The sequence below is a fragment of the Ranitomeya variabilis genome, chromosome 3 (assembly GCF_051348905.1).
Source record: "Ranitomeya variabilis isolate aRanVar5 chromosome 3, aRanVar5.hap1, whole genome shotgun sequence".
NCBI classification, from domain to species: Eukaryota; Metazoa; Chordata; class Amphibia; order Anura; family Dendrobatidae; genus Ranitomeya; species Ranitomeya variabilis.
Window position 1 is genome coordinate 517,434,734 of NC_135234.1, and position 534,731 is coordinate 517,969,464.

The window sequence follows — 534,731 nt, forward strand, 5'->3', positions numbered from 1 at the left end:
TAGTACAGTGTTTTTGGTTAAAGTAGTTGTCAAGTTTGAAGTTAAAGTCTGCAGTGACTCAACATGACTGCAGACTTCTGAATCCTTGCAGAGGTTGCACACTGAGGATTCTCCGGTGCTGGCACTGGGAGTTGGTGATCATGTGCAATGGCGTAACTTGAACAGCATGGGCCCCAAAGCAAAAGATCTAATGGGGCCCCCAATTATTGCAAGTCTTTAATAGTACTGGTCTTTTTATATAGGCTAAAGGGACTTTTGGGGTCCCCTAGGCTCCAGGGCCCAGGTACGATTGCAACCCTCACATCTACTGTAGTTACGCCCCTGATCATGTTACCGCAAGTATGAGATTTGCATAAATGTGGTCACGTGCTAAACAGTGATGTGCGAGTATGCTCGTTACTCGAGATTTCTGAGCATGCTTGGGTGTTCTCCAAGTATTTGGGGCGTGCTCGGAGATTTACTTTGTGTCACCGCAGCTGCATGATTTGCGGCTGCTAGACAGCCTCAATACATGTGGGGATTCCCTAACAAACAGGCAATCCCCTCATGTATTCAGGCTGACTAGCAGCCGCAAATCATGCAGCTGCAGCGACACAAAATAAATCTCCGAGCATGCCCAAAATACTCGGAGAACACCCAAACATACTCAGAAGTCTCTCTCTCCCTCCGTGTCTCCAGCATTCTTACTCATACCCCCGTGTCTCCAGCATTCTTCCTCTCCCTCTCCCCCGCATCTCCAGCATTCTTCCTCATACCCCCCGTGTCTCCAGCATTCTTCCTCTCCCTCCCCCATGTCTCCAGCATTCTTTCTCCCCTCCATCTCCAGCATTCTTCCTCCCCCTCCGTGTCTCCAGCACTCTTCCTCCCCCTCCATGTCTCCAGCGTTCTTCCTCTCCCTCCCCGTGTCTCCAGCATTCTTCCTCCCCCTCCGTATCTCCAGCATTCTTCCTCCCCCTCCGTGTCTCCAGCATTCTTCCTCTCCCTCCCCCTCTCGAGTAACAAGCATACTCGCTCATCACTAGTGCTAACTAGACATGCACAGCCAGGGCTGCCACTAGAAATTTCGGGGCCCCATACTGGCAAATTTTTCGGGGCCCCCTTGAGACTCTGCCCAGGCTCCACCCCTCGAACTGTCCACAGTCCCACCGCTCTCTTGGAAAAACTCCACTTCTCATCTATCGCACATTAATAGTTCCCATCACCAGATCACACATATAGCCGGCAGCTTTTGGTTTGGCCCAAAGATTTTTTTAAACCGCCACCATAACACTGTAGACACTTTCGGCCGGGCCCTACTCTGCTGTAACCTATTTGTTAAAATATGCAATACAATTTAGGTATATTTTTATTTTTCAATTTTTAAAATGACCAATAATCTCACATACAAGGAACAAATACCGCTACACCATGTCCAGACCACATATTACAACCAAATAATATCACATACAAAGAACAAATACCACCGCACCATGACCAGACCACATATTACCACCACAGTGATTGAATAATAACACATACAAGGAACAAATACCGCTACACCATGACCAGACCACATATTACCACCACAAAGTGACCAAATAGCACATACAAGGGACAAATACCACTACACCATGACCAGACCACATATTACCACCACAAAGTGACCAAATAGCACATACAAAGAACAAATACTGCAACACCAGGTCCAGACCACATATTACCACCACATTGTGACTGAATACTATAATACTGATCAGTAATAAAAACAAAAAAAACTTGGTGATAGTAATAAGTGCCATTATACACAGGAGATCTGTACGTAGTATGCAGTGTCTGTGTACAGGTAATAGTGATCACTGGTTGTATTATACACAGGAGCTCTGCATATAATGTATAGGTAATACAGTGATCACTGGTGACATTATACACAGGACCTCTGTATATAGTATACAGTGTATAGTGTCAGTGTATAGGTAACACACTGACTCACCAGTGACGTCTCTAGGTGAAGTCCATCTTTCAACTTTCATCCAGCACAGACCGCCGTCACTTCTTCCAGCCAGGGCTAGTCTCTGCAGGAAATAACAGTTATCTCGAGCTCCGCTTGCAGAACACATTGCTTAATTTTTCCCAACTTCTACATTACACCACATGAAGAAAAAAAGGCGACATAGTATCACTCTACACAGTAACAGGTCCGCCCCCCCCCCCATTTAAAACAGTATCCTCAAAAAATAAAATAAATACGTCCCTGCAGTAATAATATCCCTTTAATTAGCTCCTATGGTAACAATATTCCCCATCCTGGCCCCCGTGTGTCTCATTTCTGGCTCCAGCCATGTGTTCTCACATCCTGCCCTCATGAGTATCCATTCTGCCCCATATGATCTCCCAATCCTGCCCCATGATCCTGCATGATCTGTCTCCAATCCTACCCCCAGTGTCTCCAATCATGCCCCCATGTCTTTCATCCTGCCCCGTATCTCCATTCTGCCCCCAGTGTCTCCAGCATTCTGCCCCCAGTGTCTCCAGCATTCTGCCCCCAGTGTCTCCAGCATTCTGCCCCCAGTGTCTCCAGCATTCTGCCCCCAGTGTCTCCAGCATTCTGCCCCCAGCGTCTCCAGCATTCTGGCCCCAGCGTCTCCAGCATTCTGGCCCCAGCGTCTCCAGCATTCTGGCCCCAGCGTCTCCAGCATTCTGGCCCCAGCGTCTCCAGCATTCTGGCCCCAGCGTCTCCAGCATTCTGGCCCCAGCGTCTCCAGCATTCTGCCCCCAGCGTCTCCAGCATTCTGCCCCCAGCGTCTCCAGGATTCTGCCCCCAGCGTCTCCAGCATTCTGCCCCCAGCGTCTCCAGCATTCTGCCCCCAGCGTCTCCAGCATTCTGCCCCCAGCGTCTCCAGCATTCTGCCCCCAGCGTCTCCAGCATTCTGCCCCCAGCGTCTCCAGCTGTCACGGGGAGACTAGGTAAGCTAAGGCTGGTTACCCGGGCCTCTGCGATATCCCTCAGACTAGGGAAAACCCTGTCTGTCCCTCTCCCAGAATTTACACTAATGGTGTGCTTGTCTGGGCCACCAGGCCTGGCCCTGACTCCTGTTTCAGCCCTATGCTGAAACAACCACCCGCCACCCAGTGAATAGACCACACACCAACCCCCACAGAAAGCACAGACAGGGAAAACTAAAAAACGCACCACGCCGCAGACACACAGGAAAACACAATAATGTGCCCAGGGCAAAACAAATACAAATATAGGAAGGAGAAATATAACAAAGGATAATACACCACCAGATACGATATTTCTACTCCAAGACCACCACTCCAGACCGGAATCACTAGGCACAAGCTATAATCGGCAACGCCCAAAGTCCAGCAATACTATTTAAAGGCCGTGGGCGTGACCCAGCCTCCAACCCGAGTACCAGCTAGATTAACCCTGGGCAACCTGGATAAAAATCTAGCCGGTGCCACTGAGCGTATAGTGGATGAATGTGGAATTACCACTGTCTGTTGGACGCCCTAGTGTGAATAGCGTCCAACATGACAGTACCCCGCCTTCTACGAGGGACCCCAGGGCCCTCACGACTTATAGGACCCGGCTTGTCCGGATGGCGGCGGTGAAACATACTGACCAGCCGGTCCGCATGTATGTCCGAGGCTGGTACCCAAGACCTCTCCTCCGGCCCATAACCCCGCCAGTGTACCAGGTACTGTAAAGTGTGGCGCACTACTCGAGAGTCAACCACCTTGGAGACTTCAAATTCCAAATTGCCGTCCACCAAGACTGGAGGTGGCATCGGCGCCGCATCCACGGAACCCACCACCTTTTTTAATAAAGATCTGTGGAACACGTTGTGTATCTTATATACCGTAGGGAGCTCCAATCAGTAGGCTACCGGGTTAATGATGGCGGCGACCCTAAATGGACCAATAAACCTTGGACCTAATTTCAGGGATGGTATTTTGAGTTTTATGTTTTTTGTGGACAACCACACCCAGTCACCCACACTCAGGTCCGGACCTGGCACACGTCTACTGTCAGCCACACATTTATACCTAGCACCCACGCTCAGCAAGCGCTGTTTCACTCTCCTCCAGACAGATGACAGTTGTGCTCCTAGCTGGTCCTCCTCCGGGACGCCAGCAGAGCCCCCCTGACGCAGAGTACAAAATTGAGGATGGTGCCCGTAAACACAAAAGAATGGGGACTCCCCAGACGATTCCTGACGGTGATTATTTATGGCAAACTCCGCCAAAGGAAGGAACGTCGACCACTCCTCCTGATTGTCAGAAACAAAGCAGCGTAAATACTGCTCCAAATTCTGGTTCATACGCTCGGTCTGACCATTTGACTGAGGATGAAACGCCGAAGAATGCGACAACTTGATCCCCAGCCGTGAGCAAAATGCTTTCCAAAACTTTGCCACAAACTGAGTACCCCTATCAGACACGATGTCAGATGGGACCCCGTGAAGTCTGACCACCTCCTGAAAAATACCTGAGCCAGTCTTCTCGTTAGGCAATGAAGGCAAGGACACAAAGTGCGACATCTTTGAGAACCGATCAACAACCACCAGGATGACCGTGTTCCCAGCTGAGGAGGGCAAGTCTGTAATAAAATCCATGGAGATCTCCATCCATGGCCTACTGGGTACCCCGAGAGGATGTAGTGTGCCAGCAGGAAGGGAGCTGGGCGTCTTAGCATTAGCGCACGTGGTGCATGCTGACACGTACGAGACCACGTCCTGTCGGATTTTGGGCCACCAAAACCGACGCGACACCAACTCCAAGGTACCCCTAACCGCTGGGTGGCCAGCCAGGACAGCATCATGATGCTCACCCAACACCTTTAGGCGAAGATGGAGCAGTACAAACGATTTGTTAATGGGAAGCTCTGGTGGTACCTCCTCCTGAGCCTCGGCAATCTCAGCCTCAACCTCGGTCGTGAGAGCCGAGACCACTACACCCTTTTGGAGGATGGGTACCGGATCTTCCCGAGGTTATCCCCCCAGAAAACACCTGGACAAAGCATCAGCCTTAGTGTTCTTAGACCCCGGTCGGTAAGTAACAAAAAAGTTGAATCGCGTGAAAAACAATGCCCAGCGAGCCTGCCTGGGGGACAGATGCTTGGCTGACTCTAAATAAAGCAGATTTTTATGATCAGTGATAACTGTAACCTGGTGGACCGACCCCTCCAAGAAGTGTCGCCATTCCTCAAAAGCCAACAACTCCCTGTTGCCGATATCGTAGTTACGTTCGGCGGGCGACAGCTTCTTGGAAAAGTAGGTGCATGGACGCAACTCGCCCAAGGATGAGCCTTGTGACAGCACCGCCCCCACTACAACCTCAGATGCATCGACTTCTACGGTAAATGGTTTCGATACATCCGGTTGCAGCAGAATGGGGGCCGAAGCAAAACTGTTCTTCAGGAATTCGAATGCGCGCCAGCAGCCTCAGACCAGGCGGAGAAATTGTTACCATTTTTCGTCATGTCAGTGAGCGGTTTATCAATGATAGAAAAATTTTTGATAAACTTTCTATAATAGTTAGAAAACCCAAGGAACCGCTGGAGCGCTTTTAGGTTATCAGGCCGTTCTCAACGCAGCACCGCTTGCACCTTAGCGGCGTCCATTTTAAACCCTGAAGCAGACACAATATAACCCAAGAAAGGCAACTCCTGAACCGGAAATACACATTTCTCAAGATTTGCATAGAGCTTATTCTCTCTGAGTAGCTGTAACACCTGCCTAACATGCTCTAAATGAGTATCACGGTCGCATGAATAAACGAGAATGTCATCTAGGTACACAATAACGAATTTCCCCAGGACGTGCGAGAACATATCATTTATGAAATGTTGAAATACAGCAGGCGCGTTTGTCAACCCAAATGGCATCACCAAATTTTCAAAATGACCCTCAGGAGTATTAAAAGCCGTCTCCCACTCATCCCCTTGACGGACTCTTATGAGGTTGTACGCCCCCCTGAGGTCAAGCTTGGAGTACCACTTAGCACCAGCCACCTGGTTGAACAAATCAGGTATCAGCGGCATAGGGTATGGATCACGAACTGTAATCTGGTTTAACTCCATGAAATCCAGACACGGGCGTAACCCGCCATCTTTCTTCTTAAAGAAAAAGAACCCCACTGCCACAGGCGAGGAGGAAGGCCTGATGTGACCTTTGCTCATACTCTCAGCAATGTAGTCTTTTAAAGCTTGCCTCTCAGGACCAGAAATGTTAAACATCCTTGCTTTCGGCAATTTGGCCCCTGGTTTTAACCTAATAGTACAGTCATAGGGTCGATGTGGTGGCAATTCTGAGCAACCCTTCTCAGAGAACACATCCTTGAAATCCAGCAGTGACTCAGGAATGCTAGGAGTCACAGCGGACACACGTGGCCAGGCAATTCTCCTGGCTGAATCCGCTCCACTGGATTATGTCCTGGGTTTTCCAGTCAATCACCGGGTTGTGCATAGATAACCATGGAAAACCCAGAACCATTTGTGCAGGAAGATTACTGAGCACCCTACATGTAACCTGCTCAAAATGTAGGACACCAATGTGGAGATTCCCCTCAGCCACAAACTCAGTAATCTCCCCCTGTGGGAGAGGAGCGGCATTGATGGTGACCACCCAGTAGGATGAGGCAGCTTTTCGATCCTGAACCCGGCTGTGCACGCAAACTCCTCATCAATTAGATTAGTGGCAGAACCACTATCCACCAAAACAGTGATTGGCAGCTCTCTGCCAGCGACCATAACTCTGGCAGGGAGCATACATTGAGAGACCACCATGGAAGATATGCATAAGCTCAGATTGGCCTCTTCCACACCCTCTGAGCTTAGTAGTTTTCTGCCGTTGCACTTTTCTTAGATAACAGAAGACAAGCATTTACATAATGCCCATTTTTACCACAGCAAAAACAGACTCCCTGCTTCCTGAGCGAGGGGGCTCGATGATGTGACACCCCTACGATTTGCATAGGCTCCGTGGGCTCACCTGCAGCAACCTCACGTGCACCTACGCCCTCCCCCATAGGCGGAGTCTCTTGCGCCCCCTGACGCAAACGGCGATCAATGCGGATAACAAGACTCATAGCAGACTCTAGAGAAGCAGGAGTCTCATACATCAGGAGGGCTTGTTTAACCCTTCTCGAAACCCCATGAACAAACTGACTCCGCAGTGAAGGGTCATTCCATTGTGTGTCCACCACCCAGCGGCGAAATTCAGAACAGTAATCATCCGCCATTCACTCCCCCTGGTGGAGAGCGCATATTTTAGATTCTGCTGGAGCCATTCTGTCAGGATCATCATAAATGAGCCCAAGAGCAGAAAAAAAACTCTCCACTGAGTTAAATGCAGCTGAATCAGATGGTAAAGAAAATGCCCATGCTTGAGGGTCCCCGTTCAGTAATGACAACACCAGGCCCACACGCTGAGCCTCATTACCTGAGGAGATCGGGCACATACGAAAATATAATTTGCAAGCTTCACGAAAAATAACAAATTTACTGCGTTCCCCAGCAAACCTCTCAGGTAAAGGGATCTTTGGCTCTGCAACTCTACCTGCAGTTTCAGCTTGCACATTAGATACTACTAGACCCTGTTGCTGAACCGCCCCCTTCAACTCAGTGACCTGTAAGGACAACGCCTCCAACTGGCGGGTTATGGAAGTCATGGGATCCATGGAATACAAAATTTTGGGGCCGATTATAATGTCACGGGGAGACTAGGTAAGCTAAGGCTGGTTACCCGGGCCCCTGCGATATCCCTCAGACTAGGGAAAACTCTGTCTGTCCCTCTCCCAGAATTTCCACTAATTGTGTGCTTGTCTGGGCCACCAGGCCTGGCCCTGACTCCTGTTTCAGCCCTATGCTGAAACAACCACCCGCCACCCAGTGAATAGACCACACACCAACCCCCACAGAAAGCACACACAGACAGGGAAAACTAAAAAACGCACCACGCCGCAGACACACAGGAAAACACAATAATGTGCCCAGGGCAAAACAAATACAAATATTGGAAGGAGAAATATAACAAAGGATAATACTCCACCAGATACGATATTTCTACTCCAAGACCACCACTCCAGACCGGAATCACTAGGCACAAGGCACAAGCTATAATTGGCGACGCCCAAAGTCCAGCAATACTATTTAAAGGCCGTGGGAGTGACCCAGCATCCAACCCGAGTACCAGCTAGATTAACCCTGGGCAACCTGGATAAAAATCTAGCGGCCGCCACTGAGCGTATAGTGGACGAATGTGGAATTACCGCTGTCTGTCGGACGCCCTAGTGTGAATAGCGTCCGACATGACACCAGCATTCTGCCCCCAGTGTCTCCAGCATTCTGCCCCCAGTGTCTCCATTCTTCCTCCCCCTCCGCGTCTCCAGCATTCTTCCTCCCCCCATGTCTCCAGCATTCTTCCTCATACCTTCTCGTGTCTCCAGCATTCTTCCTCTCCCCCCATGTCTCCAGCATTCTTCCTCCCCCGTGTATCCAGCATTCTTCCTCTCCCTCCGTGTCTCCAGCATTCTTCCTCATACCCCCTGTGTCTCCAGCATTCTTCCTCTCCCCCTCCTCCACGTCTCCAGCATTCTTCCTCATACCCCCCGTGTCTCCAGCATTCTTCCTCCCCCTCCGTGTCTTTAGCATTCTTCCTCCCCCTCCGTGTCTCCAGCATTCTTTCTCTCCCTCATGTCTTTCAGCATTCTTCCTCTCCCTCCCCGTGTCTCCAGCATTCTTCCTCCCCCCGTGTCTCCAGCATTCTTCCTCATACCCCCCCGTGTCTCCAGCATTCTTCCTTTCCCCCTCCCCCGTGTCTCCAGCATTCTTCCTCATATCCCCGTGTCTCCAGCATTCTTCCTCTCCCTCCCCCGTGTCTCCAGCATTCTTCCTCCCCCCGTGTCTCCAGCATTCCTCCTCCCCCTCCGTGTCTCCAGCATTCTTCCTCTCCCTCCCCCTCCGTGTCTCCAGCATTCTTACTCTCCCTCCCCCTCCCATGTCTCCAGCATTCTTCCTCCCCCTCCGTGTCTCCAGCATTCTTCCTCATACCCCGTGTCTCCAGCATTCTTCCTCTCCCCCGTGTCTCCAGCATTCTTCCTCTCCCCCGTGTCTCCAGCATTCTTCCTCTCCCCCGTGTCTCCAGCATTCTTCCTCTCCCCCGTGTCTCCAGCATTCTTCCTCCCCCTCCGTGTCTTTAGCATTCTTCCTCCCCCTCCGTGTCTCCAGCATTCTTCCTCTCCCTCTGTGTCTCCAGCATTCTTCCTCATACCCCCGTGTCTCCAGCATTCTTCCTCTCCCCCTCCCCCGCGTCTCCAGCATTCTTCCTCATACCCCCCGTGTCTCCAGCATTCTTCCTTTCCCTCCGTGTCTTTAGCATTCTTCCTCCCCCTCCGTGTCTCCAGCATTCTTCCTCTCCCTCCGTGTCTCCAGCATTCTTCCTCATACCCCCCGTGTCTCCAGCATTCTTCCTCTCCCTCCCCGTGTCTCCAGCATTCTTCCTCTCCCTCCCTGTGTCTCCAGAATTCTTCCTCCCCCGTGTCTCCAGCATTCTTCCTCATACCCCACCCCCCGTGTCTCCAGCATTCTTCCTTTCCCCCTCCCCCGTGTCTCCAGCATTCTTCCTCATATCCCCGTGTCTCCAGCATTCCTCCTCCCCCTCCGTGTCTCCAGCATTCTTCCTCTCCCTCCCCCTCCGTGTCTCCAGCATTCTTACTCTCCCTCCCCCTCCCATGTCTCCAGCATTCTTCCTCCCCCTGTGTCTCCAGCATTCTTCCTCATACCCCTGTGTCTCCAGCATTCTTCCTCATACTCCGTGTCTCCAGCATTCTTCCTCTCCCCCGTGTCTCCAGCATTCTTCCTCTCCCCCATGTCTCCAGCATTCTTCATCTCCCCCGTGTCTCCAGCATTCTTCCTCTCCCCCCGTGTCTCCAGCATTCTTCCTCTCCCCCCTCCGTGTCTCCAGCATTCTTCCTCTCCCTCTCCCCCGTGTCTCCAGCATTCTTCCTCTCCCCCCATGTCTCCAGCATTCTTCCTCATACCCCCCGTGTCTCCAGCATTCTTCCTCCCCCTCCGTGTCTCCAGCATTCTTCCTCTCCCTCCGTGTCTCCAGCATTCTTCCTCATACCCCCCGTGTCTCCAGCATTCTTCCTCTCCCCCTCCCCCATGTCTCCAGCATTCTTCCTCATACCCCCGTTTCTCCAGCATTCTTCCTCTCCCTCCCCCGTGTCTCCAGCATTCTTCCTCCCCCCGTGTCTCCAGCATTCTTCCTCCCCCCGTGTCTCCAGCATTCTTCCTTATACCCCCGGTGTCTCCAGCATTCTTCCTTTCCCCCTCCCCCGTGTCTCCAGCATTCTTCCTCATATCCCCGTGTCTCCAGCATTCTTCCTCTCCCCCGTGTCTCCAGCATTCTTCCTCTCCCTCCGTGTCTCCAGCATTCTTCCTCATACCCCCCGTGTCTCCAGCATTCTTCCTCTCCCTCCCCGTGTCTCCAGCATTCTTCCTCTCCCTCCCTGTGTCTCCAGAATTCTTCCTCCCCCGTGTCTCCAGCATTCTTCCTCATACCCCCCGTGTCTCCAGCATTCTTCCTCTCCCTCCCCGTGTCTCCAGCATTCTTCCTCTCCCTCCCTGTGTCTCCAGAATTCTCCCTCCCCCGTGTCTCCAGCATTCTTCCTCCCCCCGTGTCTCCAGCATTCCTCCTCCCCCTCCGTGTCTCCAGCATTCTTCCTCTCCCTCCCCCTCCATGTCTCCAGCATTCTTACTCTCCCTCCCCCTCCCATGTCTCCAGCATTCTTCCTCCCCCTCCGTGTCTCCAGCATTCTTCCTCATACCCCCGTGTCTCCAGCATTCTTCCTCATACCCCGTGTCTCCAGCATTCTTCCTCTCCCCCGTGTCTCCAGCATTCTTCCTCTCCCCCGTGTCTCCAGCATTCTTCCTCTCCCCCGTGTCTCCAGCATTCTTCCTCTCCCCCGTGTCTCCAGCATTCTTCCTCCCCCTCCGTGTCTTTAGCATTCTTCCTCCCCCTCCGTGTCTCCAGCATTCTTCCTCTCCCTCTGTGTCTCCAGCATTCTTCCTCATACCCCCGTGTCTCCAGCATTCTTCCTCTCCCCCTCCCCCGCGTCTCCAGCATTCTTCCTCATACCCCCCGTGTCTCCAGCATTCTTCCTTTCCCTCCGTGTCTTTAGCATTCTTCCTCCCCCTCCGTGTCTCCAGCATTCTTCCTCTCCCTCCGTGTCTCCAGCATTCTTCCTCATACCCCCCGTGTCTCCAGCATTCTTCCTCTCCCTCCCCGTGTCTCCAGCATTCTTCCTCTCCCTCCCTGTGTCTCCAGAATTCTTCCTCCCCCGTGTCTCCAGCATTCTTCCTCATACCCCCCCCCCCGTGTCTCCAGCATTCTTCCTTTCCCCCTCCCCCGTGTCTCCAGCATTCTTCCTCATATCCCCGTGTCTCCAGCATTCCTCCTCCCCCTCCGTGTCTCCAGCATTCTTCCTCTCCCTCCCCCTCTGTGTCTCCAGCATTCTTACTCTCCCTCCCCCTCCCATGTCTCCAGCATTCTTCCTCCCCCTGTGTCTCCAGCATTCTTCCTCATACCCCTGTGTCTCCAGCATTCTTCCTCATACTCCGTGTCTCCAGCATTCTTCCTCTCCCCCGTGTCTCCAGCATTCTTCCTCTCCCCCATGTCTCCAGCATTCTTCATCTCCCCCGTGTCTCCAGCATTCTTCCTCTCCCCCCGTGTCTCCAGCATTCTTCCTCTCCCCCCTCCGTGTCTCCAGCATTCTTCCTCTCCCTCTCCCCCGTGTCTCCAGCATTCTTCCTCTCCCCCCATGTCTCCAGCATTCTTCCTCATACCCCCCGTGTCTCCAGCATTCTTCCTCCCCCTCCGTGTCTCCAGCATTCTTCCTCTCCCTCCGTGTCTCCAGCATTCTTCCTCATACCCCCCGTGTCTCCAGCATTCTTCCTTTCCCCCTCCCCCATGTCTCCAGCATTCTTCCTCATACCTCCGTTTCTCCAGCATTCTTCCTCTCCCTCCCCCGTGTCTCCAGCATTCTTCCTCCCCCCGTGTCTCCAGCATTCTTCCTCCCCCCGTGTCTCCAGCATTCTTCCTTATACCCCCGGTGTCTCCAGCATTCTTCCTTTCCCCGTGTCTCCAGCATTCTTCCTCTCCCTCCGTGTCTCCAGCATTCTTCCTCATACCCCCCGTGTCTCCAGCATTCTTCCTTTCCCCCTCCCCCATGTCTCCAGCATTCTTCCTCATACCCCCGTTTCTCCAGCATTCTTCCTCTCCCTCCCCCGTGTCTCCAGCATTCTTCCTCCCCCCGTGTCTCCAGCATTCTTCCTCCCCCCGTGTCTCCAGCATTCTTCCTTATACCCCCGGTGTCTCCAGCATTCTTCCTTTCCCCCTCCCCCGTGTCTCCAGCATTCTTCCTCATATCCCCGTGTCTCCAGCATTCTTCCTCTCCCTCCCCATGTCTCCAGCATTCTTCCTCCCCCCGTGTCTCCAGCATTCTTCCTCATACCCCCCCCGTGTCTCCAGCATTCTTCCTTTCCCCCTCCCCCGTGTCTCCAGCATTCTTCCTCATATACCCGTGTCTCCAGCATTCTTCCTCTCCCTCCCCCGTGTCTCCAGCATTCTTCCTCCCCCCCGTGTCTCCAGCATTCTTCCTCCCCCCGTGTCTCCAGCATTCTTCCTCTTACCCCCCGTGTCTCCAGCATTCTTCCTTTCCCCCTCCCCCGTGTCTCCAGCATTCTTCCTCATATCCCCGTGTCTCCAGCATTCTTCCTCTCCCTCCCCCGTGTCTCCAGCATTCTTCCTCTCCCCCGTGTCTCCAGCATTCTTCCTCTCCCCCGTGTCTCCAGCATTCTTCCTCTCCCCCGTGTCTCCAGCATTCTTCCTCCCCCTCCGTGTCTTTAGCATTCTTCCTCCCCCTCCGTGTCTCCAGCATTCTTCCTCTCCCTCTGTGTCTCCAGCATTCTTCCTCATACCCCCGTGTCTCCAGCATTCTTCCTCTCCCCCTCCCCCGCGTCTCCAGCATTCTTCCTCATACCCCCCGTGTCTCCAGCATTCTTCCTTTCCCTCCGTGTCTTTAGCATTCTTCCTCCCCCTCCGTGTCTCCAGCATTCTTCCTCTCCCTCCGTGTCTCCAGCATTCTTCCTCATACCCCCCGTGTCTCCAGCATTCTTCCTCTCCCTCCCCGTGTCTCCAGCATTCTTCCTCTCCCTCCCTGTGTCTCCAGAATTCTTCCTCCCCCGTGTCTCCAGCATTCTTCCTCATACCCCCCCCCGTGTCTCCAGCATTCTTCCTCATATCCCCGTGTCTCCAGCATTCTTCCTCTCCCGCCGTGTCTCCAGCATTCTTCCTCATACCCCCCGTGTCTCCAGCATTCTTCCTCTCCCTCCCCGTGTCTCCAGCATTCTTCCTCTCCCTCCCTGTGTCTCCAGAATTCTTCCTCCCCGTGTCTCCAGCATTCTTCCTCATACCCCCCCGTGTCTCCAGCATTCTTCCTTTCCCCCTCCCCCGTGTCTCCAGCATTCTTCCTCATATCCCCGTGTCTCCAGCATTCCTCCTCCCCCTCCGTGTCTCCAGCATTCATCCTCTCCCTCCCCCTCCGTGTCTCCAGCATTCTTACTCTCCCTCCCCCTCCCATGTCTCCAGCATTCTTCCTCCCCCTGTGTCTCCAGCATTCTTCCTCATACCCCCGTGTCTCCAGCATTCTTCCTCATACTCCGTGTCTCCAGCATTCTTCCTCTCCCCCGTGTCTCCAGCATTCTTCCTCTCCCCCATGTCTCCAGCATTCTTCATCTCCCCCGTGTCTCCAGCATTCTTCCTCTCCCCCCGTGTCTCCAGCATTCTTCCTCTTCCCCCTCCGTGTCTCCAGCATTCTTCCTCTCCCTCTCCCCCGTGTCTCCAGCATTCTTCCTCTCCCCCCATGTCTCCAGCATTCTTCCTCATACCCCCCATGTCTCCAGCATTCTTCCTCCCCCTCCGTGTCTCCAGCATTCTTCCTCTCCCTCCGTGTCTCCAGCATTCTTCCTCATACCCCCCGTGTCTCCAGCATTCTTCCTTTCCCCCTCCCCCATGTCTCCAGCATTCTTCCTCATACCCCCGTTTCTCCAGCATTCTTCCTCTCCCTCCCCCGTGTCTCCAGCATTCTTCCTCCCCCCGTGTCTCCAGCATTCTTCCTCCCCCCGTGTCTCCAGCATTCTTCCTTATACCCCCGGTGTCTCCAGCATTCTTCCTTTCCCCCTCCCCCGTGTCTCCAGCATTCTTCCTCATATCCCCGTGTCTCCAGCATTCTTCCTCTCCCTCCCCATGTCTCCAGCATTCTTCCTCCCCCCGTGTCTCCAGCATTCTTCCTCATACCCCCCCCCCGTGTCTCCAGCATTCTTCCTTTCCCCCACCCCCGTGTCTCCAGCATTCTTCCTCATATCCCCGTGTCTCCAGCATTCTTCCTCTCCCTCCCCCGTGTCTCCAGCATTCTTCCTCCCCCCCGTGTCTCCAGCATTCTTCCTCCCCCCGTGTCTCCAGCATTCTTCCTCTTACCCCCCGTGTCTCCAGCATTCTTCCTTTCCCCCTCCCCCGTGTCTCCAGCATTCTTCCTCATATCCCCGTGTCTCCAGCATTCTTCCTCTCCCTCCCCCGTGTCTCCAGCATTCTTCCTCTCCCCCGTGTCTCCAGCATTCTTCCTCTCCCCCGTGTCTCCAGCATTCTTCCTCTCCCCCGTGTCTCCAGCATTCTTCCTCCCCCTCCGTGTCTTTAGCATTCTTCCTCCCCCTCCGTGTCTCCAGCATTCTTCCTCTCCCTCTGTGTCTCCAGCATTCTTCCTCATACCCCCGTGTCTCCAGCATTCTTCCTCTCCCCCTCCCCCGCGTCTCCAGCATTCTTCCTCATACCCCCCGTGTCTCCAGCATTCTTCCTTTCCCTCCGTGTCTTTAGCATTCTTCCTCCCCCTCCGTGTCTCCAGCATTCTTCCTCTCCCTCCGTGTCTCCAGCATTCTTCCTCATACCCCCCGTGTCTCCAGCATTCTTCCTCTCCCTCCCCGTGTCTCCAGCATTCTTCCTTTCCCTCCCTGTGTCTCCAGAATTCTTCCTCCCCCGTGTCTCCAGCATTCTTCCTCATACCCCCCCGTGTCTCCAGCATTCTTCCTTTCCCCCTCCCCCGTGTCTCCAGCATTCTTCCTCATATCCCCATGTCTCCAGCATTCCTCCTCCCCCTCCGTGTCTCCAGCATTCTTCCTCTCCCTCCCCCTCCGTGTCTCCAGCATTCTTACTCTCCCTCCCCCTCCCATGTCTCCAGCATTCTTCCTCCCCCTGTGTCTCCAGCATTCTTCCTCATACCCCCGTGTCTCCAGCATTCTTCCTCATACTCCATGTCTCCAGCATTCTTCCTCTCCCCCGTGTCTCCAGCATTCTTCCTCTCCCCCGTGTCTCCAGCATTCTTCATCTCCCCCGTGTCTCCAGCATTCTTCCTCTCCCCCCGTGTCTCCAGCATTCTTCCTCTCCCCCCTCCGTGTCTCCAGCATTCTTCCTCTCCCTCTCCCCCGTGTCTCCAGCATTCTTCCTCTCCCCCCATGTCTCCAGCATTCTTCCTCATACCCCCCGTGTCTCCAGCATTCTTCCTCCCCCTCCGTGTCTCCAGCATTCTTCCTCTCCCTCCGTGTCTCCAGCATTCTTCCTCATACCCCCCGTGTCTCCAGCATTCTTCCTTTCCCCCTCCCCCATGTCTCCAGCATTCTTCCTCATACCCCCGTTTCTCCAGCATTCTTCCTCATACCCCCCCCCGTGTCTCCAGCATTCTTCCTCCCCCCGTGTCTCCAGCATTCTTCCTCCCCCCGTGTCTCCAGCATTCTTCCTTATACCCCCGGTGTCTCCAGCATTCTTCCTTTCCCCCTCCCCCGTGTCTCCAGCATTCTTCCTCATATCCCCGTGTCTCCAGCATTCTTCCTCTCCCTCCCCATGTCTCCAGCATTCTTCCTCCCCCCGTGTCCCCAGCATTCTTCCTCATACCCCCCCGTGTCTCCAGCATTCTTCCTTTCCCCCTCCCCCGTGTCTCCAGCATTCTTCTTCATATCCCCGTGTCTCCAGCATTCTTCCTCTCCCTCCCCCGTGTCCCCAGCATTCTTCCTCCCCCCCGTGTCTCCAGCATTCTTCCTCCCCCCGTGTCTCCAGCATTCTTCCTCTTACCCCCATGTCTCCAGCATTCTTCCTCATACCCCCGTGTCTCCAGCAATCTTCCTCATACCCCGTGTCTCCAGCATTCTTCCTCTCCCCCGTGTCTCCAGCATTCTTCCTCTCCCCCGTGTCTCCAGCATTCTTCCTCCCCCCGTGTCTCCAGCATTCTTCCTCTTACCCCCCGTGTCTCCAGCATTCTTCCTTTCCCCCTCCCCCGTGTCTCCAACATTCTTCCTCATATCCCCGTGTCTCCAGCATTCTTCCTCTCCCTCCCCCGTGTCTCCAGCATTCTTCCTCTCCCCCGTGTCTCCAGCATTCTTCCTCTCCCCCGTGTCTCCAGCATTCTTCCTCTCCCCCGTGTCTCCAGCATTCTTCCTCCCCCTCCGTGTCTTTAGCATTCTTCCTCCCCCTCCGTGTCTCCAGCATTCTTCCTCTCCCTCTGTGTCTCCAGCATTCTTCCTCATACCCCCGTGTCTCCAGCATTCTTCCTCTCCCCCTCCCCCGCGTCTCCAGCATTCTTCCTCATACCCCCCGTGTCTCCAGCATTCTTCCTTTCCCTCCGTGTCTTTAGCATTCTTCCTCCCCCTCCGTGTCTCCAGCATTCTTCCTCTCCCTCCGTGTCTCCAGCATTCTTCCTCATACCCCCCGTGTCTCCAGCATTCTTCCTCTCCCTCCCCGTGTCTCCAGCATTCTTCCTCTCCCTCCCTGTGTCTCCAGAATTCTTCCTCCCCCGTGTCTCCAGCATTCTTCCTCATACCCCCCCGTGTCTCCAGCATTCTTCCTTTCCCCCTCCCCCGTGTCTCCAGCATTCTTCCTCATATCCCCGTGTCTCCAGCATTCCTCCTCCCCCTCCGTGTCTCCAGCATTCTTCCTCTCCCTCCCCCTCCCCCTCCGTGTCTCCAGCATTCTTACTCTCCCTCCCCCTCCCATGTCTCCAGCATTCTTCCTCTCCCTGTGTCTCCAGCATTCTTCCTCATACCCCCGTGTCTCCAGCATTCTTCCTCATACTCCGTGTCTCCAGCATTCTTCCTCTCCCCCGTGTCTCCAGCATTCTTCCTCTCCCCCATGTCTCCAGCATTCTTCATCTCCCCATGTCTCCAGCATTCTTCCTCTCCCCCCGTGTCTCCAGCATTCTTCCTCTCCCCCCTCCGTGTCTCCAGCATTCTTCCTCTCCCTCTCCCCCGTGTCTCCAGCATTCTTCCTCTCCCCCCATGTCTCCAGCATTCTTCCTCATACCCCCCGTGTCTCCAGCATTCTTCCTCCCCCTCCGTGTCTCCAGCATTCTTCCTCTCCCTCCGTGTCTCCAGCATTCTTCCTCATACCCCCCGTGTCTCCAGCATTCTTCCTTTCCCCCTCCCCCATGTCTCCAGCATTCTTCCTCATACCCTTGTTTCTCCAGCATTCTTCCTCATACCCCCCCCGTGTCTCCAGCATTCTTCCTCATATCCCCGTGTCTCCAGCATTCTTCCTCTCCCTTCCCATGTCTCCAGCATTCTTCCTCCCCCCGTGTCTCCAGCATTCTTCCTCATACCCCCCCGTGTCTCCAGCATTCTTCCTTTCCCCCTCCCCCGTGTCTCCAGCATTCTTCCTCATATCCCCGTGTCTCCAGCATTCTTCCTCTCCCTCCCCCGTGTCTCCAGCATTCTTCCTCCCCCCGTGTCTCCAGCATTCTTCCTCCCCCCGTGTCTCCAGCATTCTTCCTCTTACCCCCATGTCTCCAGCATTCTTCCTCATACCCCCGTGTCTCCAGCATTCTTCCTCATACCCCGTGTCTCCAGCATTCTTCCTCTCCCCCGTGTCTCCAGCATTCTTCCTCTCCCCCGTGTCTCCAGCATTCTTCCTCTCCCCCCATGTCTCCAGCATTCTTCCTCTCCCCTCTCTGTGTCTCCAGCATTCTTCCTCTCCCTCTCCCCCATGTTTCCAGCATTCTTCCTCTCCCCCCGTGTCTCCAGCATTCTTCCTCATACCCCCGTGTCTCCAGCATTCTTCCTCCGCCTCCGTGTCTTTAGCATTCTTCCTCCCCCTCCGTGTCTCCAGCATTCTTCCTCTCCCTCCGTGTCTCCAGCATTCTTCCTCATACCCCCGTGTCTCCAGCATTCTTCCTCTCCCCCTCCCCCGTGTCTCCATCATTCTTCCTCATACCCCCCATGTCTCCAGCATTCTTCCTCCCCCTCCGTGTCTTTAGCATTCTTCCTCCCCCTCCGTGTCTCCAGCATTCTTCCTCTCCCTCCGTGTCTCCAGCATTCTTCCTCATACCCCCCATGTTTCCAGCATTCTTCCTTTCCCCCTCCCCCGTGTCTCCAGCATTCTTCCTCTCCCTCCCCGTGTCTCCAGCATTCTTCCTCTCCCTCCCCGTGTCTCCAGCATTCTTCCTCTCCCTCCCCGTGTCTCCAGCATTCTTCCTCTCCCTCCCCGTGTCTCCAGCATTCTTCCTCCCCCCGTGTCTCCAGCATTCTTCCTCATACCCCCCATGTCTCCAGCATTCTTCCTTTCCCCCTCCCCCGTGTCTCCAGCATTCTTCCTCATATCCCCGTGTCTCCAGCATTCTTCCTCTCCCTCCCCCGTGTCTCCAGCATTCCTCCTCCCCCTCCATGTCTCCAGCATTCTTCTTCTCCCTCCCCCTCCGTGTCTCCAGCATTCTTACTCTCCCTCCCCCTCCCATGTCTCCAGCATTCTTCCTCTCCCCCGTGTCTCCAGCATTCTTCCTCTCCCCCCGTGTTTCCAGCATTCTTCCTCTCCCCCCTCCGTGTCTCCAGCATTCTTCCTCTCCCTTTCCCCCGTGTCTCCAGCATTCTTCCTCTCACCCCATGTCTCCAGCATTCTTCCTCATACCCCCGTGTCTCCAGCATTCTTCCTCCCCCTTCGTGTCTTTAGCATTCTTCCTCTCCCTCCGTGTCTCCAGCATTCTTCCTCATACCCCCCGTGTCTCCAGCATTCTTCCTTTCCCCCTCCCCCATGTCTCCAGCATTCTTCCTCATACCCCCGTGTCTCCAGCATTCTTCCTCTCCCTCCCCCGTGTCTCCAGCATTCTTCCTCCCCCCGTGTCTCCAGCATTCTTCCTCCCCCCGTGTCTCCAGCATTCTTCCTTATACCCCCCGTGTCTCCAGCATTCTTCCTTTCCCCCTCTCCCGTGTCTCCAGCATTCTTCCTCATACCCCCGTGTCTCCAGCATTCTTCCTCTCCCTCCCCCGTGTCTCCAGCATTCTTCCTTTTCCCCCGTGTCTCCAGCATTCTTCCTCTCCCTCCCCCATGTCTCCAGCATTCTTCCACCCCCCCGTGTCTCCAGCATTCTTCCTCTCCCCCCATGTCTCCAGCATTCTTCCTTTTCCGCCCGTGTCTCCAGCATTCTTCCTCTCCCCCCGTGTCTCCAGCATTCTTCCTCTCCCCCCGTGTCTCCAGCATTCTTCCTCTCCCCCGTGTCTCGAGCATTCTTCTTCTCCCCCGTGTCTCCAGCATTCTTCCTCATGCCCCCCGTGTCTCCAGCATTCTTCCTCATTCCCCCGTGTCTCCAGCATTCTTCCTCATACCCCCCCGTGTCTCCAGCATTCTTCCTCTCCCCCGTGTCTCCAGCATTCTTCCTCTCCCCCGTGTCTCCAGCATTCTTCCTCTCCCCCCGTGTCTCCAGCATTCTTCCTCATACCCCCTTGTCGCCAGCATTCTTCCTCTCCCCCCGTGTCTTCAACATTCTTCCTCTCCCCCCGTGTCTCCAGCATTCTTCCTCTCCCCCCCCCCCCCTCCATGTCTCCAGCTGTCCCGGGGCCCCCTGGATCGCCGCGTTCAAAAAAAAAAAACACGAGGTGTTTTTACCTGGCCGGGCTCCTGTGGCAGGCAAAGCTCCCGAGTCCAAGCAGATGAAGCGTGCACTAGCCGGCAGCTGACAATGACGTCAGATGCCAGCGAAGGGCGCGCTGCGGCTGAAGTCAGCTGCCAGCCTCAAATTGGCTGGCGGCTGTTAACTATTGACGCGCGGGCCCACACCCGCACGTCAATAACGTTAAACTGCTGCAGCGCCTGTAGGGGGGCCCGGTGAGCAGATGAGACCGGGCCCGATGCAGGACCCCTTTGCCCACCGGGCCCCATACGCCAGACAGGGCAGTAATGCCCTGATGGCGGCCCTGTGCACGGCCATACTCCATACAAATAAAATTAGCAAAGCCGAGTACAATTACTCAGAATGTGACCAGAGGTGTGGAAATCGCTTAATTGCTGTCACATAATGGCCGCTCCCAATGCCAACACTAGAGAATCCTCACAGTGTGCGCTATGAGGATTCAGAAGTCTGAAGTTACATAGACTTTACCCTCAACCCTTTTAATGATCAGTATGGTGGTATTATGAATATTATATGCTTTTAATTTTGGTTATGGTTTGTTAGTAATTGTAATATTGCAATATTATTTTGATATTATAATTATTTAATCTTTTATATAGCAATATTATTGGTATTATTAGAAATATTGGTCTTGTAGTAAATCTGAATTTCCTCCAGGCAGGGTAATATTATCCCCATCTGGTGCTCGAGGGTGAGGACACCATGGGCCTGTGTGATATCAAATGCCAGCACTGAATTTCAGTCCCAGTTTGTCCCTCGCTATGGGAGATTGATGCACTGCCTGTAGATCGGAACAGCTCATTTACATATTAAGAAAAACCTAGATTTATCTGCAATAACTCATCGTATTACAGATATAAAGGTATTAATGTATTAATGTTTCCATAACCTTCATTACTATATAGATGATTAAGGAGAGTTGAACCTGCTAACAAATTCCTTTTTAAAGAAGACTTTTCACTAAATTTTTAATGTTGAACTAGACACATGATATAAATAGTGGCTGCAGAAGAGAATAAAATGTTTTTATTTTGCCTCTGCATTGTAGAGATCTTATCAAAGTATTTAATAGCTAAAGAGTTCATTTTACTTAAGTCCAAGTATGTGTTAGCAGATGGCCTTCACTGGCATCCTGTACTTCTTCCCTTTTGAGTTTTGCTACCTGGTTATGATTGGTTAGGAGTAGGGTTGAGCGAAACGGATCGGACAAATTCAAAAATCGCCAACTTTCGGCAAAGTCGGGTTTCATGAAACCCGACCCGATCCCAGTATGGGATCGGCCATGCGGTCGTCGATCTTCGCGCCAAAGTCGTGTTTCGTATGACGCGTTCAGCGCCATTTCTCAGCCAATGAAGGAGGACGCAGAGTGTGGGCAGCGTGATGACATACAGTTAGGTCCATATATATTTGGACAGAGACAACATTTTTCTAATTTTGGTTATAGACTTTACCACAATGAATTTTAAACAAAACAATTCAGATGTAGTTGAAGTTCAGACTTTCAGCTTTCATTTGAGGGTATCCACATTAAAATTGGATGAAGGGTTTAGGAGTTTCAGATCCTTAACACGTACTACCCTGTTTTTAAAGGGACCAAAAGTAATTGGACAGAATCAATAATTTTAAATAAAATGTTCATTTCTAGTACTTGGTTGAAAACCCTTTGTTGGAAATGACTGCCTGAAGTCTTGAACTCATGGGCATCACCAGACGCTGTGTTTCCTCCTTTTTGATGCTCTGCCAGGCCTTCACTGCGGTGGTCTTCAGTTGTTGTTTGTTTGTGGGCCTTTCTGTCTGAAGTTTAGTCTTAACAAGTGAAATGCATGCTCAATTGGGTTGAGATCAGGTGACTGACTTGGCCATTCAAGAATATTCCACTTCTTTGCTTTAAAAAACTCCTGGGTTGCTTTGGCTTTATGTTTTGGGTCATTGTCCATCTGTAGTATGAAACGACGACCAATCAGTTTGGCTGCATTTGGCTGGATCTGAGCACACAGTATGTCTCTGAATACCTTAGAATTAATTTGGCTGCTTCTGTCCTGTGTCACATCATCAATAAACACTAGTGACCCAGTGTCTCTGGCAGCCATGCATGCCCAAGCCATCACACTGCCTCCGCCGTGTTTTACAGATGATGTGGTATGCTTTGGATCATGAGCTGTACCACACCTTCACCATACTTTTCTCTTTCCATCATTCTGGTAGAGGTTGATCTTGGTTTAATCTGTCCAAAGAATGTTCTTCCAGAACTGTGTTGGCTTTTTTAGATGTTTTTTAGCAAAGTCCAGTCTAGCCTTTATATTCTTGATGCTTTTGAGTGGCTTGCACCGTGCAGTGAACCCTCTGTATTTACTTTCATGCAGTCTTGTCTTTATGGTAGATTTGGTTATTGATACGCCGACCTCCTGGAGAGTGTTGGTCACTTGGTTGGCTGTTGTGAAGGGGTTTCTCTTCACCATGGAGATTATTCTGCGATCATCCACCACTGTTGTCTTCCGTGGGCACCCAGGTCTTTTTGCATTGATGAGTTCACCAGTGCTTTCTTTCTTTCTCAGGATGTACCAAACTGTAGATTTTGCCACTCCTAATATTGTAGCAATTCCTCAGATGGGATTTTTCTGTTTTCGCAGCTTAAGTATGGCTTGTTTCACCTGCATGGAGAGCTCCTTTGACCGCATGTTTACTTCACAGCAAAACCTTCCAAATGCAAGTACCACACCTCAAATCAACTCCAGGCCTTTTATCTGCTTAATTGAGAATGACATAACGAAGGGATTGCCCACACCTGTCCATGAAATAGCCTTGGAGTCAATTGTCCAATTACTTTTGGTCCCTTTAAAAACAGGGTGGCCCATGTTAAGGAACTGAAACTCCTAAACCCTTCATTCAATTTTAATGTGGATACCCTCAAATGAAAGGTGAAAGTCTGAACTTCAACTGCATCTGAATTGTTTTGTTTAAAATTCATTGTGGTAATGTCTATAACCAAAATGAGAAAAATGTTGTCTCTGTCCAAATATATATGGACCTAACTGTAGGTCTCGGTCCCCACCATCTTAGAGAAGGGCATGACAGTGATTGGCTTGCTTTCTGCGGCGTCACAGGGGGTATAAAGGGGCGTGCACGCCGACCGCCATCTTACTTCTGCCGATCTTAGCATAGGGAGAGGTTGCTGCAGCTTCGTCAGAAGAAAGGCTATAGTTAGGGAGGGAAGATTAACCCCCAAACCGCTTGTGCTGTAGCGATTTCCACTGTCCAACACCACCTTTTTTTTGCAGGGACAGTGGAAGCTATATCTTTGTGCATCAGCTCTGTAGCTTATTAGGCTGCCTTATAAGGCTCCCTGATAGCTGCATTGCTGTTTGCATGCTGCTGTGCAAACCAACTGCTTTTTTAAAAGCAAAAATCCTGTTGCTCCTTTCTGCAGTTATCTTGTTTATTTGTCCACACTTTTGTGTGCAGCAGTCCTTTTTGTTGCTGCCATACTTGTCCTGAGAACATTGTAGGGAGATTGAAATTATACTACAGTCCTTGGATTTTTTTCAGATATCTTCCAGCCACTTTCTGCCTCTTACATTGTGTTGTGTTACACACTGTGCCTGAGTTGTGGTGCTGTCTCCCCCCCAAAAAAGGGAGATTCAAAGTGTCACAAAGTGGATAAACCTCAGTCCTCTTAGTTTGTGGTGTATCAGCCAGCCACTTGCTGCCACTCACATTGCGTTGTAAAATACACAGGGCCTGAGTTTGGGTTCAGTCTCCCCCCCAAAAAAAAGTGAGATTGAAATTCTCACAAAGTGGATATACCTCAGTCCTCTTAGTTTGTGGTGTATCAGCCAGCCACTTGCTGCCACTCACATTGCGTTGTAAAATACACGGGGCCTGAGTTAGGGTTTAGTCTCCCCCCAAAAAAAGTGAGATTGAAATTCTCACAAAGTGGATATACCTCAATCCTCTTAGTTTGTGGTGTATCAGCCAGCCACTTGCTGCCACTCACATTGCATTGTAAAATACACTGGGCCTGAGTTTGGGTTCTGTGTCCAAAAAAAAAAAAGTGAGATTGAAATTCTCACAAAGTGGATATAACTCAGTCCTCTTAGTTTGTGGTGTATCAGCCAGCCACTTGCTGCCACTTACATTGCGTTGTACACTGGGCCTGAGTTGTGGTGCAGTCTCCCCCCCAAAAAAGGGAGAATTAAATTCTCAACAAGTTTATATACACCTTCTACCTTGTTTTACAGTACCATATAACGGTTGTTATTTTGGTTACGTTTTCCCAAAAATGAGGAAGTCTAGTGGAAGAGACCGTGGGCGGTCGTTGCCAGCTGGTACTGATAGTGGTGGTGGTGGTGGTGGTGGAGCATCTGGTGGTAGTGGGAAAAGCAAAATAGCAGCTAAGGCTGGAAGAGTTGAGCCAGCATCATCGTCTGCCTACACAAGGCCTCGAAGGCTCCCTTATCTGGGAGTAGGAACACAAGTTTTAAAGCCGGAGCAGCAGGAAAAAGTTTTGCCTCCTCTTCAGAAAGTTCCAAATTTAAAAGCAGCGAGTCGTCAGTGGATGCTCCCAGTCAGGAACAAGTTGCTTCCTTGTGTCCTTCACCCAAACCAAAAGTGAAGGATGCGTCAGGCGACACAACAGGTTACTCCATGGAGCTCTTTACACATACTGTGCCTGGGTTAGAAAGGGAAATTGTTAACAGCCCATTACAAGATGAATCGGACATGGAGTGCACAGATACATAGCCACAGCTAGATTATCATGCTGTTCCATTGACTCAGATCACTACATTGCCCTCGCAGTGTACTGAGCCAGAATCTGACCCTGATGAGACTATGGTGCCCCGTCCCGAACGCTATAGCACCTTACACGGTGACACAGAGAAAGGTGCACATGATATTGAAGAGGAGGTGATAGATGACCCAGTTGTTGACACGGATTGGCAGCCATTTGGGGAAAAGGGTGCAGCTGACAGTAGCTCAGAAGCGGAGGAGGATGATCCGCAGCAGCCATCAACATCACAACAGCTTTCATCTGGCAGGCCCATCTCAAGCCAAAAAAGTTTGTCAACCAAAAAAACAGTTTTAGGACAGCGTGGCCATCCGGTGAAAGTAGCACAGCGTGCAATGCCTGAAAAGGTATTACATAGTAGGAAGAGTGGAGTGTGGCAATTTTTTAACCAAGATCCGAATGATCAGTGCAAAGTTATCTGTAAGAAATGCTCAAAGACCTTTAGCAGAGGGAAGAATCCCCTAAATTTAAATACAACGTTCATACGTAGACATTTAACCAGCATGCACTTGCAAGCCTGGACTAACTACCAAACGTCCTGTACCGTTGGTGCACCTGCTCAGAATGAAGGTAGTCAGCAACGCTACATTGCTTCCCTCACTGTAAGCCCACCAGTTAGGACACCACCAGCAGCAAATGTGAAGGTATCGTCGTAAGGCCAAAGCAGTCAGGGAATCACAAGGTTTTTGGTAGGAAACACTGTATGTAAGTCAACATCAAGAATACCATCACCAACCCTCTCTCAATCGGCCATGTCCACCACCACTGCTAGTTCCACCATATGCCCCTCTCCAGTCCAGCTCACCCTACAAGAGACTCTCGTTAGGAAAAGAAACTACTCATCCTCTCATCCGCGTACACAGGGTTTGAACGCCCATATTGCTAGACTAATCTCGTTAGAGATGATGCCCTACCGGTTGGTTGAAAGCAAAGCTTTCAAAGCCCTGATGGCCTACGCAGTACCACGCTATGACCTACCCAGTCGATACTTCTTTGCGAGAAAAGCCATCCCAGCCCTCCACCAGCATGTCAAAGACCGCATTGTCCATGCACTGAGGCAATCAGTCAGTAGAAAGGTGCACCTCACAACAGATGCATGGACCAGTAGGCATGGCCAGGGACGTTACGTGTCCATCACGGCACACAAGGTTAATGTGGTGGATGCAGGGTACACAGGGGACAGCCATAGTCGGACAGTTCTGCCTAGCCCACGGTCTAGGAAACAGTTGGCTGTAGGCGTTCGCCCCTACTCCTACTCCTCCTCCTCCTCCAGAAGCGAGAGCTCGTCCACAGAGCGCAGTCGCACGACCACTCCATCCGCAGCTGCCAGTGTTGCACACGAGGTGTCCCATTATGGGACAGCTAGTGGTAAGCGTCAGCAGGCTGTGTTGGAAATGAAGTGTTTGGGCGACAACAGACTCACCGCGGAAGTTCTGGCCGAGTACTTGCAGCAAAAAACTCAGTCATGGCTGGGCAGTGTACATCTTGAGGCTGGCAAGGTAGTCAGTGATAACTGAAGGAATTTTATGGCTGCCATAGCCCTTTCAGAACTGAAACACATACCTTGCCTGGCTCACACCTTGAACCTGGTGGTGCAGTGCTTCCTGAAAAATTATCCGGGGTTACCAGCCCTGCTCCTGAAGGTGCGAAGACTTAGCTCGCACATCCGCCGGTCACCCGTACACTCCAGCCGTATGCTGAACCATCAGCGATCGCTGAGGCTTCCCCAGCACTGCCTAATAATCGACGTTGCAACAAGGTGGAACTCCACACTGCACATGCTTGAGAGGCTGTGCGAACAGAGGCGTGCTGTAATGTATTTGTGGGAGGATACACATACACGTGCCGGCAGTTGGATGGCAGACATGGAGTTGTCAGGTGTGCAGTGGTCGAAGCTACAAGACCTCTGTCAAGTCCTTCAGTTTTTTGAGGAATGCACACAGCTGGTAAGTGCAGACGACGCAATCATAAGCATGAGCATCCCACTAATGCGTCTGCTGATGCAAAGTTTGACGCACATTAAGGAGCAGGCATCTGCAGCCGAGGAGGAGGGAAGCCTTGATGACAGTCAGCCATTGCCTGCTCAGGGAACTCTCCTGGACGAGGTGGTGGATGAAGAGTAGGAGGAGGAGGATGATGGGGATGAATATTTATGGGAGGAGGATGCTTCTCAGGGGGCAATAGAAACAGGTGGCGTTGCAAGATCAGGTACAGGGTTTTTGCGGGACACAAGTGATGTTGATTTGCAAGAAAGTGCTCCTCAACCCAGCACAAGCAGTGAATTGACACCTGGAACATTGGCCCACATGCCTGAGTATGCCTTACGTTTCCTAAAAAGGGACCCCCACATTATCAAAATGATGACGATTACTGGTTGGCCTGCCTCCTGGATCGATTATATAAAGGAAAATTACAAAATATCATGCCACATGAGAACCTTGAGCAAATATTGGCTACCAAACAAGCAACTCTTGTAGACCGTTTGGTTCAGGCATTCCCAGCACACAGCGACGGTGATGGTTCTCACACGAAATGTAGGGGGCAACATGGCAAAGGTGTTAAAGGTGCACAAATCAGAAGTGGCGTTGGACAGAGGGGTTTTATGACTAGGTGGTGGAGTGATTTCGCAATGACCGCAGACACGACAGGTACTGCTGCATCGATTCAAAGTGACAGGAGACTGCATTTGTCCAGTATGGTTACGAACTATTTTTCCTCCCTTATCGATGTTCTCCCTCACAGGTCATTCCCCTTTGATTACTGGGCACCTAAAATAGACACCTGGCCTGAATTGGCAGAATATGCATTACAGGAGCTCGCTTGCCCTGCTGCTAGTGTGCTATCAGAAAGAGTCTTCAGTGCTGCTGGTTCAATACTGACCGAAAAAAGGACTCGTCTGGCTACCCAAAATGTTGATGATCTAACCTTCATTAAAATGAACCAATCATGGATTTCAAATTATTTTGCCCCACCTTCCCCTGCTGACACGTAGCATGCCTCGAAAATGTCTTTCTTTTGGCCTCCTCCGACTGACTGACCCAATTCCTCCATTTGCAGCTGCTGAATGTCCACCATAGGCCATTTTTTTACCTCCCTAAATGGGCTGACTCCCCCCACAGGGCCGTGGTCACCACCTAGCGCAAGCACCCGTGTGAGTGCCGTTTGCCTGGACAGGTGGGTGTGCCCACTCTTGGGCGACGGCACTGGCACAGGGTCCCTCATAGTACAATGAAGTGTCTCTGACGGTGGTGGTGCACAACCAACGTCAGACACACCGTCGTAATATGAGGGGCCCTGTGCCAGTACCGCCACCCACGAGAGAGTGTTCCCCCCCAGGTCGAACAGGGCTCTACCACTTGCCAAACTTACCTCTTCCTGCTCCACCACTGTGTAGTCTGTGCTGTTAAATCCTTCAATGGCACTGCCAATACAATTTTTTTGAAATGATAGATGATAGCAAAAATATACAGAGGCCCTGGCCTCCATTTAGACCAGTTAATACTTTGCGCCAACTACCACTGTCTGCTACTCAGCAGAGGAGCCCACCCCTGTAGCTAGCTATGCCACCTGTTTATTTATGAACATTTTTTGGGCAGACATTTACCTCACTTTATTATTTTGGCCTACTAACTGTGTCAGCCATTCCTTACAGTTGTCCTCCACTGAACAAAGCTATGCCGCCTGTGTACTCCTGTAACCAATTTTGAACTGCATGTAGCCTACTTTTTTATTTTAGGCCTACGAAGTCTGTCTGCGCCACTCCTTACAGTTGTCCTCCACTGAACAAAGCTATGCCGCCTGTGTACTCCTGTAACCAATTGTGAACTGCATGTAGCCTACTTTTTTATTTTAGGCCTACCAAGTCTGTCTGCGCCACTCCTTACAGTTGTCCTCCACTGAACAAAGCTATGCCGCCTGTGTACTCCTCTAGCCAATTTTGAACTGCATGTAGCCTACTTTTTTATTTTAGGCCTACTAAGTCTGTCTGCGCCACTCCTTACAGTTGTCCTCCACTGAACAAAGCTGAGCCGTCAGTTTACTCCTGTTTCGAATACTAAACTGCACTTGGCCAACTTGTTTGGTTGGGCCTACTAACGGTGTCTGCCGCTGCTTGTTGTTCTCCTCCACTGAACAAAGCTGAGCCAACACTTTACTCCTGTTTCGAATATTAAACTGCATTTGGCCTACTTGTTTGGTTGGGCCTACTAACTGTGTCTGCCGCTCCTTGCTTTTCTCCTCCACTGAAAAAAGCTGAGCTGCCACTTTACTCCTGTTTCGAATATTAAACTGCATTTGGCCTACTTGTTTGTTTGGGCCTACTAACGGTGTCTGCCGATGCTTGTTGTTCTCCACTGAACAAAGCTCTGCCGCCACGTTACTCCTGTTTCAAATATTAAACTGCATTTAGCCTATTTGTTTGGTTGGGCCTACTAACGGTGTCTGCCGCTGCTTGTTGTTCTCCTCCACTGAACAAAGCTGAGCCGCCACTTTTTACTCCTGTTTCGAATATTAAACTGCATTTGGCCTACTTGTTTGGTTGGGCCTACTAACTGTGTCTGCCGCCCCTTGCTATTCTCCTCCACTGAACAAAGCTGAGCTGCCAGTTTACTCCTGTTTCGAATATTAAACTGCATTTGCCCAACTTGTTTGGTTGGGCCTACTAACGGTGTCTGCCGCTCCTTGCTTTTCTCCTCCACTGAACAAAGCTGAGCCACCAGTTTACTCCCGTTTCAAATATTAAACTGCATTTGGCCTACTTGTTTGGTTGGGTCTACTAACTGTGTCTGCCCCTCATTACAGCTGTCCTCCACTGCACAAAGCTATGCTGCCTGTGTACTCCAGTTACCAATTTTGAACTGCATTTAGCCAACTTTATTATTTTAGGCCTACTAATTCTGTCTGCGCCACTCATTACAGCTGTCCTGTTGTGAATTTGGTTTTTGGGCTCCCCCGGTGGTCACTGGTGGTACTGGACTTGTGTGCTTCACTTTCTCTGTTCACCTGTTTCCATCAGGATATGGGAGTATCCTATTTAGCCTTGCTGCTCAGTTATTCTAGTGCCGGCCATCAATGTAACCAGAGCCTTTCTGTTGCATGTTCCTGCTTCTAGACTACTATCAGCTAAGTTGGACTCTTAGTCCTAAGTTTGTTTTGCATTTTTGTTCCAGTTCACAGTTATGTTATTTTTCTGTAGCTGGAAGCTCTTGTGGGCCGAAATTGCCACTCCGGTGTCATGAGTTGACACATGAGTCTTAAAGTAATTTCGGGATGGTATTTTAATAGGGTTTTCAGCTGACCGTGAAGTTCCCTATTGTATCTTCTTGCTATCTAGTAAGCGGACCTCGCTTTGCTGAACCTACCTTCATACTACGTATGTCTTTTCCTCTGAACTCACCGTCAATATATGTGGGGGGTTTCTGTCTCCTTTTTGGGGGAATTTCCCTAGAGGTAAGCCAGGTCTGTCTTTTCCTCTATTAGGGTTAGTTAGTCCTCCGGCTGGCGCTGGGCGTCTAGGGATAAAACGTAGGTACGTCACCCGGCCACTGTTAGTTGTGTGATAGGTTTAGCTCATGGTCAGCTCGAGATTCCATCACCCAAGAGCTGTTCTGTTATTTATGTTCTCTGACTTTCCCTTGCCATTGGGAACCATGACAGTATGGCCGGCCAAGGGTTAAAACCGTTGGCAGAAGAAAGGAGAGAAAAAGAAGTCTGCAGATTTTTTTTTTTTTTTTTTCTTCTGAGCTTGCTTTTTAGTTGACTCAGTTGCATTTCTGCTCTAATTGCAGCCTTTGTCTCTCTCTCTCCTTCTAATCCTTGAATGGCTCTGATCTCACCTGATTAAAATGGATCCTCAGAGTGTGGCTACAGGTTTGAATAATCTTGCTATGAAGGTTCAAAATTTACAGGATTTTGTTATTCATGCTCCTATATCTGAACCTAGAATTCCTATACCAGAATTTTTCTCCGGGGATAGATCTCGTTTCCTGAATTTCAAAAATAATTGTAAATTATTTCTTTCCCTGAGATCTCGCTCCGCTGGAGATCCCGCACAGCAGGTTAAGATAGTAATTTCCTTGCTGCGGGGTGACCCTCAAAACTGGGCATTTGCATTGGCACCCGGGGATCCTGCGTTGCTCAATGTGGATGCGTTTTTTCTAGCTTTGGGGTTGCTTTATGAGGAACCTAACTTAGAGATTCAGGCTGAAAAAGCCTTGATGGCCCTATCTCAAGGGCAAGATGAAGCTGAAATATACTGCCAAAAATTTCGTAAATGGTCTGTGCTTACTCAGTGGAATGAGTGCGCCCTGGCGGCGAATTTCAGAGAGGGTCTCTCTGATGCCATTAAAGATGTTATGGTGGGGTTCCCTGCACCTACAGGTCTGAATGAGTCCATGACCATGGCTATTCAGATTGATCGGCGTTTGCGGGAGCGCAAACCTGTGCACCATTTGGCGGTGTCTTCTGAGAAGGCTCCAGAAAATATGCAATGTGATAGAATTCTGTCCAGAAGCGAACGGCAGAATTTTAGGCGAAAAAATGGGTTGTGCTTCTATTGTGGTGATTCAACTCATGTTATATCAGCATGCTCTAAACGTACAAAAAAGGTTGATAAGTCTATTTCAATTTGCACTTTACAGTCTAAGTTTATTCTGTCTGTGACCTTGATTTGTTCATTATCGTCAATTACCGCGGATGCCTATGTCGACTCTGGCGCCGCTTTGAGTCTAATGGATTGGTCCTTTGCCAGGCGCTGTGGGTTTGATCTAGAGCCTCTGGAAGTTCCTATACCTCTGAAGGGTATTGACTCTACACCATTGGCTAGTAATAAACCACAATACTGGACACAAGTGACTATGCGTATGAATCCAGACCATCAGGAGATGATTCGCTTCCTTGTGTTGTACAATCTACATGACGTTTTGGTGCTCGGATTACCATGGTTACAATCTCATAACCCAGTCCTTGACTGGAAAGCAATGTCTGTGTTAAGCTGGGGATGTCAGGGGGCTCATGGGGACGTACCTTTGGTTTCCATTTCGTCATCTATTCCCTCTGAGATTCCGGAATTTTTATCTGATTATCGTGATGTTTTTGAGGAGCCTAAGTTTGGTTCACTACCTCCTCACAGAAATTGCGATTGTGCCATAGATCTGATTCCGGGCAGTAAATTTCCAAAGGGTCGTTTATTTAATCTATCTGTGCCTGAACATGCTGCTATGCGAGAATATATTAAGGAGTCCCTGGAAAAGGGACATATTCGTCCTTCTTCATCTCCCTTAGGAGCCGGTTTTTTCTTTGTATCTAAAAAAGATGGCTCTTTGAGGCCGTGTATTGATTATCGACTCTTGAATAAAATTACAGTCAAATATCAGTATCCTCTGCCACTGCTTACTGATTTGTTTGCTCGAATAAAAGGGGCTAAGTGGTTCTCTAAGATTGATCTCCGTGGGGCGTATAATTTGGTGCGAATTAAGCAGGGGGATGAGTGGAAAACCGCATTTAATACGCCCGAGGGCCATTTTGAGTATTTAGTAATGCCTTTTGGTCTTTCAAATGCCCCTTCAGTCTTTCAGTCCTTTATGCATGACATTTTCCGTGAATATTTGGATAAATTTATGATCGTGTATCTGGATGATATTTTGATTTTTTCGGATGACTGGGATTCTCATGTCCAACAGGTCAGGAGGGTTTTTCAGGTTTTGCGGGCTAATTCCTTGTGTGTGAAGGGTTCTAAGTGTATTTTTGGGGTTCAAAAGATTTCTTTTTTGGGGTACATTTTTTCCCCCTCTTCCATTGAGATGGATCCTGTCAAGGTTCGGGCTATTTGTGATTGGACGCAACCTTCTTCTCTTAAGAGCCTTCAGAAATTTTTGAGCTTTGCTAATTTTTATCGTCGATTTATAACTGGTTTTTCTGATGTTGCTAAACCTTTGACTGATTTGACCAAAAAGGGTGCTGATGTTGCTGATTGGTCCCCTGCTGCTGTGGAGGCCTTTCGGGAGCTTAAGCGCCGCTTTTCTTCCGCCCCTGTGTTGCGTCAGCCTGATGTTACTCTTCCTTTTCAGGTTGAGGTCGATGCTTCCGAGATCGGAGCTGGGGCGGTCTTGTCGCAGAAAAGTTCCGACTGCTCCGTGATGAGACCTTGTGCGTTCTTTTCTCGAAAATTTTCGCCCGCCGAGCGAAATTATGATATTGGTAATCGGGAGCTTTTGGCTATGAAGTGGGCTTTTGAGGAGTGGCGTCATTGGCTTGAGGGGGCCAGACATCAGGTGGTGGTATTGACCGATCACAAGAATTTGATTTATCTTGAGTCTGCCAGGCGCTTGAATCCTAGACAGGCGCGCTGGTCGTTGTTTTTCTCTCGGTTTAATTTTGTGGTCTCATACTTACCGGGTTCTAAAAATGTGAAGGCGGATGCCCTTTCTAGGAGTTTTGAGCCTGATTCCCCTGGTGATTCTGAACCTACAGGTATCCTTAAGGATGGGGTGATATTATCTGCTGTTTCCCCAGACCTGCGACGGGCTTTGCAGGAGTTTCAGGCGGATAGACCTGATCGTTGCCCGCCTGGTAGACTGTTTGTTCCTGATGATTGGACCAGTAGAGTCATCTCGGAGGTTCATTCTTCTGTGTTGGCAGGTCATCCCGGGATCTTTGGTACCAGGGATTTGGTGGCTAGGTCCTTCTGGTGGCCTTCCCTGTCTCGAGATGTACGAGTTTTTGTGCAGTCTTGTGATGTTTGTGCTCGGGCCAAACCTTGTTGTTCTCGGGCTAGCGGATTGTTGTTATCTTTGCCTATTACGAAGAGGCCTTGGACTCACATCTCTATGGATTTTATTTCTGATCTCCCTGTTTCTCAGAAAATGTCTGTCATCTGGGTGGTGTGTGACCGTTTTTCAAAGATGGTTCATTTGGTGCCCTTGCCTAAGTTGCCTTCCTCATCCGAGTTGGTTCCTCTGTTTTTTCAAAATGTGGTTCGCTTGCATGGTATTCCGGAGAATATCGTTTCTGACAGGGGGACCCAGTTCGTGTCTAGATTTTGGCGGGCGTTCTGTGCTAGGATGGGCATTGATTTGTCTTTTTCGTCTGCGTTCCATCCTCAGACTAATGGCCAGACTGAGCGAACTAATCAGACCTTGGAGACTTATTTGAGGTGTTTTGTGTCTGCAGATCAGGATGACTGGGTTGCCTTTTTGCCGTTGGCGGAGTTTGCCCTCAATAATCGGGCTAGTTCTGCCACTTTGGTTTCTCCTTTTTTTTGCAATTCGGGGTTTCATCCTCGTTTTTCTTCCGGTCAGGTGGAGTCTTCGGATTGTCCTGGAGTGGATACTGTGGTGGATAGGTTGCATCGGATTTGGGGACAGGTGGTGGACAATTTGGAGTTGTCCCAGGAAAAGACTCGGCATTTTGCTAACCGCCGTCGTCGTGTTGGTCCTCGTCTTCGTGTTGGGGACTTGGTGTGGTTGTCTTCTCGTTTTGTCCCTATGAGGGTTTCTTCTCCTAAGTTTAAGCCTCGGTTCATCGGCCCGTATAAGATTTTGGAGATTCTTAACCCCGTGTCCTTTCGATTGGACCTCCCAGCATCTTTTTCTATCCATAATGTCTTCCATCGGTCATTATTGCGCAGGTATGAGGTACCGGTTGTGCCTTCCGTTGAGCCTCCCGCTCCGGTGTTGGTTGAGAGGGAATTGGAGTACGTTGTGGAGAAGATCTTGGACTCCCGTGTTTCCAGACGGAAACTTCAGTATCTGGTCAAGTGGAAGGGCTACGGTCAGGAGGATAATTCTTGGGTGACAGCCTCTGATGTTCATGCCTCTGATTTGGTCCGTGCCTTTCATAGGGCTCATCCGGATCGCCCTGGTGGTTCTTGTGAGGGTTCGGTGCCCCCTCTTTGAGGGGGGGTACTGTTGTGAATTTGGTTTTTGGGCTCCCCCGGTGGTCACTGGTGGTACTGGACTTGTGTGCTTCACTTTCTCTGTTCACCTGTTTCCATCAGGATATGGGAGTATCCTATTTAGCCTTGCTGCTCAGTTATTCTAGTGCCGGCCATCAATGTAACCAGAGCCTTTCTGTTGCATGTTCCTGCTTCTAGACTACTATCAGCTAAGTTGGACTCTTAGTCCTAAGTTTGTTTTGCATTTTTGTTCCAGTTCACAGTTATGTTATTTTTCTGTAGCTGGAAGCTCTTGTGGGCCGAAATTGCCACTCCGGTGTCATGAGTTGACACATGAGTCTTAAAGTAATTTCGGGATGGTATTTTAATAGGGTTTTCAGCTGACCGTGAAGTTCCCTATTGTATCTTCTTGCTATCTACTAAGCGGACCTCGCTTTGCTGAACCTACCTTCATACTACGTATGTCTTTTCCTCTGAACTCACCGTCAATATATGTGGGGGGCTTCTGTCTCCTTTTTGGGGGAATTTCCCTAGAGGTAAGCCAGGTCTGTCTTTTCCTCTATTAGGGTTAGTTAGTCCTCCGGCTGGCGCTGGGCGTCTAGGGATAAAACGTAGGTACGTCACCCGGCCACTGTTAGTTGTGTGATAGGTTTAGCTCATGGTCAGCTCGAGATTCCATCACCCAAGAGCTGTTCTGTTATTTATGTTCTCTGACTTTCCCTTGCCATTGGAAACCATGACACTGTCCTCCATTTAACAAAGCTATGCCGCCTGTTTACTCCTGTCACCAGTTTTGAACTGCATTTAGCCTACTTTTTTATTTTAGGCCTACTACCTGTGTCTGTCTGCGCCACTCAATACAGCTGTCCTCCACTGAACAAAGCTATGTCGCCTGTGTACTCCAGTTACCAATTTTGAACTGCATTTAGCCTACTTTTTTATTTTAGGCCTACTAAGTCTGTCTGCGCCACTCCTTACAATTGTCCTCCACTGAACAAAGCTATGCCGCCAGTTCACTCCTATTACCAGTTTTGAACTGCATTTAGCATACTTACTTTTTTGGGCCTACTAATTGTCAGCCTCTCATTACAGTTGTCCTCCGCTGAACAAAGCTATGCCGCCTGTGTACTCCTGTTACCGATTTTGAACTGCATGTAGCCTACTTTTTTATTTTAGGCCTACTAAGTCTGTCTGCCCCACTCCTTACAATTGTCCTCCGCTGAACAAAGCTATGCCACCAGTTCACTCCTGTTACCAGTTTTGAACTGCATTTAGCCTACTTACTTTTTTGGGCCTACTAATTGTCAGCCTCTCACCACAGTTATCCTCCGCTGAACAAAGCTATGCCGCCTGTGTACTCCTGTTACCGATTTTGAACTGCATTTAGCCTACTTTTTTATTTTAGGCCTACTAAGTCTGTCTGCGCCACTCCTTACAGTTGTCCTCCGCTGAACAAAGCTATGCCGCCAGTTTACTCCTGTTACCTATTTTGAACTGCATTTAGCCTACTTACTTTATTGGGCCTACTTACTGCCAGCCTCTCATTACAGTTGTCCTCCGCTGAACAAAGCTATGCCGCCAGTTTTGTCCTGTTACCGATTTTGAACTGCATTTAGCCTACTTTTTTATTTTAGGCCTACTAAGTCTGTCTGCGCCACTCCTTACAGTTGTCCTCCGCTGAACAAAGCTATGCCGCCAGTTTAGTCCAGTTACCGATTTTGAACTGCATTTAGCCTACTTTTTTATTTTAGGCCTACTAAGTCTGTCTACGCCACTCCTTACAGTTGTCCTCCGCTGAACAAAGCTATGCCGCCAGTTTACTCCTGTTACCTATTTTGAACTGCATTTAGCCTACTTACTTTATTGGGCCTACTAACTGCCAGCCTCTCATTACAGTTGTCCTCTGCTGAACAAAGCTATGCCGCCTGTTTAGTCCTGTTACCAGTTTTGAACTGCATTTAGCCTACTTTATTATTTGGGCATATATCTGTGTTTCTTCGTCATCCTGCCCATTGCCCAGCCACTGCTAGATGACTCTGCTGGTGAATTGACCCAGACCACTACATTCCCCTTGCACTACACAGCCAGAATCTGACCCTGCTGAAAGTCAGGTTCCCTTTCCCACATACTATACCACCTTACACGGGGACAAAGAGGAAGGTGCAGATGAAAGTGCAGGTTCCTTCATCAGGTGGGGGGGCATACTCGTTGGCAACGTCACTGGCACAGGGCCCCTCATAGTACGCAAAAGTGTCTCTGCCGGTGGGAGGTGCCCCCGCCGTCATACACACCGCCGTACTTTGAGGGGCCCTGTGCCAGTGCCAATGCGAACGAGTGGGCCCCCCCTTCTTGCTCAGGATCACAGCACTTGCAAAGTTTAAATGCTTACCTCTCCCTGCTCCACCGCCGTGAAGAATTCCGCGTTTCCTGGGCCAACAAAAAACTTGAGCCAGCCCTACCCCCCCACAACTTTAGCCAAATGACCCCCAGTTTTCAATGCCTAACTATTATTATAAAGTAAATTAAAATTGACAAGCTTCAGTAATAAGAATTGATGTTTTTGGCATTAACATGGGCACTGTAGGTGTTTTCCTGTCCTCCACTCTGCCGACTTTGATTCCCCATTGACTTGCATTGGGTTTCGTGTTTCAGTCGGCCCCCGACTTTTCGCAATAATCGGCCGATTTCACCCGACCCGACTTTTGAGAAAGTCGGGTTTCGCGAAACCCGACTCGATCCTAAAAAAGTAAAAGTCGCTCTACTCTAGTTAGGAGTATGACCAATCAAATGAAGGCAGCAACATTCGAGGGAAACATGACCCCCCCACCATAGCTTAGGATAGGTTACGCCTGTGTGAGGCATATAATGACAGGCAACCTGATACCACTGGAGAGCAATTACAAGTTTCTGTGAGCACATCAGACACCTTTTGAAGGTGTCATCTCCTGGCAAAAATCAATATGGGAGAAGGGGAAAAAGGATTTTCACAGTGTTCACCAGAGTATCACAGGACCACGGGTGCCAGGTTCAATGTGGCTGGAGTCCACTTGTAAATGCAGGCAATAAAGGAAAAACCAGCACCAGGTGATTTCCATAAAAATTAAAGTTTTGTCTTCTATTTAATCCATTGTTTGTAAAAAGTTAAAAACATACATGTCATAGAATGTCACGGGGCAAACATCTTCCGCATGCCTGACTCGTTTCGGCCTTTGTCCTTACTCATAGACCTCTATGCCTATGAGTAAGGACATAAAGTCCGAAACTGGTCAGGCATGCTGGAGATGTTCGCCCCGTGACATTTTATGACACGTACAGTACAGACCAAAAGTTTGGACACACCTTCTCATTTAATGATTTTTCTTTATTTTCATAACTATGAAAATTGTAAATTCACACTGAAGGCATCAAAACTATGAAATAACACATGTGGAATTATATACTTAACAAAAAAGTGTGAAACAACTGAAAATATGTCTTATATTCTAGGTTCTTCAAAGTAGCTACCTTTTGCTTTGATGACTGCTTTGCACACTCTTTGCCTTCAATTTTGAATAAATCCCCAACAGTGTCACAAGAAAAGCACCCCCACACCATCACACCTCCTCCTCCATGCTGCACGGTGGGAACCAGGCATGTAGAGTCCATCCGTTCACCTTTTCTGCATCACACAAAGACACGGTGGTTGGAACCAAAGATCTCAAATTTGGACTCATCAGACGAAAGCACAGATTTCCACTGGTCTAATGTCTATTCCTTGTGTTCTTTAGCCCAAACAAGTCTCTTCTGCTTGTTGCCTGTCCTTAGCAATGGTTTCCTACAAGCTATTTTACCATGAAGGCCTGCTGCACAAAGTCTCCTCTTAACAGTTGTTGTAGAGATGTGTCTGCTGCTAGAACTCTGTGTGGAATTGACCTGGTCTCTAATCTGAACTGCTGTTAACCTGCGATTTCTGAGGCTGGTGACTCGGAAAAACTTATCCTCAGAAGCAGAGGTGACTCTTGGTCTTCCTTTCCTGGGTGGTTCTCATGTGAGCCATTTTCTTTTTTGTTGCGCTTCATGGTTTTTGCCACTGCACTTGGGGAGACTTTCAAAGTTTTCCCAATTTTTCAGACTTACTGACCTTCATTTCTTAAAGTAATGATGGCCACTCGTTTTTCTTTACTTAGCTGCTTTTTTCTTGCCATAATACAAATTCTAACAGTCTATTCAGTAGGGCTATCTGCTGTGTATCCACCAGACTTCTGCACAACACAACTGATGGTCCCAACCCCATTTATAAGGCAAGAAATCCCACTTATTAAACCTGACAGGGCACACCTGTGAAGTGAAAACCATTTCCGGTGACTACCTCTTGAAGCTCATCAAGAGAATGCCAAGAGTGTGCAAAGCAGTCATCAAAGCAAAAGGTGGCTACTTTGAAGAACCTAGAATATAAGACATAATTTCAGTTGTTTCACATTTTTTTGTTAAGTATATAATTCCACATGTGTAAATTCACAGTTTTGATGCCTTCAGTGTGAATTAACAATTTTCATAGTCATGAAAATACAGAAAAATCTTTAAATGAGAAGGTGTGTCCAAACTTTTGGTCTGTACTGTATGTTTTTAACTTTTTACAAACAATGGATTAAATAAAAGACAAAAACTTTAATTTTTATGGAAATCACCTGGTGCTTTCATCTCATGGCAGTCTGTGTGGGGGAGAGGCAGCACACCTGAGTTTAGCTGTGTCACATTTTGAACTCTTCTATGGGCTCTTCATTCTTAGTGCTGTCACCTCTGCTATACTGCCCCTCCTCCGACCCCATATGTAAAGGCATGAGAGCTGAAGGGTGGCAGTAATCACACTTATGTTGGTATGCATATTTTGAGTTCTTTAGTGAGATCAGACAATTTTAGCACAACAGACATAAGAGTGATTACTGACCTCTTTGAGCTCTCATATACCAGCAGGAGTGGGGGAAAGAGCATAGTGCATCACATGTGACCCTGCTAATAGAGGAGAGCTGATGGAAGGGTTCGTAATGTGACACAACAAAATGAAGCTGTACTGCCTCTCCTCAACATGGTTAGCCAGGAGATGACCACTCAAATGTGTCATTAATCACTTTTGCTCACAGCAACTTGTAATGGCTCTGCAGTGATATTGAGACCGTCTCATTACAGCTTCCAAAGGAGTAACCTGTTCTAAGCTATGTTGGGGGTGTCCTGTTCTTTTTCTTGCTTGTTGTTGCCTACTTATGATTGGTCAATGTCATACAGTGAGAAAAAGTACATGCCTCCAGTGAAAACTGATGCTGACTTGGACTTAACGAAAATAACTCATTAGCTACCAAATAATTTGATTGCTAATATCTCGGCAAGAGAGAGGCGAAGTTAAAATAAACACAAAATAAAAAAATGTTATTCCACTCTGCAGCCAAAATTACAACGTGTCCAATATTTAAAGATGAAAAATTTAATAAAAGATCCCTTTAATAGCAAGTCCAAGGTAATAAAAACTAATGTGACTGGTTATTATGGACAGTTGTGACACTTTGTTACAATAGTTATGACAAATATTTTGGTGAAAAAATAAAAATGAATATTCGTTCATTCGACATTTCATGACAGTGTGGTCTAGAAACCAAAGATGGGAGTGGTACTTACAAGGTGAATTTGTGACAGTTTTACTATTTTTCAGAATATAAAAAGGGAAACCACACAAAAAGATGTAAAAAAGAGGACTTTAGTGCCCTGTGGCGTGGCAACGTTTCGGATAAAACGAATCCTTTCTCCTTGGCTTGAGAATGGATTTGTTTTATCTGAAACGTTGCCACGCCACAGGGCATTAAAGTCCTCTTTTTTACATCTTTTTGTGCTGTTTTCCTTTTTGTTTACTGTCTGAAAGGCCATAGGAATGCTGGTCAGGCAAGAGTGCACGCTTTAATGTATTTTTTTCTGGTGCTGTCTCTCTTTTTCTACCTATTTTTCAGTATAGAATACTAGCTATTGAACCCGTTCTATGCTCCATAGCATAATATGCCCCGCATGCTGCTTCATAAAAGTTGATGGCCCCATAAGATGCTCCATAGCATAATATGCCCTGTATGCTGCTCCATAAAGGTTGATGGCTAGTGTTGAGCATTCCGATACCGCAAGTATCGGGTATCGGCCGATATTTGCTGTATCGGAATTCCGATACCGAGTTCCGATATTTTTGTGATATCGGAAATCGGAATCGGAAGTTCCCAGTGTATGGTTCCCAGGGTCTGGAGGAGAGGAGACTCTCCTTCAGGCCCTGGGATCCATATTCATGTAAAAAATAAAGAATACAAATAAAAAATATGGATATACTCACCCCTCCGGCGGACCCTGGACCTTAGCGATGTAACCGGCAGCCTCCGTTCCTAAGAATGCAGTGAGTGTAGGACCTGCGATGATGTCGCGGCTTGTGATTGGTCGCGTGAGCGGTCACGCGACCAATCGCAAGCCGCGACGTCATCAAAGGTCCTTCACTCTAGATTCTTTGGAACGGAGGCAGACGCTTGGACCGGTGAGAGCCAGGGGCCGTCCGAGGGGTGAGTATATCAATATTTTTTATTTTTATTCTTTATTTTATACATGAATATGGATCCCAGGGCCTGAAGGAGTTTCCTCTCCTTCAGACCCTGGGAACCATTCCGATATTTTGTGTCCCATTGATATGCATTGGTATCGGGTATCGGTATCGGCGATATCCGATATTTTTTGGGTATCGGCCGATCCATTCCGATACCGATACCTTTGCATATCGGAAGGTATCGCTCAACACTATTGATGGCCCCATAAGACTACTTTCACACTAGCCTCGGGCACTGCACGTCGCAATGCGTCGTGGAGAAAAAAACGCATCCTGCAAATTTGCCCGCAGGATGTGGTTTTTCTCCATAGACTTTTATTAGCGACACATTGCGACGCAGTGCCACACGTCGCAACCGTCGTGCGACGGTTGCGTTGTTTTTTGGCGGACCGCCGCCACAAAAAGTTACATGTAACTTTTTTTGTGCGTCGAGTCAGCCATTTTCGACCGCGCATGCGCGGCCGAAACTCCACCCCCTCCTCCCCGGACCTTGCAATGGGGCAGCGGAAGCATCCTAAGACTGCTTCCGCTGCCCACGTCTGGCATTTTTTTCACAGTATGCGTCTGTACGTCGGGCCGACGCAGCGCGACGGCCCCGTACTGACGCTAGTGTGAAAGCAGCCTAAGATGCTCCATAGAATAATATGCCCCGTATGCTGCTCCATAAAGGTTGATGGCCCCATAAGATGCTCCATAGCATACTATGCCCCGTATGCTGCTGCTGCGATTAAAAAAAAATGACATACTCACCTCTCATCGCTGGGCGCCAAGTGATGGGGGCCTGAGCAGGAGGGGACACTGGCATGCTATGGGGGTCAGGTGCCGATGTCACCGCTGGCTCAGGCCCCCGACACTTGCGATATTCACCTGTCCCTGTTCCACCGCCATGCTGTGTCTTCCGGGTCTCTGGCTGTGACTGTTCAGGCAGAGGGCACGCACTAATCACGTCATCACGCCCTCTGACCTGAACATCACAGCCAGAGGACGCAGAAGACACAGCATGGCGGTGGAACGGGGACAGGTGAATATAGCATGGCTCACCCTCCCCCATTATACTCGCCCTCCTGGCATGTCCCTGCTTCTCTGTCCTCCCGGGCCACCAGCTCCTTCCAGTGCTGAGTGGTCACAAGGTACCACTCATTAAAGTAATGAATATGTGAGCCACGCCTATGGGCGTGGTGTCGCGTCCATATTCATTACTTTAATGACTGGTGCTACTTGACCGCTCAGCACAGGAGAGAAGAGCTGCCAGCGCCAGGATGACGGAGATGCAGCGACGGAGGGTGAGTATGATGACAGGAAGATCTGTGGGCGCCGGAGAGATCGCGGTATGCGTTCAGTGCTTACGCATACCATGATCTCCTGGGCTGCGTCACTCTGTGGGGTCCAGACTGCGCTTGCGCAATCTAGAAAGGCTTCGGACAGAGTGACACTCCCAGCATTATATTATAGATTGCCAGCACTACCAGCAACACTTGGCCCTGTGAGATCCCATAAGGGTGTTAAGGAAGACAATAATGGTTACACTTCTCACTTCATCAACGTAATCGCGTTGTTGCTTCCAATGGAGCCTTCTTTAAGCCTGTGAAAATGGTGAAGGATAAACTCCTACACTTAGGCTATGTGCACATGTTGCGGAATCGCTTGTGGAAATTTCTGCGCTGATTCTACCTCTCTTGGCAGAAAATGAAGTTGAAATTCTGGCGGTTTTGATGTTGATTTTCATGCTTTTTTTATGCAGATTTGTATGCGTTTTTGTAAGCTAAAGAAAGAAATATTATTTAAAAAAAAAAATTGTGATGTCATTTCCTTGTTCAACCTCTTCTTTTTCATTCTCCATTGAAGACCATAATATCATTACATACCATGTTCAAATATGTTTACACACAAAACAAATATAAGTGAATATATATATATATATATATATACACTGTATGTATATATATATATATATATATATATATACACACACAAACACTGTGTGCAGAATTATTAGGCAAGTTGTATTTTAGATTATTATTTTTACTATTGATCAACAACTATGCTCTCAATCAACCCAAAAGACTCATAAATATCAAAGCTTAATATTTTTGGAAGTTGGAGTGTTTTTTTTTTAGATTTGTGTATCTTAGGAGGATATCTGTTTGTGCAGGTAACTATTACTGTGCAGAATTATTAGGCAACTTAATAAAAACCAAATATATTCCCATCTCACTTGTTTATTTTCACAAGGTAAACCAATATCACTGCACAAAATTTAGAAATAAACATTTCTGACATGCAAAAACAAAATCCAAAAAAATTATTGACCAATATAGCCACCTTTTTTTTATGATGACACTCAACAGCCGTCCATCCATAGATTCTGTCAGTTGCTTGATCTGTTTACGGTCAACATTGCGTGCAGCAGCCACCACAGCCTCCCAGACACTGTTCCGAGAGGTGTACTGTTTTCCCTCCCTGTAGATCTCACATTTTATGAGGGACCACAGGTTCTCTATGGGGTTCAGATCAGGTGAACAAGGGGGCCATGTCATTATTTTTTCTTCTTTGAGACCTTTACTGGTCAGCCACGCAGTGGAGTAGTTGGAGGCATGTGATGGAGCATTGTCCTGCATGAAAATCATGTTTTTCTTGAACGATACCGACTTCTTCCTGTACCACTGTTTGAAGAAGTTGTCTTCCATAAACTGGCAGTAGGTCTGGGAGTTGAGCTTCAGTCCATCCTCAACCCGAAAAGGTCCCACAAGTTCATATTTGATGATACCAGCCTATACCAGTACCCCACCTCCACCTTGCTGGCGTCTGAGTCTGAGTGGAGCTCTCTGCCCTTTACTGATCCAGCCTCTGGCCCATCAAGGTTCACTCTCATTTCATCAGTCCATAAAACCTTTGAAAAGTCAGTTTAAAGATAAAACGTCAAGACTTGGCCAAAAAATATCTTATGTTTCTTGTTCAAAGGTGGTCATTTTTTCAGCCTTCCTTACCTTGGCCATGTCCCTTTGTGCTTTTTGTTACTCCAGTAACGTTGCAGCTCTGAAATATGGCAAAACTGGTGGCAAATGGCATCTTGGCAGCTTCACGCTTGATTTTCCTTAATTCATGGGCAGTTATTTTGTGCCTTTTTTACACAAACACGCTTCTTGCGACCCTGTTGGCCATTTGCCATGAAACGCTTGATTGTTCGGTGATCACGCTTCAAAAGTTTAGCAATTTCAAGACTGCTGCATCCCTCTGTAAGGCATCTCACAATTTTGGACTATTCAGAGCCTGTCAAATCTCTCTTCTGACCCATTTTGCCAAAGGAAAAGAAGTTGCCTAATAATTAAGCACACCTTATATAGGGTTTTGATGTCATTAGACAACACCTCTCCTCATTACAGAGATGCACATCACCTGATTTACTTAATTGGTAGTTGGCTCTCAAGCCTGAACAGCTTGGAGTAGGACAACATGTATAAAAAGTATCATGGGATCAAAATACAACTTGCCTAATAATTCTGCACACAGTGTATAATTAACGTGTGTGTGTGATACCAAGCCCAATGTTTAGTAATGAACAGGTGTCAGCCAGATACCCTCATTAATAAAATGGTACATAAAGAGTTAAATAAAAGACACACACACACACACACACACACACACACACAAAAAAAATCTATGTGAAACGCAATATCTTTATTTAAAAAAAAATTAAAAAAAATTGCGATGCTGGATTGCCGTTACAGACAGATGGAAGTTACAGACAAACAGACGGAAGTGGACCTTAGACAATTATTTTTATATATATATATATATATATATATATATATATATATATATATATATATATATATATTTGCAATGTATTTGCTTTTTCTATCTGCTGTCATTCTCCTGCTGTGAGAGCTTTTATCTTTTAGGGTATGTGCACACGTTGCGGATTTGGCTGCGGATCTGCAGTTTTCCATGCGGTGTACAGTACCATGTTAACCTATGGAAAACCAAATTTGCAGTGCACATGCTGCGGAAAATTCCCCGCAGAAACGCAGAGGTTTATTTTCCGCAGCATGACAATTCTTTGTGCGGAATCCACAGCATTTTACACCTATTCCATTATAGGAATCCGCAGGTGTAAAAACGCAGGAGAAATCTGCACAAAATCTGAACAAAGTCCGCAGGGAATCCGCAGGAAAAATGCAGGTCATTTTACCTGCGGATTCTGCAGAATCCGTGCAGAAAAATCCGCAATGGAATCTGCAACGTGTGCACATACCCTTATAGTGTAGAGCTGGTTTCCATGCGCCAGACCCTGACTGAGTGAGCAGTGGTTACATTCCTGGAGAGATGTTAACTCCTAACATCACAGCCACCTCACTCCAGTTTATTCATTTCTATACAGGAGTTAGCTGCTTACCTGGGGGGGGGATGCAAAGGGTGTGGTTTCCCCAGGCCCCGTGCTCTGAGGGGTCCACCTGGAGCTACATTACTTTTAACTGTATCGGTGAGTAGCTTTCAGAGCTGGTGTCCTACTCTTGTCTCTCTGCTCTTGCTGTAGAAGGAAGAGCCAGCCCTGCTACAAGCCAGGAGATGACAGAACCAATAAAGCTCCTCACAAAAATAGATGATCCCTACATGAACAGATACTAATTCACCAATAGAGAAAATTAAGGCGTAGAATCACAAATATTAAAATAAAAAATATATTTTATTACAATCATTAAAACAACTCTTAACAAAAATGATACTCAATGGGATTCAGTATATTGGGGTACAATAACAACAAAGCTGGAAACAGGTATCACCCTCTGACAAAGAAATACCCAGGCATGGAAACAGTTAGGTCAACAATAGTATCTATAATAGATGTTGAACCACCCATCTATCAGGCTAAATACCTAATAACTGTGCTAATGCAGAAAGAGGTTTAGATAGAAAAATCCACAAGAAATGAGCAAATAACCGCTATGCTAAGCCTCCTATCTAAATTTATAGTGAGATTGTCACAAAATGTAATAAGTTCCTTATGCCCAAATGTACAACATGCTCATAATAGTAGTGCAGTGCTCAGTTCTAACAATCCTTAATCATAGCAGTCAACAGGACCGCAATTATTGACCCATTAGTTACCTGCAGTCATGTTGAATCAGGAAAGGATAACCTGTTTGAACACACCTCGACGCGCGTTTCACTGCCTCTGCAGTTTCGTTAGGAGGTAGAGTAATGTTGCCGTCAGTATCTTTAAATAGTGGTGTACTAATTATTCATTAGCCAGGCATGTGTGGTGGCGCACGATGTGACCTTCTAGCTCGTCTACCCAGGGACTCATGGATCTTGCTACTGAGGTGGCCCCTATATTTGTCTTCATAATGGCTGCTGATGACTCCCAGGCTTTCTAAAGGAGGTCTTCCGATCTTTTGTCCATCGGATCTTTTAGACCAGATGAGTCCTCGAAAGGAATGGCTGTTTTCCTTGAGACTTTAGCCACTGGAATGTCGATCTTCGTTTCGGACTCCATACTTTAGTTTCTTTCGGATCGAAGGGAAGACGGTACTTGAAATCTCTCAGGACTACTTACTTTTTTCCACGTCTTCCCATTCTTCCAGTATCATTGCCGTTATATGGTTGTTAACTGGAAACACCCTGTTCCTGCGAGTTCTCAGACCACTGAACATCTCGTCTTGAACTGACAGTGGTTCCGTGGAATCCTCTACCTTCATGGTACTCCTAACCGCTTTTAGAAGTACTTCAGTGTTTTCAGACGAGAATAGGTATCTTTTCCGTTCCTCCGGAAACAATACTGAAGAATTTTCGACTTCACCAGACTCCGGGTCAGAATACCCTGATACTTTTCCTTCCTCCGAACTCAGGTCCACATTCCATCTGGGCCTTTTTTGATAAGGGTATTGGGGTGGCACTAACGCTGAGACAGCCTGAGCTTCATCCCTAATCATGGTCTTTATATTAGTTACTAATGAAGTCTGTTCGTCTTTAAGCAGTTTAGCAATACATGTTTCACATAGCTTCTTGTTATGACCCTCTGGGAGTCTGGCGGTATATAACGGACATTTGCTAGCCTTCTTTTTAGTGGTTGTAGCAGACTGTTTAGGGATGTCCTTGTCCTAAAATATAATGTAGAAAGAAGGCCCTATAGCTATTGGATCTAAAGTCCTGCTAAATAACCCCCCACCACGTTTACTCACATGGTCCGTGGGCAGCTCTAAGGACTGGATGTCAGGACGGCTAGCACCTTCCATCTTACTAAGTCAGGTGTGCTGTCAGTTGTCCGTCATTAAGTAGTCAGTCTTACCCAACTTCAAGACATCTGATTCGTCCTCCTTCCTTCGGTGTTGCAGGTCCTCTGCCGAACTGCGCATGCGCTGTCTGGAACGCACGCTGACGAGCATGGGAACGTCTGCGTTCAGCGCCATGATGTCCTTTGGAGCCCCAGACACTCCCCCAGGCTCTGCTGACGCGCCCCGGCCATCCGGAGCACCGGAAACTGTCCTCGTCTGCAAAACCCGGGAACCTGGCCACAACCACGGAAGTAGTCACCGGCTCGCCATTCCCCGATGACGCGGCGCGCTGGAAGTTCAGGAGACACTGCCGGTAACCCTCCGGGATGTCACGTGAGGCCACTCCCCCAGATCCGTTGCCGGCGATTTCCAGCTGGGCATTCGACCTGAGGAGTCGGCAGCCGGAACACCGCCGCAGCAGCCGCTGCCCAGAGCCCTTTGTGAAAGGATGAGGCAGCTAACGGAAGCCCACAGCTCAACCTAAATCGCCTGAGGGACCTCCATCGGTTTCAGCAATATTATGGAGTCCCCGTCCACCAGGACTCCTTCAGCCCAGAGCCCCCTAAGGCCGCTCTCGGGCACGTACTGCTCGACTGGACCCTGATACCTTCCAGCATTGGGTAACTTCTGATCTTCTACAGAACTCCTCTCCTGCGTCTGTCCCTGATAGGGGCAGGAAAACCACTGAAGGGTGGTGGTGGGGAGGGGCTATTTAATCTCTTCTGTGTTCCTGTCCCTATCAAGGATAAGGACAACCTCCTGGTGGTGCTGTCAGGAGGGAAGTCCTGGAAAAACCGGATTACTTACCGGTAAGTCTACTTTCACACTAGCGTCGTTACGGGGCCGTCGCAAACAATTGGCACGACGGACGTTGTGCTAAATTTAGCACAATGTGGGCAGCGGATGCAGTCTTATGACGCATCCGCTGCCTAGTGTGATGAGCAGGGAGGAGGGGGCAGAGTTCCGGTTGCGCATGTGCGGTCGGTAAAAGCAGAACCGACGGACAAAAAAAAGTTACATTGAACTTTTTTTGTGCATCGCAGCCGCCAAAACACAACGATGTGTCTCCATACGTCGCAATGCATCGCTAATGCAAGTCTATGGAGAAAAAACGCATCCTGCGGGCAACTTTGCAGGATGCGTTTTTTCTCCAAAACAATGCATTGCGACGTACCTCACACGACGCTAGTGTGAAAGTAGCCTAATGCTCTTTTATAGAGCCCATGACAGCACCCACTTAGAGAGCGGATCCGCCCCTAGGAACAGGAAACCTACAGAGAGATAAAAGGGGCGGTCCCCCCTCGCTCCTCAGTTGTATTACAGAGAATGGGAGGAACCGCCACCAGATTTTAGTCAATAAGCTCAAGTTATATACACATATTTACAATGTTATTATATACAGTCTACCATTAACTCCTCACCACCAAAGAACCACGTGTTACTATAAAAAAAGGAGGGATGTGAGTGGGTGCTGTCGTGGGCTCTATAAAAGAGCATTACCGGTAAGTAATCCATTTTTTTCTATTCGCCACGACAGCACCCACTGAAAGATTTACAGAGACAATCACTTGGGTGGGACCACCGTGTCAAGAGCTGATACTCCAAAGATTAAATCAGATGAAGATGACAGGTCCAGCCTATGGTGCCTATAAAAGGTAGAAGGCGAAGACCAAGTTGTAGCCTTACATATAAGATCTATTGGCACGTCCGCGTTTTCCATCCAGGAAGCCGACATAGCCCTTGTAGAGTGTGCTCCCACATTTTCTGGTGGATCTCTTCCTTTAGCCTTGTATGCCAATAATATGGCATCTCTAATCCAGCGGGATAACGTATTCTTCGTGACCCTAGAACCCTACTTATTTCCCTGGAATGACACAAAGAGAGCCCTGCTCTGCCTCCAGGCCTTAGTCCTATCTAAGTAGACCAAAAACAGTCCTCTTTACATCCAGGGTATGAAGTTTTTCATCCTCTGGTGTCGAGTGGTTTTCATGAAAGGTAGGAAAAAAGATTTATTGAGATCCATGAAATTTAGTAGCGACTGGGAAGATGGAATAGTCTTAAAGACGGACCCGTCCTATCAGGCCTTATTGATCTATCGACAAAGCTTGGAGGTCACTCACTCTCCTAGCAGTTACCAAATCTATTAATACCGTTTTTAACAAGATATATTTTATTGAGGCAATTTGGAGAGGCTCGAACGGGCTTTCTGTTAACGCATCCAGTACTAAATTTAAATCCCATGGTGGGAATTGTGGTATATGGACAGGGTTTGAACGTTGACACGCTGATACAAAACGAGATACCCATCTATTACCTGCAATGTCATGATTATAAAGAGCTCCTAGAGCTGAAATTTGAACTTTAAGCGTATTTACTGAAAGGCCTAATTCACATCCCTTTTGTAGGAACTCTAATATGGGAAATATAGGTATATCTGTAGCCATATCTGCTGTAAGAAACTTTAGAATTTTTTCCAGACTTTAGTGTATATTTTCGTAGTGGATGGTTTTCTACTTTTTAAGAGGGCATTTACTAAACCCTCTGAGAATCCTCTGAGTTTTAATAATTGCCTCTCAAATTCTAAGCCGTCAAGTTCATGCCTGTGACTTAAGGGTGGAAGAAGGGGCCCAGTGAAAGTAGTTCTCTGATCTCCGGAAGAATCTATGGATCGGAAATTGACATTGCTTTTAGTCATGAGAACCATGGTCTTTTGGGCCAAAATGGAGCTATTAACAGTACTCTTGCCCCTTCCTCTCATCTTCCTGATGACTATAGGAAGATTCCATGGGCGAAAGGCATAAGCCAGGTTGAATGTCCTTGGAATCTGCAGGGCGTCGAATACATCCGGATTGTCCTGCTTGCACAACGAGGCGAATCTTTTGACCTGTCTGTTGTGTCTTGTTTCGAACAAGTCTATCTGAGGTACTCCCCATTGGGTAGTTATCATCCTGAAGACCTGCCTGCTGAGTATCCATTCTCCTTGATGAAGGGTGTGCCGACTGAGAAAATCCGCTCAAAAATTGTCTATACCTCGGATATGTACAGCTGACAGAGATAAAAGATGTTCCTCGGCTAGATTCATGATGCTTGTTGTAATGGTCATGAGGGCGTTTGACCGCGTACCTCCTTGATGGTTTAGGTAAGCCACCGAGGTAGTGTTGTCGGAATGAATCCTTGTATGAGAGCCTTGTAGCTGCAGAAGAAAGTTAAGTATGGCATAATATATTGCCCTTAATTCCTTTACATTAGAAGAGTCAGTAGCCTCCGCTCTAGACCATCGACCTTGAACTACTTCATCTCTAAAGTGTGCACCCCAGCCCCAAGGACTAGCATCCGTGGTAACTATGTTTGAAGGTACTACCACTCAAGGAACTCCGCCCGAGAGATTAACCGGGTTTATCCACCATCTAAGTGAGTGAACTTCATCTGATGGGAGGAATAGTGTGTGTTCTAAATTCCCTGCAGTCTGCTATCTTCCTGTAGTACAAAGTTTTGTAATGTCCTAGTATGTAGTTGTGCCCACCGTACCGTAGGAATACATGAGGTTAATGAACCCAACAAGGACATGGTATTTCTTAAGGACATACTATGCCTGTTAACTGCTAGATTTACTTTATTAATTATGGATGATTTTTTTGCATCAGGAAGCAGACATCTCTGGCTTACTGAATCTAGAAGAAGTCCAAGGAACATTTGGCAGGTCACAGGCCGAAGTCTGGATTTTTCCCAGTTGATAATCCAGCCAAGGGATTGCAAAGAAGAAACTATATCCCCTATTCTCTGTTCACATTAAAGGGGGAAATTCCCTACTACCAGGAGGTCATCTAAGTATGGAATAATTAGGGTGTCTTTAACCCGTAAATATGACATTGCCTCTAATAATAGTTTGGTAAAGATTCGGGGGGCCATAGACAACCTGAAGGGCATTGCTCTAAATTGTAGATGACAAACCTGACCTCCCATTGTAACCGCCACTCGAAGGAACTGTTGATGTGAATTGTGTATAGGAAGATGGTAATACGCATCCTTAAGAGCCAAAATCGCCATATAACAGCCGTAAAACAAATTTTTAATGACTGAACGTATAGACTCCATCTTAAAGGTTTTAGATCTTAGAAAGGTATTTAACTTCCTTAGATTAATTATGGTTCTAAATGAACTATCAGGCTTAGGAATTAGAAATAAAGGAGAGTAAAACCCTTTTTCTATTTGCGATGCGGGGACCTCTACGAAAACCTGTTTAGACAAAAGACTCCTAATCTCTACCTCTAACGCTTCCTGTTGTTCCCGAGATTTTAAGGAAGTCAATAGGAAGGATTCTGGAGGTCTCCGGATAAAGTCCAGAGTTAGGCAGGATGTTACGATGTCAATGGCCCAAGAATTAGTAGTTATCTTTCTCCATTGGTGAATGTAGCAATCTACCTCCTACTGGCAAGGAAGAACTATCAGCTGGTTTGAAGGGCCGTCTGTTAAACAGGTTGCCCTTCGGCCTGAAATCCTTATTGTTCAAGCGGTCTTTGTAGTCTTTTCTCCTGCCAAGTACCAGCTTCCTGAAAGCTCTTCTGTAGGAGGGAATAAATGGATTAGGAAACCCTTTTTTCCCCCTCTCACCCGCTTTAGTCAGGATATTGTCTAGAACTGTCCCAAAGAGGTACTCACCCTGACAGGGTATCGCACAAAGCTTAGATCTGGATTGGGCATCACCCTTCCAATTTTTTAACCATAACGCTCTATGAGCTGTATTGGTTAAATTTGCTGTTCTGGCTGCTAAACGGAGTCTATGGAGGAGTCTGACAAAAAAGCCGCAGCACCTTTAATCAAGGGAATAGTTGAATGTAAATTGTCTCTAGACATACCACCCTTTATATTCTTGTCCAGCTGATCAAGCCAAACAAGCATGTTTCTTCCTGTGCACGTGGCCGAGATTGTGGGCTTGAATGCAGCTATGCAAACCTCCCAGGACCTTTTTAAAAGTGCAACTGATTTTTGCTCCATTGGATCAGGATAGGGTACCAGCATCCTCCACCGGTAAGGAGGAGCGACGAAAAGTAGAAGCCACAGCGGCGTCCACTTTAGCCGAAGAGGCTAGATCCTCATCATCAAATGGTAGCGCCTTTTGGAAGCTACGGGCACGAACCCCTTCTGCCCGTTTGTTCCACTCTTTTTTAGGCCGGTTTCACACGTCAGTGGCTCCGGTACGTGAGGTGACAGTTTCCTCACTTACCGGAGACACGGAGACACTGACACACGTAGACCCATTAAAATCAATGCATCTGTGCAGATGTCATTGATTTTTTGCGGACCGTGTCTCCGTGTGCCAAACACGGAGACATGTCAGTGTTCGTGGGAGCGCACGTATTACACGGACCCATTAAAGTCAATGGGTCCGTGTAAAACACAGACCGCATACGGACGTTCTCCGTGTGCAGTCCCTGTGCCGTGCAGGAGACAGCGCTACAGTAAGCGCTGTCCCCCCCACATGGTGCTGAAGCCGCGATTCATATCTTCTGTGCAGCAGCGTTTGCGGCATAGTTTGCGGGGGGGGCGCACAGGGGGTGGGAGGGCGGCGGACAGATAGATCTTTCTTTTAAACACTATTATTCACATCTTCTATGCAGCAAACGCTGCTGCAGAGAAGATATGAATCGCGGATTCAGCACCAGATGCTGGTACGTGTGGTACCCAGCACGGTGCGTGTGGTACCCAGTGGGCACACGGGTGCCGCAAGTGTGCCACACTGATGTACACCAGAAACGTAGGGGCACACGGACACAGATGTTTCCGGTACCGGAATTATCTGGACGTGTGGGACAGTGTTATGATGACCTGGTGGTTAGGAGCACTAGGAATGACCTGATGAGCAAACTAGTAATACAGGACAAGCTCTGGGAAGTGGGAGCTCTGCTGACCGCAACCCCTAATCCTATCACAACAACTAGAAATAGCCGTGGAGCGTACCTGACTCTGCCTAGACGCCTCTTCACAGCCTAAGAGCTAACTACCCCTAAAGAAAGAAAATAAGGCCTAACTTGCCTCAGAGAAATTCCCCAAAGAAATAGGCAGCCCCCCACACGTATTGACTGTGAGTTAAGATGGAAGTCACAAACACAGGAATGAAATAAGTCTGGCCTCCTTTGCTGAAACCTAACTAAACAGACTTGAGGATAGAAAAGGTATCTTTGTGGTCAGCATAAAAAAACTACCAAAAACCACGCAGAGTGTGCAAAAGAGACCCCACACCGACTCACGGCGTGGAGGTGCCACTCTGCATCCCAGAGCTTCCAGCTAGCAAGGCAGAATCATGATAGCAAGCTGGACAAGAAAACAGTGGTAAACAAATAAGCTAGCAGGGACTTAGCTTTTGCTGGAGTAGACAGGTCATCTGAAAGATCCAAGAGCAAACTGAACCAGTACTAGGACATTGACAGCTGGCATCAAGTAACGATCTAAGTGGAGTTAAATAGAGCAGCCAGCCTAGGACTAAACGAGGTCAGCTGAGGACAGAACCTCAGAACCAGCAGCTCCACTCACAGCCACCAGAGGGAGTCCATGGACAGAACTCACCGAAGTACCATTCATAACCACCGGAGGGAGTTCGAGAACAGAATTCACAACAGGACAGCCCTTAACAAGATCTTTTATCGTTTGAGAAAAGGTAGTGTTTTTCCAGTAATCCAGAGAGACCCGCGAATATAACCTCCTGCGGGGTCTGGGGATCCTTGGATTCTGATAGACCCATTGTGTCGCTCAGATTTGATTAGGTTATTGATGCCTTCCGTTGGAAAGTAAACATACTCCTCTTCCTCTGAAGATACGGATGCCTGTGAAACCTCTGAATTTATCTCCCCACTCTCAGAAGATGTATCTGCTCTGGGTGAGGGTAATTTTTTGCTGGACCTTCTCTCCAATTTAGTAGTTGGTGTATTAAAGGACTGTAGCTCCTCCCGGATAATTAAGCCAATGTCCTCCATTCTAACTGACCCCTCTTCCTGTAAAGTACTACTTATTCCAAAAGGCCAGTTTTGTATAAGTATCTGGCAGGGGTTCAGAACATAACGCACATTGCTTATGACATACAAAACAAAAAACAAAAAAAAATAGGCGACCATCAGCTCAACGAATTTTTAGCAAACTCACTCTTATGAATAACCTTGAAAGAAGAACCGGCTGTAGGGATGTTTGTTTAGACTGGGGTGTGGACAGAGTTGATCTGTCCTTTTTCATTTTGTCAGTGGAATCACTCATTTTAGAGTGTCCACTACCTTTCTTGCTATTGTCGCACACTGGTAACATTAGCTCCTCCAGTGGGCGCGCGGTATTGTCACTAGGGGATGACATATTGGCGCACATATAACCTCCTTCCTTAGGCCATCTGCCAACCATACACACCCCTTTTTCTTTTTACTGGTGATCTGAGAGGTCCATGCCATCACCGCCGCTCTGCACCCTGTAGAATAGCGGTCGTCAGCTACATCACCGCATTCCCCATGGCGGTCCTGGAAGTATACCTATCCACTTCTGGGGGCGCTCGGAACACTGTGCATGCGCGTGAACCAGCGCCAACTCTCCGTGCCGCATGGCAGCGGTTCTTACCAGACTCCTCCAGGAAGGAGACTACAGGCAGCGCAGTAACGGCAAGGTATGTCCCAGAAACAGTGTCCCAGCAGGGAGACTGTTCGGAAATATGGATCTCGGCTGACATGTAACAGAGGAGGGGGAAGCCAGCGGGAACATTCTCCCGACCCTGTCACCTGCACTGGAGCCCCTGCCGCTCCACCAGAAACCACACAGGCGGCAATCCAGGCAGGTATTCCTCTTCACAAAATCTTCAGAGAATCGTCTCTGTAGGTTCTAGGAAAAACTAGTTTTTGCATCACTATATTTTGAGCTATAATTTTTTCATATTTTGGCCCACAGTCATGTTATGGCTTGTTTTATGACTTTTATAGGTACCATTTTTGGGCACATGACTATCGCTTTCTATTGATTGTTTGGAGACAGAATGAACAAAATCCAGCAATTCAGGTTTTTTTTTTTTATACCGTTCCACATATGGTAAAATTGGTAAGACCACTTAATTCTTTGGCTCCGTACGATTACAGCGATACCTCATTTATATATCTTTTATGTTTCGCCGCTTTTACACAATCTTTTATAGAAAAAAAAAAAAAGTTTGCATCGCTTTCTGAGGGCTATAACTTTTCTGCTGATGGAGCTGTATATGGCATGCCAGCTCACAAGCCACCTTCCTTGCAGGAAATGGAAGAACCGCGAGGGGGGGGGATTTGGGAGACCATCAGGACAAAGCGATCGCATTGTGTTGTCCTGATGGAAGAGGGCAGGAAGCCCCTCCCTGCGCGATGCTCCTATGTCGCAGACACTGACAGCAGCATCAGAGAGGTTTAACGCCTTCGATCGGTGCTGGCACCAATTGTGGGGTGTCAGTTGTCACAGAGCCGACACCCGCACATGATCTTCGCGGCGCGCCGTACTACTGTTTGCGGGAACACATCTCCCGCAGAGCAGTACAGCACGTCAGGAAAGGGTTAGTGGGGTTTTCACTTCTATCCTGGGACAAAGAATGAAGAATTAAAAAAAGTCAGCTAGTAGAGAATCCACAGGCCTTCCAGGATTTTAATTTTGCTTTTTGAGGAGGGAAAAAGAAAACTGGAAATAAAGTTTAATTATTTACACCAACACCCCCAATCCTGAGGTATTCCAGTAGGTCAATGGAGAGAAGCCAAAATATCATACAACTCATGGACAAGTGTGGCAAAAAAAACAAAAAAAAACAAAAAAACAAGGGTATGTCGTTGCAAGGTAAGGCATCACTAAGTACCACCATCGATAATCCACCTTAAAAAGTGTAGTACAACTTTCTCAAGTAGTTGCTTTGGTACAGCATCCATTTGGAAGTGCAGCAAGAAGTCCCATATAAAAAAATAAAAGGAAACATGTAAAGAAAAAAAAAAATCTTTATTAGCATTGTTAAGGCAATGCAAACATTTCTTAAGTGTACAACCCCAACCAGGCATTAAGTTGTTGTGCATTTACATATCTATACTGTACACATGTGCAGAAAAATATCATCCAATCTCATTTCAAACCAAGACAAAACATCACATCCATTTTCCATTCTTTGATTTTTTTTTTATTTTTTTAGAAAATTAATTGCTCTGAAAAAGCAGAGCCTCCTGAACAGCAAACCAGATTTAAAAGAATTGAAATAGTGCATTGTTAATGCCTTGCATGGCCCTTACTGTGGTCTCTAGCAGGCAGAGAAAATTATGATTACTGAAACAAACAAACAAAAAAAAAAATAATACACACTACAAATGTTACCTTTAGATAGATGCAAGTCATTCAGCTTTAATCACAACTGCAGGATGATCTGCAATACTTAGTAAAAGTAGTAATTAAGTTTCCCTTTGTGTATAAAGAAGTACTAGTTGCAGAAGTAGTGCAGTCACTTATTTTTGTTTGCGCTGTTTAAAAAAACCTTTTGCTTCTCCTATTCTGATAATGAATAATTTCCCATGGAAAAACAAAATTGAGACTCAATTTCTGGAAATGATACTCAGTGCATAGTCAGTATATGCTTTTTAAATGGTAGTTCACATTAAAACAGCAAAATATCTTATGAAGCAATTTGCATGAAATCTGTCCCACACAATGGAATCTCCCCAATCAGAACAGTTGGCTCACTGCAATTCTGTACTGAGCTAGTGGTAAATTTACAGAAGACACTTCAATTATATCGTTTGATATCCAGCATGGCTTCTCTTTCTGCCGATGAGATAGGCAATCAGCACAATTAGAACAAGTCCAGCCAGCGCGGCTCCAACGATAATGGGCACCAACATGCCATTCTGATCCTCTGCACACTCCACCGCTGCAATACCAAACAGAAAGGTCATTAGTCAAGTACTGCTGCAATTAATCATGGTTAAGTAATCGTCCATAGTAGTTACTGAGGACATGTTTATACCACATCAGGCCGTGACAAGTCGTCTACAAGCTAGTTATCTGCAACTGTTTAACCACATCTTAGGAGGAAAGCTGGATGGGTCATTAAAATGGCAACATTGAGCCAATTCTGGAACAGGGATGGCAATATTTGGAGTATAGTTTAGGAATAAAAGGATAGAAGGTGGCCTCATATGTACGGTACACTCTGGTTCCACTGCCCCACATCAAACACCTGCTTCATCCTGGCTCACTGTGGGCCACAGCCATCATGACGCATGACACCTGAGGTACTGTGACATATTGCAATGAAATAAGGTCTTCTGAAAAAAATTGTTGCAAGTGAAAACATGCCGAAGGTAAGATGTGGAGATCGGGTCAATGCATCCCATGAATAAGTGTTGAAACGCGTCAGAGTTCTAAGGTTTCAGTTTTATGTGTATATGTTCTTTTAACTAAAACATTTTGTTTTCTCACACGGCTGTAATGCAGCACCCACCAGATCTGTGGATGTTCCATCTACAACATGGTGAGCTCCCAAACCTCGCTCCCTCTTATTACTCACCAGATTGACCGCTATTTTTAAGCAAGACAAAATATTTGTGTGCACAGAGATCACAAGGGGAGCTCAAAAACATATAGGGACAATTTCCCACTCAATATAACCAAGAAGAAAACAGCTTCATACCAATTGCATTACATACGCATCCTTTGGGGAACTTCAAAAATCAAGAAGGGATATACAATACATAATGGTTTCTTACCAGGTCCAAATTTGTCCCCCTCTACATCAAATGGCTGAACTTGAAGGTTGTAGGTGTAAATGGACAAATTGGATGTGATCTGCAGAGTCTGCTTCTCGTTACATTTGTAGGATTTGTGAGTTGTAGTCTTCAGGAAGGAGACGTTGCCGCTATCTATACTGAAGTTGGACTCTACAGAAACAGATACACATTATACAAACACCAAGAACCTGGACAATTTCCTAAAACAGACCAACTATTGCCAGAAAAATCACCTCTCGCATCCGCAACCGTTGTGTTCACATGGACATGGCCAAGGTAAAATTTGCCTTCTGTGGTGTTCTGAAACAAAAAAAATAAAATAAAAAAAAAATAAAATCAAAGCCGACAAACAGGACAAGATTTACAATTATGAACGGTCACTATGTGCTAATAGCTCTGGAGCGTTTCAATGGATCCTATGGAGATTGTGTTTCTCCTGACATTGTACTGCATTTTATATTTACATAAAATATGACTTAGTTTGAAAATTGCAATATTTTCCATGATTTTCACTAATGAATTTTTATGCCCTTAAATCAGATGTCACAAAATAAACATTTCCCACATGTCTACTTTACATCAGCACAATTTTTTTAAAACTATTTTTTGTTAGGAAGTTAAGGGTTAAAAGTCTACCAGCAATTTCTCATTTTTCCAACAAAATTACTTAATTTTTTGGGGGACATCACATCACATTTGAAGTGACTTTGAGGGGCCTATATGACAGAAAATAAAGAAGTGACACCATTCTAAAAGCTGCACCGCTCAAAAGCACATTAAAGAAGTTTATTAACCCTTCAGGTCTATCACATGAGCCAATGGAATGTGGAAAATTTTTTTTGTCATTTTAAACTTTTACTCACTAAAATTTTACTTTATCGACCCAAATTGTCTTCAGAGAGGAGGAGGAGAAGGACTAGAACTCTAGTGCCACCTATTGGACTTTTAGGATTGCTACTTCCAATAGGTGGCACTAGAGTTCTAGTCCTTTTCCCTCTCTGGGAAATATGCAAATTGTTTCTTCAGAGGAGCATATCGGCTTTAAGTCTGCTCATCACGGCATGCTTAACATGTCACTCTACAAGGATAAACAATACTTCACTTTATAGACCTCAATTTTTTTTATTCATTTTGCAATGGTACAAGGGGAAAAAAAAATAAAAATTGTTGTGCAATTTCTTTTCAGTACATAGATACCCCATATATGGGGGGGGAAACTTCTGTTTGGGCGCACAAAGGATGGAATGATTTTTTGGAATGCAGATTTTGATGGAATGTTTTGGTGTCAGGTTACATTTGGACAGCCCCCGATGTGCCTAAACAGAACAGTGGATCGCCCCCCCCCCCCTCCCCCCCAAGATACCCCATTTTGGAAGCTAGACTCCCATCCCCCTCTCAGAACTTTTAGATGTGTGGTGAGCACCTTGAACCAAGGTGATTCACAGAAGTTAATAACGTTGAGCCATGAAGGGGAGGAAAAAAGCAATAAAAAAAAAAAATTCCACAAGTTTAGCCTCCTTTTTTTTTTTTTTAAATTTTCACAAGGTTAATGGGGTAAAATGGACCCCAAAATTTGTTGTACAATTTCTTTTGAGTACAACTATACTCCATATGCGGCCAAAAACTACTTTTGAGACACAGTGCAAAGCTCAGAAGGTAAGAAAGCCCCATGTTGGAGCTCTGATTTTGGTGGACTGGTTTGAGTGTGCCATGTCACGTTGGCAGAAACCCCCCATAAGTGACCCCATTTTACAAACTACACATCTCAAATGAATTCACCTAGGGGTGCAGTGATTATATTGACACCATGGCTGTGTCACAGAATTTTATACCATTGGGCAGTGAAGAAAAGTAATTTACATTTTTACCATTCAAATTGTTTTAGCAACGGATTTTACATTTTCAGACTGGGAAATTGGTAAAAGGCACAAAAATGTGTCCCACAATTTCTGCTAAATGTGGAAATACCCAGTGTGTGTACAGTACTGCTTAGCCATATGGAGACACTCGAGAGGGACAGAACGCCATTTGCCTCCTGGAACGCAGATTTTGCTAGAATAGTTTGCGGTCTCCATATACAGAGTGCCTAAGTGCTAGAAGAGAAGACCCTGCCCCCTCAAGTGACCTCATTTTGGAAATTATACACATTTTGGAACTTGCCTACATGTGTAGTGACGATTTTGACTCCATGGGTGTTCTCCCAAAAACAAGCAGCAGGGGATGTTGCCAAGTGAAAATTGAAAACTGCCATTGTGGTTCCCGTATGTTGTCCTCAACTCATGCTTCTGGAGACACTCACCTGTACATCAGGCGGGCTCTCATCGCTACAGAAATGCCAAACATGTGGATGCCAAATGTGGTTTAGGCACAGTGGGGCTCAGAAGGGAGGGGGCATTTGGAAAAGCAGAATTTCTTTTGTGGACGTGGAGCCATTTGGCTTTTCCAAAGCCTTTGTACTACCAGTAACATGGAAGCCCCCTATATTTTCGTTTGCAGACGAAGCTGAGGGAGGGCTTGCTTTTTTTGTGAATAGATTTGAATCTTTTGTAGGGAACATTTTGGACCACATTTATCCAGGGTTCTACGCTGAGCACTTCCTCTGGGGTTTACATCTAACTTGCCTAGTGACGCGAATCAGATGAAACCCCCGAAGGATCTATTCACTATTGGGGAAACAGAGTTACTCCGGACTCCGCGTGGCCTCTGTTCAGCAATGTCCTTTTCAGAGGTGAACAAAAATAAGTTTATCACAGACAAGCTCCTTTATTAAAATGCCCATCTACAACCAAAGCAGCAAATTTGCCCTGTTGCACGTGTCACATGTGGACTTTGCCCTCAGCATAGTGACCTCTGCAGAAAATCTACAGCAAACTGTCAGCGAGCCTTCCAATCTACAGACTTTCCCAGCTGCATGTGAATGGGGCGGCTTTGTGCGACTTTTGTTGCATGGGGTTTACCAGAATGTGCAATAGGTATGAATACAGCCTTATACTTACCAGTACAAAGTTGAACGAGATGTTGGCTTGAACAGAGGAAAGAATCAGGGTTGCAGAATTATTAGAGCAGTTTCCACTAGGAATGACTTTCTGTGGATCAATATTGAACTCATAAAAAGTAGTCTAGAGGAGAAGAAAAGAAAAAAAAAAAATAGTAAATACTAAAAAGGCGAGTCACTTACAGATAGTGAATGAAGTAGTGAGCCACTGTAGAAAAGAATCAGGCTATGTGCACACGTCCAGAATTGCCGTGGAAATTTCCGCGACAATTCCACAACTGTGCCGCGGGTAAAATGCATGCGGTTTCCCGCTAAACACTAGCGTTTTACAAGCGATCTGTAGCATCGCTTGGAAAACTGATTGACAGGTCGGTCACACTTGTCAAGCATAGTGTTTGACAAGTGTGACCAACTTTTTACAATTGATGCTGCCTATGTAGCATCAATAGTAAATAGATATGTTGTTAATAAAAAAATAAAAAAATTGTGATATTCTCACCTTCCAGCGGCCCAGTCAGCCTTGCTGACCCTCGTGATACTCCCGTTCCCAGTAATGCCTCACAGCGATGACCCCAGATGACGTAGCGGTCTCGTGTGATGCTACGTCATCTGGGGTCATTGCCACGAGGCATTACTGGGAACGGGAGCATCTCGAGGAGCAGGAAGGCTGCCGGAAGGTGAAAATATCACTTTTTTTTTTTTTTTACTGGTATATGGTTCCCAAGGCCTGGAGAAGAGTCTCTCCTCCTCCACCCTGGGTACCAACTGCACATGATCCGCATACTTCCCGCATGGTGGGCATAGCCACATGCGGAAAGTAAGCTGATCAATTAATTCTTATGTGTGCGGAATCCCCGCGATTCACATCGCGAAGCACATGAGCCTAGGAGAAGGGCTGTGATATGAGAAATCAATCCTCTGCAGACTATGCATGCATGCAATGGCAGAATGAGGGTAGAGAAAAACACCAAGGTTACTTACGGGTAGCCGGTTTTTCCGGAGCCCATGACGGCACACCTGAGAGAGGGGATCCGCCCAGTCAGGACAGGAACCCTACTGAAAATAAAAGGGCGGTACCTCTCCCTCGCTTCAGTTGGTTTTCAGAGCATGAGAGGCCCCCCTGGTTAGTATACATGGCAATCCAACACCACATTATATTAACTAAACACACCCAAAACAATAGTGCACACCGAAAGGGTGAAAAAAAAGGGGGGGAATATACGGGTGCCGTCATGGGCTCCGGAAAAACCGGCTACCCGTAAGTAACCTTGGTGTTTTCCCTTCCCCCATGACGGCACACCTGAGAGAATTTTGTAGAATGAAACCTTAGGGAGGGACCACCGCTTGGAGCACCCTTCTACCAAAGGTTAGGTCAGCAGAGGAGGAAAGGTCTAGCCGGTAGTGTTTGAAAAAAGTTGAGGGTGAGGACCAGGTAGCGGCCTTGCAAATTTGGTCAATTGATACCTCAGCTTTCTCTGCCCAGGAGGTAGCCACGGCTCTGGTGGAGTGAGCCTTGATGCCGTCAGGAACCGGAGTGCCACTTGCAGAATAGGATAAACTAATGGCCTCCCTGATCCATCTAGCAATGGTACTTTTAGCTACCCCGCACCCTCTTTTGCTACCCTGAAAGGCTACGAATAGGGTTTGGTCTTTCCTCCACTGATTAGTCACAGACATGTATTGTAACATAGATCTTCTCACATCTAACATGTGGAACCTTTGTTCCCCTGGATTTTTAGGATTACTACAGAAAGATGGTAAAGTAATCTCCTGACTCCTATGGAACTTTTGAACCACCTTGGGGAGATAAGCCGGGTCTGGTCTTAGAACAATCCTGTCATCAAAAACCTGAGTATAAGGAGGGCATATTGACAGGGCCTGTAAATCACTTACCCTACGTGCCGATGTTAAGGCTACTAGTAAAACTGTTTTAAGGGTAAGTAACTTAGGTGATAACTCCTGCAAAGGCTCAAAGGGCTGTTTAGTCAGGGCTTCTAAGACCAAATTTAGATCCCAAGGAGGGATTTTTGGGATAATAACTGGCCGAGATCTACTACAAGATTTTATGAATCGTGAGACCCATTTATTTGAGGCAAGATTACAATTATATAGGGCCCCCAAGGCAGAAACCTGAACTTTAAGGGTGCTGGTTGCTAACCCAAGATGTAATCCTGCTTGCAGAAACTCTAGGATAGGACCTATTGGAGCCACCTCCCCCAATGGTTCCCCCAGGAAGTCGAGAAATTTTTTCCATGTCCTACCATAGATTCTAGAGGTTATGGGTTTTCTGCTTTTCAACAGGGTGGAGACTAACCCTGGAGAGAATCCTTTGCGACTTAGTAACGCCCTCTCAAATTCCAGGCTGCGAGATGGAAGCCCTTCACCTGAGAGTGGGTCACTGGGCCCTGGGTTAGCAGGTCCGGAACCTCTGGCAGGATCCATGGGTCTGTTACCGACATCTGCCTTAGAAGGGAGAACCAAGGTCTCCTTGGCCAAAAAGGAGCTATGAAGATGATATTCGCCTGATCCTCTCTGATCTTCCGGATCACAGCTGGAATCATCACTATCGGGGGGAATGCGTAGGCCAGAGAAAACTTCCAAGGTATCAGTAGGGCATCTACTGCGAAGGGATGTTCTCTCGGATTCAAGGAGCAGAACCTCCTGACTTTTCTGTTGTGGGAGTTGGCGAACAAGTCTATCTCTGGTGTGCCCCAGGCTTGGACTATTTGTTGAAATATCTGGGGGTTTAATGACCATTCCCCCTGCCTTAAGCCTCTGCGACTCAGGAAGTCCGCTTGAGTGTTTTCTGTGCCTTTGATGTGCAATGCCGACAGAGATGACAGGTGTTGTTCTGCTAGTTGAAAGAGTATGTTTGATGCCTGCATGAGGCCTTTGGACCTCGTTCCCCCCTGATGATTGACATACGCCACCACTGCTCGATTGTCCGTCAGGATTCGAGTATGGCGACCCCGGAGTAAAGGAAGAAAATGTCTTAGGGATTTCTCCACTGCCCACAGCTCTTTTTCGTTTGATCCATAGTTCTTTTCTCGTATGGACCAGGTCCCTTGTACAGAGTGAGACCTCAGGTGAGCCCCCCAACCTGTACCGCTTGCGTCGGTCGTGATAATGTCTATGACCGGATTTTGCCACCGGACCCCCATTGTCAGGTGGTTTCTCACAGTCCACCAAACTAGGGAATCCCTTACGCCCAGGGAGAGACATAGATTTCCATCTAAATGCCCTTTTAGCAGTCTTTGGGCTGAGAGAACTTCCCACTGTAGTTGTCTTAGGTGGAATTGTGCCCATTCTACTGCCGGAATACACGATGTTAACGAGCCTAGAAGGGACATTGCCTTTCTCAGAGTCATTGTCGGCTGGCGTATTGCTGTACCGGTCAGATTTATTATTTTGTCTACCTTGTTTTCTGGAAGAAGGCAGAGCTGACGTTCGGAGTCCAGTATTAACCCCAGGAAGGACTGTAATTTTACTGGCAGCAGTCTGGACTTGGGGATATTTATTATCCAACCCAGCTCCCTTAGAGTTGATGTTACCACTGATACTTGATGAGTGCAGTGGGACTCTGATCTTCCTATTACCAGGAAATCGTCCAGATATGGGACAATGACTACATCCCGGGACCGGAGGTATGACATTACTTCCACCATCACCTTGGTGAACACCCTGGGAGCTGTAGACAGACCGAACGGAAGGGCTGTGTATTGATAATGTTTCATCTGGTTCTGGACATAGAGAGCTACTCTCAAGTATTTCTGATATTCCGGATGCATTGGTATATGATAATACGCATCTTTCAAGTCTATTACTGCCATGAAGCAGTGTTGGAAAAGGAGTTTTATGGTTGTATTTATAGACTCCATCTTGAAAGAGTAGTTCTCTATGGATTGGTTGAGTTTTTTTAAGTTTATAATAGTTCTCCAAGAACCATCCGGTTTTTGGATTAAGAAGAGGGGGGAGTAAAACCCGTCTCCCTCCTCCTGAACCGGAACCTCCAGAAGAACCTTTTTGTGGATAAGTCCCAGGACTTCGGCTTCTAGGGCAGATTGTTCCTGCTGGGACTTTCTTCGGGGAGTTATAATAAAGTTTCGTCTGGGTGGACAGGTGAATTTTATTTTGAGGCCGTCTCTGATTATATTTATGACCCAGGTACTGGGGGAGATGTTTACCCAGGCCGGAAAGAAGAGGGAGAGTCTTCCTCCCACTTCTGGCGTAACGTCATTGGGGGGATTTCTTTGCCGATGTAGAGGGCCCTTTGAACATGTAGCCTGAGCCTCTCTTATCCCTAAAGTCCCAGTTTTTTTCTTTCTCCTGGGGGGCGACCTCTATTAAATCTTCTCCTCCGAAAAAAGGGTTTTTTGGACTCTTTAGGGATATTGGGAAAGCCTTTCTTTTTATCTCCTGCATGTTCCAGGATTTCTTCAAGTTTTTTCCCAAAGAGGAGTTGGCCATCACATGGGATGGAGCACAGCTTGTGTTTAGATGGTAAATCCCCCGGACAACCTTTGAGCCAGAGGGCTCTTCTTGCCGCATTAGACAAGCTCGCTGCTCTGGCCGTTAGTCTTGCGGAATCCGCAGAAGAGTCTGCTAAAAAGGCTGCTGCCCCTTGCACCAAGGATATATTGGCAAGGATGTCGGATCTGGGTACCTTGTCCCTTAGCTGATCCTCTATCTGCTGTAGCCAGACCATCAGAGCGCGGGCCGTACAAGTTCCAGCGATTGCTGGCTTCAGGCCCCCCGCTGAGGCTTCCCAGATATGTCTGAGAAAACCATCTGCTTTTTTGTCAAGCGGGTCTTTAAGAACACCCGAGTCTTCTAATGGAAGGGATGATTTTTTTAAGCATTTGGCTACCGCTCCGTCAATTTTGGGGATCTTTTCCCAAGGTTCAGAGTCTTTATTTTCAAAGGGATATCTCCTTTTGGATGAAGAGGGCAAAGAACCCATTTTTTCAGGTCTTTTCCACTCTTTCTCAATTAATGCTTTTATTTTTGCATTAACTGGAAACGTGCGTTTCCTCCTCTCTTCTAAGCCACCAAACATGACATCCTCTAGTGACCTAGGTGTCTTCTCCTCTTTAAGGCCCATTGCAGACCTAACTGCTTTGACTAATTTGTCCACGTCCTCCGTGGGAAGGCACGGACGACCTCCTGAATCACTGTCCGAGGAGGAATCTGAAGAGTGGACCGAGGCTGGGGAAGTAGAGGGAGATCGGGATGTTTTATGACTCCCTTGTCTCTGAGAGGTATCCGACTCTGTAGACGCCCTACGGCTTCCCCCTCTTGGTTCGCTAAGGGCCAATTTTAAGGAGTCTTTTATTTCAGCCTGTATTATGGCTTTAAGGCTAGTGGTGAAATTAGGGGTTTCTTCTTGAATAGTCTTATTTATGCAGTCAGCACAGAGATCCTTCCGATACTGCACTGCGAGCGGGTTTTTACAAAGGGCACACTCTCGGTTCTTTGTTTTACCGGTAGCTTTCCTGGACCCCTAGTGATCAAAACAGAAAAATGGACCCTGTTACCATAAGGGATACATTCACGTAGATCACTCACCACCGCCGACAATCAAGGGTACCGATTTTTGAGGCTGGACAGATGCACGTGAAGCGTCCCTCCTGGACGTTGACGAATCTTGCCGGACGGAACGACCACTGTTTTTACCACTTGAGCGGCTGCTCCTGGTATGTTGGTGGCTCGGCAAGGCATCTGGTGAGAGCTCCGGCTGCTGCTGCTGTGAAGAAGACTGCTGCAGCTGCTCTTGTTGTCCTACCTCCATGGCGAAGTTTTTGGACATGAGCGCGTCTTCTGTGGTCCAGCACCCTTTTATGGGGCGACCACTGCACTCCCCGCCTCTCCGGTGCCCAATAGTGATCCCTCCCCCTCTCTGCCATGCCGCCGGAGTCTTCATTCACCGGCCGGCGTTTTCTTCATGGGCGCCGCCATCTTGGATCCGGCGCCTGCCTCCGACGTCACACGGGCACGCCCATTCACAGCGGGCCTGACGTGCGACGTCAGAAGAGCGACCCGGAAGCGGCCGCCGCGCCGGCAGAGAGGGGTGGGCGGCGTGGCAGCCATGGAAGGAACCCGGTCCTCCAACCATGCTGCACAACGCCCGCACGGACGCAGTGACCCGGGGGGACCTGCGGACGGCGCCTCCAGGACCCGAACCTCCGACGCACAGGCGCTGCCTGTTCTTCCACGCCGGGACGGGACCTGGGTAAGTCGAACCGCCGTGTTCAGCACAAGGGTCCCTGTCAGGACAGGAAACCCAACTGAAGCGAGGGAGAGGTACCGCCCTTTTATTTTCAGTAGGGTTCCTGTCCTGACTGGGCGGATCCCCTCTCTCAGGTGTGCCGTCATGGGGGAAGGGAAAACAATTCTTTGTGCTCAGTGAGCCAATATAAAGATTGACATGAGAAGAAATCATTCCTTCTCACAAGGTATGCATGCTTATCATACAGCTGAGCTTCTGTCAGTTGAGACACAGGGCTGCGTAGCAGTGTTTCATCTGACTGCAACACACCCCGACACGACTTGGAAGGGCTGCAATTTGAATTGTGTGATCACATTCTTGGTGAATGCCTTTAACCCCTTTCTGACCTCGGACGGGATAGTACGTCCGAGGTCAAATACCCCGCTTTGATGCAGGGCTCCGGCAGTGAGCCCGCATCAAAGCCGGGACATGTCAGCTGTTTTGAACCGCTGACATGTGCCCGCAATAGCAGCAGGTGAAATAGTGATTCACCTGCCGCTATTAACTAGTTAAATGCAGCTGTCAACGGCATTTATCTACCGCTTCCGGCCGGAAATGAGCACATCGCCGACCCCCGTCACATGATCGGGGGTCAGCGATGCTTCTGCATAACCATAGAGGTCCTTGAGACCTCTATGGTTACTGATCCCGGCTAGCTGTGAGCGCCACCCTGTGGTCAGCGCTCATAGCACACCTGCAATTCAGCTACATAGCAGCGATCTGATGATTGCAGCTATGTAGCAGAGGCGATCGAGTTGTGCCAGCTTTTAGCCTCCTATGGAGGCTATTGAAGCATGTCAAAAGTTAAAAAAGTTTAAAAAAATAAAAAATCAAACCTACACATATTTGGTGCCGCCGCGTTCAGAATCGCCCGATCAAAAAAAGGATTAACCTGATCGCTAAACGGCGTAGAGAGAAAAAAAATTAGAAACGCCAGAATTATGTTTTTTTGTTGCCGCGACATTGCATTAAAATACAGTAACGGGAGATCAAAAGAACGTATCTGCACCAAAATGGTGTCATTAAAAACGCCAGCTCGGTACGCAAAAAAATAAGCCCTGACCCGACCCCAGATCATGAAAAATGGAGACGCTACGGGTATCGGAAAATGGCGCAATTTTTTTTTTTTTTTTTTTTAGCAAAGTTTGGAAATTTTTTTCACCACTTAGATAAAACGTAACCTAGACATGTTTGGTGTCTCTGAACTCATAATGACCTGGAGAATCATAATGGCAGGTCAGTGTTAGCATTTGGTGAACTAGTAAAAAAGCCAATCAAAAAACAAGTGTGGGATTGCACTTTTTTTGCAATTTCACCGCACTTGGGATTGACGGGGGGGAGGGAAGTTTATGGCTCTGGGAAGGAGGGGAGCGAAAAATGAACATGGAAAAATGAAAATTCCCAAGGTCATGAAGGGGTTAAGAACCAACTCCAGTGGCTATCTATTCTTGAGCTGGACCTCACTATGATGTCTACATGCTTTAATAGTAATATGGACAAGGCTTGTTTTTCTAAGACAATCCATTTAAAGTATTTATGCCTAGAGAATCTGTCAAGGGCACTTGAGTAATATAGGTTTCATAACTCCCACAGAAATTAATGCGAGTTATAACCAGGGCTGTGGAGTAGGATGGGAGGGAAATTGAGGAGTCGGTGGGGTGGCTTACCAACTCCACAGCCCTGCGTATTACAGTGAAGCTCAGCAGGGTGGAAAACTGGAAAGTTTCCTTAACAGTGTTTTATGGTAACCTGTGTCAGGGGGCCGACAAAGGAACAGTTCTGAGTTATCCCATTAAGTCATTAGCAGGGGTCCCTCATCTAGACTCCACAGACATCCATGGCAAAGATGCATTCAGTAGAGGGGGTTGGCCTTATATGCTCAAGCACAGCTTTAAATTTAAGAATTTGACACTTCATCAAGCAAAGTACTTTATAGAAGGGAGGCAAACAAATGTAAGCCCTTATAGCTGGGCTTCAGGAGACATTTTTCCTATATGCAGCAATACTGTGGTTTTAAAAAAAAAAAAAAAAAGTCAAAAGCACAAACCTTGGTATCCTTTTTCACGTAGGTGATATTTAGGCGCAACCCCATCTTCGCCATCAAACAATACCCAGCCTTTCCAGTAATATTAATATTATAATGCCCAATCTCTGGTTTTGTGTTGTTCGGCGGTGCACTAGTGGGTGCAGTAGTGGGGGCAGACGTAGGAGTAACATCTTCTTTGCAAATAGTAGCTTGGGGGAAAAATAAATAAATAAATATATATTCATGAAGCCACTAAAGTTTAAGAGACAAGATTCGGAATTATCACTACAAGTCAAAGTTCTGGAACCAATTGCCAAAAGTAAGAGTTACATCCTGGGTGCCCTTCATTTCATGGATCTGGACCACCAAGCAGAGCACAGGACAGCTCCCATTATTATGTGCCAATGTTAGTACTCACTTTCTGTGACTGAAGAACGAGCTTCTGTACAGGATGCAAGGGATGGACAGGTATTTTACAAATCATAGCCAATTATAAGGTTGTTTGCCAATTATGAGTTTTTGAACCTGCATATTTTTGCAGTGTCAGAAATGAGGCGCCTTACAGTCCCAAAGTTTTGGAAACTAGAACCATCAAAAGGAATTCATCTAGGGCCATGTGGAGCCTTAGGTTTTACAGAGCTTTTTAAAACATGGATGTGAAAATGAAAATTTACAAAAAAAAATTCCACACTAAAATGTTGGTTTTAGCCCCAAAGTTGTAATTTTCATAATGGATGAACAGGAGATAACAGACCCCATAAATTGTTACGCCATTTCTCCTGAAAAGCAACTATACCCGCATATGTGGTGAAACTCCTTTGTGGGCACATGGCAGGGCCTGGAAAGGGAAGCGCACTATTTGATTTTTGGAGAATAAATTTGTCTGGAATAGATTGTGCATGCCATGTCACATTTGCAGAGCACCTGAGGTGCCTGAACAGCAGTATTTGGCTTTTAGAGAACAGATTTTGCTAGAATAGTTTGTGGGCGACATTTGCGGAGCCCCAAAAGGTGCCAGAACTGCAGAAACACCCCCCATTATAGAAACTGCACATCTATTAATCTATGGCTGCAGTCACTATCGTTACATTCTGGAGAATTGGAAATATGCCAGTTTAGTGTCCATACAGTGTGCTCAGCTTCTGCTTCCGGAGACATTGCTTTGATGTGGATCACGCCTCATGCGATTCAAATGGAGCCATCCACCATAGGGAGGCAGATGGAGAACTTGGGTCAGTTTGGCATCTGATCCGGTTGTTTCCATCTCTGTGCTAATAGATGCCTAAAATGATGGGACACCGCCGTAAACCAGACAGTCCAAAGTGACGCCATCTGCCTTGTAAATGAGTGGTTCCATCAGGGGTTGTGTCTAAATTGCATTTTTGGGGGGCGACTTACAAGGAAACCCTGATGTTAGCGCTCAGCAGAGAGAGCAGGATAATTGTGACCTGAGCCTTATTCCAATTATTGAGAGGCAGAATGAACAATAGACAGGAGCACAAGACTTATTTTTGCACGGTTCACCAAGTGGTAAAAGTAAAGACTTTATTACTCAGGTTGGTGCGATTACAGCGATACCAGATTTATAACTTTTTATGTTTTGCGGTCAAAGAAAAAAAAAAAAAAAAAGTTTATCGCCATATTCTGGGAGCTGGAACTTTTTTTTTGCGCGATGAATTGCAGATTTTTGGGGTACCATTTTCAGGCACATGACATTTTTTATTGCCTTTTAAAATCAGATTGTTGATTGTTCAGATGCAGAATGAAGAAGAAACAGTAATTCAGTTATTGTTTTCCTATGGATAGTGGGGCTATATAAGTGTCTGTATGTGCATAAAAAAAAAAACAAACAAACAAACAAAAAACCACACCCCCTCTAAGTACACAATTGTAAGGTCAGAACCATTTGTTCATGTCTCCCATACCATTGGTGCTGTAATTGTTGCCAGTTAGGTACGCTTGCAGCTTCACATGATGAAATGATGCATTGACATTGTCCATTACGACAAGGTGCGGATTGGAGCACTGGTAGAAATTGTTGGTTTTTGCAGATATTTCCGCTTTGTTTGAGGACACTTTCTTGGTACCTGGAATGTACAGAACACACAAGTGTTAATTATTAATACATTTCTAGATTCTTATCTGCTGGTGACCAATCAATCCTCACTCACCATTTTCAGATGATTCTGGAAATAAAACTGGATCGGAAAGATTGTAACTAAATGTAAGGTTATCAACTTGGTATCCTGCGTCAGACTTATTAAACTGTATGCTGAGAGAGTGGCCGAGACCAAAAGCAACGACCAATAGAGGTAGCGTGCCATTCTTGCCACATGAACTTGCCTGGTCAGTCAGTGCATTGTCGGGTAATGGAAACTCCGCTTTACCCTAAAGAAGGAAAAAAAAAAAAAAAAAAAAAAAAAAAAAAAAAAAAAGGTTAAAAATGAAAGGCATAAGTATTAACCAATATCAACTTCATTCCTTTGTTTCTAAATTGAATCTGCAGTCCATTCTTTCTGCTCAATCAGTAACACGCTTCATTACTTGTAGGCTCCTCCATCCCATCAGAATGAGCTCATGAAAAATAAAAAATCAGGGGCGAGTTTCACTTTGCCAACATTTTTTTGCTACTCTTGGTATGTGCACACACTGCGGATTTTGCTGCGGATCCGCAGCGGTTTTGGCGCTGCGGATTCGCAGCTGTTTTACATGCATTGTACAGTACCATGTAAACCTATGGAAAACAATCTGCAGTGCACATGCTGCGGAAAAAAACGTGCGGAAACATAGAGTTGTTTATTCCGCAGCATGTTCATTCTTTGTGTGGATTCCGCAGCGGTTTACACCTGCTCCTCAATAGGAATCCTCAGGTGTAAATCTGCATGCGAAAACCGCACAAAAAACACGGTAAATCCGCAGTGCAGTTTACCTGCGGATTTACCAAAATCTGTCTGGAAAAATCTGCAGTACGTTCCGCAACGTGTGCACGTAGCCTCATTGTGCCACCAACTATGTCATTAACAGCGCAGTGACAAATTTAGAATGAACCTGTTTCATTAACACTGCCAATTACTGTGGGTGCAAAAGGGGGAAAAAAAAAACAAAAAAAAAAAACTTACTGGTGTGAAAAGGCAATGGCTGACCTGATTCAAAAGGAAAGATTTGATAATTAGCATTTATGAGTGCAGCCAGTGCTGGTTATACGCCCAGTCTGATATTAGGCAGGGAAACCTTCAGGTCTTAGACCCATTTAACAATGTATACAATTTGTGCTGTTTGGGGACAGATCTGATTTAACCAGTTCATAGCTGGGTCAATGCCCCCGCCCCCTTCCCTTCCTGACAAGGAACATTTTTTTGTTTAATCATACATACGCTTTTAAAGGGAACCTGTCACCCCCAAAAATCGATGGTGAGGTAAGTATAAAGTATGCCTGCGCCGGAGCATGAAGACCAGAAGAGGACGTCATCTGATGAAGATAGGAGGCGCTGAGACACCCATCCGACCGGACCGCAGCGGGACCCCCCTGGGTGAGTATAATCTAACCTCTTTTTCTCTTTTTTCAGGATACATCGGGGCTTATCTACAGCATTACAGAATGCTGTAGATAAGCCCCTGATGCTGGTGGGCTTAGCTCACCATCGATTTTGGGGGTGACAGGTTCCCTTTAATGGCTTATTGAATAATTGAACGGGGGGAGGGGGGGTTGCCTCTTGCGACAGATCTTAATTTGCAGGTCAATTTTATTTTATTTGCTGAAGCTGTAGAGACGTACAGATTTTTATTCTTGTATTTATCACCCTTTTACAGTTCACAGTGACTGCAGCTGATGTCTTCATGTAGGATTTATGGTCTGTAGACATCACTTATAACGTTAATGATTATCCAACGTGTCAGATTTAAAAATAATAATTGTCAGGTTAAAAAAAAATGCTGTGCTAATGGTGCGGAAAAATTCAGCATGGAAAACGCAGCAGATTAAAAGGAGCATGTCACTTCTTTGTGTGAACCTGCAGCGTTTCTGCACCCATTCCATCATAGAAATCCGCAACAAAAACGCACAATTTTGACCTGCGTTTTCTGCCAAGAGATGCAGAATCCACACCGAAAATTCCACAGACAAATCCGCAGTGTGTGCACATACCCTTAGCATCACATATGGAAGACATGAAGCGCAGATCTAAAGGAGCGAGATCTGTGGACTTTACCTGTTTTTCTCCACGCTTAAAATCAACAGCAAAGTTAACGGACAGGTCAGCCAATATACAGCTGGTTTTAGTGCTGTCATCCTTCACATCAAAGTGTACACAGCTGCCAAACTGGAAAATGCCTAAGAAAGAAAAAACAAGAATCACATGAAATAGTAAATGGAAATCCTACATGTCACAAGTACTTGGTGATGAAACCGCTCCTATATAACGCAGCACGAGTCTGTTATATGGTAGGAAAACATGTATGAAGAGGCGGCAGCACGGCACACCACATGCCAAGGCTCGTGCCACATAGCATAACACTAAAAATAATACAATCCAGGAAAGACTGGGCGCAATTTAGCCTTCATCTCACTGTACAGGCACTAATCATTAATTTGAAGGGTCTTCAATGGAATGAGACCAGAAAAAAAAATAAAATTTAAAAAGTGCACTTATCCTTTTAGACAACGTTCACACACAAACCCAGAAGTGGTGACATGTTTCTATTACGCTTTTCCGCTCACTGGTTTTGTAACCACAAATATTAATCATGTGATCGTGGCCTACAGCGAATTCGTTGGCAGATTTTTGCTATGAAATCTAAGAGCACCATAGTTTGGAGGCAGAGCACCCGATGGCAGCAATGTGTCACTTGAAGCACCCCTCCAGCTGTTTTTTTTTTTTTTTAAACCACCACCACTGGAGTGGAGCTTTATTTAAATATAAGTCCCTTTTCTGATACTCACCTGCTGGTCTATGGTGAAAAGTGACCTGTCTGCTGCCCCAGTGTGCCATAGCGCTGCGCAGGTCACTTTTCAATACAAGTCCACTCAGAAGCTGTCCTCAAAAGATGGCGTCAAAAAAACAGTGATGACACTGGAGGCCAAGTATATGACGGGAGAGCAGGGCTTACATTTAGAGCACCAGTACTAGCAAAAAAAAAAAATACTGGAGTGGTGCTTTAAATAGGTGTTACCCAGGACAATTTTAAATTACAGGCCGAAGAAAAAAAAATAAAATCATCAGGTAGTTATTAAGTTCTGTCTGTTCTTAGCACAGAGCTGTCGCACCCCGCTCCTGCCAGCAATTCAGCTGTTTCTGCCAACATCACATCAACAAAGCAGCGGCTTCTCATTTGCTGTGCTCTGACAGCAGGACTGCCAACATCATGCCGATGATCAGTGAGCCGGCTGCCAACCAGCACGAAGTTGGCTGTGACGGCTGGCAATAGGGCAGTCCGGAATAAGAGCTGCTCCATTGACATGGAACAGTTGAATCACCGGCAGGAGCAGTCAGTGATCAATCAGACAGCACCAGATAGGACAGGTAGTTGCCTCTGTTAGCATCTACCCGCAAAACAAATATATGTATATATTTTTTTTTACTATGGGCCTAACTGATAGTCCTGGACAAGCCCTTTAATAGGATGTCTTTTGCAATTTCAGTACAATCAGCGATTTATCACTACAGACAAGCTAATATGTGTCTCCTAGTCCAATCACACCCCCACCACCGGTTGGCAGCTTTACGTACATTGTATAGTGACAGAGCTGATAATCAGGAGTTTGGGTGAGGTTATATAGCTCAGCAGCAAAGAAAACTGATGTAGTCATAACTGCTGGACCTATCAATACATTGCCAGAATCAGGACCTTGCTCCCTGCATCATGCTGCTGTCAGATTACATAGGGAAAATCCGTTGACATTCCTCCCTTAAAAGTGATCAACGGCTCATATTTAGGCTTGGCCAACAATATACGATTAGTGGGCTTCCGGGACTCGAACCCCCACCAATCAGCTGACTGAAGGGGCCACAGTGTACAGTACTATACATTTTGTAGTGCCTGTGGCCAGTACTGCAGCTCCATCCTTTGCCAAGACAAGCCACTACAAGACGTAACGGGCCCACCAGTGGCTAGCGGGACATTGGGGGAGGCAGGACTAAAGGGCATCTCAAGAAGGATAAGATTATCTTTAGTGTTTCCATGTACCGATGTCATCACTGAAGATTCCCAGCCAGGTCCTGACAACCCATCTCACAACATAACACCAATAGATCAGAGGGGCATACCTGGATTCCCCACACCTCACAAGAGGCATTACACGAAGAAAAGCAGCTACAGTTCTGCGGTATCCTTCATTACATGGACAATAATGGGATCCATGTTATCCAAGTGTTACTACAGGCACCACAATGACCCACTGGCCACTTCCCCAGCACAGGTGCCCATTGGGTCAGGGAGTTGTCCTGTCCCTTCCAGTGTAGGGCTCAGCACTGCCTTGTGTTAGTGAAGAGTTGCTATGGAGATGATGGATGCCATGTAGTGCCCGGCTGAGGGAAGGATTACTTGCCAGGGCGCGTCTGTTCTCTCTCACCACATAATGAGAAGCCTCCAGGTAAACCGGTTTTAGGAAACGAGGAAGAGAAGTTCTGAACATTATACAATGGGTCATGTCTGCCGCAGCGAGGAGGGGGATGCCACAGGGCAAGGAGGACAAGCCCGGTACCAGATGGCCACACATCTACCTGCACAGACTGGGACCAGGGGCCATAGACACTTCTACTTATGACAGCAGTGGATAAACCCCACAGTACCAGCGCTTACTCCAGATCTTGGCTGCTTTTATACCATATAGAGCAAAAGATTATCCAGCAGATTCTTGATTAAAATATTTAATAAGAGTTTTATCCCATGTTGTAAAAAATGGCACTCACTATAAATAAGAAGATGATGTAGAAAACCAAGAGTTTCAGATTTAATATAAAAAACTGCAGCCTGAAATCACATCCTAATTGGATTTTCACGTCCCAGTTTCTACGATACGGAATTAGAGTTTTTGAAGTTTTTAATCAAAAGTCAGCAGGAAAATCTTTCTTATGCAGTCTTTGGCCACAAGGGGCAGGAGTGGCATTTCCATGCAGAGAATCATTGAAAGGCGAGTCTTCAGCATCTGCTTTTTGTATCATGCGCAGTATGGACCCAGGGAAGTATCTGATCCCTGCGGTAATCTGCTTTATGGCACATCTGACCTAAACAGTGAATTGTTGCCTAAAATGCCACAATGATAAAAAGGAGTTCACATTTAAAGGGAACCTGTCAGCAGGATTGTGCACAGTAACCTACAGACAGCATCAGGTTGGTGCCGTTATACTGATTACAATGATACCTGGGTGATGAAATCCATCTTGTGGTTGTTGTATAATCTTTATTTTCAGTTTTGTGTTAATGAGATTCTCGTGCCCTAAGGTGGGGCTGGAGAGGTTGGGGGATGTGGTGCTCTGATTATAGATTCATAATACAGACTGCTGACAGGTTACTGATCCCTCACTGACCTGGCCCCAGTATATATAATGAATATCTGCACATAGTGAAGAAAAAAAAAAAAAAACCTTCTGCGGGCAGCTGTCAGCAATCTCCTAGAGCTGCGATTGCGCATGCGTGGGCGGCACCATCTTGGTTGAGGACTTTTTCTTCTTCTCCAGCAAGATGGTGCCATCGGCACAACAGCAGCTATCAGATCTTTATACTAACCGGCAGCTGCTACTGCAGAGGCGTGGCGGGCACCATTTTCAAAATGACTTTTACCTCGCTCAAGTAATCTGCAAAAAGGAATAAGTGCAAAGTACACATGTGATTATGCAGCAGCGCAGGAGCCACAGCCGGCACCTGCCTGCTGAAGGGTTTTTTTAATTCAGTATGTGTTTGTATTCATTATGCATACTAGGGGGCGAGTCAGTGAGGGATCAGTGACGTGTCAGCAGTCTGCATTATGAATATCTAATCAGAGCACCACATACCCCAACCTCTCCAATCCCACCTTAGGGTGCGAGAATCTCATTAACACAAAACGGAAAATAAAGATTAACCCTTTTCTGCCATTGGGCGGAATAGTACGTCCGATGGCAGATCCCCGGCTTTGATGCGGGCTCCAGCGGTGAGCCTGCATCAAAGCCGGGACATGTCAGCTGTTTTGTACAGCGATCCCCCGTCACGTGATTGGGGGTCATCTGTGCATTGGCATAACAGCCAGTGGTCTCCTGAAGACCTCTATGGTTGTTGATGCCAGATTGCTGTGAGCGCCACCCTGTGGTTAGCGCACATAGCAATGCAATAATTCTGCTATATAGGAGCGATCTGAGCATCGCCTCTATGTAGCAGAGCCGATCAGGCTATGCCAGCTTCTAGCCTCCCTTGGAGGATATTGAAGCATGGCAAAAGTAAAAAAAAATAAAAATAAATATATAAAAGTTTAAAGCACCCCCCTTTCGCCCCATTCAACATTTAAATAAATAAAAAAAAAAATCAAAGATACACATACACTGTTCCAAGTTATTATGCAAATTGGATTCAAGTGTCAAAACAATTTAATTGTTTTGTTTTTTAAATAAACTCATGGATGGCATTGTCTCAGGGATCAATGGATCACTGAAATCAATCTTAAACACGTGAGTTTTCCAGGTGATTCTAATTAAAGGAAAACTACTTAAAAATGAGTCTTGTTTACTGATGAGTGTCGAGCAACCCTGGATGGTCCAGATGGATGGAGTAGTGGATGGTTGGTGGATGGCCACCATGTCCCAACAAGGCTGCAACGTCAGCAAGGAGGTGGAGGAGTCATGTTTTGGGCCAGAATCATAGGGAAACAGCTGGCAGGGCCCTTTAAGGTGTGAAAATGACCTCTGCAAAGTATATAGAGTTTCTGACTGACAACTTTCTTCTATGGTCTAAAAAGCAGAAACGTGCCTTCAGGAGCAAAATCATCTTCATGCATGACAATGCCCCATCTCATGCTGCAAAGAAAACCTCTGAGTCATTGGCTGCTATGGGCATGAAAGGAGATAAACTCATGGTGTGGTCACCATCTTCACCTGACCTCAACCCTATAGAGAACCTTTGGAGTATCATCAAGCAAAAGATCTATGAGGGTGGGAGGCAGTTCACATCAAAACAGCAGCTCGGGGAGGCTGTTCTGACTTCATGCAAAGAAATACAAGCAGAAACTCTCCAAAAACTCACAAGTTCAATGGATGCAAGAATTGTGAAGGTGATAAAAAAGGAGTCCTATGTTAACAAGTAACTTGGCCTGTTAGGATGTTTTGGAGATAAATAGCTTTTTTGTTCAGTGAATGTGACCTCCTAATGCTGCAAATTCCACAAATGAGCATTTTCAGTTCTTTAAAACATATCAAATGTCTTGAAATTCTACTGTGCCTAATTTGGAACAGAGCATTTTGAGGTTTTATTCATTTTGGAGATTATACTGTTATCATTGGGAGGTTTCTTCAATAAAATTCCATGTATAATCTAACGGGTGATGACTTTTATTAGACTGACTGTCATTTGGACCGACCATTTAGGAAAATCCGAGAAAAATACCATTTGCATAATAATTTGGAACATAGTGTATTTGGTATCGCCGCATTCAGAATCGAATCACCTGACAAGCCTACAACCTGCAGTAACCACCGATCGACCAAACCGCTGCATGACCAGCTCTACCCTCACCTACTGTATTCTCACCCATCCCTTGTAGATTGTGAGCCTTCGCGGGCAGGGTCCTCTCTCCTTCTGTACCAGTTATGACTTGTATTGTTCAAGATTATTGTACTTGTTTTTATTATGTATACCCCTCCTCACTTGTAAAGCGCCATGGAATAAATGGCGCTATAACAATAAATAAATAATAATAATAATAATCAATAAAAAAAAACAAAAAACCTGATCGCTAAATGGTTTAGCTAGAAAAAAAAATCCAAATGCCAGAATTACGATTTTTTTGGTCGCTGCGACATTGTATTAAAATGCAATAACGGGCGATCAAAAGAACGTATCTGCACCGAAATGGTGTCATTAAAAACGCCAGCTCGGCACGGAAAAAAAATAAGCCATCACCCAACCCCGATCTTGAAAAATGGAGACGCTACGGGTATCAGAAAATGGCGCAATTTTTTTTTTTTTTTTTTAGCAAAGTTTGGAATTTTTTTTTCAGCACTTACATAAAAAAGAACCAAGAAATGTTTGGTGTCTATGTACTCGTAATGACCTGGATAATCATAATGGCAGGTCAGTTTTAGCATACCTAGCAAATAAGCCAAACAAAACGAGTGTGGGATTGCACTTTTTTTGCAATTTCACCGCACTTGGAATTATTTTCCCGCTTTCTAGTACACGTCATGGTAAAACCAATGATGACATTCAAAAGTACAACACATCCCACAAAAAATAAGCCCTCACATGGCCATATTGACTGAAAAATAAATAAAGTTGTGGCTCTGGAAAGGGGAGCGAAAAACAAAAACGCAAAACCGAAAAAAGCTTGGGGTTTAAAGGGGTCAAACAACGACCACAAGACGGATTTCATCAACCAAGGTATCATTTTAATCAGTATAATAGCACCGACCTGACACTGCAGGTTACTGTGCGCAATCCTGCTGACAGGTCCCCCCCCCAAAAAAAAGGACTGTCAAACCAAGTACAGGAACTCAGTGCACCCTTGGTGTAGCCAAACATTCAACTACACCTTCCCACCTACCTATTCCCCTCCACCATCCCCACCCTTCTCTGGCCCTATAAAGCCAGAGTGTCAATCAAAATAGAGGGGGGGTGGAGATAGGGGGAAAACAAGTAGGTGGGAAGATGTAGTCAATTGACTGAGCACTGGATGAGTGCACTGAACGCCTTCACTTGATTTGAACACTCATTCTGTGCCAACCGAGCGCCATTGAACTCCCAAGGACCACCTATGGGGGGGGGGGGGTCTGCAGTAAAACTGGTCATCAGTCATGCTCTACCCCTGTTCCTCCTGATATGGCCCTCCCCAGACTACACTACACCCACCCCCTCAGCACTGCTGCACGAGCCGCGGATTTAGGGGCTGGTGCACAACATTTTTGGCAGTTTTCTGGAGTAAAACAGATTGAAAGGTTAATTTTTTGTGCAGTTCAAAGCTGCACAAAAACGTTGTGACTTGTTTATTTCAGGCCACTACTGGGCAGCTTAGCCAGATTGGGCATGGCAGCACTCACCGACTTTATAAGTTACGCACTGCTAGGCCAGATATGTCACTAGTGTCTGACGGCAGTAGCATGTCAGGCGAGAAGCACGCCACTCAGAAGATCCGCAGACTTCATTCAGTGGCGTGCACCCGTCAGTGCATCTAGTGATGGGTGTATGGAGTGGGCTCAGGATCAGAGCTCGTGTTATCAGCAGGTACCAGCTGTGTTATACAGCCAGCAGTAATCTGTGCTAACTCCAGTATTTCCTTGCCTTGTAACCACTTAAGGGAAACACCAGGTTTTCGCAACCTAATCTGTTGTACATTGCGAGTTGCCATCAGTACAAGCAAAGAGGCAGCAGGTTTAATTCATCTAAAGTGGAATGCAAATAAGAAAAAATGGAAAAACTATTCTTGAGAAAAAAAAAAAAAAAAAAAATTATATATACAGGTAGTCCTCGACTTACGACGTTGATCCGTTCTTACATGGCGTCGTAAACCGAATTTCGATGTAAGTCGGACCATACATTCATACAGTACTGTACCATAATAACAGTACAGTACTGCAAACACTTAGCCTATCCAAACACCTATCCTAACACAGTACCCTACATAATTAGGGTGTTATGGCGTGCAGGAGACTCGTTTTCCTCTGTAACCGGGTACAGTACTGGACTCTATTCTTCTGCCACTGCACGTAGTTGCATGTAGTTCGACTTACGATGCAAAACCGTGTAAGTCGGAACGAGGCCTCGTATAAAGCGTTGTAACCACGAAACGATGTAACTCGAGACCGTTGTAACCCGAGGACTAACTGTATATATATTTTAATGTTTTCCCCACAGTATAATACAATTAATGGAGTGATTCAAAACCACAAGCCTTTGTAAGGTTCCAAGCAATTTTCTCATTCCTAATTCTATTTTCAGTGTACCATGCGGTGGAGTAACCAGTGGCAGCGTTCACACCAGGACGGTCGGGCTAGGCATCTGTGATGAGCTCTTGGTGACTGATGCTGCAGAATTTCAGCGTCCATTGAGTGAAATGGGTTACTTGCATTGCCTCAAATACACACAGAATAAACAATAATCATCATTGTGGGGAAGTGGGCCTGTAGTCTTCCATGTGCTCCACATCGTCAGTGCCTGCAGTTCCCACTAGAGGGAGCTGGCTGCATACAGACACTGCACGGAGCCCATCAGCAGCCTCCACCGTACAGCCGTGCTAGCTCTGCACCCTCACACAAGCGCCAGGGCGGCTGTCTGCGCGGCCCTCAGGGGGCGCTATACGGGGCAGCTGCAGGGGTATTACTGCAGTCAGTGCGGGGAGCAGAGCTGGCCCAGGATTACCGCCCTATAAACAACCAGGGACACTTTCTACATAGGTGCAAGGCCCGGCCACTAGGGGCAGTAATGGCAGACTGTGTGGGGTGGTTGATGGGGGGGTGGTCTGTGGGGCAGGGTCCCATTGCCACAGTCCGTAAACCCTGCGTCACCATGGAGACTCGCTGACCGGGGGGCTGATAGACGGAGGTGTCCGGAGACCCCCGAGCGGCCGCTTCGTGCAGCACAATACAGATTACTATTATGGCCATCACAGTGAGGAAGAGACCCAGAGCTGCACCGAAGCTAGTGTTCCCTGGTATCAGCCATTGCGTGCTGGCTATACAGATGCCTGGAGGGAGAGGCCAATGGCGGCCATACCGAGACGTACCGCCCTGCCTCCCCGGACACCGAGCACTTACCGACCATGAGCGCGACCCCCAGCGCGGCCTCCCCGAGCCTCCTCATCCCGCTGCTTGTCATGGCGTCTCCACACAGCTCCTCGTGGATTCGGGTGCGCTCCGGGCCTCACGGGATCAGCGAGCGCCGCACAGTCCGGTACGAGGAAGCGCTCACACTGTGCTCGGAGGCCGTGACGTCATCGCATCACAAGACTAGGGCTGGTCTGTTTATAAGACAGAGGGCGTCAGCTCGGGATGTCCGGAAGACTGCCGCCGCCATTTTCCCGGAGTCCCATGTGTGCAGCGCTACACAGCTTTGGAGCAGCCAAAATGGCCGGTGTGTGAAGACACCAAATAATAACCGGTTAGAACTCGCCCCACCTCCTTCATGATGCAGGGGACGCTCTCCAGAGAAGTGTCCGATTACACGCACTGTAATTACTAGTGCAGTGTTTGTGACCCTTGTAGATGGAAGAAATACAGATTCAGAGTCTCATACACACATATCAGTAGCGAAGCTACCAGGGAGCAGAGGGTGCGGTGCCCCGGAGCTCAGAGGGGCCACCTGGAGCTACGCTGCCCTGAACTATTAGCCTGCCGTGCGGTAGAGCAGGGACAGAACCTCCCTGCAGTCACTGCCGCGGTCTGCTCTGCAGAGGAGCATATGCCCGGGGCCGCTGGCTGCCGGCACTGTGCCTCCAGCAGAGCACACTGCCGGCTGGGTGGTGTCTGCTGACGAGACTTCAGGCCAGGCGCTGCTTCTTCCCTCCCTGAGCCCTGCAGCCAGGAGCAGGACAGGACGGAGCAGGAGCTCAGGCTGCAGGGGGCTGCACTGTGCAGTACGGAGGAGGCAGGACACTTCCCCTCCTGACAAGTCCCTGAGGTTTCTTGCATCCGTTTTGCTCTGTCTCTGTCAGTCTCTCTCTCTCTGAGTCTCTGTCTCTCTCAGGGTCAGTCTGTCTTTGTCTCGCTCTCTGTCTGTCTCTCTTGTCAGTCTCTCTCTGGCTCAGTCTTTGTCTCGTTCTCAGTTTGTCTCTGTCAGTCTCTTCAGTCTCTGTCTCTTTGTCTCTCTCAGTCAAGGTCTCACTCTCTGTCTCGCTCGCTGTGTCTTTCTCTCTGTCTCAGTCTCTGTCACTCTGGCAGTCTCTCTGTCTGTCTCTGTCAGTCTCTTTGTCTCTCGGTCTCGCTCTCTCTGTCTCAGTCTCTCTGTCTCTCAGTCTCTTTGTTTGTCTCTCTGTCTCGCTCTCTCTGTCTCTCTCAGTCTCTCTGTCTGTCTCTGTCAGTCTCTCTGTCTGTCTGTCTCTGTCAGTCTCTTTGTCTCTCGGTCTCGCTCTCTCTGTCTTTCTCTCTGTCTCAGTCTCTCTGTCAGTCTCTCAGTCTCTTTGTTTGTCTCTCTGTCTCGCTCTCTCTGTCTTTCTCTCTCAGTCTCTCTCTGTCTCTCTCTCAGCATCTCTCTCTATCTCTTGTAATGTGGTCCTGTAGCTGGGGTCAGGGTCCTATCAGTCCAGTGTGTCTCATCTCATATCAGTAAATACAAGGTAACAAACATGAAAATGCCATTTATATAAACAATAAAAGTCCCCATAACGTTGAGGATAACTATATGATGAAGAGCCAAAGAGAATAAAAATGGGAACAGCCAGTAGGTGAGTATAGATAATCACAATCACATATAGATGCATATGTATACTCAGTCTGAATAACATGGCCCGCAAATGGGGAGAAGGGAAAAAAGAAGAGATGACATACAGGGGGGCGCACTTTCTTCTTTCATTGTGTGATATTTTACCTCCCCCCATTTCTTCTGCTTCCCTCTTTCTTTCCATTCACCTCTTTAGGGTCTTGTCCAGAAAAGAGTATTCCTTTTAGGGTTACCTGGATTGATTCAGGGACCTATTCCCATATGGTGGATTCTATACGCATTTACTGGTTGTTTTTATTTTCTGCAATTTGCAGCCCACAGAAAGGGACAGAGACCAGAATCCAAGGGAGATACAACGTGGGGGCTAATGCGGGGGCCATTATACATTTTCAATTACAGCAGGATCATCTGCTGAGGTTTCCCCTATACCCATGATTAAAGTGTGCCACAATAGTTGTAATCAAGGTTTAGGGGCCCACTCAGATGGTTCACAATGAAACTTTACTGCCCTGACTGGTGTATGGCCCAGTGGGCAGAGGGGCCCGCATCGGGCCCCGTCTCATCTGCTCAACGGGCCCCTACCGGCAGGCTAAACCGGGCCAGCGCCCGCACGTCAATAGTTAACAGCCGCCAGCCAATCGGAGGCTGGCAGATGACGTCAGCAGCAGCGCGCACGTTGCCGGCGTCTGACGTCAGTGTCAGTTGCCGGCAAGTGTGCGCTTCAGCTGAGTGGAGGGAGGGAGCTTCGCCTTCACCACAGGAGCACGGCCAGGTAAGAAGAACTTTTCTTTATTATTATTATTGAGAGTGGCGATCCGGGGGGGCCCAGGTCAGAATGCTGGACACACTGGGGGCAGAATGCTGGACACACTGGGGGCAGAATGCTGGACACACTGGGAGCAGAATGCTGGAGCACTGGCGGCAGAATGCTGGACACACTGGGGGCAGAATGCTGGACACACTGGGGGCAGAATGCTGGACACACTGGGGGCAGAATGCTGGACACAATGGGGGCAGGACTGGAGACAGGTAGGGCAAGAATGGAGATACGGGGCATGATTGGAGACACGGGGCAGAATGAAAGACATGGGGGCAGGATTGGATCATGGGGCAGGATGGAGACAGATGGGGCAGGATGGGGAGATCATATGGGGCAAAATGGATACTCATGAGGGCAGGATGGGAGAACATATGGCTGATGCCAGGAATGAGACTCACGGGGGCCAGGATGGGGAATATTATTACAATAGGGGCTAATTAAGGGATATTACTGCAGTCATGTATTTTATTTTTTGAGGATACTGTTTTAAATGGGGGGGCGGTCCTGTTACTGTGTAGAGTGATACTATGTCGCCTTTTTTTCTTCATGTGGTGTAATGTAGAAGTTGGGAAAAATTAAGTAATGTGTTCTGAAAGCGGAGCTCGAGATAACTGTGTTACTTCCTGCAGAGACAAGTCCTGGCTGGAAGAAGTGATGGCGGTCTGTGCTGGATGAAAGATGAAGGACTTCACTTAGAGACGTCACTGGTGAGTCAGTGTTACCTATACACTGACACTATACACTGTATACTATATACAGAGCTCCTGTGTATAATGTCACCAGTGATCACTGTATTACCTATACATTATATACAGAGCTCCTGTGTATAATACCACCGGTGATCACTGTATTACCTGTACACAGACACTGCATACTAAGTACAGATCTCCTGTGTATAATGGCACTTATGGTGATAGTATTGTATTTTTTTTTTTATTACTGATCAGTAATGTAGTATTCAGTCACTATGTGGTGGTAATATGTGGTCTAGACATGGTGTTACGGTATTTGTCCCTTGTATGTGCTATTTGGTCACTATGTGGTGGTAATGTGTGGTCTGGTCATGGTGCGGTGGTATTTGTTCCTTGTATGTGATATTATTCAATCACTGTGGCGGTAATATGTGGTCTAGTCATGGTGCCGTGGTATTTGTTCCTTGTATGTGCTGTTTGGTCACTATGTGGTGGTAATATGGTGTCTGGTCATGGTGTAGCGGTATTTGTTCCTTGTATATGATATTATTTGGTCATTGGTGGTATTATGTGGTCTGGTTATGGTGTTGTGGTATTTGTTCCCTGTATTTGATATTATTCGATCACTGTGGTGGTAATATGTGGTCTGGACATGGTGTAGCGGTATTTGTTCGTTGTATGTGATATTATTGGTCATTTTAAAAATTTAAAAATAAATAAAAATATACCTAAATTGTATTGCATATTTTAACAAATATTTAGTAGGTTACAGTAGAGTAAGGCCCGGCCAAAAGTGTCTACCGTGTTATGGTGGCAGCTTAAAAAATCTTTTGGCCAAATCAAAAGCTGCCGGTTATATGTGTGATCTGGTGATGGGAACTGTTAATGTGTGATAGGTGAGAAGTGGAGTTTTTCCAAGAGAGAGCAGTGGGGCTGTGGACAGTTCGAGGGGTGGAGCCTGGGCAGAGTCTCAAAGGGGCCCCGAAAATTTTGCCAGTATGGGGCCCCGAAATTTCTAGTGGCAGCCCTGTATACATACACACACATGCATGCACAGACAGACACACAGGGCCGGCTCCAGGTTGTCGTGGGCCCCTTTACCACAATTCATGATGCACAGATAAGAAATATAGAAATAGTACAATGCCAAAGATTTCACTTCTTGCATTACATGAGTGATATCTATTGTAAATTCTACAAAAGCTCAGAAACCGGTGCGTGCCCTGGGGGGATTCAGAAGTTTTCACTTTAGACCGGACAGTATAGTCCTCCATACAGTAGTATGAGAACCACATAGTCCTTCATACAGTATAATGGGCCCCATATAATGCTCCATACACAAAAATGGGCCCCGTATAATGCCCTATGCAGAATAATCGTCCCATATAATGCTCATACAGAATAAAGGGCACCATATATTGCTCCATGCAGAATAATGGGCCCCATATATTACTCCCTAGACTAGAGAATGGGCCCCATATAATGCTCCATACAGTATTAAGGGCCCCATATAATACTCCATACAGAATAATGGACCCCATATAATGCTCCACACAGAATAATGAGCTCCATATAATACTTCGTACAGAATAATGAACCCCATATAAAGGTCCATACAAAATAATGAGCACCATATAATGCTCCATACAGAATAATGGGCCCCATATAAGGCTTAGAGAATAATGGCCCCATATAATGCTCTATACAGATTAATGACCCCATATAATGCTCTATACAGATTAATGGCCCCATATAATGTTCCATACAGAATAATGGGCCCCAGATAATGCTTCGTACAGAATAATGAACCCCATATAATGCTCCATGCAAAATAATGGACCCCATATAATGCTCTACACAGAATAATGGGCCCCATATAATGCTCCATACAGAATAATGGCCCTATTCAATGGTCCATACAGAATAATGGGCGCCATATATTGATCCATACAGAATGGACCTCATATAATGCTCCATACAGTATAATGTGCCCCATATAATGCTCCATACAGAATAATGGGCCCCGTATAATGCCCTATACAGAATAATGATCCCATATAATGCTCAGACAGAATAAAGAGCACCATATATTGCTCCATGCAGAATAATGGTCCCCATATATTACTCCCTAGGGAGAATGGGCCCCATATAATGCTCCATACAGTATTAAAGGCCCCATATAATGCTTCATACAGAATAATGGGCCTCATGTAATGCTCCATACAGAATGGGTACCATATAATGCTCTATTCAGAATAATGGGCGCCAGATAATGCTCCGTACAGAATAATGAACCCCATATAATGCTCCATACAAAATAATGGTCCCCATATAATGCTTATACAGAATAATGGCCCCATATATTGCTCCATACAGAATAATGGGCCCCATATAATGCTCCATACAGAATAATGGGCCCCATATAATGCTCCATACAGACTAATGGGCCCCATATAATGCTCCATACAGAATAATGGGCCCCATATAATGCTCCATACAGAATAATGGGCCGCATATATTGATCCATAAAGAATGGGCCTCATATAATGCTCCATACAGTATAATGTGCCCCATGTAACACTCCACACAAAATAATGGGCTCCATCTAATGCTCCATACAGAACAGAATAATGGCCTCATATAATGCTCCATACAGAATAATTGGCCCCATGTAATGCTCCATTCAGAATGGGCACCATATAATGCTCCATAAGAAACTACCCGATTGGCAACCAAGAGTTTCTGGCAATCAAGATGGCTTTGGAGGAATGGTGTTATTTACTTGAAGAAGCAGTTCATCCGATTTTCATATACACCGACCATGAGATCCTAGCCTACCTACAGTCTGCACAAAGGCTGAATCCACGCCAAGCTAGGTGGTCGCTGTTCTTTGCTCTCTTTGACTTTGTTTTACATTTTCGCCCAGCTGACAAGAATGTCAAGGTAGACGCACTCTGTAGGTCCTTTCTACCCCTTGATCAAGAGGATGAACCCCAGCATATTATTGAACCTTCCAGAATGGTAACTGTGGTTCTTGTGAACTTGTCTCTGATACCTCCTGGGAAGACATTAGTGACAGAATTAGAAAGGAAGGGAATTCTGCAGTGGTGACACTCCTTTAAGTTGGTCGGCCATGTTAGACAGAAGAAGACTACACAACTCATTTCTCATCATTATTGGTGGCCTACCATGAAAAAAGAAATTCTGGAATATGTTTCTGCCTGTTCTTCCTGTGCTCGAAACAAAACCCCTAAGCATCTTCCATCTGGGCGTCTTCTACTGCTTCCTGTTCCTTCTGATCCCTGGCAGTACATCACTATGGACTTTATTACGGACCTCCTTGTGTCCTGTGGCTGCTCTGTCATCTGGATTGTGGTGGACTGTTTCTCGAAGATGGCTTACTTTTAGTGATGAGCAATCGTGCTTGGATAACATCTTATCCGAGCATGCTCGGGTGTTATCCGAGTATTTTGGGCATGCTCGTATAATGTGTTCGAGTCCCTGTGGCTGCTTGATTTGTGGCTGTTAGACAGCTCAACACGTGGGGATTCCCTAACAATCAAGTAATCCCTGAATGTGTTGAGGGTGTCTTAACAACTGCAAATAGTGCATAATATAATATACCAGCATTCCCAAGATACTTGGATGACACCCGCGCAAACTCGATATGACATTATCCGAGCAGGTTCGCTCACTTTCTCTCCATGACCAGGCCTCCTATCTGCTGCCAAACCTGCTGAGAAGTTCATTCAGCACATTGTGGCGGCACAATATTTTATTGTAATTAATCAGATGTCTCTATTTTCAGCAAGACAGGAGTAATAGACTGTTATCTATATGTTGACTTTTGAATGTATTTGTTTCTTTCTGTTTGGTCAAGAAAACAGACTTTTGTTCGTATAAGACTGTAACATTGACTTGTAAGTTGACAATTTGCTGTAACATATTGTGCTGTTTTCCTGGATGACTATTGATACAGGGTCATTGAACAATGATGTTTGCTGATATGCTGATTAGAGATGGGCGAACCCGAACAGTAAAGTTCGGCATCCGTACCGAACACCAGGAAGTCCATGTTACTGTTCGGGTTCGGCTGCCTGAACACCGGGTGTTTATTGTGCTGTCATGTGCATGACAGCACGGCAAACACTGCTTCTGATCGGAGGGAAAATCATCCCCACCGGTCAGAGAGCCGCAGTTCCCACGCAGTCATAAGAGCGCTCAGCTGTAATCGGAAGTATAAAGTTTCTCGGTCACTGGTGTCTGCGGATGGGACTACAGCTCCCATCAGCTGACACTTGCTGCCGCTAATATCAGCGAGCGCAGGAGCGGCATATGGGAGTATTCATTAGCCACTCCTTCGCTGTAAATAAATAATAAAAAAAAATGGCGTGGGTTCCCCTGTATTTTTGCTAACCAGCCAGACAAAACTCACAGCTGGTTGCTGCAACCCTCAGCTGTCAGCTTCAGCAAGGCTAGTTATCAAGAATAGAGGGGTCCCCATGCTGTTTTTTTAATTATTTAAATAAATAATTTATAAAAACGGTGTGGGGTCCCAACATTTTTGACAACCAACCTTGCTAAAACTGATAGCTGGGAGCTGGTATTCTCAGGCTTGTAAGGGGCCATGGATATTGGTCCCCCCAGCCTAAAAATAGCAGTCCGCAGCTGCCCAGAAAACGATAACGCTTCGGTGGGGAGTTGCTTTCTTCTTCCCAGGTCTCCTTTGCATTGTCCAGAAGTCCCCGAGGGTGCCATCCGTATAACAGCTCGATTGGCGAGAACCCTATAGAGGCCTGTGCGGCTTCTCTAATGCAGAACAGTAGGTGTGGTAACAGACAAGCCCAGTCCCAGCCATCCTTCTCCACGACCTTCTTCATTATAGACTTTGAGGTGTTGTTGAAACCTTGCACGATGCCGTCCGTCTGCGGATAGTATACAGATGTCCTTAGTTGGGTAATCTAGAGGGCTTTACATAACTCTTTCATTACCTTGGACATGAATGGTGTTCCTCCTTGGTCCGTCAGAGTCTCCTTGGGCAGGCCCATCCAGGAGAAAATATGGACTAGCTCTCGGTCTATACTCCCAGCTGAGGAGTTCCTCAGTGGTACCACCTCTGGGTACCGTGTTGCATAGTCCATGATCACCAAGATGTATTGGTGGCGTCGGGCAGACTTATCTAGGGGTCCTACCAGGTCCATGGCAATCCAGTCAAAGGGAACCTCTATAATGGGTAACGGAACTAGGGGACTACAGAAGTGGGATATGGGATCCACATGTTTTCCTGGGATCAACTGGCCCTTATCAAGGTCACCAAGCTGCCTGACACCAGCACCCCATTTATTGTCACAGGACATGCCTGCGGCCCCTTACTGGTCTGATAGTCCACACTGCAGGCTGGATAGGCATAGTATGAGCAGTGCCTTCCAAGGCTGCAGTCCATCTCCTCGGAGGACAAAGAGCAGCTATATGACACAGACCGTGACATGTCCAGCAGAGCAAGTCTTTACCAACGGCCCTTGACAACCCCTCAGTGGCCAATTGGGATCTAGGACTCCCCCCACAGTGGTGGCTTTACTACCCATCTTTTGGGACTCAGGCATCACCCACTGGCTTTCTTATGGACCTCTTGACTACATGGTACCATTCCACTAGACCCACCAGTTCATCTGCATTGCGGGGATCTCCTTGGGCAACCCAGGTCTGCAGCGGCCTAGGAAGGGAGTGAACGAATCTGTCCATGACAACCCGCTCGACTATCTGGGCTGGAGTGGAGGATTCAAGTTGCAACTATTTTTGCACAAGATGCAGTAGAGCAAACATTTGGGATTAATGCAGTTTGAACCCTTTGTGCTCTGACTGACGTAGTCACTCCCACGCTTGCCAGTTTTTAATTTGGCATTCTCCTGCACATCCTGTAATGCCAAATCATAATAAGCCTTTTGGGGCTCACCAGTTAGATAAGTGGCCAGCACCTCTGCCTCCTGCTCTGGCGGTAGATTCTCAAGCTCTGCTACATGCTGAAACAGTCAAAAATGCTTCCACATCATAACTTGGGGTCATTTTTTTCATCACTTGTCTTACTGCCTTCCGGACGTAGGTTTCGTCACCTGGACTTGAGGGAGGGGCTGCCAGCCTTCCACAAACTGCTTCTGCGAGCAAGACAATCTGCTGCTGTTGCATCTGTTTTATAGGCAGCTTACTTGTCTCCTGTTGCAACATCTGTTGCTGCTGTAATTGCTGGTGATGCTGTTGGCATTGTGCTTGTACCAGATGTTTAAGCAGGTCCTCCATTTTTGCCTGACATTGTATGCTGGCTTGTGGCCTTCTTCACCCAGGACTTGCAATATCTTTTGTAGCCGTAACACGTCTTCACTGGGATAACTCCCCGCACTTCTAACGCCACCTGTGGTAGACTGACTCACTTGGTTGTACACAGAGGTAGACACTGGAACACTGTCGCTTTAAGAATGTCCTTGGTTTATTAGATGCAGTATAAACCAAGGTGAAGTACAAAGTAAACACAGCCCTCTGGGCAAAACATCAAAATAAAACAAAACGGTAGCATTAAGCACAGTCTTTGTCCTAGCAGGGATCAACCCGCTAAGGGTTAGCAAGACCCACAGTTTAGGTATTAGCAAGCTACAAACACTTCTGAAGTGTTCCTCTCCAGACAACAGAGCAACTACTGTCTCTGGAGGCCAGCTACTTAAGCCCCAGACTACACCCTGGGGCAGAGATAAGGTGGACAACCTCCCACCCGCTCTATGGTTGTCCACATAAAACCCAGACGCCCGTGCACCGACGGAGAAGAGCCGCATGGAGTGCTTGTCACTGCCCCGGAAAGCACTCCGTTATATTGACTTATCTGCTGCCGCAAGCCACTTTCTTGAACAGTGAGGACATCCACCGAAGGTTCTCCACTTCCTGCCTATATAGGATCAAACTGCAACCTCACCATACAGGGGAAAGGTAATAACCTTACAATACTATCTGTCTACTGAATAATCTTTTGTTTATTGATGATTTATACTTACACTATGTCTAATAGACATTAATACCTTGAATTTACGTTTATGAACTGAGCAAGAATTTCAGTAGAATTCAGTGAGATCATATATTATGATATACTCTTAATCATTGGTTGGCCTAAACTGTATTAATATCCTTGATTCTTATAGAAATCTTTTGGTGACATATTCACAACACTTAGAATCTGCAAAAACCCTAGTCCATGCCCTCATCATCTTCCGCCTTGACTACTGCAACCTCTTGCTCTGTGGCCTTCCCTCTAACACTCTGGCACCCCTCCAATCTATTCTAAACTCTGCTGCCCGACTAAGTCTACGTTCACATTTGCGGTCTGCGCCGCAGCGTCGCCGCATGCGTCATGCGCCCCTATATTTAACATGGGGGCGCATGGACATGCGTCCCTGCGGCGCCCGCGTCCGGGCGCAGAGGACGCAGCAAGTTGCATTTTTGCTGCGTCCAAAATCCATCAAAAAAAGGACGCATGCGGCGCAAAACGCAGCGTTGTGCATGCGTTTTGCTGCGTTTTTGTTTGCGTTGTGCGTTGCGGCGCCGAAGCTGCGGCGCACAACGCAAATGTGAACGTAGCCTAATCCAACTGTCCCCCCGCTATTCCCCAGCCTCTCCCATCTGTCAATGCCTGCACTGGCTCCCCATTACACAAAGACTCCAGTTCAAAACCCTAACCATGGCACACAAAGCCCTCTTATCTCCTCTTCCCACAATCGCATACAAGATTTCTCTCGCGCATCCCCATACTATGGAACTCTCTACCCCAACATATCAGACTCTCGCCTACCGTGGAAACCTTCAAAAAGTACCTGAAGACCCCTCTTCCGACAAGCCTACAACCTGCAGTAACCACTGATAGACTAAACCGCTGTACAAACAGCTCTACTCTCACCTACTGTATCCTCACCCATCCCTTGTAGATTGTAAGCCCTCACGGGCAGGGTCCTCTCTCCTCATATACCAGTCGTGACTTGTATTGATTAAGATTATTGTACTTGTTTTTATTATGTATACCCCTTCTCACATGTAAAGCGCTATGGAATAAATGGCGCTATAATCTACTATATAATTGCCTAAGGGTACTCCCGTCTGTCCTTCTGTAACGGTTATTCGTTCGCTGATTGGTCTCGGCAGCTGCCTGTCATGGCTGCCGCGACCAATCAGCGACGCGCACAGTCCAGAAAAAATGGCCGCTTACTCCCCGCACTCACTGCCGGCGCGCCCGCATACACCGCTCACACAGGGTTAATGCCGGCGGTAACGGACCGCGTTATGCCGCGGGTAACGCACTCCGTTACCACTGCTATTAACCCTGTGTGTCCCCAACTTTGTACTATTTACGCTGCCTATGCGGCATCAATAGTACAAAATGTAATGTTAAAAATAATAAATTAAAAAAAAAACCTGCTATACTCACCCTCCGCCGTCTTTCTCGCTCCTCGCCACGCTCCCCGGACCGCTCCATTACAACCGTCAGCTTGCGGTTCGGTCCCGTCCCAGGGCTGGTGTGCGGGAAGGACCTGCCGTGACGTCACGGTCATGTGACCACGACGTCTTCATAGGTCCTGCTCCCACCAGCCCTGGCACTTTCAATGGAACTCGGTTTCAGGAAAATGGCCGCCGCGATCTCGATCTGCGCATGCGCGGCATCCCGCGGCCATTTTCCTGAAGCCGAGCACTACCATCTGCACAGGATCCCAGGAAGAGGAGACACGGGACGCCGAGGAGCAGCGACAAGAATGGTGAGTATGATACACTACAAGGGGCCCTCGGATCGTTAGGTGAGTATGTTTATTTTTTGGCCCTGTGACATACGTGCCTCGGTAATATACTACGTCACTGGGCAATATCCTACGTGGCTCTGCTGTATACTACAAGGCTGGGCAATATACTACATGGCTGGACAATATACTATGTGGCTCTGTGCAATATACAACGTAGCTGCGCAATATCCTACGTCGCTGTGCTGTATACTATGTAGCTGGGCAATACACTACGTGGCAGGGCAATATACTACGTGGACATGCATATTCTAGAATACCCGATGCGTTAGAATCGGGCCACCATCTAGTAATAAATAATATAATAATGATAACACTTGACCAATACATCTTACAATATACAACCAGTTGATTGTCCCACTCCTCTCTTAGGAAGATATTCATAGCGCAAATCGCTGATACCTTTTAACTGGAACTTTTTCTGACATCCCTGTGTTGTTGTCTTATTTGCAGCTGATACCTTCCCTGTTACACTTGCGCCTCTAACTATTGTACCTATTAAATTTAATTAATGCCTATATATTTCTCACTTCACCAACTTAGACAATTTAGTGCTGCTACATCACACTCAATTCGGATTACAAAATTATTTTAAGTTGAACCTGTCAGGTCTCCCATTAACTCCAACCCAGCAGCATTCTCTTATTTATGAATAAATTCCCTGCAGTCCTGTATTATGTTTTTCTGTACAACTGTAGTTTTAAAAAAGTATTTATATTTTCCCCATTTGTTATGGCAATAAGGGTTTTGAGTAGTCGATGGGGCATTAGTTGCCACAGACTAGTTAGCCCTCTTTCCATGTTACCAAGCTCCAGTGAGCGTAATAGCAAAATTTGCGTGAGCTGCGTCATCGCCACTCATGTAAATCTGGCGCATGTGCGCTGCTCAATCCAGCAAAATCTCTGCATCTCTGAAGCCGAATGTATGCTTCCCAGCTTCAGAGGCGCGCTCTGTGCACGGCCGGAAGCCTTCTTCTGAACTTTCGGACATGCACAGTGCGCCTCTGAAGCCGAGAAGCGTACACCTGGCTTTAGAGATGCAGTGACGCTGCCAAAATGAGCGGCACGCGTAGGCAGATTTGCATGAGTGGGGATGACGCGGATTGTGCAAATTATGTTATCACGCCTGTCTATCATTAGTACTGACAAACTTATCGAATGGCCTCATCTAGCCTCACGTTTTTTAATAGTCGAAAGAAGGTCTCCTCTCCAACTTGATTGCTTTATCAGCTCAAAGACCTGGTATTTCAATTGTGCCACAGTGTGGACTGCATTATGAAAATGCTGTGGTACTGGCAACATCAAGTTCTTGCACCAAACTGTGGACTTGTGTTTCGAAATGAAGTCTCTAAGGCTACTTTCACACTAGCGTCGTGCACTGCACGTCGCTATGCGTCGTTTTGCAGAAAAAACGCATCCTGCAAAAGTGCTTGCAGGATGCGTTTTTTCTCCATAGACTTTTATTAGCAACGCAGTGCGACGCATTGCCACACGTCGCAACCGTCGTGCGACGGTTGCGTCGGACCGTCGCCACCAAAAAACGTTGCTTGTAACGTTTTTTGGTGCATCGTGTGCAGCATTTCCGACCGCGCATGCGTGGCCGGAACTCTGCCCCTGCCTCCCCGCACCTCACAATGGGGCAGCGGATGCGTTGGAAAACTGCATCCGCTGCCCCCGTTGTGCGGCGCTTTCACAGCTAGCGTGCAGTGCACGACGCTAGTGTGAAAGTAGCCTTATATGCTGGGTGATTTCCCTGACGTATATACTGCACAGGCACTTAATAAGGTAAATAACGTTAGTGGAGTTAGTCGCAGGTGAAAAAGCCCTTGATAGGATAACGTTTGCCCGAGTATGGATGATGAATGACGTTTCGCCTTAATATGTTGTTGCACTGGAAACAGTGAAGACGGGAAAATACCGCATTTGGGTGTGGCAAGAAATTTGTTTATATGTTTTTCTTTGAGACTTACGTAACACTTTCTTCCAGATGAGACAATAACTCACCTGCCCACGCTCCTAGACTCCATGGCGCTGTGCCCACCACAGTATAGTCAGACCAATTTAACTCTACCAGTAGTTGACACCATTACTGTTCTATCAATTCAACAACTCCCACAAAATTGTGTCCCTTATTTATTTTCAGGCATAACTGACCTTTGTCAAATTTCAGATGCAGATTGCAGCCCCAGAATATACACAATATCAACAGCAGATTTTCCTAGGGTGAACCCATACTTGGTGAATTTATCCTGGGGCTTTCATAGATATTATATGACATGATATCATCAAAACAGAAAACATGTTAAAGATCAAGAATATATCATAAGGACCTTACATGGTATCACAAGGACACTCCCACACTAGGATGAAAACAACATGGAGTATAGAGGCCATAGTATAATTCAAAAGAATATATTAAACATACAAAGGCATATATAAAGATAAAAGGACATGTATCAATGCAAAGTCATTATTGGAGCAAAGGTTGTGTAGAAAAGCGTGAATATCACATGTAGTAAAGGGGCGGGAAGAGCAGCAGCAGATAGTATATATCAATAGAACGTGCTAGTGCTTCAATGCCTTACATATAAGAATGTATGAGGATGCAAAAGGCTTAATAGCATATCTACAGTATTCTTATAATAGATCCATTATAGCGGTAAATCTAAAGGATATATCCTAATAATCATAACAATTGCGGCCCTGAATATAGTTATGAAAGGCTATTACCCATTGGTCCCCAAATGTGACAACATGTCAATAGCCCCAACACTCGTTTCGCATTGGCTTCCTTAGGGGACCATAGATGGAAGTGTGTCCCAGCTATCCTTCATAATCCCCATCTCAGGTGTGCAATATATTGATCTTACATGCGGCATATGGGTCATATTGTTCGTGCCGGAAGTTGCATCACATCTGGCTTTCCATGATGATGCGGGTAACAGGGAACTCCCCAATGATGTCATTGACCCATGCGCGTCATTATCAGGCGTCGCCAGCGATGTTCTGGTGTGCAGGACATCGGAGACATGTGCACAGATTATTTCCTGTCCAGAGATACAGGAAGCATCTATCCGATAACATAGGTACCATATTAGATATGGGCGCAAGAAAGGGCAAGTATTTAACATTGAGCACATAGTCCACAAAAGGATGACATTTATAAAGATTTGATATGATCTAGAATCATGACTAATCGCTATAGCAGTGTGCACAATGCAAAGTAAGTAAAGTGACAAAAATAGGAAAGGAGACAACAAATCCCACAAATCCGCCCTTTTCTCACCATGGAAACAACAAAAACCCTGACTGTCACCCTGATCCACTCCCGCCTTGGCTACTGTAACGCTCTATTAATTGGCCTCCCCGTTACTCGACTTTCCCCTCTCCAGTCTATCCTCAATGCAGCAGCCAGGGTCATCTGCCTGGCTAATCGGTATTCAGATGCAGCCGCTCTTTGCCACTGGCTTTCCATTCATTATAGGATCCAATTCAAAGTACTTGTTCTCACCCACAAAGCTCTCCACAGTGCGGCACCCCCTTACATCTCCTCCCTTATTTCTGTCTATGGGCCTAACCGACTGCTGTGCTCTGCAAATGACTTTCGACTAACCTCTGCACTAATCTGTACCTCACACTCCCGTCTCCAAGGCCTCTCTTGTGCTGCGCCAATCCTCTGGAATGCTGTACCCCAAGAAATTAGGACCATTCACAATTTGCATAGTTTTAGGTGCTCCCTCAAAACATATTTGTTCAGAGCGGCCTATCGCGTTCCCTGATCAGTCATTTTATGTTTGTGTGTGTGTGTAGCCCATTCACTATCTCCATCTACCCCCCACCCCCTGAAGATGGCTGGACCATCATTGTAAATACATCATTGTAAATACACACCTGTACTTTGCATCTCCCTCACCTCATTGTAGATTGTAAGCTCTCACGAGCAGGGTCGTCTTATTTTGCTGTAATTATTGTATTGTTAACATTGTTACTGGTGACTGTTGCCTTTGAAACTGTTAAACTGTAAAGCGCTGCGGAATATGTTGGCGCTATATAAATAAAGATTATTATTATTATCCCACAGTGTTATTTAAACTGACAGTGCATAAAATAAGGAAAATAAATAAAACAGAAACACAAAAATCCTACATTTCATAGATTATATAGTCCCCATATAAGAATAATGAAGTTAATATATATATAAAGGAATCAAGAAATGTGCAACTAAAGAAAAACAACTGTATATACAGTGAAGGAAATAATTTTGTGATCTCTTGCTGATTTTGTAAGTTTGCCCACTGACAAAGACATGAACAGTCTATAATTTTAAGGATAGGTTAATTTTAACATTGAGAGACAGAATATCAAAAATAAAATCCAGAAAATCACATTGTATAAATTTATTTGCATTTTGCAGTGAGGAATAAGTATTTGATCGCCTACCAACCATTAACCTCTTCCCGACATCGGACGTACTATACCGTCCGATGTCGGGTCCCCTGCTTTGATGTGCGCTCCGGCGGTGAGCGCACATCAAAGTCGCGACATGTCAGCTGTTTTTTACAGCTGACATGTGCGCGCAATAGCGGCGGGTGAAATCGCGATCACCCGCCGCTATTAACTAGTTAAATGCCGCTGTCAAACGCAGACAGCGGCATTTAACTACCGCATCCGGCCGGGCGGCCGGAAATGAGCGCATCGCCGACCCCCGTCACATGATCGGGGGTCGGCGATGAGTCAGGAAGGTAACCATAGAGGTCCTTGAGACCTCTATGGTTACTGATCGCCGGTGGTTGTGAGCGCCCCCCTGTGGTCGGCGCTCACAGCACACCTGCATTTTAGCTACATAACAGCGATCTGATGATCGCTGTTATGTAGCAGAGGCGATCGTGCTGTGCCTGCTTCTAGCCTCCCATGGAGGCTATTGAAGCATGGCAAAAGTTAAAAAAAAAAGTTAAAAAAAATGTGAAAAAAATAAAAAAAATATAAAAGTTTAAATCACCCCCCTTTCGCCCCAATCAAAATAAATCAATAAAAAAATCAAATCTACACATATTTGGTATCGCCGCGTTCAGAATCGCCCGATCTATCAATAAAAAAAGCATTAACCTGATCGCTAAACGGCGTAACGAGAAAAAAAATCGAAATGCCAGAATTACGTTTTTTTTGTCGCCGCGACATTGCATTAAAATGCAATAACGGACAATCAAAAGAACGTATCTGCACCGAAATGCTATTATTAAAAACGCCAGCTCGGCACGCAAAAAATAAGCCCTCACCCGACCCCAGATCACGAAAAATGGAGACACTACGGGTATCGGAAAATGGCGCAATTTTATTTATTTATTTTTTTTGCAAAGTTTGGAATTTTTTTTCACCACTTAGGTAAAACATAACCTAGACATGTGAGGTGTCTATGAACTCGCACTGACCTGGAGAATCATAATGGCAGGTAAGTTTTATCATTTAGTGAACCTAGCAAAAAAAACAAACAAAAAACAAGTGTGGGATTGCACTTTTTTTGCAATTTCACCGCACTTGGAATTTTTTTCCCGTTTTTTAGTACACGCCATGGTAAAACCAATGGCGTCATTCAAAAGTACAACTCGTCCCGCAAAAAATAAGCCCTCACATGGCCAAATTGACGGAAAAATAAAAAAGTTATGGCTCTGGGAAGGAGGGGAGTGAAAAACGAAAATGGAAAAACGAAAAATCCCACGGTCATGAAGGGGTTAAGATTTCCCCTACAGACAGGGCCGGCTCCAGGTCTTTGAGGGCCCCGGGCGAAAGAGTCTCAGTGGGCCCCCCTCTTTAACACATACCACGATTCATGATGCACAGATACAGCAGAGAAATATAGCACAGCCCATGTAGCGTATAGCGCAGCCCACGTAGTATATAACAGCCACGTAGTATATAGCACAGCCCACGTAGTACTGTGTATAGCACAGTCATGTAGTATATTGCCCAGCCACGTAGTATATTGCCCAGTGACGTAGTATATTGCCCAGCCGCGTAGTATATAGCACAGCCACGTAGTATATAGCACAGCCACGTAGTATATAGCACAGACGCGTAGTATATAGCACAGACGCGTAGTATATAGCACAGACGCGTAGTATATAGCACAGACGCGTAGTATATAGCACAGACGCGTAGTATATAGCACAGACGTGTAGTATATAGCACAGACGCGTAGTATATAGCACAGACGCGTAGTATATAGCACAGACGCATAATATATAGCAGATGCATAGTATATTGCCGAGCCATGTAATATATTGCACAGCCACGTAGTATATTGCACAGCCACATAATATATTGCACAGCCACGTAATATATTGCCCAGCCACGTAGTATATAGCACAGCCACGCAGAATATAACACACAGCCCACACAGACGCAGTATATAGCACAGCCCACGCAGTATGTAGCACAGACTGCCAGATCCATCATTACAAACAGGCAGGTCAAGCCGCACAGATGAGGCATCTAGTCATGGCCGCCCACCTCTTTGCAGTTGCATGGCCAGTGCTATGATAATAGCGCCCCCTCTGACATCAGGGTCACAGCAATGCTGGAACTTGGATCTCCCCTGGAGATGATTCAGCTCCTGCAAACCCCCTGGGAGGAGAGATTTAGGGATAGGTGCACACGTCCGGATTTCTTGCAGAAATTTCCTGAAGAAAACCGGAAATTTTCTGCAAGAAATCAGCATTTTTTTTTTTGCGGTTTTTTTCCGGTTTTTTCGCGTTTTTTTAGCATTCTGCAAGCGTAATTAGCTTGCAGAATGCTAAAGTTTTCCAAGCGATCTGTAGCATCGCTTGGAAAACTGACTGACAGGTTGGTCACACTTGTCAAACATAGCGTTTGACAAGTGTGACCATCTTTTTACTATAGATGCAGTCTATGCAGCATCTATAGTAAAAGATAGAATATTTAAAAAAAATAAAAAAAATGGTTATACTCACCTGCAGGCGTCCGTTCCTATAGATGCCGGTGTGGTTCAGGACCTTCCATGACGTCGCGGTCACGTGAGCGGTCACATGACCGGTCTCGACCAATCACAAGACCGTGACGTCATCGCAGGTCCTTCTCCGCACACCAGCTATAGAAACCGAAGCGGCAGCATGCAGCTGAGAGGCGGGAAGACACCGAAGGTGAGTATATCACTATTTTTTATTTTAATTCTTTTTTTTTGACCAATTATATGGTGCCCAGTCCGTGGAGGAGAGTCTCCTCTCCTCCACCCTGGGTACCAACCGCACATAATCTGCTTACTTCCCGCATGGTGTGCACAGCCCCGTGCGGGAAGTAAGCAGATCAATGCACTCCTAGGTGTGCGGAATCCCCGCAATTCCGCATTTTTAATGAACATGTTGCTTTTTTTTCCGCGATGCGATTTTTTTCGCGGAAAAAAAGGCTACATTTGCACAAAAAATGCGGAATACACTGAAAATAATGGGAGGCATATGTTAGCGTTTTTTTCGCGTTTTTATCACATTTTTATAGCGAAAAAACGCGAAAAATACTGAACGTGTGCACATGGCCTTAAAGTGAAGGCAAACAATAGTGATTGTTCCAGTGGCCATGCATGGAAGGTGATAGTACCCATCCAAACAGGGGGGACTGCATGCAGCACATTGCACCTCTGCCCAATGCAATCTGCCTCCAGCTGTGCAATAGTTAATAAGGCAAGGAAAAGGGATTACCATAGAGGTCTGTGCAAACAGCCTGCAACCTCTGCAGGACACAGGTGCTGGGGCCAGGGCTGCTATTTACGATTCACAGCTCAGATCTATGTTTGTGTAAGTGGCCTGTAAACAGGTCAGAGGTCACGGGAAAGCCATTATACTGTGAGATGCAGAGGGCAGAAAAGGAATTTTTATGGCACCCCATTCCTCCTATTAACTTATGGCACCTGACTGCTGCTCCTGCCTCCTGCTCCGCTCGTCTTTCTGCTTGCCGCTGTCCCTGTGTCTGCGCTGCTGCTGGACGCCTGGACCTGTCCTGGACGCGTGGATGACAGCAGCTGGATCTCTTCTCTGAGCTCTTAGGAATCTGACGAGCTCTCACATCCGGAAGTGACAGGACAGAGCGACCGCCAGCCCGGAAGTGACTCGCATTCATGGTGATGGCGGCGCCGGCGGTGACTGGTGAGTATTGCAGACGCAGCTGTGTGAAACTCAGTCCCAGCAGCAGGCCCGGCCCGGAAGTGACTCTTGCTGCGTCGTATCCATGGTGACGGACGGCCCGACTCCCGGAGGTGAGTATTCCGGTTGCAGCTGCGCACCGTAAATGGGCCCCCCCGTCTCGCCAGGGCCCCGGCACTTGCCCGGGTACGCCGGGTGCTGACACCAGCCCTGCCTACAGACCAGTTAGATGCTCCTAATCAACTTGTTACCTACATTAAAGACAGCTGTCTTACATAATCACCTTTATAAAAAAGACTCCTGTCCACAGATTCAATTGATCAGTCACACTCTAACCTCTACAACATGGGCAAGACCAAAGAGCTTTATAAGGATGTCAGGGACAAGATCATAGACCTGCACAAAGCTGGAATGGGCTACAAAACCATACGTAAGACGCTGGGTGAGAAAGAGACAACTGTTGGTGCAATAGTAAGAAAATCATGCCAAAATCTCACTTCTTGGGGTATCCTTCATCATGAGGAAGGCGAGAAATCAGCCTAAAACTACACATGGGGATCTTGTTAATGATCTCAAGGCAGCTGGGACCACAGGCACCTAGAAAACCATCAGTAACATATTACGCCATAAAGGTTTAAAATCCTTCAGTGCCTGCAAGGTCTCCCTGCTCAAGAAGGCACATGTGCAGGCCCATCTGAAGTTTGCCAATGAACATCTGGATGATTCTGTGAGTGATTGGGAGAAGGTGTTGTGGTCAGATTAGACAAAAATTGATGTCTTGGCATTGTAATGTATAAGAATTAGATCTGTCTCTTTAAGAAAGGAGGGCGGGAGTTGAGTTTAGTTTCAGTTTCAGTTCTAGCCTGAGGAGGAAATCTTATGCTGCTAGTATGCTGTGTGCTGGAGGAAAAGAGAAGAATAAAATACAGTTAAAGCTTACTCTCTCTTAAATTCCTTACACCATGTGGACATTACAACTGGCGACGAGGATGGGATGAATCACCTGCTACTGTGAGTACTGACCCCTGCTTTACCGCTTCACACGCCAGCGCCACTGAGAGACTCCATCATGGCTGAATACTTGCACACGTTCCCATAGTTTGATATGACTGATGTCACTAATCTCTCTCATAACTGGAGAAAATGGTTAAATCGATTTGAGAATTTCCTGGAAGCAATAGATATAAAAGAGGAGAACAGAAAGCGAGCCGTGTTCCTGCATTGTGCGGGCACAGGAGTCTATGACATATACAGCACATTACCGGCAGCGGAGACAGACACGTACAGCAAATGCTCCAAAGCTCTCACTGACTACTTCAACCCTAAACAAAACATCAGATATGAAAGATACAAGTTCAGGATAGCTAAGCAGCTTCCAGAAGAATCCATAGACACCTATGTCACTCGGCTAAAAGAACTTGCACATGGGTGTGCATTTACTGACGTACAGGTCCTTCTCAAAAAATTAGCATATAGTGTTAAATTTCATTATTTACCATAATGTAATGATTACAATTAAACTTTCATATATTATAGATTCATTATCCACCAACTGAAATTTGTCAGGTCTTTTATTGTTTTAATACTGATGATTTTGGCCTACAACTCCTGATAACCCAAAAAACCTGTCTCAATAAATTAGCATATCAAGAAAAGGTTCTCTAAACGACCTATTACCCTAATCTTCTGAATCAACTAATTAACTCTAAACACATGCAAAAGATACCTGAGGCTTTTAAAAACTCCCTGCCTGGTTCATTACTCAAAACCCCCATCATGGGTAAGACTAGCGACCTGACAGATGTCAAGAAGGCCATCATTGACACCCTCAAGCAAGAGGGTAAGACCCAGAAAGAAATTTCTCAACAAATAGGCTGTTCCCAGAGTGCTGTATCAAGGCACCTCAATGGTAAGTCTGTTGGAAGGAAACAATGTGGCAGAAAATGCTGTACAACGAGAAGAGGTGACCGGACCCTGAGGAAGATTGTGGAGAAGGACCGATTCCAGACCTTGGGGAACCTGAGGAAGCAGTGGACTGAGTCTGGTGTGGAAACATCCAGAGCCACCGTGCACAGGCGTGTGCAGGAAATGGGCTACAGGTGCCGCATTCCCCAGGTAAAGCCACTTTTGAACCATAAACAGCGGCAGAAGCGCTTGACCTGGGCTACAGAGAAGCAGCACTGGACTGTTGCTAAGTGGTCCCAAGTACTTTTTTCTGATGAAAGCAAATTTTGCATGTCATTCGGAAATCAAGGTGCCAGAGTCTGGAGGAAGACTGGGGAGAAGGAAATGCCAAAATGCCTGAAGTCCAGTGTCAAGTACCCACAGTCAGTGGTGTGGGGTGCCATGTCAGCTGCTGGTGTTGGTCCACTGTGTTTCATCAAGGGCAGGGTCAATGCAGCTAGCTATCAGGAGATTTTGGAGCACTTCATGCTTCCTGGCACCTGCTCACAGTGCCAAAACCACTGGTAAATGGTTTACTGACCATGGTATTACTGTGCTCAATTGGCCTACTAACTCTCCTGACCTGAACCCCATAGAGAATCTGTGGGATATTGTGAAGAGAAAGTTGAGAGACGCAAGACCCAACACTCTGGATGAGCTTAAGGCCGCTATTGAAGCATCCTGGGCCTCCATAACATCTCAGCAGTGTCACAGGCTGATTGCGTCCATGCCACGCCGCATTGAAGCAGTCATTTCTGCCAAAGGATTCCCGACCAAGTATTGAGTGCATAACTGAACATTATTATTTGATGTTTTTTTTGTTTGTTATTAAAAAACACTTTTATTTGATTGGACGGGTGAAATATGCTAATTTATTGAGACAGGTTTTTTGGGTTATCAGGAGTTGTATGCCAAAATCATCAGTATTAAAACAATAAAAGACCTGACAAATTTCAGTTGGTGGATAATGAATCTATAATATATGAAAGTTTAATTGTAATCATTACATTATGGTAAATAATGAAATTTAACACTATATGCTAATTTTTTGAGAAGGACCTGTATATGATGAAATCCTAACTCAAGTAATTGTCACCTGCTCGTCTAATAACATAAGGCGTAAAGCTCTGCAGCAGGATCTCTCTCTGCATGATTTACTGAAGATGGCCCGTGCTATTGAAATAGCAGATCATCAGGCAACTGCAATGGAGAATGGGGATAATTTACATGTGCATAATCTCAAACATAACAGTGCACAAGGCAAGCAAGCCCCGCAACAGAAGAAATGTTATAGATGTGGACAAGATTTCCCTCACCACATGAACAAATGTCCAGCTATAGGACGAACTTGCAGCAAGTGTGGAAAAGGGAACCATTTTGCAGTTGTCTGCAAATCAGCACCCAAAAAGTCTCCTCTGCCAATGACAAAGCCTGCAAATATAAAAATGGTAAATCAGGATATAGAAGAAATGTCTGTGGCTGAGAACTATGTGTTCACAACTTCTGTCACTGGCTCAGTGCAGTCTCCATGTATTACACTCACCATCTGCAACACGGATGTCACCTTTACAATAGATACAGGAGCTTTGGTGGATATCATAGACAGCAATACTTATGAACAGTTGAAAACAAAGCCAGTCTTACAGCAAGTGCATACTAAAATATTTCCATATGGATCTAAAACACCTCTAGTTACAATGGGACAATTTGATGCTGAACTTAGCTATAAAGAAAATAGGCAGAAAACCACTTTTCACACATTACAAGGATCAGGAGGCTGTCTTCTCAGCTATCACACTGCCTTGAAGCTAGGACTCATCCAGATTGTTCATACCATAACCGACCCTGCGGACCTGGATGTACAAGCCATGGTGAACAGTTTTCCCTCCCTATTTAGTGGATTGGGGAAATTAAAGGACTCTCAAGTGCATCTTCATGTGGATGACACTGTTCGTCCAGTAGCCCAGGCTCACAAGCGTATTCCATTTCACCTGAGAAAGAAGGTAGAAAAGGAACTCCAATTACTCATGGATGATGATGTCATTGAAACTGTTTCTGGTCCCACTCCGTGGGTCTCTCCACTTGTGGTAGTTCCAAAACCAAAGACTCCAGAGCAGGTAAGACTGTGTGTTGACATGCGCCTGCCCAACACTGCTATTCAAAGGGAAAGACACATCTAACCCACAATTGATGACATTATTCATTTATTAAATGGAGCAACCGTTTTTTCAAAGCTCGACCTCAATAAGGGCTATCATCAATTAGAATTGAGTCCAGAATCCAGATCCTTAACAACATTTTCCACCCATGTGGGTCTCAGAAGATACAAAAGATTGACGTTTGGGGTCTGCTCAGCAGCGGAAATTTTTCAAGATACGATAAGGAGCGTCATTCAACATATTCCAAATGCCTTTAATTACAGTGATGACATACTGGTTTTTGGGAAAACTCAAGCTGAACATAATCGTGCTCTATATGCTATCTTTGAATGTCTGCTCTCTGCTGGACTCACTTTAAACAAAGAAAAATGCGAATTTGATAAAAATTCATTGGAGTTCTATAGTCACATTTTCTCGGCGGAAGGAGTACGACCTGATCCCAAGAAGGTGGAATCCATCAGAGCAGCTTCAATTCCACAGGATGCCAGTGAAGTGCGCTCTTTTCTTGGAATGGCAAGTTACTGTGCTAGATATATCCCAAATTTTTCGACAATCAGCACTTCATTAAGGGAACTTACGAAACAAAATTGCGTTTTTCAATGGTCCCAAGATTGTCAGGTCTCTTTTGAAACAATCAAAAACGAACTCTGCTCAACAACCACTATGGCCTATTTTGATCCAGCTCTTTGAACCGAACTGATTGTGGACGCCAGTCCCGTGGGACTGGGTGCAATTTTAGCACAATACAAGGATGACAATCAAAGTCCCCACATCATTTCTTATGCAAGTAAAAGCTTAACAAGCACTGAAAGAAAGTATTCACAACCTGAAAAAGAAAGCTTGGCAGTCGTCTGGGGATGTGAACACTTTCACTTATTTCTCTATGGCGCTCCCTTCACTATTGTCACAGATCATCAAGCTCTCCTTACAATTTTTGGAAATCCCCGAGCTAAAATGCCGGCACGGATTGAACGATGGGGTCTACGTCTACAGGACTATAATTACAAACTTGTTCACAAACCTGGAAAATACAGCAATCCGGCTGATTATCTCTCAAGACATCCTACGAATGATGATTTACCTGTGCATTCCTCCATTGAAGAATACATCCACTTTGTTGCAGCTCACGCCGTGCCAAAAGCACTTTCTGTTAATCAGTTTGTGAATACAACAACAAGTGACAAGACACTCTGTGCCTTAATACAAATTATCCAAAATAGAAGGTGGCATGAAATTCAAAAGAAAAATTTTCCTGAAGATGGGATTGATCTGAAAGAGTTAAAACTATTTTCAAATGTACGTGAGGAATTATCAGTCACTGAAGATCAACTCATCCTTTGTGGTACCAAACTGGTTGTACCTAAGGCCTTGCGCAACCTAGTCATACAGATAGCACACGTAGGTCATCTAGGAATTGTTGGCACAAAAAAGTTACTCAGAGAAAAAGTGTGGTTCCCAAATATGGATAAATTGGTGGAAGAGAAGATTAGACATTGCTCCACTTGTCAATTAATTACTCCATCATTAACTCTAGAGCCATTACAAATGTCTCCGTTACCCACTGCTGTATGGGAGGAAGTGGCAGTCGACATATATGGACCATTACCAAATGGCCAATACATTCTAGTAACAATTGATGAATATTCTAGATACCCTGTCATTTCATTCATCTCTTCAACGTCTGCTAATAGTGTCATACCAGAACTGGACGACATATTCTCTGCATATGGCATTCCGAGAGTGGTCAAAACAGATAATGGACCTCCATTCAATGGACATGTGTTTGCACAGTTTTCTGAATACTTGGGGTTCAGCCACAGAAAAATCACACCTTGCTGGCCGCAAGCTAATGGAATCGTAGAACGTTTCATGCGCACCATGGGGAAACGAATCAAGGCAGCTAGCCTGGAGCACACCCCACTGAAACAGTCACTATACAAATTCCTGCGCAATTACCGCAACACGCCACATTCCACCACTATTGCTGCTCCATCTCATCTCATGTTCAGCAGAACTCTTCGTACACGGATCCCTGATGTGACCAGCCATCCCTTACCAAATGACTCTTCAGTGCGATCAATGGATTTCTTTAACAAGCAAGCCATGAAACATTATGCAGACAGAAGGCGACGGGCACAGCCATGTGCCATCAAAAGAGGTGATATGGTTGTTGTGCGTCAAAAATCAACCAACAAAACCTCAGCTGTATATAGTCCTGCAAAATATAATGTTACTGAGAGAAAAGACAGTATGGTCACGGCTGAGCGAGACGGACACTCCATCACTCGAAATTCCTCACATTTTAAAATCATACCGCAGAACAATGGTAATGAACTCCCACCAGTGGAAGATTTAATACCTGACGGTGGAGAGGACCAACAAGAGGTGGCTGATCCGTCAGCACTGGACACCCCCAATGAACCCAGACATTACCCTACACGGGAAAGAAGGGCTCCATCGAGACTTATTGAAGAGATATAGTTAAAAAAAAAAGGGGGAATAATACAATACAGACATATGGTTTTTCTTGGTCATTTTCGTGTTGTTACATTGTAAATATTTGTTTTATGTTGTATATATACATATATATATATATATATATATATATATATATATATATATATATAAAAAAAAAGGGGGATGATGTAATGTATAAGAATTAGATCTGTCTCCTTAAGAAAGGAGGGCGGGAGTTGAGTTTAGTTCCAGTTTCAGTTCTAGCCTAAGGAGGAAATCTTATGCTGCTAGTATGCTGTGTGCTGGAGGAAAAGAGAAGAATAAAATACAGTTAAAGCTTACTCTCTCTTAAATTCCTTACACCGTGTGGACATTACAGGCATTAACTCAACTCGCTGTGTTTGGAGGAAGAGAAATGCTGAGTATGATGTTTCTCTGCTAGGGGCACAGGACTACTTCACCGCATCAATGGGACAATGGATGGAGCTATGTACCATAAAATCCTGAGTGACAACCTCCTTCCCTCTCCCAGGACATTAACCCCTTTGAGACGAAGCCTGTTTTCACCTTAATGACCAGGTCAATTTTTACAATTCTGACCACTGTCACTTTGGAATGCTTAAAATGGATCCCGGTGATTCTGAGACTGTTTTCTTGTGACATATTGTACTTTATGATAGCAGTAAAATTTCTTCGATATTACTTGCGTTTATTTGGGAAAAAAATAGAAATTTGGCAAAAATGTTGAAAATTTAGCAATTTTCAAGCTTTTAATTTTAATGCCCTTAAATCAGAGAGTCATATCGCATAAAATAGTTAATAAATAACATTTCCCACATGTCTACATCAGCACAATTTTTGAAACATAATTTTTTTTTTGTTAGGAAGTTATAAGGGTTAAAAGTTGACCAGCAATTTCTCATTTTTACAACAAAATTTGCAAAACCATTTTTTTAGGGACCACCTCACACTTGAAGTGACTTTGAGGGGCCTATATGACAGTTAATATCCAAAAATGACACCGTTCTAAAAACTGCACCCCTCAAGGTACTCAAAACCACATTGAAGAAGTTTATTAACCCTTCAGGTGCTTCACAGAAATTTTTGGAATGTGGAAGGAAAAAATAAACATTTACTGTTCTTTCACAAAAATTTTCCTTTAGACCTATTTATTTTTAAACTTTCGCAAGGGTAACAGGAGAAAATGGACCATACATTTTGTTGTGCAACTTCTCATGAGCATGCCGATACCCCATATGTGGGGGAAATCTACTGTTTGGGCGCATGGCAGTGCTCAGAAGGGAAGGAGCGCCATTTGACTTTTTGAATGTAAAATATGCTGGAATAATTAACAGTTGCTATGTCGCATCTGGAGAGCCCCGATGTGCCTAAACAGTGGAAACCCCCAACAAGTGACACCATTTTGGAAACTAGACCCCTTATGGAACTTATCTAGATGTGTATTGAGCACCTTGAACCCACAGGTGCTTCACAGAAGTTTATAGCATAGAGCCATGGAAATAAAAAAAAATCACAATTTTCGAAATAAATCTTTTTTAGCTACATATTTTGCATTTTCATACGGGTAACAGGAGAAATTGCTCCATATAATTTGTTGTGCAATTTTTCCTGAGTACACCATATGTGGAGGAATACTACTGTTTGGGCGCATAGCAGGGCTTGGAAGGGAAGGAGCGCTATTAGACTTTTTCAGCGCAAAATTTGATGGAATAATTAGCGGACACCATGTCATATTTGAAGAGCCCCTGATGTGCCTAAACAGTGGAAACCCCCCACAAGTGACACCATTTTGGATACAAGACCCCTTTGGGACCTTATCTAGAAGTGTATTGAGCACCTTGAACTCCCAGGTGCTTCACAGAAGTATTTATCGTAGAGCCGTGGAAATAAAAAAAATAACATTTTTCAAAAATAAATCTTTTTAGCTCCATATTTTGCATTTATTTTAATAAAGGAAACAGGAGAAATTGCACCATACAGTTTGTTATGCAATTTCTCCTGAGCACGCCGATACCCCATATGTGGGGGAATACTACTGTTTGGGCGCATGGCAGTGCTCGGAAGGGAGGAGCGCCATTTGACTTTTTGAATGTTAAATATGCTGGAATAATTAGCAGCCTACATGTCTCGTTTGGAGAGCCCCTGATGTGCCTAAACAGTGGAAACCCCCAACAAGTGACATCATTTTGGAAACTAGACCCTTTAGGGAACTTATCTAGATGTGTATTGAGCACCTTGAATCCACAGGTGCTTCACAGAAGTTTATAACGTAGAGCCGTGGAAATATAAAAAAATAACATTTTTCCAAAATAAATCTTTTTAGCTCAATATTTTGCATTTTCAGGTAACAGGAGAAATTGCACAATACAGTTTGTTATGCAATTTCTCCTGAGCACGCTGATACCCCATATGTGGGGGAACACTACTGTTTGGGCACACGGCAAGGCTCAGAAGGGAAGGAGCGCCATTTGACTTTTGGAATGCAAAATTGGCTGGAATCGATAGCGGACGCCATGTTGCGTTTGGAGAGCCCCTGATGTGCCTAAACAGTATTGCATTCCAAGATATCTGTTACTGTTACACTGTGAAATCGCTTGTTAGGCTATGTGTACACGTTGCGGATTTGGCTGCGGATGCGCAGCGGATTTGGCGATGCGGATCTGCAGCAGTTTTCCATGCGTTGTACAGTACCATGTAAACCTAAGGAAAACCAAATCTGCAGTACACATGCTGCAGAAAATTCTGCGCAGAAACGCAGCGGTTTATTATCCACAGCATGTCAATTCTTTGTGCGGATTCCGCATCATTTTACACCTATTCCTTTATAGGAATCCGCAGGTGTAAAAACGCAGACGAAATCTGCATAATATCTGCACAAAATCCGCAGTGAATTCTGCAGAATCCCTATGGAAAAATCCGCAATGGAATCTGCAACTTGTGCACATACCATTAGATTCAGTTGCAGGCTGAAACCTAACAAGCCACCGTAGCTGGAAGTCATCAGGTGACCTCCAGCTGCCATGGCAATGCGGGATCCCCCGTGATGTGATTAGATCTCATCACGGGGGCATCGGAGAGGTGAGTATAGTAGAGGTCTCCCTCTGCTGTCTTCTAGATGCCGCGATCGCAACATCTAGAAGATAGCAAAGGGTTAACATCATTGGAACCTGATCTAATCAGGTCCCGATGATGTCACTTGGCAGAGCAACGGATCTGCACAGGAATCGCAGCACTTGCAGGACCCTGGGGGTCCTGAGCGCTGCGAGACCACCAACCGCAGAGAAACATTGGCGCTGTACAAAGCCCTACTAGCGCTGACGTTTACCATTGGCGGTCATGAAGCGGTTAAAATTATAGACTGTACATGTCTTTGTCAGTGGGCAAACTTACAAAATCAGCAAAGGATCAAATACTTACTTCCCTGTATTTAGGGCCATACAGAATTCATGATTATAGGGCCATCATCTTTAAGTCATTCCAATACATCCCTTGCTTGGTGAGGATGAACCTGGTATATGGTACATGCTTTTATAGGAAAGAAATCAATGATAAACCTGGTCACACGATTAAAACCTGGAAACAAAAGACACACTAATCCATCGGCACTCCCTTTGTGCAAGAATACGTTTGGCATCCCAAAACGTATCCTGTCAATTCCCCAGAATTTAAGTTCATTGGGGTTACAATTATGGCATGACTTAAAGGGAATCTGTCACCCCAAAATTGGCCTATAAGCTAGGACCACCGGCATCAGGAGCTTATCTACAGCATTCTGTAATGCTGTAGATAAGCCCCCAATGTCACGTGAAAGATAAGAAAAACAGGTTACATTATACCCACCCGAGGCGGTCCCGGTGCGGTCCGGTCCAATGGGCGTCGTGGTCCTGGTCCAGCGACTCCCATCTTCATACGATTACATCCTCTTCTTTTCTTCCTGCCACGGCTCCTGCACAGCCATACTTTGCCCTGCTGAGGGCAGAGCAAAGTACTGCAGTGTGCAGGTGCCGGGCTTCTCTGACCTTTCCCGGCGCCTGCGCACTGCAGTACTTTGCCCTCAACAGGGCAGACAAAGTACGCCTACACAGGAGCCGAGGCAGGAAGAAAAGAAAAGGACGACATCATATGAAGATGGGAGGTGCTGGACCCGGACTGCGACGCCCATCGGACCGGGACCGCCCCGAGTGAGCATAATGTAACCTGTTTTTCATATCTTTCAGGATACATCGGGGGCTTATCTACAGCATTACAGAATGCTGTAGATAAGCCCCAGATGCTGGTTGCCTTATCTTATAGGCCAATTTTGGGGTGACGGATTCCCTTTAAAATGTAGAGGGATTATTTATAAAGTACTAGGGTCATCCACATCGCCGGCAGCCACGATATCTCTTCTGTGTTTGCGTTTTCTCGCTTTGTGAAAAGAAATAATCCTTGAATGTAAAAAAAAAAGCCTCTATGTGACTAAACCTCAAAACATCTTCCATGCAGGGAAACAGAAAACAGCTTTCTTTCCCTGTGGTGACTGTCTGGCATGTAAGAACTTGGTCCGGGCTGTATCATTCACATCATCGGACGGCCTCAGAGAATTTAAATTTAAGGACTATATCACCTGTAGTTCGACACACGTGATATATTACGCCTGAAGTATGTGCAATATGATCTACATTGGATTAACGTCTTGGGAGTTACGAGTGAGAACACGTGAACACGTAAAAGATATCGTGGCCACCCATGATGTGGATGACCCTGGTACTTTAAAATCGATCCCGCAATATTTTAAGTCATGCCACAATAGTAATCCCAATGAACTTAAATTCTGGGGAATTGACAGGTTACATATTGGAATCGGGTGCGGATGCTAAACGTATTCTTGCATAAAGGGAGTGCCCATGTATTTCAGTTTGGTGCCGGTGGGCCTTAATAAACAATTGAGCTTCATTTCCTTCTTATAAGAATATGTGCTCTCTGGATTGATTTTAATTTGTGTGTCTTTTGTTCCCAGTTTTTAATAGTGTGACAAGGTGTATCATTGATTTTGTTCCTATAAAAGCATCTACCATATGCCAGGTTCATCCTCACCAAGCAAGGGATGTATTGGAATGACCTAAAGGTGATGTCTCTAAATCATGAATTCTGTATGGCCCTAAATATATTCAGTTGTTTAGTTGCACATTTGTTGATTCCTTTATATATGTATTAACTTCATTGTTCTTATATGGGGATTATATACAGTACAGACCAAAAGTCTGGACACACCTTCTCATTTAAAGATTTGTCTGTATTTTCATGACTATGAAAATTGTACATTCACACTGAAGGCATCAAAACTATGAATTAACATGTGGAATTATATACTTAACAAAAAAGTGTGAAGCAACTGAAATTATGTCTTATATTTAGTGTTGAGCGATACCGTCCGATACTTGAAAGTATCGGTATCGGAAAGTATCGGCCGATACCGGCAAAGTATCGGATCCAATCCGATACCGATACCCGATACCAATACAAGTCAATGGGACTCATGTATCGGACGGTATTCCTGATGGTTCCCAGGGTCTGAAGGAGAGGAAACTCTCCTTCAGGCCCTGGGAACCATATTAATGTGTAAAAGAAAGAATTAAAATAAAAAATATTGCTATACTCACCTCTCCGACGCAGCCTGAACCTCAGCGAGGGAACCGGCAGCGTTGTTTGCTTAAAATTCGCGCTTTTCTTTCCTTACGTGAAGTCCCGGCTTTGTGATTGGTTGCGTCGCAGTCACATGGGCGACGCAACCAATCACAGCAAGCCGTGACGTAATTTCAGGTCCTTAAGGATTTTAAAATTACGTCCCGGCTTTGTGATTGGTTGCGTCGCAGTCACATGGGCGACGCAACCAATCACAAGCCGTGACGTCACGGGAGGCTGGACACGCGCGCATTTTAAAATGCGCGCGTGTCCAGCCTCCCGGCTTGTGATTGGTTGACCGCGACGCAACCAATCACAAGCCGGGACGTCACGGGAGGCTGGACAAGCGCGCATTTTAAAATGCGCGCGTGTCCAGCCTCCCGGCTTGTGATTGGTTGACCGCGACGCAACCAATCACAAGCCGGGACGTCACAGGAGGCTGGACAAGCGCGCATTTTAAAATGCGCGCGTGTCCAGCCTCCCGTGACGTCACGGCTTGTGATTGGTTGCGTCGCCCATGTGACTGCGACGCAACCAATCACAAAGCCGGGACGTAATTTTAAAATCCTGAAGGACCTGAAATTACGTCACGGCTTGCTGTGATTGGTTGCGTCGCCCATGTGACTGCGACGCAACCAATCACAACGCCGGAACGTAATTTTAAAATCCTGAAGGACCTGAAATTATGTCACGGCTTGCTGTGATTGGTTGCGTCCCGGCCACATGGGCGGCACGCGACCAATCACAAGCCGGGACTTCACGTAAAGGAAAGAAAAGCGCGAATTTTAAACAAAGAACGCTGCCGCTTCCCTCGGTAAGGTGCAGGCTGCGTCGGAGAGGTGAGTATAGCAATATTTTTTATCTTAATTCTCTCTTTTACACATTTTTACATTAATGTTGTTTCGATACCGATACCCGATACCACAAAAGTATCGGATCTCGGTATCGGAATTCCGATACCCGCAAGTATCGGCCGATACCCGATACTTGCGGTATCGGAATGCTCAACACTACTTATATTCTAGGTTCTTCAAAGTAGCCACCTTTTGCTTTGATGACTGCTTTGCACACTCTTGGCATTCTCTTGATGAGCTTCAATAGGTAGTCACCGGGAGTGGTTTTCACTTCACAGGTGTGCCCTGTCAGGTTTAATAAGTGGGATTTCTTGCCTTATAAATGGGGTTGGTACCATCAGTTGTGTTGTGCAGAAGTCTGGTGGATACACAGCTGATAGTCCTACTGAATAGACTGTTAGAATTTGTATTATGGCAAGAAAAAAGCAGCTAAGTAGAGAAAAACGAGTGGCCATCATTACTTTAACCCCTTCACCCCCAAGGGTGGTTTGCATGTTAATGACCAGGCCAATTTTTACAATTCTGACCACTGTCCCTTTATGAGGTTATAACTCTGGAACACTTCAACGGATCCTGGTAATTCTGACATTGTTTTCTCGTGACATATTGTACTTCATGATAGTGGTAAAATTTCTTAGATATTACCTGCGTTTATTTGTGAAAAAAATGGAAATTTGGCGAAAATTTTGAAAATTTCGCAATTTTCCAACTTTGAATTTTTATGCCCTTAAATCACAGAGATGTGTCACACAAAATACTTAATAAGTAACATTTCCCACATGTCTACTTTACATCAGCACAATTTTGGAACCCAAATTTTTTTTTGTTAGGGAGTTATAAGGGTTAAAAGTTGACCAGCAATTTCTCATTTTTACAACACCATTTTTTTTAGGGACCACATCTCATTTGAAGTCATTTTGAGGGGTCTATATGATAGAAAATACCCAAGTGTAACACCATTCTAAAAACCGCACCCCTCAAGGTGCTCAAAACCACGTTCAAGAAGTTTATTAACCCTTCAGGTGTTTCACAGGAATTTTTGGAATGTTTAGATAAAAATGAACATTTAACTTTTTTTCACAAAAAATTTACTTCAGCTCCAATTTGTTTTATTTTACCAAGGGTAACAGGAGAAAATGGACCCCAAAAGATGTTGTACAATTTGTCCTGAGTACGCCGATACCCCATATGTGGGGTAAACCACTGTTTGGGCGCATGACAGAGCTCGGAAGCGAAGGAGCGCCATTTGACTTTTCAATGCAAAATTGACTGGAATTGAGATGGGACGCCATGTTGCGTTTGGAGAGCCCCTGATGTGCCTAAACATTGAAACCCCCCACAAGTGACACCATTTTGGAAAGTAGACCTCCTAAGGAACTTATCTAGAGGTGTGGTGAGCACTTTGACCCACCAAGTGCTTCACCTAAGTTTATAATGCAGAACCGTAAAAATAAAAAATCATATTTTTTCACAAAAATTATCTTTTCGCCCCCAATTTTTTATTTTCCCAAGGGTAAGAGAAGAAATTGGACCCCAAAAGTTGTTGTACAATTTGTCCTGAGTACGCTGATACCCCATATGTGGGGGTAAATAATTGTTTGCGCGCATGGGAGAGCTCGGAAGGGAAGGAGCGCGGTTTGACTTTTCAATGCAAAATTGACAGGAATTGAGATGGGACGCCATGTTCCGTTTGGAGAGCCACTGATGTGCCTAAACATTGAAACCCCCCACAAGTGACACCATTTTGGAAAGTAGACCCCCTAAGGAACTTATCTAGAGGTGTGGTGAGCACTTTGACCCACCAAGTGCTTCACAGAAGTTTATAATGCAGAGCCGTAAAAATAAAACAAAAATTTTTTCCCACAAAAATTATTTTTTAGCCCCCAGTTTTGTATTTTCCCGAGCGTAACAGGAGAAATTGGACCCTAAATATTGTTGTCCAATTTGTCCTGAGTACGATGATACCCGATATGTGGGGGGGAACCACCGTTTGAGCGCATGGCATTGCTCGGAAGGGAAGGAGCATCATTTGGAATGCAGACTTAGATGGATTGGTCTGCAGGCGTCACATTGCGTTTGCAGAGCCCCTAATGTACCTAAACAGTAGAAACCCCCACAAGTGACCCAATATTGGAAACTAGACCCCCCAAGGAACTTATCTAGTTGTGTTGTGAGAACTTTCAACCCCCAAGTGTTTCACTACAGTTTATAACGCAGAGCCGTGAAAATAAAAATAAAAAATTTCCCCAAAAAATTATTTTTTAGCCCACAGTTTTGTATTTTCCCAAGGGTAACAGGAGAGATTGGACCCCAAAAGTTGTTGTCCAATTTGTCTTGAGTATGCTGATACCCCATATGTGGGGGGGAACCACCGTTTGGGCGCATGGGAGGGCTCGGAAGGGAAGGAGCACCATTTGGAATGCAGACTTAGATGGAATGGTCTGCAGGCGTCACATTGCGTTTGCAGAGCCCCTAATGTACCTACACAGTAGAAACCCCCCACAAGTGACACCATTTTGGAAAGTAGACCCCCTAAGGAACTCATGTAGATGTGTTCTGAGAGCTTTGAACCCCCAAGTGTTTCACTACAGTTTATAACGCAGAGCCGTGCAAATAAAAAATATTTTTTTTCCACAAAAATTATTTTTAACCCCCAGTTTTGTATTTTCCCAAGGGTAACAGGAGAAATTGGACCTCAAAAGTTGTTCTCCAATGTGTCCTGAGTACGCTGATACCCCATATGTTGGGGTAAACCCCTGTTTGGGCGCACGGGAGAGCTCGGAAAGGAAGGAGCACTGTTTTACTTTTTCAACGCAGAATTGGCTGGAAATGAGATCGGACGCTGTTATGATCTGGTGGCCTAGGAGCAGCATGAGACGTACTCAGGAGAAGGTGGTACCTGTACTGACCGCAGACCCTGAACCTAACACCGCAACTAGAAGTAGCCGTGGAATGTACTTAGCGCTCCCTAGACATTTCGACACAGCCGGAGGACTAATTACCCCTAGAGATAGAAAAGGGAAAACTATCTTGCCTCAGAGAAAATCCCCAAAGGATAGGCAGCCCCCCACAAATATTGACTGTGAGAGGAGAGGGAAAAAACATACACAGACTGAAATCAGAATTTAGCAAAGGAGGCCACTTCTAGCTAAATAGAAAGGATAGGACAGAGTACTATGCGGTCAGTATTAAAACACTAGAAAATATCCACCACAGAAAATACAAAATCTCCACAGCTAACTAAAGATATGGAGGGTATATCTGCATCTCCAGAGATACCAGCTTGGCTAAACAAATCCTTATACAGACCAAGCTGGACAAGACAAAAACATGGAAAAGAACTGAACAATAAGGCCACAGCATGTGGACAGCAAAAAATCAAGGCCAGAACTTATCTTTGTTGAAAAGAACTGCAAAGCAGGAGAGACCAGGCAGAGATGTGAATCCTCCAGGAACAATGGACAACAGGCACTGACTAAAGGGTGAAGCAAGACTAAATAGCCCAGTCAAAATTGCACAAAGTGAACACACCTGATAAATGCTGCGATTCAGAGACAGCAGCGCTACCACTTACAACCACCGGAGGGAGCCCAAGAGCAGAATTCACAACAGTACCCCCCCTTGAGGAGGGGTCACTGAACCCTCACCAGAGCCCCCAGGCCGATCCGGACGAGCCAAGTGAAAGGCACAAACCAAATCATCAGCATGAACATCGGAGGCAACAACCCAAGAATTATCCTCCTGGCCATAACCCTTCCATTTGACAAGCTACTGAAGCCTCCGCCTCGAAAAATGAGAATCCAAAATCTTCTCAACCACATACTCCAACTCCCCATCAATCAACACCGGGGCAGGAGAATCAACAGAGGGAACAACGGGCACCACATATTTCCGCAACAAAGATCTATGAAAAACATGGATGGAAAAAGAGGCTGGAAGGGGCAAACGAAAAGACACTGGATTGATAATCTCAGAAATCCTATAAGGGCCAATAAACCGAGGCTTAAACTTAGGGGAAGAAACCTTCATAGGGACATGACGGGAAGACAACCAGACCAAATCCCCAACCCGAAGCCGGGAACCAACACACCGACGACGGTTAGCAAAACGCTGAGCCCCCTCCTGAGACAACACCAAATTGTCAACAACCTGAGCCCAAATTTGCTGCAACCTGTCAACCACAGAGTCCACCCCAGGACAATCAGAAGGCTCAACCTGCCCTGAAGAAAAACGAGGATGAAAACCAGAGTTACAAAAGAAGGGTGAGACCAAGGTAGCAGAACTAGCCCGATTATTAAGGGCAAACTCGGCCAATGGCAAGAAAGCCACCCAATCATCCTGATCAGCAGACACAAAGCATCTCAAATAAGTTTCTAAAGTCTGATTAGTTCGCTCGGTTTGGCCATTTGTCTGAGGATGAAATGCGGAAGAAAAAGACAAATCAATGCCCAGCCTAGCACAAAAGGCCCGCCAAAACCTAGAAACAAACTGGGAACCTCTATCGGACACAATGTTCTCCGGAATGCCATGCAAACGAACCACATGCTGAAAAAACAACGGAACCAAATCAGAAGAGGAAGGCAACTTAGGCAAAGGTACCAAATGAACCATCTTAGAAAACCGGTCACAAACCACCCAGATAACTGACATCCTCTGGGAAACCGGAAGATCCGAAATAAAATCCATAGAAATATGCGTCCAAGGCCTCTCAGGGACCGGCAAAGGCAAAAGCAACCCACTAGCGCGGGAACAGCAAGGCTTGGCCCGCGCACAAGTCCCACAGGACTGCACAAAAGAACGCACATCCCATGACAAAGAAGGCCACCAAAAGGACCTACCAACCAAATCTCTGGTACCAAAAACCCCAGGATGACCGGCTAACACAGAACAATGAACCTCCGAAATCACTTTACTAGTCCATCTGTCAGGAACAAACAATTTCCCCACTGGACAGCGGTCAGGTTTATCAGCCTGAAATTTCAGCAAAAAAAATCAAGGCCAGAACTTATCTTTGTTGAAAAGAACTGCAAAGCAGGAGAGACCAGGCAGAGATGTGAATCCTACAGGAACAATGGACAACTGGCACTGACTAAAGGGTGAAGCAAGACTAAATAGCCCAGTCAAAATTGCACAAAGTTAACACACCTGATAAATGCTGCGATTCAGAGACAGCAGCGCTACCACTTACAACCACCGGAGGGGAGCCCAAGAGCAGAATTCACAACAGGACGCCATGTCGCGTTTAGAGAGCCCCTGATGTGTCTAAACAGTGGAAACCCCCCAATTATGACTGAAACCCTAATCCAAACACACCCCTAACCCTAATCCAAACAGTAACCCTAACCACACCCCTAACCCTGACACACCCCTAACCCTAATCCCAACCGTATTCCCAACCGTAAATGTAATCCAAACCCTAACCCTAACTTTAGCCCCAAACCTAACCCTAACTTTAGCCCCAACCCTAACTGTAGCCTTAACCCTAGCCCCAACCCTAACCCTAACCCTAACCCTAGCCCTAACCCTAGCTCTAACCCTAGCTCTAACCCTAGCCCTAACCCTAGCCCTAACCCTAGCTCTAACCCTAGCCCTAACCCTAGCCCTAACCCTAATGGGAAAATGGAAATAAATACATTTTTTAAATTTTTAATTTTTTCCCTAACTAAGGGGGTGATGAAGGGGGGTTTCATTTACTTTTATAGCGGTTTTTTTAGCGGATTTTTGCGTTACCACATTTTGAGAGCTATAATTTTTCCATATTTGAGTCCACAGAGTCATGTGAGGTCTTGTTTTTTGTGGGACGAGTTGACGTTTTTATTGGTAATATGCTCGGGCACGGGAGATTTTTTGATCGCTTTTTATTCCGATTTTTGTGAGGGAGAATGACCAAAAACCAGCTATTCATGAATTTCTTTTGGGGGAGGCGTTTATACCGTTCCGCATTTGGTAAAATTTCTAAAGCAGTTTTATTCTTCGGGTCAGTACGATTACAGCGATACCTCATTTATATCATTTTTTTATGTTTTGGCGCTTTTATACGATAAAAACTATTTTATAGAAAAAATAATTATTTTTGCATCGCTTTATTCTGAGGACTATAACTTTTTTATTTTTTTGCTGATGATGCTGTGTTGCGGCTCGTTTTTTGCGGGACAAGATGACGTTTTCAGCGGTACCATGGTTATTTTTATCCGTCTTTTTGATCGCGTGTTATTCCACTTTTTGTTTGGCGGTATGAGAATAAAGCGTTTTTTGCCTCGTTTTATTTATTTATTTTTTTTACGGTGTTCACTGAAGGGGTTAACTAGTGATATAGCTTTATAGGTGGGGTCGTTACGGACGTGGCGATACTAAATATGTGTACTTTTATTGTTTGATTTTTTTATTTAGATAAAGAAATGTATTTATGGGAATAATATTTTTTTTTCTTTATTTAGGAATTTTTTTTATTTATTTTTTATTTTTTTTACACATGTGGATTTTTTTTTTTAACTTTTTTACTTTGTCCCGGGGGGGGGGGGGGGGGACATCATAGATCGCTGATCTGACAGTTTGCACAGCACTCTGTCAGATCACCGATCTGACTTACAGCACTGCAGGCTTACCAAGCGCCTGCTCTGAGCAGGCACTTGGTAAGCCACCTCCCTCCCTGCAGGACCCAGATGCCGCGGCCTTCTTGGATCCGGGCACCTGCAGCAAGGAGGAGGTAAGAGACCCTCGCAGCAACGCGATCACATCGCGTTGCTCTGGGGTTCTCAGGGAAGCCCGCAGGGAGCCCCCTCCCTGTGCGATGCTTCCCTGTACCGCCGGCACACCGCGATCATGTTTGATCGCGGTGTGCCGGGGGTTAATGTGCCGGGGGCGGTCCGTGACCACTCCTGGCACATAGTGCCGGATGTCAGCTGCGATAGGCAGCTGACACTCGGCCGCGCTCCCCCCGTGAGCGCGGCCAATCGCGCTGGACGTACTATTCCGTCCTTGGGAATTAGGGCCCACCCCACATGGACGGAATAGTACGTTCACTGGCAGAAAGGGGTTAAGAAATGAAGGTCAGTCAGTCCGAAAAATTGGGCAATCTTTGAAAGTGTCCCCAAGTGCAATGGCAAAAACCATGAAGCGCTACAAAGAAACTGACTCACATGAGGACCGCCCCAAGAAAGGAAGTCCAAGAGTCACCTCTGCTTCTGAGGATAAATTTATCTGAGTCACCAGCCTCAGAAATCGCAGGTTAACGGCAGCTCAGATTAGAGACCAGGTCAATTCCACACAGAGTTCTAGTAGCAGACACATCTCTACAACAACTGTTAAGAGGAGACTTTGTGCAGCCGGCCTTCATGGTAAAATAGCTGCTAGGAAACCACTGCTAAGGACAGGCAACAAGCAGAAGAGACTTGTTTGGGCTAAAGAACCCAAGGAATGGATATTAGACCAGTGGAAATCTGTGCTTTGGTCTGATGAGTCCAAATTTGAGATCTTTAGTTCCAACCACCGTGTCTTTGTGCGACGCAGAAAAGGTGAACGGATGGACTCTACATGCCTGGTTCCCACCATGAAGCATGGAGGAGGTGTGATGGTGTGGGGGTGCTTTGCTGGTGACACTGTTGGGGATTTATTCAAAATTAAAGGCATACTGAGCCAGCATGGCTACCACAGCATCTTGCAGCGGCATGCTATTCCATCCGGTTTGTGTTTAGTTGGACCATCATTTATTTTTCAACAGGACAATGACCCCAAACACACCTCCAGGCTGTGTAAGGGCTATTTGACCAAGAAGGAGAGTGATGGGGTGCTACGCCAGATGACCTGGCCTCCACAGTCACCAGACCTGAACCCAATGGAGATGGTTTGGAGTGAGCTGGACCGCAGAGTGAAGGCAAAAGGACCAACAAGTGCTAAGCATCTCTGGGAACTCCTTCAAGATTGTTGGAAGACCATTCCCGGTGACTACCTCTTGAAGCTCATCAAGAGAATGCCAAGAGTGTGCAATGCTGTCATCAAAGCAAAAGGTGGCTACTTTGAAGAACCTAGAATATAAGACATAATTTCAGTTGTTTCACACTTTTTTGCTAAGTATATAATTTCACATGCGTTAATTCATAGTTTTGATGCCTTCAGTGTGAATGTACAATTTTCATAGTCATGAAAATACAGAAAAATCTTTAAATGAGAAGGTGTGTCCAAACTTTTGGTCTGTACTGTATATTCTATGAAATGTGGGATGTTTGTGTTTTTGTTTTAGTTATTTTTCTTATTATATGCACTGTCACTTTAAATAACACTGTGAGATTTGTAGTCCCCTTTCCTATTTTTGTCACTTTACTTACTTTGTAAACATATAACCCAAACCCATTACCTCACACTCAGGATGGGTAACACTCTACTCAATCTATAACCATACTGATCAACTAAGCAATCATTAAACTGCGCGTTGAATCAAAAAGTGTTGTTTCTTTTTTTGTAAAAAGTTATAACTTTATTAATACAGACAATACACACATTTAAATAAAATAATGCCTCTAAACCGTAGAACAAAAAATATATAATGGCAGGTAAGCGTAAGAAAGATTATAATAATAGCAGGTAAGTACTGAATAGTATTTACAGAACAGTTTGGTTTATTAGTGTTGATGATAGAGCTTGCTAAAAAGAATAGCTAATCCAATTAAAGCATGCTGAGAAAATATCTCAATTGAATAAAAAGCATGCTGAGAAAATATCTCAATTGGAATTCCCTATCTAGAAATATTACAACACTTTTATGATCAAATACCAAACTAACTGGTATCACCTGGATACTACATAATAACACGTGCAGACTACTGCATAATTAAGCCAAAACCTATTAATGTACTAATGTGAACAATATGATGTATCTTGGTCTGAAGGAATAATGTGTTCTCTTTGATGATCAAATACTGTGCATAAGTGACATATAGCAGCTTAAAGGGACTAGTGTACTCCAAGATAACAAAAGTCTGCCCAGACATTTTTAAAGGCAGTCATAATTTGGTGTTAATAACAAATAAAGCATGCTGAGAAAATACCTCAATTATATTACATTTGACTACCTTATACTATTTACATATATAACATCAGTACCAATTTATTGATGCCACAAACACAATTTATAAAGAGTGCAAAATAGACTACGTCTCCAGATGCCAGTGCAAGCGGAGTTAATTGCTCGATCCTCAAGACCAATACGTCCACTTCATGATATGCGCTATATAAATCTTATTGCACAAATCAAACATAAATGAAACTAATATGCTGGCTCAACTTCCTTGTCAGAGAAAACAATACAACCTCAATTAAATTTGATGAAGCTAAAAGCCGTACAAAAGAATTATGCCGACTTAATTGCTCAGACAGAGTAAACAATAAGACCGCAATTTGATTAAGTGCCGCTGCACGGCCATGCAAAAATTATACCAATTCCATTGCTCAGTAGAAGAAAATTCTAAAACTGCAACTTACGTATGATGCGGCTACATACCATATAGACATTCATTGATATCATGAGCCAGATATACCAACTTAGCAAGATCATATGATATGCTCAAGGAGCTACTAATCACATAGATCTGCCCTTACAAAATAATTTGGCTAAAAGAACTAAATATATACGTGTTACCTAAATCCGTTGTGCTCCCTGCTTACAGCCACACATGGCACGCTGATCCTTGCCAACCCTAATTATTTTGTAAGGGCAGATCTATGTGATTAGTAGCTCCTTGAGCATATCATATGATCTTGCTAAGTTGGTATATCTGGCTCATGATATCAATGAATGTCTATATGGTATGTAGCCGCATCATACGTAAGTTGCAGTTTTAGAATTTTCTTCTACTGAGCAATGGAATTGGTATAATTTTTGCATGGCCGTGCAGCGGCACTTAATCAAATTGCGGTCTTATTGTTTACTCTGTCTGAGCAATTAAGTCGGCATAATTCTTTTGTACGGCTTTTAGCTTCATCAAATTTAATTGAGGTTGTATTGTTTTCTCTGACAAGGAAGTTGAGCCAGCATATTAGTTTCATTTATGTTTGATTTGTGCAATAAGATTTATATAGCGCATATCATGAAGTGGACGTATTGGTCTTGAGGATCCAGCAATTAACTCCGCTTGCACTGGCATCTGGAGACGTAGTCTATTTTGCACTCTATAAATTGTGTTTGTGGCATCAATAAATTGGTACTGATGTTATATATGTAAATAGTATAAGGTAGTCAAATGTAATATAATTGAGGTATTTTCTCAGCATGCTTTATTTGTTATTAACACCAAATTATGACTGCCTTTAAAAATGTCTGGGCAGACTTTTGTTATCTTGGAGTACACTAGTCCCTTTAAGCTGCTATATGTCACTTATGCACAGTATTTGATCATCAAAAAGAACACATTATTCCTTCAGACCAAGATACATCATATTGTTCACATTAGTACATTAATAGGTTTTGGCTTAATTATGCAGTAGTCTGCACATGTTATGTAGTATCCAGGTGATACCAGTTAGTTTGGTATTTGATCATAAAAGTGTAATATTTCTAGATAGGGAATTCCAATTGAGATATTTTCTCAGCATGCTTTTTATTCAATTGAGATATTTTCTCAGCATGCTTTAATTGGATTAGCTATTCTTTTTAGCAAGCTCTATCATCAACACTAATAAACCAAACTGTTCTGTAAATACTATTCATACTTACCTCCTATTATTATAATCTTTCTTATGCTTACCTGCCATTATATATTTTTTGTTCTACGGTTTAGAGGCATTATTTTATTTAAATGTGTGTATTGTCTGTATTAATAAAGTTATAACTTTTTACAAAAAAAGAAACAACACTTTTTGATTCAACGCGCAGTTTAATGATTGCTTAGTTGATCAGTATGGCTATACTTTACTTACTTTGCATTGTGCACACTGCTATAGTGATTATTCATGATTGATTCTAGATTGTGTCAAATTGTCATAAATGCCATCCTTTTGTTTGTGGACTATGTGCGCAATGTTAAACACCTGCCCTTCCATGAAATCATACCTAATATAGTACCCATGTTATCGGATAGACGCTTCCTGTATCTCTGGACAGGAAATAATCTGTGCACATGTCTCCAATGTGCTGCACATTGGAACATCGCTGGCGGTGCCTGGTTATGATGTGCGTGGGTCAATGATGTCAGTGAGGAGTTCCTCGTTATCGGCATCGTCATGGGCGGCCAGATGTAATGCAACTTCCGGTAAAGATAATGTGACACATGCGCTGCATGTAAGATCAATATTTTGCACACCTCTGATGGGGATTATATAAATGATAGCTGGGACACATCTATGGCCCCCTGAAGAAGCCAATGCAAAACACTCGTTGGAGCTATTGGCTTGGGGACACATTTTGGGAACAATGGGTAAGAGGCTTTGATAAATATATTCAGGGCCACAATTGTTAGGATTATTAGGATATATCCTTTAGATTTACAGCTATAATGTCTCAAACTCAAAAATATTTCCCGGATCTGTGCATTCCTTGACCATGACACCACAAAAACACTAGCGCATGCCCTTATCTCCTGCCTTGACTACTGCAACCTCCTACTCTCTGGCCTCCCCTCTAGCACTCTCCAATCCATCCTACACTCTGCTGCCCGACTAATCTACCTGTCTCCCCACTATTCCCCAGCCTCTCCCCTATGCCAAACCCTTCACTGGCTTCCTATTGCCCAGAGACTCCAGTTCCAAACCCTTAAAATGACATACAAAGCCATCCACAACCTGTCTCCTCCATACATCTGTGACATGGCCTCCCAGTACTTATCTACACGCAACCCCTATCTTCTCAAGATCTCCTTCTCTACTCCCCTCTCATCTCTTCTTCCCACACCCGCATCCAAGACTTCTCCCATGCTTCCCCTATACTCCGGAGCTCTCTACCCCAACCCATCAGACTCTCGCCTACCATAGAAACCTTCAAAATGAACCTGAAGACTCACCTCTTCTGACAAGCCTACAGCCTGCAGTGATCCTCAACCTAATGAACCGCCACACAACCAGCTCTACCCTCTCCTAGTGTAAACTCACCCATCCCCTGCAGACTGTGAGCCCTCGCGGGCAGCGTCCTCCCTCCTTATGTACCTTGTTTTTTGCTCATGTTTAATGTATTTGTCTATATTTGCCCCCTTTTTCACATGTAAAGCATCATGGAATAAATGGCGCTATAAAAATTTATAATAATAATAATAATAATGAATCTTTTATAAGAGTAGATGTAATGCCATTAACCCTTTTGCATCCTCATACATTCTTATACAGTTAGGTCCATATATATTTGGACAGAGGCAACATTTTTCTAATTTTGCTTATAGACATTACCACAATTAATTTTAAACAAAACAATTCAAATGAAGTTGAAGTTCAGACTTTCAGCTTTCATTTGAGGGTATCCACAATAAAATTGGATGAAGGGTTTAGGAGTTTCAGCTCCTTAACATGTGCCACCCTGTTTTTAAAGGGACCAAAAGTAATTGGACAATTGACTCCAAGGCTATTTCATGGACAGGTGTGGGCAATCCCTTCGTTATGTCATTCTCAATTAAGCAGATAAAAGGCCTGGAGTTGATTTGAGGTGTGGTGCTTGCATTTGTAAGGTTTTGCTGTGAAGTAAACATGCGGTCAAAGGAGCTCTCCATGACGGTGAAACAAGCCATCCTTAAGCTGCGAAAACAGAAAAAACCCATCTGATAAATTGCTACAATATTAGGAGTGGCAAAATCTACAATTTGGTACATCCTGAGAAAGAAAGAAAGCACTGGTGAACTCATCAATGCAAAAAGATCTGGGCGCCCACGGAACAGTGGTGGAGGATAGAAGAATAATCTCCATGGTGAAGAGAAACCCCTACACAACAGCCAACCAAGTGAACAATACTCTCCAGAAGGTCGGCGTATCAATATCCAAATCTACCATAAAGAGAAGACTGCATGAAAGTAAATACAGAGGGTTCACTGCACGGTGCAAGCCACTCATAAGCATCAAGAATAAAAAGGCTAGACTGGACTGTGCTAAAAAACATCTAAAAAAGCCAGCACAGTTCTGGAAGAACATTCTTTGGACAGATGAATCCAAGATCAACCTCTACCAGAATGATGGAAAGAGAAAAGTATGGCGAAGGCGTGGTACAGCTCATAATCCAAAGCATACCACATCATCTGTAAAACACGGCGGAGGCAGTGTGATGGCTTGGGCATGCATGGCTGCCAGTGGCACTGGGTCACTAGTGTTTATTGATGATGTGACACAGGACAGAAGCAGCCGAATGAATTCTGAGGTATTCAGAGCCATACTGTGTGCTCAGATCCAGCCAAATGCAGCCAAACTGATTGGTCGTCGTTTCATACTACAGATGGACAATGACCCAAAACATAAAGCCAAAGCAACTCAGGAGTTTATTAAAGCAAAGAAGTGGAATATTCTTGAATGGCCAAGTCAGTCACCTGATCTCAACCCAATTGAGCATGCATTTCACTTGTTAAAGACTAAACTTCAGACAGAAAGGCCCACAAACAAACAGCAACTGAAAACCACCGCAGTGAAGGCCTGGCAGAGCATCAAAAAGGAGGAAACTCAGCGTCTGGTGATGTCCATGAGTTCAAGACTTTAGGCAGTCATTGGCAACAAAGGGTTTTCAACCAAGTACTAAAAATTAACATTTTATTTAAAATTATTGAATCTGTCCAATTACTTTTGGTCCCTTTAAAAACAGTGTGGCACATGTTAAGGATCTGAAACTCCTAAACCCTTCATCCAATTTTAATGTGGATACCCTCAAATGAAAGCTGAAAGTCTGAACTTCAACTGCATCTGAATTGTTTTGTTTAAAATTCATTGAGGTAATGGCTATAACCAAAATTAGAAAAATGTTGTCTCTGTCCAAATATATATGGACCTAACTGTATGTAAGGCATTGAAGCACTAGCACGTTCTATTGATATATACTATCTGCTGCTGCTGCTCTTCCCACCCCTTTACTACATGTGACATTCACGCTTTTCTACACGACCTTTGCTCCAATAATGACTTTGCATTGATACATGTCCATCTTTCTTTATGCAGTGGTGTGCAAATTAATTGGGACAAAGCATTTTTTAAGTAAAATCGTAAGTTGGTTACCAGTCAGTGATTCAAACCAGTTTTAATATCTAATAAAAAAAAAATGTTGGGCAGCTAGCCAGTGGAAAAAGGTAATTTTCAGAATTAGTATGTAACAGTGCATTATAACATTTTATTTTTTTGCTTTGTCATCAGCTGCTCAGCCATGTTTCAGGAGAACACACCAGCTTACAGAATGAGACAGCGATAAATTGTATCAGAAAGCACATTCAATTAATCAGTTTTTACTTTTTACTTTTTTGCTACAAGCTGTCTCCAGAAGCAATGTCGGCGCAAGAAATGTTACACAAAACTGTCATGCATGGGGTTTCCATGGCTGAAATATGTCACACTAGTCTGAGATCTCAAAGCACAGTGCCTGGATTTTCGTACCATATATCTGGCTGGGCTGCTTGACTGATGTACTGTATCTATTGGAAGAGAGTGTGTCTGAATACAGTTCCTAATAAATGTGGCTGAGAGAATAACTGTTTAGTGATGTTTTTAATGGTTTGGGATAGAGATTATTTCTTGTGAAGAAATTAAAGGGAATCTGTCAGCAAGTTGTTGCTATGTAATCTGAAGACAGCATGAGGTCAGGGTTAAAACACAGATTTCAGCGACGCCTCTCTTAATCAAGTTTTGTTTGATACAATGATTGTTTTAGCACCAGGAGCTTATCATTGCTGTTACTAGCCAATCTCTTGATCCCTGGTCCCACATGTCCCCATCTATGATAGGCACATTTCTGTCTGTGGACTTTGTACATGGAGAGCCTGGTGTGGGCGGGGCTCGCTTCCTCAGCTCTGCTCCATGTTAAATCTAAAATCTCTGTGTCAGAACGGCTGCACCCAGTAATCTATGTGATACACTGTTGGATTCAGCTTCGCTTTGCCTACATCAGGCTGCTCTCAGATAAGGTAGCAAAAAGCTGCTGACAAATTCCCTTATCTCACCATCCACTACTGCTTTGATCGTGAGTCTACCATCATTTTATAGACAATAATCTTGGCTATCTCATACATAAATTTGACTTGCAACTATTTAGCATATGATTAGTTATGCAGATTCATGTTATGTCACTGCATTGTTATTGTTTTTTCCTAGTGGTTGAAAAATATTTTTCTTCCTGAATACTACAAAATAGAACCTGTTCTCACATTCCCTAATAGCTTAGTGTGTTATTAGATTGATTCCCAAGTGAAAGGTCATTGGTTCGAATTGAGGAGCAGCCATGAAGATGATTTCCCAAGAAAAGAGAAACAGCATCATCCAGCTCATCGATAGCAGTCTCCTGGCCAAGAAAACTGCCAAACTGCATCATGTGAGTGCCAGGACAGCTGGTAGGATACGAAAAGAAGGCTGTACATCCATTCAGAAGCCAAAAGGCGAACATCCAGGCAAAATATCGGAGTCAACAAATCGTCTCATCCCAAGGTCTGTCAGTTCTGGCGCGACAAACCCTGCAGTGGAGGTGGCTCGTATGCTTTGCAATAGTGATGCAAGCAACGAAAAGTGCATACATGTGGACTACAAGGTAGGAACCAAATGAGTAAGGTGTGGAGGGAGGATCTGCCTTATAGAGGACCTGCTCACATGAGATAGGCCAAGGAACCTAATCTCTGCTGGACACAGGTGGGTTAAAATCCTGCAGAGACCGGCCATGCCCTCCTAAGGCCAAATGGAAACTACAGGGTGTTTGATGAAATCTAAGATTCTAGGATAATAACCCCTTTAATAGGAGAATGTTAAGGATTGCACTGAGCACATGTGGCTAGGCTGGTACTATGTGCAGAGCCAATGCACAATAACTGGCTCTGAGCACTTTCTTTCTTACTAGATTTAGTGCTTGAATATTATTGGTCTCCCCTAATAACAAATTCCACTTAAAACATCACGTTGCATAAATTGAATGGTACACAAATACGTAATGAACAGGCACCACGGTCAGTGGGATACACACCGAGACCTATGTACAGACCAATGTAAAGAAAAAAAGACTAGGTCTGAAAACGGGGATCACCACACAACAGGAAATGGCACTAATTCAAACACAGCTTTATTTATAAATACATATAAGTAACACAACATTAACATTTAAAAACATTTAGGGTATGTTCACACGTTCCTGATTTCCCTCCTTTTTTTCAGGACTAAAAACCGCAGCTCTTGGCAGAAAACGCAGGTGCGGTTTTTGGTGCGTTTTGGTGCATTTTTGGTGCGGTTTTTGGTGCGTTTTTTGATGCGGTTTTTAGTGCGTTTTTTTATGCAGTTTTCTCTGCAGATTGTCTGTGTTTGACACAAATAAAGCTTTAACTGCAGTGGGGGGAAAAAAAAAAAGAAATTATGTCATTTCCTTGTCCAACCCTTTTCTTCTTCCATCCTCCATTTTGGGACTAAACACCAAAATGAGTGGACGTGTTTTGAATGACAGCGCTCCGCAGAGTGCTGAGCGTAGGCCAGATCACAGCCCGCGGATCCAGCTCTATCCAGCTATTTAAGTCTACGTTCACATTTGCGGTCTGCGCCGCGTCGGGCGCCGCAGCGTCGCCGCATGCGTCATGCGCCCCTATATTTAACATGGGGGCGCATGGACTTGCGTTTTGCGCCGCATGCGTCACTGCAGCGCACGCATCCGGGCGCAGAGGACGCAGCAAGTTGCATTTTTGCTGCGTCCAAAATCAATCAAAAAAAGGACGCATGCGGCGCAAAACGCAGCGTTGTGCATGCGTTTTGCTGCGTTTTTGTTTGCATTGTGTGTTGCGGTGCCGACGCTGCGGCGCACAACGCAAATGTGAACATAGCCTAAGTGCCACATATTTCAGTGCCACGTATTTCAGTGCCACGTATTTAAGTGCCACGTATTTAAGTGCCACGTATTTAAGTGCCATGTATTTAAGTGCCACGTATCATGTATTTAAGTGCCACGTATGTAACTGCCACGTATTTAAGTGCCACGTATCACGTATTTAAGTGCCACGTATTTAAGTGCCACGTATCACGTATTTAAGTGCCACGTATTTAAGTGCCACGTATTTAAGTGCCACGTATCACGTATTTAAGTGCCACGTATCACGTATTTCAGTGCCACGTATCACGTATTTAAGTGCCACGTATTTAAGTGCCACGTATCACGTATTTAAGTGCCACGTATTTAAGTGCCACGTATTTAAGTGCCACGTATCACGTATTTAAGTGCCACGTATCACGTATTTAAGTGCCACGTATCTTGTATTTAAGTGCCACATATTTAAGTGCCACGTATCACGTATTTAAGTGCCACGTATCATGTATTTCAGTGCCACGTATCACACATATATATAACGTATAACGTATAACACACTGACAGGAGCCATAGTTCCTGTCGGTGTGTCACTGCGCATGCGCAAGCGAGTTTACCGGCGGTCATTGACCCCGGCACTCTCGCTTAACGGCAGTGCTGCGTGGGAAAGTTCAACGCAGCTGTACTGCCGTTAACCGAGACGCCGGAGCCATTGAACTCCGGAACAGTACGCGATACACTGCTAGGAGCTTCGCTCCTGGCAGTGTATCGCCGGAGAGCAGCCGATCGGCGTGGGACACTCGTTTTATGGATTCTGCGGACAGAGAGTATGAATTTGATTTTTTATTTTGGGATTTTTTTCTAGGGGATCGAGGGCTTCGCCTACCAGTGTGCTGTTGGTGAGTATATACTCTGTGTTATATGTTGTATGTACTGTGTGTCATGTATGTGTATTGTGTGTGTTTTGTGTAACTTTACAACTGTGCTAAGTCGCCGGACACAGGGACAACTCTCCCATCCTAATACCGGATGGGAGTAGTAGTCCCATACGGCGACTTAGCACAATGGTGGCACTAGCGTTGCATGGGGACACACACACACACACACACACACACATACCAAATCAATCAAACGGCCGACACGATCCCCATGCGACGGTATGCCTCCATGTCTCTCCGCCCAAGCACTTCCGCCCACGCACTTCCGGCCGCTTCCCCGCACTTCCTGCTGCAGCGGTTCTGCACCACAAACCGCAATAAAACCCGCAGATATATTTTTGATCTGCGGGTTTTACTGCGGGTTTGACCTCACAATGGAGGTCTATGGGTGCAGAACCGCTGCTGTTTCGGACAAAGAAGTGACATGCTCCTTCTTTTTTCCCGCAGCTATTCAGCGCGGCTTTTTTTTTTAAATTCAGGATCATGTGCACAGTGGTTCCTTTTTTCCATAGGGTACATTGTACTGTACCCTGCATGGAAAAAAGCTGCGGAACCGCAGCGGCAAAACCGCTGCGGTTCCGCGGTAAAAAACGCACTGTGTGAACATGGCCTTAAAAAGCATTCTAATGCCTGATTCAAAAGCCCATAATAAGACTGTCACCCGCACAGGACTCATGGACACAATAGACAATGTGAGTAGTACCACTATACCTATATAGACAGCTATACCATGGTGTAATTCATTGTACTTTAGTAACTTGGCACTCCCCTAGATAGTCTGTAGAACACATGGGGTTTCAGGGCTCATAATATTACAATAATCCCTGCAAGCCTGTCCATATTGATAGGCAACACACCCTATCCCTCTGACCATACAGGGAATAAGTATAGATGCAGCCAAAGAATAATAAGTGATACAAGAAACAGTTGGTAGATCATTTAGCCACCTGCAATGTGTGACCCACAGTTTCCTAACAGAGTCCAAACTCTGAAAATAAGGTATCCAGGCTGCAAAGGGACCTTACACAATGAGTCCTGCCAAATAAGCAGGGGACGAAGCCACCAGCAGGTGGCGATACGCGTTGGTTATCTGCGTTGCCCGCATTAGGACTCTGGCTGGGGTTATAGCAGGTCGTGACACTATTTGGTATGGCTTATTTGGCAGGACTCATTGTGTAAGGTTCCAAAAAAGGACCTGAGGTACTGAGTCCCATAAGGTCAGCGTGGTCCAGGATTTTAAGCACCAATTATCATAGATCTAGACTTTGTGTTGTTTTGGGACTTGTGACGAAGGGGCGGGACCTCGATTGCTCAGGTAAGAGATGAGTCAGCCCTAAGAAGTTTCATATCCCAGAGTCTGATGGGTTTCCATTCTGTGAAATGATGGGAGATGAGGAGGTAGTATTCCCTGAGGCTGAGATACATGATATAGGGGTGACCAGAGAAAATGTTGGGTTCGACCAACATAGGGACCTAACTCTAAAAGAAGCGTTCAATAATGTAACTAATAAATAATAATGTAATGTAATGGCATAGCACAGGATTCGGGTGCTGACACCAGATTTCCTCATTTTATGATGAGTGGAGACTTATTGTATTACTAAGGTCAGAGAGGAAATAGTGGAGCAGTTGTTGGAACCATGACACTATAGACGGTGGGTGTTGGACATGGCCCATTCACATGTATTGGCTGGCCATCTGGTTGTCGACAAAACTCAAGAATGGGTTAGGTGGAATTTCTATTGGCCCAGATGTCACCGGGAAATCCTAAGATATTGCAAGTTCTGTCCCACCTGCCAGTTAACCACTCCCACCTGTCACTTTCAAAATCCCATTGTGCTGCTACCCATCAAGGCATGGCAAGAAAGGGATCCCTTTGAAACTCCATGTTTGCTGGTTAAGACATAAGGGAACATTGAAGACGTCACAAAAGCCAAGATGCTGTTGAAGGCCCAAAAACAGCAGTGTCAACAAAATCGGGACCTGCTCTCCGATTTGCCGGCGTGCACAGATGTTATAGAACACGAGTTTCTGACAGAACCCCATGGGGGGGTGAATTTGAAGCTCTACCTAATTCCAGAGGCCCCCCTAGGACTGATTTCCAAGGAAGTAATGTTTATACTCAATCTCAGTGTCATTGAGGAGTCTAAGTGCGGGTGGTATAACACGACTGACTTTGTTTCAAAACCCGATGGAGAATGGACATTCTGTAGCGATTATCGGAAAATGAACAAAGTCTTCAAGTTCAACATATGCCCCATGTCGATAAGCTGATCGAGAGGCTTAGGCTGGCAAGGCACATAGCCACCTTGGATCTAACAAAGGGATATTGACAAATCCTCATGTCACAAGAAGCCAATGAGAAGACAGCTTCCTATATGTCTGGATGCAGATCGGACTACAGGGAGCTCCAGTCATCTTCCAGTGGGCTATGGACCGGATCCTCCCAACCAATAAGAATTACGCTACAGCATACCTGAACAATATCATAATTTTCATCCCAGATTGGGGAAGTCATCTGAGAGAGGTCTAGATGGTGTTCAATGCTCTGAGGCAGGGTTCTCTATAAATAAAAAAAAGTGCCATGGGAAAGAGGCGGCCAAATACCTTGGATATGTAGTAGGTAGAGACTAAATCAAACCCCAGATCAATAAAGTGGACGCAATCCAGAACTGGCCAAAACCACTCTCAAAAAAGCAAGTTAGGGCCTTTCTGGGAATTGTGAGGTAATACAGGAGGCTCATTTCAAACTTTGCCATGGTGGCTGCATCCCTGTCAGAACTCCTTAAGGCGACAAAATCAGTCATGGACAAATGGATGTTGGAGGCAGAGACGGCATTTCAAGAACTGAAAGTAGCTCTGTGTACTCAGCCAGTCCTGATTGCCCCTAACTTTAAGAAGGAATTTGTACTCCAAACGGACACCTCCAAAGTTGGATTAGGTGTTGTCCTCTCTCAGGAGATACATGGAAAGTATCATCCTGTTCTCTACATGAGTACGAAACTCTCGGCATGTGAGAAAAATTATTCGATTGTAGAAATGGAAAGCCTGGAAATAAACTGGGCAGTGCATACATTGCAATACTATCTCTTAGGGCGAGAATTTACATTAGTGTCAGACCATGGCCCACTCAGGTGGATAAGCAAAGAAAAAGAGGCAAAATGTTCATGTTACCCGCTGGTTTCTAGCCCTGCAGGATTTTTGTTTCCATGTAGAATTCAGTATAGAACCAGGAGTTACATGGTAATGCCGATGCCCTCTGGAGAATCTTATGTCTAGTGGTAGAAGGTGCCAAGCCCACTGCTTTAGGTAGAGGGGGGAGGAATGTAAGCTGGCTGTTAGACACATAGTGCATGGGAGATAAATCTGGTGTAATGCTTTAGTATATAGGATTAAAAGGGGTTAATCAGCCATGACAGGCTTATTATGAGCAGCTGAAAAGTTGGGAGAAATGGCTGCTCATCATACTGTATTTCCACCCCTGGGTGTAGTTTGCTTTTGTAAATTGAGACCTGTTTGTATCACAGATGGCTGTGTGTATGGAGGTGTGCAGATCTCCTGGATTGAGTTCCTTTGCTAAAGGACTAAAAAGTTGGATTCTAAGCTAGGTGGGCGAACCAGCACTATTATATGGACATGTTGCTTTATGTTTAACTTTGTGCAGGTCAAAGGCTGTATTTAAGTTTCTTGTGAAGTTTTAAATTTTATGAGGACTGCAAATAAACCAGATGGAGTTTAAATAGAAACGGTGCCTGTGATACCTCAGATCGCTCCCAAGTGAGTAGCGTTGTTACAGTGCTTATGAGGCTATTGCGTTTGGGTCAGAAGATCCAAGGCCTGTCCTAGAAATCATGGTCTGTATAATCAGACAATGGGACTCAAAAGCTTGAATTTAGCCTTTGGCTATACACTGTGTGCAGAATTATTAGGCAAGTTGTATTTTGATCACATGATACTTTTTATACATGTTGTCCTACTCCAAGCTGTTCAGGCTTGAGAGCCAACTACCAATTAAGTAAATCAGGTGATGTGCATATCTGTAATGAGAAGGGGTGTTGTCTAATGACATCAAAACCCTATATAAGGTGTGCTTAATTATTAGGCAACTTCCTTTCCTTTGGCAAAATGGGTCAGAAGAGAGATTTGACGGGCTCTGAAAAGTCCAAAATTGTGAGATGTCTTGCAGAGGGATGCTATATCCAGAGAAGTATGATGTGCACTCTGTCAAAATCAGGAAGGTGCTGGCTGGACAACCAAAGTCAATTGTACAAGAAAACAGCCGCACTCAAGTGTTTATGTTTATGTAGAAAAATGTTTTTGTTGCTTTTATTCACGTGTACAGACACCACCAAATAATTTCAAAGAAAAAAGAAGGGTGATTGCGGACAACAGGGTTAACGTTTCGACCAGGCACGGTCTTTCTCAAAACCTCACTGCAAAACAAACAAACTGTACAAGTGTGCTGTACAAATATACACGTGTTGAAATACAGGTGAACAAGTGCCATATATTTACATATATACATAAAAGGAAGAAAATCCATAACTTCCAGGCAAAGGTAGACAGAAAATATATACAGCTTACCACACATTAGATAAGAACTAATCTAAGTCCAAAAGAAATTCTTTTAACAGTATGTCACGGATCAAAATGAGGTCCTATGGGACCAGGCTAGAGGAAGGACCATGGTAAAGCACGCACTTATACTGGAGCAAATTTTAGGGCTAAGTACAAATAGATACAGATAAAACAGATCAAACCGCCATAATGATATACTGACATTGTGCAGGAGTGAATAGGGAAAAGAGAAGTATAGAGGGAGAGTCCAAAAGGCTAGAGGGAAGAGAGCAGAGATAATAGATAAGTATGCAGTAAACCTACAATAACCCGTAAAGGCAAGGACCATGAGATGTATTGAACAAATGTCATTACCAGCTCCAGGTAGAATTCAAAGGAAAGATGTCCTACGCTGTTTTCAGATAGACCTGATTACTGTGAAAGATATAAACAAATTCTGAACAAATGCTCACTTGATCTAATTCTCCTTACCATAGAAACCCTTCAGACGGCCATACTCGAGACTGAGGCCAAGGTCAAATCTATAGAAGAACAACTCTGTTCAACCATCTCCAGCGTGGATTGGCAGAACTTGAAAACAAAGACAGACAAGATTATAGAAGACAATCGTAGAGCACTCCAAGAGAAGAAAAGAAACAAGTTCCATAGAGACTCTGAGGACTATAGGTTGGAACGTGTCTACAGATGGAACGAATCCACAAACCTTGGGCAGGGTCGGGGATATCACTTTTCAAGGCACCCTAGCTCCTTCAGTTCCGACAGCAGTGGGTCCTCATACCAAGGACGTTTTTTAGGGAACAGACCACTCGGGAGAGGCAATTCGAGACAACGAGGTGCAGACCAACAAGGAGATCCAAGCGTAAATCTAACCGAACGCATGGTGACGAGATCACAGGTAGGAATACGAAATCTGTGGTAAACATCTCCTCCTACACTCTGAACCCCACTGAACTCTCAGTCCTACAGAGAGGTCTCTCCTTTTGCCCTACCCCCCCATGGGATAGCTTTAAGCTTGAACAGGATTTACAATACTTTTACCGCAGCATCAGGCTTAAAACCCACTTCGGTCTGCAAAGTAATCCTGGCAGCAATGGATCTCCCCCAGTTGGGGGTAGCTCTATTTCTGATTTATCTATCTCCTCCCTAGGTCTATGTAATAAGAGCTCTTTCCGCCCACCACGCACATACCATGCAGAAGAGGCGTGCATTGACCTAATTCAGAGGGACATTCAGGATTTACTCTTGAAACAACAGAAAGGTGACTTCCCTGTGAGTGCTTTACCATGGTCCTTCCTCTAGCCTGGTCCCATAGGACCTCATTTTGATCCGTGACATACTGTTAAAAGAATTTCTTTTGGACTTAGATTAGTCCTTATCTAATGTGTGGTAAGCTGTGTATATTTTCTGTCTACCTTTGACTGGAAGTTATGGATTTTCTTCCTTTTATGTATATATGTAAGTATATGGCACTTGTTCACCTGTATTTCAACACGTGTATATTTGTACAGCACACTTATATAGTTTGTTTGTTTTGCAGTGAGGTTTTGAGAAAGACCGTGCCTGGTCGAAACGTTAACCCTGTTGTCCGCAATCACCCTTCTTTTTTCTTTGAAATTATTTGGTGGTGTCTGTACACGTGAATAAAAGCAACAAAAAATTTTTTCTACATAAACATAAAGACTTGAGTGCGGCTGTTTTCTTGTACAATTGCAGAGGGATGCAGCAGTCTTGAAATTGCCAAACTTTTGAAGCGTGATCACCGAACAATCAAGCGTTTCATGGCAAATAGCCAATAGGGTCGCAAGAAGCATGTTGGGCAAAAAAGGCGCAAAATAACTGCACATGAATTGAGGAAAATCAAGCGTGAAGCTGCCAAGATGCCTTTTGCCACCAGTTTTGCCATATTTCAGAGCTGCAATGTTACTGGAGTAACAAAAAGCACAAGGTGTGCGATACTCAGGGACATGGCCAAGGTAAGGAAGGCTGAAAAACGACCACCTTTGAACAAGAAACATAAGATGAAACGTCAAGACTGGGCCAAGAAATATCTTAAGACTGACTTTTCAGAGGTTTTATAGACTGATGAAATGAGTGTGACTCTTGATAGGCCAGATGGATGGGCCAGAGTAAAGGGCAGAGAGCTCCACTCCGACTCAGATGCCAGCAAGGTGGAGGTGGGGTACTGGTATGAGCTGGTATCATCAAAGATGAACTTGTGGGACCTTTTCAGGTTGAGGATGGAGTGAAGCTCAACTCCCAGACCTACTGCCAGTTTCTGGAAGACAACTTCTTCAAGTAGTGGTACAGGAAGAAGTCGGTGTCGTTCAAGAAAAACATGATTTTCATGCAGGACAATGCTCCCATCACATCCCTCCAACTACTCCACAGCGTGGCTGGCCACTAAAGGTCTCAAAGAAGAAAAAATAATGACATGGCCCCCTTGTTCACCTGATCTGAACCCCATAGAGAACCTGTGGTCCCTCATAAAATGTGAGATCTACAGGGAGGGAAAACAGTACACCTCTCGGAACAGTGGGAGGCTGTGGTGGCTGCTGCACGCAATGTTGATTGTAAACAGATCAAGCAAAGGCAGAATCTATGGATGGAAGGCTGTTGAGTGTCATCATAAAGAAAGGTGGCTATATCGGTCACTAATTTTTTGGGGTTTTGTTTTTGCATGTCAGAACTGTTTATTTCTAAATTTTGTTCAGTTATATTGGTTTACTTGGTGAAAATAAACAAGCGAGATGGGGTTATATTTGGTTTTTATTAAGTTGCCTAATAATTCTGCACAGTAATAGTTACCTGCACAAACAGATATCCTCCTAAAATAGCCAAATCTAAAAAAAAACCACTTCAACTTGCAAAAATATTAAGCTTTTGATATTTATGAGTCTTTTGGGTTGATTGAGATCATAGTTGTTGATCAATAATAGAAATAATCCTCTAAAATACAACTTGCCTAATAATTCTGCACACAGTGTATTCACATCACACTTTTGACACATCAGTGACTACGTTGGGGCTTCAGACAGAAGTTCTGAAAACTGGGAATCAGATGGGTATGCTGACAGGCTTTGACTTTAATTAAATAGATGGAGTCACTTTGTGCTCTCTCTGACCCAGTGGCGTAGGAAGGGGGGGCGGGGGGGCAAAGAGGCTAAAGTCAATGGTCCAAGCCACCTGAATCCCTTTTTTCAAAGTTTCAGACAGAAGCCTCCACAGAGCCACTATAAGTGCCAAATAAGTGATGTGAATCCGGCCTTAGAAAGAAAATGTATAAAACCCCACAATATAATTACATGTTTAGTATGGCATGGTTGGAGGGCAGCCGGATTATCAGAGCTACACTTAGTAAACATTTAGTGGAATGCAACATGTTTTAGATATTTAGCTATAAGACACTTAAGCTATGTAAATATTTGTCTATAAGAGTTGAATGCTAATTGATTTCATTAACCCTTGGTAGAACTAAAGTACATTTAACCCCTTAGTATCACACTAGTTCAGGGCTTTTATACATTATTCTTTTTCCATTTTTTGGCATTTACACCAAAAAAAGGACAGTTTTTGAGCCAAGTTTTCAATCTTCAATCTCTTTATTTGAGCCAGAAGTTGATATAAAAGTTAAATTAAAACTGAATGAAAAACTGTCATAAAAATATCAATGTGAAACCAAGTAATTTTTTTTTTTTTACAAATAAGTCTTTATTTTTTGCACATATAGTATTTCGACTATTTTTGTAGTCACATATAAGACCCCCTGAAGACACAAAAGAGCATAGTAGAACCAAAAACACTCAGTTTAAAAAAATCACAGTAATCCGCAAGTGCTAGTAAAAAGATGTAAAAAACAGGGTATTTGGTTGATACGTTTTTGCAAAAAATGTATACTAAGCTGCTCCACTAAACGTCAAGGTATACCCATATCAGAGCAGTCCTAACTGATGTATGCAATCCCTATCTGATGTATTTAAAAACCTGATCATCTGTATATTACCTGTGTGAACAGGGTTCAGAGAGGAAAAGTCCATTTGGACATGCTGAGTAGAACAGCTTTTGTGCAGATAGCCCAAGAGGAGTGGTGGGTAACTCCCTAGTCTTGTAGACACAAGAGAACAATTATGGAAACAGGAACACATGGGCTACTTGCACAGTGAACAAGTCTGTAGGAACATGTTCACACACCACCAAGAAACTTGAAGACACAAAAGAGCATAGTAGAACCAAAAACACTCAGTTTCAAAAAATCACAGTAATCCGCAAGTGCTAGTAAAAAGATGTAAAAAACAGGGTATTTGGTTGATACGTTTTTTGCAAAAAATGTATACTGAGCAAAAAATACCCTGTTTTTTACATCTTTTTACTAGTACTTGCGGATTACTGTGATTTTTTGAAACTGAGTCTTTTTGGTTCTACTATGCTCTTTTGTGTCTTCAAGTTCCTGGGTGGTGTGTGAACATGTTCCTACAGACTTGTTCACTGTGCAAGTAGCCCATGTGTTCCTGTTTCCATAATTGTTCTCTTGTGTCTACAAGACTAGGGAGTTACCCACCACTCCTCTTGGGCTATCTGCACAAAAGCTGTTCCACTCAGCATGTCCGCATGGACTTTTCCTCTCTGAACCCTGTTCACACAGGTAATATAAAGATGATCAGGTTTTGAAATACATCAGATAGGGATTTCATACATCAGTTAGGACTGCTCTGATATGGGTATACCTTGACGTTTGGTGGAGCAGCTTAGTATACATTTTTTGCAAAAACGTATCAACCAAATACCCTGTTTTTTACATCTTTTTACTAGCACTTGCGGATTACTGTGATTTTTTGAAACTGAGTGTTTTTGGTTCTACTATGCTCTTTTGTGTCTTCAAGTTTCTTGGTGGTGTGTGAACATGTTCCTACAGACTTGTTCACTGTGCAAGTAGCCCATGTGTTCCTGTTTACATATAAGACCCTCTATATGTAATATACTAGATGGAGGCCGGATGCTATCGCATCGGGAGGGCGGTAATGTCACGATGGGGGCAGGCTTTGCAGCGTTGAGAATCTCCCCCTCCATGTGCTCACCCACCTATCCCCTCTCTTTCCCCATGTGCTAACTTCTCCCATCTGTGCTTTCTTTTACCTGTCTACCCCATGTGCTATCCCCCTTTCTGCTTTCTCCTTCCTGTGCTGTGTTCTCCTCTCATGTGCTGTCTCATTTGATCTGTCTCCCCCTGTGCTCTGTCTCTCTCACCCCTGTGCTCTTTCTCTCTCCCCCATCTGCTATCTTCTCCTCTCATGTCATCTTTTCTTTGACCTGTGTACCCTTAGGCCATGTTCACACTTTGCGGGTTTTACTGCGGATTCGCAGCGTTTCTGCAGCTGCGGGTCCGCAGCAGTTTCCATTGCGTTTACATTTACATGTAAACCCTATGGAAACCGCAATCCGCTGTGCATATGCTGTGGGAAAAAACGCGCAGAAACGCAGCGGTTTACATTCCGCAGCATGTCACTTTGTGCAGAATCGCTGCGATTCTGCACACATAGGAATGCATTGATCCGCTAACTTCCCGCATGGGGCTGTGCCCACGATGCGGGAAGTAAGCGGATCATGTGCAGATGGTACCCGGGGTGGAGGAGAGGAGACTCTCCTCCAGGCCCTGGGAACCATATTTGTCTAAAAAAAAAAAGAAATAAAATAAAAAAATAATGATATACTCACCTCTCAGCGCTGCACGCGGCCGTCCGGTCTCAGGGTTGCTGTGCGAGCAGGACCTGCGGTGACGTCGCGGTCACATGACCGTGACGTCGCGGTCACATGACCGTGACGTCACGACGGTCCTTCTTGCACAGCATCTTTGGAACCAGACCGCCGCGTGCAGCGCCGAGGAGATCGGGACGTCAGAGGGTGAGTATAAACCATTTTTTTATTATTTTTAACATTACTATTGATGCTGCATATTGCTGCATATGCAGCATCAATAGTATAGGAGTAAACCCGCAGCGGAAACCGCAAAACAAACCGCGATAAATCTGCAGGGATAACCGCAGCGGTTTTGCCCTGCAGATTTATCAAATCCGCTGCGGGAGAACCCGCAGAGGACTCGACCTACGTGTGCACATAGCCTAAATGCTCTCCCCCTTGTCTTCTCTCTCTCTCTCTCTCCACCACTGTGCTGTACCACAGCTCCTGGACAGGGGAGGAAGCAAAAGACAATACTGACATTACAGCAGGAGATCGCAAAGGATACATTTTGTGAGGTAAAATATTGTTTAAAAACAGGCAGTGAAATATTTTACAAGAAATCCTCTGTGATCCCGTGCTGTAATGTCAGTATTGTATTGCATGGTCAGACACAGACAATTTTTAAAATGAACTTTTGTTCGTGGGAAAACCCCGTTAATGTGACCGCTTCCTCTGCCTGTAGACATGTCGTGCATCTGCCGCCGGGATCAGCCGAATGATTCAATGCGCCTGCGCAGAATTCGCGCAGGTGCAGTAAATTAGACCGCTGCCATCTTTGTGCAGACAGATAGTGGCGGTCACATTAAAACTGCGCATGCGCTCCTCCTGTACAAACATGGCGGCGGTCAGTGAATCATTCAGCTGATCCCGGTGGCGTGTTCGCGACTGTGTTCCGCTGGTGGTACCGCACTGCGTACGGCGTATACAGTGTGTGTGTGGTGCATACGGCATATACAGTGTGTGTGTGTGTGTGTGTGTGTGGTGCATACGGCGTATACAGTGTGTGTGTTGTGCGATGGTGTTCTGCTGGTGGTACCGTGCAAGAGGCTGGTACCACCAGCAGTTTCCATATTGAGGCACCCATCACTTGGGTGTCCCAATATGGAGGTCGGTGAACTTACGCCGCTTGGAATTCTGGGATCTGGACCCATCTGGATGGAACAGGATGTGAAGACATTACAAGGTAAGTATATATTAAGATGCTGGTGTCTGTTAGCATCTAAAGTATATTTTGGCATACATGTCCTAGTTAGCGGAATTACACTGGGACTAGGGCCTCGGACAATTAGTATTTCAGCAATACACCATTTCCACAATAATGTTTGCAATGGTAATGCCCAGGTAGAACATACCACTAAAGGTACCGTCACACTCAGCAACTTTGCAAAGAGAATGACAACAATCCGTGACGTAGCAGCGTCCTGGACAGCGATCTCGTTGTGTTTGACACGCAGCAGCGATCTGGATCCCGCTGTGCCATCGCTGGTCGGAGCTAGAAGTCCAGAACTTTATTTAGTCGCCAGGTCGGCGTATATCGTCATGTTTGACATCAAAAGCAACGACGCCAGCAACGAGCATAGGGGGCGTCGCAGCGTCTCTTTCTAGCCAGGTAGGCGTGTTACATTACAAAAGGAGACGCCCTCAGCCGCGACGACCTGAGAGGGAACTTGCAGCAGGAACAATGGTTGTTAGCTGGGCGGAAATGAGTGGCTGTGACGCCGTCTCCCTGTGAACGCTGATAGGCCACAGCGGGATCATCTGTAGCTGCGTTCCAGAATATAAACCGCGACTCTACTCAGTCTCAGTCTTTCCTTTGCGATCACTTGTGCGTCCTGTCCGGAACGCCCTCCGCCACCTACGAGCCTCACGGGAGCGTCCTGTCCGGAACTCTGCATCGTCCTCTATCTCTTTCAGCTTATCAACGGTTAGTAATATCTTTGTGCTGTTTGTTTCATCTGCCATGCAGCAATGCTAATTAATGTGTATTGTAGAGTGATGTATACTACATCTCTGCAGAGATCTGTTTGAGCTTGCAAGTTTGTAAACATTTGTAAACAAATTACGTTTTTGCGCTGGCTGGCAGCCATTTTGAGCTTTCGCTTTATGGAAAGGTAAACAAATACGCTTTTGCGCTGGCTGGCTGGCAGCCATTTTGAGCTTTCGCTTTATGGAAAGGTAAACAAATACGCTTTTGCGGTGGCTGGCTGGCAGCCATTTTGAGTGTTCGCTTTATGGAAAGGTAAACAAATACGCTTTTGCGCTGGCTGGCAGCCATTTTGAGCTTTCGCTTCATGGAAAGGTAAACAAATACGCTTTTGCGGTGGCTGACTGGCAGCCATTTTGAGTGTTCGCTTTATGGAAAGGTAAACAAATACGCTTTTGCGCTGGCTGGCTGGCAGCCATTTTGAGTGTTCGCTTTATGGAAAGGTAAACAAATACGCTTTTGCGCTGGCTAGCTGGCAGCCATTTTGAGCTTTCGTTTTATGGAAAGGTAAACAAATACGCTTTTGCGCTGGCTGGCAGCCATTTTGAGCTTTCGCTTTATGGAAAGGTAAACAAATACGCTTTTGCGGTGGCTGGCTGGCAGCCATTTTGAGTGTTCGCTTTATGGAAAGGTAAACAAATACGCTTTTGCGGTGGCTGGCTGGCAGCCATTTTGAGTGTTCGCTTTATGGAAAGGTAAACAAATACGCTTTTGCTCTGGCTGGCTGGCAGCCATTTGAGCTTTCGCTTTATGGAAAGGTAAACAAATACGCTTTTGCGCTGGCTGGCTGGCAGCCATTTTGAGCTTTCGCTTTATGGAAAGGTAAACAAATACGCTTTTGCGGTGGCTGGCTGGCAGCCATTTTGAGTGTTCGCTTTATGGAAAGGTAAACAAATACGCTTTTGCGCTGGCTGGCTGGCAGCCATTTTGAGCTTTCGCTTTATGGAAAGGTAAACAAATACGCTTTTGCGGTGGCTGGCTGGCAGCCATTTTGAGTGTTCGCTTTATGGAAAGGTAAACAAATACGCTTTTGCGCTGGCTGGCAGCCATTTTGAGTGTTCGCTTTATGGAAAGGTAAACAAATACGCTTTTGCGCTGGCTGGCTGGCAGCCATTTTGAGCTTTCGCTTCATGGAAAGGTAAACAAATACACTTTTGCGGTGGCTGGCTGGCAGCCATTTTGAGCGTTCATTTTATGGAAAGGTAAACAGATACGCTTTTGCGGTGGGTGGCTGGCTGGCAGCCATTTTGAGCGTTCGCTTTATGGAAAGGTAAACAAATACGCTTTTGCGGTGGCTGGCTGGCAGCCATTTTGAGTGTTCGCTTTATGGAAAGGTAAACAAATACGCTTTTGCGCTGGCTGGCTGGCAGCCATTTTGAGTGTTCGCTTTATGGAAAGGTAAACAAATAAGCTTTTGCGGTGGCTGGCTGGCAGCCATTTTGAGCTTTCGCTTTATGGAAAGGTAAACAAATACGCTTTTGTGGTGGCTGGCAGCCATTTTGAGTGTTCGCTTTATGGAAAGGTAAACAAATACGCTTTTGCGCTGGCTGGCTGGCAGCCATTTTGAGTGTTCGCTTTATGGAAAGGTAAACAAATACGCTTTTGCGCTGGCTAGCTGGCAGCCATTTTGAGCTTTCGTTTTATGGAAAGGTAAACAAATACGCTTTTGCGCTGGCTGGCAGCCATTTTGAGCTTTCGCTTTATGGAAAGGTAAACAAATACGCTTTTGCGGTGGCTGGCTGGCAGCCATTTTGAGTGTTCGCTTTATGGAAAGGTAAACAAATACGCTTTTGCGGTGGCTGGCTGGCAGCCATTTTGAGTGTTCGCTTTATGGAAAGGTAAACAAATACGCTTTTGCTCTGGCTGGCTGGCAGCCATTTGAGCTTTCGCTTTATGGAAAGGTAAACAAATACGCTTTTGCGCTGGCTGGCTGGCAGCCATTTTGAGCTTTCGCTTTATGGAAAGGTAAACAAATACGCTTTTGCGGTGGCTGGCTGGCAGCCATTTTGAGTGTTCGCTTTATGGAAAGGTAAACAAATACGCTTTTGCGCTGGCTGGCAGCCATTTTGAGTGTTCGCTTTATGGAAAGGTAAACAAATACGCTTTTGCGCTGGCTGGCTGGCAGCCATTTTGAGCTTTCGCTTCATGGAAAGGTAAACAAATACACTTTTGCGGTGGCTGGCTGGCAGCCATTTTGAGCGTTCATTTTATGGAAAGGTAAACAGATACGCTTTTGCGGTGGGTGGCTGGCAGCCATTTTGAGCGTTCATTTTATGGAAAGGTAAACAGATACGCTTTTGCGGTGGCTGGCTGGCAGCCATTTTGAGCGTTCGCTTTATGGAAAGGTAAACAAATACGCTTTTGCGGTGGCTGGCTGGCAGCCGTTTTGAGTGTTCGCTTTATGGAAAGGTAAACAAATACGCTTTTGCGCTGGCTGGCTGGCAGCCATTTTGAGTGTTCGCTTTATGGAAAGGTAAACAAATAAGCTTTTGCGGTGGCTGGCTGGCAGCCATTTTGAGCTTTCGCTTTATGGAAAGGTAAACAAATACGCTTTTGTGGTGGCTGGCAGCCATTTTGAGTGTTCGCTTTATGGAAAGGTAAACAAATACGCTTTTGCGCTGGCTGGCTGGCAGCCATTTTGAGCGTTCGCTTTCTTGCTTGCTGCAACTTTACTATTTCTTTCTTTCAGATGTCTGCCAATGACCAGGAGTTTGTTCGGGAGCTCATCGACATGTACCGCTCCCTGCCCTGCTTGTGGAAGATCAAGTCTGCGGATTAGAGCAACCGCTACAAGAAGAAAGCTGCGTACGAGAAACTGGTGGCCCTCTACAAGCAGCATCATCCTACTGAGATGGTGGATGAAAACATTGTGTGGAAGAAGATCCAGGCTCTCCGCACAGTCTACAAAAAAGAACTCAACAAGGTGGAAAAGTCCGTGAAGCCTGGGGCCGGAACCGACGACGTATATGTGCCCAAGTTGTGGTACTATGACCTGCTGGCGTTCACTCGGGACCAGGAAATCCCTCGCCCGACCAAGACCGTGACAAGCCTTTGTGCGCCATCTGCTGAAGAGATCCTGCCCGAGTCTCCTGACGAGCATGTAAGTACCCCCTAGCTTCCTTGCTTGTAGCATGCCCTGTGTCTTGTATGTTTATGATACAGCACGGTTTCCAATAATAATAATTCCCGTTTTTCATGTTTAATCCACCAGATAATAACAGTTGCCACTTCCTGTTCAGATAAGTATAGTCCAAACAGTCCTTCCCTACCTTTAAATGCTGTCTTATTTCAAAAGTAGAAAATAAAATTAAATTTTGTGTCTTCCGCAGATTCGTACAGTATAGCCGGCAAAAGTAGTTCAGCTCTGTAACCCCTGTGGTTTGCTACCTAGATGACTGTGTAGCGCCCCCACTGCCGCAGGGCCGAGGGGTACCCGGTACCGGGCCTCTAAGTCTCTGCTCTGGGGTTGTCACGGTGGCTAGACCCGGTCCGTGACCCTGCTGAGGGGCGTACAGTAATAGATGTGGATGGTGGTGATGTTGCGGTGCAGTGTGGGTCGTAGTAAATAACGAGGACACCAGGTTGCAGTCTCTTTACCTCTTTACTGAAGGTTTTAGAGTCCTCAGTCCAGAGCGCTGTCAACAGGGCTGTCAAAGACCGGCCGGTCCAAAGGCACATCAGGAGTTCCCTTTACAGGTGGGAATCAGTGTCTACCTTCTAGCGCTGGGTGTTGTAGTTCTTCCCTGCTGAGCTCCCGGGATAGTCCTCACAACTGTTGTGTCTGTTTCTCGTGTTCGTTCTCTCCGTCCCCCAGGTGATATGGTAGGACGCACCCGTATGACGGGGTAGGCCTGGAGTTCTTCCGGGACCCTAGAGTCGCCCCTCTCCCACAGCTGCCTCCGTTGTCTGCTTAGGTGATTTGTGTGAGACAGCCAACCTATAATTGGCTGTCCGGCTGTGGTTTGCAGTAGTACTTAGAGTCTCTTACTTGCTCGGCGTTCCGGTCACCGACTGTTTGCGCCTCAGAAGGATGTTGCCTCGGTCTAACAGCACGACTCCTTCTGGTCCTAATTCCTCTTTACTGTATTCCCGTTGTTCACTGGTTAGTTCTGCTCTTAGGAGTCTGCCAGGATCCCATCCCTGACAGGTCCTCTCACTAGCTCTTCCCAGTTACTTCTCACTTGTCTTCCTGTCCAACCCCCAGTTTTACCAGAGTGTGAGGAGTGGCCTACTAGATAGAACCACCCCCCCCTGGTGGCCGGAGTGTGAAGTGTAGTGTGAGTGTTACCTGGTCAGAGAAACTCCTTTAGTGCAATCAGACGTAACATCACTCCCCTTAGTGGCAGAGCGACATTACTGCAACGACCAGGACTCTGGGGCGCTGCACTCCCCCCCGGTTAAATCCAGTACTCCCGGACTGGGAAAACAAGAACAACATTACATGTTAACAGAAAACACACAAAATTTTGAAATATCATAAACAATTAAACATAGCAGTGCTTCCCTATATGGGAGGTGAGAACTCTTGAACGTTGCGAAAGTTAGGTCATGCACAGTTTATGACTCTCAGTTCAGTGGTTGAAACAGCGGGGACCCCGGGTAAACAAAGGGGTCCCCTTTTAGAAGTTTTTGGAGCAATTCACCGTCCATTACTCTATTGTCCATTTTAAAACCTGTAACAAAAGATATATACACAAACATTTTCAACTAAATAACAGCCCTTATTAGTATCTCTAAGTTTTGTAGCGGAGGGGAATTTGATTCTGAGTGCTGCGTGTGGACCTTCGCAGCACAGGGGTTGCTACTGGCCTAACAGGGCCCACTATACTAGCTACCCCTGGTGTAGTGTATTGCCTTCTAGCTACACTTTCAGTGAGTCTGGGTAGTACTGGCAGGCTGAAGCTCTCAGGGCTGCTGCTGCTGGAAACAGTAGGCACGGCAGGCTCACCGGTAGCAGAGGGAGGATTTGCCGGTTCAACGGTTGGCATGGCATCTTCAGGTAGGGCTTGTTGAGGTTGCGGGGCCGGATGATCTGGTACCACCATTGTTTCTGGTGGGTCCGGCTGTTGAAACGTTAGAACAGGTACCACGATGGCCTGATTTATCTGAGTCCAGGACTGGGGAAAGTCACCTAAGACGGTATGGATCATCTTCTCCTTTTCCACCGGCGGGGAGATTCCTGGGGCCGTGTCCCTCTCTCTCAACTTATCGGGGCAGACCTTAAGGTGATCCCTGGATACCGCTGTCGAGGTCTCCCCTCTGTCCTTGCTGATAAGACAGACCTTCGTGTTGTCGAAATCGGATGGCAGGATGGTATACGGTTCTGCTTCCCATTGGTCATCGAGCTTGTGTAGCCTCCTCTTTCGTTTAAGTACTTGCTCACCAGGTGACAGGGCAATCGCAGGAGCGTGCTGGTTGTAGTCCCTTTCTTGTTTTTGCCTAGCCTGGACGAGACTTCTTTCCACGCACTCCTGTACTTTGCGGTACCTTCGCTGCCTTTCTGCATCCCAATCCGCATCCGGCGAGGTATCTTCGGGGACTAGGACCCCCATGTCCAGATCAACGGGTAACTGGCTAGGCCTTCCCCTCATTAGGTACGCTGGAGTACAGTTGGTGGAATTTACTGGGATGTGATTGTAGATATCCACCAGGTCAGGCAACTCTGTCGGCCACAGGTTCCGTTCCTCTACGGGCAAGGTCTTCAATAAGTCGATCACCACCTGGTTCATCTTTTCGCACATCCCATTGGTTTGAGGATGGTACGGCGTGGTTCGGATCTTCTTACACCCGTACAGTTGGCAGAACTCTTGGAACACTTCTGCTTCGAATGCTGGTCCCTGATCAGTCAGTACCTTCTCCGGGTAGCCATGGGGCCTACAAAAGTACTGCTGGAAGGCCTTGGCGGCAGTCTTGGCCGTTAGATCCTTGACAGGTACAACCACCAGAAATCTGGAGTAGTGATCTACGATGGTAAGAGCGTAGATATAGCCGGACCGGCTAGGTGTCAACTTCACATGATCCAGCGCGACCAGTTCAAGCGGCCGTTTGGTGATGATAGGCTGCAGGGGAGCCCGTTGGCTGCCACGGTCCTTCCTGCGCAGGCTACATGGACCGCACTCCCGACACCACTTCTCAATGGCTCTCTTCATGCCAATCCAATAGAACCTCCCTCGGAGTAGAGTCTCTAGCTTCCTCCACCCGAAGTGTCCGGCTCCATCGTGGTAGGCTCCCAGAACCATGGGCGCATCTCGCCTTGGCACCACTATCTGCCACACCAATTCATGAGTACGTGGGTCGATGCTCCTCCTGCACAGCTTGCCATCATGGATAAACAGTTTGCTTCTCCCCTTCCACAGTTGTTGGGTTTCCTGTGGATCATCTGGGCCGGGATGCAACCCTGCCTGCGTCAAGAGCTCTTTCACCCGACGGACCGCGGGGTCATCATCCTGAGTTTCCGCCCATCCGTGATGAGGCAGGGGATTCAGCGTGGCATCCGGTTGGTTCCTGTGCCTGTTCTTCACATGATGAAAGTTCTGAGTGGCTTTGGGGCGATGGAATGCAGGCAGCTCCACCTCTTCAAGTGCCTCCAGGTCTTCTCCCGTTTCTGGCAAGTTGGGCATTCGGGACAAGGCATCGGCATTGGCATTCTTGTGTCCTGCCCGGTACTTGATGGTGAAATCATAGTTGGACAGCCGGGCCATCCACCGCTGTTCCAAGGCCCTGAGTTTGGCAGTATCCAGATGCGTTAGCGGATTGTTATCCGTGAAGACGGTGAATTTCGCGGAGGCCAGGTAGTGTTTGAACCTCTCTGTCACTGCCCAGACGATGGCAAGGAATTCCAGCTTAAAGGAACTGTAGTTATCAGGGTTTCTTTCCGTGGGACGGAGTTTCCTGCTGGCGTAACCGATCACCCTTTCCTTGCCTTTCTGGACCTGGGACAGCACGGCTCCTAATCCCACATTGCTGGCATCTGTGTACAGCACAAACGGTTGGTCGTATTCGGGGTAAGCCAGTACCTCTTCTCCCGTCAGTGCCGACTTCAAACAAGTGAAGGATCCCTCCAGCTCCTCATTCCAATCAAAGGGGGTGCTCCTCCCCTTGGTCCTCTTTGGTTGGCCCACCAACAGGTTTTGCAAGGGTGCGGCCTTCTTGGTAAAGTCCTTTCAGATTGGCCTACCGCCTCAACGCATTAACCTAATTATCCCTGTGTGGCCTATTAATAAAAAAACAACAACATAATCACGTTCCTCCATCATGTTCTCATACACTTTATGCAGTTAATAGCCTCTGTGTCTGTACTGTTACATACTTAGGCAGTTAACTGGTTCATGCAGCTTTACATGAACACCCGAGCCTTACACTATGGCTGGTCCAAATAACTAAAGCAATTGTTACCATCCACCTCTCGTGTCTCCCCTTTTCCTCATAGATTGTAAGCTTGCGAGCAGGGCCCTCATTCCTACTGGTATCTGTTTTGAACTGTGATTTCTGTTATGCTGTAATGTCTATTGTCTGTATAAGTCCCCTCTATAAGTTGTAAAGCGCTGCGGAATATGTTGGCGCTATATAAATAAAATTATTATTATTATTATTATTATTATTAATGAACCTCCGGTAATAGCCTACCAGCCCGAGGAACTGCCGGACTTCGTGAAGGTCACTGGGCTTTGGCCAGTCCTTGATCACCGTGACCTTGTCGGGGTCTGGGGCTACTCCTTCAGCGCTCACCACATGGCCCAGGTACTGCACTTTAGGTTTCAGCAGATGACACTTGGACGGTTTCACCTTTAAGCCAAAGTTGGACAGGGCTTCAAACACCTCGGCCAGGTGCTTCAGATGGTCTTCGTAGGTCTTAGAGAAGACAATGACATCATCCAAATACAGCAGCACGGTTTCGAAGTTCATGTGTCCCAGGCAGCACTCCATCATCCTCTGGAACGTCCCGGGAGCATTGCACAATCCGAAGGGCATGTAATTGAATTCGCAGAGACCCATTGGTGTCATGAAGGCCGTCTTCTCTTTGTCCGCCTCCGCTACAGGAACCTGCCAGTACCCACTGGTGAGATCTAAGGTAGAGAAATAGTTAGCAGATTTTAAGGCAGCCAGAGACTCCTCTATCCTGGGCAGTGGGTATGCGTCCTTATGTGTAATGCGATTCAACTGCCTGTAATCAGCACACATTCTCATTGTACCATCTTTCTTTTTAACAAGGACTAACGGAGCTGCCCAGGGGCTACAGCTGTCTCTCACCACCCCAGCCTCCTTCATTTCCCGCAACATGTCCTTGGCACACTGGTAATGAGCTGGGGGTACAGGGCGATATCTCTCTTTTATGGGTCGGTGATCTCCCGTGGGCATATGGTGTTGGATCCCTTTCACCTGCCCAAAATTTAAGGGGTGTTTGCTGAATACCTGCTCGTACTCGTGTACCACCCTGTAGGCCCCCTGCTTTTGATGGGATGGGGTAGAGTCAGTGCCCACATGCAATTCCCGACACCAGTCTTTCGAGTGCTCTGCAGAACCGTTGTCCTCCGCCACGTTTGACGGGACCAAGGGTTCAGGTGTCTGTATCACACTATTATTAACAGTGAACAATTTGGCAAGCGTGGCATACTTGGTGAGGTGAACCTCTTCCTCCCCACAATTGAGGACACGTACGGGCACTCTCCCCTGGCGAAAGTCAACCACCCCCCGGGCTGTCAGAATAGTAGGCCTATTGTCTGAATATACGGGTTCTACCAAGGCCTGGTAGTCCTTTCCCCTGAGGCCTATGGCTGCCCGACACCATATTAACATTTCACTCCTGGGGGGTATCGCGATGGGGTTTGAATCACTCACAGTGACACGACCAATCTCACCACCAGTCAGCTCTACCTGCTGTCTCTGCATCAGAGCTCTGATTTCCTTCTGCAGGGCACGTTGCTCACTGTGGCCAGCGGTTTCTGCCACCTGTTGCAATAAAACAATAACTTCTGCAAGACAATTTTCTATAACACTAGTACCAAGAGTCATCATGGGATTACATTCTCGACGGTCAATATCAACAATCACAATCCCTTGGGCTTTCAATTCCACCCGCCCCACCTTGATGGTGACCTCCTTATACCCCACTTGTGGCAACGGCTGACCATTACTGGCTATTATGGTGAAATCATCGTCAGGGCCACGAGTAATATCGGTGTCCTCCCAATACCGTCTATAAAGCACGTAAGGTATAGTCGTCACCTGAGAACCGGTGTCCAGCAAAGCGTTCAAGGGGATTCCATCAACCACTACAGGGAGAACTGGTCGTCCTCCAATGTACTTGGTTCTCCAATGCTGCGGGCCTGACCGTCCTACTCCTGGGGGTTGGCCCTTTGCCCCAGGGGTTGCTCGTTTAAAGGACAGTACCTTGCAAGGTGGCCCACCTGGTGACAGCGGCGGCAGATGGGTCGTCCGTCCTGGTGGAAGCGATCATCGTTCCGGCCTCTGGTCGGCGGAGTCCTCCTCTGTCGCATCCAAGGGACATCCTCTGGTCTGGAGGCCAACCGGATCTTCTCCTTGGGGGGCCTCCTGTAGGGACTGCACCGTCCGGGCCAGGGCAGCAACGCTCTTGGTTAGCTCCTGCATCTGGAGGCGAAGTCCTGCAGGGGAGTCGTCCTGTAGGCTCTGGGCATCGGTCTCGGCGGCGACTGGGGCATCCGAAGCCACCTCCTGGTGGTATGTGAGAGCGGGGCGCCGGGGAGGTACTGCACGGCTGGGTTGTCGCTCCTGCAATGCCTGGATAGCTTTATCTTTGAATTGCGCAAAAGTCAAGTCTGGATTTTGCATGGCCAGGAAGTGCAATTGGCCCCGCTGGTGACTGCACAGGAGCCCCTCAATGAACCGCTCCTTCAGGAGTTTATCCTCATCCTGCATGCTGCCGGGGTCACTCTGCTTAATGGCCCGCATCGCCTCCTGGAGATTAAAGGCATAGTCCCGTAAGCTATCCTGCAGTCTTTGTTTGCATCCATAGAAAGTCAGTTTAATTTCTGTAGCAGTGCGAGTATCGAAGGTGGCTTTAAGCTTTGCAAAAATCTGCTGTGCAGTTCCCTTATCCTCGGCGGGCCAGGACTTCAATTCTCTCAGAGCCGCCCCAAAGAGTTGGCCGGTTATCATATGAACCTTCTGAGGCTCTGTCAGGGGATAGAACTCGAGCAGGCTGCAGAGCCCTTCCTTAAAGTCAGTGAATGTATGCGACTCCCCAGAGTATCGCAGGAGCCAGGTCGCTCCGGGCAGGTACGGCATAGAGAAGGGCATTATGGCTTTTGTGGTAGCGGCAGTGTCCGACTGACTGCTGGGGGCAGCGGGTTCTGCGGCAACCGGTGGTGGTATTAGGGCCGCGGCTTCGCCCACTGCGGGGCCCGGAGGTGCCCCTGCGTCCCCGGTTGCGGCCTCCTCCTCCGCTCCTCCCGACTCGGACATGGCTGGCCCTTCCTCCACTAACCTGCTGGAGATCGGGGTTCCTCTTCCGGGATCAGCACGTTACCGCGCTTTCTCATTCCACGCTTCTTTTGGCCGGTTCCGCCCACGAAGCTGTGGCTCCTCCCTCCGCACACTGCGATGGCGAATCGTGGCGGGAACTCTTGGCGGCAATTGTCGACGCACAGTCTTTGCAATAAGTTACAGTCCAAGCACAATAAATCACAGTTCCAAGGCACACATGACCCGATTCCTCAGGCTTAAGTAGATCCTGTTCGTGACGCCAAGTTGTAGCGCCCCCACTGCCGCAGGGCCGAGGGGTACCCGGTACCGGGCCTCTAAGTCTCTGCTCTGGGGTTGTCACGGTGGCTAGACCCGGTCCGTGACCCTGCTGAGGGGCGTACAGTAATAGATGTGGATGGTGGTGATGTTGCGGTGCAGTGTGGGTCGTAGTAAATAACGAGGACACCAGGTTGCAGTCTCTTTACCTCTTTACTGAAGGTTTTAGAGTCCTCAGTCCAGAGCGCTGTCAACAGGGCTGTCAAAGACCGGCCGGTCCAAAGGCACATCAGGAGTTCTCTTTACAGGTGGGAATCAGTGTCTACCTTCTAGCGCTGGGTGTTGTAGTTCTTCCCTGCTGAGCTCCCGGGATAGTCCTCACAACTGTTGTCTGTTTCTCGTGTTCCTCACAACTCGATTAGATGATGTTCTGCTAATCCGTCCCTCCCTGATGTTACGGTTGGGACGCACCCGTATGACGGGTAGGCTCGGAGCTCTTCCGGGACCCTAGAGTCGCCCCTCTCCACAGGTTGCCCCCTATGTCTTCTTAGGTGATTTAGGTGAGACAGCCCGCCTATGACTGACTGTCCTGCCGTTGGTTTGAAGTATTGCCTGAAGCTATATATATAGAAATACTTCCTCGGCGTTCCGGCCGCCGGCTGTGCACCTCAGTAGGATGTTGCCTCGGTCTTACAGCACGACTCCTACTGGTATTCTCCTTGTTGCCTTGATCTCGTTTCTCACTCAGCACAATATATCTCGCTTCTGATCCTTTCTTAGGGCACCGCCGCTATGCTGAGCAGGCACGGTCCCGTGACGTTCTCTCTCGTTGCCAGGCCTCTGTCAGGGTCTCAAACCTGACAGGGACCCTACCGAATCTTCCCCCACAACACCCTCTGCCACAAGGTGTTGCCTGGTTCCAACCCAGTCAGCTTTCTCTCTAACTTCCTGCCTGACCCCAGTTTTACCAGTATGTGATGAGTGGGCTAATGAATAGAACCCTTAGCTCCCCCTGGAGGCCCGACTGTGAAATGTATTGGTGTATGTGATACCTGGTCAGATGAACTCCTTCAGTGCCATCGGACGTACCATAGCCCCCCTTAGCGGCGGAGCCACAGTACTGCAACGACCAGGACTCTGGGGCGCTGCAACTGTTCCTCATAGCTTCCCACGGACGGGCATAGAAGTGTTGGGGAGGTGGGCGCTCTCTAGGGCTGATGTGTTTGTACATTATTGACTGTTTTTTTTTTTTTTGGTTCCTGTACTCGCAGGTGCCTCATGGACATCTCCAAACACCGGAAGGCAACGATGACGAGACCCCTCAGTCCTCCATAAGCCCGTGTGTCGAGGAGCAGACATGTCCACAGCGCCCATCTCGCAAAAGAAAGGCGACTGCGGGCACACCTGTGGATCTCCTAGCACTGGCTAGCAACATAATGAGCCAGCATGCCACAACCCAGCTCACCGGATTCCCATCCTTCGTTGCGGAACGCTTAAATAGATTGGACATTACCCAGCAAATGCACGCGGAGAGAGTGATGTTCGAGGTCTTGAACACGGCAGCCGCAGGCAAACTGACTGAGACAACAACGTTGACCAGCAGCGACCGTCAGCCCAGTGGCCAGTTTTCTTGGGGACACCAGCAAGAGCCCATGCACAGCACTCCTGTCCGCAGACCGGCCCCACATCATTTCCAGTTCCAGCCAACACCTACACCCCCTTCTTTTGGTGACTTTTCGCAAGGACCTTCTACGCCCACACACCAGTACAGCGAGATGGACACCTACTATCAACATCTGTAGTGTTATTGGACTGAAAACGATAGAGACTTCTTTTTCCTAAGCAGTTCATGCTTAACACTGCATTTTTTTTTTGGGCTTTCATTTACCGGTAGTTTTGTGGGCCACAATTTTCTATGAATTTTGGTCCCTATACACACGACCGGCAACTCGCTGTGGTTAACCACGGCCGTACATACGGGAGGAGCTGACATCGGCAGAAGGAACGAATATGCGTCCCTTCTTCTGCCGATGTCAGCTCCTCCCGTATGTACGGCCGTGGTTAACCACAGCGAGTTGCCGGCTGTGTGTATACGGACCAAAATTCATAGAAGATCTGTATATAAACGATTTGTTGCATGTATCGTTACTGTTTGTGTTGAGCGACCAGTTAACTGCTCTATCTTAACATTTGGTTCGCATGGCCTTGAATATCTCTTTACTGTCACTTGTTACTGGTTTAATAAGGCTGGAGTCACACTAGCGAGTTTTACGGACGTATGAGCGCAGAAAATACGTCCGTAAAACTCGCCAAACAAACGGCACAATTATTCTCAATGGGTCTGGTCCTATCAGCCGTATATTACGGCGACGTATTATACGGCTTTCTACGGCCGTAGTAAATCGCAGCATGCTGCGTTTGTCAGCGTATTGCGCAAATAATACGCCAATGAAAGTCTATGGGGGCAAGAAAAATACGGATTCCACACGGACCAGCAGTGTGACTTGCGAGAAATACGCAGCGGTGTTAGTGAAAAGCCAGTAATTCAATTGTTGGCTTTTCATTTCTCCTTCCCCAACCCGACAGGACATGAGACATGGTTTACATACAGTAAACCATCTCATATCCCCCTTTTTTTTGCATATTCCACACTACTGTTAGTAGTGTATATATGCAAAATTTGGGCGCTGTAGCTGCTAAAATAAAGGGTTAAATGGCGGAAAAAATTGGCGTGGGCTCCCGCGCAATTTTCTCCGCCAAAGTGGTAAAGCCAGTGACTGAGGGCAGATATTAATAGCCAGGAGAGGGTCCATGGTTATTGGCCCCCCCGGCTACAAACATCTGCCCCCAGCCACCCCAGAAAAGGCACATCTGGAAGATGCGCCTATTCTGGCACTTGGCCACTCTCTTCCCACTCCCGTGTAGCGGTGGGATATGGGGTAATGAAGGGTTAATGCCACCTTGCTATTGTAAGGTGACATTAAGCCAGATTAATATTGGAGAGGCGTCAATTATGACACCTATCCATTATTAATCCAATTGTTTGAAAGGGTTAAAAAACACACACACACATGATTAAAAAGTATTTTAATGAAAAAAACACACCGGTTGTTTTAATATTTTATTGCTCTCTCAATCCATTTGAAGACCCTCGCTTGGCAAAATAATAAACCCACAATATACATACCCTCTGATGAACTGTCAGGTCCCACGAGGTAATCCATCTGAAGGGGTTAAAATATTTTACAGGCAGGAGCCCTGCTAATGCAGCTGTGCTCATGCCTGTAAGCCCCGGCGAATAAAAGAAATGTAGGTCAATGACCTCTAGTTACCTTCAGTCGCGGTGATGCGCCCTCTGCTGGATGTCCTCATATGACCTGGAGCGTGGGAAAAAGTTCCCAGGCTGCAGTTCATGAGGACATCCACCAGGGGGCGCATCACCGCGACTGAAGGTAACTAGAGGTCATTGACCTACATTTCCTTCATTCGCCGGGGCTTACAGGCACGAGCACAGCTGCATTAGCAGGGCTTCTGCCTGTAAAATATTTTAACCCCTTCAGATGGATTACCTCGTGGGACCTGACAGTTCATCAGAGGGTATGTATATTGTGGGTTTATTATTTTGCCAAGCGAGGGTCTTCAAATGGATTGAGAGAGCAATAAAATATTAAAACAACCGGTGTGTTTATTTCATTAAAATACTTTTTAATCGTGTGTGTGTGTGTTTTTGAACCCTTTCAAACAATTGGATTAATAATGGATAGGTGTCATAATTGACGCCTCTCCAATATTAATCTGGCTTAATGTCACCCTACAATAGCAAGGTGGCATTAACCCTTCATTACCCCATATCCCACCGCTACACGGGAGTGGGTAGAGAGTGGCCAAGTGCCAGAATAGGCGCATCTTGCAGATGTGCCTTTTCTGGGGTGGCTGGTGGCAGATGTTTGTAGCCAGGGGGGCAATAACCATGGACCCTCTCCTGGCTATTAATATCTGCCCTCAGTCACTGGCTTTACCACTCTGGCAGAGAAAATTGTGCGGGAGCCCACGCCAATTTTTTCCGCCATTTAACCCTTTATTTTAGCAGCTACAGCGCCCAAATTTTGCACATACACACTACTAACATTAGTAGTGTGGAATATGCAAAAAAAAAGGGGATATGAGATGGTTTACTGTATGTAAACCATGTCTCATATCCTGTCGGGTTTTTGTGAAGGAGAAATGAAAAGCCGGCAATTGAATTACCGGCTTTTCACAGATATCGCGCTGAATTAAATATAAATACAGAATATATATATATGTGTCTCAATGACATATATATATATATATATATATATATATATATATATATATACTGTATATATGTTTTACCGAACATTTGAGCACATAAATCCATTAGATGTCGGTTTTGCAAGCCTGCGAGAAAATATCGCAGTACGGATGCCATACGGATTACATACGGAGGATGCCATGCGCAAAATACGCTGACACACCCTGCCTACGGAGGACATACGGATCACTATTTTGGGAACATTTCTCCGTATTACGGCCGTAAAAAACGGACCGTATTGTCTTACGCTGAGTGTGACTCCAGCCTATGTCAATAAACTTTGTTAGCTTCACATGGTCTCTTTTCTTTAGATTTATTGTTTACATATTCACATAATGTAGAAGTGAATATATTTATATATAAATCAGGAAAGCGCTAGGGCAGAGGATGCTGCGGACTCCCAGGATTCGTATGTTTGCTACAGAACTAGAGTATGTGCATAGATAGATATATTTATGTAGACATTGAGACAGAAAAAGGAATTGCATGGGTGATCAACAAAATGCAACACGAGAGCACATCAACCAAAAAAAATGTATTCTATAATACATGGAACAAGGAAATGGCAACAGTTGCGCTACTGCTGGAGATGCTGCCATGGGACAGCCCCTGGCCCATTGAAAAAGTCACAGTACTTCTCCCTGCAAATCGTCGCATCATCAGAGTTCCTTCCGGATCCAAGACTTTCCAAGCCTGAAACCCTGTGCTCGTCGAGACGCCATTCGCCCTGGGTTACATCTCCGTTTGCAGGGTCAACAGAGTCTACATATTGTGGAGGGCTATATGCAGTGGCATCACGGCGGCGTAGAAAGTTGTGCAGGACGCAACAGGCAAGCACCACAGAGTCAATAGACGAGATTTCATGTTGAGTGGAGTGTGGAAAACCCGAAATCGGTTTGCCATAATACCAAAAGCATTCTCCACAACGCGTCGAGCTCTGGAAAGTCTGTAATTAAAAATGCGTCGCTCCGGTGTCAGAGTTTTCTGGGAGAAGGGCTTCAGAAGGTTGGGATGCAGTGGGAACGCCACATCTCCGACAAACACAAAGTTCATGTTTTCAGTAGTGTCGCTGTTGGGCGGCAAGGCCAGTTTGTGTTCTTTCAAGCGGTCCCCAAAATCGGTGTGCTCAAAATCTCCGCCATCAGATACTCTCCCATTGATCCCTACATCCACACTTATAAATTAATAGTTTGCATTAACGAGGGCCATCAGAATAACGCTGAAATAACCTTGTAATTGTAGAAAAATGAGCCGGAGTGTGGTGGCTGGGTGATGCGGACATGTTTCCCATCCAAGGCCCCACTGCAATTAGGGAACTGCCATTGCTGCTGAAATCCATGGGAAATCTGTTTCCAATCATCCTGGGTCTCCGGGAAAGGCATGTAAGTGCGGTGTAAAGCTGAGACGATTGCATTACATGTCTCTGGGATGATGACGCTGAGCAGGGATCGGGAAATAGCTGCGCAGTAATGCAAGTCTTGCATAGACCTGCCAGTCGCCAGGAACCGCAGCGTGACAGCCAGTCTCTCATCCACAGGGACAGCAGCTCGCATCCTGGTATTTTGCCGCCTGATAAAAGGTTCCACAGCAGCAAGTAGCACATTAAAGGAATCCTCCGACATTCGCAGGTAGTTCCTGAAATCATGCGGGTTGTTCTCCTGCAGTTCCCTTATTAGGCCCATATGGGACAATTGATTCCTCTTCTGCAGCCACTGTCTGGTCCACATGCGGCGCTGTTGCTTAGTACGAGTGTTCCGCGCATGAGACTCCTGCTGGCGGTGAGCTTCAACCAACAACGCAGCCGCTACAATCACAGGTACATCTGTAGTAGACATGGCAACCTGAAAAAGCAAAAAAAAAAAAATAGTACTTATGATTTGCTAAACTGACACAAGACATCCAATACTGTAAGGTAGCGTTCACACATCGCGTATTTGCCGCATATTTTCCATCCGTTAAATACGCAGGGCTAATACGCAGCGTTGACGCAACTGCCGTTCCCCATAGACACCCTTTGTTTGCTAATAACAGTAGTTCACACACTGCATACGAAAATACGCTGCGTATTTGTACGCAGGTGCGTATTTTTCATACGCAGCATGTCAATTTGTGCAGCATATACGCAACGTACTTCCCATGCTGCCAATGTATGGGGGGAAAATACGCACGAAAAGACGCACAAAATACGCTGCTAACTTCTGAGCTGCGTATTCTTGTGCATCTTTTTGTGGATATTTTAAAGACGTACAGTATGCAGCTGAGTTGCAATGTGTGAACGTACCCTAAAATCACTGTACAAGCTGCTGCAAAGCTGAAACCAGGACGGTGAGCGCTGCGGCTTGAAACCGGGAACGCCAAAGAGTGATTTCTGGAGCTGGCGCCACAACCGCGACGCTGTGTATACCGGCGCCACAACCGCGACGCTGTGCATAAACGGAGACGCTATAGCGATGTGCAGCGCCCCAGAGTCCTGGTCGTTGCAGTACTGTGGCTCCGCCACTATGGGGAGCCATGGTGCGTCCGATGGCACTGAAGGAGTTCCCCTGATCAGGTATCACAGACACCAATACATTTCACAGCTGGGCCTCCGGGGGGAGCTAAGGGTTCTATTCATTAGGCCACTCCCCACCATAGTGGGTAAACTGGGGGTCAGGCAGGAAGTTAGATCAGAAAGCTGACTGGGTTGGAACCAGGCAACACCTTGTGGCAGAGGGTGTTGTGGGGGAAGATACAGTAGGGTCTCTGTCAGGGGTGGGATCCTGACAGAGGCTTGGCATTTGAAAGAACGTAAAGGGACCGTGCCTGCTCCGGGAAGCGGCGGTGCCCGAGAAAGGACTAGAAGCGAGATAGATTGTGCTGAGTGAGAAACGAGATCAAGCAAAAGGAGAATACCAGTAGGGGTCGTGCTGTAAGACCGGAGCAACACCCTACTGAGGCGCACTACCGGTGGCCGGAACGCCGAGGGAGTATTATAACATTCAGCTTCAAGCAATACTCTAAACAGCGGCAGGACAGTCAGTCTAAGGCGGGCTGTCTAACTAAAATCACCTATGCAGTCTTGGGGGGCAACTTGTGGAGAGGGGCGACTCTAGGGTCCCGGAAGAGCTCCGAGCCTACCCGTCAAACGGGTGCCGTCCCAACCAGAACAACAGGGAGGGACGGAGGATTAGAAGAACATCATTTAATCGAGTTGTGAGGGAACTTAAGAAACAGACACAACGGTTGTGGGGACTTTCCGTAAGCACAGCAGGGAAGGACCGCAACACATAGCGCTAGAAGGAAGGCACCGATTTCCACCTGTGAAGAGAACTCTGGAGGTGCCATTGGACCGGCCGGACTTGCGCAGCCTGGTGAACCGTATTCCGGACTGAGGACTCAGAGATCTTCAGTAAAGAGGTAAAGAGACTGCAACCTGGTGTCCTCGTTATTTACTGCACCGCACCACTACAGCCTCACCCCCCCATCTACATCATCCATACCTGTTATTCACCGTGCGCCCCACGGCAGGGTCACGGACCGGGGCCTAGCCGCCGTGACAACCCCAGAGCAGAGACTCACACAGGCCCGGTACCGGGTACCCCTCGGCCCTGCGGCGGTGGGGGCGCTACAGATGCGGATCGCGCGGCATCACGCCTGAGTCAAGGACCTCCTCTGGGCGTAATTGGGCCGTGCCGTTCAGCGTCTTTCCAGCAAAAATGGCAGCGAGACAGCGTTCTGCTCCTCTGGGCCACACAGAGCTGAAATTTTTCATGAAAAAAATGTATGCCTGGGATTACGAGGGCCTGGAGACTGCACCAGCCCACAGGAATCTCCACAAGCAGGAGGTGCTGCGCCGCATTGGGCGCATCATGGAGAGGCGCTTTGGCATCTGCCGCAGTGCGCTGCAGCTGCGCAAGAAGTGGGCTGACTTGCGGTACAAGACCCCACAGCATCTGGCAGAGTTGCGGGCGGAGATAAGGCGTTTCAAGTACCAGTATGGGGGAATCGGGAGACACACGCTGCCGCGAAGGGGGAATCGGGAGACTCGCGCTCATGGTTGGCAACTTGTCCTGGAATTCCTGGACATCCCGTAAAAACATGCCACTTTTTCCTCATGTCCGTATTGTCAGAGAGGAAAATGCGGTGTCCGTGATAAATGGTCAGGTCAGGGGTTCCAGAATCTCCACTAACATTTAAAATTTTGGGATGTCCGCAATTTTTAGGTAGATTGTCCAGAAATCATTTAGGAGGAGGTTGGCAACCCTGCGCGCGCTGCCGGGAGGGGGGAATCAGGATTCGCGCGCTGCCGGGAGGCGCTTCCTAGTGATGCAATACTACGAGTCCCAGGCCACGCATAGCATTAAACACCAGAGCCCCCAGACAATGCAGAGTATAGCATCACTGGGAAGAGTGATCTCTATTTGCAATATATGTACGTACATTTGGCGACTAAAAATTTCATTTGGCTCCTAACTTTTGCCGCCAATGGCGCCTAGGTATTTTTTTTTTAGTCTGGAGCCCTGTACTTTTGGTGTCTAAACATTGCGGTTCTTTAATTTTTGTGTAGAGAGACGGTGCCGGGAACAGGGGTCGTCATCTGCCAGCACTGGCACAGAGGGCCCATCATCCGCCACCAGCAGCAGCCCACAGCCCGGGCCGTCACCTATGTTAACCATCATTCATTGCGATTTTATTACTGCATACGGGATATTAGAGGGGAGCTGAAATATTGTATACATTACAGATGCAGTTAGGACCAGGCGCGATAGCACCCCTCCACCATCCTCAACACCTCCCTTCCGCCACTTGCCTTCTTCCCCCAGGTCAGAGGTGTTCTCCCCAGAGGCGAGCAGTGGATCAGTTGGTAAGTGACCAAAACTGCGAGCAGTTCCCCACAGCGTGTTCAATTGTTAACCAGATATGTATTTGCTTCCTTAGTCGGTGCAGCACAAGCAAGGGGTTGGGAGGTCAGCAGCTCTTCCGGGGATGAGCAACCGGCGTCCCTTCTCCGTAAATAGACAGACAGTGGGAGGGGTTATCGGTGGGATGTCACATTTTACAGCGAGAAAAAAAAGGGTGGCTTCACACACAGCGAGATCGCAGCCAATCTCGCTGCTTGTGATTATCTCGCTCTGTGTGTGACAGCGAGCAGCGACGGCGCCCCCAAAAGGTTGTACCGTACATAGCCTATAGCCCCCGTCACAGTCAGCGATGCGGGGAAGACGCCGACAGCAAGCGCATCGCTGCCGGCGTCTTCCCTGCATCCCAGGAGCGGCGCTGCGGCGCGGCCATACAAGCCGATCGCGCGGCAGTGACATCACTGGGTCACGACGTCACACTTTGCAGCGAGATCTGCAGCGATCTCGCTGTGTGTGACGGGACCCCAACGTTCTCGCCCTCTGTGACAGGACCAAGTTGAGTGTGTAGTAAATCTCAGGGTATGTTCACACATGCCGTATTTGCAGCGTAATCTCCGTCCGTTCTGTACGCAGGACAAAAATATAGTTCACACACTGCGTATGAAAATACGCTGCGTATTTGAACGCAAGTGCGTATTTTGCATACGCAGCATGTCAATTTTAGCACCGTATACGCAACTGATTTTATAACATGGAGTCCTATGGCCCGGCCAAAACCACATAGAAATGAGGTACAGCAGTTGCGGATGCTACACGAAGCGTAGAAAACGCTGCAAATACGCCATGTGTCTACATACCCTTACTGCTACCTCTTCTATCCACAGAAACGCCCACCGCGAAAGAGCTGCTGTCCAGGCAGTAGCGCCTGGAGAACACGTCAGCGCGCCTGCTGGAGGCCGCGACAGAGCTTGCACAGCAGGTCAAGCTGCAGGGACGCACGCTGCGCCATCTGTTGGCCCACCGCCGTGGGAGGTTTTGATTTTTTTTTCATTTTATTTTATACTTTTTAGATTTTTTATTTTATTGGTTATTTCAGGGACGTTTTGTTTATTTTTTTCTCCTTTTTTGTAATAAATGTGTCATTTTATTACCGTTATGTTGTGTGCTGATATAATTAACTAGCGGAGCAGGCCAGGGCCAGCCAAGCCAAGGCAGACACAAAAGAGTTGGTTTACCTTTCCATATAGTCTGCGCACAAAATGGCTGTCAGCGCAAAAGAGTTCGTTTACCTTTCCGTATATTTTACGCAGAAATGGCTGCCAGCGCAAAAGTGTTTGCTAACCGCCTCCTAAAGTGCCTCCATCTTGTGCGTCCGCTTGCCAGATGCACAAGATGGCTGCCAGAGATGTTTTATACATCATTTTACCAAGTACATAGATAAGCATTGCTGCATAGCCATAACTATACACAGAAGAAACAAACAACAACTCAAAGATATTTCATACCGTTGATGAGCAAGAAAAGAACCGATGAAGATGCCTGCAGTATACTGAGTATGGCGTTTCCAGACAGGACGCTCCCGGGAGAAGAGGATCGTAGCTGGCGGAGGGTCGTTCCGGACAGGACGCTGGAAAGGCAGAACGTGAAGACGCAGCTCGCAAAAATATGGAAAGACTGAATCGCTATAGAGTCGCGGTTTATATTCCGGGACGTCACATCCTGGGTGTCTCCCTGTGGAGAAAAACGCCTATCTGGCTACGCTGCAACGCCCCTAGATGTGTGTCGGGTCGGTATACTCCAGCTGTTTGACATGGAGCTATCAACCAGCGAGAACGAGAAGTGAGTCGCCGTTACGTCATTGGATCGATCCTGCATTGTTCTGAAGTTGCTGTGTTTGACGTCTCTACAGCGACCTAAACAGCGACGCTCCAGCGATCTAGTTTAGGTCGGCTCGTTGTCTAAATCGCCGCAGCGTCGCTGAGTGTGACGGTACCTTAAGTGCAAGATATTGATACGCGATCCAGTCCAACAATACACTTACGTCAGACACTACATCAATACCTGGTTAGCACTAAAAAGAATGCTTATGCTCAGAGTTTACTGAAATTGCAACTTACTGAAACTATTGTGATTTGTAAATGAAGCGCAAATTGCAACAGTGACATGCAATGTGTACTGATTGGAATCATCTTGATCATTATCATTTATATCTACTGTCTTCAGGTGACATCCATCACCATAACAGAGCCCTGTCTGCCTTGGCTCACACTGTGAAGCTTATAATTCACTTTGTTCATTGTTACCATGGTATAACCTAGAGCAAAGTCCGAGCTCTGTCACCAGAAGTAAACGTCAATGATTTACCAATCTGTCATATAAAGTGCACTTCTCATACATAGAGAGGATCTCTTGCAAACAGGATATCAGCTCATTCTGCTTGTTAAAGCAGATATCAGATCTTCCAGGTCAGCAACACCAGAGATGGTTGTTTTATTTTTTACAGGAAGCCTGTTTTAGTCGCTAGAAGTAGATTGCATCATGTTATGAAATGTTTATGATACTAAAGTCAGCAGAATCACTGGGATCAAATATATTCAAAGGCAGGACTGAGCCAAGTGGTTTAGGAATGAAGCCTTGAGACTACAGAAACACTTTACTACAAGACCATCTTGTATTAAATGATTATAAGCTGTGATGCAGTGATTGGTGTTATATGTGAGGGTCGCTATGAGTCCCCCAGGATGCCCACAGAAGTGTATTAAGGCAGCGGGAGTGCATTGCAGTCACAGGCATAGCTGTGATTGCAATGCAAAATAAAATAAGTGTTGGTCTTGGGCAAGCTACTTGCCCAAGGCAGATTTAAGAAAACCTATCATGGTTTTTTTTTTTTGGAGCAGACTACAGGATGGTAGTGGAGAGGTACGCTTCCTCCCGGGCAGGTCTACCAAGTGACCTATGGCTACAGGTTCCTTGTAAAAACCCTGCAGCTAAGGGTTGGGTGGGTCAGTCTTGGTTTGCAAACTTGTAGAGCAGGAGGCTCTGCAAAGCTTCAGCCTGTTTGAAGCAACAATGAGCCAAGCAGAGCCAAAAGGCCTGGCACCACTCAGCATACACTGAGGTGCAGTCGCCCACAGCAACCAGTCTCGGTTATGGATTGTGTTGTTTCTCGGCTGTGATCCGGAGGCTACCTTTTGAGTTCCAGGTGTAAGTTTACTTTGGACATTAAAAGACATTTGTTTTGAACTTTCCTGTGGTCACTGCCTGTCTGTCACCCTGCACCAACTCCGCTGCACTATATATGGTGGTAGAATGCGGGCAGTGTGAACTGAGGCATACCCCAAAGCATGCTGCATGTCAGTAATTAAGCCTGCAACGCTACAGCTCATGTCTGCTGAAAAAAATGAAGGAGCTTTTGAAGCAGTTGTTCCTCTCTCAGCAACAGCAGCAGGAGCAGCAGCAAGAGCAGCAGCAATGGCAGCAGCAATGGCAGCAAGAGCAGCAGCTGCAGTTTCAGTGGCAGCAGCAGGAGCAACTGCAGTTACAGTGGCAGCAGTTGGAGCAGCAGCAATGGCAGCAAGAGCAGCAAAATCATCATCATCAGCTGTTGTATCAGCAGCAGCAAAAGACTAATGAGATGATTTTGCAGCAGGTTGCGGCTATGCGAGAGGCACCCACCCAGCGACCACGCTCCGTTCGGAGGCTCGGTACAAAGTCCAGTCAGCGCTGAGGTAGATGAGTCCTGAGGATGATTTGGAGGCTTTCCTCACTGTGTTTGAATGCACAGCAGAGCGGGACAGCCTGCTTATGACCCAGTGGGCTGAAGTGGTGGCCCCCTTACTGACAGGAGATGCCCAGAAGGCCTACCTGCACCTCAGTCAGGATGATGCACTGGACTCTGAGAAGTTGAGAGGTGAGATCCTTGCCCAACTGGGGGTTAATACATATGTGCGGGCTCAGCGGATGTACTAGTGGTCCTTCGCGGAGTCATCCTGCCAGGTTTCAGGCATATTGCTTGCTGCAGCTGGTAAAAATGGCTCCAATTTGAGACCTTAGCCCCTCTCCAGATGGAAGAGAGGGTGGTGGTCGACTGGCTGGTAAGGGCTCTGCCAGTGGCCATACAGCGTTGGGTTGGGCAAGGAAACCTGGGCACTCTGGACCAGGTGGTTGGACTGGATGAGCAGTATACGGCCACTCAGGACTTTATACGGGACCCTGCTCTTCCTCAGCTGTCACATCGGGCACAGCCAGCCCAGGAGCCTGAGAAAGGTCCCTGACCCTCTGCTGGGGCCAACCAGGACCGAGCCTGTAATGAGGGGGTAACCCGAAGTGAGAGTGACAAGAGACCCACTTCGCCTAAAATGGACACAAGGTCTAGTCGTGCGGCAGCGACTAAGTGTTGGCGGTGCCAGGGGCCAGGACATGTGGCTGCCAACTGCCCCCTGACCCCATGGACTGCGGGTATACTCACCGTATGTCTATGTATGCCAGCCAGTCTGCACCGCAACTACAGGCACTGCCAGCAGCGAACCCCACCTGTGCCAGGTACTCGTCAATGGGTACCAAATGGAGGCTATCTTGGACTCGGGGAGCTTAGTGACTCTGGTCCATGGGTCCCTTGTTGCTGGGATAACTCCAATGGATGGAAAGTAGGGGTGGTGTATATACATGGGGAACTCCGAGAGTACCCGACCACGGAGGTTACTTTCTCCACACCATGTGGGGAAATAAAACATGTTGTGGGAGTGGTGATGACCCTGCCATATGGGACTGTGTTGGGAAGAGACTTGCCCCTATTCTGGTCCCTGTGGATGACCAGGGTTAACCCTCCAAAGGTAAATCTTATTCCTTGAATTGAACCCGAAGATCCCAAGTCAGGGATATTTGCCATAGGGGCCGCCAACCTAGGGACAGAGTGAAACCCAGATAGGTTTCCTCTAGAGGTATTGGCAGGAGAGGTCAAGGAGACCCCACCGTTCCCCGAGCTGGAAATGTCCCCTGGTAAGTTCATGACAGCTCAGCTCCAGGATCCCACTTTGGCCCGGGCATGAGAAAGGATGATAGAAATTAATGGAGTGGCTCAGCAACCGGGGGCCGAGGCAGTTTTCCCCGCATGGCTATCCACTAGGATTTGTTGTACAGAATGGATAAAATCTGGGATGATATGGTGGAACAGCTGGTGGTGCCCCAATCCTACTGTCGGGCTGTACTCGACATGGCTCACACCCACATGCTGGAAGGATACTTGAGGGCCAAAGAGACGCAGGAGGGCATACTGCAGTGTTCTTTTTGGCCCAGGACTTACGCAGAGGTCCAAAGGTACTGTGACACGTGTCCAAAGTGCCAACTAACCTCACCCACCGCAAACTACGGGAGTCCATTGGTACCTCTGCCTATCATAGAGGTACCATTTCAGCGGATGGCAATGGATCTGGTGGGGCCTATAGTGAAGTCCCCCTAGGCCATCAACATATTTTGGTCATAGTGGACTACGCCACGCGGTACCCTGAGGCGATACCCATCCGCCACACCTCGGCGAAACTAATAGCCCATGAGCTGTTTGCCATGTTTTGTCGCCTTGGGCTACCAAAGGAGACCCTGACCGATCAGGGGACTCCTTTTATGTCCAAGGTGACCAGGGAGCTATGTAAGCTGCTCCAGATTAAACAGCTTTGCACGTTAGTGTACCACCCACAAACTGACGGGTTGGTGGAGAGGTTTAACAAGACCCTCAAAGCCATGCTCAAGGTGGTCTTCCAAGGATCGGAGGGATTGGGACTGTTCGCTATCCGCGAGGTACCACAGGCGTCCACAGGTTTCTCACCAGTTGAGCTACTGTATGGCAAGCATTCGAGAGGACTGCTCGACGTGGGAACAGGAGCCAACTCCACAACGGAGTGTGATCGAGCACGTGGCAAGCATGCAAGATGAATTACGGCAGTCCAGCCCATAGTAAAAGAGCATCTGATGGATGCTCAGGCCGCGCAGAGCCGCACATATAATAAAAGAGCCACGGTCAGGTCCTTTAAAGAAGGGGACGAAGTGTTGGTACTAGTGCCAATCGGAGAGTAAACTCATGGCCGGGTGGCAAGGGCCATATGAGATACGGGGAAAGATGGGAGAAGTAAATTATAGAGGGTACCAGCCTGGAAAGAGGAAACCTGAAAAACTTTACCATGTAAACCTGCTAAAAGCCTGGAAGGACCAGCAATGTTTGGTCATGGAGGCGACTCCGGTCGTACCATCGGGAAACCCTCTGGCACCTTCGGTTAGGTTCAAATAAATGATGCTCTCATTTATAACAGCAGTCATGGGAGGCTCAAGTTCTGGTGCAACGGAATACGGATTTATTCTCAGAGCTGCCGGGGTGGACCTTGGCGATCCAGCATGACATTGTCACCGATCCCCGAGTAAGGGTACAGATGAAACCGTACTGGGTGCCAGAGGCCCGGAGGCAAGCCATCATGGCCGAAGTGAAGTAAATGCTTCAGTTGGGAGTCATCGAGGAGTCCCGGAGTGGGTGGGCTAGCCCCATTGTGCTAATACCAAAGCCAGATGGGTCATTACGATTCTGTGGGAGTGATCCTTGACAGCACCTATTCCTGTCACCTGTCAGCGAAGGTAGGTGCCTCCAGCGCTGGGGTGCGGGAGATACAGCGGTGAGCCTGCCACACAATCGCCACAACGAGCCCCCTCCCTGAGAGATACTGCATTACCAGTACTGGTGACTGCCCGATATGCCTGACAGTGACAGGGTTCCACTGGTGAGTGAGGGCTGGCGATCAGAGTGAAGTCAGCTCTGCCTGTGACGTTGCAATCTGGGGGACCAGGTAACAGAGAGCGTGAGGACAGAGAGCTACACACAGCAAGGGGAAACCCCTTCACTCACGGAGAGGAGAGTACAGGGAGCAAGTGTGTACCCATTGGTCATTCCACACATTGGAAGCCTCAAAGAGGTGACTACTATAGGGGGCCTACCTTGTCCCTCCCCCCACAACTGTGAGAGTCTTTCAGAGTCACTAGACCTTTTCAGCTAATAAAGACCTTCACAACCCTCTGCTTTAAAAGAACAATGTGACATACGTAGGGGAATGTGATATGTGTCTCATTAGATTATTTTAAATGCTAAACTGAGCACTTCACTATGGTCAAAATCGGCAACAAGGCTACAGGAGCAACCTCTAGGTCATCTATAACCATCACTCAAGCAGATGTGGACAAATTTCTCAAAAAACAGCACACCAAACCTTCCAGGTCAAAATCCCCTCTTGGAAATGCCCTCAACACTTGACTCAGACTCTGAGGGGGAAAGTGATATAGAATAGAGCGGACTGGCTAAGAGACAACCTGTCTCCAGATTTTTTATGAAGTGGTTTCTAGCCAAAGCAATGAAACCCATTGTAAAGAATTTATCTGACATGAAACAGGATCTTGCTCAGATAGGTCATCTCTGGGCAGGGCATGGGACTGACTGCAACATGGAGCTTTCTGTACTCGCCCTTGAGAAGTCGGGGGATGATAAAATCTACTGTCTTGGAATTCCTTAGGGTACTGTCACACAGTGGCACTTTTGTTGCTACGACGGTACGATCCGTGACGTTCCAGCGATATCCATACGATATCGCTGTGTCTGACACGCAGCAGCGATCAGGGACCCTGCTGAGAATCGTACGTCGTAGCAGATCGTTTGGAACTTTCTTTCGTCGCTGGATCTCCCGCTGTCATCGTTGGATCGGTGTGTGTGACACCGATCCAACGATGCGTTCGCTTGTAACCAGGGTAAACATTGGGTTACTAAGCGCAGGGCCGCGCTTAGTAACCCGATGTTTACCCTGGTTACCATCGTAAAAGTAAGAAAAAACAAACCGTACATACTCACATTCCGGTGTCCGTCAGGTCCCTTGCAGTCTGCTTCCCGCTCTGACTGACTGCCGGCCGGAATGTAAGAGCAGAGCACAGCGGTGACATCACCGCTGTGATCTGCTTTCACTTTACGGCGGCACTCAGTCAGAGCGGGAAGCAGACTGCAAGGGACCTGACGGACACCGGAATGTGAGTATGTACTGTTTGTTTTTTTTTACTTTTACGATGGTAACCAGGGTAAACATCGGGTTACTAAGCACGGCCCTGCGCTTAGTAACCCGATGTTTACCCTGGTTACCCGGGGCCTTCGGCATCATTGGTCGCTGGAGAGCGGTCTGTGTGACAGCTCCCCAGCGACCACACAACGACTTTCCAACGATCACGGCCAGGTCGTATCGCTGGTCGTGATCGTTGGAAAGTTGCAGAGTGTGACAGTACCCTTAGGAAGTATTACAACCATATAATAGCGGCAGTGGAACTCGTATGTCAGCTACTCCCGCTGGCTGAATGGCCACATATTGAATTGGGACATATCGACATCATTCTTTAGAGTACTTTATGATCGGCTCTATTGCGGTCGGGGGCCTTGCGTGGTGCGCTGTAACCATATGTAACCAAATACAGCTTGCTTTACTGACAATGGCTGGGGCCAATCTTATAATAATCAATCCCCATGCAAGTAATTTACTTACATCCTAGTTATTAGAGGTCATTATACTAGGTCACCTGTAATGGTTGTAATTCTCAATCACCAGTCTCTACTGTGGATCCCCTATTTTATACAGTATCTAATACATCATTAGGGTGTCCCTTATATACTTTAACCACACAGTGGGATAATTTGAATTCTAATGCACCAATAGGGTGTCTACAATTTGATGAACCTCACAGTGAGGAACACTGACTTCTAATATTCTAATTACATTTGGAATAAACACAGATTGCAGCTCAACTCACATACCCTCTCACTTTCCAAAGAAAAGGGGGAATTGGAGCCCCCAATATACCCACATATTATCAAGCCGTGCTACTTACTAGAACTCTGGACTGGGTTAGAGGGCCAGAAGGGAAGTCCTGGCTCTCCCTAGAAGAACATATGTCCCCCATTCCACTCCTTCCAATACTACTTTCTTTCCCCACCTCACTTTCCAAAAGAATATTCCGTAACCTACTGACCCGCGCCACTATCAAATGCTGTAAGTCGACACTTTCCCCTACCCTTTTTCCCCTAACTCAAGTGTTGAATCTGATGGAACCAAATTTGGAAGCATCTTAAAAATACAATATTAGTGGTGGGCCCCTCTAATCATCCCCTCTAGTAGATAATTAATTTCAAGATGGCGCTTTTATAATCTACCAGTAGATGAAAGCACTGCCTACACTGTCCAACCTCACCTTTCTCCACTCCGAATGTCTAAAAAAGACGATGCTCCAAGCCTTGATGCATGGCGACCCATTCAGGACACTCACTACATACGAATCTCTCTGTTCAAAAACACGGCCCCCTCAAAAAATCCTCTAATTTCTTTATAACCTACTGCTCACATGGTACACACCTCTGAAAAGAGCTTCTATTTCAAAATGGAGGAAAGACTTCATTCACCGAAACTCAGACCAAACACATATACAACTTTTCTCATGGACCTTCGCACTGTGTTAGAGTTCAAGACAGTTCATATAAAATAGTCACAAAATGGAACACAACTCCTCTCCAAACTCACAAGTGGTTTCCAACCACCTTTGACCAATGTTGGAGATGCAGTAAGGACAAAGGATCCTATATACACATATGGTGGTCCTGACCAAATATTCGGGACTTCTGGAGAGATGTCACACAAATCCTAACAGAACTACTTCATTCTCATGTAATTCTGTCCCCAAAGCAAGTATTCCTAAACTTTCCAGTCAGGCCTTACAATAGATTCCTATCTAAGTTATCCTCATTTATACTAGCGGCCAGCAAACTTCTAATACCCCATTGTGTTGCACAACCAATATTCCTTTCAAGAAACAATTGCTCCTTAAAATAGACCACCTCTACCAAACTGAAGTTAGCTGCCCTCACCCACCATAATTTAACCCCTTTCCACAGAACTTGGTCACCAACCATGGCAGAAATACAGAATTTCCCCCAGTTCGTCTCCTTAACCACTACACTCACATTGTGTGTAGTGACTGAAGTATACCACATTAACTAGCAGACTCCATTGTAGTCTTCGCACCTTCTCATTATGGAGTGGATTAGGATTGACACCTCTGTCAAAACACAAGATAGTATGAAAACTTTTGAAGGAAAGAGCGCAAATAGTGTCTTATCTGAGAAGGTTAAAAGGTTAATCCATAGGATTGCACTCACCAGATGTAGCTGAGTTGAAGCATTGAAAGAATTCGCTGCAGATTGGGATGACTGTGGTAAATTTCTGCGCTGCTGAATCACTAGAATTCCAGACTTATTAGTACATGTGGCTTTATTATTCTACGCGTTTCAGAGTTCAAGACTCCTTCATCAGGAACACCACAGGAACATCTGATGTTCTCAGGTGGTCTCATCAGGATCTTGGAGTAGGTATGTATATGATGTTTTTTATTTTAATTAAAATGTGTGGTGTGACTGTGACGGTATCATAAAGTATGGGGGGCCCCTCATACATTGTAGCCCCTCTGTGGGTACCTTCACAGAGGGTGCAGGCTACTGTGAGGGACTCCTCATACACTGTAGGGACTACTGTGGGGGGTCCTCATACAGTGTGGGAGCCATTAAATAGCATGGGAGATATAAACTTTGGGGCCTACCATGGAGGTCATAATGCGGTGTGGGGGTTGGTGTGGGAACCATTATACAGTTTTGGCACTTTTGTGGAGTTCATTATCTATATATATAATTGTCTAAGGGTCACTTCCGTCTGTCCTTCTGTCTGTAACGGTTATTCGTTCGCTGATTGGTCTCTCCAGCTGCTGTCATGGCTGCCGCGACCAATCAGGGACGTGCACAGTCCGGAAGAAAATGGCCGCTCCTTACTCCCCGCACTCACTGCCCGGCGCCCGCATACTCCCCTCCGCTCACCGCTCACACAGGGTTAATGCCGGCGGTAACGGACCGCGTTATGGCCCGGGTAGCACACTCCGTTACCGCTGCTATTAACCCTGTGTGACCAAGTTTTTTACTATTGACGCAGCCAATGCAGCGCCAATAGTAAAAGCATCTAATGTTAAAAATAATTTAAAAAAACAAAAAAACGATTATATACTCACCTACGCCGCCTTTCCCGCTCCTCGCGATGCAACCTGCACGTTCCGGTGGCACAGATGGCTTGGCAGAAGGACCTGCCATGACGTCACGGTCATGTGACCGCGACGTCATGACAGGTCCTGCACGACAAGGACCTGCCGTGACTTCACGGTCATGTGACCGATTCACGGTCACGTGACCATGACGTCATCACACCCTGGGACCGGAAGATGCCGCCTGCACCCCACACAGGCGACAGAGCTACAACGCGCCTGCGGAAGGTGAGTATATGTTTTATTTTTAATTTTTTTAACCTGTGTCATACGTGGGTGGGCAATATACTACATAGCTGGGCAATATACTACATGGGCTGTGCAATATACTACGTGGCTCTGTGCTGTATACTACGTCACTGGGCAATATACTACGTCACTTGGCAATATACTATGTGGCTCTGCTGTATACTATGTCACTGGGCAATATACAATGTAACTGGGCAATATACTACGTCACTGGGCAATATACAATGTAACTAGGCAATATACTACGTGGCTGGGCAATATACTACGTGGCTGAGCAATATACTACGTCGCTGGGCAATATACTATGTGGCTGGGCAATATACTACGTGGCTGGGCAATATACTATGTCACTGGGCAATATACTACATCACTGGGCAATATACTACGTCACTGGGCAATATACTACGTGGCTGGGCAATATACTCAGTGGCTGGGCAATATACTACGTGGACATACATATTCTAGAATACCCGATGCGTTAGAATCGGGCAACCATCTAGTACTGTATATAGGGGAGCTTATGGCCCATAATACTGTGAATAGTGGAGCTGTGAGCCCTTCATATTGTGTATAGGGGAGCTGTTGACCGATCGTGCTGTGTATAGGGGAACTGTGGGGCATTATATTGTGTATAAGGGCTGGTGTGGGGGCAATTATAGAGTTTGAGTACTACTGTGTGGGCCATTAGACAGTGTCAGAGAAATTATACAGCTTGGGGACTTTTATGGGATTCATTATACTGTGTTTAAGGGAGCTGTGGAGAAATTGTACTGTGTATAGGGGTGCTGTTGGCCCATCATACTGTGCATAAGGGAAGTGTGAGCCCATCATACTGTGTATAGCGGTGCTGAGGGCTCACCATATTGTATATAGGGGAGCTTTGGGCCAATCATACTTTGTATAGGGGAGCTGTGGGTCCATCATGCTGTGTATATGGAACCTGTGGGCCTACCATACTGTGTGTAGGGGTGCTGTGGGGGCATTATACTGTGTATAGGGGAGCTGTGGGCTCACCATACTGTGTATAGGGGAGCTGTGGGCTCACCATACTGTATATAGGGGAGCTGTGGGCCAATCATACTGTGTATAGGGGAGCTATGGGTCCATCATACTGTGTATATGGAAGCTGCGGGCCCACCATACTGTGTGTAGGGGAGCTGTGGGGGCATAATACTGTGTATATGGGAGCTGTGGGCTCACCATACTGTGTATAGGGGAGCTGTGGGCTCACCATACTGTGTATAGGGGAGCTGTGCATCCCTCATACTGTGTATAGGGGAGCTGTGGGCCCACCATACTATGTATAGGGGAGCTGTACATCCATCATACTGTGTATATGGGAGCTGTGGGCCCACCATACTGTGTATAGGGGAGCTGTGGGGGCATTATGCTGTGTATAGGGGAGCTGTGTGCCCATTGTAATGTGTATAGGGATGCTTTGGTCCCATCATACTGTGTATAAGCAAGCTGACCATGGGGTGGCTCAGGGGACATTATCAAATTTTAAATAAGCACTTACAAAGCATTATTGGGACACTTAGAGTATTGTAACGTTCAAAGGTGAGACATTATCACTTCCAAGGGGCAAAATGGAGGCACTCTTTTCTAGGTCACTTGCACAGGGTATTAATATATTCTAGGGAGAAATGTTACCATCTAGAGAGCACAAAGAAGGCATTTTACTTTGTAAGGGGCACAGTGGTGGGCATTACTTTGTGGGGCAGTAAGAGGAGGTCTGGTTTTGTGTCATACAGCAAGTGCAGTAGTAGGGATATATACAGCAGCAGCACTCGGTATTGGGGTATTAGCAGGATGAGGCGTTTATTCAGGTTGAGAAAAGATGGGGACGGTGCTGGAAATGTGAGAAGTGAAGTGTCTTTGTTGTAATCTCGGCACACGAGTCCTGGCTAGAAGATGTCATGGCGTTCTGGGTAAGAAGGAAAAGACAGCTGTAAGTCACTATCTGTAACTGTACTATAATCTCTTACATGTTCTGCAGCACTAGTATCTTTCACTATGTGGTCATCATGTGGCGGTAATATCAGTGTTGGTCTTTGTATAGAGATTTGTTTTCAGTTACAGCATGGTCATTTGCTGAAGTTCCCCTATACCCACAATTAGAGTGTGTCACCATAGATGTAATCAGGGCTACCTGGTTAGGGGCCCACAGAAATGTTTTATTTCCCCCAAGCACCTGAGCTGAACCTCTAGCTACACCTCTGAGCGTTATACTTAAATTTAATGTGAATGGGGGTCTTAAAAGTTTTGTCCACCACTGGACAACACCTTATTAATGGCCCCTATGTGTTCAATGAAAATTAAAAAAATGTATACTTACCTCCCGATGTGCATGTGTCATAACATAAAGAATGTCAAGGGACCTCTGCAATCAAAGACCGCTGATTGGTGTCAGTAGGGTTGAGCGAAACGGGTCGATCATTTTCAAAAGTCGCCGACTTTTGGCTAAGTCGGCGTCTCATGAAACCCGATCCGACCCCTGTGCTTGTCGGCCATGCGGTACGCGACTTTCGCGCCAAAGTCGCGTTTCAATGACGCGAAAAGCGCCATTTCTCAGCCAATGAAGGTGAACGCAGAGTGTGGGCAGCGTGATGACATAGATCCTGGTCCCCACCATCTTAGAGAAGGGCATTGCAGTGATTGGCTTGCTGTCTGCGGCGTCACAGGGGCTATAAAGGGGCGTTCCCGCCGACCGCCATCTTACTGCTGCTGATCTGAGCTTAGGGACAGGTTGCTGCCGCTTCGTCAGAAGCAGGGAGAGCGTTAGGCAGGGTCCACTAACCACCAAACCGCTTGTGCTGCAGCGATTTCCACTGTCCAACACCACCTTCGGTGTGCAGGGACTGTGGAAGCTATTTTTTTTTTTTTTTCCCCTCAGCGCTGTAGCTCATTGGGCTGCCCTAGAAGGCTCCGTGACCGTGATAGCTGTATTGCTGTGTGTACGCCACTGTGGAAACCAACTGCTTTTTTCAAAGCACATATCCTCTTGTTCCTTCCTTTCTGCACAGCTATCTTTTTTGTTTGTCCACACTTTTTATTTAATTTGTGCATCAGTCCACTCCTATTGCTGCCTGCCATACCTGGCTTACATTACTGCAGGGAGATAGTAATTGTAGGACAGTCCCTGTTTTTTTTTTTTTTTTTGTGGGAGATTAAGATTGGCATTTCTGCTACAGTGCCATCCCTGTGTGTGCCATCTCTCACTGAGTGGGCCATAGAAAGCCTATTTATTTTTTCCGTGATTTGTGTTCTAAATTCTACCTCAACACAAAAACACTACATCAATCAGTGGGAGAAAAATATTGGCCTCAGTCAGGGCTTGTGTGCCACTGCTGTGTGTGCTATCTCTCATTCAGTGGGCTATAGCAAGTCTATTTTTTTTTTTTTTCTTTTAAATATTATTTGGTTTCTAAAGTCTGCCTGAAAAAAAAAAAATACCTAAAAAAACAGTGGGAGAGTAATATTGCCCTTTCAGCTTGTGTGCCAGTCTTGACTCCTGGGTGTGCCACCTCTCTCCCTCTCATTCAGTGGGACATAGAAAGCCTATTTATTTATTTTTTAAATATTATTGGGTTTCTAAAGTCTCCCTTAAAAAACAAAAAATACATAAAAAAACAGTGGGAGAGTAATATTGCCCTTTCAGCTTGTGTGCCAGGCTTGACTCCTGGGTGTGCCACCTCTCTCCCTCTCATTCAGTGGGCCATAGAAAGCCTATTTATTTTTTTTTTTAAATATTATTGGGTTTCTAAAGTCTCCCTTAAAAAACAAAAAATACATAAAAAAACAGTGGGAGAGTAATATTGCCCTTTCAGCTTGTGTGCCAGTCTTGACTCCTGGGTGTGCCACCTCTCTCCCTCTCATTCAGTGGGCCATAGAAAGCCTATTTATTTTTTTAAAAAATATTATTGGGTTTCTAAAGTCTCCCTTAAAAAACAAAAAATACATAAAAAAACAGTGGGAGAGTAATATTGCCCTTTCAGCTTGTGTGCCAGGCTTGACTCCTGGGTGTGCCACCTCTCTCCCTCTCATTCAGTGGGCCATAGAAAGCCTATTTATTTTTTTTTTAAAATATTATTGGGTTTCTAAAGTCTCCCTTAAAAAAAAAAAAAAACATAAAAAAACAGTGGGAGAGTAATATTGCCCTTTCAGCTTGTGTGCCAGTCTTGACTCCTGGGTGTGCCACCTCTCTCTCATTCAGTGGGCCATAGAAAGCATTTTTTTTTTTTCCTTGATTTGTGTTCTAAAATCTACCTCAACACAAAAACACTACATCAATCAGTGGGAGAAAAATATTGGCCTCAGTCAGGGCTTGTGTGCCACTGCTGTGTGTGCTATCTCTCATTCAGTGGGCTATAGAAAGCCTATTTATTTATTTATTTTTTTTCTTATTATTTGGTTTCTAAAGTCTCCCTGAAAAAAAAAAAAAAAAACATAAAAAAACAGTGGGAGAGTAATATTGCCCTTTCAGCTTGTGTGCCAGTCTTGACTCCTGGGTGTGCCACCTCTCTCCCTCTCATTCAGTGGGCCATAGAAAGCCTATTTATTTTTTTTTTTAAATATTATTGGGTTTCTAAAGTCTCCCTTAAAAAACAAAAAATACATAAAAAAACAGTGGGAGAGTAATATTGCCCTTTCAGCTTGTGTGCCAGTCTTGACTCCTGGGTGTGCCACCTCTCTCTCTCATTCAGTGGGCCATAGAAAGGCTATTTTTTTTTTGGTTTTTTTAATATTATTTGGTTTCTAAAGTCTCCCTGAAAAAAAAAAAAAAAAACATAAAAAAACAGTGGGAGAGTAATATTGCCCTTTCAGCTTGTGTGCCAGTCTTGACTCCTGGGTGTGCCACCTCTCTCCCTTTCATTCAGTGGGCCATAAAAAGCCTATTTATTTTTTTTTAAAAATATTATTGGGTTTCTATAGTCTCCCTTAAAAAACAAAAAATACATAAAAAAACAGTGGGAGAGTAATATTGCCCTTTCAGCTTGTGTGCCAGTCTTGACTCCTGGGTGTGCCACCTCTCTCCCTCTCATTCAGTGGGCCATAGAAAGCCTATTTATTTATTTTTTTAAATATTATTGGGTTTCTAAAGTCTCCCTTAAAAAACAAAAAATACATAAAAAAACAGTGGGAGAGTAATATTGCCCTTTCAGCTTGTGTGCCAGTCTTGACTCCTGGGTGTGCCACCTCTCTCCCTCTCATTCAGTGGGCCATAGAAAGCCTATTTATTTTTTTTAAAAAATATTATTGGGTTTCTAAAGTCTCCCTTAAAAAACAAAAAATACATAAAAAAACAGTGGGAGAGTAATATTGCCCTTTCAGCTTGTGTGCCAGGCTTGACTCCTGGGTGTGCCACCTCTCTCCCTCTCATTCAGTGGGCCATAGAAAGCCTATTTATTTTTTTTTTTTAAATATTATTGGGTTTCTAAAGTCTCCCTTAAAAAACAAAAAATACATAAAAAAACAGTGGGAGAGTAATATTGCCCTTTCAGCTTGTGTGCCAGTCTTGACTCCTGGGTGTGCCACCTCTCTCTCTCATTCAGTGGGCCATAGAAAGGCTATTTTTTTTTTTGGTTTTTTTAATATTATTTGGTTTCTAAAGTCTCCCTGAAATAAAAAAAAAACTTAAAAAAACAGTGGGAGAGTAATATTGCCCTTTCAGCTTGTGCGCCAGTCTTGACTCCTGGGTGTGCCACCTCTCTCTCTCTAATTGTGGGCCATAGAAAGCCTTTTTTTTTTTTTTTTTTTAATATTATTTGGTTTCTAAAGTCTCCCTGAGAAAAAAAAAAATAAATTAGGTGGGAGATTAATATTGACATTAGTGCTTGAGTGACAGTCCTGCGTGTGTGTCATCTCTGTGATTTTGTGCCACAGAAAACAGAGTGTGTAACATTGTGCCTGATTTTCCTTGTGGTCTCACCAACCTGTTAAGGGATATTGAAATCATACTGAAGTTATAGCTCACCGTGTAAGTTGTTTGACAGCAACAAATAAAGTTACTTTGGTTAAGATTTTAAAACAATGAGGAAGTCTGGTGCAAGAGGTCGTCGTGGGCGTTCATTGTCAGCTGGTAATGATGGTAGTGGTAGTGGAGCATCAGGTGGTCGTGGGGATAAAAATATTCCACCTAAGTCTGGAGCTGTGGAGCCAGTTTCGTCGTCAGGCTACACAAGGCCTCGAACGCTCTCTTTTCTGGGAGTAGGAAAACCGCTTTTAAAGGCGGAGCAGCAACAGCAAGTTTTGGCTTACATTGCAGACTCAGCCTCTAGCTCTTTTGCCTCCTCTTCCGAAACTGGTAAATGTAAAAGCAGCGCGTCGCTTGTGGATGTTCACGGTCAGGGACAAGTCGCTTCCTTGTCCTCCTCAGCAAAAACTACAACAAGAGAGAAGGATGCAGCAGGCGGCACAACGGGTCACTCCATGGAGCTCTTTACACATACCGTCCCTGGCTTAGAAAGTGAAACATTTAACAGGCCATGCCCATTACAAGTATATTCTGACATGGAGTGCACTGATGCACAGCCACAGCCAGAGTACTATGCTGCTCCTTTGACTCAGACCACCACATTGCCCTCTCAGGGTACAGATCCACAATCAGACCCTGATGAGACTATGTTGCCCCGCCACGAACGCTATACCACCGACCGACACAGTGACACAGACGAAGTTGCACACGAGCTCGAAGAGGAGGTAATAGATGACCCAGTTATTGACCCCGATTGGCAGCCATTGGGGGAACAGGGTGCAGGCGGCAGTAGTTCAGAAGCGGAGGTGGAGGAGGGGCCGCAGCAGGCATCAACATCGCAACAGGTTCCATCTGCCGGGCCCGTATCTGGCCCAAAACGCGTGTCAAAGCCAAAACCTGTTGGAGCACAGCGTTGCCATCCGGTTAAAGCTCAGTCTGCAATCCCTGAAAAGGGATCCGAGTCTAGGAAGAGTGCAGTCTGGCATTTTTTTAAACAACATCCAACTGATCAGCGCAAAGTCATCTGTCAAAAATGTTCAACTAGCTTAAGCAGAGGTCAGAATCTGAAAAGTCTAAATACTAGTTGCATGCATAGACACTTAACCACCATGCATTTTCAAGCCTGGACTAACTACCAAACGTCCCTCAAGGTTGTAGCACCCTCGGCCAATGAAGCTAGTCAGCAACGCAACATCCCTTCCGTCACTGTAAGGCCACCATTTTCCGCACCACCGGCAGTATCTGTGCAGGTTTCTTTGCCAGCCAAAAGCAGTCAGGGTCAGGGAATCACCAGTTTTGTAGGAGGAAATATTGCATCTAGGGCACCGGCGGAAACAATACCGTCTCCAACCGTCTCTCAGTCTGCCATGTACACCGGCACACCCGAAAGTTCCACGATCTCCAGCTCTCCAGTCCAGCTCACCCTACATGAGACTCTGGTTAGAAAAAGGAAGTACTTATCCTCGCATCCGCGTACACAGTGTTTTAACGCCCACATAGCTAGACTAATCTCGTTAGAGATGATGCCCTACCGGTTAGTTGAAAGCGAAGCTTTCAAAGCCCTGATGGAGTACGCTGAACCACGATACGAGCTACCCAGTCGACACTTTTTTTCCAGAAAAGCCATCCCAGCCCTGCACCAGCATGTTAAACAGCGCATCGTCCATGCACTCAGGCAATCTGTGAGTACAAAGGTGCACCTGACTACAGATGCATGGACCAGTAGGCATGGCCAGGGACGTTATGTGTCCATCACGGCACACTGGGTGAATAAGGTGGATGCAGGGTCCACAGGCGACATCAATTTAGGGACAGTTGTGCCTAGCCCACGGTCTAGGAAACAGTTGGCTGTAGGCGTTCGCACCCCCTCCTCCTCCTCCTCCTCGTCCTCCTGCAGAAGCTACAGCTCTTCCACAGAACGCAGTCTGCCAACCACTCCATCGGCAGATGACACTGTTGCACACCAGTTGTCCCATTATGGGCCAGCTACTGCCAAGCGTCAGCAGGCTGTATTGGCTATGAAGTGCTTGGGCGACAACAGACACACCGCGGAAGTTCTGTCCGAGTTCTTGCAACAAGAAACGCAGTCGTGGCTGGGCACAGTAGATCTTGAGGCAGGCAAGGTAGTGAGTGATAACGGAAGGAATTTCATGGCTGCCATCTCCCTTTCCCAACTGAAACACATTCCTTGCCTGGCTCACACCTTAAACCTGGTGGTGCAGTGCTTATTGAAAACTTATCCTGGGTTCTCCGACCTGCTCCTCAAAGTGCGTGCACTTTGCTCACATATCCGACGTTCGCCTGTACACGCCAGCCGTATGCAGACCTATCAGCGGTCTTTGAACCTTCCCCAGCATCGCCTAATCATAGACGTTGCAACAAGGTGGAACTCAACACTGCACATGCTTCAGAGACTGTGCGAACAGAGGCGTGCTGTTATTTATTTGTGGGAGGATACACGGGCAGGCAGTAGGATGGCAGACATGGAGTTGTCAGGTGTGCAGTGGTCTAAGATACAAGACATGTGTCAAGTCCTTCAGTGTTTTGAGGAATGCACACGGCTGGTTAGTGCAGACAACGCCGTAATAAGCATGAGCATCCCCCTAATGCGTCTGCTGATGCAAAGTTTGACGCACATAAAGGAGCAGGCGTCTGCACCAGAGGAAGAGGAAAGCCTTGATGACAGTCAGCCATTGTCTGGTCAGGGCAGTGTACAGGACGAGGTAGCGGGCGAAGAGGAGGTGGAGGACGAGGAGGATGATGGGGATGAGTATATTTTTAATGCCGAACCTTTCCCGGGGGCACAGGAAATTGGTTGCGTGTCACGGCCGGGTTCTGGTTTTTTGAGGGACACAAGTGACGTAGATTTGCCTGCAACTGCCCCTCAACCAATCACAACCGGAGATTTGACAACTGGAACTTTGGCCCACATGGCGGATTATGCCTTACGTATCCTAAAAAGGGACACACGCATTACGAAAATGATGAACGATGACGATTACTGGTTGGCCTGCCTCCTTGATCCACGCTATAAAGGCAAATTGCAAAATATTATGCCACATGAGAACTTGGAACTAATATTAGCAACCAAACAGTCAACTCTTGTTGACCGTTTGCTTCAGGCATTCCCAGCACACAGCGCACGTGATCGTTCTCACACGAGCTCCAGGAGGCAGCAGACTAGGAGTGTTAGGGGTGCACACATCAGAAGTGGCGTTGGACAGAGGGGTTTTCTGACCAGGTTGTGGAGTGATTTTGCTATGACCGCAGACAGGACAGGTACTGCTGCATCAATTGAAAGTGACAGGAGACAACATTTGTCCAGTATGGTTACTAACTATTTTTCATCCCTTATCGATGTTCTCCCTCAACCGTCATTCCCATTTGATTACTGGGCCTCCAAATTAGACACCTGGCCAGAATTGGCAGAATATGCATTGCAGGAGCTTGCTTGCCCGGCAGCAAGTGTCCTATCAGAAAGAGTATTCAGTGCTGCAGGTTCAATATTAACCGAAAAAAGGACTCGTCTGGCTACCCAAAATGTTGACGATCTAACATTCATTAAAATGAACCACAACTGGATTTCGAAATCTTTTGCCCCACCTTGCCCGGCCGACACCTAGCTTTCCTATGAAAGGCTCTTGCCTGTGAATTACTTTTCTAATGTCTAATTTGCTGCAGCTGATTGTACAGCATACGACATGTTTACACCTCCCTAAATGGCCAAACTCCCCACACGGGGCCGTGGTATCGCGACTTGGCGCAAGCACCCGTGTGACTGCTGTTTGTCTGAAGAGGTGGGTGTGCTCGCTTTTGGTTGACGGCATTGCTACTGGGTCCCTCATAGTACAATGTAGTGTCTCTGGCGGTGGTGGTGCGCACCCAACGTCAGACACACCGTTGTAACATGAGGGGCCCTGGGGCGGTCCCGCCGGCCTCTAGAGAGTTCCCCCCTACGCCAGCTCAAAATGTGCTCTACCACATGCAAAATTATGTCGCACAGCTCCACCAATCTTTAGTCTATTCGCTGACATCATTCAATGTCTGGCACTGACAATACAAATTTGTAGACATCTACGATGCAACTTAAAGTAGTCTGTGTCTGTGTCCTATATTGGCACCATTAAATAGTTACTGCCAAATTACTATGTCAGAAACTCAGCAGATGAGCCCACCCCTGTACCTAAGTATGCCACCTTTTTTTTTGTTTTGGTTGTTTTGCGAGACATTAACATCTATTTATATTTTGGGAGTACTGGGACAGACACTCCTTGCACTACTCCTCCACTCACCACCAAGCTGCCCGTGTATCCATGTAACCGCTGTAAAACTGCCATGAGCCTATTGTTTGTTATTTTAGGCCTTTGAAGCCTGTCTGCGGTCCCTCCTTCCACTAGTCCTCCACTGACCAGACCACTGCTGCCCGTGTACCCCTGGAACCAATTATAAAGTGCCTACAGCCAGCCCATTTTTTTTATGTTAGGCCTTTGAAGCCTGTCTGCGGTCCCTCCTTCCACTAGTCCTCCACTGGCCAGACCACTGCTGCCCGTGTACCCCTGGAACCAATTATAAAGTGCCTACAGCCAGCCCATTTTCTTATGTTAGGCCTTTGAAGCCTGTCTGCGGTCCCTACTTTAAATACTCCTCCACTGACCACCAAGCTGCCTGCCCGTGTATCCATGTAACCGCTGTAAAACTGCCATGAGCCTATTGTTTGTTATTTTAGGCCTTTGAAGCCTGTCTGCGGTCCCTCCTTCCACTAGTCCTCCACTGACCAGACCACTGCTGCCCGTGTACCCCTGGAACCAATTATGAAGTGCCTACAGCCAGCCCATTTTTTTTATGTTAGGCCTTTGAAGCCTGTCTGCGGTCCCTCCTTCCACTAGTCCTCCACTGGCCAGACCACTGCTGCCCGTGTACCCCTGGAACCAATTATAAAGTGCCTACAGCCAGCCCATTTTCTTATGTTAGGCCTTTGAAGCCTGTCTGCGGTCCCTACTTTAAATACTCCTCCACTGACCACCAAGCTGCCTGCCCGTGTATCCATATAACCGCTGTAAAACTGCCATGAGCCTATTGTTTGTTATTTTAGGCCTTTGAAGCCTGTCTGCGGTCCCTCCTTCCACTAGTCCTCCACTGACCAGACCACTGCTGCCCGTGTACCCCTGGAACCAATTATAAAGTGCCTACAGCCAGCCCATTTTTTTTATGTTAGGCCTTTGAAGCCTGTCTGCGGTCCCTCCTTCCACTAGTCCTCCACTGGCCAGACCACTGCTGCCCGTGTACCCCTGGAACCAATTATAAAGTGCCTACAGCCAGCCCATTTTCTTATGTTAGGCCTTTGAAGCCTGTCTGCGGTCCCTACTTTAAATACTCCTCCACTGACCACCAAGCTGCCTGCCCGTGTATCCATGTAACCGCTGTAAAACTGCCATGAGCCTATTGTTTGTTATTTTAGGCCTTTGAAGCCTGTCTGCGGTCCCTCCTTCCACTAGTCCTCCACTGACCAGACCACTGCTGCCCGTGTACCCCTGGAACCAATTATAAAGTGCCTACAGCCAGCCCATTTTTTTATGTTAGGCCTTTGAAGCCTGTCTGCGGTCCCTCCTTCCACTAGTCCTCCACTGGCCAGACCACTGCTGCCCGTGTACCCCTGGAACCAATTATAAAGTGCCTACAGCCAGCCCATTTTCTTATGTTAGGCCTTTGAAGCCTGTCTGCGGTCCCTACTTTAAATACTCCTCCACTGACCACCAAGCTGCCTGCCCGTGTATCCATGTAACCGCTGTAAAACTGCCATGAGCCTATTGTTTGTTATTTTAGGCCTTTGAAGCCTGTCTGCGGTCCCTCCTTCCACTAGTCCTCCACTGACCAGACCACTGCTGCCCGTGTACCCCTGGAACCAATTATAAAGTGCCTACAGCCAGCCCATTTTTTTATGTTAGGCCTTTGAAGCCTGTCTGCGGTCCCTCCTTCCACTAGTCCTCCACTGGCCAGACCACTGCTGCCCGTGTACCCCTGGAACCAATTATAAAGTGCCTACAGCCAGCCCATTTTCTTATGTTAGGCCTTTGAAGCCTGTCTGCGGTCCCTACTTTAAATACTCCTCCACTGACCACCAAGCTGCCTGCCCGTGTATCCATGTAACCGCTGTAAAACTGCCATGAGCCTATTGTTTGTTATTTTAGGCCTTTGAAGCCTGTCTGCGGTCCCTCCTTCCACTAGTCCTCCACTGACCAGACCACTGCTGCCCGTGTACCCCTGGAACCAATTATAAAGTGCCTACAGCCAGCCCATTTTTTTTATGTTAGGCCTTTGAAGCCTGTCTGCGGTCCCTCCTTCCACTAGTCCTCCACTGGCCAGACCACTGCTGCCCGTGTACCCCTGGAACCAATTATAAAGTGCCTACAGCCAGCCCATTTTCTTATGTTAGGCCTTTGAAGCCTGTCTGCGGTCCCTACTTTAAATACTCCTCCACTGACCACCAAGCTGCCTGCCCGTGTATCCATGTAACCGCTGTAAAACTGCCATGAGCCTATTGTTTGTTATGTTAGGCCTTTGATAGCCTGTCTGCGGTCCCTACTTTAAATACTCCTCCACTCACCACCAAGCTGCCTGCCCGTCTATCCATGTAACCGCTGTAAAACTGCAATGAGCCTATTGTTTGTTATTTTAGGCCTTTGATAGCCTGTCTGCGGCCCCTACTTGCAATACTCCTCCACTGACCACAATGCTGCCTGGAGTGCCTGCCTGTGTATCCATGTAACCGATGTAAAACTGCCATGACTGCCTACTGTTTGTTATTTTAGGCCTTTGATAGCCTGTCTGCAGCCCCTACTTGCAATACTCCTCCACTGACCACACCAATGCTGCCCGTGTACCCCTGGAACCTATTTAAAAGTTCATAGAGCCTAGTTATATATTTTATTTACTATTAATAAGGCCATGATGGACTACGCTGTACCACGCTACAAGCTAACCAGTCGACACTTCTTTTGCGAGAAAAGCCATCCCAACCCTCCACCAGCATGTAGAAGACCGCATTGTCCATGCACTCTGGCAATCTGTGAGTACAAAGGTGCACCTGACAACAGACGCATGGACCTGTAGGCATGGCCACGGAAGATTACGTGTCCATTACGGCGCAATGGGTTAATGTGGTGGATGCATGGTCCACAGGGGACAGCCTACTAAGTCTGTCTGCAGTCCCTAATTCAAATTGTCCTCCACTGTCTAAATCGGAGCTTCCACCTTCTGGCTTTCGGCCTATAGTATCAGAAATTAAACTGCATTTGGCCTTCAACTTTGGTTAGGGCCTACTAACGGCTTCTGCCCCTCCCTGGTGTTGCCCTCAACTAAATAAAGCTGAGCTTCAACCTTCTGCTCCAAATTACCATTTTAAAAAATGCAATAGGCTTTTCCGGCCTACTAAAGGTGTCTGTCTGTGTGCCCCTGCCTGGTGTTGTCCTCAACTAAATAAAGCTGAGCTTCAACCTTCCGGCTCTCATTAAGTGGTTTTAAAAAAAAAAAATGGTGGTTAGGGCCTACTAACGGCTTCTGCCCCTCCCTGGTGTTGCCCTCAACTAAATAAAGCTGAGCTTCAACCTTCTGCTCCAAATTACCATTTTAAAAAATGCAATAGGCTTTTCCGGCCTACTAAAGGTGTCTGTCTGTGTGCCCCTGCCTGGTGTTGTCCTCAACTAAATAAAGCTGAGCTTCAACCTTCCGGCTCTCATTAAGTGGTTTTAAAAAAAAAAAATGGTGGTTAGGGCCTACTAACGGCTTCTGCCCCTCCCTGGTGTTGCCCTCAACTAAATAAAGCTGAGCTTCAACCTTCTGCTCCAAATTACCATTTTAAAAAATGCAATAGGCTTTTCCGGCCTACTAAAGGTGTCTGTCTGTGTGCCCCTGCCTGGTGTTGTCCTCAACTAAATAAAGCTGAGCTTCAACCTTCTGCTCCAAATTACCATTTTAAAAAATGCAATAGGCTTTTCCGGCCTACTAAAGGTGTCTGTCTGTGTGCCCCTGCCTGGTGTTGTCCTCAACTAAATAAAGCTGAGCTTCAACCTTCTGCTCCAAATTACCATTTTAAAAAATGCAATAGGCTTTTCCGGCCTACTAAAGGTGTCTGTCTGTGTGCCCCTGCCTGGTGTTGTCCTCAACTAAATAAAGCTGAGCTTCAACCTTCCAGCTCTCATTAAGTGGTTTAAAAAAAAAAAAATGGTGGTTAGGGCCTACTAACGGCTTCTGCCCCTCCCTGGTGTTGCCCTCAACTAAATAAAGCTGAGCTTCAACCTTCTGCTCCAAATTACCATTTTAAAAAATGCAATAGGCTTTTCCGGCCTACTAAAGGTGTCTGTCTGTGTGCCCCTGCCTGGTGTTGTCCTCAACTAAATAAAGCTGAGCTTCAACCTTCCGGCTCTCATTAAGTGGTTTTAAAAAAAAAAAATGGTGGTTAGGGCCTACTAACAGCTTCTGCCCCTCCCTGGTGTTGCCCTCAACTAAATAAAGCTGAGCTTCAACCTTCTGCTCCAAATTACCATTTTAAAAAATGCAATAGGCTTTTCCGGCCTACTAAAGGTGTCTGTCTGTGTGCCCCTGCCTGGTGTTGTCCTCAACTAAATAAAGCTGAGCTTCAACCTTCTGCTCCAAATTACCATTTTAAAAAATGCAATAGGCTTTTCCGGCCTACTAAAGGTGTCTGTCTGTGTGCCCCTGCCTGGTGTTGTCCTCAACTAAATAAAGCTGAGCTTCAACCTTCCGGCTCTCATTAAGTGGTTTTAAAAAAAAAAAATGGTGGTTAGGGCCTACTAACGGCTTCTGCCCCTCCCTGGTGTTGCCCTCAACTAAATAAAGCTGAGCTTCAACCTTCTGCTCCAAATTACCATTTTAAAAAATGCAATAGGCTTTTCCGGCCTACTAAAGGTGTCTGTCTGTGTGCCCCTGCCTGGTGTTGTCCTCAACTAAATAAAGCTGAGCTTCAACCTTCCGGCTCTCATTAAGTGGTTTAAAAAAAAAAAAATGGTGGTTAGGGCCTACTAACGGCTTCTGCCCCTCCCTGGTGTTGCCCTCAACTAAATAAAGCTGAGCTTCAACCTTCTGCTCCAAATTACCATTTTAAAAAATGCAATAGGCTTTTCCGGCCTACTAAAGGTGTCTGTCTGTGTGCCCCTGCCTGGTGTTGTCCTCAACTAAATAAAGCTGAGCTTCAACCTTCTGCTCCAAATTACCATTTTAAAAAATGCAATAGGCTTTTCCGGCCTACTAAAGGTGTCTGTCTGTGTGCCCCTGCCTGGTGTTGTCCTCAACTAAATAAAGCTGAGCTTCAACCTTCTGCTCCAAATTACCATTTTAAAAAATGCAATAGGCTTTTCCGGCCTACTAAAGGTGTCTGTCTGTGTGCCCCTGCCTGGTGTTGTCCTCAACTAAATAAAGCTGAGCTTCAACCTTCCGGCTCTCATTAAGTGGTTTTAAAAAAAAAAAATGGTGGTTAGGGCCTACTAACGGCTTCTGCCCCTCCCTGGTGTTGCCCTCAACTAAATAAAGCTGAGCTTCAACCTTCTGCTCCAAATTACCATTTAAAAAAATGCAATAGGCTTTTCCGGCCTACTAAAGGTGTCTGTCTGTGTGCCCCTGCCTGGTGTTGTCCTCAACTAAATAAAGCTGAGCTTCAACCTTCCGGCTCTCATTAAGTGGTTTTAAAAAAAAAAAATGGTGGTTAGGGCCTACTAACGGCTTCTGCCCCTCCCTGGTGTTGCCCTCAACTAAATAAAGCTGAGCTTCAACCTTCTGCTCCAAATTACCATTTTAAAAAATGCAATAGGCTTTTCCGGCCTACTAAAGGTGTCTGTCTGTGTGCCCCTGCCTGGTGTTGTCCTCAACTAAATAAAGCTGAGCTTCAACCTTCTGCTCCAAATTACCATTTTAAAAAATGCAATAGGCTTTTCCGGCCTACTAAAGGTGTCTGTCTGTGTGCCCCTGCCTGGTGTTGTCCTCAACTAAATAAAGCTGAGCTTCAACCTTCTGCTCCAAATTACCATTTTAAAAAATGCAATAGGCTTTTCCGGCCTACTAAAGGTGTCTGTCTGTGTGCCCCTGCCTGGTGTTGTCCTCAACTAAATAAAGCTGAGCTTCAACCTTCCGGCTCTCATTAAGTGGTTTTAAAAAAAAAAAATGGTGGTTAGGGCCTACTAACGGCTTCTGCCCCTCCCTGGTGTTGCCCTCAACTAAATAAAGCTGAGCTTCAACCTTCTGCTCCAAATTACCATTTTAAAAAATGCAATAGGCTTTTCCGGCCTACTAAAGGTGTCTGTCTGTGTGCCCCTGCCTGGTGTTGTCCTCAACTAAATAAAGCTGAGCTTCAACCTTCCGGCTCTCATTAAGTGGTTTAAAAAAAAAAAAATGGTGGTTAGGACCTACTAACGGCTTCTGCCCCTCCCTGGTGTTGCCCTCAACTAAATAAAGCTGAGCTTCAACCTTCTGCTCCAAATTACCATTTTAAAAAATGCAATAGGCTTTTCCGGCCTACTAAAGGTGTCTGTCTGTGTGCCCCTGCCTGGTGTTGTCCTCAACTAAATAAAGCTGAGCTTCAACCTTCTGCTCCAAATTACCATTTTAAAAAATGCAATAGGCTTTTCCGGCCTACTAAAGGTGTCTGTCTGTGTGCCCCTGCCTGGTGTTGTCCTCAACTAAATAAAGCTGAGCTTCAACCTTCTGCTCCAAATTACCATTTTAAAAAATGCAATAGGCTTTTCCGGCCTACTAAAGGTGTCTGTCTGTGTGCCCCTGCCTGGTGTTGTCCTCAACTAAATAAAGCTGAGCTTCAACCTTCCGGCTCTCATTAAGTGGTTTTAAAAAAAAAAAATGGTGGTTAGGGCCTACTAACGGCTTCTGCCCCTCCCTGGTGTTGCCCTCAACTAAATAAAGCTGAGCTTCAACCTTCTGCTCCAAATTACCATTTTAAAAAATGCAATAGGCTTTTCCGGCCTACTAAAGGTGTCTGTCTGTGTGCCCCTGCCTGGTGTTGCCCTCAACTAAATAAAGCTGAGCTTCAACCTTCTGCTCCAAATTACCATTTTAAAAAATGCAATAGGCTTTTCCGGCCTACTAAAGGTGTCTGCCCCTCCCTGGTGTTGTCCTCAACTGAACAAAGCTGAGCTTCCACATTCTGGCTTTCGCCCTATACTATCAGATATTAAACTGCATTTGGCCTACTAGTGTGGTTAGGCCCATGAAACAGTGTCTGCTGCTCTTGGGTTTGCTACTCCACTGAACAAAGCAATGCCGCCTGTTTAGTCCTGTTACCAATTTTGAACTGCATGTAGCCTACTTTATTCTTTGGCCCTATATCTGTTTCCTCCTCATCCTGCCCATTGCCCAGCCACTGCTAAATGAGTCTGCTGGTACATTGACCTAGACCACTACATTCCCCTTGTACTCTACACAGCCAGAATCTGACCCTGCTGAAAGTAAGGTTCCCCTTCCCGCATGTTATACCACCTTACACAGGGACAAAGAGGAAGGTGCAGATGAAAGTGCAGGTTCCTTCATCAGGTGGGGGGGCATACTCGTTGGCGACGTCACTGGCACAGGGCCCCTCAGAGTACGCAAAAGTGTCGCTGCTGGTGGGAGGCGCCCCCGCCATGCAAACACACCGCCGTACTTTGAGGGGCCCTGTGCCAGTGGCAATGCGAACGAGTGGGCCCCCCCCTGCTTGCTCAGGATCACAGCACTTGCAACGTTTAAATACTTACCTTTCCCTGCAACACCGCCGTGACGTAGTCCGCATTTCCTGGGCCCACGAAAAACTTGAGCCAGCCCTACTCCCCCCACAACTTTCCCCCAATTCCCTATGCCCAACTATTATTATACAGTTAATTAAGATTGGCAAGCTTCAGAAACAAGAATGGATGTTTTTGGCATTAAAATGGGCACTGTAGGTGTTTTCCTGGACTCCACTCACTGCCGACTATGCTTCCCCATTGACTTGCATTGGGTTTCGTGTTTCGGTCGATCCCCGACTTTTAGCGATAATCGGCCGACTGCACTCGACTCGACTCTGGACAAAATCGGGTTTCCCAAAACCCTACTCGATCTTAAAAAAATGAAAGTCGCTCAACCCTAGGTGTCAGCCTTCTCAATATCATCAATCAAAAAAATCATTTTCTTCAGCTCTTATAGAATTGTCAAGTCTGAATACACATATATACAAAAATAGTAAGTATATGGCATGCATTTAAGAAATCAACCAAACCTACAACATAATGCACAACTCAAAAATTATATTTAACAAAGTACCTTTATTACCAATCATAAAAATATCATATAACATGTATAAAAGGGAAAACAAGAAACAGGTGGAAAGAAATTGCGGGACCGCACAGAGACCAGTGATGGTATGTCTTGTAACTCATAAAAATCAACTATTGGATGTAAATATAACCTACATAGGTATTAAGTTATGAGTATACAGAATTTCTCATATTTTCATCCACAAAATAAAGAAAAAAGAAAAGATATATATAATTCAGTCCGTAAATGGATGCCTATGTGCTAAGTTTACATGTCAATTTCCTAATTTATGTGACACATATTATATCTATCGCTACAGCAGTAAATTATAGTTCATTCATATGACAATATAATGTAGACAATATATACTGGATTTTAATCACATCATAAAGGAACTATCTGTGCACCCGCACAGTAAGAGATAGTGCACAGCATAACCTAGCACAATAATTATACATATAGCAATGCACTGCAGTGATTAAAAAGTCAGAGGGTCCAAAGAACCGGACTGAAAAAAGGAAGAAAACTAAGTAGAAGAGTGGAATACTTAACCATATGAGTGGTCCTGTGACAGCCCGCAACTGCCCGACGCGCGTTTCGCCTGAGCTTTGACGAGGGAATGAGCTGAAGACTGGTGGAGTAGTATTTAACCGGTAAGGAACCAATCAGTGATTACGTGCATAATAAATGAGAGGTGAACAGCTGATGGGGGCTGCGTGAATTCAACCATGCATGGTAACGCCGGAGCTTAGCTCCACCCACCCGACGCGTCTCCTAGGAGCGCATCACGTGGGGGAAAGGAGCAACGGCGTGCGCTCCAAGCTGGAGCGCAAACAAGTAATCCGCATAGATACGGCAATTGAAAGTGACGTAGTAAAGGAATGGTCTATAACCAACAAGAACCAATCGGTTAGGAAAAAGGAAACCACGTGTACTCCAAATTGGAGCGCAAACCAGTAATCCACATGAATACGACAATAAAATGTGACGTAGTGAAGGTAAGGTGTGCATTCAACACGATCCATATGTAATGTATGTGAGAAAATGAAGTGAAGAGGATAAGTTAAAAGATTCAAGAATATATATATTAAAAATAACAATAAAATGCGTAAGTGCAAGGTAAAGTGCATCATTTTAGTGCTAAAACAATTATTGACACCACCAGTCAATACAGCTAATAAAATACAATAATAGTCACATTATATAATTTATTATAAATATGGCGAAAGATCTGAAAGAAATATAAAAAGAAAAGAGGAGAAAAGCAGAAGAAAACAATAATTAGTACAGAACAAACCAACAAAATAAAATAAAAATACTAAGCACATGCACACACACATGCATGCACATATATACATACATGCATGCGTAAGTAACATACAAATAGGTACGATGGAACATAAAAACCGAAGGACAACATTTTTCTACAAAGAGATACCAATGAGTGCAATTATATATGTATATATCACTATTGTGTATCCACATAATTCACATAATTCAAAGTAGTATAACACATGTAGGTATCTAAACCATGCATACATCGATCCATACATAAATAATAAAGATATGTATACATGAATCATTATCCAATTATGTACCCATGAACATGAGATAAAAGACCAATACACATAAAAGTAGCTATATAATCATAAATAATAACTATCAAAGGTTCATGGGTACAGAATGAAATACTACCAATAATTAATAGATAAAAACATGCACATAGAAATAAAAAAGGACCAAATCCCAGAGGAACTATTATGTAAATGTGGGGAACAAAAGGGGAGAAAAACAAAACAAAAACAGTTAAAAACAACATCAAATTGATGATAAGAGAGGGGAGAGGCAATGCACCAAAATTACATAAATAAAAAGAACATTATCAGAGAAATGGAACAAAGCTCATGGTCTCATTAAGACCATTTGGTGCCATGGTGTCTAAAGTAATGATCCACCTCAGTTCTTTTTGAGCTAGAATTTTTTTCCAATCTCCTCCACGATTATCAATAATTACTCTGTCTATACCACTCACCTTGAAACTGGAGGGGTCAGAGTTGTGATACAGTTTATAATGCCTAGGAATAGTTTTCAATTCATCAATATTGGTAGATTCTGCTGCTGCTTGAATGTCCAGGACATGTTCACGGACCCTTCTGCGTAATTCACGTGATGTCAGTCCCACATAGAATTTATTGCAAGGACATCTGGCACTATATATGACACCAAGGGTTTTACACGATATACTGTGAGTAATTATATAGTTTTTGGAGTTGGAAGAATTAGAAAAGGTTTTTGTGGTTTCAATATTTTGGCATGCAACGCATGAACCACACGGCTTACATCCCCATGGGGGGCCTTTAGAACCAAAAATATTTTTAGACCTTGGTTCAAAGTTACTCCTAACAAGAGTATCTTTAATATTCTGGGATCTACGATATGTGATAGCAGGATGTGGCGTAATATATCCAGAAAGAGATGGATCTAATTTCAGTAGATTCCAATATTTGTTCATTGCTGCCCACATTTCGCCACTCCTGGCATTAAATGTGGAGATGAATCTCACATTGTCGCTTTCCTTGGGTATTTTATGCTGGTATAACAAATCAGATCTTCTAGTAAATTTTGCTCTTCTGTAGCCTCTTTGTATCACCTTATCTGTATATCCTCTATTTAAAAACCGTTTCCTAAGATCACTGGCCTGTATTTCAAATTTAGTGTCATCAGAGCAGATCCTCCGCATTCTAAGGAATTGTCCAATCGGAATACTATCAATCAGGTTCTTAGGATGTGATGATTCCGCATGGAGTAGTGTATTCACAGAGGTTGGTTTTCGATGCACATCGGTTAAAATCCAACCCTGATCATCAACATTAAACAAAACATCCAAAAATTCCATATTTTGTTTTCCAGCTTTATAAGTTAGTCTGATGTTTAATCCATTGTTGTTCAGTGATCCAATGAAGGTCTGAAGATCTCTTTCAGTACCCTGCCACAGAAAAAATACGTCGTCTATGAATCTACTCCAAGACAATACCTTATCAACAAAAGGTGTTAAATCAGATGAAAATAGGTCCCTCTCCCACAGCCCCAGGAACAGATTGGCATACGAGGGCGCACAAGACGCCCCCATAGCCGTTCCTTGGAGCTGCAGGAAGAAGGACCCCTTAAATAAAAAGAAATTATGGGTAAGTACAAATTGGAGTAGTTCAAGGACAAATGTGACCAACTCCGTGTCCATATTAGATGTTTCTAAGAAAAATTTTACTGCTCTACTGCCATCCTCATGCCTAATGGAGGTGTACAGTGATTCAACATCACACACTACAAGGAGTGTGTCCGATTGAATTTGTACACCATCCATTCTGCGGAGGATGTCAGAGGTGTCCTTCAAATAAGATGGCAGTTCTTCTACGAATGGTCTCAAAATGTGGTCAAGGAATCTGCACATTGGCTCACACATGCTGTTGATACCTGAGATGATCGGTCTTCCAGGCGGACACTCCAGGTTTTTGTGAACTTTAGGTAAGAAGTATAGGGACGCAATCCTTGGATTTTTCTTAAAAAGACATTCCATTTCATTCTTGGTGATTATTCCTGACATTTCTGCAGATGATAGTATAGAAAATAATTGGTCTTGATATTTAGATAATGGATTAAATGTTAGTTTTTTGTATGTCATCACATCAGACAAGTTTCATCTACCTCATATGATAGACACTACAATAAGACGGGGTTTAGAAAATACAATTTCAGGAAGAACACGAATAGAGATAGAAATCCGGAGGAAAAAAAGAGTGGGAGGAGGCATGCAACCAATGCTCTAATCAATTTTTGCAACTGATTATTCAGAAGAATGGATCCACATTGAAGGAGATAGATGTGGATATTGACAAACTTCAAGAATCATTGAAATCTACTACTACCCAGGTTGAAATAGATAGATTCAATGAAGAAATGGAGGAGTGTTTTCTCACCTGGGAAAAACAGATCAAAAATACAAAAATTAATAAGTATCAACGGGATTTACATGATTATTTGAACAATCGGATTTACAAATGGAAGTACACCACATCTAAGGTGGTGCGGAAATCATCTATGTCGTCAGCTATCTCAACGGAGAATGAATCGAATGATTCATCTACCTCATATGATAGACACTACAATAAGACGGGGTTTAGAAAATACAATTTCAGGAAGAACACGAATAGAGATAGAAATCCGGAGGAAAGTAATAGTGTGGCATCAACGTCAAAGGTAATTAACCTCTCTGATAAAGTTCTTACTAATGCACAAATTAATGTATTGGAGAGAGGGATGACTTTTTCGCCCACCAATAAATTTGACTACTTTACCGCACTGAAGGATCTACATCTCTTTGCGCGTAAATTGTTTTTTAAAATTTTTTTTAATAAAAATCTTGATTGTGATATGTCTTTAACTACAGAAGAACGGGAGATGCTGAACATATTACAAAGTCTCTTGGATGAACAAATACCACCTAAATCTGGTAAGTTACCTAAATCAATCATTCCAACTTCTAAAAAATTTCCACCTCTATCGATGTATTCGAACATCGAATTGTTTGTTAAAATGGTGAGTGAGGAATTTAAACAAATTTCATCTACACTACCATATGATAACTTAACACGCAATGAACGGGTGGCTTTGAAACAACTTAAAAAGATGGAGGATGTCATCATTAAGCCATCAGATAAAGGTGGTAACACTGTAGTGTGGCCAACTGTACAATATGAGAGAGAAGCTAGACGACACTTGTCTGATGTGATGACATACAAAAAACTAACATTTAATCCATTATCTAAATATCAAGACCAATTATTTTCTATACTATCATCTGCAGAAATGTCAGGAATAATCACCAAGAATGAAATGGAATGTCTTTTTAAGAAAAATCCAAGGATTGCGTCCCTATACTTCTTACCTAAAGTTCACAAAAACCTGGAGTGTCCGCCTGGAAGACCGATCATCTCAGGTATCAACAGCATGTGTGAGCCAATGTGCAGATTCCTTGACCACATTTTGAGACCATTCGTAGAAGAACTGCCATCTTATTTGAAGGACACCTCTGACATCCTCCGCAGAATGGATGGTGTACAAATTCAATCGGACACACTCCTTGTAGTGTGTGACGTTGAATCACTGTACACCTCAATTAGGCATGAGGATGGCAGTAGAGCAGTAAAATTTTTCTTAGAAACATCTAATATGGACACGGAGTTGGTCACATTTGTCCTTGAACTACTCCAATTTGTACTTACCCATAATTTCTTTTTATTTAAGGGGTCCTTCTTCCTGCAGCTCCAAGGAACGGCTATGGGGGCGTCTTGTGCGCCCTCGTATGCCAATCTGTTCCTGGGGCTGTGGGAGAGGGACCTATTTTCATCTGATTTAACACCTTTTGTTGATAAGGTATTGTCTTGGAGTAGATTCATAGACGACGTATTTTTTCTGTGGCAGGGTACTGAAAGAGATCTTCAGACCTTCATTGGATCACTGAACAACAATGGATTAAACATCAGACTAACTTATAAAGCTGGAAGACAAAATATGGAATTTTTGGATGTTTTGTTTAATGTTGATGATCAGGGTTGGATTTTAACCGATGTGCATCGAAAACCAACCTCTGTGAATACACTACTCCATGCGGAATCATCACATCCTAAGAACCTGATTGATAGTATTCCGATTGGACAATTCCTTAGAATGTGGAGGATCTGCTCTGATGACACTAAATTTGAAATACAGGCCAGTGATCTTAGGAAACGGTTTTTAAATAGAGGATATACAGATAAGGTGATACAAAGAGGCTACAGAAGAGCAAAATTTACTAGAAGATCTGATTTGTTATACCAGCATAAAATACCCAAGGAAAGCGACAATGTGAGATTCATCTCCACATTTAATGCCAGGAGTGGCGAAATGTGGGCAGCAATGAACAAATATTGGAATCTACTGAAATTAGATCCATCTCTTTCTGGATATATTACGCCACATCCTGCTATCACATATCGTAGATCCCAGAATATTAAAGATACTCTTGTTAGGAGTAACTTTGAACCAAGGTCTAAAAATATTTTTGGTTCTAAAGGCCCCCCATGGGGATGTAAGCCGTGTGGTTCATGCGTTGCATGCCAAAATATTGAAACCACAAAAACCTTTTCTAATTCTTCCAACTCCAAAAACTATATAATTACTCACAGTATATCGTGTAAAACCCTTGGTGTCATATATAGTGCCAGATGTCCTTGCAATAAATTCTATGTGGGACTGACATCACGTGAATTACGCAGAAGGGTCCGTGAACATGTCCTGGACATTCAAGCAGCAGCAGAATCTACCAATATTGATGAATTGAAAACTATTCCTAGGCATTATAAACTGTATCACAACTCTGACCCCTCCAGTTTCAAGGTGAGTGGTATAGACAGAGTAATTATTGATAATCGTGGAGGAGATTGAAAAAAAATTCTAGCTCAAAAAGAACTGAGGTGGATCATTACTTTAGACACCATGGCACCAAATGGTCTTAATGAGACCATGAGCTTTGTTCCATTTCTCTGATAATGTTCTTTTTATTTATGTAATTTTGGTGCATTGCCTCTCCCCTCTCTTATCATCAATTTGATGTTGTTTTTAACTGTTTTTGTTTTGTTTTTCTCCCCTTTTGTTCCCCACATTTACATAATAGTTCCTCTGGGATTTGGTCCTTTTTTATTTCTATGTGCATGTTTTTATCTATTAATTATTGGTAGTATTTCATTCTGTACCCATGAACCTTTGATAGTTATTATTTATGATTATATAGCTACTTTTATGTGTATTGGTCTTTTATCTCATGTTCATGGGTACATAATTGGATAATGATTCATGTATACATATCTTTATTATTTATGTATGGATCGATGTATGCATGGTTTAGATACCTACATGTGTTATACTACTTTGAATTATGTGAATTATGTGGATACACAATAGTGATATATACATATATAATTGCACTCATTGGTATCTCTTTGTAGAAAAATGTTGTCCTTCGGTTTTTATGTTCCATCGTACCTATTTGTATGTTACTTACGCATGCATGTATGTATATATGTGCATGCATGTGTGTGTGCATGTGCTTAGTATTTTTATTTTATTTTGTTGGTTTGTTCTGTACTAATTATTGTTTTCTTCTGCTTTTCTCCTCTTTTCTTTTTATATTTCTTTCAGATCTTTCGCCATATTTATAATAAATTATATAATGTGACTATTATTGTATTTTATTAGCTGTATTGATTGGTGGTGTCAATAATTGTTTTAGCACTAAAATGATGCACTTTACCTTGCACTTACGCATTTTATTGTTATTTTTAATATATATATTCTTGAATCTTTTAACTTATCCTCTTCACTTCATTTTCTCACATACATTACATATGGATCGTGTTGAATGCACACCTTACCTTCACTACGTCACATTTTATTGTCGTATTCATGTGGATTACTGGTTTGCGCTCCAATTTGGAGTACACGTGGTTTCCTTTTTCCTAACCGATTGGTTCTTGTTGGTTATAGACCATTCCTTTACTACGTCACTTTCAATTGCCGTATCTATGCGGATTACTTGTTTGCGCTCCAGCTTGGAGCGCACGCCGTTGCTCCTTTCCCCCACGTGATGCGCTCCTAGGAGACGCGTCGGGTGGGTGGAGCTAAGCTCCGGCGTTACCATGCATGGTTGAATTCACGCAGCCCCCATCAGCTGTTCACCTCTCATTTATTATGCACGTAATCACTGATTGGTTCCTTACCGGTTAAATACTACTCCACCAGTCTTCAGCTCATTCCCTCGTCAAAGCTCAGGCGAAACGCGCGTCGGGCAGTTGCGGGCTGTCACAGGACCACTCATATGGTTAAGTATTCCACTCTTCTACTTAGTTTTCTTCCTTTTTTCAGTCCGGTTCTTTGGACCCTCTGACTTTTTAATCACTGCAGTGCATTGCTATATGTATAATTATTGTGCTAGGTTATGCTGTGCACTATCTCTTACTGTGCGGGTGCACAGATAGTTCCTTTATGATGTGATTAAAATCCAGTATATATTGTCTACATTATATTGTCATATGAATGAACTATAATTTACTGCTGTAGCGATAGATATAATATGTGTCACATAAATTAGGAAATTGACATGTAAACTTAGCACATAGGCATCCATTTACGGACTGAATTATATATATCTTTTCTTTTTTCTTTATTTTGTGGATGAAAATATGAGAAATTCTGTATACTCATAACTTAATACCTATGTAGGTTATATTTACATCCAATAGTTGATTTTTATGAGTTACAAGACATACCATCACTGGTCTCTGTGCGGTCCCGCAATTTCTTTCCACCTGTTTCTTGTTTTCCCTTTTATACATGTTATATGATATTTTTATGATTGGTAATAAAGGTACTTTGTTAAATATAATTTTTGAGTTGTGCATTATGTTGTAGGTTTGGAGAATTGTCAAGTCTGTAGACAATCAGCGTCCTCTGATGCAACGGTAATTCAGCATTGTTTATGTCACAAGACCAACAGGGGAAACAGGGCTTAGAGAGGAGCAGCAGCGCCAGTCCAAGAGGGAAATATAAATTTCTTTTAATTGTATCCAGTACCTTGGGGCAATTAATGCAGTGAACAATAATAAAAAATTATGTGGGGTCACCTCTATTTTTAATAACAATAAAAGGCTAAAATAACAGCTGTGGGCTGATATTAATAGGCTGGAATGGAGCCATGGATAATGGCGCATCCATTAGATTGCCCAATTCTGGCTTTAGCCTCGGCTCTTCCCAATTGCACTGGTGTGTTGGCAATCAAGATAATGGTTTTGGGGTTGATGTCAGCTGTGTAATGTCCGCTGACATCAAGTCCAGGGGTTAGTATATGGAAAGGAGTCTATAAGACACCCCCATTACTAACCCCATAGTCAAAAGAAATAAACACACACAGAAAAAAGTCCTTTAATTGTAAAAAGCACTCCCCGACCCTCTTTTACTCATTTAATTAAAATTTCAAATAATCCAAAGGGGTCCGCCGTAAATCCATAACACGGAGGTGCCATGATGATCCCCGACTCTGCTATATCTGGGGGCAGTGCTGAGCGGTGAGATCAGTAATGCGGCATGGCCACTGGAACACACTGAAAGTAGTGTGTGAATCTGGCTGACATGACGAGTACTGACATCTGTAAGGTTACTGCAGTTCACAGACGATGAACTGCGGTAACCTTACTGAAGTCACCACTAGCAGTGTGTGAACTTACTGCCGGTTTTTGCCATTGAAGGACTTTCCTCTGTGGGTGTGTGTTTATCTCTTTTATCTATGGAATAAGGCTAAAAACCCATTAGTGCCACATGAAAGGCACTAAAGGGTGCATGTTTATTATGTGTAGGGAGCTTGTGACATTAAATATTTACAGGACATCTATCCTATTTATTCTATCTTTATCTGTATATAACATTGCTGTAAACTAGCGTTACTCTATGTAACAGATTATGTTAGGCTACGTTCACATTTGCGCCTTTGGGCGCAGCGTCGTCGACGCATATCGACGCATGCGTCATGCGCCCCTATCTTTAACATTGGGGGCGCATGGATATGCGTTGTTATGCGTTTTCATGCGGTTACCGACGCATGCGTCATTTGGGCGCACATGGCAGGGCGCGGCTGACGCTACATGTTGCAGTTTTGGAGCATCTAAATTATTTTAAAAAATGCATGCGTCGCCCTTGCGTCGTCAATGCGTCAAAAAACCCATTGAAGTCAATTGAGAACGCAGAGGGCGCAAGTTCGTGCGTCGCAGCGCGTTGTGCGACGCATGCGTCACTTAATAAAATAACAAGATTAGTGTCTAGACGGTGTCTAGACAGTGACAAAACAACCCATATATATAAAAAAGTTTTTTGCATTGTTTGTCAATTGCCTGCAGCATAGGACACACCCAAGACAGCTCTCTCTCAGATTTGCTGTCAAGAGATGTAAGTATAGAATGTATCTGCGCATTTTTCTTTTTTATGTGTGTTTTATTTTTGTATTTTTTTATTGCAATTTGTGGATGTTTAATTTAATGTTTGTTCTGTACTTTAATCCGGCTATACTGTGGTTGTTTAATGGAAATTGTTGTTTTTTTATTATCTGGTTGTGATGTATTTCTGGCGTTATATGATGGCGTTTCATTGTCTCCGACCTTGTTGGTTTTATTGTAAAGTATGGTGGTTTATCCAGGATTGAATTTTCTTTTCCCTTGTTTTTTTTTTTGGGGGGGGTTCGTTTTTTGTTTTTTTTCTAAGAATTTATGGTGGTTTACTTAATTTATTTTGGGTTGTTCTGTAATTGCATGCGGTTGTTCCACTGTGGTTTTTTTAATAGAAATTTTTTTTTTTTTATCTGGTTCTGATGTATTTCTGGGGTTATATGTAACCGTATGGCGTTTTCTTGGCTTTGTTTTTTTTTTTTTTTTTAAATTGTAAAGTATGGCGGTTTATAATGGATTGCCTTTTCTTGCCCATTTCTGAAAAAAAATTATTTATTTTTAAAAAAAAGGTATATGGTTTTTTTTTTTATTTGTACATAGGGGGCTGTTGTTTATTATTTGTTTTGTTATCTTTTCTGGGACTGTTCTATTCTGCTTTTGCTATACTCTGGCATTGTGTCGTCTCTGCCATTGATTTTTATTTCAATGTATGGCGGTGTGGTTTGATCAGCGCTTGTTCAGTTGGCATTGTCCTATGGGTGCACTGTTCGTTGTGGTCGTAATGTTATGTATGGTATTTTTGATATTTTCTTGTATGTGGCTGTGAAATGTGCATTAATGTAATAATTTTTTCAATTGTTCCTTGCAGAATTATCTTGGTAAACCATGGCCACAGACTCAAGCCACACAACGCCGCAGGGGAGTTCGGTGAGTACATGATCTACTGTTGCTTACTACTCGGTGTAGGACATCAACGTATAAGTACTTCTACAGTTCCTGAGACCGATCCTTGGCCGCCGAGAGTAAGTATTTAGTACCTATTCCAACACATCGGGTATTGTACAACATGCACGTCCACGTAATATATTGGCCAGCCACGGAGTATATTGCCCAGCCACGAAATATATTGCCAAGCCATTTAGTATATTGCCCAGTGACGTAGTATACAGCACAGAGCCACATAGTATATTGCCCAGCCACGTACAATATTTCATAGTGACGTAGTATATTGCCCATCCAGGTTTGTCACAGTTTTTTTAAACAAAAAAAAAAAATTTCCACCGGAGACCTTCTAGTCCATGGCAGGTTCCGTTCCCAGGGTTGGTCTGATCGCAGGACCTGTGATGACGTCTCGGTCACGTGACCGTGACGTCATGGCAGGTCCGGTGATCAGCGTAAACGATGGCGGCCGTCGCAAACGGCTACGGAGGGTGAGTATAGCAGGGTATTTTTTAAAATCAAATTTGTTACATTACATTTTTTAATATTGATTCGGCATAGGCAGCGTCAATAGTAAAAAGTTGGTGACACCAAGGTTTAGCGGCGGCAAATGATTGCTTTACCCGCGGCATAACGCGGTGCTTTACCGCCGGCCTACTGTGTTTAGCGATGACAGAGGGGAGTATGAGGGCGACAGGCATTGACTGCGGGGAGTAAGGAGCGGCCATTTTATTCAGAACTGTGCCCGTCGCTGATTGGTCGCGTCAGCCATGACAGGCAGCTGGCGAGAACAATCAGCGAATGAATAACCGTGAGTGAAGAACAGACTGACAGACGGAAGTGACCCTTACAATTATGTTAAATTATTTTATAGTGTTGTGTGATGTAATGTTAACTTTATATTACACAGGAGGTGGCAAATGTGATTTTATTTTTTTGATACTAATGTTTTCATTATCTTTTCACAGAACACACAGCAGCACCCTCGAACCTGTTCGGCCATCTGGAGCGGTCGTTCATGAATCGCCATCGGACCCGTCACAGCCATCCCACAGCGAGAGCAGGCATGCACCACATTCTGGAGAACCGGCAGCCGGTCCATCTGGTGTTCCCCTGGCCGAGGCCTCAGGCGCTCCTTCTTTCGGGTATTCCCGCCAGCGTCAGCGGGCTTCAGACAGGCTGCTAATGCCCGAATATTTTCATTTGGGCACGGTTTTCCAAAATTGTTTCAAGGTGCTGGGAGATAGGATGGACACGCCTCTGTCCAATATCGACCGGCGCCTTGAATCAATGGAATCCGAGCTCATGAGGCAGGCAAAACATTTTTTTAGTGCCATTGCTAAGGGCATGGTGGAACACCTTACACCGGAACTCCAGATTTCGGTGATGCAGGCCTGCAACGACGCCTATGTGAGTGCTCTGCAGCAGGCTAGGATCATGCAGTCAGCGACTACAATGGCAGTAGTACCAACGCTGGCAAGCATGACTCCTACTCCTGCTGCACAGCAACTCTACATTGGTCCGGGTGCTGAGGGACGTCGCCACCAACACCATCGTACGCAGCCGCTGAGTCCTGCTCCTGCCAGGCCCTCAAGTTCCAGAAGACGGCATGCAGAGGAACACCCAGAGGGAGAGAGGAAAAAACGAAAAACCCGGACAGCTACGGCGTCTCTGGCTGCTCCAATACCCACACCGAGGTCTCGGCCGGAGTCAAGCCGGAGCAGGAGTAGCCAGAGCCAGTCAACAATCACTCGTAGACTGGTCGTGCCTCCTCCCTCCCCTCCTGCGTTGTTTTCCAGCATCCTGAGTTCAATAGTGTTAACTCACTAGAGTTGAGCGAACATGATCGGCTCCCTCCTTGGCAAGCTATAACACTTGCTGACTACTTGCATATGGAACCCGGCTTCCTGGAGTGTGGATTATGATCTGCATTTTTCCACCACCACAGCCGCATGTTCCGAGGCTGTGTGACAGGCAGAACACATGCACAACCCAGGCCTATTTGTTGGCCTCGCCATGCATGTGTAGTGCCTGTCACAAAGCCGCGGCACATGCAGCTGCGGCGGCTGAAAACTGCTTTTATCAGCCAGCGTGCTACATGAAGCCGGGTTCCATATGCAACTAGTTTGCAAGCTTTATAGCTTGACAAGGAGGGAGCCGATCATGTTCGCTCAACTATGGAACACACGGCCATGTGAACATAAGTGTGGTGGTTTGGCAGAGTCTATTTGGGAACTGGTGATCACCTGAGTACATTTTTTGTGGTACACACTTAGACCAGTTGGTAGTAAAATGGACATTGGAATAGTTTAAACATTTTTTTATTGACAACATTTGAAAAAAAAGGGGAGCAGGTTTTAAAAAGGAAAGGCACAATAAAGTAAGTTTATTCAAAACACAAAACAGTAGAAAATCTAGGTACATTACAAAATTGAAAGAACATTACATTAGACACCTTAACTGGTTACATTTAATGGACACAATAGTGTTAAAATCTTTAAATGTCAGTATTTTCTTTAATTTTAAGCACAATAAATTTATTGTAAGTTAAAAGCAGGATAAAGTATAACTGTAAAACATAAACACTACACCATTTCATCTTGCCATGACACACGGCCAACACCAGAAACAAAATAGGAAGCAAATTGATCCCTCATCTGCCCAATTTCAACAGTTGTCCTCAGAGGATGATGTTGGTAATCGGGCAATGGGTTTGATATGGGTTCATCTAGTTCCAAGTTCAGTCTCTCTTTGGCAATAATATAATTGTGGAGAACCACACAAGCCTTCACCACCTTATCCACTGTCTCAATTTTCAGATTAATGGCGGATCCTAAAATACGCCATTTGGAGACCAGGATCCCAAAGGCGCACTCCACATTTCTTCTGGCCCTGGACAGTCTATAATTAAAAATACTTTTGGTGTGGTCCAAGCCCCGCCTGGAGTAGGGTTTCAGTAGGTTGGCACACATTTGAAATGCCTCATCCCCAACCACAACAAATGGCATTGCAGGGCCTTCGGTGTTGGGAAGAGGTCGTGGCTGGGGGAAATTAAAATTGTTCCCATCCCTTAGGCCCATATCAGACCCTTTAAATGTCCGCGAGTCATTTGTCCGGCCAAACGCTCCAATGTCCACGGCGAGAAACCTGCAGTCCGCACCTGCAATTGCCATGAGCACGGTGAAAAAGTATTTTTTATAATTAAAGAACTGAGATCCAGTTCTTGCAGGCTTTGTAATCCTAATGTGCTTCCCATCCACAGCTCCAATGCAGTTCGGGAAAGAACAAACTTGTTCAAATTTTTTGGCGTTGGCCTCCCATAATTCAGTAGTAGGGAGGGGTAAAAATTAATCACGGAGATTGTCCCACAAAGCACGGCATCTGTCGGCAACAATTCCGGAAAGTGTGGAGACTCCAATCCTAAATTGAAAATGCAGGGATCTTAAGGTCTCTCCGGTAGCCAGGAAACTGCCAAGAAGATATATTAAAATTTTTTATTAACATTGAAAAAAAACAAAAAAAAACCCTGAACATATGACAGGCGTTCACATTGCAAGATAACGTACCGTAGAGTCACCAGCAGCCGTTCCTCTGCAGAAATTGATCTCCGCAGCAGATACCGGAAGCTGTCTTGAGACAGATTTATCAGTTGTGTCAGTACGGTTTCTATGCCTGAGCCAGGCGCAATCAATGCAATGTTGTTCACTGGTCCAGCTACGGTCCTGCATCCATAGTCGGATCCGAAAACAAAACAAGTAGCCATTTCTGATCCAGATCTAAAACCAATTAATAGAAAACTATGGGACTCCCTCCCACATCAGTTTCCCTCCTGTGGTTTTTACAACTCTAGAGGAAAACAATCTGAAAAGTTGGATAAAGTTATCCTGATTCTATCAGGCCAGTCATGGCCGACCCTTGGATACTTTGTCATCTAGTCCTCGCTATGCTTCACTGTTTTCTGCAGCTTCTTCCAAGTGCTTGATGTTCATGTTTGCGTCATTCTTGAGGGTTTCCAGCCAAAATGTCTTTGATTTCCTGTTTCCTTTTACCACTGACCATACTTATATCATTGAGTGAGTATTGTTTTGTCCCTCGGATTAAGCGCATAAGGCATAAGGCATATCAGCCTTTTTCAGATTAAAGATGCAGCTTTTTGCACTTTCTATGGATTACTTTTGTGGCACCAGTAAGTTTTTTTGATAAACAAGTGTATAGACTAACAATTAAAAATTAAAAATCGTGCAAATATTTTTAGATAGCCAATTTGATATAATAATTGAGATATCTTCTCAGCATGCTCTATTAGTAAATACCAATAACTAAAATGTTTTGTAATTTTTCTACCTGGAGTGTTAGTTATTGCTTGCCTGCTATTATTGTGATTTCTTGCGCTTACCTGCCATTATTGTGATTTTTCTGCGGTTCAGAGGCATTATTTTAAAGTATATGTGTAATGTTTGTATTAATAAAGTCAGGGGTGGATTATCAGAGGGTCAATATGGGCAGTAGCCCAGGGCCCAGTGGTGTGGGGGGGCCCTGGGCTACCGCACAGATTGACCCTCTGATAATCCGCCCGAGTGTGACTGAATGCCCGCTGGCATTTATGTGCCCCCGGGCCCGGTGGGCAGAGATAGGGGGCCCGCATCGGGCCCCTTCTCATCTGCTCACCGGGCCCCTTCCGGCACTGCGGTGGTTTCCTATTGACGTCAATAGTTAACAACAGCCGCCAGCCAATTGGAGGCTGGCAGCTGAAGTCGGCCGCAGCACACACGTCACCGGCGTCTGACGTCATTGTCAGTCACCGGCGAGTGTGCGCTGCTGGAGGGAGCTGGTCAGGTGAGGAGAACTCTTTTTTTTTTTGTTTGTTTTTTGCGATCAGCAATCCGGGGGGCCCTGGGCAATATGCTGGACACACTGAGGCAATGCTGGAGACACTGGGGCAGATTGCTGGACACTGGGGGCAATGCTGGAGACACTGGGGCAGATTGCTGGACACACTGGGGGCAATGCTGGAGACACTGGGGCAATGCTGGAGACACTGGGGCAGATTGCTGGAAACTGGGGGCAATGCTGGAGACACTGGGCGCAATGCTGGAGACACTGGGGCAGATTGCTGGACACACTGGGGGCAATGCTGGAGACACTGGGGCAATGCTGGAGACACTGGGGCAGATTGCTGGACACTGGGGGCAATGCTGGAGACACTGGGGCAGATTGCTGGACACACTGGGGGCAATGCTGGAGACACTGGGGAAGATCGCTGGAGACACTGGGGCAGATTGCTGGAGACACTGGGGCAGATTGCTGGACACACTGGGGCAATGCTGGAGGACACACTGGGGCAGATTGCTGGAGTCACACGGGGCAATGCTGGAGACACTGGGGCAGATTGCTGGACACACTGGGGGCAATGCTGGAGACACTGGGGCAGATTGCTGGAGACACTGGGGCAATGCTGGAGACACTGGGGCAATGCTGGAGACACTGGGGCAGATTGCTGGAGACACTGGGGCAGATTGCTGGAGACACTGGGGCAATGCTGGAGACACTGGGGCAGATTGCTGGACACACTGGGGCAGATTGCTGGACACACTGGGGCAATGCTGGAGGACACACTGGGCAGATTGATGGAGACACTGGGGCAATGCTGGAAACACTGGGGTAGATTGCTGGAGACACTGGGGCAATCCTGGAGGACACACTGGGGCAATGCTGGAGACACTGGGGCAGATTGCTGGACACACTGGGGCAGTGCTGGAGGACACACTGGGGCAGATTGCTGGAGACACTGGGGCAATGCTGGAGACACTGGGGCAATGCTGGAGGACACACTGGGGTAATGCTGGAGGACACACTGGGGCAGATTGCTGGAGGACACACTGGGGCAGATTGCTGGAGACACTGGGGCAATGCTGGAGACACTGGGGCAGACTGCTGGACACACTGGGGCAATGCTGGAGGACACACTGGGGCAGACTGCTGGACACACTGGGGCAGATGATTGCTGGAGACACTGGGGCAATGCTGGAGACACTGGAGCAATGCTGGAGACACTGGGGAAGATTGCTGGACACACTAGGGGCAATGCTGGATACTCTGGGGCAATATGCTGGACATACTGGGGCATATTGTTGAACACACTGTCTGGGGGCAATGCTGGAGACACTGGGGCAATGCTGGAGACACTGGGGCAAAGCTGGACACACTGTGGGCAATGCTGGACAATTGGACATACTGGGGCAGATTGCTGGACACACTGGTGGTAATATGCTGGACACACTGGGGCAATGCTGGACACACTGGTGGTAATATGCTGGACACACTGGGGCAGATTGCTGGACACACTGTCTGGGGGCAATGCTGGACACACTGGGGCAGATTGCTGGACACTGGGGCAATATGCTGGACATACTGGGGCAGATTGCTGACACACTGGGGGTAATATGCTGGACACACTGGGGGTAATATGCTGGACACACTGGGGCAGATTGCTGGACACACTGGGGGCAGGACTGGAGGCATGGGCAGAATGTAGACACGGGGCATGATTGGAGACACAGGGCAGAATGAAAGACATGGGGCAGGATTGGATCATGGGGCAGGATGGATACGATGGAGACAGATGGGGCAGGATGGGGAGATCATATGGTGTAGAATGGATACTCATGAGTGCAGGATGGGAGAACATATGGCTGGAGTCAGGAATGAGACACACGGGGCCAGGGTGGGGAATATTATTACCATAGGGGCTAATTAAGGGATATTATTACTGCAGTGATGTATTTATTTTATTTTTTGAGTATACTGTTTTAAATGGGGAGGGTCCTGTTACTGTGCAGAGTGACACTATATCGCCTTTTTTTCTCCATGTGGTGTAATGTAGAAGTTGTGAAAAATTAAGTAATGTGTTCTGCAAGCAGAGCTCGAGATAACTGTGTTATTTCCTGCAGAAACGAGTCCTGGCTGGAAGAAATGATGGCGGTCTGTGCTGGATGAAAGATGGAGGACTTCACCTAGAGACGTCACTGGTGAGTCAGTGTTACCTATACACTGACACTATACACTGTATACTATATACAGAGGTCCTGTGTACAATGTCACCAGTGATCACTGTATTACCTATACATTATATACAGAGCTCCTGTGTATAATGTCAGCAGTGATCTCTGTATTACCTCTACACAGACACTGCATACTAAGTACAGATCTCCTGTGAATACTGGCACTTATGTTGATAGTATTGTTGTTTTTTTTTTTTTTTATTACTGATCAGTATTGTAGTATTCAGTCACTATGTGGTGGTAATATGTGGTCTGGGAATGGTGTTGTGGTATTTGTCCCTTGAATGTGCTATTTGGTCACCAAGTGGTGGTAATATGTGGTCTTGACGTGGTATTTGTTCATTGTATGTGATATTATTCAATCACTGTGGTTGTAATTTGTGGTCTGGTCATGGCGCGGTGGTATTTGTTCCTTGTATGTGATATTATTGGTCAAAATATACCTAAATTGTATTGCAGATTTTAACAAATATTTAATAGGTTACAGTAGAGTAGGGCCCGGCCATTTTTCTGGAATAATCTGGTTCGGGTATCACATGACCCCCGTCACATGACCCCCGTCACATGACCGGGGGGGGGCACAGTGTCTGAACAGCCTGGGGCCCTGGCTACCCTTAATCCACCCCTGAATAAAGTTATAACTTTTTAAACAAAAAAAGAAAGAACACTTTTTTGATTCAGCACGCAGTTTAATAATTGCATAGTTGGTCAGTATGTTTATAGATTTAGTAGAGTGTTACCCATCCTAAGTGTGAGGCAATGGGTCTGGGTTATATGTTTACATATTGCGTTTCTGACCATACTTAGTAGCATTTCCTTGCCTAATGAATTTGGAAACAAGGCTATAACCAATGTATACGTTCATCATCTTATTGAAGCTGAAGCAGCTTGTGCAGATTGTTATATTACAGATCACAGTAAACACTGCTGTATCTTGTCCATGATTGAGGCAGCATATAAAAAAGCTTTAAAAAAAACAGCTCTTAATATCAATAACTAGCGCCTGATGCTTCATCATCTCTGATGCGGACAGAGAGGAAATGAAGCAATAGGTACACTGACACTGGACAACGTGTGAAGACAAGTCTCTGTGGCTTACGCTGGGTTTACACACATTGATTACAGATCTAAAGGTACCTTCACATTAAGCGACGCTGCAGCGATAGCGACAACGATGCCGATCGCTGCAGCGTCGCTGTTTGATCGCTGGAGAGCTGTCACACAGACCGCTCTCCAGCGACCAACGATGCCGAGGTCCCTGGGTAACCAGGGTAAACATCGGGTTACTAAGCGCAGGGCTGCGCTTAGTAACCCGATGTTTACCCTGGTTACCAGCGTAAAATGTAAAAAAAACAAACAGCACATACTTACATTCGCGTCCCCCGGCGTCCGCTTCCGGCACTGACTGAGCTCCGGCCCTAACAGCAGAGCGGTGACGTCACCGCTGTGCTGTACTTTCACTTTACGGCGCTCAGTCAGTGTGGGAAGCGGACGCCGGGGGACGCGAAGGTGAGTATGTACTGTTTGTTTTTTTTACATTTTAAACTGGTAACCAGGGTAAACATTGGGTTACTAAGCGCGGCCCTGCGCTTAGTAACCCGATGTTTACCCTGGTTACCAGTGTAAAACATCGCTGGTATCGTTGCTTTTGGTGTCAAACACGACGATAAACGCCGGTCTGACGACCAAATAAAGTTCTGAACTTTAATCAACGACCAGCGATATCACAGCAGGATCCTGATCGCTGCTGCGTGTCAAACTAAACGATATCGCTAGCCAGGACGCTGCAACGTCACAGATCGCTAGCGATATCGTTTAGTGTGAAGGTACCTTTACAGTACAGATTGGGCTGATTCTCAACATTTTGATGATCTTTTAGACACTGTAAATTTACATGGCAAAATCATAGTGAATTATTAATATTTAGTCATCAGATCTAGAGTAGAGCAAATCGCAGGACCCTTGGTTCAACAGCCACATTGCGCTGCAACCGTCCTACTATATGCATATCCTCGGTGCCTATACGGATTAGTAGACATCTACAACATCACAGGGACTACTAATCAGAAGAAGCACTGGGGTTTCAGCAGGTAGCAGCAGGCTCACAGCCCACTGGTCTGGCCAATCTTTCTGCTCAACTAACATTAGTTTTTTAGCAGATGCAATGGATTTCAGTCAGACCAATTGGTTATTTAAAGGGTTTGTCCCATCTTCTCTGTTCAGAAGCTCCTAACATCCTGATTTCTGATGTAAATTTGAAAATAGCTCACCTTTATTTCCAAATCATGCAGGCTAGGCACGTCCCATGCAAGGAATACTTGGAAAATGAATCTTTATGGGGGGTTTTCTGCTGTTTTGACACCTCAGGGGCTCTGCCAATGTGACTTGGCACCCTCAAACCATTGCAGCAAAATTTAAACTTTAATAGGGCGCTTCTTCCCTTCTGAGCTTTGCACTGTGCCTCATAAGTAGTTTTCAACAACATATGTTGATGAAAATTTTGCTCCCGTTACCCTTGTTAAAATGAAAAATTTTGGGGAAAACCCAACATTTTTGCGGGAAATTTTTTTCAGTTTCAAAGTTCAACGCGATAAACTTCTGTGAAGCACATGGGGGTTCAAAGGGCTCACCCCATGCCTAGATAAATTCCTTCACAGGTTTAGGCTCCAAAATAGAGTCACTTGTGGGGGGTTACCACTTTTTAGGCACATTAGAGGTTCTCCAAGCCAGACATGGTGTCCGCTAACGATTCCAGCTAATTTTGCGTTCAAAAAGTCAAATGGCGTAGTCAGAAGAAATTGCACAACCTGTTCCTGCAGCCTTAGTCTCTCACTCATTCATTTGGGGAAATGTCATCATTTGTTTCTTTAATTTTATATTGTGTGTTAATCTTATGAAGCTTTAGGTCACATTTATGCATAACTATGGAATATTCTAAAAGATCCATAAACTATCAAACGCCAATGTAGCTAGGGTCATATTTATGTCCATCTGCTACGCTGGTGCATCTACTTTGTGTCAGTGATTGCACAGGATGCCCATCCACTAAATTCTCAGAAGACTCTCCACACTTCTGTACCACCATACAGCTTCTCTCTCATCGCTATCACCCTACCTATGCTCACCATTCTACTACTGATCTAAGACTGTCTATAATCCATACCTCACACTCTCGTTTCTAAGACTTCTCTCTTGAAATACACTAACCCTGACAATCTGGTTTTAATTTCCAATATCTACAGTTTTAGGGTAAGTTCACACTAGGCATTTTTGCGGTGTTTTTTTCTGCTAATTTTCAGCTGCTTTTAACAGCAAAGTCCATAAAATTTCAGAAATCTCATGCACACATTTTTTTTGTCATCAGGATTTTGTGTTTTGCAGTGTTTTTTTTTTTTTTTAATATAGGGCATGTCACTTCTTTCAACCTTTATGCAGCGTTTTTCACCCATTGACGTAAATGGATGGTGAAAAGTCACTGCAAATACGCAGGTTGATTTTTCTTGCAGTGTATTTGCTGCAGAAAAGTCAAGGACAGCTGGATGTGACCTCACAGTCAGCTCTGCTACCTCTAGATGGCAGGCTGCATGATGCATCTATACAGCCTGTCATCCAGGAGAGCTGACCTGAACCCCATTCACTTGAATGGGGGCCCAAAAATACAGTGTTTGACACGCTGTTATATGCATGACAGCGTGGCAAATGCCACTTCTGATTGGTGGTGAAACTATCCCTGCCGGTCAGAGAGCCGCAGTTCCCATGTACAGCGTGAGCGCTCAGCTGTCATCAAAGGTATAAAGTTTACTTCCGGTCACTGGTGTCAGCTGATGAGACTACTGCTCCCATCATCGAACACCTGCTGAAGTTAATAACAGTGAGAGCAAGAGCGGATGATGGGAGTACTCATCAGCCGCTCCTGTGCTTTAATAAATAATTAAAAAAAAAAAAAACTGCATGGGTTCCCCCCTATTTTTGATAACCAGCCAGGCAAAACTCACAGCTGGGGGCTGCAACCCTCAGCAGGCAGCTTCAGTAAGGCTAGTTATCAAGAATAGAGGGGTCCCCACGCTGTTTTTTAAAATTATTTAAATAAATAATTAAATAAAATGGCATGGGGTCCCCCCCATTTTTGACAACCAGCCTTGCTAAAGCAGACAGCTGGGGGTGGGTATTCTAAGGCTTGTAAGGGGCCATGGCTATTGCCCCCCAGCCTAAAAATAGCAGCCCGCAGCTGTCCAGAAAAAGCACATCTATTAGATGCGCCAATTCTGACGCTTTGCCCGTCTCTTCCCACTTGCCCTGTAGCAGTGACAAGTGGGGTTCATATTTGTGGGGTTGATGTCACCTTTGCATTGTCAGGTGACACCAAGCCCACGGCTTAGTAATGGAGAGGCGTCTATAAGACACCTATCCATTACTAATCCTATAGTTGTATGGTAAATAAAGACACAGCAAGAATAAAGGATTTTATTAGAAAAAAAACTAAATACACTTTTCCATTATTTATTTAAAAATAACAAACACAGTTATACTCACCAAACGCTTAATTCCACCGTAGCCTTTGTTCTCCTGTATTAAACTAAAAATAAAAAAATATCTATATAAAAGCCAGTAGCGCTCGCACACTCTGAAAGACTGCAGCAAATAGTGTTACGTAACACCCGTCCGTAACTCAATAAATGTAATAAAAGAAACAAAAAAGAGCTATCTGCGCTGTGTTCAGAGTTTTACGGGTTTTTATGTGAAAAACCTAGATAAATGCCTATTAGAAATCAATCACTTTATAGGGGGAATCAATATTTAAATGAATGTCCACATTGAAATAGACACTAAACAAAGTGTTGGCAATATCCAATGTAAAAAGGGAAGGAGGGAAGAAAGGGTTAAAAAGTGGTTAAAAAATATATGAAAATAGATAAATACTGCTTCCACTGTAAAGTTCAATAGTGGTGCACTTACATGGCCCAGACGAGGATGGCGATATCAAAAAAGTGCCGTGTGCTGCCTTCAACTATGTCAGGTGAAGCTGTAGTGGTCGTGCACGATCCTCCACAGACCTGGATCAGCTGTCTGCAGATGATCTGACCCAGAAGAGGGTGACGGAACCAAAAGGGGGCCGTGTGCTGCCTTCAGCTGTATCAGGAAAAGCTGTCGTTGTTGCGCACTAACCTGCGCAGTCACCGTGCACTTCCGTTGTTAGAAGAGGGTAATATCCGATAGATACCGTGTTTTGCCTTTCAGATAGCGGGCTGCAGGCACTGCTCCGGCCGGTGGCAGAAGATCCTGCGCTCGCATGCAGTGTAGAAAAGGTTAGTATTGCTGGGCTAAGCCGCTAGGTGCTCTGCTGCTGCAGGACCTTACGTGACGTCACGGTCACGTGATTATTCACGTGACAGGCTAAGGAAAGCGTGTGGGACCAATTCCTACGCGTTTCGGAGACAACCGTGCTCCTTCATCAGGGATCCCTGATGAAGGAGCACGGTTGTCTCCGAAACGCGTAGGAATTGGTCCCACACGCTTTCCTTAGCCTGTCACGTGAATAATCACGTGACCGTGACGTCACGTAAGGTCCTGCAGCAGCAGAGCACCTAGCGGCTTAGCCCAGCATTTATCTAGGTTTTTCACATAAAAACCCGTAAAACTCTGAACACAGCGCAGATAGCTCTTTTTTGTTTCTTTTATTAAAAATAAAAAAAACAATATCCCTTTCCTGTCAGTCGTTCTGTCCCACGCTGTAATTCATGTCTGGGGGATAAATTGTTTTGAACCTGGATGGTGATTTCACTGCAGTGAACTAGCCTCTGCACCATGCGACTTTCTCACGGTGCTAGCGGGGATCTCACCCGAGTTCACTACATTTCAGCCCAGCTGGGAACGGAGCCTCAGTGACCGGAGGTAACCTCGATAACGTCACCACCGGTCACTGACGCTGAGCTCCCAGCAGCTCATTGACCAGTGGTTCTCAGCCTGGATGGTCGCATCTTGGCACCATCAAGGTTGAAAACTATTTATCCCCCAGACATGGATTACGTCATGGGACAGAACGACTGAGAGGTGAGGGATATTGTTGTTTTTTACTTTTGTTTTATTACAGGACAACGAGGGATTCGGTGGAATTAGGCAAGGTCGTAAGTATGATTTATGTAAGAATATTAAAGTAGGCTGTGTCATTATTTCATTTAAAGGACTTTTTTCTGGGTGTCTCTGTTTTTCTACAAATGTGACTATGGGGTTAGTAATGGGGGCGTCTTATTGACGCCTCTCCATTACTAACCTCGGGGCTTGTTGGTTATTAATTATAGGGGGACCCTACATCATTTTTTTGGGGGGTCGCCCATTTTAATAGCCAGTAAAAGTCAAGTAAACAGCTGTGAGCTGATTAATAGCCTGGGAAGCCATGGGTATTAACCCCTTCCAAGGCTATAAACATCTGCCCCCAGCTTTCCCTCTGCTGGTTAAGCAAATTGGGTGGGAGCCCACAGCATTTTTTTCAGAAAAATAATCTTTTAATAAATACATGTTCAGTAAGCTGCACATACACTGTACTAATTGTATTTGTCATTGACATCTATATACCTATCTATTCTATGTGTATTTACTGTATGTAATCCATCTCTTCTATCCTGTCGGCTCAAGCAGTAATTTTACACCACACGGCTGCTGAATTGCAGGCTTTTCTTCTATCTGTAATATAAATACATATAGATATGTGTGTGTCACTAACATCTATATATTTGTGTATTCTATATGTTTATATCTATTCTACTCTAACCTGTCACACCGTGATTTTACTGTATGTGGCACATGAATTGCAGGCTTTTCTTCTATCTGCAGTTGTGCTGAAAAGTTTACATACCCCATCAGAATTTTTGCTTTCTTGGCCTTTTTTCAGAGAATATGAATGATAACACCAAAACTTTTTCGCCACTCATGTTTAGTGGTCAGTGTGATTTTACTGTAGGGGCACATGAATTGCCAGCTTTTCAAAGGATCTAGAGCAGTGTTCCCCAACTCCGGTCCTCAAGAGCCACCAACAGGTCATGTTTTCAGTATTTCCTTAGTGTTGCACAGGTGATAATTGCATCACCTGCACAGGCAATACTTCCATCACCTGTGCAATACTAAGGAAATCCTGAAAACATGACCTGTTGGTGGCTCTTGAGGACCGGAGTTGGGGACCACTGATCGGTATGGTTCTACAGGAAGTAGTTTTTTTTCCCTCTGTTGGAACTCAACTTTATTAGCATGCACAAAGAGACATAAGATAGCCACGAAAACGCATGAAAAAAACCACACCAAAACGTGTGTTTTTGCCGCAACTTCTTTCCTGCCAAGAAATCAGGCTTTGCTGCAGAAAAAAACGCAGCAAAAACGCCCCGTGTGAACTTACCCTTAAACTTGCTCTAAAAACACATTTCTTTCAACTCACCTCATTAATCTAGCTATTCCTTGTTCTCACTTCCTAACTTTTCCTGAGACTACGGTCACTACTTATCTTCTGTTCCCACACACTCCATGTACCTTGTATCTGTTCTTATACAGTTACTGGATGGTGACCGTTCATTTAGGTTTATTTGAATACCCTTTTTATTATATTGATGGCTGGAGCATACACTACAAGCACTTTTTTTTTGCCTCCTCCCATTTTCTCATGCATTGTAAATAAGGCCCGCACTCCGCTTGTTTGAATTGTTGAGTATTATTATTGACTTATTATACTTTGCTTATCTAGAGCTATCTTATTTATTTAAATAGCACCATTAATTCCATGTTGCTGTACGTACATTAGACGGGGTTACATCAAAAATACAAATATCACTTACAGTACACAACACTAACAATGACAGACTGATACAGAGGGAAGAGGACCCTGTCATTGCGGGCTTTCATTCTACAGGATTATGGGGAAGGAGACAGTAAGTCGGGGGTTGCAGTAGCTCCGATGGCGTTGAGGTGGCCGTGTGGTCATTACAGGTTGTAAGCTTTTTTGAAGAGATGGGTTTTCAGGTTCCGGTTGAATGATCCAAATGTGGTGGATAACTGGATGTGTTGGGGCACAGAATTCCAAATGAAGGGGGATATTCGGGAGAAGTCTTGAAGGCAATTGGGTGAGGAACGAATAAGCATGGAGGAAAGAAGGTGGTCTTGGGAGGACCGGAAATTACGTGAAAGAAGATATTGAGAGATGTATGGAGGAGAAAGGTTATAGATGGCTTTGTAGGTCAGTGTTCGTAGTTTATACTGGATACGCTGGGAAATTGGGAGCAAGTGAAGGGATTTGCAAAGAAGGGAAGCAGGAGTGTAGTGAGGAGAGAGATTAGTTAGTTGGGCAGCAGAGTTAAGGACGGACTGGAGAGGTGCGAGAGTTTTAGAAGGTAGGCCACAGAGGAGGATGTTGCAATAGTTGAGGCGGGAGATGATTAGGGCATGCACAAGCATTTTGGTAGAGTGAGGGTTGAGGAAAGGATGGATTCTGGAAATATTTTAGAGCTGGAGGCGACAGGAAGTGGCGAGAGCTTGGATGTGCGGTTTGAAGGACAGGGCAGACTCAAGGGTTACTCCGATGCAGCGGATTACCGGGACAGAGTGAATTCATTTATTGTGATAGATAGATGAAGCGAGAGGAGAAGAAGGAGGATATGGCTGATAGACACTTTGGGATTCTGCATAACAGAGAAGTGACATCTGAGCCAGAGAGGTAGATCTGAATGTCATCAGCATATAGATGGTACTGGAAGCCATAGGATTTTACCCAAGAGTATAAATTGAGAAGAGAAGGGGGTCATAGGACAGAGCCTTGAGGGACACCAACAGAGAGGGGGCGAGATGAAGAGGTAGTATGGGAGTAGGAAATGCTAATTGTGTGGTTGGTAAGGTATGAGGAGATCCAGGATAGGGCAAGGTCTTTGAACCAAAGGAAGAGAGGATCTGTAGTAGGAGGCAGTGGACAGTTGAAGGCAGAAGACAGGTCTAGAAGGAGGAGTATAGAAATAGGGATTTTTGTGTGCTCACCGTAAAATCCTTTTCTCTGAGCCATTCATTGGGGGACACAGACCGTGGGTGTATGCTGCTGCCACTAGGAGGCTGACACTAAGTGATACAAAGAAAGTTAGCTCCTCCTCTGCAGTATACACCCTCCTGCTGGCTCTCAGCTAACCAGTTCGGTGCAAAAGCAGTAGGAGATCAATAACTATATATGAGCGTACAGCATGTCACATTATATATGAGAGTATAGCATGTCAAATTATAAAACAAGCACAAGCTAATAACAGGGTGGGAGCTGTGTCCCCCAATGAATGGCTCGGAGAAAAGGATTTTACAGTGAGTACACAAAAATCCCTATTTCTCCTTCACCTCATTGGGAACACAGACCGTGGGATGTCCCAAAGCAGTCCCTAGGTGGGGACAACATCAGATCAGGCCCTATAAAACCGCTACTTACAAGTGCGCCACCGCAAAAAAAAAAAGAGGGCTAAGGTGTGGTGGAATAAGGCAGCACTTGAAAACTACTGGCAAAAGGACATTATACCTAGAGGTCTTAGAATTCAGTTATTCCCCACCCTCAATTTAGAGGATCATGCCTTTACCCTCTCCAGGTGCTCCCATACTCTATTAGAACTCTTGATAGGTTTCGATAAAAAAAACTATAGATAACCTTGAAAAAGAGATTGAACTAATACGGGAGAAACTACAGAATAAATTAAGTACAGATTATCTAAAAACTTTTGACACGACATTAGAACAAGTTCTCAACAAGTGGGAAATAGAAATTCAACAAAATAAAATGAAAAAATTTCAAAGAGACCTTGGAGATTATCAGGCAAATAAAGTCTATAATTGGAAATCCAGAACACTTAAAAAAAGAAATCGTTCAGTATCAATATCAATCGTTTCGACTATCTCAGAAGGAGAATGTGGAGAGGGTTTTTTAGGCAAACACTCGAGACCAGGAGAGGAGGATATTCAAGAAGACTCTACTCCAGGCCTACATTCAGTGACCCCAATGGTCAAAAGATCAAATCGTCCCTACAATTTCAGGGACAAGAAACAACCACAGAAAAAGAAACGCTAAAGGTTATTACCTTTCCAATCATGTTTTAACCAAGGCACAGTATGATGTTTTATCAAAGGGACTTTCATTTGCCCCCACAAATAAATGTGGCTTTTTAACGGCGGTTAAAGACCTAGAGCTTTTCGCACAGAAATTTATTTTTAAAAAACATTTTAGCTTAGATACATCCGCTATGACTACCGATACGGAAGTGCAAGCATTGTATGATCTAGAGTCTTTAGCCAGAGAACATATTGCGGAGGAAAATTCAGATAAACTTCCAATACGCACGCATCGCACCTATTTCAGACCTCTCGTACTTTTCCACCATTATCTGCCTGTCCACAGGTGGAAATATTTGTTAAGATTGTGAAAAAGGAATTTGAATGTCTTGATGATAAAATCAAACAAGACAATCTCACAAGTATTCAAAGAAAGGCTATTAAAGAACTTTCCTCTCTTACAGACATAGTGATTAAGAGGGCAGATAAGGGTGGAAACATAGTTCTGTGGCCGGCTACTGCCTATGAAAAAGAAGTATTCAAACAGCTTAATTCCCCGACCTGCTATAGCCGTCTTAGTCAGAATCCTGTACACCATTTCAAAAGTGAATTGGTTGATATTCTGGAAAATGGAGTCAAAAGAGGTGTAATAACAAATAAATTAAAAGATTCTCTAATACAAGACTGTCCAGTCACACCAACCTTTTACCTCCTCCCCAAAATTCACAAAGACCCCCTAAATCCACCCGGGAGACATATAGTCTCAGGGTCTTTGTGAACCACTCTGTAGATATATTGACTATTACCTGCAAGGATGTGTGGAAACTCTACCTTCCTATTCTGAGAAAACTGGAGGGGGCACAGTTAGAGGAGGATATGTTGTTAGTAACCTGCGATGTGGAGTCCCTGTATTCTTCGATAGGACATGACCACAGGATGAGTGCAACAAAAAATTTTCTGACCATGACCAATTTAGACTCTGATTTGATTGATTTTATTTTAATTTTGCTACATTTTGTTTTGACACATCATTTTTTTGTGTTCAAGGACCGCTCCTTCCTACAGCTCCAGGGCACTGCAATGCGGGCCACTTGTGCGCCGTCATATGCAAATTTATTCCTGGTGCTTGTTGAAAGGGTAGCGGTCCTTTACACACCTGGTCATGATCACCTCATTTCGTGGTAACGTTATATAGATGATATATTTTTCATCTGGCAGGGCTCCACATCGCAGCTTGAAAGCTTCCTACAACTACTAAATTGTAACGATCTAAATATTAAATTGACATGAAGCTTTTTGAACGCAGAGTACGCTTCCATTCTCTGAGCTATAAAGTCCTTCTGAGTGTAATGGCATTTGCTGTTGACAGCGCTGCGCAAATAGCCGCATCCGAGAGGCGTAAAGCAGCTAGTCTCCCACTCAAGAAATTTGATTGACCAGCTGTACTGTCTTCGGGAGAAGGTTATTGTTGTGAATCAAGGAAGTTAAGGTCTCAGACCAGGAGACCATTGCTGTAGTAACCAATGCGGCGGCTAAGGAAGGGTAGAGCGCTGAACCCGAGGCCGCAAGATGGAACTAACCAGAATTGCTATCTGACAGTCCGTTGTATTTTTAATTGATGACCCATCGGGCAGGGATACTGGAAGGTATACCACAGGAGATTCTACCCGGTTAATCTGCCAAGTGGCAGAATGCGCGGCTGCATCCGGAGGTCAGGAATAACTGTCTCTTGCAATCGCCGCTCTCTTTTGACGGTGCGGAGTTAAAATGATGAACCCTCAATCCACCATCCTCTTAACAGGGAAGTGGAGAGGGATCGAGAGGATACATGGAGGCGACACTCCGTGTGCTCATCTATTGATGGTGTGGGGAGATCGGTGCCCTTTTAAAGGACCTGTCACCCCTAAGAATTAGACCAGGCATGGCATCTCACGTCCTGGGGGGTATACGTGGAGGGGACACCCCACGTGTTCGCATATTGGCTGAAAAAGGATACCGCGCTTGCAGAGGCTTCTGTCCAATGAATCGCTTATCCGGATGCTCCCTGTCCAGGTGAATGGCAAATGCTCTGCTGGGAGTTTAGTCTCCTTATGAGGGACACTGCGTGATCTAGAGTAGAACCGAAGTCCTTGTCAATCTACAGAGATTGGTTGATGATATAAATAGGCGAATCCATCCTTTTCTGAAGTTCTGGTGAGTCCAGAACCAAGGCAATATCCAATCCATATTCAGAGTCTTGTTCTCAGCAAATCATTGGTGAGGGATCAGGAAATGAAACTTCCGTTTTCTAGAAGCCTGTACGTTTCTAGAATACTTGCGGCCCCTGCTAGCCGACGGCTCGCATGAAGGAGAGGGACCATCTATATCGTTCCTGCGAGCACTCCGAGCCACAGAGGGTTCATGGAGAGATTCAATCTCTTGGTTAGAGAAGCCATGGGTTGCGGCAGTGACGAAGCCCACTCAGGGAACTAGGTACTCTGGGATAAGCTGGGGTCGGCGGCAGAGGGCTCCTGAGCTCATTTAGGGTGACCGGTTTTGGACTGGTCATGTGCCTTTAAGACAGGGAATATTGGTTCTGTGCCTTTAAGACATGTAATACTGGTCATGTGCCTTTAAGGCCAGGGAATGCAGGTCATGTGCCTTTAAGTCCAGGGAGTACTGGTCATGCACCTTTAAGACCAGGGAAGACTGGTCATGTGCCTTTAAGACCAGGGAATACTGGTCATGTGCCTTTAAGACCAGGGAATACTGTTCATGTGCCTTTAAGACCAGGGAGTACTGTTCATGTGCCTTTAAGATCAGGAAATACTGGACATGTGCCTTTAAGACCAGGGAATACTGGTCATGCACCTTTAAGACCAGGGAATTCTGGTCATGTTCCTTTAAGACCAGAAATACCTGTCATGTGTCTTTAAGATTAGGGAATACTGGTCATGTGCCTTTAAGATTAGGGAATACTGGCCATGTTCCTTTAAGACCAGGAAATACTGGTCATGTGCCTTCAAGCACAGGGGGAGATGCAGGGGGGAGATCAGTACGTTCTTACCCGATGCATGTGCCCCTTCAATGCAAAACCATCGCCCCTGTGACTTCCATGAATAGGCCCAAGCCGGGGCCTAAATTTCTGCAGCCGGCGGGAGCAATACCAGGGGTACAATAGAGGGATGTTGCAGAGAGAAGCGAGCGTTCCCGTGCTTGGTGAGCAGCGCTAGAAAAGGTGGGCGGAGCCACCTTAGCGCTCCATAGTGCGTGCGCGGCTTCAGGGATGCGACCTACACATCGGCCAAAGCCAGGGGCTAAATTTTTGTAGCCGGCCGGAGCATTACCTCAGGGAGGTGGGCCACAGGGAAGCCATGGCTGAGGCTGCCTGTCAGAATGTGAATATCCCACTGCAGAGGCCCACCGCTGACTGGATACACTCACCATTGGTGTGCGTCCCAGCATGGAGCCGCCGTGGATGAGTGGGTTTCAGCGCCGAGGAAAGCACTTTACTGTTCTGCTGCAGGTCAGGTATTGCAGCGTGGATGGTGCAGGGATAAAGATGTAAACCTCAATCCCAGGGCTGTGGAGTCGGAGTTAGTTTTGGTTGGAGTCGGAGTCGGTAGAAATGTACGGACTCCGACTCCAGCTTTAAAAAAAATGTATTAATATTTCATAATTGAACTTTCATATGAATTTTATAAATGTTACTCAAATATATGTTCTATCAAACTATGAACAACAGTGATAAGCAGTTCTGCTGGAGATAGAGACATTTCTTACTTCTTGTGTGTCACTCTTCTCCACTGCCCTTATCTAATCTTATACTTGGTTAACCTCATGGTGCCCCAACCCTCCTACTTACAATGTATGAAACTGAAAGTGAAAATGTGTTGCAAATTCTTAGTAGTAAAGCTCCTCCTCTAGACTAGATGTTTACTAGGCGTGCGTCTTCCAAGCATCTCACAGCTGCTACTCAGAAGAGGAAGACTGTAAGAAGTATTATCCTCTCAACAAACTTTGTATCAGTTAACTGTGACTACATGAGGAATAACAGTATTACTGACCACTATATCAGTTGTACAACCTGGCAATAATTTTGTACAATTGTTTTTAGGAAAAACAATTGTCATTTGGATTGTGAATGCAGAATTAAAAACCTGAGAATGTCAAAGAAGTGTCACATTAAATCAGCTGTATTTGAACATTTCACCATCACTCAAGATAGAAAACATTATGTCTGTCAGTGTATGACAAATGATCCAGACGAAAACAAATGCACAAATGCTGTGAAGCCAAGATCAGTGCATATTCAGGCAAAGATAAAAATGCTCCTACCAGAGCTTCTAATCTAAAGAGACATTTACAGCGCTTTCATCCAGAAGTACTGAAAGCAGTGGATGAGAAAGACTGCATCCAAACCAATGAACCAGTGCCCAGCTCTTCCAGCCAAACAAAGGAGCAGAGAACTTTGCAGCCATCAGTTGCAAGATATTTTGTCAGTGACAAAGTTACTGTGACAATGACACTAGATAGATTTAAAAAACAGATCATAGAGCTTGTTGTAAAGGATAGTGTGCCTATTTCATTATTTTCACGACCAGCTTTTATGTGTCTGAATGGGGAAATGGCCCGCAAGCTTGGTGTTTCTCTGGAGAGAGTATTAGAAAATTAGTAATCGAAGAAGCTTTTAAACTAAAGGAAGAACTTAAAAAAAACTCTCAAGGGACGCTTTCTGTTTCTTAAAATGGATGCCTGCACACGTCACAGAGTGAACTATTTTGCCATCAATGTCCGATTTGTTTGTGACAAAAATGAAATAGTTACCAAGATATTGGCAGTAAAAGACACCAAAGCTCATCACACCAGTGAGTTTCTCCAGGTCTTGGTGGAAAAGGTTCTGCAAGACTATGAACTTAAAAAAGAGCAAGTTCTTTCGGTCATAACTGACAATGCTTCAAATATGATAAGTACTATTAAGCTAATGAATGAGAGTAATGATGGTGACCAGCAGCTAGAAGAACATTCTGGGTCCACAGACACAGAAATGTTTGAAATAGAGGAACACAGTATTGTAACGGAGGAGTAAACTGAAGTAGCTTCAGATGAACAGCAACATGATAGTTTAGATGATCTTGTTGAAACTGTGTCAATACGTTCTTTTATCACATGCGCTGTGTTGTGCATACGCTACAGCTGGCTATAAGAGACAGTCTGCAAGAAGGATATGCTGCTGCACTGATTGGCAAGGTGAGAAAATTGGCTACTGTTGCCAGAACCCCTAAAGTTGACTCAATTTTGAAGAGACGTGCTGGAAAAGGGGCAATTATTGATCAAGCCACACGATGGGGCAGTACTTACTTAATGATTCAGCGCTTGGTTGAGCTGAAAACCTTTCTTGTAGACATGGCTAACCCTCAACTGACGCTAAATGAAAGTCCGTGAAATCAGGTGACTGAGCTGGAAAAATTGCTAGAGCACCCATTTACAGTGACTAAAAAATTACAAGCAGAGGACTTAACTCCAGGTATTTTCTTAAAGGAGTGGAAGAACCTGATGTTTCGCCTGTCCCAAAGAGGAGGGTTAATTGCAAGTGGCATTGCTACATCAATGAAACGGAGAGAGGAGCTACTATTACAAAATAACATTCTTTTGGCAGCTGTTTATGTAGACCCAATGCATTGGATTCTTCTAGATGATCAACAGCTAACTAAAGGAAAAGAAGCTCTGTTTGAAATAGCAGTAAGGATGAAAGGGTTGCAGAACAGTCAGGAGGAACAAGAAGAATTTGGTCGTCCTGCCACATCTTCACCCTCATCAACTGATGAAGAATTTAATTTAGAAAAATATTTGGATCACAAGGACCGTGCAAAGCGTTCCCGCATAGAAGAGTCATCCCCATCAAAGAACACAGCCAGTACATTTCAGCAGAATTTTTCATGTGCACTAAAAGAAATTGAGAAATTTGACCGTTCATCAAAAATAACAGTGCAACAAGCGATTCCTCTGTATCCTGACATTGTCAGAGATGTTGCCCGAGTGGTTACTGCTTTGCCCCCAACCCAAGTTAGTGTAGAGAGGTTGTTCTCTGCTCTCAAAATAATTAGATCAGATTTGAGGGCATCCATGAAGGAGGATCTGACAGAGGCAATACTTTTTCTGAGGACAAATTTATAGATTTCTTCTTATTAACTGCATAACAGTGTTTATTGCATATTTACTTACAAGAGTTTAGAAAAGTTTTTATTATCATACCATCAAACAAAAAGTGGAATAACACGCGATCAAAAAGACGAATATAAATAACCATGGTACCGCTGAAAACGTCATCTTCTCCCACAAAAAATGAGCCACCATACAGCATCATCAGCGAAAAAATAAAAAAGTTATAGTCCTCAGAATGAAGCGATGCAAAAATAATTATTTTTTCTATAAAATAGTGTTTATCGTATAAAAGCGCCAAAAAGTAAAAAAATGATATAAATGAGGTATCGCTGTAATCAAAAAATGTCACGTGCCCGAAAATGTTACCAATATAAACGTCAACTCGTCCCGCAAAAAACAAGACCTCACATGACTCTGTGGACCAAAATATGGAAAAATTATAGCTCTCAAAATGTTGTAGCGCAAAAAAGCGTATTGTAGTGTGTGACGGCTGCCAATCATAAAAATCCGCTAAAAAATAGCTATAAAAGTAAATCAAACCCTCCTTCATCACCCCCTTAGTTAGGGAAAAATTAAAAATTTTAAAAAATGTATTTATTTCTTTTCCCATTAGGGTTAGGGCTAGGGTTAGAGTTAGGGTTAGGATTTGGGTTAGGGCTAGGGTTAAGGCTACAGTTAGGGTTAGGATTACATTTACGGTTGGGAATAGGGTTGTGATTAGGGTTAGGGGTGTGTCAGTGTTAGGGGTGTGGTTAGGGTTACCGTTGAGATTAGGGGTGTGTTTGGATTAGGGTTTCAGTTATAATTGGGGGTTTCCACTGTTTAGGCATATCAGGGGCTCTCCAAACGCGACATGGCGTCCGATCTCAATTCCAGTGAATTCTGCATTGAAAAAGTAAAACAGTGCTCCTTCCCTTCCGAGCTCTTCTGTGCGCCCAAACAGGGGTTTACCCCAACATATGGGGTATCAGTGTACTCAGAACACATTGGACAACTTTTGGGGTCCAATTTCTCCTGTTACCCTTGGGAAAATACAAAACTGGGGGCTAAAAAATAATTTTTGTGGAAAAAAAAGATTTTTTCTTTTCATGGCTCTGCGTTATAAACTGTAGTGAAACATTTGGGGGTTCAAAGTTCTCACAACACATCTATATAAGTTCCTTGGGGGTCTAGTTTCCAATATGGGGTCACTTGTGGGGGGGTTTCTACTGTTTAGGTACATTAGGGGCTCTGCAAACGAAATGTGACGCCTGCAGACCAATCCATCCAAGTCTGCGTTCCAAATGACGCTCCTTCCCTTCCGAGCTCTGCCATGCGCTCAAACGGTGGTTCCCCCCCCACATATGGGGTATCAGCGTACTCAGGACAAATTGGACAACAACTTTTGGGGTCCAATTTCAACTGTTACCCTTGGGAAAATACAAAACTGGGGGCTAAAAAATAATTTTTGTGGAAAAAAAAGGATTTTTTATTTTCACGGCTGTGTGTTATAAACTGTAGTGAAACACTTGGGGGTTCAAAGCTCTCACAACACATCTAGATGAGTTCCTTAGGGGGTCTACTTTCCAAAATGGTGTCACTTGTGGGGGGTTTCACTGTTTAGGCACATCAGTGGCTCTCCAAATGCAACATGGCCTCCCGTCTCAATTCCTGTCAATTTTGCATTGAAAAGTCAAACGGCGCTCCTTCCCTTCTGAACTCTGCCATGCGCCCAAACAGTGGTTTACCCCCACACATGGTGTATCATCGTACTCAGGACAAATGTAACAACTTTTGGGGTCCAATTTCTTCTCTTACCCTTGCGAAAACTTCTGTGAATCACTTAATGGGTCAAAGTGCTCACCACACATCTAGATAAGTTCCTTAGGGGTTCTACTTTCCAAAATGGTGTCACTTGTGAGGGGTTTCAATGTTTAGGCACATCAGAGGCTCTCCAAACGCAACATGGCGTCCCATCTCAATTCCAGTCAATTTTGCATTGAAGAGTCAAATGGCGCTCCTTCGCTTTCGAGCTCTGCCATGCGCCCAAACAGTGGTTTACCCCCACATATGGGGTATAGGGGTACTCAGGACAAATTGTACAACAACTTTTGGGGTCCATTTTATCCTGTTACCCTTGGTAAAATAAAACAAATTGGAGCGGAATTAAATTTTGTGTGAAAAAAAGTTAAATGTTCATTTTTATTTAGAAAAATATTTAGAATTGAGAGTCCTCAGTGGTTGATACCTTTTAATGGCTAACTGAAAAGATGATAACAAATTGCAAGCTTTCGAGACTACGCAGGTCTCTTCATCAGGCAAAGACTAAAAGAAATTCTGAAGAATCACATTTATGCACAACATAGCACAGAAAAAAAAAAAGAAAAAACTATGGATAAGACAGGTGACATGAAGCAGTATTACCATGAGTGATAAACAGTTATTTCCATAAATATTGGGCCAGTTCTTAGATAAGGAATGTTTTATTGTCCTCTGATTGGGGTTGGTTCTGTTGTGATCTACTGGCTAACACGGTACCAAGATATACATTTTTATTTAAACATTCCAAAAATTCCTGTGAAACATCTGAAGGGTTAATAAACTTCTTGAATGTGGTTTTGAGCACCTTGAGGGGTGCAGTTTTTAGAATGGTGTCACACTTGGTTATTTTCTATCATAGACTCCTCAAAATGACTTCAAATGAGATGTGGTCCCTAAAAAAAAATGGTGTTGTAAAAATGAGAAATTGCTGGTCAACTTTTAACCCTTTTAACTCCATAACAAAAAAAAATTTTGGTTCCAAAATTGTGCTGATGTAAAGTAGACATGTGGGAAATGTTACTTATTAAGTATTTTGTGTGACATATCTCTGTGATTTAATTGCATAAAAATGCAAAGTTGGAAAATTGTGAAATTTTCAAAATTTTCCCCAAATTTCCATCTTTTTCACAAATAAACGCAGGTAATATGAAAGAAATTTTACCACTATCATGAAGTACAATATGTCACAAGAAAACAATGTCAGAATCACCACGATCCGTTGAAGCATTCCAGAGTTATAACCACATAAAGGGACAGTGGTCAGAATTGTAAAAATTGGCCTGGTCATTAACGTGCAAACCACCCTTGGGGGTAAAGGGGTTAACAGTGGTGGGACAGTGGGGGCTGCTCAGATGCCAATGAGAGGGGCCTCTGTACATCCACGGAGTTCAGCCCTCGGGTGGACAGGGCCAGTTGTCCGGCATTAGGTCTGGCTGGGGAAGAGGGTACATGGAGGCGACACTCCATGTGCTCATCCGTTCAGGATGCGGGGAGATCGGTGCCCTTGAAGGGACCCGTCTCCCCTAAGAATCAGCTCAGGCATGGCATCCCACGTCGCAGGAGAGGATACGGAGAGGCAACACTTGCCGTGCTCGCCTGTTGATGGTTCGGGGAGATCGGATACTTGAAAGGATCCGTCGCCCCTTCGTTGTAAAAAGTAAAATCAAAAATGTAAAAGGTAAAAATAAAATAAAGAGTTTTGGGTCTGAATAGCAGACCCGTCCATGTGTCTCCTATGGACACTAAGCAAGAACTGGTTAGCTGAGAGCCAGCAGGAGGGTGTATACTGCAGGGGAGGAGCTGACTTTCTTTGTATCACTTAAGTGTCAGCCTCCTAGTGGCAGCAGCATACACCCACGGGCTGTGTCCCCCAATGAGGCGAAGGAGAAAATTATCTGTTAGCTTTGGCTGTAAGTCGTTCGTAACTTTGGTCAGGGCAGTCTCAGTGGAATGGTGGGGACGGAAGCCATATTGTAGGTTGTCGAAGAGAGAATTAGATGCAAGGTGAGAGGAAAGTTCAGCGTGGACGTGCTGCTCAAGGAGTTTGGAAGCAAATGGGAGCAAAGATATGGGGCGATAGCTGGACATAGCGCTCGGGTCAAGGGATGGCTTTTTGAGGATAGGTGTGATTGTGGCACGCTTGAAAGCAGAGGGGAACGTACCAGAAATTAGTGATAGATTGAAGAGATGGGTTAGGGATGGGATTAGTGTAGTGGTGAGGTTGGGGAGAAGGTGGGATGGGGTCAAGTCAACAAGTGTTGAGGTGTGATTTGAACAACAGATGGGCAAGCTGTCCTTCAGTGATTCTGGAGAGGGAAGTTATGGGGTTAGGGCATTGGTCTGGCATACAAAGGGGTTGTGGTGCTCGGACAACAAAGACTTGCCTTGTTTGATCGATCTTATTTTTGAAGTGCATGCAAAGTCTTCAGAAGATGAGGGAGTTTGGAGGGGGCAGTGGTAGGCGGAGGAGGGAGTAACTTATTACGCAGATATTATCATCGCTGTCCCCAATGGTGCTCACAATTTAAATACCTTATCAGTATGTATTTGGAGTGTGGAAGGAAACCCATGCAAACACAGAGAGAACATATAAACTTCCTTGCAGATGTTATCTGTGGTGGGATTTGAACCCAGGACCCCAGGGCTGCAAGGTTGCAGTGTTAACCACTTAGCCACCGTTCTGCCCTAATGTAAATTTCCCCTCTGATTTGTAAAGTGCTGAGCATTACGTTGGTGCTATAGAAATAAAATTATTCCACCGGTGTTCATCTTACTTTAAAACAATTTTATTCTAAAAAATGTTTGCTATTAGCTCCACAAAATATCTTCGTGTCCATCAGCCTAGGTATCATATGTAGGGGGCACAAGTTCTGGAAAACGCTCCAACTCCAATATGATAGAAATGAAAATCCTATTGTATCTTTTCACCCATGAAATAATGACTTCATTTACATTCAACACAGACAGACATTTGTGCCTTAAATAATTTTATTAGCAAATGCAAATACCCATATCTTTTTACATTGTTTACAGTGTACAAATGTCCTCATTCAAATGTCATTTACGCTTTGAAATTGCATATTGAAAGCTTGGATAATGGCAGCAATGACTTATTTGTGGTGAGGCTTCCTTTCTTTCAAAAACTCTACTAAGTGCTCCAAGAGGAATGATTAATTAAGGTCAATTACATCTCAAGGCAGCAATGACGTTTACTACATTTTATGTGCAACGGTAAGAGACCTGTAAGACGAGCACCCAAAATGCGCTAGTGCAGTAATATGAGTGACCTTGATTAATCACCCAGGTAAAGTAGACTTAACTGAACTCTAGCAATCTTTTCCAATGGCTATTTGCAGTGTTATGACCACAGAATGAGACAAGGGCAAATCCGTGTACTGTCCCAGGTATGGCTGTTCCAATTCCGCCAGAGTCGTTACATTTTACATTACAAGTGAAAATTGGGTAGAATCACTGATTTTTTTCATTAATGAGCAGACACTGAAAAGCTGTAATGTCATATGTCACAGACTGTCCGAAAACAAAGTAAATGACATTGAAAACAGAAATGGTTCACCTTACAATAGACATGGAATATACCAGTGTCACTGCGCCATGATACAGCTTCACCGATGCTGACCGTCTCCCGATGGTTTATATACTTTGAAGTTTAGACTGTATTATAGTTAGTGATGAGTGAATGTGCTTTACCCGACCATGCTCGTGTGCTAACCAAGTGTCTTCCACGTGCTTGAAGAATATGTTCAAGCGGCTGCATGTCTCGCGGCTGTTCGACTATTAGGTCATCCCTGCATACGTTGCGACTGTCGAACAGCCATGAGACATGCAGGCGTGGGAATTCACATATATTATTCAAGCACGCAGAAGACACTCGGTTAGCACCCGAGCATGATCGGATAACACCGTATCTGAGCACGTTCGCTCTTCACTAATTACAGTCTCTTAGCTGTAGGATATACAGTTCATGGTTTAATTGTAGGTCTATTGTTATAAGAACAGTATATAGTAGCTGTAATTCTTCTCTCAGCCAATAATGATTGCAGCATTAAGGGCCTATTTGTTGTAGCAGTAGTGATGTACGTGACAAGCCAAAACAATATGGAAGAATATAAGGAAAAACTTAAAGTATATGTCACTGCAGACTGGGGAAACAGAAGTCTATACGTTGTTATGGATTTATGCAAAAAAAAAAAAAAAAACCTAGTAAAACATTCTTTAAACAGTCACACGAAAAGAATTACCTAAAATGCTAATTGAATAATTCTAAGGTTTATTGATGCTGGGAAATCAAACAATTGCTGCGTTACTTTGGCCAATAAACCTTAGTTGAGCACTTGATGTTTATCTGCTTCTTCAGCACATAGCAGCAGCGCGTTCCTCATGCCAAGTAATGGTACTGCTTTGAGTTTTCTTTGTCCCTTTCCATGTAGTCTCTATCAATTAATGATTCAATCCTTTTCTTCAGGTCTCCAGGCTGAAAAAAAATATAATTACTGAGCAATGTAAAAAAGTATATTTACAGTACATGTGATATAGGTATATATGTGTGTGTTGTGTGTATCTATATATACACACACACACACACATACACACACACAAACTTGACACGGACAAAAAGTTATTCTCAGTGTAAACTTACTGAATATTAACTAATGAAAATCAGACATGGCTTTTGAATTGTGGATCAACAGAAAAGTAAAAAAAAAACAAACAAACTAAAGAAAATAGCCTAAACAACAATGAAGGTACTCTTAACCACATGTATTTTGGCCCACTTCTTGTGACCAGTTGTCTCAGGTGTGAAGGGCGTCTTCTCCAGACTGCATGTTTCAGCTGCTTCCACAGATGTTCAATAGGATTTAGATCAGTGCTCATAGAAGGCCGCTTCAGAATAGTCCAATGCTGTATTCTGAGACATTCTTGGATTTTTTTTTTAACAGGACTGTGGAGTCGGAGTCGTGGAGTCTGTGTCCATTTTGGTGGAGTCGGAGTCTGAGCTGGAGTAGGTATAAAATGGATCAACTCAGACTCCTAAAATATTTAATAAATTGGATTCAGTAGGTCAATGCAGGATGTGCTGTAAATGTTTTCATAAGAATTTCGGAAAGTTATAAAATGTCTTATAAATGTATGCCAGATGCAGCCAAACTGCCCCAAAACATTCTTTTTTTTCTTTGTATTTTTCATTTCTGCACCTGTGAAAATACAGCTGATGTGACTTGCCAAAAAGCTCCAATTTTTTCTAATCTGTCCAAAGGACAGTCTCCCAGAAGATTAGTGGTGTCTCGATATTCATTTTGGCAAATTCCAGTCTCGCATTTTTATGATTTGCTTTTAACAATGGTTTCCTCCTTGATAGTCTTCCATTAAGTCTACTTTTTCCAAGAAAGTGACGGATGGTTGGATGGTGTGATCTGACACCGAGGTACCTTGACCTTGGAGTTCACCTCTAATCTCTTTGAAAGTTGTTCTAGGCTCATTAGTTACCATTCGCATTCTCCGTCTGTTCAATGTGCGACCACATCCATTTAGAATGGCTACAGACCCATAGACATTAAACTTAAGAATAACATGTGCAACTGTAGTAACAGGAACATCAAGTTATTTGTAGATGGTTTATAGCCTGTAACTTAACATGTTTGTCTATAATTTTATTCTTATCTCCTGAGAGAACTCCTTCCTTAGCTTTCTTTGGTCCATGTAGTACACGTGTAGTACACAACATGATAGCACAATGAATACTTTTCAACTTTCAAATAGGTAGACTGACTGATTACAGGTTTGTAGACACCTGTGGTGCTATTTTTTTTTTTTTTTTAGGTACACATTTTTCAATGCGTTCTTCAGCGGCTCCCGTGACAAGGTGCTAGTCTCAGATTTTCCATAACAGGAGAAACGTGTACACTCGGATGGCTTGCTGAAGAGAAAATGTGTTGTATTCATAATTCACTGTTTGTAGAACCACACCCTTAAACTGCAGTGTATTTTACTACTCATCATCTTCCATCTATCAGGACTTTATAAAAGCAGGACCAGCATTTTCCCAACATGAGCCATATTATTATTAAAGGGGTTTTCCACAACTGGACAAAGTGTCTGCCGAAAGGCTGCAGTAGTCATCTGACATCAATATCACATCACCCGCAGCGAACAGCAACGCTTACACCGATGCAACGGCGCCACAGTGGGAGGTGAATATACATTTTTCTTTTTCTGTAGGGTACTGAATTGAGTAGGGTTTTTCAAATACTGGTCAACCCCTTTAATATTTTAAATCTGAGATCAAATGTATATAATTGTATAACCACAGACCATGTCAGGGGAGCGAAGAATTGGGCAGGGTAAAATTGAAATGGCCAACCTTTTTGATCTCAAACAAGTAAAGCCATTTTAGTATTGCAGTACGTAGCATGATGAACAATCTCTAAAGGAGCTATATACTACCAAAATGGAGGTGACCCATCAGCACCCCACAATAGCATCACCAGGGTAAGAAACGGGTGGCTCAACAATCCTCTCCGCTAGTTAAAATAACTTAAATATTGATGTCAGAGTGTATCACACGGCCAAAGCTCGCCCTGTATGCAGCAACTTCAGCTCCTGAGCCTGCCCTATGCACCAGATGTGTGTACATGTTATATTAAAAAAAAATGGGTTTAATATTTAATGACGACTGTATTTTGCCAGATGTTTTAATTTAATTAACATAAAAAGCACACACAAAGCTCTATCTACCTTCACAGGGAATTTCAGCTGATTATATAGTTCTAAGACCAGGAGGTTGTGTGCGAGGGTTTTTCTCATTTTCATAATGCGTACAATTGCTGCATCAATCTGATATTGTCTGTCTTGGAAAACTCTTTCTGTTGTGGTAACTTGTTCTTCTACCTGCAAAGATGAGATAGACATATATAATACAGCAGATTATTAGTGTTAAGCTGAATTAACACGTCAGGTTTTTTTTCTCACAAATAAGACCTTTTTTTTTTTTTTTTATTTGCTGGATCCATAATTACCACCAGCAAGTCATCTATTTTTCACATATACAAAGTGAGTTAAAAAAAAGAATAGCAATAGAATGCGGACGGCACAGGGACATGAGAAAGTGACATGTAAATCAGCCCTTATAGAATAGAGGGAAAAAAACAAACAAGTAAAGCATCTCACCGTTTCCTTCATCTGAATTTGGTTGATCTTAATTCGATATAATTTGTGCTTAAAGTCCGCATTAAAGTTAAACTTGTCTCCATCTTCAATGTCCTTACTCTTTGGCATTTTGTTTAGCACCCTTGCTTTTCCACAAGCAAGCGACTGCAGAGTCCGTCTCAGCTCACTATCCTCTAGGAAATAAAATCACAACAGAATAAATACTAGCAACTTTGTGAGCTTTTAGAACTGCAGAATTAATAATTACAATACTGATTATATCACGGACATGTCTGCATTATATCAAAAGAATACAACCCCTATTGATATAATGCAGACATGTTCATGATATAATGCAGACAACTGTAATAATAATAACCAAATCATAAATATATTTCTCTTTAAAGCAATAGCTTTTCTAATATACCTTAGTCCCTGCTGTTCCTTCACTGTTTTATTTATTTATTTAACCTGATTTGATGACATTTTGTTTGAGAATTCCCAGAGCATCCTGGGATACTTATGCAAGACATTATCAGGGGACAGAGGCTGTGGTCCCTGCTGCAGCCTTTGTCCCCACCCTGAAATAAAAGATCTGTGACGACTGTTTCAGAAGCTTAGCTAGTCCCAGCTGTCCTGAGAATGAGTTGGTTGTGAATCCCAACATATGTCCAGTGCGATATCCTTTTTCAATGCACAGTGACAGTGCGCTTCCTTGCATCTGTGATGAGATGTGATGAGCCGGCAAGAGAATGCACAGTCACTGCGCATTGTAAGGAGAGAACCCAGCACAGGGACAGCAAAGACCAGCCCTGCCCCCAAAAGTGATGTCTGTTTCGGGGGCAGGAGCGGTGTCCACTATTCCTGCTTGCTGGGTTCTCTCTTTACAATGCCCACAGACAATATTGCCTTCTTGCAGGCTCGTCACTTCTCATCAGAGCTGGCGAGGGAGCGCACTGTCACTGTTCATTGAAAAGGATATTGCACAGTAACAAGGGAGCTCATACAGTTAGTATTGACAACCAACGCATGCCCAGGAGAGCTGGTACTAACTCAGCCCCTGAAACGGACATCACTGACGATGCTTCATCTCAGTGGAGACAAAGGACAAAATCTGTGGCAGTGATCTCAGCCGCTGTCCACTAATGATGTCTTGTTTTGAGTGTGCTAGCATGCACTGCAGATTCTCAAACAAAATGTCATCAATCTGGATGTAAAATAAATAAATAAAACAGGTAGAGAGAAAAAAAAGGGAACAGTAGGGACTTTTTAATTATAGTGTAGTAGAAAAGTGATTAGATTATTATATTAAACAGATAGATATGTAGGATCCATGTCCAGGACACAAATCTCATATCTGCTAAGTGAGAGGAGCTAAAATGCAAAAAATAGTTTACGTTTATTAACAATTGCATATTCTGCTCCAAATGAATTGGGAAAGAGTACTTACTGAAAATTGTACCCAATCTCGGAAAAAAAAGACACTGAGAATTTTGTTTTACCCTTTTTACGAGCTGCCATAGACTTAAGGCACTCGGCAAATGTCTGTTTGATAAATGAGTCCAAGGGTGAGTTCACACTAGATGTTTTTTTCAGCAGCAAAACCTGATCCCTTGGCAGGAAAGAAGCTGCAGAAAAATAGGATACTTGCCATGGTTTGTCATCTGTGTTTTTTGTGGCGGTTTTGGCATGCTAGATTTGCCTTTTGTGCATGCTGATAAAGTTTAGGGTTGAAAATAAAGTCCTATTCTACAGAATGAGGTTTTGGCACAAAAAAAAACACAGTAAAACTGGATACCTGCATTTTTGGTGCATTTTTTCACCACCCATTCATTTCAATGGGTGAAAAACGCTGAAAAAACACTGAAAGAAGTGACATGCTCTATTGTGCCAAAAAACATGCAAAGCACAAAGCATCTGTGTGCATGAGATTTCTGAAGTCTCATAGACTTTGCTGGTACTGTGAAACGCAGCTGAAAATTTGCATTAAAAAATATGCTGCAAAAACGCCTTGTGTGAACTTGGGCTAAAAGTACGTTTTGTTCCTGACCATGCTCACTTTTCACAACTGCTTCCATTTGTGGCACAATAAGATAAAAATTGCCATTTTTGTGGGCAAAGACACAGTCTTAAGCTGGCAATATGCAGATATATATTAGGCCAAATATGTTTTTTACGTTATATTTATATATATATATTTACATTTCTATCACTGTCTATATGAAAATAAAAAGAAAAAAAATACAATCAACCAATTTTACATCAGCTATTATGCCCAATACAAGACTCAGACTGGCCGTTATCACAGAAGCCTTTTCAGAACTCATTATCATCACAGAAGGGTGTACAGTGACAGCTGCCGCCTCCATGCACACTGAACACAGATTCCCCCATTCACATTAGGTGATGCTTCCTCCTGCTCCCCTTCTTTGCCTAGAAGAGCACTTCTGTATAACTCAGCACTAAGAGGCCGACTATTTGGCCGCTGTCCGTGTGGCTTCCTGAACAGAATAGGAAGTGTGAGTCTAATATTAATCTTCTGCTGACGCATTCCCTTTACAATAGACATTAATGATTCTCTCACCGATTCCTGTAGCTAGTTTAATTTCTTCAAAGCTGAATTCACCTCCCTCATTGAACATGAGCAGCACCAGCGTTTGAAACAAAGACACCTGAAGTTCTTTCTTCTCCTAAAGACCCCCAAAGGAAGAAAAGAACAAAGTGTCTAGTAACAGGGAAAAAGGAACAGATAACACAGGAGTTTTTAGTAGATAACGGAATGAAATACTCTTGTGATGTTAGCACATTGTATGTATACTTATTAGTGATGAGCGAGCATGCTCGGGTCCGCATGGAGTATCGCTGGTGCTCGGGTACGCATGGAGTATCGCTGGTGCTCGGGTACGCATGGAGTATCGCTGGTGCTCGGGTACGCATGGAGTATCGCTGGTGCTCGGGTACTAAGGAGTATCGCTGGTGCTCGGGTACGCATGGAGTATCGCTGGTGCTCGGGTATGCATGGAGTATCGATGGTGCTCGGATACTAAGGAGTATCGCTGGTGCTCGGGTACGCATGGAGTATCGCTGGTGCTCGGGTACGCATGGAGTATCGCTGGTGCTCGGGTACGCATGGAGTATCGCTGGTGCTCGGGTACTAAGGAGTATCGCTGGTGCTCGGGTACGCATGGAGTATCGCTGGTGCTCGGGTATGCATGGAGTATCGATGGTGCTCGGATACTAAGGAGTATCGCTGGTGCTCGGGTATGCATGGAGTATCGATGGTGCTCGGATACTAAGGAGTATCGCTGATGCTCGGGTACGCATGCATTATCGCTAGTGCTCGGGTACGCATGGAGTATCGCTGGTGCTCGGGTACGCACGGAGTATCGCTGGTGCTCGGGTATGCATGGAGTATCGATGGTGCTCGGATACTAAGGAGTATCGCTGGTGCTCGGGTACGCATGGAGTATCGCTGGTGCTCGGGTACGCATGGAGTATCGCTGGTGCTCGGGTACGCATGGAGCATCGCTGGTGCTCGGGTACGCATGGAGTATCGCTGGTGCTCGGGTACGCATGGAGTATCGCTGGTGCTCGGGTACACATGGAGTATCGCTGGTGCTCGGGTACGCATGGAGTATCGCTGGTGCTCGGGTACGCACGGAGTATCGCTGGTGCTCGGGTACGCATGGAGTATCGCTGGTGCTCGGGTACTAAGGAGTATCGCTGGTGCTCGGGTACGCATGGAGTATCGCTGGTGCTCGGGTATGCATGGAGTATCGATGGTGCTCGGATACTAAGGAGTATCGCTGGTGCTCGGGTACGCATGGAGTATCGCTGGTGCTCGGGTACGCATGGAGTATCGCTGGTGCTCGGGTACGCATGGAGTATCGCTGGTGCTCGGGTACTAAGGAGTATCGCTGGTGCTCGGGTACGCATGGAGTATCGCTGGTGCTCGGGTATGCATGGAGTATCGATGGTGCTCGGATACTAAGGAGTATCGCTGGTGCTCGGGTATGCATGGAGTATCGATGGTGCTCGGATACTAAGGAGTATCGCTGGTGCTCGGGTACGCATGCATTATCGCTAGTGCTCGGGTACGCATGGAGTATCGCTGGTGCTCGGGTACGCACGGAGTATCGCTGGTGCTCGGGTATGCATGGAGTATCGATGGTGCTCGGATACTAAGGAGTATCGCTGGTGCTCGGGTACGCATGGAGTATCGCTGGTGCTCGGGTACGCATGGAGTATCGCTGGTGCTCGGGTACGCATGGAGCATCGCTGGTGCTCGGGTACGCATGGAGTATCGCTGGTGCTCGGGTACGCATGGAGTATCGCTGGTGCTCGGGTACACATGGAGTATCGCTGGTGCTCGGGTACGCATGGAGTATCGCTGGTGCTCGGGTACGCACGGAGTATCGCTGGTGCTCGGGTACGCATGGAGTATCGCTGGTGCTCCGGTACGCATGGAGTATCGCTGGTGCTCGGGTACGCATGGAGTATCGCTGGTGCTCGGGTACTAAGGAGTATCGCTGGTGCTCGGGTACGCATGGAGTATTGCTGGTGCTCGGGTACTAAGGAGTATCGCTGGTGCTCGGGTACGCATGGAGTATCGCTGGTGCTCGGGTACTAAGGAGTATCGCTGGTGCTCGGGTACGCATGGAGTATCGCTGGTGCTCGGGTACGCATGGAGTATAGCTGGTGCTCGGGTATGCATGGAGTATTGCTGGTGCTCGGGTACTAAGGAGTATCGCTGGTGCTCGGGTACGCATGGAGCATCGCTGGTGCTCGGGTACGCATGGAGCATCGCTGGTGCTCGGGTACGCATGGAGTATCGCTGGTGCTCGGGTACGCATGGAGTATCGCTGGTGCTCGGGTACGCATGGAGTATCGCTGGTGCTCGGGTACGCACGGAGTATCGCTGGTGCTCGGGTACGCATGGAGTATCGCTGGTGCTCCGGTACGCATGGAGTATCGCTGGTGCTCGGGTACGCATGGAGTATCGCTGGTGCTCGGGTACTAAGGAGTATCGCTGGTGCTCGGGTACGCATGGAGTATTGCTGGTGCTCGGGTACTAAGGAGTATCGCTGGTGCTCGGGTACGCATGGAGTATCGCTGGTGCTCGGGTACTAAGGAGTATCGCTGGTGCTCGGGTACGCATGGAGTATCGCTGGTGCTCGGGTACGCATGGAGTATAGCTGGTGCTCGGGTATGCATGGAGTATTGCTGGTGCTCGGGTACTAAGGAGTATCGCTGGTGCTCGGGTACGCATGGAGCATCGCTGGTGCTCGGGTACGCATGGAGCATCGCTGGTGCTCGGGTACGCATGGAGTATCGCTGGTGCTCGGGTACGCATGGAGTATCGCTGGTGCTCGGGTACGCATGGAGTATCGCTGGTGCTCGGGTATGCATGGAGTATCGATGGTGCTCGGGTACTAAGGAGTATCGCTGGTGCTCGGGTACGCATGGAGCATCGCTGGTGCTCGGGTACTAAGGAGTATCGCTGGTGCTCGGGTATGCATGGAGTATCGCTGGTGCTCGGGTACGCATGGAGTATCGCTGGTGCTCGGGTACGCATGGAGTATCGCTGGTGCTCGGGTATGCATGGAGTATTGCTGGTGCTCGGGTACTAAGGAGTATCGCTGGTGCTCGGGTACGCATGGAGTATCGCTGGTGCTCGGGTACGCATGGAGTATCGCTGGTGCTCGGGTACGCATGGAGTATCGCTGGTGCTCGGGTACGCATGGAGTATCGCTGGTGCTCGGGTACGCATGGAGTATCGCTGGTGCTCGGGTACGCATGGAGTATCGATGGTGCTCGGGTACTAAGGAGTATCGCTGGTGCTCGGGTACGCATGGAGCATCGCTGGTGCTCGGGTACTAAGGAGTATCGCTGGTGCTCGGGTATGCATGGAGTATCGATGGTGCTCGGGTACACATGGAGTATCGCTGGTGCTCGGGTACACATGGAGTATCGCTGGTGCTCGAGTTCCCGCCCAGCATGGTGTGGCTCCATGTAACAAATGATGACAAGTGAAAGGGATAGAAGTATACAATTCATACAGTAAAATACAATTTTTGTTTATTCTACAGGTTTGGCCAGTCGTGCTTTGCCAACAGTTATCTCACCCTTATGGCTTGAATATGTTATCAGGTTTTTGCTACCCCCATCTGAGAGCAGCATGATGTAGAGGCAAAGACCCTAATTCCAGCGATGTGTCCCTTACTGGGTTGTATGCCGTCATTTTGCTAAAATCACTGTTTTGCCTGCTGCAGATCTAGCATGCTGAGCTCTGTATAACCCAACCCACTCCACTGTGTGTACAATGCGCATAGGCAGAAAGTTGCCAATCAGTGGTGTGGGCGGGGTTATACAGAGCTCATGAATATGGAGGGCTACATGGCAGCAGGTTTACTAGTCCTCTAGTGATAACCTGCTGATAAAACTTTGCTTATCTGATAGTTGCACCAGCCCTTCTACCACAAATGTAATTTTAGACAACTAAGGCTACTTTCACACTAGCGTTGTGCACTGCACATCGCAATGCGTCGTTGTGGAGAAAAAACGCATCCTGCAAAGTTGTCTGCAGGATGCGTTTTTTCTCCATAGACTTATCACGATACAGTGCCACAAGTCGCAACCGTCGTGTTTTGGCGCACCGCCGCCACAAAAAAAGTTACATGTAACATTTTTTTGTGCGTCGGGACCGCCCCCCTCGTCCCCGGACCTTACAATGAAGCAGCAGAAGCGTCTTAAGACTGCTTCCGCTGCCAATGTCAGGCATTTCCTTCACAGTATGCGTCTGTACGTCGGGCCGACGCTAGTGTGAAAGTAGCCTAAGGCTTCTTTCACACTAGCGTCGGCATGGGGGCCGTTGCTATGCGTCGGCCCGACGTGCCGACGCGCGTTGTGAAAGTAATGCCCGACGTGGGCAGTGGAAGTCTTACGACGCTTCCACTGCCCCATTGTAATGTTCGGGGACGAGGGGGCGGAGTTTCGGCCTAAGCCTGAGAAACTTGTTTGACCAACCCGGTGTCTAAGCAGTTGTTGGAGGAAGATCAGTATCGTATTACATGGCTTCTGCTGTGAACGCAGACCTTACTGTAAACTGGAACTAAGCATCTCTATTTATTAAAAACAAAAATAAAACTTCCCCCAACAAAAAAACAAACAGGGCAGCAAAAAATGCCAGGAATACAGTAAATGTCGAGCACGCTATGAGCAAGCACGGAAACATTTCTTATCAGCGTTTAGATAGGCAAGAGGGAATAATGGAAGACTTTGGCCTCCTAGAAGGCGGCTGTAGATACTAGCACAAATGGGCAGCAATCAGGACACTTTATTATACCTAAATTCAAATGTTTTGGGCTGTACCTTTTGTGCCGCCCTATAGACTAATCTCCTGAGCAGAGCTGCGCCTCCTCTTAGTTGAATGTGTTACTCTAATGTCTGATATTATCTGTACTCGTTCCTCTGAATTGTAGCATGCTGCGGAATATGTTGGCGCTATACAAAGAAATGATTACTGTTGTAATAGGGTTTGTTGCTAGCAGTCTCTCTCCATCTATTATAGCACCTGCAGAATGGCATGGTCCAGTAACATCATTTGTCAGTGAGCTTGCCTGACGGCTCGGGAATGTAGTCTTTTAAATTAAGGACAAAATCAAAGATGAACTTTGACTTGTTCATGAATCAGATTAGAAGATTTTTCAGAAAAAGAGAGATGAGAGTTACAGACCTGTCAGTCAGAAGGATCACTGACGGATTTCATTGTTGACTCATTCTGCAGCCAGCTATGTACTATGGTACATAAAGGCTGCAGAAGCCAATTGGTCCAATATTTTTTAATGACACCCCATTTCCAAAATATTTTATGGATAAAAATAGGTGACCACTGCAGATTTGTATCAACACTATAAGCATCTTTGTCATAGGAATATAGGGACAAGAGAGTCTCTGCAACTATTCCTTATGACTGCTCAGCCTCTAGTTCTTGTTCTCCCATGTGCCCTCCCTGATCTCCTGTGGTTGGCCATTTTGTAGATGCCCCAACAAAACAGATAGACTGATAGGAACAGAATCCTTTTTAGTTTCATTTCCTTTTGAATCAATGGATATCATTCTGAATATTGCCCATTACATGTAAAAAGGCGTGACCAAATATTACAGTGCAGTCTACATGATCAGATAATAAAGCAGCCAGACAAGTAGCGGGCAGATCTCTATGCCAGGAGCCTGATAAAGCACATCACATGGAGCAGTGAGCGATAGATAAGCAGACACCAGCACTTACTTGTTTAAACTCAGCTTTTAAAACTGCATGCCCCAGTGTGGACTGCCACTGGAGTCTTCTGCCACTGTGCTTACCAAGGTAAAAGGTCTTAAAAATTTCCTGAAGTTTTACCATCTCAAAGGAAAAAAAGAAACATAAGAATTAGGAATTGGAATGGTAATGCTTACAGCAACAATAAGATATATGTATAGGACTTAACCCAAAGCAACCAGGGCTATGGCTACAAAAGACAAAGGCTGTGTGGGTAGCAATCACATCTGGAATGTCAAGGTTTTATAAATACTCCATTAAATTGTAAGAGTATGTTCCCACAGTCAGTAAACGCTGTGGGATGGACGCTGTGTACATCCGCAGCGGCCAGATGTTACAGCATAGTGGATGGGATTTCAAGACATGCCATGCCCACTGTGCATGCAGGGACGCCTGCGGATCACCTGTGGAGACGGACATGCGGGGGCGTCTTTCCAGACCGCAGCATGTCTATTAATCTTGCAGAGATGCGAGCCTCCTCAAGATAAACGTCAGCCGTCCAATGTATTGGGACATGGTGATTTCGCACGGTTCAATGAACACATGTGGAATCACCTGCGTTCAAAAGCCGGCAGTGCTACTTCCAAAGAGCTGCCGATTACTGACCGTGGAGACGTATCCTAAGAAGGGGATAAATTCTGCAGACTTTGTCTGGATTATAGTGCAGATTCCTCAACTTAAAGTGAACCTGACAGCTGATATATGCTGCCCGGTCAGTGGGCAGCATGTATCTGTTAGAAAGTCCACTATAGCTGCCCAAGATAGCCTCAGGCACAACACGACTGTCCAGCACATTATGGCTGACCATTGTCTTAGGCTATGTTCACACGCTACATTTTTGATGCATTTTTTTCTCTTGGCAGTAAAGAACAGCTTCAGTGTTTTAGAGAAAAACATACTTTAAAAGCTGCCGAGGACCGAGCTGCACTGTAGGTTAGTTAGACAAGCGGGTCCCTGGTGGCTTCTCCGCCCACTGCCCTGGAGTGATAGGCCTACAAGCCCCTATAGAAAGGTCCCTTCCAATTCAGGGCAGTGAGCAAAGAGAAGTTGCTTTTAAAGTACATTTTTCTCTGAAAAGCCGCAGCATTTCAGAGTTGAACATACCTGGCTGAGATAATTCAGCCAGTGCTTTATGTAAATTACACTTAGGACATCTTTTAAGAAAGTGAGTTGTAGCGTTGCGATATGATAAATTAAATGCATATACTTCACTATGTATCAGTTTATTCTGCATTTCCCTCCATTACTTTCCTTACCTTTCCCAGCCTGTTAATATTTAATAGTATAATGCATCCTCAATAGCTTTACCCCAAGTAGTGAATACATTTGTTTTCTGCGTGATCTGCGTTTGACTATGTTAGCGGCCAGATATCATAGATGCCGATACAGTTGAAAGCAATAATGGAGGTCAGGTTCAGGGTCACACTCCCATCAGTCCCCTCTGCGTGTGCACGATGACATCACTTAATTGCATACCCGCTGTGTGCAGCTGCTGAGCGAGGAGGAGAGGGGAATGTATATATATATATATATATATATATATATATATATATATATATATATATATATATATATATATATACACCCACCACCGAGTCCTGGTCGCATTATATTCTGGGGGCGCTGCATTATATTCTGTGTGGGTGGGAGGCTGCATTATACCCTGAGGGGAGCTGCATTATATTCTGGGGGGGCTGCATTATACCCTATGAGGGGAGGTTGCATTATATTCTGTGGGGGGGGAGGCTGAATTATGTTTTGTGGGGGGGGGGAGGCTAAATTATATTCTGTGGAGGGGAGGCTGCATTATACTCTATGACTATGAGGGGAGGCTGCATTATATTCTGTGGGGGGGGGGGGGCTGCATTATACCCTAAGAGGGGAGGCTGCATTATATTCTGTGTGTGTGGGGGGGCTGCATTATATTCTGTGGGGGTGAGGCTGCATTGTATTCTGGGGGGGGGAGGTTGCATTATACCCTATGAGAGGGGTTAAGAGGGTTATTCTATGGGGCTGCATTATACCTTATGAGGGAGCTGCATTATATTCTGTGGGGGGCTGCATTATACTATATGAGGGGGTTACAATATACCCTATCAGGGGGCAACATTATATTGTATGGGGGCTGCATTATATTCTATGAGGGGGCAACATTATATTGTATGGGGGGCTGCATTATATTCTACGAGGGGGGCTACATTATACTATATTTGAGGCTACATTATATTCTATGAGGGGGCTACATTATGTTCCATGAGGGGGCTACATTATATAGTATCGGGGGCTAAATTATATTCTATTAGGGGGCTACATTATATTCTATGAGGGGGCTGCATTATACTATATGAGAGGCTACATTATAATCTATGGGGGGCTGCATTATATTCTATGAGGGGGCTACATTATATTCTCTGATGGGGCTACATTATATTCTATAAGGGGGCTGCCTTATACTATATGAGGGGGCTACTTTATATTGTATGAGGGGGATACATTATACTATAAGGGTGCTACATTATATTCTATGAGGGGCCTTCTTTATATTCTATGAGGGAGGCTACTCCAACCCCTGCTACATAATTAAGACTTGTATTACCTTATATTATACCCTGATATTAGCGCGTTTTACCGCACAATTGATGGTCTTATATTTATTTCTATGTAGCTACATAGTGGGCCCCAAGAATGGTTTTCTCTGGTGGGCCCAAGGTGCTCCAGTCTGATGCTGGATATAGGTCTACAAGAACCTGGACATGTATCTTTTCCTTGTTTATGCATAACCTTGATAAACGCCATATTTCCTGAATTTAGAAGTCTTATTTTGCAATGTGTTATTAAATACTTTTCGCAAGGTTTGTGCAATATCCTCAGTTGATAGTTTAGAAAATTCTTCCGTGAGTCCCTCGGACATGGGGCTTTATTGTTTTTTTAGTATATTTATTGTCCTAACCAGTTCTTCTTTTATCAATGCATTAAGGCCGGTTTCACAATAGCGTTTCTGTGCACCGCGTAGGCCTGCGTACAGATCCACATGCGTCTTGCGTACCTATATTTAACATTGTGTACGCTGGGACATGCGTTGTATGTGGATGCGTCCCTGTACGTCGTTTTGACGGGCCCGCCAAATGCAACATGTTGTGCTCGGCGGGCACGTCAAAATGACGCACGGGGACGCATCTGCATACAACGCATGTCCCTGCGTACACAATGTTAAATGTAGGTACGCAAGAGGCATGCGCATCTATGCCGATCTTAAGGAAAGAAGTATGCAGGCCTACACTGCGCACAGAAACGCTAGTGTGAAACCGGCCTAAGTGAATCTCTGACTTATTCATTTATGGTAGGTGCAGTCAGTATATTAAGAAAGCGACCACCTTCTTCCTCATCCACTACGTCCTGTTTATAGAGTGTTGAGTGGTATTTGCTAAGAATTTCATTTATTTTTTGGGGGGTATTATTTTATAACCTTCCTCCAGAGTTCTTCAAATTATTAATATTTGTCATTAGTAGTGTCCTTGCCTCATTCCCAAATTTAAAAAATTACAGCTGAGTTCTGTTGTCCTTTTAAACATTCTAGTCTATCTAGCCATAGGTCAAACTTAGATTTCGCTTTTACCCATGTATCTCGATTGAGCATAGTAGGGTCCTCTAAATATGTTGTATATAAATTCTCTTGTTTCTTTGCTTGTTGCTAATGTTTTGCTTTTTAAGGTTCTAACATATCCAATTATTCTGCCTTTAAGAACCGCTTTATAAATGGGCTTTATTGTGTAGACTAAATGCAAGCCACCAACATTTAGGCTATGTGCACACGTCAGGATTCCGTGCAGAAATTTCCTGAACAAAACCGGACATTTTCTGCAAGAAATCCGCATGCTTTTTTTGCATTTTTATAGCGAAAAAAACGCGAAAAATCCTGAACGTGCGCACACAGCCTTAAGGGTATGTTTCTATGGTCAGGAACCGGCAGCGCTTTGGACACAGCACATGTCCGCTGCATCCAAAGAGCTGCCGGCTTTTGTACGCTTCTGCATGTGTTCATTGAAATGTGAGGAATCACCGCAACTAATACATTGGACAGGAAATTTGTCTAAAAGATAATTTGACATGCTGCAGACTCGAAAGACGTGCCATATGTCCGTCTCCTGCACTCATAGTGGAGATGGGATTTCTTCAAATCCCATCCACTATGCTGTAACATTTGGCTGCTGCGGATGAACGCAGCGTCAAACCCGCAGCATTTACTGACTGTGGAAACATACCCTTAGGATCCTCTGAAACTTCCCGCACTTTGTTAAGTATGTTGGATATCTCTATACCTGGGCCTTTCTGGAAAATATTGGATAAACAGAGTAGGACTGATATAATTAGATCCTGTATACCGGTATTTAGATTATTGACTCTATTCAGCAGATCTTGTGAAATTAAGAAATAACCTACTCTTGACCATGTACTCACTTGCAAGAAGTGAGTGAATTCACGACCCACTAGATACATATTGCCCCACAGATCTACCAGATTAGAATGCTCTACAAAAGGGGCCAGGATCTTATCATGCGTTCATTCTGTTTCAATCTTTGGTTTTCACCCAGATCTATCCTCTGATGCATTCAATACTGTGTTTAGATATCCTCCTAATTTTTTCTCATCCTCCAGTATCTGCTTTTCTAGCTCTTTAAAAAAGTGTTTGTTATTATCATTTGGAGCACATACATTATATAATTTTACGCGGCCAATTGGACAATCTAATAACAACTTTACCATTCTGCCTGAATCGTCATTTCCATGCAATACAACTTTACAGTTCGCTTGTTTATGGATCAAAACCATAACCCTTGCTTTGTTTCTTTCTGGAGATCCATATACCTCCCCTACTCATAACTTATCCATTCTACCAAAATCCTGGTTGTTTCAAGAGCATTTCCTGTAATAAAGAAATATCTGCTCTGAGTTTTTTGAGACCATCATTCTTTTATGTGGAGACTGTAACCTCTTTATATTCCAGGTTACTACTTTAATATTGGTTTAATATTTCTTTTTTAGAACAATAACCCTTTATAACTCCCACCCTCCCCCAAAATAACCTACAATACCAGAGAATCTAATTACTTAGACTTCCCTTTTTTCGGGAAGAGTTAAAGGGACCTCTGTACGTCCCTTCCTGCTTCCACTCACTAAGGCTAGTTTCACACTAACGTTTAGCCAGGCTGCGGAGGGATAATGACTTCCTCTGTGAAGCTCCGCCCACTGCCGCGCCTCTTCATTCAGCTCCGCGTACGGCTGCATGCGGTGTGTGCACCCTATCTTTAACATTGGGTATGCAGACCATGCCGCTGTATGCGTCATTTTGACTGTGTGGCATCTGCACGAAATTGCAACTCGTTGCGTTCGGCGCAGGTCGTCGCACCATCAAAACGACGCATGCGGAGGCATCCATATACAGCGGCTTGGCCTGCGTACCCAATGTTAAAGATAGGGTGCACACGCCGCATGCAGCCGTAGGCGGAGCTGAATGAAGAGGCGCAGCGGAGCTTCACGGAGGAAGTCCGCATCCCTCCGCTGATACTGTGCTGGGGCCATTCAACGACATTTGTAAAGTATTTTTCACAAAATCCACAGCTTGGTCTCGAGCTGTAAATGATTCTGTGCTTCCTCCTGGAGAAAATATTTTGAGGACAGCAGGGAATTGCAGAGCAAATCTGGTTTTCTTTCCCACTAATTCTGTACATATTTCGCTGAAAGCTCTCCTCTTTTTTGTGACTTCCACCAAGTAGTCACTAAATATTAGTATCTTATGTCCTTGTATCAGAATCGGGGATTATTATTATTATTTATTATTATAGCGCCATTTATTCCATGGCGCTTTACATGTGAGGAGGGGTATACAGAATAAAAACAGATACAATAATCTTGAACAATACAAGTCGCAACTGGTACAGGAGGAGAGAGGACCCTGCCCGCGAGGGCTCACAATCTACAAGGGATGGGTGAGGATACAGTAGTCGTGTAGTGGTTTGGTCGATCGGTGATTACTGCAGGTTGTAGGCTTGCCGGAAGAGGTGGGTCTTCAGGTTCTTTTTGAAGGTTTCGATGGTAGGTGAGAGTCTAATATGTTGTGGTAGAGAGTTCCAGAGTAGGGGTGATGCACGAGAGAAATCTTGTATGCGATTGTGGGAAGAGGAGATAAGAGGGGAGTAGAGAAGGAGATCTTGTGAGGATCGGAGGTTGCGTGCAGGAAAGTACCGGGAGAAGAGGTCACAGATCTATGGAGGAGACAGGTTGTGGATGGCTTTGTATGCCATGGTTAGGGTTTTGAACTGGAATCTTTGGGTAATGGGGAGCCAGTGCAGGGATTGACAGAGGGGAGAGGCTGGGGAATAGCGGGGGGACAGGTGGATTAGTCGGGTAGCTGAGTTTAGAATAGATTGGAGGGGTGCGAGAGTGTTAGAGGGGAGGCCACAGAGCAGGAGGTTACAGTAGTCGAGGCGGGAGATGATGAGGGCATGGACTAGGGTTTTTGCAGATTCTTGGTTTAGGAATGTACGGATCCGTGAATGAATCCGGGGATGATTTTTTCTGTAGGTTTGAAGAATATATGATTTGTCCGCAAAGTCTAAATATTCTATAATCACTGGCCTAGGCCTGGCAGAGGAAGACCTCTGTTGGTGGAAGACCTCTGTGGTGGTTGGAGTGGAGGGTCCACTCTGTGAGCTCTTTCCACCTTCAATGTGCCACAATTTCCAGGAAAGTTGGTAGCTCTTCCACGCATATCCCCAATAGTTGAATGGAAGAAATTGATTCTGGTACTGGTAAAGTCTATTATTCTCAAGTTGTTTCTCCTAGATTTCCCAAATCTTCTATTTTATCGGATAGCTGCTGGCTCATCTTAGTAGCCTTTCTTAGTTCAGATTGTAAATGTTCTAGTACATCCTCTGTTGAGCGGATTCTGTTATATGCCGCCTGTTGTGAAATTACTGCTGTAGCGTGGCAGATACTGCCTGCTTCAGGGTATGTGCACACGTCCGGATTTCTTGCAGAAATTTCCTGAAGAAAACCGGAAATTTTCTGCAAGAAATCCGCATATTTTTTTTTGCGTTTTTTTTTCTGTTTTTTTCGCGTTTTTTTAGCATTCTGCAAGCGTAATTAGCTTGCAGAATGCTAAAGTTTTCCAAGCGATCTGTAGCATCGCTTGGAAAACTGACTGACAGGTTGGTCACACTTGTCAAACATAGTGTTTGACAAGTGTGACCATCTTTTTACTATAGATGCAGTCTATGCAGCATCTATAGTAAAAGATAGAATGTTTAAAAATAATAAATAAAATTAAAAAAATGGTTATACTCACCTGCAGGCGTCCGTTCCTATAGATGTCGGTGTGGTTCAGGACCTTCCATGACGTCGCGGTCACGTGAGCGGTCACATGACCGGTCTCGACCAATCACAAGACCGTGACGTCATCGCAGGTCCTTCACCGCACACCAGCTATAGAAACCGAAGCGGCAGCATGCAGCGGAGAGGCGGGAAGACATCGAAGGTGAGTATAGGACTATTTTTTATTTTAATTCTTTTTTTTGGACCAATTATATGGTGCCCAGTCCGTGGAGGAGAGTCTCCTCTCCTCCACCCCCCTGGGTACCAACCGCACATAATCTGCTTACTTCCCGCATGGTGTGCACAGCCCCGTGCGGGAAGTAAGCAGATCAATGCACTTCCTGGTGTGCGGAATCCCCTGCAATTCTGCATTTTAATGAACATGTTGCTTTTTTTTCCGTGATGCGATTTTTTCGCGGAAAAAAAGGCTACATTTGCACAAAAAATGCGGAATACACTGTAAATAATGGGAGACATATGTAAGCGTTTTTTTCGCGTTTTTATCACGTTTTTATAGCGAAAAAACGTGAAAAAAAACGCGAAAAATACTGAACGTGTGCACATGGCCTTAGTGTCTGTTTTATATCAGGAGCCAGCATTTTTGCTACTTCAGCAGCTTAAGTTTTGTAGGGTACATTAAGCTCAGTGAGGTGCTGGTTGTCTCCTTCCTCCTCCTACACTTACATCAAAGGAGAAGTCTGTGTAGAGGAGGTTTTTCTTTTTTCCTTTACACGCTGAGTCAGGGATTTTCTTGCCGAGGTCCTGTTCCTGGTAAGATATCTGTCCATATGGCAGGAGAGGTGATTGGTGAGTCTCACCAACAGGTTTTTCACAGGTCCTGAGGAGGCTATACTCCAGGGAACCCCGAGGGGAGAAGTTAAGGCAAGGAGCTGCTCTAACTAGCTGCAGTCCATGCGAGCAGGAACCGGAAGTCAAAACTGTTTTTTTATTGTCAGAAAAACAGATAAGTTGTCTTTGCACTATATATTAAGAACGTTGACAAAACTACCCACACACCTTTCTTACACTGGTGAACCTCTGCACACCTGAATACTTTACCCATGAATGTGTCCTGTATGGCGCATCCATGGGCTAAACAATAATAATGGTATTAGTCAAGTGATTCCCGTCATTCATTTAGCCACAAGGTTAACACGATGAGCGCTCAGTCCTATATAAATGGGCGACCAGCACCATGGCTACCTGTCATTCACCCAGCATCTATTTATATGGACTCAGCCTTGCTTCTATCTTAATAAAAGGTGGCATGGCGTGTGTATGTGGGTCATATGAATACCACCTCATCTAGTCTGTCTCAGGTCTGTAGAATATAGCCTTTGGAACGGTCCTTTAGAAAAACAGTTCAGTAACTGTGTACAAAGATGTATAGGCTGTACTGGGTATCAGTTCTAGATACAAATACATTAATATAAAGAAAAAAGCAGCACCTCTTTAAAGGGAATCAAACACCAGCTTTTTGCCACCTAATCTGAGAGCAGCATAATGTAAAGCCCCGGATTCCTGCAATGTGCACTTACTGGGATGCTTGTTGTAGTTTTTGTAGGCTCGGTATATCCTCGCCCACAACACCAATTAGCAGCTTTCTGCCTATGCACAGTATACACAAAGCTGTGAATGAATGGTGTGAGTGGGGTTATCCAGATATCTGCTTTCAGAGAACTGGTAGATCAAAGCAGGTAAAAACTGCAGCAAAAAGCCCAGTAAGAGATAAAGCTCTGAAATCAGGGTTTCTGCCCCAACATCATGCTACTTTCACAGGGGGTAGCAAATACCTGGTGATGGATAACACTGTATACCACAAGATAAAAAAATAAAAATAATGGTGAAATCTTCGCCTACCTCTGTTGGTAAGTGGACATCCATCGGGGTATAGGTAGGCCAATAACCCATTGTCAGTATATTGACCGTCAAGTCTATATTGCCAGGGTCGCTATGGTTCTGCATAAACTGTATAAAAAATACCGGATAGTTTATCATAGTGTAAAGATACTGCATTTTTTAATTCTTGTTATGTAATATGTAACACTAGGAAGACTTAATGGCTCTAAAAGGCTTCCCACCACCAAGCGAAGCTGCACAAGGTACACAGTCCACAGAGATGATTATTAAAGGCAAGCAAAGACTCAGCATTTTGTCCAAGGTTTCCAGGCAGCAGCAGATTCCACTTTACACCTCACAAGTAAAATGTGCAAACAACAAAGAAACCAATAAAAACGATACAGATAATGGATTTCACCAAACATTGTTAACAGACAGGCTTCATTTAAAAAAAAAAAAAATATCTGAAAAAACAGGACAAAGTGTGAATATTAGAAGACAGAACCTGGCATAAAATACAACATGCTATAGTAAAACGGAGATAAGTGCAGGAGGTTCTAAAATGTCGGAGATGTGACAGTCATGTCTGAGATGCCCAGTGCGGACTCACCTCCTACATAAACCCGCCAGTATTCCTGCTAATCCAGCAAGGTCCTATTTGTGTCACATTCTGGATTAAACAGGTGCCAGTTCAATGGAATCAATGAAAATTAATCTAACCTTTATTTTTAGCCCATATTAAAATTGCTACAGAAAAAAAATCATTGCAATGTGATTGATTACAATCACAGTCAACGTTTTCAAGATTATCAATATCTACATCACAACTGAAACTAATAAAAAGGGTCTTTTCACACTGGCTTTTCCCCCAATTTTGAGATATGCAATGTTTTTCTTGCAGGAATCCCAACTGAGCCCGTTATAAATTATCTGGATCTATTGGATGTGTTGAGGTCTGCTTGAAAACAAACTGACCCATCATAGCAGTTATGGCGTGGATAAAGCAGATCTGTCACCAGATTTCACAAAATAGCTTAAATGATTTAAGAGCGCTTACTGACCAAATGAGGCTGGTGTACTTACTTTGGAAATCCAAAGTATGGCTCTATAGCCCCTTTTGAAGGTTTCCTTGTCTACTATCAAATCGCTCATTTTTATATCAGGATAATAGAGCCATTTGGATATGGATTTTCAAAGTAAGTACAGCAGCCTCATCAGATCTATCTAATAATGTACACAGTGTGTATTGTGAAATCTGCTTATAGAATGAAGCTATTGAGTACAGAGCCCCAAACAAAGACATACATGACATACAGTGAAACACACATGACCTGACAAGTAGAAACAAAGATGACATGTCTCATCTATGACCTAAGGGCTGCTCTTCCCCGAGACTGAAGACAGATGCTGCAGACTTTACATAGGGCCTGTCTTCAGTCTCAACAAGAGCTGCGAGTGCTTCAGACCCGGAGTCTCCATAGTTAAGACTACAGACATTTCTCTATGACATATCAAACATTTTCTAAAAGTGTAATTAGACTTTAAGTTTATACGCGGTTCACTGATTTTTTTTAAAACAATAACATTTTTTTTTTTAAAAAGATGATGATTGTACCTGCTTGAACTGAACCATGACATCTTTTGATAGCTCCATGTCTTTAAACATTCCCTCCAGTTTACTGGTGAACGCCGCACCGCACTCTACAATTAGCAAAACAACAAGTCAGACTAATCGGGGAAAATACAATTTTCAACATCAAATTGGATTTAAAATGGGTCATCCTATAAATAATATGGTTTCAACATAACGGGGTGGTCCAATACCTACAATGCCCTTTATAAGTATCTATCTTTATTATCATAATTCTTTGCCAGAAAATATGATAGAGGGCATTGGAGCACAGCCGGATGACTCCTACTAGGCCATAGTTACAGTTAGGTCCAGAAATATTTGGACAGTGACAAGTTTTGGCATTTTAGCTTTTACCAAAACATATTCAAGATACAGTTATATAATCAATATGGGCTTAAAGTGCAGACTTCGCTTTAATTTGAGGGTATTCACATCCTAGTTGGAGTAAGGATTTAGGAATTACAGTTTTTTAATATGTAGCTGACGCTTTCTCAAGGGACCAAAATTGGAGTGTTTATCTCAAAAGGTCTTTAATGGTCTGCATGCGCTTTTCTCTCGTTAATCCATAATCAATCAAGCAGGTAAAAGATTTGGAGCCGATTCCAGGTGTGGCATTTGCATTTGGAAGCCTTTGCTGTGAACTCACAAAATACTGTACGGTAAAAGGAGCTCACAATGGAAGAGAAACAGACCATCATTAGGCTAAAAAAGAGGAAATCCATCAGAGGAATAACAGAAATGTTAGGAGTGGCCAAATCAACAAGCCAGGTACATTCTGCAAGTAAAAAAAAAAGAAGAGCACTTGTGAGCTTCGGAACTCAAAAACGTCTGGACATCCACAGGAGACAACAGTTGTGCATGATAACAGATCCCTTCTATGTTGAAGATAAACCCTTCACTACATCCACCCTAGTGATGAACACCCTCCAGGAAGCAGGTGTTTCAGTATCTAAGTCTACCATAAAGAGAAGACTTCAGGAGAACCAATACAGAGGGTTCAGCACAAGGTGCAAACCATTATTCAGTCTTAAAAATAGAAAGACAAGATAAGTCTTTGTCAAAAAAACATTTAAAGATGATGGCCAAGTTCTGGGAAAGCATTCTTTGGACAGATGAAACTATGATCAATCTGTACCAGAATGATGGGAAGAAGAAAGGTTGGAGAAGGCTTCGGACGGCTCAGTATGATGGCATGGGCATGCATGGCTTCCCATGGCACTGGGTCACTAGTGCAATAGAAAAAATCCAGCAATCCCAAAATAAAAATTTTAAACATTAACGCTTCACATTTACTGAAAATCAATTAAAACATACTGAATAGGAGTTGGAAAAGGGGACACAAAAAATTAGAGAAAGGATGACCCGTTTCAAACCTGCATGGTTCTTACTCATGTCCACTAGTGTTTATTGATGATGTGACTGAAGACAGAAACAGCCGTCTGAATTCTGAAGTGTACAGGGCGATACTTTCTGCTCAGATTCAACCAACTAGAGCAAGGTTGATTGCACGGTTCTTCACAGTACAGATGGTCAATGACCCCAAAACATATTGTGAAAGCAAACCAGGAGTTTTTGAAGGAAAAGAAGTGGAATATTCTGCAATGGCCGAGTCAATAACTATATCTCAACCCCATCGAGCATCCACATTACATGTGTAAGACAAGGCAGAAAGACCCGCAACAAGCAACAACTGAAGTCTGCTGCAGTATAGGCCTGACAAGGCATCACAAAGGAGGAAACCCAGCGTTTTAGTGACGTCCATGGCTTCCAGACTTCAGGCAGTCATTTCACAGGATATTTGTTTTCAAGTCCTTTAGTTAAACCTAAAAGTTTACACTTCAATTGCATCTCAGTTGTTTTATTTTAAATAAAAAATAGTATGCAGAGCCCAAATCATGGAGATTCGGTCACTGTCTAAATATCTCTCAACCTAATTGGATACCAACAATTCCAAATTTTAAGCAGGATCTTGGAAAGCTGCATGTTTCCATCAGCAAATATTCAAAGGAAACCTGTTACAATGTACATACAGTCTGATCTTTGTACAAGGAGAAGTTAAATGATATATAGGTTTGTAGGCCTACTCAGTGACTGACAGCTATCGACATGCACAGTCATACATCTAAGGCTACTTTCACACTAGCGTCGTACGACGCACGTCGCAATGCGACGTGCCGACGCATACTGTGAAAAAAAAAGCACAACGGGGGCAGCGGATGCAGTTTTACAACGCATCCACTGCCCCATTGTGATGTCCGGGGAGGAGGGGGCGGAGTTCCGGCCGCGCATGCGCGGTTGAAAATGGCGGACACGACGCACAAAAAAAGTTACATGTAACGTTTTTTGTGCAGACGGTCCGCCACAACACGATGCATCTGTCGCACGACGGATGCAACGTGTGGCAATCCGTCGCTAATGCAAGTGTATGGAGAAAAAAAGCATCCTGCAGGCAATTTTGCAGGATGCGTTTTTTCTCCAAAACGACACATTGCGACTTGCGACGTACGACGCTAGTGTGAAAGCACCCTTAGGCTTCTTTTACATTTCCGTCGGTACTCGGCCGTCGCCAAGCGTCGGCGCGTCGGTAATACAAGTCTATGTGAAAAAAAAGCATCCTGCAGGCAACTTTGCAGGATGCGTTTTGTTTCACAGAACGACGCATTGTGACGGTCTGCAAAAGTCGGAAATGTGAAAGAAGCCTAAGACTGTCAATCACTGAGTAGGACCGCCCCGTGGACTTATGCATACAGACACCAGGGATTTCAATGACTAAAAAGCAAGGATTTCCCACAAAAATGCATATAAATCTGATGAGCTCCTGCTGCTCTATAACATCCTGTCTGCAGAGCAGATACCAATCTCAACAGGACAGGTTCTCATTAATCATAAGCAATAGGTGAAGACAGGTGATACACCATCATTGTTTAGAACCAAGGTGGCTGTGTTTCGAGTTATTTTATCCGATAGTGGGCCTTCATATAACAGGTGTCCAGCCATCAAACTACCAACTAATGAGCATGACCACTGTGAGGCACAGGCTTTTCTGTGACAGGCAGCAGCGTGTGCCCATGCAACCGAGTTGAAGTCAAGGGCAGTGCACAAATTGCTGTCAACTGCAAGGAAGAACATGATGGGTTGGAGACAGCTTTACACTTTATACAGGAAACTGCCGAGACAAGATTTTTGTAAAAATTGGAAAGTTTGTAGTCTGTATCCATGCTGCCAGGTGATGAAGAAACATCAAATGCCGGATATGGTTTTTGTTTCCTGGCAAAGAAGTGGGCTACACTTCGAAAAGCATAGAAAAATAAAAAAAATATTTTTTTTACATTATCTCTGGCGTTTCATGTTTCTTCATCACCCAGCAGAGCAGATACAGACCACAAGTTTTCCATTTGTTACATATTTCTCTGGTGAAATCACCCGTGGATCTGCAGCAGCCATACAACCTGGGATCAGGTCAGCATACACTGATACCATTTTTACTTTTGGATAAGACCCTACTTTGCGCAATTTTTTCTCCTCGGCCATTTATATCTCTAGATAAGATTTTGTGACAACAGCAACATACACAGGGCTAAACAGATAAGTTGCTGTCACTAAAGGCACTCAAAAGGGCCTATTCATCAAGGGAGGCGTTTTGCACTCCAGTCCTGATTAAGTGTGTGACGGAACCAACTGAAAAGCGACCAAAACCTACCCCTAAAATCATTAATCTTTATTAATAATTACGTAAAATACCAAAGATGTCTATAAAGTGAGATAAAAATTACATCCCTATAGGGATCCGCCCAAGGATAGGGATAAAGTTAATTTCAAAGGGTACCCTCTATGGAGTTTATATGATACCAGAAACTATCACGTTTGTCTATAGCTCTATGACTTATTAAGGACTGAGAACCTGAAGGTCCCCTGATGAACCCCCTTGAATGACGGGGGAGAAACGCGTTGGGACAGTTGTGAGCCGATGGATTTGCATGGTGGCCTGAAGGGAATACCTAGGAATTATGAGCTAAGTGATGGTTATGAGCTATACATTTGTGACATGCGAATCAGTGTGTGTCATATATGAAATACTTTATTTATGTTCCTTTGTGAGGAATGGAGCTGCATGTACACATTTGATTAGCCTATTAAGGGGATATAGACCATTGTAGTCATGTATCTATGAAGACAGGTTATAAAGGTAGAAAAATTAGCATCAATATAATATAGTTATCTACCTGCATCATTCAGTGTAGCAACCTTGAGTTTATTGAAAAAAAGGCACATTATCAGATGGTGACATCAAGCTGTAGCCTGCGGTGTATATTATAGGCTTTAGTCTCCAGAGCTATTATAATGGTGGGAGTTCATAGTGAGGAACATATATAGAGGGATACTCATTCTGTTTTTATGGATCTAATTTGTATCCATATTTGTATGTCTTGTGTCTGTGATTATTAGTTTATTAGGGATAACCCAGGGATAGGAGGGACAGCCGTCGTTGAGTGGGGGCGCCATATCGCTTTATAGGGTGCCAACCTCCGCTGTCAGGAAGGAGAACAGTTTCCAGGGCCAAATAGGGCCAGTAGAGGTATTGTGTATCCACAAAGGTATCAGCTTATTTTTTTTTTTTTTTGATTGTTTCAATTTTTGATAATTTTTTATATTGCTTTAAGAATTTTTTTCATTTCTTCTACTTGTTTTTTTCTATTTGTTTTTTCTACGGGGTTTTTTCTGGTATCATATAAACTCCATAGAGGGTACCCTTTGAGATTAACTTTATCCCTATCCTTGGGCAGATCCCTATAGGGATGTAATTTTTATCTCACTTTATAGACATCTTTGGTATTTTACGTAATTATTAATAAAGATTAATGATTTTAGGGGTAGGTTTTGGTCTCTTTTCAGTTGGTTTAGTCAATTACTCCCCTTAAAGAATTGAACTGTTGGTTGTAGTACTAAGTGTGTGACGGAGTAAGATGTGCCAAAATTACTAAGAGTCATGCACCTGTTAATTCATTTGGCACCTCTTTCAGCTGCTCTTTGCCAGTGTAATTGTGACTGGAGTACATATCTATAGTAATGTACATCACTTTTGTGGCAGAAATTATGATGTTAGTTGCACTCAGCTTTGACCCCCTCATCGCTAAACTTCGCCCTCCACGATGAGCTTTTTAAATATTTGGTAAAACTGATGTGAAAACACCAAGGTCACAATTTTTGGTGTAACTATTTTAAACAGTTTTACGCCACAATTCTGGATCGGGGCATTGGACTGATGTCATGCCACAGACGAGAGAAATTGTGCCAATAATTATACTCATAAATATATAAAAGACAGAAGTGACATGGTTACAGGTGAGAAGTCATATGGAAAACGGATCTACTAATTGACTAAGAGGGAAAAACCTTGGCACTGTACTCTCTACACAGTCATTTCCAAGGCCCGTGTTTCTTTTGTTTATTTTATTTTTTTAAATGAACTAATTCTACTAAAGGATAAATGCTTCTAACGCATGATTTTGGTGTTTTAAAAACAGAAAAAGTAATTGCCAGGGCAACGTTGTGAATGTGATCTAAAGTGAAAAATGAATAATGAAAGGAATCCGCTTTAGTAAGTCTCACTGAAAAGACACGTCAGATTCCTACCATTCTGCAAAATGCTTCACATAATGGTGAGAACTTCAGTGTCAAGAATCTTCAGCCACAGTATTTACATCTACATGGTGAAAGTGGAACTATTCTGGAAGTTAAAGTGTTGTTATCATTGATATTTAGGAGTGCACGGTTGCGCTGCCTCCGGGGAAGTGGTCACTTACAGGTCAGACAAGTGGCATTGTTGCGCCGCTGACTTGACTTATCAAGTTGATTATCATTGATTTTTCATCAGTGCTTGTATGCCAAAACCAGGAGTGAAACATGCAGTGAAAAAGTATTAAAAGATTGACACCTGTATTGCGTTTCACTCCTGGTATTGGCATACAAACACTGATTATAAATCACTGACGTATGAATCAGCCCTTACTGTCCGCTATATAAGTGGTAGCAACCGTGGATACCTACGCTACTGCAATGCCCTGCACATGGGGTAAGCTACATAGTGCATCAGGAGAACTAGATAATTTTCAATTCAAGGTATTTGCTATTATTATTACTACACTTAATACATATTGGGATAGGAACTTTGAGATGGGAATACCCATTAAGTTAATTTTCAACTTTAATTCAAAGGCGTTTTTTTTCTAATAGGAATTCCAGCCATTTTTACAAAGCCTTGCCATTTTCAGAGGCTAAATTCCAATTGTACAAAAAAATTATGTATAGGTTATTATATATCTGTATTGTGAGGCACTGTCATATCAATTTTGCAGCATTTAAATAAATCTGAGAAGAAAGTATAGCTTCATATACTTTACAATGTATTCTACTCTTTCTATCCAGAGAACCATCATGAGTTAACACCAGTAGCCCAATTACATTGGCAGACACGCCAATGCCATAACAATCCCTTTTCCACGCCAGGCAGATGATCTCGCATACTTGAGATCATGAGCCATTACTTTCCTTCTTCACAGCGTTCTCTTCCCATCACTCTGGTACAAAGGGAACCTGTCAGTAGGATTAACCCTCCTAAGCCGTTTACATAGGCATGTAGGTCATAAGAAGCTGAATAAAATGATACTTTCGTATATGTGATCTGATGTCTTATTCCACATAGATGGCTTATGAGGGTTGATCCTACTGACAGATTCCCTTCAAGCCTGCATTATCTCTCTGCACCAAATAATGAGAGTTCCCATGAAAACTTTCCAAATACAGATGCAACAGTCTTGCCCCTTTCATTTGAGAGTAACATGCCTGATTTAGAAGCTACCCCTAGAATTAGAGCTGACGGTCTATACTTCAATAACATCTTCATGGAATTGTTTCAAATCCCTTTTAAGTAGCACAGAGTTATCACTGTCCAAATGCTTCTGTCCCCTATTGTACATATTGCGCATATACATATTGACTAACTGACCCCAATAATTAAGAGTCACACATTTGCCCCCGTTACAAACATTCATACATACCATGTTTAAGCTTAGATAACATTGATTTCTCCGAATCAACAGATGCACTCTTTCCCACCAACAGTCTTTTAGCCAGGTCTTTCTTATAAAAAGCCTCAAACACATCTTTACCTGTAAAAAAAATAAAAAAAAATGAAAACAACAATTTGTACATTAAGAAGGTGAGGAAAACACCAAAATCTTATTTGAACCCCTTACAGTCCAAGGACAGTTTCCACCTTCATGACCGGGCCAAATGTTTTAAACCTGATGTGTCACTATCTGTGGTAATAACTCTGGAATGCCTCCTCATGCTTTGTGATTCTGAGAGGGTTTTCTTACAACACATTGTACTTTATTTAGCAGTAAATTTAGGTCAATGTGATTTGCATTTGGTTATGAAAATCTCAAATTTGACAACAATTAAAAAAATAAACTTTTGAACTCTGAATTTTTATGCCCATAAAACAGATAGTCATACCACACAAATTAGTTAATAATTAACACTTAGCATATGTCTACTTTATGTCAGTATCATTTTTTAACAACTTTTTTTTGTTAAGACCTTAGAAGTAATAACATTTTAGCAGTAAATATTCATTTTTTTTTCAATTAAACTTATAAAAGCTGTTTTTGTTAGGGACCACTTCACTTTTGAAATAATTTTGAGGAGTCTGTGTCAGAAAACTCACTAACAAGACTCCATTTTAAAAACTGCATCCCTCAAGGTTTTCAGAACTACATTCATGAAGTTTATTAACCCTTCAGGTGCATCACAGCAATTAATACAATGTGGAAAGAAAAAATGAAAACAGGGATTTTTGTGTACGCACCGTAAAATCCTTTTCTCCGAGCCACTCATTGGGGAACACAGGACCATGGGTGTATGCTGCTGCCACTAGGAGGCGGACATTGAGTGAATATAAAAAAATTAACTCCTCCTCCTCTGCAGTATACACCAATCACTGGCTCCAGCCGAACCAGTTCAGTGACAAAGCAGTAGGAGATCAAAATCATCAAATACGGATACAACATGTCAAACCAAATAACAAACATAGCCATCAGGCCAATAGGGTGGGTGCTGTGTCCCCCCAATGAGTAGCTCGGAGAAAAGGATTTTGCGGTGAGTACACAAAAATCCCTGTTTCTCCTTCACTTCATTGGGGGACACAGGACTATGGGATGTCTCAAAGCAGTCCCTGGGTGGGAACCGACAGGACAGACAACCTCACGTACCAACTGCCCAGAGATGCGTTACCGCCGTCTGAAAGATCCATCTTCCCAGACTCGCATCTGCTGAAGGCTGAATGTGCTTCGAGAGGGTGTGCAGACTGGACCACTGACACCTGGTGCCGAATGGTCCAGGAAATATCCACCGAACGGAGTGTGCCCTAAAACCACTGGAATAGGCTTGCCTCTGACGCAGTAAGAATCCTGAATAGTTGAGAGTATCCACCTGGCTATTGTGGATTTGGGCACGGCTAGTCTCTTCCTGTGACCCTCAGGAAGAACGAATAAGGCGTCCGTCTTGTGGAAGAACTCCATTTGGGAGATGTATCTACTGAGAGCCCTCATGAGATCTAGAGTGTGGAGTACCCTCTCAAAACGGAGTATTGGTGTCAGTCAAATCGAGGGCAGGACAATGTCCTCGTTAAGGAAAAAGGAAGAGACCACCTTGGGTAAAAAGGACGGGGACAGTTGGAGAATCACCCTATTTTGGTGAAAAATGGAAACAGGAACTCGACCGGACGAGTGGCTAGCTCTGATCTCCGCCTGATCGAAGGTACCGCATCCAGGACAATGACCCTCCAAGAAAGGAGAGTCAGCGGCTCAAACGGAACCTCCTGCAGAACACCAAGGACCAAGATAGGGTCCCTAACGTCCAACGGCCCTCTGTAGGGAGGCCCCCTGAAAGAAAGTCTACACCTGTAGCTTAGAAACAATCCAGCGCTGAAGCAAAACCGATAAGGTCAGAACGGAGAAGGCAGGGGAACGACGGCAATCGTTGCACCCTGCAAAAAACGCTTTCCAGGTGAGGTGAAAAATGAGCTCCGATAAATGCGCCCCAAAGCAGGTTTCAGAGCGTGAAACATAGAGGAAACCACCTCACGAGAGAATCCAACTCTGGTTAGGACCCAGGATCCAAAGGCCAGGCCAGTAAGCACAGATCGGGCTCTGGTGGCAGATCGGGCTCTGGTGGCAGATCGGGCCCTGGTGGCAGATCGGGCCCTGGTGGCAGATCGGGCCCTGGTGGCAGATCGGGCCCTGGTGGCAGATCGGGCCCTGGGAGAGCCAATCTGGTCAATACAGTGGCCGAAAGGGGGCGTTGACGACTAGCTGAGCCAACTTTGTGTACCACGCCCCGCGGGGCCAGTCCAGAGAGACAAGGATCGCTGGAATCCCTGCTGCCTTGATCGCCCCAATGACCCTCAGAAGTAACGGAGGACGAATCTGCCGCCACAAACGGAAGGTGTATCCGCCCCAATGACCTCTGGGTCCTAGGGCCAGCTATGAGCCCGGGTACTTTGGGGTTTAGCCATAATGCACTCAGGTCCCCATCCAGAGTCCCCAAGCAATGACAAATCTGATGGAACACCTCTGGATGAAGTGACTACTCTCCCGAGACGAGACCCTGACGGCTGAGGAATTCTGGCGCCCAGCTTTCCACTCTCAGGATGTGAACCACTAAGAAGACAGTGTGACATCTCGACCCAGTGGAGAATGTGTTCCACTTCACGCATTGCCGCCATGCTGCAGATGGTTCCGTGATAATTGATATACGCCACAGCCGTGACGTTATCTAACTATGTTCGCATGGGGCGACCCACCAGGGGGTGATGGAACCGGCTCAGGGACAACCGAATTGACCGGATCTCCAAGCCATTGATTGAAAGGGGCGACTCCCGATGTGACCAGTGCCCCTGGGCCGTGTGATCGGAGACAAGCGGCAAAGACGGAGGAAAGAGAATGGATTCCTGTCTAAACCTATAGTGAGGAAAAGGGTGACAAAGTGCCCGAGTCTCCTCTTGGAGGGCTATGAACTTGTCTAGAGGGAAAATTACCAACCATCGGGAGGTGTGTAGGGTCATTCCTAAAAGGGATACCTGCTTAGCCTGGACCGTGAAAGATTTGTTTAAGTCTATCAGCCCAGATGGGAAAAAAGTGTCCAAAGGGATACGTACGCCTACGCACAGGCTTGGAAAGACTGCCCCATGATCAGGAGCAATGGACATGACAACCGCCATGACCCTTGTGGACATCCTGGGATCAGTGGTGAGGCCAAAGGGCAAAGCCTTAGGCTATGTGCACACATTGCGGATTTCTGTGAGGATTTTTCCGCTCAATTTTTGAAAAATCTGCAGGTAAAACACACTGCGTTTTCCCTGCGGATTACCAGCAGATTTACTGCTCATTTCCAGAATTTTTGTGCAGATTTCACCTGCGTTTTACAACCTGCGGATTTCTATAAAGGAACAGATGTAAAACGCTGCAGAATTGACATTCTGCAGAAAATACAATGCAGCGTTTCCGAGTGGTATTTTCTGCAGCATGTGCACTACGGATTTTGTTTTCCATAGGTTTACATGGTACTGTAAACCGGATGGAAAACTGCTGCATCCAATCCACTGCGGATCCGCAGGCAAATCCGCAACGTGTGCATATATCCTTAAATTGGAAATGTTCCTCTCGGATGGTGAGACGCAGGAACCTTCGAGAGTCGGAAAGATCGAGATATGAATGTAAGCATCCCGTATGTCGATGAATGCTAGGGAACTCCCTCTTCCACGTTGAAATGATGACAGGGCGGAAAAATATCCCTCGAAGGATCCTGACGAACTTGTTGCGTAGCTTCAGGTCCAGGATGGGTCATACCGCTCCGTCCTTCTTTCTTCAGAGATGAACTGTGCTGTAGGCCTGGGGGAAACTCTGTCTTGTATGCAGAAGACACCAGGAGACTGGCTCATTCGTTATGAAAGACGGAGAGCCAGAAAGACAGGAATACATGTCAGCCTTCGAAAGGACCAGAAACGTTCCTGCTGATGAAAAAGATGCCTAGACATTTGCTAGGGAGGAAATTTTGTTTTCTCCTGTAGTGTCATAGATAAGCTAATACGGCTTCTCGCTGAATTAAGCACCTGGTCTGGTAGGGCAGAGACGTCAAGGACTTTTTGGACTCAGCATCCGTTCGCCATCCCTGAGCCACAGTGTCCGTCGGATGGTGATGGCAGTTGCAGCTGTAAGCACAGCATAGAGCAGAGTGTAGGGACGCATACAAGAGATATTCCCTGGCCAAGGAAATCTGATTGGAGAGTTCTGCTGCTTCTAGAGGAAGGTCAGTGTCCTATATGGTCCTGCTCAGGGTATTGGTGCAAGATACCATAGCAATAGATACCCACACCGCAACAAAAAAAAGGGGGGAGTGCTGAGCCCGAAGCCACAAAAAAAAAAATGAACGTCCCAGGCTCTCTATCTGCTGGTCAGTGAGGGTTTTAATTGAGGAACCATCTGGTAAGGACCGAATGGATTTTGAGGCCAAGCGGTGACAGGCGGATCAACCGGAGGGGATTCTTCCCATTTCTTCTGCAATCAGGGGAAAGGGTATCTTCCCTCTATAAGCTTCTGACTTGTGAAGCGTATGTCCGGTCGCTCTCTGTGCCGGCGAACTATATCGTAGCCTTCCATCTACCCACTCTGAGTCAGAAGAGGGGAGAAGGACCGTCTGTCTCCCTGCCATCTCCGCTGTTCATCAGGGCCGATGGAAAGGAGATTGCATGGACACGGTAAATGCCTCTGGACATCCAAGGGGGCTAACTGGCTGAGGATAAGTAAGGGCTGTTGGTCTGGCGCTGGGAAAAAGGGCGGTATGAGTCTGGATGCAGAGGTGGGTAATAGGAGGCGAGACTCTACGTTCCCATGAGTTGCTGGTGTGAAGGGGAAGATACCCTGAAAGGATCTGTCGACCTGGAATAATATGGTATGCCTATAACAAAAAACGATGCCGGAAGGGGTATATGGAGACAACACTCCGCATCCCCGTCTGTTGTAGGTTTGGGGAGAGCGGAGCCCTTAAGGGATCCGTCGCCTTTCTGAAATCTGAGGTGGAGGAATCCTCTGAGACAAGCTGGCGAAGGCCCCGGCCGATAGACTGTCGATTTTTGATCTGTGGCGTCATGACTGCAACAGCGACGAAGCCCGCTCAGGGGGGGCTGGGTACACTTGGTTCGGTAGCGGAGGAGGACTCCTGAGTTCATTCGGGATCACCGTCCCTGCACAGAAGGGTACTATGTCCCCGCAGCAACAGAGTCTGGCAGGTAGTACATGAAGTGGAATACACCGTATGTACCCGTTACCCCATTTTAGATTCGGGAGAGCTATAATGCACCACAGTATGTTGCCATCCTATACTGCCAATATCCTCCAATAGGGAGCCCAAAGGAACAGCAGGGAAAGGCCAATATGGGCTGCTGTGTCTGCTGCAGGGTCAGGACTCCTACCCAGGTCCTATTGCCCGAGAGTGCTGCCGCTTCGCTGTGCCTCTTTAAGATCGCCACTGGCATTTCATTGGCACCAGCTGAGGAGAGCCGGCCGGATGGATAAAGATGGCAACAGGGAGCTGTGGCGTGCAGAAGTCTCGCAGTGAGTGAGAAGTGCTAGTTCGGGGGCAGGGCTATGGGTGCAGCATCATCCGGTGGGCGGAACCTCGGGATTGCTCCGTGTATAGGCCCGAGCCAAGGCCTAAATTTCTGTGGCCGGCAGGAGCGTTACCTGGGGGAGGGGGACGCCACGGAGGAGAGTGCACTGCAGCCAGACACAATCAGAGGAGCTCTGAGAAAGAATAACGCAGGCATTTGCGAGTCATGTTTGCGCTGGGGGCTGCGCGCCACGTGTAGGGCCCAGACACCCTGTGCACATAAATCTGCCCAGACACCGATGCTGCCCCACAAAAGGCCCATTTTTCAGTCCCACATATGACAGGCACTCGTACTGAGAATCTGTTGCAGGGGCCCACCGCCTACCTGGACTCTCTTACCAGTGGTGCACGTCCCGGTATGGCGCCGCTGCGGATGACTGGGCTTCAGCGTTGCTGCAATATGGACGGTGCTAGGAACCCTCCATCCACCATCCTGTTGTCCGCGAGGTGGAGAGGGACCGTCCGCCTCCTTCCATCACCGCTGTTCGTCAGTGGTGATGCAATGGGGGCCGCATGGACGCCATAAGTGCCTCTGGACATCCTAGGGGTTGACTCCCTAAGGATGGAGCAGGGCTGTTGGTCCGGCTTATATAAGCCTGGCTCAGAAGGGGGTACATGGAGGCGACACTCCATGTTCTCGTCCGTTGTTGGTGTGGGGAGATCGGAACTCTGAAGGGAACCGTCACCCCTAGAGAAGCTCAGGCATACCTTTTAACAGTGCAGGAGGGGGTACGTGGAGGCAACACTCCACGTTCCCGCCTATTGTTGGTTTGGGGAGATCGGAACCCTGAAGGGAACTGTCGCCCCCAAAGAAGCTTCGGCATACCTTTTAACGGTGCAGGAGGGGGTACGTGGAGGCGACACTCCACGTTCCCGCCTGTTGTTGGTTTGGGGAGATCGGAACCCTGAAGGGATCTGTCGGTCTCTGTAATCCATTATAACGAATAAAAAATAAAAAGTAAAAACAGAAATTGTGGTCTGAAGACCAGACCCATAAGTCTCCTACAGACACTAAGCATGAACTAGTTCGGCTGGATCCAGTGGTAGGTGTATACTGCAGAGGAAGAGGAGTTAATTTTTTTAATATTCACTTAGTGTCAGCCTCCCAGTGGCATCAGCATACACCCATGGTCCTGTGTCCGCCAATGAGGCAAAGGAGAAATTGTAATTTTTTTTAATGAAATGCTGCTTTAGCGCCAAATTTTCCATTATCACAGGGGTAAAATTAGAAAATAGACCCCACAAATTGTCCTGGGTACATTGATATATGACATATGTGGTTGGAAACTACTGTTTGGGCAAACAGCAGGACTCGGAAGGTAGGAGCGCCGTTTGATTTTTGTAGTGCAATCGTGGCAGGAATAGATTGTGGAAGTGATGTTACATTTGCAGAGCCCTCAAAACAGCAGAAACCAGACTAGTGACTACAAGTCAGTATACTCGTTACTCGGGTTTTCCAGAGCACGCTCGGGTGATCTCTGAGTATTTGTTAGTGTTCGGAGATTTAGTTTTCATCGTGGCAGCTGGATGATTTACAGCTATTAGCCAGCCTGAATACATGTGGGGTTTGCCTGGTTGCTAGGGAATCCCCACATGTAATCAAGCAGGCTAATAGGTGTAAATCATTCAGCTGAGGTGATGAAAACTTAATCTCCGAGCAGTCACAAATACTCGGAGACCACCCGAGCGAGCTCTGGAAAACCCGAGCAACGAGTACACTCGCTCATCACTAGTGACTACATTTTGGAAACTACACCCTCTTGATCCCAGTGGTACTTTGTCAAGGTGAAAATATATATATCTTATATACCTTTGTACTTTTATATATCATATACTGTGAAACAATAAGTTTTCCCCTGCTAATGCAAATGTAATTGTATTTAAAGATGGCCGCCAGTGTTCAGTTTCGTTTCAGGTTAGTGACCGAAGGGTTAAGCCATTTCCTCAGAAACGAAACTTAAGGAATGTGAAGAAAAGGAGGAATCCACCAGAAGACGTCAGAACAAATCAGAAAGACTGAATGCTAGCTTAAACCCCGCCTAATGCACGCCTTCCCCTAACACTCAATATAGTATTGTGTATTTTTAGAATAAAGCCAGTTGCTGTGACCGTTACACACATGTGTGTGGATTCACGAGCATGCACTGAGATTGAACCAGCTACCTGTCTGACTCATTCTTACCCGGTACCACATGCTTATAGTTTAATTTGGAATGACTGGTGAATGAGGATTTATATTGTCGTTTACGACCCCGACAATTTGGCAGCCCAACGGGGGGCGTGGCCAGCGATCCGAGACCCCCTGGACCCATGCCTGGATGTCTGTGGATGATACCCGTAGTGGCTGACCTCGAGGACTGATCACCCTCCGTACACGGTAAGTGGCGATCATGTACATTGTATATGTCACACTTGCTAGTGTCTCAGCCGTTATTGGTTTGTCTGTGGTCTCTTTGGGTCCGGGAGGTGACCGATCGAGTGGTGAGATCGAATGCGATCCTGTGCCACGCTCTGAACCAGCAACTGAGAGACGTCGCATCCTGTGCGACCTCTGTACACCACACCTCCTCCACCGGTCATTGTACTCCATTCAACCATCCTACCCGTGACTATTGTCTAGTAGTGAAGTGGACTGAAAGATTGAGCTAGTTGTAGATTGTGGGGCGGCTTAGAGAAGGGATAGGAGACGCAGCCTCTGTGATATTGTACCAGCTAGGTAATTAAGACGTCCCGAGCAGGGACCACCTGTATTTCTGTGGAGGGCTCTCACTAGGAGACCGCCTCCCGACTGTTTAGAATATCGTGGCAGGATAGTCTGTTAATCACTGGTGTTCAGGTTAGGGACAGAAAATATTGAGCGCGAGGCTCTAATTTTTCTAATACGTTGAGCGAGATTTCGTATTGTAGAATACCAGTGTTGAAATCGCTGCCAGCGATCCTGAGCTATAGCAGGGCGTAGTATTCTGTGAGTCATGCTGCGTATCTTAAAGCAAAAGAAGTCTGTGCCCCACAAGTTAGATGAGGATGCCGTGGAAGTCAAGACAATAGTCACGGGAGGGCAAGAGACAGTCAAGAAGCTTATCTGCGAGTTGCGCGAGGCTTAAAGAACAAAGGATGAAAAATAGGTTGATGGAGAGGAAGGATCAGAGAATACAGAACCCGTATTTGGTTATAAAATGCCTTTGAACTGTGATCTTACAGATTGTAAAATGGCCGCCGTGCCACTGATGATGAAAATGCAGTCTCAGCCAGCGCCCTGAAATGGCGGCGGAAAGAGATCTCCAGAAGTGTAGGTGTGTCCTGTTTGTGTTGTGCAGAATCCAACCTGGGTGGAGACCTGCCGCGTGTGTGTGTACGGACCGTCCTTGGGGCTCCGCCCAGACCACGGAGGATTATAGGAAAGTTTTGTAGAAATTAAGTCTGAAAACTGCTGTAATTTGTGACTTTGTAGAGGATACGGAGCTTTGTATCAGTGCTGTGTACTAGATGGGAGGGGCGGAGCAGACCGCTGCGAGATTTGTCAGTTCTTCTCTTTTCTCCTTATCTGCGCTACGTGCTGGAGTAAGGGGGGCATACATCTGGGCTTTTGTATTCTCCCTTGTGCGCTGTGGAATGCAGTGATTTTTCTTATCACCGTGTTACTAGATGGGAGGGGCTGAGTGAGCCCCTGCGCGACCTGCTTGCAATTTTTCCCCTCGGTGCTGTGGGCTACAGAAAGGGGGGCAATGTATTGCATTCCAAAGTTTTCTCTGTCCTTGGTTTAGTACACACTGAGAGATTTATGTTTAAAGCAATAAGTACTGTATGAAATTGAAAGTGAAATAGACCTGCCTAGTCTTAGATGAAAACTTGTAAGTAATTGAAAGATTGGTAAAAGGCACCAATATATCCTGGACTGCCGAGAAGTTCTATGGGCGTCTTATGGTAGTATTTAAAGATCTGGGATTCCCATTGTAATAAAAAGCCCATTCATACCTTTTTGTAGTAGACCCGATATTGAGATTTCCACTCCGGATGATATATTGAAAATAGTAAAGAGTTTTTTTTTTTCAAAAGAATTTAGCCCAGCAGGAAAGATAAGGATTAAGTCACTAGCTGTAATAATTCTTGCTCGCTCACTGGCCCCCATCGCTGCAGCTGCGAGATCAGTGTTCCTTATCTCCATGTAACAGATTCCAGTTTTTGCCCCCTCCTATCGTACATGCAAGTCCAGCTTCACACTCCAATACGCCTTTAACCCTGTATAGGAATCTAACTCCCTCCCCAGCCCCATGTCAATTTTCAGACCAAGAGCTTGTTTTAATCGGTGTAAATGCCAGACCTCCCAGCCCGGAAAGGCCTCTACATCTCCTCTTCCCGTGAAACCTTCACACTTACAAGGCCAGACTTTCTAGGAATCTGAAGTTTGGTTTCCCTGTCATTCACGCTACTATATCACACCTCAGGAATCCCAGGTTCTTTTCTCAGTAGGGTATGGGGACATAATTACCCACCAGGCAGGAGCCATAGTGAACCCAGCTAACTCTACCCTGTCACATAGAGGTTGTTTGGCCCAACAGATAGCTAGAAAAAGGAAGCCCAGCCATAGCCCAAGAGTGTCAGGCCTACCTTGCCGCTTATGGCCCCTTGCATCCAGGAGACGCTATGTCCACTCAAAGAGGGAATTTGCCCTGTGATATAGTGTTACACATTGCAGGCCCCGTATATGATTGCAAGACACCCGAGCACTGCCGTACAGTATTGCAGACAGAGCTCACCTGCAGGACATGCTACAGGTGTGCTGACTCAGCTTCATGGAGACAAACAGAGACCTGTTGCTTATTATAGTGGCTGCTTGGATACGGTGGCAAGAGGGAAGTCCCTTATGTGTTTGGGCTGTGTTGTCTGTCCAGCTGTTGCTACACAAATCTTCAGAGATTGTTTTGGATTATCCACTGATGGTCCACACCCCACACGATGTATATAGTATCCTTAATCAAGTACAACCTAGCCACATGTCCATGGCTAGACAGCTGCGATTTCAGTGTGCTATTCTCATGCCTACTAATGTGACTTTGAAAAGGTGCGCTGTCCTGAACCCCGCTACTCTTCTCCTAGTTCCTATGGATCCAAAGGGGGGAGGAGTAGGTGACATGAAGGTGACATGAAAAAGGACACTCTTTTTCTTTCTAGAATGGATCCAGAGGAACAAGATTAGGTTTCCAAACCACATGATTGTCTAGAATTGATGTCTCAGGAAACGGCTGGTCTCTAGTGTGCCTATTCTAATGCTGATTTTGAGCTTTTTGTAGATGGATCCCGTCACCAAGATGACCAAGGACGCTTCTGTACCAGATATGCTGTGGTCTCAGAACATGAGGTAATCAAGGCAGAGTCAATGCCAGCTTATATGTCTGCACAAGAAGCAGAGCAAACTAGTAGAAGGTAAGACTGTAAATATCTACACTGATTCCAGGTATGCTTTTGGCATTGCACACGATTATGGGCCTATCTGGAGAGCCAGGGCTTTCCTGACAGCAAATGGCCACCCCATTAAACATGCTGAGGCAGTCCAGCAACTTATGAATGCATTACAGTTTCCCACCCAAGCAGGCATCATAAAGGTAAAGGCACATACCAAAGGCACTGATGGACGGACAAAAGGGTAACGCACTGGCAGACCAGGCTGCCAAGAAAGCAGCAAGCACTCCTGTGGCTTCTAGAGTACATCACCTAGACACCCCACCATCTCCACTTGTGTTGAAAGACATCTTAGCCCGGTTACAAGAACAGGCAAGTAAGGAGGAGAAAAATAGGTGGCAAAAGATAGGGGCTTGCTCTGATACCGTTACCGGACTATGGGGGAGGGGTGAAAAGGTCTGCCTACCACAGGTACTGTACCCAATGATAGCACAGGTTCTGCACGGGAATGTGCACCACTCGAAGACGGCCATGTGTGACACCCTACAGAGACAATGGATTGCCCCCGGGTTTTCCACCTGCGCAGAAAGGCAGGTACAGAGCTGCATGATATGTGCCACACATAATCAGGGTAGGACAGTGAAAACCCCATCCAAACACACTCCCCGGCCCTTTAACCAATTCCAGAGACTGCAGATTGATTAAATTCAGTTACTCAGGGTAGGGACGTATGAGTATGTGTTGGTCTGCATTGATTTATTTTCAGGTTGGCCAGAAGCCTACCCAGTTGCCAAAGCTACGGCTAAGACAACGGTGAAGAAACTGATGGCTGAGATCATATGCAGGTATGGAGTTCCTGAAGTCATTGAAAGCGATCAGGGTTCCCATTTTACTGGAGAGATCATGTCAGAGGTAATGGCAGCACTGGGGGTAAGTCAAGCATTGCATACTCCATCCGCAGAACAGTGGAAAAGTGGAGAGACTAAATGGAATTTTTAAGCTTAAAATCCAGAAGGCAATGACAGAGACTGGTAAACCATGGACAGAATGTCTCCCTCTAGCTTTGTTTTCAGTAGGATATACCCCAAACAGGAAGATAGGACTGTCACCGTATGAGATTCTGTTTGGCAGGAGCCCCAATCTTGAATGTTTCTTTCCACAACAGTTGCAGCTCAAGTACCAGGACTTGACTAGCTATGTGCAGGCCTTAGGCTACGTTCACATTTGCGTTGTGCGCCGCAGCGTCGGCGCCGCAGCGCACAACGCAAACAAAAATGCAGCAAAACGCATGCACAACGCTGCGTTTTGCGCCGCATGCGTCGTTTTTTTCATTGAATTTGGACGCAGCAAAAATGCAACTTGCTGCGTCCTCTGCGCCCCGACGCGGGCGCCGCAGCGACGCATGCGGCGCAAAACGCAAGTGCGCCGCATGTCCATGCGCCCCCATGTTAAATATAGGGGCGCATGACGCATGCGGCGCCGCTGCGGCGCCCGACGCTGCGGCGCTGGCCGCAAATGTGAACGTAGCCTAACATGGACACCTTGCCAAAGTGCATTTAACTGTCTTCAGTTCTCTTCCAGACCCAGACAAGGTTCCTGGACACCATCCCTTTGTGCCAGGAGACCTGGTGTATGTGAAAAAGTTTGTGTGCAGAGATTGTCTCCAGACGAGATTTGAAGGACTTCACACGGTGATCCTGGACACCCCCACCGTAGTAAAACTTGAAGGAAAGAGCACCTGGATCCACGCCTCACACTGTAAAAGAGACCGAACCTGTGTTTAGTCACAGTAGTGACTGAAGGGAAATGTTGCTGTTGTTTTTGATCCTGGAACTGAGGGCCATCCTCGCCCCTACCTTCTCGGCCCCTAATGTAAATGAAAATACTAAGGTCCCACTATTCTCTGGATAAACCTGACAGCCCCAGCGAATATCTGGCGATTTGATTTCTGTGATGTAGTCAAGTGCCCCGAGACTGAACGGGTGGTAGAGGGAATCATCCAGTTTTATATATATGTTACCAGAAATGACAACAATAACTGTTATTATTAGACAGATGCTGCCTGGAATACGGGAGATGATTGGGGATATAAATCTAGTGAAGCCATGTTCCCAAGGATGGGACGGGTAGCAGTCTTTGTGAGAGAATGCATCTAACAGCCCTTCTGCAACCACTTAGGGGCTGTAAATGGGGTAGAAGCTGTCACCCCCTCCTCCTAAATCTTGAAAGCCCCCAATCTGCTGACCTGCAGACATTTGTACTGGGAAGGCATTATAATTATGTATTTAGTAGTGGATACCATGGGAATTTAGGCCATATACAGCTCCGGGATATTAGCTTCAGACCAACCATGACCCCTGTTACCAGTACAGCTAAAACAGGCCCAGGTGAGCGTTTGCAAAATGTAGTTAATGAAGTGATACCCATTCCAGGTCTCAGTTGGCAAGAGGTTTTCTCCATAGAAACACAAACAGCCCCAAAGAAAAACCTATGGTTAGAATGGGTGAGATACAATGTAAGAGTCCAGAATATCTCTGTAGGATGTATTGCTTGTGCTGCTGGGAATACACACCTATACACACATGCATTGCTTTTCCCTGATGACAACACCACTGCCTGTGTCATGAATTTGTTGAAAGGTTTGAAGTCCACTGATTGCCCAGATTATGTCCTACTAATTCATGAGAAACCCAAACTAAAGGTTCCAGGAGAAAGTAACCGTATTAGCTGACAATTACACCTGCTATAATTCCCACGACACCACAGGTATACCAGTAGGGATCTTCAAGACAAGTTTCTGCAAAGAGAACAGTTCTCTAGATACTGATTTGCTAATTAAACATACACAATATATGTACACCAAAGATAGCTGATGAACCTACCAGAAAGAGGAGAAGTCTCGATCAGCTCCACATGAGTTATGAAGAAGATCCACTAGTATATATATTGATGCCATTGGAGTGCCAAGGGGGGTGCCTGACCAGTTTAAAGCCCAGAACCAGATTTATGCCGGCATTGCTTCTATAATCCCACAGGTGCAGATTAATAAAAATGTTGAATGGATCAAATATATATATATTACAGTGAACAAAGATTTGTCAATTATAGCTGTGATGCCTTCCAGGGTATAGTTGAGGATTTGGGCCCTAACACTTGTATGACCCGTGCTGCAACCCGACCTAAGAGAATTATACTGAATCCTGTCCAGACAAGATCACATGCAGTGATATAAGAAGCTGACACAGGATTGTGGTTGGTGGATAGTGGGGACATTAACTTTTGGGAGTAGGCTGACAGTAATCCTTTTGGGAAGGAGCTGTAGACCAGCATGTCATGTCGCCCCCACCACCAGAGAACCAACCACATCAGGTAGGGTAAGACAGATACAGGAATATTATCCCTGGAGGCCCTCTGACTAGCTAGCTATGCAAAAACAATTGGCTGACCCTGAGAACCAACCTTTCTCATTTTACAAACAAATAATGACAATATGATAGATGTATAAGTACACCTGGGCAGGCCTAGGTAGTTAGTGAAAGCAATCTCGACTGGCACCTTCCTCAATCAAGAAGTAGACCCACCAGAGTACGATGGTACTGATCCAGGGGAGATCCCTAAGTATGTCCCCCTCAAGAGAGTAGACAGAAACCCCCATTCTCAGATGATGCTAAGAGATTTAGTTTAGGGACAGTGGGAGAACTCCATGTGAGGTTAGTGAAGTTCAGCTGCCTGAAGGCCTCTCGCTAGGGGTGAGTTTCTGAGGTGTCTGGATGAAGAAATCCACCTCCCCTTTCCCATCACATGGACAGTCTCGAAGGATCCTTCTTTAAGGGAAAAACTTAGTGTTTAGGGGGGATTGTCAAGGTGAAAATATATATATCTTATATACCTTTGTACTTTTATATATCATATACTGTGAAACAATAAGTTTTCCCCTGCTAATGCAAATGTAATTGTATTTAAAGATGGCCGCCAGTGTTCAGTTTCGTTTCAGGTTAGTGACCGAAGGGTTAAGCCATTTCCTCAGAAACGAAACTTAAGGAATGTGAAGAAAAGGAGGAATCCACCAGAAGACGTCAGAACAAATCAGAAAGACTGAATGCTAGCTTAAACCCCGCCTAATGCACGCCTTCCCCTAACACTCAATATAGTATTGTGTATTTTTAGAATAAAGCCAGTTGCTGTGACCGTTACACACATGTGTGTGGATTCACGAGCATGCACTGAGATTGAACCAGCTACCTGTCTGACTCATTCTTACCCGGTACCACATGCTTATAGTTTAATTTGGAATGACTGGTGAATGAGGATTTATATTGTCGTTTACGACCCCGACACTTCACCGATTTTGTTTTGTTTTACACATGTTTATTTCCTCTGTGTGTATTGGAACAACACAGAAAAACAGAGGAAAAAAAAGGCAAAAGGACATAATTTCACACAAAACCCCCCAAATCACAATTCATTTTCCAGAAAACCACCACCAGGAAATCAATGTGCAGAGCGGGGACTCTGCTTCTGCCTCACAGTGAACATTTTTTTCACTGACAATCCTGAAGATTTTTAGATTTTTCAACAATTTTACTTACATACAACGGCTTTTGGGTTTTTTCCCCCCACTTTTTGCAGTTTAGTTATGGTGTTTACTGTAGGGATTAATAATAATAATAATAATAATGTAACAGCATTATAGACTGTCGTTCGAATGTGATGATAGCAATTGTGTTTTTTTGGTTTTACATAAAATTGCGTATTTGTTGGTGGAACATTTTTTCAAGTTGTTTTTGTTCTATTATTTTTTATTAGAATTTCTTTCTTTTTTTTTTTTTTTTAACACTTCTCCTTTAGGGAACATGAACTTTCATTTTTCTGATACCTAGTGTGTGTAATGCCCTGCAATATTTATGCATTCCAGGTTATTAGACCATCAGTCTAACACTGACAAGAAGCTTGTTTGATTTTTCTCATGGCAGACCCAATTCACCGGGGCCTATTTTACCTACATCTGCATCCTGCACTCCGAAGCATCAGCATGGTCAGTCTCCACTAGGAACCGGTAAGCTCAGATGACAGATGTAATGGTTCTCTGCACCTACCGTGCTCGTGCTTTGAACGTGACAGCCCCTTCAATTGACAAATGCCGAAATGTGCTTTATAGTTGCTTGCCAAAAGAAGGGGATGGCGCTCCAAAAAATTGGCAGGATTAGTGCAGAGAACAGAGGTGTCTGTCAGCTAAGCTTGGTTGCTCAGACACCCGGTCAATCATTTTAAGGGAGCTTCACTTCTATTAGGAGTAGAGTGGCGTGCACTTCTCACTCTGTCTGGATCCTGTGCACGGATTTGAGGGCAATAAAACATAACAGACAGGAAGAAGTATCGGCATGTCAACAAAAGATTACATGAAACACAAAAAGATTTACTCATAGAAGCAGAATGTGCAATGAAAGTACACTGCTTAAAAAAATAAAGGGAACACTTAAATGACAGAATCTAACTCCAAGTAAATAAAACTTCTGTGAAATCAAACTGTCCACTTAGGAAGCAACACTGATTGGCAATCAATTTCACATGCTGTTGTGCAAATGGAATAGACAACAGATAGAAATTATTGGCAATTATCAAGACACACTCAAAAAAGGAGTGGTTCTGCAGGTGGGGACCACAGACCACATCTCAGTACCAATGCTTTCTGGCTGATGTTTTGGTCACTTTTGAATGTTGGTTGTGCTTTCACACTCGTGGTAGCATGAGGCGGACTCTACAACCCACGCAATTGGCTCAGGTAGTGCAGCTCATCCAGGATGGCACATCAACGAGAGCTGTGGCAAGAAGGTTTGCTGTGCCTCAGCGTGGTGTCCAGAGGCTGGAGGTGCCACCAGGAGACAGGCCAGTACACTAGGAGACGTGGAGGGGGCCGTAGTAGGGCAACAACCCAGCAGCAGGACCGCTACCTGCGCCTTTGTGCAAGGAGGAACAGGAGGCGCACTGCCAGAGCCCTGCAAAATGACCCCCAGCAGGCCACAAATGTGCATGTGTCTGCACAAACGTTTAGAAACCAACTCAATGAGGATGGTCTGAGGGCCCGACGTCCACAGATGGGAGTTGTGCTCACAGCCCAACACCATGCAGGATGCTTGGCATTTGCCACAGAACACCAGGATTGTTAAATTCGCCACTGGCGCCCTGTGCTCTTCACAGATGAAAGCAGGTTCACACTGAGCACATGTGACAGACGTGACAGAGTCTGGAGACGCCGTGGAGAGCGATGTGCTGCCTGCAACATCCTTCAGCATGACCGGTTTAGCAGTGGGTCAGTAATGGTGCAGGGTGGCATTTCTTTGGATGGCCGAACAGCCCTCCAGAGGCAGCCTGACTGCCATTAGGTACTGAGATGAGATCCTCATACCCCTTGTGAGATCATATGCTGGTGCGGTTGGCCCTGAGTTCCTCCTAATGCAGAACAATACCAGACCTCATGTGGCTGGAGTGTGTCAGCAGTTCCTGCAAGATGAAGACATTGAAGCTATGAACTGGCCTGCCCGTTCCCCAGAACTGAATCCAATTGAACACATCTGAGACATCATGTCTCGCTCCATCCACTAATGTTACGTTGCACCACAGACTGTCCAGGAGTTGGCAGATGCTTTAGTCCAGGTCTGGGAGGAGATCCCTTAGGAGATCATCCGCCGCCTCATCAGGAGCATGCCCAGTTGTACAGTAGGGAGGTCATACAGGCATGTGGAGGCCACACACAATACTGAGCATCTTTTCCTTGTCATGAGGCATTTCCACTGAAGTTGGATCAGCATGTAATTTGATTTTCCACTGATTTTGAGTATATTCCAAATCCAGACCTCCATGGGATATTCATTTTGATTTACATTGACAACTGTTATGTTTTATTGTTCTGAACACATTCCACTATGCAATGAATAATAATTTGCAACTGGAATATGTCATTCAGAGATATCTAGGATGCGGTATTTTAGTGTTCCCTTTATTTTTTTGAGCAGTGTATATTAGAAAATCCATTCTTATGCAGAGTTAGGACATATGAAAGGAAGTTAAATATTAGTGAAAAACTACTTTAGCAGAGAATCAGAGAATGAATCTACATGATTGAGATTGTCAGTAAAAACTAGCCTAGTGCTTATTGCATGAAGTCACCAACATACCGTGAATGAATCTAAAAATGATCATAATTTTATCAAGGCACCGCTCAAGTTCTTCGTCTGTAGCTTCTTTGTTCCCAGAGCGCAACTTAGAATCAACATATTTAGCTGTAATAAAAATGAAACAGAAATAAGAATGTGCAGATTGTTGTAAATATGAAGCCTAGTAAATATGGTGCAGGAAGTTCATATGTTATTCATTTATAGTCACACTAGATGGAGGCCCGATGCTATCGCATCAAGAGGGCGGTAATGTCACGATGGGGGCAGGCATGCGGTGCTGTTGTTGCCTAATGGCATCCTGTGATAATCTAATGACTTTTGCATCAGGGGACTCATGTGCTTGACGCCTACGCTTATATGTATTGTTTTTGTCCCAGTGATGCTGTTGCTCTTCAAGATTCTAATTGGCCCTTTGTTGTCTTTGATGTGGTGCCTTTGCTGCTTTCCTTTCATTGTCATACTTTTTAGGAGGAGCCATGTTGGCGTTGATATTTGCTTTTTAAAGGGGTTTTCCCTCAAACAAAAGTTCATTTTAAAAACTGTCTGTGTCTGACCGTGTACAGAACATACCACAGCTCCTGGACAGGGGAGGAAGCAAAAAGACAATACTGACATTACAGCAGGAGATCACAGAGGATACATTTTGTGAGGTAAAATATTTTTTAAAAACAGTCAGTGAAATATTTTACCTCACAAAATGAATCCACTGTGATCCCCTGCTGTAATGTCAGTATTACCTTTTGCTTCCTCCCCTGCCCAGAAGATGTGGTATACTCCATACATGGTGAGACACAGTCAATTTTTAAAATGAACCTTCGTTCGTGGGAAAACCCCTTTAATGTGACCGGCTTCCTCTGCCTGTAGACACGTCATGCATCTGCCCCCGGGATCAGCAGAAATGATTCACTGCACCTGAGCGTAATTCACGCAGGCGTAGTAAATCAGACCGCCGCCATCTTTGTGGAGATAGATAGTGGCGGTCACATTAAAACTGCGCATGCGCTCCTCCTGTACAAAGATGGCGGCAGTCAGTGAATCATTTGGCTAATCCCGGCGGCGGCGTGTTCACGATGGTGTTCTGCTGGTGGTACCGCGCAAGAGGCTGCGTGACTGTGTGAATGTGAGAGTGAGAGAGTGTGTGTGTGTATGTGTGGTGTATACGGCGTATAGAGAGTGTGTGTGTGTGTGGTGCGACGGAGTTCCGCTGGAGGTACCGCGCAATAGGTTGGTACCAGCAGCAGTTTCCATATTGAGACACCCATCACTTGGGTGTCCCAATATGGCAGTAGGTGAACGTCCTCCGCTTGGAATTCTGGGATACGGTGACATCTGGACAGAACAGGAAATTAAAACATTACAAGGCAATTATATAAGTAGATTATGGCTGCATATAGTATCATGCTTTCACCAGAAAATCCTGGACTACATTTAAAAAAAAAAAAAAGTATTTCACAATGGAAACAGTGTAAGGAGGAAGACCAGGGTGCAGGTGCCTGCGTCATGCTGAGTCCGGAACAGCTGAGGATGCCTCCCATGTTGCCTGGGGGAAAGAATAGGGGACAGGACAGGCCCCATGACCCAGGAAGAGGGGGTGTGGCTAAGCCAAGCAGTGAGGAGAAAGCGAGCGAAGAAACAGTAAGTGAGCAGTGAGAGCGGAGGCAGGTGTGCGGCATGCTCTGCAGCGAGAGAGGCAGCGCGGAGCCGTGCTCCAGCAGAACTTCAGCGGGCGCTCCAGTGAGAGTGTGTGTGCGGAGCGCCGTGTGCCCGGCTGTGCAGAGTGCGGTGCTCGTGTGGAGGAGCGGGGGCCGGGTGCAGGATCCTGTGGTGTGCTCCCCAAGACTGATGCACTGTGTTCCAAGTTATTATGCAAATTGGATTTAAGTGTCAAAACGATTTAATTGTTTTGTTTTTCAAATAAACTCATGGATGGCATTGTGTCTCAGGGCTCAATGGATCAATCTTGAAATCAATCTTAAAAACATGTGATAATTAGCTTTCCAGGTGATTCTAATTAAAGGAAAACTACTAAAAAATGATGTTCCACATTATTAAGCAGGCCACAGTTTTCAAGTAACATGGGAAAGAAAGAGGATCTCTCTGCTGCTGAAAAGCATCAAATAGTGCAATGCCTTGGTCAAGGGATGAAAACATTAGATATTTCTTGAAAATTTAAGCGTGATCATCTTACTGTTAAGAGATTTGTGGCTGAATCTGAGCACAGTCGTGTTCGTGCTGATAAAGGCATGATGAGGAAGGTTTCTGCCAGGCAAGTTCATCGGATAAAGAGAGCAGCTGCTAAAAAGCCATTACAAACAACAAAACAGATATTTGAAGCTGCTGGTGCCTCTGGAGTCCCTCGAACCTCAAGGTGTAGGATCCTTCAATGGCTTGCTTTGGTTCATAAACCTACTATTCTGCCACCCCTAAACAGTGTTCACAAGCAGAAACGGTTGTAGTGGGCCCAGACATACATGAAGACTAATTTTCAAACAGTCTTGTTTACTGATGAGTGTCGAGCAACCCTGGATGGTCCAGATGGATGGAGTAGTGGATGATTGGTGGATGGCCACCATGTCCCAACAAGGCTGCAACGTCAGCAAGGATGTGGAGGAGTCATGTTTTGGGCTGGAATCATGGGGAAACAGCTGGTAGGGCCCTTTAAAGTTCCCAAAGATGTGAAAATGATCTCTGCAAAGTATATAGAGTTTCTGACTGACAACTTTCTTCCATGGTATAAAAAGCAGAAACGTGCCTTGAGGAGCAAAATCATCTTCATGCATGACAATGCACCATCTCATGTTGCAAAGAATACCTCTGAGTCACTGGCTGCTATGGGCATAAAAGGAGATAAACTCATGGTGTGGCCACCATCTTCCCCTGACCTCAACCCTATAGAGAACCTTTGGAGTATCATCAAGCAAAAGATCTATGAGGGTGGGAGGCAGTTCACATAAAAGCAGCAGCTCTGGAAGGCGATTCTGACTTCATGCAAAGAAATACAAGCAGAAACTCTCCAAAAACTGACAAGTTCAATGGATGCAAGAATTGTGAAGGTGATATCAAAGAAGGGTACTATGTTACCATGTAACTTGGCCTGTTAGGATGTTTTGGAGTTAAATAGCTTTTTTGTTCAGTGAATGTGACCTCCTAATGCTGCAAATTCAACAAATGAGCATTTTCCGGTCTTTAAAACATATCAAATGTTTAGAAATTCTACTGTGCCTAATAATTTGGAACAGTGCATTTTGAGGTTTTATTCATTTTGGAGATTATACTGTTGTCATTGGGAGGTTTCTTCAATAAAATTCGATGTATACTCTAAAGGGTGATGACTTTTATTAGACTAACTGTCATTTGGACTGACCATTTAGGAAAATCCGAGAAAAATATAATTTGCATAATAATTTGGAACATAGTGTCGACGCGCAGCAGCACCCGTGTTGGTCAGAGTACTCCAAGACAGAGTTGGTTGGGGAAAGCTCCCAGCCACAGAGCACAGATCTGGGACAGCTGTGTGAGAGACTTACTGTGTGAGAGATTTGCTGGTATCGGTGGATGCGCAGAGCAGCCATTCAGGTGACGGCAGCTGTTCAGAGAGAGACATATGCGCTCCGTGACTGTGAGTACAGCGCACGTGCCGCATAGAGAAAGCCGAGTACTGCACAGACATTTGCGGCCTACCTTGCCAGTGACACTTGCTAGTTGGACTGTCAGTGCTGCGACCCTGTTTGCTATGGCCGCACCAACTTAAGGACTATGAGCTCACCGGAAGGTGCCGGAGACCGACCGCTGCCGCCAGAAGTTGTTTGCAGGACCCCATTGGAACTGCACCGTGCCAGCCATTGTTGGCGCCGCTGCCTTCAAAGCTTCAGTTGTAAACTGGGAAGCCTCTGACACATAAGTGATTTAAAGAACTGCCATTATCTTGCTTATTGCTCATTAACTTTGCCTATAGCTTGCCATTGAACTGTTTAACCCTCATTTAACCATTTATCTTCCTGTGAGGAGATAACCCCCTGTTAAATTAAAACTGTTAGATTTGTTAACCCTTGCTCTGCCTTCTGTCTGTCATTGCATCCCGCAACCTGCTTACAACAGCATGGTATGCAAAAGGACACATATACAGTCGCATCTTTACTAATGTTTTCCTTCAACAGGGTAGTTTCACACACATAATTTCTTAAAGCAGATGTTAGCCCTTGGTATGGGCTGCAGTCATACACCTCTAGAGAGTATATGAGACATTCACAGTATGGCCTCCTTCACATGTCCTAGTGATTCTGATACTGGATAAACCAGTACAGGTGAGATCCGTGGTCCATCTATGTGTGTACGTATGTGATATCCTTGTGTTGTCCGTATCAGTGTGCTGTAAGTGTGAAATGCATGGAATGAAAGCATAGAAATTAAAGTGTGTTCTGCATGAAAGATGTTTAAAGATAGAGATAGTAATGAGGAACATAGATAGAGATAGGTCAGTGTGATATACAATCAGTTTTTTGCCTGTGGACTTTTCTGTCTGCTCTGTGTGAGCAGGCCATGTGTGACCTGCGGTAACCTAACTGACTTCACTACTTGCAGAGCGAGAACTTTCTCATGCTGCGAGAGGTGAAATCAGTAAGGTTACCACATTTCACAGGCCATCTCACACAGAGGTTACCATGAGAACCGCCACCTGTGACCTGGGGGAACCCATGCTTTTTTTAAATTTAAAGGGAACCTGCCACCCCCAAAATCGAAGGTGAGCTAAGCCCACCGGCATCAGGGGCTTATCTACAGCATTCTGTAATGCTGTAGATAAGCGCCCGATGTATCCTGAAAGATGAGAAAAAGAGGTTAGATTATACTCACTCAGGGGCGGTCCCCGCTGCGGTCCGGTCCAATAGGCGTCGCGGTCCTGTCCGGGGCCTCCCATCTTCTTACAATGACATCCTCTTCTTGTCTTCATGCTGCGGCTGCGGCGCAGGGGTACTTTGTCTGCCCTGTTGAGGGCAGAGCAAAGTACTGCAGTGCGCAGGCGCCGGGAAAGGTCAGAGAGGCCCAGCGCCTGCGCACTGCAGTACTTTACTCTGCCCTCAACAGGGCAGACAAAGTACGCCTGCGCCAGAGCCGCAGCATGAAGACAAGAAGAGGATGTCATCGTAAGAAGATGGGAGGTCCCGGACCGGACCGCGACGCCCATCGTACTGAGACCGCCGTTGGGTGAGTATGATCTAACCTCTTTCTCATCTTTCAGGATACATCGGGGGCTTATCTACAGCATTCCAGAATGATGTAGATAAGCCCCTGATGCTGGTGGGCTTAGCTCACCTTCGATTTTGGGGGTAACCGGTTCCCTTTAATGCACGCTATTCACAGACAGCGGGTGCTGACTACAACTCTCATTAGCGTCGCCTGGTCTAGCTGATCGCAGAAGACCAGATGAGGATGATGAGTGCTGTATTCAGCACCCGGATGCCTGGGAACAGCACTAACTGTAATGCTTTCCCAGCCGCCGGAGCATTTAATTCAGGGAAGCGTCACATGGATGTCATCCATGTCATCAGTATGCACGTATGCAGCACACGCATTTCGTCCGTGGTGCCATAAAAAAAACGACACGTCTGCGGGATTTTCCCACGAGACACTGCACATGTGAAAAACCTGACTTGTGCACCACCATTGAAAACAATCGGTGTCTGCATGTCCGTATTTGTGGTCCTTAAAAACCAGACCGCATACGGACATAAAAAGCAGACGTGTGAAGGGGCCTAATATGTATTGGTACATAACGGTATTGATTAGTCCATATTCAATATGAATATTAGAGATATTTAGCATATACATCTTTTTTTTACTGAATTATAATGGCTATTAGGTACTCAGCAACTATTTTACCTATCAGTTCTGCTGGCTTATTCGCTCTCTTGTTGATATACGTTTCAAAAGATTCCTTCATGACATTGACAAACTTCTCATTTTTCTGGAAGCAGACATCAATGATATGATCCACCTTATCCTTGAAATCCAGCAACTCCTGCACCATGTCTTTATCTTTTTCTGGATTGACAACTATCGAGCTACCAAAGATCTGTAGAAGAAAATAGAGCATAACATGATAGTCTTATAAGCAGCAAGAATAAAATATTACAAATATAAAATTACATACGGTATAGTTTATGTAGCTGATTTGCATTCCTTTTCCCACCATAAAGAAAAGAGTAGGCTGCTAAAGACAACCCACATCCATATGGCTAATAGGGTTCATTACACGTTTCCACAGAGTAAACCCAATACCTCCCTGGAGAGCTTGGCTTATAATTGAATTTATAAAAATATTTCTTTCTGCACCTTACAGACGCATGGGCTAGGTAAATTGCATGTTTATGACTTCTAGAAAATGGGTGTCCAGCATTGGCGTCTATCTATAACCAACATTGCTTTTACATGATGGCAGACCGTACAGGGCACACAGCCATCCAGTTATGGAAATATACCCAGGTGCATAAATAGATGAAGTGAAGCTCAGCTTTACAATGATGCAAATATGATACAATATTTGGTTTCATACTTTAATGTACTCCCCCCAGTGCTGCAGCAGGATTGACTGACCACCTCTGACCCGACTGAAGAGTTGATACATAAGAGTCAGGTCTGGAACTCTGTTCTCATCCAGCATATTCTTCAGACCTGCGTGTAGAAAACCACGCACAGCTGTTACAGACAAGCCAGGGCACACAGTGTTCATACATCGCTATATACACAAGGGAAGGAATACACTGATGGAATATGGAAAGAGGACCAGTCACCAGGTAGAGAGTGGGCAGTTTTTGATCTTAAATGGTTCTCGCTGCTCCACTGAGCATTCAGTTTTCTGTTTATGATTTCACACATAAAGGCCTTATTATTTAGTGTTAATTTCACTGGCGTTTACCATGGGGGAAATAGGGTAATAATGCTGAGCAGCCAAAAGACCAGCCCCAGAAAAGCCTGTGAGCCCCCATGGTAAAGGCCATAGAAATTAGCACTGAATGAAGACTTAAATCTCTGGAACAGTATGGTGGATTTAATGCAGACTAATAAGGGGAGCAAAAAAAATAAAATTCTGGAAAATACTGGCCCTTTTTGACCTTGTGACACGTCCTCTGGAACCAGTCATGAGATCTACTGACAGCAGGAGCAGAGTAACATACAGGTTCAATTTATAATTAATAGAAATCCCTGCTCATTTTGGGTGTACGAGTCCGAGGGTAGTCTCACTTGGAGACTAACCATCTTCCCTGTACGAGCATGCATTTCAAAATCCAAGTGCAGCAAAATTAGAAAAAAATGAAATTCTTCCTTTATTTTTCTGCTTTTGCTTTTCCAGGGTTTGTTGTACAGTTAAACCTACCTGGCAACATAATTATACAGCTCAGTACGATTACAGTGATACTAAACTTTTATAATTATATTTCTACTGGTTAAAAAAAATAACTTTTTTAATTTTTCCATTGATCGAGTTATGTGATGATTTGTATTTCTGCGTGCCAATCTTTCTTTTTTATTTCTGGGTATACATGACACTTTGATTGCTTTTTATCGCATTTTTGAAGGAAGTTGCAGTGAATAGAAAATGGCAATTTTGATTATTCAATTTTTTCATTTATGACTTTTTCTGTATGAAGCTGTGATGGTGTGATATGCTATGTGGGTATCATTTTTGTGTATATTTATATTTTACTTATTTTCATGGTGTTCTCTTGTAGGATGAGTTGTTATTTGACATCTGATATTCTCCCCAAAGTTCTGTATTGTTATCTCTCCACAGAATCAGTGAATAATGTTGTTTGCTAATATGCTAATGATAAGTTGACCTAGCTTGTTGAAACAATGAGCCCCTGAGACCCACCCCCTTAACATGTGAATGAAGAGAGGGACTTGTAAATATCAGGGAGGTGAGACAGAGATCAGATCCTGTGTGGAACCATGATGTGAAGAGGATATCAGAGAGAGAAAGAAGGGAATACGGACTGTTATAGTCTGTGCTGGATTGTTGGACTTTTATTCTGTAACTGAACTGCATTCGTGTTCTGGAATATTTTATCTTTTGTGTGGTGGATCGTATATGGACCTTTCGTACTTTTGCCTAAATAAAGGTCTTGGGATTGTTCACTTTTCGCTGGCTCTGTTGATTGTGTGGTACCGGAGTAGGACCCCCGTGACAACTGGTGGCAAGCAGCGGGATCAACAGAGTGTAACCTAATGGAGAACCACACAAAGAGTGAGTACAGAAATAGGACAGTATGCAGTTTACAGGAGAGAACCAGAGACCTGGGCCTAAACTACCAGGGATTGACTAAAGAGGCCTTGATTGACCTACTGGTGGGTGCCAGCCCAGCTACCTCCTCCCATATGTCTGAAGGACGAGCACTGGAGACGAGGACCCCACCCCAAAAAGCCAGTGGGTGCTGTGGTACGAAGAAGAGATGGCGGTTCTGGGCCCAGGCGTCTCTCAGGAGTACAAGGAGGAGGCTGCCCGCCGGGCACAGCGGAGACAAGAAGCAATGGAGCTTGAAAGAGGGAGTAACGCAATGTGGTATGCAAACCCAACGATCTGGGAGCCTGTATGGATAACCCGCACAGAGATTAAGCCATTTGATGAGGCTTCCGGAGATGTGGAGGGGTTCTTCAGGACTTTGAGCAGCAGTGTGCTGTGATGGAGGTGCCCCACTCTGGCTGGATGCGTTTGTTAGTGGGACTCCTAAACGGTAGCCTGGCGGAGGCTTACCGAACCATTGACTCAAGCGGAATCGGGATTATAACATTGTAAAGCAGACTATCCTGGATTACCATGCTATCACCCCAGACTCATATAGGGCCAAGCTCCGAGACCTCCCATGCACTACGGGGGGATCGTTTAGGATGTATGCACATAAGATGTCCCAGGCATGTCGGAGATGGCTGGAAGCAGAAAACGCCTTTACTGTGGAAGATGTTATACAGGCGTTCCTTATAGAACAATTTCTTGCCAAGTGCCCCGCAGAGGTACGGGAATGGGTCTGGGAGCGCACGCCGTGCACCGTGGATAGAGCTGCAGCCCTGGCCGATGAAGCCCTTACTATCTGACCGCAATGGAGGAGGCTTCTGGACAATGAACCATGGCCTTCTCCCGCGCCCCGTTCCCCTCTGATTATATCTGCCCCTCCACCCAGCCGCAGGCCGATGACAATCACAGCTCACAATCCTGGGCCCCAGCAGTTCCGACCATGACCTGGGGGTATCACAGAGAGGAGATGTTACGGGTGTGGGCAACCTGGACATTTGCAGTCTGGCTGTCCCTCAAGGATCCGGAGGGAGCCCCACGCAGCCCCACCTCGTCCAGTGCATCTTGTGCACTCCATCCCGCCTAAGGAAGAGCTACCACCACCCCTACCAGAGTGGACCACTGACCACGGCACCATAGATACCCCTCCTGGAGTATACCGCCTCCGGCCTTTGTCCATCAGAAATACAGAGCAACGGCATTGCCACCTGCAGGATGTCTTAATTGATGAATACAAAGTGTCGGGATTTAGAGACACGGAGGCATTCCTGACTATCGCTGACCCCCGTGTGGTTCGACCCGAGGCATTTCACCAGGGCCCGGGAATTCCCATTGTCCTGGTGGGGGGTGTCCGCAAATATATACAGCGAGCTTTGGTACGTTTGGATTTTGGTTTTGGAGAAAAACTGTGTTGGATTGGCGTTATGGGAGGACCTCCTGCAGATAGTCTCCAATGACATTGGGGAGTTGCAAAGTCATTTTGTGGGAGCAGAAGATCCGTGGGCCTCTCCTTCTTCTGAAAGAACAATTGGAGGGAGATATCGCAGATACCGCAATGCCCATCATTCCCTACGTTCTAGAGTTCAGAGGCTGTCTCACCCAGCTAGCTACCTTGGCTAATAAACATCAGCGAACGGCTCAGTCCAGTCAAAAAGCCTGGTATGACCATAAAGCCAGGACCCGGGAATTTATGGTTAACAAGTGCTCATGATTATTGCAACCCCTGCCACTGTACAAGGAACTATAAACAGTGGAGCAAAGTGGACTAAAGTTAGCAGGCCAGAGGTCTGTGTAGACCTAATGGCGTGCTTACTTATTATGAGGGGGGAGAGGTTGTGATGATGTGATATGCTATGTGGGTATCATTTCTGTGTATATTTATATTTTACTTATTTTCATGGTGTTCTCTTGTAGGATGAGTTGTTATTTGCCATCTGATATTCTCCCCACAGTTCTGTATTATTATCTCTCCACAGAGTCAGTGAATAATGTTGTTTGCTAATATGCTAATGACATGTCGACCTAGCTTGTTGAAACAATGAGCCCCTGAGACCCACCCCCCTAACCTGTGAATGAGGAGAGGAATATTTTATCCTTTGTGTGGTGGATTGTATATGGACCTTTCATACTTTTGCCTAAATAAAGGTCTTGGGATTGTTCACTCTTCGCTGGCTCTGTTGATGTGTGGTACCGGAGTCGGACCCCCGTGACAGAAGCCATTAATATTTTATTTTTGTAGATTGGATTTTTAGATTGGACACAGTGATACCAAATATGTTTATTTAATTCTTTTAATATTCTTATTTATGGTATGGTTCAAACACTTATTTTTATTAAAGGGGTTGTCCACTACTCGGGACAACTCCTTCTCAATCCCTAGGTTTCCCCCTTATAAAGGTATAGCACCTATACTCACCTCCGATGCAGTACCAGCGGTGTCAGCACTGGCTCTCCTGGTGATTGCATGACATTGTTATGTCATGCGATCCCTGTGGCCAATCAGCACTGGCTCTCCTGGTGATTGCATGACATTGTTATGTCATGCGATCCCTGTGGCCAATCAGCACTGGCTTCACTGTTGTGAATTCTGTTCTTGGGCTCCCTCCGGTGGTTATAAGTGGTAGCGCTGCTATCTGTCCTTCACAGCAGTTATCAGGTGTGTCCACTCTGGACTGGGCTATTTAGTCTGGCCTCACCCTTTGGTCAGTGCCAGTTGTCCATCGTATTCTGGAGGATTCACATCCCTTCATGGTTTCTCCTGCTTCCTGGTCTTTTCACCAAGATAAGTTCTGCTGGTTTGCAGCCCACATGTTGTGGGCCTCATTGTTCAGTGCATTTCATGTTTTTTCTTGTCCAGCTTAATCTGAGTAAGGATTTATGCAGTCAAGCTGGAATCTCTGGAGAGGCAGATATACCCTCCATATCTTTAGTTAGATGTGGAGATTTTTGTATTTTCTGTGGTGGATATTTCCTAGTATTTTAATACTGACCGCATAGTTCTCTGTCCTATCTTTCCTATTTAGCTAGATTGGCCTCCTTTGCTAAATCCTGTTTTCAGCCGGTGTATGTTTTTTCCTCTCCTCTCACAGTCAATATTTGTGGGGGGCTGCCTATCCTTTGGGAATTTTCTCTGAGGCGAGATAGTTTTCCCTTTTCTATCTATAGGGTTAATTAGTCCTCCGGCTGTGTCGAGGTGTCTAGGATCAGTAGGTACATCCCACGGCTACTTCTAGTTGCGGTGTTAAGTTCAGGGTCCGCGGTCAGTATAGATACCACCTTCTCCAGAGTACGTCCAATGCTGCTCCTGGGCCACCAGATCATAACACTTCACTCTCCCTGCCTTTGGACAAATCACACTCATACGAAGGACGTGAGAGCTGCTGGGGCAGCCATGCTCGTGTTTCGGTGCGATGGGCATTGCAAAGGACGCCCCACTGGCCCTGCACCACATAACTGACATTGTCAGAGCATTTAACTAGTTAAACACTGTTCTTCCACATGGACAAAACTGTATTTGCTACAGCTGTCACATGACACTGTTTATGTAGCTTGAGCGACAGGGGACACAATGCAGAGTCTGAAGAAACAATGCCGATACAGGTGGTAAGTATAAATATATATTTTTTTATTTTATGTTGTACCCTATGATTACTCATAAAGGGTTGTCTAGTTATGGACAACTCCTTTAAGAATCTTCAAATCTCTCCCAACAACTAGCTTCTGCCATTACTCTTGTCAAAGGGATGTGCCTCTACAATGACAGCACTGACAGGAGATTGTCAGACTGTGTTAGGACACATCTCCCCTGGAAATAACCAGTTTATAAACCTACTTATAAACCTAATTTACAAATTTCACACCCGCCGTCACCTGAAAGTCTTGGCTGATTGGATTTTTTGTACATAATAATGCACTAGATAAAATCCTAAAACTATTCCATATAACCCTCTTCATTAAAAATACTGCAACCAAAAGATAAATTAAAGCATAAGCACTTCATGAACGTGATGTCTACATATTGGATGTAAAGACTTCCTCACATTATCGGCTTGTGGAATCTATTTCCACTAGTGTTGTGAGGCCAGGGCCGAGTCTACACTTTATCTCTCACTGTATGTGAAATAGCTGTTCATAGGAATGCACTGTAGCTTGCAAGAAGCTACATGATCGCTTGCCCCAGGCAAACAAGTTTTGAGCATTGCAATTCCCGAACAATTGTGAGGAAATAGGCACTTATAAGAAAATTATAGAGGTTGTTTGGTGAAAACAAGCATGAATAGGTACGTGTTATCACTGGCAAGAATGGTGATAGGGTGGGGCACACTAGGAATTTGCCTAGGGCCCCCACTTCCCCAGCCAGTTGCATGCCGCTAATAAGGGCAGACCACGAAGTTGCCATGGGGCCCGTGAGTCATGGGTGCTGGTGACAGATGCGCCCACCCCCCTGTGCCTGGCATCACACATTCAACTGTGTCAGCATCCTATATGCCAATACAGTTGAAAGCAATGATGGAAGAGGGAGCGTCAGGTGACACTCCCCTCTCCCATCATTCCCTCTGTGCATCTGACATCTCAGGCAGCGGGTGCAATGACATTGCTTCATCGCACAATGCTCTGTTGGTCAGTGGAGCTGCTGAGATGCGTTGCAGAAATCGGATCAGCGGGAAAGCAAGGAGAGGCGACTATGGGGTGGCCATAATACTGCAGAACTATAAGATGTGCATTATACTATATGTACTATATGGGGGCTGCATTGTACTCTATCAAGGACTATGGGGTGCATTATACTGTATGGAGGACCATAGGGAGTGCATTATACTCTATTGAGGACTATAGGGAGTGCATTATACTATATAAAGGACTATAAGGTTCATTATACGATGAGAAATTCATTGTACTATATGGAGGATTATGAGAGGTGCATTATATAATATGGAGGACTATAGGGTGCATTATACTGAATAGAGGACTATGGGGAGTGTATTATACCTTAAGGAGGACTATGTGGAGTGCATTATACTACAGGGTGGGCCATGTATATGGATACACCTAAATAAAATGGGAATGGTTGGTGATATCAACTTCCTGTTTGTGTCACATTAGTATATGGGAGGGGGAAAACTTTTCAAGATGGGTGGTGACCATGGCGGCCATTTTGAAGTTGTCCATTTTGGATCCAACTTTATTTTTTCCAATGGGAAGAGGGTCATGTGACACATCAAACTTATTGAAAATTTTACAAGAAAACAATGGTGTGCTTGGTTTTAACATAACTTTATTCTTTCATGAGTTATTTACAAGTTTCTCTTTGTTTACAGCCATTGATATGTCACAGAGGTTAACATGTGAGGAGTGGATAGAAATTGTGTTAATCTCTGGTGAACACAGTACCCGGGTCATTGCAGCAGATTTCAATGCAAGACACCCTACGCAAGAAAACTGTAACCATTCCCATGTTATTTAGGTATATCCATATAAATGGCCCACACAAAAAAGTTTGCCTCTGCACTGAACATAATGTTCTGTGTAAACAGAGTCCTGTTCCAAGTTTTGTTTTGCCCATTCTGCAAATTCAGCGCGCCGATCTGGGTCACCCTCGTTGAGATGCTGCAGCAGCTGGATTTTGTAAGGGTGCTATTTGTGAGTAGCTAATATCCACTGAAGGAATGTTCGACTGATGCCAGATCGGCACAATTTCTTAATCCAGAATGGGGACACTAAGATTCCCCCTTCCCACCTTATTCTGGATATTTTTATCTATTTTATGGCTAGGACTTTGAGAACACAGAGCACTGGGTGGTTCAGGAAGTCTTCATCCACAGACATAATGACGTCTGTGGATCAGACCACAAAAACCACAGGAACTCAACTTGTCTACGTGCCAGGCAAATAGGTATGGATAGGAGAAACACTGCGGATATTAAACAGTATGTATATATATATATATATATATATATATATATATATATATATATATATATATATATATAATTAATGAATACCCACTGTACACAGCTAAAACAACAGTTCCAAAAGAGAAATTACCTTTTTGTAAGATGGCAACCAAGTGTTCTCCTAGTAGTTGTTTCTCCACACAAGCGATCAAAGGTTTACTGCACGATGAAATATACAACATTACTTCGTGAAGCATTTGCAAATGCCAGCAGTTATAAATATAGCAAATCAGTGCCAAAACCTCAACATGTGTAACCTTGAGGAACTCTTCTGGTCTGAAGAAGATATAATAAGCTTAAAGGTGTTATCGATCTTCAGGCCGAACAAGCATACAGACTGGTGATGCTAGAAAATAATAGAAAACGAGTACCTACGTGTGGATATCCCTTCTGCTTCAGTACCGTCTCTCCGCTGCTTCCTAGAGTTCATTGTCGGCAGGGTTGCAGTGGTGGCATCCCCGCAATCACATCACTGCACTCAGCAATATTGGGCATTTTGCCTCAGCAATGTCAGTAATTGGCCTGCATTCATCAGTGGTGTCCCATCTACAACAAGTGTCCGCAGCAGCCATGTCAAGAAAAAACTCACCAGAGTGGCAATGGGGCGGCAGGAGATTCCTGGAGTAAAGTACTAGTTATTTTATTATTTTAAAGCATAATCAGCCTGCAGACCCGTATTGGGTAAAAATGAACAACCCTTTGAAGGGAAGCTGTCAGCAGGATTGTGCAAAGTAACCTACATATGTCAGGTCGGCGCCGTTATACTGATCAAAATGGTTCCTGGGTGATGAAATCCTTCTTGTGGTTGTGTAATCTTTATATACAGTTTTGTGTTAATGATATGCTCGTGCCCGGGGGCGGCTTCATGTGGTGCTCTGATGAGGTATTCATCTGCATGGCTTCTGACAGGTCACTGATCCCTCGGTCACCTGCCCCCTAGTTCATATAATGAAAATATAATTTTACTTATAATTTTAAAATATAATTTTATAGTAGTATATACATACTACAATAAGAATAAAAAACCTTCTACAGGCAGGTGCCGGCCGTGGCACCTGCGCTGCATAATAATCGCATGTGTACTGTACATATAATTATTATGGTTGAGGTTATCCTAATATTAAAAGAAAAAAAATCATTTTGAAAATGGAGCCTGCTGCGTCTGCACAGTAGCAGCTATTGGTGTTTATAGATGATCCGATAGCTGCTACTGCGCTTATGCCGCTGGCGCCATCTTGGAGGAGTAAATTTTTTCCTTCTCTAGCAAGATGTCGCCGCCAGCACAAGCACAGTAGCAGCTATCGGATCATCTATAAACACCAATAGCTGCTACTGTGCAGACGCAGAAGGTGCCATTTTCAAAAGGATTAAAAAAAATAAATAAATAAATAACAGGATAACCCCAACCATAATAATTATATGCACAGTACACATGCGATTATGCTGCAGCGCAGGTGCCAAGGCCAGCACCTGCCTGGCAAAGGTTTTTTCAGTATGTGTATATATAATATTCATTATGTAAACTAGGGGGCCGGTAACTGAGGGATCAGTGACCGGTCAGAAGCCATACACATCAATAGCTAATCAGAGCACGACATGAAGACCCCCACAGGCCGCACCGGAGCACAAGCAAAGATTAATAAACAACCGTAGGACAGACTTGATCAACCATGTATCATATTAGTCAGTGTAATGATGCTGACCTGACACTGTCTGTAGGTTACTGGGCACAATCCTGCTGACAGGTTCCTTTTAAAGTTAGATTTGTTCCTATTTTTTCAATTGGTCTCAATGACGTTGTAATTATAGTGATTTAGTATTCCCCAGGTTACAGTCATATTATTCCATTTTACCAATATTACTCTAAACACTACGCCAGGGTGGCTGTAGGTAAAAAGATGCCACATCTGACCATGGCCTAAGTGCTAATATATAAGGCTTGCCTTTTCTGGATGTTTTCCATTGGTTGAAGATACCAAACCAAATTTACTTGATTCTTTATTCATTTTTCAGCCAAGTAAAATAAAATTTAAAAAAACACAACAAGGTACAGAATGTTTGACGTAACCAAACTTTTATCTTGAGTGTACATTTCCACAATTGTATTGGGTCAATATTAGCACAGTACTGCAGCTCAAAGGGGCAATTTGATAACCTATTAATGTGAATTTGGCCCTGAAGAGAAATTATTCTAGAAGCATGTAGATGAAAGATGAGTAAATCATCCAGTGGCCTATGAATGTCCATTTCTCTGCACTAGCTGCTGCACCAGGACATCAATGGGTCATCTATGTAATGCACCGAAGAGGAGAGCCTACAGCTAACAAGTGATCTCCTCTATGTATCCTAAGGGGATATGAACTGGAGGAATCTAACACGGGCAACAATTTTAAAAATATGACAATACTTTACTTACTGCGTCCCATGGTCCAAATATGTGATGACCCGGTCAACCTCTTCTTCTAAACGCCTATTCACATGATGTAAATATTCAGGTATCTAGTAATAGAAAAAACAGCATGAAAGTAAACCAAAGATTAGAAGATATGGCAAGTTATGCTAGCGAAGTATATTTACACACGGACACCCTAGCTTGTTTCATAGCTGCAGCTATATACTGTTTCATAACACTATCCAAAGCTGCTCTGCAGGTCCAATAGGGTCAGCGCTACCAAGTCTGTCTCATCACTACATATCGCTTATTGGGCACTATGTAGGCAGCAAAACAGATGATGGAAATGGTTCTAAATGGTTTCTTTATGATCAGGTAACTATTTTGCTCTTGTTAGATTGCCCAGTGCCACTACCTGTGACATCGGCTTCTCTTTGAAGGGGCTGTCAGATATTAAAGAGGATATCCAGGACATTAAAAAAGGCATGTATTTGCTAACAAAGGCAACTACCCATCTGTTGCACCCAGCGCCTGGCATTGACAGCTCCTGCCAGAGATTCAGCAACTCGCTGTCAACAGAGCAGCAGTTTCTCTTCCTGTTGACAGGCCGGTACTACTAGTGTCATGCTGAGTGAGAGCAAACTTCCCCCAATTTGGCAGTAGAGATCGGCTGTCAATCAGCATGACGCCACTAGTCCTGCCCTGTCAACAGGAAGAGAAACTGCTGCTCTGTTGCTGAATATCTGGCAGGAGCAGTCAATGACCAGCGCTGGGTACAACAGGCAGATAGTTGCCTCTGTTAGCAACTACATGCCTTTTTTTAAAGTACCAGATATCCCTTTTAATCCCTTTTTGTTAGAAAGGGATTGCCTGATCATAAGGTATCTTTACCATAATGAATAGGAGGTCCACGTAAAACACAATGTGCTGCATCTTAAAGATACAGGACCCTCCACTTTGGCAATGTGGTTCCAGATGGAGGAGCACATGTGTTAATGAAAAACTCTCTACTAGTGAGTAATATAACACACTATATGGTCAGTCCCTAAACAGAAGCTTAAGTCATATTGGTTCAGAGACTTCTGGAAATCAGACCTGAAAGCAATTTTTAATTGTACAGAGGCACTTTATAAAGGAAGCTGGTTTATAGCTAGCCATACTTACCTCTCTCTCTTGCATTAACCTCTGCCCCTCAGATGCATACAAGCAATTTGTTTCTTCCAAAAATCTTCCTTCAAAACAATCTTTGTACACCTGTACAAATCAGATAAAATAGTGAGAGGCACACAAACACGTCCTACAACAAAATAAAGTATGGTCTTACATGAAGTATTAAAAATGTCCCTATTACTGTCAGTTTATGCTTGTGTCATTGATTTTCAGCTGACAGGCCACACTAGCAATGCTCATGTACACCTTAGATAGTTTTCAACATACATCTACATGAAGATTTGTGCACCTCTTTAGGAATCAGGAGCGTCTGACTCCAGCATGTCCCCTCATCAAGACCGATATAAACAATGCCGGGCTTGATCAATTTGGCCCTTAATTTTAATCTAATGCATAGTTTTGCTGGGTGAGGATTAGGAGGCCTAGATTTCAGTTATCCCTAGGACATGGTGCAAAGCCAACCTGACTGTCTACAATTTTGTCTTCCAAAGACTGATTCCTCTATTTAAGACACATACTTGTAGGTCAGACAGCATGCCAAGCAAACTTCTCATCAGGCTTCTGTCCACTGCCTCTCCAGAGCGCTCTTTCTCAATCAGGAGGAGGATGCCATCTATCGTTTTTGTCTGAACCAACTTATCACTTACAACATGACAGCGAAATAACTCCAAACCCATATCCCTGCAAGAAAAAGGAACAAAAGCAAAGGAATGACTTTCTAATGAGTGACTTATGACTCAAGCCATCCACACTGCAGAAGATGACAATCACACTAATTTCGACGTTGAGTGTAAAGTCAGCGCGTTTGCCAAATGGTTTCTTAATAGTACATAGAGACAATCAGTTCTGTGTTGAGCAGCTGGTCATATAGTACCATGGCACGGGGTGACGCCACCAAGCATTGAGTCCACACAGAGCAGAGGACAGGGGTGCTTTGGGGTAGTTTTAGCAATATCACGGTAAGGATCTTTACCGTTTATTGAACAAAAGATTTGATTTTCAATGGTAGAAGAATTCAAAGTATAAGCAGTCATCCAGTGATAGTCAATAAAGGGGTTGTGTTATGAGAGATGAGCCCATCGGGATGCAGCCTGCTCCCACCACCCCCAAACAGCGGCTTTTGCTGGGGAAAGCCTTATTAAGACTGTAAGATGACATGGTGACCATACAGAAGAAATACGGTCTGTGTACACCTTGGGTGGTCAGAATGGATGCTGATGGAGAATAGCAATCTGTAGGTGGTCTGATATTAGGCAGGTGAGCCAAGGAGCAGGTTACACAGACACTTACCATATAGAAGGAAGCATAGAGTTTTGTAGGACGTAGGTTCGATCCAAGAATAGGAAAATGCTTCGGATCATGATCTAAAGAATGGAAGAAAGATCGTTTTCAATCTTTTTCGTGTACAGAAAACCATATTTATTGGGGTTGTAGTATCACAGAAAAAGCCTAAATCTGATAGAAGGGACGCTTGAGTTAGAAAAGTATAACTAATTATATCTCACTATCATATGTACCTTTTTAGGTTTATAGAAAAAAAAATGGTGGCTCATTTTATGATGTCAGTTTTGCATAATATAAACTACTTTCTGTCCAGTGTCAGTAAGTTCCTCTCTATTTGCACCCATCAGTGGTGGGAGCAGGGTTGGACTAGTAGCACAAGACATCTAGTCCTGTAGGGATAATCTCTGGCTGATAAAACACTGATTTTAGAGAAAGAGCAACAGCATAAAAAGTGACACATCCCTAGATTCAGGCTTTCAGCCCCTATCTCATGCTGCTCTAAGATTACATAGTAAAATACAGCTGACAGATTACCTTTAACGAGTTCATCTCATGATTTGTTTTCAAGAGCAGAGCCCCCCACCTTTCTGCTTGTCAGAATACACTACTGAATGACTGACAATATGAACTAGCATTATGGCTGCACGGCTGACCTGAACAGTAAGGCCACGTGCACATGTTGTGTTTTTTCCATGCAGATTTGACACAAAAACCTGACAGGTATCCTGATGGCAGAAAAGTGAATGAGAATCCTGAAGTCTCATGCACATGTTCCTAATTTGAGACCTGCAGATTTGGTGCAGATGCTCCTGCAGCATGTCAATTCTTTCAGCATTTTTTCACCCATTGACTTCAAGTCAGTCAACACTGCTATAAAAATGTAGGTCTAAAAATGATTGCCGATTTGCTCTGTGTTTGCTGCTTTTGTGTAGCCTTTTTGCTTGTGTTTTCAGACAGCAGTGAATGCTATAAAGATGGATAATATCACAAAAAAAAATCTGTATATATTATAAAATAGAGGTTACCATTTGTACTGCATCGCATTATTCCCGGTGTCCCTCAATCTTCAGCACCTTTTCTGAGTTTTTACTTGTCTTTAATACACATTACTTCATAAAATATATATTTTTATAATTGACATGTGTTCACTTCTCATTTGTTGCTGACCAGTATGTGCTCGGTATTTGGTTTTATTACAGAGATCGATAATAATAACCTATTTGGCCTCAATGTCAATATGAGAGTCAAATGCCCCCTGGGCGTCCCTGGGGCACATTCATATGGTAACTATTCTTCTGCATGGTGCTCAGGTGTATTAAACATATTATGGTTTTGTGTGGTTGTTATTTGATTTTGCACCTTGGTCTGCTCATGTGTTTGTACCGGCTTAGTTCTCCCCTTGTGAGATTCACATACTGTCACACCGTGGAGCATTATTTGCACCCAGCCCATTTACTTTCTTTTGTTTTTATACATACGTTTGTCTATTTACTCTATGCATCACACTACCATCCATTGCTTAAATGGTATTTATTCTATGTGTGTACAGGGCTGCCACCAGGAATTTCAGGGCCCCACCCTGGCAACATTTTTGGGCCCCCTTGAAACTCCGCCCAGGCTCCACCCCAGCTCTGCCTCCAACCTTCCACAGTCCCATCACCCACTCTTTGAAAAACTCCACATCTGCATCCGTCTTCTCCAATCACACATTATCAGTTCCCATCAATCACACATTATCAGTTCCCATCAATCACACATTATCAGTTCCCATCGTACTCCAGATCACATACATAGCCAGCAGCTTTTGTTTTTGCTAAAAGATTTTTTTTTAACCCGCCAACACGACAAGGTAGACTCTTTTGGCTGGGCCCTACTCTACTCTAACCCATTAAATATTTGTTAAAATATCCAATACTCTTTTTAGGTATATTTTTATTTATGTTTCTTTAAGGGAATGTATCACATACAATTTTAAAATGAACAATAAAACCATATACAAGGGCAAATACTCACTCCGTGACCACACCACATCTTACCACCATACAGTGACCGAATAATACCACATAAAGGGACAAATAAAGGCCACACCATGGCCGAACCACATAATACCACCACATAGTGACCAAATAATACCACATACAAGGAACAAATACCACCACACCATTACCAGATCACATATTACCACCACAAGCGACCGAATAATACCACATACAAGGGACAAATACTGCCATACCATGGTCCAACCACATATTACTACCATGAAGTGACCGAATACAATAATGAACATTAATAAAAAAAAAATACTAATTTTACCATAAGAGCCATTATACACAGGAGCTTTGTATATGGTACACAGTGTATAGTGTCAGTGTACACATAATAGTGATCACTGGTGATGTTATACATAGGAGCTCTGTATATAGTGTCAGTGTACAGGTAATACAGAGATCACCAGTGACATTATACACAGGAGCTCTGTATATAGTGTCACTGTTGCACAGATAATACAGTGATCATCGGTGACATTATACACAGGAGCTCTGTATATACTGCCAGTGTACAGGTCATATAGGGATCACCAGTGACATTATACACAGGAGCACTGTATACAGTATACAGTGTATAGTGTCAGTGTACAGGTATCACACTGACTTTTTCCAGCCAAGACTCGTCTTTGCAGAATATAAGTTACCTAGAGCACATTTCCCAATTTTTCCCCAACCTCTACACTACGCCAGATGAAGAAAAAAGCGACCATGTCAACCTGCACAATGACAGGACCTCTCCTCCCCTACACTGAAAACAGTATCCTCAAAAATAATATCCTTTAATTAGCCCCTACAGTAAAAATATCCTACACTCTGGACCCCACGTGTCCTCCCATTCTGCCTCATGTCTCTCCATATTGCCCCCATAGTAATCCATAATAGTATAATGCATCCCATAGTCATCTATAGTAGTAAAATGCACCCCAATGTCATATATAGTAGTTAGTGATGAGCGAGTGTACACATGTGGCCTGAGTACATGTGGGGGTTGCTTGGTTGCTAGGGAATCCCCACATGTAATCAAGCTGGCTAGTAGCTGTAAATAATTCAGCTGCGGCGATGAAAACTAAATCTCGGAAAACCCGAGCAACGAGTACACTCGCTCATCACTAACAGTAATATAATGCAGCTCAATAGTAGTATAATATGCAGCCCCATAGCAGTATAATGCACCCCCATGCTGTGGCTTTTGCAAAAAAAAAAGTTTCTCCTTACCTGGTCGAGGTCCAACGGTGTCCTCCGCTACGATTCAGCTGAGGCGCGTACCATCGTTCCGGCGTATAACAGTGACGGCATGTGATTGGCTGGCGGCTGTTAACAGTTGCTGTGCGGGAGGAATCCCCCACACAGCAACAGATTTTAGCTGATCATGCCTGAGGGCGCACGATTAGTTACTGAAGAGGCAGCATCCTTCCGCTGGGGCCCGTTGAGCAGAAGAGAAGGGGCCCCCTCTGCTCACCGGACCCCATATGCCAGTAATGCCCTGATGGCGGCCCTGCGTGTGTATACCTTTCCATCTTATATTTACGTATTTATGTGGTGGTTTTATATTGTGTCCTGGGTCTCTTTTTTGCATCCTACACATTCCCCTATTTTCTCTTTTTAAATGATTTTTATTATTTATAACCCTTTTAATAACCAGGGACTTTCCCAGGGTGATAATATCAGCTCACAGATGTCTGCCATGTCGTTTATTTTTTTTTATTTAATCACAAAAATCTGTCCAATAAGTCACACATGGTGCCTTTTTATAATATGTTGGGGTGTGTTCAATGATATGTCTGTCTATCTGTTTAGGTTTATAATCTATCTCTATAGCATTCACTGTGGTCCAAAAATGCTACATCCAAATTCTCTTTGTGTGAACACAGCCTAAAGCTGTGAACAGAAGCAGCTTTGTCTCTGCAGCAGTGACACTGAGGCTGGCTGGATCAAGAGCTGTGCACTCCAGCGACTCCAAACAGCTTCAGAGCAGCAGTAATAACCTCTATAGAAAAGAGCTGGAAAGCTGTGCACTCTTTGCCTTGGGAACTGGCCTCCTCTGATAGACCGCAGAGGCGGCTGGTAACCTAGGCAATGATCAGTAACAATAAAATGAAAAATTCTGCCATTCTTGAAATTGCAAAGTTGCTTGTTTTTATAAATCGTTTGCAAACTTTTAAAGTATATGGACACCTTGGAAGCAATCGGTTTTACTTGAATGCATTTTTTTTGCAACTGGACTTCAATAAACTCTTTGAACCGTTGTGGTCAAAGTTTTGGAGTTTTGTACCTTTGTTTGTTTTAACCAAATCAATTTTTCCAATTGAGTCTTTTCTAAACTTATATTACATAAGCTGGCCCATTTCGTTTTTATTCGTTTGCAATTGTGGGTGCGACTTAGGGTTACACTTGATTGATCATTTACAACTTTTCAAAGTCACAATAATTGTTGCAAATGTACTCCAGTACCCCCCTATGGAGTGAATTTATGTATTGCAGGAATTTTTTTAGTAATTTTTCCAACATTTTGAACAAAATGGGCAAACATGTTACAGGACAGAAATAAAGACTATTTATGGCATTGCACACAATTCATGAACTGAGTGCGTCATTTTTATAAATATGGTGCAATAAATGTCAGTGAATACAGACAAAAGCACAAACTGATTTATTGGGCCCTTTATGTTTTACAGAACATAGATAGATCGCTGCAAAAGGAGTTAATCGTGATTCGGTCAAGGAACTTGTACTGGCAACAGGGTTTGCAATTCTCACCTTTCGTCTGAGCTCTTCTATGCCGATTTATGACCACACCAAAAGTTCAGCTTATCTTTAATTAGTTACATGATAGTGATGAGAAGCCTAATGCTGCCATATTACTACAGGTCATTTTTTACAAGTGGTTTTAAAACATGAGCCCTACCACAGAGGTCCAAACAGTTTCCAGTGCACCTCCTTTGGGTCGTTACATGTTGGTACACTTTTTTATGCTGCATAGAATAGTATAGTTGAAAAATACAACTAGAAAGGATTACCAATAATCACTGCTCCCATCTGACACTGTATTCCTTGCAGACTCCATGTCAGTTTACATGAATGTGATACATGAAAACCACTATAGCATATGAGCTTAGCTACACTTTTAAGGATGTGTCAAGCAAAAACCTTGTTGATAAGATTTTAATAATATCAGGCAGAATTGTGGACTAGCCAGCACATGATTAGTAATACAACATATGTATAATGTTATTTAGCTTGATATAACACCCACCCACACGTACATATGTATACACTGGATGGCCATGTTATTAGAGACACCCATGTGTTAGAGCACTGGAGCACTTTTTGACCTTCAGTGCTGCAGCAATCGTGGCAGTTACCACTAGGTGTTTATATCATACTAGATGGCAGCCCGATTCTAAAGAATCGGGAGTCTAGAATCCATATATACTTTATTTATTCAAATGTAAGAATAATACAATTAGTAAATAATAGTAAGAAAGAACAAAAAATGGCTGCACTCACCAGCTCTTGACAATTCTTGACAGTACGGCACATTTCTGATTGGTCGCTCGCGGCAGGCGGCAACCAATCAGAAAAGTGCCGCGCACCACGAAGGCATATATCTTTGTCCACCCTGAGCGGGTGTAGGACGCTGGTGACGTCACTTATCTCCGGACATTATCTCCGGACAAAGCCACGGAAGTTGGCACAAATTGCCGGAAGTAGTATTCTAGGCAATTATATATTAGATTTTAATGTTATCAGTGTTTACCTTTGAACGTTTATATTGTATTGTCCTGTCACCAGCCATGTGTACGATTATCGGCCGAAAGCCTCTCTGGAACCAATAATCACCCCATGTAAAGGTATCTTTATAAGTTAAAGATTCAGAATACTATGACTTTTATCATATCCTGAACAGTCAAGTTTTTTATGAACCGTTAAGGTTTTCTGGTTGAAGTAAAAAAAACTCTGAGTGTTTACAGTTTGAAACCATAAAATGTTGAAAAATGATGTCATTCTTGAGTATATCACTCAATGGTGCTCATAAACGTGTCAAATTTGATCTATAATATACTTTAATATACGTTACTTTAATCTTTAATATACTTAAGAACAGGGCCCCAGACATCACACAGGGGGTCTGAAACACCGCACAGTGGTCCAAAATATCGCTGTGCTCTGCCTGGGGCCCCATATGCTGCCTGGGGCCCCATATGCTGCCTGGGGCCCCTGTGCTCTGCCTGGGGCCCCTGTGCTCTGCCTGGGGCCCCATGTTCTGCCTGGGGCCCCTGTGCTCTGCCTGGGGCCACTGTGCTCTGCCTGGGGTTACTGTGCTCTGCCTGGGGCCCCATATGCTGCCTGGGGCCCCTGTGCTCTGCCTGGGGCCCCATAGGCTGCCTGGGGCCCCTGTGCTCTACCTGGGACCACTGTGCTCTGCCTGGGGCCCCTGTGCTCTGCCTGGGGCCCCATGTTCTGCCTGGGGCCACTGTGCTCTGCCTGGGGCCCCATAGGCTGCCTGGGGCCCCTGTGCTCTGCCTGGGACCACTGTGCTCTGCCTGGGGCCCCATATGCTGCCTGGGGCCCCTGTGCTCTGCCTGGGGCCACTGTGCTCTGCCTGGGGCCCCATATGCTGCCTGGGGCCCCTGTGCTCTGCCTGGGGCCCCATGTTCTGCCTGGGGCCCCTGTGCTCTGCCTGGGGCCCCATGTTCTGCCTGGGGCCACTGTGCTCTGCCTGGGGCCACTGTGCTCTGCCTGGGGCCCCATGTTCTGCCTGGGGCCACTGTGCTCTGCCTGGGGCCCCATAAGCTGCCTGGGGCCCCTGTGCTCTGCCTGGGACCACTGTGCTCTGCCTGGGGCCCCATATGCTGCCTGGGGCCCCTGTGCTCTGCCTGGGGCCACTGTGCTCTGCCTGGGGCCCCATATGCTGCCTGGGGCCACTGTGCTCTGCCTGGGGCCCCATATGCTGCCTGGGGCCCCTGTGCTCTGCCTGGGGCCCCATATGCTGCCTGGGGCCCCTGTGCTCTGCCTGGGGCCCCATGTTCTGCCTGGGGCCCCTGTGCTCTGCCTGGGGCCACTGTGCTCTGCCTGGGGCCCCATATGCTGCCTGGGGCCCCTGTGCTCTGCCTGGGGCCCCATATGCTGCCTGGGGCCCCTGTGCTCTGCCTGGGGCCCCTGTGCTCTGCCTGGGGCCCCATGTTCTGCCTGGGGCCCCTGTGCTCTGCCTGGGGCCACTGTGCTCTGCCTGGGGCCCCATATGCTGCCTGGGGCCCCTGTGCTCTGCCTGGGGCCCCATATGCTGCCTGGGGCCCCTGTGCTCTGCCTGGGGCCACTGTGCTCTGCCTGGGGCCACTGTGCTCTGCCTGGGGCCCCATAGGCTGCCTGGGGCCCCTGTGCTCTGCCTGGGACCACTGTGCTCTGCCTGGGGCCCCATATGCTGCCTGGTGCCCCTGTGCTCTGCCTGGGGCCACTGTGCTCTGCCTGGGGCCCCATATGCTGCCTGGGGCCCCTGTGCTCTGCCTGGGTGTAGGACACTGGTGACGTCACTTATCTCCGGACATTAGCTCTGGACATTAGCTCCGGACATTAGCTCACACAAATTGCAGGAAGTAGTATTCTAGGCAATTATATATTAGATATCATTCTGTAGGAATATTGACCCATGCGAACAGGAAGGCTTGTCACAGCTGTCCCAGGTTAGATGGAGGTGTGAAATGCTCTGAAAAGCCAGTTTTCCCTCATTCTAAAGATGCACTGGGCAAACTGCAGACCAATACAGCCGAAAGTCTGAAACAGTGGCTCATGGGCCCACCATGCCCTTAGGCTACTTTCACATTTCCGTCTTTTGCCGTGCGTTGCAATGCGTCGTTCTGTTGAAAAAACGCATCCTGCAAAGTTGCCCGCAGGATGCGTTTTTTCCCCATAGACTTGTATTACCGACGCATCGCGACGTATGGACACACGTTCCATAAGTCGTGCACTGGATGCGTCGGTTTTTGGCGGACTGTCGCAGCGAAAAAACGTTCAAGGGAAAGTTTTTTCGTACGTCAGGTCCTGCAATTTTAAGTACGCAGGCGCAGCCGGAACTCCACCCCCTCCTCACCGGGACTTTACTATGGGCAGCGGACGTGTTTAAACACTGCATCTGCTGCCCACGTTGCACAGAATTTTCACAACGTCCGTCGGTACGTCAAGCCGACGCTTAGCGATGGCCGCGTACCGATGGAAATGTGAAAGAAGCCTTACCTGCCATTCATCAGCCACTGTCACCGCTATGCACATCCTCGGGATGCAGACAGCGCAAGTACATTGGTGGAGTATGGAGCCGTCGGTTCCTTGTTCCACCAATGGGCGTGTACAACTGAGACAGCAGACGCGATTATGTCATTACATCATGTCTGCTGTATGGAGAGTAAGGCTGGTTTCACACTAGCGTTTGTGTACGCAGCATAGGGCTGCGTACTTCTAAAGCCCCCGTCACACTAAGCGAGGTCGCTAGCGAGATCGCTGCTGAGTCACAAGTTTTGTGACGCAACAGCGACCTCAGTAGCGATCTCGCTATGTTTGACACGTAGCAGCGACCAGGCCCCTGCTGTGAGATCGCTGGTCGTGTCGGAATGGCCTGGACCTTTTTTTGATCGTTGAGGTCCCGCTGACATCGCTGAATCGGTGTGTGTGACACGGATTCAGCGATGTCTTCACTGGTAACCAGGGTAAACATCGGGTTACTAAGCACAGGGCCGCGCTTAGTAACCCGATGTTTACTCTGGTTACCATCGTAAATGTAAAAAAAACAAACACTACATACTCACATTCCGGTGTCCGTCAGGTCCCTTGCCGTCTGCTTCCCGCACTGACTGACTGCCGGCCGTAAAGTGAAAGTACAGCACAGCGGTGACGTCACCGCTCTGCTGTTAGGGCCGGCACTCAGTCAGTGCAGGAAGCGGACGCCGGGGGACGCGAAGGTGAGTATGTAGTGTTTGTTTTTTTACATTTTACACTGGTAACCAGGGTAAACATCGGGTTACTAAGCGCGGCCCTGCGCTTAGCAACCCGATGTTTACCCTGGTTACCCGGGGACCTCGGCATCGTTGGTCGCTGGAGAGCTGTCTGTGTGACAGCTCCCCAGCGACCACACAGCGACTAAACAGCGACGCTGAAGCGATTGGCATCGTTGTCTGTATCGCTGCAGCGTCGCTAAGTGTGACGGGGCCTTTACCTTCAGATCCGCATACATCCGCATCTGTCCTGCATACCTATCCTTTAACATTGTGTACGCATTGAATTGTATTGTATGCGGATCTGAAGGTAAGAAGTACGCAACCCTATGCTGTGTACACAAACACTAGAGTGAAACCGGCCTTGGTACACCAGAGACTGGAGCAGAGCACCAGGAAAAGGGTATGTGGGAATTTTTTTCAGATGTGTATGGCATGTTTGTATGTATATAGAAGGCTATGTGAGGGCTCATATTGTATATAGGAGGCTATGTAGGGGCTCATACTGTACAATGGCATGTATAAGTTTGGGCACCACTGGTCGAAATTACTGTTATTGTGAACAGATAAGTTGAAGATGAAATGAGCTCAAAAAAGGCCTAAAGTTACAGACGACACATTTCCATTGTATTTTAGGCAAACAAAAATAAATGCATTATCATCTTTTATATTTAATAAATTACAAAACGTAAAACGGTCTGATGCAAAAGGTTGGGCACCCCGCATGGTTAGTACATAGTAGCACACCCTTTTAAAAGTGTCTCAGCTTGTAAACACTTTTTGTAGCCAGCTAAGAGTCATACATTATTCCTTGGAAAATTATTCCAGTTCTGTGAGATTCCTCAGTCGTCTTGCATGCACTGCTATTTTGAGGTCTAGCCCCAGATTTTCAATTACATTCAGATCAGGGGACTGTGAGGGCCATTGCAAAACTTTCAGTTTGCACTTCTTGATCTAGTCTATTGTGCATTTTGACATGTGTGATCCTTATTTATTTGTAGAAGCTAACCTTTTTCAATTTCATATTGTTTTACAGATGGTGCTATGTTTGCATCAAGAATTTGTTGAAATTTAATTGAAGCCATTCTTCTCTCTACCCGTGAAATTTTCCCTGTGCCATTGACTGCAACACAACACCAAAGCATGGTTGATTCACCCCCATGCTTAATGATTGGCGGAGAGTTCTTTTCCTGAAATTCTGTGCCCTTTTTTTCTCCACACATACCTTTGGTTGTGGCCAAAGAGTTCCATTTTAACCTCATTGGTCCACATGACTTGTTTCCATGTTCTTTTGCATATTTCTGATGCTGAATTTTATGGTGAGCACACAGGAGAGGCTTTCTTCTGATGACTCTTCAATGAAGACCATATTTGTGCATGTATCTCTTTACAGTTGAACAATGTACCACATCTCAGATTGTAAGCTTGCAAGCAGGGCCCTCATTCCTCTTGGTATCTGTTTATTTATGTTATTATTGTTATGCTGTAATGCAATTTATTGTCTGTATAAGCCCCATCTAAAATGTAAAATGCTGTGGAATATGTTGGTACTATAGAAATAAAATTATTATTATTAATAACTCCAGAGTATGCTAAATCTTTCTGAAAGTCTTTTGCAGTCATGCAGGGGTTTTGTTTTGCCTCACTAGCAAACCTACGAACAGACATTACTGAAATTTTGCTTGTTCTTCCAGACCTTATCTTGACCTCCTCTGTTCCTGTTAACTGCCATTTCTTAACTACATTTCAAACTGAGGAAAGTGCACCTTGAAATCGCTGTGCTATCTTCTTATAGCCTTCTCCTGTTTGTGGCCCTCCACCATTTTCAGTGTGCTAGGCAGCTACTTAGAAGAACCCATGGGTACTGGTTTTTGGCACAAAGTTAGAGGAGGTTGGGTTTTTATAAAGCTTGGAAATTTGCATCACCTGTCCTTTCTTAACAATGATAGTTAGTGAACAAGCCATAACCCTAACAGGCCAATTAAGGTCAGAAACATTGGTCAAAGTTATCTGAGCACATAAATCTCCAAGGGTGACTAAACTTTTGCATTGGCCAATTTTCCTTTTTGCAATTTTTAAAATGGTAAATATAGCAATATATATATATATTTATTTTATTTTTTTCCCTAAAATACAAAGAAAATGTGTAATCTTTAACTTCAGGCCTTTTAGATATTTCAACTTGCTTAACTGCTCACAATAACAGTGATTGTGACCTAATCTTTTACATGCCACTCTATTCAGGGGTCTATGTAGGGCCCTATCTAATATATAATTGTCTAAGGGTCACTTCCGTCTTTCTGTCTGTCTGTCATGGATATTCATTGGTCGCGGCCTCTGTCTGTCATGGAATCCAAGTCGCTGATTGGTTGTGGCAAAACGCCCACGACCAATCAGCGACGCACACAGTCCGGAAGAAAATGGCCGCTCCTTACTCCCCGCACTCAGTGCCCAGCGCCCGCATACACCCCTCCGGTCACCGCTCACACAGGGTTAATGCCAGCGGTAAAGGACCGCGTTATGCTGCGGGTAACGCACTCTGTTACCGCCGCTATTAACCCTGTGTGACCAAGTTTTTACTATTGACGCAGCCTATGCAGCGTCAATAGTAAAAACATCTTATGTTAAAAATAATTAAAAAAATAAAAAATCATTACATACTCACCTTCCGCCGCCTTTCCCGCTCCTCGCGATGCTCCGGCCGGTCCATGCAAGCGGCACGTTCCGGTGGCAAGGATGGTCTGTGAGATAAACTACGTCGCTGGGCAATATACTACGTCGCTGGGCAATATACTACGTCGCTGGGCAATATACTACGTCACTGGGCAATATACTACGTTGCTGAGCAATATACTACGTGGCTGGGCAATATACTACGTCGCTGGGCAATATACTACGTCACTGGGCAATATACTACGTTGCTGAGCAATATACTACGTGGCTGGGCAATATACTACGTCGCTGAGCAATATACTACGTGGCTGGGCAATATACTACGTCACTGGGCAATATACTACGTCACTGGGCAATATACTACGTCACTGGGCAATATACTACGTCACTGGGCAATATACTATGTGGCTGGGCTATATACTACGTGGCTGGGCTATATACTACGTGGCTGGGCAATATACTACGTGGACATGCATATTCTAGAATACCCGATGCGTTAGAATCGGGCCACTATCTAGTACTGTATAAAGAGGGACTATGTGAGGGCTCATATTATATATAGGAGGCTACATAGGGGTTCACACTCTATGTAGACAGGCTAAGTAAAGGCTCATACTGTATATAGAGAGCCTATGTGAGGGCTCATTCTTTATATAATAAAGGCTATGTGAGGACTCATACTGCACATGGAGGCTATGTGAGTGCTCACACTGTACACAGGGAGCTATGTGGGGGCTCATAATGTATATAGATGGGCTAATACTGTAAATAAGGGCCTGTGTGTGGGTTCTTACTGTGTATATGGGGCTGTGCAGGGGCTCATACAGCATATAGGGGGGCTGTGTGGGGGCTCATACTGTATATAAGGGGCTGTGTGTGAACTCATACGGTATATAGAGAGATGTCCGCATACTTAATTCTGTTCAATATTAAGGGATGCGATCATTATTAATATAAAACAATTACAATAATAATATTAAGCAGCATTAATTTTAGCCTATGGGTTTGGCCCTCCACAACAGCCACGGTCTCTCATGTGGCCTCTCGGGAAAATTACTCTGGATGTTTGTCCCCATTAAATATTAATACCTATAATCCCCACCAGTGCTGGCGCCGTTCCATAAGTGTTAGCACTCCAAGTTCCCAGTGCCCAAGTGGGGTTGTTATGTAACGTGAGCACCGCATCCAATCAGCACTGACGTTACTGTCCCCTCCTTCGGACATATAAGTAATCAAGAGGAAGTGAGCGGCAAGTCTCAGCTCTCACTCCCTGTTGATTACTTAAACGTCCAAAGAAGGGAAAAGTGACGCCAGCAGTGACTGGGAGAGGGGCTCACGTTTCATTACATCACATGAGCCCCAAGAACGTGAGTGCGGACACTGCTGGAATGGTGCCAGCTGAGTTTAAAGGGAACCTGTCACCCCGTTTTTACAATATGAGCTAAAAATAGCGTTCAATAGCGCCTGAGCTGTGCTTTACAATAGTGCCTTTATTATCGCCTGATTCCCCACCTTTGCTGCCATAATACCTTAGTAAACCCGCCATTTTCGGCTGTCAATCACCCCAGTCCGGTACGATGGGCGTAGCCAAATCGCTGTTTCTCCCCCACCTCTTGCTTTTCCCTAAGAAATTTCTTCCCGGCGTTGGATAAAGTATTACGCGCCTGCGCATTAAAGTCTCCTCTTGCGCCTGCGCAGTATGCTTTGCCCAACTGTGGGCAAAGCATACAGCACATCATTGCGCATGCGCCGGTTTTTCACTGTAACCTCTGTGAACCGGAAGTCTCGATATGCAAATTTGCATACCGAGACTTCAGGGGCACAGAGGTTACAATTAGTGTTGAGCATTCCGATACTGCAAATATCGGGTATTGCCCGATATTCGCTGTATCGGAATTCCGATACCGAGTTCCGATATTTTTGTGATATCGGATCCCGGAATCGGAAGTTCCCATAGTGCAATAATGCACTATAATGGGGTCTGTGCGGCCTCTTGGGGGTCTGTGCAGGCCTGCGGGGGGTCTGTGCGGGCTGCCTGGGGTCTTTGTGTCTGTGCAGGCATCGTCCGATGGGACTACAAGTCCCATCGGACGATGCCTGCTACAATGAAAGTGATTGACACATTGGCCAATGATGGGACAGTAGTAGTCCCATCATCCGGCTAATGTGTTGAATGTAAAAAAATAAATAAATACTACATACATGCTACATACATGCTACATACATACTACATGCTACATACATACTACATACATACTACATGCTACATACATACTACATGCTACATACATACTACATGCTACATACAGTGCCTACAAGTAGTATTCAACCCCCTGCAGATTTAGCAGGTTTACACATTTGGAATTAACTTGGCATTGTGACATTTGGACTGTAGATCAGCCTGGAAGTGTGAAATGCACTGCAGCAAAAAAGAATGTTATTTCTTTGTTTATTTTTTTTTTAATTAGGAAAAGTTTTTTCAGAGGGTCATTTATTATTCAACCCCTCAACCCACCAGAATTCTGTTTGGTTCCCCTAAAGTATTAAGAAGTAGTTCAGGCACAAAGAACAATGAGCTTCACATGTTTGGATTAATTATCTCTTTTTCCAGCCTTTTCTGACTATTTAAGACCCTCCCCAAACTTGTGAACAGCACTCAAACATGGTCAATATGGGAAAGACAAAGGAGCATTCCAAGGCCATCAGAGACAAGATCGTGGAGGGTCACAAGGCTGGCAAGGGGTACAAAACCCTTTCCAAGGAGTTGGGCCTACCTGTCTCCACTGTTGGGAGCATCATCCGGAAGTGGAAGGCTTATGGAACTACTGTCAGCCTTCCACAGCCTGGACAGCCTTTGAAAGTTTCCTCCCGTGCCGAGGCCAGGCTTGTCCGAAGAGTCAAGGCTAACCCAAGGACAACAAGGAAGGAGCTCCGGGAAGATATCATGGCAGTGGGGACATTGGTTTCAATACCATAAGTAAACGTACTCCACCGCAATGGTCTCCATTCCAGACGAGCCCGTAAGGTACCTTTACTTTCAAAGCGTCATGTCAAGGCTCGTCTACAGTTTGCTCATGATCACTTGGAGGACTCTGAGACTGACTGGTTCAAGGTTCTCTGGTCTGATGAGACCAAGATCGAGATCTTTGGTGCCAACCACACACGTGACGTTTGGAGACTGGATGGCACTGCATACGACCCCAAGAATACCATCCCTACAGTCAAGCATGGTGGTGGCAGCATCATGCTGTGGGGCTGTTTCTCAGCCAAGGGGCCTGGCCATCTGGTCCGCATCCATGGGAAGATGGATAGCACGGCCTACCTGGAGATTTTGGCCAAGAACCTCCGCTCCTCCATCAAGGATCTTAAGATGGGTCGTCATTTCATCTTCCAACAAGACAACGACCCAAAGCACACAGCCAAGAAAACCAAGGCCTGGTTCAAGAGGCAAAAAATCAAGGTGTTGCAGTGGCCTAGTCAGTCTCCTGACCTTAACCCAATTGAAAACTTGTGGAAGGAGCTCAAGATTAAAGTCCACATGAGACACCCAAAGAACCTAGATAACTTGGAGAAGATCTGCATGGAGGAGTGGGCCAAGATAACGCCAGAGACCTGTGCCGGCCTGATCAGGTCTTATAAAAGACGATCATTAGCTGTAATTGCAAACAAAGGTTATTCCACAAAATATTAAACCTAGGGGTTGAATAATAATTGACCCACACTTTTATGTTTAAAATTTATAAAAATTTAACTGAGCAACAAAACTTTTTGGTTTGTAAGATTTATGCATCTGTTAATAAATCCTGCTCTTGTTTGAAGTTTGAAGGCTCTAACTTATTTGCATCTTATTAAACCTGCTAAATCTGCAGGGGGTTGAATACTACTTGTAGGCACTGTACATACTACATACATACTACATACATACTACATGCTACATACATACTACATGCTACATACATACTACATACATACTACATGCTACATACATACTACATACATACTACATACATACTACATGCATACTACATACATACATTACATACAATACATTCATACATTACATACAATACATACAGCACGTTAAACATAGATTACATACTTACTATTACTTGTCACTTTGTTCCCCGAAGCCAGTGTCATCTGTAAAAAAGATTAAAATAACAAACAACCAATATACTCCCTGTCCGCAGAAATCCACGAGTGTCCCACGACGATCTCCCGTAGAAAACGGCAGCATCAGCTGATGCGACCGCTCTCTAGGGGCTCCAGGAACACAATGAAGGGAGGAAGGTATCCTTCCGCCACTGTATTCCTCCGCCGCTGTAAAAAAAAAATAGTCCCTAGTCTCACTTTATGCCATTGCTGTGTGAGAAATTTTCCCACACAGCTATTGCCATAAAGTGAGACTTTGAACCATAGTAACCTCAGTGATGCACTGCAGGTTACTATGCGATATCGCAAAAATAATGGAACTCGGTATCGGAATTCCGATACAGCGAATATCGGGCAATACCCGATGGGTCGGGTCAGTCAACAGTGGTTGACTGTATGGATGAAATGCTTCTTCTGCCATAGGGTAAACAGCTGTCACAAAGGAATAAAACTTGTCCACTATGTTTATGTTAGCTCTACCATCTAAATATCCAACTACAGGTATCAGAGGGCCCGAGTTGTGCCAAGAAAACATCCCACACACCAATACTCCACTTCCACCATCCTGAACAGTTGACACTTGATCAACTTGATCAGCAGTATCGAAATGCTCAACACTAATTGTAACCTCTGTGCCCCTGAAGTCTCGGTGTGCAAATTTGCATATCGAGACTTCCGGGGCACAGAGGTTACAGTGAAAAACCGGCGCATGCGCAATGATGTGCTGTATGCTTTGCTCACAGTTGGGCAAAGCATACTGCGCAGGCGCTAGAGCCGAATCCACTGCACAACTGCAAAAAAAGAGCGCGATCTGTGCTATTCACAGATCGAGTTACGTCTGACACGCCGAGGAGCGGGGGGAGAAACAGCGATATAACAAAGCCCATTTGACCGGACCAGTGTGATTGACAGCCGAAAACGGCGAGTTTACTAAGGTATTTTGGCAGCAAAGGTGGGGAATCGGGACAATAAATACACTATTGTAAAGCACAGCTCAGGCCCTATTGAACGCTATTTTTAGCTCATATTGAAAAAACGGGGTGACAGGTTCCCTTTAAGTGTTTTTATTTTAACGGGGACAAACATTCAGTGACAAGGGGGTTGTCCTAGTAATGGACAACCCTTTTAATTGCCCACCGCTGGTCTATAGGAATAAGATTTTGTGATTGGGAAAGGAGCAAGGAAACCTTGATGTCATGTTCCGATACATGATTATATAACTCTTGTGGTGTGGTTGACTGTATGGATGAAATGCTTCTTCTGCCATAGGGTAAACAGCTGTCACAAAGGAATAAAACTTGTCCACTATGTTTATGTTAGCTCTACCATCTAAATATCCAACTACAGGTATCAGAGGGCCCGAGTTGTGCCAAGAAAACATCCCACACACCAATACTCCACTTCCACCATCCTGAACAGTTGACACTTGACAGGAATGGATCAGGCTGCTTGGCCCAAACTTTTACCCTCCCATCGGCAAAATGCAACAGAAATCTGCATTAATATAACAAGACAATGTTTTTCTTATTTCCCACAATATTTGTGCCCTTTTGAACACTTTTGACCACTAATTAAAGGCACTCAAACTGGTCGTCTTCCATTTTAACCTATGTGAGCTAAGGAACAGCAAGTTGTGTGTTCACTTAGGTTAGTTGAGCACTAGTGTTGTATTTGGCTGCAATGTGCTTGTATGTGCACCGCCAGTTCATCTGAAAGATTCTTTACATCCTCTTAAAACGCCATTCAAAGGCTTGTTTATATCTATAGGATCCACCGCTACTGGATATTTTGCTTGATGACACAATTTTTGTATACTTGACATCATTGCACAAGAAAACTCCACAAAGGCAGATTTGGAAACTCTGCCCCTGAATAGTCGAGCACTGAAAACTTGCTCCTTGGTGTATAAGCAGATGTCTTATACAGGGAAGCTCCATAAAGGGCAGGTGTTTCTTGTAAAATGGCCATTCAGGGTGCACATAAGCTGCAGCAAGGTACCCACAGAAACACGGTACACTTACCATTTGTCTGCAGTGATCTTTCCAACACAAGTTCACCTTTTTTAAAAACAGAAAGCTGTCAAGAGATTCTGTACACAATGGCATAAGTTAAAGAAAAGCAATGAAAAGATTTGGTAATTCAGGAAACCAACTTCAACAGAAGAGTGTGCAAAGCAGCCATCAAAGCAAAAGGTGGCTACTTTGAAGAACCTAGAATATAAGACATAATTTCAGCTGTTTCACACTTTTTTGTTAAGTATATAATTCCACGTGTGTTAATTCATAGTTTTGATGCCTTCAGTGTGAATGTACAATTTTCAGAGTCATGAAAATACAGAAAAATCTTTAAATGAGAAGGTGTGTCCAAACTTTTGATCTGTACTGTATATATATATATATATATATATATATATATATATATATATATATATATATATATATATATATATATATATATATATATATATATATAACATCTGCGTACTCTCACTGACCTGGAGAACCATATTGCTAGGTTAGTTTTACCATATAGTGAACATGGTAAATAAAAAACCCACAAAAACAATTGTGGAATTGCATTTTTTGGCAATTTCAAAACACTTGGATTTTTTCTCCTGCTTTCCAGTGCATCACATAATAAAATGGATGGTGTAATTTAAAAGTACAACTCATCCCACAAAAGCAAAAAAAATAGCACTCACACGACTATGGAGACGGATAAATAAAAAAGCTAAAGGGAATCTGTCACCCCATTTTTGGCCTATAAGCTGCGGTCACCGCCATCAGGGGCTTATCTACAGCATTCTGTAATGCTGTAGATAAGCCCCCGATGTAACCTGAAAGATGAGAAAAACGAGGTACTGCAGTGCCCAGGTGCCGGGCCTCTTTGACCTTTCCCGGCGCCTGCGCACTTCAGTACTTTGCTCTGCCCTCAACAGGGCAGATAAAGTATGCCTGCGCAGGAGCCGCGACAGGAAGAAAAGAGGACGTCATCGCATGAAGATGGGAGGCGCCGGACCCGGACTGCGATGCCCATCGGATTGGACCGCACCGGGACCGCCCCTGGGTGAGTATAATCTAACTTGTTTTTCTTATCTTTCAGGTTACATCGGGGGCTTATCTACAGCATTATATAATGTTGTAGATAAGCCCCTGATGGCGGTGGCCACAGCTTATAGGCCAAAAATGGGGTGAGAGACCCCCTTTAAGGCTTTTGGAATAAGGGGAGGAAAAAAAGAAAAAAAAACAAACACAAAACTGCAAGATCATGAAGGGGTTAATATGATATTGCTAAATGATCATGCTTGTTGGCCTGGTAATAATAGTAGGTACACCCTCCTGCAATTACCATATATACTAGAGTATAAGCCGAGGCACCTAATTTTACCACAAACAAACGGGAAAACTTACTGACTCGAGTATAAGCCGGGTATGGATTGTCCCCTCATCCCTATCCTGGCATGCATGGCCCCCTCATCCCTTTCCTGGTATGCATGCCTCCTCATCCCTATCCTGGTATGCATGGCCCCCTCATCCTTTTCCTGGTATGCATAGCTCCTCATCCCTATCCTGGTATGCATGGCCCCCTCATCCCTATCCTGGTATGCATGGCCCCCTCATCCCTATCCTTGTATGCATAGCTCCTCATCCCTATCCTGGTATGCATGGCCCCCTCATCCCTTTCCTGGTATGCATGGCCCCCTCATCCCTATCCTGGTATGCATGCCTCCTCATCCCTATCCTGGTATGCATGGCCCCCCTCATCCTTTTCCTGGTATGCATAGCTCCTCATCCCTATCCTGGTATGCATGGCCCCCTCATCCCTTTCCTGGTATGCATGGCCCCCTCATCCCTATCCTGGTATGCATGCCTCCTCATCCCTATCCTGGTATGCATGGCCCTCTCATCCCTTTCCTGGTATTCATGGCCCCCCTCATCCCTATTCTGGTATGCATGCCTCCTCATCCCTATCCTGGTATGCATGCCTCCTCATCCCTATCCTGGTATGCATGGCCCTCTCATCCCTTTCCTGGTATGCATGGCCCCCTCATCCCTATCCTGGTATGCATGCCTCATCATCCCTATCCTGGTATGCATGGCCCCCTCATCCTTTTCCTGGTATGCATAGCTCCTCATCCCTATCCTGGTATGCATGGCCCCCTCATCCCTATCCTGGTATGCATGCCTCATCATTCCTATCCTGGTATGCATGGCCCTCTCATCCCTTTCCTGGTATGCATGGCCCCCCTCATCCCTATCCTGGTATGCATGCCTACTCATCCCTATCCTGGTATGCATGGCCCCCTCATCCCTATCCTGGTATGCATGCCTCATCATTCCTATCCTGGTATGCATGGCCCTCTCATCCCTTTCCTGGTATGCATGGCCCCCCTCATCCCTATCCTGGTATGCATGCCTACTCATCCCTATCCTGGTATGCATGGCCCCCTCATCCCTATCCTGGTATGCATGGCCCCCTCATCCCTATCCTGGTATGCATGGTCCCCTCATCCCTATCCTGGCATGCATGCCTCCTCATCCCTATCCTGGTATGCATGGTCCCCTCATCCCTATCCTGGCATGCATGCCTCCTCATCCCTATCCTGGTATGCATGGCCCCCTCATCCTTTTCCTGGTATGCATAGCTCCTCATCCCTATCCTGGTATGCATGGCCCCCTCATCCCTTTCCTGGTATGCATGGCCTCCTTATCCCTATCCTGGTATGCATGTCTCCTCATCCCTATCCTGGTATGCATGGCCCTCTCATCCCTTTCCTGGTGTGCATGGCCCCCCTCATCCCTATCCTGGTATGCATGCCTCCTCATCCCTATCCTGGTATGCATGGTCCCCTCATCCCTATCCTGGCATGCATGCCTCCTCATCCATATCCTGGTATCATGGCCCCCTCATCCCTATCCTGGTATGCATGGCCCCCTCATCCCTATCCTATCCCGATTGCATCGGGAGGGCAGTAATGTCACGATGGGGGCAGGCTTTGCAGCATTGAAAATCTCTCCCCCCCCCCCCCCCCATGTGCTCACCCACCTATCCACTCTCTCTTTCCCCATGTACTGACTTCTCCCGTCTGTGTTCTCTTCTTTGACCTGTCTACCCCATGTGCTATGCGCTCCTCCTGCACAAAGATGGCGGCGGTCAGTGAATCATTCGGCTGATCCCGGCAGTGGCGTGTTCGCGATGGTGTTCCGCTGGTGGTACCGCGCAAGAGGCTGCGTACGGCGTATACAGTGTGTGTGCGGTGTGTACGGCGTATACAGTGTGTGTGTGTGTGTGTGTGTGTGTGTGTGTGTGGTGCGACGGTGTTCCGCTAGTGGTACTGTGCAAGAGGCTGCTCCACCAGCAGTTTCCATATTGAAACACCCATCACTTGGGTGTCCCAATATGGAGGTCGGTGAACTTCCGCCACTTGGAATTCTGGGATTCGGACACATCTGGATGGAACAGGATGTGAAGACATTACAAGGTAAGTATATATTAAGAAAAGTGCTGAAAAACTCAGCTTATACTCGAGTATATAAGGTAACTGGTTAATTAGAACATACAATGACGCAACACTGCAAGTTAATAATGACACCACTGGTGGCTTAAAAGCCTAACCTGCTCAATTGCATGGTCTCTTACTGTAGAAATGTACCAGAGGTAAAGGATATTCTCTGAACTGGTAGATCTGAGACTTCATATGTTCCTCACACACTTGGCGCAGCTGTTTATATAGAGTGTGTGACACTTTATAAGAGCATAGGTTTTCCACAGCCTAGAAAAGGAAAGAGGCAGAATTAGTACTGCAGAGAGGACCTACACATCCGCACACTATTACACACTGAGCATACAACTACAGGTATCACATCAGGTTTGTAATGCCACAAGGAGCAATTAAGGAAAAAAACTGCTCAGTACAGATCCTGGTGCCAATGTGCAAACCATAAGACCCTTGGATCTCATGAACCTCATGGGAATGCCCGAAATGTAACCACTTCCCACCACAGCCAATTTGTGTTTGTGGTTTTGTTTTACTTTTCCCTTTCTCCAAAATCCATTACTTTTTTTTTTCCACACAGATATGAGAGCTTGTTTTTTTCAGGGCTGTGAAGTCAGTAAGCCAAACCTCCAACTCCTCAATTTCCCTGACCCCACAGCACTGGTCACTACTGAGCATGTGCATAAAGTGCAGCACAGATTCATCTCACTAAAAGGCGAGATCCTTAGGTCAGGAACAGAACAGACATTTATAGGACATTTCATAACTTTCCCAAATTCTTATGAAAACATTTACAGCACATCCTGCATTGTACTACTGAGCCCAATGTATTATATATTTATATATTTTAGGAGTCAGAGTCGGTCCATTTTATACAGACTACACTAAAATGGACATAGACTCCACAGTCCTGTTTTTTTGGGCATGTGTTGTACTTTTGAATGACACCATCCTTTTTAGCAGACAATGCACTGGAAAACCGGAAATATAAATTCCAAATGTGGTGAAATTTTGAATAAATAAATAAAAGCAATTCCAACATTTGGACATTTTTGGGCATTGTTTCCTGGTTTTTATTGTGTGGTATAAATGACCTACCATCATGATTCTCAAGGTCAGTACAATTACAGAGATACCAAACTTCACCACTAGAATAATAGTTAAAAAAAAATTGGTTAAAAAAAAAAAAAAAATGTGGAAATTTGTAAAAACTATTTTTTGGTTTTGTGTTGCCATTTTCTGAGGCACAGCTGTGGGGGGCAAGATGATTTTTCATTTATTCCATATTGGGATAGAAATGACATTTTGATTATTACATTATTTTCTCTTTACAGTATTCACTAATCAAGGTTACTTTATATTTCGATAGATCATACTTTTATAGACGCAGTGATACCAAACATGTATTTTTTTTTAAGACTTATTTTTAATGGGGGGAAAAGAGGTCATTTACATTTTTGTTATAACTCTTTACTATATTTATTAGTCCCATTGTATCTGATGGGTTCCTTCCAGATTGTCCCATTCTGCCACCCCTGCAACATCTCCCAAGACCAGTTCACAGGCTAATCTGAATGTCTATCATCCCATCTATACCTGTAGCAATAGCCAAACGGTAAGCCTGCTAATAGTAATCCATTGTTAAATGGTAACTGTATTCTCAATATAAGCTGTTCACCAGTTTTCAGCACTGCATTATCCATCTTTTAATTTGCTCTACTCTGAGATTTGTGTATGAGGTGTGAGCTGCTATGAGTTCTCCCATATACAGCCAGCACACGAAGAGGGATTCCTGTTCATCATTCCTTCACTGGCACAGAAAAGGAAGCAGCATCATCAGTATGGAGGAAATTCAACAGCAATACTGAGTAGTGTAGATGTGAATCCAGCTCTGGTGTAAGGTAGAAGACTTGTGCTCAGCATGAGCTTTCTGTGTTTCCACCTGGCAGTTTTGTCACTCCGTTCTTCACTCGTCCCCAATTGATAGCTTATAATAGGAGGTGTAACTTGACACTACACTGAATTGGCAGTCCATCTTGTCTTGAGAAAGATGAAGTTGAACAGTCTTTCCGGAGTGGGTGAGTTTAGGAGGCAGGTGGAAAGGAAGAAGTGAGCAGATTTCTTTGAGAAGATGTATTAGAAAATGTTACTTGCATTCGCTTGTATTATTGATCTATGCAAAGTACAGTTCTCTTTTAAGCCATATATGCATTAGACTTTATTACTCTTGTATCGGTATTAAATGAGGATAATACGTATGAAGTATAGAAGAATTATTGACTGTACAGGAAAGGTGCCTCACGCGGAAAAGGGGTTTCTGAAACAATGAATTGTCATACCTGGTAAAGTTCCTCCAAGTTATACTTTATAGACGTGCTGCTTTCTATGGCGTTTACGGCTTCATGAAGCTTCTGCCATGTGTCCTGAGTGTAGTTATCAGGCAGCTTTGGTTTGTCTGCAAATACAAACATTGTACTAAATCGACAGGCGGCAATAGCAGCACATTGTCATTCTTCACTGTTTGTGGTCTGCACACTTAGAATTTGGAGGGTGCACTACAAGCAGAATGTTGCCTTCAGGCCGGGGTCACTCTTACAAGTGCAATGCGAGAAACTTGTGCGAGTCTCTTGCATCAATACTCGGCACTGCCGCCGGCACTCGGGACCTGTGCGTGCTGCTGCATGTATTTCTACGCAGCCGCACGCCCCAGTCCTGAGTGCTGGCGGCAGTGCCGGGTATTGAGGCACGAGTTTCTCACATTGCACTTGCAAGTGTGACCCCAGCCTTAATTGTATGTCCACACGCTTTCCCAGCAGATGTGGGACCCATAATGATCTAAGAAATATCACCTACGCAGTGAAGAAGTACACAGGTATTCATTTCTGTAGACTGGAACTCCCTGTACTGAATTTGGTGCATCTTATTTCAGTGTACTTCTGTTTTAGACTGTCGTGGGAAATGTCAGTCTTAGAACATTCCCCTCATTACACAGTAGGGGCACATTTATAAGATTATCTCAGCGCAGGAACATTTTATGTAACACATCTGATAGTGGAACTTATTATTATTCCAAGATCCATTGATTAAAATTAACTTTTATTTGTGGGAAAACCCCTTTAATTAAAGCAGCGGTGCATTATTTATCCAGCAGCTACTGTCCTGCCAGTGCAAAGATGGATTTCCCCAAAGCCTGATGTGAAATCCTGTGGGACACTGGTGAACACTTTCAACTGGATCTTTAAGGTCTGCTGCATTCTAGACTGAGACCAGGATAAAGACATAGCGCCTGGGGATACATTGTTTCCTACGTTTGATTCAGTATTTGTAGGTAAATACTATCAAGAATGCCCGAGTCCTTCATCCCCTGCTGCTGTTCCCATATTACCAAATTTCCATACAGCGAGAGCAGCAGATCACTGTGTGTGGGCAGTAGAAGTAGGACTCTTAGGCATTTTTCTAAGAGTCCTGCAACATTTCATTACATTTTTACATAAAAATACTTTGGTATGAGAAATATATATCTATGAGTGCAGTATGTCCTATGACACACACAGGAAAAGCAAGAGCTAAGACCTGGCAGATACACTTTAAAATGGTTGTCCTCCCTTTGCACATTTAAGCTGCCCCATGATCTGCCGATCACTGCAGGTCAGGTTGCTCTAACCCCTTAACGACCAGGGGTATTTTTGGTTTTGCATTTTCATTTTTTGCTCCCATTATTCTCAGAGCCATAACTTTTTTTATTTTTGGTCAATATAGGCATGTGAGGGCTTGTTTTTTGCAGGACGAGTTATACTTTTGAACGACACTATTGGTTTTACCAGGTTTTGTAATAGAAAACTGGAAAAAAATTCCAAGTGCAGTGAAATTGCCAAAAAAGTGCAATCCCACACTTGTTGTTTGGCTTTTATACTAGGTTCACTAAATGCTAAAACTGACCATTATGATTCTCCAGGTCATTACGAGTTCATAGACACCAAACATGTCTAGGTTCTTTTTTATCTAAGTGGTGAAAAAAAATTGAAAATGTTTGTGTAAAAAAAAAAAAGTTGCCATTTTGCGAGACCCGTAGACTCTCCATTTTTCGTGGTATCAGGTTTGGTGAGGGCTTATTTTTTGAGTGCCAGTCTGGAGTTTTTATTGATACCATTTTGGTGCATACGATCTTTTGATCACCTGTTAGTCTACGTTCACATTTGCGGTCTGCGCCGCAGCGTCGGGCGCCGCATGCGTCATGCGCCCCTATATTTAACATGGGGGCGCATGGACATGCGTCGCACTTGCGTTTTGCGCCGCATGCGTCCCTGCGGCGCACGCATCCGGGCGCAGAGGACGCAGCAAGTTGCATTTTTGCTGCGTCCAAAATCAATCAAAAAAAGGACGCATGCGGCGCAAAACGCAGCATTGTGCATGCGTTTTGCTGCGTTTTTGTGTGCGCTGCGGCGCACAACGCAAATGTGAACGTAGCCTTATTGCATTTTATTGCAATGTTGAAACGACCAAAAATTCTTTCGTTTTGATTTTTTTTTCTCACTACGCCGTTTACTAATTGGATTTTTTTTATATTGATAGATTGGGCGATTCTGAACTCGGCGATACTGAATATGTGTATATTTGATTTTTTTTATTGTTTTATTTTGAATGCGGCAAAAGGGGGGTGATTTGAACTTTTATGTTTTTTATTTTTAAACATTTTTTTTTTTAACCTTTTACTTGCTTCAATAATCTCCATGGGAGACTAGAAGCTGCACTTGTCCGATCGCCTCCGATACATAGAGAAGGGCTGCAGCCCTGTTCTATGTAGCATAAATGCTCACTTGCTATGAGCACCGACCACCAGGCAACGTTCATAGCGATCCAGCAATGACAACCACAGGGGTCTCCTGCTGACACCGGGTTGTCATGCCAACCCATCGGCGACCCGCGGTCATATGACACGGGTGCCGATGGGAGGAGGTAATGACTAGATTTCTGCCAGTGCATGTTAAATGCCACTGTCAGCGTTTGACGGCGGCATTTAACATGTAAGGCTACTTTCACACTAGCGTCGTTCGATGCACGTCACAATGCGTCGTTTTGGAGAAAAAACGCATCCTGCAAAGTTGTCGGCAGGATGCGTTTTTTTTCTCCACACACTTGCATTAGCGATGCATTGCGACGGATTGCCACACGTCGCATCCGTCGTGCGACGGATGCGTCGTGTTTTGGCGGACCGTCGGCACAAAAAAAAGTTCCATGTAACTTTTTTTGTGTGTTGTGTCCGCCATTTTTGACCGCGCATGCGCAGCCGAAACTCCGCCCCCTCCTCCCCGGAACTCACAATGGGCCGCGGATGCGTTGTAAAACTGCATCCGCTGCCCACGTTGTGCTACATTAACACACTGTCCGTCGGGTCGATGGTTTGCGACGGCCCATACCGACGGACTAGTGTGAAAGTAGCCTTAACAGCCGTGGGTGAGTCGCGATTCCACCCGTGGCTGTTCCAGGCACATGACAGATGATCAGATCAGCTGTCATGTGCCAGAAAAGGTACAGGCTCATCGCCAAAGCCCGCACTAAACAGGGGGAGGTGTCCAATGACGGACTGTGTCCGTCAGTGGACATTAAGGGGTTAACCCACAATGGCCAACTGGGGAAGTAACATGCTGATGCTCTTTTCCTCTTCATCAAATTATATAGTATAACAAACTGTGAATTAAAAGGAAATTATGTCTATATAACATGTGGTTGGCCATATCTGCCATGCTTCTTGGCTCCCCCTTTGACATAATCTACCCTAACATTTCAATTAGCAGAAGTGACCAAATTACCGCAATTGGCTTAATTTCCCAATGGGATGCATTGATGAGTTAATTCACAAGGTAAGAGACTGGCTTTTGTTCAATTTCAGAAAATAAAACAAGACTTGGTTGATTAGTACACTAAATAGCAGCCATTCCAGACAAATTAATGTGCCTTAAATGGTCCTTAAGTAATCCCTATAGTTAAAGCCAAAGAAATGAGCTGGAGCACATGATGGCATAGGAGCAATGTGCAGGTGCACCTTCACCCTGTGGTCATTAACAAACATACCCGAGAACAAAAACAAAATAAGCAAATAGCCTGCAGTAAGTAAATAAATTGTTATAGTGCATGTAAATAACATGGGGTACTTAGCTGAGACTATTTTGATTTAAAAAAAACATTTAAAAGCCATTCTACCGCGCCAAGGTGTACCCAATCAGGATGGACCTATCTCAAGTATTAAAGGGAACTTGTCAAGTGAAAAAATGCTATTAACCTGCAGATATAGGGTTAATCTGCAGGTTAATAGAGTTCTGAACTTGTCCAGCACCGGCACTTGGAGCTCCGCTGCCGGGAGGAAAACGCCGTACTCATAGTCTCTACGTGGGAGTACAGTGTGACTGTTCACACCATATCCCTCCAGAGATAAGGAGAAGATCCATCTGAAAAAGAAAAAAAAAAAAAAGGAAGTGTTACTGGCAAACGACGAAAGTTACGGCTGTAACTGCACCCCCGGCACTGACTGACAGCTTGCTCATCATTAGGATGGGATGTCAGTCAGTGCCGGGGGTGCAGTTACAGCCGCCATTCTCTATACACAGAGCGGTGACTGAACCCGGCTGGCGCTGCCACCATGATTTAACCCTGAACACTACCAGGAGGAATACATTTCATTTCCCCCCGGCAGCAGGGTTCTAATTGCCGGCGCCGGGCCGGTTCAGAACTCTATTAACCGAAATATTAACCTCATAGTTGACTTTTTTTAAAATAAAAATAGTGTCAACTAAGTACCTTATGTTATTTATTTGTATTATTACTATTCACTTACTGCAGGATATTGGCTCGTTTTGTTTTTACCCTAGGTTGACCTGCACATTTGTACAATCTCTAACTCTACCGCACTCATTAGCTTGGCTGTAATAAAATACATTTTACACACATCCATTACATTACCTTTAAAATTCTTAATTATTAATTTTTTGGAAGCTGAGGGTTTGGCGGCCAGTGCAGAACTTTTAGTCAGTCCATTGGTATGGTTAACTAGTGTTGAAAAGTTTCCTTTCCTCTGAGCGTCTTGTTCCATGGCAGGGCAGTCCGGCACACCACAGAGGAGAAGATTTCAAGTAGATGTCCTCAATGAGTGAATATCATTGGCCACTTATTCAGAGTCTAGGGCATACAAAAGAGAAGAAATCCACAATATATCACATACACATATCTTATAAGTGCTGAGATGTGAGAATGAACACTTGGTAATGAGGCTAAAATGGTTTCTTCTTCATTGTAAGGCTACAGATCATGTACACAACTAGCAGTATAGAAAGAAGCTATTAGATTTGGCTTTAGAGGCCGTAATGCACGAGGCGTAGTGTGTGCAATGTTTGATTTCGGGTCACCATTTTCATCCGCTTTTAGGTAAACACAAACTCAAGACTACAAGAAAGTTTATACTGTGTTTTCCAGGTTAATATTAAATCCTGGTCAAAGTGCAAACATGCCCAAAAGAAAGAAAATAATATGGCGTGGAGATTTTTCCTTTTACCTCTGATATCTAGGTTATTACTAGGTTACAAAACAGAGTCAGACTGCAGAAGTAGAGAGATTATGATGCATGTATGACAACCCATCTCTGTAAATAGCAGCTAGCTGTTAGGGATGGGGTGAGCGAACCTTCACTCATCACTACTGTCCACTTTTTTTTTTTGACAGCAGCAACTAAAACTTAACAAGGCCATTTACAGTTTCTTCTGTTACAGAGTTGTAACGTACCTGTCAATATTGGATGCTACACTGTGGCTGACATTTTTTGTACGCACCTATAGTCTGAAATGAGTGAGTCTGATCCAATTTATGTAAGAAATTAGTGCATGCCGCCATAAAAAAAAAAAATCTGCCCTGCCCAGTTAAATAACATTGGTCCGAGTACGGTTCAATTTTTCCACGAAAAGCACTGGGACTGAAAATAAGGTTGTGTGAAATCTCGCTCTTTGCACTGCCCCAGCCCTCCCAAATCAATCACTGCTCTAAGCATGCTACCATTGGGTCACCGCTTTGTAAATCACTGGACAGCGATGGTTTCCTGGAAAGAGCGAGCGCCTGCGCGTTATCACTGTGAGTGCGGCCGTGTCGGGCTATGAGACACCTCTCCGCAGCCTGGATTTCACAAGCAGAAAATTCAGTCCGGCCCTTTTGGGGGACATTTGGAGGTGGTCAATAAATTATATTAAGAAAAATCTTGGGCTGCCCACTCTTTCACTAAATTAAAAGGATAGCCCCAGATTGGAGACAAGTACTTTAAAGGGCCACTTAAGAAATGTTAATGCCTTATGAAAATGTGGAAAAGAAAATTGCTTCCTTCCATTGTTCGGTAATCAATGTTTGACGTTAGGAGGATCTTGCCCTCATATCTGAGAGATCTGTTCTCCTGTCATTATTCCACAAAATCACTAAAGGGGCCCAAACCAAGAAAGAAAGAAAATACTCCCACGGAAAGCACTTGGGGGAGAGTGCCGTTTAGTTCTTCCTGTAGAAAATGATGGACAAGAAAACAGATCCATGAATGTGAATTCTGCCCTGGATCCTACAGCCTTATTATGCCTGTGTCTTCCAGCCAACTCCTCCTATTGTGTATGCAGCTTGCCACTCAGACACAGCGTGGAGGGAATGAATATGCACAGAAATGTGGAAGCAATCGCTCACTTTAGGATTCGGAAAGTGATTTGGTTTCCCACACTGTCCGGCACATGCAGGAAGGCTGGCACCGGGCAGAGCAGCACTCAAAGGGTATGTGTCCACGTTCAGGATTGCATCAGGATTTGGTCAGGATTTTCCATCAGTATTTGTAACCCAAAACCAGGAGTGGAACAATTAGAGGAAAAGTATAATAGAAACATATGCACCACTTCTGCATTTATCACCCACTCCTGGTTTTGGCTTACAAATACTGATGAAAAATCCTGACCAAATCCTGATGCAATCCTGAACGTGGACACATACCCAAAGGGTATGTGCACACGCTGCGGATTTTGCTGCGGATCCGCAGCTGATTTGACGCTGCGGATTCGCAGCAGTTTTCCCAGAGTTTACAGTACCATGTAAACCTATGGGGAAAAAAAAACGTTGTGCACATGCTGCGGATTATTTTCCGCAGCATGTCAATTCTTTGTGCGGATTCCGCAGCGGTTTTAAACCTGCACCAATAGGAAAGTGCAGCTGAAAAACAGCAGAGGAATCCGCAGTGGATTTAGCCATTAATCTATTAAGGTTTAGTTTCAACACCTGGGAAAGTGGGGGAACGACATTCTTACTAATATGGGGGGAGGGTATTACTGATGTGACAACCATTAGCCAGTGACTACTAGAGGGAGAGGGACAAAAGCCCTGAGATCCTGGCCACCCCTGACTAGCAGTCAGTGCTCTGCCCCAAGGACCGCCACTGGGCTGTGAGGAAACCACAATGGTGCCAGGGATCACCAGACCACTGTAGACTTACACCTGTCGGAACACGCCGTGCTCCAAATGAGGCGACTGTGATGGTGCCGAGCCGTCCCCTCACCTCTGCTCATGGGTCGCCCCAGCATCTAGACCCTATACTGGGCCGCGGGTGTACAGGAGCCGCAGCTCTGAAGTCTCGCTCGGGCACAGTGCTGCGAGGCCTGGCGAAGCACAAGGAGGGCATTCCTCAGCACTACAGGTGCTGTCACCCGTAGCAACCGGCTAATCACAGTCTTGGCTATAGGCGACCCCCCATTTCCTGTGTACAGAGAGGGGCCACACTGGCAGAAGTCACCTGACAGCTGCCATCACTAGCACAGGTGGACTGCTTTATTAATGTGCCACTGGCAGAAGCTGGTTACACACAGTACACAGGGGCAGGCAGGCACCAGGCTTCCTCCTCGCACACGACAGGCCTCACGTTCTGGGGCCCCGGCACAGCAGTGACACGGACACCACTGGTGACACATAGGCGGTTGCCCAGGCTACACTGACTACGTGCAGCGCCCCTCTCTTCCGGTAACACCGGGACCCAGCGCCGCTACATCTCGGGCACTCACCAAGCAGGCATCGCGCATGCGCCATGAGGTCTCTGACCGACAGACATTACTAATGACGCCTGAGTTCTATGCGCAGGCGCATTTTGCGTACAGACTGTACTCGCCGGAGAGGCCGTTACGTCATTAGTAGTCGCCCTTACACCGTGTTCGGGGCATGCGCGGTCCTTTACGGTAGGTGTAACTGAATGGTCAATACAACAGTTATCTACTCATTTGTGAATGTTTGGTGTCTACGTGCGCGGTGTGTCCCGGACCGGAGCCCATTCATTGCTGCTCTCCGGCTGGGTACGTGGTTACTGAGTAACACCCTGTGCAGCCAGCATTGTGGGCACACGGACCGCCAGGCTGGGCAGAGTAGCCTGTATTACCACTAGCTATCACCCGGTGTGAGGAAACGCCCCAACACCCGCCGAGACGCATTACTCCTCATCGCCCATTAACTCCTCAAATACCGCTGTCAATCACAGCATCGATTAGGCAAACCTTTATACCTCTGACCATCGCTGCGGGATCACACTGTCATGTCGGACTGGCGGCAATGATTTTACCACAGAGCGGAGGCAGTGCACATGAGACACCGGGGGCCAAAGCCGACCAGTACGGCCGGGGTCACACTACCGGAGACTACGGGCGAGCGCTATGTGAGAAAACCTCGTGTAGCCCCCGCACCAGTGTTAGTCTATGGGGCAGCTCCCATCACCGTGTATCTTCTCAGGCATCTTCAGTGTGCGTGTAAAACCGCAGCAAATGTCGCCAATACAAGCCTACGGGTGCGAGAAAACAAATCACACAGCACTCGGACCATGCGAGTGCTGTCCGATATATACACACTGGCGTCTATCGAAAAGCCGGCAATTCATGTGCTGCATACAGTAAAATCACACTGACAGGTTAGAGTAGATTAGATATATACACATAGAATATATAGATACACATATATTTATAGTACACTAGATGGCAGCCCGATTCTAAAGAATCGGGAGTCTAGAATCCATATATACTTTATTTATTCAAATGTAAGAATAATACAATTAATAAATAATAGTAAGAAAGAACAAAAAATGGCTGCACTCACCAGCTCTTGACAATTCTTGACAGTACGGCACATTTCTGATTGGTCGCTCGCGGCAGGCGGCAACCAATCAGAAAAGTGTCGCGCACCACGAGGGCATATATCTTTGTCCACCCTGAGCGGGTGTAGGACGCTGGTGACGTCACTTATCTCCGGACATTATCTCCGGACAAAGCCACGGAAGTTGGCACAAATTGCCGGAAGTAGTATTCTAGGCAATTATATATTAGATTTTAATGTTATCAGTGTTTACCTTTGAACGTTTATATTGTATTGTCCTGTCACCAGCCATGTGTACGATTATCGGCCGAAAGCCTCTCTGGAACCAATAATCACCCCATGTAAAGGTATCTTTATAAGTTAAAGATTCAGAATACTATGACTTTTATCATATCCTGAACAGTCAAGTTTTTTATGAACCGTTAAGGTTTTCTTGTTGAAGTAAAAAAAAACTCTTGAGTGTTTACAGTTTGAAACCATAAAATGTTGAAAAATTATGTCATTCTTGAGTATATCACTCAATGGTGCTCATAAACGTGTCAAATTTGATCTATAATATACTTTAATATACGTTACTTTAATCTTTAATATACTTAAGAACAGGGCCCCAGACATCACACAGGGGGTCTGAAACACCGCACAGTGGTCCAAAATATCGCTGTGCTCTGCCTGGGGCCCCATATGCTGCCTGGGGCCCCTGTGCTCTGCCTGGGGCCCCATATGCTGCCTGGGGCCCCTGTGCTCTGCCTGGGGCCCCATATGCTGCCTGGGGCCCCTGTGCTCTGCCTGGGGCCCCATATGCTGCCTGGGGCCCCTGTGCTCTGCCTGGGGCCCCTGTACTCTGCCTGGGGCCCCATGTTCTGCCTGGGGCCCCTGTGCTCTGCCTGGGGCCACTGTGCTCTGCCTGGGGCCCCATGTTCTGCCTGGGGCCACTGTGCTCTGCCTGGGGCCCCATAAGCTGCCTGGGGCCCCATAAGCTGCCTGGGACCACTGTGCTCTGCCTGGGGCCCCTGTGCTCTGCCTGGGGCCACTGTGCTCTGCCTGGGGCCCCATATGCTGCCTGGGGCCACTGTGCTCTGCCTGGGGCCCCATATGCTGCCTGGGGCCACTGTGCTCTGCCTGGGGCCCCATATGCTGCCTGGGGCCCCTGTGCTCTGCCTGGGGCCCCTGTGCTCTGCCTGGGGCCCCTGTGCTCTGCCTGGGGCCCCTGTGCTCTGCCTGGGGCCCCATGTTCTGCCTGGGGCCCCATATGCTGCCTGGGGCCCCTGTGCTCTGCCTGGGGCCCCATATGCTGCCTGGGGCCCCTGTGCTCTGCCTGGGGCCCCTGTGCTCTGCCTGGGGCCCCTGTGCTCTGCCTGGGGCCCCATGTTCTGCCTGGAGCCCCATGTTCTGCCTGGGGCCCCATGTTCTGCCTGGGGCCCCTGTGCTCTGCCTGGGGCCCCTGTGCTCTGCCTGGGGCCCTTGTGCTCTGCCTGGGGCCCCATATGCTGCCTGGGGCCCCTGTGCTCTGCCTGGGGCCCCATATGCTGCCTGGGGCCCCTGTGCTCTGCCTGGGGCCCCATATGCTGCCTGGGGCCCCATGTTCTGCCTGGGGCCCCTGTGCTCTGCCTGGGGCCCCTGTGCTCTGCCTGGGGCCACTGTGCTCTGCCTGGGGCCCCATATGCTGCCTGGGGCCCCTGTGCTCTGCCTGGGGCCCCATATGCTGCCTGGGGCCCCTGTGCTCTGCCTGGGGCCACTGTGCTCTGCCTGGGGCCCCATAGGCTGCCTGGGGCCCCTGTGCTCTGCCTGGGACCACTGTGCTCTGCCTGGGGCCCCATATGCTGCCTGGGGCCCCTGTGCTCTGCCTGGGGCCACTGTGCTCTGCCTGGGGCCCCATATGCTGCCTGGGGCCCCTGTGCTCTGCCTGGGTGTAGGACACTGGTGACGTCACTTATCTCCGGACATTAGCTCTGGACATTAGCTCCGGACATTAGCTCCGGACAAAGCCACGGAAGTTGGCACAAATTGCAGGAAGTAGTATTCTAGGCAATTATATATTAGATAGATACAAGAAATGCTGGCAGTTCATCTGCCGTATACAGTAATATCACAGCAGGAGCCGACAGGATAGGAGATACGGATTACATACACTAAATACATATAGAATAGGTAGATATATTGATGTCAGTGACAAATGCAGTTAGTACAGTGTGTGTGCAAATTACTGTACATGTATTTATTTAATAAAAGATTGTTTTTTGGAAAAAAATGGCATGGGCTCCCGTGCAATTTTCGGAACCAGCAAAGGGAAAGCCGACGGCTGGGGGCAGAAGTTTATAGCGTGGGAAGGGGGTAATGCCCATGGAGCTTCCCAGGCTATTAATATCAGCTCACAGCTGTATAATTAGCCTTTACTGGCTATTAAAATGAGGGACTCTAAAAAAAATGACGCATAGGGTCCCCCTACAATTAATAACCAACAAAGGCTATGCAGACATCTGTGGGCTGATATTAATAGACTGGGAAGGGTCTTTAGCCTGGGGTATCCACATCATGCATCCATGGCTGTATGACCCCTTTAAAAGATGCTATTTGTGAATGGACGACTGGCTAAGTTGTGGCTTTTCAAATATTCCGTGTCTCCCTCCTTTTCTCTCTTTACAGACAATAGGAAATATTCTTTCCTAGTTATGTACTATCTGCTAGCTCTTTGAAGCTGCCATGTTTGACACCTCTAGCATTCTCCCAGGAGTTCAGAGTTCCTGCAGGAAGAGTAGGCAGATATCATCTCCCTTGGGTAGAGACTTGTGGATGCAGCCCCCAGTAGCCATTCCACTGACATTACAATTTACCTTACAGTAGATACTTCCTTCACAAATGGTTTTGTAAATTTTGTTCGAAAAATATGAAATTGTTGATAACTTTTTAACCCTTCTAAGTTCCTAAAAATAAAAAATGTTTAAAAATTATGCAGATGTAAAGTAGACATGTGTCAAATGTTATTTATTAACTATTTTTTGTGTTATATCTATCTGGTATAAGAATTAAAGGGAACCTGTCACCCTCCTCAGGCGTTTATAACTAAAAGAGCCATCTTGTGCGGCACTAATGCTGCATTCTGACCAGGTGGCTCTTTTACTTATTGTTCGTTGCACTGCAGAAATAATCACTTTTGAATTTGGTCCCTCATACCTGTGAAATCGCCAGGCAGGTCTTTTCCCCCCTCATCCAAATGCCTCCCAGCTGTCACTCTGCGACAAGGGCGCCGCCTCCTCGGCGTTATTCAGTTGTCCAGGCGCCTGCACTGTCATATTTTGCCTTGGGCATGCGCAGTTCGCGCTGCCTGACAACTGACATCCCGCGGGTGCAAGCAGGCGCAGTAAACAAGACATCAAGTGATGTCAGTTGTTGGGCAGCGCGAACTGCGCATGCCCAAGACAAAATATGACCACGTTCCACCATCGGCGCTGCTCTGTCTTCCGCGTCCTCTGCAGTGACGCTCGGGTCAGAGGGCACGATGACGCGATTAGGGTGCGCGCCGCCCTCTGACTGAACAGTCAGTGCGGAGGACGGGGAAGACACAGCGGTGCTCAGCGGTGGAACGGGAAAGGTGAGTATAGCAAGTGCCGGGAGCCTGAGCGACGAGAGGTGAGTGTGATATTTTTTTTTTTTTATCGCAGCAACAGCATATGGGGCAAATATCTCCATGGAGCATCTTATGGGGCCATAATCAACTTTTGTGCAGCATTATATGGGGCGTATTTTGTATGGAGCATCTTATGGGGCTCATCATGAACTGTATGGAGCATTATATGGGGCCCCTGATTCAATATGGATATTCAAAAACACTTAACCTACTGATGTCTCAATTCGCAGGGCCGCGCTTAGTAACCCGATGTTTACCCTGGTTACCAGTGTAAATGTGAAAAAAAACAAACACTACATACTTACATTCCGGTGTCTGTCCCCCAGCGCTGTGCTTTCCTGCACTGTCAGCGCCGGCCAGCCGTAAAGCAGATTACAGCGGTGACGTCACCGCTGTGCTTTCCGGCCGGCGCTCACAGTCAGTGCAGGAAAGCACAGCGCCGGGGGACAGACACCGGAATGTAAGTATGTAGTGTTTGTTTTTTTTTACATTAGCACTGGTAACCAGGGTAAACATCGGGTTACTAAGCGCGGCCCTGCGCTTAGTAACCTGATGTTTACCTTGGTTACCCGGGGACCGGCATCGTTGGTCGCTGGAGAGCTGTCTGTGTGACAGCTCTCCAGTGACCACACAACGACGAAACAGCGACGCTGCAGCGATCGGCATCGTTGTCTAGATCGCTGCAGCGTCGCTAAATGTGACAGTACCTTTAGTGAACCTAGCAAAAAAGGCAAACAAAAAACAAGTGTGGGATTGCACTTTTTTTGCAATTTCACCGCACTTGGAATTTTTTTCTCGTTTTCTAGTACGCGACATGGTAAAACCAATGATGTCGTTTAACCCCTTTCTGTCATTGGACGTACTATTCCGTCCATGTGGGGTAGGCCCTACTTCCCAAGGACGGAATAGTACATCCAGCGCGATCGGCCGCGCTCACGGGGGGAGCGCGGCCGATCGCTGCCGGGTGTCAGCTGACTATCGCAGCTGACATCCGGCACTATGTGCCAGGAGCGGACATGATCGCAGTGTTCCGGCGGTACAGGGAAGCATCGCGCAGGGAGGGGGCTCCCTGCGAGCTTCCCTGAGACGATCGGTACAAGGCGATGTGCTCACCTTGTACCGAGCGTCTCCTCCCTGCAAGCCCCGGATCCAAAATGGCGCGGGGCTGCATCCGGGGCCTGCAGGGAGGTGGCTTCACCGCGCCTGCTCAGAGCAGGCGCCGGGAAGCCTCCCTTCTGTGCACATCAGATCGCCGATCTGACACAGTGCACAGCAAAGTGTCAGATCGGTGATCTGTCACTTTACTGTGATGCTCCGGTTTCCTCCCACATTCCAAAGACATACTGATAGGGAATTTAGATTGTGAGCCCCATCAGGGACAGCGATGATAATGTGTGCAAAATTGTAAAGCGCTGCGGAATATGTTAGCGCTATATAAAAATAAAGATTATTATTATTATTATTATTATGGTACCACTGAAAACGTCATCTTGTCCCGCAAAAAACGAGCCGCCATACAGCATCATCAGTAAAAAAATAAAAAAGTTATAGTCCTCAGAATAAAGCGATGCAAAAATAATTATTTTTTCTATAAAATAGTTTTTTTTCTACAAAAGCGCCAAAACGTAAAAAAATGATATAAATGAGGTATCGCTGTAATCGTACTGACCCGAAGAATAAAACTGCTTTATTCATTTTACCAAACGCGGAACGGTATAAATGCCCCCCCCAAAAGAAATTCATGAATAGCTGGTTTTTGGTCATTCTGCCTCACAAAAATCGGAATAAAAAGCGATCAAAAAATGTCACGTGCTCGAAAATGTTACCAATAAAAGCGTCAACTCGTCCCGCAAAAAACAAGACCTCACATGACTCTGTGGACCAAAATATTAAAAATTATAGCACTCAAAATGTGGTAAGGCAAAAAAATTTTTTGCAATAAAAAGCGTCTTTTAGTGTGTGACGGCTGCCAATCAAAAATCCGCTAGAAAACGCGCAATAAATAGTAAATCAAACCCCCCTTCATCACCCCCTTAGTTACGAAAAATTAAAAAAATGTATTTATTTCCATTTTCACATTAGGGCTAGGGTTAGGGCTAGGGTTAGGGTTAGGGCTAAGGTTAGGGTTGGGGCTAGGGTTAGGGCTATAGTTAGGGTTAGGGTTGGGGCTAAAGTTAGGGTTGGGGCTAAAGTTAGGGTTAGGGGTTGGATTACATTTACGGTTGGGATTAGGGTTGGGATTAGGGTTTTGGGTGTGTGTTAGGGTTAGGGGTGTGGTTAGGGTTACAGTTGAGATTAGGGTTAGGGGTGTGTTTGGATTAGGGTTTCAGTTATAATTGGGGGGTTTCCACTGTTTAGGCACATCAGGGGCTCTCCAAATGAGACATTGCGTCCGATCTCAATTCCAGCCAATTCTGCGTTCAAAAAGTAAAACAGTGCTCCTTCTCTTCCGAGCTCTCCCGTGTGCACAAACAGGGGTTTACCCCAACATATGGGGTATCAGCGTACTCAGGAAACATTGGACAACAACTTTTGGGTCCAATTTCTCCTGTTACCCTTGGGAAAATACAAAACTGGGGGCTAAAAAATAATTTTTGTGGGGAAAAAAAATAATTTTTATTTTCACGGCTCTGCGTTATAATCTGTAGTGAAACACTTGGGGGTTCAAAGTTCTCACAACACATCTAGATAAGTTCCTTGGGGGGTCTAGTTTCCAATATGGGGTGACTTATGGTTTTTTTTACTGTTTAGTTACATCAGGGGCTCTGCAAATGCACCATGACGCCTGCAGACCAATCCATCTAAAGGCCCCGTCTCACTTAGCGATTTACCAACGATCACGACCAGCGATACGACCTGGCCGTGATCGTTGGTAAGTCGCTGTGTGGTCGCTGGGGAGCTGTCACACAGACAGCTCTCCCCAGCGACCAACGATCAGGGGAACGAGTTCGGCATCGTTGAAACTGTCTTCAACGATGCCGAAGTCCCCCTGCAGCACCCGGGTAACCAGGGTAAACATCGGGTTACTAAGCGCAGGGCCGCGCTTAGTAACCCGATGTTTACCCTGGTTACCAAAAAAAACAAACAGTACATACTCGCCTTTCGGTGTCCAGGTCCCTTGCCGTCTGCTTCCTGCTCTGACTGACTGAGCCGCCGTACACTGAGAGCAGAGCGCAGCGGTGACGTCACTGCTGTGCTCTCACTTCTCACTGTACGGCCGGCAGTCAGTGAGAGCAGGAAGCAGACGGCAAGGGACCTGACGGACATCAGAAGGCGAGTATGTATTGTTTTTTTTTTTTACATTTACGCTGGTAACCAGGGTAAACATCGGGTTACTAAGCGCGGCCCTGCGCTTAGTAACCCGATGTTTACCCTGGTTACCAGTGAAGACATCGCTGGATCGGTGTCACACACACCGATTCAGCGATGTCAGCGGGGCCTCAACGACCAAAAAAAGGTCCAGGCCATTCCGACACGACCAGCGATCTCGCAGCAGGGGCCTGATCGCTGGTACGTGTCACACATAGCGAGATCGCTATGGAGGTCGCTGTTGCGTCACAAAACTTGTGACTCAGCAGCGATCTCGCTAGCGATCTCGCTATGTGAGACGGGGCCTTTAGTCTGCATTCCAAATGGCGCTCCTTCCCTTCCGAGCTCTGCCATGCGCCCAAACGGTGGTTCCCCCCCACATATTGGGTATCGGCGTACTCAGGACAAATTGGACAACAACTTTTGGGGTCCAATTTCTTCTCTTACCCTTGGGAAAATAAAAATTTGGGGGAGAAAAAATCATTTTTGTGAAAAAATATGATTTTTTATTTTTACGGCTCTGCATTATAAACTTCTGTGAATCACTTAATAGGTCAAAGTGCTCACCACACATCTAGATAAGTTCCTTAGTGGGTCTACTTTCCAAAATGGTGTCACTTGTGGGGGGTTTCAATGTTTAGGCACATCAGGGGCTCTCCAAACGCAACGTGGCGTCCCATCTGAATTCCAGTCAATTTTGCGTTGAAAAGTCAAATGGCGCTCCTTCGCTTCCGAGCTTTGCCATGCGCCCAAACAGTGGTTTACCCCCAAATATGGGGTATCAGCGTACTCCGGACAAATTGTACAACAACTTTTGGGGTCCATTTTCTCCTGTTACCCTTGGTAAAATAAAACAAATTGGAGCTGAAGTAAATTTTTTGTGTAAACAAGTTAAATGTTCATTTTTATTTAAACATTCCAAAAATTCCTGTGAAACACCTGAAGGGTTAATAAACTTCTTGAATGTGGTTTTGAGCACCTTGAGGGGTGTAGTTTTTAGAATGGTGTCACACTTGGGTATTTTCCATCATATAGACCCCTCAAAATGACTTCAACTGAGATGTGGTCCCTAAAAAAAAAAATGGTGTTGTAAAAATGAGAAATTGCTGGTCAACTTTTAACCCTTATAACTCCCTAACAAAAAAAATGTTGGTTCCAAAATTGTGCTGATGTAAAGTAGACATGTGGGAAATGTTACTTATTAAGTATTTTGTGTGACATATCTCTGTGATTTAATTGTATAAAAATTCAAAGTTGGAAAATTCCGAAATTTTCAAAATTTTCGCCAAATTTCCGTTTTTTTCACAAATAAACTCAGGTAATATCAAAGAAATTTTACCACTATCATGAAGTACAATATGTCACGAGAAAACAATGTCAGAATCACCAGGATCCGTTGAAGCGTTCCAGAGTTATAACCTCATAAAGGGACAGTGGTCAGAATTGTAAAAATTGGCCCGGTCATTAACGTGCAAACCACCCTTGGGGGTAAAGGAGTTAAAAGTACAACTCGTCCCGCAAAAAATAAGCCCTCACATGGCCATATTGATGGAAAAATAAAAAAGTTATGGCTCTGGGAAGGAGGGGAGCGAAAAACGAACACGGAAAAATGGAAAATCCCAAGGTCATGAAGGGGTTAAAACAGGTTAGTCTGTTATTCAGTCATAATTTAAAATCTTCATGGCTCGGGGGTGTGCAAGGATAAGAGTGTGCAGGTTCAGAAGACGGCCGTTTCGCGCCGATATGGCGCTTCTACGGGTTAAGGATCGGTGAGTGCTACTTATCTTTTCTTCGTTCCATATATATAGATGGGTGTATTTGATCAACAACCACTTGGCCTTTTATGTGTTTTTCATGTTGTCTTCGGTTTCCTGTACAATAAATAATATGATCAATTTTTGCAGACTTATCTTTTCATATAATTTCTCTTGTATGCTGTAGGCTGATCCCTTTGTATAGGGTGGTGCCCTCTATTATCAAGTTGTTTGCTATAGACAGGATATAAAATAAATGTATGGTTGTTGGGGGGTCTGACTGATGGAACCCCAACCATCATGAGGGTCCCTAATTCTCTGTATAATTGGACATACAAGACGTTCACTGTATTCACTGTCTATTAAAGCTGGAGTCACACATGCTGACTGCCACTCTCAGAGAGGTGAATGGAGCGATGGTCACACATGAGCACTACTGCTCCCCCTACACATGGGCTTGTCAGACCACTGATCAGGACTGCAGGGGGTCTTGTGGATTGCTTAGAAAGTTGTTTGTGGGCTGTCTAGCGCTGCTCAATTCAACTTTAGTGATGAGCATGGCCAATGACTCCACACTTCTATCAAGACCTGCTTCCCTTTTATTTTGCGCTGATTTTGAGCTACATGATGTTTTCTTCCCAAATTACATTCAATGCAAGAAATCAGCAAGAAGAAAGGAGGAACCGACTTTTCCGAAATCAGTGACCATTTTTAGAATTGGAAATAACTTGTGTTGTGCACCTGAAAGGGTCTTGCAACTCCTGAATAATTGCCCCAGAGTGCTGCACGAAGTATCATGGCATTGTGTATATCAGGAGACAGTTGGGGACACAGGGCTGACAGTAGGGAGCAGCTCCAGGTCACAAGGTACTGTATATACTTGAGTATAAGCCGAGATTTTCAGCCCATTTTTTTAGGCTGAAAGTGCCTCTCTCAGCTTATACTCGAGTCATTGTCCCAGGGGGGGGTCTGCGGGGGAGGGGGAGCGGCGGCTGTGACATACTCACCTGCTCCTGGCGTGGTCCCTGCATCTCCGATGGTCTCCGGACGCTGACAGCTTCTTCCTGTGTTCAGCGGTCACATGGTACCGCTCACTACAGTAATGAATATGGACGCGACTCCACTCCCATAGGGGTGGAGCCGCATATTCATTACTGTAATGAGCTCTACCGGTGACCGCTCAGCGCTGGAAGAAGCTGTCAGCGCCCGGAGAAGACCATCAGGCAAGCTGCCAGGGACCGCGCCAGGAGCAGGTGAGTATAATGGGGAGGGTGAGCAGCATTGCGCGATATTCACCTGTCCTCATTCCACCGCCGGTGCCGCTCCGTCTTCCGCGTCCTCTGGCTGTGATGCTCAGGTCAGAGGGCGCGATGACATGGTTAGTGCGCGCCCTCTGCCTGAACGTCAGTGCAGAGGATGGGGAAGGCGGAGCACGGTGGAATGAGGACAGGTGAATATTGCAAGTGCCGGGGGCCTGAGCGATGAGAGGTGAGTTTTTTTTTTTTTTTCTATAATCGCAGCAATAACATATGGGGCAAATATCTCTATGGAGCATCTTATGGGGCCATAATCAACATTTGTGCAGCATTATATGGGGCAAATATCTCTATGGAGCATCTTATGGGGCCATAATCCGCATTTGTGCAGTATTATATGGGGCAAATATCTCTATGGAGCATCTTATGGGGCCATAATCAACATTTGTGCAGCATTATATTTGGCAAATATCTCTATAGAGCATCTTATGGGGCCATAATCAGCATTTGTGCAGCATTATATGGGGCAAATATCTCTATGGAGCATATTATGGGGCCATAATCAGCATTTGTGCAGCATTATATGGGGCAAATATCTCTGGAGCATCGTATGGGGCCATAATCAGCATTTGTGCAGCATTATATGGGGCAAATATCTCTATGGAGCATCTTATGGGGCCCTTATTAACCTTTATGCAGCACTATATGGAGCATCTTATGGGGCCATTATTAACCTTTGTGCAGCATTATATGGGGCATATTTTAATATGGAGCATCTTATGGGGCCCATCATAAACTTCATGGCGCATTATATGGGGCTCCTGATTCAATATGGATATTCAAAAACACTTAACCTACTGATGTCTCAATTAATTTTACTTTTATCGGTATTTATTTTTTATTTTTGAAATTTACCGGTAGCTGCTGCATTTTCCACCCTAGGCTTATACTCGTGTCATTAAGTTTTCCCAGTTTTTTGTGGCAAAATTAGGGGTCTCGGCTTATACTCGAGTATATACGGTAAGTATCTGTAAAAAAAAAAAAAGTCAATATGCAGCACTTTAGTGCAAGAAATGAGGGGTTGTCCGGCAGAAATCATCTCATTTACCTGCTATATTTATACCCAATTATTTCTGATTAATAAGTGTCATTGATGTCTTACATGCAATTTGACGCACTGTATAAGGCTGTTGGGGCTGATCTGTATGGATGAAACACCTTTGTACAGTTTCCTGCACATCTTCATCTCTGTTTCTTTTTTTTAAATCAAATATTTTTTATTGAAGAAAACAGAAAGGATGACATTACATACATAAGCATTCACTAGTATACAAATGGTATTACTTCCCCATTTTTTAATAGATGAAGATACAACAAACACATCCCCCCTCCCATAACAAAGAAACCTCCCCCGTCACGCTTCAGCAATCCTTGTCAATGTATTACAGTATTGCACACATTCCTATAACCCTAATATCCTATCTCTGACAAGTTCTGCAGAGACCAATCCAGGAAAGTCCAGCCATCCCACCAGATGTTCTCATGGTGGTTCATCTTGCCCCTTTTCATGTATACGCTCCGTTCCATAAGAACTGCAAAATTGACTCTATTCATAAATTCTTCATCTCTGTTTCTGATGTTTTTTTTCCAACAGGGCCTGTGTTTCATAATTTGGTGGAAAAAATGGCACATATTACCATCAATCAATATTTACAACAGGTACAACCATTTTAACTTTTGGATTTATGGACTTTGTAGTATTTATGCATATTCCTAAAAAATATATATAAAAAAATGTAAATGTATTTACCCGCCGATCCACAGCAAATCTTCGTAACCCCACCGAGTTGCCGCCAGAAGCCTTCAATCTTCGTGGCCACAGCAAGCCGTCTTGAAAAAAATGTTTCTAGCAGATTTTGCACAATGCTATGCAGCATGCTTTGGGGTATCCCTCAGTTCACACTGCCCGCATTCTCCACCATATGTAAGGCATCGGTAGTAGCATCATATGTAGTGAAGAGGCAGTGACCCACAAAGTTCCAACACAAAAGTCTCTTTAACGTGTTTCCCCACAGCATTAAAGTCCAATTCACACAAATGCATATAACTTCAGTGTATATTATTATCAGTGTTCAGTTCACACCAGTTCATAGCAATATATATCAAATGGCTTTAAACTGCAGTCCCTAAACAGGCCAGACTTTCCTTGTCCAGTTTCCGTGGGCGACCGCACGGCATATTACAGTCTCCATACACACAGCCTCATATGTTCGAGACACTACACACGCCAGCCCCCTCTGACTAGTTCCCGTAGGTGTTCTGCATCACTGTATCAGAGTCTCTTACAGTCTCTTTACTCACACAGCTGTACACAGCTCAGGATATCCTCCGGATAGCAGCCGGGCACCATATCCACCTGTTTGCAATCGTTACCCATGCTTGTCCTCTTTCGGGCACAGGACATCCGCCTCCAGGCACAGGACTGTCCACATCCGAGACCAGTACCATGGACGACTTGCATCGCTTTATACGCTGCGGGTGCCAGGTTATTCAGCTGCCCTGGGTGCTGGCTTCGCTGGCCTGTGCCTTCATGCACTCAGCCTGCGCTCTGCAGGCCTCTGCTCTGCACACCAGCACACACCAGACTGACACTGTGGTTGCACCTCACACCTGACACACCCATACCTCTTACTGCAGGGCTTTTAACACACACAAACCTGTGGCCTTCAGCCACATGGAAAAACCAGACCGGAAATCCATGACTCCCATGCACACCTATGGACTTCATCCTTCTGCATGCACAACCTGGGGAGAACACACAGCGACCCCTTGCTGCTGCTGCTGCTGCCAGAACTGCAGCTCCTGCGCAGTCTTCGTGGATCCGCCGATCCACAGCAAAACTTCGTAACCCCACCGAGTTACCGCCAGAAGCCTTCAATCTCTGTGGCTCCGCCGAGCCACAGCAAGCAGTCTTGAAAAAATGTTTCCAGCAGATTTTGCACAGTGCTATGCAGCATGCTTTGGCGTATGCCTCAGTTCACACTGCCCGCATTCCCCACCATATGTAAGGCACCGGTAGTAGCATCGTACATAGTGAAGAGGCAGTGACCCACAAAGTTCCAACACAAAAATCTCTTTAATGTGTTTCCTCACAGCATTAAAGTCCAGTTCACACAAATGCATATAACTTAAGTGTATATTATTATCAGTGTTCAGTTCACACCAGTTCATAGCAATACATATCATATGGCTTTAAACTGCAGTCCCTAAACAGGCCAGACTTCGCTTGTCCAGTTTCCCTGGGTGACCGCACGCCAACTTCCAGTGACTTGTGTGAGAGCGATAACACCAAATTTAACACACCTGCTCCCCATTCACACTTGAGACCTTGTAACACTAATGAGTCACATGGCCTCGGCTATAAAAAATATGGCTAATTGGGCACAATTTGGCCATTTTCACTTAGGGGTGTACTCATTTTAGTTGCCATCAGTTTAGACATAATGGCTGTGTCTTGAGTTATTTAGAAGGCACACCAAATTCACACTATTATACAAGCTGTACACTGACTACTTTACATTGTAATAAAGTGTCGTATCTTCAGTGTTGTCCTATAAAAAGATATAGTTAGGCTGTGTGCACACGTTGCAGATTTTTCGCGTTTTTTCGCTATAAAAACGTGAAAAAAACGCATACATTATGCATCCCATCATTTAGAATGCATTCCACAATTTTTGTGCACATGATGCGGTTTTTTTTTCCGCGTAAAAAACGCAGCATGTTCAATAATTTTGCGGATTTCCCACTATATTATTGCATTGGGAACCTCCGGAAAAATCCGCAAAAAAACGCACCAAAAACGCAGTAAAAACACAGTGAAAACGCAAGAAAAACGCATGCGGATTTCTTGCAGAAAATGTCCTGTTTTGCTCAGGAAATTTCTGCAAGAAATCCTGAACGTGTGCACATAGCCTAAAATATTTACAAAAGTGTGAGGGGTGTACTCACATTTGTGATCTACTGTAGGTTGTCTCTACAGTGCTCCTCACACACACATGAAGACCACACAGTGCTCCCAGCAAAGTATGATGCTGCCACAGCACACTCGCAATACGATGCCCCTATAGTCCCCCCACAATATGATGCCTCCATAGTCCCCCCACAATATGATGCACCCAGTGTGCCCCCAGAGAGTATTATGCCACATATAGTATGATGGCCCCAACAGCCCCTCACAGAACATGATAGCCCAAATGGCCGCTGAAGTCCCCCCCGATAGCACCCCAAAGGGTGTGATGGTCTTCACAGACCTCCCACAGGGTGCAACACTCCCGACAGTCTTCCACAGGGTGCAACACTCCCGACAGTCTCCCACAGGGTGTAACACTCCTGACAGTCTCCCACAGGGTGCGACACTCCCGACAGTCTCCCACAGTGTGCGACACTCCCGACAGTCTCCCACAGGGTGCGACACTCCCGACAGTCTCCCACAGGGTGTAACACTCCTGACAGTCTCCCACAGGGTGCGACACTCCCGACAGTCTCCCACAGGGTGCGACACTCCCGACAGTCTCCCACAGGGTGCGACACTCCCGACAGTCTCCCACAGGGTGCGACACTCCCGACAGTCTCCCACAGGGTGCGACACTCCCGACAGTCTCCCACAGGGTGCGACACTCCCGACAGTCTCCCACAGGGTGCGACACTCCCGACAGTCTCCCACAGGGTGCGACACTCCCGACAGTCTCCCACAGGGTGCGACACTCCCGACAGTCTCCCACAGGGTGCGACACTCCCGACAGTCTTCCACAGGGTGCGACACTCCCGTCAGTCTCCCACAGGGTGCGACACTCCCGTCAGTCTCCCACAGGGTGCGACACTCCCGACAGTCTCCCACAGGGTGCGACACTCCCGACAGTCTCCCACAAGGTGCGACACTCCCGACAGTCTCCCACAAGGTGCGACACTCCCGACAGTCTCCCACAAGGTGCGACACTCCCGACAGTCTCCCACAGGGTGCGACACTCCCGACAGTCTCCCACAGGGTGCGACACTCCCGACAGTCTCCCACAGGGTGCGACACTCCCGACAGTCTCCCACAGGGTGTGATACTCCCCAAGTCTCCCATACAGTATGATGCTGTCGCACAGTATGGTAACCCCTTACAGTTCTTCTCAATTTTCTTTCATGAGTACTAACTGCCAAAATAAAAAAAATGTTCACTTACCTCCTTTCTCCCAATGCGCTGCTCAAGTCTGTGCAGTGTTTGGACTGAGAGTCTGCGCAGTAAATGTGATCTAGTTATATCATTAGGGCTAAGGATGTGTGGTCTGGCACCATTATCGGTATGCCGCTGCTACCTGCCCTTTGTATTTGTAGGTGTGATGCAGTGACCCCTGTAACAGGTAGGGGGCGCTGCATGGTCTCCCCGGTATGTGCACGGAGTTGTATTGAGGCCGTGAGAATAGACCTGCAGTGATGTCAGGATCACGTGACCAGCCATGTGATCCATTACTGTGGGTGTGGTTACAGGTACATAACGTGACCAGGGTGTGGGTCACATGGTCCCTGGGTTCCTGTGTGGTTCCAGTGAGTGGACCTGAGTGGTGAGGTTACAGGGGGTTCCTGAGCGCTGTGTGTGGGCTGTGTACGCTCCTGTGCTGGAAGACCTGGTAGGAGGCTTCCTGGAGAGCACATGCTGGCGTGAGAGGTCCTGGGAGGTGTACCAGGACCCCTGAGCAACACACAGTGGAACTTGGGGAAGCTACAGTCCTTCGGTGGCTCTGGACTGACTGATGTGTGCCGGCCAGGCAAGTTGGTGAACCACGTAAGGCAGTTTCCCCAGGAGAGAGGACTGACAAGGAGTCAGCAGACGGAGCAGGAGCTCCCATAAGGTACCTCCACAAGCCGTTGGTACTTGTAACCTGGACTGTGTGGTAACCCACGGCAACTGGTCAGTGAGGACCAGCATGTTTAGTGTCCGTGAGTCCAACCCGTAGTTAAAGTGTTTGAAGATGCAAGTTAATGTCACCAGTTGGTGCCTGTGATGTTCTATGAACTGTGCATAACCCGGTTTATGAGGCTTAATAAACCGTATGGACTGCTTTGTTTTAAAAACCCGTGCCCGTGTGCTTGAATATCGCAGCCAAGCGAGTGTCCCCCAACACACTCAGTAAGAATAGTCTTACATAGGGTATTGGAGTAGCAGAGGCAAAACTGATAGAAATAAATAAATGGTTATGGTCCCATCGATGAAAGGCTGCCTTGCCGCCACTGGTGGTCTTACATGTATTTGCTAATTTCTGCACTAAGTTCCTTAATTTTGTAAGCGTATTTTACATGACAGCAAAGCAGTGTACACGTCATATATGCGAGGTTTTCATACATCTTGGTGCATACAGTGTGCTACTGTGCTCTTTGATATTTATATATCTTAATTTTTTGGGGACAAAAAGTGCGTCTTGGGCTCCGTTCCCACTGTCAGGAAGTAGCAGCACTTTTGATGCAGCGTATGTTCACTGTGTACAAAGTGCTGCCTTCTATTGAGTGCAGGTAAATCCGCATGTGTTCTCTGAACCATGAGGATTTACTGCATCCAATACATTGTATTGGTGAAAGTTCTGTTGCGGAGACTAGCGTATCCACAAGAAAAATTGACATTCTGCGGTTCTGAAAGACGCACCTCATGTCCGTCTCCGTGGGTGATCCACAGGTGCACATGTACTCATAGTAGACATGGGATTTCTAGAAATCCCATCCACTCTGCTGTAACATAAATACACAGTATCAAACCTGCAGCAATTCCTGATCGTGGGCTTGTACCCTTATAGTCCGAAGAATACGGTAATAGTCACTGCAACTTGCACTCTTCACATTTGCTTCATTCTGTTAGAAGTGCTGGTCAGTTTTTTTGTCTTTTCTTGCATTACCGTCTGAGATTATCCACATGCCAGTTATTTTTTTTGTTGTTCACAAAAGAAGCGACACGTCCTGATCTTGACTTGTTTTGTGGAGCAAACTCAAACATTCATGTTAATGGTTCCGCAAAACAATGGCCACATGGAGTTGCATTCATGTGCTGTCCGTTATTCCCCAAATAATGTTATGAATTTTGGAAAACCTCTGGCACTTATGGTTTTCTTATAAGAAGAACGGATGATGCAGAGATGGTAAAAAACAGATTCCCTGACCAAAAGTTGATGACATTTGGGTCCAGCGCTCTGATGGAAATTGTTCAGTTTTTCAGATGAGAAAATAAACTGACTTGTTAATGAGGCCTGAGAAAATATCTCTGCAGTCTGTGATCTAGGTTTTTGCGCCAATATCAGAAGTGGATCCCGCACATGTGAACTTGGCTGTCTTTGCAGATATTGATGACACCACCTTTTGGTTTTTATAAACAATTCTGTGCAATTTGTTTTTGGATCATTTTATGACCTCCCACGTGAAAATTGCCGTAAAAAATTGCTTCATCTGTGTACTGGCTGAGTCATTTTACAGTATAAAATATTTTTGAATTTTTTTAGATCTGTTGTCATTGTAATAATTTTATTCCTTTCTGTATTATTTATTGTGCCATAAGATCAATGGGAATACATCCGAGGTCATTTCTATGTGCTCTGTAATATAGGTGGTTGAGGTTATTGAAGAGAAGAATGGTGCAGCTTGTTCGGAGCTGGTTTCATTTAGACATGCCCACATCGCAAACCCCAGACTACAGGTAGGAAATTGTCGCTCATCTACTTCTCACATTAGCATTTTTTTACTAGGTTATTTTAAAGGGGTGATTAACCCCTTGTCAAATACAATATTCTCTTGTGTAAAATAGTAATACTGGCTTCCTGCACTGACGGCGTTTTGATGATGACAGTAGCAGGTCTGCTGGCGCTCAGGTGACATTATTGTTCCACATGAGCGCTGTAGCCTATCAATGGTCGCTGATTGGCTGCAGCTTTCACACCTTCCTTGGGCATCCAAGTTTCGTCAAGTGTGAGTGTGATTGGCTGCTGTGCTCACATGGCATAACAGTATCACCCACGGACCAGCCACCGGCATCGCTAGAATGCTGCCAGTGTAGGAAGTGAGTATCTGCATTTAAAGAGGTATCCCCTAAAAATCAAGTTATTTCATGTCCACGGGAACTTGCTGATCGTTGGGGTTACGATTGTTGGGACCCTCAGCGATTATTGGGAATAACCCTCTAAGGGTGGTTTCACACTTGCGTTTTTGTCTGCAGCGTTTTTTGCACAAAAAACGCATGCGTTTTTTTTCCCCTATATTTAACATTGAAAACTCATGCGTTTTTTTTGTACGCGTTTGGTCGCGTTTTCAAACGCATGCGTTTTTTTCTGCATGCGTTCATTTTCAGAAATGCTACCTGCAGTATTTTCGTTTGCCGCGAAAAAACGCATGCGTTTTTTCGCGGCAAAAAAATGCATTGCTGTCTATGTAAACGCATGCGTTTTTAAGCACATGCGTTTGCGTTAAAAACGCATGCGTTTTTATTGGAAAAAAACAGAAAACACACTGAAAAGTCACCCACCACCATCAAGGTGATAAAAGGATCCAAACCCTAACCCTACCCCTAACCTCACCCCTAACCGTTTAATGAACATTTTCTGACAGTCATAGTGCCACGTATTTCAGTGCCACGTATTTCAGTGCCACAATATTTCAGTGCCACGTATTTCAGTGCCACGATATTTCAGTGCCACGATATTTCAGTGCCACGATATTTCATGGCACTTATATACGTATATACGTATATAAACGTATTTCAGTGCCACGCATTTCAGGTTAGGGGTAGGGGTAGGGTTAGGGGTAGGGTTTTTTCTTGTTTTCTTGTGGTTTTCTATAAAAACGCATGCGTCTAAAAAACGCATGCGTTTTACCGCGTTTACATGCGTTTTTTCACACATGCGGTTTTTAAAAAAACGCATGCAGATAAAAACGCAAGTGTGAAACCAGCCTAAGTCTAGAGGTGCGTTGTTCAAGTAGTGGACAACCCTGTTAATAATTTATTTGCATTCTATATGACACAATATGTGATCCTAATTAGAAATACTGTTGAGACTTCATTATTGTGCACGTATTGCTAATTGTCTCTTTCTACCATTCAGCTGTGTGCTCCAGAAGACAAATGTCAGCAGATGTTGGAACCTCCATATGATGAAATGATTGCAGCCCATTTAAGGTGACTTAGCAGCAGTTGAAGGGGATGAAAAGTTTTTGGGATATGCTTGTATAATAGATGAAAGTAGTTGAGGTTCTAGAGCTCCATTCACACCGTACCCCTCAAATATGGCATTTATGAAACAGGCAGTCCCCTCTGGTTCTATGATAAAGCGAACCTGTCGGGTAATTTATTCTGCCTTTTCTGAAAGCAGGGTAATAATAATAATAATAATAATAATCTTTATTTATATAGCGCCAACATATTCCGCAGCGCTTTACAGTTTAACAGTTTCAAACACAACAGTCATAGGTAGTGTTGAGCATTCCGATACCGCAAGTATCGGGTATCGGCCGATATTTGCTGTATCGGAATTCCGATACCGAGATCCGATACTTTTGTGGTATCGGGTATCGGTATCGAAACAACATTAATGTGTAAAAGAAAGAATTAAAATAAAAAATATTGCTATACTCACCTCTCCGACGCAGCCTGGACCTCACCGAGGGAACCGGCAGCGTTCTTTGCTTAAAATGCGCGCTTTTCCTTCCTTCCGTGGCCGCGACGCGACCAATCACAGCAAGCCGTGACGTAATTTTCAGGTCCTTCTAGGCATTCAGTATTTTAAAATTACGTTCCGGCTTTGTGATTGGTCGCGTCGCGGTCACATGGGCGACGCGACCAATCACAAGCCGTGACGTCACGGGAGGCAGGAGACGCGCGCATTTTAAAATGCGCGCGTCTCCTGCCTCCCGTGACGTCACGGCTTGTGATTGGTCGCGTCGCCCATGTGACCGCGACGCGACCAATCACAAACCAGAACGTAATTTTAAAATCCTGAAGGACCTGAAATTACGTCACGGCTTGCTGTGATTGGTTGCGTCGCGGCCACATGGGCGACGCGACCAATCACAAGCCGTGACGTCACGGGAGGCTGGACACGCGCGCATTTTAAAATGCGCGCGTCTCCTGCCTCCCGTGACGTCACGGCTTGTGATTGGTCGCGTCGCCCATGTGACCGCGACGCGACCAATCACAAAGCCGGAACGTAATTTTAAAATACTGAATGCCTAGAAGGACCTGAAAATTACGTCACGGCTTGCTGTGATTGGTCGCGTCGCGGCCACATGGGCGGCACGCGACCAATCAGAAGCCGTGACGTCACGGAAGGAACGAAAAGCGCGCATTTTAAGCAAAGAACGCTGCTGGTTCCCTCGGTGAGGTCCAGGCTGCGTCGGAGAGGTGAGTATAGCAATATTTTTTATTTTAATTCTTTATTTTACACATTAATATGGTTCCCAGGGCCTGAAGGAGAGTTTCCTCTCCTTCAGACCCTGGGAACCATCAGGGATACCGTCCGATACTTGAGTCCCATTGACTTGTATTGGTATCGGGTATCGGTATCGGATTAGATCCGATACTTTGCCGGTATCGGCCGATACTTTCCGATACCGATACTTTCAAGTATCGGACGGTATCGCTCAACACTAGTCATAGGTAACAATGTTAACAATACAGTAATAAAGCAGAATAAAACAAAATACGACGACCCTGCTCGTGAGAGCTTACAATCTACAGGGTACAATAAAGGGAGAGATGCTGGGTCCTGCGGTGTGTCGGCTTACGTTATTGTGAGCAGGGTTTCCAAGTGAATAGAAAACGACTCCTAATAGCCGTGAGCATTCTAAGTGCCCTCCCCCCACACAGTGATTGACAGCCCTTTATGAGTGTGTTTAGAGAGCGCTGACAATCACTGTCCACTGTGTGCAGAATTATTAGAGAACTCTTGTGACCACATAACTTTTATGCAGATTTTCCAACTCCATTGTATAAACTTGAATGCTTATTGGAGGAAGCAGATCAGGTGATGTGTTTGCGTAATAAGGGAGGGTGAGGCCTAAGGATACAACACCCTTTATTAAGGTGTTCAGAATTATTAGGCAGCTTGTTTTTACCCTTCGCCACGACAGCACCCCACATGAGAGAGAGGGATCCGCCCATAGGAACAGGAAACCTACAGAATAAAAGGAGGCGGTCCCCTCTCCTCCTCAGTTTAGGTTTCCTGTTTCTATGGGAACCCCGAAGTACCTGCAGTCCAAAAAAGGATTCCTGGGCCATGCACCCGCCTGCGTCAGTCTCTGGTGGAACGGCAGGGGCTGCGGTGCCAGAAGCAGCGGCGGGGGAGCCACTGTTTGCAGCCTCCCCCCTCGTCTGATCGTCGCCATGGTCCGGGTTCGGTACCGCTGGGCCGCCCGGATCCATGAGGACGCGCGCGCTCAGCGGCCGGCTTCTTATCCAGCAGCCGCCGCATGGTAAGGAGGAGCGGCGCGTCTAACCCGGAAGTCGCTGGAGCACTTCCGGGTTGGGTCCGGGGAGGCAGGAGATTCGGCGCCAGATTTAAAAGTGCAGCACTAGCGTCGGCCGGTGTGTGTAAGTATGGCTTCACCGGCCGATGTAGCGCACTTGTCTGCAACAGAGCAGTCTCCCAGTAAGGAGACAAGCGCCAGGAGCAGCACCAAAAGTGGAGATCGATCCCAGGAAAAACGATCTGCCACCAGACAGAAAGGTCTTTCAGCCAAGAATCCGCCTCCAGAACCGGTACCTGTCAGCTTCACTGGGTGAGTTTTAAAAGAGTCTCTTCCCATATGCTGATATATGTTCCTCCTATATCCCCTTCCTCTAGACTAAGAAAAGGACACATAAAACCAAACACAAAGAATGTGCCTTATGCTTGCAACCCCTCCCGGACTCATATACTAAGAGGTTATGTGCAGAGTGCATCGTACTGACCTTACGGCAAGAAAACGTAATGACCCCGTCTGACGTTAGAGCCATAATTCGTGAAGAGATGCAAGGTCTGGCCCATACAAGTAGCACCAGTACCCGCCAGCCCAGCAGGTCCCGATCTCCAGTAAGCTCGGAGTCAGAGGTAGTGCAAAAATCCTCTGATGAAGAGGAGTCCCAGCAAAGTTCATCAGAATATGAAGGAGGGCTTTGTCTACCAAATAGTAGCGTAGACAGTTTAATTAAAGCCGTCAGGAGCACGATGGGGTGCCCAGATGAGAAGGGAAAGAAGTCAGCGCAGGACATCATGTTCGCGGGATTAGGACAAAGAAAACGAAGGTCCTTCCCCACCATACCCACAATTAAGGAGCTGGTTAAGAAAGAGTGGGAAAAACAACATACAAGAGGATTCTTGCCATCCTCTGCTAAAAGACGCTACCCCTTCAGTGACGAAGAACTTAGTTCCTGGCAAAAAAATTCCAAAAGTTGATGCGGCAGTGGCTTCAACTTCTAAACAGTCGGTCTTGCCTGTGGAGGACTCAGGGACTCTAACGGATCCGTTAGACCGAAAGGCAGAAGCCTTACTTAAGAGGTCATGGGAGGCAAATACGGGGGCATTCAGGCCAGCCATTGCTAGCACCTGCACTGCAAGGTCACTGCTAGTATGGACAGAGCAGCTGGAGGAACAAATTAGAGGTGGAGCTTCGAGGAATACAATTCTGTCGAAAATCCCTCTAATGAAAGACGCAGTAGCATTTCTAGCAGATGCGTCGGTAGATTCACTACGCCTAACAGCCAGGTCAGCCGGCCTAGTAAACACAGCACGGCGAGCACTCTGGTTGAAGAATTGGAAAGGGGACGCACAGGCCAAAGCAAAACTTTGCGCGATCCCCTGCCAGGGTGAGTTCCTATTTGGGAAAGCTCTGGACGAGCTCTTAAATAAAGCAGGAGAGCGGAAGAAAGGCTTCCCTAACCAGTACCTTCCCTCTTACAGGAGAGCTTTCAGGAGACGCCCCTTCACCAGGAATAAACCTACTGAGCAAAGGGAGCGCTGGGAGGCAAAGGATCCAAAACAAAAAGGTGCTCTGTTTTCCGGATCCTATAACCAAAAACGCAACAAGTACCGTTAATTATGAAGTGGGCGGTAGATTGAAGTATTTCTCTTCTAAATGGAAATTAATAACATCTAGTCCTTGGATTCTGGACATTATTGGGAATGGATTAAAGTTAGAATTTGATAGAATCCCTTGGGATTCTTTTATTGTAACATCTCCGAGAGGTCAACAACAACAAGAAGCTCTGGAATCAGAGATCCTATCGCTTCTATCTAAAAAAGTATTGATAGAAGTTCCCCGGGATCAAGAAGGGAGGGGGTTCTATTCCCCTTTATTCTTGATCAATAAACCGGATGGTTCATTCAGAACCATCATAAACCTCAAAAAACTAAATTCCTTTTTACGTAACCACACTTTCAAAATGGAATCCATTAGTTCTACCATCAAGCTTTTGTTCCCTAGGTGTGTCATGGCCGGGATAGACCTAAAAGATGCATACTATCATCTTCCAATACATGCCGAACACCAGCAGTATCTAAGAGTAGCGGTCATCCTGGAGGGACAGGTTCGTCACTTCCAATATGTGGCAATGCCATTTGGGCTTTCTATGGCCCCCCGCATTTTTACAAAAGTGATGTTAGAGGTAATGGCTCATCTACGCCAACGGGACACTTTAATAATACCCTACCTAGATGACTTTCTAGTAGTAGGGAATTCTGTAGCTCAATGTAAATTGCGGTTATCTAACACAATCTCATCCCTGCAGGAGTTGGGTTGGATTATCAACTTCGAAAAGTCCAGGCTGAATCCAGACACTACTCAAATGTTTCTAGGGATCCAGCTAGACTCAGTAAGTCAAAAAAGCTTCCTCCCGCATTCAAAGAAAAGGACTATACAGTCAAAGGTGTCAGAAGCGATAAAGAACCCCTACATGACACTAAGGAAGGCTATGTCCTTACTGGGATCATTGTCCTCATGTATCCCGGCTGTACCATGGGCTCAATTTCATACCCGCCAATTACAGTTCAAAGTACTGTCAGCCCAGGGACGGGTAGGACACCTAGAGAGTAAACTAACTCTCTCTAGAGATGTCATAGAATCTCTATCCTGGTGGCTAGATATGGGACACCTGTCAGGGGGTGTACCATGGATAATAGATCCATCCAGAATAATTACTACAGACGCCAGCCCTACGGGATGGGGTGCACATATGGAGGATGATATAGTCCAGGATACCTGGAATCAGTCAGAATCATCATGTTCATCAAATTGGAAAGAGTTAACAGCAGTAGGGAAAGCCTTAAATTATTTTCTTCCACAGATCCAAGGAGCAGATGTAAGAGTTTTCTCAGACAACTCCACCACAGTGGCCTATGTAAACCGCCAGGGCGGTACACGGTCAGGAAGTCTGATGACCATCGCAGGGGAGATCTTCCAGTTCGCAGAGGCTCATCTTGCGTCCCTAACAGCCCTACACATCAGAGGCATAGAGAATACCAAAGCGGACTACCTCAGCCGAAACAGGCTGCGCCAGGGAGAATGGTCCTTAAACAGAGCCGTGTTCAGACTAATAACAAAAGCATGGGGAGTGCCTCAGATAGATCTATTTGCCACAAGAGGCAACAGACAGGTAGAAAGATTCGCTTCCCTGAACTCCATGGATCACCCAGACATGCTGGACTCTCTACACCATCCTTGGAACTTCAAACTGGCGTACGCCTTTCCTCCAATGTCTCTGATTCCGCTAGTGATCAGGAAGATCAGGAGGGAGCAAGCAAGGATAATCCTCATTGCACCCTTCTGGCCAAAAAGACCGTGGTTCTCCTGCCTCCAGAGCATGTGTCTATCCGATCCATGGATTCTTCCATTGGACAAGGAACTACTGTTCCAGGGGCCGTTTTTCCACCCGCAAGTGAAAGGGCTTCACTTGACGGCGTGGAACTTGAGCGGCAATTATTAACTTCAAGGGGTTTCTCAGAACAACTAGTAAACACCCTGCTACTAAGTAGGAAAAGATCTACCACCCTGATATATAGCAGGGTATGGAAAAAATTCTTAGACTTTCATACAGTACCATTCACTAAGCAGGTTCCGATAACACCTATTCTAGAGTTCCTACAAAAAGGTAGAGAATTAGGACTATCAGTGAACACCTTAAGAGTCCAGATATCAGCGTTAGGAGCCTTATATGGATATAATATAGCCGCTGATAGATGGGTCTCCAGATTCATTAAGTCTTGTGAACGGAGTAACCCAGTACATATTCCCCGTCTACCTCCGTGGGATTTAAATCTAGTGCTAGAAGCCTTAACCAGCTCCCCATTTGAGCCTCTAGATTCTATACCTCTAAATGTCCTCACATATAAGGTAGCCCTCTTGGTAGCTCTGACCTCAGCCAGACGTGTTAGTGACATCCAGGCCCTATCAGTAGACCCACCATTCTTACTGATATTCCATGACCGAATAGTCCTAAAACCAGACCCCTCATACCTCCCTAAGGTAGCATCCACCTACCACAGGTCACAGGAAATATTTCTCCCTTCCTTTTTTGATTCTCCTGTAACCCCTGAACAACATAAGTTCCACACCTTAGATGTCAGAAGAGCCATCCTGACTTATATAGAAAGGTGTCAAACATGGAGGGAGAGTAGGGCTCTGTTTATCTCCTTTCAGGGCCACAAGAAAGGACATGGGGTCACGAGAGCTACCATATCTCGGTGGATCAGAGATGCTATCTGCTTGGCCTATACATCGAAAGGCGAGATTCCTCCAGTGGGTATTAAAGCGCACTCAACACGAGCCATGGCTTCCTCCTGGGCGGAACAAGCGGATGTCCCGATCCATCTAATATGTAAGGCCGCAACTTGGTCTACACCTTCTACCTTTTACAACCATTATAGACTTGATCTATCTTCATCGTCTGATTTGACATTTGGTAGAGCTGTGCTTAGTACAGTTATCCCACCCGAGTAATGACTCTCTGAAAGTCTCTCATGTGGGGTGCTGTCGTGGCGAAGGGTAAAAAGCCGGATTACTCACCGGTAATGCTCTTTTAATGAGTCCACGACAGCACCCATTTACAACCCTCCCTGATTATGCACAGCCCTTTCTTTAATTCACAAATAATGGTTGTATAGAGTTTTTAAGATATTTTGCTGAATAAGAATTAATACTAAAGCTTTTGCGGTTCCCTTTTTATACTCTGTAAACTAAACTGAGGAGGAGAGGGGACCGCCTCCTTTTATTCTGTAGGTTTCCTGTTCCTATGGGCGGATCCCTCTCTCTCATGTGGGGTGCTGTCGTGGACTCATTAAAAGAGCATTACCGGTGAGTAATCCGGCTTTTCCTTAGGAAAAATGGGCCAAAAAGATATTTAACTGACTGTGAAAAGTTACAAATTGTTCCAAGTTTTACAGAGGGATACAGCACTTTTGAAAAATATTGGGGAGTGATCAGAGAATCATCAAAAATTTTGTTTGGAATAGTCAATAGAGTCGCAAACAATGTATTGATAAAACAAGATGCACATTGACTGCAAAACATTCGAGAAGAATCCAACATAAAACGACCAGGAATCAATCATCCCCCGGTGTTTTTATATTCCAAAACTGTAATCTCCCTGAAAGGCCCAGAAGTGCAAGGTGTTCAGTGCTCAGATAAATGGCCAAGGTGAGAAAGACTGAAACCCGTCCACCACTCAACAAGACACATATGTTGAAACAACAAGACACATATGTTGAAACAACAAGACACATATGTTGAACCATCAAAACTGGGCCAAGAAAGGCTTGCCAAGCAGTGGAGTACTTTGATGCATGCGATGGAGCAATGTCCTGCATAAAAATCATAGTTTTCTTGAAAGATGCAGACTTTTTCCTGTACCACTGCTACTAAAAACTTGCTTTCGGTGGGAGAGTTGATTTTAAGTCCATCTTCAACCCAAAGAGGTCCAACTAGCTCATCTTTAATAATTACAGCCCATACCAGTACCCCACATCCATCTTGCTGGCATCTGAGTCGAAGTGGAGGTCAGTGCCCATTACTGACCCAGCCACAGGCCCATCCATCTGGTCCATCGAGTACCTCTCATCACATCAGTCCAGAAAACCTTTTTTGTAAAATCTGTCATCAGATATTTCTTGGCCCAATCTTGACTTTTCAACTTCTGTGTCTTGTTCAGTGGTGGTCAGATTTCAGCCTTCCTCACCTTGGTCATGTCCCTAAGCACTGAACACCTTGTACTTCTAGGCACTCCAGGGCGGTTGCAGTTCTGGAATATGTAATATGACCGTACTGGTGGATAATGGGCTCCTGGTCCATTCACGCTTGATTCTACTCCAATCTTTGCCAGTTAAAGCACCATTCCAGCATTTTGTTTTGTTTTTTATTTCAGCCCTGGAGATACGTTACTAATGTAATGTAATGTAGCCCTATTGACTACTTACAACAAAACTTTTGATGGTTCTGTGGTGACATCCCAATATTGTAAAAAGCAAGCCACTTAATAATTCTTCCCACCTTGATAAAGGGTGTTGATATCCTTGGGTCAAATCCTCCTTATTACACAAATACAAATTATCTGATCTGCTTCATGCAATAAGCATTTAAGATTATGCAGAATAAAATAATAAGAAACACAGCTTGGAGTCGGCAAATCTGCATAAAAATGATGATGTGGTACAAATACGTCTGTAATAATAATTGTGCAGAGTGTATGTGGGTGGGGTGAAGAAGAGTCTCACCTGTCCTGGAGTCCTGTCAGAATTTATATATTTTTTATTCCTAATCATACAAACCTTTCTATAAGAGAGCTCTGCTTCTTTCAGTCATTTGCATAAATCACCTGCCAGTTCCCTTTAATTTGCTTATTTTCCATATCGTGCTCTCCCTCCTGGGACGGATGGCATAACAGTGCAGTGACACAAGTATCACATCCTCACCAGGTAGTCAGTCACTTACTTTAGAACAAGAGCAGAGACAATCAAAGTACCTAATAAATAGCTCAGACGAGTGTTGTTTCTTAAGGAGGATCCTGGACATTTGCTTGGCCCCCATGTCTACAAGCCTCACTTATAAGAGACACAGGATATCAATCGCTACCATGATGGAAGCTGAAGCAGCTGTCAGGAGCTTCATACGGCAAAAGACTTAAAGGTCTATTTCCATCTCCAAGATCCCAACCCAGTATGTAGTAGGTGTTATAATAATTATATTAGCAAATACCTCTAATTGGAAATGTAGTACAGTTTTTCTGATTCTCTATGTCTCTTTTCTCTTGTGCATGCATTGCAGGACCTTAGGTATCCATGGTTGCGATCACAAGCTACTAGCTGTCACTATACCAGTGGTCTTAGCCATGGATACCTAAGGTCCTGCAATGCCTGCACATGAGGTAAGAGATATAGCGAATCAGAAAAATTTTACTACATTTCTAATTAGAGGTACTTGCGAATATTATTATTATTGTTACACCTACTACATATTGGGGTGGGATCTTGGAGATCGGAATACCCTTTTAAATGTAAAGATGGCTGCATTTAAATGTCTTATTAAACAGATAGCGAAAGGGAAAAATGCCGAACATGGGCCATAAATAGGAAGCCCGTTGCATGTAAGTATTTATCCAGCATTAATAGCGACAGCGTCCTTACACAAAAGTGCACATTGAAGCAAATCTTAGTAATATATGCCAATAACGAGAGCATCAGTCCGAGTAGTTATGGCACACGTCCCTTGCAATACAACAAACACAACTCACTGCTGTCACACGACTGTAAAATGACAAGAATGTTATATAGTACAAGCAAATTACATAAAACCTGCTGATAACATCTTGGATTGATGGATATTTTGTGTAGTATTTATTAGGACACATTTTAGTAACGTCCTGTCATGTATTTTTAGTTTCTGTTACTGTCTCCCATATTTTGTCTTTAGGTGCACTTACGCCGTTTCCAACCATGACTTTGTGGAGGCTTACAAGTGCCAGGCGGTTGTCGTTCAATATCCTTTTTACTGATGGGATGCTCTAGTATTGATATGTTTCATCAGACATTTCTTAGAAAGGTTTGTTTCTGTAGTTCCATCCACCATTCTAAATGTTTTCTTAACATTCATTACATCATTTCTGAAAAATTTCCAAGCGCATAAAGATGAAAATTGGTGAGTAATGACTAGTGTGTGATTTATTCCACATGGTGGCAAAGCTGCTGGAAAGAGTGGCTTCGGCTGTGGGGGACATGGCAGTATCATGTATTACATGGGTAGCCATTCAGTGATATTGCAGGGTAACTGTATGGCTGCCAAAAGCCTTGAAGAAGGTGTTGTCCTTCATATCCACATAAGCTCGGCTTCACCACGTAGACTCCATAAGCGGCAGCGGGGTGGAGTGTCACCCGATCCATGGTCTCTTTGAGGGTATTAGATTACCTATTCCAATGGTTAAAAGCTCGCACCACCATATATCAGAAATTGAAGGCCTATCCTAACACTATTCTCTTTGTGTGATGGAAATAACTCTTGAAAACTAGGTAATCAGCCCTAAAAAGAAAACTGTTTTAGCACATACCGGTACATTATGTTCTTAGTTTGTTTCTGTTAAATGTAGAGGCATTTAATCCTCGACTCATCATAGCTTTTATCCCACAAAACTGTCATAAAATACTTTGAAAAGCCACAACATTTTTGGACAACTTGGAGTTACGCAAAAATGTTGCAGCTTTTGCCATTTTGACAAGCAGTGGTGTACCATATGCCAGAAATATTACTCCAGTCCACGACTGGAGTAAGATTTGTGGCAAGGCGCACTTCTCACGATATAAGAAGTTAGCTTACATAATATGTTGTGTCCCTTTCTTTGAGGGATCACACGCCGAGGCCGCATCTTTCCCTGCACATGACAGATGATTTAATCATCCGTCCTGTGCCTCTAACAGGCGTGAGTGGAGTAGAGCTCCTCCCACAGCTGTTAACCTGTTAAATCCCACCGTCAACAGAAGCATGTAACGCTCCAGCTTGTGGCTGGTGTTCATAGGAGATTGTGAATTTTGTTATCCATACCATAGCAGTGCTGATGCAGTGCTATGTATAGCACAAGCGAGCTGATTGCAGCTTTAAATCCTGTAAAAAGTGAAAAAAAAGTTCAAATCTCCCCCTTTACGCCCATTAAAAATAAAACAAAAGAAAAAAATACACATTTGGTATTTCTGCATTCATAAAAGACCGATCTATCAAAATATAATATAAATTAACACGATCGGTAAACGGTGTAACAAAAAAAGAATCAAACCACCAGAATTACTTTTTTTTTTTGCCCCTGCAACATTGCAGTAAAATGCAATAAGAGATGAACAGATCCTGAAAAATGATTTTTTTCATATCAATTTCCACATTTTTTTTTATCACCAACTTAAATAAATAAAACAACTATGCATGTTTGCTATCTGCATACTTGTACTGACATGGAGAATCCTATTGACAGGTCAGTTTTACCATATAGTGAACATGGTAAATAAGAAACAATTGTGACATTTTTCCCGCTTTTCAGTGCATCACATAATAAAATCAGTGGTGTTATTCAAAAGTACAACTCATCCTGCAAAATGCTATCTCTCATGCAGCTATATTGACTGAAAAATAATTTTATCTCTAATTTTTAATCTAATCTAATTTTAATCTAATCTAATCTGCCCGAAGATTTCATGCATTATAAGTTCATGTTAAAAACATACAACTCTGCCCTTCACCTCTCCAAACAAACCTATTTCAACACCCTCATCACCTCGCTGTCCAATAACCCTAAACGTCTCTTTGACACTTTCCGGTCCCTACTCAACCCAAGAGAGCAGGCCCCAACCACAGATCTCCACGCTGACGATCTGGCCAATTACTTCAAAGAAAAAATTGACCACATTCGACAGGAAATCATTTCCCAATCTCTTCATACCAAGCACTGTCCTCCCTCCCCCACTGCATCTAGTTCACTCTCTGACTTTGAACCAGTTACAGAAGAAGAAGTAAGCAGGCTCCTTGCATCTTCCCGCCCGACCACTTGCACCAGCGACCCCATTCCGTCGCATCTCCTCCAGTCCCTTTCCCCGGCTGTCACCTCTCACCTAACAAAAATATTCAACCTTTCCCTCACTTCCGGTATTTTTCCCTCCTCATTTAAGCATGCCATCATACATCCACTACTTAAAAAGCCCTCCCTCGATCAAAATTGTGCCGCTAATTATAGACCTGTCTCTAATCTTCCCTTCATCTCTAAACTCCTGGAACGCCTGGTCCACTCCCGTCTTACCCGCTATCTCTCAGATAATTCTCTTCTCGACCCTCTTCAATCTGGTTTCCGCTCTTTACACTCTACTGAAACTGCCCTCACTAAAGTCTCTAATGACCTACTAACAGCTAAATCTAATGGTCACTATTCCATGCTAATTCTCTTGGATCTCTCCGCAGCATTCGACACTGTGGATCATCAGCTCCTCCTCACTATGCTCCGCTCCATCGGCCTCAAGGACACCGTTCTCTCTTGGTTCTCCTCCTATCTCTCTGGCCGATCCTTCACTGTTTGTTTTGCTGGTTCCTCCTCCTCTCACCTTCCCCTTACTGTTGGGGTTCCTCAAGGATCAGTCCTAGGCCCCCTCCTCTTCTCTTTGTATACTGCCCCTATTGGACAAACAATCAGTAGATTTGGTTTCCAGTACCATCTCTATGCTGACGACACCCAATTATATACCTCTTCTCCTGTTATCACGCCGACCTTTTTAGAAAACACCAGTGATTGTCTTACCGCTGTCTCTAACATCATGTCCTCCCTCTATCTGAAACTGAACCTGTCAAAAACTGAACTCCTCGTGTTCTCTCCCTCTACAAACCTACCTTTGCCCGACATTGCCATCTCTGTGTGCGGTTCCACCATTACTCCAAAGCAACATGCCCGCTGCCTTGGAGTCATCCTTGATTCCGAGCTTTCATTCACCCCCCACATCCGATCACTGGCTCGCTCTTCTTATCTGCATCTCAAAAACATTTCCAGAATTCGCCCTTTTCTTACTTTCGACTCTGCAAAAACTCTTACTGTCTCACTTATTCATTCTCGTCTGGACTATTGTAACTCTCTACTAATTGGCCTACCTTTTACCAGACTCTCCCCGCTCCAATCTGTCCTGAATGCTGCTGCCAGGATCATATTCCTCGCCAACCGTTACACCGATGCCTCTACCTTGTGCCAGTCATTACACTGGCTACCCATCCAATCCAGAATCCAGTACAAAATTACTACCCTCATCCACAAAGCACTCCATGGCTCAGCACCACCCTACATCTCCTCTCTGGTCTCAGTCTACCAACCTACCCGTGCCCTCCGCTCTGCTAATGACCTCAGGTTAGCATCCTCAATAATCAGAACCTCCCACTCCCGTCTCCAAGACTTTACACGTGTGGCGCCGATTCTTTGGAATGCACTACCTAGGTTAATACAATTAATCCCCAATCCCCACAGTTTTAAGCGTGCACTAAAAACTCATTTGTTCAGATTGGCCTACCGCCTCAACGCATTAACCTAATTATCCCTGTGTGGCCTATTAATAAAAAACAACAACATAATCACGTTCCTCCATCATGTTCTCATACACTTTATGCAGTTAATAGCCTCTGTGTCTGTACTGTTACATACTTAGGCAGTTAACTGGTTCATGCAGCTTTACATGAACACCCGAGCCTTACACTATGGCTGGTCCAAATAACTAAAGCAATTGTTACCATCCACCTCTCGTGTCTCCCCTTTTCCTCATAGATTGTAAGCTTGCGAGCAGCAGGGCCCTCATTCCTCCTGGTATCTGTTTTGAACTGTGATTTCTGTTATGCTGTAATGTCTGTTGTCTGTATAAGTCCCCTCTATAAGTTGTAAAGCGCTGCGGAATATGTTGGCGCTATATAAATAAAATTATTATTATTATTATTATAATTTTAAGTTATGGCTCATGGAAGAAGATGAGGGAAAATAACAAAAATGAAAAAATGGTATGGTGTGACAGGATTAAGAAGTGTGCTCCCCTTAATGAATAAGGAGCGTCTGACCTTGTGAACATAATCGGTCTTGATGAATCAGGGCCTTCATGTTACATCTTTATGAAACCAAGACAAACTTTTTAGTGTATATGTGTGTATAATATATATATATATATATATATATATATATATATATATATATATATATATATATATATATATATATATATATATGTATATACAGTGGGGAAAATAAGTATTTGTTACACTGCTATATTTGCCAGTTTTCCCACCTACAAAGAATGTAGAGCTCTGTAATTTTTGTCATACATACACTTTAACTGTGAGAGACAGAATCTTAAAAAAAAATCCTGAAAATTACATTACATGATTTTTACATAATTAATTAGCATTTCTTTTGCATGAAACAAGTATTTGATACAATAGTAGAAATGAGAACTTAATATTTGGTACAGAAACCTTTGCAATTACAGAGGTCAGATGTTTCCTGTAGTTGTTGACCAAGTTTACACACACTTCAGCAGGGATTTTTGCCAAATCATCCATTCATATCTTCTCCAGATCTTTCAGGTTTCGGGGCTGTCATTGGACAACATTGAGTTTCAGCTCACACCAAAGATTTTCTATTGGGTTCTGGTCTGGAGATTGGCTAGGCCACTCCAGCACTTTAAAATTCTTCTTACGGAACCACTCCTCAGTTGCCCTGGCCGTGTGTTTCGGGTCATTGTCATGCTGGAAGACGCAGCCACAACCCATCTTCAATGCTCTTACTGAGGGAAGGAGGTTGTTGGCCAAGATCTTACAATACACAACCCCATCCATCCTCCCTTCAATATGGTGCAATCTTCAGTCCCCTCTGCAGAAAATCACCCCCAAAATATGTTTCCCCCACCATGCTTCACAGTTGGGACGGTGTTCTTTTTTTAAACAATCCCTTTTTATTGATGAATTAAATAAATAACAAACAAGGTACAGTTTGAAACCGTATTATCAACATATTGCTAGATGGGGAACAATGGGGGAGACAAACATGTAACGGACAGAAGGGTGTAAAGGGTGAAGGGGGGGGTTATCGAGTGTAATTCCAGTTAGATGACAGGACGAGCCTGACAAGTCAGGAGCATGTAGACGAAGTAATGGTGTGGTTGGTGTATTCTGCCCAGGGAAGCCAAATTTTCTCAAATTTTTGGACTTTATAAGTATGGCTGATAGTTTTTCGTTAATCATATATTAATGAAAGGTGTCTCTTGACTTCAGATAATTCTAAACCTGATTTTTTTTCTCCCAAACCAATGCTACTGTTTGTTTGGCTGCTAGAAATATGAATTAAAGGGAACCTATCACCCCGTTTTTTAAAGATTAGATAAAAATAGTGTGAAATAGGGGCAGAGCTGGGCTTTACATTAGTGCCTCTTTGGTGCCTTTACACCCCCGTTAGGCTGCCGAAATACCTTTGTGAAGTGTCCGTTTTGTCCTGTCACTCAAGCTGGTCAGGTCGGATGGGCGTGGTCACAGCGCTGTTTGTCCCCCAGGATCCTGCTCATCATTACGTTGGTGGCGTAGTGGTGTGCGCATGTCCAGCAGATGAATCCACTGCCCAGGAGATGAATAACGGCGCGGTCTTCGCTATTCAGCCGTTTACCGGTGGGCGCGGCCATCTTTCCTGTGGCCGCGCCTGCGCAGATGGAGCGCTCTGCTGCCCGGGGCTTCAGGAAAATGGCCGCCGCGATCTCCATCTGCGCACGCGCGGAATCCCGCGGCCATTTTCCTGAAGCCCCGGGCAGCAGAGCGCTCCATCTGCGCAGGCGCGGCCACAGGAAAGATGGCCGCTCCCACCGGTAAACGGCTGAATAGCGAAGACCGCGCCGTTATTCATCTCCTGGGCAGTGGATTCATCTGCTGGACATGCGCACACCACTACGCCACCAACGTAATGATGAGCAGGATCCTGGGGGACAAACAGCGCTGTGACCACGCCCATCCGACCTGACCAGCTTGAGTGACAGGACAAAACGGACACTTCACTAAGGTATTTCGGCAGCCTAACGGGGGTGTAAAGGCACCAAAGAGGCACTAATGTAAAGCTCAGCTCTGCCCCTATTTCACACTATTTTTATCTAATCTTTAAAAAACGGGGTGATAGGTTCCCTTTAAATGAGAACTTGGATGTGCTTAGGGGTGTTAGGGATATGTTTGTTAAAGCGAACCTGTCACCTCAAATTGGCGGGATATTAAAATGATTTGTTACCGGTCCGATGGGCGGCGTACCCTCTTCATTTCTCCACCCCGTTGTCCCTGTTTTCTGCAATATTTTAGGAAATAAGAGTTTGCGTGCGCCATAGTTGGCGCGTACGCCATGCAGTCTTCGGTGGCGCACACGCAGTATGCTTTGCCCTACTGCGGGCAAAGCCGAAAAGCATTACTGCGCGTGCGCCCGCGCACTATGTCCCGGAAGTATTTTGCTGTGTTCCGGGACATAGGTAGTGACATGGGTAGTGAGGACTGCAAAAGTGGAGTTCATATTATCTTCCATATCATATGTACAAAATCCCATCTCTATGATTTCTTTAGAGTGTTCTTTAGTTAATTTATCTGACATTTTAGATAATTCTTAATGCAGGATAGATTGGAACTATGAAAGTAATAATTCTTGATCCAGGGTAGGAGTTCAGAGTCCTGGTTGTGGACGCTGGGATTAGTTCTGTATCATCTGGTAGGCAGGAGCAGGATGATTCAACTGTGAAGTGTAGTGCAAAGGACATATTGTTGCCAGGATCTGCTGAAGATGGGTTCCTATGGCTAGGGTTCACTGAGGTGGTTCTTCTTTACTTCGGCATGGGGGTGTCTATGTTTTTTGAGATAATCTGGTAGTTACTGCCGAGCTCTAGTTAAATGGAGTCAAAGGGAAAGCATAATATGTGTTGACCTTTTCAGGGTGCAGAGGAGTGAGGTTTTTAGTCATCACGAAAGTCTCAGGTTATAGCCCACCAGAGTTTGCGAGGTTAGGCAGGTGTAGTTTCAGGTCAGAAGTGTAGATTAGCATGTAAATTAGCAAAGCCGTATTAATAGCAGCTATTTGCCATGACTTGGGGTGCAATTCTGATGAATGGCCCCCGGGTGTCAGCAGAATACTATTGGAAAATTTGTTGAAACTTAAATTAGAAAGTATTTCCACTGCTTTTTAGTATCCCTAAAGATATTGATGAGCAGTCTGGCCTGTTGGCGCAGAGGGGTCGACTCTATTCTCCCAGAGGGTCTTTATTGATGAGGTACAGAGGCAGGGGCCTCACTTCCAACAGACCACCCAACACACAGAGGATGGTGGCAGGGGGTCCACAAGAGGACTTCATTTAAGCTGGACCCAAGAGTCGGGGAAGCAGGGGGATGACACACAAATAAAGGATTGTCCTTTTGTAGATAAGAAAAGCCAGGGAGAAGGGCACCACTGATACTCTGCACGTTCTTGCACCGGAGCCTGCTTCTCAGCGTCATAAGGGCCCCTGGGAATCCACACAGAAGGCTCCCCCTCACGGGTGTCCGCTGGAGAGGCCGCGGCTGCCCATCCCGCCCATCGGCGTCCGTTTCACATGACCACGGGTTGCCGATGGGTTGGCATGACAACCAGAGGTCTCCAGCAGACCTGGTTGTCACTGCCAGATTGCTATGAGCGCCGCCTGGTGGTCGACGCTCATAGCAAGTCAGCAATTCTGCTACATACAGGCGATCTGACCATCAGCTCGCCTGTATGGCAGATTTCAGTGTCCCATGGAGACTATTGAAGCACACCAAAAGTAAGTAAAAAAAAAAAGTTTTTAAAAATATTGAAAAAAAAAAAAGAAAGTTCAAATCACCCCCCATTAGCCCATTCAAAATAAAACAATAGAAACAAATCAAACCTACACATATTTGGTATCGCCGCATTCAGAATCGCCCAATCTGTCAATATAAACATAGAATTAACCCGATCACTAAACGGCGTAACGAGAAAAGAAAGTCAACACGCTAGAATTACGTTTTTTTTATCGCCGCAACATTGCTTTAAAATCCAATAACGAGCGATCAAAAGATCATATCTGCACCAAAATGGCATGCAAAAATTAAGCAATTACCCAACCCGAGATCATGAAAAATAGATACGCTATGGGTATCGGAAAATGGCGCAATTTTTTTTTTTTTTTTTTTTTTTTTACAAACATTGGTATTTTTTTTTCACCGCTTAGATAAAATAGAACCTAGACATGTTTGGTGTTTATGAACTCGTAATGCATGTAGAAAAGCCGCGGAGACACCATCATGTGTTTCTCAACGCAAGCAATGAATAGCCAGGTCTTTCACCGGGAAGGAACAACCACTGGAAGGGCAGCATCCAATAAAGGAAAACCACCTGTGCCAAAACATGGTATCACTGCGTTGAGAAACACGTGATGGTGTCTCCGCGGTGTTGGATGTTTTGATCTCCCCGAGGTCATTCACCCTTATGTTTACAGCCTTTTCACCAGGCACTGCTCCTAATAGCCAGTTTCCTACTCCACAGTGATGAGGGGCAAATACCCCGAAACAGCTGTCTGTGGATGGATACCATGTTTTGGCATAGGTGGTTTTCCTTTATTGGATGCTGCCCTTCCCGTGGTTGTTCCTTCCCGGTGAAAGACCTGGCTATTCATTGCTTGCGTTGAGAAACACGTGATGGTGTCTCCGCGGCTTTTCTACATGCATTTGCATATTTCCCATAAGGGATGGGGGGGGGCAGTGTTCTGGATCACTGCGTTGAGAAACACGTGATGGTGTCTCCGCGGTGTTGGATGTTTTGATCTCCCCGAGGTCATTCACCCTTATGTTTACAGCCTTTTCACCAGGCACTGCTCCTAATAGCCAGTTTCCTACTCCACACTGATGAGGGGCAAATACCCCGAAACAGCTGTCTGTGGATGGATACCATGTTTTGGCATAGGTGGTTTTCCTTTATTGGATGCTGCCCTTCCCGTGGTTGTTCCTTCCCGGTGAAAGACCTGGCTATTCATTGCTTGCGTTGAGAAACACGTGATGGTGTCTCCGCGGCTTTTCTACATGCATTTGCATATTTCCCATAAGGGATGGGGGGGGGCAGTGTTCTGGATCACTGCGTTGAGAAACACGTGATGGTGTCTCCGCGGTGTTGGATGTTTTGATCTCCCCGAGGTCATTCACCCTTATGTTTACAGCCTTTTCACCAGGCACTGCTCCTAATAGCCAGTTTCCTACTCCACACTGATGAGGGGCAAATACCCCGAAACAGCTGTCTGTGGATGGATACCATGTTTTGGCATAGGTGGTTTTCCTTTATTGGATGCTGCCCTTCCCGTGGTTGTTCCTTCCCGGTGAAAGACCTGGCTATTCATTGCTTGCGTTGAGAAACACGTGATGGTGTCTCCGCGGCTTTTCTACATGCATTTGCATATTTCCCATAAGGGATGGGGGGGGGCAGTGTTCTGGATCACTGCGTTGAGAAACACGTGATGGTGTCTCCGCGGTGTTGGATGTTTTGATTTCCCCGAGGTCATTCATCCTTATGTTTATATGAACTCGTAATGACCTGGAGAATCACAATGGCAGGTCAGTTTTAGCATTTATACAGAGACGCCGTGTGCACGACTGTGGGAGGTGCCTGGGTAGGTTCCCAAACCATAGATAGGTATATAATAAACCTAGCAATCAACTTGTGGATGCAAGAAATTAACTTTAATTCAGTCCTGGAGTTGTAGTACATACAACATTTTTTGGTCACTCAGACCTTTGTCAGTTACTACAAAAAAAACAATAAATGTAGAAAAGAAAATAATAAAAATAAAAAATCAAATAAAATATATACATGAAATACAATCGGTCATATTATATGTACAATATAATGTATAGCATAGAAAACCTCAAGGCAAAATTGTACAATCATAGTGCGTCCGTAGTGCATATTGAAAAAAAGAAGAAACACGGATATAGCCTTGTGCAGAAAAAAGCATTTAGCATTTAGTGAACATGGTAAAAAAGCAGAACAAAAAACAATTGTGGAATGCACTTTTTTTTTTTTTTTTGCAATTTCACCAACTGTGAGAAGGGTCTCTGCTTTTACACCTATCTGCCACGCTACCTCCTGTACAACCCTAACAATCCTGCCTCCCTCCCGGGTAGGATTTCTAGCACAAAATTACTGTTTAATCCTACAAGTTGATAACTATACCGACAGCAGGGTGGTTGCTGTCTAAATTTTGCAGCTCAAATCTTCTCTAGTGGCCATTAGCGCCTTCTATCCTATTGGTTTCCTAATTAGATAAAAAAGAACCTAGACATGTTTGGTGTCTCTGAACTCGTAATGACCTGGAGAATCATAATGGCAGGTCAGTTTTAGCATTTAATGAACAAGGTAAAAAGCAAAACAAAAAACAATTGTGGAATTGCACTTTGTTTTGCAATTTTACCGCACTTGGAATTTTTTTCCCGTTTTCAGTTACATGACACGGTAAAACCAATGGTGTTTTTCAAAAGTACAACTCGTCCCGCCATAAATAAGCCCTCACATGGCCATATTGACAGAAAAATAAAAAAGTTATGGCTCTGGGAAGAAGGGGAGCAAAAAAAACGAAAACGTAAAACCGAAAATGTCACCGGTCGTGAAGGGGTAAAAAAATCATACAATGTGATTTTCTGGTTTTATTTTTAGATTTTGACTCTCACAGTTGAAGTGTACGTATGATAAAAAAATACAGACCTCTCAATTCTTTGTAGGTGGGAAAAAGCAAACTCGGCAGTGTATCAAATATGTATTGTTCTCACTGCATATATATGTGTATAGAGAGAGAGAGAATGAATACGGTATATGTGAAGAGTATATATTTTATTTATGCTCCCTTCTCTTGCTACAGGGCATTACCCATTATGTATGCTATTACACTTGATTTAAGAAATTTTGCCAACAATGTAAGTAAAAAAAAATATATTCTTTAATGCATATGTTTTTAACACTAATATTGGCATTAAGAGTTGTGCCACCATAATATGTATATTTATTTGTGAAGACAGTTTTTTTACATTTTTTATTGAATGACTATAAATATATTTGTTTTATTATACAGATGCTCCCCATAGAATTAGTAATATTACCTGTTTTCTGGCTCTTTGTATTTAACGGTCTCTAGGTGGCCGATGCGCAGGAAATCTTTATGCTCCCGTTACGCAGCTCTCAGCAATAGAAAAATATCCATCTTCACTGACTTTTGTCTTCTATTTCTTCTATATTCGGAGGCCACAAGGATGGAGGAATATAATTTTACTGCTGTGTGCAGCTACTGTGACAGAAGACAGATGACAGCAGAAGTGCAGCAAATCTGTCGGGATAGTCACACACAGCAGTGAATTAAGTTCCTGCCGGTTCTGTATATACGATCCCCAACTTTTTACTGCACTACTAGAGAGCTGGCTGGGATGGACGATTATACTCTTACTCCTGTGTAGAGCGATAGTGACAAGAGAACAAGGATTTACTGCTTAATACTTGGTCATCATATTTGCAGTTAGGTCTCTTTCACACGTCAATGTCTCCAGTACGTGTGGTGACAGTTTTCACACATACCAGAGACACTGACACACATAGACCCATTCAAATGAATGTGTCTGTGCACATAACTGTGTTTTTTCATGGACTGTGTCCCAGTGACCCACACATAGACATGTCCGTTTTTGTGCAGCTGCACGGATCATATGGACCCATTCAAGTCAATGGGTCCGTGTAAACACGTACCACACACGGATGCCGTCCGTGTGATGTATCAGTAACACACGGATGGCCGCCAGGGAAGAAACGCTACAGTAAGGACTGTAAGCACCAGCGGTAACATCATTGAGGCCGGACTGAACTGCGGTGACCTCAGGACCGTGGGAAAATGCCGGTGATGATGTCACTGCTGGTGAATGATGCTGCGCTCTCTGCAGCTCATTAACCAGTGATTTTCAGCCGGGACGGTCTCATCTTGGCACTGTCCAGGTTGAAAACTATTTAGCCCCCAGACATGGATTACAGCGTGGGCACAACGACGGTCAGGTATGGTATATTGTTGCTTTTTTATTTTATTTTTATTACAGGAGATTGAGGGCGTCGGGGAATTAGGTGTTGCAGTAAGTATGGTTTAATTTAGAATATTTAAAGGAGTCTGTGTAATTTTTTCAAATAAAGAATTTTATTCTGGCTGTGTCTTTATTTAACATACAACTATAGGATTAGTAATGGATTTGTGTCTTATAGACCTCCCTCCATTACTAAGCAGTGGGCTTGATGTTACCTGACATTACAGAGGTGACATCAACCCCACAAATATGAACCCCACTTGCCACCGCTACAGGGCAAGTGGGAAGAGCCGGGCAAAGTGCCGCATCTAATAGATGCTCCTTTTCTGGGCAGCTGCGGGCTGCTGTTTTTAGGCTGGGGGCCTATATCAATGGCCCATTACCAGCTTGAGAATACCAGCCCTCAGCTGTGAGCTTTAGCAAGGCTGGTTGTCAAAAATGGGGGGGACCCCCAAGCTGTTTTTTAAATTATTTATTTATTTGAGGGCAGAGCAAAGTACTGCAGTGTGAATACAAGAAGAGGACGTCATCGTAAGAAGATGGGAGGCCCCGGACCGGACCGCGACGCCCATCGGACCGGACCGCCCCTGGGTGAGTATAATCCAACCTCTTTTTCTCATCTTTCATGATACATCGGGGTCTTATCTACAGCATTACAGAATGCTGTAGATAAGCGCCTGATGCTGGTGGGCTTAGCTCATCTTCGATTTTGGGGGTGACAGGTTCCCTTTAAGAGTTCTGGCTCCTACAGACCAGTTAGACGCTCCTAATCAACTTGTTACCTGCATTACAGACAGCTGTCTTACATAGTCACCTTTATAAAAGACTCCTGTCCACAGACTCAATTAATCAGTCAGACTCTAACCTCTACAACATGGGCAAGACCAAAGAGCTTTATAAGGATGTCATGGACAAGATCATAGACCCACACGAAGCTGGAATGGGCTACAAAACCATAAGTAAGACACTGGTTGAGAAGGAGACAACTGTTGGTGCAATAGTAAGAAAATGGAAGAAATACAAAATGACTGTCAATCCACATCAATCTGGGGCACCATACAAAATCTCACCTCATGAGGTATCCTTGATCAGGAGGAAGGTGAGAGATCAACCTAAAACTACATGGGGAGGGGGGAAAACTTGTTAATGATCTCAAGGCAGCTGGGACCACAGTTACCAAGAAAACCATTGGTAACACATTGCACACATTAGTAAAGGTTTAAAATCCTGCAGTGCCCGCAAAGTCCCCCTGCTCAAGAAGGCACATGTGCAGGCCCGTCTGAAGATTGCCAATGAACACCTGGATGATTCTGTGCGTGATTGGGAGAAGGTGCTGTGGTCAGATTAGACAAAAATTGAGGTCTTTGGAATTAACTCAAGACTCCCGTGTTTGGAGGAAGAGAAATGCTGCCTATGACCCAAAGAACACCGTCCCCACTGTCAAGCATGGAGGTTAAAACATTATATTTTGGGGGTGTTTCTCTGCTAAGGGCACAGGACTATTTCACTACTTCAATGGGAGAATGGATGGAGCCATATACCATAAAATCCTGAGTGACAATCTTCTTCCCTCCACCAGGACATTACACTATGTTCCAAATTATTATGCAAATTATATTTTTCTCGGATTTTCCTAAATGGTCAGTCCAAATGACAGTCAGTCTAATAAAAGTCATCACTCTTTCGAGTATACATCGAATTTTATTGAAGAAACCTCCCAATGATAACAGTATAATCTCCAAAATGAATAAAACCTCAAAATGCACTGTTCCAAATTATTAGGCATAGTAGAATTTCAAGACATTTGATATGTTTTAAAGAACTGAAAATGCTCATTTGTGGAATTTGCGGCATTAGGAGGTCACATTCACTGAACAAAAAAGCTATTTAACTCCAAAACATCCTAACAGGCCAAGTTACATGTTAACATAGGACCCCTTCTTTGATATCACCTTCACAATTCTTGCATCCATTGAACTTGTGAGTTTTTGGAGAGTTTCTGCTTGTATTTCTTTGCATGAAGTCAGAATAGCCTCCCAGAGCTGCTGTTTTGATGTGAACTGCCTCCCACCCTCATAGATCTTTGGCTTGATGATACTCCAAAGGTTCTCTATAGGGTTGAGGACAGGGGAAGATGGTGGCCACACCATGAGTTTATCTCCTTTTATGCTCATAGCAGCCAATGACTCAGAGGGATTCTTTGCAGCATGAGATGGTGCACTGTCATGCATGAAGATGATTTTGCTCCTGAAGGCACGTTTCTGCTTTTTGTACCATGGAAGAAAGTTGTTAGTCAGAAACACTATATACTTTGCAGAGATCATTTTCACATCTTCAGGAACTTTAAAGGGCCCTACCAGCTGTTTCCCCATGATTCCGTCCCAAAACATGAATCCTCCACATCCTTGCTGACGTTGCAGCCTTGTTGGGACATGGTGGCCATCCACCAATCATCCACTGCTCCATCCATCTGGACCATCCAGGGTTGCTCGACACTCATCAGTAAACCAGACTGTTTGAAAATTAGTCTTCATGTATGTCTGGGCCCACTGCAACCGTTTCTGCTTGTGAACACTGTTTAGGGGTGGCAGAATAGTAGGTTTATGAACCAAAGCAAGCCTTTGAAGGATCCTACACCTTTAGGTTCGAGGGACTCCAGAGGCATCAGCGGCTTCAAATATCTGTTTGCTGGTTTGTAATGGCTTTTTAGCAGCTGCTCTCTTTATCCGATGAACTTGCCTGGCAGAAACCTTCCTCATCATGCCTTTATCAGCACGAACACGACTGTGCTCAGATTCAGCCACAAATCTCTTAACAGTAAGATGATCACGCTTAAATTTTCAAGAAATATCTAATGTTTTCATCCCTTGACCAAGGCATTGCGCTATTTGATGCTTTTCGGCAGCAGAGAGATCCTTTTTCTTTCCCATGTTACTTGAAAACTGTGGCCTGCTTAATAACGTGGAACATAATTTTTAAGTAGTTTTCCTTTTATTAGAATCACCTGTAAAACTAATTATCACATGTGTTTAAGATTGATTTCAGTGATCCATTGAGCCCTGAGACACAATGCCATCCATGAGTTTATTTGAAAAACAAAGCAATTAAATCGTTTTGACACTTAAATCCAATTTGCATAATAACTTGGAACACAGTGTAAAAATGGGTCGCGGCTGGGTCTTCAACAAGACAATGACCCAAAACATACAGTCAAGGCAACACAGGAGTATCTTAAAAAGAAGCACATTAAGGTCATGGAGTAGTCTAGCCAGTCTACAGACCTTAATCCCATAGAAAACTTAAGGAGGGAGTTGAAGCTCCGAATTGCCAAGTGGCAGCCTCAAAATCTTAATGATTTAGAGATGATCTGCAAAGAGGACTGGACCAAAATTCCTCCTGAAATGTGCGCAAACCTCATCATCAACTACAAAAACTGACTGCTGTGCTTGCCATCAAGGGTTTTGCCTCCAAGTATTAAGTTTTGTTTGCCAGAGGGATCAAATACTTATTTCTCCTTGCAAAATGCAAATAAATGTATACAATTTATACAATTTGATTTTCTGGATTTTATTTTTGATATTCTATAACTCAAAGTTCAAACTAACCTACACTTAAAATTATAGACTGTTCAAGTCTTTGTCAGTGAGCAAATTTACAAAATCAGCAAGGGATCAAATGCTCATTTCCCCCACTGTATAGACATACATAGCTCTGCTACATGCCCATAGACATAGACAGCTTTTCTACATGCTCATGGGCAGTCACATGACCTGAATGGTCCTGGAATTACTCTAGCACAGGGGTGGGGAACCTTTTTTCTGCCAAGGTCCATTTGGAATTTTATAAATAGCGTTCAGGGGCCATTTAAAAATATTAATGTAAAAATTTACAAACAATATAGATTTGAATATTTAAATAAATTGTAGCTTCCCCCACACATAGTATAGTGCAGCTCTCCCAACACACACAGTACATTGCAGCTGTCCCCAATGCAGTATAATGCCAGTCCCCCAACACACAGTATAGTGCATGCGCAGCTCCCCCCAACACACACAGTACAGTGTAGGTCCCCAACACACAGTATAGTGCAGGCGCAGCTCCCCCCCAACACACAGTACAGTGCAGCTGCCCACCAACACACAGTATAGTGCAGGCGCAGCTCCCCAATACACAGTATAGTCCAGACACACAGACAGTATAATGCATACACATGCACTTGCACAATGTTCACCCCTCCTCCTTGTTCCCCGCGCTACTCCAGGCTCTGCTGCTCTGGTCTCATTGGCTCCACTGCTGGTACAGCATGGCGCACGATGAAGTGATGTCATTGTGCGCCCGTTGAGTCACAAGAAGAGGGGGAGTGATGGGAGAGGAAGTGTCAGCTGATGCTCTCTCCTTCATCACTGCTTTCAACTGCATTGGCGTCTATGATGCCAAAAAGTTGAATAAGCGATGGGGGCGGCGCCGGGTCACATAGCGGCTGTCCGCACACATCTCTGCAGAATTAGAGGGCCCACGGCCATTAATGGGCAAAGTGGCTGCGTGCCGCATCAGATAATAACGTGGACTATACGCGGCCCGCGGGCCAGACGTTCCCCACCCCTGCTCTAGCAGTAGGTCCTGCAGCTGCTCAGTTCATGCAACCTCCTTTCAGTCCCAGCAGCTTCCTGTCCTGCTCTGCACCGATCACAAAGATCAGTGTCAGACAGAGGGAGAGACAGCAGCTCTCTCTCTGTGATCAGAAAGGACGCAGTGTTAGCGTTCTCCTCCAGCACAGGAAGCTTCCTCCGGACTATAAGATGCAAACATTTTTTAACAAGAGTTTTTCTTGTCAAAAATGCGTCTTATAGTCTGAAAAATATGGTAGTTCTCTCCATCCTGCACCTTTATTACATAGCCACATTTTCTAGTACAACCCTCCAACTTTAATGTCTCAGATAAACAGTATATAGCATATACTGTGGATGCCATAAATGTCTAATATGAGAATACCCTTTAACACTCTTAACCCTTTACAAGTATATTGTACTTTAAGGAAGACCTGTCACCAGTTGAAAAGTAGCCAGTTTTGCTCTCATTTCATTCTCTCTGCTACCTAGTGTTGTTTTTTTTTTTTTTTTTATAAATCCACCATCGGGTTCCAGATATATGAGCACTTACGTTTCTCCTTCGTCTCATTGGGGGACAGAGAACCATGGATAGTCTGCTGACACCTGGAGGCTGACACTGTTATTGTATTTAAATAAAATTGGCTCCTCCACAGCAGACTGTACCTCGCCTGCTGGAGCCATGCTTCCTCAGTTCTTTGTAGTGTCAGTTGGAGGCAAGATCTGTTTCAGACCTGGCTTAGGTTAGGCTCTAACCATTTTTGCTTTGTGTTTTTCAGATGGATGTCTCTGGGTAACAGAGTGTAATTGTGCACTTTGTTTCACCCACGTAGCAATAGAGTACAGGCTGTAATTGTTCAGTCCATATCCTCTCGCGTCAGTATGGCCAGAGCAATGCACCTTGACACTGTCGGTATTCAGGTACTGGGGCGGAGGTCCATATGCCAACTGGCTCTTGCCCACCATTATTCATAGCGCGCACCTGTGTATGAAGCAGAAGTTAGAGATCCGGATCTCAAGGACATGTAAGTATAACCCTGTCATGAGCCTTTCTCCCCCCGTCTCCTCCTATTCCTTTCCTTGTGATGGTAATTATCAGTGTACGGCTGCGGGGGAGAGAAGGGGACTGTCCTTGTGCAGGGGCCAGAGACTTCTGCTGGCTGATCTATTTGCCCATCGGAGCTTCCTTTGGTTTTAGCGGGTCATGTTAGACAGGTCAATTGGCTGGAGTGGGACCAAGCCGCGCAGCTACCTTTGTATTTGCGGGTGACTCTCTCTGCGGGCCGGGTATTAGGTTAGATACTGTTTCTGTGGGTCGGGGTCCAGCAGGCAGACTGCCAGCAGGTGTGGTTGTTGGAGTGCCTGGCCAATCGACTGGCTGAATGTTTCCAGCCAATCATTGGGCGGGACATTTCCAGTCAGTTGGCAGCCGTGTTACTCCTGGCGTATCAGTGCGTCCGGCAGTGGCGGTGTCTCGGTAAGCCAGTTTCCCGCCCCTCTGACTCTGCCCCTTCCTCTTCCTCCTTATAGCGCCGCACTTTTTAAGTGGTGCGGGGAACAGAAGCACCTTGATGTCTTCCTCCTCGTGGGATAGCAATCTCACAGGGGAACAGATTCCTGCCACATGGTTGTGGTAAGCTGTTGGTTACTGGGACTGATACTGAGCACTCTAACCATTTTGTGTCACTATTTAGTGGATTCTTTTAGTGTCTTTCTCTATCACTCATAATGTCTGAGTCTAGAGAGGACCAACACACCCATTAGCTCAGCCTGCACTTGTCACTTTCTATGCTTGTGTAACTTGTAGTAGTAAGTTTTCTACCGGTTAGTCTGTTGCGTACTCTACCGCCTGTGCCCCTTCTGCTTCCATGCTGGTTGCTGCCCAAGGGACCTCTATGACATCTGAGGAAAATATGACTCCTTCTGTTTGGGCTTGTGACTTAGCACAGTCTGTAGCCGAACTAACCAAGGTGTCTAGAACACTGGTTACAGTTGTGGAACGATTACTGTCCCAGGAGCTCCTCCAATTGCTGCTGCGAGTGAATCCAAATCCTCTAGCCACCTCGCACCAATATGGCCAGTTGTGAAGGCAGTGCAGATGGCCTTGGGCTACATCCTCGTCCCGATCAACTTCACAGGGCAGGCGCCCAGATTCCTTTGCCCCTCCTCAGGGATTCTCTCCCCATAGCACACCGAATCCAGTTCTAGTTCAGAGCCCTTTCTAGATCTATATCAGGTGGGAAAGCTGAGTGAAATGATTGACAGTTTGGTGTTGGCTGTTGACACCTCTCTGTCTGTGAACACTGCTACTCTCCCTCCCGTTTCTGAAACAGGTTTTTTTTAGGAGGGGTATGCACGTGATTAGATCCTTTTCTAATATTGAGGAATGTGCAGTTATTTTATAGAGAGCGTGGTAATACCCAAACAAACACTTAAAAGTGTGGTCATATGGAGGTGTTCTATCCCTTCCCAGCAGAGCTGATGGTTTGTTGGTCTACTCCTCCGGTGATGGATGCGTCCATATCTTGTTTATCTAAGGTGACCACTACCTCTTGCGGAGGAGGTGGCACTTAAGGACCCCACTAATAGATGCATAGAATCTGTGGTGAGGTTCGCTTTTGAAACTGAAGGTTTTGCCCTTTGCCTAGCCTTTTCTGCCACTTGGGTCTCCAAGGAGGTGGCGGTGGTGTGAGCTAAGCATTTGCAGCAAAGTTTTTTGGCTGGTTCCCAAAATTTGCAATGAGTTGAGATCGTGTATCAAATTGCACAGGCAAGTAAGAATGTCCGCCTCCTCCTTTTTCAGGAGGCATGGCTTGGAGCATTTGGTGATCTTTGGGTCAGGTATGACATCTCTTACAGAATAGAGTAAACCACTCTGCTTCAGTATTGTTTTTTTTTCTCTCGCCCTCGCAGGTCTCCCAGCATGAGAGTCAGTTTCAAGTAGGTGGATAGCTTCCTTGCTTCAGGCAAGCTGTAGCTGTTCCCTTTTGTAGAGCGCTTTAGGGTTTTTATTCAAACCTATTCATAATCTCCAAACAGGACAGCTTTTTACTGCATATTTTAGATTTAAGGTGCTTAAACAAACGGTTTTGGGTTCATCGCTTCAAGGTTGCATTGCTCCGGTCAGTGATCAGCAATTTCTTTGCTTTGCAGTCAATCAGGATAACTATCTGTTCATTGCTCTTTCATTCCCATTGGCCACAGTGCCCAGGGTATTGACGAAGATCCTAGGCCCTGTTATGGCGCTGCTACGATCCAGGGGTATAATTGTTTTCCCTTATCCAGAAGATATTCTTGTCAAAGTGCCATTCTTTGCTCAGAATCTAGAGAGCCTCCAGACTCTGGAGTGATTCAGTTGGATTGTCAACAAGACAAAGTCTATTTTTGTTCCGACACCGTTCAGACATCAATATTTCTTCCAGAGAAGAAGAGATTATCTATTCACTCTTCTGTCAGAACTTTGAAGCTTTTGGGCAGGCATTCCTTTCGATTTTGCATTAAAGTCCTAGATGGTGGCAATGTCTGAGGAAGTTCAGTTTGCTCAATTTCGGTCAAGGTCTCTACAGAACATTCGTTTAGCCTCTTGGGACAGGTCAATGCAGTCATTAGATCTGCTTATTCGTCTCTCTTATGTGTCTACAGTCTCTCAGGTGGTGGTTAACGGCACCCTTGTTAACTCGGGGTCGCTCTTTTCTTCCCATTCCCTGGCAGCTGCTCACCACAGATGCAAGACTTCCTGGCTGAGGAGCAATCTTCCAATACTTGATGGTCAAGGGAGTCTGGAGCAGTCATGAGAGACTTATACCAGTGTGCTGGAGCTCAGAGCTGTCTGTCTGGCTCATTTACATTGGCATCATTTAGTCTGAGGGTTGCCGATCAAGGTTCAATCAGAAAATGCAACTTTTGTAGCCTATAACTATCACGAGGGGGGTACCCAAAATCCATATGCCATGGCGGGGGTGACGGGGATTTTGAAGTGGGCAGAGGACAAGGTTCCTCTAATCTCGGCAGATCATATAGAAGGGGTAGACTACTGGGAGGCAAACTTTTTAAGTGGCAAGCAGCTACCCGCGGGAGAGTCGGCTTTTCACCCGGAGGTGTTTAGACAGATTTGTTTGTGGTAGGGTACTTGGAGGCCATAGTTTTCTTGATGCAAGTCTATCAGTACTTTGCTAATTTTTTTTTCCTTGCTGCCAGCGTTGGTCTCCTTTTTACAGTCCAGATTGGAAGCAGGGCTGGTGTTTAACTCTCTCAAGGATCAGGTGTTCTCCTAGCTATACTGTTTTAAGGGGGTTTGACATCTAAACATCAGCTTTTCTCCAAGGGGATGGTGCATGCTAAGTCACCCTATCATACTCCCCTGGATCCTTGGGATCTGAATTTTGTTTTGGAGGCTCTTCAGTCTCTGCCTTTTGAGCCTATGAGAGAGAACTCTATACTTTTTCTTTGTTATAAGGCAGTGTCACAAATCATTAAGGAATTCTTGGCAGCTCTGGGTCTGCTGGAATTTAAATGTAGTTTTTTTTTTCCTTTTGTGCAGCAAGAGTTAATGTCAGTCTCTTGCTGGCAGCTTGTTTTAGGCTGATCAGCTGATGTTGCTTGATAACCACTCACACCTCTTTTAAATAGTCACATGACCCATCAGCTGATCGTCGGTTATTGAGTTACTTCTATGAAGATCAGCTAGATGTGTGGAGTTCTCCTTTGGCTGTGGTATTGCCGCTCTTGAAGTCCTGTTTACCTGGTGGCGTTCACTTTGCTGCTGTGGAGGGTAGCAGCACATTTTGAGCTAAGTTGTATTCTTTCTGTCAGGCTCTTGTTTGTCTCTATCCCTGTGTAATATTACATGCAGTGGCAAGGCTAGCGTCCTTACCGGCCAGTGCACGGTGGGTGGAAGGAGCAGCATAGGGCATTAGGTGAGCTTAGGGGCAGGCACAGGATGGTGTCAGGAGGTGTCCATCCCCCTCTCCCTGCCGTTAGGGCCTTACTCTCCCTTTATCATCCCATTGTACTTATATGTTTTGTCGTCCTCCAGACATACCCATGTCCTTTTGTGACAGGTAGCTTTCCTTAGAGCCATCACTTCTATTAGGAGGGTCTTGGAGTTTCCCATTCTGTCTTGTTGGGCTCCTTACATTATTCTTCATCAGGATAAGATAGTGTTGAGGCCAGTTTCTTTTTTTTACTCCTGAACGTGATATCTAGTTTTCTCCTTAATCAAGACATTGTTTTATCTTCCTCTTGTCCTGCACCATCTCATCCTATTGAGAAGGTTTTGCACAGGTTGGACGTTGTTAGAGCCCTAAGGCACTATTTATAGGCCTCATTCAGGCATTCTAATTCCTTGTTTCTTATACCAGAGGGCCCTCGTAGGGGGTCAGGCCGCTTCTAAAGCAACCATTGCCCGCTGGATCAAGAGGGCTATTATCCAATCCTATAGAGCTAAGGCCATGGTGGCGCCATTTACATGAGCGGTGGGAGCATTCTGAGTGGTTCGTCATCAGGCATTGGCTTTGCAGCTTTGTTAAGTAGCTACTTTGGCATCGGTGCATACATTTTCTAAGTTTTACAGGACATGGTCTACACTTTTGTCTCGGCAGATGTAAGCCTTGGTAGGAAGATACTGCAGGCAGCAGTAGCCCAGACTTCCGCTTTATGCTTCAGAGTGTCTCTAGACTTTTGCTTGAGTTAAAGCGGAGAACTGCTTTAGGACCTTCCTTGGTTCTGTGTCCCCCAATGAGACGAACGAGAAAAGTAGATTTTTGGTACTCACTATAAAATCTGTTTTTGTAATCTTCCTTGAGGGACACAGCTCCCTTTCTTGGTGGGACGTGCAGTTATGTTTCTTGCCTTAATTCTTTTCTTTTCTCCTCCTACTGCTTTATCATAAAACTGAGGAAGCCTGACTCCAGCAGGCGAGGTATAGTCTGCTGGGGAGGAGCCAATTTTATTTAAATGAGGTAATAGTTACAGCCTCCAGGTGTCGGCAGACTATCAATGGTTCTGTGTCCCCCAATGAAGGCTACGAGAAACAGATTTTACGGTGAGTACAGAAAATCTACTTTTAGTGCAAAGGGAGCGGTGCTTACAGAACAGTACTCCAGAGCAATTTAATTAATCAGTTAATCATGTGAGCCATGCCCCTTCGTAAAGACCATAAAAATCAGTGCTAAATAAAAAGGCCCATATCTCTGGATCCGTATGGTGGATTTAAAAAACTAAAATACATCATGCTCAGAGGAGCAGTGTGAATGAAACCTGTCCTTTTTTGTCCTTGTGACTGGCTTTCTTTGAAATCAAACCATGTCTTCTGCACTTCACTTTGTACATCACTTTCTTACAGTTTTCAAGATCTTTTTTTTTTTACTTTCATTTAATGGGGACATCTGTGTTTATTTCCTGAAGATGAAAATCCTTTTTAGCCATGTCATACTGTACAACTAATTACAAGATGGAGAAGAAGCCAGAACATGGCAACAAGAACAGATTCTTATCCACTGGAAATAAACAATAAAGAATCCTATAACCTATATCCTAATCCTATAAAATGACCTACATCTTAAACATTCATGAAGAATGTTTCCACATGTGATTGCTTTTCAGTATACATTAATAAAGTTTTATTTGAGGAAGCCAAAATCCACATTTAAACTTGTTTAACTTCATATTTTTTTCTTTAGGCCGACCAACAGCTAGGGAAAAAAGGAAAAATAAAAATTGGAGAAATGCTGGAAAAAGCTGCAGAACTGTTGATGAGCTGCTTCAGAGTGTGTGCTAGTGATACGTGAGTATCTTCTATCTGGAAGTGATCCTGTAAAATTAGTTCAAATTGCTTTCTCCTAGCATTACAGCTAAGCTATGTAATAGAACGTGCAACTGCTCCTTTATTTAGGCAGACTACCAATCCCACTATATATTATTCATGTGGTCTCCTGAGGGGTATCCAATATTTTAATGCAATTTTCAGTAGTCTTCTTCCATATTTTATTTATATGTTTTATTATATAAGCTGCTTAACCCCTTAGTAATTGATGTAACTGTTGATCTAGCCGGGGTCCTCAGAATATAATCTTATTATGAGAGAGAGAGCGAGATATCCATCCCCATCGAGGCTCGCAATCTAAATTCCCTATCAGTGTGTCTCTTTGTGGGAGGAACCAGGAGGAAACCGACGCAAACGGGGGAGAACATACAAACTGCTTGCAGATGTTGTCCTTGGTGGGATTTTAGCCCAGGACCCCAGCGCTGCAAGGCAACAGTGCACATGTGGCAGATGATGACTGTGGTATACAACAGACATCTGTACATGGCTCCAATTGCTGTTGTTTAACCATTTAAATGCCGCTGTCAATCACTGACAGCGGCATTTAAGGGGGACCTGCCACTTGATTCATGCTGCCCAAGCCACGAGTAGCATGAATCAGAACGTGGCTGCACCATTGTAGACAGGTATAGTTTACTCTGAAACACTCCAGCATAGTTTTGAAGAGATGAGTTCAATGCGGTAACCGGCCAGGTTCTCTTACTTCACCCCAGGTGGTTGAATAGGTCTTTCCCTATCTACACACATGAAAAAGACTGGTCGGTCAACTGTAGCAGGATAGGGGGGAATACGGCCTGGGATCGCATTGGACTAATTTGATCTCTCCATGTAGTGCTCAGTTTCAATAAAATCAGTGTTTTATCAGCAGGAGATTAACACTACAGGACTAGATGTCGTGTGCCTCCTAGTCAACTTTTCTGTAACCTCACCCCCCCCCCCCCACTACAGATTAGCAACTTTCTGCCTATGCACAGTGTACATAGAAAGCTGCCAATCAGTGGTGTGGGAGGAGTTATGCAGTTCTCAGTATTTGACTGCTGCTAGATCTGCAGCAGAAAAAAACAGTGATTGTATTAAAATGACAGCAAGCTTCTCACCAAGTGATAAATTACTGGGATCAGGCTCTAAAATCCTACATCATGCTGCTCTCAGACTACATAGTAGAAACCTTCTTATATATTCTCTTAATTTGTTTCAAGCCGCTTAACTATGCAATAGAAATCAAGTGACCAATTCCCAGTTTCTGCCTCGATCACAAGAGTGTTCTTTTACTTTGTTTGCTTAGTTTTCGTTGGGTATTTATGCTGTTTTGCTTTTCACGACAGCCGTGCAGCTTTTGAGGACTCCAAAAAGTGGGGAATGTTGTTTCTGGTCAATCAACTTTTCAAAATTTATTTCAAGGTAAGTTTCTAGTAATTTTTCCTTTTTTAAAAGAACTTCCCCTGTATTATTTAGTTTAACCTTTTTACCTCCTTCATTTGGTGCTGCCCCACTGATTCTGGAACTGGTTTTCTTTTTCTTCTGTACCCCTGTATTCCAAAGTTGTGTCCCCCCAGAAATAAAGATGCAAATTTTCTCTTCAACCAACTGGGTGTATACCATAGAGTTCTGTGGGTGTGGCCGTGTTCTGATTGGCCAGCAGCAGAGTTGAAAATGGACCCCCCACAGAGAAGTTCTATGGTACACACCCAGTTGGTTGACTGGAAAATGTGCACCTCTATTTATTTGCATAACTTTGGAATGGAGGGGAACAGAAGAAAAAGAAAAACTGTTCCAGAATCAGTGGCATCACCAGTTGGAGGACATAATCAGTGTAAATAAAAAAAAAAAATCAGTGAAATTCCATCATCGAAGGCCTTTTCCGCACTTTTAACCATTTATTAACAGGAGATTGGTGGAGTCTCACCTACAATAAGAATCTGTTTTTTCTTATTGACCCATTTTACGTAGGGAATTTTTAAAGTGTCCTACTGAAGGGTACGATGTGTGCTACACAACTTCATATTAATTTTGTTTTTCAGATCAGTAAACTCCATTTATGCAAGCCCTTGATCAGAGCAATTGAAAGTTCCAACTTCAAGGAAGACTATACCCTTTCACAAAAGGTCACTTATAGATACTATGTGGGTCAGAAAGCCATGTTTGACAGCGAGTTCAAAAAAGGTAAGTCATGTAGTAGTGATCATCCAGCACTAATGTTGTACTGAAAGAGTGAAAAGGGTACTGCAGAGCATTGGGTATAATTCTGGACTTTTAGGGTATGTGCATACTCTGCGGATTTTGCTGCGGATCCGCAGCGTTTCCGCAGCTGCGGATCCGCAGCGGTTTCCCATGCATTTACAGTACCATGTAAAGCTATGGGAAATGAAATCCGCAGTGCACATGCTGCGGAAAAAAACGCGCGGAAACGCAGCGGTTTTTTTTCCGCAGCATGTCAATTCTTTGTGTGGAATCCGCAGCGATTTTTCACATGCTCCAATAGGAAACTGCAGGTGAAAAACCGCAAAAAAAACTGCGATAAATCCGCAATAAAAACCGCAGCGGTTTTGCACTGCGGATTTATCAAAACCGCTGCGGAAAATTCCGCAATGGAATCCGCAGCGTGTGCACATGGCCTTAGATAGATGGCCTATCCTTAATGCCTGATTGGTGGGATTGGCCGCGGAAATCGGAAGTGCACAACTCCGTCAACTATATAGTGGATGTGACTGTGTACTACACATCCAACCCCTATTAAATCAATGCCGGGTGTTGCACACCCATGAATCAAATATTGATGACCTATCCTTAAGGTAGGCCATTACTGTGAAGGTCCCAGATAACCCCTTTAAGAAGGGGTCCGTTGTGTATCTAATAATCTAGGCTGTTACACTGGAGCCAGACTAGCCCTTCTATCTTCTGTTCGCTTATAAACTAAATGATTACACTCCCTGACAGAAGTTATGTCGCTTATCCATGTTATGTAAATAAAAGCTTATAACCTGATGTTAAATTCATCCATTGGTTGTATAAATTATTCTTTTGAAAGCTGAAACCCTCCGAAATGTGGTTTAGGTTAAGAAAATAAATTGGCATCAATGCAAAAATATTGATCAGTTAATGTTCACAGAATGGTCAGATTTTGGCAAGACAAAAGTTTTGTCGCCTGGTCATATAATGCACACAATCCTAGTTTACATGTGCTAAATGATCGGTTAATTAGTGTGTGTGTATAAAAAGAAATCCAGCACCCCAGACCTTCACTTGAACTGCAACTTGAGCTCTGACAGCATTACAAAAATCCACCCTGCGACCAAAGCCTGGATTATGAAGAGGCTGAAGACCAGATCCACTGCAGAGGTGGCTGGCACCTTTAATGTGTCTCAGCGTCATGTACAAAGAATTAAAAAAAGATTTGAAGAGACTGGAGATGTGTTTGACAAGCCCAGGTCCGGCAGACCCCGCAAGACAACTGCTCAGGAGGAACGTTTGTTGGTTAGAAAGCAAGCCCCTCTTCCACTGCAGCAGAGCTCCAACAGGCCTGGCAACCTCAAGTCCCTGTGTCAACTAGAATAGTTTGTAGGATTCTGTCTCGAAATGGCCTCCATGGTCGAATCAGAGCCCAGAAGCCAGCACTAAACAAAAGGCAAATAAAAAACCGTGTGGCATTTGCAAAGTCCCACAGCCTGCTAAACAGATGGACGCTGGAAAAGTGGCCGAAGGTGGATTTCACTGATGAATCTTCAGTAGAATTACACCACAGCCGCCGCAAATACTGCAGGAGACCTACTGAAGCCCATATGGATCCAAAATACACCCAGAAAACCGTTACCTTTGGTGGTGGAAAGATCATGATCTGGGGTTACATTCAGTATGGGGGTGTGCAAAACATTTGCATGGTGGAAGGCAATATCAATAGCCTAAAATATCAAGAAGTATTAGCTACCTCTTATATTCCAAATCATAAAAGGGGTCAAATTCTGCAGCAGGATGGTGCTGCATCTCATACATCCATCTCTACAACAAACTTCCTCCAGGCAAAATAGATCAAGGTGCTCAAGGACTGGCCAGCCCAGTCACCAGACATGAACATCATTGAGCATGTTTGGGGTAGGATGAAAGAGCAAGCTTGGAAGACAAAACCAAAGAATCTAGATGAACTCTGGGAGGCATGTAAGACTGCATTCTTTGCTATTCTTGATGACTTCATTAATAAATTGTATGAATCATTGTTGAACCGCATGGATGCGGTCCTTCAAGCTCATGGAAGTCACACAAAATATTAAATATGACTCTAATAGCACCACAACTTCATTCACCAATGTTATGCAACATATATTTGTATTTTAAGTTAATTATTTGTTTGAATATCACATTACTTTCTGTGGGCGACAAAACGTTTGTCTTGCCAAAATCTGACCATTCTGTGTCCATTAACTGATCAATATTTCTGCATTGATGCCAATTTGTTTTCTTAACCTAAACCACATTTCGGAGGGTTTCAGCTTTCAAAAAAAAATTTATACAACCAATGGATGAATTTATTTACATAACATGGATAAGCGACATAACTTCTGTTAGGGAGTATATATTAAACCTTCATTTCCTTTTTTGTCCCGACAGCTGAGGAATATCTGTCATTTGCCTTTAGGCATTGTCTCCGCTCCTGCCAGAAAAATAAAAGGATGATTCTCATATACCTACTGCCTGTAAAGATGCTCCTGGTGAGTGTCCGGGGTCCTTAGCAGCTTCTATATCACAGTAGTGTTTGTAAGCTATTGCTCTTGTGTGGGATCTAAAGTCACTTTCAGGTGATTCACATTTCATTTTAGTTCCAAGAGTCTACATCCAACAATGTCATTTCTTACCTCCTGCGTCTTGGTCCTTTGTACTCATGTTAGGCTACTTTCACACTAGCGTTAACTGCAATACGTCACAATGCGTCGTTTTGCCGAAAAAACGCATCCTGCAAAAGTGCTTGCAGGATGCGTTTTTTCTGCATTGACTAACATTAGCGACGCATTTGCGACGCATTGACACACGTCGCAACCGTCGTGCGACGGTTGCGCCGTGTTGTGGCGGACCGTCGGGAGCAAAAAACGTTACATGTAACTTTTTTTGCTCCCGACGGTCCGCTTTTTCCGACCGCGCATGTGCGGCCGGAACTCCGCCCCCACCTCCCCGCACTTCCCCGCACCTCACAATGGGGCAGCGGATGCGCTGGAAAAATGCATCCGCTGCCCCCGTTGTACGGCGGAGACAATGCTAGCGTCGGCAACTTCGGCCCGGCGCACTGCGACGGGCCAAGCCCGACGCTAGTGTGAAAGTAGCCTTAGCTAGTCTTAACTCCAGTCTCCCTGCTGGAGAACTGGCCCCTGCTGGGTAAACAGCCCTCATTAAAATCCCGGGATCTCTGCCTTGTCACAAGTTCACTGTTTTCTACTGTCTGGAATGGCCATGAAAGCGACACTCCCGTCTCATACAAAAATGTAACATTGATGATATGAAGATTTACCTATCGCCCTCCTTTTTATTATGCTACTGATCAGCTGGGTACATGTATTGGAGAAGCACTGCGGCCATGTGGGGGAAGAAGAGGAACCCTGGAATCAGTGGATAATGAGGAGGCACCAAATCAATACCAATGATGTGTTAAACGTTTGTCAGCCTGGAAGACACCTTTAACCCCTTCACGACCTTGCCCTTTTCCGTTTTTACGTTCTCTTTTTTCGCTCCCCTCCTTCCCAGAGCCATAACTTTTTTATTTTTCCGTCAATATGGCCATGTGAGGGCTTGTTTTTCGCAGGACAAGTTGCACTTTTCAACGACATCATTGGTTTTAGCATGTCATATACTAGAAAACGGGAAAAAAATTCCAAGTGCGTTGAAATTGCAAAAAAAAGTGCAATCCCACACTTGTTTTTTGTTTGGCTTTTTTGATAGGTTCAATAAATGCTAAAACTGACCTGCCATTTTGACTTTCCAGGTCATTACGAGTTCATAGACACCTAACATGTCTAGGTTATTTTTTATCTAAGTGGTGAAAAAAAATTCTAAACTTTGCTAAAAAAAAAAAATTGTGCCATATTCCATTACCCGTAGCATCTTCATTTTTGTAATCTGGGGTCAGGTGAGGGCTTATTTTTTGCGTGCCGAGCTGGAGTTTTTAATGATACCATTTTGGTGCAGATACGTTCTTTTATTCGCCCGTTATTACATTTTAATGCAATGTCGCGGCAAACAAAAAAACGTAATTCTGGCGTTTCTAATTTTTTTTCTCACTCTGCCGTTTAGCAATCAGGTTAATCCTTTTTTTTTTTATTGATCGGGCGATTATGAATGCGGCAATACCAAATATGTGTAGGCTTGATTGTTTTTTTTATTGTTTTATTTTGAATGGGGCAAAAGGGGGGTGATTTAAACTTTTATGTATTTTTTATTTTTTTCATATTTTTTAAAACATTTTTTTTTTACTTTTGCCATGCTTCAATAGCCTCCATGGGAGGCTAGAAGCTGGCACCACTATCGGCTCTGCTACATAGCAGCGATGTAGCTGAATTCCAAACCAATTAAATCCAGCCTCTTAAGGTGACGCTTCCCAAAATCATACAAATACCCAAAAAGAGAGAAACTGGCGGAAGCAGAGTCACAGTATTAAAATCTAACAAATTTTATTAAATATCAATTAGAACAACAACTATGAATAAATATAAAATAAGTAATGTGATACCGTCTTCTGGGGAACACACGTACAATCTAGAACCACAGGTGCACAGCCATATTCAGCAACCACATATGATTTACTCAAAAGACACTTAGTATAATCAATGAATAAGCATATAAAGTTCCTATTGGAAGGTAAGCCCAGGTATTTTTGTTATATATCACTTATTAGTTGGGGTAACACCCCTTACCACAGTATGCCTGAATCAATACCAAGGAAGACTATATACATAAAGTAAAGTGCCAAGTGTTTAATGAGCCTCTTAGTATTTCTGCCAATAGTTTGTTTGAGATCATAACAATGTTGTATATAAGGGGCTGGTGATCACACCATGCCCCATGTTAAGCTCCTAGTACCAGCATAAATAATGGATGCTATACATGACCTGCACGTGTAGTCCTAAAGGCCCCAACGCGCGTTTCGCGTCTTGCTTCTTCCGGGGGAATGTATCTATAGGAACTTTATATGCTTATTCATTGATTATACTAAATGTCTTTTGAGTAAATCATATGTGGTTGCTGAATATGGCTGTGCACCTGTGGTTCTAGATTGTACGTGTGTTCCCCAGAAGACGGTATCACATTACTTATTTTATATTTATTCATAGTTGTTCTAATTGATATTTAATAAAATTTGTTAGATTTTAATACTGTGACTCTGCTTCCGCCAGTTTCTCTCTTTTTGGGTAGATGTAGCTGAATTGCAGGCTTGCTATGAGTGCCGACCACAGGGTGGCGCTCACAGCAGGCTGGCATCAGTAACCATAGAGGTCTCAAGGACCTCTATGGTTACTCTGCAGAAGCATTGCTGACCCCCGATCATGTGACGGCCGGAAGCGCCGGTTAGGCTGGTTTCACACTTGCGTTTTGATCTGCAGCGTTTGTAAAAAAAATGCAGGTGGTGAAAAAACGCATGTAAACGCGTGCAAACGCTGCGTTTTTAGACGCATGCGTTTTTGCATGCTAAAAAAAACCGCGGCGTTTTGACGAGTTTACATGCGTTTTTTCCTGCGTTTGCGTTTTTGAAACGCATGCTGAGAAGTGTGTGACAGCTGCCAATCATCAAAATCAACTGGAAAACCCACTATTAATAGAATTAGCTAGGGTTAGGGTTAGGATCCCTAGGGTTAGGGTTAGAGTTAGGGGTAGCTTTTTATTAGAAGAATGTCCTGGTCACCAGGTCACTGATAAGCCACCCCCCACCATCAAGGTGATAAAGGGATCCTAACCCTAACCATAACCCTAGGGATCCAAACCCTAACCATAACCCTAGGGATCCAAACCCTAACCCTAACCCTAGGGATCCATAGGGATTGGCTATTATGTTGACCTGGAGACCAGGACATTCTTCTAATAAAAAGCTTTGTTCAATGTGGACACCCCAAGATATACGGTATTGCTATAGAGTACTAAAAATATAAACTCGGAGAGCACCGCCGGAGCCCACATCAAAGCAGGGGATCCGACCTCCGCAGTAATAGTACAGCGGAGGTCGGGAAGGGGTTAAAGCAAATACTCTTCTAAATATGGATTTATTTCACCAGTAATCACAGTGTCTATGGTGGTACTTAATAACTGTGTGCAGTAATGATGACGTTCACTGTGTTGGTCCAGCCAATCGCTCAGCCGGCAGCTCTCGCCCAACTCTCCCATACACAGGAGCGCTCGCTCTGCCAGATGTCTCTAATCTCAGGGAGAACAAAGGCATAGACACTCCGAAGTCGGACGTGCTGGAATCTTCTGTCCCCAAACACCATCTGCTGGGGGAGACTCGGAGGGCGGGGACCCATGCACATTAAATTGCTGCCGTAGCCCATCTGGATTGGCGAGTTTGCCCAACGTTAGTCTAATGTGTATGGGGCTATAGGCCAAGTGGGGTATGAGCTGCACAGACAGCATTTTGCCTTTTCATTGTTCATATTTTGTGTACCCCTTATGCTTAGTTCTAAAGTATTTATTCATATTGTGATATTTACTAAATGTATTGTAAGCTCTCCTTTACCTGAATACAAAGTGTGTTGGTTTTCCATTAACCCTTAGGGTCACATGCCAACCATTCAGCTTCTGAAAAAATATGACCTGATGCAGTTTGCAGACGTGACAAAGGCTGTCCGGTATGTACATTGTGCTTTTCTCTGTAAGAAGCAGATTTTTTTTTCTGAAATGCATCAGTGATAGATCTTGACCTTCAGGGGATCAGGGACTCTTAATAGGAGTTTCCAGGTTTCCATGGTTGACGGCTTAGTCTTAGTATGGGAATTCCCAGCTGTTTTCAGTCTTGACATCTGGAAGTCAACAGTACATGGAGCTGCGACAACCCCTCTCTGTGCACTGTGTTGTGGCTGTTCCCTGATACTGTAGTTCAGCGCCTATTCACTTCAATAAGAGCTGTATCCCCTGAGAACAGCCACAACACAGAGACCGTAGCGTCTCTGTTACGGCTTCTTTCACTGGTTACCTCTGGCGCCGCTGAAACTGAAAGCTGCTGATCATGGTGCTGCTAGGAGTTGGTCCCCAACATATCTGATATGGTTGGATCCTCAATATTTTAACACTGGAAAAGCCCTTTAAAATTCGATCACCAGGCTATTAGCTTTACAGGTTCCAAAGAGAAGTGCATAAACTGTAGTTGTCAGCACCTTTTACTTATAAATTACCATGTCCATGTCAGCCTGCCCCCTCCTGTGATAGCTTACAGAGCACAGCTGAGTAAAGGCGCAGCATGATTGTGCGCAAATAATGACTACTGTGGCTGCAGGTATCTAAGGACATCTTAACAATGCCTAGGAATATAAACAAAGCTTTATATTCACTAAGAAAAGGCAGGTATCTTGAAAATGTCGAAGCCAACAGTATATTTTAAAGTCGCTATACGTCACTTTATACTTTGATTAAAGAGTAGTTAAACTTCCAGCATGGGAAGTTATGCAACTTTGCAAATTACTTTATTATGGAATATGTCTTAATTTCTGTAAAGTAATTGCATGTAAGGCTACTTTCACACTAGCGTTAACTGCATTACGTCACAAATGCGTCGTTTTGCCGAAAAAACGCATCCTGCAAAAGTGTTTGCAGGATGCGTTTTTTCAGCATTGACTAACATTAGCGACGCATTTGCGACGCAATGACACACGTCGCAACCGTCCTGCGACGGTTGCGCCATGCTGTTGCGGACCGTCGGGAGCAAAAAACGTTACATGTAACGTTTTTTGCTCCCGACGGTCCGCTTTTTCCGACCGCGCATGCGCGGTCGGAACTCCGCCCCCACCTCCAGGCACTTCCCCGCACCTCACAATGGGGCAGCGGATGCGCAGGAAAAATGCATCCGCTGCCCCCGTTGTGCGGCGGGGACAACGCTAGCGTCGGGGACCTCGGCCTGACGCTAGTGTGAAAGAAGCCTAAGTGGCTTCCAAACCCCTGCTCTTCCCCAGTGTATAGGCCACACTTTTGCTGCATTTGTATCGGAATGTACTTATTTGGCATATATATCGTGGCAGTGAAAGGGTCAGCACCTTTGTCTCATTAACTCTGAGGATAAGCTGCTGCAGGAGACTGTTTCAATAGCATAACATTTAGAGGAGGGACAGGTGCTGATCCTTCCACTGCTATCATCTGTACTCCAAATGAGTATATCAGAATGTACTCATTTGGAGTACAGATGATAGCAGTGAAAGGGTAAGCACCAGATTCTTCCTTTTGAGCGCTATACTTATCAGAACAATATCCTGCAGCAACATATCCCCAGTTCAAAGCTCTGATCATTTGGAAGCCATACATCTTCTTTTTTACAGTCTATTTGCCTGTCTTGTTGCATTGATATCAGAATGTGCTCATTTGGAGTACAGATGATGGCAGTGGAAGGGTCAGCATGTGTCTCTTCCTCTGAGTGCTCCGCTTATCAGAACAGTCTCCTGATCATTTGCCTCACTAACTCTGGTGACACCATTGAACCCAATGAAGGAGACATCTACTTTGTGCTCTGTCTGATCTCATTTACATTAGTGTCTGTCCTTTTTAAGGCAGATACAAACATGTGGTTCACTACATTTTTGTACCTGCTTGAAAAAGGCGGATACTGCCTAAAATATGGTCAAACCGAGCACAAAGTAACTCTGTCCACCTCATTAAAGTGAACCTGTCACCAGGTTTGGCTGATACGATTTACGGCCACCACCTTTCAGCGCTGATAGACATCATTCTATAATGCTGTATATTTGCCCCAACCCGGCCTGCAAGAGAAGAAAAATAACTTTTATTATACTCACCTGCGGGGCGGTCCGGTCTGATGGGTGTCGCTGGTCTTGGTCCAGTGCCTGCCATCTTCTTACGATCCCCGTCGTCCTGCTTGCTTCATGTGGATGACGTGTCCCTTCTTCATCCATGCAGGCTCCCTGGCATCGTGCTCCTGCGCAGGCTTACGTATCTGCCCTGTCGAGGGCAGAGCAAAGTACTGCAGTGCGCATGCTCCAGGGCTATCTGACCTTTCCCGGCACCTGCGCCCTGCAGTACTTTACTCTTCCCCCAACAGAGCAGATAAGTATGCCTGCGCAGGAGCGCTGTGCCGAGGAGACACGTCATCCACACGAAGTAAGCAGGAGGGCGGCATCGCAAGAAGAAGGGAGGCGCCAGGACTAAGATGAGTGACACCCATCGGACCAGACCGCCTGCAGGTCAGTATAATAAAAGTTATTTTTCTTCTCTTGCAGGTCAGATAGGGGGTTCATATACAGCATTATAGAATTCTGTAGATAAGCCCTGAAAGGTGATGGCCATAACCTCGTATTGGCCAAACCTGATGACAGTTTCCCTTTAAAGTTGTTAAAGTTAGAGGACATCAGACAGAAGTCCCAAGGGAATCACTGACATGTGGCAAAAATGTGATGTGAACACAGCCTTAATCATTGATGTTCTGCAGATGCAACCATAATGAATAGTCCATACCCCCTGTTATATATGCGGCCCCCTGTTCTGCTGTCCGGCAGTATTATTGGGAACGTCAGGGCCATTTACTTAATACGCTGTATGGAGAATATTTTCTTTGTAGTGATACATAATGCCACAAGTCTCCTTCTCATCTCATTATTTGTGTTCTCAGTGATGGGAATCTGTTACTGCTGACCGAGGCTTTGACCAAACATGAAACTTTTTTCATCCGTTGTGGCATCTTCCTGATCCTGGAGAAATTGAAGATAATCACACACAGGAATCTTTTTAAGAAAGTGTAAGTTTACTGCCAGTGTAGGAATCCTGTGAATCTCAAGATACAGCATCGCAGGGTGATTGGGTCGTGGGTATAATTTCCCAAAGGGCAATTGCTTGTCTGGAAAGATTTGGGGTAAATGCACACAATGTTGAATACAGTACAAACTAAAGGAATGAATCTCGTTTCGACAGAGACATGCCATTTTTAAAGTGTATATTATAAGGTTCTGGGAGGGATCATTTATCCAAAAGATTTTAGGTTTACTGAGATGCAGAATTATCTTGTGTTGCACATTATACAAATGATATATATTTTTTTATGTTTTCGTTGACCAAATGCAGATATTTATTATTGCGGACCCATCAGCTTTCTCTGGATGCCTTTCTGGTTGTCCTAAAATTTATGCAAGTGAAGGATGTGGATATCAATGAAGTGATTTGTATCATAGTCAATCTGATCTACACGGTAAATTAATTAATGATATCTTTAGTATTACCGCATAGCCACTTATTTACCATTTATTTTGTTATGTACCATGTAATTTGCTTCCAGGAAAATGTTTGATAATTTATGAAGTATTTTGAAATTGTTTACATCATCTCCTCTAACATAACATGTTGTATGAAATCGGTGAGCTGAGGAATTGGATTTTAGGGCAAGAAAAAGAAATCTACGGTAGTATGAAATGATCATCAAATAGGGAATTAAACAGGGAAGTGTAGCTTTTCCTTTGGAGAATTAAATGGATCTATGTATTGCAATATAGCCCAGTCATTTCAGGACACGATGAGTGAACATTAGGACCCTAAGGGTTTGTTTCCACGGTCAGTAAACGCTGCAGATTGGACGCAGTAGCCAGATGTTACAGCATAGTGGATGGGATTTTATGAAATCCCATCTCCACTCTATGCGTACACGGACGCCTCCACCAACCCTGCGTAACCGAACATGTGGCGCGTCTTTCTAGACCGCAGCATGTCTGTTTATCTTGCGAAGAAGCTCCGTCTCCGCAAGATAAATATCACCGTCCAATGTATAGGATGCGGCGATTCCGCATGGTTCAATGATCATATGCAGAATCACCGCACGTATAAAAGCCGGCATCGCTTTGGAAGGAGCGGACATGTGCTGCGTCCAAAGCGCTGCCAATACTGTTCGTGGAAACATACCATTACAGCTATCAGCTGTTCTCAAAAGAAAATAACCCCTTCATCCCCCAAGCCTGTTTTCACCTTCATGCCTGCCCAAATTTTACAACTCTGACGACTGTCACTTTATGGGGTAATAACTCTGGAACACTTCAACGGATCCCACTGTTTCTGAGATTGTTTTCTTGTGATGTACTGTACTTCATGGTAGTTAAAATTTGGTCAACAAGACTTGCGTTTATTTGTGAAAAATTTGAAATTTGGTGACCATTTCGAAAGTTTAGCAATTTTCAAACTTTTAGTTTTTATGCCCTTAAATCAGACAGTTATGTCACACAAAATAGTTAATAAATAGCAGTCACCACATACCTACTTCACATTACCACAATTTTTTAAATATCATTTTTTGTTATTAAGTTAGAAGGGTTCAAATTGACCAGCGATTTCTCATTTTTCCAACAAAATTTGCAAAGCCATTTTTTTATGGACTACCTCACAGTTGAAGTGATTTTGAGGGACTTATATGCCAGAAAATACCCAAAATTGACACCATTCTAAAAACTGCACCCACATTGAAGAAGTTTATTAACCCTTCAGGTGCTTCACAGGAACCGAAGCAGTGTGGAAGGAAAAAAATGAACATTTATTTTTTTGCCACAACACATTTATTTTAGACCCAATTTTTTTATTTTCACAAGGGTATCAGGAAAAAATGAACCACAAAATTTGTTGTGCAATTTCTCCTGAGCACACTGATACCCCATATGTGGGGTAAATTAGACCCCCTTAAGACATGCATTTAGATGTGTGGTGAGCACCTGGAATTCCTAGGTGCTTCACAGAAATCTATAATGTTGAGCCGTGAAATTTTCCAAAAAAAGGTTCTTTTTGCTCGATTTTTTTTATTTTCTCAACGGTAACAGGAGAAATTGCGCCATACAATTTGTTGTGCAATTTCTCCTGGGTAGGCCGATACCCCATAAGTGGTTGAAAACTACTTTTGAGGCACAGTGCAAAGCTCAGAAGGGGAGAAGAACCATATTGGAGTTCAGATTTTACTGGAATGTTTTTTATGTCACATTGGCAGAGCCCCTGAGGTGTGCCAGAACAGCAACAAGAAAAAAAAAACAAAAGCGATGTCATTTTACAAACTACCCCTTCTCAATTAATGAATCTAGGGGTACAGTGACCATGTTTACACCATATGTGCGTCACAGAAATTTATACCATTGGGCGGTGAAGAAAAAATAATTAAATTTTTATCACAAAAAAATTGTTTTAGCCCCAGATTTTACTTTTTCACACAGGAGTAGCCGTGGATTTTGCTGAGTGAAAATTGTAAATCTGCTATTGTAGTGCCCATACATTGTAGTGCCCAGTACATTACGAATACGTCTAAGCTCGTGAAGACGTTAAAATGTCCAATCCGCTGCCATCATAGTGATATGAAAAAATAAAAAAAAGATCCGGTCTTCTCTGATGATTTTAATACAAGATAAATTTATTTAGAATGCGTTATATTTAAAAGGTATAGATAACGATAAGATATAAAGTAAATTCACGTATGGGATCCCTATGAATATGAGAGAGGGATCTGACATGCTGCAAAACAATGCAGTTTTCTGGCTCACAGCCATAGTTTCTCTGCATGTCTGACAAAATAATGTTAAACATCAGTAATCATGAAACGAATCATAAGCAATGAGGCTATGTGCCCACGATCAGGATTAGCAGCGTTTTGGACGCAGCGTATTTTCGCTGTGCTCTAATCACGCAGTTAAGTCCCCATGTGTTCAGTGAACCAAGTGGATTTACGGCATCTAGTGAATGGCTATGGTGGAAACTACGCAGCGGACACTAGCGTTTCCGCTGCAGATAACTAACATGCTGCGGCTTGTAAACCTGCACCGTGGGTGAGTATACGCAGTGGTAAGTAGAAGCTCAGTGGGCATGAGATTTCTCTAAATCCCATCCACGATGCTTGTATTCTAGAACACAGCTTTTTAGGCACAGTGGAGGTGAGCTGCGTCCAAAACGCTGCTATTCCTGATTGTGGGCACATAGCCTTATTAATTTTCGAGGATAATTAGGTTGGAAAAAACTTGGAGGTGTCTTGGTTCTGTGAGTACATCTTAAGTATAGAACAACATCTTCCAGAACATTCTAACAATATCTGCAGGCCTAGCTCAGCCGTCCTTTCTTTAGCTGAATCAAAGCATCATTTTATAAAGCTGGATTATAACAAGTGATACAACATATTCCCAAAATATGAATTGTAACAGCTGTATTGATTATATTGTTTATCAATACATATATCACTTTTTATTATGCGTTACTGACAAAGTAAAGGTGTGCAAAAAAATGTAATAAAGGATGTTATACACTTACGGTGGTAATATTTTTGCCACATAGGACTTGCTTGCAAGGAAGCTGACATGTATGATTTACATTTGTAAAAATGTCATTATTTAACATCAATTTTTTCAGTTCGGTTGTGCTATATTTGACCTGTATTGTTTTCTTTCTAGGGGCACATTAAAGGCTACATCTCTCATCAGCATCAAAAGCTTGTGGTCAGCAGGCAGAATCCATTTCCTCCCCTGTCAACAATCAGTTAACAAGATTCGCATTGAAGATGATAAGTGCCAGGTTTTAATTTCATAGATTTGTATAAGTAACTTTCTATTTTTCTTTCTATTATTTCTGCTGTTATTGTATATTTTTCACGATCAAATAAAACAAGTTTTTTTTTCTATTAAATGCATTAGATTTTGTTCTGACCAGACTAATGGGGGCCTCAGCATGTGATCAACTGCAATTTAGCCTAGTAGGGTAAAAATCAGATTGCATGTAATATAGGTGCAGTTTTGGTAGCCAGTAATGTACTCTCACTATTCTGTGGAGACAGGAATTTTATCTTTTTTTTTGTTTTGTTTTTTTAACTTAAAACTATATCGCCTGAAAAAGTTCTAACTAAAGCTGAAAATAGTGTACATAGGCATTTTATATAAAAACGACCTGCTGTTCATATGTTCAGTCTTTTGAGCGTCTTTTAACCACTTCAGGTTTCCAAAGGTGCAAAGTGCTTAAAAGAAGTGAGCTGACCATTCTCCAGCTGTGTTCCGCTCTGAAGGCGCTCTTTACTTTACAATACAAGTCAGTGGGAAAGCTCAAAACATACCCAGGACGTCTTTTTGAGCATTTTAATTGAAAATATTGTTACAATGCTGTCCATTTACTTTACTGTAGTTCTGGCTACTGGGAAAAAATGAAATTACTTCTTCCTGGCAGCCGCAAACCTTAGAGTCATGGTGGCATCAACAGAGTGGCTACTGTCACCGCTCATAGCTCTCTATACTGTGTCGGGGCCTGCCCTTACAATATAGAAGTTCATTTTGTCACAATAGCCAGACTTTCAGTAAGGCAGCATTAACCCTATATGTGCAAATAAATAGTGTTTTCTAGAGGTGACAGATTCCCTTTAATGATTTAGGCACATCTTATCACTGGTGTGCGCTTCACCAGAAATGTACTCCAGTCTCTTAACTTTGGAAGAATTCCCCATGCTGGCTTCGGCACGCCCTGTCCCATCCATCCTCCACCCAATTTCATGGATTTTGCATGAAAATGCTAAAAGTTGTTACATTTTTGCGCAACTTCGAGATTTGGCAGCTTGTCAAAGTGTTCTACAACAGAAATCTGGCAAAAAACACTCTGCTGAATGAGGGCCTATGTGTTGAATTGTTCCTCTATTATTCCTCCTGGAAATGTAAGAACAAATTGACAGTTGGGTGTTTCCATCCATCTTGTCATTTGGGGAGCGCCCCTACATAATCTAACACCATCCATACTGACTGGGCAGTGTCAGTTGGGCATGAGGGCAACCCCAACACCCAGATGTCTATTCATTAATACAGGGTGAATACGGGAGCAACGGTACAGCACAGATCTGACGACAGATGATCCATAATTTTTGTTTTGTTGCAAACACAAGTATTTATTATAACTAATGTATGTTGGTAACGGGTCTTCTTTAATAAAATAAAAAAAAAAGAGCCTTTCAAATATTTTTTTTCAATAACTAATACTGGATTAAGATCTCGGAAACTGTCATTACAGATTGTCTGCTTGTGTCTCATTCTCACAAAATAAGCAAAATCAGTCTTGAGACCTGGTGTTTACTACCACAATAATTTGATTTACATATAATTTTTCCACATTTTGGCATGTTAAATGATATTCTGTGAAGAGCAAACATTAAGAATAGTAACTACATGTAATACAATACTTAAAAATAGTCAACATATATATTAGCATTTGCATTAATAACCCAGTACAATATTATCTACTATTCTGCCTCAACCACATGATATACCTGGATATTTTGGTAAATGTAAACACCTTTGGGTTCCAGGCTTCGTGATTTATGGATCCCATAATCCCGGTCAAGAACCATGCGCCATTATGTTCACTAGCCAAAAGGCTTCCGTCCACCAGTGTATAGTCTATGTTCCTGTTTGATGTGGCACAGAACATTCGGTTTGTTTGTGTTGCATTGAAAGCAGATTCACAAGTTTCTTTATTAGTTTCTGCTACGGAAAATTGAACGGGCATTGTTTCCATACATTCTGAGGCTGGCTTCCAGCCTCCTACTGTACCTGGGACACGTGGAATCAGCACGCTCTCGGCAAAGTCTTTCTGGGGGATGCAGATGGGTAGAATATGCTTACAAAATTTGATGCTTTCCTCCAGTTTAAGGAGAGCAATGTCATTGTCTGTTGTGTCCTTCGAGTATTTTGTGTGGATACGATGGCTCGCCACCTTGATCTCCTGTCTGTTGTCAGTGCCCTTGTCTACTGTAGAAATAGACACAAGTTATACAAATAATAATTGTTTTACTGTATATATGGCCTTAAAAACCCTGTATAAAGAAAGGACTATACCCTTCCAAGCAATTACGTTTGGCCCTTACCTGCATGGATGAAAATTGGACCCTGCTGACTGCTGCACTTTGCAGTTGTAAGTACCAATGACTGGCTAAGTATGACCCCATTGCAGAAAGGAGTCCCTTCTGAATCTAATAGTAGTACCTGAAAAGAAATTACTTAGAGAATTAGAATTTGGGATAAGTTCTTATATTTTAATGCTTTTGTGGTTACTTTTTTTTAGTTATACTGTAATAATAACCAACAAAACAAATGTGACAGGTTATCGTTATTGTTCTGTAATGCCAATATATTTTTTTTTTTTTAGAAAAGCTCTTAACATAATTAGATTTAATAACGTTTCTAAATAAACACTTTTTTTTTTTTGCACCCTCACCTTGTTGCCTGTCACACTCGGCACTTCTGTTTTATATGTTACTTCCATGCATGTCAATTTTTTCTCTTCAATCTGCATCTTGGATTTCAAATTTTCTTTATGCACTGCTATCAATCCCATGATGCATCAACATCACATGGGTAGTCAGAGCTAGTACCATATGCTGTGGTAACAATGTGATTATCCTTTCCTCTTTATTCTTTAAATAGTCTAATAGATTATAGATAATAGCTGTGTAATAATCATCATTAATTGTGATAGAAGTTTCTGTTTCCCCTTCATTACACAGGAAGTTATGGTAATTAAAAATGTGACCTTCTGAAGGGAATATTATGCCATTTATACATTAAGGGGTGACCATTTGATCACATGAGGTAGCTGAAGGAAAGTATACTAATTACGGTACATTTCAGATAAGAACAACTACATGAAGTAATTTTAGCTGAATTATATCAAATGGGGACTATTGCTAGATTTTAAAGAGAAAAGCCGGAGTGCAACTTTAAGCTTTACCTGCCAGGGTAAAGGATTGGTGCTGTTGTTCTTGATACCTGACAATATTGTTTTCTCATCATTTACCAATTGTCCACAAGCATAGGGATCTGTCAAGAGAGGCACAAAACAAGAGCGAAACATAATTCCAATGACTGATCACTCTCCATTGCACTAGGTTATAAGGCTTTCTAAATAGATATTCAGCTGTTCACTGGCATATAGTAGTTAAGTGTAAAAAAAAAAATGTAGTTATAAAATGTGCGTACAGGTTACCCTAATCTCTGGGTACTGTACCTAATTTCAATAACCTTTTTTTTTCTTGTTTTTACACAAACACTAGGTATTGTATACTGCTAAGTAATGAGCGAACATGCTCTGATAAGGTGTTATTCAAGCATGCTCGTGTGCTAACTGAGTGTCTTCGGCGTGCTTGAATACTACTGTATGTTCGAGTCCCTGCGGCAGCATGTCTCACGGCTGCTCGACAGCCACAACACATGCATGGATTGCCTGTTTGTTAGACAATCCCTGCATCTGTTGCAGCTGTTGAACAGCTGGGAGACATGCAGTCGCTGGGACTGGAATGTATTATTTGAGCACGCCGAAGACACTCCGCACCCGAGCATGTTCGAATAACACCTTATCACTAATAATAATGTCTTATCAGCATTATTCTCACTTGCCTGTGGGATGACATGACTTTTCATCTTCACCAAGCCTGTAGCCAGATGCACAGGAACAAATAGGAAGCTCAGGGCCATATGTAGGTTCACAGAAGTGCTGACATCCATCTTCGGCATCAGGGTGGCATTCATTTACCGCTGCAAAAACACATACCGTAATTGAAAATAATAACAGCTAAAGTGGAAATGATTTGACTGGACATATGGTTTGAGCCTGTAATATGTATGTAATGAGAGAATGCTTTCCTTGCCAGCCCCTGTAAAAAGGGGCCAGTGATTGTGGAGAGGCATCGCTCACGAATACTGTGGATTCAAGAATTATGTGTTGTCGTGCAGCAGTAGCATCCGATGCAGTGATGAGGCATTGACCCAGCAAAGTTCAAAGCAAAACGTCTCTTTAATGTTCAACTCACAGCACTAAACAGTACACGATATCCACCGGATCGCAGCCGGGAACCATATCCTCTGGATTGCAGACATTAAGCACGCCAGTCCACCTCCGAGACTAGTTGCCGTGGGCAACTGAACAGCTGTGTACTCTGTGGGTGCCAGGCCTCTCAGGTGCCTTGGCTGTTTGGCTCCACTTGCTTGTGTTGCCTTATACAGGTGGAGCTCTGCAGGACCTTCTGCTCTGTACTCCTGCCAACACCAGACTGACTCTGAACCTGACACACCCACACCCTTTACTGCAGGGGTTTTAACTGAAATCTTTGGCCTTCAGCCACATGGAAAACCCAGCCAGACATGAAAAGGACTGCACCACTACCATTCTGTTGTCTGCTTCAAAACACAACAGGCTAGAGCAGGTTTTCCTAAATCTGCCTTGGACAAATAGCCCGCCCAAGACTAACACCCACTTTTATTCCGCATTGCAGTCACAGCTACACCCGTGACTGCAATGCACTCCCATGGCCTTAATACCTCTCCGTGCGCATCCCGGGGGGAACACACAGCGACCCTCACATGTAACACCAGTCACTGTCTCGCAGTGTCCAATGTATTTTTTTATTGCTGCTCTTAGCCAGATTGTTCGATGCAATATCCTTCCCTTAAATAGGGCAGCACATTCTCATCCTCTTTTACATAAATACTGTTTAAAAGTAACCATGGTTTTACGTATTTTTTTCATAAATCTTTACTAAACGTGAATTTAAAAAACTTGGCAATTATCTTATTAGATAACTCTGCTGCTTTCTCTCCCGAGACAGGTCATTCAACCTAAAAAAAAATCTCAATGCACAGGTAAAATGTGTATTCATTGAAGACAGATTGTTGCATTACTGAGATAGGAGATGCATTGGAACGTTCTATAGAAGATTGTAACTACCGTTTCAGCAAAACTTGGAGCCGGATGTCTATATCTTCCTCTGGCTCCTCCTTCCTTACCGCATCTTAGAATATTTAAGCGCCAACTGCCATCTCTTATCTCAGTATTAGGAATATCTGTCTTCACAGAATACAGATTTAACCCATGAATTGAGAGTGAAAGCGCAATCCAGGAGGTGAGAGAAAGTTGCTTATTTTTATGTGTACTACTGATTTATGAAATAAATATCAAAACAACAGTTTCTCTTTAAGCCATTAACTCTTCATGACGAGTATGGTACGTCATGAGCAGGTGTCAGTCCCCACATCATGACGTGGTTGTCCTGGCACCCAGAGGTCAAATAATTACTTCCCGGTGAGCCAGGTATGATGGCCTCTTAGACCCGGCCATAGAGAGGGTCCAACAGGCTTTCTGCCAGTGTAATCTGACAGATCTCATTCATTGCAGTCGCATAGACTTACAAAATGCTAAAATTATTAAAGAAAACAAGAAAAAACACAAAATAAAGAGCAAAAATATTACACCAATAAATATGCATATTTATGTAAAAAAACAAAATAAACTAATAAAGTACACATTTGATATCGAGGTATCCAGAATGACCCAATTTGTAAAACTGCCACACTATTTAACAATACAGCTGAAAAGGGGGCAGCACCGCTTGCCTGCCCAGGTCTCTCAACAAATGCACTACATGATGCAGCCAGCCCATGTAGCAAAGATGTTGGCAGCACAGGTGCAAAATACCAAATAGACAGCCACTCACAGCCTATCAATTATTGGAGGTATGTGTTTGCACAATAAAGGCCTGTATAGGGCTCTGTTCACATGCAGGTAATGCATAGTGTCTGGTTCCCAGCCTATTAGTCACACCTATACTTTTCGATCTCCCTCAGCTCTGAACCCCACAGTGTGCCTAAACCACAGTTAGCGTCCACATGTTTGGCATTACTGTAGCAAGGATATCCCACTTAATTTATGGGGTGCGTATCTCCAGAAGCACGAGCTGGGTACAATGTATAGGCACTACAATATTATATTTGCATTTTCACTCTGCAAGATTCATTGCTGCTTGTTTCTGTAAAACACCAATGGAGTCAAAATCATCACTACACCCATAGATGAATTCCCAGAGGGGTGCAATTTTCAAATTGGGGTCTATTGAGGGAGATTTTTGCTTTTTTGACCCTTAGGCGTTCTGCAAATGAAGTCTGCAAACTATTCTAGGAAAATCTGCGCCACAAAAGGGAAATAGCGCTCCTTCCTTTCTGAGTCTTGCCATGTGACCAAACAGTACTTTACAGCCGCATTTTGGGTATTTTACGTTCACGAGAAATTGTGAAACAAATTATGTCATATTTACCTATTTCCCCTTGTAAAGATGTAAAATCTGGGAATAAACATTACAGTGGTAAAAATGTAAATATTTTTTCTTCACCACCCAATGGTATAAAATTTTGTGAAACGTGTCAATATGCTCACATTTAACATGGCACCTGCAAACCATTCCAGGCAAATCTGCACTCCGATGTGGTGCTCCTTATCTTCTGAGCTGTGCACTGTGCCTGAAAAGTTGTTTCCGACCATATATGGGGTATTGCATAACAAATCTTGTGGTCCATTTTCACCTATTAGCCCTTTTGAAAATTGGGGCTAAAATAACATTTTAGAGAAAAAATGTAATTTTTTTATTTTCGCAACCCAATGTTATACAATTCTGTGTAATACCTGTGGGTTTAAAATACTCAGTATACCCTAGAGCAGTGTTTCTCAACTCCAGACCTCAAGACCTCACAACAGGTCATGTTTCTAGGATTTCCTTAGTATTGCACAGGTGATAATTTCATCACCTGCTCAAGCATTAATTCCATCGCCTATGCAATACTAAGGAAATCCTGAAAACATGACCCGTTTTGGGGTCTTGAGGACTGGAGTTGAGAAACACTGCCCTAGAAGAATTGTTGGAGAGGTGTAGTTTCCAAAATGAGGTCACTTGTGTTTTTTTTTTTTTTTTTGCTGTTTTGGCATCTCAGGGGCTCTGCCAATATGCAGGGCCGCCATCAGGGCATTACTGCCCTGACTGGCGTATGGGGCACGGTGGGCAGAGGGGGCTCACCGGGCCCCTACCGGCAGGCTAAACCTGGGCCCTTATCGGCGCTGCGGCAACACTATTGACGTGCGGGCCTGCACGTCAATAGTTAACAGCTGCCAGCCAATCGGAGGCTGGCAGCTGACGTCAGCAGCAGCGCGCACGTTGCCGGCGTCTCGTCAGTGTCAGTTGCTGGCAAGTGCGCGCTTCAGCTGAGTGGAGGGAGGGAGCTGCGCCTTCACAGCAGGAGCGCGGCCAGGTAAGAAGAACTTTTTTATTATTATTGAGAGCGGCAATCCGGGGGGCCCGGGGTAGAAAGCTGGAGACACTGGGGGTAGAATGCTGGAGACACTGGGGGCAGAATGCTGGAGACACTGGGGGCAGAATGCTGGAGCACTGGCGGCAGAATGCTGGACACACTGAGACAGAATGCTGGAGACACTGGGGGTAGAATGCTGGAGACACTGGGGGTAGAATGCTGGAGACACTGGGGGCAGAATCCTGGAGCACTGGGGGTAGAATGCTGGACACACTGAGGCAGAATGCTGGACACACTGGGGGCAGAATGCTGGAGACACTGGGGGCAGGACTGGAGACAGGTGGGGCAAGAATGGAGATACGGGGCATGATTGGAGACACAGGGCAGAATGAAAGACATGGGGGCAGGATTGGATCATGGGGCAGGATGGATACGAAGGAGACAGATGGGGCAGGATGGGGAGATCATATGGGGCAGAATGGATACTCATGAGGGCAGGATGGGAGAACATATGGCTGACACCAGGAATGAGACACACGGGGGCCAGGATGGGGAATATTATTACCATAGGGGCTAATTAAGGGATATTACTGCAGTCATGTATTTATTTTTTGAGGATACTGTTTTAAATGGGGGGGCGGTCCTGTTACTGTGTAGAGTGATAATATGTCGCCTTTTTTTCTTCATGTGGTGTAATGTAGAAGTTGGGAAAAATTAAGTAATGTGTTCTGCAAGCGGAGCTCGAGATAACTGTGTTATTTCCTGCAGAGACAAGACCTGGCTGGAAGAAGTGATGGCGGTCTGTGCTGGATGAAAGATGAAGGACTTCACCTAGAGACGTCACTGGTGAGTCAGTGTGTTACCTACCAAAGGCTTGCTTGACAGTGATCGTCCTTTATTGCGATATTACAACATAACGACTTTTACATGGAGAGGCGGCAGGTAGAAGGTAGGGTGCGGGGAGTGAGGAGAGGACTACGGCCGTTTCACGCTTGTGCGCTTCAACGGGTCCAGGTGCACAATTAAAATCGTCATTTCCTTTTATAGGGGAATAGACTTGACAATGTGAGTGAAAAAAACCAATAAAAACATATACAATTGTGCATTGTTTGACTATAAATAGCATCGCTCTGGAATCAGACTTACAATACATCCCATATTCTTAAAAAGCATTTTATAATTTTATATTTTAAAGAAAGATCGCCATGTCCAACTTTTCATTAAGACCTAGAGGTCCCTGCGCATTAGTTTCAATGATCCACCTTGCCTCACGTTGGAGTAATAATTTATTGTGGTCACCACCCTGCGGTGGATATTTTACCACCTCCAAACCCGCAAACCGCAATGAGTCAGGGTCTGAATTGTGCACATCATGCATATGTTTAATTAAACGTGGGCAGCCTTTACCAGAGGTGATTGAGTGATGATGCTCCCTAAACCTATGGACTAACGGGCGAATAGTTTTGTCGATATAAAAGAACAGGCATGGACAAAAGATCACATAAACTATAAATTTGGTTTTACAGGTGATAAAATGACGGACTGTATGGTTGATTCCCCCAATACGTATAGGATTATTTAAAAGTCTTAGATGACAAAAATTGCAATTTCCGCACTTGTAATTTCCCTGCGGTGTACATTTTTTTAGCCAATTATTTCTCTCAGGTAAGAGGCGATTCTGTACTAACAGGTCGCCTAAATTCTTAGTACGTTTATAGGCGAATCGGGGGTGATTCACCGTGATGTCCGCTAAATCCCTATCGCTTTGGAGCACATGCCAGTTTTTATTGATGGCTGAGTGGATTTCTCTGTCCACTGGACTATGTGTAAACGAAAAGACAAATTTCTGATACTCATTTTGCGAGGGGAGTAATTGATTCTTTCTCTTGCGGTATTTCAAGAGATCCTTTTGTTTAAGTTGTTTTACTCTTTTTTCTGCTGTTGACAAGATATTGGAAGGGTATTTTCTTTTTAAAAAATTATTTTTTAACTCAGATAGTTGTTCATTAAATACTGTCTCGTTATTATTCAATTTTCTATAACGCACCATCTGGCTATATGGAATACTTTTCTTTGTATGAGCCGGATGTGCGCTATTGAAATGCAGTACGCTGTTAGTCGCAGTTGATTTTTTATATACCCGTGTATTTAATTCACCTTCCACAATATCAATTTTTACATCGAGGAATTCTAAAGAATTACCTCCATAACAGGCGGTAAATTGCATATTTTCATCATTCACGTTATTAAGGTGTGTTACAAAGGAATCAAAAGTCTCTCTAGAACCGTCCCAAATGATAAAAATATCGTCCGCAAATCTTAAATATGTACGCACATGTTTGAGAAAAGGATTAGAAAATGACATTATGAATTTTTCCTCGAAAGCAGCCAAAAAAAGATTAGCAAAGACACATGCAACGGGCGTACCCATTGCAGTGCCTGTGCATTGCAAAAACCATTTATCCATGAATTTGAATGCATTGTGCCCAAGTACAAACTCCAGACTTTCTGCAATGAAAGATATGAAGTCCTGATCTTTGTCCGTATTTATCAAAATATTGCGTATTGCCTCTATACCTTTGGCCTGCGGTATCCGTGTATATAAACTGACAATGTCAATAGATACTAGAGAAAAAGTTGGTTGCCACTCGACTGATTGTAACACGGACAGAAATTCACCTGAATCTTTTACGAAAGACGGAATTTTTTGCAGCAGTGGCTTGAGGAGCCAATCGAGAAATTGGGACAAGGGTTCAGTAAGTGATCCAATGCCGGATATAATTGGTCGCCCAGGAGGCTGGGTGGCATTTTTGTGAATTTTTGGCAAAAAATTGGCTAAAAAAATGTACACCGCAGGGAAATTACAAGTGCGGAAATTGCAATTTTTGTCATCTAAGACTTTTAAATAATCCTATACGTATTGGGGGAATCAACCATACAGTCCGTCATTTTATCACCTGTAAAACCAAATTTATAGTTTATGTGATCTTTTGTCCATGCCTGTTCTTTTATATCGGCAAAACTATTCGCCCGTTAGTCCATAGGTTTAGGGAGCATCATCACTCAATCACCTCTGGTAAAGGCTGCCCACGTTTAATTAAACATATGCATGATGTGCACAATTCAGACCCTGACTCATTGCGGTTTGCGGGTTTGGAGGTGGTAAAATATCCACCGCAGGGTGGTGACCACAATAAATTATTACTCCAACGTGAGGCAAGGTGGATCATTGAAACTAATGCGCAGGGACCTCTAGGTCTTAATGAAAAGTTGGACATGGCGATCTTTCTTTAAAATATAAAATTATAAAATGCTTTTTAAGAATATGGGATGTATTGTAAGTCTGATTCCAGAGCGATGCTATTTATAGTCAAACAATGCACAATTGTATATGTTTTTATTGGTTTTTTTCACTCACATTGTCAAGTCTATTCCCCTATAAAAGGAAATGACGATTTTAATTGTGCACCTGGACCCGTTGAAGCGCACAAGCGTGAAACGGCCGTAGTCCTCTCCTCACTCCCCGCACCCTACCTTCTACCTGCCGCCTCTCCATGTAAAAGTCGTTATGTTGTAATATCGCAATAAAGGACGATCACTGTCAAGCAAGCCTTTGGTGAGTGCCACTTTTTTCTTTTCATATTGGATGGTTCATTTACACCTATTTCTGTGGAGCACCGCCTAGTGACTGCTGCTGGCACATCTTAAACTAGTCTGCAATCAACCCTATTTTATCCAAGTTGACTGGGATTTATTGGAGCCTAGTGCCGGATATCTTGTGTTGTTTTACAGTGTGTTACCTATTCACTGACACTATACACTGTATACTATATACAGAGCTCCTGTGTATAATGTCACCAGTGATCACTGTATTACCTATACATTATATACAGAGCTCCTGTGTATAATACCACCGGTGATCACTGTATTACCTGTACACAGACACTGCATACTAAGTACAGATCTCCTGTGTATAATGGCACTTATGGTGATAGTATTGTATTTTTTATTATTACTGATCAGTAATGTAGTATTCAGTCACTATGTGGTGGTAATATGTGGTCTGGTCATGGTGTTGCGGTATTTGTCCCTTGTATGTGCTATTTGGTCACTTTGTGGTGGTAATATGTGGACTGGTCATAGTGTAGCGGTATTTGTTCCTTGTATGTGATATTGTTCAATCACTGTGGCGGTAATATGTGGTCTAGTCATGGTGCGGTGGTATTTGTTCCTTGTATGTGCCATTTGGTCACTATGTTTTGGTAATATGGTGTCTGGTATGGTGTAGCGGTATTTGTTCCTTGTATGTGGTATTATTTGGTCATTGGTGGTATTATGTGGTCTGGTCATGGTGTTGTGGTATTTGTTCCCTGTATTTGATATTATTTGATCACTGTGGTGGTAATATGTGGTCTGGACATGGTGTAGCGGTATTTGTTCGTTGTATGTGATATTATTGGTCATTTTAAAAATTGAAAAATAAATAAAAATATACCTAAATTGTATTGCATATTTTAACAAACATTTAGTAGGTTACAGTAGAGTAGGGCCCGGCCAAAAGTGTCTACCGTGTTATGGTGGCAGCTTAAAAAATCTTTTGGCCAAATCAAAAGCTGACGGTTATATGTGTGATCTGGTGATGGGAACTGTTAATGTGTGATAGGTGAGAAGTGGAGTTTTTTCAAGAGAGAGCGGTGGGGCTGTGGACAGTTCAAGGGGTGGAGGCGGGGCTGGGGAGGAGCCTGGGCAGAGTCTCAAAGGGGCCCCGCAAATTTTGCCAGTATGGGGCCCCGAAATTTCTAGTGGCAGCCCTGCCAATATGACATGGTGTCCGTAATCTCTTGAAGCAAAAATTATGCTCCAAAAGTCAAATAGCACTCCTTCCCATTCAAGCCCTGCTGTGTACCCAAACAAGTTTCTGACCACATTTGGAGTATCCCTGTACTTAGGGAGAAATTGCACAACAAATTATGTATTCCATTTTCTGCTGTTACCCTTGTGAAAATTTAAAATTTGGGCCTTCAGCAACATTTTTGTTGAAAAACAAAATAATATTTCATCTTCACATACCAAAATATGTTATCTTTCTGTGAAGCACCTATGGGAGATGCTCGCCATAGCCCTAGACATATTCCTTGAGGAGTGTAGTTTCCAAAATGGAATCATGTTTTGGGGAAATTATTATGTGGTTCATTTTCTCCTGTTACCTTTGTGAAAATGACAAATTTGAGGCTAAAACAACATTTTTGGGAAAAAGACGTAATTTTTAGTTTTCACAGTCCAATGTTTTAAAATTCTGTGAAGCACATGTGTGTTCAACATGCTCCTCACAGCTCTAGATAAATTTCCTGAGGGGTGTAATTTCAAAAATGGGGTCACTTGTGGGGGATTTCCACTGTTTAGGCACATCAGGGGCTCTGCAAACACGACATGGCGTCTTCTATTTATATCTAGCCAATTTTGCTCTCCAAAGTCAAATTGTGCTCCTTCCTTTCTGAGCCTTGCTGTGCGCCCAAACAGTAGGTTTCCACCACATATGGGGTATCTGAATGCTCAGGAGAAATTGCACAATAAATTTTGGAGGTTAATTTTCTACTGTTACCGTTGTGAAAATCACATTTGAGGCTTAAACAACAATTTTATTGGAAAAATGTACTTTTTCATTTCCACAGCTCAACGTTATAAAATTCTATGAAAAATCTGTGGGGTCAAGATGCTCAGCGCACCACTTCATACATTCCTTGAAGCATGTAGTTTCCAAAATGGGGTTAGCAGTGGAGAGTTTCCACTGTTTAGGCACATCAGGGGCTCTGCAAACGCGACATGGCGTCCGCTATCTTTTCCAGCCAGTTTTGTGCTCCAAAAGTCAAATGGTGCTCCTTCCCTTCCGAACTCTGCTGTGCGTCCAAATAGTAGTTTTCCACTACATGTGGGGCCTCGGCATACCCAGGAGAAATTTTACAACAAATTGTATGGCCGTTTTCTCCTGTTACCCTTGTTAAAATTAAATATTTGGGGCTAAAGCAACATTATAGAAACTTGATTCCAGGTCACCCAGTTGCTCTATGCTCATTCACCTGGGGCCCAGACTCCGGCCTCGCCCTGGCCTCACATCAAAGAAAATATTAACCCCTTCATGACCTTGGGATTTTTCGTTTTTCCGTTTTCGTTTTTCACTCCCCTCCTTCACAGAGCCATAACTTTTTTATTTTTCCGTCAATTTGGCCATGTGAGGGCTTATTTTTTGCGGGACGAGTTGTACTTTTGAACGACATCATTGGTTTTACCATGTCGTGTACTAGAAAACGGGAAAAAAATTCCAAGTGCAGTGAAATTGCAAAAAAAGTGCAATCCCACACTTGTTTTTTGCTTGCCTATTTTGCTAGGTTCACTAAATGCTAAAACTGACCTGCCATTATGATTCTCCAGGTCAGTACGAGTTCATAGACACCTCACATGTCTAGATTATGTTTTACCTAAGTGGTGAAAAAAAATTCCAAACTTTGCAAAAAAAAAAAAAATTTGCGCCATTTTCCGATACTCGTAGCGTCTCCATTTTCCGCGGCCTCCGTTCCTAAGGATGCATTGAGCGAAGGACCTTCGATGACGTAGCGGTCGCGTGACCGTGACGTCATCGAAGGTCCTTCGCTCAATGCATCCTTAGGAACGGAGGCCTCCACTTGCACTGCTGAAAGCCGCGGGCCATCGTAGGGTAAGTATATCCCATATTTTTTATTTTTATTCTTTTTTTTACATGAATATGGATCCCAGGTCCTGAAGGAGAATCTCCTCTCCTCCAGATCCTTGGAACCATACAGTACCGCTCCCTGCACACGGCGTATAAGACGACCCCCGACTTTTGAAAATTCAGAAAGGCACATCAAATGGTTTAACCATAAGTAAATAAACTCATGTACCAAGTAATAAATGCCTTACAACTGATAAGGTCAAGATACAAGCCATATATGCATATCACCACTTTTATACATATGCCATGTATCCATAGCAGTTTGCTTCACCACGGATATATCAGATAATCTATATACATGTGCACCCGGTCAGATACCTCATATCAAAAAAGAGTGGAAACCATTAATACTCATCTGCGTTTCAGAGAGCGTCAAACACCATCTGCCCATTAAAAATTAGCGCCTCAACGCCAGCTTAGGCTCATCAGGAGGCCTGATGTGATGATATGTTGTGTCACCGATATAGCTCTAAATAGTGGCTACTACTTCAGTAAGCATACATGATTGAAGGGAATCTGTCACCTCATTTTGGCCCTATAAACTGCGGCCACCGGCATCAGGGGCTTATCTACAGCATTCTGTAATCCTGTAGATAAGCCCTCCATGTAACCTGAAAGATAAGAAAAACAAGTTAGATTATACTCACCGGGGGCGGTCCGGTGCGGTCCGGTCCGATGGGCGTCGCAGGTCCGGGTCCGGTGTCTCCCATCTCCATGCGATGACATCCTCTTCTTTGATTCCTGTCGCGGCTCCTGCGCAGGCGTACTTTATCTGCCCTGTTGAGGGCAGAGCAAAGTACAGCAGTGCGCAGGCGCCGGGAAAGGTCAGAGAGGTCAGACCCTGAATGTCTATCTGATCTCCATGTTTTTTTTCCTCTGGAATGCACTGAATGTCTCCAGCTTCTCCTAGACCCTGAATGTCTATCTGATCTCCATGTTTTTTTTCCTCTGGTATGCACTGCTCACCCTTAACTTTTGTTAAATAATGTACTTCACTTCTCTGGTGTCTTCCATGCATACCTCTGAGTGGTCAATCTAATCCCTCCTCCCCTTTTATGATCTTTGTTTTACTCTGAACATGTGTTCTGGCCACACATGCTCTCACAGCTGAACCCACTTACCAACACATATATTCACATGCTGGCGTCTGCTCCAGACGTAGTCTGCTCCATTCGTCTTTTAACTTCCATCTTTTAAATTACATCTTTTTAATTACTTTGAATTAGACTGAATTGGACTGGAATTGAATGGAAGGTAACGGATTAGCAAAGCTCCACAATGTTTCGGTTTCTTTTCTCTTTCACTCCCATACCACTTTCCTTCTTACAATCTCCTGCAATCCCTCCACCTAGTAAAGAACTAGTCATTTCTCCCTCCATCCTACCCAGCCATCTCACCTTCTCAGAACTGTTCCTCCACATACAATCCTCTTTCTCTAGACACACTCGGCCACATCATGTCTTATCCTACTCCTACCTTCTAACGCTCCGTCTGCTACTTCTCATCTCTGGTGATGTATCCCCAAATCCCGGCCCTCCTTAACACATCCCCATACTCATTTCTAACCCCCTGCCACGACCCTCTGCACGTTTTCCCAACCATGATAACCTCATACCCATTCATCCAGCCCCCACTCCCCCGGTCCCTCTACCTGGAGCACTATGGAACACACGCTCTGTCTGCAACAAACTGCCGTTTATCCATGACTTCTTTATTACCAACAAAATCTTCCTTGGCATCACTGAAACCTGGCTCACCCCCTCTGACTCAGCCTCTCCAGCTGCACTTTCCTATGGCGGATTCCACCTCTCTCACACCCCATGCCCCAGCAACAAACGTGGTGGAGCGGTTGGCTTGCTCCTGTCCGACACCTGCTCCTTTACTCCAATCCCACTGCTCTTCCCTCGTTTGTGGTGCACTCCATCCGCATCTAGTCCCCCTCCAACCTCCAGCTGGCTGTCATCTACTGTGACGCAAAACTAGCCATCTCCACCTGTCTCGACCACTTCACCACCTGGCTACTTCATTTCCTCTGCTGACATCCCAACTATCATCATGGGTGACTTCAACATTCCCATTGACACTTCCACCTCAGCTGCCTCTAAACTTTTATCACTGACTGCCTCCTTTGGCCTCACTCAATGGTCCTCTGAGGCCACTCACAAAGATGGCCACACACTGGACCTCATCTTCACCCGCCTCTGCTCCCTTACTAATCTCACGAAGTCTCCCCTCCCCTGTCTGACCATAACCTACTGACATTCTCTTCCCTCTCTTCTCCTAGTGTGCAACCCCCACTCCACAAACTCACCCTCGCAGAAATCTCAAACACCTCAACTTACAATCACTCTCGGAGTCCCTTCTCCATCTTACAGACATTGCCTCCCTTCATGACACAGATGCTGCTGCCACTTTTTGTAACACCACAATAACAGCAACACTCGATTCGGCCGCCCCCCTCATGCATAGCAAATCTCGTGCACTCAACAGGCAGCCCTGGCTGACCAGCCTGACCAAAGAACTAAGACGGGCCTCCAGGATCGCTGCCGCAATATAAACTTCTTATCTCTCATATCCTCCCTGTCTCACAACCGTAAAAAGCTTTTCATCACTTTCAATTCTCTACTCCGTCCCCCTGCACCTCCTCCCTCCCCTCTCATTTCTGCTATAGACTTTGCCTCTTTCTTTAAACAGAAGATCGATACGATCAGAGAAAGCTTCGGCCCACAGCACCCAATGCCCCTCTTAGCTGCTCAACCCTGTTCCCCCAAAACCAGCTTCTTCATCATGACAGTAGATCAGCTCTTTGCCTTCCTGTCAAGATCACACCTCACCACTTGCACGCTTGACCCGCTACCCTCCCACTTCATCCCTAACCTTGCCACAGTCTTCATCCCAACCCTAATGCACTACTTCAACCTCTCACTTACAACAGGTGTCTTCCCCTCATTCTTCAAGCATGCCAGGATCACACCCATCCTCAAAAACCCCTCCCGACTCATCTTCTGTGTCTAGCTATCGCCCGATATCTCTTCTCCCTTATGCCTCCAAATTACTGGAACAACATGTCCATCTTGAACTGTCCTCCCACCTCTCCTCCTGCTCCTTCTTTAACCGGTTACAATCTGGCTTCCAACCCCATCACTCAACTGAAACTGCCCTAACTAAAGTCACCAATGACCTACTAACTGCCAAGAGCAAGCTTTCTAAAACTGAACATGGACAAAACAGAATTCATCATCTTTCCCCATCTCACTTTACCCCTCCACCAGACCTATCCCATCAATGTCAAAGGCTGCTCACTTTCCCCAGTCCCACACGCCCAGTGCTTCGGGGTGATCCTCGACTCTGCCCTCTCTTTCAAGCCACATATCCAAACCCTTGCCCCCTCCTGCCGTCTCAAACTCAAAAATATTTCCCGGATCCGCGTATTCCTTGAACGCGACACCACAAAAACACTAGTGCATGCCCTTATCATCTCCCACCTTGACTACTGCAACCTCCTACTCTCTGGCCTCCCTCTAGCACTCTGGCACCACTCCAATCCATCCTATACTCTGCTGCCCGACTAATCTACCTGTCTCCCTGCTATTCCCCAGCCTCTCGCCTATGCCAAGACCTTCACTGTCTTCCTATCGCCCAGAGACTCCAGTTCAAAACCCTTACAATGACATACAAAGCAATCCACAACCTGTCTCCTCCATACATCTGTGACATGGTCTCCCGGTACTTACCTACACGCAACCTCCGATCCTCTCAAGATCTCCTTCTCTACTCCCCTCTCATCTCTTCTTCCACATCCAAGACTTCTCCCGTGCTTCCCCCATACTCTGGAACTCTCTACCCCAACACATCAGACTCTCGCCTAAGGGTACCGTCACACATTGAAATTTCCATCGCTACGACGTTACGATTCGTGACGTTCTAGCGATATCGTTACGATATCGCTGTGTCTGACACGCTACTGCGATCAGACACCCTGCTGAGAATCGTACGTCGTAGCAGATCGTATGGAACTTTCTTTCGTCGCTTGATCACCCGCTGACATCGCTGGATCGTTGTGTGTGACAGCGATCCAGCGATGTCTTCGCTTGTAACCAGGGTAAACATCGGGTAACTAAGCGCAGGGCCGCGCTTAGTAACCCGATGTTTACCCTGGTTACAAGGGTAAACGTAAAAAAACAAACCGTACATACTCACCCGTCGGTGTCCTTCAGGTCCCTTGCCGTCTGCTTCCTGCTCTGAGTGCCGGCCGGAAAGTGAGAGCAGAGCGCAGCGGTGCTGCGATCTGCTCTCACTGTACGGCTGCACTCAGAGCAGGAAGCAGACGGCAAGGGACCTGAAGGACACCGACGGGTGAGTATGTACGGTTTGTTTTTTTACGTTTACGCTGGTAACCAGGGTAAACATCGGGTTACTAAGCGCGGCCCTGCGCTTAGTTACCCGATGTTTACCCTGGTTACCCAGGGACTTCGGCATCGCTCCAGCGCCGTGATTGCAACGTGTGACCGCAGTCTACGACGCTGGAGCGATGATTATACGATGCTGCGACGTCACGAATCGTGCCGTCGCAGCGATGAAAATTTCAATGTGTGACGGTACCCTAACATAGAAACCTTCAAAAACAACCTGAAGACTCACCTCTTCCGACAAGCCTACAGCCTGCAGTGATCCTCAACCTACTGAACCGCCGCACAACCAGCTCTACCCTCCCCTAGTGTATCCTCCCCCATCCCCTGCAGACTGTGAGCCCTCGCGGGCAGTGTCCTCCCTCCTTATGTACCTGTGTGCCTTGTTTTTTGCTCATGTTTAATGTATTTGTCTATATTTGCCCCCTTTTCACATGTAAAGCACCATGGAATAAATGGCGCTATAAAAATGTATAATAATAATAATAGAGGCCTGCGCACTGCAGTACCTTACGCTGCCCTCAACAGGGCAAATCAGTACGCCTGTGCAGGAGCTGCAACAGAAGCAAGGAGGATGACAACATCATATGAAGATGGGAGGCGCCGGACCCGGACCTGCGACTCCCATCAGACCCGAACCGGGACCGCCCCTGGGTGAGTATAATCTAACTTGTTTTTCTTATCTTTCAGGTTACATCAGGGGCTTATCTACAGCATTACAGAATTCTGTAGATAAACCCCTGATGGTGGTGGCCAAAGCTTATAGGGCTCAAATGAGGTGACAGATTCCCTTTAAACACTACTTGCAAAGTATTAATTTATCTGCAGATAAATTGCTTTAGACAGGATCAGAATAAGTGTGTGTGTGTGTGTGTGTGTGTGTGTGTGTGTTTTTATGTGCCTACATGTTAGAAAGAAAGCACTATTTATGGCTACATGACTACCAGTGTCCTCTAATTTACAGTTGTTTCTGATCTAGATGAAGACTTGGTGTCACCCAAGCACAGTGTACAGAGAAAAAGGGATTCCTGCTCTTCATTCTCTGTAGCATATGCAGCAGGTTGGAATACAAAATACCTCAGTACTTGGCTGGGTAGCTGTGAACCAAAACCAATCCAATTTTTTTTTTAAACTGCTGCAGGATCTATCTATGTATGCTAAGTCTCTCGCTGGTCTGAGTGCTCCTCACTAGGGTTGAGCGAAACGGATCGTTCATTTTCATAAGTCGCCGACTTTTGGCAAAGTCGGCGTCTCATGAAACTGAGCCGATCCCAGCGTTGCATCGGCCATGCGGTACGCGACTTTCGCGCCAAAGTCGCGTTTCAATGACGCTAAAAGCGCCATTTCTCAGCCAATGAAGGTGGACGCAGAGTGTGGGCAGCGTGAAGACATAGATCTCAGTCCCCACCATCTTAGAGAAGGGCATTGCAGTGATTGGCTTGCTTTCTGCGGCGTCACAGGGGCTATAAAGGGGTGTTCCCGACGACCACCATCTTACTGCTGCTGATGTGAGCGTAGGGAGAGGTTGCTGCCGCTTCTTCAGAAGCAGGGATAGTGATAGGCAGGGTACATAAAGCTGCAAACCGCTTGTGCTGTAGCGATTTCCACTGTCCAACACCACCTTTTGTTTGCAGGGACAGTGGAAGCTACATTTTTTTTTCCTCAGCGCTGTCACTCATTGGGCTGCTCTAGAAGGCTCCCTGATAGCTGCGTTGCTGTGCCTGTGTGTGTACGCCGCTGTGCAAACCAACTGCTTTTTTCAAAGCACAAATCCTGTATTTCCTTCCTTTCTGCACAGCTATCTTGTGTGTTTGTCCACACTTTTGTGTGCAGCAGTCCTTTTTCTAGCTGCCTGCCATACTTTTCTGAGATAACTGCAGGGAGATAAATCTTGGCAAGTCTGCCTCCGTGCCATTGCTGTGGGTGGCATCTCACTCTCATTGTGTGGCACCGAAAAAAACACTGTGATACTTGGCCATTTTTTTTTTTTTTGTCTAAATTCTCCCTTTTCCAAAAAAAAAGTTAGTGGGAGATAAATCTTGGCAAGCCTGCCTCCGTGCCAGTCCTGTGTGTGGCATCTGTCTCTCATTGTGTGGCACCGAAAAAACCACTGTGTGATACTTGGCCATTTTTTTTTTTTGTCTAAATTCTCCCTTTTCCAAAAAAAAAGTTAGTGGGAGATAAATCTTGGCAACTCTGCCTCCGTGCCATTGCTGTGGGTGGCATCTCACTCTCATTGTGTGGCACCGAAAAAAACACTGTGATACTTGGCCATTTTTTTCTTTGTCTAAATTCTCCCTTGTCAAAAAAAAAAAAGGTAGTGGGAGATAAATCTTGGCAAGTCTGCCTCCGTGCCATTGCTGTGGGTGGCATCTCACTCTCATTGTGTGGCACCGAAAAAACCACTGTGATACTTGGCCATTTTTTTTTTTGTCTAAATTCTCCCTTGTCAAAAAAAAAAAAGGTAGTGGGAGATAAATCTTGGCAACTCTGCCTCCGTGCCATTGCTGTGGGTGGCATCTCACTCTCATTGTGTGGCACCGAAAAAACCACTGTGATACTTGGCCATTTTTTTTTTTGTCTAAATTCTCCCTTGTCAAAAAAAAAAAAGGTAGTGGGAGATAAATCTTGGCAAGTCTGCCTCCGTGCCATTGCTGTGGGTGGCATCTCACTCTCATTGTGTGGCACCGAAAAAACCACTGTGATACTTGGCCATTTTTTTTTTTTTTTGTTAATTCTCCCTTTTCCAAAAAAAAATAGTTAGTGGGAGATAAATCTTGGCAAGTCTGCCTCCGTGCCAGTCCTGTGTGTGGCATCTGTCTCTCATTGTGTCCCACCGAAAAGCAGTGTGTAATACTGGTCCTTTTTTTTTTTTTGGTTAAATTCTCCCTTTTCAAAAAAAAAAAAAAGTTAGTGGGAGATAAATCTTGGCAAGTCTGCCTCCGTGCCAGTCCTGTGTGTGGCATCTGTCTCTCATTGTGTCCCACCGAAAAGCAGTGTGTGTGTGTAATACTGGGCCTTTTTGTTTTTTTTTTGTAAATTCCCCCTTTTCAAAAAAAAAAAAAAAAAATTTGTGGGAGATAAATATTGGCAAGTCTGCTTGAGTGCTGCTCCTGTGTGTGCCATCTGTCTCAAATTATTGGGGCACAGAAAACCGAGTGTGTAACATTGGGCCTGATTTTCCTTTCAGTGTCAGGCACCTATAAAGGTATATATAAATTCTACAGAAGTTTGAGTTCACCTTATAAGTTGTTTTACAGTAACAAATAGCGTTACTTTGGTTACGTTTTGCAAACAATGAGGAAGTCTAGTGGAAGAGGTCGTGGCCGTGGGCGGTCATTGTCAGCTGGTAATGATGGTAGTGGTGGTGGAGCATCAGGTGGTCGTGGTAAAAGCAGTACAGCACCTAAGTCTCGAGTTGTTGAGCCAAAAACGTCGTCTGCCTACACAAGGCCTCGAACGCTCTCTTTTCTGGGAGTAGGAAAACCACTTTTGAAGCCGGAGCAGGAGGAACAAGTATTGGCTTTCATTGCTCACTCTGCCTCTAGCTCTTTCGCCTCCTCCTCGGAAAGTGCCAAATGTCAGAGCAGTGCATCATCAGTGGATGCTCCCGGTCAGGAACAAGTCGCTTCCTTGTGTCCTTCACCCAGAACAACAGTGAAGGATGCGTCAGTCGACACAACAGGTTACTCCATGGAGCTCTTTACACATACCGTTCCTGGGTTAGACAGTGAAACAGTTAACAGGCCATGCCCATTAGAAGTTGAATCGGACATGGAGTGCACAGATGCACAGCCACAGCCAGATTACTATGCTGTTCCTTTGACTCAGACAAGAACATTGCCCTCGCAGTGTACTAAGGCAGAATCAAACCCAGCGGAGACTATGGTGCCCCGTCACGAACGCTATATCACCGGCTTACACGGTGACACAGACGAAGTTGCACACGACATAGAAGAGGAGGTCATAGATGACCCAGTTGTTGACCCCGATTGGCAGCCATTGGGGGAACAGGGTGCAGGCGGCAGTAGTTCAGAAGCGGAGGAGGAGGAGCCGCAGCAGGCATCAACATCACAACAGGTTCCATCTACCGGGCCCGTATCTGGCCAAAAACGCGTGGCAAAACCAAAACCTGTTGGAGGACAGCATGGCCATCCGGTTAAAGAAGCTCAGTCTGCAATGCCTGAAAAGTTATCCGATAGTAGAAAGAGTGCAGTCTGGCATTTTTTTAAACAACATCCAAATGATCAGCGCAAAGTCATCTGTCAAGAATGTTCAACTACCTTAAGCAGAGGTCAGAATCTTAAAAGTCTAAATACAAGTTGCATGCATAGACATTTATCCACCATGCATTTGCAAGCCTGGAATAACTACCAAACGTCCCTAAAGGTTGCAGCACCCTCGGCCAATGAAGCTAGTCAGCAACGCTACATCCCTTCCCTCACTGTAAACCCACCATTTCCCGCACCACCGGCAGTATCTGTGCAGCTTTCGTCGCCAGGCCAAAGCAGGCAGGGAATCACCAGGTTTGCGGTAGGAAACACTGCATGTAGGGCACCAGCAAGAATACCATCTCCAACCCTCTCTGTCTGCCATGTCCACCGGCACCACCGCTAGTTCCACGATCTCCAGCTCTCCAGTCCAGCTCACCCTACATGAGACTCTTGTTAGGAAAAGGAAGTACTCATCCTCGCATCCGCGTACACAGGGTTTGAACGCCCACATTGCTAGACTAATCTCATTAGAGATGATGCCCTACCGGTTAGTTGAAAGCGAAGCTTTCAAAGCGCTGATGGACTACGCTGTACCACGCTACGAGATACCCAGTTGGCACTTCTTTTCTAGAAAAGCCATCCCAGCCCTCCAACAGCATGTTAAAGACCGCATCGTCCATGCACTCAGGCAGTCTGTGACTACAAAGGTGCACCTGACAACAGATGCATGGACCAGTAGGCATGGCCAGGGACGTTACGTGTCCATCACGGCACACTGGGTGAATGTGGTGGATGCAGGGTCCACAGGGGACAGCAATATTGGGACAGTTCTGCCTAGCCCACGGTCAAGGAAAGATTTGGCTGTAGGCGTTCGCCCGCCCCCCTCCTCCTCTTCCTCCTCCTCCTGCAGAAGCGAGAGCTCGTCCACAGACCGCAGTCGCACATCCACTCCATCCGCAGCTGCCACTGTTGCACACCAGGTGTGCCATTATGGGACAGCTAGTGGCAAGCGTCAGCAGGCTGTATTGGCAATGAAGTGTTTGGGTGACAACAGACACACCGCGGAAGTTCTGTCCGAGTTCTTGCTGAATGAAACTCAGTCATGGCTGGGCACTGTACATCTTGAGGCAGGCAAGGTTGTGAGTGATAACGGAAGGAATTTCATGGCTGCCATAGCCCTTTCCCAACTGAAACACATTCCTTGCCTGGCTCACACCTTAAGCCTGGTGGTGCAGTGCTTCCTGAAAAGTTACCCGGGGTTACCCGACCTGCTCCTCAAAGTGCGCAGACTTTGCTCGCATATCCGCCATTCGCCCGTACACTCCAGCCGTATGCAGAACTATCAGCGGTCTTTGAACCTTCCCCAGCATCGCCTAATCATCGACATTTCAACAAGGTGGAACTCCACACTGCACATGCTTCAGAGACTGTGCGAACAGAGGCGTGCTGTTATGTTTTTGTTGGAGGATACACATACACGGGCAGGCAGTTGGATGGCAGACATGGAGTTGTCAGGTGTGCAGTGGTCGAAGCTACAAGACCTGTGTCAAGTCCTTCAGTGTTTTGAGGAATGCACAAGGCTGGTTAGTGCAGACAACGCCATAATAAGCATGAGCATCCCCCTAATGCGTCTGCTGATGCAAAGTTTGACGCACATAAAGGAGCAGGCGTCTGCAGCCGAGGAAGAGGAAAGCCTTGATGACAGGATGACAGTCAGCCATTGTCTGGTCAGGGCCGTGTAGAGGACGCGGTAGCGGGCGAAGAGGAGGAGGAGGATGATGGGGATGAGTACTTTTTGAATGAGGAAGCTTCTCCTGGGCCAACAGAAATTAGTGGCGTTGCAAGGCCGGGTTCTGTTTTTTTAAGGGAGACAAGTGACGTAGATTTGCCTGTAACAGCCCCTCCAACCAGCACAACCGCAGATTTGACAACTGGAACTTTGGCACACATGGCGGATTATGCCTTACGTACCCTGAAAAGGGACACACGCATTATTAAAATGATGAGCGATGACGATTACTGGTTGGCCTGCATCCTTGACCGTCGCTATAAAGGCAAATTGCAAAATATTATGCCACATGAGAACCTCGAACAAATATTAGCAACCAAACAAGCTACTCTTGTAGACCGTTTGATTCAGGCATTCCCAGCACACAGCGCCGGTGATGGTTCTCACACAAGCTGCAGGGGGCTACAGGGCAGAGGTGTTAGAGGTGCACAGATCAGAAGTGGCGTTGGACAGAGGGGTTTTCTGACCAGGTTGTGGAGTGATTTCGCAATGACCGCAGACAGGACAGGTACTGCAGCATCTATTCAAAGTGACAGGAGACAACATTTGTCCAGTATGGTTACTAACTATTTTTCAACCCTTATCGATGTTCTCCCTCAACCGTCATTCCCATTTGATTACTGGGCATCCAAATTAGACACCTGGCCTGAATTGGCAGAATATGCGTTGCAGGAGCTTGCTTGCCCAGCAGCTAGTGTGCTATCAGAAAGAGTATTCAGTGCTGCTGGTCCAATATTAACCGAAAAAAGGACTCGTCTGGCTACCCAAAATGTGGATGATCTCACCTTCATTAAAATGAACCACTCCTGGATTTCAAATTATTTTGCCCCACCTTTCCCGGCTGACACCTAGCTTTCCTATAAAAAGGTCTTGCTTCTGGACTGGTCTTACTGAGTCTTCCTATCTCTTAATTTGCAGCAGCTGTTTGTCCAGCATACGACATGTTTACACCTCCCCCAATGGGAAAAATCCACCCACGGGGCCGTTGTCTCGCCACTTGGCGCAAGCACCCGTTACAGTGCTGTTTGTCTGAATAGGTGGGTGTGGCCGCTTTTGGTCGACGGCACTGCCACTGGGTCCCTCATAGTACAATGTAGTGTCTCTGGCGGTGGTGGTGCGCACCCAACGTCAGACACACCGTTGTAACATGAGGGGCCCTGGGGCGGTACCTCCGGCCACAAGAGAGTCCCCCCCCCCCCAGCTCAAACTGTGCTCTACCACGTGCAAAATTATCTCGCACAGCTCCACCAATGTTTAGTCTATGCACTGACATCATTCAATGCCTGGTACTGACAAACAATACCAATTTGTTTGCATCTATGATGCTAGTTAAAGTAGTCTGGGGCAGTGTCCTAGAGTGACACCAGTAAATACTAATTTACTGCCAAATTACTTTGTCATAAACTCTGCAGATGAGCCCACCCCAGTACCTAAGCATGCCACCCTTTTTTTACTTATAGTTGTTTTGCGAGACATTAAATTTTTTATTTTTTTTTGGAGTACTAACTGTGTCAGACACTCCTTGCAATCCTCCTCCACTGACCACAATACTGCCTGCCTGTGTATCCATGTAACCGATTTTAAACTGCCATGCCTGCCTATTGTTAGTTATTTTAGGCCTTTGATAGCCTGTCTGCGGCCCCTACTTGCAATACTCCTCCACTGACCACACCAATGCTGCCCGTGTACCCCTGGAACCTATTTAAAAGTTCATAGAGCCTAGTTATATATTTTATTTACTATTAACCCCTTCCCGACATCTGACGTTATAGTACGTCAGATGTCGGGTCCCCTGCTTTGATGTGCGCTCCGGCGGTGAGCGCACATCAAAGTCGCGACATGTCAGCTGTTTTTTACAGCTGACATGTGCGCGCAATAGCGGCGGGTGAAATCGCGATCACCCGCCGCTATTAACTAGTTAAATGCCGCTGTCAAACGCAGACAGCGGCATTTAACTACCGCATCCGGCCGTGCGGCCGGATATGAGCGCATCGCCGACCCCCGTCACATGATCGGGGGTCGGCGATGCTTGTACATTGTAACCATAGAGGTCCTGGATACCTCTATGGTTACTGATCGCCGGTGGCTGTGAGCGCCACCCTGTGGTCGGCGCTCACAGCACACCGGCATTTCTGCTGTGTAGCAGCGATCTTATGATCGCTGCTGCATAGCAGAGCCGATCGCGTTGTGCCTGCTTCTAGCCTCCCATGGAGGCTATAGAAGCATGGCAAAAGTAAAAAAAAAAAGTAAAAAAAAATGTGAAAAAAAAAAAAAATATATAAAAGTTTAAATCACCCCCCTTTCGCCCCAATCAAAATAAATCAATAAAAAAAAAAACAACCTACACATATTTGGTATCGCCGCGTTCAGAATCGTCCGATCTATCAATAAAAAAAGCATTAACCTGATCGATAAACGGCGTAATGAGAAAAAAAATCGAAACGCCAGATTTACGTTTTTTTGGTCGCCACGACATTGCATTAAAATGCAATAACGGGCGATCAAAAGAACGTATCTGCACCAAAATGCTATCATTAAAAATGCCAGCTTGGCACGCAAAAAATAAGCCCTCACCTGACCCCAGATCACGAAAAATGGAGACGCTACGAGTATCGGAAAATGGCGCAATTTTGTTTTGTTTTGTTTTTTGCAAAGTTTGGAATTTCTTTTCACCACTTAGGTGAAAAATAACCTAGTCATGTTAGGTGTCTATGAACTCGTACTGACCTGGAGAATCATAATGGCAGGTCAGTTTTAGCATTTAGTGAACCTAGCAAAATAGGCAAGCAAAAAACAAGTGCGGGATTGCACTTTTTTTGCAATTTCACTGCACTTGGAATTTTTTTCCCGTTTTCTAGTACATGACATGGTAAAACCAATGATGTCGTTCAAAAGTACAACTCGTCCCGCAAAAAATAAGCCCTCACATGGCCAAATTGACGGAAAAATAAAAAAGTTATGGCTCTGGGAAGGAGGGGAGCGAAAAACGAAAACGGAAAAAGCTCCGGGGGTGAAGGGGTTAATAAGGCCATGATGGACTACGCTGTACCACGCTACAAGCTAACCAGTCGACACTTCTTTTGCGAGAAAAGCCATCCCAACCCTCCACCAGCATGTAAAAGACCGCATTGTCCATGCACTCTGGCAATCGGTGAGTACAAAGGTGCACCTGACAACAGACGCATGGACCTGTAGGCATGGCCACGGAAGATTACGTGTCCATTAAGGCGCAATGGGTTAATGTGGTGGATGCATGGTCCACAGGGGACAGCCTACTAAGTCTGTCTGCAGTCCCTAATTCAAATTGTCCTCCACTGTCTAAATCGGAGCTTCCACCTTCTGGCTTTCGGCCTATAGTATCAGATATTAAACTGCATTTGGCCTTCAAATTTGGTTACGGCCTACTAACGGTGTCTGCCCCTCCCTGGTGTTGTCCTCAACTGCATAAAGCTGAGCTTCTACCTTCTGGCTCTTTTATAAACCTTTTTTTTTTTTTTTTTTTTAATTGCTGGATGGGGCCTAATACCTCTGTTTGCTGCTCCCTGGTGTTTGTCCTCAACTGAATACAGCTGAGCTTCTACCTTCTGGCTCTCATTAAGTGCTGTGTTTTTAAAAATTGGTGGTTAGGGCCTACTAACGGTGTCTGCCCCTCCCTGGTGTTGCCCTCAACTGAATACAGCTGAGCTTCTACCTTCTGGCTTTCGGCCTATAGTATCAGATATTAAACTGCATTTGGCCTTCAACTTTGGTTACGGCCTACAAACGGTGTCTGCCCCTCCCTGGTGTTGTCCTCAACTGAATAAAGCTGAGCTTTAACCTTCTGGCTCTCATTAAGTGCTGTGTTTTTAAAAATTGGTGGTTAGGGCCTACTAACGGTGTCTGCCCCTGCCTGGTGTTTGTCCTCAACTGAATACAGCTGTGCTTTAACCTTCTGGCTCTCATTAAGTGCTGTGTTTTTAAAAATTGGTGGTTAGGGCCTACTAACGGTGTCTGCCCCTCCCTGGTGTTGCCCTCAACTGAATACAGCTGAGCTTCTACCTTCTGGCTTTCGGCCTATAGTATCAGATATTAAACTGCATTTGGCCTTCAACTTTGGTTACGGCCTACTAACGGTGTCTGCCCCTCCCTGGTGTTGTCCTCAACTGAATAAAGCTGAGCTTCTACCTTCTGGCTCTCATTAAGTGCTGTGTTTTAAATAAAAAAAAGGTGTTTAGGGCCTACTAACAGTGTCTGCCCATGCCTGGTGTTTGTCCTCAACTGAATACAGCTGAGCTTCTACCTTCTGGCTCTCATTAAGTGCTGTGTTTTTAAAAATTGGTGGTTAGGGCCTACTAACGGTGTCTGCCCCTGCCTGGTGTTTGCCCTCAACTGAATACAGCTGAGCTTCTACCTTCTGGCTTTCAGCCTATAGTATCAGATATTAAACTGCATTTGGCCTACTAGTGTGGTTGGGCCCTTGAAACACTGTCTGCTGCTCTTGGGTTTGCTACTCCACTGAACAAAGCAATGCCGCCTGTTTAGTCCTGTTACCAATTTTGAACTGCATTTAGCCTACTTTATTTTTTGGCCCTATATCTGTTTCCTCCTCATCCTGCCCATTGCCCAGCCACTGCTAGATGAGTCTGCTGGTACATTGACCTAGACCACTACATTCCCCTTGCACTCTACACAGCCAGAATCTGACCCTGCTGAAAGTAAGGTTCCCCTTCCCGCATGTTATACCACCTTACACAGGGACAAAGAGGAAGGTGCAGATGAAAGTGCAGGTTCCTTCATCAGGTGGGGGGGGGCATACTCGTTGGCGACGTCACTGGCACAGGGCCCCTCAGAGTACGCAAAAGTGTCGCTGCTGGTGGGAGGCGCCCCCGCCATGCAAACACACCGCCGTACTTTGAGGGGCCCTGTGCCAGTGCCAATGCGAACGAGTGGACCCCCCCTGCTTGCTCAGGATCACAGCACTTGCAACGTTGAAATACTTACCTCTCCCTGCTCCACCGCCGTGACGTAGTCCACGTTTCCTGAGCCCACTAAAGGCTTGAACCAGCCCTACCCCCCACAACTTTTGCCAAATGACCCCCAATTTCCTATGCCCAACTATTATTATAAAGTTAATTAAGATTGACAAGCTTCAGAAACAAGAATGGATGTTTTTGGCATTAAAATGGGCACTGTAGGTGTTTTCCTGGCCTCCACTCACTGCCGACTATGCTTCCCCATTGACTTGCATTGGGTTTCGTGTTTCGGTCGATCCCCGACTTTTAGCGATAATCGGCCGACTGCACTCGACTCGACTCTGGACAAAGTCGGGTTTCACAAAACCCGACTCGATCTTAAAAAAATGAAAGTCGCTCAACCCTACTCCTCACTCCTCCTTCCCTCTCCATAGAGTTTAACAGGAGGTATAACCTTATACTTTAGAGAGTTGGCAATTGGTTAAGGCAAGATGGATTTAAAGAATTACACCCACCTCCAAGATCTTATCCAATCCCAATACGTAATATGTGTAATAATAATAATTATAGCAAATACCTCCAATCACAAATGTTCTCGTGATTCATTTTGTCACCTTCCCCATGAATAGCAATTTGCAGTAGCTTAGGTATCTATGGTTATGACCACTCATGTAGTGACAGTTAGTTGTTAGTGGTCGTAGCAATGGATACCTAAGCTAATGCAATTCCTGAACATGGGGTGACGTAGTAAATCTTAAAAAGTATAATACATTTCAAATTGTAGGTATTTGCTAATATTATTATTGCACCTACTACATATTGGAATAGGATTTTGAAAATGGGAAATACCTCTTTAAGCTTTTTCAGTAGATTTCTAAATTAAACTCTATCTTTATACTACATTTTTGATATCTTGGCCATAATTAAAGGGAGCTTGTCACATGAAAAAATGCTATTACCTGCAGATATGGAGTTAATCTGCAGGTTAATAGCGTTCTGACCGAGTCTGGCGCCAGAACTTAGACACTCGTTGCTGAAAGAAAATTAAGCTTTTTCTCCCAGGTTTCAGTCACGGGGGTGTCGCTGGCACAGTTTCAGTCACTGCTCTCTGTATGGAAAGTGGCGGCTGTAAACACGCCCCTGGCACTGACTGACAGCTGACTCTAAAGCTATGTGCACACGTTGCGGAATTGCTGCGGAAATTTCCGCAGCGATTCCGCAACTCCATGCCGCGGGTAAAACGCATGCGGAATTGGCATGCGTATTCCCGTTAAACACTAGCGTTTTGCTAACATCGCTACATCGCTGTAACATCGCTTGGAAAAATGATTGACAGGTTGGTCACACTTGTCAAACATAGTGTTTGACAAATGTGACCAACTTTTTACTATTGATGCTGCCTATGTAGCATCAATAGTAAAAAGATAGAATGTTAAAAATAATAAAAAAAAAAATAATAATCGTGATATTCTCACCTTCTGGCCGCCCCCGCAGCCTTCCCGACCTTCGCGATGCTCCCAGCAACTCCCGTTCCCAGTGATGCCTCACGACAATGACCCCAGATGGTGTAGCATCACGCGGGACCGCTACATCATCACAGGTCATTGTCGCAAGGCATCACTGCGAACGGGAGCTGCCGGGAGCATCCCTAAGGCCTGGGCTGGATCTGGGGCCGCCAGAAGGTGAGTATATAACTATTTTTTATTATATTCTTTTTTTAGGGCCTGGAGGAGAGTCTCCTCTCCTCCACCCTGGGTACCAACCGCACATGATCTGCTTACTTTGTGCATGGTGGGCATAGCCACATGCGGGAAGTAAGCGGATAAATGCATTCCTATGTGTGCAGAATCGCCGCGATTCCGCACAAAGAATGAGCATGCTGCGTATTTTTCCGCTATGTGATTCCGCCGCGGAAAAATACACAGCATTAGCAGAGCATTGCGGAATCCCATTGAATTCAATGGGTTGTTTTGTGTATTCGTTTTCGCCTCAAAAAAATGCGACAAAAACGCATACAATCTGCAACGTGTGCACACAGCCTAATGCTGAGCTGCTGTCAGTGAGAGTTACAGTCACTTCTCACTATACACAGAGCGGAGACAGAACCTGCACAGTCGCCACCCCCGTGACTGAAACCCAAATGCTACTGGGAGGAATAAAGTTAATTTCCTCCCAGCAGCAGGGCTCTCCGTGCCGGCACCGGGCAGGTTCAAAGCATATCAACCTGCAGACTAACTTCATATCTGCAGGTTAATAGCGTTTTTTCACGTGACAGGTTCCCATTAAATCACTCTAAAACTAGCAAGCTACACAATTTTTTTTTACTTTTCTGCATCATCTTGTTGTAGATTCTTCTTCTTACCAAACTGGCAATTCTTTCCCATGTAACCTTTGGGGCAAGTGCAGGTGTAGCTTCGTATAGAGTCTGTGCACGCACCTTCATTCTGGCAAGGGCCTGAGGAACATGGTCGGCCATCTACAGATAGGGGTAAAATAGTATTTTTGATGATTACAGTAAATTGTTTTATGAACTACATATTACACAGTGCTTTGTCTAACAGCTCATACACTCATGCTATAACCTATTGCCTGCCTATGATCACTTACTATTTCATAAATAAATCATATTTATATGGATATACTGTGTAGTATATTAATATCCCGATGGTAAAAAATTATGATTTAGAATGTAAATCTGCTTTTCCTTAGCCCGGTCAGCAGCACAACATATAGGGGAATATTTCTGTCTTGCGAGACGATAGGGCAGGTGGAATTTTCCAACACGACAACATCGGGCCCCATATTGCTTGTGATACTGTGATGGCCTATACAAGCCACCATGGACTACATAGTCGTCAAACTTGTGTTCCATTGAGCACAACTGGGAAGTCACTTGTATATTATCAACATGTCTATTGATCCTGTAATTTCCATAATATTATGACTTCCTTCTAGGTGTTGTAATTTCAATGTTGAGGGATATATATATATATATATATATATATATATATATATATATATATATATATATATACACTTGATTGTATACACAGTTATGAATACATTTGAAACAACAAAAAAAGATGTGTGCCAAACAAAATGATCCCCTAACAAAAATGTATATTTATTGAGATACAAGCCAAGAAAAACAATTGCTTAAAAAGCCATGCATATAGCATTGGACAAGCCCATAATAGAGCTATAGTCCACCCTATCCTGTCACATGTAACCCAGGTTATCAATAATGAAAACAGCAGTAATTATGCTGGTACAACAATGATGGGAGATAAATAGGTGGATGGAGGCAGCAATAGCATAGATAAGCTTAAAGCACAGATCAATAAATATTATATACTACCAACCCATCCCATGGACATATGGACAAGCAATCAATAAGAGGAAGGCAAAAGAATATATCCCATATAATGGTCATTAATATGGAAAAAAAATAAAAAATCTGAATGTCACCATGTAAGCCCGAAATCAGATATCTGTGTTGCAATATAATAATAACAAAATATTATACAGGTAGTGTAAGCCGGCAATAATATGAATAAAAAGATAGGCACTAAATAAAAAGAGCAATAATGTATACTGCCAACACAAATAGAAAAAAAAGAGGGCTCCAGATTCATAAAATTGCAATAATTTTTATTGGAAAAATTGGTAAAAAAAAATCCATATTACTGTGAGCAACGCGTTTCGAAGACCTGCTTCGTTCTTTGTCCAAGCTTCTAGAGACTAAGAAATTCCATGATACATTTATGTGCTGAGAGCTCCGATGAAAATGGAAAGAGCACATGGTATTGATTGAATTAAAAACAATATGCACAATATACGCGTAACTACAGCTTTAACCCCTTGGTGACTGAGCCAATTTTGACCTTAATGACCAGGCCAAATTTTACAATTCTGACCACTGTCACTTTATGAGGTAATAACTCTGGAACGCTTCAATTGATCCCACTTATTCTGAGATTGTTTTTTCGTGACATACTGTACTTCATGATAGTGTTAAAATTTGGTCAACATGACTTGCGTTTATTTGTGAAAAAAACGGAAATTTGGTGAAAATTTAGCAATTTTCAAACTTTTAATTTTTATGCCCTTAAATCAGAGAGATATGTCACCCAAAATAATTAATAAATAACATTTCCCACATGTCTACTTTACTTCAGCACAATTTTTTAAACCTAATTTTTTTGTTAGGAAGATATAAGGGTTAAAAATTAAAGTTAAATATTTACAAAACCTTAGTTTTTTATTAAGGACCACATCACATTTGAAGTGACTTAGAGGAACCTATATGGCAGAAAACATCCAAAAGTGACATAAAAAAACTGCACCCCTCAAGGTGTTCAAAACCACATTCAAGAAGCTTATTAACCCTTCAGGTGCTTAACAGAATCTGAAACAATGTGGAAGGAAAAATTGGACATTTAACTTTTTTCACAAATTTTTTTTACTTTAGATCCTATTTTTGATTTTCACAAGGGTTCCAAGAGAAAATGAACCCCAACATTTTTTGTGCAATTTCTCCTGAGCACGCTGATATCCCATATTATTATAAATAAATAATAATAATATGTGCGGAAAACCACTTTTTGGGTGAATGGTAGGGCTCAGAAGGGAAGGAGCTTCTTTTTTAACCCAAAATTTGCTGGAATAATTAGCAGGCGCCATGTTGCATTTGGAGAGCCCCTGGTATGTCTAAACAGTGGAACCCCCCACAAGTGACCCCATTTTGGAAACCACACCCCTAAAAGATTTTATCCCGGGGTATAGTGAGCATTTTGAACCCACAGGTACAACACAAAATTTGATAATATTAGGTGGTAATATTGAATACGTCGTCATTGTTGAGTACAAGTGCTCACTACTCCAGTTTGCCTAGGGTGCTCGGGTATACACTGAGTATTGCGGGTGCTCAAGTGACATGCTAAAGTTCCCGTCCCACATGTTTTGCGGCTGTTAGACACCCCAAAAAAAACGTGGGGATCATACCTGAGCACACAATGCAAACTTGAGTAGCGAGCACTTGTGCTCAACCCTAGCCATCATATATATTTTTTTACTTTTGAAAAACCCCACTGTAACCCCAACCCTAACTCTAATACAGCCCTAACTCCAACCCTAACCCCTACTGCAAAAAATGGGGAAAAATCTAAAAAAATTTTTATCATTTTTATCTAACTAAGGGAGTGACAAAGGGGATTTGATCTACTAATCTTTTCCAGCCATCAGTTCTCTTTTTTTCCAGAAAGGTGATGTGGAGGGGCAGGGGACGGAACAGGAGAGACCAGGGGATGGCTTAGGTACCGAGGAGGCTCAGGGGACATCATTTCTCTATCTTCCAATGAGAAATCATTGTAACAGTGGGCGCAGTTGTTTTTTTTAGGTGATCCGGGACTAGAAAATCCATTCCTGATCATGTTCTCCAGGGTCTCAGCTAACACCGGCAGCTGAAACCCCAGAAATCTTCCGACTCTGGGGGGAGCTACAGCCTTATTCCTGATCACTGTTTTAAAACAGCAATGAGGGAATAAAGCCTCTTAACGGCCGCTGTTTTATTGCGTGTCTGCTGTCATTTAGGGGTTAAAGAAGCAAATGTACTGTTAGATCACACAAGAGACAGCATGCATTGATACTGGAACATGATTTCCTTACCGGTATTTAAACCATTAAGATTATACGTTTTCAAATGATAAATCTAAAATGCCTCTCGAGTGAGCATCACCGCTAAAGTTGTATTAACCCTTTCAAAGCCAAACACCTGCAAGGAAGAGGTTCGTCGTTCGTGCTTCTGGATAAAGTGTTTGGATGCTTTGGAAACAACGCGGTAAGTATTAGATGTATTATTGATATCTGAAATATGCTCAGATATACGCACTTTTAACTTTCGAATGGTACAACCAACATACATTTTATTACAAGATGCACAACTGCGATCCGTCAAAATTAGTATACTCTTTAGTAATATAAGCGTGTAGCATGATTTACAACAATTGTTCCAACATCTAAAGAATCCCTTACAATCGAGCCAATTGTGACATTGTTTGGAAGAACTAAAGAAACTTTGGGAAAGTACGTTACCCAGGGTTTTAGCTTTTTTAGCGACAATGGAAAAACCAGTATTAAGAAGCTTGGATAGAATTTAATCTTCATACTATATACTATATAGGTAAAAATGTATGAAAAATGTATGAATAGTAGATTAATTAAATTGAATTGGGGACTATATTGTATTAAAATTGGGTTCTTTCTTACCAATAAGTTCTTTGTGGTTTTTATTCTAAACTATAACTGTAGCCCTATTTAGGGTCCACGATGGATAACTTTTTTTAACAGCCTAGTTTTAGAAGCAATGAGTTCAGCATCCAAATTACTATTGTCACTACAATTCCGTTTTCTTCTTGCAAATTCTCCTACAGGGCTAGCTTTAACAGTGTGTCTTGGATGGCTACTTGACACATGTAGGAAGGTATTGCCCACAAATGGTTTGGAGTAAGTGGAAGTAACAATTTTATGATTAAATTCTTCCCATTTGAGATCCAAAAAGGAAATTGAGGAAATTGAAAGTTAGACGTAAAAGTAAAATTACAATGATTATTGTTTATCTAACTGATGAATTCCGATATGGCAGATACATCGCACCTACATGTGAGGAAGAGATCGTCGATGTATCTGCCATAACAGAAGATATACAGAAGAAAAGGATTGGAATCTGTGTATAAATAATTGTAGTCCCAATATGACATCACCAACTTGGCTAGCGATGGGGAATACTTCGCACCCTTAGACACGCCTATTCATTGCAATAAAATTGCTGGTCAAATGCAAAAAAGTTATGGGTCATTAAGAAATGGGTGACTGACATGATATAGTTTCAAAAATCCACAGTATATCCATAATAGTGAAGCAGATGAAATTTCAGCACAGTTAATGGTGTATCATATGGTATACATGTATACAATGATACAGTGTCATAATGTAACCAAACATAGGGTACCATGATATATTTGACAGTTGTTCCAGTACATCACGGGAGTCCTAAGAAAGCCAGACAATCTCTGTGCAAGTGGTTGTAATAGCGAATCCAGCCATTCTCCTAAACGTTCAGTGACAGAACCTATACTGGATACAATTGGTTTAATTGGGGGTGGATTGATAACTTTTATAATATTGGCGAGACCGTGTAAAATGGGTAATACTGGATATTCAGCTATGAGGCATTCTTTCTGTTTTTCCGTAATGACTCCCATTGAGAAACCCTCTTCTATGAGAGAATGTGTGTCTTTTATGTACAAAAGGGAAGGATTACAGGATAATCTATATATATATAATTGTCTAAGGGATACTTCCGTCTTTCTGTCGGCAACTTCCATCACGGAAATCCCGTGTCGCTGATTGGTCTCGCCAGCTGCCTGTCATGGCTGCCGCGACCAATCAGCGACGGCCACAGTCCGATTAGTCCCTCCCTACTCCCCTGCCGTCAGTGCCTGCCACGCGCTCCATTCTCCCCGCAGTCACCGCTCACACAGGGTTAATGCCAGCGGTAACTGACCGCGTTATGCCGCGGGTAACTCACACCGTTACCGCCGCTATTAACCCTGTGTGACCAAGTTTTTACTATTGATGCCACCTATGCAGCGTCAATAGTAAAAAACATCTAATGTTAAAAATAATTAAAAAAATAAAAAATCATTATATACTCACCTTCCGCCGCCTTTCCCGCTCCTCGCGACCCTTCGGTAACCGCTCTGTGCAAGCTGCAGGTTCCGGTAGCAAGGACCGTATGGGAGAAGGACCTGCCATGACGTCACGGTCATGTGACCGTGACGTCATCACAGTCCCTGCGCGCCTGTGCGAGAAGGACCTGCCATGACGTCACGGTCATGTGACCGTGACGTCATCACACCCTGGGACCGGAAACTGCCGCCTGTACCGCACACAGGCGACAGAACTACAAGTATGGTGAGTATGTTAGAACTACAAGGGGCCCTCGGATCGGAAGGTGAGTATGTTTATTTTTTATTTTTTTACCTGTGACATACGTGGCTGGGCAATATACTACGTAGCTGGGCAATATACTACGTGGCTGGGCAATATACTACGTGGCTCTGTGCTGTATATAACGTCGCTGTGCAATATACTACGTCACTGGGCAATATACTACGTGGCTGGGCAATATACTACATCGCTGTGCAATATACTACGTGGCTCTGTGCTGTATACTACGTCACTGGGCAATATACTACATCACTGGGCAATACACTACGTCACTGGGCTACATATTACGTGGCTGTGCAATATACTACGTGGCTGGGCAATATACTACGATACCCGATGCGTTAGAATCGGGCCACCATCTAGTTTCTTATAATTGTGGAATCAGATAACATAGATAAAATCTGCTCCTGATAAATTGAGGCCTCCATAACCACAACTACACCACTCTTGTCTGACATTTTTAACACAAACCTGTCATCAGGATTTTGCTAAGTAAACTACAGAGTCAGGTTAGTGCCGTTACACTAATTAAAATATCTGGGTTGACGAAATCCGTCCTGTGGTTGTTTAATCTGTATTTTCAGTTTTCAATTAATGATAATAATATTCTTGTGCATTGGGGTGACCTGTGGGGGGTCCTTTTTTGGTGCCATGTGCTTATATTCATCCTTATGGGCTTATGATAGGTCACTGATCCTTTTTTTTTTTTTTTTTTTTTAAGACCACAATATGTACTGCGCAAGCAAAGTATTTAAAATGGGAGGCAGCTCACTGAAGGTTAAGAGGAGCATAAACCAAACCATACAGCTCTACTCTTTACAGGAGGTGATGCAACCAGAAGTAATATATTCACTTGAAGATTATTTTGGTTGTATTCACATGATATTGAATAAGTGGCTGATTTAGTGACAGTATAATCTACATGGAATTTGATCACTAATAATAGATGTATAACATTATTTTCATGCACTGTGCACTTTAAATGTACTAATATATCTAGAAATACTTATTATCACTTATCTCCTTGTTTGTGATTATTGTTCCTAATGAATGTGGATGTTCATGGTCTGTTGCTCCTCTTTTCTGAGTTATTCCATTGTTTTCTTATTTATCGTAGTTTTAATGTACAACAAAAAAAGCTTTTAAGATTATGCAAATACAAATTCTAGATTTTATATTATCATAGATCTCTTGTTTTACCTCATCTTCGTGTCTCAGTTTTGTTTTAAATTCTGTTACATAGATTGTTAGGTGTCGAGTTCCCGCCACTGCACAGGGGGAATCTCCAACCATGTTTGCTGCGGTCTCCCATTCTACATCAGCCGCAGTGGAGCCTGCTCAGCGGAGATGTCGGTCCCAGCATCTTGCTCAGCCTGATACTGTGCAAAGGGTTACTGCTGCCTTTCCAGGCTCTGCTTTTGTAGCCAGCACTGGTCAGTGGCGAGCAGGCTTTTCTGGGACTAAGTCCTGCTTTGCACACACTGAGCATGCCCACGGGAGGACCTCTCATTGGAGGTCTGGGGTCACACGCTCAGGTCCTGTAGCAGCTCCTATTGGACCACTAGGAAGGTCCTTGTCTGCTACAGCTATAAAAGGTTTGCATGGCTGCACAGCCATGCGCTAGTATCAACCTTTGTTATGAGCTTTGCTATCTTGTGGCCATGTCTGCATGTGGTCAGGGTTGGCTGAAATAAGCCCCTAGAATACCGTCACCTCCGGTGAGGAGTTTTGTGTGTATGGATTCAGGGCTGTTAGCGTATAGCCACTAGAATTCCGGTTCCACCGGAGAGGAGTTGTTCGTGTGCTAGGCTGACTGCATGACCACTCTTTGCTTTTGCTCAGTTAGGTAGCTGTGATCCTCTGTGAAGTTATATCTTTGCGATTCTGTGAAGTAACAGAGTTCGCTTATACCGCCATATAGCGCCACCATTTGCTAGCAGCAGGTTTCTCTCTTTAACATACCGCCAACCCTAACATAGATGAAGTGCTATGTCATTATGTGGGAGACATATAAGCTATAATAAATTGAAAGTATTGTCAGCACAAAATGTAAACCTCAGGTGACAACTTCCATTTGATCTGTAGAAAGAGTTCAACTAAAAAGTATTAATACATTAGAAAAGTCACGTTGGTTTAAAATCATTTCCTGCGGCGGGTCGTCATGCATTAAATGTTTCCTTGTGTTTGTCTCTGCCACATCTCTTGCACCTCTTTGTCTATTAATTGTGAGGGATTCTTTAGATGTGGGAACAGTCATTGTAAAACATGCCACATGCTTATATTACTAAAGAGTATACTACTGTTGTCTGATTGCAGCGGTTTAAAATTAAAAATGACCTTAACTGTAATACCCAAAATGTAGTATACATTCTGCATTGTTTATCTTCTAATAAAATGTGTGTGGGTTTTACCTCTCGAAAGTTTTGAAGTGCGCATGTCTGAGCACATTTCAGATGTTCGGCATCGAAAGGATTAATACAATTATAAGGCTATGTGCACACGTAGGAAAAGAGGTGCAGAATTTTCTGCACAAAATCCGCATCTCCTGGCAGAATCCGCAGCCGCGGATTTTGTGCGGTTTTTATGCAGAATTGATGCAGATTTTGTGCGGATTTTCTGTGGTTTTTGCCACTGCGGAATTTTAACATGGAGGGGTGCAGAAACGCTGCAGATCCACACAAAAGAAGTGACGTGCACTTCTTTGAAATCCGCAGCAATTCCGCACTGATTTTTCCGCACCATCTGCACAGCTTTTTTTTTTCCCATTGAATAACATTGTACTGTAAATCACTGTGCGGATCTGCAGCGTTTCTGCGCGGAAAAATCCGCTGTGGATCCGCAGCAAATCCGCATTGTGTGCACATAGCCTTAGAGGTGGTGACACCAGAAAACACCTGCCCACTCGAGAGGCGTTTTGGATTTATAATTTGAAAACATATAATCCTATTAATTTAAATACCCGTAAGGAAATAATGTTCCATTATTAATGCATGCTGTCTCCTGTGTGATTTTACATTTGTTTCTTAAAAACTGAATTTCCCTGTATATTGTGCATGTAGTTTTAATTTAATTAATACCTTGCGCTTATTCAATTTTCATTGGTGGTCTCAACACATACAGGTGCTTCTCACAAAATTAGAATATCATCAAAAAGTTAATTTATTTCAGTTCTTCAGTACAAAAAATGAAACTCATATATTCTATAGAGTCATTACAAACAGAGTGATCTATTTCAAGTGTTTATTTCTGTTAATGTTGATGATTATGGCTTGCAGCCAATGAAAACCCAAAAGTCATTATCTCAGTAAGTTAGAATAATTAACAAAAAACACCTGCAAAGGCTTCCTACATGTTTAAAAAGGTCCCTCAGTCTATTTCAATAGGCTCCACAATCATGGGGAAGACTGCTAACTTGACAGATGTCCAGAAGGCAGAAGGCACCTGTATATGTGTCATGGTTTTTCTTAGTTACTAGAAGCTTTGACAAAGAACGCAGCTGGCAATCGAAAAGTGTTGCTCTCAGTAATATGGAATTCTTTTAACCAATTTTTCCAATAAAAATGATTGGAATTTTATGAAACGGGAACCTTCCCTTTTTCTATTTATATTTCTACTTGATCCCACAGATTCCTTGCTTCTACAAGCCTGGAGCCTTGGTGAGCTGGTTTGTCTACTTTTCTAATACTGCCAATACAACCTGTAATGATCCAGACATCATTCCATCAATAGAAGAAAAGCATTGTGTTAAGACCCGTGTAATTGTTCTAAAATTAGGGAGTAAACCCCACTGGTATCGCCTCCAAAAGTGCACTTTACCCCTGATGAAGCCTCACTTTCTGTTGGCAGCATATATTATTGTTCTCAACACATTTACAAAAGTTATATAAAAATTGTAAATAATAAAACAAATAATATTTCTATTTTACACAGAACACGGCATAAAAAAATAAGAATTTATTAATGAATTTTGTGTCCAATATATCAAGCACAAGCAGGCAACAGATTCATAATTACATAATTATAACATAGTAGAGTTGGTGCAAATTGGTTTGCATGTCCCATTCCATCTACCACAATGGATCTGTGGCGCCTGCCCGGGAGAGGGCGTACCGCCTCCTACATGCTGATGTCTGCCGCTCTTTATTTGATTAGACAGCCTGGCACAATGCCATGGATGTGATATCTCACCAGGCTAGCTAATCAAAAGATGAACCACCAGACATCACTGGTAAGAGTCCGGTACTCCTTCTCTTGTGCAGCAGCCACTACTACTGTCACGGCTGATAGAATGGGATATGTGAATACATTTGTACCAACGCAATAAAACAGCTAACAGAATCATATGAAAATATTGGTTGTTGGGTGATTGTGTTCTTTTATAAAGAAACAGCATCAGCGCAATCAAAACATCAACCGGCCTTTATACTTACTGTAATAAGTCTTCCAAAATGTGTCCTGTAAAAACAGTGAGACAAAGTTTGACTGAGAACATAATGAGAAACTTCACCTGGGTTTGAAATAAGTTGATTACAAGTTAGATTACTATAGAGCTTTGTATTAATTTCTCTGGTGTCTCTAGACTAGTCAAGAAATGTGTACCGAATCTATTCTCCATCCACACACTACACAGTACGCATCGTTCATATAGAGTAGGCTTGCTCCATGCACATCCCTCTAATGCATCTGCATGAAGTCGCTGGGAGTGGAGTGGACTTGCTAAGTATGAGGCTATGTGCACATGTTGCGGATTTTTCACGTTTTTTCGGCGGTTTTCCACTGCAAAAACGCTTAAACGCTTACATTAAGCATCCTATCATTTTTAATGCATTCCGCAATTTATGTGCACATGTTGCGTTTTTGTCCGCAATAAAAACGCATTGCGGAAAAAAATGCAGCATGTTCATTAATATTGCGGATTTTTCACAGATTTCCCACTATATTATTGTGTTGGGAAGCTCCGGAAAAAAAACGCTAAAAATCCGCAAAAAACTCGAGAAAAATGCGGAAAAAGCGTGTGGACTTCCTGCGAAAGTAGTCCAGATTTGCTCAAGAAAATTCTGCCCACTTTCCTGAACGTGGGCACATAGCCTTAGGGAGCTGTAGCAGCTGCTAACTCTGCAATTATGTTCTAAAGCAGGGGTCTCAAACTCGGCTGGGTATATGGGCTGCACACGGAAAAAAAACATTTCATTTCGGGGGCCACATTATTTGCATGACAAAATTACATTTTTAGTGATACCATTTTTTTTTCTATACTCCTTTTGAACTGGTCCATATCTTGTAGTAATGTGCCTCATGCTGGTCCTTATCTTGTAGTAATGTGCCCCATGCTGGTCCCTATCTTGCAGTAATGTGCCCCATCCAGGTCCCCATCTTGTAGATATGGCCCCATCCTGGTCCCATGCTTGTCGTTATGTCCCCCATCCACGTACCCATATTGCAGACATGTGCCCCATCTAGGTTCCCCCATACATTGCAGACATGTGCCCCATCCAGGTTCCCCCATACATTGCAGACATATGCCCCATCCATGTTCCCCCAAATTGCAGACATGTCCCCCATCCAGGTCCCCCATATATTACAGACAGGTCCCCCATCCAGGTCCCCCATATATTACAGACAGGTCCCCCATCCAGGTCCCCCATATATTGCAGACATGTCCCCCATCCAGGTCCCCCCATATATTGCAGACAGGTCGCCCATCTAGGCACCCCCATATTGCAGACAGGTCCCCCATCCAGGCCCCCCCCATATTGCAGGCAGGTCCCCCATCCAGGCCCCCCCCATATATTGCAGACAGGTCCCCCATCCAGGTCCCCCCCATATATTGCAGACAGGTCCCCCATATATTGCAGACAGGTCCCCCATCCAGATCCCGCCATATATTTCAGATATGTGCCCCTTCCAGGTCCCCCCATATATTGCAGACAGGTCCCCCATCCAGGTCCCCCCCATATATTGCAGACAGGTCCCCCATCCAGGTCCCCCCATATATTGCAGACAGGTCCCCCATCCAGGTCCCGCCATATATTTCAGACATGTGCCCCTTCCAGGTCCCCCCATATATTAGACAGGTCCCCCCATATATTGCAGACAGGTCCCCCCCCATATATTGCAGACAGGTCCCCCCCATATATTGCAGACAGGTCCCCCATCCAGGTCCCCCTCATATATTGCAGACAGGTCCCGCATATACCCATACAGTGCCTACAAGTAGTATTCAACCCCCTGCAGATTTAGCAGGTGTACACATTTGGAATTAACTTGGCATTGTGACATTTGGACTGTAGATCAGCCTGGAAGTGTGAAATGCACTGCAGCAAAAAAGAATGTTATTTCTTTGTTTATTTTTATTTTTTTAATTGTGAAAAGTTTTTTCAGAGGGTCATTTATTATTCAACCCCTCAACCCACCAGAATTCTGTTTGGTTCCCCTAAAGTATCAAGAAGTAGTTCAGGCACAAAGAACAATGAGCTTCACATGTTTGGATTAATTATCTCTTTTTCCAGCCTTTTCTGACTATTTAAGACCCTCCCCAAACTTGTGAACAGCACTCATACATGGTCAACATGGGAAAGACAAAGGAGCATTCCAAGGCCATCAGAGACAAGATCATGGAGGGTCACAAGGCTGGCAAGGGGTACAAAACCCTTTCCAAGGAGTTGGGCCTACCTGTCTCCACTGTTGGGAGCATCATCTGGAAGTGGAAGGCTTATGGAACTACTGTTAGCCTTCCACGGCCTGGACAGCCTTTGAAAGTTTCCTCCCGTGCCGAGGCCAGGCTTGTCCGAAGAGTCAAGGCTAACCCAAGGACAACAAGGAAGGAGCTCCGGGAAGATCTCATGGCAGTGGGGACATTGGTTTCAGTCAATACCATAAGTAACGTACTCCACCGCAATGGTCTCCGTTCCAGACGAGCCCGTAAGGTACCTTTACTTTCAAAGCGTCATGTCAAGGCTCGTCTACAGTTTGCTCATGATCACTTGGAGGACTCTGAGACTGACTGGTTCAAGGTTCTCTGGTCTGATGAGACCAAGATCTAGATCTTTGGTGCCAACCACACACGTGACGTTTGGAGACTGGATGGCACTGCATACGACCCCAAGAATACCATCCCTACAGTCAAGCATGGTGGTGGCAGCATCATGCTGTGGGGCTGTTTCTCAGCCAAGGGGCCTGGCCATCTGGTCCGCATCCATGGGAAGATGGATAGCACGGCCTACCTGGAGATTTTGGCCAAGAACCTCCGCTCCTCCATCAAGGATCTTAAGATGGGTCGTCATTTCATCTTCCAACAAGACAACGACCCAAAGCACACAGCCAAGAAAACCAATGCCTGGTTCAAGAGGCAAAAAATCAAGGTGTTGCAGTGGCCTAGTCAGTCTCCTGACCTTAACCCAATTGAAAACTTGTGGAAGGAGCTCAAGATTAAAGTCCACATGAGACACCCAAAGAACCTAGATAACTTGGAGAAGATCTGCATGGAGGAGTGGGCCAAGATAACTCCAGAGACCTGTGCCGGCCTGATCAGGTCTTATAAAAGACGATTATTAGCTGTAATTGCAAACAAAGGTTATTCCACAAAATATTAAACCTAGGGGTTGAAGAATAATTGACCCACACTTTTATGTTTAAAATTTATAAAAATTTAACTGAGCAACAAAACTTTTCGGTTTGTAAGATTTATGCATCTGTTAATAAATCCTGCTCTTGTTTGAAGTTTGAAGGCTCTAACTTATTTGCATCTTATTAAACCTGCTAAATCTGCAGGGGGTTGAATACTACTTGTAGGCACTGTATATTGTAGACAAGTCCCACATCCAGGTCCCCCATATATTGCAGACAGGTCCCCCATCCAGGTCCCCCCCATATATTAGACAGGTCCCCCATCCAGGTCCCCCCATATATTGCAGACATGTGCCCCATCCAGGTCCCCCCCCCCCATATATTGCAAACAGATCCCCCATCCAGGTCCCCCCATATATTACAGACAGGTCCCCATCTAGGTCCCCCCATATATTGCAGACAGGTCCCCCATCCAGGTCCCCCCATATATTGCAGACAGGTCCCCCATCCAGGTCCCCCATATATTGCAGACAGGTCCCCCATCCAGGTCCCCCTCATTTTCACATAGACATAACAGAGAAGAAAAAAAAAGATTCTTCTCACCTATCCTCCGTTCCCTCGGCGTTCTTTCTGCTCCTGGGGCCCGCCGGCACATAGACCCCTTGATGATCGCTGCCCGGTCCAGCAGCCGCCGACATCCGCGCTGAAGTGCAGTGTATTGCCACGCAGAGACCGGCTCTCGGCACAGCAATACTAATGTCAGCCGCCGGCCTATCAGAGGCAAGCAGCTGACATCTGCGTCCCGGCGCAGCGGCGTATGACGTCACTGCCATGCGCAGATGTCAGCTGCTGGGCTCTGATAGGCCGGCGGCTGGCACTAGTATTGCTGTGCCGAGAGCCGTTCTCTGCGCGGCAATACACTGCACTACAGCATGGATGTCTGCGGCTGCTGGAGCGAGCGTGATCGTTACGGGGTCTACAGGTCCTTCTCAAAAAATTAGCATATAGTGTTAAATTTCATTATTTACCATAATGTAATGATTACAATTAAACTTTCATATATTATAGATTCATTATCCACCAACTGAAATTTGTCAGGTCTTTTATTGTTTTAATACTGATGATTTTGGCATACAACTCCTGATAACCCAAAAAACCTGTCTCAAAAAATTAGCATATCAAGAAAAGGTTCTCTAAACGACCTATTACCCTAATCTTTTGAATCAACTAATTAACTCTAAACACATGCTAAAGATACCTGAGGCTTTTAAAAACTCCCTGCCTGGTTCATTACTCAAAACCCCCATCATGGGTAAGACTAGCGACCTGACAGATGTCAAGAAGGCCATCATTGACACCCTCAAGCAAGAGGGTAAGACCCAGAAAGAAATTTCTCAACAAATAGGCTGTTCCCAGAGTGCTGTATCAAGGCACCTCAATGGTAAGTCTGTTGGAAGGAAACAATGTGGCAGAAAACGCTGTACAACGAGAAGAGGTGACCGGACCCTGAGGAAGATTGTGAAGAAGGACCGATTCCAGACCTTGGGGAACCTGAGGAAGCAGTGGACTGAGTCTGGTGTGGAAACATCCAGAGCCACCGTGCACAGGCGTGTGCAGGAAATGGGCTACAGGTGCCGCATTCCCCAGGTAAAGCCACTTTTGAACCATAAACAGCGGCAGAAGCGCCTGACCTGGGCTACAGAGAAGCAGCACTGGACTATTGCTAAGTGGTCCCAAGTACTTTTTTCTGATGAAAGCAAATTTTGCATGTCATTCGGAAATCAAGGTGCCAGAGTCTGGAGGAAGACTGGGGAGAAGGAAATGCCAAAATGCCTGAAGTCCAGTGTCAAGTACCCAGTCAGTGATGGTGTGGGGTGCCATGTCAGCTGCTGGTGTTGGTCCACTGTGTTTCATCAAGGGCAGGGTCAATGCAGCTAGCTATCAGGAGATTTTGGAGCACTTCATGCTTCCTGGCACCTGCTCACAGTGCCAAAACCACTGGTAAATGGTTTACTGACCATGGTATTACTGTGCTCAATTGGCCTGCCAACTCTCCTGACCTGAACCCCATAGAGAATCTGTGGGATATTGTGAAGAGAAAGTTGAGAGACGCAAGACCCAACACTCTGGATGAGCTTAAGGCCGCTATTGAAGCATCCTGGGCCTCCATAACATCTCAGCAGTGTCACAGGCTGATTGCCTCCATGCCACGCCGCATTGAAGCAGTCATTTCTGCCAAAGGATTCCCGACCAAGTATTGAGTGCATAACTGAACATTATTATTTGATGGTTTTTTGTTTGTTATTAAAAACACTTTTATTTGATTGGACGGTTGAAATATGCTAATTTATTGAGACAGGTTTTTTGGGTTATCAGGAGTTGTAGGCCAAAATCATCAGTATTAAAACAATAAAAGACCTGACAAATTTCAGTTGGTGGATAATGAATCTATAATATATGAAAGTTTAATTGTAATCATTACATTATGGTAAATAATGAAATTTAACACTATATGCTAATTTTTTGAGAAGGACCTGTATGTGCTGGCAGGCCGCATGAAGCAGCCGGAGGGGCCACATGTTTGAGACCCCTGTTCTAAAGCATCGCAATAGTGTTACATGGGGACCAATCTGTTTTAATGGGAACCTGTCACGAGAAAAAACGCTATAAACCTGCAGATAAGCGGTAATCTGAATATTAATAGCATTCTGAACTTGCCCGGCGCCCGTACTTAGAGTTTTGCTGCTGGGGGGAAGAGAACTTTATTCCCTCTAGCATTGTTCAGGTGTCAGTCATGGGGGTGGTGGCGGCACTGGTTCAATCACCACTAGTGTTGAGCATTCCGATACTGCAAGTATCGGGTATCGGCCGATATTTGCTGTATCGGAATTTCCGATACCGAGATCCGATACTTTTGTGGTATCGGGTATCGGGTATCGCAACAACATTAATGTAATAATGTGTAAAAGAGAGAATTAAAATAAAAAATATTGCTATACTCACCTCTCCGACGCAGCCTGGACCTCAGCGAGGGAACCGGCAGCGTTGTTTGTTTAAATTTCGCGCTTTTACTTGGTTACGTGAAGTCCCGGCTTGTGATTGGTCAGGGCGGCCATGTTGCCGGGACGCGGACCAATCACAGCAAGCCGTGACGAAATTACGTCACGGCTTGCTGTGATTGGTCCGCGTCCCGGCAACATGGCCGCCATTAACCAATCACAAGCCGTGACGTCACGGGAGGCTGGACATGCGCGTATTTTAAAAAGCGCGCGTGTCCAGCCTCCCGTGACGTCACGGCTTGTGATTGGTTAATGGCGGCCATGTTGCCGGGACGCGGACCAATCACAGCAAGCTGTGACGTAATTTCGTCACGGCTTGCTGTGATTGGTCCGCGTCCCGGCAACATGGCCGCCCTGACCAATCACAAGCCGGGACTTCACGTAACCAAGTAAAAGCGCGAATTTTAAACAAACAACGCTGCCGGTTCCCTCGCTGAGGTCCAGGCTGCGTCGGACAGGTGAGTATAGCGATATTTTTTATTTTAATTCTTTATTTTACACATTTATATGGATCCCAGGGTCTGAAGGAGAGTTTCCTCTCCTTCAGACCCTGGGAACCATCAGGAATACCGTCCGATACATGAGTCCCATTGACTTGTATTGGTATCGGGTATCGGATTGGATCCGATACTTTGCCGGTATCGGCCGATACTTTCCGATACCGATACTTTCAAGTATCGGACGGTATCGCTCAACACTAATCACCACTCCATGAAGCCGCGCCCCTGGCTGCGACAGCAGGCTTAGCATTAGGGATTGCTCTTCTACCCAGCTAATTCTTCTCTTTTCCATCAGGTCTACGAAGTAGCATGTTTGAAAACACACTAGCTGAATCCTTCTAAGATCTATGTAGAAACAGGAAGTCTCTTTTCCCTGCATGAATTATCCCTCTCTTCAACTCCTGACCCAGCTGCTCCGCTCATTCATCCTGCTAGTGAATCAGCAGTGATGTAGAATTGTAGTTCTACTGATGACTCATGCAGGGAAAATAGACTTCCCATGTCTACATAGAGCTTAGAAGGATTCAGCTAGTCTATTCTTCATCATTTGATGTCATAAACTTAATGGAAAAGGGAAAAAGGACAAAAATGAGCAATTGTAAGTACACAGTGCTATAGTATATGATGATTGCCATATATTAAGAGAATAAAAACTTTGATGGGAGCGCTTCTTTAAAGATAATCTGTTAGCATGACCAACTGTCCTAAGCCTTCTGCAAGGTCATGCAGGTCATAGAAAGTTGAATAAAGTGATATTTTGATATATGTGATTTGATATCATATTCCTGAGAAATCCACATTTTTTTTATATACAACAAACTGTTAAGATCTATGGGCTAGCGACAGATCTGCATGAGAATCTGCCTCCAGTGCTTATTTTATATGAAAGGGAGAGTTAACAGTGTGACATGTAATGACTGACTTTTTGCTCTCATAATCACACACAGCTCTGCAGTGACTTCAGGATACAGGACAGCAATTACCTCTCATTACAAACACTTGCAGCAGCACTTGTCCTCTTACAGTGCTTGGTTCTGATTTTACTGCAGAGCTGTGTGTGTGATGAGAGCAAAGTTTCAGTCATTAAATTGTTCACGCTGGTATTGCACCCTTTCATTTAAAATAAGCTCTGGAGGCAGATTTTCAAGTAGATCTGTGTCTAGCCCATAGATCTTAACACTTTATTTGCATAAAAGAAAAACATGGATTTCTCTGAAATAAAGACATCAGATTGCAGATTGCAGATATCAAGGTATCATTCTGTGACCTGCCTGCCCATGTAGACGGCTTAGAGCAGTGATGGGCAACCTTTTGAGCTCGGTGTGTCAAAATTCGCCAAAAAACCGAGCATAACTTGGGTGGTGTGTCACCTTGATAAAAAAACATAATTTTGCGACATGTATAGTTTAAATAACAAATATGTATAATTAGAATTAACTTACCTGCTTAGTGACTTCTTTGTTCATCTGTCAGTTGGTTTCTTTTGTTGGTCTTGCTATTATTTAACTTGTGTGGGGTGCCGTGAACTAAGATAAGTGAGGGGGAGGGGGAATTCTTCCAGTGATGGCGAACCTGTGGCACTCCAGCTGTTGCAAAACTACAATTCCCATCATGTCTTCACAGCCAAAGCCTTTGCTTTGAATGGCCAGCCATGATGGGAATTGTAGTTTTGCAACAGCTGGACTGCCACAGGTTCGCCATCACTGATGCCTCCCTCTCACTTATCTCAGTAATGGCCAATGACACCCCACAGTTCACTGGATGATGGTTGCTGTAGTAGTCACAGGGCCTCCAGACAGCAATCACAGGGCCTGAGTCCAGACAGCAATCACAGGGCCTGAGTCCAGACAGCAATCACAGGGCCTGAGTCCAGACAGCAATCACAGGGCCTGAGTCCAGACAGCAATCACAGGGCATGAGTCCAGACAGCAATCACAGGGCCTGAGTCCAGACAGCAATCACAGGGCCTGAGTCCAGACAGCAATCACAGGGCCTGAGTCCAGACAGCAATCACAGGGCCTGAGTCCAGACAGCTATCACAGGGCCTGAGTCCAGACAGCTATCACAGGGCCTGAGTCCAGACAGCTATCACAGGGCCTGAGTCCAAACAGCAATCACAGGGCCTGAGTCCAGACAGCTATCACAGGGCCTGAGTCCAGACAGCTATCACAGGGCCTGAGTCCAGACAGCTATCACAGGGCCTGAGTCCAGACAGCTATCACAGGGCCTGAGTCCAGACAGCTATCACAGGGCCTGAGTCCAGACAGCTATCACAGGGCCTGAGTCCAGACAGCAATCACAGGGCCTGAGTCCAGACAGCTATCACAGGGCCTGAGTCCAGACAGCTATCACAGGGCCTGAGTCCAGACAGCTATCACAGGGCGTCCAGACAGCTATCACAGGGCCTCCAGACAGCTATCTCCTCAGGCCTCAGAAGTGCAGCCTGGGACTTCTGGTCGGTGCAGCCTGGGACTTCTGGTCGGCGCAGCAGGGAGCAGCGCAATGTCGCCCAAACAACACAGATCCGACGCAGAGGCCTGGGACTTCCGGGAGCTGCGCCTGGCCTACCGGAAGTCCCAGGCCTAGACGCTCTGCACCGGAGCTCTGTTGTTTGGACCCACAGACCTCCTGCATGGCATCCGATCCGATAAAAAATCGGATCGGATGCCATTGTTTACTTTAGCATTCCGATACCGCAAGTATCGGGTATCGGCCGATATTTGCTGTATCGGAATTCCGATACCGAGATCCGATACTTTTGTGGTATCGGGTATCGGTATCGAAACAACATTAATGTGTGTAAAATAAAGAACTAAAATAAAAAATATTGCTATACTCACCTCTCCGACGCAGCCTGGACGTCCGCGAGGGAACCGGCAGCGTTGTTTGCTTAAAAATCGCGGTTTTCCTTCCTTACTTGAAGTCCCGGCTTGTGATTGGTTGCGTGCCGCCCATGTGACCGAGACGCGACCAATCACAGCAAGCCGTGACGTAATTTTAGGTCCTTCAGGATTTTAAAATTACGTTCCGGCGTTGTGATTGGTTGCGTGCGGTCACATGGGCGGCACGCAACCAATCACAAGCCGGGACTTCAAGTAAGGAAGGAAAACCGCGATTTTTAAGCAAACAACGCTGCCGGTTCCCTCGCGGACGTCCAGGCTGCGTCGGAGAGGTGAGTATAGCAATATTTTTTATTTTAATTCTTTATTTTACATATTAATATGGTTCCCAGGGCCTGAAGGAGAGTTTCCTCTCCTTCAGACCCTGGGAAAGAAGCAATTTCTATGGGGCCGCGGCCGGCGGCCGGCGTGTCACTGAAAATGACTACGCGTGTCAGCACTGACACGCGTGTCATAGGTTCGCCATCACTGGCTTAGAGGGTAGATCCTACTGATAGATTCCCGTTAAGATGCCAGTACTAAGTATTAAGGGAGTTCTAGTAATTACACAAAGGAAACATACTGGGGCACCAAAATAAATAATAAAAAAGAAAAAAAATATTTATGGGCCTTTATTGTCTTGGAGATGAACACTCAACCTATAGCAAATGTTAGAATAAAGCCCTCTTCCGGTGCTGGTTAACCCAGCTACAAGCTGGTACAGAAGGAATTATCAACTTTGTACAGGTTATCAACACCCATTCAAATATATTAGTGATGACATGAGCTGCCTTTTGAGACCCAATACCATGAAAATAGTAGGATACCAAGGGTGAAAGTGGGCAATTCTACTTCATCATGTCAGATATATAATCACATAGGCATATGTTTTATTTTCTTGTTCTTAGATGGAATTCCAAAAACTTTGTCATACACATGTACTATAAGAATTCGTGGAACAGGGACATTTTTATTATTTATGTATAAGAATTTACACAGAATTAAAGGATAATTTTACTTTTAAATTACATTTCAGATTAAGCGGTCCTGTGTGTGTAAAGGAGTGATAACACTATTTCTGGTCATTATATGACTTCTAGCCTGCATTGTTCACAAGTTTTCGCTCTACTGGCTCTATCTCTAATTTGCAATTGTCTCGGAGCTGGTGGATGGAGACTAGCTACTGTGATGCCTCCTTTACACTAAACACGCAGAAAGGTGGTGGTAGAAGGAGCAGATGCATAGGGCAAATTATACAGCAGTACTGAGCAGTGTAGCTATGAGTCCAGCACTCGTATAAGCTACCTAGAATCTGTTTGTTTTCTTCTCACTTTGCTATTCACTCCTCTCTCCATAGTCTTCGATATGAAGTGGATCCTGGCTCCTCAATGTGCTGGCAGTTTGTCTTGTCTTACACAAGACTGATTTGAGGTGGTTTTAAGTGAATGAACAGTTCAGGAGTCAGTGGGTGGTAAATGGAGAAGGAAGCAGATTTCTCTGATAACATACTTTGCTAAGTTGCTTAGGTTGGCTTGTACTATTAATTTGTCAATGTTTATTGAAAGTACAGTTCCCATTTAAAGGGAAGCTTTGATCAGGTTTTTGCTGCTGCATCTGAGAACAGCACAATATAAAAGCAGAGACCCTGACTCCAGCAATGTATCACTTTCTGGGCTTCTTGCTGTCATTCTGATAAAATCCCTGGTTTATATACTACTGATCTACCAGATATCTGAATATTGAACTCTGTATAACCCTGCTCCAAGCATTGATTGGCAACTTTCTGCCCATGTACAGTAGGGTTATACAGGGCTCATGAGTATTCAGGACTACTTGACAACATGTTTACTAGCCCTCTAATAATAATTTCCTACTGAAATAAAAGTTATTTTATTGAAACTAGACTAAGCAGCCCCATGACACATCGCTGGAAACAGGGTCTCTTTCTCTACATTATGATGCACTAAGATTAGGTGGTAAATCCTGGTAACATTCCCTTGAAATGTGCACTAATATTTATTTGAATGTATTTTTAATATTTTTTATATCTCTGTTGTGCTCTGATGTCTTTATCATTTGAATTATATAAAATGATTACATTATGTGTAATTAATTTGCAATATAAGGAAACTTTGAGGAAATAATGTAACCCACAATGAGAACTCACAGTTTTATCTGTGTCCTCAAATGTTTCTCTCGCCTCCTCGTATGTGCATATTTCTTCCAGACATTCTCTTTCTAAATTTCCTTTTAAAAATTCCTCTATAAGTAAGAAGTTGGCCCTCTTGGTTCTTTGTATCACTTGGTTAGCATTTTCACTGGATAAGAAAACTGGAAAAAATATATAATATTGTTAGGATAGATATTTTTGGTACAAGTTATTTTTCAAATGGAATGAAACAATACCGTGTGATTTTTTTTTTTTTCATCATAAGGCCTCATTCACAGACAAGAAAAAAAACTATTATATATCCATCAGTGTGCAGGATCAGATATTCATCAGTGTTTGGTCATTGTGTCCTTTTTTACCATAATTTTTTTTCTCATACACAAATAAAAATTCAAAGCTTATATTCATTAGGGCAGGGGTGGGAAACCTCTGGTCTGCAATTTTCTTTTCTTCAGCCCTCAGGCAAATTCCTGGAACCACAGTGTTCTTGAATCTTTAATTGCTCTTTACAACGCAAGCATGCGCACGCAGCTTTCACTACTGAACGCTGCATGCAGTGAAAATATAAGTTCTGACACTGGCCAGTGCTTTGGGGGTGGAGTCAGAGCACTCTAGTCCCACTAATGAAGACAGCAGCTCCATAGTCTCCTTTGATGTATATGCTCCAGCTCCAGCATCTCCTTTCATGCATATGCTTTAGCTCCAGCATCTCCAGGGTCTCCAGTGACGTATATGCTTCAGCCACAGCATCTCCTATCTGATGTACATGTATATGCTTCAGCACTAGTGTCTCCTTTGTGATGTATATACTTCAGGAGCGGTGTCTTCTATGTGATGTATATACTTCAGCACCAGCGTCTTCTATGTGATGTATATACATCAGCACCAGTGTCTCTTATGTGATGTATATGCTCTAAACCCAGCGTCTCCTATGTTATGTATATGCTCCAGCCCGAGCATCTCCTATGTGATGTATATGCAATTCTGGGTGGAGTGGAGAGCAAGGCTAAACATGGCAGAGTTGGCAAGTTCTAGTGCAGCGAAGCTGAAGCAGAAGAGAATGGGTCCAGTCAGTATAAGTTTCCTAGAAGAATGATGGCACAGCTTTGGTCATTTCTGGACGCCGGGACAGTCTTGGACCTAAGGTCCAGAAGAAGTATAGTGATGTATATGCTTCAAACCCTGCATCTCTATGTGATGTATATATTTCAGCCCTAGTGTATCCTTTGGGATGTATACAGGGGTCTTGGTGCCTCCTATGTGATGTATAGACAGCATTCTCTCGTTTCCTATGGGATGTGTTTACAGCAGTCTTGATTTCTCCTAGGTGATGTATATACAGCAGTTCTTGTGTCTCCTATGTGATGTATATATGCGGCGCCCCACCGCCGCAGGGCCGAGGGGTACCCGGTACCGGACCTTTGAGTCTCTGCTCTGGGGTTGTCACGGCGGCTAGGCCCCGGTCCGTGACCCTGCCGTGGGGCGCACAGTGAATAATAGGTGTAGATGATGGTGGTGATGCTGTGGTGGTGCGGTGCAGTAAATAACGAGGACACCAGGTTGCAGTCTCTTTACCTCTTTACTGAAGATCTCTGGGTCCTCAGTCCGGAACACGGTTCACCAGGCTGCGCAAGTCCGGCCGGTCCAATGGCACCTCCAGAGTTCTCTTCACAGGTGGAAATCGGTGCCTTCCTACTAGCGCTATGTGTTGTGGTCCTTCCCTGCTGTGCTTACGGAAAGTCCCCCACAACTGTTGTGTCTGTTTCTTAAGTTCCCTCACAACTCGATTAGATGATGTTCTGCTAATCCTCCGTCCCTCCCTGGTGTTCTGGTTGGGACGGCACCCGTTTGACGGGTAGGCTCGGAGCTCTTCCGGGACCCTAGAGTCGCCCCTCTCCACAAGTTGCCCCCCAAGACTGCATAGGTGATATGTGTTAGACAGCCCGCCTTAGACTGACTGTCCTGCCGCGGTTTGGAGTATTGCTTGAAGCTGAATATTATTCTACTCCCTCGGCGTTCCGGCCACCGGTAGTGCGCCTCAGTAGGATGTTGCTTCGGTCTTACAGCACGACTCCTACTGGTATTTCTCCTTCTGCGTGATCTCGTTTCTCACTCAGCACAATCTATCTCTCTTCTAATCCTTTCTTGGGCACCGCCGCTACCCGGAGCAGGCACGGTCCCGTTACGTTCTTTCTTGTTGCCAAGCCTCTGTCAGGATCCCACCCCTGACAGAGACCCTACTGTATCTTCCCCCACAACACCCTCTGCCACAAGGTGTTGCCTGGTTCCAACCCAGTCAGCTTTCTGATCTAACTTCCTGCCTGACCCCCAGTTTACCCACTATGGTGGGGAGTGGCCTAATGAATAGCACCCTTAGCTCCCCCGGGAGGCCCAGCTGTGAAATGTATTGGTGTCTGTGATACCTGATCAGATGAACTCCTTCAATGCCATCAGACGCACCATAGCTCCCCATAGTGGCGGAGCCACAGTACTGCAACGACCAGGACTCTGGGGCGCTGCACTCCCCCCTGGTTAAACACAGTACTTCGGGACTGGGAAGAAAACAACAATACAAGTTAGCAAAAAGACATACAGTTTTGTTGAGTGCAATAACAATAAGTATACTTGAACAAGCTTCCCTTTATGGGAGGTAAGGACTCTTGAACGTTACAAACATGGTTAACATTATAAATTACAGGCTATAAATAACTCCTGTTACCCAATCGGGTATTCTACTAAGTGCAAAATTGTTGAACAATAATTTAACATTGCCTTTAAGGACATACACTCTAAGTCCACTAAAGACCTTCCTATAATCACATTATAAGGTAATTTAACTTTTTCATTCTCCTTCTTTAGATCTGCAGGACCGCCTGTCCTATCGGCACCAGACCTTCTGCCTCTCCTTTCGGTTACAGGACCGCCCCGTTCAGCCAGGGCCTACTGCCTTTTCAACTACTATACACAGTATAGAACATAACATTACTTTCAGTTTAAGAGCACTGAGCCATCTCTACATGACTCCTATGAGGACTCAGGGTTTACCTTCTATCCTAACTATCTATCAACATTATCAGAACATTTTCTATTGAACATTAAGCCTTCTCATTATCTTTCTTTCTATCATGCATGTTGGACACCACGTCTATCCCTATGGGCCCACTGCATCCTTCTTCTATCTTTCACCTTTTTCTTCTCAAAGAACATCATCAGTATTTCTTCACAATTAACTAATTAAATACATATAACTTTCTCATGTAAACATTATCATCACTTTCTTTGGTCAAGACACTATTGCTTCCTATCTTAAGCAATATCACAGTTTAAGCGCAACAAATGAACATCCCCTTTAAGAGGGGACCAAGTCTCTATGAGGTAGCACGCCTTCTCAAGCTACCAGTCCATACTCAGCAAAGGTTCCAGTGTGGTATCTTCACAAAGAGTCCTTCTTTAAGTAAAACCAGTAGGGAGCGCCTTTAATAAGGTGCAAACTATGTACAAGAAGTTCGGATCATGCACTGTTCATGATTTCAGCAGTTCTTTTTAACTAAAAACTTGTGCAAAACTTTAGAAAAACAAACAAAAAACAAAACAATAGGGATCCCAGGTCCACAGAAGGATCCCCTTAAGAGTTAACCCTCGCCGGGATGTTCTTTTCACCGAAGCTCCGGCACGCCCCCAAGGTACATGGTGAGTCCGGGTGCTCCGCTGTTCTTCAGGGCCAGGTTCAGCGGCTTTTTCAGTAGGAGATTTATCCTCCGGTGCTCCGGCAGCGGCTTGTAGTGCGACGCACCGCTGGACGCCCCGCGCCATCCAGCCAGCCTCTCCCGTGGCTCTCCTCCATCTGGTATAAGTTACCGCGTCACCTGACTCCAGGTCGCAAGGGAATCTTCCTTCACAGGGCTCCACCTCCTCCCGGTCCACATGGACTTGCAGCGGCTCTCCAATCTCTTGGATAACCCCGCGTCCATATTGAGGGTTGAAGGAGACCACTACACCCCAGTGGGACAAGGGGGGCTCCGCAACGGTGGTTAGATCAACCTGGGTTGCCGGTTGTGGTCGGGCTCGCCATGCAGCCATCAAGCGCCGCAGGTGTTCGGCCTCAGGCATGAGCTTCAGGCCCTGTATCTGCAGCGCACTTTCAGCCGCGGCCGGGTTGGAAGGAGCAGGGGACACTGGAGACAAGCAGACCTCCGTGGGCTGGCCCAGCCGAGCGATCACACGGGCATCAGCCTCCAGGCGGGCAGCGATCCGCCGGGCTTCGGCCGCGGCCATACACTCTTCCGACGGCGGCCGGGGAGGTCGGCCCATCGTTGGCCCTGTAAGGGTCAGCTCTCGCAGTGACGGCGTACCCTGGGCCACCTCAGGCTGTCCAGCCTCTCTCCGGGTTCGACCATTCCCGTGCGGTGCTTCCGGAGTCGCCATCTTTATCTCCTCTCCAATGCCTTCTTCCCGCGGTCTCTTTCGTGGGCGGCCCCGTCTCCATGGTCTCCACCCTCCAAACAGGATCAGGAGGCGGACCTCAGCTGTTGACGGACACGTCCTCAGGACACAGAAATATTTGGACTGGGCGGCCATTGCTGTTCGCGCTCTCCAGCTTGCCTACGCCCACTTCACGCCCCTCCTCGTCTCCTGCGCTCTCCTCAGCGCTGCAATGGCGGCGGATTTTGGCGGCAAATAGCACAGCACAGTCCTTGCAATAAAGTACAGTCCAAGCACAGTAAATCACAGTTCCAAGGCACACATGACCTGATTCTTCAGGCTTAAGTAGATCCTGTTCGTGACACCAAATTGCGGCGCCCCCACCGCCGCAGGGCCGAGGGGTACCCGGTACCGGGCCTCTGAGTCTCTGCTCTGGGGTTGTCACGGCGGCTAGGCCCCGGTCCGTGACCCTGCCGTGGGGCGCACAGTGAATAATAGGTGTAGATGATGGTGGTGATGCTGTGGTGGTGCGGTGCAGTAAATAACGAGGACACCAGGTTGCAGTCTCTTTACCTCTTTACTGAAGATCTCTGGGTCCTCAGTCCGGAACACGGTTCACCAGGCTGCGCAAGTCCGGCCGGTCCAATGGCACCTCCAGAGTTCTCTTCACAGGTGGAAATCGGTGCCTTCCTACTAGCGCTATGTGTTGTGGTCCTTCCCTGCTGTGCTTACGGAAAGTCCCCCACAACTGTTGTGTCTGTTTCTTAAGTTCCCTCACAACTCGATTAGATGATGTTCTGCTAATCCTCCGTCCCTCCCTGGTGTTCTGGTTGGGACGGCACCCGTTTGACGGGTAGGCTCGGAGCTCTTCCGGGACCCTAGAGTCGCCCCTCTCCACAAGTTGCCCCCCAAGACTGCATAGGTGATATGTGTTAGACAGCCCGCCTTAGACTGACTGTCCTACCGTGGTTTGGAGTATTGCTTGAAGCTGAATATTATTCTACTCCCTCGGCGTTCCGGCCACCGGTAGTGCGCCTCAGTAGGATGTTGCTTCGGTCTTACAGCACGACTCCTACTGGTATTTCTCCTTCTGCGTGATCTCGTTTCTCACTCAGCACAATCTATCTCTCTTCTAATCCTTTCTTGGGCACCGCCGCTACCCGGAGCAGGCACGGTCCCGTTACGTTCTTTCTTGTTGCCAAGCCTCTGTCAGGATCCCACCCCTGACAGAGACCCTACTGTATCTTCCCCCACAACACCCTCTGCCACAAGGTGTTGCCTGGTTCCAACCCAGTCAGCTTTCTGATCTAACTTCCTGCCTGACCCCCAGTTTACCCACTATGGTGGGGAGTGGCCTAATGAATAGCACCCTTAGCTCCCCCCGGAGGCCCAGCTGTGAAATGTATTGGTGTCTGTGATACCTGATCAGATGAACTCCTTCAATGCCATCAGACGCACCATAGCTCCCCATAGTGGCGGAGCCACAGTACTGCAACGACCAGGACTCTGGGGCGCTGCATATACATCAGCTTCAGTGTCTCCTATGTGATACATACAGCAGTCCCAGTGTCATGGTGTATCCTATGTGATGTATACAGCAGATCTAGTGTATCACATGTGATGTATATAGCAGTCTCGGTGACTCCTAAGTGATGTAAACTGCAGACCTCTCCTTGAGTTCTATAAATGTAACATGAGCAATGATGAATTTACCTCTGTGAGGAGACCTGCAGTGTCATATACATCTATTTTCAGAACTTACTGCTACAAGCACTTTCAAAATTAATTTCAAAGAATAGACTGCGTTCCAGTTGTGAGTAGAATCATCAATACCACCTAACATCACACTAAAGAGAGGCAACTGCAGCCATCATCACATTAGGGATGAGTTAATTAATTGTTTGACCAAGTATAGTAGGATAAATTTCAAGTTGATAATTTTGTGCGGCCCCGAATGATGGTACAAATATCCAAATAGCCTCTAGCAGAAAAAAGTTCCCCCCCCTTTCAATAGGGTATGTGCACACTGCATCTGCTTTCAAGAGGAAGATGCGTCAGGATTCAATGGCGTTTTTGTCCTGAAACGTCTATTTTTGTGTCTTTTTAGTAATTTTGTGGGTTATTTTTTAGTGTTTTTCCATCGATTTTGCATCTTATTTATTTACGGGCAACGTACTGGTGACTACAACGTAATGGGCACTACAATGGCAGTTTGCAATTTTTACTCAGCAACATCCACTACTGCTTATTTCTGGAAAATATCCATGGAGTCAAAATTATCACTACACATATAGATAAATTCCCAAAGGGTAAAATTTCCCAAATGGGGTCAATTGAGGGAGGATTCTGCTCTGCTATCACTTACAGCTCTGTATATGGAGTCTGCAAACTATTGTAAGAAAATCTGTGCTCCAGGAGGCAAATAGCGCTTAGTTCCTCCCGAGTTTCGCAGTGTGGCGAAGCATTACTATACAACCACAGATAGGGCATAAATTGTGAGACAGATGTTGGTGCCATTTTTACCCATTTCCCAGTGTGAATATGTAAAATCTGGGGCTAAAACAAATTTTGTAGCAAAAATGTAATTATTTGTTCTTCACTGCCCTCTGGTATAAAATTCAGTGACACACCTGTAGTGTCTATATGATAATTGCACACCTAAATTAAATCATTGAGAGGTATAGTTTGTAAAATGGGGTCACTTACAGGATTTATGCTGTCCTGGCACCTCAGGGGCTCTACCAATATGACGGGGCACCCTCAAATTAGTCCAGCAAACTCTGAAGTCCAACATGGGGCTTTTTTCCTCTCTACGCTTTTCACTGTGCTAACCACCCTTCTAGGGAAATTCCTTGAGGGGTTTAGTTTCCAAAACTGGGGTCACCTGTGTGGAGTTTCCTCTATTTACACAAATCAGGGGCTTTCCAAATGTGAAATTGCACTCGCAGACCATTCTGTCAAAATCTGCGTTCCAAAACATCACTCCTTCCTTTCTAAGCCCTTCTGTGTACCCAAACAGTATTTTTCCTGATATATGGGGTATCAGTGTACTCATGAGAAATTGCACAAATTTTTGGGACAATTTTTTTCTGTTACCCTTGTGAAAATAAAAAAATTGAGGCTAAAAGAACATTTTAGTGAAACAAATTAGATTTTTTATTTTTATGACTCAACGTTATAAACTTCTGTGAAGCACTGGGGGTTCAAGGTGCTCACCACACATCTAGATAAGTTCCTTGAGGCGTCTAGTTTCTAAAATGGGTTCATTTGTCAAAGGTCTTCACTGTTTAGGTACATCAGAAACTTTCCAAAAGCGACATTGAGTCCGCTAATGATTCCAGCAAATTTTGCATTCAGAAAGTAAAATAGCGCTCCTTCCCTTCTAAGCCCCACCATGCGCACAAACAATAGTTTTCCTCCCCATATTGTGTATTGATGTAATCAGGAAAAATTGCACATCAAATTGTGTGGTGCATTGTTTCCTGTTACCCTTGTGAAAATAAAAAAATGGTGCAAAAATTACTTTTTTTGTGGGATAAATGTGATTTTTTTTATTTTCACTGCTCAACAATATAAACTTCTGTGAAGCACCTGAGGGTTCAATGTGCTCACCACACATCTAGATAAGTTCATTGAGGGGTCTAGTATCCAAAATGGGTTCATTGGGGATTTCCACTGTTTAGGCACATCAGAGGCTCTCCAAACACGACATGGCATCTTCTAATGATTCTAGCACAGTTTGCATTCATAAAGCCAAATGACACTCCTTCCATAACAAGCCCTGCTGCTTGCTCAAACAGTAATTTTCCCTCACATATGGGATATCTGCGTACTCAGGAGAAATTGCAGAACAAAGGGAATGGTGCAAATTCTCCTGTTACTCTTGTGAAAAAGCTAAATTTGAGGCTAAAACAAAATTTTTTTGGGGAAAATTAGATTTTTTTTTTCATTTCACAGCTCAACGTTGTAAACTTCTGTTAAGCAAACAAAAAATATGTTGCAAAAATTGTTCAGAATGAAAGTAGACATATGTGAAATATGTGAATATATTATATTATTATTATATTATTATAATATATATTATATATGAATATATTAACTATTTTGTGTGACACAACTTTCTGATTTAAGGGCATAAAAATTAAAAGTTTGAAAATTGCTAAATTTTCAACATTTTAGCCAAATTTCTGTTTTTTTTTCACAAATAAAAGTCATTTTGAGAAAACTTTACCATTAGCAAGAAGTACAGTATCATCAGTGGGACCCTTTGAAGTATTCCACATAAAGTGACACTGGTCAGAATTTTAATATTTGGCCTGGTAATGAAGATGAAATCAGGCTTCGGGGTGAAGGAGTTAATACTACCAACCAGTCTTTGTCACTTAGTCTGTGGGTGGATTCACACTTGCGTTGAGGAGGGCTGCGGATGGCAGCTTACTTCCATCTTTCTTCCTCCGTGAAGCTCTGCCCACGCTTCGCCTACATTTTGCGTTTCCGTGCGGTCGCCGCACACCTCAAATCACCGCATGCGGACACATCCGCATACAACGCATGTCCTTGTGTACCCAATGTTAAAGATAGGTACACAGGGAAACGCAGGACGCATGCGGCAGTAGGCGGAGCGTGGGCGGAGCTTCACAGAGGAAGAAAGGAGGAAGTAAGCTGCCATCCGCAGCCCTCCTCAACGCAAGTGTGAAACCACCCTAACCCTTTTATACACAGTAACTAAAATACTGATATCTATGATAGCAACATAGGGTACAGTAGTCCATTGCAAAACAGCAAGGACTGGGCAATATATTCACTGTTGTTTGAAAGTCACAAGTACATAAAGGCTAGCTGTCAGCATTCAACTGTGCTAGACACTAGTAAAAATAGTCCAAATTAATTCACAGGACCCAGTTCTACGGCCAGTTCAGTACTGTGGCTTATGGACCGAAACCTTGAGAAATGCCTATCTGCAGGCATCTGCTGTTCTTCCTTTGCCTGGCATAATGTCATGTTTGCAACGTGACGCACATGTGACATCGCGCCAGACCATCCAATCAGAAACACAAATGCCATCTGTTAAGAGATGGCTCTTAAGGCTCTTGTCCAGTGGCCCCAGATTACTGGTCTGGCCACTGGACTTGGGTCTGTAAATTGATTCATACAACTACTGGACACTAGTAATTCTCCAGGCAATATCAATTCTGTAATGTGTAATTTTCTCATGGTATCTGGACTGTGTAATCTTTATATATAGAGGCATTTATTCTGACCAAGTACAAGATTCTAGAGGTATCAAAAAGCAGCAATTAACAAAATTATCCTGAAAATGTAGTCAAAACATTCTCCTCCAGATCAATTGAGTCTACCAATATTTTTGCGTTTAGAATATTTGTAAAGATAGGAGCATATGCAAAAAAAAAATTCCTATGATCTAAATGATTTTGCCTGCGACACAAAAGCTCTCTCCTATGAGTTTTCACATTTATATTGGTTGGAACCAGTTGCTTTCAGTATAAGACATAAAAATGGTTATTATTTTTACTTTGATATTTTATTTTTATAAACAATTTCTAAAGAAATCAAACTGTAAAATGTATCAGAAATTCAAAATGAAATCATACCTGTTTGTTCTGTCTGATGGATGAAGAGTATTATAAAGGCAATGCACAGGGTCCGCACAGAATTTGCCATTTTGCTCCTTTGTCAAAATGGGAAGAAATGTTGATTTAAGAACTGGTAGATAGAGAAACTTTTTTTTAGCTCAAAGATCAGGGTCCAGTGAATGTACACTTTCAAAGCCAGGGCTTAGTTTACCTAGAGGTGAGGTCACTGGTACATTTGTCAAGGGAACCGAGAAAATATAGAATGGGACTTCTATTAAACAAGAACTCTCAGGAAACTTTTCATCTCCTAAACCTGCAACCTGTGTAAATGTATATGGTGACAAAACTATATACACCATATGTTTTTTATTACAACAGCTTGTTAGATATATAATGCAATGACGGAGGAGCTGATGGACTGGTCGTCTGGTCACCGGCTGCTCCATCAGCAGTCATTTTATATTCTAACGAGAGGGGACTATGTAATACAGAGAGTGTGCTGTGAATAACAAAAATAACAAGCATACACCATGTAAGAGATAGTGCTGTACATAACAGCAGAGCATGCAATATAATAAGGAATATCATCATATACAGTATAACTAGAGAGGATGGTAAGTAATAAGGGACGGTGTTATACATAATAAAAAAGGAAACTATGTAACTAAGGACGGCGCTATACATAATAAGTGAGTACACTATATACTGAAGGACTCTGCTATACACAATAAGTGAGTACACTATTATTATTGTTATTTATTTATATAGCACCATTGATTCCATGGTGCTGTACATGAGAAGGGGTTGCATACAAATTACAGTAAACAGACTAACAATAACAGACTGATACAGAGGGGAGAGGACCCTGCCCTTGCGGGCTTACATTCTACAGGATGGTGGGGAAGGAGACAGTAGGTTGGGGGTTGCGGCAGCTCCAGTGTTGGTGAGGCGGTAGCAGGGTCATTGCAGGCTGTAGGCTTTCTTGAAGATATGGGTTTTCAGGTTGAATCTGAAGGATCCGAATTTGGTTGATAGTCGGACGTGTTGGGGCACAGAATTCCAGAGGATGGGGGATATTCAGGAGAAGTCTTGGAGGTGATTAGGTGAGGAATGAATATAGGCCCCGTCTCACATAGCGAGATCGCTAGCGAGATCGCTGCTGAGTCACAAGTTTTGTGACGCAACAGCGACCTCAGTAGCGATCTCGCTATGTGTGACACGTACCAGCGATCAGGCCCCTGCTGTGAGATCGCTGGTCGTGTCGGAATGGCCTGGACCTTTTTTTGGTCGTTGAGGTCCCGCTGACATCGCTGAATCGGTGTGTGTGACACCGATCCAGCGATGTCTTCACTGGTAACCAGGGTAAACATCGGGTTACTAAGCGCAGGGCCGCGCTTAGTAACCCGATGTTTACCCTGGTTACCAGCGTAAATGTAAAAAAAAACAAACAGTACATACTCACCATCTGATGTCCGTCAGGTCCCTTGGCGTCTGCTTCCTGCTCTGACTGAGCGCCGCAAAGTGAAAGTGAAAGCAGATCACAGCGGTGACGTCACGGCGGCTCAGTCAGAGCAGGAAGCAGACGGCAAGGGACACCGAAAGGCGAGTATGTACTGTTTGTTTTTTTTGGTAACCAGGGTAAACATCGGGTTACTAAGCGCGGCCCTGCGCTTAGTAACCCGATGTTTACCCTGGTTACCCGGGTGCTGCAGGGGGACTTTGGCATCGTTGAAGACAGTTTCAACGATGCCGAAGTCGTTCCCCTGATCGTTGGTCGCTGGAGAGAGCTGTCTGTGTGACAGCTCCCCAGCGACCACACAGCGACTTACCAACGATCACGGCCAGGTCGTATCGCTGGTCGTGATCGCTGGTAAATCGCTATGTGAGACGGGGCCTTAAGTGTAGAGGACAGAAGGAGGTCTTGGGAGGACCGGAGATTACGTGAGGGAAGATATCGGGAGATTAGTTCAGAGATATATGGAGGAGACTGGTTATGGATGGCTTTATAGGTCAGTATTAGTAATTTGAACTGGATACACTGAGGAAATGGGAGCCAGAGAAGAGATTTGCAGAGGGGAGAAGCGGAGGAGTAGCGAGGAGAGAGATGGAATTAGTCGGGCAGCAGAGTTAAGCATGTACTGGAGAGGTGCGAGAGAGTTAGCAGGGAGGCCAGAAAAAAGGATGTTGCAGTAGTCGAGGCGGGAAATGATGAGGGCATGCACAAGCATTTTAGTAGATTGAAGGTTGAGGAAAGGACGGATTCTGGATATATTTTTGAGCTGGAGGCGACAGGAGGTGGAAAGAACTTGGATGTGCGGTTTGTAGGACAGGGCAGAGTCAGGGTTACTCCAAGGCAGCGGAATTCTGGTATGGGGAAAAGCGTGATGTCATTAATTGTGATAGATAGATCAGGTAAGGAAGATCTGTGAGATGGAGGAAAGATGATGAGTTCAGAGTTCTTTATTCTAAGGGACTGTGCTATACATAATAAGTGAGTACATTATTTGCTAAGGGACTGTGCTATACATAAATAATAAAGCTACATTCCTGTAACCATGTGCAGTGTCGGCGTGTTGCTCGTTTTTACAGACGCATTAAGCATGCCCTATTCTGATCCTCAAAAACGGATCAGAACAGAACATTCTCTGACCCACACATCTCATTCTCAGATCTGTGATTTTCACACATGTGTAAGTGGACCTATAAAACTCTACGAGTCCGTGTGCCGTCCAATAAAAAATCTGGAAGCACACGGACATATCACACAAATGTGAGAATGTGGCATAAGGGATTTTACCAATAATTATTATTACTCCAAGTCATACAGAACAGATAAGGCATAACAATTACATCCAGGCACTTACCGCTGATGTCTCGTCTGATTAGAGTCATTTTCTGCTGTTTCTTCTCCATCTGGTCAGACCTTCATGTCGACATCTCCCAGCCACGACTCTTTTTGTCACGATGATTGTCGCAGCCCTGAAAATAACAAGGTCACATACATTGTATACATACAGTGCCTTGCGAAAGTATTCGGCCCCCTGGAACTTTTCAACCTTTTTCCACTCCCACATATCATGCTTCAAAGATAAAGATACCAAATGTAAATTTTTGGTGAAGAATCAACAACAAGTGGAACACAATTGTGAAGTTGAACAAAATTTATTGGTAATTTTACATTTTTGTGGAGATTAAAAAACTGAAAAGTGGGGCGTGCAATATTATTCGGCCCCTTTACTTTCAGTGCAGCAAACTCACTCCAGAAGTTCATTGTGGAACTCTGAATGATCCAATGTTGTCCTAAATGCCTAATGATGATAAATATAATCCACCTGTGTGTAATCAAGTCTCCGTATAAATGCACCTGCTCTGTTATAGTCTCAGGGCTCTGTTTGAAGCACAGAGAGCATCATAAGGACCAATGAACACAACAGGCAGGTCCGTGTTACTGTTGTGGAAAAGTTTAAAGCCAAATTTGGATACAAAATGATTTCCAAAACTTTAAACATCCCAAGGAGCACTGTGCAAGCGATCATATTGAAATGGAAGGAGTATCATACCACTGCAAATCTACCAAGACCCGGCCGTCTCTCTAAACTTTCATCTCAAACAAGGAGAAGACTGATCAGAGATGCAGCCAAGAGGCCCATGATCACTCTGGATGAACTGCAAAGATCTACAGCTGAGGTGGGACAGTGTGTCCATAGGACAACAATCAGTCGTACACTGCACAAATCTGGCCTTTATGGAAGAGTGGCAAGAAGAAAGCCATTTCTCAAAGATATCCATAAAAAGTGTCTTTAAAGTTTGCAACAAGCCACCTGGGAGACACACCAAACATGTGGAAGAAGGTGCTCTGGTCAGATGAAACCAAAATTGAACTTTTTGGCAACAATGCCAAACGATATGTTTGGCGTAAAGGCAACACAGCTCATCACCTTGAACACACCATCCCCACTGTCAAACATGGTGGTTCCAGCATCATGGTTTGGGCCTGATTTTCTTCAGCAGGGACAGGGAAGATGGTTAAAATTGATGGGAAGATGGATGGAGCCAAATACAGGACCATTCTTGAAGAAAACCTGTTTGAGTCTGCAAAAGTCCTGAGACTGGGACAGAGATTTGTCTTCCAACAAGACAATGATCCAAAACATAAAGCAAAATCTACAATGGAATGGTTCACAAATAAACGTATCCAGGTGTTAGAATGGCCAAGTCAAAGTCCAGACCTCAATCCAATTGAGAATCTGTGAAAAGAGCTGAAAACTGCTGTTCACAAACGATCTCCATCAAACCTCACTGAACTCGAGCTGTTTGCCACTGAAGAAGAATGGGCAAGAATTTCAGTTTCTCGATGTACAAAACTGATAGAGACATACCCCAAGCGACTTGCTGCTGTAATCACAGCAAATGGTGGCGCAACAAAGTATTAAGTTAAAGGGGCCGAATAATATTGCACTCCCCACTTTTCAGTTTTTGAATTTCCACAAAAATTTAAATTAAGCAATACATTTTGTTCAACTTCACAATTGTGTTCCACTTGTTGTTGATTCTTCACCAACAATTTGCATTTGGTATCTTTATGTTTGAAGCATGATATGTGGGAAACGGTTGAAAAGTTCCAGGGGGCCGAATACTTTCGCAAGGCACTGTGCATATGCCTCCCTCCTGAATACAGATATGTACCCCACCATTAAAAATATGAAGTGATATGCATATGCAGCACTGTTGCCTCCATTTACCATAATCTCTGCCACCCAATAATATAAATTATTCAGTCTGTGACTCTCCCCAATTACCTGTAAGGCTAGTGCATACAGACAGCATCTTCTCCCACCTTTGAATTAATTATAAAGGGTCCTATGCACCTTACCCTTTCCTCTCCCCAATAAATTTTAAGTCCTTGATAGCATCACAATGAATTGTGAGATGAAGGAGGACACTATCACGGGCTTAGCACCCTCCCCACCACCCAATTTAATTCATATCTATATCTAACGTCCTCCTCCCCCTAAGTCCATTATAAGTCCCCCTTCCTCCCATCCTAATCCCCTACATCCCTCTTTGTCCTCCTCACTCCCGCATCCCATCATTTTCCCCCCTTCCATCATTGTCCTCTCCATCATTGCCCTCTCACCCACCTCCATCATTGCCCTCACCCACACCTCCATCATTGCCCTCTCCACCACCCCATCATTGCCCTCTCCACCACCTCCATCATTTCCCTCTCCACCACCTCCATCATTGCCCTTTCCACCTCTGTAATCATTGTTCTCCCTCACCACCTCCATCCTTGTCCTATCCACCACCTCCATCATTGTCCTCTCTACCACCCCAATTATTGCCTTCTCCCCACCTTCAGCATTACCCTCTCCACCCCAATCATTGTTCACCACCCCCATCATTGCCCTCTCCCCCACCCTTATCATTGCCCCCTCCCCCACCTCCATCATTTCCCTCTCCCCCACCTCCATCATTGCACTCTCCCCCACCTCCATCATTGCCCTCTCCCCCACCTCCATCATTTCCCTCTCCACCACCTCCATCATTGCCCTTTCCACCTCTGTAATCATTGTTCTCCCTCACCACCTCCATCCTTGTCCTCTCCACCACCTCCATCATTGTCCTCTCTACCACCCCAATTATTGCCTTCTCCCCCACCTTCAGCATTACCCTCTCCACCACCCCAATCATTGTTCACCACCCCCATCATTGCCCTCTCCCCCACCCTTATCATTGCCCCCTCCCCACCTCCATCATTTCCCTCTCCCCCACCTCCATCATTGCACTCTCCCCCACCTCCATCATTGCCCTCTCCACCACCTCCATCATTGCCCTCTCCACCACCTACATCATTGCCATCTCCACCACTTCCATCATTGCCCCCTCCACCACCTCCATCACTGCCCTCTCCACCACCTCCATCACTGCCCTCTCCACCACCTCCATCATTGCTTTCTCCACCACCTCCATCATTGCCCTCTCCACCACCCCATTGTTCTCCCCTACCACCTTCATCAATGTCCTCTCCAACACCCCAATCATTGTTCTCCCATACCACCCCAGTCATTGTCCTTCTGAACATCCATTATTGTCCTCTCCACAACATCCAGCATTGCCCTCTGCGCCACCTCCATCATTGCCCTCCCCATCACCCCATCATTGCCCTCTCCACCACCTCCATCACTGCCCTCTCCACCACCTCCATCATTGCTTTCTCCACCACCTCCATCATTGCCCTCTCCACCACCCCATTGTTCTCCCCTACCACCCCAGTCATTGTCCTTCTGAACATCCATTATTGTCCTCTCCATAACCTCCAGCATTGCCCTCTGCACCACCTCCATCATTGCCCTCTCCACCACCCCCATCGTTGCCCTCTCCACCAGCTCCATCATTGCCCTCTCCACCACAAAAGACAGGAAGCGGGTAGAAAGCAGAGCACGGAACCCTGCAGCTCCGGTCTGCTGCCATTCTCTCATGTAAGCAGCCGAGCAGCAGAGTGAATGAGAGAATTGTATCACGGCTGAATAAAAGATGGAAAATGTAATTTGTCCATCTTCTCCATTGTTTCTGTTCAATGTTTCATAGCCTTGTATGGGTGCGTGTGATCCGAATAGTGGAGCCGCTCGCAGCATGATGCAATTGTTTTCTCCATAGGTGTCATGATTCTCAATGGCGAGAGAACATAGCCCAGCATATATGAGAACTAGCTCTTGGAAGATGGAAACTATACTGACCATGAACTAAACCTGCCGCACAACTAGAAGTGGCCGGGTAGCATGCCTACGTTTTTTATCCCTAGATGCCCAGCGCCAGCCGGAGAACTACCTAATCCTAGCAGAGGAAAAGACAGTCCTGGCTCACCTCTAGAGAAATTTTCCCAAAAGGCAGACAGAGGCCCCCACATATATTGGCGGTGATTTTAGATGAAATGACAAACGTAGTATGAAAATAGGTTTAGCAAAATCGAGGTCCGCTTACTAGATAGCATGAAGACAGAAAGGGCACTTTCATGGTCAGCAGAAAACACTATCAAAACACCATCCAGAAATTACTTTAAGACTCTAGCATTAACTCATAACACCAGAGTGGCAATTTCCGCTCACAAGAGCTTTCCAGACACAGTAACGAAACAGCAGCTGTGAACAGGAACAAAATGCAAAAACACACAAGGACAAAAGTCCAACTTAGCTAGGAGTTGTCTAGTAGCAGGAACATGCACAGAAGGCTTCTGATTACATTGTTGACCGGCATGAAACTGACAGAGGAGCAAGGTTATATAGCGACTCCCACATCCTGATAGGAGCAGGTGAACAGAGGGGATGATGCACACAACTACAATTCCACAAGTGGCCACCGGGGGAGCCCAGAATCCAATTTCACAACAGTACCCCCCCCTCAAGGAGGGGGCACCGAACCCTCACCAGAACCACCAGGGCGATCAGGATGAGCCCTATGAAAGGCACGGACAAGATCGGAGGCATGAACATCAGAGGCAGTGACCCAAGAATTATCCTCCTGACCGTATTCCTTCCATTTGACCAGATACTGGAGTTTCCGTCTGGAAACACGAGAGTCTAAGATCTTTTCCACAACGTACTCCAACTTACCCTCAACCAACACCGGAGCAGGAGGCTCAACGGAAGGCACAGCCGGTACCTCATACCTGCGCAACAATGACCGATGAAAAACATTATGAATCGAAAAGGATGCAGGGAGGTCCAAACGGAAGGACACAGGGTTAAGAATCTCCAATATCTTGTACGGGCCGATGAACCGAGGCTTAAACTTAGGAGAAGAAACCCTCATAGGGACAAAACGAGAAGACAACCACACCAAGTCCCCAACACAAAGCCGAGGACCAACACGACGACGGCGGTTGGCAAAAAGCTGAGTCTTCTCCTGGGACAACTTCAAATTGTCCACCACCTGCCCCCAAATCTGATGCAACCTCTCCACCACAGCATCCACTCCAGGACAATCCGAAGATTCCACTTGACCGGAGGAAAATCGAGGATGAAACCCCGAATTACAGAAAAACGGGGACACCAAGGTGGCAGAGCTGGCCCGATTATTGAGGGCGAACTCCGCCAAAGGCAAAAAAGCAACCCAATCATCCTGATCCGCAGACACAAAACACCTCAAATATGTCTCCAAGGTCTGATTAGTCCGCTCGGTCTGGCCATTAGTCTGAGGATGGAAAGCAGACGAAAAAGACAAATCTATGCCCATCCTAGCACAGAATGCCCGCCAAAATCTAGACACGAATTGGGTCCCTCTGTCAGAAACGATATTCTCCGGAATACCATGCAAACGAACAACATTTTGAAAAAACAGAGGAACCAACTCGGAAGAAGAAGGCAACTTAGGCAAGGGAACCAGATGGACCATCTTAGAGAAACGGTCACACACCACCCAGATGACAGACATCTTCTGAGAAACAGGCAGATCCGAAATAAAATCCATCGAGATGTGCATCCAAGGCCTCTTCGGGATAGGCAAGGGTAACAACAGTCCACTAGCCCGAGAACAACAAGGCTTGGCCCGAGCACAAACGTCACAAGACTGCACAAAGCCTCGCACATCTCGTGACAGGGAAGGCCACCAGAAGGACCTTGCCACCAAATCCCTGGTACCAAAGATTCCAGGATGACCTGCCAACGCAGAAGAATGAACCTCAGAGATGACTCTACTGGTCCAATCATCAGGAACAAACAGTCTACCAGGTGGGCAACGATCAGGTCTATCCGCCTGAAACTCCTGCAAGGCCCGCCGCAGGTCTGGAGAAACGGCAGACAATATCACTCCATCTTTAAGGATACCTGTGGGCTCAGAATTACCAGGGGAGTCAGGCTCAAAACTCCTAGAAAGGGCATCCGCCTTAACATTCTTAGAACCCGGTAGGTAAGACACCACAAAATTAAACCGAGAGAAAAACAACGACCAGCGCGCCTGTCTAGGATTCAGGCGCCTGGCAGACTCAAGGTAAATTAAATTTTTGTGGTCAGTCAGTACCACCACCTGATGTCTGGCCCCCTCAAGCCAGTGACGCCACTCCTCAAAAGCCCACTTCATGGCCAAAAGCTCCCGATTCCCAATATCATAATTCCGCTCGGCGGGCGAAAATTTACGGGAAAAAAAGGCACAAGGTCTCATCACGGAGCAGTCGGAACTTCTCTGCGACAACACCGCCCCAGCTCCGATTTCAGAAGCGTCGACCTCAACCTGAAAAGGAAGAGCAACATCAGGCTGACGCAACACTGGGGCGGAAGAAAAGCGGCGCTTGAGCTCCCGAAAGGCCTCCACAGCATCAGGGGACCAATCAGCAACATCAGCACCCTTCTTAGTCAAATCAGTCAATGGTTTTACAACATCAGAAAAACCAGCAATAAATCGACGATAAAAGTTAGCAAAGCCCAAAAATTTCTGAAGACTCTTAAGAGAAGAGGGTTGCGTCCAATCACCAATAGCCTGAACCTTGACAGGATCCATCTCGATGGAAGAGGGGGAAAAAATGTATCCCAAGAAGGAAATCTTTTGAACCCCAAAAACACACTTAGAACCCTTCACACACAAGGAATTAGACCGCAAAACCTGAAAAACCCTCCTGACCTGCTGGACATGAGAGTCCCAGTCATCCGAAAAAATCAGAATATCATCCAGATACACAATCATAAATTTATCCAAATAATCGCGGAAAATGTCATGCATAAAGGACTGGAAGACTGAAGGGGCATTTGAAAGACCAAAAGGCATCACCAAATACTCAAAATGGCCCTCGGGCGTATTAAATGCGGTTTTCCACTCATCCCCCTGCTTGATTCGCACCAAATTATACGCCCCACGGAGATCAATCTTAGAGAACCACTTGGCCCCCTTTATACGAGCAAACAAATCAGTAAGCAGTGGTAACGGATATTGATATTTAACCGTGATTTTATTCAAAAGTCGATAATCAATACACGGCCTCAAAGAGCCATCTTTCTTAGACACAAAGAAAAAACCGGCTCCTAAGGGAGATGACGAAGGACGAATATGTCCCTTTTCCAAGGACTCCTTTATATATTCTCGCATAGCCGCGTGTTCAGGCACAGACAGATTAAATAAACGACCCTTAGGGTATTTACTACCCGGGATCAAGTCTATGGCACAATCGCACTCCCGGTGCGGAGGTAGTGAACCAACCTTGGGTTCTTCAAAAACGTCACGAAAGTCAGACAAGAATTCAGGAATTTCAGAGGGAATAGATGATGAAATGGAAACCAAAGGTACGTCCCCATGAGTTCCTTTACATCCCCAGCTTAACACAGACATAGCTCTCCAGTCAAGGACTGGGTTATGAGATTGCAGCCATGGCAATCCCAGCACCAAAACATCATGTAGATTATACAGCACCAGAAAGCGAATAACCTCCTGGTGATCCGGATTAACACGCATAGTCGCTTGTGTCCAGTATTGTGGTTTATTACTAGCCAATGGGGTGGAGTCAATCCCTTTCAGAGGTATCGGAGCCTCCAATGGCTCCAAATCATACCCACAGCGTTTGGCAAAGGACCAATCCATAAGACTCAAAGCAGCGCCAGAGTCGACATAGGCGTCCGCGGTAATAGATGACAAAGAACAAATCAGGGTCACAGATAGAATAAACTTAGACTGTAAAGTGCTAATTGAAACAGACTTGTCAGGCTTCTTAGTACGCTTAAAGCATGCTGATATAACATGAGTTGAATCACCACAATAGAAGCACAACCCATTTTTTCGTCTAAAATTCTGCCGCTCGCTTCTGGACAGAATTCTATCACATTGCATATTTTCTGGCGTTTTCTCAGTAGACACCGCCAAATGGTGCACAGGTTTGCGCTCCCGCAGACGCCTATCGATCTGAATAGCCATCGTCATGGACTCATTCAGACTCGCAGGCACAGGGAACCCCACCATAACATCCTTAATGGCATCAGAGAGACCTTCTCTGAAAATCGCCGCCAGGGCGCACTCATTCCACTGAGTAAGCACAGACCATTTGCGGAATTTTTGGCAGTATATCTCAGCTTCATCTTGCCCCTGAGACAAGGACATCAAGGCCTTTTCCGCCTGAAGCTCTAAATGAGGTTCCTCATAAAGCAACCCCAAGGCCAGAAAAAACGCATCCACATTGAGCAACGCAGGATCCCCTGGTGCCAATGCAAAAGCCCAGTCCTGAGGGTCGCCCCGGAGCAAGGAAATTACAATCCTGACCTGCTGTGCAGGATCTCCGGCAGAGCGAGACTTCAGGGACAAAAACAATTTGCAATTATTTTTAAAATTTTGAAAGTGAGATCTATTCCCCGAGAAGAATTCAGGCAAAGGAATTCTAGGCTCAGACATAGGTGCATGAACAACAAAATCTTGCAAATTTTGTACCTTTGTGGCGAGATTATTCAAACCTGTAGCTACACTCTGAAGATCCATTTGAAACAGGTGAACACAGAGCCATTCAAGGATTAGAAGGAGAGAAAGAGAGGAAGGCTGCAGTATAGGCAGAATAGCAAGTGATTCAATTAAGAGCACACTCAGAACTAGAGGGGAAAAAAAAAAGAAAAAAAAAATTGTAGCAGACTTCTTTTTTCTCTCCTTTCTCAGCCAGTAATTTAACCCTTTTTTGGGCCGGTCAAATTGTCATGATTCTCAATGGCGAGAGAACATAGCCCAGCATATATGAGAACTAGCTCTTGGAAGATGGAAACTATACTGACCATGAACTAAACCTGCCGCACAACTAGAAGTGGCCGGGTAGCATGCCTACGTTTTTTATCCCTAGATGCCCAGCGCCAGCCGGAGAACTACCTAATCCTAGCAGAGGAAAAGACAGTCCTGGCTCACCTCTAGAGAAATTTTCCCAAAAGGCAGACAGAGGCCCCCACATATATTGGCGGTGATTTTAGATGAAATGACAAACGTAGTATGAAAATAGGTTTAGCAAAATCGAGGTCCGCTTACTAGATAGCATGAAGACAGAAAGGGCACTTTCATAGTCAGCAGAAAACACTATCAAAACACCATCCAGAAATTACTTTAAGACTCTAGCATTAACTCATAACACCAGAGTGGCAATTTCCGCTCACAAGAGCTTTCCAGACACAGTAACGAAACAGCAGCTGTGAACAGGAACAAAATGCAAAAACACACAAGGACAAAAGTCCAACTTAGCTAGGAGTTGTCTAGTAGCAGGAACATGCACAGAAGGCTTCTGATTACATTGTTGACCGGCATGAAACTGACAGAGGAACAAGGTTATATAGCGACTCCCACATCCTGATAGGAGCAGGTGAACAGAGGGGATGATGCACACAAGTACAATTCCACAAGTGGCCACCGGGGGAGCCCAGAATCCAATTTCACAACACATAGGTTTATATTGTAAAAGTCAATTCCGACTCACACATAAACCACAGGGTAATTCGGCATGTTCTAATAAAAGTCATGTGACCCAGAAGAAGATTGGATCATGGCTGGAAACTGGGGAAGATGGCAATCAATGAGTACAGTGTATTACATATTCAATTACACATACATTCACACAGGTTAAAACAAAAAAATTGTGAGAGTGTTTCTTAAGTTGTTTTGAATTATTTTTTTTTATTTTCATAGAATACAATTCTATAAGTTACTTTGCTCCTATTCACATCTGTAGTTTTTTAATGCTTGAATAATGGTATCACAATGTAATGTGGATGAATAGCGAACAGCTTGATGCGACAATAACAAAAGTAGCAAAGTGGGAACCCCTGGATGTAAATACACTTTCTATAAGGGAGGGTGGCCTAAAATGCTTTCTGTGGGAAAGGGTAACGTGGACTCTGGGTGTCATTACAGTGCAGTGGTGACTCGTGAGCCACGGGATGTGGCTTGCTACCATCATTAAAGAGTTGAATGTGGCTGTTGAGGTGAGAAAGGTTGGGGACCCCTGTCCAACAGGTTCCTGGATAGTCCAGTGCTCAGGATCTGAATATGCATTTTGAGAAAACCATAAATCACTGAAATAGGTAACTATATCTTTTAGAAGTGTGGTGGCTGTTTTCTTACCAGGAAGCTAATGGCTTCAGGTTCATTCATATTTATAAATTCTGGAAGAATTTCATACTTATAAGTAGTGGGTTGCTTTTCTTAGTGCCCCAATTGTGCCACATGCTTTGATTTTTGAATAACATACTGATCATGGAATATAGATCTTTGTGTTGCAAATTAGTAGTAGACATCGTAGGAAAACTTGTAAAATACAGCACATAACTACCATTGTCACCTCTGTCTAATGATTCATAAAAGTATAATCTGAACCACATCTTCTCTCCTTTGTATAGGGGGTATTGCACAGCTGATCTCTTCACTCTCTGTTCCTGTTTGCCTATTGATCTGACTCTGGATACTCATGTACCAAGCTAATGTGCTAATGTGTTGAGCCTGTTCATGACCTTAGATTGCTGCACATTACAAATAAGTGCTTCAGCCATGATAAATCAAGGGGATATTAGTATAGGCTGAGTTTCACAAGATTTTACTACAACTCTAGTTCACAAAAAGTTGGGACACAGTGTAAAATATATAGAAAACAAGAATCCAATGATTTGGAAATCCCTTACAGCCATATTTTATTCACGACATATCACAAAAAAACAAATCAGAAGTAGAAAGTCAGACATATTTCCATTCAATTTGAAACAATTAACTCATTTTAAATTGATGGCAGCACCACGTCTCAAAGAAGTTGGGACAGGACCATGCAGGATCGTCGCTAGTCATTTTTATTTGTGGCCTGGGTCCCAAATCATAAGTATAAAGCCCCGAATTTCTAGGGCTGCGCTTTACATTTCCAAATATAGCTTATGTTATTCAAGTATATGCTACTGCCATGCTACGTAGCCCAGCAGCGCTGACACGCCAGTGTCCAGGCAATGTATGTACGTTGCTCCTCCTCTTGGTCATCCTCTTCTCAGCCACTTACCGTATTTTTCGAACGCACTGGACCATAAGACGCACCCCAAATTTTCAGATGGAAAATGGGGAAAAAAATTAATGAGTCAAATAGGAGTCCGTCTTACAGTCCTGAATTCAGCTTACCTGGGGGGATCGGCAGCGGAGTCACAGAGGGTGTTTGGTAATCCAGCGATATGTCCCAGACTGGTGCGCAGGTTCGGCCGTGTTCAACGGTGTGGGGGGTTACTGCAACATTTTGTGAAAGCCTGGAGCCCCCGCACATCCGTTGCTGCGATGCAGTGGTCTCCGGGAAATCCCATCCCATTCTTGTGCTGCAGGGCGATGATCTTGCTCCCATCCCAGCCTGATGCGGCTGGTGCTCCAGGTTTGGGGGTGTTAGGTGGTGCGGGGGCTACAGCGACATTTTGTGAAAGCCCAAAGCCCCCGCACTTCTATTGCCTCGATGCTGTGGCCTCCAGGAAAATGGCCGCCTGATGCGGCGCATGCGCAAATTGAGATCTCGGCAACGAGATCTCTGGAAACGAGATCTCGGAGCTGAGATCACAACCTGCACATATGCTGCCTCCGGCGGCCATTTTCCCAGAGGCAAGATTGATTCCCCAGGCGCAGATTGACATCTTGGCAACAAGATCTCATCCCGACATCTCGGTAGACAAGACCTCGGAACCGAGATCTCAATCTACGCATGCACTGCCTACGGCGACCATTTTCCCAGAGACCAAAGCATTGAGGCAATAGAAGTTCAGGGGTTCCAGGCTTTCACAAAATGTCGCCGGAGCCACGCGCACCACAGAGCACCGCTGAACCTGCCGCACCAGCCGCACCAGGCTGGAATGGGAATGGGAACGAGATCATCGCCCTGCAGTGTCGGACCACCGGAAGAATCACCCGACTCCAGCTGCCACCACACTAACTGTAAGTACATTCCGACTATAAGATGCACCCTCGTTTTCCCAACAAATTTTGGAGAAAAAAGGGCGTTTTATAGTCTGAAAAATACGGTGCTTACAGCCTTCAGCAACAAACATGCTATTGCATTTTAATAGAGCCCACCCGCAGAACATTAAAAAAATGCCATATAGTCAATAACTCAGAAAAAATCAACAATAAAAACTTTTCCTAAAATAAGCAGAGGAACTAACTGACAGATTGATAAAACGAGGTTATCCTTCTTCTCTATTGAAAGAAGGGCAAAATAAAGCATATGAAAAAAAGACAAGGGGAATTAAAAAACAAAAACACAAAGAAAAACGACAACTCAGGACAACTCTGTAATCGGACAAGGAAATTCATCTTCAACTTTAAACACAATGCAAAAATAAGTTTAATGCAAAACGCCATCAGAAAAAACTGGCACCTAATAGAAAGCGATTTAGATATATAAGATATAGCATTAAATAAACCCCTGTTTTCATACAGAAGGAGCAAAAATCTAGGAGACATTTTAAAGCATAATATGTTTCTGTCAGAGAAGAAAAACACATGACTCAATAAACACAATTTAGTAGGAAACTACAAATGTGGAAATTGTTCCTTCTGTAGTCTACATATTACAGGAAAATACATAAAAGTAGGCTTGTATATCACAATGTTAAGGATTTAATTTCCTGTCGTACAAAATGTGAAGTGTATGTTATATTTTGCCCCTGCAACTTTTTTATATAGATAAAACAATTCGTCCATTATTCATAAGATAAGCATTTCAAATCCATCACATCAGGAAAAGGGTCACCCAGATTGATTAGACAGATCATATCCAACAATGTCAACACGCTAATCCACATTCACTGCGATTTGCAGGATTAGAAAATGGGAAACACCCCATACAAGGAGGAGATCATAATTGTCTATTACTAGTCTGAGAGGGCAAATGGACTTTAAATGCTGAAGTCAAGGGCACGCTAGGCTTGAATTAAAAGCTAGACATGTCCATTTTCTTGTAACAAGTATTGCATTCGGGACTTTGTATGTTTGTATATGTAAATATATGTTAATGCCTTTGTGATTCACCACCTACAAGAGGAAGTGATCACACATGATTTTAGATTGGACACATAGAAGCATGTTGTGAATTTGGATTCTGGGCTCCCCCGGTGGCTACTGGTGGAATTGAACTGGTGTCTTCATCTTCTCTGTTCACCTGTTCCCATCAAGATGTGGGAGTCGCTATATAACCTTGCTGCTCTGTTAGTTGCTTGCCGGTCAACAATGTTATCAGAAGCCTCTCTGTGCTTGTTCCTGCTCCTAGACAACTACTAGATAAGTTGGACTCTTGTCCATGTTTGTTTTTGCATTTTTGTTCCAGTTCACAGCTGTAGTTTCGTTACTGTGTCTGGAAAGCTCTTGTGAACAGGAATTGCCACTCTGGTGTTATGAGTTAATGCCAGAGTTTTAAAGTAATTTCTGGATGGTGTTTTGATAGGGTTTTTAGCTGACCATGAAAGTGTCCTTCCTGTCTTCTGCTATGTAGTAAGTGGACCTCAAATTTGCTAAACCTATTTTCATACTACGTTTGTTATTTCATCTTGATTCACCGCCAATACATGTGGGGGGCCTCTGTCTCCTTTCGGGGTATTTCTCTAGAGGTGAGCTAGGACTAATATTTTCCTCTGCTAGTTTTATTTAGTCCTCCGGCTGGTGCTGGGCATCTAGAATCAACGTAGGCATGCTACCCGGCCACTGCTAGTTGTGCGTTAGGTTTAGTTCATGGTCAGCTCAGTTTCCATCTTCCAAGAGCTAGTTCCTATATATGCTGATGCCATGATCTCTTGCCATTGAGATCATGACAGTTTGACCGGCCCACTAAAGGGTTAAAATCCTTGGCTGAGAAAGGAGAGAAATAAGTAGTCTGCTGAAATTTTTTTTTTTTTTTTTCCTCTCCTTTGAATGGCTCTGTGTTCACCTGTTTGCAATGGATCTTCAGAGTGTAACTGCAGGTTTGAATAATCTCGCCACGAAGGTACAAAATTTGCAAGATTTTGTTTGTCATGCACCTGTATCTGAGCCGAGAATTCCTTTGCCGGAATTTTTCTCGGGGAATAGATCTGGGTTTCAGAATTTTCGAAATAATTGCAAATTATTTTTGTCCCTGAAATCTCGCTCTGCCGGAGATCCTGCACAGCAGGTCAGGATTGTGATTTCCTTGCTCCGGGGCGACCCTCAAGACTGGGCTTTTTCATTGACACCAGGGGATCCTGCGTTGCTCAATGTGGATGCGTTTTTTCTGGCCTTGGGGTTGCTTTATGACGAACCTCATTTGGAGCTTCAGGCAGAAAAAACTTTGATGTCCCTATCTCAGGGGCAAGATGAAGCGGAAATTTACTGCCAAAGATTCCGTAAATGGTCTGTGCTTACTCAGTGGAATGAGTGCGCCCTGGCGGCGACTTTCAGAGAGGGTCTCTCTGATGCCATTAAGGATGTTATGGTGGGGTTCCCTGTGCCTGCGGGTCTGAATGAGTCCATGACAATGGCTATTCAGATCGATAGGCGTTTGCGGGAGCGCAAACCAGTGCACCATCTGGCGGTGTCCACTGAGAAATCGCCAGAGAGTATGCAGTGTGATAGAATTCTGTCCCGAAGCGAGCGGCAGAATTTTAGACGGAAAAATGGGTTGTGTTTCTATTGTGGTGATTCTACTCATGTTATATCAGCATGCTCTAAGCGCACTAAAAAGCTTGGTAAATCTGTTTCCATTTGCACCTTACCGTCTAAGTTTATTCTATCTGTGACCCTGATTTGCTCTTTGTCATCTATTACCACGGACGCCTATGTCGACTCTGGCGCCGCTTTGAGTCTTATGGATTGGTCCTTTGCCAAACGCTGTGGGTATGATTTAGAGCCTTTGGAGACTCCTATTCCTCTGAAGGGGATTGACTCCACCCCATTGGCTAATAATAAACCACAATACTGGACACAAGTAACTATGCGTATTAATCCGGATCACCAGGAGATTATTCGCTTTCTGGTGCTGTATAATCTACATGATGATTTGGTGCTAGGATTGCCTTGGCTGCAATCTCACAACCCAGTCCTCGACTGGAAAGCTATGTCTGTGTTGAGCTGGGGATGTAAGGGGGCTCATGGGGATGTACCTGTGGTTTCCATTTCATCATCTATTCCCTCTGAAATTCCTGAGTTCCTGTCTGACTATCGTGACGTCTTTGAAGAATCCAAGCTTGGTTCGTTACCTCCGCACCGAGAGTGCGATTGTGCCATAGATTTAATCCCGGGTAGTAAATACCCAAAGGGTCGTTTATTTAATCTGTCTGTGCCTGAACATGCTGCTATGCGTGAATATATAAAGGAGTCCTTGGAAAAGGGACATATTCGTCCATCGTCATCTCCCTTAGGAGCCGGTTTTTTCTTTGTGTCAAAAAAAGACGGCTCTTTGAGACCATGTATTGATTATCGGCTTTTGAATAAAATCACTGTTAAATATCAATACCCATTGCCGTTGCTGACTGATTTGTTTGCTCGCATAAAGGGGGCCAAGTGGTTCTCTAAGATTGACCTTCGTGGGGCGTATAATTTGGTGCGAATCAGGCAGGGGGATGAGTGGAAAACCGCATTTAATACGCCCGAGGGCCACTTTGAGTATTTAGTGATGCCTTTTGGTCTTTCAAATGCTCCGTCAGTTTTCCAGTCCTTTATGCATGATATTTTTCGCGATTATTTGGATAAATTTATGATTGTGTATCTGGATGATATTCTGATTTTTTCGGATGACTGGGACTCTCATGTCCAGCAAGTCAGGAGGGTTTTTCAGGTTTTGCGGTCTAATTCTTTGTGTGTGAAGGGTTCTAAGTGTGTTTTTGGGGTACAGAGGATTTCCTTTTTGGGATATATTTTTTCCCCCTCTTCCATTGAAATGGATCCTGTCAAGGTTCAAGCTATTTGTGATTGGACGCAGCCCTCTTCTCTTAAGAGTCTTCAGAAATTTTTGGGCTTTGCTAACTTTTATCGTCGATTTATTGCTGGTTTTTCGGATATTGCTAAGCCATTGACCGATTTGACTAAGAAGGGTGCTGATGTTGCTGATTGGTCCCCTGATGCTGTGGAGGCCTTTCGGGAGCTTAAGCGCCGTTTTTCCTCTGCCCCTGTGTTGCGTCAGCCTGATGTTGCTCTACCTTTTCAGGTTGAGGTCGACGCTTCTGAGATCGGAGCTGGGGCAGTGTTGTCGCAGAAAAGTTCTGACTGCTCCGTGATGAGGCCTTGTGCCTTCTTTTCCCGTAAATTTTCGCCCGCTGAGCGGAATTATGATGTTGGGAATCGGGAGCTTTTGGCCATGAAGTGGGCTTTTGAGGAGTGGCGCCATTGGCTTGAGGGGGCCAGACATCAGGTGGTGGTATTGACTGACCACAAAAATTTGGTTTATCTTGAGACCGCCAGGCGCCTGAATCCTAGACAGGCGCGCTGGTCATTATTTTTCTCTCGGTTTAATTTTGTGGTGTCATACCTACCGGGTTCTAAGAATGTTAAGGCGGATGCCCTTTCTAGGAGTTTTGAGCCTGACTCGCCTGGTAACTCTGAGCCCACAGGTATCCTTAAGGATGGAGTGGTATTGTCAGCCGTTTCTCCAGACCTGCGGCGGGCCTTGCAGGAGTTTCAGGCGGATAGACCTGATCGTTGCCCACCTGATAAACTGTTTGTTCCTGATGATTGGACCAGTAGAGTCATCTCTGAGGTTCATTCTTCTGCGTTGGCAGGTCATCCTGGCATTTTTGGTACCAGGGATTTGGTGGCAAGGTCCTTCTGGTGGCCTTCCCTGTCACGAGATGTGCGAGGCTTTGTGCAGTCTTGTGACGTTTGTGCTCGGGCCAAGCCTTGTTGTTCTCGGGCTAGTGGATTGTTGTTGCCCTTGCCTATTCCTAAGAGGCCTTGGACGCACATCTCGATGGATTTTATTTCAGATCTGCCTGTTTCTCAGAAGATGTCTGTCATCTGGGTGGTGTGTGACCGTTTCTCTAAGATGGTCCATTTGGTTCCTCTGCCCAAGTTGCCTTCTTCTTCCGAGTTGGTTCCTCTGTTTTTTCAAAATGTTGTTCGTTTGCATGGTATTCCTGAGAATATCGTTTCTGACAGAGGGACCCAATTCGTGTCTAGATTTTGGCGGGCATTCTGTGCTAGGATGGGCATAGATTTATCTTTTTCGTCCGCTTTCCATCCTCAGACGAATGGCCAGACTGAGCGGATTAATCAGACCCTGGAGACATATCTGAGGTGTTTTGTGTCTGCTGACCAGGATGATTGGGTTGCTTTTTTGCCATTGGCGGAGTTCGCTCTCAATAATCGGGCCAGCTCTGCCACTTTGGTGTCCCCGTTTTTCTGTAATTCGGGGTTTCATCCTCGATTTTCCTCGGGTCAGGTGGAATCTTCGGATTGTCCTGGAGTGGATGCTGTGGTGGAGAGATTGCATCAGATCTGGGGGCAGGTGGTGGACAATTTGAGGTTGTCCCAGGAGAAGACTCAGCTTTTTGCTAACCGCCGTCGTCGTGTTGGTCCTCGTCTTCGTGTTGGGGACTTGGTGTGGTTGTCTTCTCGTTTTGTCCCTATGAGGGTCTCTTCTCCTAAGTTTAAGCCTCGGTTCATCGGCCCGTATAAGATATTGGAGATTCTTAACCCTGTTTCCTTCCGTTTGGACCTCCCTGCATCCTTTTCTATTCATAACGTTTTTCATCGGTCATTATTGCGCAGGTATGAGGTACCGGTTGTGCCTTCCGTTGAGCCTCCTGCTCCGGTGTTGGTTGAGGGTGAGTTGGAGTACGTTGTGGAGAAAATCTTAGACTCTCGTGTTTCCAGACGGAGACTCCAGTATCTGGTCAAGTGGAAGGGATACGGCCAGGAGGATAATTCTTGGGTGAATGCATCTGATGTTCATGCCTCTGATCTGGTTCGTGCCTTTCATAGGGCCCATCCTGATCGCCCTGGTGGTTCTGGTGAGGGTTCGGTGCCCCCTCCTTGAGGGGGGGGTACTGTTGTGAATTTGGATTCTGGGCTCCCCCGGTGGCTACTGGTGGAATTGAACTGGTGTCTTCATCTTCTCTGTTCACCTGTTCCCATCAAGATGTGGGAGTCGCTATATAACCTTGCTGCTCTGTTAGTTGCTTGCCGGTCAACAATGTTATCAGAAGCCTCTCTGTGCTTGTTCCTGCTCCTAGACAACTACTAGATAAGTTGGACTCTTGTCCATGTTTGTTTTTGCATTTTTGTTCCAGTTCACAGCTGTAGTTTCGTTACTGTGTCTGGAAAGCTCTTGTGAACAGGAATTGCCACTCTGGTGTTATGAGTTAATGCCAGAGTTTTAAAGTAATTTCTGGATGGTGTTTTGATAGGGTTTTTAGCTGACCATGAAAGTGTCCTTCCTGTCTTCTGCTATGTAGTAAGTGGACCTCAAATTTGCTAAACCTATTTTCATACTACGTTTGTTATTTCATCTTGATTCACCGCCAATACATGTGGGGGGCCTCTGTCTCCTTTCGGGGTATTTCTCTAGAGGTGAGCTAGGACTAATATTTTCCTCTGCTAGTTTTATTTAGTCCTCCGGCTGGTGCTGGGCATCTAGAATCAACGTAGGCATGCTACCCGGCCACTGCTAGTTGTGCGTTAGGTTTAGTTCATGGTCAGCTCAGTTTCCATCTTCCAAGAGCTAGTTCCTATATATGCTGATGCTATGATCTCTTGCCATTGAGATCATGACAGAAGCACTATCCGAGCGCGAAACGGCTGTCATCCACTTGTCTCCCCGCATGTCTCCCTCCACACACTGCCACACCGCTTAGTGGATGACCATTTGAGTTAAAATAAAGGACTTTTAAACACAAAGGAAATGTTGAGTGCTGCCATTCTGCCTTCTATATCGTTACTTACTAATAATACCCCATACCATCAGAGATGCAGGCTTTTGACCTGTGCGCTGATAACTAGAGATGATCGAATATTTCAATATTCAGTTCAGATTACGATCGCCAAATTTGCAATATTTGCAGACACAACACCTTATAACGGCCCCAAATGCTGCCAAAACACATCAAATTAGGGACAGATACAAGGAAAGTGGCCTCAATTCACCCACAGTACAAATTTTAGAATGGCACAGCAGCAATCAGCCATGCATGAGGTATCGTAGTCTGGGACAGCATTTACAGCTTCAAATTGAACTTCAAATTAAGATGAGTTGGATAATGGATCGGTGTAGACCTTCTGTGCTGGGAGTCCTGATACCACATGCCACAGCTCAACTTGCTTTGATGCTCAGCCACACTCAGGTGACATAAATATTTATTTCGTAGACTATTATTGTTTGAAAAATGTAAGGATAGTTACACTGGTAGTTGACTCAAAGGTAGTGGAGGCCTGCCAGTCTCGGACGCCTACTGCAACAGACAGCACTCATTAAGGAGACCCAACCAGGAGTCTACACATTTCCAAAAATTAGTGGCAGACACCACCAAAGTGGTATCAATTTCAGTTGGGTAGAATAGTATAATGGGGACCAACACCTTTTCCATTACAACCAACCCAGCAGATAGAGACCCAACCAGACACATTTCCAAAAATTAGTGGCAGACACCAACAAAGTGGCATCAATTTCACGAGTCGAAATAGTACAGGGTGGGCCATGTATATGGATACACCTAAATAAAATGGGAATGGTTGGTGATATCAACTTCCTGTTTGATCTGGCATCAGTCGAACATCCCTTCGGCGGATATTAGCTACTCACAAATAGCACCCTTACAAAATCCAGCTGCTTCAGCATCTCAATGAGGATGACCCAGTTTGGCGCGCTGAATTTGCAGAATGGGCAAAACAAAAAGTGGAACAGGACTCTCAGTTTACACAGAACATTATGTTCAGTGATGGGGCAAACTTTTTTGGGTGGGCCATTTATATGGATACACCTAAATAACATGGGAATGGTGACAGTTTTCTTGCCTAGGGTGTCTTGCATTTAAATCTGCTGCAATGACACGGCTACTGCGTTCACCAGACATCAACACAATTTCTATCCGTTCCTCACATGTTAACCTCTGCGACATGTCAATGGCTGTAAACAAAGAAAAACTTGTAAATAACTAATGAAAGAATAAAGTTACATTAAAACCAAGCACACCATTGTTTTTCTTGTGAAATTCTCAATAAGTTTGATGTGTCACATGACCCTCTTCCCATTGGAAAAAATAAAGTTGGATCCAAAATGGCCAACTTCAAAATGGCCGCTATGGTCACCACCAATCTTGACAAGTTTTTCCCCTCCCATATACTAATGTGCCACAAACCAGAAGTTGATATCACCAACCATTCCCATTTTATTTAGGTGTATCCATATACATGGCCCAAGCTGTATAATAGGAACTGACACGTCTTCCACTACAGCCAACCCAGCAGATGGAGGCCCAATCAGGAGTCTTCAAAATTAAAATAATTAGGGGCAGACACCACCAAAGTGGCATCAATTTCACCAGAGTAGAAATAGTATAAAGGGGAGCGACATCTCTTCCATTACAGCCAACCCTGCAGATGTAAACGAAACCAGGAGTGTTCACATTTTCAACAATTAGTGGCAGACACCAATAAAGTGGCATCAATTTCACCAGAGTAGAAATAGTATAATAGGGACTGACACATCTTCCACTACAGCCAACCCAACAGATGGAGACCCAATCACGAGTCTTCAAATTTAAAATAATTAGTGGCAGACACAACCAAAGTGGCATCAATTTCAATAGCATAGAACTAGTATAATAGGGACCGACACCTTTTCCACTACAGCCAAGTTAGCAGATGGAGACCCAACCAGGAGTGTACAAATTTTCAAAAATTAGTGGCAGACACCACCAAAGAGGCATCAATTTCACCAGAGTAGAAATAATATAATAGGGACCGACACATCTTCCACTACAGCCAATCCAGCAGATGGACACCCAATCAAGAGTATTCAAATTAAAATTAGAGGCAGACACCACCAAAGTGGCATCAATTTCACCAGAGTAGAAATAGTATAATAGGGACAGACATATCTTCCACTACAGCCAGCCCAGCAGATGGACACCCAATCACGAGAATTCAAATTAAAATTAGAAGACAATAAACATGGAAGAGCGCAGCATGAGGAGCACCAGATAGTTTGATTAGGATGTTGCAATGGAAGGTGGGGGGGATTAGCCTCTCACCTGGAAGGGTTGTGCACCCCTGCACAACTTCGGTAGCGGACCTCTCCGTGCCATCCCGCTCTGTTGCTCTGAGACTGCTCCTGTGCTGTGCTTTCTGGTCTGGTCATGTGGGCCCAAGATCCAGTCACGTGATGCAACTTCACAGGATGTGACTTCACTTCAGGTCCTGTTGCCTGGAGATGAGCTCTATGGCCCAAGCTGCTCCAGCCACAATCCCTCAAGGGGAATGTAAACTTTTTTTGGAAAAAATGTGGTCAATTTAAGGAGCGCTATGGTTATAGAGCACACTGCAATAAATTAGTGGTAGACAAACCTTTTATTTAACCACTACGCGTTTTGGCAGCGGACTGCTACCTTCCTCAGGTGGATTTTCCAATACAGTAAATCCAGCAGATGGAGACCAAACCAGGACTGTTCACATTTCCAACAATTAGTGGCAGACACCACTAAAGTGGCATTCATTGGCTCCCAGGGTATACCCCGTTCAGAGCCACACTAAGTGCCAGATCAGAAGAACAGTAATTCCATCCTGAGAATACCCCCCTTAATAAATTCCACCAACACAAGGACCCCCCCCCCCACCGCGACTCACAAAAAACTTTTTATTTTTTAACTTAACATAAATCACAATCATACAGTATAACAACATATATATACCTGTCAATAATAAATCACCAATTTCCTGAAAAAATGGGTGGGTTGGACTCTTGTTAGTGATATTCCCACCAGAATGAACCCCCTTTTCCCGCCCTTTTTTTATACCTCCCTTTACAGTCCCCTCCCACTCTCTCATATTCCCATAGCCCCCATTCAAAGTTTATTTCCCTTTCTTGACTCAATTACAGTCATGTGGGCCTCTGCCTACAAGTACAGCTCCTACCCTTTCTGTTGTGGCTGAGAATGCAGTGCTCATCGTCGTTGCATCACTCTGTGTCTGCGCCATATGGCACAACATAGCCTTTTCATCTTCCTACTCCTCCACCTCTGCTGCTGTACAAATTACGGTCCACACGATTTCAAGCTAAAAATTATTATTTTCTCTACGCGTTTTGAAGTCAGCAGGACTTCTTCAGGAAATGCTATAGATTTAAAATATCACTGCATACTGTTTAAATAGATTCAACATTCAAATCTCTCAGCTGGAATTTTGGATGACTCTTCTTACAACAATTGCTGGTTGCTATGTCCGGATCTAAATCCCATTGATCACCTGTGGAGAGATCTTAAAATTCCTGTTGGGAGAAGGCACCTTCATATATGAGAGACCTGGAGCAGTTTGTAAGAAGAGTCATCCAAAATTCCAGCTGAGAGATTTGAATGTTGAATCTTTTTAAACAGTATGCAGTGATATTGTACATCTATAGCATTCCTGAAGACGAAGTCCTGCTGACTTTGAAATGTGTAGAGAAAATAAACCATTATTTTTAGCTTGAAATCGTGTGGACCAAAATTTGTACAGCAGCGTGGGTGATACCCACAAATTTTTCAATTTTTAATATTAATACTTGGTTATCGGTTTGACCAGTGGATTTGCAGCAGCTGTCAACTCTGGTGAGTTGCCATGCTTTAATGTAAAAATGCATCAGGTGAGTGCAATCTGATTGTATACCCTGTCATATCCATAAGACCCTATTCGCTCTTTTCTCTCCTACAGTATTTCCTATTACTCCACCTCCTCAGAAAACCTACTCAGCTGCGTGCCTGTGTTCATGCCAAGTGGATTCTACAACCTTCTCATCTTCCTCTGTGTTATCCCTTTCCTCCCCCTTAAGGCCCCGTCACACATAGCGATTTACCAACGATCACGACCAGCGATACGACCTGGCCGTGATCGTTGGTAAGTCGCTGTGTGGTCGCTGGGGAGCTGTCACACAGACAGCTCTCTCCAGCGACCAATGATCAGGGGAACGACTTCGGCATCGTTGAAACTGTCTTCAACGATGCCGAAGTCCCCCTGCAGCACCCGGGTAACCAGGGTAAACATCGGGTTACTAAGCGCAGGGCCGCGCTTAGTAACCCGATGTTTACCCTGGTTACCAAAAAAAACAAACAGTACATACTCACCATCTGATGTCCGTCAGGTCCCTTGCCGTCTGCTTCCTGCTCTGACTGAGTGCCGCCGGACAGTGAGAGCAGAGCGCAGCGGTGACGTCACTGCTGTGCTGCGCTCTCACTGTACGGCCGGATCTCAGTCAGAGCAGGAAGCAGACGGCAAGGGACCTGACGGCAATCAGATGGTGAGTATGTACTGTTTTTTTTTTTTTACATTTACGCTGGTAACCAGGGTAAACATCGGGTTACTAAGCGCGGCCCTGCGCTTAGTAACCCGATGTTTACCCTGGTTACCAGTGAAGACATCGCTGGATCGGTGTCACACACACCGATTCAGCGATGTCAGCGGGACCTCAACGACCAAAAAACGGCCCAGGCCGTTCCGACACGACCAGCGATCTCACAGCAGGGGCCTGATCGCTGGTACGTGTCACACATAGCGAGATCGCTACTGAGGTCGCTGTTGCATCACAAAACTTGTGACTCAGCAGCGATCTCGCTAGCGATCTCGCTATGTGTGACGGGGCCTTTAGAGTCACCCTCCTCCTCTTGCTGCCCTGACAGCACAGTACAGCCCGCGTGAGCCTCAGATATCTGAGTCTCATCAGGATCAACTCCACCCTGGGGGTTAACGTCTGTTGACGAGGGTCAGGATGTGGGCTGTTATACACTCCATGGGCTGTGCTATATACTACGTGGCTGTGCTATATACTCCATGGGCTGTGTTATATACTAAGTGGCTGTGCTATATACTCCGTGGGCTGTGCTATATACTATGTGGCTGTGCAATATACTAAGTGGCTGTGCAACATACTACCTGGCTGTGCTATTTACTACGTGCGCTGTTATATACTACATGGCTGTGCTATATACTGCGTGGCCGGCCGCGAACAATCAGCAACAGGCGCAGTCTGGCCGTGAATTGGCGCGGGATTTGAACCACGCTTCGCTAATTGGTCGCGGCCAGCCGAATCCTGTGTATTCAATGTATTATTCTTAAATCTTCATAAATAAACTACATACATATTCTAGAATACCCGATGCGTTAGAATCGGGCTACCATCTAGTACTATATAATTGTCTAAGGGTCACTTCCGTCTGTCTGTCTTGGAAATCCCGCGTCACTGATTGGTCTCGCCAGCTGCTTGTCCTGGCTGCCGCAACCAATCACCGACGGGCACACGAGAATTAGTCCCTCCCTACTGCCGCCCAGTCAGTGCTCGGCACCCGCTCCATACTCCCCTCCAGTCAGCGCTGACAAAGGGTTAATGACAGCGTTAATGGACCCCGTTATGCCGCGGGTAACGCACTCCGTTAACGCTGCTATTAACCCTGTGTGACCAACTTTTTACTATTGATACTGCCTATGCAGCATCAATAGTAAAAAGATCTAATGTTAAAAATAATAATAAAAAAAATCCTGCTATTCTCACCTTCCGTCGAGGCGCGCGCGGCTGCCGCCAGCTTCCGTTCCCAGAGATGCATTGCGAAATTATCCAGAAGACTTAGCGGTCTCGCGAGACCGCTACGTCATCTAGGTAATTTCGCAATGCATCCTGGGAACGGAAGATGGCGCCAGCCGCGCGCGCATCGACAGAGCTTCGCTGGACGATGGAGGGTGAGTATAGAACTATTTTTTATTTTAATTATTTTTTTAAACAGGGATATGGTGCCCACACTGCTAAATACTACGTGGGCTGTGTTATATACTGCGTGGGCTGCCTTATATAGTATATGGCTGCTATATACTGCGTGGGCCGTGTTATATACTACGTGGGCTGCGTTATATACTACATGGCTGCTATATACTACATGGGCAGTGTTATATACTATGTGGGCAATGTTATATACTGCGTGGGCTGTGTTATATACTACGTGGCCTGTGTTATATACTGCGTGGCTGCTATATACTACTTGGGCAATGTTATATACTGCGTGGCCTGTATTAACGCATCGGGTATTCTACAATATGTCGTGGCCTGTGCTATGTACTATGTGGCTGCTATATACATACATACATATTCTAGAATACCCGATGCGTTAGAGTCGGGCCACCATCTAGTAGCATGTATAAAGGTCTATTATCTAGTTTAATAAAGGCTACCTAAGTGTGCACATAGAGATAAAAAGATGCATTACCAGAGGTATAGATGAAATGATTGCTTGCCTTGTGCCGACCACAGTGTCCCTCCTCACCCCAACGCAAGTTTCGCAATAAGCTTCTTCCAGGGGCCATTTCACTTTTCCAATGAAAAATTGGCTGGAATAGAGATCGGATGCCATGTCATGTTTAGAGAGATCCTGATGTGCTTAACCCCTTTCTGCCAGCTGACGGAATAGTACGTCAGCTGGCAGAACCCCCGCTTTGAGGTGGGCTCCGGCGGTGAGCCCACCTCAAAGCCGCGACATGTCAGCTGTTTTGTACAGCTGACATGTGCGCGCAATGAGCGCGAGCGGAATCGCAATCTGCCCGCGCCCATTAACTAGTTAAATGCCGCCGTCAAGCGCTGACAGCGGCATTTAACTAGCGCTCCCGGCCGCGCGGCCGGAGAAGCTCGTACCGCTGACCCCCGTCGCATGATCGTGGGTCATCGGTGCATTGCCATAACAACCAGAGGTCTCCTTGAGACCTCTATGGTTGTTGATGGCCGATTGCTTTGAGCGCCACCCTGTGGTCGGCGTTCAAAGTACACCTGCATTTCTGCTACATAGAGGTGATCTGTACTTCACCTCTATGTAGCAGAGCCGATCGAGTTGTGCATGCTTCTAGCTTCCTATGGAGGCTATTGAAGCAATCCAAAATTAAAAAAAAAAAGTGTTTAAAAATATAAAAAAATAAAAAATATATAAAAGTTCAAATCACCCCCCTTTCGCCCCAATCAAAATAAAACAATTAAAAAAAATCAAACCTACACATATTTGGTATCGCCGCGTTCAGAATCGCCCGATCTATCAACAAAAACAAAGGATTAACCTCACCGCTAAATGGCGTTGTGAGAAAAAAAATCAAAACGCCAAAATTACGTTTTTTTGGTGGCCGCGACATTGCATTAAAATGCAATAACGGGCGATCAAAAGAATGTATCTACACCAAAATGGTATCATTAAAAACGCCAGCTTGGCACGCAAAAAAATAAGCCCTCACCCAACCCCAGATCATGAAAATTGGAGACGCTACGGGTATCGGAAAATCGCGCAATTTTTTTTTTTTTTTTTCTTTAGCAAAGTTTGGAATTTTTTTTCACCACTTAGATAAAAAATAACCTAGACATGTTAGGTGTCTATGAACTCGTAATGACCTGGATAATCATAATGGCAGGTTAGTTTTAGCATTTGGTGAACCTAGCAAAAAATCCAAACAAAAAACAAGTGTGAGATTGCACTTTTTTTGCAATTTCATCACACTTGGAATTTTTTTTCCCGTTTTCTGTTACACAGCATGGTAAAACCAATGGTATCGTTCAAAAGTACATCTCGTCCCGCAAAAAATAAGCCCTCACATGGCCATATTGACAGAAAAATAAAAAAGTTATGGCTCTGGGAAGGAGGGGAGCGAAAAACGAAAACGAAAAAACGGAAAAAGCTCCGGGAGTGAAGGGGTTAAACAGTGAAAACCCCCATTTTGGAAACTAGACCCCCCCCAAGGAACTTATCTAGATGTGTGGTGAGTACTTTGAACCCCCAAGTGGTTCACAGAAGTTTATAACGTAGAGCCGTGAAAATAAAAAATCATATTTTTTCCACAAAAAATGATCATTTTGCTCCCCTTTTTTTATTTTCCCAAGGGTAACAGGAGAAATTGGACTCCAAAAGTTCTTGTGCAAATTGTCCTGAGTACGCTGATACCCCATTTGTTGGGGTAAACCACTGTTTGGGCGCATGGCAGAGCTTGGAAGGGAAGGAACGCCATTTTAGTTTTTCAATGCAAAATTGGCTGCAATTGAGATCGCACTCCATGCCACTTTTGGAAAGCCCCGGATGTGCCTAAACAGAAGAACTCCCCACAAGTGACCCCATTTTGGAAATTAGACCCCTCAAGGAATGAATTTAGATGCATGGTGAGCACCCTGAACTCCCAGGTGCTTCACAGAAGTTTATAGTGTTGAGCTGTGAAAATAATAAAATCATATTTTCCTCACAAAAAATGTTATTTTTGCCCCAAATTTTGCATATTCATAAGGTTAGCAAGAAATTGCACCATACAGTTTGTTATGAAATTTTTACCACTAAAATGTTGTTTTAGTCCCAAGTTTTTAATTTTTCTAAGGGCTAATTGGAAATTTTTTCACAACAAATTGAGGTCCATTTTTTCCTGAGAGATACTCTACATGTAATCGGGAAATATTTTTCAGGCACAGTGCAAAGCTCAGAAGGCAAGGAGTGCCAAATTTTAGTGTTATGGTTTGCAGGTGCCATGACCCACTGGGAGAGCCCATGAGGTGCCAGAACAGCAGAACCCCCTATAAGTGACATAATTTTACGAACTACACCTCTTAATTTTATAACATTGAACAGTGAAGACAAAATATCTACATTTTTACCACCAAAATTTAGTTTTAGCCAAAGGTTTTACATTTTCACACAAGAAAGAAAGAGAAAGCGGCCCCGCATCTCCGCGAAACGTGTGTCGGGATCCTCTATCCGACCCCTCTCTCCCCCACCTATCTACCGGTAACCATTGTATGCTATTAATGTCTATTATTGCACTTTACGGATATACTTGGAGCTTTTTTAGCCATTTGATCCATTCATGTGTATCTCTCAATGCCTACCCGGATCTTGTCATTTCCCTCTTTTACGGTCACTTGACCTTTATAGCTATATGAGGGGTTGATTTTGTGTGGGGATTAGAGGGGGTGGGGGGTTTAGTTATCTGCATTGTATTGGCACTTTATGTATTGATGTGATGTTTAATGTACACTTTATTACAATATAATGAACTAATAAAATTGACCTATTGATTTTACTAGATGTCATCGTTTTGCTCCCTTTTCTACTATAGTGAGGCAGCAGAGTTACTCTGGACCCTGTCTGGCCTCTGTTCAGCGTTTCCTTCTTTTCAGAAGTGCACAAAACTGTGGCCGACGGCATTTTTATGCAATCCTAAAAAGACAGACATCGCCGGATCACAGGTTAGTTGGCATTCACAGTGCCTCCTTCTGCCTCACTATAGGAAATCTTCTGCTGGGGGTTCCATCTGAATCACGTATTCTAGAGATTTACATGGAAACCCCAGTGGAAGCGCTCAGCGCGGGATAAATGTTTGCCGAGCCTTACTGCGATTTTTAGGAGGCAGCATGAAAAAATCAATAGCATGTGAAGAATTGGTATATTTATTTTTTACGCCATTGCTCATGCAGTATACGTGATTAGGTGACTTTATTCTTCGGGTCGGTGCAATTACAGCGATACCAGATTTAGGCCTCTTTCACACATCCGTGTCTCCGGTACGTGTGGTGATAGTTTTCACCCGTACCGAAGACACATATGTAGCGCCCCCACTGCCACAGGGCCGAGGGGTACCCGGTACCGGGCCTCTGAGTCTCTGTTCTGGGGTTGTCACGGTGGCTAGACCCGGTCCGTGACCCTGCTGAGGGGCGTATAATTAAGATGGATGTATGGTGATGATGTTATGGTGCGGTGGTGCCGGTCGCAGTAAATAACGAGGACACCAGGTTGCAGTCTCTTTACCTCTTTACTGAAGGCTTCAGGGTCCTCAGTCCGGAATACGGTTAACCAGGCTGCGCAAGTCCGGCCGGTCCGATGGCACCTCCAGAGTTCCCTTTGCAGGTGGAAATCTGTGCCTACCTTCTAACGCTTGTGTGTTGTGGTCCTCCCCTGCTGTGCTTACGGGATAGTACCCCACAACTGTTGTGTCTGTTTCTCGTGTTCCCTCACAACTCGATTCTGATGTTCTTCCACGTCCCCCAGATCTTATGGTTAGGACGCACCCGTATGACGGGGAGGCTCGGAGCTCTTCCGGGACTCTAGCGTCGCCCCACTCCTGTTGTTACCCCCCTGTGTCTTCCTAGGTCAATTGGGTGAGACAGCCCGCCTCTAACTGACTGTCCTGCCGTAGGTTTGAAGTTTGGCCTGGAGCTCTATACTTCCTCGGCGTTCCGGCCACCGGTTATGCGCCTCAGTAGGATGTTGCCTCGTCTTACAGCACGACTCCTACTGGTATTCTCCTTGTTGCGTTGATCTCGTTTCTCACTCAGCACAATAAACCTCGCTTCTTATCCTATCTCGGGGTACCACCGCTATATCGTGCAGGCGCGGTCCCGTAACGTTCTCTCTGGTTGCTAGGCCTCTGTCAGGATCCCACCCCTGACAGGGACCCCTCCGAATCTTCCCCTACAACACCCTCTGCCACAAGGTGTTGCCTGGTTCCAACCCAGTCAGCTTTCTGATCTAACTTCCTGCCTAACCCCCAGTTTTACCAGATTGTGAGGAGTGGCCTAATACATAGAACCCTTAGCTCCCCCTGGAGGCCAGACTGTGAGGTGTATTGGTGTCTGTGATACCTGGTCAGATGAACTCCTTCAGTGCCATCAGACGTACCATAGCCCCCCTTAGCGGCGGAGCACCAGTACTGCAACGACCAGGACTCTGGGGCGCTGCACTCCCCCCCGGTTAAATCCAGTACTCCTGGACTGGGAAGAAAACAACAATACATGTCAGCAAAAAGACATACAATTTTGAAAATGCAAGTACAAGTAAACTTTTTAACAGAGCTTCCCTTTATGGGAGGTGAGGACACTTGAACGTTACAAACATAGTTAACCCCTTCACCCCCAAGGGTGGTTTGCACGTTAATGACCAGGCCAATTTTTACAATTCTGACCACTGTCCCTTTATGAGGTTATAACTCTGGAACGCTTCAACGGATCTTGGCGATTCTGACATTGTTTTCTCGTGAAATATTGTACTTCATGATAGTGATAAAATTTATTCGATATAATTTGCGTTTATTTGTGAAAAAAATGAATATTTGGCGAAAATTTTGAAAATTTCGCAATTTTCCAACTTTGAATTTTTATGCCCTTAAATCACAGACATATGTCACGCAAAATACTTAATAAGTAACATTTCCCACATGTCTACTTTACATCAGCACAATTTTGGAACCAAAATTTTTTTTTGTGACGGAGTTATAAGGGTTAAAAGTTGACCAGCAATTTCTCATTTTTACAACACCATTTTTTTTTAGGGACCACATCTCATTTGAAGTCATTTTGAGGGGTCTATATGATAGAAAATACCCAAGTGTGACACCATTCTAAAAACTGCACCCCTCAAAGTACTAAAAACCACTTTCAAGAAGTTTATTAACCCTTCAGGTGTTTCACATAAATTTTTGGAATGTTTAAATAAAAATGAACATTTAACTTTTTTTCACAAAAAAATTATTTCAGCTCCAATTTGTTTTATTTTACCAAGGGTAACAGGAGAAAATAGACGCCAAAATTTGTTTTACAATTTGTCCTGAGTACGCTGATACCCCATATGTCGGGGTAAACCACTGTTTGGGCGCATGGCAGAGCTCGGAAGGGAAGGAGCGCCATTTGACTTTTCAATGCAAAATTGACTGGAATTGAGATGGGATGCCATGTTGCATTTGGAGAGCCCCTGATGTGCCTAAACATTGAAACCCCCCACAAGTGACACCATTTTGGAAAGTAGACCCCCTAAGGATCTTATCTAGATGTGTGGTGAGCACTTTGACCCAACAAGTGCTTCACAGAAGTTTATAATGCAGAGCCGTAAAAATAAAAAATCATATTTTTTCACAAAAATGATCTTTTCGCCCCCAATTTTTTATTTTCCCAAGGGTAAGAGAAGAAATTGGACACCAAAAATTGTTGTGCAATTTGTCCTGAGTATGCAGATACCCCATATGTGGGTGTAAACCATTGTTTGGGCGCAGGGCAGAGCTCGGAAGGGAAGGAGCGCCATTTGACTTTTCAATGCAAAATTGACTGGAATTGAGATGGGACGCCATGTTGCGTTTGGGGAGCCCCTGATGTGCCTAAACATTGAAACCCCCCACAAGTGACACCATTTTGGAAAGTAGACCCCTTAAGGAACTTATCTAGATGTGTGGTGAGCGCTTTGACCCAACAAGTGCTTCACAGAAGTTTATAATGCAGAGCCGTAAAAATAAAAAATCATATTTTTTCACAAAAATGATCTTTTCGCCCCCATTTTTTTATTTCCCCAAGGGTAAGAGAAGAAATTAGACCACAAAAGTTGTTGTGCAATTTGTCCTGAGTACGACGATACCCCATATGTGGGGGTAAACCACTGTTTGGGCGCATAGCAGAGCTCGGAAGGGAAGGAGCGCTATTTTACTTTTCAATGCAAAATTGACTGGAATTAAGATGGGATGCCATGTTGCGTTTGGAGAGCCCCTGATGTGCCTAAACATTAAAAACCCCCACAAGTGACACCATTTTGGAATGTAGACCCCCTAAGGAACTTATCTAGATGTGTTTTGAGAGCTTTGAACCAAGTGTTTCACTACAGTTTATAACGCAGAGCCGTGAAAATAAAAATTCTTTTTTTGTTCACAAAAATGATTTTTTAGCCCCCAGTTTTGTATTTTCACAAGGGTATCAGGATAAATTGGACCCCAAAAGTTGTTTTCCAATTTGTCCTGAGTACGCTGATACCCCATATGTGGGGGGGAACCACTGTTTGGGCGCATGACAGAGCTCGGAAGGGAAGGAGCGCCATTTGGAATGCAGACTTAAATGGATTGGTCTGCAGGCCTCACGTTGCATTTGCAGAGCCCCTGATGTACCCAAACAGTACAAACCCCCTACAAGTGACCCCATATTGGAAACTAGACCCCCCAAGGAACTTATCTAGATGTGTTGTGAGAACTTTGAACCCCCAAGTGTTTCACTACAGTTTATAACGCAGAGCCGTGAAAATAAAAATTCTTTTTTTTTTCACAAAAATGATTTTTTAGCCCCCATTTTTGTATTTTCACAAGGGTATCAGGATAAATTGGACCCCAAAAGTTGTTTTCCAATTTGTCCTGAGTACGCTGATACCCCATATGTGGGGGGGAACCACTGTTTGGGCGCATGACAGAGCTCGGAAGGGAAGGAGCGCCATTTGGAATGCAGACTTAAATGGATTGGTCTGCAGGCCTCACGTTGCATTTGCAGAGCCCCTGATGTACCCAAACAGTACAAACCCCCCACAAGTGACCCCATATTGGAAACTAGACCCCCCAAGGAACTTATCTAGATGTGTTGTGAGAACTTTGAACCCCCAAGTGTTTCACTACAGTTTACAACGCAGAGCCGTGAAAATAAAAAATCCTTTTTTTCCCACAAAACTTATTTTTTGGCCCCCAGTTTTGTATTTTCCCAAGGGTAGCAGGAGAAATTGGACCCCAAAAGATGATGTCCAATTTGTCCTGAGTACGCTGATACCCCATATGTTGGGGTAAACCCCTGTTTGGACACACGGGAGAGCTCTGAAGGGAAGGAGCACTGTTTTCCTTTTTCAACGCAGAATTGGCTGGAATTCAGATCGGATGCCATGTCCCGTTTGGAGAGCCCCTGATGTGCCTAAACAGTGGAAACCCCCCAATTATAACTGAAACCCTAATCCAAACACACCCCTTACCCTAATCCCAGCAGTAACCCTAACCACTCCTCTAACTCAGACACACCAACCCTATTCCCAACCATAAATGTAATCCAAACCCTAACCCTATCTTTAGCCCCAACCCTAACTGTAGCCCCAACCCTAGCAATAACCCTAGCCCTATCACTAGCCCTAACACTAGCCGTAACACTAGCCCTAACCCTAACCCTAGCCCTAACCCTAGCCCCAACCCTAGCCCCAACCCTAGCCCTAACCCTAGCCCTAACCCTAGCCCTAACCCTAGCCCTAGCCCTAACCCTTGCCCTAACCCTAGCCCTAACTCTAGTCCTAACTCTAGCCCTAACCCTAAAGGCCCCGTCTCACTTAGCGACGCTAAAGCAATCCCGACAACGATACGACCTGTCAGGGATCGTTGCTGCATCGCTATGTGGTCGCTGGTGAGATGTCAAACAGTGAGATCTTCCCAACGATCGCTGCTGCGATCTCGCTGTTTGACATCTCACCAGCGACCTGTAGCGACCTGTACAACGATGTCACATGGGAGCTATTATGATGATTCAGTGTCTGAGTCGTCAACGAGGTCGTTGGTAAGGTGTCAAACACAGCGATGTCTGCTACCCAGCGGGACCTCAACGATCAAAAAAAGGTCCAGGCCATTTCGACACGACCAGCGATCTCACAGCAGGGGCCTGATCGCTGGTACGTGTCACACATAGCGAGATCGCTACTGAGGTCGCTGTTGCGTCACAAAACTTGTGACTCAGCAGCGATCTCGCTAGCGATCTCGCTTAGTGAGACGGGGGCTTAACCCTAACCCTAATGGGAAAATGGAAATAAATACATTTTTTAATTTTTTTATTTTTCCCTAACTAAGGGGGTGATGAAGGGGGGTTTGATTTACTTTTATAGCGGGTTTTTTAGCGGATTTTTATGATTGGCAGCCGTCACACACTGAAAGACGCTTTTCATTGCAAAAAATATTTTTTGCGTTACCACATTTTGAGAGCTGTAATTTTTCCATATTTGAGTCCACAGAGTCATGTGAGATCTTGTTTTTTGCGGGACGCGTTGATGTTTTTATTGGTAACATTTTCGGACACGTGACATTTTTTGATCGCTTTTTATTACGATTTTTGTGAGGCAGAGTGATCAAAAACCAGCTATTCATTAATTTCTTTTTGGGGAGGCGTTTATACCGTTCCGCGTTTGGTAAAATTGATAAAGCAGTTTTATTCATCGGGTCAGTACGATTACAGCGATATCTCATTTATATCTTTTTTTTATGTTTTGGCTCTTTTATACGATAAAAACTATTTTATAGAAAAAATAATTATTTTGGTATCGCTTTATTCTCAGGACTATAACTTTTTTATTTTTTGCTGATGATGCTGTATGGCGGCTCGTTTTTTGCGGGACAAGATGACGTTTTCAGTGGTACCATGGTTATTTATATCAGTCTTTTTGATCGCGTGTTATTCCACTTTTTGTTCGGCGGTATGATAATAAAGCGTTGTTTTTTGCCTCGTTTTTTTTTTTTTCGTACGGTGTTTACTGAAGGGGTTAACTAGTGGGGCAGTTTTATAGGTTGGGTCGTTACGGACGCGGCGATACTAAATATGTGTACTTTTATTGTTTTTTTTATTTTATTTAGCTAAAGAAATGTATTTATGGGAATAATTTTATTTTTTTTTTCTTTATTTAGGATATTTTTTTAATTTTTTTTTTACACACATGTGGGGATTTTTTTTTTAACTTTTTTACTTTGTCCCAGGGGGGGACACAGTGTGCACAGCACTCTGCCAGATCTGCGATCTGCTGTGCAGGGCTGCAGGCTTACCAAGTGTCTGCTCTGAGCAGACACTCGGTAAGCCACCTCCCTCCGCGGCCATCTTGGATCCGGGACCTGCGGCGAGAAGGGAGGTAGGAGACCCTCTGAGCAACGCGATCACATCGCGTTGCTCCGGGGGTCTCAGGGAAGCCCGCAGGGAGCCCCCTCCCTGCGCGATGCTTCCCTATACCGCCGGTACACCGCGATCATGTTTGATCGCGGTGTGCCGGGGGTTAATGTGCCGGGGGCGGTCTGTGACCGCTCCTGGCACATAGTGCCGGATGTCAGCTGCGATAGTCAGCTGACACCCGGCCGCGATCGGCCGCGCTCCCCCCGTGAGCGCGGCCGATCGGCTATGACCGGCCGATCGGCTATGACGTACTATCCCGTCGAGGGTCAGATAGGCCCAGGTCACCCCGACGGGATAGTACGTCTAAGGTCACAGAGGGGTTAAATACCTTAAATAACTTTGCTATGAATAACTTTTCTTACCCAACCGGGTATTCTACTAAGTGCAAATTCTTTGAACAATAATTTAACTTTGCCTTTAAGGACGTACTCGCTAAATCCACTAAAGACCTTCTTATAAAACATTATAAGGCTAATCAACTTTTATGCATTCTCCTTCTTTACATCTGCAGGACCACCTGTCCTAACTGCTCCAGGCCTACTGCCTCTCCTTTCTGTTACAGGACCACCCCTTTCTGCCCGGGCCTACTGTCTTTCTACTACTATACACAGTATAGAACATATCATCCATCTTTCAGTTCAGGATTATTGAGCCATCTCTGTATGGCTCCTAAGAGGACTCACTAACTAACCACTTTCTGTCCTCGTTCTTCTATCAACATTATTAAACATTTCTTACAATTAACTAGCTTTCTACATATAACTTTTACATATCAGCATTATTACTTCTTCTTTTAAAGCATCATCATTCCTTAAGTGCTATCGATGAACATCCCCTTTAAGAGGGGACCAAGTCTCTATGAGGTAGTGCAACTTCTCAAGCTGCAAGTCCGTATGCAGCAAGGACTCCGGTACTGCTTCCAGGAACAGTTTCTTCGCAAAGAGTCCTTTCTTTTATAAAACCAGTAGAGAGCACCTTTAAGAAGGTGCAAACTATTTATAACATCAGTTTTTGAATCATTCACCATCCATGATTCGGCAGTCTCTTGATAACTGAGGCAAAAAGTAGAAACAACCAAAAGGCAATAGGGATCCCGGGTCAACAAAGGGATCCCTTTAAGAGTTAACCCTGGACGGGTTTTAGCAGCATAACAGCAGAAAACAATGAACTATTTACAATCAATAAAGCATTTTTGCTTACTCAGTTTTCTGGCGGTGCAGGGGGCAGTCTCTGATCTGCGGCTGATGCAGTATCAAGGGTTGGTCTCTCGGGTGCAATCAATTCGCCCGGTGTCTGGATTTGAAGGCTAACCCTGGCTGCAAGCTCGGTAGCCGCAACAAGGCGCACAGTGGCGATAGTAACAAGATCTGTCAAGTCCGGTTCAACCATGGTCGGGGCAACTGGTGACGCCCCTTCAGGCTCACAGCGTTGGACGTTCCGAGCGCACCATCCTTGCGCACTCCGGTGGCGGGTGTAGGTCACCTGATCCCCCCTTTGCAATGGGTCACCATATTGGTTGCAGCAGGGAGTTTTCACATTGTAACTAGTAATGAAGACGTCAGTTGGTAGTCCCGGTTCCTGTATGGAGCCCCAACCCCGCTTTGGGTGAAAGGCCAGCACAGTTCCCCGCTTTACCGCGCCTTTCCTGCCGTGCGCAGGCTTTGGGCGTCGTACTGTTAGTGGATCAGTCTGTTCGGTCTCTTTTCGGTTTTTCCAATGTAGGATCAGACATTGTTTATATTGTTCCCAAGTGAGCACAGCAAGGGTGAGGCCCTCCTCCCGAGCCCCATCTGGCCCGATCCAGGGGGTGTCCCACCGGAGGACCACCCCGTCTGCGCTCACGTCTATGGGTTCCCCCATCCTGGTCGGTAGTGGAGGTACCAGCCTCCCCATCATGTCGGGGGTGACCACCGCCAACCCCGCCGAGAGGAGACAGTTATTGTTGGGGTGAGGAGCGGTCGCGGGAGCGGGATCGGTCAGGGGAGCAGGATCGGTCGGGGGAGCAGAATCGGCCGGGGGAGTAGGGGCGCCCTCCATACCTGCGCCTGATGTGATTCCACCGATGTCGATCCGTTCCGTTGACAAGGACACTGGAATCGGCTGCAGCCCGGACTGTGGCTCCTCCGAGATGGCTTCTTGATGTGGCTCCACCCTCCATGGCTCCGTGGCTGGGATAGGTAGGCTCGGCTCCTCCACCGGCGGCTCCAAGGAGTTCAGATCCTTCACCGGCGGTGGACGCGAGTCCGCCTCTGGTGGGTGAGGGCAAGCCGGGATCACCTTGCTGTCACTCGGGCACTTGCTGTTCATCATCGCTGTCCGGCATTCGGCGGCAACGCATGCACCTGGCTCCGCCATTTCTCCAAGGTCGAGCTCCTTCTTCGCCTCGTTCCCGCCGTTGCAAATCAGGGGGCGGTTCTCCTCTGCTGCTGGGCAGGTCGTCATCTCGCAGCAGAAGTCGGAGGGGGCGGTCGCTACTTCTGGCGCCGCTTTGGTAGTCTCCTCCCGTGGCACGCCCTTCTTCTTCCTCTGCGCTCCCTGCGGCGCTGCAATGGCGGCGGCTTTTGGCGGGAACTTTTGGCGGCAAGTGGCAATACACAGTCTTTGCAGTAAGTCACAGTCCAAGTATAATACATCACAGTTCCAAGGCACACATGACCCGATTTTTCAGGCTTAAGTAGATCCTGTTCGTGACGCCAAGTTGTAGCGCCCCCACTGCCGCAGGGCCGAGGGGTACCCGGTACCGGGCCTTTGAGTCTCTGTTCTGGGGTTGTCACGGTGGCTAGACCTGGTCCGTGACCCTGCTGAGGGGCGTACAATTAAGATGGATGTATGGTGATGATGTTATGGTGCGGTGAAGTGCCGGTCGCAGTAAATAACGAGGACACCAGGTTGCAGTCTCTTTACCTCTTTACTGAAGGCTTCAGGGTCCTCAGTCTGGAATACGGTTAACCAGGCTGCGCAAGTCCGGCCGGTCCGATGGCACCTCCAGAGTTCCCTTTGCAGGTGGAAATCTGTGCCTACCTTTTAGCGCTTGTGTGTTGTGGTCCGCCCCTGCTGTGCTTACGGGATAGTACCCCACAACTGTTGTGTCTGTTTCTCGTGTTCCCTCACAACTCGATTCTGATGTTCTTCCACGTCCCCCAGATCTTATGGTTAGGATGCACCCGTATGACAGGGAGGCTCGGAGCTCTTCCGGGACTCTAGCATCGCCCCACTCCTGTTGTTACCCCCCTGTGTCTTCCTAGGTCAATTGGGTGAGACAGCCCGCCTCTAACTGACTGTCCTGCCGTAGGTTTGAAGTTTGGCCTGGAGCTCTATACTTCCTCGGCGTTCCGGCCACCGGTTATGCGCCTCAGTAGGATGTTGCCTCGTCTTACAGCACGACTCCTACTGGTATTCTCCTTGTTGCGTTGATCTCGTTTCTCACTCAGCACAATAAACCTCGCTTCTTATCCTTTCTTGGGGTACCGCCGCTATATCGTGCAGGCGCGGTCCCGTAACGTTCTCTCTGGTTGCTAGGCCTCTGTCAGGATCCCACCCCTGACAGGGACCCCTCCGAATCTTCCCCTACAACACCCTCTGCCACAAGGTGTTGCCTGGTTCCAACCCAGTCAGCTTTCTGATCTAACTTCCTGCCTAACCCCCAGTTTTACCAGATTGTGAGGAGTGGCCTAATACATAGAACCCTTAGCTCCTCCTGGAGGCCAGACTGTGAGGTGTATTGGTGTCTGTGATACCTGGTCAGATGAACTCCTTCAGTGTCATCAGACGTACCATAGCCCCCCTTAGTGGCGGAGCACCAGTACTGCAACGACCAGGACTCTGGGGCGCTGCACATACACTTGTCGTAGACCTATTCAAGTGAACGGGTGTGTACACGTCAGTGTGTTTCCACGGACCGTTTGTCCGTGGGCAAAGCACGCTGACATGTCCGTTTTTTAATGTCAGCGTGGGCCACATAACATCCCGCACACATGCTCACGGATAACACACATGGATGTCATCCATGTGACATGCATCAGCGCCGGGGAAGAAGCATTACAGTAAGAGCTGTTCTCCGGCATCAGGTGCTCTCATCATTCTCCCCTGCTCTACCGGCGATCGGCGCAAGCAGGGGAGAATGATGAGGGTTATATTTAAGAGATAAAAAAAAGATAGCTGGCGGCAGCTGATCAGACTATTACTCATATCAGCCTTCCCCTGCTGCCACTAATAACCGTGACAGCAGGAGCGGCTGATGGGGGTATTCATCAGCCACCTCCTGCGCTATAAATAAATTTAAAAAACGGCATGGGGTCCCCTGTATTTTCTATAACCAGCCAAGCAAAACTCGCAGCTGGGGGCTGCCACTGTCAGCTGTGAGCTTCAGCAAGGTTGGTTATCAAGAATAGAGGTTTCCCCACGCTGGTTTTTAAATTTATTTAAATAAATAATTTTAAAAAAAGCGTGGCCCCAACCAGCCTTGCTAAAGCTCACAGCTGGGAGCTGGTATTCTCAGCTGGTAAGAGGCCATGGATATTGACCCCCTAACCTAAAAATAGCAGCCCACAGCCACCCAGAAAAGACGCATCTATTAGGTGTGCCAATTCTGGTGCTTTGCCCAGCTCTTTCCACTTGCCCTGTAGCTGTGGAAAGTGGGGTTCATATTTTTGGGGTTGATGTCACCTTTGTGTTGACCTTTGTATATCGCTACTCAAACTCAGGTCATAACAAAATAATCTTGCACACAAAATTTAGTCTGTTGCAGCCACCCTGAGGCAAAAAGTTGCTGAACTTCAGAATTTTGGTGCCACATACCAAGAAAACATTTCTAAGTTGCAAACACAGGTGTTGGGTCAGCAACAGGAAATGATTGAGTTACAGAGGCAACTTCTGGATTTGCGCATCTCATGTCCAGCACGTATGCCGCTGCCCGCAAAGTTCAGTGGGGATCGTTATCATTATTGTGGATTCGTCAATCAATGTTGTATGTATTTCCAGATGCAACCTTCTCCGTTTACCAGTGATAGGAAAAAGGTGCTGTTCATCATTAATTTCCTGACTGATGAGGCTCTTGCATGGGCTTCACCTAATGTGGAAAAGAATTCTGAAGACTTAGTTTCCTTCATCACAGCTATGGATCAAGTGATTGATGACCCGAATCGTTGTGTTATAGTTGAAACTAAGTTGCAGAACCTACGTCAAGGGCAGCGCTCTGTAGCTGAATATACCTCCGAATTGGACCACTTGATGGCAGACACTACATGGAATTTAGCTGCCCAAAGGAGTCAATTTCAATGAGGATTATTTAGCTAGTTAAGGATGAAGGGTGTTAGGAGACGAGTTCCCGCCGCTGCACATGGGGAATCTTGAACCATGTCTGCTGTGGTCTCGCATTCTACATCAGCCGCAGTGGAGCCTGCTCAGTGGAGACTTCAGTCCCAGTGTCTCACTCAGTCTGATATTGTGCAAAGGGTTACTGCTGCCTTTCCAGGCTCTGGTGTTGTAGCCTGCACTGGTCAGCGGCGAGCAGGCTTTTCTGGGACTAAGTCCTACTTTGCACACACTGAGCATGCCCACGGGAGGACCTCTCATTGGAGGTCTGGGGTCACACGCTCAGGTCCTGTAGCAGCTCCTATTGGACCACTAGGAAGGTCCTTGTCTGCTGCAGCTATAAAAGGTTCGCATGGCCGCACGGCCATGCGCTAGTATCAACCTGTTATAAGCTTCGCTACTTGGTGGTCATGTCTGCATGTGGTTGGGGTTGGCAGAAATAAGCCCCTAGAATACCGGCAGCTCCGGTGAGGAGTTTTGTATGCTTGGATTCAGGGCCCTGCTGAAATAAGCCCCTAGAATACCGGCACCTCCGGTGAGGAATTGTTTGTGTGCTATGCTGACTGCATAACCACTCTTTGCTTTGCTCAGTTAGGTACCTGTGATCCTCTGTGAGGTTAACAGGGCACAGCGTTTTCATATCTTTGCGATTCTGTGAAGTTAACAGAGTTCACTTATACCGCCATATAGTGCCGCCAATTACTTTGCAGCAGATATCTCTGCACGGTGGACCCCGAGCTGTGAACACACCTTGTTGTTTCCTTCCTATACTCGGTGCATTCCGCTAGCCCTAACAAAGGGTTGAGACCCCTGATAATTTAGATGACTTTATTCAACTATGTTGTTTATCTCGATGACAAGCTTATATTTTCAGTTACCTTGGAGGAGCATCGCAGGCATTTTCAATTAGTTCTGAAACATCTACAGGAGAATCAGCTCTATATCAAACTCAAAAAATGTTAAGTCGAACAAATGATGACTCAATTTCTAGGATATATCATCTCACCAGAAGGTCTGAGCATGGATCCCAGTAAAATCAGAGCAGTAGTTGACAGGTCTACCCCAAAAAATCTAAAAGATGTTCAGTGCTTTATAGGATTTGCAAATTTCTACAGAAGATTCATTCAAAACTTTTCAAAAATCATTTTACCAATTACTTCACTTACAAAGAAAACGAAGACCAGTTTTCCTGGTCTCCAGAGGCACAAGTGGCTTTCGACAAACTAAAGACACGTTTTACTTCCGCACCATTACTAGTCCATCCAAATCCTGAACTGCTGTTTGTTATCGAAGTAGATGCTTCAGACTTTGTGGTGGGACCCGTTTTATCACAGCGAGTTAGAGACAAGATGCAGCTTCATCCATGTGCATTCCTTTCTCATACCATGTCATCTGCAGAAAAGAATTATAACATTGGAAATAGAGATCTTTTAGCTATTAAAGTGGCCTTCTCTGAATGGAGACATCTTTAGGAAGGGGCCAATCATCCGGTGACTGTCCTTACTGACCACAAAAACTTAGAATTCAACCGTACAGCTAAGAGGTTGTCTGCAAGACAAGCACGTTGGGCATTATTTTTCTCCAGGTTTAATTTTAGAATTTCTTATCGGCCTGGTTCAAAAAATGCCAAGGCTGATGTTCTGTCAAGGGTATGTACTGAACCTCAGGAGAGATCTAACACTGACTGTACCATTCTAACCCCCCAAAATTTGGGGGAATACTGGACACCAAAGATTTTTTAACAAAGATTAAAGATGGATAACAAACTGACTTTTTTCTTAACCATCCTTCTAAAGGTATTGATCTTTATTTTAAGGAGTGGTTTTGGATTCAGAACCATCAAATATACGTCCCCAAATCTGCTCGACTTCAAGTCCTCAAACTTGTCTATGATTCTAAATTTGTCAGACACCCTGGAGTCATGAAAACGCAAAGACTAGACTAGACAAAGACTTCATTCTTTCTGGTGGCCTAATTGTAGAAAGGTGAGAAAATGTTACCTCCTGTTTAACATGTGCATGAAACAAGACGCCACGATCCTCACCGCTAGGACTCCTTCAACCTTTTCCAGTTCTATCCAGGCATTGGGGATCAAATCTCAATGGATTTTATCGTGGACCTACCTCCGTCTAAAGAAATGACTGTTATCCTTGTTGCGGTGGATTGTCTCACAAATATGGCCCATTTTATTCCAACTAAAGAGATTCCTACTGCAGAACAAACCGCAGAATTAGTGGTCAAAGAGATATTTAGCCTGCATGGAATTCCTGACAATGTAATTTTTGATAGAAGTGTGCAGTTTACATCAAAATTTTGAAAAAGCTTTTGTACAGCTTTATGAGTTGCTGTCAGTTTGTCTACTGCCTTCCATTCACAATTCAATGGCCATACTGAAAGAACTAATCAAACTGTTGAACAATACCTTCACTGTTTTATTTCTTACCTACAGGATGACTGGGTGGACTATTTACCGACTGCAGAATTTGCCTATAATAACTCGAAGCATAGTTCTATATCCCAAAACCCATTTTTTACTAACTATGGTTTGCATCCAGTATTTATTCCTAATCTTCCATTGAATATTTTAGTTTCTGCTGTTACTGACAGACTTACCAAGTTGTGGAAAGCTCAGGAAGAACTAATTGAGATGTTATAAAAGGCCCAACAAGATTACAAAGAAACAATGGAAAAACATCGCAGAACCCCTCCTACCCTTCAGATTGGTGACAAGGTTTGGCTCTCTACAAAAAAATCTGAAAACGAACTTACCGTCTTCTAAATTGGGTCAAAGTTTCATAGAACCTTTTCAAATTTCTACACAAACAGCCTGACAATACATCCTGTATTCCACATATCCTTGCTCAAACCATTCAGTGAGAACACATTTCCAGAACTCAGCCACCTCCTCCACCAGAAAAAGTAATTGGTGAAGAAGAGTACATTGTGGAGAAAATTCTGAACTCTAGAAGATTTGGAGGAAGATTGCAATATGGACCAGAAGATAATTCATGGGAGCCGGAGGGCAACATCCATGCACCCAGGCTTACAAGAGCCTTTTACCAGAGACTGAGATGTCCAGAGGCCATGCTGGAAGGAGGGGAGTACTATCAAGATTCGAACCCAGCAGCTCTTGTGCACCAGGCGGAAGCTCTTCCCTCTGAGCTATTCAGCTTGATGTACAGTTCCTTGCAGTTTCTCCCCTTTTATCTGGTATCAGGTTTGATTTTTTTTTTATTGCCCACACCTGTTACTTGCCACAGGTGAGTTTAAACAAGCATCACATGCTTGAAACAAAGTTAGTTAACCACAATTTTGGAAAGGTACCAATCATTTTGTCAAGTCCATTTTTGAGGTTTTGTGTAAAGTTATGTCCAGTTTGATTTTTTCCCTCGGTTTTTCTTTGTTCCAATACAAACAAAGGAAATAAACATGTGTATAACAAAACATGTGTAATTGCAATAATTTTCTGAGAGAAATACTTCATTTCCTGTAACAATTTTAAGGGTGTCTGCACTTTCGGCCATGACTGTATATTGTGCTCTACATGACTACATCACCTGCTAATGCTTCATTCTAAGAGACAAACAAGGGTCTAACAGTTGTAGGGTGAAGGTGTTATAACATTGTAGAAATTGGGAAGACAATTTATAATATTATTTACCTGTGATATCATTATCATCAGATATACAACTACACATTACAATGTTTACTGGCGAGTAAGACACATCACTACTGCTTTAGTACTAAAACTTTATTAATATAGGTACATAAATCAGCATTACTGTATTGCCAGGATAATGAAAAAGATAACAATGATACATGCATATCATCACAACATCTATCCTAGAATATACCTCACTGCTTCACTACTTTATTACATTTGCAATGCACTTTAGTATTAGAATTCTTGGGCCCAATTTGTGTCTGTGTAATAGGTACTTTCCATTAGATATGTAATGAATATGTAAAGAGTAACTAAACCTTATATATATATCAGTAGCGTAGCTACTGGGGGGGCAGAGGGGGCCATAGCCCCGGGCCCTGTCACATGAAGGGGCCCACCGGGAGCCAGGGCCACTTCAATGACGAGGCAGAACACAGCATTGGAGCAGAGCAGTATGATGTCTGCTCTTATCTGACCGAGACTCTGCAAGCTGGCTATTAGCACAGTGGCGGCTGCAGTCTCCCTCCTGCAGTGAATGGTTTCGCCCGTCTGACCTGATCATGAAGCTTTTCCTGGCTGCAGTTTTCTTCACTCTGTGCACGCTGGGATTGGCTCAGGCACGCTGGGTCCTAGTGCCCACAACTTGCATGAATTTCACCTAGACACTTCCTGGTTCTGCCTGCAATCTTTATCAGTAAGTGCCGGGGATGGAAGATTTTAGGTTTATTAAATTCAGGTATGTCACTGTGATGTGAATGTGAGACCATTGAGGTATTGTGGGAGCTGAAAGTGGGTGAGGGGGGACAGGGTAATGAGGGGGTGGATGTGAGACCATGGGGGTATTGTGGGGGAGGGGAGACAGGGCACTGGGGGGTGAATGTAAGACCATGGGGGTGTTGTGGGGGCTGAAGGTGGGTGAGGTGGGACAGGGCACTGAGGGGGTGGATGTGAGTTGATGGGGGCATCGGGGCTGAAGTGGGGGACGAGGGGCAGGGCACTGGGGACTGAATGTTATAATGTTTAGTTATGATATTATATGTACTCCATAATGTAATATTTGCTGTCTGGGGAGGCTGGAGATGGGGGGGGGGGGGTAGGGGGCTTTTGATACGTACCACCTGAGTCTTTTATAAGTATTAGTATACAAAGCCCCCATACAGTAACCAAGAGCTGCATCACATTTACAGCACCACTCCAGCATTTTTTTTTTAATTTCACTGCTGGAGCGGTGCTGAAAATCCACATCCCCTGCCCCCTGTCTGATACTCTCCTTCTGGCTTTTTCATCTGTTTTTGTCTCCGCTCGGCTCCGTCTCCTGCAGTTTGTGTCCTGTCCAAGGCTCCAGTGTTTCATGGAGCAGCGCAGAGGTCACTAATCAATGTGAGTCTGTGGGAGGCTCGTTCTGGCCTCTTTCTCACTCTCAGGCTATGTGCACATGGTGCGGATTGGCCGCTGCGGATTCACAGCAGTTTTCCATGCGGTGTACAGCACCATGTGAACCTATGGAAAACCAAATCCGCAGTGCCCATGGTGCAGAAAATACCATGTGGAAACGCTGCGTTGTATTTTCCGCAGCATGTCAATTCTTTGTGCGGATTCCGCAGCATTTTACACCTGCTCCTGTATAGGAATCCGCAGGTGTAAAAACGCAGGCGAAATCCTCACAAAAAACGCAGGAAATCCCCGGTAAATCCACAGGTAAAACGCAGCACGTTTTACCTGTGGTTTTGTAAAAACGGTGCGAAAAAATCCGCACACGAATCCGCAGCATGTGCACATAGCCTCATAGTCTTACATTGAGCGCTTGTGACATAGCTTCTAACTTCTGGCCAGTCAGAAGCTGCGCTCACAAGTTTGAGCCGCGGCACTGCAGCAGTGCCACAAAATAGTGACTACGCCGGAGGATGAGTAAATGACCGGGGACGGGGACTTGCACTTAAAACACCACTCCAGCGGTGGAAAAAAAACCCTGCTAGAGTGGTGCTTTAATAATTTAATGATAAGCAATTTATTACTATAAAGTTGATAAAGGCTTGGAATAAATGTCTGCAGTCACTTTATGTGACTGCAAACTGCCAAATCATGACAGGGAGCTGCGGTCCCATCATACTGTGTATAAGGGAGCTGCGGGCTCATCATACTGTGTATAAGGGAGCTGCGGGCCCATCATACTGTGTATAAGGGAGCTGCGGGCTCATCATACTGTGTATAAGGGAGCTGCGGGCCCATCATACTGTGTATAAGGGAGCTGCGGGCTCATCATACTGTGTATAAGGGAGCTGCGGGCCCATCATACTGTGTATAAGGGAGCTGCGGGCCCATCATACTGTGTATAGGGGAGCTGTGGGCTCATACTGTGTATAAGGGAGCTGCGGGCTCATCATACTGTATAAGGGGGCTGCGGGCTCATCATACTGTGTATAAAGAAGCTGTGGGCCAATCATACTATGTATAAGGGAGCTGGGAGCCCATCATACTGTGTATAAGGGAGCTGCGGGCTCATCATACTGTGTATAAGGGAGCTGCGGGCTCATCATACTGTGTATAAGGGAGCTGCGGGCTCATCATGCTGTGTATAAAGAAGCTGTGGGCCCATCATACTGTGTACAGGGGAACTGTGAGGGACATCATACTGTTTGACGGAAGCTGCAGGCCCATCATACTGTTTATAAGGGAGCTGTGGACCCACCATACTGTGTATAGGGAACTGTGAAGGCATATTGTGCATATGGGAGCTGTTGGCCCATTACACTATATAGGGGAGCTCTGGGGGGGGGGGGGGCATTATCCTTTCTATAGTGGAGCTCTGTCAGCATTATACTGTGTAAAGAGGAGCAGTGAGAACATCATGCGGTGTATCGGGGAGTTATAGAATCATCATACTGTGTATAAGGGAGCTGTGGGGGACTTATACTGTGTATATGGAAGCTTTGAGCTCACCATACTGTGTATAATGGAGCAGTACATGAGGGAACTCAGCGGACATTATTAAATGTAAAGTGGGCACTTAAGCATTATATTGTTATAGGGGCACTCAGAGTATTGCAACCATCAAAGTTGCATATCGTCACAATATGGCGGTAAAATCAATGTTCGTGTTTGTATATAGATTTATTTTCAATAACAGAGCGGTCATATTCTGAGGTTCCACTATATTCACAATTACAGTGTGCAACCGTAACTGTAATCAAGGTTAACTGGTTAGGGGCCCACTCAGATGTTTCGCCCCCCCTAAGTTGAAACCCTAGCTACGCCTCTGATATATATATATATATATATATATATATATATATATATATATAAATATATACATATATATATTTATTTATTTATTTAGGTCCATGAATACAATGCAGAGCAGTGCATTTCCAAGTCCTGAGACCCCACTGACAGAGCATGTGCTCAGAGGAACGTATGAATTCGGTAGAAAGTCTGTAGACATTTACAAAAGTTTTATCAAAGTTATGTTACTCTTTAAAAAGTAAAGTACTGTAATCATTAAAATTGCTATAAACATATTTTAACTTTGCTTGTTGCAAGTGTGAACTTTCAAGAGACCTTTTGCGAATTTGTAACATCTTAAAATGTTATTTTATGGAGTATATTGGAAAAAGCTTCAATGGAGCCGAGTCGTTTGAAGGGGTTTTCCTGAAATTACTGATGTTTTTTCAATACCCCTTTAAGCCATTTATTTAATCTGGATACTTTTGTGTACACCCCATATTTTCCTTGCTGTGCACATCCTTCTCCCCAGCTAACAATCCCGGTCACAAAATACGTGTCCTTGTATGGGGTGACATGGGGACCACCGCTGTCTCCTTGACATGCATCTTTTACGTCTTTGTCATAGCCAGCACAAAACATGTTCTCTGTGATGGCGAACCTACTGGATTCTTTGCATGTTTGCCTGGTAACATAGGGTACATTAAGCTTCTGCAGCTTTGTAGCTTGAGCCCCTCGCTCATGAAGACGTCCAAAGCCGCTCACCATTGCTTGCCTCTCATTCATCAGGACTTCTTCAGCAAAATCAGGATCAGGGAGGCATGCGGGAATGATATTATCAGTGAAGTTAATGGCCTCTTTCAGCTTTACCACAGCTATATCAAAGTCATAGGTCAACCGGACGAATTTGGGGTGTATAATGATCTTGTCCACCTTGTGTATTGACTCAGCACCATCCTTCTTAAGTGTATTCATCTCTCCTGTAAAATTAAACAAAATCCAGTTAGTATTGCCTGGTTGTAACGCAAAGCAGACTTTAGTCTCTTAATCAAAGTTTAATTAGCAAAATATAATATTTATCCCGTTGTCATTATTAAAGTATCCTGTAGTATTATTAGATAACATATTAGATTATTGCTTGCTTGTTACCAACATTCTACATAGCTGTGTGATCATTTTCACAACCCCAGCTTTGCTTTTTAAAGCCATTTAAATTGGCAAAAATAGAGATTATTTAGGGTAATCCATAAAAATATTCTATAGCCAAAGAGGTTGATTGGGTAGAGATCCGTAATAAGCACTAATGTGTTCTATTCTGAGCATTCTTCCAAAAACTGTCCATATGTTGTGTGTGGTATCACAGCTCAGTCCCATTCACTTAAATGTCTTTGTATTCCTGCTGAGCCCCTTTAAATTTCGATTTATTCCCCAGAACACTCACCGACGATAACTTTGAAGTACTTTGTCTGATTCATGCAGTGAGCTGCTGTCAGGATAAACTGCTTGGACAGGATCGTTCCTCCACAGAATGGTTCATTATCTTCACTTAACAAAACAGCCTGCATTGATTTACCAGATTATATGTTAGATGTTTATGGGTTATAGAAATGATTAGTAGGTTTTTTTTCTTATTTTTTTTTATTCAAAGCGATTATCCTAACCTTAATGTAAATTAGACATGCCATAGAAATCTCTCAGACCAATTGACTGAGAAAGGGTTATCCAATGTTAGGAAACAATTCTAAGACATTAAAGAATCACTCCCATCAAAGTTTTTATCCTCTCAATATATTGCAGCCATCATATTATACAGCACTGTGTACTTACTATTGCTCATTTTGCCTTTCTACCCACCTAATTCTTCTGTTTTCCAATAGGTCTATGACATCATGTGATTAAAAACTGACTAACTGAATCCTTCTAAGTTCTAAGTAGAAACAGGAGGTCAATTTTCACTGCATGACTCATGAGTCACTGAAAAAGTATCTGGGGTGGGGATGAGGGAGCAGCTGGGTCAGGAAGTGGAGAGGAGAATCATTTCTGCAGGGACAAGAGACCTCTTGTTTCTACATTGAGCAGAGAAAGAGAACAATTAGCTAGGTAGAAAGACAAAATGAGCAATTGTAAGTACACAGTGCTGTATAATATGATGACTGCAATATATTAAGAGGATAAAAACTTTGATGGGAGGAGTGTTTCTTTAATTATTATTTTTATGTAAAAAAAAAAAGTTTGTTCCAGTGGTTTGCCCCAGCTCAAGAATCAATTACTTTGCTGTCTGCAGTAGTGAAATGTTTCTCTGATGACCTGTTATTCCAGTTAACTGACCGCTGAAGTCAATCACAAGCTTCAATGTTCCTGTGACATCCATGTGGATCCATAGCCGATCACCGGTTGCTGCAGCGAACGGCGGGTGACTACAGGTGAGTATCCACACATTTAACTATATGCTGAATAAAGCCCTGCACAGGACTCCAAAGGTTGTGTACCCATTGTTAAGGGGAATTTGTCAGTTGTTTTCTACTCCATCTGAGTGTAGCATGATGTAGAGACCCTAATTCCAGAGATGTATTACTTAATTTTCTGGCTGCTGCAGTTTTGATTTTGATGAGATCACTGTTTTATCTTTTGCAGATCTTCCAGTTCTCTGAATGCTAAGATTAGCATAATGCCGCCAACACCACTGATTGACAGCTTTCTGTGTGCACTGCGCATAGGCAGAAAACTGCTAATGGTTTTGGTGGAGTTATACAGAGCTCATGAGTATGGAGGACTACAGGGCAGCAGCTTAATTAGTCCTCCAGTGAAAATCTCTTGCTGATAAAACAGTGATTTTAAGAAAACTACAGCAAGCAGCCCAATAAAAGACACATTGCTGGAATCAGGATCTATGCCTCTACATTATGGTGCTCTCAGATTAGGTAGCAAAAACCTGATGACATATTCCCTTTAATAGTTGTGCTGTATAAATATTAATTTATTCTCTTTCACATTGTTTATCACTTACCTGCCATGGACATTCCCCAAATTTGCAGTCTTTTCCACCTACAATTCTTTCATTTGGGTTATCAAATGTCTCTGATTCATACAAAGACAGTTCAGGAAGGACATCCTCATTGAGTGGCACCAAATCAGGTTGGACATCTTCTTTGGGTGATGCAGAGTCAGGTTGGACATCTTCCTTGGGTGGAACAGAGTCAGGTTGGACATCTTCCTTGGGTGGAACAGAGTCAGGTTGGACATCTTCTTTGGGTGATGCAGAGTCAGGTTGGACATTTTCATTGAGTGGTGCAGAGTCACCAGGACTGTTAGTAGGGATGCTAATCTGAGAACTATCTATATGGTTTTTACGATTTTCTTTTTCTTCAGGTGCTGACCTCTTAGTTCTGAAGGCAGTTCTCTTCCCGCAGGGATATGGTTCTGTAACACGCAGTCAAGATTTATAAAATTAGAGAAATGCACAAATGGGAATATCCACCCAATTTAATTTCACAGTTATACTAGTACTTCACAGCTAGAGCAGGAGAGAATACATTAAGGCTATGCGCACACGATCAAGATTTTTCGCGTTATTTTCACGATAAAACTGCGAAAAAAACGCAAACATTAAGCATCCTATTATTAGAATGCAATCCGCAATTTTTGGGCAGATGTTGCCTTTTTTTTTTCGTGGCAGAATCGCATTCTGGAAAAAACGCAGCATGTTCATTCTTTATGCAGAATCGCGGGGATTCCGCACACATAGGAATGCATTGATCCGCTTACTTGCTATGCCCACCATGCGGGAAGTAAACGGAACATGTGTGGATGGTACCCAGGGTGGAGGAGAGGAGACTTTCCTCCAGGCCCTGGGAACCATATAATTGTTAAAAAAAAAGAATTAAAATAATAAATCGTGATATTCTCACCTTCGTCGTCCCTCGCAGCGTTCCCGCTCCTCACGATGGTTTCAGTCCCAGTGATGCTTTGCGGCAATGACCTGTGATGACGTGCTGTCTCGCGAGACCGCTACATCATCTGAGGCCATTGCCGCTAGGCATTATTGGGAACGGGAGCATCATTTTTTAAAATTATTTTTAACATTAGATTTTTTACTATTGATGCTGCATAGGCAGCACTATGTTTGACAAGTGTGACCAACCTGTCAATCAGTTTTCCAAGCGATGCTACAGATCACTTGGAAAACGCTAGCATTCTGAAAGCTAATTACACTTCTAAAACGCTAGTGTTTAGTGGGAAAACGCATGCCAATTCCGCATGCGTTTTACCCGCAGCACAGTTGCAGAATTGCCGCGGAAATTTCCGCGGCAATTCCGGACGTGTGCACATAGCCTTACACAGAATGTATTCTTCTGTGCTTTTAATAGTGGCTATAAGGCTATTGAGCTACAACATAAAAGGTTGTTAGAAGGGAGCATTGAGATAGTGTTCATTGAAATAATGCATACATTGGAAAAATATTAATTTCAACTGGGGCCCTGTAATCTCGTAGATGTACAATTCTGGAATCTTTGTTCTGCTCCAAAGCATCTAAAATAAGAAATGCAGCAGCTTTGCAATTCCTTTTTAAAAAAATGTATAACACAGGTTTTTTTATATATATATATATATATATATATATATATATATATATATATATATATATATACAGCACCGATAAAGGTTTATGTAACTTCATGGTTGTAAACTACAAGTAAATCCTTTGTTACTTTACTCCCCTTTATTTCCTTGATCCTAATAGCGAAATAGGAGGTAAAAGGAAAGGAGTGGTACTTAAGTGCAGATTGAGTAAGTTTAAGGCAAAATACCATGAGGGTGAATTATAGGTGCAACAAGTCCTTAAAGAAGTTGTCCACTACTTGGACAACTCCTTCTCATAACCTAAACTTGGCCCCAGTAAAATAAAAAGCTTAAACTCACCTCCTCTCGTGCTGGCAGTGTTCAAGCATTGTTGGCACTAGCGGTCCCAGGGCTCTTGTGTGGTTGTTATGATGTGTGAGCCAGGCTGCCAATCCACACTGGCTTCACTGACCCCTCCTTTGGTCAAATTGAACATGAAGAGGAAATCAGGGATCAGCAGCAGCCTGGACTTCCTCTTCATGCTCAACTCAACAGGAGACGGAGACAGTGACGCCAGCGCTGATTGGGCGCCGGGCCCCTGGGATCGTGAGTGCTGACACCGCGGGAACGATGGCAGCGCAGGAGATGAATATAAGCTTTTTTTGTTTTATTGGAGACAAGAGTGTGATATGAGAAGGGTTTGGTTGTCCTAGTAGTGCATAACCCCTTTAATTCTTTTATCTTGGTTTCCGAAGCCCAGAATATAGCCACAGCTATAAACATTGAACGGTTAAAGGGGTTTTCCCATGAGCAAAGTACAGTACATTTTAATATATAGATCTTAGAATAATATTTTCCACAACAGGATGTGTTGAAAAATGCTCCTGTGCTGAGATAATCTTATAAATGTACCCCTGCTGTGTACTGTGTAATGGCTGTGTCTGACTGTACAGGAACATGGTCGGATCATACCACAGCTCCTGGGCAAAGGGAAAGCAAAAGAGAGTATACAGACATTACACTGGGCAGCGCTCATAGCAATCCGGCAATGACAAACATAGAAGTGTGCTGGAGACCTCTGGTTGTCATGCCATCTCATTGGTGACCTGCGATCACAAGATGGGGGTCACCGATGGGCGGATTTCCGGCGCGATTTCCAGAAATGCATGTTAAATGCTGCTGTCAGCGTTTGACAGCAGCATTTCACGGCTTAATAGCCGCAAGTGGATCGCAATTCCACCAGCGGCTGTTCAAGGCACATGGCAGCTGTTCAAAACAGCTGACATGTGCCGGGAAAGATGTGGGCTCATTGCCGGAGCCCACATCAAGTGGAGGGAGTGCGACATGGGCCTACTATTACTCCTAATGTCGGTAAGGGGTTAAGTATATTAGATGAGATCTAGCTCAAGACAGAGTAAAAAATTCCAGATTGAAATGCACCAATCAGCATGTAGCACCTACGCGAAGATGCACCAGAAACATGTATGTGCTATATGCCGATCGATGCATTTTTCCTCATGTTATCACTGTTTTAATGCATTTCAATAAAGTCTGAAATTATTTACTCCATCTTGAGTTGTCTCCATCTTACTCAATCTTCTTCTAAAACAGTATTCAATAGTGTTCACCAGAGTAACTGAAAGACCAATTTTTCTATCACCTGTAACTACCTTAAAGAGTTATCTGTGTAAAAAGTGGAATCTGACTTTTTTCCTACAACCACCATTATATTTAATTTTGGAATAGGGTAAAGTTGCAGTACCAGACAACAAACCAAGAACAATAGTGGTGCTGTTTCCCAAAAAATAAGCCAACCATTTTTTTCTATTCCTATACAACCCTTTTTTCTTTATAGAATGATTGGTTGTTAGCTTATTGAGGGTAGAATAAAAAATGCATTTATTTACAGTGAAAACTTAGAAAGTGAGTAAGATTGATATTTCTTACCACTTGAGACACAGGATTTTCCATCGTCACCCAACTTATATCCAGTGGTGCAAGAACAGACAACATCTCGGTTTTCCACTTTGCAGTACTGCTCACAGCCGCCATTGTTCAGACTGCACATCTTTATTATAACTGGAAACAATATAAATGTAAGTGTGAGCAATATTACTATCATTTCCATACAACTGCCCTCGTTCAGGTATATATGAGCTATTGAACAGCTTAGTGGATCCAGCGATTAGTGTAAAGCATGCTTGCTCAGATAGCCATGTTCCGCTTAACCCAATGACAACCTCCTAGCATATAACCTACTAGTCATAGAATGGCTACCAAGCAGTGGGACTCACGGGTCAGTCATGATTTTGTAAGGCGGCCAGGGTGGTAGTCATTGCAACGAACTGTAGTGTTCCCACACCTTGGCACCCCACAAATGAAGTGTAATAATGTCCCTTCTGCGGTGTGTGCAATGTGCGCACCAGAACACTCACATTAATTGCCGGAGTACCCTTGTCTTCTGTCACTCCAGCTCCAGATCCACGGGTCTCGCAAACAACTCTGGACTCAATGTTAATGCCCAACAGTTCAACTTTACTAATTAACAGGGTTTGCAATACAGAAGTGGCACAGTGCATACATAACAACATTCCTAGGGCTCTCCCTGCCTTCCAACAATCACTGCTTTTCCTGGACAATCCCTATCCTGTCCTGGGAATCACTGCTCTTCCTGGACAATCCCTGTCTCATCCTGGCAATCACTGCTCTTCCTGGACAACCCCTGTCCTGGCAATCACTGCCCTTCCTGGACAATCCCTGTCCCGTCCTGGCAATCAATGCTCTTCCTGGACAATCCCTTTCCAGTCCTGGCAGTCACTGTTGTTCCTGGACAATCTCTGTCCGGACCTGGCAATCACTACTCTTCCTGGACAATCCCTGTCCCGTCTGTGCCTTTAGGCCCACCAGCTTTCTCCCATTCCCCTTGTTTGGTTTCAATGAAGGAAAAGGTAAAAGGCTTGCCGTCTTAGCTTCACCTAGACCCGGCCGTAGGTCCCGGATCATCTTTGGAATGGTTACCGTTTAAACTGGTGACTGCCTGCATGGCACTCAGCTTGGGGTCCCTTCATGCCTTAGCAGCATCACCCCCACAGCTATCGGACTGTCCTCTCTTAATGCTGCATGATTACTGCCCTCTAACCAGGAAGTCCCATCACTATACTACTGCCCTACACAACTTCCATCTTTAACTCCTCCCACCTGGAAAAAATCCTTATGATAACTATACCTATTCTCACTACTATCCTATGCTATCCCTAAACTTATACACAACACATATCAACAAGTGCATACACATTATACCAGCATTACATGAACACATTAACAGTAACAAACTCTAGGAAACCGCACACAATTAATATGAATACGGTGCAAAGAGGGGGAGGCATATAACGGCCTCTGTCACCTCCTTATAATATTACAAGTGAGTTTCAGAAATTTACTTTATTAACTTGAAAAATGGTATAAAAAAATCTAGATATGTACTGTAATTAATGTTGCTATAATTTCACAAATGTATATTTATATATGCATAAAGTACCTCTTCTAGGTGTGCATGAGATAGTAATCTGAAGACCATTAATAGATACAGCTTGTTTTAGTAAAATCTGTGGTTAATCTTCTGCGTATGACCATCACAGTTCTCGGCAGAGTCTCATGAAATTCATCTGGACTTGCCAATGGTTTGCAGATAAATATATCATGTGTATCACCAAAAAACATGCTCATTCTGGTCAGTTCAATGTAAACTTAACTTTGTAGTTCACAAGATGAGTTGGAGTGTTTTTTGTGATGAGATTTTGAAAAACAGCAGAAAAAAGAAGAGATACGTATGTCATTTCATTGAGGCATGTTCTTCTTCAAATCTGCTCTAAACTTGTCAAATCAAAAGGCTGGAAAATACAGTGTAAAAAAAAAAAGAACAGTTCAAAAATGTCTTTAAGAGTTTGGGCACAAGTGCTTTTCAGGCAGGTACACTCCGTAATTTGCCAGAAAAATCACAAGATGAATTCTAAAAAGAATAAAAATATGCATTGCACAACGCAGCAGCAAAGCCACTGCAAAAAGACTACATGATAGACATCCAAAAATTACGCTTCAGGAAAAAATTGCCAACGTTTTCCTAAATCAATTTCCTCTAGCAAAAGAATGTAGGTACGCCGGCATTAAAAACTCGTCATGTGCACATACCCTTAAGCGGCTTCAGGAAACAAGTTTGGAAAAAAAGCCTCCAATTAAAAATAAAAAGGAGCATCTCGTTAAGTGGTTTCTGCTTGAAAAACTCATTGAATTTTTCAACCTCCAAAAATCGCCACATAAACACATCCTTAAAGTACGCACAGTGTGATCACCAATAATGTAGACTTATGACAATTTTTTAGTAATATTATCAAATAATTGATTGTCAAATACAAACTGTGTAGAAACGTTAGTAATTGTTATCCAAAGGAATGATTACTGTGGCAAAAATGTAGCAAGGAAACAGCACATCATAATAGTACAGGACAGGAATAAACTATGTTCTAAGTTCAAAGATCCATACAATTTTCCATAAATTGGCAAGTGAATACAATGTGTGCAGAATTATTAGGCAAGTGAATACTTTGACCATATCATCTTTTTTATATGCAGATTTTCCAGTTCCAAGCTGTATAAACTTCAGTGCCTATTGGATGAAGCAAATCAGGTGATGTGTCATTGTGCAATGAGGGAGGGTGGGACCTTTATCAAGGTGTGCAGAATTAATAGGCAGCTTGTTTTCCTCATGCAAAATGGGCCAAAAATACATTTACCTGACCTTGAAAAGTGAAAAATTGTTAGAACTCTTACAAAAGGATGCAACACTTTTGAAATTGCTAAAATATTGGGGTGCAAGCACAGAACTACCAAACGTTTCAAATAGTTAACAGGGTTGCAAAAACGTTGAGAAGAATCAAATATGAAGCGACCAGGAAGCCCCCAGTGCTCTCATATTCCAGAAGTACAACCTCCCTGGGGAGCTCAGAAGAACAAGGTGCTCAGTGCTCAGAGGTATGGCCAAGGTAAGGAAGGCTGATACCCGACCACTACTGAAAATGACACAAATTGAAAAGTCAAGACTGGGCCAAGACATATCTGAAGACAGATTTTTCAAAGGTTTTATGGACTGATGAGATGAGAGTGAACCTTGACAGATCAGATGGATGGGCCTATTCCTGGATCAGTAATGGGCACAGACTTCCATTTTTACTCTGATGTCAGCAAGGTTGATTTAGGGTTCTGCTCTGGGCTGGTATTATTAAAGATGAGGTAGTTCGACCTTTTTGGGCTGATTATGGACTCAAAATCAACTCCCAAACCTACTGCCAGTTGACCGTCAACAGGTTAAGAAACTGATGACTGTTATTGAAAAGAAGGATGGCTATAATGGTCACTGATACATTTTTTATATATTAAATGTCAGAAATGTATTTTTGGACATTTTGAATTGTTTGGTTAATATTCTCACTTTACAGATGAAAATAAACAATTGAGATGTAAAATTGTACGTTCTTCATAATTCTACACACTAGGTTGTCCAATAATTATGCACACAGATATTCTCCTACGAAAGACAAAACCTCACTTTTACTTTTTTAAATATTCAGATTTATTAACCTTCTGGATTGACAGGTAGAACTGTAGTTGTTCAATAATAAAATTAATCAAAATACATGTTGCCTAATAATTTTGCACACGGTGTATATATTTATGGTTATTTTTAGACATTGCTGTCTTTTTTTTTAAATAGAAAAGTGGTGGACAACTTCTTTAATTAATGTATGTCTCCTTTTGGGTTATGGGTTCTATTCATTCGTCATACCATGCACTACTTTTGCACTGAGATGCAATGTCCTGACAATACTTTTGGATTCACTTTTTGATTTATGGCATTTGCAAATTTTTGATATTTAGCGCTATCATAAGCATGTGGACTATTCCATTTCTTGCACAGAAGTATTCCATCCATGCATAGTTTACAGTTTAATTTCTCACAAGGCTTCGTAAGCATCTTCTCACTTTTTTTTTAACTATCCATACTGATATTTTCTGAAAAGTTGACTGTATCCATTGAATAGCATTTTACCATATATTGTTTGGAATGGTGCTGCTAATTGTGTGATGTCCTCCTTCCTTGCCACATCCTTCTGCTGCACTTAATTTTTTTATGAGAATTTTAAATACATTTGTCTATTTTATCTTAATAGCAGGTCTATGTAGTGACTGTGTACAAATCAAGGTAAAATACAGTATATCTCAATAAGAGTCGGTTGGATTCAAGACTTACCTATTTCACATATTTTACCCTCATAACCAGAATTGCAGAGACACGTGTATTCACCAACTCCATCTTTGCATGACCCACCATATTTACAAGGGTTAGGTGAACACTGATCACCATCTAAAATATAAAAAAAATACTTTAATTGCAGCATTTTGGGGTTAATTTCCATTTACTCTTAATTGCCTATATCATACAATTCCTGAAACGGTAATGTGTAACTTAATGCTGGATATTTTACACGTCAAAAATCCTATTCCCAGTATTGGGAACCTATCCATAGCATTTGGTATAATTATCGGTGTTTTACGTTAACAAGTATTTAAGCTTTCATCAGCATGGAAGTCAGTGGCAGATATTATAATGTATAGAATTAGTGTCCAACCTCTAATCTGCCACCTTTAAACAACCGTTACTATTTTCTTTTGTCTGATATCTATTGGAGCGATCCAGTAGACAGTGGGTGAAAATATTTATCCTCCTTGCAATCCTCCTTAGAATCGGGTGCGGCATACAACCAAATAATATTGCCGGGATTAGGTTCCTGTGTGCCATGGTGTAAAGAATCAAAATGGAACCCGGGAGGAAAGTAAAAGAAGGTGTCTGGCCTGGAGCCTGGAATATTTTTTTCTTGTCTAGTTTATAGTCCATAATTTGAAACCAGTCTCCCATACTCAGGAACGCTCAGCTGTGCTGAGAACTCCTTTCTCCTCTATGATAGAGCTGCTGTAAGAGGAGTTGGTAACGGCTTATCTCACAGAGAGCAAAAGGATGGGCTACCAGGAATCTGACGTGAAGAATTCATAACCAGAGTTTAGTTTTTGTTGTAACTGCCAATGTGTGTGCCTCATCCCGGAAGTGTAACCCAGCGCCACAATACAGTGTGTCCCACCAAGCTTCTACCCTCTTTGAATTGAGTAAAACTTGTTCTATTCAAACCTTGCTGCTTCCGTATCTGTGACATACTTACCAATGTGCTTGCTCCAAAATTCTCTCTGTTGAATACACAATGTAAAATGTTAACATATGCAACTATATTTGAGTCAACTAAGCAGCACAAAGAGTAAAAATATCATCTTCTAGGTATATATGATTGTAGTCATTCCAGGAATTGTCTACTACTCGGACAACCGCTTCTCAATACATATGTTTCCTCCTTGTAAAATAAAAACACCTATACTCATGTTCTGTACCGATGCCGTTCCATCATGTAACAGCCTGGCGTTACACAGTCCCCGCCTTCAGACGTATCACATACATCCTGAGGAAGAGAGAGAGCAGCAGCGCTCCCTTCCTCCGGGTGTAAGCGATTAGTACAATGGTGTGGGAAAGTGAAGCTGGCCACTGACTGGCCGCAGGGTTCGCATGACGTCACACTGTTATGCAATTGCCGGGAGAGATAGTGCCGACACCGCTGGAACGACGTCAGTACCGGAGGTGAGTATAGGTGTATTTATTTTAGAAGGAGGAAACACAGATTGAGAAGGGGTTGCCCAAGTAGTGGACAACCCTTTTAAATATACTGTTTTTAGTAGCCTTATAAAAACTCTCCCCCAGGATTTTGCACAGGCACTTTATGATGGGTAAGCACTTTACATGAAATGGCTGCTAATAGTGTACATCATTTACAGCAATGCTACTATATAATTAAGCTGTTCATGACCATAGCCTGCTAACCCTCGGGGCTTTTCAGATCTTCTTTTGTCCACCTCTTTTTATACTGTGCAATTTTTGTTATATTTCTGTTTCATTAATAAAAAAGATTTTTTTTCTATAAACTCTGAAGTTAGTACTCCAGCTTCTGGGCATCATCTAGTTTATCATTCTCTGGGCGTTTTCTTCATGTTACTTCCTTAGGCCGGTTTCACACGTCAGTGATTCCGGTACGTGAGGTGACAGTTTCCTCACGTACCGGAGACACTGACACACGTAGACCCATAAAAATCAATGCATCTGTTCAGATGTCATTGATTTTTTGCGGACCGTGTCTCCGTGTGCCAAACACGGAGACATGTCAGTGTTCGTGGGAGCGCACGTTTTACACGGACCCAATAGAGTCAATGGGTCCGCGTAAAACACGGACCTCACACGGACATTCTCCGTCTGGGGTCCGTGTGCGTGCAGGAGACAGCGCTACAGTAAGCGCTGTCCCCCCCACATGGTGCTGAAGCCGGTATTCATATCTTCCCTGCAGCAGCGTTTGCTGTAGAGAAAATATGAAGAATAGTGTTAAAAATAAAGATTTAGGTGTCCGCCGCCCCCCCACCCCCTGTGCGCCCCCCCGCTGGTCAGAAAATACTTACCCGCTCCCTCGCTGCTTCCTGGTCTGGCCGCGCCTCCTACTGTATGAGGTCACGTGGGGCCGATCATTTACAATCATGAATAGTCGGCTCCGCCCCTATGGGAGGTGGAGCCACATATTCATGACTGTAAATGATCGGCCCCACGTGACCGCATGCAGGAGAAGCCGCGGCCAGACCAGGAAGCAGCGAGGGAGCGGGTAAGTATTTTCTGACCAGCGGGGGGGCGCACAGGGGGTGGGTGGGCGGCGGACACATAGATCTTTATTTTAAACACTATTCTTCATATTTTCTCTGCAGCAAACGTTGCTGCAGGGAAGATATGAATCGCAGCTTCAGCACCATGCAGAGTGGGTACCACACGCTCCGTGTGGTACCCACTCGCCATACGGGCGGCACACGTGTGCCGCACGTATGGCCTCCATGAGTTCCCAGGCACACGGACACGGATAACTCCGGTACCGATTTATTCCGGTACCGGAATTATCTGGACGTGTGGGACAGCCCTTAATTGCAGTTGTTAGGGGATCATGCTGCTGGTTTAACAATGTGTTCCCAGCCAGATCATTTTATACTTGTCCTGAGAATATTCTAATAGCTGTTGCAAAAAAACCAAACCAAAATTTGCTCCAAACAGTCCAGATTTTCAGGGAGCAATGCCAAGGACATGTTTACGTGGCACAGCACCCAGCTGTCAGTAACACCAGTGGATTTTACATAGTGGATTTGTTAGAATAATTGCAAGACAAATATGGAGCGGGATCTTGGATTACTGTTGTGTGTGGTCAATTTGATATCACAAGATAATTTGCAGCTTTCCAGCACAAAAATCAGTGGCAATAAAGAACTTGCTGTAGATTTTAATGATGAAATACATAATCCAAACAAAGTGCCAATGAAATTTAAGCCAATTCTGTCAGGATATAGTTGATGTAACAGGTTCTGTTAGTGGAGTAGTTCATAGTTGGAACAAGTAAATGTTAATAAGTGTCACTGAAGCTGGTGACATAATCCAGGGGCAGTATGTCTCATGGCACTATAGAAGACCCTGTTCCTGGCACTAATGTGGGACACCATCATTGACGGCATTAATAGAGGGCACTAACAAGGGGCACTGTTGCTAATGACACTAAGTTACTGTCTCTGTGACTCTTGAGGGGAGCACTGTGGCTGTCACTGCCGTGATGGGTATGTCGTTGGTATGGTTGCATTGTGGCTATCACTGCTACCAGGGTACTGTTCATGGCACTAATGAGGGAACACTGAGGTTGAAGCAGGAGTTATAGGTCATGGTGATACAGATGGTGAGACGTCTGCACATAGCAGGCAATAAAACAAACACTGAACTACAGGTCCTTCTCAAAAAATTAGCATATAGTGTTAAATTTCATTATTTACCATAATGTAATGATTACAATTAAACTTTCATATATTATAGATTCATTATCCACCAACTGAAATTTGTCAGGTCTTTTATTGTTTTAATACTGATGATTTTGGCATACAACTCCTGATAACCCAAAAAACCTGTCTCAATAAATTAGCATATTTCACCCGTCCAATCAAATAAAAGTGTTTTTTAATAACAAACAAAAAACCCATCAAATAATAATGTTCAGTTATGCACTCAATACTTGGTCGGGAATCCTTTGGCAGAAATTACTGCTTCAATGCGGCGTGGCATGGAGGCAATCAGCCTGTGACACTGCTGAGATGTTATGGAGGCCCAGGATGCTTCAATAGCGGCCTTAAGCTCATCCAGAGTGTTGGGTCTTGCGTCTCTCAACTTTCTCTTCACAATATCCCACAGATTCTCTATGGGGTTCAGGTCAGGAGAGTTGGCAGGCCAATTGAGCACAGTAATACCATGGTCAGTAAACCATTTACCAGTGGTTTTCGCACTGTGAGCAGGTGCCAGGTCGTGCTGAAAAATGAAATCTTCATCTCCATAAAGCATTTCAGCCGATGGAAGCATGAAGTGCTCCAAAATCTCCTGATAGCTAGCTGCATTGACCCTGCCCTTGATGAAACACAGTGGACCAACACCAGCAGCTGACATGGCACCCCACACCATCACTGACTGTGGGTACTTGACACTGGACTTCAGGCATTTTGGCATTTCCTTCTCCCCAGTCTTCCTCCAGACTCTGGCACCTTGATTTCCAAATGACATGCAAAATTTGCTTTCATCAGAAAAAAGTACTTGGGACCACTTAGCAACAGTCCAGTGCTGCTTCTCTGTAGCCCAGGTCAGGCGCTTCTGCCGCTGTTTATGGTTCAAAAGTGGCTTTACCTGGGGAATGCGGCATCTGTAGCCCATTTCCTGCACACGCCTGTGCACGGTGGCTCTGGATGTTTCCACACCAGACTCAGTCCACTGCTTCCTCAGGTTCCCCAAGGTCTGGAATCGGTCCTTCTCCACAATCTTCCTCAGGGTCCTGTCACCTCTTCTCGTTGTACAGCGTTTTCTGCCACATTGTTTCCTTCCAACAGACTTACCATTGAGGTGCCTTGATACAGCACTCTGGGAACAGCCTATTTGTTGAGAAATTTCTTTCTGGGTCTTACCCTCTTGCTTGAGGGTGTCAATGATGGCCTTCTTGACATCTGTCAGGTCGCTAGTCTTACCCATGATGGGGGTTTTGAGTAATGAACCAGGCAGGGAGTTTTTAAAAGCCTCAGGTATCTTTTGCATGTGTTTAGAGTTAATTAGTTGATTCAGAAGATTAGGGTAATCGGTCGTTTTTAGAGAACCTTTTCTTGATATGCTAATTTATTGAGACAGGTTTTTTGGGTTATCAGGAGTTGTATGCCAAAATCATCAGTATTAAAACAATAAAAGACCTGACAAATTTCAGTTGGTGGATAATGAATCTATAATATATGAAATTTTAATTGTAATCATTACATTATGGTAAATAATGAAATTTAACACTATATGCTAATTTTTTGAGAAGGACCTGTATGTTTGGTCTCTATGGGAAGCAAAGCCACCTCTTCTGTGAATCTTCAGACATATCGACAATTACATTTTGTTACCTTCTGCTGACCATTCATTCTCAGATCTGAAGGTGGGAAGATTTTGAGCTGGGGGGGATCTTGCTCTCTAGGGACAGGGTGATTTCAAAGCAATGCAGGAGAAGCTAGCATACAACAAATCAATCCTCGTGCATGAGAGGCGGCAGCAGGACTCACAGGCCCCTAACAGCATTAAACATATACTGACTCAGATTATAGACACTATACATGCCAGGACTTCGGGTGCATAGGATGCCTGTCCCCAGCTCTTTTTATAGACATTGAAAAATGTTGTCCTTACAGTTTTTTCATCATTCTCAAACACTTCCCGAGCTTCCTCGTAGCTGCACTGTTCCTCATAGCATTCTCTTTCCAGGTTCCCTTTTTTAAACTCCTCAAATGGACTATTTGCACGTTTCCACCTCTTTAGAATGCCATTTGCTTCATTTTCGGTCACAAAAACTGAAATTTAGATATGACAATCAGCATTATTGTATTACACACTAATAATTCCAAACACATCGCACAACCTTGCAAACAAATTAAAATCACTGGCATAAGTCTCTCTCCTGTTCAGATCATAATCAAATTTTCTCCATGCCATTTAGGCACTGAGCTAGTCTCATCAGATACTACTTACCGTAATCAGCCTCTATAGTTTTTGAATATAGATGCGAAACAGGTAATGTTCCAACTCCACCAACCAGTGAGTAACATGGGAACTAAAATGTATTTAGGTTTCAAAAAGATAGGCCCTGCTGACCATGGGGGTAACTATAATGGGTGTAGGGGTTACAGTGGCACCTGGCACAGGAATCTACAGAAGGCCCAAGTGGTCCTCTTGGCCCATTTAAGAAGACCAATGACCGAAAAGATGAAAGTAAGAATAGGCCATCATGCAAACTTATTCTAAACTTATTCTTGAACCTTATTCTAGAACGGAATCTGTCCAATACGACTGGTACCTGTCATACAATGGATCCAGCCATGGGTTACATGGAAGAGCAGATGTAAATTCAGCCAAAGACTTTGACATAGCTGAAATTCTACCTATTTTATTTTTCCTCACTCAGACTTCCATGTTTTCTGTATATATTCTATCCAGGTTGTTTTTACAGCTAGAACATGCATCTAGTGTCATCCACAAGGAAGTGTACACACCAAGTGTCCACAAAAACAACAGTGACATGTCTGTTTTCAATCCGAGTCATTGGTTAAATTGGCCCATAAAAATCAATGGATCCATGAATAATGCCTTCCATGTATCCTAGTGCTGTCTTTTCTTTACTGTTTTAGAGGCAAGAGAAGCTTTAAAAAAAATTTTTTGCATACAACAAAATGTATTTCTTTTTGCATGTGAGAATAATTTATGCCACACGGCTGATAAATACACATTTACAAAAATGAATAAAAATCGAATCTAGCTCACTGATTTAAAATGGACTGTATTTTCTTGCATGCAAAAAACCAATGGATGTCCGAATGAGTCTTTAATATGATATCGGTTAGTGTTTCTTCCTTTTTTGTGCTAAACTTTAAAGCTCTGAATAAGAAGTAGGGGTGCACACTAGGTTTTAGCCTACTACCAATGGCTCCATCAGGGTTTATGGCTAAAGTCCCGGAAAATGGATTTCGAACATTTCTGCTGACGGGGTCATTGACTGTGATGATGTAGACAGAGTCGCATTGTGTTATGTCGGACATCATTTTCCGCAGTATCTACCTATTTGAGGGGGGCACCAAAATGTAGTCGACTGTGCTTTGGTGCAAGCTTAAAATAGGCTTATACTGCCAATAATGAGACCTCCGTGTTTCAGAGAAAGCATACAGCCCCTATAAATGTAACATTATTGCACATTGTAGCATCTAATGGTTCTTTTGGAGACATAA

General features: G+C 44.9%; 6 protein-coding genes across 9 annotated transcripts in view; 2 read left to right on the forward strand and 4 right to left on the reverse strand.

Moving 5' to 3' along the window:
- Positions 1-56,497: 56,497 nt before the first annotated feature.
- On the reverse strand, positions 56,498-83,426 carry LAMP1 (lysosomal associated membrane protein 1). Its single transcript, XM_077296958.1, has 9 exons — positions 82,510-83,426; positions 73,786-73,907; positions 71,749-71,965; positions 71,503-71,664; positions 69,599-69,786; positions 61,288-61,410; positions 58,525-58,591; positions 58,271-58,441; positions 56,498-57,432 (listed from the first exon to the last, which is right to left on the reverse strand). Exons 1-9 carry the CDS (start codon positions 82,568-82,570, stop codon positions 57,293-57,295), a joined length of 1,251 nt encoding a protein of 416 aa, XP_077153073.1. The 5' UTR covers positions 82,571-83,426; the 3' UTR covers positions 56,498-57,292.
- A 152,285-nt stretch (positions 83,427-235,711) lies between these two features.
- Positions 235,712-333,680, reverse strand: CUL4A (cullin 4A). Its single transcript, XM_077296966.1, has 21 exons — positions 333,567-333,680; positions 330,466-330,681; positions 325,848-325,963; positions 323,681-323,784; positions 320,033-320,102; positions 302,162-302,235; positions 301,390-301,552; positions 300,866-300,955; positions 299,726-299,808; positions 297,401-297,468; positions 289,622-289,740; positions 288,949-289,141; positions 283,072-283,176; positions 264,826-264,936; positions 257,750-257,835; positions 256,156-256,263; positions 246,895-247,008; positions 241,189-241,294; positions 238,626-238,798; positions 238,194-238,346; positions 235,712-235,932 (listed from the first exon to the last, which is right to left on the reverse strand). Exons 2-21 carry the CDS (start codon positions 330,593-330,595, stop codon positions 235,837-235,839), a joined length of 2,262 nt encoding a protein of 753 aa, XP_077153081.1. The 5' UTR covers positions 330,596-330,681; positions 333,567-333,680; the 3' UTR covers positions 235,712-235,836.
- Positions 333,584-403,834, forward strand: PCID2 (PCI domain containing 2). 2 transcript variants are annotated; one of them, XM_077296961.1, is made up of 15 exons: positions 333,584-333,737; positions 346,237-346,301; positions 352,213-352,302; positions 353,702-353,775; positions 363,531-363,596; positions 363,714-363,755; positions 374,519-374,573; positions 387,004-387,107; positions 388,472-388,547; positions 389,168-389,309; positions 391,749-391,849; positions 395,889-395,962; positions 398,944-399,069; positions 399,393-399,516; positions 402,728-403,834. In XM_077296961.1, the coding sequence occupies exons 1-15, from the start codon at positions 333,635-333,637 to the stop codon at positions 402,815-402,817; spliced, it is 1,332 nt and encodes a 443-aa protein (XP_077153076.1). In that variant the 5' UTR covers positions 333,584-333,634; the 3' UTR covers positions 402,818-403,834. The 2 variants fall into 2 exon arrangements, with proteins under 2 accessions (XP_077153076.1, XP_077153077.1); XM_077296962.1 differs by lacking the exon at positions 333,584-333,737 and adding an exon at positions 333,755-333,851.
- On the forward strand, positions 355,722-359,856 carry LOC143816503 (uncharacterized). The gene is made up of 3 exons (XM_077296959.1): positions 355,722-357,438; positions 357,533-358,443; positions 358,915-359,856. The coding sequence occupies exons 1-3, from the start codon at positions 357,276-357,278 to the stop codon at positions 359,551-359,553; spliced, it is 1,713 nt and encodes a 570-aa protein (XP_077153074.1). The 5' UTR covers positions 355,722-357,275; the 3' UTR covers positions 359,554-359,856.
- Positions 403,835-404,536: 702 nt separating the features above from the next.
- PROZ (protein Z, vitamin K dependent plasma glycoprotein) lies at positions 404,537-469,663 on the reverse strand. 3 transcript variants are annotated; one of them, XM_077296963.1, is made up of 9 exons: positions 469,551-469,644; positions 466,705-466,816; positions 456,668-456,831; positions 444,927-444,951; positions 434,849-434,962; positions 406,700-406,837; positions 406,035-406,123; positions 405,172-405,289; positions 404,537-405,055 (listed from the first exon to the last, which is right to left on the reverse strand). In XM_077296963.1, exons 2-9 carry the CDS (start codon positions 466,772-466,774, stop codon positions 404,541-404,543), a joined length of 1,233 nt encoding a protein of 410 aa, XP_077153078.1. In that variant the 5' UTR covers positions 466,775-466,816; positions 469,551-469,644; the 3' UTR covers positions 404,537-404,540. The 3 variants fall into 3 exon arrangements, with proteins under 3 accessions (XP_077153078.1, XP_077153079.1, XP_077153080.1); XM_077296964.1 differs by having other exon boundaries at positions 466,705-466,781; positions 469,551-469,632; XM_077296965.1 differs by lacking the exon at positions 466,705-466,816 and having other exon boundaries at positions 469,551-469,663.
- Positions 469,664-516,879: 47,216 nt separating this feature from the next.
- The window catches only part of F10 (coagulation factor X), an 18,662-nt gene continuing 810 nt past the window's right edge, over positions 516,880-534,731 (reverse strand). Inside the window, exons 2-8 of the mRNA XM_077296967.1 lie at positions 533,143-533,303; positions 528,494-528,518; positions 527,530-527,643; positions 523,173-523,304; positions 519,673-520,085; positions 518,107-518,224; positions 516,880-517,645 (exon numbers count right to left, since the gene is read on the reverse strand). Of these exons, the coding sequence (XP_077153082.1) occupies positions 517,098-517,645; positions 518,107-518,224; positions 519,673-520,085; positions 523,173-523,304; positions 527,530-527,643; positions 528,494-528,518; positions 533,143-533,303 (1,511 nt within the window). The 3' untranslated portion in view covers positions 516,880-517,097. The remainder of the gene's footprint in view (positions 517,646-518,106; positions 518,225-519,672; positions 520,086-523,172; positions 523,305-527,529; positions 527,644-528,493; positions 528,519-533,142; positions 533,304-534,731) is intronic.

Coding starts and splice junctions, on each gene's coding strand:
- PCID2 (XM_077296961.1), top strand. CDS start 333,635: ATGCGCAGGCGCATTTTGCGTACAGACTGTACTCGCCGGAGAGGCCGT. Junction 363,597..363,713: donor TGCCAGGCGGTTGTCGTTCA/ATATCCTTTTTA, acceptor AACATTCATTAC/ATCATTTCTGAAAAATTTCC. Junction 388,548..389,167: donor TTTTCAAAATTTATTTCAAG/GTAAGTTTCTAG, acceptor TTTGTTTTTCAG/ATCAGTAAACTCCATTTATG.
- LOC143816503 (XM_077296959.1), top strand. CDS start 357,276: ATGAAAGACGCAGTAGCATTTCTAGCAGATGCGTCGGTAGATTCACTA. Junction 357,439..357,532: donor TTGCGCGATCCCCTGCCAGG/GTGAGTTCCTAT, acceptor TCCCTCTTACAG/GAGAGCTTTCAGGAGACGCC. Junction 358,444..358,914: donor TAGGGATCCAGCTAGACTCA/GTAAGTCAAAAA, acceptor TTTCTTCCACAG/ATCCAAGGAGCAGATGTAAG.
- LAMP1 (XM_077296958.1), bottom strand. CDS start 82,570: ATGACAAGCAGCGGGATGAGGAGGCTCGGGGAGGCCGCGCTGGGGGTC. Junction 71,665..71,748: donor TCCAGAATCATCTGAAAATG/GTGAGTGAGGAT, acceptor TGTACATTCCAG/GTACCAAGAAAGTGTCCTCA. Junction 61,411..69,598: donor ACGTGAAAAAGGATACCAAG/GTTTGTGCTTTT, acceptor CTTCTCCTCTAG/ACTACTTTTTATGAGTTCAA.
- PROZ (XM_077296963.1), bottom strand. CDS start 466,774: ATGGCAAATTCTGTGCGGACCCTGTGCATTGCCTTTATAATACTCTTC. Junction 434,963..444,926: donor ATTTTGGAAGACTTATTACA/GTAAGTATAAAG, acceptor CCCTATCTGTAG/ATGGCCGACCATGTTCCTCA. Junction 405,290..406,034: donor CCAATCCTTTACCCTGGCAG/GTAAAGCTTAAA, acceptor ATTTCTTTTCAG/GTACTACTATTAGATTCAGA.
- CUL4A (XM_077296966.1), bottom strand. CDS start 330,595: ATGGAACAAGACGCTCAGAGGAAAGGAAACTTTTCAACACTAGTTAAC. Junction 323,785..325,847: donor ACTTGGAGGAACTTTACCAG/GTATGACAATTC, acceptor TTCCTTTTCTAG/GCTGTGGAAAACCTATGCTC. Junction 297,469..299,725: donor TATTTGGACCATGGGACGCA/GTAAGTAAAGTA, acceptor TTCATCGTGCAG/TAAACCTTTGATCGCTTGTG.